This window comes from Sciurus vulgaris (assembly GCF_902686455.1).
Source record: "Sciurus vulgaris genome assembly, chromosome: 1".
Lineage (NCBI taxonomy): Eukaryota > Metazoa > Chordata > Mammalia > Rodentia > Sciuridae > Sciurus > Sciurus vulgaris.
In genome coordinates, this window is record NC_136461.1 from 74,248,707 (window position 1) to 74,825,422 (window position 576,716).

General features: G+C 37.8%; 4 protein-coding genes and 3 pseudogenes across 13 annotated transcripts; 4 read left to right on the forward strand and 3 right to left on the reverse strand.

The window, feature by feature from the left end:
* Positions 1 to 12,695: 12,695 nt before the first annotated feature.
* Positions 12,696 to 55,057, forward strand: SH3GLB1 (SH3 domain containing GRB2 like, endophilin B1). 4 transcript variants are annotated; one of them, XM_079139835.1, is made up of 11 exons: positions 12,696 to 13,102; positions 23,622 to 23,763; positions 26,258 to 26,386; positions 29,103 to 29,236; positions 31,036 to 31,128; positions 34,258 to 34,344; positions 36,001 to 36,024; positions 40,352 to 40,441; positions 40,790 to 40,890; positions 43,720 to 43,948; positions 44,309 to 55,057. In XM_079139835.1, the coding sequence occupies exons 1-11, from the start codon at positions 13,031 to 13,033 to the stop codon at positions 44,414 to 44,416; spliced, it is 1,209 nt and encodes a 402-aa protein (XP_078995961.1). In that variant the 5' UTR covers positions 12,696 to 13,030; the 3' UTR covers positions 44,417 to 55,057. The 4 variants fall into 4 exon arrangements, with proteins under 4 accessions (XP_078995961.1, XP_078995962.1, XP_078995963.1 ...); XM_079139836.1 differs by having other exon boundaries at positions 12,697 to 13,102; positions 34,258 to 34,296; XM_079139837.1 differs by lacking the exon at positions 34,258 to 34,344 and having other exon boundaries at positions 12,699 to 13,102.
* An 83,357-nt stretch (positions 55,058 to 138,414) lies between these two features.
* SELENOF (selenoprotein F) lies at positions 138,415 to 180,090 on the reverse strand. Of its 2 annotated transcripts, XM_079140041.1 has the most exons (5): positions 179,758 to 180,065; positions 173,449 to 173,616; positions 151,673 to 151,736; positions 143,636 to 143,685; positions 138,415 to 139,261 (listed from the first exon to the last, which is right to left on the reverse strand). In XM_079140041.1, the coding sequence occupies exons 1-5, from the start codon at positions 179,839 to 179,841 to the stop codon at positions 139,130 to 139,132; spliced, it is 498 nt and encodes a 165-aa protein (XP_078996167.1). In that variant the 5' UTR covers positions 179,842 to 180,065; the 3' UTR covers positions 138,415 to 139,129. The 2 variants fall into 2 exon arrangements, with proteins under 2 accessions (XP_078996167.1, XP_078996168.1); XM_079140042.1 differs by lacking the exon at positions 143,636 to 143,685 and having other exon boundaries at positions 179,758 to 180,090.
* On the forward strand, positions 143,740 to 144,045 carry LOC306661278 (ATP synthase membrane subunit K, mitochondrial-like). Its single transcript, XM_079140133.1, has one exon. It carries the CDS (start codon positions 143,824 to 143,826, stop codon positions 144,028 to 144,030), a length of 207 nt encoding a protein of 68 aa, XP_078996259.1. The 5' UTR covers positions 143,740 to 143,823; the 3' UTR covers positions 144,031 to 144,045.
* A 334-nt stretch (positions 180,091 to 180,424) lies between the features above and the next one.
* HS2ST1 (heparan sulfate 2-O-sulfotransferase 1) lies at positions 180,425 to 395,805 on the forward strand. Of its 3 annotated transcripts, XM_079139900.1 has the most exons (8): positions 180,425 to 180,896; positions 187,106 to 187,276; positions 353,240 to 353,478; positions 364,814 to 364,899; positions 373,789 to 373,927; positions 387,561 to 387,658; positions 389,831 to 389,988; positions 390,976 to 395,805. In XM_079139900.1, the coding sequence occupies exons 2-8, from the start codon at positions 187,261 to 187,263 to the stop codon at positions 391,203 to 391,205; spliced, it is 966 nt and encodes a 321-aa protein (XP_078996026.1). In that variant the 5' UTR covers positions 180,425 to 180,896; positions 187,106 to 187,260; the 3' UTR covers positions 391,206 to 395,805. The 3 variants fall into 3 exon arrangements, with proteins under 3 accessions (XP_078996026.1, XP_078996024.1, XP_078996025.1); XM_079139898.1 differs by lacking the exon at positions 187,106 to 187,276 and having other exon boundaries at positions 180,430 to 180,896; XM_079139899.1 differs by lacking the exon at positions 187,106 to 187,276 and having other exon boundaries at positions 180,434 to 180,896; positions 390,979 to 395,805.
* LOC306661192 (ras-related protein Rab-1A-like) lies at positions 261,165 to 271,354 on the reverse strand (annotated as a pseudogene). Its single transcript has one exon. The product of its transcript is annotated as a ras-related protein Rab-1A-like (transcript).
* On the reverse strand, positions 301,947 to 314,130 carry LOC306654027 (tubulin alpha-1A chain-like; annotated as a pseudogene). The gene is made up of 2 exons: positions 314,047 to 314,130; positions 301,947 to 306,283 (listed from the first exon to the last, which is right to left on the reverse strand). The product of its transcript is annotated as a tubulin alpha-1A chain-like (transcript).
* Positions 364,906 to 373,780, forward strand: LOC306661220 (prefoldin subunit 4-like; annotated as a pseudogene). Its single transcript has one exon. The product of its transcript is annotated as a prefoldin subunit 4-like (transcript).
* Positions 395,806 to 576,716: the final 180,911 nt, after the last annotated feature.

Sequence of the window (576,716 nt, forward strand, 5' to 3'; positions counted from 1 at the left end):
GATTATTTTGTTTTGCCTTAAATTTGAAAATAATGTAGATTTAACCATTACATCAATCTATCAACATGAAATACAAGATAAAATTAGATTTACTTTCACATATTAAACTTTGAGGAAGACTTTCTCTTCTTCCTTCCCCTCTCCTCCTTTTCTCCCTTTTGTACAATGTATATATTCCCATTGTAAATGCTAAAGCAGATTTTTAAGTAAATAGGATTAAACGTAAAGTTCCTTTTTTAAATCTCCCCAGGCCTTTTCTTCTCCTCACCCTTTCTTTATGCACACCACTGTATGCCAATATGAATGTATGAAAACACACACACACACACACACACACACACTTTTTTATAATACATGGAATTACTGTGTTAATGACTTTATTCTCTTAACAATATAAATACACAAAAAAGAACAATATAAATTCACAATTTTTCCATTTCAACATGTATTTCTCTCCATAATTCTTTTAACAATTGCATGATATTTCACATTTGTGAATTCATTGTAAATTATAAAATATTTCCTTACTGATAAATGTTTCAGACATTTTGGTATTAAAAACAATGTCACATATATATGAATACACAACCAGTTTATTAGCATCATGTACAACCGAAAGAATGGTAACTTTTACTCCATGTATGTATAATGTCAAAATATATTCTACTGTCATGTATAACTAAAGGGAACAAATAAAAAAATTTTTAAAAAGACAATGTCACAAAAATATCTTTATATGCTTATCTTTGTAAAAACTTGTTTCTGGATAAATTCTGATAAATTCTGGGTCAAAGAAGCTTACGTTTTATAATTTTGATAAATACACCAAATTACTCTTCCAAATATCTTAATCAATGCATATACCTCCTCCAACAGTGTTTGAGAATGCTTATTTTTCAATACCCGCTAATTACACAGCACATTATTGCTGATTCCGCTTAACTCTCTACCAAAAGTAAAAATAATCAAATCCATTTGAAAGGGAGATAAAGATTAAGAAATAAAAGATCCCATTATCTCATCTTTAACAGTTAACAGATGATGTGTAAGACTGAATCAGCTATTTTAGAAAAGGGAGGATAAAAAGAAAACTTCATACAAAATGACTCTGAGAGAGGTATTTTAGGACCTAAACTCTCTTGTCAGGAAGAAATATGAAACTTAACTATCCTTTTTTCACTCTAGGTTTTTGGTTTGTTTCCATTAAACTCAAATATATTTAATTTAATATCTTTTATGACTTTTCTTTTGATTTCTGTGGCGTGGATGTCTCTCTCATTCATTCTTTATCTGTATTTATATGTAGAAATATAGTAACCAAAAGTTAATACTGGTTATTTCTGGATGGTGGTACTTGGGATTGCTGGTTGCTTCTTTCATTGTTCATTTGTATGGTGCTTGAATACTTCTAATGACAACACAACATGATTATTAAATCAGTTATTACACTAAACTCCAAAAATAAAAGTACAAATGTGTTTTAATATGTGTCTATACATATACACACACACGTTGAAAATTCAAGCTGTATAGAAAAGTATAAAATAGAAAGTGAAAGTTTCCTCCCCTTCCCATTCCTTTCCCCACAGATCATCTCTACAAAGGCAATTACTGTATATAGTTTCTTAAAATCCCTTTTATTTAAAAAGTTGTGCTTATACAGGTATATGTGGCTTAAATATATGTATATACAATCATATCCCATTTTTATTTACATAAAAGGACCCACACACAGTTCTGCACCTTGCTTTTTCATATAAATATGGTGTTTTGGTTTTTGTTTTGTTTGTGTGGTATCAGGGATTGAACCCAAGGACGGTTAACCACTGAGCCACATCCACAGGCCCAATCCCTTTTCTTTTGAGACAGAGTGTAATGAGACAAGGAAATAATAGGAATTGCTATAGTTGTGTGTTATGCAGTAATAATAAGTTGTATTTGGCATTTGCCTGAACTTGTAAAACTAAAATAAAGGCGCCTGGTGACAAACTTGCAGTGTGGCAGGATGACACTCCTGAACAATGCCGATATGAACCTTTATCTATGATTTGAGTGGTGGCTCCTCCTCTAGTCGTGTTCTGGTCTTTATCAATGAAGACCAGAGCATGACTCGACTGAAAATCACTACTTGACCCCTGGACTTTTGGAGCGAACTGTCAGCAGCACTGTGACCACAGGACTCCTCGTCGCTCTGTCTCTTGACTGCCCCTGCTGCTGTCCACTCCATCACTGACTGCTGATCAACCATTGTCACCAAGGCCAGACAACTGACCACCTCTCCTGCTGTGACAACTGCCACCCAGCTTCTGGCTTATTGGACACCCAAGGACATCCAAAGACATCCAAGGAGCTGAGAGAGGCTACGGCTGAGAAGAATCCCCTCCGTCTTGCTGACTGACTTCTTGACTAAGAGACGTTGCATTGAGTAAGTCCATGGGGATGGACTCTAGGTGAACAAGGGAGTGAATGTTCAATGTATTTATGACTTGCTATTATTAGGAATGTTAAGTTGAGTGTGCATTGCATGAATAAAATCCACTTGTTGGAACCAAACTTGATCCCTCTCTTACTCATTGCTTGCAACACAGGGTATCACTAAACTGCTTAGGGCCTCACCAAGTTGCTGAGGCTGGCTTTGAATTCTCGATCCTCCTGCCTCACTTCCCCAAGTTGCTGGGATTACAGGTATGTTCCACTGTGCCTGGCAAATATGGTGTCTTATAGATCTTTCTACATCAGCACTTAACAAAAGATACACATCTGCTGCCATTCCTTGAGGCCCCATTAAACTACAGTGTTTTCAATACATCCATGAGTAAAGTATTTCAGCAGACCAATGAAGTACAAGGTAAGTGTTTTGTGGAAGCTGTCGCTTACAATGAACTGATTATAGACAAGGGAAACCCATAGGTTCTCCCTCTTTCAATCTTACCTTAATCATCAGCAAACCAAAGGTTGAGAGCACTGGTAGAATATGCACACATCAAGAAGTGAAATTTAAAAATCAAATTAGTTTTATGCAGTATTTCCGCTATGTTAGTAAGAAAAAGACACATATGCATATAAACATTGTGTAAATCAGATGCTGTAATCTCAGCTACTTGAGAGGGTAAGGCATGAGGAAAGCAAGTTTGAGGTAAGCCTCAGGAACTTAGGGATACTCTGTCTCAAAATAAAAAATAAGATAGCTGGGGATGTATCTCAGTGGTAAAGCACCCCTGGACTCCATACCCAATACCAATAAAAAACAAACAATATTGCATATTTCAATGATTAGGCATATATTAATTATTCTTATATTTGCATTTTATAACTGGCATTGTGTAATATGAAGATGTATGGTAAAAATCCATGATAACAATTTTAGTTTTTGTTTTTGCTTTTGTTTTGTTTGCTTAGAATGGCATTAAATAGCAAATTTTAAAAATACTATAATAAATCAATACAGAGACCACAGTAGATGTGAAAGTTTTTTTTTTTAAATATCTGCACCTTTAATAGCACTTTTTTCCTACAAAGGGCTCCATATTTTCATTTGCACTGGTCCTTGCAAATTATATAAATAATTCTGTTTATCAGTCTAAAACTTGAAAGGAAATTTCAGTGAGCATGGGACATTTTCATTTCTGGTTCTACAGTAGCAGGGCAGATGTTCATGGTTGCTTAGCCAGGAACTCTTCTGTCCTTCCTTGCTAACAAAAGTACAGTTTATTCAGAATGACAATATGCACTTTTAAAAACATTAAGAGTTGTTATACCTTATAAATACTCTTACCTCTTAACAGGGTATTTACCAAACTCTAGTGCACTTATGGGGAACTAAATGATCCAGTGCTAGCTAGCAAGATATAAATAAAAATTTACTCAGTGGGACTTAGGAAAAAGTGATTTTTCTTGATTTAAAAAAGACAAAACATGTACTTTTGCCTTTACTCCTCATCTTCTCTCTCCCTTGAAAACATTAAGCGATGGCTTGAAGGCATCTTGAGTCATTGGAATGAAAAATACATATGAATGGCCAAATAGAAAGAGAAAACTGCCAACCTCTGAACTTCATTCATAGTAGGTGAGAAATTAGGTTCCTATTTGGGTAAGTCACTGTAGTCAGGTTTCTCTTCCTTGATCTGAACATAATCAATCCTTAATCATTACAGACAGATTAGACAACATGAAAACTTCCACTACAAACACTTAGAAATGCTGGGGGAAAAGAAAGAAAAAAAGGAAGGAAGGAGGGAAGGGTGAGTCAGGTATGGTGGTGCATGCCTGTAATTCCAACAGCTTGGGAGGCTGAAGCAGGATCATGAGTTCAAAACCAGGCTCAGCAATGTAGCAAGGCTCTAAGCAACTCAGTGAGACTGTCTTCAAACATAATATTTTTTAAAATGGCTGGGCTCTTTCACCACTTCTATTCAACATAGTCCTTGAAACTCTAGCCAGAGCAATCAGACAGATGAAAGAAACTAAAGAGATATGAATAGAAAAATAAGAACTCAAACTATCACTATTTGCCAGTGACATGATTCTATATTTAGAAGATCCAAAAAATTCCACCAGAAAACTTCTTAGAACTAATAAATTTATCAAAGTAGCAGTATATAAAATCAATACCCATAAGTCAAATGTGTTCCTACATATCAGTGAATGAATCTACTGAAAGAAGTTAGGAAAACTGACCCATTCACAATAACCTCAAAAAAAAAAAAAAAAAAAAAAAAAACTTGTGAATCCATCTAACAAAAGATGTGAAAGACCTCTACAATGAAAACTACAGAACACTAAAGAAAGAAATTGAAGAGGAGCTTAGAACATGGAGAGATCTCCCATGCTCTTGGATACGCAGAATTAATATTGTTAAAATGGCCATACTACCAAAAGCATTATACAGATTTAATGCAATTCCTATTAGAATCCCAAAGACATTCTTCATAGAACCAGAAAAAGCAATCATGAAGTTCATTTGGAAAAATAAAAGACCCAGAAATAGTCAAAGCAATCCCTAGCAAGAAGAGTGAAGCAGGATGCATCGTAATACCAGACCTTCAACTATACTACAAAGCAATAGTAACAAAAACAGCATGGTATTGGCACCAAAACAGACCAATGTAGACCAATGTTACAGAATAAAAGACACAAAGACAAACCCATATACAGTTATCTCATACTATGTCGCTGGCTCTTAATGGTACCAAATCCGTGGATATTTGTCACCGCTTGCAGCAACAACTTGCACGGGTCTTATGGGTGGTGGACTGGAAACTGAGCTACTTCTATCTTTCTCTTTAGTGCACTGCTTTCTTGCTTGTTTGTTTATAGAGGATAGAGGAAACGAGGTTTACTTGCTTTGAGAGGAGAGAGAGAGAAACTTTGCTTAAGAGAGACTTTGAGAGAAGGACAGGCTTTGCTTAGAGGAAGAGAGACTTGCTACGCCTCACTTAAGGTCTGCTGCTTTCTTACTGGTGCGTCCTGCATCCTGTGAACTAAGGGTACGTCTACCTAAGGTGCTTTAGTGATACGTCTCAGTTCTCCGTTCTGCGATTTTCCTTCCGCCGCTGCCCCTACTTGCTGCTGCCGCGCGTGTGTCTTTTTCTCTCTGGCTGCTGCCGCCCGTCTTGCTGCTTCCGTGTGTCTCGTTCTGCTTACGCTTATATCACCTCCAGGAGGTGGAGAGCAGGGCCACGCCTCTTACGCAAAGATTAGCAAGACACTAGATGTCCAAGCAGGCACAATTAGGAGTGCTTGAGAACACATGCGCATACATTGTGTGCATGGACGACAAATCACCTGAGTGTGCTTATGTCAATTAACCTCCTCGCTGTCGATGTGGTCAACATGGCACAGCCCCCAACAATACTAAACAAAGATGCCCAAAAACATACAATGAAGAAAAGATAGCCTATTCAACAAATAGTAGTGGGAAAACTGGAAATCCACATGTAGCAAAATGAAATTAAACCTGTATCTCTCACCCTGCACAAAACTCAACTCAAAGACTTAGGCACTAGAACAGAGACCCTGTGCCTAATTGAAGAAAAAGTAGGCCCAAAACTTCATCATGCCAGCTTAGGACCTGACTTCCTTAACAAGACTCCTAAAGTGTAAGAAGTAAAATCAAGAATCAATAAATGGAATGGATTAAAACTAAAAACCTTCTCAGCAAAAGAAACATTAATGTAAAGAGAGAGCTTACAGAATGAGAGAAAATCTTTATCACACACCCATAACAGATAGAACACTAATCTCCAAGATATATAAAGAACTCAAAAAACTTAACACCAAAAAAAAACCCAATCAATGAATGGGCTAAGGAACTGAGCAAACACTTCACAGAAGAAATATAACTGATCAACAAACATATCAAAAAATGTTCATCCATCTCTTGCAATTAGAGAAATGCAAATCAAAACTACCCAAAGATTTCATCTCACTCCAGTCAGAATGACAATCATTAAGAATACAAGCAATAATAAGTGTTGGCAAGAATGGGGGGCGGGGGAAGTACACTCATACATTTTTAGTGGGATTAAAAATTAGTACAGTCACTCTGGAAAGTAGTATGGAGACTCCTTAGAAAACTTGGAATGAAACCACCCTTTGACCCAGCTATTCCACTCCTCAGTTAATACCCAAAGGACTTAAAATCAGCATACTTCAGTGACATCTCCTTAGAAAACTTGGAATGAAACCACCCTTTGACCCAGCTATTCCACTCCTCAGTTAATACCCAAAGGACTTAAAATCAGCATACTTCAGTGACATAACCACCTCAATATTTATAGCAGCTCAACTCACAATAGCTCAACTATGGAACCAACCTAGATGTCCTTCAATAGATGAATGGATAGAGAAAATGTGGTACATATACACAATGGAATATTACTCAGCCTTAAAAAATAATGAAATTATGGCATTTGCAGATAAATGGATGGAGCTGGAGAATATCATGCTAAGCAAAATAAGCCAAAGCCCCAAAACCAAAGACTGAATGTTTTCTCTGGTGAGTGAATGCTGATCCATAATGGGAGCCAGGAGGGCATGTAGGGAAGAATGAAGGAACGTTGGATTATGCAGAGAGTAAGGGGTGGGAAGCGGGTGTGGGGATGGGAAGGATGGTGGAATGAAACAGATATTATTACCCTATACACATGTATGATTATACTACCCATGTAACCCTGCACCATGTACAGCCAGAGGAATGAGAAGTTGTACTCCATTTGTGTACAATGTGTCAAAATGCATTCTACTGCCATGTATGACTAATTAGAACAAATTAAAAAATAAAAAAAAATTAAAAGGGTTGGGGATGTGGCTCAGGGGTTAAGCACCCCTGGGTTCAATCCCCAGCACATACACACACACACACACACACACACACACACACACACACAAAAAAAAAAAAAGAAGGAAGAAAGAAAGAAAAAGAGAGATGCTGAGTAAAATATAGAGGAAAAATTTCAGCATACTTGAGGTTACAAAAAAGGCAAGAAAATATCAAATGGCAGATATAAAGAAGGAAACGGACATCATAGCCTTAAGCACACATCATGACCCTATCTTGAGGAGGGAAATGGCTGATAGAGAAGATGCCTGAATGTTTTAACACAGGTGGTGATTAATAGATAAAGACAATGTGACAGGACTTCCTTAACAAGACTCTCAAAGCACAAGAAATAAAAGCAAGAATCAATAAATGGGATGGATTCAAACTAAAAACCTTTTTCTCAGCAAAGGAAAAAATCAACAATGTGAAGAAAGAGCCTACAGAGTGGGAGAAAATTTTTACCACAGGCACTTGAGATAAAGTACTAATCTCTAGAATTTATAAAGAACTCTAAAAACTTTACACCAAGGACACAAATAACCCAACCAATAAATGGGCTAAGGAAGGAACTGAGCAGACACTTCACAGAAGAAGATATACAAATAATCAACAGATACATGAAAAAATGTTCAACATCTCTAGTACTAAGAGAAGTGCAAATCAAAACTACCCTAAGATTTCATCTCACCCCAATTAGAAAGCCTATTTATCAAGAATAAAAGCAACAATAGGTGTTGGCAAGGATATGGGGGAAAAGATACACTCATACATTGCTGGTGGGGTTGCAAATTGGCACAGAAACTCTGTAAAACAATATGGAGATTCCTTAGAAAACTTGGAATGGAGCCACCATTTGACCCAGCTATTCCATTCTTTGGCCTATGCCCAAAGGACTTAAAATCAGCATACTACAGTGAAACAGCCACATCAATGTTTATAGCAGCTCAATTCACAATAGCTAGATTGTGGAACCAACCTAGATGCCCTTCAATAGATGAATGAATTAGGAAACTGTGGTATATATACACAATGGAATATTCCTCAGCCAAAAAGAATAAAATTATAGCATTTGCAGGTAAATGGATGGAGTTGGAGAATATCATGCTAAGTGAAATAAGCCAATCCCCAAAAAACCAAAGGCCCAATGTTTTCTCTGATAAGTGAATGATGATACATAACTCAGTGGGGGGTTGGTAAGGGAAGAATGGAGGAAGGATGGATTGTATAGAGGGAAATAAGGGGTGGGGAAGGGTGTGGGGAAGGAAAGATATTGGAATGAGACAAAAATCATTACCCTATGTACATGTATGATTACAGAATGTGACTCTACACCATGTACAACCAGAGAAATGAAAAGTTGTACTTCATTTGTGTATAATGAATAAAAAAAAATTTTTAAGACAATGTGGTGTATGTATTCACAAAGGAATACTACCACTCAGTCTTTTAAAAGAAAGAAATCCTGTCATTTGCAAAAGCCTGGATGAAACTGGAGGATATTATGTTTATGAAATAAGCCAGAAATAGACAAATACCATATATCTCATTTATGTATGATCTCATTTATATTTATATAATCTAAATAAGTTTAATTAATAGAAGCAAAGTATAGAATGGTGGTTACAAGGGGCAAGGAAAGGGCGAAGATGTAGGGGTTGGGTGATGTTGGTCCAAGGATACAAATATCAGTTAGATAGGAGGAATGAGTCCAAAATTTATTGTACCACATGGTGACTACAGTTTTAACAATGTATTGTGTTCTTGAAAATCACTAAGATAGAAAGTTTAAGTGTTTTACCATAAAAAATTAGTATGTGAGGTAATGCATATTTAAATTAGCCCAGTTTATTCATTCCAATATATATACATATTTTAAAATATCATGTATACAATAAATACACATAATTTTTGTCAATTTTAAAAAGTGTTTTTTAAAAACCCACATGGTAATTAGAGAAAAGACCTTAAGCCTTGTTACAATCAGGAATTGGTAACTTAGTGTTCCCATGCCTACTTCTCCACCTCATACACACATAAATTAAAAACCATGAAGTTCTGTATCTTCAGAGGAAGGGAAGACCAGATAAAACCTACCCCATGACCCAGAGAGATGTTAAGGATGATTCTGTCATAGAATAAGCTCTGAAAAGGGAAAAGGTCTTCCTTAAATTTTATAATTATGGTGTGTACCCCTGCTGATTTGGGTTTCAAATTATAACAGTTGAATGATCTTGGAACTTCCAAGCCAAGAAAGAATTTCATATCAAAATTGCTCACTGACCAGTGATATCTTTAAGGAATCTATGACAGAAGAAACATTTTTTAAACAAATCACTGAGTCCTTAAAAAAAAAAAAAAAAAGCTATCTTGCCAAAAAGTTAAACAGACATAATTTAGTTGGAGTGAATATCTTTATTATATGGTCTTTTCTAACTAAAAACCATGTTTTTCCATTTAGTCAAGTTTCTTTTGGTGACCCTCAGTGGAGAATTATAAAATTTTCTCCATACAGGTCCTGAAAAATAATTGCTTATACCTAGAAAATCTATTTCCCTTATGCTGCTAGGAATGGAATATTTTCTTTGATTACATTTTCTGATTGGTAGCTGGTAAAAGCAATGTTATTTTTTAGATATTACTTTCAACTGATCATCATCCATTCCTGATTAAAAACTGAATAAAACAGAAGATACATTTTTTAAAGTTACGAGACACAAATTAATCCACAAATAAAAGCAGACAAAAACAAAAGTATTAGATCCTCAGTTAAAAATATATATCTATATACCACTTATGTAGTTTAAAAATTAGTACATTTACAGATACATAAAATTTTACTGAATGTAGAAATATACAAGAGAAATTGATATATCAACTTGAGAGGTTAGCTCTAGGGAAGAAAGGGGGAAGGATAATATGTCAAAGGTTCTGAAGAACTGATCTAGATTGAAGGAGGATTGAGCAACATGCCACATGGATGCAACATGTGATCTTAACTTGGATGCTTTTGTTGTAAATAAACTCTGGAGCAATTCCCTAAAGCTTGAGTGGGGTTTCTAGGCAAAGGTCTACAGAATTTTTTGAACTACTCTTGCTTTTTTGTTTGAAATTATTTTTTTAAAATTTAAAGAAAACAAAGATAGGAAACATTTTAGAGAAAAAACTGTTATGAAGTCAAAAGGAGCTCAGATTTCTGGCTTAGGTGATTTTGTGCATGTGATTCAAGTTACCAATACAGGAACCTCAAAAAAGGATCAACTTTCAAGGAAAAGCAATCTACAACAGCCTTACCAATGGAAATATTGAATCTGAAAGTGAATAGGTATTTGGAAATTTAGGTTGAGGGTGATGGTGTCACAAGAGCCCAGAACTACACACATCTTGATTTGAGTATTTTATTCATTTAGCAAATTATCTGAGAATCCACTCTATCACCATGAATGTAGAACATAAAAATTTTTAAATAAATTAGAAATGGTTGCTGCCCTTGACTCAAATCTGGTAAGAGAATCTAACTCTGGGCAAAGGGTAGCAACTGGAGGAGATATTTCAGGAGGACAATGGGTTCATTCTCAATCTTAGCTACACATTAGAATCACCTGAGGAGCTTTTCAACACCTGAGTGCCCAGTCCACACTCAGGATGGGATCCAAGCATTACTGTTGCTTAGACTCTCCGGGTGATGCCAATGTGCAGCCAAGATTAAAGGAACAGCGGCTCTACTCAGAACACCTAAGATTCTCTTCCTTTTAAAAGGGAGGTAATGGTGGGGGAAGGAGCATGGAGAACAGGAGATGGAAATAAGAGAATGTGGTTGAAGGAGATTCTTCCAAATAGTTTGATGATTTATATGTTCTCTGTAAAGAAAAGGTATCAAAAGACTAAGAATAAGGATATATGAAAATAAGGTAGACAAGGGAAATGACAAGATTACAGCTGTAGAGGGTTCAAAAGGACAAAGTGAGGTTTTCTTTAAGTCTAAGAAAATCTGAACACTTCAAGAGGATCAAGGGTTCTTTTCCTACACGAGGGTACGAACCATTTGTAAAAACTAAGCATAGGTTATAGAAAATTACCTATTTTAAACACAGAATTCTAGAGAGAAAGAGAGAAAATGTTCTTCCATATAAAGATCTAAAAGAGCTAGTAAATGGAAAATAGGGTTTCTTTTTGTATATTTCCTGTTCTGTATTATTGGAAAATAAGTGGAAATGAAGGATATGGAGTATTTCTGAGCTGGGAGATTCTGTGATATTGGAGTTACTGTAAAAACAGGTAGCTGTTTCTGTCACCACAAAAAAAGAATAAGAATAAAAGAACATAAATATTTATAAATTATCTACTTGTCCTTTTAATGTTTTTACTTCCCTCATCTTTCAATCTTAAACAGCAGCAATTGCTTCTGTGACTGCTGTTTCGGAAGCCTGAATGGAAGCTCATTTCATTGCCTGCTGGGTCTGCATTTTCCAAGCCCCATTATATCAAAAGGACCAAACTATACACACAAAAATAGTGTTTTCTTATTCTTGAAATACCAATGAATCTCCTTCCATACTAGTACCTTTTTCAACTTCATTTAAGCATAGGTTTTGTCAGAAAGCCTGCTTTAAAAGTTACTTGGAATGATGAATTTTTTTTTTCTTAACAGGTTGGACATTATATTCTCATCTGTTATTGAAATATCACTCTGAATTGTCAAGGGCTATCCTATTTCACTCACCATCTTATACTTCTTTGTGTCCACCGCCCAGCACTGTGTCCCCAGCATCAAGCTTTACAGAGTAGGCACCTAATATTGATCTGTAGTCCGGTATGCCTGCTGCCTTAACGCAGTCAGTCCTTGGGGCAGCAGACAGCTCCAGGCTGCTGGGAGTGAAGACCCCGAAGGTTGTCAAATAATGAGAGTAAGAGCGTACTTATGTCTGCAGCACCTGGTTCAGGGCCTGGCACGCAGCAGATACTCAAAAGTGCTGAATCAATGAACTACAGGGTCTGCGGGGTCACTACCTGCAACCCTATCCTGCAAACGTTCGCCGAGTGGCACTCCAGGCTTCAAGGGTGACTGGAACCGGTTGGTTCTAACTTCACAGATATTGTAATTCTATGCCCTAACTTCCTTATTTCCTCTTAAATAAAGAGGAATCTGGGTCCTCTGCACTCTTAGTGTTCAGAGGTTAACTGCGAACGTGCGGACGCTTGGCGACCCCGCGGATCGCCCCGCGAGGCTCCCTGGCAAGCTGAGGGGCGGAGCTCCCGGCGCGCCCCGCGGCTGACTCTCCGCGAGCCTCCAGGGGGCGCTGTTCCCGCGAGAACCGTGATAAAGGCTCCGCCCCACGGTCGGTGCTCGCTTCCTCGTTTGGGGAGCCGGCCCCACACCTCAGGGACGCCCCCACCCCGGGTCTCGCTCGCACGCTACGGCCTGCGGCGACGTTAAAGGTGGCTATCTGGGCTCGACAGACCCAGTTTTTCGGCGGCCGCCGCAGGGCGCGCGGCCTGCTCAGAGGCGCTTGTTCTTTCGCCTCGCCCCACCCTCCTCCTCCCCCTCCTTCTCCCCTTCACGGAAACGACAGCTGCGGCGGCGGGGTTGGCGCCGCCTCCCTCCACCTACCACGTCTGCCCCCGCCGCGCTCTCCCGGAGACCCAGCCCTGTCGCGGCGCCTCCGCCTCCCCGCTAGGTCCGCCGGCGGCTCAGCCCGGCTGCCGCCCAGAATGAACATCATGGACTTCAATGTGAAGAAGCTGGCGGCCGACGCGGGCACCTTCCTCAGTCGTGCTGTGCAGGTACCGCGCTGGTGAAGGAGAAAGAGTGGCGGCGCCCGGGGAGGGTCAGGGAGGGGTCGCCCCTGCCCGGCCCGAGGCGGCGACGCCCCGGGACCCCGGCCTCGCCATTTGGCGGCTGGTCTGCCGTGGCCCCGGGCCTGGGTGAGGGGCGCGGCCTGGCACCGCTGGTCGTTCTCGCCCCCACCCCCAACTCCTGCTCAACCGCCGCTTCTGGGAAGCGAGGCGGGGTGGAGACGCGGCCCGGACCTTCCTCCAGCCGCTGGAGGACACCTTGGGTTCTCCCCGGGGCGGGGGCGTTGCCCCGCCCGCTTTTCTCATCCCGCGACACAGCTGGTGTGACCTTCCTTCCCGGCCTAGCGAAGGCCGGGCGAGTCCGGCAGGGTAACCCAGACAGACCATTCTTGCACCACCCCCACCCTTTCCTTTGGTCTCTCTCACCCTCCCCGCAGAGTCCAAGAAGGGAGTTTCCTTTTCCTTCCCCTCTGCCCAGAGAGCTGCCAACACAGTTCCCTCCAGCCCTCTCTGAGAGGACTGTCCCTGCGCTTGGCAGTCCGTGGGGCAATGGAGATCGCCTGTTGATATCCAGACTTTGCCAAGTACACTGGAAACATGGGAGTTTGGGGGTTCTCACTCATTCTCAAAATGGGAAACAAGGAGAGATGGGGGATATTCATATTGCACCCATGGTCACAGTGGAATGTTTCAAATATACTTTAAGTGAAAAAAATTCTCTGCCTCTTGGTATTCTGCAATAAAGGAAGTGTCAATGGTGAGGAACTTGGACAGCTTTCTACAGCCATCACCCACATTATGCTAACTCAGTTAAATCTATGAACAGATGAAAATTTCACGACATGGGTTATAAACAATCTGGTGTTTATGTTAATGACAGAGTAGCAACAGCATTCTCTTTTGTAAGGAGAAAATACAAATAATTTTCTAATATACATACCAAATTGGTACTAAAATGTAAATGTGTTCTATTACTTTACTACCTTCCTGGTCTCCTTTACCCTAATTTTATTGGCACATTTGATTCTACATTGCACTCTCCTTGGTAAAAGAAGGTAATAGCTGCCTATATTATGGAAAATGGGTATGTCAAGCATTTTGCTATGCTCTTGACATATTATTTTCAGTCCTTTCTGTCACTTTGCCAGATAGATATTATTAATCCCAGTTTATATGTAAGGAAGCAGCCTCTGAGAAGTTTTATAACTTGCTTAACTTGTGCAGCTAGTAAATAACCAGTGCTGTCTGACTTACTACAAGCTGCTTTCTCTTCCTGGATAAGTAGTGCAGGTTTAAGATACATAGAATAGAAGGTTGTAGCCTAGAGAGACCTTAAAGATCATCTAGTACAATCTGACCATTTCAAATGGAAAATTCCTATTATTTTGTTCCTAAATTTGCATGTTAAGTAACAAGCTAATTGCCTTAACCTTCTCTCCTTCTTCTCCTAAAATATAAGGTGAGTGATTGAGAGCCTAAAGCAAATTTTATGAGACACTTCTTTTAGACTTAACATTGATTATGGTAGAAGACTGGAGCCTTTGGTATATTTTGTTTAAGTGCTGATTGCCCGTGATGCTAGATGCTTGATGCAAATTTGACACTAGGTAATGCTGTTCTTTTAAATAGATGTGTTTCAGGTACTTACCCCACACTGCTTAAATAACACAGACAGGTTTCTCTAGAATTTAGTCTAATTTAAATTGTTGATGGGCTCAATTTTAAAAAGTAAACCTAGCAAAGCTTCTAAAAGGTGTACTTTCCAGATGAATTCAAGTACTTCTTTCAGATTTTTTAGGAAAAGATTCTTGAATTCTATTCTCATCTGTTAGCTATCAAATAATTTTCTCATCAGCCTTAAATATATAAGGGCACACTTCATGTCTGCCTGTCACTATTCTGGACATTTTTGATATAGCAGTGAATAAAATCAACAAAGTATTTGCCCTCCCAGAGCTTACCTTGTAGCAAAAACAAGCTATTAGAAAAAGCCAGAAGAGTAGGGTAATGGCAGGGTTGGTGGTATTGAGTGTGTTGTACAGATAGAATATAGTTAGGGCAAGTCTTTCTTGTAGAGTGAAATTCAAAGAGCCCTCAAGGAAGTCACACAGCCCCAGTGATTTTTTTGTTGTTGTTGTTTTTGTTTGTTTTTTTGAGGAAAAGCATTTCAGATAGAAGAAACAAGTGCAAATTGTGCAGGCTTGGGGGTTTCAGAGGTACGAGGGAAACCAGTTAGGGGACTGTGGCCTTAGAACAGGCAAAAGGTAATTTTGATTTAGATCATAGTGGTAGCCAGAGGAAGTTCAAAATCTGTCCCATATTGGCTGTCAGATTGACTCTGGGATATGAGAAAGATAAGTTGAGGATGATTTTCAGTGTTTTAACTTCAACCATTCATTAAGTAGGGAACTTTTTCAAGATAAACAGGTTTCTTTAATGTGTCCTTTTGTATTGTCATAACTATCATAGATACAAACTGAAATATGGAAAAACTTCTCTTTGAGGTTTACTTTAAAATATTTCAGAAGAAAAAACAGTTGAAACAATTAGCATAATGCTGACAGTTGATGAAAGGGAGTTATATGTTCTTGGGGTTCCATTATACTATTTTTCATTATACTGTTTTATTTTCATGTATGACATTCTCCACAATACTTTTTTTAAAAATAAAGATTAGGGGACTGGGGTTGTGGCTCAGTGGTAGAGCACTTGCCTGGCATGTCTGAGGCCCTGGGTTCAATCCTCAGTACCACATATAAATAAATAAATAAAATAAAGGTCCATTAACAACTAAAAATATATTTAAAAAAAATAAAGGTTAGGGAAAAAAAAGATGCTTCCATAAAATAACATGTAGTTTGGAATGCTGTGTGATAATTTTCACCAAAACACTGCTTTCTTATTTCAATATTTAGTCAGTAACTGAGTTCCTACTCTAAATTGAGTTGACATCAGCATGAATACCAAAGTACCACCATTCATGCTAAGAGTACTTTAAGAGCTATGCCATGACTTCATGAGCAATAAAAAATAGTAGGGAAAAAATTAAGCTTCCTAATTACTAAATAATTTCCATTCAAATCAAATGGTACTTTAAAGAATAGGCCATTCTGATAGACCAACTACCATACTTTTTTTCATTTTACTTTAAAAAGTTAAAAATTAACTTCCTTGTTTTAAAAAAAATCAGCTCAAACTATTAAAGTATGTATAAATGGATCTTACCACCACTCCATTCTCCCTTCTAAAATTTGTTCATAAACCTTAGCACTTTAAAAAGAATGTTAAGGTAGAATGTATAAAGGAGTAGGTATATTTATTCTTAACTAGTCCAACTTGGGTACTTTTTAACTACCTCGGAATAATAGAAAACAATAGTAATTTGTCCTTGCTAAATTATTTTATTATTTATCTGGTTTTTTTGTGTGTGATACTGGAAATTGAACCCAGGTCTTGGTACACTAAACTACTCTCCAGCACTGTCTTAAAATTTATTTTGAGAAAAGATCCACTTAAAATGCTGAGGCTGCCCTGTAGCTTGAGATCCTCCTATCTCCACCTACTGAATAGCTGAGGTTACAGGTGTCACCACTGTGCCAGTCTGCTAACGTCTTAATAGCCATTTATTTGTTTTCAGACTCAGTCTTTTCAGTCCAAACTTCGTTGAACATTAAATTCTTCCTTGCAATCTGGTCTTTTCTCCCACTCATATAAAAACTGCATTCTAATCATATATTTAGTTTTAATTTCCAAAATACCTTGTACTTGTCTAATTCCAGGTTTTTGTAACCCATCTTGAATGCCCTCCATCCCTTTCCTTCTTATTCTTTCTTCATGATAATAGCTTCAAGTGCATCTCAGTTATGAAGGCTTTTCAAATCACAGGAGCTTGATGTGAAATCCTGTGTCATTTTTTTAATTCTGTATGATCAGGTGACATTTTTCTTTCAGTGAACTAGCTCTAAAATTCTATAACTCTGTGGCTTTTATGCAGTATGTAAAAATTTTTAAAAAATTTTTTTAATTTAAAAAAAGTTTGTATGTCTTAAGGAATCAGCTCTGTTTCTTTCTTATTCCCCTCTCACAACATCCAGTATGGTTATCTTAGAATACTTTAGCCAAGCAAGTTATTAACCATATTTGAAATTTACTCTGAGGGACAACAAGAATCATTTACCATGTTGAATAATTTTGTTATCTCTATTAGAGTCTTTCTAACACTACCTCTGCTAACCTTGAAGTTGACTGATACCAGTCTAAAATATTAAAGTGTTCAATACAACCTATATTTATTGAGTACCTTCTAGATACTTGGCATTGAAAGATACAAAGATAAATGAGAACAAGTTACTGCCCTCAAGGACTACATAGTTTAGTACCAAAACTGGCATAAATATTTTTATTCTTTGTAGTATCCATTTTGTGAGTTATTCTTCTCTTAGTAAATCTTTTAAGGGAATAAAGGAACAAGAAATAAATAAATTTTAAATTTAGATTTGCTAGTAAAGCAAAACTTTGTTTACCTTTTTAAAAAATAACAGTGTATACTTTCTAAATATTTTTTCTTAAATTAGGCAGTTCATTTTACTTTTCTCATCTTTCCTCTAAACTGATGATTAAAGTTAATACTGTGGATTTCATGAACACTGTCTATTTTCTGAGGAAAGAAATCTTTAAAAAACAGTTTTGAAGTTGACCTTGATCTTTAGTTTATTTCCATGAGCAAGACTGTATCAGAGCTAGAGATGTGAAAATGAATATGATGATGCCACCAACTAGCTTCTGTCTGGAGTTCCAGTTTGGCCAAACAAAACTAACACTAACTTAGTGTGTGTGTGTGTGTGTGTGTGTCTCCCCCCCTCTCCCTCTCTTCCTCTCTCCCCCCTCCCCCCTCCCTCTCTCTCCCTCCTTTTCCCTCTCCCATTTTCCCTTCTCCCTACCCTCCATCCTCACCCCCTTCTCCTTCTATAATTCTGTTTTTCTTTATAAAATTTAAACTGTGATAACTTCAGCATATCTAGTAAATAAAACATGCCAGGTTCAAAATTCATACACTTTCTCATTCTGCAAAAATTCCATGTTTACTGTTACTTAAAACTGTAGCATCCTTTGGTACTATTGGTGTTAATTTAATAAACTACTAGACAGAACATAGTTTAACCTTGTGCTAAAATTTACATTTATATACTACATAAATAAGGTAATTAGAAAATCTGTAAGATTTGTCATATTGAAAGTATTTTTAAGATAATGACAAACCAAGTAATGGATATTTAAATACTTAGGAGCTTAAAACAATGACTTAGTCTTGGCTGCACTAAAATTTACCTGGGGAATCTTTTTAAAATACCCACATATAGACTGTACCCCAGTCCAATGAAATTAGAATCTTAGGTGTGGAATTGAGCATCACTTTTTTCAAAACTCCCAAATAGTGCTAAAGAGCAGCAAAAATTGAGAACCCATGGTGAGAGATCCACTTTATCATTTATTAATACATTCAGAATTTGTTATAATTTCCCTTGAAAAGTTTAGATTACTTTTAGAATTTTAGCTCTACCTAGTAATAGAGGGCGTTAACCTTTCTGTGCTCATGCCATTTCACTATAACTGAAATATTATGAAAAATTAGAGAGCTTTGGATTTGGATTTCTATGACTTATTTACATTCTGACTTTTGTTAATTGTTTTCAGAAAAGTTCTTAGTTCTTAAACTATACTGTTACTGGTTCATTGAAATGACACACAAAATTAGCTGTGCTTTCTAATTAACAGTTATCAAGAGACTACAAAGTCAGCAGTGATTTAGAACTTAAAAATGTTGAAAACCAAAATTTTTCTGAGTTAATTTTAATGTTTTAGTAAACAGGAAAGGGATCTTTAAAAAATATAGGTCTTTTGTCTTTCTGAAAAGGGTGTCATTTTTATAATTTTACATTTGTATTAATACAGTATTATTATCCCAACTAACATATAAACTCCTTGAGGGGAAGAATCACATCATATGCTGATCAGCTTAAAATAGAAGAAAATATATATTCCATAAATATTTGTATTAGTATTTTAGATCTCCCTGATTTAGTTTTGATAACTCATAATTTTCTGTAGCAAATATATTTTTAAAGTTTGAGAGAAATGTATGTATTAAATAACATTTTATTGTTAATACCACATACCTTCTGACTGATGATGGAAAATCCCCTTTAGCCTCAAAGATAAAATCGTGGAAAATATTATGTCTTTTATAATTATACATTTGGGTAATAAGACTTAAATACATCATTTCAATATAAAAGTTTAACCTTAATGTATTCTTATTGTGTGTTTCTCTGCCTTTTTTTTTTTTTCCATTAAAAGATAAAATTTAGGCTACCTTTAATTGGGTGAAAATAATTATTGAATATCATGTAAACAAAGGGCTAGAAGAGATAGATGTCCAGAACAAATACACAGGAGCGAGGAAGCACAGAATATGTGTGAACAATGGTGATAGAAATAAAAATACTAATTTCTTTGAATCAAAGTATTTAATGGAAGGGTAGTTTAGTCTAATAAGACATAATCGAAGCAGATGTGAGATTCAGTTCCAGCATTGACACCTTAGGGTCAGTGTGATTAGACATTTTGCCCAAACTTACTGATCACTAAAATTATGATTCTTAACTAAAAGATTTTTTTTGAACATCAGATATAAAAGGCACAGCTTAATGTGTGAAATTTTTTAACATACACAGAGCCCTGACATTAAGAATTCAAAAGTATAAAAAAGATGTAGTAATCTGTTTTTAAAAAGAAAACATTTAAAAACAAAAAATAAAACCACATATAATATGAATGTGAAACACAGATGTGGGTAGAGTGAAAAGTAAAATATTGGGTAGAAAGAATTTCTTACTGGAACTTAAATATTTTCTTCCTGTGAGTTTTCCTATAGAACTGCCATTTTCTAAACCTGTTTCCTTTATTCAGACCATCTCGCACATAAAGAAGAGTTCCTGATATTGTTTTGATTTGGTTTTGGCCTTCTGAATTAGATAGTAAAAACTACTTATGGTATTCATAGGACCTTACTTTGTAAGTGAATTTACATATTTTGTTTCTTTTTTGTACTTTTATAATTACAAGACTTGTTGCAAATACCCATCTTTGTTCTATTCTCCCATACTTTTTTCACTGAAGCTTATTTTTAATAAGAGAAACCTGTAAGAGCTCTGTACCTGTAAGATAAGTACCATGAGAATCTCGAAGAAAATTTTACATAATCAAGCAAACAGGCCTTTGAACTGAAGATTGAAATGTTTTATTTTCTGAATAATTATTTCTAATTGATTCTATAAAATTCTGTCAGAGAAAACTTGCCCTGAATCCTAACAGGTGGCAGATAAACGTGACTACTTAGTGACTATTTCTTTAATCACTATTATAAATTTTTTAAAGTAATTTCTAGTCTTTTTTTTTTTTTTTTTTTTTCCAGTACCGGGAATTAAACCCAGAGCCCTGCACATCCTAGGCAAGTGCTCTGTACCTTCAATTTTAGTGTTTCTAAAACATCTTTTTAGGCAAAGTTTAATGTTTCATATATTGAAAATAATAGGCCTGTAGTTTTAGACTTCTTAGATAATACTTTTCATTGTCCTATAAAACAGATCATATCTTATTATTAGAAGAGTGCTTTACACAGACTGACTTAACAAGTACTATTTTTATATTATTGAATTTTCTATTTTTAAGCTAGCGTTGGTTTTTAAATACAAATTAGGAATGTCTACAAAGAAATTACTTATTTAATATTCATAAAGGTGATGATAATGATAGTATAGAAATAGTGCAACCGGAAGACAAATATCAGCCTAAATAACCTAATCCTTCTACATCTTTATATAACTCATTTCTTATCATTAATTTGCAGGCCATTTGTTACCTGCTCAGAGATGGGATTTCTCTCTAACCATCCCTATTTCAAACTCTTTGAACTTCTCCTTCCCCTTCCTGGCCCAAGTCATACATCCCTTCCCCCAACACAGCCTTCCCTGATTCTCCTACTTCGCCCTTTCCCTGAAAAATTAATTCTTCATCTACTTTACATTCATTGTATCACTTAGAAATGTAGAATCACCTATTTTGGTCCTCTCTTCAGCAGCTTAGATCTTTGTATCCTTATTATCAAATTATTTGTTTTTTCATTTTTGTCTTTCCTCTAAAACGTTAGGTTCCTAAACAGAAATCTCATCTGTCTTGTTGGCTGCTGAAACCCATGTGCTTAGAAAGCACCTGGCACCTATATAGGTCCTTGATAAATTTTTTAAAATTTCTTTTTAGATGTTGACAGACCTTTATTTCTTATTCATTTATTTATATGTGGTGCTGAGAATGAAATCCAGTGCGTCACACAAGCTAGTCAAGTGCTCCACCACAGAGGCACAATCCCAGCCCCCTCGATAAATTTTTGTTGAAGAAATGAGTGAATAAACAAATGAATATTCTTGCTTAAGGAGAAATTTATGCAGGTATTACCAATTTTTAAAGGGCTGGATGTATCCCTTTCTCCCCTTTCTGTTGGTTGCTTTCTGGGACATATTATATCTATTAGTGGTAGTCTTTTAACATGTCATAATCCATACGTCTGTAAGATGTCTGTTGCTTAGAATCTTTAGAGATCTGTAATGACTACCACGTTCTTTTCCTAAGAATGAGGTTGTATAGTATATCCACCTGACCTTGGGATCAGAATTTGTTTTTGTCTAGTGCCCAGTTGTGGGTTACAGTACAGTGCAAGTTTTCAGGCTTAGGCAATTGCTTTAGAACTGCTATTCTCAGTTCCACCCATTGAGTTGGTCGCTAAAAGACTGACCAGGCCAGTCTGTTAAAATACCTAAAGCTTTACAAAAGCTATTAAAGCTGTTATTTCAGCTGGGCTTAGTGCCTCACACCTGTAATCATAGCTACTCAGGAGGCTGAGGCAGGATGATCACAAGCTTGAAGCCAGCCTGGCAGTTCAGCAAGATCATGTCTAAAAATGGGCTGCAGGTATAACTCAGTGATAGAGTACTTGCCCAGCATGTGCAAGCCCCTAGGTTCAATTCCCAGCACCACAGAACAAACAACTAAAAATAAACTGCTCTTATTTCTAGTCCTGAACAGGACCTTCAATAGAGATTATAAACAGAAGTCTAAAAATAGGATTCTAGAGAACCCTTCAGCTAAATACTGATAGTCAATTGAAAGTACTGATAGTCAGTTGAAAGTACAGCCTGAGGAAAAGGATGCTGAAAGAAGCAGATAATAAAACTCAGAAAATAGGACAACAGAAGAAGAAATGAGAGGTGCTAGGTGCCATAGCACATGCCTATAATCCCAGCAACTTGAGAAGCTGAGGCAGGAGGATCACAAGTCAAGACCAGCCTCAGCAATTCAGCAAGACCCTGTCTCAAAATAAAAAATAAAAAGAATTGAGGATGTAGATCAGTAGAGTGCTCCTGAGTTCATTCCCCAGTACTGGAAAAAAGGCAAAGTGATACTGTTTTGTTAGCTAGAAATGAGTCATGACTGAGTGTAGAATTAGTGCTGGTAATGTGCCTATGTTGAAATGGGTGAAAACCACATATTCTAGGAAAATTATATATGATAAACAGCCTGAGTCATCACCTCTACTTTTAATTAAAAGTATTCAGAAGTTCACAATAAGATCTACACAGAAATCTTTTTTCCTTTTTATTATTGCATAGGCAGTGCTACCTTCCCTCAAACAACAACACAATAATAAAAGTTGCAGTGTTCAGTATGATTAACAACATTTTATGATTAAAAAAAAAAACTACCTCCACAGTATGAACAGGATATGTACAAAAAATAGTCTGTAAATGAATAGGTGTGACATATCATGAAGAAACAAATGATTTTCTCCAAAATGTCCCATGAAAACCTATCTAACTTGGGTGTGATTAAAGTGCTAATAATACTTAAACCATATAAACAGCCCTTTTAAAATTTAAATTAAAAACAATAATTACCAGGCACTGAACAGAGCGATTTACATAGTGTTATTCAGTCCTCAAAACACTATAAGATGTGTATTGTCTCTCTTTTACAATAGAGGATACTAATAAAAAAGTATTCAAAATGTTGCTCAGGTCACAGTTTTAGTGGTCAGGATCTGAATTCAGATCCATCTGATTCAGACTTCTTAGTCCTTTCCTTATGCTGCCTACCTTTATAGGTAAGAAATATTTGTATACCAAGCAGTATGATAGATTTTCTACAGAATTCACACCATACATTCTAACGGAACTACTCATAGCTATGGGGTCAAGTCATTATAAATGGTACGGTAGAGGATATGGATAAATTTACCAAGGGGCAAAAAAAAGCATTTCATAAGCAATGGCATACAGACAAACCTGGAATACATTTATTTGTTTGGATTTGAGTTTGCTTTTTACTTATTGATAATAGTTTCCTTACACTTATTTGAAGTATATTTATTTCATTTTTTTATGTGTAATCACAGTTCACAGAAGAAAAGCTTGGCCAGGCAGAGAAGACAGAATTGGATGCTCACTTAGAGAACCTCCTTAGCAAAGCTGAATGTACCAAAATATGGACAGAAAAAATAATGAAACAAACTGAAGTATTATTGCAGCCAAATCCAAGTAAGAGAGGTGGGGGAGGATGGGGTAATGCTGGGAAATGATATTGACCAAATTATATTGTTGTATTTTATGCATGTATGAATATGTAATAACAAATTCCATTATTATGTACAACTATAATACATCAGTTTTTAAAAGGGGGGGGACAAATCCAAGTAAGAGATTTTTATATCTTACTTACCTTAAGCGCTGTTGGGTTTTTTAATGTTGAAAACAGATTTTTTTTGATTATGGTTAGAGTCTGTGGTTATTTTCGTGCATACTTTGGGTGAAGAAGAAATGATAAACACTTTTGTGTACCTTCTAACAAATGTATAAAAAACATTTTTTAAGCTTTTGTAGAGTACTCTTGAAACCTCAATTTCAGGCACTGGCTTTGAATTTGAAGAGCTGTGAGGGGCTGAAATGATAAATACATTTTCCTTTTCCATCTAGGAGTTATCCTAAACAGTTAAGGGAAAGTTATACAGAAGCTTAAAAGTACCAGTTTTTTATATTTATTTTACATTTTCAGATAAATTATGCATATTTCACTATATAATCCTTGCAGATTTTATGCCAAATTGTTTTGCAAAAATGGGGTGTGTCCAGTATGTGAATTTTTTTTAAAAATTATGCCAGTGTAATTTAAAAATTATTTTTTACCTAACTGTCTTTGGTGCAAAATTAAGATGCAGGGAATACTTGTGAATACACATTAATGTGATAGTGATGATTATGTATTTGAAATATGATATCAGACAACTGATTTTTCAGATCACTTATATCAACCTTGCCAGTACTTAGGTGTTTGTTGCATGAAACTCACAAAGTTAGCCTCTGTCCAATGTAGCCTAGCTAATTAGATGTGGAACATAAACTAGAACCAGGGATACTTAATCCTATTCTTTTCACTGTAAGCTTTACATATCACTAATGAAAGACAAAGGCAATAATGCGTGCTTTTCTTCTCTTTTCCCCAGTGCTGTTGTGACCATGTTGTGAAATGCCATAAGTTTTTTTAGATACTAACTTACGCTTCAAGTGGTATAAAAATATTAGTAATCCTTTGCCATTTTAGTTAAATTGTAGTGACCTTTTAAAATAAGCCTTTTATACCTTGAATGAGGCCTATTTTCTTTAGACATTGTGTGACATTTCTTATTCATTTAAGGTTATTTAAATTATATATACCATATCACTTTTTAAAAGTAGTGTGTAAAAATATGTTACATTATAGCAGAATTGCCTACATTATTTAAGATTTTATGACCTATTGAATGGCCCACTAAACCAAAGCAGTTATTTTTGATATAGCAAATGTTTTATTAACTAAATGAAATAATATAGGTTTTAAACTTTTGACTACATAGGTAAAAAAACAGTCAAAACTAAGAAGCAGAAGATGAAATTCTGAAATTGTTATCATGTCTTAAATGATTATTTTGCAATGACTCAGATTTAACTAGATTTTAAAATTCTGCTTAAAAACTTCTGATTTTGCACCAGAATCTACCACAAAAGCAAGTATTAATTGTAACATCCTTTAATAGGTATATTTTATTTTGACCCTTTTGCCAGCTTCTGAAGTATTTGTTACTGGTTCAACTCATTCTTGGAATATCTTCCAACTATATAGGAATCTCTATAAGGTGCTTACAAGGAACCTATTTGACTTGACTTCAGATTGTAATTCTAGTTTATACTTAATTACTATTTCTAGAAACTTCTACCATGTTTACATTTAGCCCTAAAATACCTAGCAAGGTGATTTCTTTAGTGTTATATATTACCCTATAGAAGTGTTTATTCAGCTTTTACTATTTTTTTCCCTCTTTCCATTTATACTAATGTTCTATTGCTTTGACCTTTGTAATTTAAACTTATTTTCAATGGCGAAATCTTTGAAGTGAATACATGCCCCTGTGTATGACCTATATTACCTGTGTACTTCAAACATAAATACACTAAAGCCATGGTTTCATATTGCTGATCTGTCTATATTCTATTCCAAACCTGGATTATTCTTTTTCTTAAGCTCCTGTGTCTATATTTAGACTCTGCCAAGAGTGAGTACATGCTCATGCTTAATGTGTCAGATGCAATTCTTCAGTACTTTTAGATTCTCTATGTCCTTATTTTCCTAGTTGAGAAGTCCTGGTTTTGAAATTATGAATATACATGCAGAGATTAAAATGCTAAAAATAGGGCAAGGGCCACTTTACTAGATATTAAGTACTATCAATTTTCTTCTGAAACAAAATCCCGTAATACTCAATAATTATTTTAGCTTTATTGTAAAATGTTTTTGTGCCAAAATATTTCATCAGATTTCTAAAATAGAAATTTCTTAGAGCTATATAATTCTCTAACATCTAAATAAAAAATTATACATGAAGATATGTACTTGAATGCCAACTTCATATTAAGAGGTAGTAAATAACTGGTAGGAAACAAAACAATCTCTTAAATAGTTTTGCTCTTTTGAAATCATTGATGTTAACCTTTCTCCTAGATGCCAGGATAGAAGAATTTGTTTATGAAAAACTGGATAGAAAAGCCCCAAGTCGTATAAACAACCCAGAACTTTTGGGACAATATATGATTGATGCAGGGACCGAGTTTGGCCCAGGAACAGCTTATGGTAAGAAAAAAGCAAAAAGTTTTGATAATAAATATCTCTACATTTAGATTTTTGCTACTTAAGAGATATCATTAACATATAGTAGAGTCAGTTTTAATTTCAAATTTATTACGTTAAAATTTTGAAGTCAGACATATAGGTAACCTATAAATATGTTCAGTTTAATATTTAAGCATATGTTTACTCAACCATAAAGAAGACTGGAATTATGGCATTTGCTGGTAAATGGATAGAAATAGAGAGCATCATGCTAAGTAAAATAAGCCAGGCTCAGAAACTCAAGGTTGATTATTTTTCTCTCATATGTGAAAGCTAGAGTGAAATAAAGGGAAGGAGGAGGGAAGGACAGGTATCATAAAGATCTAGGGAAGATCAGTAGTGTAGAAGGAGATTAGGAGGGAATGAAGAGGAAGAGGAAAAGGGAGGAAATTCAAAATGAATTCTTAAAAGAATCATGTGCATATACCAATATGCCACAGGGAATTTCACCTTTATGTTTAAGTAGAAAGAACCAATCAAAAGTAAATAGCTAAACTGGGCATGGTGGTGCATGCCTATAATGCCAGCTACTCAGGAGGCTAAGACAGGAGGATTGTAAGTTCAAGGCCCTGTCTCAAAATTCAAAATTTAAAAAAAGGGTTAAAGATATAGCTCAGTGGTAATGCACCCCTGGGTTAGATCCCCAGTACCAACAATAGATAAATGAATGGATGGAGGGGTGAAAGGTAAATCAGTAAAGAGAAGGGGTTGGAGAGGGGTCGTGAACTGAAATTGAATTCCATGCATGTATGATTTTGTTAGGATGAATACAACTACTGTGTATAATATTCTAATTTTTAAAAAATTTAAGCATATATTCAGAGAATTCATATTTTTTTAGTTCTAAGAAACTGAAGAGTTCTTCCCTTGTATTCCCAGTAATCTTATAACACCTGTCATAATACATTTGTTTGTTATTATGGTTATGCATGATTTTTTAAGCTGTCTTGAGATCTTTTTATTTCCTATTAAAGGTACTATACACACAGTAAATGTTAGAACAAACACTAGTGCTTTTGTTAAAATTTTGCAATAATATCAGTAAGCAAAAAAATGTTAGCAGTGGTTATTTCTAGATGTTTGGATTACATTTCATTTTTTTTCTTCATATATTTCATATTTTCTGTAGTTGTGTTTTACAGTAAAGTCAGCTTTATTTGTTGTACTTTTTAAATGTACAACTGTGAAGCTCAAAAAAAGTTACACATCTGAGTGACAGCTCAAAGTTATACATCTTTATTTTAGTCAGATCTAATATTCTCATAACATGAGTCTATTCAGATCTCTATAACTTCCTTTACCTGTTGTTTATGGCTAATAATTTTCTTAAGACTACTGCAAGAAATTGATCCTTATTTGAATGTGAAATGGTAGGTAGATTAAATTAATTTCCACATGTAGTTCTGACTTATAAAAAACTCCTAAATTCTAGGATATTGTGAATTTTAGGTTTTAGTAGTTTCTCTATGTCAGAAAGAAATAACCTAAATACTGTGTAAGACCATTAATACATTTCATGGCTTTTTAGGTGTACAACATTGAAATATTTACATTGTATTTTTTCAAAATCTAATTCTCTCAGAAGCCTGACAATCCTTAAAACTTTTTAAATCAGTTATTAATAACTTAATTTTTAGAAAAACTCTGTGTGATAAACATGTTTTATTGCCTATTTATACTGGGATCATATAAGTATGTGAAGGAGACCTGGCCCATTTCTTTCATGGAGCTGAAGGCCTAGTAGAGCATGAACATTATAAAGGCTTTTAGATTTTTTAAGATGTTGATCTCTTTGCACCTCTTAGTAATTCAGGTGAATATGACCTGATTGTTGGAATTGGGTTTTGAAATCCAATTATTTGGTAAATGATAATAGCTAAAAATTAAGTATTCCAGTCATTGGGTTAAGCACCATACAGTATATATACTTGTGTATTTCAGTAAATCCTTATTTATAATGTAAATTCTTTTATCTCCATTTTAAAGACAAATTTGAGGCTTGAGGAGGTTGAATAATTTATGCATGATCACACAGCTAATAATTCAAATACAGATCTATCAGAGACAGATGGATTATTATGCTATATGCTATTATGCTGTATTACCTTCCTTACCAATTAGATCTAATCTCATTATAAGAATTAAAATATACAGAGCCAAAACTTATTAGAGCTAAAACTGGGAGTAGAACTCTGATATTGGGGTTCCCTTTCTTTCTCCTCTAATTTCTGCCCCTGCCTTTCTATTCTACTTACCCTATTTAAATATCATGGAGTGATGTAAATATTATTAGTTATGTAAGTGCACAGATATAGAAGCAAAATAAATTGTGACTTTGATCTACTTGTTAAAATATTGTAAGCTTTATATTTTTTTAAACTTTTCTGAATTGTGACCATAAATATTTTTTGGCATATATTAACTCTTTAGTACCATTTGGTAGAATTTGTGCAGTTAACCATGGTATGATAGGGAATAATCTTTTGTCTATTTCATTTATGTATTTATCCTAAATTACTTTAAAATAAATGTGTTAGTTAATTGTTTGATTTTACTAAAGTAAACAAGTGACAACTAACTTTTAAGCAGATTAAATTGGTAATTTATTCTTATGTGATTTTTAATTTTATGACATTGGTAGACACTGGTTAAAAAAAAACCCCTTTTTTCTTTGCAGGTAATGCTCTTATTAAATGTGGAGAAACACAAAAACGAATTGGAACAGCTGACAGAGAACTGATTCAAACATCAGCCTTAAATTTTCTCACTCCTTTAAGAAACTTTATAGAAGGAGATTACAAAACAATTGCTGTGAGTTGGAAAATGTTCTTTTTAGTAAAATAATTTAGGTTTATGCTTAAAGTTTTCAATGAATAATTTTTCCTCTTAATGGCCATACATGTAAACAGATTGGAAAACTTAAATATTCTAGGTAAGGTATCTATTCACCAGGATACACACAGCTAAACCAAAATAAAAGAATATTAGTAACTTTAGCTTCATTTTTTGCGTGTCTTACATTATTATTGATATATTTACATTCATTCTTATTGATGACCAACATCAAAATCTATCAGAGTTCCTGAAATAGAGAAATATGGTATAATGTATAACCATAGTGTAGTTATATAACTAACTAGAAACCTAATTATTGGAAGGTATGTTTCTGGCTATTATACTCTTCTCTTTATGCTGTATTCTTAGAAATATATTATCTTTTCACACTACTGGGTTTAATTGCTGAAGTATAAACCAGTAAACACTTTCCAAACCTAATCTGTTAGTCTATATCTTTAGTTTATTTAGGGATGGAGAGTGAAGATCTTGGTGAATATTTTTCCTAAGACTTTTGGGGGCTGGGTTTGTGACTCAGTGGTAGAGTGCTCACCTAGCACATATGAGGCACTGGGTTCAATCCTCAGCACCACATAGAAATAAATAAAGAAAATTAAGATATTAAAAAAAAGACTTGTAGGACTACTCTTTATTGTAAACACAACACAAACTTTAGTTAGCAGATTTTTTTCTTTCAAAACATTGTAGAAATTTTCAACGTTTATAGTGGATTTGTCTGTGTAAACAAGTATTTGGTCTGAGACAGAAGAACCAACTTGAAATATGATTTTAAAGATATTAACTTCTCAGTAGGATAAAATTTTATGTGTAGAATCTAAGAATTAATAAAAGATTGAATTATAATAAACTTTATTATACAAAAGCTTAAAATTAAGCAATTCTGAGATACTAAGTAATGAATAACAATTCATTCTATTAATTTGAAATTCCATTTTGGAATAGGATTGCATTCAGTGCTGTGATACATGAAGAACAACCTGCTTAGACTGGGAACATAGCTGACTGGTAGAACATTTTTGCCTACCACACCCATGATCCTGGGTTCAATTCCTAGTACCACAAAAAAAAAAAAAAAACCCAAACACAGAAAAATAGCCTGCCGTGCCCAATCCCTAAGGTAGATCACATATATAAGACATCAGGGAACCTTGCCCAGTATTTGTCTTTCCTTTACCACAGACCCTTCCTTGATAATCTGTCTAACTGTTTGAAATGGAGTTTATCAGCCTAGCATTTTGGGCAGAGTAACTCTGTAGTGGGAGCTGTACTACATTATGGGATGTTTAACAGCATCCCTGCTTTCTACTCAATAGATATCAATAACACCCCCCCAATTGTGAAACCAAAAAGATATTACCAAATATTTCCTGTGGGTGGGAAGAGGACAACTTATAAAATATTAAAACTTATATTTCTTTGTTTCTATATTCTATGTCATCTTTCCTGGATACCCCAGATTCTAAAATGTCTTGGTCATTTTAAAATTGAAAATCATTTTTTTAAAGAGTCATATACCTGATCACTGTGTGTGTATGTGATGCTGGGAATTGAACTCGGTGCCTCACACATGCTAGGCAAGTACTTTATCACTTAGCTACATCTCCAGCCCTGATACCTGGGAGTTTTAAAAGCAGATTTATAATCATAGATCTTTATCAGATGGTGCATGTATTAAATGGAAAGGAATATTTTAAATATGTATACTTGTACTAGATTTTGACATCTTGAGTATTTTTTCTTTTCTGTGTTTACAGAAAGAAAGGAAACTATTACAAAATAAGAGACTGGATTTGGATGCTGCAAAAACCAGACTAAAAAAGGCAAAAGCTGCAGAAACCAGAAGTTCAGTAAGTAATTTTTTTCTTTTTAATTAAAAAAAAAAAAAATGTTTAGATTAACAACTTTTAAAATATTTTACAAATATACCAGGCAAGATACAGACTATCCTTAGGAATAGAATATGACTTTTTGGTCTTGTTTTTATATTTTCAAACAAATTTATCAGAATTAATAATCCTGGTCAATCCAGAGTAGTCATATCAAGAACATTATTCAGCAGTACAGCTCTTGCTAAAAACCAAAAATTATTATACCTTCTTTAAAACTGTGTCATGTTCTATAAATATCCTCAGTGTGATGACAAATTTGTATTTATTTAGATTTATTAAGACTAATTAAGATTGTATTTATTTAGATTTATAGATTTATTAGAAAATAGCAAAAAAAAAAAAAAAGAGGTAATTAAGATGAGAATGAATCAAATTTGGGAATACTTAATGTAGCTTAAAATTAAATGGATTTCCTTCCTACATCTGACTCATACTGACCAAAGGAACTGTCACCAAGAATAGTTCCAAAGGGATTTAAACAATGGCATCATGGACTCCTAGGTGGCTATTTTGAAGGTGAGAAAACCCATTTAGATAAATAAGTTCTGGTATATTTTTTCAGAAAAAACAAATTTCAGCATCCCTTTTTTAACTGAGTAGCTATAAAATGTTATAATTTACTGATATATTAAATACAATAATTTGATTCAGCATCCCTTTTTTAACTGAGTAGCTATAAAATGTTATAATTTACTGATATATTAAATACAATAATTTGATGATTTTATACATCACTTTCTTAAAAGGATTCGTTTGTAAGCTTTTTTAGTTAATCTGATAGTTATAATGTCTACTCTATTTCCATCCCAAAGTTTTAAAAATTTAAATTGAAATTGAAACACATTTAAGATATGGGATAGCTAATGTTCTTAATTTGAGCAACGGAATATGTTAAGAGGTATGATGCTTCCATCTCACTACCACGACCACCAGTGATTCTCATTGCCTAAATGAGCTTAATGAGCCTATTATTACAGTGCTAGTACAAGTCTTATAGTTCTCTCTTTTTAAGAACAATAGGTTGAGAATTAGAGTGAAATTTAAAAGAGATAACTTGGTGTTAGTGATGTCTTGTGATACCACCCCAATACCTTTTATGAGCAGTGTAAGTTTTTCTTACAGGATTCTTCTTTTAGGTTTTGTATTAGATTTTGTATTCACTTTGATTTTCACTTCAATTTATTATGACATCATCACCATAAACAACATTACTTCCCTAACAGACTATATACAGAATTAAAATTTTTAAAATGAATACTACAGATGGCAAGAGACCCTAAATTATTAGTTTGTAGTTGCTAGTATTGAACTTACGTAGTAAAATATAAAATGGTTTTTAAGATACTAATTTCATAATCAGAAAAAAAAATTGAGATTAAACAAAGTTCATTTAAATAAATGTCATAACTAGAACAGAATTTTTTTGTTTAAAACACCTGCATTTGCCCAGTGATGGTTGTGGAATAAGAAAAGCATTGTCAAGTTTCAGTACAAAACTTTTAACAAACACTATTATAGGATATTGATAGTCTGCTTTTTTACTGGAAAAGTGTCAGGAAGCACTTAGATTTAACAGTATCCAAAGTCCTTTTTATTCTCAACTATTTTACCACTCTTTTAAGATGTATAAGAACTAAATATAATAAACAAATTTTGAGAGATGATTTCTTTTGATACATCTAGGAAATATGTTGGCAGTTTTTCTGTGCATTATATTTTTAAGGACCAAATTTTTCCCATGGAAATTTGTTTAAAATTAAAATGATTTAAATGGCATAAATCCAGCAATTTCATTTATATACTGATTTTCTAGAATTTCTTTATTACATAAAATTTATCTGTTGCCAAATATTTAAATTATTAGTCAAGACAAAAATTCATGTTTCCTGGTTTTCATTTTTTCCATGAGATAATCAACTTATATTCAATAATAAGTCTGAATATTGTGTATTAGAAAAGTTCTCTTAGTTTACTACATTAAATACTTATGGCATGCCTGTATTTGGTGATTCTTTTGAATCCACACCCAACCCCCTATTTTTCTTTCATTGACTAATACAGAATAAAAACCACTAAGGGATTTAGATTTACTTTTTTTTTTTTTTTTTTTTCCTTTGACACATTGGTTTCTAGTTGGTAACTGAAGAAGTTAATTTAACCTCAGACTTTGATTTCACTGCTTTATAAATTTACATAGATTATTTGGTGACTAGTTAGTCCTGTACTTGAGATTTTTTTTAAATTCATTTACTAGTTTCCTGTGACCTTTTTTTAAATTCTGTATTTATTGAGTGCTAATTTTGTACAAGGTACTGTTCTGAGGAGGAGTTGTAGATAAATAAACAGTTCATAATCTAATATAGTAAACTTTTTGATGATTTAGCCCTTAAAAGGAAAAAAGTCTGCCTGTAACCAATATTGCTCCTTTACTAACTTCTGTTTGACTGTTAGCTTGTTGAAGAATGGTAAAAACAATATCAAATGCATTTCTTAAAATATACCAATTGAGCAAGAAAGAGAAAACCTACTTTGTTTCAAAGAATTGAAATTGTTTGCAAATATAATAGAATTTATGTCTTGAGAAACAAGGACACAACATATAATTAATGCTTTTAAATTTTAAGGCACCTATATTAATTAATATAGTCTTAGTCTAATATAAACTTTGTAAAAAATTATTTCAGAGTTTCATTAATAGGAAGGAAAAAAAAAAAAAACTGGTTTCAAAATTCTCTAGCATGTAGAGGTTTGGACCTCTGATATTTTGGGGCATACAGATTTAATGGAAGACTTCCGGAGGTCAAAATTTAATTTAAAATATGACAGTTTTTAAAGTGATGCTTTTCCTAAAATGATTCTGATTTAAAATTAAGCATCAACCATTTTTTCATCTTAATCTTTTAGAAAAATTGAATAGTTACCACTACATGAAATTTCATAGAATAAGTGTAGTTGGATTTTTTAAATAGAAGGAACAATTTTTATCAGTTAATACTTGTTTAGTGTGTGCTTTATTGTACAGAAGTAATTTGTTTCACTTTGTTCATTGGTATAATGTGTTCTTTGTCTCTTACCTATGCACTTAAGCAACTAAACTCAGCTCGCCTTGAAGGAGATAATATTATGGTAAATTTCTCTTACATGCTCAACTTCCTGCATGTAAAATGGCTGAAGGTTTGTTGGCCTACTGTGTTTTCTACATCTTGAATAAAGTGCCTTCTCTTGCTATTAGTTACATGTATAAATCTAGAGTAAAGCCACACATTCATAATGTATAGGAAAAAGTACCAGCTGAAGTGATACTGGATCTTGAAGAAAAGACACTGTATGTTCTAATTGCCAAATATATGGATTATGCCAAATACAGATTTTAGAATAATAGGTATGTAGTACTTTTTGAAAACCAGTAAAAGATGCTAACTTAAGCTAGCACTTCATATTTTCACTTTTGTCAAAGAAAACTAACAAAATTTACCTTAGAGAAAAATTAAGGTATACAAATTGACTTTTGCTTCTCAGTAACTTCATTGTTTACCTTTTTGTTACCCAAACTCGAGGTACTGTTTTCCTCTGCCATTCCAGGATTAGCCATTCCAGGTATTCCTATAGGCCAGGCCCGTTCCACATCCAGTACTAACTCACTTAAGAAAATTTAAAATGGTGATAACTTGGGACAAGAATACAGATGAAAACTGTTTTATAATTTCCAATTTCCTCAATTTGGGGAAATTTTTGAGAAAAGGTTTTAATTTTGAAATAGGTAGTTGTGAGATGAGCATAGCCAAATAACTTATACATATTAGACCAATGAAACTTTGTAGGGCTTGGCATTATACTCCTAGATACATTATTTCTAGTAGAAGTGATTAGAAATCTGCAGTACAGTTAATAAATTGGCAACTAATTGATTTTTTTTATTTCATTAGCATTGAACTAAAAGCAGGGGGAAAAAATGTGTTTTTGTTTGTTTAGTTTTTTCCTTAAACTCTAATTATTGAAGCCCTGGCTAAATTATGGCTTTCCTTAGATAGCAAGAGAATGCATTTCCGTTGTCCTATCTATAGGTAAATGAAAACTGTGAAAGTATTTTAGTCATTGCTTATTTAGTATATAAATTATAGGTTTTCTTTTGTCTTCAGTAAAAATATCCTCCTAAACAATTAATGAGTATTTGTTTCATTTATTGAACATTTGTTTTACTACTATATCATCTACTTATAGTAAGATATATTTAACTCTGATAATTTTAAATTTATTAAGTTTGTTGTTTCTCCCCCAAAAAAGTTATTTTGTGGCATTCAGTGACCCTTTATCCTTGCTTTATTTTTAATTCCTAAAATTTTAGAATTTATCCTGAAAGAGAAATTTATTTTGTTTGTTTCCCCCAAAAAACAGTTATTTTGTAGCACTCATTGACCCTTTATCCTTGCTTTGTTTTTAATTCCTAAAATTTAGAATTTATCCTGAAAGAGAAATAAGAAATCTTTTAGTCCAAACCTCTCATTTTATAGATGAGAAAACTGAAACTAAGGCAAGTCAGATGTTCACAATTTGGCAAAGTTGTTATTCTTATAAATTTATATAGAACTAACATAAGATTTAAAAATCATTAGTATTGATTCATATAAAAGGCATATTTTCACAATATGTTAAGCTGTACTGATTTAATTACTACTGTGTTTAATTTGTTAATGCCATTTTAGAAAAAGGAGAGTATGCCATTTGGATTAAAATATTTACATTTTTCTATACTAAGTAGTTGTAGAAAATGTTAAATTCCAACTTTCTTTCATGCTGTATATTTTTCTCTTAATTTTTAATGCTGGCTAGATTTGGGCAGAGGAAGTGACAAAAGTAAGTAAATTATTATTAACTACAGAATTATGAAAGAAAAGTTTATTTGCCTTGGACTGGGGATGTAGCATAGTGATAGAATGCTCGCCTAGTATGCAAAAGACCCTGGGTTTAATCCCCAGTACCACCAAAACAACAACAACTTAATTGCCATTCATTCAGTAAACATTTATTAGGTGACAACCATGGGTCCATCACAGTCTGTTACTGTATCTTTATTTTTTTTTTTTAATTTTTTTTAGTTGTCAATGGACCTTTATTTATTTATTTGTTTGTTTATTTATTTATGGTGCTGAGAATCAAACCCAGTGCCTTACACATGCCAGGGAAGCACTCTACCACTGAGCCACAACCCTACCCTATGTTACTGTATCTTTTTAAATCTGAAAATTATGGAAATGCTCTGGTCTATTTGGCTAACAGCAGCTCTATAGAGTAGTAGAACAATGCTGTGGAGATGTGATTTGCACACATAATGATAAATCCTAGATACCTGTTAATTAAATAGTTATCTTACAGTGCCTTGCTACAAGACAGATACTTGATTTATTCATTGATAATTTTTTCTAATGACACATTTTAAAATATGATGCATAATTAACACCATTTCCTTTATCTTCAGAGAAGTGAATGTATCAAGTCTCACACACACAACTTCTAGGTAACTGAAGCTTGTTCTCTTCAGCACTAAAGCTAGTTTTGCTTTCACTTTAGTAAAAAATATCTATTAAAACTGTACTTTTATTATTTCCTTGAACACAGAGTAGCAAATATTTCCTTTTGTTTACAGTTAAGGTCTTTATTATGAATATCCATTATTCTATAATTTAATAATTAAATCTGTTGCTTTTGTCTTAGCCCTCAGCATCAGTCTTAGACTGCTTCTTGTAGAATCTATTTGTATCTATAACACTTCCTCTGTCTGTATTAACATTTCTAATCTTTGAGCTGGAACATCAATAAAAGCAAGAGTTTGATGAATAAAATTACAATTTCAGTGCACATTTATTTCAAGTGCTATTTTAGGTTTTTAGAAGCATTTTTCATTTACTCTTCATGCACAGGCCTACCAAAATCTAACTTCTATATGAAGATGATGCTGGGGATTTGAGGGCAGGTGGTTATTAAGGCCCCTGACACTTAAACAGCTTCATAAATGTTAATATTTTCAGACTTTGTAGGATTGCCAGTTTATATAGTCTGTTTCATGCATAGATTATCGAGCTGTTATTCATGACTTGGAAATCCAGTATGAAATTCTTGATTTATACTTTCATCCCCCTTTGTGGAATCTTTTCATCAACTTAATGTGGTTTCACCCTGGCTTCTGATCTTGCTTCCTGAACTTCTAGCATAAAAAAGGAGCAGAACCACATGGGAGAGGATATGAGTTGAATAAGAAAACCAGGGTGTCGCCCCTTTGATTGGCATACAGGTACACCAGAAAGTTTTTGACTTGATTTTGCATCTTCTACAAATTTGAGAAATAGTTGGTATATTGAATGGGAAGAAATTTATGAAACATATGTTTATGAAAATACTGAGGAAATATGTCAAAATGAAATTGAAGAAATTCTTTTTCTTCTATACTAATTTTTTTTCTCATTTTTATAGTTTAAAAGTATAAATTTTAAAATTTCATAGTCCTGGAATGTTTTTAAGATTTAAGCTCCATAGAAAATGTAGGTAACAGCCATCCACACATGTATCAAATGTATGACCAATATTTCTGTCTTGTAGATATCCATACTAATATCACAAACCAGTAGATTCTTGCCCATCCTTCCAAGTTACATCTTGAAAGAATTCTTCCAGTTTACCTAACCCATATCATACTATCATATAGTCTAGATCAATTCGCCTAGTAACAGTAATTCTTAGTAGAGGTCTTTTCCTAAGAGCTCTACCAACTAAATGGTAAAATTAGGTCAGGGAGCAAAATATTCTGGAGGTCAGAATATTAGGTGTTTAAATTCATTGCCTTTAAACCTTTCTCATCTTCTTCATATACATCATTTTCTTCCTAAGTAAACTGATTATAAATGAACCTAATGAAATTTCCTTAGCCTTGCTGGTAAGTTATTATGCTCAAGTTACATATGTGAGAATTATAGATGGCTTGGGACTTTTGCCTGTTTACAGCCACCCTATATATAAACACTGAAACTTGTCCAGAAAATGAGATTGAGTGCTTTCCTCCTGTTTACCTTTTCTAAATAAAATGTCTAGATTGTAGAGAATAATAACTTTCTAAACTTTGTAAGATGGTGCTTTTCTTCAAAATTAAAGTTTGTTCACAACTAGAAAATTGATCCCTTTAATGGGATCATTTAATATCTTTATTTACTGTCTTGGAATTAAAACATCATTTCTGCTTCAGTCTCAAACTTCCTACTTACTTTAATCTGCTATTTAGTTTACTGTTTTACACCTGTAAACATTGTCAGTTAGTAGACTTTTCTGCCATAAAATCGTTATATTCTCACAACGACCTACATGCAACCAGACTCATTTACTTTTGAAGTTCATTTATTGTGGTTTACTACCGTTGTTTTCTATTAATGCCATTTTACATTCAACCAAAAAGAAGAGTAAATAGTGCAAGTGTAACTCTGAAGTGATGAGTTTTCCTAATGCTTTCCTTGAGAAGAACTTTTTTTCTTCTGAGACTTTTTTTCTGCTTCATAGTAACTTACAAATAAAGTTGACTTTAGCCCTGCTTACAGTATTCTGGTTTTATTCAAATTTCATTTCGGTTTTCCACGTACTGAGGAATTCAAGCTTATTTTCATAAAGCAAATCTTATCAGTTCTTAGTTCCCTCTTTCAGGTTGTTGCCAGTGGGATATTATAGCAACTGATTACTTTGCTGCTACTTTGATGACTGGCTTCTTAAGTTAACTGTTGCTACTAGAGGGTGAATGAGATGGAGATAGAGATGGAGTATGAAAGGGAAACATTTAGACCTTGTTTAATACTTGCTACATCTTCAAAGTGTTATAAGTTATTTGCATTGGGGGAAAAGATATTTATACTACAGGTGTAAAAAAAATATATTATAATGGCACCACCAATGATTATTCCCAGTGGGTGGAGGGTAAGCTAATTATTTTGAATGGGCATAAGGTTTTATTTTCTCCTCCCAACTTTATTACCATCCTACTCCAATATTTTTGGAAGATTTTTTGGTTTTGGGGTTTTTTTGTCTGTTTGTTTTGGTTTCTGTGGGGGGTTTTTGTTTGGGGTTTTTTGTTTTCTATTTTTAGACCTTACCAATTTTTCAGTGAAGTAATTTATTCCAGCACTAAACATTAGATGGTTGAAGTCAGTAGTGGTATGTTGTTATATACATCTCTTCCCAACTCTTAAGTCAGTGACTTCATCTTGGTAGTTTCAAATCATCTATGGTGGGAGTATTTTAATCATGAAGATCAGAGTGTTAGAGCTTTTCCTTTTTCTTTGAGAATGAGCTTACCAGTTGGGCAGCAGTGGTACACTGCTGTAATCCCAGTGACTTGGGAGGCTCAGGGAAGAGGCTCACAAGTTCAAGGACAGTCTTGGCAACTTAGCAGAACTCTGTCTCAAAATTAAAAAGGCTGGGGGTGTGGCTCAGTTGTAGAACACCCCTGGGTTCAGTCCCCACTACCACAACAAAAAAGAGAACCAGTTTACCAGCACAACACAGAAAGTCAACCATAACTTCTTAAAAAAAAATTTTTTTAAACCCTAATCTTAACAGCCTGAATGACTATTTTATGCATAGTTTAGAAAGAAAATTTAAAGGAAAGACATTTAAAATGTAGGACAAAGAATCCTTTGAAGAAAACTAAGAACCATTCCCAAAAACAAGTATTTGGTAACCAAATGCAAGAAGCAGAAATCCTGTGGCTTCAATCTAAAGTTTTTTGCATTTGAAATCTAAGACTATCATTAACACCAAAGTAAAAAAAAAAAACCCATAGTAATAATTGAGAATTCAACAGTAATATTATTTTACAAACTATGGTACTCTTAAGATTTTGTAAAAATTAAATTTAGCAAAATTGATATTAGAAAATTTGGAAATATTCTGACTTCATAGTAAGTTTTCTAGGCTTTTACAAGTATGTTATTAATTCTTTGGCATTAATAATTCTTTTGAGTCAAGTGCTGGTAAGCAGTCAGTTCTACTGAGGTTGAGTAATATAGAAAAATTAAAGCATAGAAACCAGGAACCCATTTAGATATATAAGCAAAATCAGGGAATTGCCGGATTATAATTTGGGCTTTGCTTAGAGGATTTTTTAACAGTCTGAATACAAAATTCTAAAATTATGTTCTAATTTAAGTCTGAACAGGAATTAAGAATAACTCAAAGTGAATTTGATCGTCAAGCCGAGATTACCAGACTTTTGCTAGAGGGAATCAGCAGTACACATGTGAGTGTTTGTTCATTGGAAATTTCATTTGGAACAAAAGACTGATGATCCTGAGGCAATTTGGAGATTAAAAACTGAACTTCCTTTTTAGTCATTTATCAAAAAAGTTTAAATTGTGGTGCTTTCTCAGATATGTGAAGAAATATTTAAAATTTTTGCTTATATCTTATCACCTACTTCTCCCATCCTTATTAGATCTTGTTTGCTTATTATTGACTGTACTGTTCACTGAGGTTGACTTTAATAAGCCTTGTAGTAAAATGATTCTCCCTCATTACAATGCCTTGTCCCACTTTTAGCATTTACCACTGTAAGAGCCTAGAATTGACTCTTAACTTTCCTTTATAGGCCCATCACCTCCGCTGTCTGAATGACTTTGTAGAAGCCCAGATGACTTACTATGCACAGTGTTACCAGTACATGTTAGACCTCCAGAAACAACTGGGAAGGTGGTAATTTTCTTTTTGCATATTAAAGTCCTGATACTAGAAGAAAGGCAGATTTTTACACATGGACTAATAGCAAGGATAAAGATTAGAAGAACTAAAAGGCTTTTATTAGTTTGTATAGAGTTGGATTTTTTAAATTTTTTTTATTTTAAAGGAAAATAATTTTCAGACTAGTGAGATAGTATTTTGAGCTTTTCTGGCACAGAGGTTAACAGGGAGGAGAAAGTGAATACCTTCTTAGTGCCACATAAAGAAAGCTTTAGAAGTATTTGAGGTTCTTTTTTTTTTTTTTTTTGCTATTCTTTGAGGGGTATATAGGTTCATTGACAGATACCCTTAAAGATGAACAAATTTATATAATCATTGACTCTCTAAAAGTTTTTTAATATTCTGTAAGACCTCAAGCCCTCTGTTATGAAGTGATTATTCTGAGTATGGTAATATACTTTAAAGCAAAATGATAGTATGTAAAGCACATTCATTCATTCATCATATATTCATAGGATACCTGCCATGTGCCAGGCACTGTCATACTCTGGGGTTACAGCATCAAATAAAACAGACAAACGTACTGGCCTTTATGAAACTTAGATTGTAACACGACAAAAGAACATACAAGGCAAATATGGTCCTTGCTCTCATAATACTTAAAAGTGTGGGTAGGAATACAAACCATAACTGGATAGGACATATGATAAATAGAAAAGTAAAAGAAGTACAGGATATTGTGAGGACATCTGTAACTCAGTTGTGTCTAGCAAAGTTTCCAGGTGAAGTTATTTTAGTGGGAGTCATCTAAATGAAGAAAGGCAGGTTGAATATTCTAGGCAAACTAAGAACATGTATATAAAAAGGTCCGAGGAAAGCAAGTATGGCAAATTCAGAGAACTGACAGTATTTCATTCTTATTATAGCATGGTGTTGAAGTTGAGTAGTATAGTAGATAAGCATGAATAGCTTTAAAAGTATGTTAAACTAAGGAGTTTAGAATTTATATAAAAACAGAAAAGTAATATGTGGCATTTGAAGAATATCACAACAAGTTGTTTCCAGGAATAAGTTAGAAGAAATAAAAAAGTCATTTCAGTGTTCCTTTATGCATAGTAATCCTTCAAACTTAGACCTGGAACAAAATTAGGCACATCCACAAAGCTAATTTTAGATCTTAAAAATAAATTGTAGCTGACCGGGCATGGTAGTACATGCCTATAATCCCAGAAACTCAGGAAACTGAAGCAAGAGGATTCCAAGTGCCAGGTCAGCCTCAGCAACTTAAGACTCTGTCTTGGTGGATGGTGGGAGTGGGGGGAATGCTAGGGATGTAGGTAAAGTACCCTTGGGTTTAATCCCCATTAACAAAAAAAAAAAGAGTTCATGAATCTAAGAATCTAAAGTGTTAGAAAAATTATCTGTATGAATATTCCCAGTAACAACAAAAAAAAAGTGTATGGATCTAAAAATCTAAAGTGTTGGAAAAATTTTCTGTATGAATATTAAAATCACTAAGGATTAAGGTTCAGTGTCAGTGAGCCAAGAGCTAAAATCTTTTAGAAATGAAAGAAGGCATCTGTACATGATTATAACTAGGGATAGTATGTAATATATAGTCAAATAACCTGCAATTGAAAGATGGGGAGAGTTGGACCAGGAAAAGTCTGAAAGTGGTAATGAGGAACATAGGAGTCCTACTCCATTCAACCATAAGAAAAGTGTGGGAGATAAATATTCACATAAGAAGGTTAAAAATTCAGGGAAATTTGAAGGCACATTGGTCATAAGAGAAAAGGAGAATTTTATTTCTTGGAGGGATGAATTTCACCCAGATGACGGACCTTGTGTATTTTAACTGATGGATTTATTAAAATTTATATGCAGGGACTAGGGGGCAAAATTCAGTGGTAGAGATCTTGCATAGCATATGTAAGGCCCTGGATTTGATCCCAGCATCACAGAAAGATTTTTTTTAACTTAAATATAGGGCCGGGAATATAGGTCAGTGGTATATAGCACTTACCTAGCATGCATAAGGCCCTGGATTCCATCCCTAACATGGGTGTTGTGGGAGTCCTTAAATATGAATTTTCATAGGTAATTTATGACCTTAAGAATGTTTGAAGTCAAATTATTACAATCCAGTCATTTTTGTTGTGTTTTCCAGTTAATATTATTAGTGAAGCAATAGCCTTAAAATAGAAATTGTCTTCAAATTGTTCATAAGCATATTTAATCACAAGATTTTACTGATTTCTACTAAAACTTTTTTCCAAAAAAAAATAGAGTAAAATGAACTTGGGAAATTTGCCCTATTCATTGAGTTTTATATTTCATTATAATTATCAATCATAACAATTTATTTGAATGTCTTATCCCCTCACTTAATTCATATGTTCTTAAGGAAGTAGTATCCTTTCATCTTTATGTTTTCAGCTTATGGCTGTTATACTGTACTCAGTAAATGTTGTTGGAATGAATAGGAAAATGTGATGGATCAGTTTTATGTAAAAAAAGTTTTAAGTATTCAAATATTTCTCAAAGAATTAAGAAAACTTAGATCATTTTTTCTGAGGGATAAGTAGCCATTATATTTAAGTCAATGTTATAAAGACAGCTTTGAAACAGATTTTTAAAGATTTATATATGAAAGCCACCTGAATTGTCTATAGTGTAATTGGCCCACGAAGCAAGAGGAAATTAGTCATTAAAGTATTTAATAATTAAGATCTACAAATCATCCATTTGGAGGTGGAAGATAAATAGTGCCACCAGGTGGTGGCATACAAGAACTTTAATCACTTGGAAATAGCTGATTGACTGTTTTCTTTTCCACAGTTTTCCATCCAGTTATCTTTCTAACAACAATCAGACTTCTGGGACACCTATGCCACCTTCTTTAGCAAATGCAGTTGGTTCTTCTGCTGTGGCTTCAACAAGTAGCCTAGTAATCACCTCTCCATCCAGCCTCAGTGACCTTAAGGAGTCAAGTGGCAGCAGGAAGGCTAGAGTTCTCTATGATTATGATGCTGCAAACAGTACTGAATTATCACTTTTGGCAGATGAGGTAAGTAATGTGGGTATGAGAAGAAAAAATATATCACAGATTGGCATACCTTCTAATATAACAAAATTCCAAGTCCTCATTACTTTTTTAGAAATAGTTTATAATGAATGTTTTATGACTTTTGGGTGGTTGGCATTTTATAAAATTTTAATATAATTAAATATCACAAAAATGTTTTAAACTTTTAACTGCCAAATAACTTGAAGATATATAAAAATGCTTCCAATAAAATCCTTAATCTTTTAGCAAAATTGATAATGTTTGAAGTCCACTGATAGTAATTTAAACAAATTAAATACCAATCTGGTTTGTTGTGTTTATTTTTTAATAGTTAATAACTTGAAATATTTCATTTTGTAGGTGATCACTGTGTTCAGTGTCGTTGGAATGGATTCAGACTGGCTAATGGGGGAAAGGGGAAATCAGAAAGGCAAGGTGCCAATTACTTACTTAGAACTGCTCAATTAAATAGGTGGACCTATGGAAAAATTACCCACCATGACACCCTATTTATATATAATTAACTCTAAGTAGAGCAGTTTTAAGTATCTTTCATTTTAATGTCTTAAGAGACTGAAAAAAAAATTACAAGTCATCAGAAACTGGCTTTTCTGCCAATAAAGTTGCATGGTAAATATTTCATTACAGAATTTATGTTAGAGCTTTCATGCCAAGAATGTTTTCTTACAAAATTCTCTTTCTACTGAGATTTCACTAACATCTTCTACACTTGAACCCTAACTTAAAATAGAACTGTTTTCTACTGAATTTTTCATTAACAGCAAGTTTTTTCTTTTATGTAAAATAAATTTATTGCAAATTGATATCAGTGACTCATTTATTAGGTATAATTAATAGCCAAAGAATTAGGTTAAAATTAATTTTCAACTTTTGATTTGAAAGAGTTATCAGATAACAACTCTTCTGTGAAGAATATGTTTTTGAATGTTCCCATAGACAAATGCAATTATACCATTTTTACCTCATTGCCCAACAGAAATCAGATTACTTCACTACTATGTTTTAATGGGTTATTATTGTTCTGTTTGAATACTACTGAATTGTTTCTTTTAAATTTAAAAACAACTAGTCCTTGAAAAGCATGACTATATTTCTCTGATATAAAGTTCTAAGACATTTGGGACAAATTGAGTTTACTAAAAATATCATTTGATTGCCACAATTTAATACATAATCAGAATTGGATTCATTAAGAACATAATTCAGTAAAGAGGATTAGTTATTGAACAAGCAAATGTGAGTAAAAATATGGATTAGTGCAGCTGTGTTCATTGTTGAGTAAATTATATACAAACAAAACAAACTTAGTTATTCTTGGGCTTAACACTTTGAAGATTTATTAATGAACATAGATTATCTTGGCTAGGATCTCTGGTTTTGAAGCACACACTATTAAAATTATTAGTTACACATTTGGAACCAGAGAATTACTATTTGGACCAATGCTGTCAAATAGCAATTCCTATAAATCAGCATGTTGGAATTTTTTTCTGTTAGGACTTCTCATTCATTCATTCAGCAAACATTTATTGAGGGCCAGGTACTATGTTGATCAATTGGGGACACTACCATCTAGATTTTGCACACAGTCCTTTCCTCTGCAGAGCTTAAAGAACAGTAGAGGATACAGAAAAATAATTTGTCTTATAATAGGGTTAGTGTTAATGATGAATGAAATAGGGACTACCTGACTCAGAATTGCAAAATGAGAAGAAATGCTCTGGAAAAGTGGTGTTATAAGGTAGAAGGGAAAAAAGATATGTCAGGCTAAGAGCCAACACAGCATAAGTAGTTCCGTCTGCCTTGAAACATGAAGTGCAAAATTGTACATTTATTCAGAGCATGTTAATCTATCAAAATGATATATTTTGGTAGTTTTATTAAAAAAGAATTAAAAAACACCATTTTAAAATATTATTTGGTGTTAAGAGCTCCTAATAGAAGTTTGGGAAGGATGTTAATTTAGTTCAGTACAAAATTTAACTGTAGCTGTTGCCCTTTTATTTCTGTGCTACGAGACAGATTCCTGTGCAATTTTGCAGTTGTACAGGATACTTTGACTCACCATGAATTGCCATACGTAACCCCAAAAGCTGCTTAAACTGGTTAGTTTTTTGTAGATTGAAAAAGTGATGCTTTTTTTCTCCCTCAGAGAGGAAGTTTTATAGCCTATAGTACCATCTGTTATGCAAGTCTAGATTTAGGTTTTGAAAGATCATAACAAAAATTCAGGTCAACTTAAAAAGCAACTTTAAATTAGGTTTATGGGAAGTAGAGTAATGAAGGAAAAAAATATAAGTAATGGAGTGAAATAATCCTGGGTTTATATCCAGCCTTCCTCACAGACTGAGCTTCAACTTAGACATATGTAATTGCCCTTTCTTGAATAAAATGGGGATAATAATTATGCCACCTTAGGGTTGTCGTGAGATTATACAGTAAATGTTATGTCAGCGAGTTCAAAGCCAGCCTCAGCAACTTATCGAGGCCCTAAGCAACTCATTGAGACCCTATCTCTAATAAAAAATTTTAAAAAGGGCTGGGAATGTGGCTCAGTGGTTAATTGCCCCTGGGTTCAATCCCCAGTACAAAAAAAAGAAAAAAAAAGGTTATATCAGGTGATTTTTAAGGAAAGTCTTGACACATAGTAGATACATTGTACAATGTCAGTTTCCTCTTATTGTCCCCATAGCTTCCTGTCCTACCCAGACTATGGGCCTTATTTATGACTGTACAAGAGGAACCTCCTAAATCCATGCTTTGCTTACTCCCTATCATTTTCATTCTCCTCTTTAAATCAGACCTAGGTTTAACTCATCCACGGTCAGTGTAAATTATCAGAAGCTTCTGCTTTCTATCAGGTGAATATTGATTATTGAAGGCTCCTATATGTTATTGGTTTACTATAGTGTTGATACATTCAAAGGCATCTTGTACCTTTCACTTCCACTAACACAGCATAATATGTAGGCTTGTTCTTATGTTTATTGCTTTTCATTTTAGTGGGGTTTTATTTGGTTGGGGGTTTTTTTGGTTGGAGTTTTTTGTTTCATTTTGGTTCTGGCTTATTTAAAATCATAGGTTTGGGGGTTTTTTCTCAAGCAATAGCTCAAGAATGTTCTTAGACATGGAAGAAAAGGTTGGGGAACCTGTTATTTCATTATGTAATTCAGAGGCTGGGGATTCAGCTTAGTGGCAAAGCTCTTGCTTTGCATGTGAGAGATCCTGGGTTCAATCCCAAGCCCTGTGCCCCTGAGCTTAATCCAAAAGTACAGTAATATGTGGAAAATGCACATATGAATGAAATAATAAACTTGGAAATATTTGTAGTCTCTGTTACCAAGAGGAAAGGTGATTGGATTGTATCTACCTTTATTCTCAAGATAATCTCACCCTACAAGGTTAGTGTTAAAACTGTTTTATGGTGCTAATCAAAAAAAATTCATATCATAGGAGATGAAGTCCTAAAAATGGGAATATACCTCACTCTGGATAACATGGGAAATGAAAAACCTGGGACCAGGTTACCTGATGAGCCCATCTCTTAGTCTGCTGTTATCCTTCACCAGAACAAAGGAAACTGCTGTTGGGAGGACATTTCTGAGATACACTGTAAAAGATGAAGGGCAGGACAAGCAATAACACTTGCTTACCCAGAGAGGTCCAGCTTACCTCCATGTTTGTTGATGGGATTCCTGAAAAAATCCCTTCCCTGTCTCCCAAACCCTGAAATTTTGAAGTATGTTGCCTTAGTTTCCCTTCAAGCCTGTGTGAGGAGCCATAATGGTCAGATGACTTCACAACCAACTTCACCTTAACCCATTCTCCATCTGGTTAAATGGCTCCTGCCTCATGGTGAGACTCTAAAGGTAGGAACGATTTCTGTAACCACACCTTCCCCTTCTCCCACAGTATCCTAATTAGGAAGTATATTCTGTAGAGCAGTGGTTATCAAAGTGTACATCCAGATCAATATCAGCATTGCCTAGAAATTTGTTTAAAATGCTATTTATCATTTTCAGATATTCTTATATTTATACTTTTGTCTTCAAGATCCTTTAAAACTAGTCGTCTTTGTGGTACCTTTTTAACTATTAAGACAAAACTAAATCTCATCTTTTTTACTGTGTTTACAACACTAATTTAGTTATTTTTATAATTTGTTTGCTTAGTATATATTTGTTACTCTAGAATGTAGGCTTTCTGAAATAAACACTAATTCTTTTGATCAAAATTTCTCTTAGCATAAAACCTAGCTGATAGTATGTGCTCAATAAATATTTGTTGAATGAAAGAAAAAATGGAAATTCCTAAACCTTCTCCAGGACCTGCTGATTCAAACTCTGGGGGTGGGACCCAGCGTCTGTTATCACATGCCATTTGAGTGATTCCCCTGCAGTCTCAAGTTTGAGAACCACTGCAGTAGAACTTGCCTTTCAGAAACTTCAGGCCTACTATCTGACCTCACTTGAAAACTTTTGTCTGTCTGTCTTTTAACCCTTACCATCTTTACTCTGAAGGGTACAGGAACCTGCTGGTATATGTTACAGGTGGGTGGGTATAAAGTATAAGGCCATGTTTAGTGCCAGGGAAATGATGCTTAGAATGCCAGCACCTGGGTGCTGTGGAAGGTTTCTAGAAAAAAGGATCCCTCAGTCTAAAGAAAGACAAGCAGTACCACCACATACATTTCCACTCAGCACAGTGCCTTTTAATTGGTGTCTTACATCAAAACACCCTGACAAACCATTAAAGCAGTATTGGACAAACATGTATATCCCTGAGCCTCAGGTTGCTAAGCTCTCTCTCATTCCTACTTTAAAGGAGACTTTTTTTAAGAATTTAGTGCTTTTTTTTTTTTTTTTAAATGATAAATGTCAGCCATATTGGCAAAAAAATAATTTACAGTTTTAATAAAATTAAACCATCCAGGGAGAGAACCACTGTTATTTATGTATATGGACTTCCAGACTCTGTTGCATTTTTAGATATTTTAAATGGGATCAAGTTGTACATGCCATTTTGTAACTTTTTCACTCAACATTACCATGACTATCTTACTATGTCATATGTATTTCTACATCTTTTTAAATGGCTGCATGATATTTCATCATATGTGCCACATTTTATTAAACTGTTGAATTTTTAGGTTTCCAGTTTTTCACTAATAAATTAAAGAACATTGTGTTGCTAAAATCTTTTGTGTGCTTCTAATTATTTCCTTAAGATGAATACTTTGAAGTGAAATTGCTAGTGAAGAAAGTATGCCAGTTATAAAAGAATGCTATGGATTTGGGGGCAAGAGGGTCTTGGTTTTTGTTTTTGTTTTTGTTTTGGAGTACTACCAACTGAATGTTCTTAAAAGTGTTTAGTTTAAAAGTATAGCTGGCACAGTGGCACCTATAATCCTAGTGGCTCTGGAGCTGAGGCAAGAAGATCGAGAGTTCAAAGCCATCCTCAGCAACTCAGCAAGACTCTGTCTCTAAATAAAATATAAAAAAGGGCTGGGGAATGTGGCTCAGCAGTTAAATGCCCCTGGGTTCAATCCTCAGTACCAATATAAAGAGTAAAATGTAGATAAAAAGACCCAGCAAAATTAAAACAAATGTCAGTCTTAATTTTTCTGACTCGACATTTGTTCTCCTTTCTGTCATATTTTTGTGATACTTTGGAAATGCTTGTAATACTGCTTCTTGTTTTTACTCAGCCTCTTAGAAGCATTATCACCTTTCTCATTTTTGCTTAGATGTGGTAGACGAATAACCTTAGGTAAAGTGGAATTTTGTGGTAGCTTTGATCAGGCTTACTGATGATGGTTTCAGGGAGCATGCCCATAGTAGGGAAAGTAGGACTCTGGAAGGAAGGCAGAGCACTGGCTCTCCCACTTGGCTGCCTGACTTATGTCAGTCAATAAACCTCTTTGGGCCTTCTTGTTCATCTCCAGAAGGAGAATATAAACCCACCTGATACATTTGAAAGGATTAACCATCTTTTAACAAAGCCACTGGTACCTGGTACAGAATGAACAACTTATTAAAATTTCCAAATAAGTGTATTGGAGTGGTTGCTGTTGTCAACCTGTGTGGAGTTCATATCAGTGTCAAATCTTTCTTGAAAGCAGTCACAATAAATGGGCATTGCCTTTTACATCTTGCAGTACAAAATGAGTTCTTACAGCATCTGTCTCATTTCTTCTGTTAGGTATTCAAGTAATCTAACCAGATCCTCCAAATTGTCCAGTGGAAGATTGGTTAAAGATTTAGTTTGCTTTTATAGCAGTGTGTCAAAGTGGTAATGGTATTTTTAAACGTTGAGGGGAGCATGTCAACCATGCCATACTTCCCCCCCTGACTAAAACTGCCCCAGCCTTGGCCCACAGCTGATCTTTGTACTTGGAAAACAGGTCCTGTATCTGTGAGAGATTGACATAGAGGACTCAGTAAGCTCCAATAGCATCTCTGGAATCTATTTGTCCATACTAAGGGAAGTATGGGAATTCTAAAAAGGTCAGAGTCCCAGGGTGATGGCTTCAGTAATTATAGCAAAGCACCAGAGACCAACTTATTTTAACATTTGGATGAACACCAGTAAATTTAAATTAGCATCTGGTTTGTTTATTATGACTCAAACTACTCAGCAGTGAGGAGTCAGAGAACCTAAGGAGATTATAAGGAAGGGAGGCTATTCAGAAGGCTTCAGGTTTATGAGAACTGGACAAATGATGTTTAGAAAAGTAAAAAGAAAAACTGCTGTTCTAAGAGCTTTCTCTGAGGGCCTACTGACAAGGGCTTAGGTCATGTTTCTGCCTAGTCTCACTTTAAGTTTTCCAAAACTCAAGGGATAATATATAGTTCCCTTACAACTACGCACTTTGATGCTTTCTTGCCTTTTGTGTATACTTTCTTCTCCACCTAAAAACCCTTTACTCATTTGTCAAGAGTAAACTCAGAGGGATCTTCTGTTAATGCACAACTGTGGTATTTATTACCTGAATTACATTTACTAAGCTGAACTCAATAACAGGGACTTTGTATCCCCTACCACCTAGTACATTAAAAATAAGTTTCAGCAAATTCATAGCTGCTGGCAATTTTCTAATTTCTATAAGAGATCTATTAACGATTCATCTCTGATGCTACTACCTGTATTTGCCCTAACAAACACTGACCTTTTGGACAACAATATCATAGACAATATATAAATACTTTTCTTGGAGAGTAAACCTCACAATCTTAACAGCATTATTATTTCACATTGACTGGTTAATTTTACAGTGCTCATCACTGACTTGAACTTTGCAAAAACAATAATTGATTACAAAACAGACTTACTAGTTTCATGTATACTTCAAACTTAGGATATGTAATCTCAAGTAATCTAGGATTGGATGTTTCCATTTTGAATGTTTTCTGTGTAGATGTCCTCTATAAAAGAGCTCAATATCCTTCCTCTCTCCTCTGCTTTTCCACCTTTCCATTTTTCCATGTCTGTCATATTCCGTCTTCCTTCTTTTAAAAATGTTTACTGCCTAACAGGATAAAAGGCAAACAGCACAATACATAAAGGTAAAAGTTCACAATAGTTGAAAAATATATAATAGAAGATTCTGCTCAGTTACTATTTGTGAATAACAAATGTGAGTCAGATTTCTAGGAGACAAGGAAGTGTGATCAAATTGACCATTCATGCACAGAAACCAGGATTGCTCAGGAGATGGCCACTCAAATGGCGGCACTGAGGACATCATCAAAAAACAAAGGCAGAGTTAGGCCAGAGTTCTTGCTCTCACTCAAGAATTAAGTTTTAATATGACTGCTGAATTACGTTTTCAGAAAACAGGATATAAATGAGCACAAAATAATTCACATTAACACCCTGAAACACACTGACTCTTGAGTCTTTGTGGGTCAAATCATCATTAGGAAGTGGAAGTTTCTCTTCCCTGAATATTTCTGAGACTCCAGAGACACTTTGTTGTGTCCACAAATGAATCCCACCTGCTGGTGGAGAAGGGACTCTACCCAATCTCACACTCCTAGGCAAACTCATAATAACAGGGAACTTTCCCAGACACAGCTTCTTGCTGACCCCTGACCAGCCCTCCCCTTCAGTTGTTCATGCAACTTCCAGTGCCTGCTCCCTGCTGCTAAAGACAAATCAGAGCACCAAGGCATGATGAGAGGCATTTCTTCTTTCCCTACTACACTCAGTCAGGGTCTCAGCACAACGCTAAGCACAGGGCTCTTAAAATTTACATTTACACAGTCAATTCTCCCAGGAGAAATCCCTCACCAGGACAGCTGGTGAAGAAAAATTCCACTGGTAAAACACTGCAGACCCAGCATCAAGGCTCTCCTTTGCCCCATAGTCTTAAGTGACAAACTGTTCAACATCTAGTCCATTCCTACCTTAAGTCCTTCTTAGGGGCATATTACTGTCCAACACTCTGGCTTTGATTATGACCATCTCCCAACATCCAAGTTTTAATATATTTGGAATATTAGGAGTTATAGAGTCCTACCCTATTGCTATTGCTATAAAATATTACTATTCTGTGCAGACAGAATCCTATTCAGAAACTAAGACTATTGACTAAAGAATCAAAGATTTTCAATCTCTACCACCTATTAACTGTGTGTTGAACAAATTACATAATCTCAATTCCTGTTTCTTCATCTATAAAATATAAATTAAAATGTCTTACTCCTAGGATTGTAGCAAAAAGTAGTTCTCAAACCAGGAGCGTCATTTTTACACAGGAAATTATTACAAATGCAAATTTGCAGGTCCCTACTGAATCAGAAGCCCTAGGAATGGGGCACAGCAATTTGTGTTTTAACAAAAACTTGGATGATCTGATGAATGCAGAAGAGGGTGAACTACCAGTTGTAAGTATTAAACAAAACTACATGTAAGGGCTTGATTTAGTAACTAGCATAACTAATTAACAATTTCTAGCTCCTATTATCACCCTATTAAAATTCTTAAAGTAATGAATGGACTACACAGTCTTCAAGCAACATTCCATATATATTTTTCATAAGAAAGCTTTTTGCAAGAGTTTGGTAGCTGAGGTTTGAGGTTGATTTTTTTGTTTTGGTTTGCTGAGGTTTGGTTTGGTTTTAAGGTACTGGGGATTGAACCCAGGGATGCATTACCACTAAGCTACATCCCTAGTCCTTTTTATTTTTGTTTTGAGACAAGGTCTCATTAAGTTGCTGAAGCTTACCTCCAACTTTCAATCCTCTGGCCTCAAGCTCCCTAGTAACTAGGATTACAGGTGTGTGCCACTGCTCCCGGCTAGAGGCTAAGATTCGCAGTGAGCATATGGAGTACAAATTCCTACATTTTAATCAATCATGTAGAAAATGAGTTAAAATTCTTTTTACCAGAAATAACTGAAATCCATTTAGAAAGTCATTGTATCTCTGCAAAAAGGAGTATTGGAGAAGGAGGGGTCAAGATTTTTCTCAAAAAGTACTTTAGGGTCTGCTTCCACACATGGAAAAATGGGACAATTGAAGTTCTGATATTCCATATCATAGGTTAAACCATGATCATTTTGACCTGCAAAGTATATGTTGCCTGTTTAAAAGTAATTTGTCATACACTCAATAACTGGCTAACTTTATTCCATGCACCTTCATGATGATTACCTCAAGATAAATATGTTTCATAATGTAACCCCAGGAAACTAAATGAATTTACATTCTACATAGAGTGTTTGGCTATAAACCAATTACATGTCACAGGAGACTAAAATAATTGCAGTTTTAGAATAGTTCATCATAAGCCATTCTTTCTGAGATTTAGACAGTAGAAATTAAATTTGTGGTTATGTACCCTCTGGCAAATTATTCACTTAACCTCTTAGGCCCATAGATTCCTCATCTGTAAAATGAAAATATTAAACTAGATGATCTCTCATTTCCTTTTAGCTCTTGCATCCTAACATGCCCTAAAAAATTCAAAGTTGTTCATGTTTTAATAATAATAAAGCAAAATTACAAATTATTAACTTAAAAAGCATGCAGCATTCTACTGACAGCAATTTGATGGGGTTATTTTCTTCATATTTTAGAATACAAAGCTCCTCAGTCCGAATTTTCTATAAGAGACTGAAGGATAACTTGGAAGATAGTCCTTTGGAAATCTCTCCTTCTGGACTGACCTCACCTTACCTTTTATAGCAATAACAATAGGGTAGGACTCTATAACTCAAAAACTTATGCTCCAATTTTCTAGTGGGCTCTAATGAGCATATATGAACAGCAGCACTGACCATTTTAGACATTTTGGGATTTTATATTCCCTTGGGAAATACTGCTAACATTTATTGGTGTTACTAACCTTTCTAGTGTTTGTGTATGCATGTTACCTTCTTTAAGCCTAGCAAGAAAGCATATTTGCCCCCATTTTACAGATGAGAAAACAGAATTTAGAGGTCACTCAGCCAGAAAGTGGCAAAGCTGGTCTCACTGCTTGTCTTCCCAACTCTTATTCAGTGTTTAACACAGACACCCATTTTTTTATATGTGCCCCTAAATTTGGTCAATGGCCCTTTATTTTCTACACTTCTGGGTTAGTAATTTTTCTTGAGGCAGAAAAAGTGTTTCTCTTAACATAAAGTAGCTATAAACCACTTTAACTTACTAAAAGTAAGTGCAAAGTTCATCAAGCCAAGCTAGGATCTGGTGAGCCCTGTTATCGTCACAACTGAAAAGTGCGAAGAAATCAGTATTGGCTTAAGTCAGGCTTCCTAAAATGCAGGTCCCAGAAACCAGGTTGGGGCCATTCATCTTGTGTTTCAACAAGCTCTCAAGAACCATGCATTTAAATAGAACCGAGAAGCTAAATGGCTTTTCTTTCCCTCACTTTAAAGCTGACTCACCTGCAGAAACAATGAAAGAAAATAGTGAGCCAGGCATAATAGCACATACCTATAATCCCAGTGACTCAGGAGGCTGAGAGAGGAGAATGGCAAGTTCCAAGCCAGCCTCAGAAATTTAGCGAGGCCCTAAGCAACTTAATGAGACCCTGTCTCAAAAAATAAAAAGGACTGGGGATGTGGCTCAGTGGTTAAGTACCTTGGGTTCAATCCCAGTACCAAAAAAAGAGAGAGAATGATGACAGGTTCCACAATATTACTCCAGGCTGTTAAATTGAACTGAAATATAATACCATTTTACTGACTATCAATCAATAGGCCATTCACTAATGAGAATTTGATAAGCAAGTGAAAATGCTCAGAATATAATTTTGCCAGGAACAGGGAAAAGAATCCATGAATTTATTCCAAGGTTTATTCTAAACTTCAGCAAGAAAGGAAAGATATGCTCTATATAATTTGTCTCTTACCAAGGTAAGAAATCTATATAATTTTATTTCTCTCTAGCCAGTTTCCAATGAAGGGGTTATATGCAGGACAAGAACACATCATTAAAAAAATAAGTATTGTGCTCCCTTCGGCAGCACATATACTAAAATTGGAACGATACAGAGAAGATTAGCATGGCCCCTGCGCAAGGATGACACGCAAATTCGTGAAGTGTTCCGTATTTTTTAAGAACTCATAAGTGAATTCAGTGAAGTAGCAGGTTACAAGATCAATGCTCATAAATCCAATGCATTTTTATACATAAGTGATGAATCTACAGAAAGAGAAGTTAGGAAAACTACCCCATTCACAATAGCCTGGAAAAAAATAAAATACTTAAGAATCAGTCTAACAAAAGAGGTGAAAGACCTCTACAATGAGAACTACAGAACACTAAAGGAAGAAATTAAAGAAAATCTTAGAAGATGGAAAGATCTCCCATGTTCTTGGATAGGCAAAATTAATATTGTCAAAATGGCCATACTACCAAAAGTGCTATACAGATTCAATGCAATTCCAATTAAAATCCCAATGACATACCTTACAGAAATAGAGCAAACAATTATAAAATTCATCTGGAAGAATAAGAAACCCAGAATAGCTAAAGCAATCCTTAGCAGAAAGAGCAAAGCAGGGGGTATCGCAATACCAGATCTTCAACTCTACTACAAAGCACTAGTAACAAAAACGGCATGGTATTGGTACCAAAATAAACAGGTAGATCAATAGTACAGAATAGAGGACACGGACACAAAACCACATGAATACAATTTTCTCATACTAGACAAAGGGGCCAAAAATATACAACGGAGAAAAGATAGCCTCTTCAACAAATGGTGCTGGGAAAACTGGAAATCCATATGCAACAGAATGAAATTAAACCCCTATCTCTCACCCTGCACAAAACGCAACTCACAATAGATCAAGGATCTCAGAATCAGACCAGAGACCCTTCATCTTATAGAAGAAAAAGTAGGTCCAAATCTTCAACATGTCGGCTTAGGATCAGACTTCCTTAGCAGGACTCCCATAGCACAAGAAATAAAAGCAAGAATCAACAACTGGGACGGATTCAAACTAAAAAACTCTCTCAGCAAAGGAAACTATCAGTAATGTGAAGAGACAGCCTACAGAGTGGGATAAAATCTTTGCCACTCATACTTCAGACAGAGCACTAATTTCCAGAATGTATAAAGAACTCAAAAAACTCTAAACCAAGAAAACAAATAATCCAATCAAAAAATGGGCTAAGGAAATGAACAGACACTTCACAGAATATCTACAAGCAATCAACAGATATATGAAAAAATGTTCAACATCTCTAGTAATAAGAGAAATGCAAATCAAAACTACCCTAAGATTCCATCTCACCCCAATTAGAATGGCGATTATCAAGAACACAAGCAACAATAGGTGTTGGCAAGGATGTGGGGAAAAAGATACACTCATACATTGCTGGTGGGTTTGCAAATTAGTGCAGCCACTCTGGAAAGCAGTATGGAGATTCCTCAGAAAGCTTGGAATGGAACCACCATTTGACCCAGCTATCCCACTCCTTGGCCTATACCCAAAGGACTTAAAATCAGCATACTATAGAGATACAGCCATATCAATGTTCATAGCTGCTCAATTCACCATAGCCAGATTGTGGAACCAACCTAGATGTCCTTCAATTGATGAATGGATAAAGAAACTGTGATATATATATATAATGGAATATTACTCAGCCATAAAGAATGATAAAATTATGGCATTTGCAAGCAAATGAATGAAATTGGAGAATATCATGCTAAGTGAGATAAGCCAATCTCAAAAAAACAAAGGACGAATGATCTTGCTGATAAGCGGATGATGACACATAATGGGATGTGGGAGGGGTTAGTGTTAGGTTTAGTGTTAGGTTTAGAGTTAGGGAGGGGTGCAAGAATGGAGGAAGGAAGGACTGTATAGAGGGAAAAGAGGGGTGGGAGGGGTGGGGGGGAGGGAAAAATAACTGAATCAAACAACATTACCCTATGTAAATTTATGATTACACAAATGGTATGCCTTTGCTCCATGTACAGAGAAACAACATGTATCCCATTTGTTTACAATAAAATATATATATATGTGTATATATATATATATATATATATATATATAAAGCAGGGAAAAAAATAAAATAAAATAAGTACTACACCATAGGGATTGTTATCCTCTGTCAGATGGAAGTTCAGATTCTGAAAAGAGATTTGGGAAACTTGCAGGTGGAAGAAGATAGAAGGTGCAGTTGTGACAGTAGACATGCTTTATTTGGAGATGGCAGTAGCCCTCACCTAGCCCCCAGCTCCAGTACCAAGTCATCCCCTCAAACCAGTTAGTTCCAATAGCCCCATAAGCCATTTCCATAAGTCTTTTGTTGTTGTTTTTGTTTTTTTGGTACCAGGCATTGAACCCAGGGCTGCTTTAACCACTGAGCCACATACCCAGTCCTTTTTTATTTTTCATTTTGAAACAGGATCTCACTGAGTTACATAGGGCCTCACTAAATTGCTGAGGCTGGTCTCCAACTTCAATCCTTCTGTCTTAGCCTCTCGAGTTGCTGGGATTACACTGTTGAGCTCCTTAGGCCATTTTTTATATGTAGACCAGACAAAGAAGGCACTTTGCCAACAGATTATGTAAGTGGACTCATGTAAATGTTTGGCACAAGCAAATGTTTATGACTTTGAGTTCATATGCTGAATCAGGGCGTATATGACCTCAACTACATGCTAAAAAACAGTCCACTGAAAGCCTCTGCAAGGGAGCCTAACTATAGCCATCTTGGGCCTGCCCTACATCCCACTGTACAGATAAGAAAACTGAAACTTAAAGACATTAAGTGTGAACCCCCTATGCTTATGTCAGGGCTTCTGAGACTCAATAGACAATAGATTTCCTGAGCTGCGTCTCCCTTTCCTTTCCCTTCTCTTGATGCTCTTGCCTCCATTCCTTTACCCTAAGACTGTCAAACACAGGAAGCCAGAGTTCTGGGCCTTTGTTCACAATCCATTTCCCCTTTCCTTTTAACTCTCAATATGATCTCCACTTAGGCTAATTTTAAGCAAATTCTGCAAACTCGAGTTGTCCAACACGCAGACAGCAACCCTAGGAGAGCTGCTGAGGCTCAAGGATCCACAGGACTGGGACAAGAATGCCCCCCATGAAGTGAAAGAAGAGGAGCGGCAGAGTAAGAGGCGTTATTTGACAGGATATGGGAAATGTATCAGCAGTGATACTGAACACAGAGATACAGAACAAGGAGCAGAGAACAACAGAACATGTGATTGATTGGTCAAGAAAGAAATGAAGGGAAGTGTGCTCATTTCTGCAAATCTCGTACCATTTGTGCTTCACTTCCATACAGCACAACTAGCCTGCATGTTGTTAATGAGTTTGGATTAACTTTGTGGCTTTAGATCATCTTGTTAGATACTCACTTTAACAAATCAGTAACAGTTGGCTGCTCACTACTTCAGAGCTGGAACAACCATTGTTCATATCTGTATTTCCCTAGATTAGAGAGCACATATCCATCAATGGTGCATACATTCTAATGCAAATTTTTCAAAAATCCCTGAGTTTGCTAGTATTTGTGAACAAATACTAGTACTGATCCAGAAACTTGTAGAGCTCTGAGGAGCCACATGTCTACATTAGAACCCTACCTGGCTGCAGTCGAGAGATCCCCTTCCACTTGTGGTAGCTTCACATTACCAATCACCAGAACATCAGTCACAAGGCAGGATGGCCAAGCCAGGATTCCTTTGCCTGCTCTCTCTACTGCTTTCCCAGGTCCCTCTCTCTCTCCCAAAAGTCTTATCAACAGAAACTATAACTTCAGAAAAAAAAAATGAAATAATAGTAGCAATGATTTAAGTGTATATCACAAACAAGGCAACTATCCTAAAAGTGATTTACATTCATTATCTCATTTTCACAACCTGTGAGGCAGGTACTACTCTTTATCTGTGCTTTACAAAAGGGAGAATGAAGGCTGTGGAATCACATAGCCTGGTAGAACAGCAGAGCTTGGGCTTTGACCCAGGGCTCCCTAATTCCAAAAGCCTTACTCTCACTTTCAAGAGAGGGCCCCTATGATACCATGTAGCCTGGTCATGTTTAGAACGGATAGGAGCCGAGACATCCTTTTTATAGCCAAAGCAGAGTACAGCCTCTGAAATACATCTAAACAAACAACTCCAGCACAGTTTGATGGTTACTGCCTAGTGGGCACTATTCCAGGAAGTGGATCCTCTCTCTTCTCATTCCTGAAACCCTGTGGTACCCCAATTATGGTACCAACCCTTCCAAAAGTAAGCAGGGACCCTTCCTAGCCTACTGTTAGTATAGAAAGGAGCTCTTCTCCTGTTGTCCCAGTCTACTCCATTCACCTCAGTAACTTATTCCCAGGATCTCTTGAGAGTGAACTGCTTGAAACAGCATATTCATGTACTATAAATGGTGAGATAAAGCTCCCAGGTCAATGCGCCAAAATCTCTTATTTGTAATGTTCCTAAAAATCAGTAGTGCAGCCAAACCCAAAACAGTGTAGAGTTGAAGATACTTAAATTTCTCAGAGCCCAGACTTTTTCCTGTCCCTTTAGTCCCAAGGCAGAGACAAGCATGTAGTAGGAAGTAATAACAGCTAGCACTGAAGGAACACTTAGCAAATCTTGACAGTGATCTGTATATGCAATGTGACCTTCATGCCCAGCTGCTCTGAGCAGTTGGCACAATTATTAGGCTCAAGAAACTGAGGCATAGAAAAGTGAAGTGACTTCCTGAGGTTACAGAGATGATGACAGAAAGAACAGAGCCCAGGCACTTTGTATCCAAAGCCAGGGTGACTAATCTGTGCGGAATTGCCTCAGGGGCCTCTAGTAGCAGAGAACTGGGAAGGGAGTGGGAGGCTGGGCGTAGGCTCCGCCAAGGAGGCAGCTCCCGTAGTGCACACGTGGAAACTGTGTGAGCAAGCAGGTGTAGGGCTTGACGGGAACCTGGAGATCCCTCCACAAAGATGGGGAAGAGTGGGGTGGCGGACATCCACAGGAGCTTCTACGCCTCCAGAAGAGGAAGGGGTCAGCAGAAAGGAGGGGTCTGGAGGCAGATGGGAGCTAGAGAAAAAAACAGGTTGCTCCTTCCTCGACAGTTGCCACTGCTGCTCTGAGGCATGATCTGGGGCAAGTTAACTTCTCAGTAAAATTAGGATCATCACAGTTGTCACCTGTACAGCCCTCGTGGGGATTCAACAGTTGGCCTGAAGGAATGTGCTTGGTGCCTGGCACCCACTCAGCGCTCATCTTCTTGTGATGCTCCTTATCATTCCACCACATCATTTGACTCTGAAAACAGCCAAACCCACCAAAAAGCCCTTCACAACTGACATTGCTAAGGCAAGATTGTGAGGAAGAGGGGTTTGCCCCTAAACTCTGGCGTAGTCTGCAGGGCAGCAGGGGACCGCCTCCTTTGCCTCTGTTAACAGAAGCCAAAATTGCAGCCTTCCTCCCAGCAGTCCTTTCCCCTGCCACCAACAAGAGGCATAATGAATGTGCTCAAGTCCCTCCTCTTCATTTCCACTTTTTCGCCCTCAGAGGTTAGAGCTAAGAAGCTGTGAAATGGAGAAATACAGCAGGCAGGAGGAAAAAGGCAGCCAACTGAAACTAGCCCTGAATAATCAGGCCTGAGAACAGGCCATAATTTACTCTGAAATGGTCTCTAATGGTGATGGGGGATGGGACAAGAACAGAGGGGGGGAAACCGATGCCCCTTGAAGTTTTTCATCAAAAACCTAATGAACCATACTTTATGAATGCAATGGTGTTTTATGACCTAAACTGAAATTCTTTGAAATGTCTAGGTCCAGAGCCAGCTCTCTTGTTTCCATCCCACTGCCATGAGAAGCACTGCTGATGTTATTCTCTGCTTAGAAAGAAAAGCCAGGATGGATGGGGGTCCTAAACTTAACATTTGGTTTCAACATTTCCTGTTATACATTAGCTGAAGAGGCTTTTGGAAGACACAGTAGAGACATTATATGTAAATCAATAACAATTTTTCTTTTGTGTTCAAACCATGAATACTGACTAGCTAATTTTCATGGCATCTCTATAAGATAAGTGAGTTTTATTACCCAGCTCCAATTCAATTCTTCAGCATTTTTAATCAGCCTAGATGATTCTATTTTAATTTATCTCCATAATTTTTGCCAGAGCCTTCCATTTTCATCAGATTTTCTTGTCATAGGCAAGCACAGCCAGCACAGGCCGTTAGGCACTGCAGAATGGGACAGATGAGCAGAATGGATAATCAACAGGCATTGGCAGGGGATGATGTGCATAGTTGGAGAGGGCAAGTGAGAGGGCACCACCACCCAGCTAGCAATGCTGGGGGAATAGTCTGGTTGGTGTCAGTACATCTACAAAGGCAATAGGACAGATGAAACATGGGAGTTTAGGCAAAAGTAACAAGGGGACATGGGGTAGTCAACAAATGTAGCACTTATTCCCAAATAGTGGGCATACATACTTATTTCCATGGAAGAGAATCCCCTCCTCTGCCCATTGATGGTGGGTTAACCATGTGATTTGCCTTGTCCAGTGGGATATTAGTAGGTGTCTGTCCATTTTGTATTGCTATAACAGAATACCTGAAATTGGTTACTCTATAAAGAAAAGAGGTTTATTTAGCTCACAGTTCTGGAGATCCAAGAGCGTCAGCTTCTGGTGAGGGCCTACTGGTAAGTAGTATCACATGGTAAAAGAATGTGTGATAGACTAAAGCCACATGGTAAGAGAGAAAAAAGAGACTTGGAGAGGCCAGGTTACTTTTTTATAACCTGCCCTTGCAGGAACTAATTCACTCTTGGGAGGTTTAACCCTCCAAAAGACCAGCATTAATCCCTCCCAAAGAGCAGCCATGACCTAATCACTTCCTACTCAGCCTCACTCCTTAAAGGTTTCACCACCTTTCAAAATCATTACACTGGGAATTCAGCTTCCAGCACATGGACTATATCCAAACTATAACAGCAGGCATGATAAGCACAAAAGGCTTGCTTTTTACACTTCTGCCAACTCCATGAGAAGAGCTTGCCCTAGTAGCACTAGTTGAAACAGAATTAGAAACCAGTGGAGCAGATCTGGACCACACCTATGGTTTGAATGAAGTGCAGGAATACATTTATCGGGTATATTATATCTAACAAGTTCTTTCTGGCTTCCATGTCTTCACAAACACTGTTCCTTTGACATAAAGTATTCTTTCGAACGCTGATGGATTCTTTTCTTTTTTTTTTTCTTTTTTTTTTTTCTTTTTTTTGGAAGGGGTCGGTAACCGGGGATTGAACTCAGGAGCACTCAACCACTGAACCACATCCCAGCCCTATTTTGTATTTTATTTAGAGACAGGGTCTCAATGAGTTGCTTAGGACCTCACCATTATTGAGGCTGGCTTTGAACTCGTGATCCTCCTCTCTCAGCCTCTTGAGCTGCTGGAATTACAGGCACACACCACCGAACCTGGTGCTGATGCCTTCTTATTCTTCCAATTTGAACTTAAATGTTACTCTCTCAGAGGCCCCTGCCCCGACTGTACTCCCATCTAAATTGTGTTTCTGTTCTTTCCAAACACACCCAGTTCCTTCTTTCTTTTGAGTCACAATCTCTCCTTCATCAGGGCAAGGGGCATACCTTAGACTTCATTTAGTTCTAGCACAGTCCCTAGTTTGTGGTAGGCATTTAGCAAATTTTTACAGAATGAAATATTTACTGGGGGTGAGGCTGTAACTACTACAGTGACAACACAGATCCCTTTGCCCAAAGAGCTTGAATCTCCAGGGCTAGACTCCCAGCCACTGCAGAGTTGTAGGCTAGACCTCCTTAACCTAAGACACTGAGGCCAGGTGTCTTGTTAGCTGTTGCTGCATAACAATATTTAGTGGCTTAAAAGAACAATTCCTCTATTAGTTCTCAAGGTTTCTGTGAATCAGAGGCTTGGGAAGAGTGTGACTGGGCAGTGTCTATCATGAGGTTGTAGTCAGGCAGAGACTGGAGAAGCTGCGACCAGCCAGACATCTCTCTATTTATGTAGTCTCAGGGTCACTTACCATTCAGCACAGGCAAATTTGGCCTTTCTTATGATAAAGAAGTGAACTCAGGGCAACTAGAACACCTTTGTGGTGGCTCAGGACTCTTAATTCAAGTTTTACATCAAGCAAAGCAGAAACTGTCTCACTTTTTAAAAAATAATTGTAATAAAAAAGATATAACAAAATTTTCTATGTTAACCATTTTTAAGTATATTCCATAATACAGAGTGTATGCATGTTGTTATACCACCAATATCCAGAGCTTTTTCATCCTGCCAAACTGAAATTCTATCCACATTAAACAACAACCATTCCCATTTCTCCCTACCCCAAGCCTCTGGAAACCATTCTATTTTTTATTTCTATAAGTTTGACTACTTCAGATACCTCACGAAAACGGAATCATGCAGCATCTATGACTGACTCACTTTACAGAGAACTACGCCCTCAAGTTTCATCCGTGCTGCTGTATATGATAGCATCTCCTTCATTTCTAAGGCTGCATAATATTCCATTGTGTATATACCACCTTTTCTTTGGCTGCTCATCCGTTAACGGACATTTGGGTTGTTTCCACCTCTTGACTATTGTGAATAATGCTGCTATGCACATGGGTGTGCAAATACCTGTTCAAGCTGCTTGCTGTATCACCTTTTATAACTCAGACTCAGAAGCCACAGAATATTTCCCTAATGTCACAAGCCCACTCAGATTCAATGTGCGGGAGCATAGACCTCTCATATCAATCAGAGGAATATCAGAGTCACAGGGTAAGAGCAGGTGGAGTAGGAGATATTGTTAAGTCATCTTTGGAAAATACAGTCTATGGCACAAGACTCCAGAAATGGAGGGTGTGGGGGACAGATTAAGGAAGAGTCTTCAGCTGAAGCTACAGAGGTTGGCATCCAGACATCTACCACAGCAACGAAAATTGTGAATGAAGACTACTGGCCACTAGCCTGCATCCTATAGGGAATGGCACCCACCACTTCCGATTTCCTTTTTCTGCTCTGTTCTTCACAGCACTATCTCCCCTCAGTACTGAACTATTTGTTATTTGTCCCTCTCCATGACAATGTAAATTCCAAAAGGATAGAAACTTTTTTTTTTTTTTTTTTTTTGGTACCAAGGATTGAACTCAGGGTCACTCAACCACTGAGCCACATTCCCAGCCCCAGTATTTTATTTAGAGATAGAGTCTCACTGAGTTGCTTAGGGCCTCACTAAATTGCTGAGGCTGACTTGGAACTCGAGATCCTCCTACCTCAGCCTCCCAAGCTGCTGAGATTACAGGTGTGTGCCACTGCACCCGGCCAGAACTTTCTCCTTTTGTTTGCTGCTACACACCAAAGTCTAGTCTAGTGTGGAGCCTGATACATGGTAGTAGCCACTTGATAAAATTGTCTTCAGTGAAGCAATGAATTAAAAAAAAGAAAATTTAAGTTATGTGTTTTAAAGTGGAATCAGGATTATTTGGAGTAGTCAGACAAACCTGAACATAAACTCCAGTCTAGACTCTTTCCATCTGTGTGGTCTTGGAAGAGCCATTTAAGGAGGGAGGGGAGCGGGTAGCAAGGTGCTTGATGCTGAAAATCAAACTTGGTATAATGCTCAATAGAAAGCTGGGGTCAAGGCTCAGGATATTGACTAAGGAGCTCCTCAGAATTTGTGTAGTTCACCTCTAATACAGCAGAGAAAGCCAAGTCCCTGGGAAGTGAAGGGCCCTGCCCAAGACCACACAGAGCCAAGACAAAACATGTGAATCCAAGTTCCCTGACTCATCCAGCTAGTGGGTTAGGCAAGTAATAGAAATGTGTCTCAATAATGAGCCCACACACAAACAGAAGCCTCAGACCCACCGTATTTTCTCATGGGAATGTCAGATGCTCTTGTTGCCCTGGATCACATCCCCTCAATCATGGTGGCAGCTGTGATGGCATCTCTCCTCAAGGGTACCCTGCGTGTTCTTCTATCTCAGGACTTTCTACAAATCTAAAGAAGCCCACTCATCCTGCATACGGGTTTGGCCAGGAAGAAGGAGTAAAGCCCCAGGGACACCTCTCAATCAAAGGAGCATGGCAGCCATTGGACAAATACCGCAATCTTCCACCCGCTAGATAGACAGTCCTGGAAGCCATCTTCTAGGTTTCAATGGCTACTGTGGAGTTGAGCCCCTATAGCCTAAGACAGTGACCCCACAATGCACACTCCATTAACTTTTGCCTTCTTCCTGTATATTCTCCCTGTTTCTTCACACCTGTTTCCTGGGATCACCTCACAAATAACTGCATTCCTGTAAGCCCTTGACTTGAGATCTGCTTTTGGAGAAATCTAAACTAAAAGATAAATCTGTGGGTGATATAGCAAAATTTTGAATATCTTTGTAGTGCAGAGATTGATCACCAGGGTAGGTGCAGAAAGTAGGAGTTAACTAACATAAATGGTGCCTAACCAAATGCCTAATCATAATAGATGCTTACTCAATGTTACCATCATTTATCCATTATAAGACGCACCTTTTCTTTTATATTTTAACATTTAAAATGATAAAATAAATCTTAAAATCAATATTGGACATCATTTTTTTCTGTCCTGTAGATGTATAAATACTAGATGCATCTTGTAATTGTCATTTTAGAGCCTTTGAAATTTGATAGTTCACTGTTTCTCCTTATGTCATGAGTCAGGGAAAGGAAATGAATTGTCAAAGTATAAAGATAGTATGTGGAACAGAGTTAAGGAAGATACCCATATTTCCCTAAAGTATGATGAAACTGAGTATGCCGCAGCCAAGAGGGAAGGAAAGAGAGGATCGAAAGAACTTCCAGGTAGGTGTCAGAACTCCGAGCTCATAAACTTCTTCACTCATCCTTAGCACCTGAGCACCTGGCTCAAGGTAGAGAGTCTGGTCACTGTTTATAGATACAAAGTGAATGGGATGCCAGGGTGGTCTGTCCTACAGAGAGGAGGTCTGTCCTCGACAGAGGAGGTAGAAAAGGAGGGGTGAAGAGCGAGACATGTTTGGAACTTTCAGACATCAAAGTGCCAGTCCAACTGAAGTGGTGAGCAAGCCCTTCAGTGTGGCCCACACTGGGGAGACTCTCACTTGACCGCAAAACACTTTGGGCTACAGAACCTTCAACATGTAACATGTATCCACATCATCACTACCTTCCTTCCTTCACTTCCTGTGGCTCTGCAGACTCCCACACAGGGCTCACTGCCTTCCTCTTTCTCCTCCCGAAAAGCAGTCTTCTCCCCTGGCAGGTCTCTATGACTCCTATAGCACTTTATAACCTGCCCTTTCCCACTTTTCCCTGAATCAAAACTTAATGTCCCATCTCTTTAAGCTCAGTGCTCTCTCCAACAGACCAGATGGATGCATCTGGTGTTCAAGGCTGATAATGAGTTATCCCTGTTAAGGACCATTTATAGCTTAATAGCACTTTCTATGCCTTGAGCCCACGATGACAAACATATGCCACACACTCCATCATGAACTCACAGGGGCACCACAGGATGTTTTTAAAATTTCAGGGGAAACACAGAGACATCTGTCAGACTGTGCACAAATTACTACTATTAAGTTATTTGGACTTAGCTACTTAATAAACACAACTGCTAGATATTTCTTTTGGCTTAGAAGAGCCATGCAAAAAAGTGTTGAGACACTAACTGTGCCATAAAAAGAAAGTTTGGGAACTTGTGCCTCAAGTCAAAGAAGTGGGTAAGGATTGTATTTGGGGTGCTTTAACAAGCTCTCAGGAAAAGAATCTGTGGGCCAAAGGACCACTTCAGGGGCCCTGTATCACACCTCGTGGGTGAGTGTCCGCCCTTCCAGTGGGCCAAGATCCCCAACTTCATCAACAATTCCCATCCCATTCTCAGTGAACCTGACACCAAGTCTGTCCCTCACCATGACCCCATAGACGAAAAGTCATATGCTTAGGTGTTTGGAGGCTCAGAGGTCAGAGTTGAGGAGCACATGCCCTTTTAGCCCTTCTCATTTTGGGAAGGAGTAGAAAGCTGCCAGTTTCCATGTCCATTTCCATATGGCCTGGCCTTCCAAGACCATGCTAAACAGCCTCTCCCTTCTACTCTGGAGATCCCAGGAATATAATATATGGTGTTCATATTTATCCAGAACCTGAATTCCAGTTCCATGAAGGCAGGACTTCATTTGTCCTCTACTATATAACCAGTCCCTATAAGAAGCCTGGAACATGGTAGACCCTCAATGATATATTGAATAAATGAACTGGAGTCCCATGAAAGAAAAGTCCTAATGCCCCATCCCTCACTGTACAAATAAACTGCTCTCCTATGCATCAAGAATAGCACTAGCTATCTACCATGCTTGGCAGGATTGAGCAGTCACTCAAATTAATTTCTGTGTGCTATGGTTCAGATGTGGAAACCTTTTGAGAAAGGATGAGTTTATGAAAAAATGAATGGATAGAAAACCTATTCCTCTAACTAGCCTCTTCTGACCACCCAATCCACACAGATGGTATTTCTGGGTTTGGAAATGGTTAAGAGTGAGACTTCTGCTTGCTGACTGACAAGCACTTAAAGAGATGCTCTGTCATCCCTGGAAGGTGACTTGTGGGGCCCCACAGTTAATGGCTCTGTAAGCAGACCCTGCCTTTTAAAGTCCCACAAAAGGGCACACACTCAATTGAGGCTGCAGTCTAAGTACTGTCTGGTACTGATAAGGCTGACCGGGAACACCCTGTCCTATCCCTTCTCCAAATCAAAAGCTCTTTGAGAGGCAGCCAAGCATTTGAGACAAACCAAGCAGTACTAAGTGCATTATCTTGTCTAAGCAAAGCATGAGAAGTAAATTAAGATTCTTTCTGACCTCACTGACTTAACATTAGAAAAAAAAAAAAAAAAAAAAAAAAAAAAACACTGTTTTTACCTAACATATAGTCATTGTCCTAAAGGCAACCTCCTCCCTTCCCTTAAAATTGTATTTAACCTAAGGAGATTCAGTCCCTTCTGCAGTCTCATTCTATAAAGATACTTCTATTTCGACTTTCTCTGGTCATTTCATTTCTAAGCCTTTCTGGCAGGAGGAATCGGATGACCATAATTAGCTTAGACCTATAGGATATTCTAAAGTCTGAGGATGCAGTCCCCCTAGATTCATGAGGGAAGTATAGATACCTCAAAAGAAAATCAGAGTCCTCTTAGCTAAGAAGCAAGGAATGGGTACTGGGTATGCCACCAATACCATCCATGATGAAGGATTTCATAGCTAGAACAGATTTTTAAGGTAAAAATAACAAACTTAATCTTGAGGACCCTCAATACTAAATAATATTATTGTTTCTGGATAGTCCTTTCAGATGTCCTCTGCCAGATGCAATGCCAAAAAGTTTAAACAGCCAGGCACGTGGTGCATGCCTGTAATTCCAGGGACTTGGGAAGCTGAGACAGGAGGATCACAAGTTCAAGTCCAACCTCAGCAATTTAGCAAGGCCCTATAGACCTTATTGAGACCCCGTCCCCCAAAAAATAAAAAGGCTTGGATGTGGCTCAGCAGTAAAGCACCCCAGTATTATATCCCTGATGCCCAAAACAAAAAACCAACAGAAAAAAACAAAACCTAGTTGTTTCCTTGAAGCTTTGCTTCTGTTGTTTCTTTTTTTTCATGTTGCTGGGAACCAAACCCATGGTCTTGGGCATGCTCGACAAGTGTTCTTCCACTGAGCTCTATCTCTAGCCCTGAAGCATTGCTTTTTGACTACTGCATGTCATGTATGTGTGAGTTACATATCAGACCTCATGCACCTAACAACACAGTGGAAATCAGTGAAAAGTGATCAAGAGATTATACACCAGTTTAAAAATACAAAGCTATAGACAAAGCATAGGAGTTGGCTATAACAGCTGGGTACAGTGGCTCATAGCTGTCATCCCAATTACCTGGGTGGCTGAGGTAGAAGAATTGCAAGTACAAGGCCACTGGGTAATTGAGTGAGACCCTGTCTCAGGAAAAAAAAAAAAAAAAAAAAAATGTTTGAAAGGACCAGAGATTTAGCTCAGTGGTAAAGCATCCCTGGGCTCAATCTCCAGTTACCCCCACCCAAAAAAGAAATGGCCAGAGGAGCAAGCATTTGCCTTCAGTTAGGGTACTCAGGATGAGTTCATTGTGAAGGTAGGGTTTGAGCTGAGTTTTGAAGACAGGGAAGACACCGCAGAACTGGAAAGCACTCAGACTGGGGGGATGCTGGAAACAAGGAACAAAGGAACAAAGCATAAGGAATATTTCTATATAGGAATAAGGAAGCATAGCAGTTCTCTACTGATGCTGTAACAAATGACCACAAACTAGGTACATAGAGAATACCAACTTTTTCATCTTACGTTTCTGTAGGTCTGAAGTCTGACATGGGCCTCACTGGGCTCTGACAGGGCTGCTTTCCTTTCTGGAGGCTCAAAAAGAGAATCTGTTTCCTCAGCTTTTCCAGGTTTTAGGGACCACCTGCATCCCTTGACTTGTCACCTCCTTCCTTCATCTTCAAAACCAGCAACGGTAGATTGAATCCTTGTCATCTCTGGTTCCCTGTTTTTAAGGACTCGTGGTTAGACTGGGCCCTGGACAATCCAGTATAATCTCCCCATCTCAAATCTGTAACTACAATGATATCTGCAAAACTGCTCTTGCAATGATAAACATATTCACAGAGTAGTTTGGTCATGGGCATCTTTGGGGGTTATTCTCCCTGACACAGGAAAAAAGTCAACAGGCTTGAGAACTGTCCCACCTGAGGGACCAGTAGTATGGAAGGAAAATTCCCACATTTGTGACACTTCTGGGTCTAGTGTTACTGGATAATAGAAATTGTTGGACTTGCAATTCACATCCCATCATTCCATGTGTCTTGCTCGTAATCTATACCTTTTTCACAAACAGAAATAAATGAAAGAGTAAAACACAGAAACTATTCCAACATCTGGAGATTAAACAATATGCTATTATATGATGAATGGATAACAGAAGATATTAGGAAGGAAATTTAAAAATTCTTAGAGGTAAATGAGAACAAAGAAACATCATATCAAAATCTCTGGGACACTATGAAAGCAGTACTTAGAGGGAAATTTATTTCATGGAGCGCATTTAATAAAAGAAGTAAAACTCAACAAATAAACGACCTAACACTACAGCTCAAAGCCCTAGAAAAAGAACAGACCAGCACCAAAAGTAGTAGAAGACAGGAAATAGTTAAACTCAGAGCTGAAATCAATGAAATTGAAACAAAAGAAACAATACAAAAAATTGACAAAATAAATAGTGGGTTCTTTGAAAAAATAAACAAAATTGATAAACTTTTAGCCACACTAACAAAGAGAAGACGAGAAAAACCCAAATCACTAAAATTCGGAATGAACAAGGAAATATCACAACAGACACGATTGAAATACAAAACATAATTAGAAGCTATTTTGAAAATCTATACTCCAACAAAATAGAAAATTTCGAAGACATCAACAGGTTTCTAGAGACATATGAATTGCCTAAACTGAACGAGGAGGACATAAACAATTTAAATAGACCAATTTCAAGTACTGAAATAGAAGAGGTCATTAAAAGCCTACCAACAAAGAAAAGTCCAGGACCAGATGGGTTCTCAGCCGAGTTCTACAAAACCTTTAAAGAAGAGCTCATTCCAATACTTCTCAAAGTATTCCATAAAATAGAAGAGGAGGGAACCCTCCCAAACTCATTCTATGAAGCCAATATCACACTGATACCTAAACCAGACAGAGACTCATCAAGGAAAGAAAATTTCAGACCAATATCCTTAATGAACATCGATGCAAAAATTCTCAACAAAATTTTAGCAAATCGCATACAAAAACATATTAAAAAGATAGTGCACCAGGATCAAGTGGGTTTCATCCCAGGGATGCAAGGTTGGTTCAACATCAGGAAATCAATAAATGTCATTCACCATATCAACAGACTTAAAGTCAAGAATCACATGATTATTTCAATAGATGCAGAAAAAGCATTTGATAAAATACAGCACCCCTTCATGCTCAAAACACTAGAAAAAATAGGGATAGTGGGAACATTCCTTAACATTGTAAAGGCCATTTATGCTAAGCTCATTGCTAATATCATTCTAAATGGTGAAAAACTGAAAGCATTCCCCCTAAAAACTGGAACAAGGCAGGGATGCCCTCTTTCACCACTTCTATTCAACATCGTTCTTGAGACTCTGGCCAGAGCAATTAGACAAACCAAAGAAATTAAAGGGATACGAATTGGAAAAGAAGAACTCAAACTATCCCTGTTCGCTGATGACATGATTATATATTTAGAGGAACCTGGAAATTCCACCAGAAAACTCTTAGAACTCATAAGTGAATTCAGTAAAGTAGCAGGTTACAAGATCAATGCCCATAAATCCAACGCATTTTTATACATAAGTGATGAATCTTCAGAAAGAGAAATTAGGAAAACTATCCCATTCACAATAGCATCGAAAAAAATAAAATACTTGGGAATCAATCTCACAAAAGAGGTGAAAGACCTCTACAATGAGAACTATACAACACTAAAGAAAGAAATTAAAGAACACCTTAGAAGATGGAAAGATCTTCCATGTTCTTGGATAGGAAGAATTAATATTGTCAAAATGGCCATACTACCTAAAGTGCTATACAAATTCAATGCAATTCCAATTAAAATCCCAATGACGTACCTTACAGAAATAGAGCAAGCAATTATAAAATTCATCTGGAAGAATAAGAAACCCAGAATAGCTAAAGCAATCCTTAGCAGGAAGAGTGAAACAGGGGGTATTGCAATACCAGATCTTCAACTCTACTACAAAGCAATAGTAACAAAAACAGCATGTTATTGGTACCAAAATAGAACAGTAGATCAATGGTACAGAATAGAGGACACGGACACAAACCCAAATAAATACAATTTTCTCATACTAGACAAAGGTGCCAAAAATATGCAATGGAGAAAAGATAGCCTCTTCAACAAATGGTGGTGGGAGAATTGGAAATCCATATGCAACAGAATGAAACTAAACCCATATCTCTCACCATGCACAAAACTCAACTCAAAATGGATTAAGGACCTCGGAATCAGACCAGAGACCCTGCAGATTATAGAAGAAAAAGTAGGTCCAGATCTTCAACATGTCGGCTTAGGACCAGACTTCCTTAACAGGACTCCCATAGCACAAGAAATAAAAGCAAGAATCAATAACTGGGATAGATTCAAACTAAAAAGCTTTCTCTCAGCAAAGGAAACTATCAGCAATGTGAAGAAAGAGCCTACAGAGTGGGAGAATATCTTTGCCAATCATACTTAAGATAGAGCGCTAATCTCCAGAATCTATAAAGAACTCAAAAAACTCTACTCCAAGAATTCAAATAATCCAGTGGACAAATGGGCTAAGGAAATGAATAGACACTTCACAGAAGAAGATCTACAAGCAATCAACAAACATATGGAAAAATGTTCAACATCTCTAGTAATAAGAGAAATGCAAATCAAAACCACCCTAAGATTCCATCTCACCCCAATTAGAATGGCGATTATCAAGAATACAAGCAACAACAGGTGTTGGCGAGGATGTGGGGAGAAGGGTACACTCATACATTGCTAGTGGGACTGCAAATTAGTGCAGCCACTCTGGAAAGCAGTGTGGAGATTCCTTAGAAAACTTGGAATGGACCCTCCATTTGACCCAGCTATCCCACTCCTTGGCCTATACCCAAAGGACTTAAAATCAGCATACTACAGAGATACAGCCACATCAATGTTCATAGCTGCTCAATTCACAATAGCCAGACTGTGGAACCAACCTAGATGCCCTTCAACTGATGAGTGGATAAAGAAACTGTGGTATATATATACAATGGAATATTACTCAGCCATAAAGAATGATAAAATTATGGCATTTGCAGGCAAATGGATGAAATTGGAGAATATCATGCTAAGTGAGATAAGCCAATCTCAAAAAGCCAAAGGAAGAATGATATTGCTAATAAGTGGATGATGACACATAATGGGGGGAGGGAAGGGTTAGTGTTAGGGTTAGGGTTAGGGAGGGGGGCAAGTAAGAAGGAAGGAAGCTCTGTATAGAAGGAAAAGAGGGGTGGGAGGGGTGGGGGGAAGGAAAAAAATAACAATGAATCAAACAACATTACTCTATGTAAATTTATGATTACACAAATGGTATGCCTTTATGCCATGTACAAACAGAGAAACAACATGTATCCCATTTGTTTACAATAAAATAAAATAAAAAAATAAAAATTAAAATTAAAAAAATAAAATAAAAAAATTTTAAAAAAAGAAACAATGCAGCAGATTCCTCTTTTCTGTTGCTCAATTTAGGAAGCCAGCTGCCTGAATTCAGAGGCCTCATGGAAATAAATTCTGCAGACCCCATAAAATAGCTTAGAGGTGGATCTCTCTTTGATTGAGACTCCAGAGAGAATGCAACCTGACACCTTGATTTCACCTGAGCAAAGAACCTGGCTCATTTCTTGATCTATAGAAACTAGAAGAAATAGATCATATTTTTAATATTTTTCAAAACACTAAATTTGTGGGTGATCTGTTATGCAATAGAAAACAAATGAACTTCCCACTGACTTCTTAATCACCTCACATTCTCTACCATAGAAACTGTTATCACCAAGGTGTACAATAACTTCTTAAAAAAAAAAAAAGCAGGCACTTGAATTCCTTATCTTTTCTGATTTCTCCATGGGTTGATTCTTTCCATTTCTCTCTCCAAGAAATCTTGTGTTCACACATCAAGTCTCAGCTCATACAACACTGCAACTGTCCCTTTTATCCTTTTATTCTGCTCTGGACTCTGGTCAGTGAGGATGGCGAGAACACTGCCTATGACATTTGATTCATGCTCAAGTTCTGACATCAGCAAGTGAGGAGGGCCTCCTCTTAAAAGCTGCTGAAATTCACCTTTCTGCTGAAATTCTCAAAGCAACTTGATTTTTTACATAAGTACTTCCTTTGCACTTGGCTAATGGTAAGAGTTAATCCACCCAGAGCAACAAGAAGACATTATTCATTATTCAGAAATGCCAGGAGTTCTGTCAGCATCAGAACAGAGCCTGGGACCTCCCATTGAGTTAGAAAAATTCTTCTAAGTGTGTCCAGAATCATTCACCAGGGAAGGAGACAAAAAGGACAAAAAGAAGGAATACTCATCCTAAGCAAGAAGGGAAATGGAGCGATGGTAGAGGGAAGATCACTAGAGGAAAATTGTTGGAATAAATCAAAGCACTGGATCAGAGAATTTTCTCTCAATTGAAAGAATGAGGCCTCTAAATCTTTATGCCCTCCTATTGCTCAGAGCAATTATATGATCAAGAGGGTCTACCTCAAATCTGTAACTACTTGAATTACCTTGCATCTATTTGTGTAAGGTCAAACTTCTTTGTTGTTGATGTTTGTTTGTTTGTTTTGCTGTCAGGCTCTAGTGGCTCTGCTCCACATGCAGTCAAAATCTTCCAGCTGAACATATGCACATAATTTCCTGACACTTTAATATAAACATGCCATGTTTCAGGAAGTACTTATGGCATTCCAAGTCACTTCTTTCTGCAGTTAGCAGAATCCCACAGGGAAGCTGAATACCACTTCTTTGAAGGTCTCCGCCCTCTGAATCCCTGAGGTTAAAAGCAGTGGATGATTTGTTTTAGTGAACAAAATAAGCCACATCACTAACTGAGAGAAGAGTCCTAGTCTACCTTCCCTGCTCTGCTATAGTTTTCTCTCAGCTGTGAAATCACTAAGAAAGTTCATATCCTAACATCTGTGTCTTATATCACAGGATCATGTGAAAAGGAGGATAATTTATTCAATCATTCGTGAGATATTTTCTAAGCACCCACAGTGTTTCAGGCATTGTGTTAAATGACAGAGACCAGAGAGGATAAAAGGACTTTTGTCATTGGGAGGTTTACAAATCTAGGTGAGAGAGACACATAAAGGCTACTGTAATATAGTGTGCTGGTATGAATTGGATATTCTATTATAAATTGAGGCCTAGGGAATACCAGGAAGGTTTCTATGTCTAATGCCTTATACAAATACTATGTTGTTATTTCTTTTCTGTAGATCCATGAAGTCAAAATACAGTTATATGTCACTTAATGACAGGAATTCTTAAAAGTGCACCATTGGGTGATTAAGTCATTGTGCAAACATTATAGAGAGTACTTATGCAAACTAAGATAGCTACAATGACACTAGGCTAATTTTTTGATGATATATATATATAAACATATATATTTAAATATAATTTTAATATACTATATTTTTATAGTATACTATATTTTTATAATATTATATATATATTATATATTTTGTGTGTGTGTGTGTGTGTGTGTGTGTGTGTATGTGGTGCTGGGGATTGAACCCAGGGCCTTGTACACACAAGGCAAGCACTCTACCAACTGAGCTGTATCCCCAGCCAGATACTAGGTTAATTTTAATGGAACCACTATCATATATGCCATCCATCATTGCTATGTAATATGAAACCATATTTAATAAATATATATGCTGATATTCAAAAAAAAAAAAAAAAAGAAAAATGCAAATCAAAACTACCCTAAGGGCTGAGGTTGTGGCTCAGTGGTATTGTGCTTGCCTAGCATGTGTGAGATCCTGGGTTCAATTCTCAGCACCACATATAAATAAATAAAGGTCCATTGACAACTAAAAAAAAAAAAAAGAATTTCTCACACACACACACACACACACACACACACACACACACACACTACTCTAAGATTTAATCTCACCCCAGTCAGAATGGCAATTATCAAGAATACGAACAACAATAAATGTTGGTGAGGATGTGGGGAAACTCATACATAGCTGGTGGGACTGCAAATTGGTGCAAACGTGGAAGAGGTATGGAGATTCCTCAGAACGTTTGTAATGGAACCACCATTTGACCCATTTTGGTTTATACCCAAAGAATTCGGAAACCCTTTTGAGGTTGTCCAATCAAATGTCAAATCCTGCCCACTCTTGATTCAAAGGATCTCTGCCACAAACCTCTCACTTTCCATTAGCACTATTCCTACTGGGCAACAAAGTATACTAACTGGGCTGGGGCTGTAGCTCAGTGGTAGGGCGCTTGCCTCACACATGTGAGGCACTAGGTTCAATTCTCAGCACCGCATATAAATAAATGAATAAAATTAAGGTCTACCAACATCTAAAAAAAATTCTAAAGAACATGCACTATCTTATTTTTTAAACACTTTTTTTTACCATATCACATAGTGAGAAACCCATTTTACATTGAGACCAAATACAAACACACACATATATACAAGCACACTTATACAGAATTGAAAATAACAGTTAGAGTTAATTTTATTGTGCTGTTCTCTCCTTTTACAATCCTAGTTATGACTAGGATTTTAATGTTTCACCAACACTAAAGAGTCTGGGCTGCAACAGTGATACCTACCCCAAAGGCAAGGATTAGCTCAAGGACCACGATACCCTGGTACCTGGCACTACAAAGCAGCGCCAGTCCTCTTTTCCAATCTCATCCCTCTTCATCTTCCTTTGTTCATTATTTCATTCTTTAATAAAAAGTTTTTTAAGATTTTGCCACTTGAGAGAAGATGTGCCAGGTTCTGGGGTTGCAAAAGCAAGGAAGACATACTCCATGTTCCTGAAGAGTTCACAGACTAAAGGAGAAGACAAACATGTAAACAAAGAACATGACATGGGAGAGGCCCAATTACAGAAGAACAGAAATAGTTTTATGAGAATTCAAAGGAAGAGAAACACCTTCTGCTTAGAGGTGAGAGAGGTGAACCTTAATTAAATCCTCCTTTGACCATGTGACCTGAAGTCCAAATTCCTTCATTGGATTTTCAAAGCCTTCCTGAACCTTCCTTACAGCCCATTCAATTGTCCAATCCACCCTCCTTCCATTTCCTCTCAAGGAAGATATTAAATCTTTTCAGGCTGAGACAAACAACTAAAGTTATTGTGTCTACCACTCCATTGGTTCTCATCCTGAGGTGAGGCTGGTCACACCTCCATCACTTCACTGGACACATTCAGTACAACCCTGAAGTCCTCACACCTGCTATTGACATTGTATGAATAACCAGATAGACTACCCCTGCCTTTTCACTTTTTCATCCTCCAACACCAAGCTCAGTCCTACCACTTCATGAAACCTCCTCAGAGACCTATAGCTTAGTCTAGCCCCTTTTAAATCCCTAGAACAGTTATCTTCAAATTTTCTTGCATATTTCCATAAAATTTTTTTGAAAAGTAATCTACATGCACCCCACAGAATTTTGAACTGACATCTAAAAATGTTAATTATAACTCTAATTTCCAGTATATTCTACAGTGCATATGGCTCTGAATATATTTTTTTGTCAAAATCTTGGAGCTGTATACTTAGATCATTCAATTTATAGACAATACCATATAACTTGGCAACCCCAGTTCTCATTGTAAACCAATCATCCAAATCAGATTTACTTAGATCAGAAAAAGCCTTACTTCATTTTTCAATTCAAGTAAGCTTATTAATGCTCATCCCTATGACAACCATTTCACTTTCAAATTCTAATTCAAAGATTAATAGATGGATGGGTAAGCCCGTGAGGCCTTGCCAAGAGTTTATCTCTTAGATGACATAAGGGACTGCTCCCTTCAATATTTCCTGCTGACACCCTGGTGCTCCCCTAAGGAGCAAGACATCCTGAAATTGTTCCTTTGGTTTGTGTGCAGGGCAATCCACATTAATACGCTTTAGGATGAGTGAGAAGTTTGTCTTTATTACAGAAGGGGGTTTAAACTAGACATGGTATCACACGCCTGTCATCCCACCTACTTGGAAAGCTGAGGCAGGAGGATAGCAAGTTCAAGGCCAACCTGGATCACTTAGCAAGACTGTCTCAAAATAAAAATTAAAGATCTGGGGGATGTAGCTCAGTGATGGAGTGGCCCTGGACTCAGTTTCCACAGCAAAGGAGGAGGAGGTAGAATTAAAAGAGGAGATAGAGAGCATCAGCTAACTACACATATGACAGATCAATTTTAGGAAGTGGCACAGTTGGAATTGAGGATCTGAAATTAAATCCCTTAAAATTGATCTAAGGGTCTCATAGAAAGTCATTTGTTCCCTTTCAAGGAGTGGGTCCTCCCTTAGGTTGAAGACCATTACTCTGAGGTCCACAGGGAAGTCCAGCATCTAACTCCATACATAAACTTGTGTGTATTGGAGCATTAGAACTTGCCAGTTTTCTAATCCACATTTTAGTTTCAGGAGACTCCCTCAAGTTCAGACATTCAGTTCCTCTCAGTTCTGTGTTGCTGGTTAATTGTGATTTATTTTCATTTTGTTTCCTTAGTGGAATTCTAAACTTCTTGAATAGAGAGACTAGGAAAACTTGTTTCACTTTTTCTACTCTCTCCCTCCTAAAAGAACATTCCTGGCCTGGGCTGCTTCTTCCTGATAGAAGTGCATCTGGAAAACCACCAAGGTGATTTGAGGGTGGACTGGTGAATGCAGAAACTGGATCTGCAATCATATGGTCTTAAATTATTTGATGCAGCTGGAGAAAAGTCTAAGTAAATTTTCCTGCTCCAACACAGACCACACAGCCCTTTGTAAATACAAGACTATTTATGATGGAATATACTTCTTATTCCAGGATGATTCTCAGCCTTCCATTTTATGAAGATTCCATACTGGAGTAACTGGGAAAATGGAAAATGTTAAATTTGCTATAGTCTATAGCAGTGGAACATGTCAAGCAGTCCACTAGTTCAATTGAGTTCCATCACATTTATTACACTTTGTACACCTACTACATAAATGAAGGCAATAGGATTACTGTCCTCGTGAAGCTCAAAGTTCATAGGTGAGATCTAGGTGAATACATATAGTTGCAGAGTTATGATGGCTGCTCTTCTAACCACTTCCTCAGTGGTGCAGGCTGCCCAAGATATTAGAAAAGGAGGATATAATTTCCTAAAATCTTCAAGTGGCTAAAGAGGCATTGGTTGTTTGCTTCTCTGGTTCCTGCCCAGCTCTCCCCATTCCAACAAGCATCCAGGTTGAATTCTCATTTAAAAATCTAATAACAATTGCCCGAAGAACTTTCTAACTGCCTCTTCACGCTGCCTCATGGCATGTTCCTTAATAAGCTAAAATTTAAACAAATCTATGTTGATGATACATTACTATTTCTTTATCATTTCATAAATCAAGTTCATTCTACTCTATTCTACCTCATGAGTATTCTGAGTGATTCCTGAAGAAGCACTTGCAGCTTGAGACACATTTCCAGATCTTCTGGGACAGGTAGGCACAGTCTACAGAATTATCCCATGGGTTTTAAGATAGTTGGTGTGGTTTTCACTGCTTTGTGGGCCAGCTGACAGGGAGAGAGTTGTTCTTCCAACCTGGGTCTCTTGGTTATCCTTTGAAGGTGTCGCAGAGCAAGGCCATCCATGGAGCCAAAGTGACCATGCATGTCCTTGGTCACTGGTTCTCACGACCATGCGGAAGGATTTCAGACAAGTCACACATAGTAGCATGCATGAGTTTATTAGAAGAGACAGGAAAAGGGAAACTCTCTTGAGGGAGAAAAGGAGAGAGTGGAACCTCTCAGGAGAGGGACAGCACCCCTCCTGCCTTCCTGTTTTACTGGAGTTGGGGTCCGCAGGGAAGTTTCCAGAGAGTTCTGCCCAGGTTCACCTCTTTAACTTTTGACTGACAGCAGAATCCCATCAGACTTTCAAGTCCCCACTGCACCCGGTCTTACCCTAGGAAGGAGAGATTTTACTATTATAATGAGGTGCTAAAGATCCAAGGCAACTCTGGGTTCCCTAGACCTGTGCTAATTCTAATTGGAACTTGTTCTTAAAAAATTTATGGTTAGGAACTCTGCTTCGAATTATTATATCTCTCTGAGTCCTGGAATCTGGCCCTAGGTAAAGGTCACAAAATCCCCTGTTGAAAGTAACTTGTTTCTTCTTATGGGCAGGGAGGAATCTTTTGGGTTTGCACTTCTGCAGATAACAGGTTGTTTGCTGAGAAATGTAGCATATCCTATTGACCAGAGCCAGGCAGAGCCAGAGTGCCCCCAAGCAGATTGCCCCTCAAAAGAAAGCACATGCAGGTCGGGTCGGCACAGTAAGCCCAGTCTACAGAATTATCCCTTAGATCTTTTTCTCTTGCTTTTCTCCCCTACACACTTGCTTACTTTCTCCTGCTCGCTTTTCACACTCTTTCTTGCATGCACCCTTTCTCTTTCCTTTCTCTTTTCCTCTCATTTTCTCTCTTACCCTGCAGGGAGACACTGTTTGCTTAATAAACTCCCTTATGTGAAGAAAAAAAAAAAAAAAAAAAAGAATTATCCCTTAAATGTCAAGTTTTCACTGTGCTGGTCTATTTGTTACCTACCAAAGGGGAGGAGGCTTTGAGGAAGGGAAATCTTTCATTTTAATAACTTAAAGGAACTGAATCAAAACACCATTATCAATGCCTTGATGTATGATTCTCTAAGGCCAATAAGAATGTTTTGACAAAAAGGGTAAATACCTATTCTTATTTCTTAACTAAATAATTTTATTAAAAATACTGGAATCAAAGTGCAAAGGGTAGGATAACTTATGTGTTCCTTTTGACCACAGATAGCGTATATAAAACAAAATTAGCATCTAAGGGCAGAAGGAGATGTTTGAAATTCTAGTTTAAAATTCTAGTTTGAAATTCTAGTTTGAATTTCTAATGTTTAGAAATTCTAAAGCATCAAATTAATTTGGTCTTTCTTCTAACAGATTTTTAAATATATATATATATATATGTGTGTGTATATATATATATATATATATATCTCAGACATTTCAGGGTAAATCTGATCTAATTCAAACAAAGTGGGGTAAAAGGTGCCTCCTGACAAAGATCTCGGCCTTCTGTCAAATTAACAATCTAAAAGCAAAAATGGGATTTTCCCCATTTTTTGAGAATATGTATATCCAAGGAAAAAAATTTAAACACACTCTTAAGCAGACAGCTGATTGAGAAAGAGCCAGGTGTAAACTTTGGGCAACAGGATAGCTTTCTTTCTTTTCTCCTCTGCTACCATCCTTTCCTAACCCCTATACCCAACCTGGCACCTCTTCCTCTCCATCCCCATGAAAACTCAAGAAAAACTTTGTTATGATTAATGACTACAGATAAGCATAAGCAGATGTACACTCTTCAAACACTTTAGGTTTGGATCAGGTTGACTCTTCTAACTCCTCTTTCTAAAGCCCTGCCAACTGCCCCCCTCCTCCCTTTTCCTTTCTGAGGCATGCTAATGAAAGCTCCAGGGCAGGACTGGGGAAGGACTGGAGCTGGCTCTTTCCCATGGATCCCTAGCTATCTCTGCCCCTGCTTCCTGCTGGCCGAAATCAATGTGAAGCGACTTCTGCAGGAGCAGCTGCTGACACCCATCCTTGCCCATCCCCCGCCCAATCACATTCTGTTGTCACATTCTTGGGCAATATTTCAGAAGCTTACTCATCCTGCCATTCACTACCCCCACCCCCCGTACCTCTGCCCCCAAACAAGACATTAGGAAGGAAACATGAGAGATTGTATTTTAGCCTAATTGAACAATAGCCCTTATTTCATCTTGAGTAAGATAAATGGGCTGTCCAACTTCACTTCTCACTTTATCTGTAATGAGGTTTCTCTCTCGACTGTTTACTAAAGTATTAAAAAGCACTTTGCAGTGCCTGCTGCTATATTCCATCAAAGAGAGTCAATAGAACAGATGAAGACATATGAGAAAGTCGGGGAGATAAGGTGCCTTTTATGAAAGTTCAGATCCTATACCTATTAGAAAGAACTGTTTCCCCTCTATGAATTCAGTGTAAAAATACCACCTTTTTCTCTGTGGCAGCAAAGTGTTTTTTTATAGGACAGGACAGCACCTGACAGGTTTCTTCAGGGTCAGAGCAAGGTGAAAAACTAATTGCAGTCATTAACGTCCAGGTGGTAGGAAACTGCCAGAATTGTGAGATTCTAATAGGCCATTAGCATCTCTATACTGGATGTACTTTTGTGGACACTTCCTCTCACCCACAGTGATAAAATGCCTGTCTGTTCTGGCCCAGGCTCTGTCTCCAACTGCTCTGAAAGAGGGGTACATTTAGATGTTGGGAGCATAGGGGCTTGGAAGCCCAGGGAACAGACCCTGCTCAGGGTTTTGACACCAAATGTGTGAATTTATATGAGTCACTAAAATTAACTGCAGTATATTTTCTTCCCTTAGAAAATAGGGAGTAAATATTTTACACTGATAGGTATTTCAGTATAGGGAATGATCGACTATCTGTTTGATGTATTGCAATTTTTATGTAAGAATTTAGTATGGATCTTCATTGGATTGTAGTCACGGTCATATTGGACACATTGATCAACAATTTGGGGTCTATGTTCATACATGTAGTAGGGAGACAAGACAAACATGGAAAGTGAAAGAAAAGGCATGGTCTTATTATTAAAAGGGGAAGTCAAATTTCTACTCTTCATCAAGACCCCACCAAATACTTCTTCCTGACTGCCTCCCTAGATATCTTCCACTCATTCCATAGCAAATCAATGCCTTCATCTCCTTGTACTGTCATCTACCTTTTCAGTGTCCCCTACTAGACGGTTAATTTCTAAAAGAAGGGACTGTATCCTATTCACCTCTTTAATCCCCTGACCCTAGAAACAGCTGTTGAAATATGGTCAATATGCAACCTTTGTACATAAATAAATGAATGGAGTGAATAAATAAATGTCAAATACAGACCATAAGTTCAATAAGAGATAGTTAGGCTATGATGGAAAGAGCCCACTTTTGCAACAGGTGCAAATGACGAACCTGTTCTGTAAAAGTCTGACTTTTATAGTGAGCCTCAGTGTCCACATCTGAAAAATGCTATTGTCCAAACCAAACAGGGTTATTACATGAATTCAGTGAGCTAACATAGGTCAAATACTGTTAAGTAAATTTTAACTCTCATCCTGTAACTCTTTTCCCTAAAGAGTTGGAACAGAGCACAGGAGTTAAAAGGAAAGCCCCAAATACAACCACAGACTCCTAGTTTATCCAAGAAGTAAAGAAGTTGTGAGCTACCGGAACTCATAAACTCTCCAAGAGGAAAGAAGGAGAAAGGGGTTGAAAAGTCAGACCCTTGATGTGGGGAGGGGTCGTGTTTGAGATCACAATGTAGAGGAAAGTCTAAAGAAAGAGGATATTGTGTTATGGAGCTGATTCAAGAGCATGATGGTGAAATGCAAGGTGGTCCAAGAAATTAATGGCTAATCTAAACCCATTCATATTTTGATTCTTGGGCCTTAAGTTTTGATCATTATTTAAAGATTCTTCTAGTTGGGTGATTATAAAAATTCTCAATGTTTTTTCAAGAGTCTATCTACCAAAAACGGAAGACAAACTTTGCGGAGGAAAGGAAAGTTATGAATAGATCCTTTTAAAATCAGTCTTTTTAAATCTCAAAACCACACACATTTCTTTCCAGTAAAGACAAGCAGAACAGGCAACTGTGGTGGTACAGCTTCCTTTGTTCCAGACACGCCATTTGTGTTGTTCCATTTTTGGACTGCATTCATATTTGTAACAACCATGTTACACTCCTGGCTCACATTGAGTCTGTGACCAACTAAAACAGCATCAATATTCTTAATGTTTACTAAGTCAAAAGATGTTAACAGTATACTCACCTAATTAACTATTTTAAACCTAAGCTAATATTTGATTTGGACTTAACTGATTCCAGTTTGTCAAAACTTTTCTATTCAGACATGCAAGATTTTAGTTACCCCTCCTGGATTTTTGTCACTTAAAAAAAACTGATTGTTGCTCTTTCTGTGTCTCCATACCATTAATTTTTTTAAGGTTGAATAGCACTACACTAAAAATAGAAATTCAGTTAATTACTCCTTATTCCTCCCACTCACTGTATTTTATTTTATTTTATTTCATTTCATTTTTTGCGGTGCTGGGGATTGAACCCAGGGCCTTGTGCTTGCAAGGTAAGCATTCTACCAACTGAGCTATATCCCCAGCCCTGTATTTTTAATTGCTTAGAAATAAAATAAATTAAGCCCACTACATCAAGAGCTCCTTGAGGGAAGAACTATGCTTAGTTATCTTTGTATTTTTCTTATCTAACCCAGACCCTGGGTTATATCCATCCTATATTTCTCTCTCAATATCCTTTAGGAAGTCTCATCCAATTCTCCAAAAGCCAGACCAGTTAGACTGCCATTAACTAGGCAACCAATATATGTTAGGAACGACATTGCTCATTCCTACAATGTTTGTTCTGAGTCAGAGAGATGTCACTGTCTTTTCTATTTTCAAAATATATGTTTAATAGTCATTCTGAAATACTACCAAACATAAGTATCCAAATACCTGTAGACACAGACAATTAAGCTGGGTGTAGTAGCATATACCTGTAATCTAGACTGAGGCAGGAGGATTGCAAGTTCAAGGCCAGCCTCAGCAACTTAGCAGGACTCTGTCTCAAAACAAAAGTAAAAAGGACTGGAATGCAGTTGAGTGGTAAGGTCCCCTGGGTTCAATCCCCAATACAAAAAAAAAAAAAAAAAAAAGAGTTCAAAACCAAGTTTTTCTAAATTTCATTACTTTCCCAGACTCCGTCAGGATGGCCTGATGACAACATTCCTCACAGTGACCTGCTTACCCTGGGCTTTCTCTGGTGTCTAAACAGAAGGGAGTGGCTTAGAACAGGGTGTGTGGAGGGAACAGCACCCTTAGCAATGTGTTTCGCAGAAACTCAGTTTGTGCCTCCTGACCCTCTCCCGGCATTGGGTGGATGAGTGGGGATAGTGGTCCCACAGTTCTCTTCTTCCTATTCTCTTCTGATTTTGTCCCACACTATCCCTGTGACTGCTTCATCTCTAGACTCAGCCCACCAGCTCCACATGGACACACTGAGTCTCACACCCAAATGGGGTTCACAAAGATGGCATCTTCTTTGATGAGCCAGAGGTTCTCATGCCTAACTTAGAATGCCAGATCTGTCCTGGAAGCTTAGTCGGCATAAGCAGGGAGTGACAATTTCTTAGCCACACCATGTATATTGTTCTCTTTTGGAAGTGGAAAGATCATGCTTTGGTTACCACATCAGATTTAAGAAACCCCATAACCTTTTTCCTGGAGAGTGTTTTATAACATACTTTCTCACATAGTTGCAATAAGTTTCTACAATAATTTAGTTACCATTTTTTAGCTAGAAAAACTGATGTACTTCAAAGTCAACTGATGTATTCAAAATCACCTATTTTGTAAGTAGCCAAGTAACAAACTCTGCTCTAATGGCAAGTATCTTGCTCTTTGCATCAACAAATACTTACTGGTATATCCAGGCCCTAGGCCAAGAGCCAGAATCTACTAGTAAACAAGCTGTGGTGCTTTCAGCTAAACACGAAAGACATAGAATAAACAAATACTTGGATGTGTTACAGGTGCTATGAAGAACTGCCACAGAGTGCTACAAGTTTAGGCTTTGAACCAGATGCCTGTCTTTGAATCTGTACTACATGTGTGATCTTAAGGAAATTAACACTCCTGAGTTTGGATTTCTCCATCACAAAATGGGAATGATAGTCCTATTATCAATCTCATAGGTTTTGAGGACTAAATGAGTTGATAAATGTTAAGAGCTTATAATTGGTGCCCAATAAATATACACCATGATTACAGGAAGCCCTGAAAAAAAGAAGATCTTAACCTATGAGCATGAGGATGAAGTGGGGGTTGGTGAGGGTTAAGAAAAGTGTCCTTAAATGGAATTTTATCAGAGGCTTGAAGGATGCATAGGAATAAGGCCTGTGGGGAATGAGTGTGGCGTGTGTGTGTGTGTGTGTGTGTGTGTGTTTGAGAGCAGGGGAGTTTAGGGGAGTGGGGACAGGTGCACAGAGGAAAGGAGAGTAGGCAAAGCGAACACATGTGCATAGGACCCATCAAACTGTTAACTAAACCCACAGCTGCCACATCTCATGGGCTGGCTCCATTCCCAGAACTAACACTTGTCAGGGTAAAGGGTGGGGAGTTTATCAGGAAGAGAAAACATAAGACTTTAAGTCTGATCCTCTCCTCCCGCCCCACCTCTCTCAACACATGTAATGGGAAGAGGACCAAACTCCACAAACACAGAACTGATGTGTTCTGTGTTCCCTTTCTACACCCCATGACCCTGGGACCTCCACCCCCTATCTGGGCCTCAGATTCTTTCTCCATAAAAAATAATGATAATAATTCTTACCTGAAGTTCTGTGATGAATTCACTTTAGCAAAATACAAGAGTTTCATGAACCTACTCTGGTTTTATTCCCAGCTTAGCTGTTGGGTGACATAATCACTCTGAATCTCATTATTGTCATCTGTAAAATGGCAATGATATGAATAATATTTCCCCCAATCTTTTATTTTTAAAGTTAAATGTATAAAAAGTTTAAAGAATGTCTTTATAACTTTCATATAGATTTATCAAATTGTTACATTTTTGCCATGTTTTTGCTTATTCTGTATGTATGTGACACAGTGACATTTCCCTGTGAATATTTCAGCATACATTTTCTAAAAACAAGGATATTCTATATATTCACCATACTATTACCACACCTAAAAGATTTAAAAATACCAGCTAGCAAGTAGTACATATCCAAACATCTTCAATTATTCCCTACATGATTTTTATAGCTTTGATTGTTTGTTTTAAGACAGGGTCTTACTTTGTTGCCCAGGCCAACCATGAACTCTTGGGCTCAAGTGATCCTCCTGCTTCAGCTTCCCAAGTAGCTAGGGAGTACCACTGCACATGGCTGTTCTAAGACGTTTTTAAAAATTTAGAATTTAATTAAACTTCATACACTTGCATTGGCTATTATATCTCTTTTATCTTCTTTAATCTAAAATGTTTTCCCTGCTTTTTTGGCAGGGAGCAGGCAGCAAGGTTTCTGTGACATTGATATCTTTGATGCATTCATGCCAATTTTCTTCAGATCATCCCTGGATTTTAAAAAATTATTTCCTTGTGATAAGATTTAGGTTAAAATTTTTTGGCAAGAAGACTGCACAGGTGATGACATGACATCAGCAAGATGGTGAAATAAGAAGGCCTAGAACTCATTCATCAGTGGAGACATTGACTCAACGAAATACTGTCCAAAAGTCTTTTTGAGAACTTCTGAAACTGGGTAGGAAGTTGCAGTATCCCAGGCAATTTCAAAACCAAAAACAGTTGTATTGAGCAAGAAAGACTGCCTCATTTAAACTGTGTCAGGTCTTGAAGTGAGGCTGGCACCACTCATTGAATAAAAAGAGGGCATCTAGCTCACAGCTTCTCCTGTGGGAGGGAAAGGGGAGAAATCAAAGAAATATACTACAAGGAAACAAAAGTCACAGACCCACATCCCTAATGAATATTAATACAAAATCCTCAATAAAATGCTATCAAACTGAAGTTAATAACACATTCAAAGGATTATACATCACAACCAGGTGTACTGGAATGCAAAGATGGTTCAACATATGAAAATCATCAATGTAATATACCATATTAACAGACTGAAAGACACAAACTACATGATCATCTCAAATGATGTGGAAAAATTATTTGACAAAATTCAGTACCCTTCCATGATAAAAAAAAAAACCTCAGAAATTGAGGGAAAGTAATTCAACATAATGAAAGCTAGATGTGAAAAGTCCACAGCTAACATTATATTCATTGGTACATAACTGAGTTTTCCCCATAAAATCAAGAACAAGGCAAGAATCTGTCTACTCTTCTCACTTCTACTGAACATAGTACTAGAAGTTGTAGCCACACTTAGCCACACTAATCAAGCAAAAAATAATACATACAAGGTATCCTAATTGGAAAGAGAGAACTAAAACTATCTCTGTTCACAGATGACATGATTTTTTCTGTAGAAAATCCTAACAATTCCAAAAATCAAAACAAATACTTTTAGAACTACTAAAATAATTGGGCAAAATTGCCCAATACAAAATAGCACTCAAAAATTACTTGCATTTTTTTATATCCTGCCTACATATAATGTGAACACTAAATAAAGAAAATAATCTCATTTATAGTAGGGCAAAATCCCATTTACAAGGACATGAAATATTAGTAAACTACAAAACATTGATTGCTGTTATAAAATGAAGATGTAAATAAATTGAAAAACATCCTGTATTTATAGATAAGAAGACTTCATATTGTTAAAATTTTCATACTACCCAAAACAATTTACAGATTAAATGCAGTCCCTGTTAAAATCACAATGATGCCTTTTGCCAAAATAGAAAAATCTCCAAGGAGCCTAAATTGCAAAAATATTGAGAAAGAAAAAGCAAAAGTCCTCACAGTTTCTGATTTCAAAATATATTATTAAGCTATAGCAATTTAAATCAGAGTACTTCTGGCATAAAGACAGACATAGACCAATGGATCAGAAGAGAGCTCAGAAATAAACCCTCACAAGTCAGATCAAGTGATCTTTGACAAGGGTGCCAGGGCTACATGATGAGGAAAGGATACTGTCTAACAAGTGGTGCTGGGAAAACTGGATATCCACATGCAAAAGGGGGAAATAGACTCTTACCTTACACCAGACACGAAGATTAACTTGAAATATTTGAAGACCTAAATGTCACACTTGAAACTATAAAACTCTTTTAAGAGAAAAAAATATATATAAGCCTCCCTCCTCTTCCTCCATAGTAGGCATTGTCTTTGCCTTGATCACTTCCCACTTTGGGCTCTTCCTCTCCTGTGCATTGAAGAAGATAATGGACTGATGCAGCCCCCAGATCGTCATTGGAAAAGAAAACAAAGCAAAGAGGTAGCAATGAGTGTGGGTCGTGAAGTCAATCTCCTAGCGGAGGAAATGCGTTGTTTGGATTCAAAAAATGAAGATGAAAAGTTCACTGTGAAATCTGGAGTCCTCTTCTAAGACAATTGGGCCAAACTTTCGGAATCATTGGCAGGAACTCTCAAAGCTGTGAAACCAGGGAAAATTGTTAGGTACCTTGCAAGGTGTCTATGATGGGTGTTGGCATTATATTGCTGCAAGATTTATGTGGTTTGCATATCTTGTGGATTGCTACTTTTTGTTTCTGATAAACTGGAATATTAAGTCAAAGGATAAAGAGATGTACATACTTAATGTATTTTTACATTAAGTGGCACTTAGTGGTAGACTGCTTGCTTGCCTAGCATGCTCAAGGCCCTGTGTTCGATCCTTAGAACCACAAAAAAGGAGGCTTGTATTTTTTCCCCACATTTCCTTATTGGCGCATTCTAGTTGCTTATAGTGATGGAATTTGTTGTTACATATTCATACATGTACACAATAGGACAGTATAATCTGACCAACATCACTCCCCAGAGGCTCATATTTTAAAAGTCTATCCTTTTTAAATCTTCAAAGAAAGTCTATCTATTACACTGTAAAATAAACAAAGCCTATTATTTTTCTCAGGTTCTTGACATTCTGTGAGAGCAAGAAACAAACTGAAGACCAGCTCCCCACAAAAAAATATTATGCTCATGTAATGAAGGCATAAAACTGTCTTTTTTTAAAAAAAAGATAAGAACCACATAAGGGGAAATCTTTATGACATTGATTTAACAATGATTTCTTGGATATGACACTAAAGGTACAAGCAACAAAAACAATGATGTAACTACATCAAACTTTAAAACTTCTGCACAGCAAAGAAAACAATCAACAAAGTAAACAGACAACATATGGAATGGAACAAAATATTTGCCAACTACACATTCGACATGAGGTTAATATCCCCAATATATAAAGAACTCTTTCAGCTGAATGTGGTAGTGCATACCTACAATCCCAGTAACACAGGAGCCTGAGGCAGGAGGATCACAAGTTTGAGGCCAACCTTTGCAATTTAGTGAGATCTTGTCTCAGAAAATAAAAAGGGTTGAGGTACATCTCAATGGCTGGACACCCCTGAGTTCAATTCTTAGTACTGTAAATTAAAAATTAAGTAAATAAATAAAAATAAAAGTGAGCAAAGGGGGCTGGGGAGATAGCTCAGTCGATAGAGTGCTTGCCTTGCAAGTGGAAGGCCCTGGGTTCGATCCCCAGCACCCAAAAAAAAAAAAAAAAAAAAAAAAGTGAGCAAAGGATTTGAATGGGCATTTCTCCAAAAAAAGAAACAAATAGCAAGAAGCATGCTCAATGAACTAATCACCAGAGAAATGCAATTCGAAATTACAATAAGATCTTGCATATCCATTAAAATGGTCACTATTAAAAAAACTGAAAATAGCAAGTATTGAAAAGATTGTAGGGAAATTGGAACCATTGTGCATTGTTGTTGAGAATGTAAAATGGTAGAGCTGCTATAGAAAATTGTATGGAGGTTCCTCAAAAAATTGAAAACAGGCCAGGTGCAGTGGTGCATGCCTGTAATCCCAGTGGTTGGGAGGCTGTGGCAGTAGGATCTCAAGTTCAAAGCCAGCCTCAGCAAAAGCAACTCAGTGAAACCCTGTCTCTTAATAAAGTACAAAATTGGGCTAGGGATGTGACTCGGTGGTCAAGTGCCTCTGAGTTCAATCCCTGGTACACACACACAAACACACACACACAATTGAAAATAGAATTTTCCAGCAATTTTATTTCTATATAATCAAAAAGAATTGAAAATAGAATCTCTAAGAGATATTTACGTACTCATGTTATCAGCAGCGTCATTTGCAATAACCAAGAGGTGGAAGCAACCCAAATATCCACTGATGAGTTAATGAATAAGCAAAAGGTAGTAAATACATTCAGTGGAATATTTTTCAGCCTTAAAAAAGGAAGATGATCCTGCCACATGCTGCAGCATGGATGTACCTTGGAGACACTATATTGGTTTAAAGTGTCACAGAAGGACAGATACTGCATGACTGCACTTAAGAGAGGCATTAGTGGTCAGACCTTGGAAACAAAGTAAAATGGTGGTCGCTAGTAGCTGAGGTGGAGGAAGGAAGAAGTTTTCTGATATACAGTTTCTGTTTGGCAAGATAAAAAAAAAGTTCCAGAAATCCGTTGTACAACAGTGTGCATCCAGTTGATGCCATTGCACTTATCTACTTGGGAATGACTGAGACTTTATATCTGTACAGCTTTTTACCATGATGAAGAGTCATACTGCAAGGGTAAATATACATCTTTGAGGCAGGATTCGTTTGTCCTCTTATTGGTGATTCAGTGTTATTTACCTTGCTTTAGGATAAAGTGAATTAATGAAAGAAAAGAACATGGTGGAGGGCAAGCATACAATAAGAGACAGCAGTGATAATGGTGATAGTTCTTTTGAAGGGCCTTCCCTGAGTGAAGCTCCCAATATTTTTCTTCAATAGCTATAGTACAGGCTCCTCAAGAGGACTGCCCATAATCTTGTGGTTGTATTTTTTAAAGCCTGTAGATTTTAGCCTACACATAAAGGCTCTGAATCATTCTGGTAACAAGATAACAGCATGTTCCCAGAATAAAACTCTCTGAGCTATCTTTGGAGTTAGCCTGACCACTTCCCTACGGGAATAATTGATTTGGTAATGCCCTCAGTTACCTGGATGCTGAGTGATTTTTTTTTTCTTTATTCAATCGGTCTTCTGTAACCATCTATATTTAGAATTGAATAGTTGGTCAGGGCTGGAATAGGAGATTCCTTCATTCCTTCAATCAGTTAATATATGCCAAGAACCAAATAGGCGCTGGCACTAAGAAAACCTAGTCCTCAAGAGCTTGTAGTCTGGAGAAGACACAGGAAGGATAAGGGCTCCAATCAAGAAGCATCAGCCACCTCTTCTAGGGCAGGCACTGAGCTCATCTTCATCCTCGTGTGACCTCTATTTATTCAAGTGACTAGACTTGAATATGGGAGAGACTAAAATAAATAAGATCTCATCAGCTGAAAGGCCACTGGCAGAGGTAAAAGAGTTAAATTACAAAGGTGCCAAATGGAAAAGTGGCAGTAGGCAGTAAGGAGGAAGAGTATAGATCCTGGATTGACAGAACTGTCTTTCATTACTGCTCTCTTAACCTTTTGGGGCTTTAGTTTCCTCATCTGTGAAATGAGACAACAGATGTTGGGAGGTTACCTAAGGTAACCTAAGGGTTGTTGGGAGGTTACCTAAGGTAACCAGGATAAAACACCTCTGGTAGGCATAAACACTAGCTATGATAATGGCTGCTGTATTATTTGGATATGGATATGGCATTTTATTATCTAAATCATAAATAATTTAAAATAGTATGGTTCTGGTTTTCTATGGAGACACCAGGAGAATTTTTCTGGCTAAAATGTGGAGGTGACCAATACCACCTGTGTACAGAGAGCCAGGGTTCCCTCCTTCCTCAGTGGTGGGACTTGAATCTTCTTATCCCTGATTCAGGAATGATTTGGGCCTAATTTTCTGGCCCTCATTATCTCTTATGGTTGAAGATAAAATTGCTTACCCCAGAAGTCCAATCCTTGGGCTTTTTCCTCTCCTGGATTACATTTATAAAAATACCATCACCATAACTCTCTTCCTCAGTTCAGATTGCCTTGTGGCACCATAATTTTGCTTTATCAAATTTTGTGTGAAATAAGTAGGCATGTGCTAGCCCCTGGATATCTTTTAGCTATTTGAATGCTTTGTTGATGGGATTTGACCAAGAAAGAACTTGCCAGGACACATTTTTAAAAAATCAAGTGATAGCTCTGAGAAGGTCCTTAACATAGCACCAAATCCTAGACTGCACTCTATTCTTCTAGAAAGATCATCAAGAAAATTGTTAAATTGAATCATTGAAAAATTAGGAATTTTGGTTCTTCAAAAGGCAATAAGAAAACAAAAGATAAGAGCTGGCACACGCCTGTCATCCCAGCAACTCAGGAGGCTGAGGCAGGAGGATCACAAGTTCAAGTTCTGCCTCAGCAATTTAGCAAGACCCTGTCTCAAAATAAAAATGAAAAGGATTGGGGATGTAGCTCTGTGGTAAAATGCCCCTGGGTTCAACCCACACTTTCAAAAAAAAAAAAAAAAAAAAAAAAAAAGAGAGAGAGAGAGAGAGAAAGACTGAAAGAGACACAGATTGAGAGGAAATATTGCATGGCATGTCATAAAGGACTTACATCTGGAATATACAAAGAGCTCTCAAAACTCAATAAAAAGAAAATAAACAATTCAGTTTTAAAAATAGTCAAATGAGTAAGGCATGGTGGTACACATCTAAAATCCCAGTGTCTCAGGAGCCTGAGGCAGGAGGATTGCAGGTTCAAGTTCAGCCTCAGCAATTTAGTAAGGCCCAGTCTCAAAATAAAAATAAAACAGAGCTGGGAATGTGGCTTGGTGGTTAAGTGTCCCTGGGTTTAATCCTCAGTACCAAAAAACAAACAAACAAACAAAAAAAAACACAAAGCACCACCACCACCACCAAATGGGCAAATGAGCCGAGTAAACACTTCATCAAAAAGATATGCAAATGTAAACAAGCACAAGATACTTTTTTATTATCATTAGAAAAGTTTGAAGTAAAACCACAGTGTGATAGTACGACATATTTATTAGAAAATACAAAATTAAAAAGTGACCACTATCAACTGTTGGTGAGGATGTAGAAGAACCAGAAGCCTCATCTACTACTGAAGATGGGAATGTAAAATAGTGTAACCCCTTTGGGAAGCAGTTTGGAAGTTTCTTTAAAAGTAAAATACACCCCTCCCATTTGACCCATCCATTCCTCTCCTAGGAATTTACTCAAGAGAGATGAAGTACATGTCCACAGGATGACTTGCACCCAAATATTCATTATAACTTTTTTGAAAAACCAAAAACTGAAACAACCTGAATGTCTATCAATAGGTAAATAGACAAATAAATTGTGGTACAGCTAGAGTGGAAGGGTACTCAGCAAAAAAAGAGTAAACTGTTGATAAACACAGCAACATGGATAATGTGCTTTGTAAAAGAAGCTGGACTTCTCCCCCCAAAATAAGTACCTAACATATGATGCCATTTATGTGAAATTCTAAGAAATTGAAACTAATCTTCAGTGAAGGAAAGCAGACCAGGGTCAGCTGGGAGTGGAAGAGGGAGTGTGGGAAGCGCTGGCCATGCGGAGCAAGCAGGGATTACAACGTTTCCTTGCAAAAGAAGTTTTTGGGAGTGATGATCCTAATTGTGATGATGAATTTTTTTTATTAACCTTTTTAAAAATAGGCTCTATTGGCAGGGAGAGTTCTAGGTCTGCAGCAAAACTGAGAGGAAGATTTCCTGTATACCCTCCCACATGCACACAGCCTCTTCCATTATCAATGTCCCCCCACCGAATAGTATGTTATTACAACTTATGAACCCATAAGGACACATCATTGTGGTGACTGGTTTTTCACAAGTGTACGCCTATATCAAAACTTCTCAAAGTGTACTCTTTAACCATGTGCAATTCATTGCGTGACACCGATAACTCAATAAAACTACGTTTAAAAGAAAACGTGACCAAGGAAAGGCTTCGCTTTGCTTTCCTTCATAGCCCCTTTACTGCGCACCACAAGCAGATGTCACGGCGCTGCATTTTTTCTCTTCTTATCATCCTGCCTTTGTCCTCAGCCCTGAGTAACCAGAGGTTTATAGATCTGTTTCTATCCTCAAATACATTGACAGCTGCCAGTGGGTGGAGGTCACCCAAGCAACTGCCCAAACAGCTGAGAGAAGTTTGGGGTTGGGGGAGCGGTAGTTTGTGAGAGCCGTGGGCAGAAAGAGTGGCACACACCTGCCACAGGATGCAAGGGGAAACAGCCCCCACTCGGGCCAAATAGGGATGACTTGGAGACAAAAAATGCATCTTTGTTGGCATTTCAGTTCCTCTATCTTGTCCTGCTGACCTCTTGGGCTTTATAACCCTTTGGGAGCCCTTTGTATTTGTCCGTCTGTCATTGTCTGAGACTTACAGACAAGGACCAGTTAGCCAGCTTGTCCCTTTGTTCTAAGAGCCAGAGAAAGAAGATCTTTGACCCCTGCTTCTAAGCACAGTAAACAAAGGCCTTCTTGGCTGCCAGTAAGCTCAAAGTGCTCATTAAGCAAGAAGTTTTCTGGCCAGTGGTTGAAATGACATCATGCTTCCTCCTGGAATCCAAGTAGAGATAAAAATCAGGTCATTCAAGTTACAAAGAGAGAATGCACCCTTCTACTGCCAGCTTGCAGAGGCTGCTGGCTTTCAAAGCTATCAGGGAAAAGAAGAGCCTATTTGAACTGGGGCTTTGAAGACATCTCTTAAACTTCCTCCACTTAATTCCTGATAATATGCAAAGCTATCCCCTCTAAACCACCTGCTGGTGTCAGAGAGCAGGGTGCTTCTCACTTACAGTTCCTGAATTTTCAAATTGAATGTTTAACAAGACATGGCAGTGGTAGATAGGTCTTATTAGCTAATAATGAGATAGTCCTGCAAGCTCTCTATCAAAGTACAAAGGAAGGAAGAAATTGATTCTTTTTTTCATCTTTTTAACACCATTGATCACAATTTGACATGGGGAAGTAAAAGGTATTGTGGTCTTAAAGATGTCCATTCAGATTTCTTTAAGATAAAACCCAAAGGTATAAATTTCAGAAGATAGTGATCTATTGTGTTCTTTTATTCTTTTCTTTTTTTTTTGAAGACCACTATAGGACTTGTTAGAACAACTGACAATCAGCAATTTTAAAAATCCAAATAAATCTAATACAGTTTTCCCAAAGTAAAGGAAATCCTTACTCAGTATATTTGTGGCCAATTTCCAGAGAATTTCCAGGTAATTTCACTAAAATACTGACACACTTAATAAAAATTAAAACAGAAAAAACAAAACCCCTACACAATAGGGGACGTTTTGTGCAGCATTTTTCATTTGAAACAATGCCTTCAAAATGTATTTGGTTTCAAACAAGTGAAACGAGTTTAAAACACAAACTCACTTTTCACAACTTACTGATCAACACACCACTAAGAAAGGTGCGTTTTTATTATACAAGGTGTTACTTATAAAATGCCATAAAATTCTTGTCATTCAGAAAAATGATTCCAAACTTGGGAAAAATTTAAAACGGATAATTAGGTAAACTTGATCATGCAAGGACCCGTCATCTGATTTGAGTAGGGTCTAATGTTATTTGACTTATAAACCCAGAACTTTTTGTCTATAATATTTAAGTTTACAATTGTAGAAAACCAAGGAGTTGTGATGCTATTTGTGCCTCTATAACTTCAAAATTATGAATGTGCTAGTGAGTTTTCCATTGCCATAACAAGTACCTGAGATAATCAACTTTTAAAGAGAAAAGGTTAATCTGGGTTCGCAGTTGTAGAGATAACAGTCCATGATGGGTTGGTTCTATACTTTGGGGCCTGTGGGAAGCAAGCACATCATGGCATGACCTGTGGCAGAGCAAAACCTCTCATGGCCAGAAAGAGAGAAGGAATGGGCTGGGGTCCCCCATCCACTTCAAGGGCATGTCCCCAATGACATAAAGACCTCTCACTAGGCCCCACCTTTTAAAGGTTCTGCTACCTCTCAGAAGCTCCGCAAGATGAGAATCAAGTCTTCGACATGTGAAACTTTGGGAACCATTTAAGATCCAAACTATAGCAATGTCGTTATTGCCTTGTAGGACATTAACCAGTTTTACATTTACTTTAGCAATCTTATTTCAGCATCTTTTTACACTGACTATATACATTGAATCAGCTTTGTTATTCTGCCAGTTCTCTCATAAATGAATTAAATAAAACCTTGACACATGCTATCTATTTATACAAGAATTATCTTTCCAACAGTTTGAACATTATGCATTGACATACTACCAGCATTTAACATAATTTGAAATAGCAGAATGATCCCATTTTGAACAAACAGACCAGTCTCAGTTTGGGTTCCCCAGAAGTAGACTCTCAGACAAGGATTTGAGTATAGGAGCTGATTTTGGAAGTGCAGAGACTTGTAGAAGGGGAGTAAAGAAGTGCTACAGGAATGGAAGGCAGCCAGCATAGGCTGGATCATGGAGCCTACTGCCGTCCTGGGAGACTATGGAGTTCAATGTCACAGGGAGACTGCAAGAAACAGTATGAAACCCACATGTCACAGACCACCCAAAGTAGGCAGGGCTGGAATATTTATACACCAATTCCTGTCAATCATATTTTGAGACTGCTTCTGAGTACTATTAATTCTCCAGCACTTCTGCCAGATAAGTGGCAATTTGTTTCAAAGCTGAAATTCTTAGACTTGAAGAGACAGACATAGGCAATAGGAAATCTTGGAGTTCACTGAAATGTGGAGTTCAAGGGATGTGGATAGGAGATGTTCAAGTCATTTTTTAAAAATCAAACAAAACATTTCCACATATTACAAAATAATATCATCCTCAAGGTAACAGAACAAAACTTTAATGCACCAACTTTCTTGTAAAACAAAGGAACGCTTTTTTCCTCTGGTAAAATATCCAGATTAGAATCTTTTCACCAAAAAAATTTTCCTCAATATTCATCCAATGCAAAATACTTAGAGCACAATACAGTTGATTTTCTAAAAGAAACAGCTATTTCCAGATAGTTGAGGGTTCTTATGTAGTACATGTGCCATTAGAAGTAAGTTTATTGCTGGGGAGATAGCTCAGTTGGTAGAGTGCCTTGCAAGCATAAGGCCCTGGGTTCGATCCCCAGTACTGCCAAAAAAAAAAAAAGTAAGTTTATTAACAACAAAAGATAGCAATTATCTTTTTTGAACATGAATGGAAATTTCTGTTCATGTATTTCATCATTTTTTTATAAAGTATATTTAAAACTTTTTACAATTAAACAGTCCTTTACAAAATGTTAAACTAAATTACTTTTTTTTTTAATTATTGATTTGTGTGACTTTAAAAAAAAAAAAAAAAAGCTAACAGAACTTGGGGTGTAGCTCCAAATGTAGAGCATTTGCCTGGCATGAATGAGGCCCTGGGTTCAACCCCTAGCACTTCAAAGCAAACAAACAAAACAACAACAAAAACTAACTTTTCTTTTTAACCTTAAAAGAGAACTTCTAGATACCAAAAATAAAGGAAGACTATGAATCACACCATGAGATTTACAAAAGGAAAACCTTCTATGTTGCCTGATGGGCAGAAAACAACATCGTGAGCTTGGAGGAGATTCACCAGAGGACTAGCTCAACTGTGCTGCTCTGAGGCGTCTGCAAGATCCAGGCTGGGGCCATGCTGGCCTAGTAGTTTGTCCCGCAGATCCAGAAAGTGAATAAAAACACCTTCACCCAAGTGATGTGGGCACAGAATAATAAATACTTACATATTTAACCATTACATTCTCTATTTATTTTCAACATGATTGTCTGATTTTCAAAGATCAGGCCCCCAGCCTGAACTAGAACATGAAAGTTCTTTACAGTTCTGCCCAATTACAAGGCAATGGATGTCCACCCGCCCCTTGCATTGCTACACAGATACACAGAGACACACATGCTGCAGCAGGAACCACCCTTCCCCTTCAGTCTCTTCCTTCTCACCCTAGGTATTCCTAAGAGTTTCAACCACAGGACCCTGCTCTACCCTTCCTGCTTGATTGGCTCTCTTTTATCTTTTCCTGTTAAGTGGCCCTCATTTTCCTCCCAAATCTCACAGATACACAAGAAACAATTCTGTAGGTTTGTGTTCGTTGTTGTTGTTGTTGTTGTTGTTGTTTTTAACTAGAGGGGCCAGTTGGGAAGAGCTGCATCATTTATACCATCCATCACTGCTCTTCCACCTCTTCCTCTCAAGCTGGTCCTCAATCACAATTCACCTCTCCTTCCTGTATTACAAAGCTGAAGTTTCCTGGCACAGACAGGGATGCAGTTTCAAGTGGCAATGGGAGAAAATGCCTTCTAAAGATCTTTCAGTAGTGCTGACCTGCAGCCAGAATTTACTACCCCATCTGTTCTGTTCTAACACCATTGATTACCAAGACAAGAGGAAATACCTGAACTCGAGACAGTGGGTCAGATAGCAGTTTATCCGATGTCCATGTTACTCTCATTCCAAAAACATGCTAATAATATCAATCAGGTCTATGCTAATGTGGGTGTCCCAAGGTCAACACAATTCTTTTCTCCTTTTTTAATATTATACCTCCAATCATCACTATACCTAAACCACTCAAAAGCCTCCAGTCTTTCCCAACTCCAGTACATTCTCTGTATTGTTGCTAGAATAACGATTCCACATTATTAAAATTTAAAAGCAAAGTCCAAACCCAGTAAAACTCTTTTTTTCCAGGCTCATCTCTTGTCACTGGCCTCCCTGATGTTCTCCAGAGATGCTACACTCTCTCTTCTCATATATATCCCTATTACAGGAATCTTCTTTTCCCCATTCCTTTCACCTGTTAATTTTCATCAGCTTTCAAATTCTCAGCTAGCCATCCTATTCTCTAGGAAGATTCCTCTGATTCCAGGCTGAATTCAATTCCTTGCCTTAGGATCTAACTAGATTTCTGCTGGGGTGTCTAATCAGCCCAGAAGCCATACTCTCTTCTTTAACAGCTGAGTACCATTTGCTCATTCTCTCACAATTTAGACTCTGGTCCCTGGGAGTTATGTCTCCACTGTGACCCTACTAAGTAGACCAGCAGTTGAACTTCTCACCCATGGAACTCATTTGATTCCATTTCCGAGGAATTTGGCATAAGGACTTAGAGACAGCCATTTCTGCCTCTTGGGAAGGCTGGAACCCATAAACTAGAGTGAACTGTGAGATGACCATATTCCTCTTTGGCAACAAGGAAGCAGGAGGCAAATCTGCAGAAAGAAAAAAGAAAGAGTACAACTAACCAGCAGAGAAAGAGTACTCTTGCGGCTCCCTGTGTTTTTCCAGATCATGGTGCTAGTCCCATTCAGACACACTGCTCCATCCTCATTAAAAGGAGCCGGAAGGGAGGAGGATGAAAAGGAGATGAAGGCCCGTACAGTGGCACACACCAGTAATCCCAGTGGTTCAGGAGACTGAGGCAGGAGAATCACGAGTTCAAAGTCATCCTCAGCAACTTATCAAGGCCCTAAGCAACTCAGTGAGACCCAGTCTCTAAATTAAGACCAGCCTGGGCAATTTTGTGAGTCCTGTCTCAAAATAAAAAATAAGAAGGGAGCTGGGGATATAGCTCAGTTCGTAGAGTGCCTGCCTTGCATGCACAAGGCCCCGGGTTCAATCCCCAGCACGACAAAAATAAATAAATAAATAAAAATAAGAAGGGCTTGGGGGTTGGATTTGTGGCTCAGTAGGAGAGCACTTGCCTGGCATGCGCGAGGCCCTGGGTTCAACCCTCAGCATCACATAAAAATAAATAAACAAACAAATGAAGTAGACAATTTGAAAAAAAAATTTTTTTTAATTAAAAAAAGAAAGGCTTGGAATGTAGCTCAGCAGTAAGACACCCTGGGTTCAATCCCTACACACACACACACACACACACACACACACACACACACACATTCTCTCTTTTGCTTAAGAGAGTTCAGTTATTTTTTTTCTTTGTCAAACAAAATCTTAATTAACACTTTCTTCCTGTGCTTATGTGTCATGCACTTCATTGCCTGTTCCTTCAACAGTCTGCATTCTTCAATGGAAACTGTAACCTTCATAACAGCCAAGACTGTCTTAATCATTGCTATTATACCTCACACACAGTGTTTGGTATATCATCAGTATTTAAATTTTTTTTTTTTTTTTTTTGTGAAACAAGATCATAGTGAATACTTATTGCCCACTGATTATGTTCCAGGCACTATTGTATTAATTCATTCAATCCTCACAACAGTTAGAGGCAATTATAAGTTTTTATAGTTACTTTATAGATGAGAAAATTGAAGTGTAGCACTGTTAATAGCCCAAGACCACTAAGTGGTAAAGATGAGATTCAAGTCTCCACAGTCTGGTTCCTGTGATCATGCTCTTAAACACTGAGCCATAGGCCTCACTATGCCTGCCAGAAGTAAGGGAGCACGGAATCAGAACACTGAATGTCTTTGAGTACAGAATTATTTTTAATCTTTTCTGTGGTTTGCTATGGTTTGGGTGATACCCATTTGCTATTTTATTTTCTGGTCATGTCTGATATCTCCAGGATCCTCTTCTGCATTGTTTTACTTACCTAATCAAAATGTTCCATCTCCTAAACCATTTTGGAAGCTCTTTGAGGGCAGGAACTAAGACTTACACACTTCTTGCTCACATTGGTTAAGATGCTTTTATCTGCAAGTATCAGAAACCCCAACTAAAAGTGGTCTAAACAAACAAGTATTTTCTTAATTCTTGCACTGAAAGGTCCAAAGGTAAATCTGGTGTCAGGTAAGACTTGATACATGACTCAACGATGTGCCCAAAGTCCCTGTTTCTTTCCTTCCCCCATCTCTGTCTTTCTCCAAAAGATAGCTTTTGTAGTGGTTCCCCCCAAAATATCTGCCAACAGTATTTAGGACCTTTTTCTTCCCTATTCATACCTAGCAGGAAAGAGAGACATATTGGTTTTAATATTACTAGCAAATTCTTATAATTTATTCTAAAAGAACATCCCAAATAATCACTGGATCAATCACTATAGTTTTGTGTGTATGCATATGGTGTGTGAGATGAATTCATTGCTTTAGCTCAAGTCACCTACCCAGTCACATAGAATAAGCTCCTAAAATCATATGGATGTCCAAACTAAACTGGGGATTGTTGAGAAAAGGGATGGAGAACCTCAGGATTTGAAGGAGGAAAGGGAAGGTGTCACCATAGTTCTCTTGTTAGACTCTTAGAACAGAGGTGCCTTGCTGTTAGAGAGTAATATATGGGTAGAAATCCATTTGTGGTTTCAGAAGCCCTTTGCAGAGGGCAGGGGTATAAACACTTGCTCAGATTCAAAAGCCCAACTAGGTTCTCAATTTGCTTCTCAGTCCTGTTCCTCTTCCCATGAGCTTTTCTTTGGCTGCAATTAGAAAGAAGGGGAAAGTGAAGGAATTTGAGTTCAGTGCAGTGCAGGGAAAGCAAAGTTCAGCCGGAGAGGGGACAGTTCTGTTCTGCACTTTGGGGCCACTGTGATTTGCTAGTGAGATTTGCCTGTTGGATACTGAACTTATTTTGGGTTTCATAGCAGGGAAGAAGAGGAGAGAATGGAGAATTTATCAGAGTAAAGGGAACAGCAAAAGAGGTTTGTTTTGAAGCAAAACTTATTTGCTTTTTATAACCTGAAAAATAACTGTTGAAGACAAGAACAAGGTTCGAGTTTAAAAATTGAGCAAGAGCAGGCAGGACTCCTCCCAGTTTCACAGCCTGGGGAAAAATGGACTGGGGCCTCCCCTCTAGACCCTGAAGCTATTTTGCTTATTGGCTTTCCAAGAAGGAAACTGAAGGCAGCCTGCTGCTTAGGATTCATAACTGAATCACTCCGGCAGGAGGCCATGGACCAGACTCAGGGTGGAGTTGTGCTCCTGTAGAAGTCCTAATGCCCCAATTCAGGCCTCTCCTTCACTTAAGGCTAGAAAACTGGGTGGGTTTCTGGGCTTATTGGTGATCTTTTTCTCATCAGCACCACTTTACATTGTTCAATTCCTCTTCCAACTCACCGTTCTAGGTATGCCTGTTTCTCCCTCTTCCCTGACTACACTTAGCATCCTAGCCTCTGATCATCTATTTCTAATTATTTACCAACACAAGACCCTGTCAGCTCTCTGAAGGAAGTGCTGATATTTATAGAGCACTCCTGTGGACCAGGCATAGCTGGGGACTTTGACATCCACCTCCGTGAGGGATTTACTCTTATCCCTGTTTCACAGATGAGGAAAGTTTAGGTTGTTCATCCAAGACCCCAGAGCCAACAGGCAGAGAGCCAGGATATTTACTTAACCTCGGGCCTCGCTCTCTACCACACCAGCAGACATTATCTCATATTTTTTATATTCCCCTCAGCATGTGTTAGATATGGAGAAATAATCTTGGTTTATTAACTGCACATTTCTCATATCTAGTTGCAATCTGATTTGTAGTTAACTGAGAGTGTTACAAATGGAAGAAGATGAGGAATAATCTTTGCAGTGTCAACCTTAGCTCAAACCGCAGTAACAGAATCCTACATACTGGGCAGCTGAAACAACAAACATTTATATCTCACAGTTCTGGAGGCTGGGAAGTCCAAGACCAAGGGACAAGCAGAAACAGCATCTGGGGAGGATCTTCTTCCACAGAGAACTGTCTTGTCACTGTATCCTTCCACAGCCGAGGTGGGTGGGAGCGAGTTCTCCTGCTGCTTCTTACCAAAGCACTGATCTCATTCCTGAAGCTCCACGCACATGATCCAGTTACCCCCCAAAAAACCCCTGCTTCCTGACACCAACACGTTGGAGGTTAGGATTCAAAAAATGAATTTGGGAGAAACAGAACGTTCAGTCAAAACAATATCTAATGATATCTTGCAACTCACTTACTTGTCTTGATGAACTTTTATTTAATATCCTTGATTTCTACCAACCTATTCTATTTCCAGTACCACAAATGAAAATAAAAAAATCTTGATGGGTGGGTAGTGAAACTAAAGAGCAAATGCTATGGATCATGTTAACTAAGGGCTTCATCTTGACCTTGACCTCTGAGGTAGGTATTCTTGCTTCATTTAGCAGTTATAAAACCTGAGGCTGAAGAGATGTTGACTTTCTCAAGGTCATATAGCACCCGAGGCTCAAACCCAGTCCTGTCTGATTCCATAAACCATGCTCTTAACCCCTATGCTCACTATGCCCTACTCCCCATGGGTGGTGGTCCCCAGCCCCTTCGGATAAACAACAGTAAGAAGGGACAATGATAAAGGAAAACAACATATGGAAGAGCTTGACAGGCAGCATATTTAAGATCAGAGAGTGTAGGAAAACATTTCCTGCATGTGAAACTATAAAATTACTTTCTGAATATTAAGCCTCGTACAAATAGTTTTGTGACACCAGCGACTGATTGGAAACACATTTACGTGGGGAGCAAGCAGCAAGTTAATAATCTGAATTTTAAAGAGCGGGTTTTTTTCTGACAGTTCAGAATTGTTTTATACATTTTAAGGAAATAATAATAGGCGTTTGACATGAAAGATTAAAGGGAAACTAGTATTGCAAAATGAATTAAAGCTTTAAAAAGTCTCTACACAATCATGAGTAGAAGCAAAACTGGAATCATGAATTGGGAAATTGCCATTTCAAAACAGAAAAGCAAAGAACTGCAAGTTATCTCCCAACAAATCAAACGCTCTTAAGTGGTCTGGGAAGTAGGGAGCTGGGACCTCGGGCAGATTGGGCATTGAGAGACTGTACGCCCAAATGGGCATTGTGGATTGTGCAGAAGGAAGAGCAGCATCTCTCCAGGCACCAGGACCTCCTCCTTCTCCTCCTTTTCCTCTTCTTCCCTTAACTCCAGCCGTTCTCTTCCTTCCAGAAGAGTATTTCTGCTCACTGTTTCTCACAGCCTCCTTCACCATGTTTAATACTATTTTCCCAAACTATCACCATTTAAATGTAGCACTCTTGAAATCATACTTCTCCATTGAAAAGTAGCAGTGATGGTACATATTTGATAATAACTTCACCCATCAGAGAACACAGAATGAAATGACTTTGGAGAATGTTGCAACACAGGATGTTCGTTTTCTTTATAGCTGGTCTTACAATGAAAAAAAAAAAATAACTACTGACATCAAGAACTTCATTCTGTAAGCAGATCAGAAAAAATTCCCAAGGATTCATGTTTCTTAGGAAAGCATCTTGGAATGGCATGTTTTTCACTTTTGGAAGACGCATGGGGTTCAACCACAGTTCTGAACTCATTGGGAGCAACAAAAGTTGCAGATGTACATTAAGTATCATTTTCTTTTTTCAAGTGGTTATTCTTCATGGAAGTGAATTTAATCAAATTCCTCATGGAAAAGGAAACCAGGTGTTACAGGACTGACAGTCTGAAGGAGTCTTGGGGAACTGGGGGGTTGGAATAGGATTCCTGTAAAATTAATACCATGGTGTTCGCGAGAGTGAAACTCTCAAACCGATATCATCTTTTATTGTTCCCTTCCAGAAGGCTCCCTGAATACAGCTTGGAGCTTGTCCAATTCTGGGTGGATGATTTAACAAAGTATGTCCTATCTATAATCCATGAAACCATTAAAAATGAAGATGCCAATAAATAGTTTTCAAGCTTTTATGGAAAACCTTAAATCATAGAGGACATCGAAGGGAATGGATCTGGTATAATCCAAGAGGAGGACCTGGGACACTGTTCGCATGTTCTCATGGTGCTGTGGACTAGTCACTAGCATATTCCAAATTCTCAGCAGTTTATGAAAACCATGTAATACACTAAAATGCAATTAATGGTTATCAATAAATGGTGAGAGAAAAGTGATTTTTATTTCTATTTTCTATTTTTAGTATTCCACAAAATGTGTTTTTATAAAGAGAAAAAATAACATTTAATTTTTAAAAAGACACACATGTAAGGAAGCTCAAAAAAATATACAGAAAAAAATATACAGAACTTAGGTTTCTGAATCTTACTGGGGAACAAATAAGTGACAAAGGACTTACTTTGATCACTTTGGGGTCACTTGGGAACAGCAAAGTGCAGGAGAGAGAAATTTGGTCTTTCTGTGTTCAAAGACTCATATTTTCATTTCTTTCACCAGGAGATGTCAGTGGTAAATAGCGTGTTTTAACTCTGCCCTTGATGCCTTGCAAAGGCTCCCAGCAGATGCAGCAGCCAAGTAGGGCTCCCGCTGTTTAAAATCCAAGAACAGAGTCTGACCCGCTTTGAGGGCTGTAGGGATCTCATTACTCCTTTTGGGCACTGAGGGTGGTCTCTCCTGGGGGTGTGGTGTAAACTACCTGCAGCATTTTCTACCTGAAGCCTGTTCTGCCCTTTCTTTTGCTGAGACGCTATTGTTGCCTCTTAAACTCTGACTCTCTGCCAGCCCTTTGTTCAAGCAGAACTATCTCCCAGCGATGTTTCCTGGGCTGGTTTCCCTGCCCTGACTTTTCAGCTGGACCACATCCATCACTTGTTAGGTTTGACGGTTCAAGGAGTCAAGAGTGTGTCGGGGCCACCCCAAAGCAAGTAACCTAGGAGTTATCAAAGCATTGGCTCTGCAACATGGGTGGACCTGAAGTGAAATATGCCAGGCACAGAAAGACAAACACCGCATGTTCTCTCTCATTTGCAGAATCTAGAATAGTTGAATTCAGAGAAGTGCAGAGTAGACTATCAGTCATTTTAGAAGTTAGGAAGGGTAGAAGCATGTGGGGAAGGGGAAAAGAAGAAAGTTGGATAGTGGTACCAAAATAAATTAGATAGGAGGAATAACTTCTAGTACTCTACAGCAAAGTAGGGTGACCATAGTGTATGACACTTTATTACAAGAGAGCTGAGGATGTAGCTCCATAGTAAGTGCATGCCTAGAGTGTGCCAGGCACTGGTTCCACCCCAAGCACTGCGACAAAACAAACAAAAAGCTAAAAGAGAAGAGTTTAAAGGCTCCCAAAACAAAGAAATGATAAATATTATGTGTTTAAGGAGATAGAAAGGCTAATTATGCTGATGGTGTCTTTGTGTGTGTGTGTATAATTATTACATTGTGCCCCATAAATATGTACAATTATGTGTTTATGTGTCAATTAAAAACATCAAAATTTTTCAAACTTTTGAATGACAAAAGAAAGAAAATACTTGCTTTGGAGACAAGTAGTGAGATAAAAGTTCCTGCTCTGCTCTGCCATTTACTTGCTTACATGACTTATATTAGATTACTTAATTTCTCTGTGTTGGGTTATTCTTTCTTTCTTTCCTTTGTTTCAGCATGTGTGATTTTGGGGATGGAACCAAGGACCTCATGAATACCAAGCATGCACTCTACCCCTGAACTACATTCCCAATCCCAGGTTTTTCATTTGTAAAATAAGGATAATTAATAAAATCTGTTTCACAGGGTAGCCTCACAGACTTGCTGTAAGGATTAACTGAGATCATGTGTGTAGAATATCCAGTACACTCATCATCTTAAAACCTTCAGATGGTAGCTGCTTATTATTGTACCTTTAATATTTAAATTCTAGAGGAAGGGCAAAGGTGATAGTGGGAAGGAAAAGAGCCCTAGACTAGTCCTGGAGACCTCAGTTCTTCTTATTTGACTTCTGTATTGGGAAATGAAGGTACCATGTCAGATGTGGTCCCCACAAGACACAGTGCACTTGAGGGGTGACTAAAGAGAGCTTAATCAAGGGATTGTTTACAGAGATGTGGTGTATTGGTTAGGTGTCTGTTATTGTGACAAAGTATCTGAGAAAATAAATATAAAAAGGAAAGTTTTATTTTGACTTGCAGTTTCAGTGTTTTCAGCCCATTCTTGCTTGGCCCCTTCACTTTGGCCTACCGCAGAACATCATGAGGAGGAGTACACAGTGGAGCAAAGCTGCTCTCCTTGTGGCAGCTAAAAAGCAAAAAGAAAGACAGAAAGGAGGCTGGGTCCCAATATTCCCTTCAAGGGCATGCCCCGAATGACCTAACTTCCTCCAACTAGGTCTCACCTCGTGAAGGTTCCACCACCTCCCGGTGGCACTAGAGGCTGGCAACAAAGCTTTTAGTTCATGGGCTCTTGGAGGACATTTAAGATTCCAACCATAACTTGTGGGCAGGACAAAGGGAATGACCAAGAGACTGGGAAGCATCCAGGGACTCGCAGCAGCAGGGAGCCATGCCACCACCACCCCTGCCTGAAAAGGGCAAAAGTAGGGAATAGTGTTACTAGTCTGGTGGAAGTTGGAGCCCTGGAAGAGAAGGCAGCATACAGGAGCTGTGGTTCTAGAAGAATTCAGGCATTACCTAAACCCCAGTCCAACAGAAGGGAGTGTATTCTAGAGTTCTCTCTCCCCATGAACTCTGTTGCCCTGCTTAGTGTCTCACTAGCTAAATTCATCAAGAAATCATAGTGCAAGAAATAGTGTTCTGCAAAAAGCAAAACTGAGAAGGGTGGAGAGTAAGCACAGAGGGGCAAACAGAGAGCAACCAGCCCAGCAGGTCTATAATTCCAAATTCAGCAGGTTCGAAAGTCCTCCTCTGTGCTGGCCAGGTCTGCCTGGCCTGGAGGAGCAGGGAGTGTGTTAAGAAGGTGCAAGTGGGTCAGTGACAAATCCCTAAGTCCTTCCAGGAAAACTGGGAGCCCAAATTGCTAATCTAGGTTTGGAAAAAAGAGACCCTCCCAACCCTGCCCCCAGGTGACCCTTAGAATATAGACTATGAGTCTGAGAATGCCCTAAGAAGCATCTTCAAAAAACAAAATCCTGAAATACAAGCCAGGAAGATGGTCCAACAAGAAGTGTCAAGCTGAAGGAGGTAAAGAGTCAGAATTCTGGGAAAGGGGAAATGAAGAGCTATTGGGTGGCTGGACTGATTAGGAAGAGGTTTGGAGTGGAAGTGCTAGGCTGGAACTGGGGACTTTCTGAGAAACCAAAATGCTCTTTGGGGCTCTTCTAGGGCCCCGATGGTTTAGGCATGGGATGGCATGGAACTTATTTGCTCATTCATTCATTCAGTAAGTATGTATGAGTAATTTTGCCTACACTGTCAGGGTACCAGATGCTAAGGAAGACACAAACCCTGTCCTGAAGGAGCTCAGCCCTCTTGTAGGGTCAACAGTCAATCACAATACAGTACATATGATAAGGGGTCTTGAGGGATGACAGAAGGGTGCCCATCCTAGACTGGATGGGTAGGAAGAGCTTTCCAGGGAGGCAATGTCTATGCTGACTCTAAATGCTGAATTAGATCAAGATGGCAAGGTAAGACAGGGAGGTGGGACAACCGGAGGAAGATTTTATGTATTTAACAGACTGCTAGTATGGTAATTCAGTATTACAAGGTGGAGAGGAATGAAAAGTTGAGGCCGGAGAGGCAGGCAGAAGCAGATTCTAATTGGCATTTTCCATCAGGGTGAAGACCTGGAAGATGATGGGTAGCTAAGGAAGAGTTGTAAGCAGGAGAGTGACAGAATCAGATTTGAATTTTTAGAAAGATTATTCTGGCATCACTGTGAAAAGACTATCAGGAGAGGGAGCACATCAAGGGTCAGGGAGACCGGTAAGGAGGGTGCTTCCATTCTCTAAGACAACGCCGATGGTGTTTTTCAGGTATGCCTGAACCAGGTGGTGCCAGAGGGCATGAGTGTGAGCCCTGGACACGTTTAGGGGAAGAGCTGGCAGGACTTATGACTGCCAGGATGTCGAGGGAGAGGAAGAGGAACAACTCTAGCTTGGTCATTGGGTGGCTGCTAGTACCAGTCACTGTGCTTCAAACCACAGATGAATGAGGCCCAGCTGGGCAAAGGACAATGCAGTGAATAATTCTGCAAAGATGTGTCTCTCTTTTTGGTGAGTCAGCATGCTTCATAAGACTGAGAATGAATTGTTAAACAGATTACACTTTAGATACCAGTGAAGAGTAGTGGGTTTTTTTTTTTTTTTTTGGGGGGGGGGTGGTATCCTCATCCTATAAGATTGGAAAACAGTGAATTGATGAAGCCAAACAGTTTTTGTTACTTCAGAACTTCTCAGAGTCCTGAATAGTCTATGGTTCTTTATCCCAAACTCACATATATTCTGCTGTATTTGTGAAATCTATTTGACTCCCACCAGCAGCAGCACTGCATATATCTGTATGTGTCCCATACAGACATTTCTCAGGACGGCATTAATCCAAGTGTGGACCATAGACCAGCACTTGTTCAAAAAACTGTTAACAGTCCACGACAAGTACAGAAACAAAGCTTATTTAGAAAAAACTTAACAGGAATTTTGTGTCTTTGGATCTAATATTGAAAATATCTGGGCTTGTATTTTGCATGTCTGCCTTTTAATCTCATTTTTCTAGTGATTTATTTACTTATTGTATTTTATAGATGTGTCAGTCAGCAAAGGATTTGTAGTTAAGAAGAGAAAAATCATCCAAAGTCAGTCCTGCACCACAGGGAATTACAGAAGTACCATCTCAGAAGACACTGTGGAAATGTGCTTGCTCATGGCTCTCAAACATGGTCACCGATTTCAATCACCTGGGAGGTCCTGGGGCCCACCCCCAGAGATTCTGGTGTAATGACCCTGGGGAGCAGTCTGGCCCAGGGATTTTATTTTATTATTTCTTTTTAAAAATTTTTTTGGTACTGAAAATTTAACTCAGGGGCACTTTACAACGGAGCTGAGCTATATCCCTAGTTCGTTCTTTCTTTTTTATTTTGAGACAGGGTCTTCCTAAGTTGCTTAGGGACTCTCTAAATTGCTGAGGCTGGTCTCAAACTTGCAACCCTCCTGTCAGCCTCCTAAATCACTGAGATTACAGGCATGTACCACAGCGCCTGGCTTTGTCCAGGGATTTTGGAAAGAAGCCTCAGGGTTTATGATGGTGCCAAGGTTAAGGACCACTATGGCTGGAAAGGAAGCTTGGGCTCTGGGTGCTCTTGATTTAATCTTCACATGCCTTGATGAGGATCAAGGGCAGGGATGGTAGACCCTGCCACAGAAAGGAATGAGCAGATCATTTTAAGTGAAGTCAGGCCTAAATCACCTAAAGTACTTTATCCAGAAACTTTTGGTGGTGGTTCTCAGGTACTGGTACTTTAATTAAAATGGTTCTAGATCATTCTAAAGGCAACCAGGGTTGAGAATCACTGACTTAGGAATTCCGGTTGTAGATGGGACAGTTAAAAGTGGGCGGCAGGTTAATTCAGTGCCCTCTCCAGGGCCTGGAGAAAGAAGTAGCTCTTGGTATTGCAAATCTTTTTTTTACCTTTTCGGGGCCTACAGAGCCAGGCAGCCGTGGCTGTAGTTGGGGATGCTGGGGCAGGTGAGTAGGGAACATGCTGGGCCCCACCACATGGCTCAGTGAGAGGCTGGGAGGCTCTGTCAGCAAAAGCCGCCTGTGAACTCCTGCACCAGCCCCCACTGCCTGCTCCTGGCAGATGCTATAACTTCAGAAGGCAGCAGCACTTACATTCTTTTTCACTGAACCGACATGACCCTTGAGAGGCAGGTTTTCTGAGACAGGAAAAAAGTATGGCTCTTTGTGCCTGAAGTTGTAGCCCTTTGTGCTGAGCAGCCACTTTCAGTCCTGTGGCAGCTGTGTTTCAGCGTGTTCCATCCCTTCCTAATGCGTCCTCTGAAAGAGTCCAGCTGTTTATTTCCATCAGTCGTTGAAAAGGATGCCTTTTATTTGAGGAAAGCACAAATGCATTAGGACTTGATGTCTGCAAGGAAAAAAGAGAGGGGAGGGTGGAGACAGTGAGACTGGCTTTGGAATTGCTAGCAGAATTTGGGGGCAAATAATTGCAGCTATTTTAAAAAAATGCTCGTAGGAGAGTGATAGAACAAGGCTTAGAAGCAACTAAATACACCCATTTTGTTGCCACACTGCTAGGTATGGTAACAGTTCTCTATCACAACAAAGCTCTGGAATACTCTATGGTCTTGTCTGCGGGACTGCTATGGTCTAAATGTTTGTTAAAATGCATTTGTTGAGGCTGGGTGCAGTGGCGCACACCTGTAATCCCAGCAGTTTGGGAGACTGAGACAGGAGGATCTTGAGTTCAAAGCCAGCCTCGGCAGCAGCAAGTCGCTAAACAACTCAGTGAGACCCTGTCTCTAAATAAAATACAAAATAGGGCTGGGGGTGTTGCTCAGTGGTGAGTGCCCCTGAGTTCAATCCTGGTTCAAAAAAAAAGAAAAGAAAAGAAAAGAAAGAAAGAAAGAAAAGAAAAAAGCTTATGTTGACTACCCCCCATGTGGTTATATGAAAAGGCGAGGCATCTGGAAGGTGATTAGGACACAAGAGCAGAGCCCTCATGAGGGGATGAGTGCTCTTATGAAAGGGGGAGCCTGTTTGTCCGTTCCACTATGCAGGGACACAGCTACAAGGTACCATCCATACTGCAGAGAAGGAGCCCTAACCAGACACACAATCTGCTGGAGCAGTGATCTTACTTCCTAGCCTTGACAACTGTGAGTGACATATTTTTATTTTTCAATCCCTAGCACCACCATGTAAACATTTTCTGTTTTTTATAAATTACCTGGTCTAAAGTATTTTGCTATGGTGCTGAGGACTAACGACTGTGGTTCTGAGACAATGGCTACCGTCACTTCTACCAGATGCTATATAGGGCAGTGATGCTTTGAATTATTCTGAAGTACAGTTTTGTATCAAAGTTCTCATCTTAAGAAGCGTGTCTTAAACAACATTATATTCCAAAGCCAAGGAAATCATTAATAACAACCGTACTCAGCTATAGAGCTAAAAAAGGTGTCAATATTTGGTTTCTGGTAGAAAAGAAGTGATTAAGATGTAATTGTGTAGGTGTGTTGTGTTATTAACTCTTCAATAGTTCTAATTTTACTATCATTTCTTTACACAATTTATTTTTAAATGTTTATTTTTAAAAAATAAATAAGTATTGTTTATTGTCTATTATGTTCTAGGTACTGCATTAGGTCCTGGGGATTTGAGACACAATGAGCAAGGCAGACATGGTCATTGTCTTCTTGGAGTTTAAACTTTAGTGGAGAATATAACTGTTAAATAATCCATTTAATTGTAGGAAGAGGTCCATTAAAAACATACATGATCATCCCTTTTTCCTTTCCTTTCTTTCCCTTAAAAAAATATTGCCTTCCTTCCTTCTTTTCTTCCTTCCTTCCTTCCTTCCTTTCTTCCTCAAAAAGCCACTAGGAAGGGAGAAGCAAAGCAGGCAGACTAAGTGGAGAAGACAGGACTGAGCAGGAACTGCAACCTGCACAAGAAGGAACAGCTTTCCAGCAGGGTCAAGAGATACAGGAAGACTGAACAACCAAGTCGTTATATTGAGGGCAATTCAGAGTCAGTTATGTCTGCAGGAAGGCATAAGTACAGAAAAGAAAAATCCTTAAATGTTGAATTGGTATCAAAATATTGTTCATGGTTTGCAACACAAACAAATAGGGGAATAAATAAAGCTGTGAATGTGTGTGTACACCTACACATATTTCCTAGTTCTGTCAACTGAAAGAAACTAACTAAGATCAGTGATGCCCAGTGAGTAAAGAGCACACTACTGCTCAGGACTTGGCACCATGGTCTACCCACTTCTCTCCACTAAAAGGAACCAGGGCTCCTTAGAGAAGGCTGCTTGTAGAACTGGGGCAACGAAAGGACAAGATGAGCCTGAATCACTTATCATTTTATGGCTGAAAGCAAGGAAGTGCTCAGGAAAGGCCAGAACACAGTGAAAGACACAAATGCTTGAAGGATCTCCCACTGAGCCAAACTGCTCCATTCAAGCATCAAAGTAAATGCCAATAGTAATGGATCATAATCTATTGAACAAAATAAAGAGCCCATCAGTCATAAATAAATGAATAAATGGGGGAGAGGAGAAAGTTCCTTTTCATAGCAAAAAGTCAACTAATAAATGTAGGACAGAATTAGAAAATCACCATTTGGCTTTAGTATTAATAATAGTGGTAATGGGGCAAGGAGCATCAGTGGATGCTAAAACTCACGTGTGAAAGTGGGATAAGGAATAGGAATTTCCATAGTCTTAAAGTATCTCTCATGAAATATTTATTAACTATGGTGCAGGTGCATAATAGACCCCCACATTCCCTTGAACCTGTGAACATGTTGAGGTAGGATAGAAGACATAGGGATAAGCAGAAAGGAGACACAAAAGAGTAGCCATGATTTAAAGTGAAGATTTAAAGGTCACTTTTGCATACCTTGATCACAAACAGCACTATTAAATCAATCAACTATTTGACTTTATCCACAGGTACACCAATGTAGTACTGCTTAAATTCACAAAGCAGAATGCATCAAACACAAAGAAGAAAAAGATGACTTCCATCCCAGTAATGCTAAACATGTCCGTTTACCAACACAAAGGGAAACTAAAAAAAACTGTTAAATCATGTCTCTGCTCTACAGATTTCTCATGTATAAATATGCCTAGTTTAGATGCGGTTTGAGAGTTCCTCTCCAACACTCACACCCTACCCCATCTCTAAGAGAGTGTACTTCTTTCTTTCTCTCAATAAGATCGATCTGTGCCTCCATTTGGCCCATCCTTAAATTCCTTTCTGTGATGATGTCAAGGACCCTCATTTGAGTTGAAGTCCCCCTCCCTTTTGTTGAACCTTTTCAGGACACCTGTCCTGGTGATAATGTTATCTTACCTGGCAAAAGGGACTTTGAGGATGGTGTGATTCCTTTGAAGATCTTGAAACAGAGAGAATATTCAGTGGGTCTGAGGTAATTGCAAGGGTCCTTATAAGTGAAAGAGGGCAGCAAAAGAATCCAAGAAGGAGGCAAGATTTCTGGTGAAAGCAGGGATCAGAATCAGAGGAAGACTCAAAGATGCTACCTGCTGACTTTGAACATGGAGAAGGAGATAAGAGGCAAGAAATGCAGGTGCCTCCAGAAGCTGGAACCAAGGCAAGGGAACAGATTCTCCTCTAAGACTTCCTGAAGGAACCAGCCCTGCTGGCACCTTGATATTAACCCAGTGAGATCCACTTTAGACTTCTGACCTTTAGAACTACAAGATTAAAAAAATAATAAGTTGCGTTGTTTTTTAAGTCACTAAGCTTGGGATAATTCATTAAAGAGGCAAAAAGAAACTAATACAATTAAGGGAAAGAAGTAACTTCCCAGTAGAGAAATCTGACAGAAATTATCTTAAAAGTTTTCAGAATTAACACCATCAGAGACAGTGTGCACCACCAGATAGGATGCAGTGAAAAGACACAGCAATCCAGTGTCTTGATGGGCACCTGTAATCTCAGGTGGCTTCCTCAGGAGGCTGTGGAAGAAGGATCCCAAGTTCAGAGCTAGCCTGGGCAACAAGACACTGACTCACAATAAAAAAAAAAAAAATTTTTAAGAGGTGGGGGTGTAGCTCAGTGGTAGAGTACTTGCCTAATGTGTGAATGCCTGGGTTCACTCCCCCATCTCTCTCTCCCTCCACCCCCCTGCCTCCCACAGACCAAAAAAAAAAAAAAAAAAAAAAAAAAGACACAGCTCCCAAACACATAAACTGAGTTTTATAAGTCAACATCAGACAAATCCCAAATGAGAAACGTTCTACAAAATGGTCTGAAATTCTTTAAAATGTCAACATTCTGAAAGTCAAGAAAAGTGCCAGGAATGTTCCAAATTGGAAAACACTAAAACACACATGATGCCTGGAACAACGTGATCCTGAGTCAAATCCTCTGCTGTGAAGGAGCTACTGAGACAACTGGAAAAAGTTAAGTGGGGTCGTTAGGAGAAGGCTACAGGGGAATTCTTTGAAGTATTCTTGTAACTTTTCCATAGGGAAACATGTCCCAAATTTTTTTCTAAGTAGATGATTGTCAAGGTAACATGAGTCTTGTGCAAGCTGTTAGTGTGGATGGAAGAACGTCAGGATGGTGGATGGGAGACAGGTGGGGGATATGAAACAGGTGGCTCTGGGCAAGATGGCATGTTTGTAGGATGGGAAGAGAATTAATTTAGGGATAATGGTTTAAGAGTTCCCTATGACAGACGAGGGCCTTGTTCCTGAATAAAAATTAGGCACCATTAGTCTTTGCCTGAGGGCCTGGCTTTGAGACCTACCACCAGGCCTGTCTGCTAACACTGTCCCCAACCCCCAGGCAGCCCTAGAAAACCAGGAAGCCAGCTGAGGTACACGTGGAGCCTCATTTAGAAACTTGAAAAACATTAGTGTGATGATTATTTTAACTTGATATGGCCAGCAGATGGCAGCAGGCAATTCAGGGAAAGGAGGAGAGAGGACAAGGAGCTGGGAGGCCTGCCCTGCTGCTGCTGCTTGCACCTTGGCGGTGAAAAGGCAAAGGTCTGGCTGGATCCCAGGCCTGGTTGGCCCTCAGTAAGTTAAAGGGATCCCGCCAGGCAACAAAACCTCTGGCAGTCCAACCTCACTCTCTGGAAGTAATGGGAGTAGGGGGAGGACTGAGAGAAAAGTCTTCATTGTGTTTTTGTTTGTTTGTTTGTTTTTTGTTTTAAGAAAAAAGTTTTTATTTCTTCTTAATGATATAAGAATAAATAAAATAATTTAATGGAACCTGAATCAGATGCCTCGAGAGCCACACATGTTAAGAAGAGAAAGAGCTGGACTCACAAGTCAGGGAGCATAAAGTGGCCCTAAAAATAATAATAATAATAGAAACTCAGTTTATTTACCTGTAAAATGGAGCAAGGGTTTTGAGATTCAGATGAGTCAATATATGTAGAGTTTGGTTAAGTACTCAATAAAAATTATCTGCAATTATTATTTACTAAGCATGACCAGTAAACAACAACTAGCATTGGGCTAAGTGCCTTTTATGTGTTGTATTATTTATTACTTACCCTATTCTTTCAAATATATTTTATTATCTCAATTTTAAAATTTTAGGCATGCTACTTGGGATGTGGCTCAGTAGTAGAGCACTTGTCTATTATGTATAAGGCCCTAGGTTCAATACCCAGCATGGCAAAATAAATAAATAAAACAAAATTTCAGACACACACACACATATTGTCTTTATATATATGGTGTATATACATATATAGTCTTTTTTTAGACTAATCAAACATTAAATTGATGAATGAATACTCAAGTAAAATTTCAGTTTCAAGAGTGTCTTAATCAGAAAACAATTTCTGTCTGTCTTTTGAATGCCCTTCCTTGGGCTGGGGATATAGCTCAGTTGGTAGAGTGCTTGCCTTGCGTGTACAAGGCCCTGGGTTCAATCCTAAAAGAAAAAAAAAAAAAAGGAGCATGAATGCCCTTCCTCTGTGCTGACCCCATTTGTTGTCAGGCTTTTTCCCCTCACGGTTACAAACTGGCTACAGTGCCTTCAGCATCTGCATCCTCTTAACTCCAAATCCAGTGGAAGGAGAGCTCTCACAGTTGAGTTCTGACTACATCTCTGCCACATTCAAACAAAAGTCCTGGTTCTGATTCTCATTGGTTTAAATAGTGTCACATGCCCATCACTGAACCAATCACTTGGGCCAGCGGGCATAAAATATGCTGAGACCAACTTGGGCCCTCCTTTGGAGCTGAAGGCTATCAACCTCTCTCATGCCCTACAGGATAAGAGAAGGGAGCGCAATTTGGGTTGTCACTTCTACAAGAAGGATGAATGGTTGTGGTTGTTGAATGTCTCTCATACCTACCTTTTAGCCCAACTGAACTGTTTGTAGTATCTGGAACTCATTCTCTACTTTCCTGCTGGCAGCCCTGTGGTCATGCTCTTCCGTTGATATGGAACCCTTGCTTCTCCCTTCCAAGCTCTCCCAACCAATCCTCCATGGCCCTTACCATTCAAATGCAGTCTTCTTATTGCCCCTGGATGTAATGACATCTTTCTCCAAGCATCAATATCTCCCTTTGTTCTCAGATCTTCCCATTATATTTTAGTTGCTTATATATTTGTCTTAACCAATTCTTAATTTTGAGTTGAATTTCTTATGTTAATGAAGAAAACTCTGATAATCTACAAGAGGAAGGAATGATCACATTTAGAAATTTTAACCAATAGCAAAGATTAATACCTTAGTGAACTACTTAAGTCTCAATCAGTAAAATTCAAGTAATGAGAACTTACTATATTTGGGGAGAGATTACTTTTCATCAGTAAAATTTACTTTCAGAGTAATTGGTAACCAATACATTTCTTTTGCAACCCTTACTGAAAAATTAATACTGAGTCATCTTTAATGCTGTATGATATCTCTGTGTCTGAAAGGGAATCATTCGGGGAGTGGATATTTCCCCTTGATTGAATGCAATAAATGAATTCCTCGTTTTCTTGTCTTTCCTTCATGAATCTTTGAAATTCTTGCAGTTGTGCTTGGCCTGTATCTTCAGGGCCAAGCTCAGTGCCTAGAAGATTACAGGTATTCCATAAATGTTTATTAAATGGAGAAGTGAAATGAAAGAAGAAAAGCAAAAATGATTGGGGGAAATGTGTTCATCTTTTTAAATGTTTTGGGAAGAAAGTCAACTCTAAAATAATATTTGATGACAGGCTTTGGGCCATAGGATAAAGGAACTACCCACTGTCAACTGTGTCTGGTAGGTAGCAGGCATTCAAGGGGTCTGTGAATGAATAGGGATAGTTTGCTATGCATAGAATCATAGATCTCAACATTCTAGCAGGTTATACAGTCAGATTCTGGGATCCTACTGAAAATGGGTAAATGAGCAGCATTTAAGAAAGAGAGTGTTGATAAAATCTGGACAGAAACCAGGTGCATTTTCCTTGCAATAAGATGACAAAGGATGGCAATGCATTCCAGGGCTAGCAACAGCGGTGAGACATTAACATCATTAAATTGGGGCCAGAGAATGGAGCAGTTCTCCAAACCTGGAAAGAGATGAAGAGGAGGACCCCTCCACAGATGCTGTGGTCTTTGAACTTAGCCATCATAGAACCAAGGAAAATAATGCCCTAATCTTTCCTTTCTTTCATTCTTTGTTTACCTGCTACTCTCTCCTGTTGGCCAAACCCAGTGGAAGCCATGGCATAGGGGACATGTTGATATTGTCTGTACAGGTCACAAAGGCACAGAACAGGGTGAAGAAGGTGAAGAGGGGTTTTATAAGAGCAAGCAAAGAATACTAACAGATCTTGGAGGTCTTTAGTTCCATAGCTTTGAAAAAAAAACTTCTATTTGGCAGGCACTTTTATTCTTTATATTTTAAATGTCTTAAGAAGTCCAATAGAAAGCAATAGAAATGACATGAAAGAATGAGTACAGGGGAAACATTTTTGGGATGTCTTTTGCTCTCTGCACAAACTCAAATACTACCATGAAATTTCCTATTTTTTACAGAACATAGTTTGAAAATCACTGATCTGTTCATTTTATAGATGAGGAAGTTGAGATTCTAAAAATTGAGTAACTTGTTAAAAGTCACCTCGTAAGTTAGTAGCAGAGCTGATCACTAGGACTGACAAGGCTTGCTGGTCCCTCCGTAAGAGCTCTGTCATCACCCAGGCAAGAAGGGTACGGTAAGGCCATCACAGAATGTGAGGATCTGTTAGGCTGGGAAGGCAGGACAGCATAATTCAAATTTGAAGTTAGACAGATGTCTAGGTTCCAATCCTGACTCTGGGATTTTTAGGCAAGTTTTTTGTTTTTGTTTTTTTGTGGTGCTGGGGATCAGACCCAGGACTTCACTCATGCTAAGGAAATACTTTACCTTTGTGCTATACCCCGAGCCCCTTAGGGCAAATTTTTATTAAACCTCTCATCCACAGTCATTTCATTAATGGAAATTTAAAATGCCTAGTTTATAAAGCCATTTGGAGGGTAAACAAGGTAAGTTCATTAAGTGCTTACCTTAGTGTCTGGCACCAAAGCTCATCAATAACTGGTCATTTTTAATATTTTTTTCCTTAAGTGTCTCTGAGATCACACAAAAGTCTCATTTACATGCTTTGAGAAATGTGTGAGATCAGAATGTGCACAACCCTGGGGTGCAGGAAGAAGTTTTAAAATGGACCTTTGTTGTTTTGCTTCCCTAGCATCTTTCACTCAGAGAATCTCTCCCTTGTTCTCTGTCCATGTCTGTTGGATGTGGCTGACCCAGCCCCAGCACCAGGACTGCTGGTATGACCCAGGCCATGCCCGCAGAATGATTTCCTTCTCACTAGAAAACATCAGTCCAAGGATGGGTACCTCACTTAAGTTGTCAGTTGAGTAAATTCAAGGTCTATTAAAAAAGAGTTACCAGAAAATTTTTTTTTTTTCCTACTGGGCCTATTAGCACAAATATCAGCATGAAATGAGACCCAAGAGTCAAGTCATCTTGGAGAAAGATCATAGCCAAGAGATGGCAAGACAGTCCTGATGACATCACCTCAGACTTGGAGCCAGAGACTGGCAAACATTTTCTGGAAAGGGACAAACAGTAAATATTTTAGGTATTGTTAGTTATAAGCCTTTCCTGCAAGGACTCAATATTGCCATTGTGGCATTAAAGCAGCCCTAGATAATAGATAAAAGAATAAGTGAGGCTGTGTGCCAATAAAACTTTATTTACAAAATCAGGCAATTATCTATGTTTTGCCAGGTCCTGCTTCAGTCCATGCCTAAAGCCAGACAACCCTGAGACTTTTCAGTTAGGTTTGCTACTTGATTGGGTTTTTTGGTTTATGCTAATTTAAATTAGATTTTTATCATTATATTGGAAAGAGTCTTGATACAAGCTTCTATTTGATAAAATATGACCTTAATTAATCTAGTGTGTCACAGATGGCCAAATGGAAGAGAAATTGGTCATTCCTATAATCAAATGGGAACTTTTGGAAGAAAAAAAATCCCTTTCTGTCTAAGCCCATTCTGCAATTGCTAGTTGTTTGAGGTCATGAGTTGATGCCACAGAAGCTGAATTTTAACTGACATTTTCCCCCTTCCTGTCACAAATCAGAAACAAGTACTCCCATGAGTCTTTGCTTTAGAGCAAGAAGTTCAACAAGAGACCAAAATGAATTACTGCAGACAAAAATGATCCCAGAGCTGTCATCCTTAAATATTTAAGAACCCTGCAGAAGGTTTCTTATTCAGTTCTCGGAAAAGGGGGCGAGGGTGTGTTATGTACAGGGGAGGGATGGGATCTTTAGAAAAGACAGGTCCAAATGTTCCTGTCAAGGGAATTTATCGCCCTTCTCAGGAGATGACTTTGCTCTATGGAAGATCTCATGTTCCTTGGATCAAGCCTGCTTGTTCTATCCTTACTGACTAATTTCTTGCAGTTACTCAGACTTTCCTGGAATTAAGTTGATTTATTTGAAAGCTGAACCCTGCAGTCCTGATCTCTGAAACACAGTGGAGCTCCTGCTGGCAAGTCACAGATATTATATGTAAAGTATCTACTTAAAAGGAGTTTTCAATGTTCGGTTAAAAACCAAATGTGCTAGGAGCAGCAAAGAACTCAACAGGCCCCGGCACCTTTACCTAAAGAGTGCAAGAACATCACCAGTGTGGAATAATCAAACACTCAATTTTATAGCACAAATTTGACATGCTCTCCCGATTAGAGGAGTGAGATTAATGTGGGCTAGAGAATTTGAAGATAGCCTCTTGGAAGGATGAAGAGTGAGGACTTGAAGGTGGAGAGAATCATCGGGACCAGGACCTGGCACTGTGAATGAGTATCTCATTTAATTTAACAAGTATTTATGACACTCCTTTGTGCCAGGCGCTGGACTGAGCCCTGTGACTACAATGGCAGTGAGAGGAATGGGGTCCCCTGCTCTTGTGGCACTTGCAGTCTAATGGGGGAGGCAGGGGATGCCAGTTTGAGGAGGAAGAATTTATTTGTATCAACTGGAGGGAAAGGGCAGGTCACGGAGCTAAGGCAAATAGAAATGATGATTGCTACAAGACTTGATGGGATGTGTGATGTTCTGTCTATGGTATACAGAGTGGATTGAGGTGGGGGTCATGGAGAAGCAGAGGCCAGCCGCGTGTGGGAAAGGCTGTACTCAGTCCTTGGGTTTTACCCTGTGTCTCTTTTGGCCTGATACTCTAGCAACCTGAGTCCTCATTTATTTCAAGCCCAGGAAAATGACTGTTTCATGTGTTTAGAACCCTGAAAAATGGGAACAAATGATTCCTGAGCCAAACTGTATTGGTCATGCTGAGCTGGTGACAACTCATCATGGGGAAGAGCCATATCTTAGTCTTTGCCACAATAGTAATTCCTCTGGTGTCTTTAGAGCAACCTCAGCAAACATGAAAACTACGCTGTGAGCCTCTACATCGTTTCAAGAACTTTCTTAAGAAAATACACTTCTATTATTTTAAAATAAGTCTACTCTGTGTGAGGAAAAAATACATTCAAATACAAGGTTTTCATTCAGTTCTTCTTTGGAACAAATTTTCCCATAGAAAATTGAACTTCAGTGAAGAAGGATGTTAGACAAATACATATTTGTGGTTGCTAAACCACAATAGAGTCTGCCAATACTGCACAGGCAGAGTATAAAAACTAGATTTCTGAGTGAAGAAAGTTAATTATTCCATTCTTATGAGCTTTGATATTCCCTTGAAATTTCTGTACAAATGATAGATGTAGCATCCTCTGGATGGGTCACAGATAGGAGAGGCCCTCTGGAGGTATGGAGGTGACATTCTAAGAGAAACAGAAAAGACCCTCTGGAAAACTTTGAAGATAAAGATGATGTCACTTGGTAAAATATAGTTTGTATGATGTGTGTGAGCCTCCAGGAAAGGTTGCTGAGACTAACCTCAAACTTGCCATCCTCCTGCCTGAGGCTCCCCAGTCACTGGGAATCCGGGCACGCACCACTGTACCTGGCTCAATTGTAGGTTTCTTTATATAGGGAATGTGTTATCTATTTGCTGAAGTCCCCACTACTCCCTATTACTTTCATTGGCTTTTGTGTCCCTGCTGCCATTTGATCTCTGAAACTTGACAGAAAGGAGGGATAACAAGGTAACCTTGAGACAACTGCAGGATCACTGGGGTACATAGGAGAGTACTAGGAAAAAATTGTTTTTTGGAAACAAAAGGTTTTTCCATATAAAGGTGAAATTGGTACTGAAAGTTCAGGGGATTACTGATAATCAAGAGAGTTGGGACGGTAAGCATAAATGACCAAGATGGGAGCAGACCTCAATGGAGTCAGTGATGCTGTTTGTTAAGCTGCAGTCAGTCAGTCAGACATTGGAGGGGCTTATTTCTGGGTGGAAAATGGCCGCCAGCTACATGTGTTTTATAGATTACAGTGAGGGTGGCTTCATCACTGGAGACTGAAGCAGAATGTGTTGGTTTGGGCAGTCAGGAAAAAAGTTGTAAACAAATCTGAAACTCATTGTTACTGGGAAGGGATGAATGCTCAGAGCCCAGAATTCTTTGCTTATCTTCTTCCTCCAGGATCCACTGTTGATCCAGAGCTTCATTATTTGCTTTTCTCTATCCAGGACTCATTGGCAGTGGGAAAGGGTGAAAGTCCAGGGCCCAGCACTCAGTATTTGCCTCCTCCCTTCAGGACCCATTGTTACTGGGAAGTATTGATATTTGCCTCCCCTGCACCCCCCCCTACACTGTCCTCCTTTCTTCCTGGGGGCTGTCATTTTCCATGTCTTTCAGGGACAGATATCAGAATATCATTGGGTTAAGCAATGCAAGGAGTTGAAATGGGACTAACAGCTAGTGTAGCTTTCACTTTAAAATCACGATTCAGACTTGGACTCCAACTCTACTAATGACATGTAGTAATCATCACCAGACTTATACATTTCCAGAAAAATAAAATTTCAGTGATGAATTGTAGCTACATCATCATACTGACTCTGAAGCTGAGGAAAGAACCTTAACTAAGGTCACTGGGGAATGTGAAAGAGATATCAAGAAAAAAACATGTTAATTTCTTGGGACAAGGAAGCTAGAGGTGTTCTAGAAGCAGTTAATGCATTCTATAAGATTGCTTAATTTCAGGAAATCCTGACTCATGTCCCTATAGGGTAAGAAGCAAATACTGGTCTCAATTTACAGTCCTGCAAACCAGTTTTGAGCATGGCAGAGATTATTCCTGGCAGAAATGTGTCTGCTTAGTGCCTATTTTATTTTACACTAATTTTTTTTTATTAAAATCTTTTTTTATTTTTACAGACTGCATTTTGATTCATTGTACACAAATGGGGTACAACTTTTCATTTCTATGATTGTGCACAATGTAGATTCACACCATGCATGTAATCATACATATACATAGGGTAATACTGTTTCATTCTACAATCTTTCTGTCCCCCCCACCCCATTTTCCTCTACACCATCCAAAGTTCCTTCATTCTTCTCTTCCTCCTGCCACACCCCCTCATTATATATTGTCATGCACTTATCAGAGAAAACATTTGGCCTTTGGTTTTTGGGGCTTGGCCTACTTCACTTCTTCCATTTACCAGCAAATGCCATAATTTTATTCTTCTTTATGGCTGAGTAATATTCCATTGTGTATATATACCACAGTTTCTTTATCCATTCATCTATTGAAGGAATCTAGGTTGGTTCCACAATCTAGCTATTGTGAATTGAGCTGCTATGAACATTGATGTGGCTGCATCACTGTAGTATGCTGATTTTAAGTCCTTTGGGTATAAACCGAGGAGTGGGATAGTTGGGTCAAATGGTGGGTCCATTTCAAGTTTTCTGAGGAATCTCCATACTGCTTTCCAGAGTGGCTGCACCAATTTGCAACTCCACCAGCAATGTATGAGTGTGCCTTTTTCTCCACATCCACACCAACACTTAGTATTGCTTGTGTTCTTGGTAATGGCCATTCTAATTGGAGTTAGATGAAATCTCAGGGTGGTTTTAATTTGCATTTCTCTAATTACTAGGGATGATGAGCACTTTTTCATATATTTGTTGATCACCTGTATATCTTCTTCTGTGAAATGTCTGTGTATTTCCTCAGCCTATTTATTGATTGGGTTCTTTGTATTTTTGCTTATTTACTATTTTAATTTGAAAATATACTGGTATGTATATGTTATGTTTTTTTTTTTTTTTTTCCTTTGAGGAAAGAAAAACAGGCAATTTACTTGAGATGTTCTGGAAATAGTTAAGACTAAATGGTCAAGGCAATACTTCCTGGCTTAACTTTTGAAAAGGAAATGGTATCATTATTAGGTCTATAGAGACCATTGAGCCCTTGAAAAACAGGCCAAGTAAAGCTAGAATAAAGAAAAATGAGAAAGAAGTTAGAAACACTTTGATAAACCAGGGTGCTAGTGTTGGGTAATGCAAAAAGTGGAATATTACTAGTAATGTTACTGGAAATTTACCATTTTCCTATCTAATGCTCACAATAGTGTGGTATGTGCACAATGGCTATTATTAACTCTGTTTCACATAGGAAGATAACATGACAAAGAATAAGTGGATAATTTAGTCAAAGTTACATAGACCATCAGGGAAGATCCAGTTACACTCCAAACAGCAAGATCTGTCCCCTCCAGATCTATCCTTACTCCCTCTCTACTTTTCCCTAGGAACTATTCAAAATCTTTATAAATCCATTGCTTGACCCTGACTCTGTTCTCTTGAGTCTCAGAGAATGACTTTCCCTTCTGCATCACTGAGACAGCAGTTTTCCATGTCACCCTCCCACCATGTTGTGTGCTCTCGTCCATCCTCACCTCGCTCCCTCCAGTCTCAGTTCTGTTGAAGCACCCCCTTCTCATTTATATATTAGACCTGTTGCCTCTCCAGACCCTTTTGTTTTTCCTTCTCTGGTATTTCCTCCCCAGTCTATGCATTCTCAAATTTTTCTCAGGCTGAAACACTCCTTCTCTGATGCTCAAATCCAATCTAGTTTTTTTCTGTTATTCAAATTTCTCCAAACAATTGTCTCCACTTTCCATCTCTCTATTTCTCTTCAACTCACTTCTCTCCCCTACCTCCCTGAAATCTGTTCTCTGACAGTGTTTTGGGCTGCATTCATTGTGCCCTATCCTGCCCCCATTAATATGTTTAAATTCTAACCTCCAGTATCTCACAATTCATCTATGGTTGGAGATAGGGTCTTTTTAAAATTTTCTTTTCAGTACTGGGGATTGAACCCGGGAATGCCTACCACTGAACTACATCCTCAGTCCTTTTTATTTTGAAAACAGGTCTCAATAAGTTGCCCAAGCTAGCCTTGAACTTGCCATTCTGCCTCAGCCTCTGGAGTAGGTGGGATTATAGGCATGTGCTGCCTCCCAACTGGAGACAGGGTCCTTAAAGAAGGACTTAAATTAAAATGAGGTCACTAGGGTGGGCCCTACACCCATATGACCAGTGTTTTAAAAAGAGAGGATTAGTACACAAATATATGCACAGAGAGAAGACCAAGTAAGGAAGTAGATAGCCATCTACAAGCCAAGAGGAAAGACCTCTGAAGAAGCCAACCATGCCAACACCCGTGATCTCTGACTTCTAAATTTCAGAATGGTGAGAATATACATTTTTATTGTTTAAGCTGTGCTACTTTGTTATGGCAGCTGCAGCAAACAAATCCAGGTAGATGGAAGGGTTCCACCAGGGAACTTTTGACTGCAAAATTGATAATTTTAAGTTCTTTTTCGCTAGAACTTTCTTCTGTATGTGACATGACTGACCACTGCCTTGGTCTCCATGGTACTCTCTGGGGCCTCTTCACATCCTTTATTTCTTTGCTTCTTCATGGGCTCCTTTCTCTGCTTTCCTTCTCTTTCATTCTTCTGGACCCAGTGATGCACTACTGCACTTTTCATTAGGTTCCTCTTTAGGATGACCTCATCTTTCCTTAGGGTTTTCATACAGTGGATTCAGAGATTAAATGGGACACTATAAAATCAGTGTTGGGGTTATAGGTACAGCTCAGTGTAGAGTGTGAGATTAGCATGCATGAAATCCTGGGTTCAATTGCCAACACCTGAAAATATTAGAAAAAAAATAAAATTAGTGTGTAAGGCAAAAAAATTGTGTATGCCTCAGAGAAGCACCCAGAATTAGACACAGGACAACAAAGTGCTTACTTCTTTTTTTTTTTTTTTAAATACTGTTTTAGTTGTCAATGGATTTTTTTATTTTATTTATTTATATGTGGTGCTGAATATCGAACCCAGGGCTTCACACATGCCAGGCAAATGCTCTACCACTGAGCCACAACTCCAGCCCCCAAAAGTGCTTATTTTAAGAAGAAAACTGAGACAAAGTGATGGGAGAGACTCACATTTTCTATCTGGAACTCACTTTAGAGCATACGTTGAGTACAGAAATCATCCTCTTTATTTATTTTATTTTTATTTTTTGGTACTGGGGATTGAACCCAGCAGTGCTCTACCACTGAACCACATCCCCAGCCCTTTCCATTTTTTATTCTAAGATGGGGTCTTGCTAGGCTGCTGAGGCTGGCCTTGAGTTTGTGATCCTACTCATCCTCCCAAACTACCTGGGATTATATACGTTAGCCACTGTACCTGGTGAAATCATTCTATATAAATTGTTATTTCTCTCTCTCTCTTTCTGTCCTTATTGTGCCAAATGTGCTTGATTGCATTTGTACAGGTTAGATGTACATACAATGAATCTTATTGTACCTGCATATTTGCTAAGGATTTCCAAATCTCTCTAAAGACTTTCTTCTGAGATTCAGATGCATACAACTTCCATCTGAACATCTCCTCTTGGAAATCTCACAGAATTCTTAAACTCAAATCCAAAATGAATGCCTTCATTTTCCCTTTAACTAGCTCTTTGTTCTGAACTTTTAGTCTCAGCATCTGTGAGTTGATCAAGTCTCCCGTAATGTTCACTATTTTATCTCATCTAACAATAACAACAACAACAACAACAACAAGAATAGAAGAAGAGGAAGAGAAGGAAAAGGAGGAAGATGAGGAAAATGGATTGATTTGATCTGTGGGCCTAAAATCAGTTTGGTTTTCATTGAGTTTGGGAAAAAATTCAATTTGGTGTCACTATTTAAAAAATGAGGAAGTTTCATATTTTAAATCCCAATTTCCAATTCTCTTAAGAAAACAGAGTATTTGATAGCACTAGACTTATATTCCAGCATGGCCAAGATTATCTAGAACAGAGAAGCAGCTGTTTTCTTCCAATGGGACATGCTGTATACATCTATCACCGCTTGCAGTCTTCAAGTCTCTGCACCAGTTTACCCAAGGGCTTCTATTAGCATTTTAATTTGGGACTTCTAATATATTTTCAAATTTCAGTTTTTACTAATACTCTATTCTATCCCCAACATTGCTTTCTTAGGTTACTGAAATGGCTTGCAAACTGGTATTTCTCCTAATTCATCTGTCTCAGAATGTATTTAAAACACATATCTGACAATGCAAACATGCCAAACACTTGTTTAAGACCCTTTAGTAGTTCTACTCCTACAGTTGTTTATAAAAGTGTGGTCTAAGGATTACTGTGTGCATGAATATGTTACAATGAATTACATTATGTATAATTATAATGTACCAATAAAAAAATGGAAAAAAATAAAAATAAAAATAAACTTAAAAAAAAGAGATGCCCTGACCCAGATATTACTGAACCAAAAGCTCTGGGACTGAGTTTCAGACTTTTGTTTTTTTTTTAAGCAACTTTCACTTGGAATTCTAATTCTAAGTTACTTTAAATTCTGAGAACCACTAATCTATAAGGTGTAAAGTCCAAGATTTTGATATGCATTAATAAGTTCCTAGAAACTTGCTTATGAAACTGAACTTTTGTAAATTAAGCCATAATTTAAATACATTTTAGTGTGTAAGGAAAATATGTGATGTCACTCTATAAAGAATTCCCAATCCCAAAAATCCAAAGGCTAGATGTCCTCTCTGTTATGTGGATGCTAACATCTAATAAGGTGTGTGTGGCAGAATAGAAGTACATTGGATTAGACAAAGGGGAATGAAGAAGGGATGGGGGAGGGGAATAGGAAAGACAGTAGAATGGATGTAACTTTCCTATGTTCATGTATGAATACATGACCGGCATAACTCCACATCATGTTCAACCACAAGAATGGAAAGTTATACTCCATGTATGTATATGTCAAAATACAGTCTACTGTCAAGTATAACTAAAAAGAAGAAATGAAAAATAAAAGAATCCCTTATGAATGTAATTCCTTTCAAATTTATTAGAAAGCGTGGGTAACATGATCTCAGTGTGGGACAGACTCTAATGCCAACAATTCCACAGTTGGAATTGGTGGAAGAAAGAACCATTGAAAAGGTCAAAGAAAGCTTTTTGACTTCAACTTGTAGAAATCTTAGAGCTCAGAGAAGACAAAGGTCCCATGCATTCCGTGGTCATGACAAAAATTGACATGATGCCAGGTCCTGAAAAGAGAGGGCAGAACTACTTGTATGGACAACTGGCAACAAGAACTGAGACACTGAAGCAAACTAGTCTATTCTAGGAGAAGTTATAGGGAGGGGAAATAAGAAGAGTCACGTGCCTAGAAAAGAATGACAGGGAGTCAGAATTCTCAGCCATTGATACCCTTTTCTCTCCCTTCGGGCTGCTCATTGCTAAAGGACCATGATTCTATTAATAGTCAAATCATAATGGAAAGCTGAAGAAGTCACTTGCTTTGTCCTGTGTTGATAGTGATCTGCTGAAAGTAACTGAGAACAAATCCTTCAGCACTCCCACATGCACCTGCTTAAGAACAGAACTGTTAAATCATATTTTTTCCAGTTTACAAATATTTATGTAATGTCAGGATAAAATATGTAGTGACATTGAGGACAGATTACATTCATCACTTCCTCCTGTTCTAACGGGCCAATATCTCTGTCAAAAATGATTACATTAATTTAACAAGAAGCATTTCTTCCAGAGCTAGTTTATTACCCAGTAACATTTTTTCTACTTACATTTCCAAATCAATTACGAAACACATTTTTCACACTCTTCTGCCTTTCAGAAACTTCTGAAACCAATGTTGTTGGTTGTTGAATCAACCAAAATCATTGTTTACACTTAAAAGATGACTTCTTTTTTTAACGTCTGTTAAGTCCTACCTTTAAACAGTTTTAAGTGACTCATTTAGTTAGCTTTGATGGTATATCCTAAGCATAGCCAAACATAAACACAATCCCATGTGTTACTGCTAATGAGAAAACATCACCACCTTGGTAAAGGCACTTTGTTGAGGTGGCTGTGAGGAGGTGCCTGACAAATCTGTTCAATATCATACACTGACAATCTCAGAAGACAGGTTGTATATGGAGCCTACAAGAGTCTAGGCTTGTTGATCTTTTCCTTGCAAATCTTTATAAATGAAGGTTTATCATTAATGCAACAGATATTCTAAGAGGTGAACTAGTCAGTGCTCTCTGGAAAAACAGAACCAGTAGAATCTGTCTATATAAATTCTAAGGAATGTTTTTTTTCTATTTTAAGGAATTGGCTTATGCAATTGTATGGGCTGGGGAATCTAAAATCTGTAGTGCAGTCTAGCAGGCTAGAAATTCAGGTAGGAGTTGCTATTGCAGTCTTGAGAGACATCTGCAGGGAAGGCCAACAGGCTGGAAATTTAGGCAGGGTTTCTACGCTGCAATTGTTTTTATTTTTGGTAGTACTGACGTTGAACCCAGGGTCTTACTAATTTGCCCAGGCTGGTCCTGAGCTTGCAATTCTCCTGCCTCAGCCTCCCATGTAGCTGGGTGTTTTAGTTAGATTTGTGTCACTGTAACAAAAATATGTGATAAGAACAACTTAGAGGAGGAAAAGTTTATATGGGGTTCACAGTTTCAGAGGTCTCAGGCCATAGACAGGCCAGTCCATTGCTTTGGACTCAAGGTGAGTCAGAACATCATGGTGGCAGGGCACAGTGGAGGGAAGCTGCTTCCCTCATGGCAGCCAAGAAATGGGGGACAAAGGGGCAGCAAGAAAGATGAATCCTTTCAGGGCACTCCCCCAGTAACCTACCTCCTCCAACCATGTCCCACCTACCTACAGTTACCAACCAGTCAGTCCATTTTAACTAGGATGAACTGATTAGGTTACAACTCTCATAATCTAATCATTTGACCTCTGAATAGTCCTGCATTAATAGGAGCTTTGGGGGACACCTCATATCCAAAATATAACATAGCATTACAGACATGTGCCACCATGCCCAACTCTATGTTGTAGTCTTGAGGTAGAATCCTTTCTTCTTGAGGTCTTCAACTGATTGGATGAGGTGTACCTACATTATGCAGGTAAACTGCTTTACTTAAAATATACCAGCAATGTAAATGCTAATCACATCTAAAAAGTACCTTTACAGAATGTCTAGACTAGTGTTTGACCAAGCAACTAGGTACTATAGCCTAGACATGAGAAAAAGGAATGTTAACTATTTGAAATAAATCATTGTACTCATGAATATAATACTCATTTATACAAATTACAGATAAAGTGTCAGATATACAGACCTGGGCAGGGTAAGTGGGCAGGAGTCTTATACCAGCTGCTTTAAGTTTGAGAGGGTCTTGTATTAAGCTTAGAGACAATCACATTGCATTGAAAGTTACCTTAGCAGTCCAAAGCTGAGGTTGTTGCTTTGCTCAAATTAGAAATCTGGGAGGCAAGTTCTTGTTCCTAGTTAAATCTAACAAATGGATACACCTGGAGGTACATGAAACTACTCAGAATTTCTCAAACAGTATTAAAAGCAAGTCTGAAGTGAGAAAAGTCCTTAAGGCAAAAGAAATATATAAAGGGAGTGTGGTACAGCACTAGCCTGGCATGAGCCATGGCGTGAGGCCCTGGGTTCGATCCTCAGCACTGCATATAAATAAATAAATAAATAAGTAAATAAAATAAAGGTTCACTGACAACTAAAAAAAATTTAATAAACTGATGTTTAAGAAAATATATATATACTTTTAAAAGTCACCCAAATGCATCAGACTAGTTAGTTATAAACATGGCTTCCAGTTAGGTGCAGAGGCACACGCTTGTAATCCTAGCTATTTGGGAAGCTGAGGGAAGAGGATTGCAAGTTTGATGACAACTATGGCAACATAGTGAGACCCTGTCTCAAAATAAAAAATAATAAATGAAATGAAAAGGGCTGGGCATGTAAGTCAGAAGTAGAGCACCCCTGGGTTCAATCTCCAGCAAGTACCCCAAACAATAACAACAAAAATAAAACAATCTACTTTCCAACAAAATAAAGATTTTAAAAATTATTTTTATTTTTGTGGTACCTGAGATTGGACTCAGCAGTGCTTTGCTACTGAGCTACATCCCCACCCCTTTGAATTTTTAAAATTTTGAGACAGGATCTTGCTAAGTTGCTGAGTTGGCCTTAAGCTTGTGATCCTCCCACCTCAGCCTCTGGATGCAACTGGGACTGCATGCTACTATGATAGGCTTCAAAATTTTATTGATACCTGCTATAATTTGAATCAGGAATCTCTCCTAGTTGCCCATGTATTGAAGGTTTGGTTCCCGGCCTGTGGGATTATTGAGGGGTCATGAAACAATAAGGAGAAGGGGTCTTGTGAAAGGAAGTTAGGTCATTGGAGGCAACCCTGAAAAGGAATGTTGGAATCCTAGGATCCCAGGCCTTTCCTTAAAAAAAAAAAAAAAAAAAAAATTATTTTTGCTTCCTGGCAGCCACTAGGGTGGGCGTCTTCCTCTGCTATACTCCCTGCCATGATGTACTACTTCCCTATAGTCCCAAAAGCAACCAAGCCAACTGACCACGGACTGAGACCTTTGAAACTGTGAGGCAAAGTAAACCTTTCCTCTTTTTAAGTTGAATATCTCAGGTATTTTGTTACAGAAACAGAAAGCTGATTAACACAGCATCCCTCTAGGGAGTTTTTGCTCGTTCCCCTAAATCAGGGATTTTTGCTTGTTCCCCTAAATCAGGGATTTATGACTTCTTAACACATAGAAGATGGTAGAAGTGATACTGCCATTCCTGGGTTCAGGCCTTAAGAAACTGGCATTTTCTATTCTTAGGATGCTTATTTTTGGAACCCAAGTTACATGCTGTGAGGAAGCCCAAGCTGCTTAATAGAAAGGAACTGATAAGCCCTTGTTTGCCAGCTGTTTAAGTGATCCATCTTGGAAGTAAAACCTCTAGCTTCAGTTGGGCTGCTCCGGCTGATACCTTGTAAAACACAGATGAGCTGTCTTCATGGAGTCCTGCCTAAATTACAGATTCATAAGCAAAAGAAATAATCATTGTTTCAAACCCTTAAGTTTTGGGGTGGTTATGCAGCAGAAGACACTAGACCAGAAGACGTGTGGCTATTAGAGTTGCTGTTCTAGAATTAGGTTAGGCAGGAAAATATAGAAATCGATTAGAGAGTATGGTTACAGGTCTGTATACATATGTTTAAGCCAAGAAGGAAAAATTAGGAACATATTGCAGGGCAGAATAGATTTGCAAATCTGGAATGGCAAATAGGGTGGTCTATTTGGGTCATAGTCACTCATGCTCTGAGAGAACAGGCAACAAGAACCGAAGCTTAGGTCAACAGTTTGGGTATATGAAGAGGTAAGACCAGTCCCAATAACCCTTGGTATCAGTTATGATGGGGTAGGAACAGAAACAATGTCATAGATACTGAATTACATTGTTCTAAAGCTAGAGCTTCATCAGCATTCATTACTGTTATAACTGGCATTAGTATTCAGGTCAAAGATGGGAAAAGAACTGCTGGACTTGGTGGTAAACACCTGTAGAACCCTGGAAGGCTGAGGTGGGAAATCACTTGAGCCCAGGAATTGGAGACCAGTCTGGCAAACAGTAGACCCAGTCACTACCACTGCCATCACCACTACAAGAACAACAAAGATGGGCAAAGGAAGGATGCCCAAGTATGGTGTGAACCAACAGAATTTCCCTTTATAGTAGAGGATAACTACTCCCATAACTAGATGATCTAAGGGTCCTTTTGAGTATATGTGAATGAACATCACAATCACAAGCAATTTAAAAATTATGCTTGGGCTTTTTTACTTTTCTTCAAAGCAAGTTGATGAAGTTTTAAAAAGCAAATTAAAAAAAGCAAATTGTTTAATTACGACTCCCCAAAAGGTGATTAGTCATTAGTGAAAGCACTAAAGTGTTTAGATAGGCATAAATGAATATTTGCTGATTGTACAACAAACTTTAGAGTTGTTCTTGTTGGATTTTGTCATTCCCCTGCTAAGGGTTTTTCCTTTTCTGGTTTTATTCTAAAAGTAACTTAGTATACAGCTAAATTCTTAAGATGATATGAACCATGTCCTCTTTGTCTGTTTTCCCAATCTCCCTTCCTCCTATTCTCCCCTGTCCCACTGGGTTCTAGTTGCCCCTTTTTAGGTGATGCTAGACTTTTCTCCTAGGCCAGAGTGGTTGCACATGCTCTTCCTTGACTGGAAGGCGTTTTTCACTCTTTTCCTGTGGAACTTCTCTTCATCTTTTAGGTCTCAGTTTAAATGTCATATATTCAAAGACTCCTATACTCATTTACATTTCCTTTGTAATTCTCTTAGCAACTTCTTTGCCATAATTCCAATAATGTATTTATGCTTTTAAACTGTTTAAAGATTGCCTCTCTGATTAGAATGTGGCCTCTACTATATATGGAGACATTATTATTATTTTTTCTTTTCCCATGACTGAAGCTGGGGAAGTGGAAAATGATACAAAGCAGCAGGTAAATCTGAAAGAGTTAAAGATACATTCAAAGATTTAAAGAATCTAGAGACCCTTTAGTGGGGGACAGAATTAGTGTACCTAAATGGCTCTTAATGATAAGATCATAAAATAACGACTATCCTCTTAAAGATAAACCCTGAAACTCTAGGATATGCAGAGATTTGAGCCTGTACACATTGCTCATGGAAATGCAAAATGGTATGGCCACTTTGGAAAAGAATGGCAGTTACTTAAAAAGTTAAACATAATGGGGCTGAGATGTAGCTTGGTGGTAGGATGCTCATTTAGCGTATGGAAAGCACTGGGTTCACTCCCCAGAACCACAGGGGCCGGGGGTAGGGGGGAATCAAACATGGTACATGACTCAGCAATTTCACTCTTATGTCTACAAGAAATGAAAACACTTGTAGGGGGATATATAGTTGCAATATTCATAATAACCTCAAAATAGAAACCCAAATGTCTACCAAATAATGGGTGATATATCCATACAAAGGGATATTATTTGACCATAAGAAGAACTAAAGTACATACTATATTATAGATGAATCCTGATGATATACTAAGTGAAAGATGCAAGACATAAAAGGCCGTAAATGATATAATTTATATGGGATATCCAGAATAGCAAATCCATAGACACAGAAAACAGATTAGTGGTTGCCGAGGTCTGGTGGAGTAGGTGTGGGGAGTGACCGCTAATAGGTACAAGATTTCTTTTTGGAGTGATAAAATGCTGTAAATTTAGATTGTGGTTAATAGTTGTACAACTCTGAATATACTAAAAAACTCCAATGAGTTGTGTACTTTAAGATGTAAATTATAGCTCAATAAAAATGTTAAGTTAGTTGATGGTGAGTGTGGTGTGGTGTAAATCTGTAATCCCACTTGGGAGGCTACTTGGGAGGCTGAGGCAGGAGGACCACAAATTCAAGGCTAGCCTGGTCTACTTAGCAAGACCCTGTCTTAACAAGAGTTGACTGATTTGTTATTCGTGGTACTTATGATATTTTATAACATCACTGAAAACACTAAATTAGTGAACACTCAACCATTGCTCCCAGGAGAAATAGAATTAGGATCATGGGAACTTATCAATCTATCAACACATAACCTTGTTTTATGTGTTTCTATTTAGATATCCTTTTTAGCAGTGTTAATGTAATAACATTAAACTCACAGCCAACAGCATTGTAACTCAGGCCTGAACAAAGAGTATAAAACACATTCAGTATTTTTTTCTGTAAGGTAACTTACAGTCTTCTTGTACTCGGGAGTACTGGATAGCACTCAATACCACTTTTAAGGTCCATTTTAAAGTAAAATCAACAACAAACTGTGCAAACCTGTGGGACTAAATATACTGTGAAGGACACTTCTTTACTGAGAGCTGAAACAAGGCCAAGTGTTGCCTTGTTTGACCTTGGCTGGAAACCTGTGCTTTGGGTGATTAAATTTTTTTTTTTTTTTTTTTGCTGTTCTGTGAATTTTATGAGCAACTGAAAGTATTGTTGAGTATTGTGGGGTTACAAATTAAATTGCCACAAGAGGCAAATTCAAAAGCAGGCTCTGAAAGGGGAAGATAAAATGTAGTTTAGCTTTTCTACCATTTATAAAAAAGATTTTGCATTTTAAAGTCTAACCTTCAATTTCTTCTTGATGCTGGATGGATAAAATACAGTATTTCGGATCTGTTTTAGATAAAGTCTAGTGTTAGAGACTATAGGCAATTATCTTTAGTTTTATTCCTTTGGTGTTTCTAAATAACTCTTTTATGCCAATTTCTGGGCTAAGCCAGTTTAAAGATAAAATGTTTACTTTTCATTAACAAAGATCTATTTTGAACTTTTGATCACAATTGCAGACACTCTTTCCCCCAGAAAGAATATTCTGCCACCATGAGATATAATGAAAACTATTTTAATTTTTGAACAAAATACTTATGTACTTGTGCTCATATATACAATCTGTACTGCTTCCCAGATATTTGTAAACATGCTTTTACATCCTAGCAATTGACAGTTTTAACTTCGAATATTCTTTTTAATTTTTTTTTTTTGTGGTGCTAGGCATCAAACCCAGGGCCTTGTACATGCTAGGCAAGTGCTCTACCACTGAGCTGTACTCTCTAGCCCTTGACTCAAATTTTGCAGTATTTGCTTTCAAAGGTATTTTCTGTACTTTAATTTTAAAATAGCTTTAATGTCTCAAATCCTCTTAAAACAGGATTCGTCAGTTTTTGCTTATAGCTCCTTATAAGAGCCTTTGCTAAATTTAGAAATTTAGAGATAAATTAACTGTTTGGAATTAGAAGTAACATAATTCTGGCAGGGGGAGTGAAGTCATAAATATCAAATGACTACCACATATCCACATTTCTGAATTTGAATAAGCTTAATCAAATGTCAGAATTTGGCTATAAAATGGTACTTTTTGGATTAGTATTTATATCCCTTTTCCTGGTAATCAGTGGTTTTGTTTCTTTAAAAAACTGTTCTTTGATTGCAATGGGCAAAAAACACTTGGAATTGGCCGATTAGTTTTGAATCTCCAAATTTGAATCTCTAAATTAAAATAGCAGGGCTTGATAGAAAAACACCCTTTTTTTATTCATCAATTTGAGAACCTGAAGCTCTAAGATACAGCAGGGTACTTCAGCTTCTTTGAACTCTCATAATAACGTGAATATAATAGACTTTTTAGGCCTTTCTTTAGTCATCCCACCCCCAATGCCAGATACTCATTTAACTGGCTCTTCCTGTCCAGAAACCAGGCCAAATTAATTTTCTATGCCAATCCCAGAAGTTTTGAAGTTTCACCCTTCAATACTACTATTCTTCTGTGTGTGGTGACAACTTTTTTTTTTTTTTTTCTCTTTTTATCACTGTTCACAATAGGCTTAATCTCCCCCTTATTTGGAAGTAGCAACAACCATTAAGGACTAGTGGCAAATTAACCAGGGCTTAGAACTATCAAAATGACAGCCCTCTCCACTGCTATTCATGACCAAAAAGTGAACCATCCATTTGCCAGGATTTCTTATGTTATTTTGATTAGTCAAATTACAGAGATTTATATTCATTCTCTTGCTGGCTTTAAAAGTAGATATAATTTATAATATTACATGAATGGGGGAAAAAACCGACCAAATTAAGCTATATGCATGTATGAATACATATTACAATGAATTCCACTTTTATGTAAAATTATAATGCGACAATGGAAAAAATATGTAAATAAATGGAAGGAATGACAAGAGTAGAGGAGAGGGAAAAGGGAAGTACTGGGAATACATTAAGGAAAATTATGCACATATATGAATATGTCATAATGAACCCTACTACTTTGTATAATAATATTGAAATAGGAACATAAAAAAAGTTATATAATGTAAACTGGTGGGAAAGATTAGAATCAACCTATATTGTCAACAAAAAGAAATTATGATAGAGTTTTAAACAATATAGTCATTCTTACATTACAGCTTAGAAAAGCATATATGAAAAATAAGAATGCACTGAGGAGCTTAATCATTTTTAAACATGAGAGGACAAACCAGAATAATTCCAAATTCTGACAGATTTTTAAAGTTTTTATTTATATTTTGGTCTTATAGGTGGTCATTTTTAAATGGAACTTTTCAGTAAGAATGTAAAACATAAAAATTTGCCAAATATCGGATCTACACAAATCCTCAGAAAGGTTTTCTGTGTAGTCTTCATTAACACAAATCTTTGTAATGTTTCACTCTCACTGCAGATCTTGAATCTGTTTTACAATAATTAGGTTACCAAGTTTTTAAGCAGTACATTCGTTACAAGCTATAAATAACATATGTATTAAAAAGAAAATAGGGTAATACAAAAATATGAGAGGCTCTGAGGATCAGGTGGTCGAGGCTTGGCATAACTTATTTTCTTTGTAGTTTCTGTCATTACTTTCAAAGTAGCGCACAGCTCATGAGGCATAGCAATCATTTCTTATTAATCCCCCTCATTTAAAAATGGGTTGTACGTAAAACTGGACCAATTATCACAAACTATCATTTGCATAATTAACCAGAAGACTATTACAAAGCATTTTGTCAGTGGTGTCAAGAAATGCAGGACATAAATTAAAAAAATGGTTTTGTGACGCTTGCCAATTCCTTAGTTATCACGAGCTGTGCTGCCACTTCAACTCCTAATTAGATGTTTAATGCCTCACCGAAAGAGACTGATCAATAGCAAAACTAGGTGCTGTAATATTTCATTTGATAAGGTAACAAAAAGATAGGACAAAACTTAAGCAACATTTATATACGTTCCAACTTTTCACTCAGGAATTCTTCTACACTGTCTGTGTTCCATTTGAGGATGCTTAGTTCTTCAGCAATGTTCCCATTGTCGTCCAAAAGCTTTAGTACAGGATCTGAACCACGAACATACTACAAAACAGAGGGACATCACCATTATTTTCTCCTCACAAAGAGCCATCTAAGCCTCAACCAACATCAGAACAGCTTAATTAAAATAGTAATTCTTTAAGAAATAATATCATAATAAATAGATCTTAAAGAAGTCTTTAAAAATAATTAAATATAATTTCATAAAAAATGAGAATTTAAAAAATTTACATTTTAATTCTCAAGAGAAAAATATCTGTTGGTATCAAGATAGTCCTCTAACCCCAATGTTACTGTTCAACCCACGGCTACTCTGCCACTGAACTGCACATTCCCAGTCTTTTTTCTTAAAGAGAGGGGAACTAGGTACCTTTATTTTATTTTTATGCCATGCTGAGGATCAAACCCAGTGCCTCACACGGGCTAGGCAAAGGCTCTGCCTCTGGGCTATAGCCCCTCCCAGTCCTTTTTAGTTTGAGACAGGATCTTGTAAAGATGTCAAGCCTGGGCCTTGAACTTGTGATCCTTCTACTCATCTTTTTTTTTTTTTTGGTGCTGGGGATTGAACCCAGGGCCTTATGCTTACAAGGCAAGCACTCTACCAACTGAGCTATCTCCCCAGCACCCCCTTCTACTCATCTTAATGAGTTACTGAGATTTTAGGCATGTACCATCATGCCCAGCAAGACAGATTTATTATGAAATGTAACAAATGTTTCTTACATACAGAACTCTCAAACTCAAATGAGCTAAAATCTAATGGTGGAGGCAAGCAAATTCAAAATAATTAATGAGACAATGATTTTATATGAGATGTTTTTGGGCTTGTGATTTTTAGCTCAGTGGTAGAATGTTTGCAGAGTAACTTTGAGGCCCTGGATTTTATTGCCAGGCCCCTACTGGGCAACCAATGCTTTAAATTAGACTGTGGATAAAACATAAGACACAGAATCCCACACTGGGTCATACATTTTCCTCAGTTTAAGAAATCTATAATGATTTTGCAGTGATCAGTTTAGAATCAGGCTGGATTCTTCAAATGTCAGATCCATTAGTTAGGTCCAATAATGAAGAGAGTTCTGAGATACTCTTACTCTGGACAAGGCAAGGCTGTAACAATAAACATGAACCCATTTGTAACTAAAAATGTAGCAGTTGATGAGTAATGGAGCTCTTAGGACTTTTTTCAGCAACTGCTGCTGCTGCTGCTGATTCTGTTTTTTTTTTTTTTTTTTAATACTCTGGTGCTGTGAACTTAGAGAGAAGCTCTGACATGATTATTAGCACCAGGTAGATTCCCAACCCATTTGTAGAATTTAGAAATATGGGCTCTCATTTTTACACTGTTGGTTGCACTGTAAATTATTATAAACATTATGGAAATCATTATGGAGGTTCCTCAAAAGAGTAGGCATGGGATTACCATATGACCCAGCTATACCACACCTTGGTATTTACCCTAAAGAATTTAAGTCATCATACTACAGTGATACATGCATACCCATGTTTATAGCAGCACAATTTACAAGAGCCAAACTATGGAACCAGTCTCTGTGTACATCGACCAATGAATGAATAAAGAAAATGTGGTATATATACACAATGGGATTTTATTGAGTTATAACAAAACGTGAAATTATGTTATTTGCAGGAAAATGGATGGAACTTGAGACCATTATGTGAAGTGAAATAAGTCAAAATCTGAGGGTCATGTGTTTTCTCTCATATGTGGAAGCTACAGAGGAAAAAGATAAAGAAAGGGAGTGGAGAATCTCATGAAAATTCAAGGGAGATCATTAGAGGAAAGGGATCAGGAGGTAGGAGAAGGCAAGCGGGGGGGGGCGGGGGGAATGCTGGGGATTGATACTGGCCAAATTATATTGTTATATTGTGTGCATGTATGAATATGTAACAATAAATCCCATCATTATATACAGAAACAATGTATCAATAAAAATGTGGGAAGAGGAAATATGGGTTCTTTGAACTAATGAATCAATAATAATACTATATAATTTGTTTAAAAATTTTGATTATTCAAGTATATTTTAATTCAAAAAAATAAAAAGTTAGATAGAATATAACTACAAAAATCCTCAACAAAATATCAGCAAATCAAATCCAACAATATGAAAAAGGAATTATACACTATGATTAATTGGGATTCATTCCAGGTATGCAAGGCTGCTGTAGCATTTGAAAATTAATTAATGTAATCCATTACTATTAAAAGGTTAAGAATCATCATGTAATATTAACAGATGCAGAAAAAAGCACATGAGAAGAAAATCCATCAACATCCATTCATGATAAAAACTCTCAGCATACTATGAATAGAGGGGAATTCATCAACTTGATAAAAAAAAAATTATAAAAAGCAACTGCTGCTCAGAGTATAGCTCAATGGCCTGGGTCTGGTCCATGGCACCAATTGCCCCCCACCCCCCTGCAAAATAACTCTACAACTAAAATCAAAATGGTGAAAACCTAGATGTTTTCCCCCTTTATTTAGAACAAGCCAAGGATGTCTCCTTTCAAGATTCCTATTCAACGTTACACTTGAAGTCCTAACTAATGCAATAAATCAAAAGGAAATAAACAAGGTATGAGGTGTTCAGATTGAGAAGGAAAAAATAAAACTTTTTGTTCATAGATAACATGACTATCTGTAGAGTATCCCAAAGAATCAACAAAAATAATAATGAAACTAGGGATTACAGCAAGGTTCAAAATACAAGGTTACAAAATTCAATTGACTTCCTATGAACCAGTAATGAATAGGTGGAGTTCGATATTAACAATATAATATCATTTAATTGGCACCTACTATAGTTTGTATCTTTTAAATATCCTCCAAGGCTCATGTGTTAAATCCTGAGTCCCCAGCTTGGCACTAGTGAGAAGTGGTAAAATCTTTAAGAGATGGAGTCTGGTGGAAGTTTTTCCATTCACTGGGGTATAATCTTGAGGAATATTGTGGAACTCCAATCTCTTCCTCCTTCTCTTTTGTTCCTAGTCATGAGGTAAACAGCTTTGCTCTGCCATGTGCTCCTGCCATGATGTGTTGTCACAAACCCAAAGCAACAGGGCCAATTTAGTCTAAAATCTCCAAAATTGTGAGGTGAAATTAAACTATCTCTTCATAAACTGATTTATGTCAGGTATATTACAGTAATAGAAAGCTGACTAGCACAATACCAAAAGAAGAAAAATTCTCAGGTATAAATCTAACAAATATGTATATGAACTACATGAGAAAAATGACAAAACTGATAAAAATAATCAAAGATCTAAAAATATATTTTTTTATTAGAGCATTAGTTATACATTATGATACATGCATAGAATTTTGACATCATGATACATGTATGGAATTTGATTTCAATCCGTTCCCCTACTTTCTTTCCTCTTCTCCCTCCCCCTATTCTCTTTCCTTTACTCCCCTAATCTTCCTTTTTTTTTTTTTTTTTTTTTTTTTCTGGTACTAAGGATTGAACTTAGGGGTGTTCAACCATTGATCCACATCCCCAGCCCCTTTTTATATTTTATTTAGAGACAGGGTCTTGCTGAGTTGCCTCTCTAAGTTGTTGAAGTTGGCTATGAACCTGTGATCCTCCTGCCTCAGCTTCCCAAGCCTCTGGGATCATAGGCCTGTGTCACCATGCCTGGCAATAATCTTCTTTGCTCATTTATTTATTTATTTATTCATTCTTTATGCTTTCTACATATACATAAAGGTGAAGTTACCTGGGTATGTGTGCATTTTATGTGATTTTGTTGATTCATTCCAAATTTCCTCCCCGTCTCCTACTCCACTGATCTGCCCTACATATTTATGATATCCAACCTCCATCCCTGTCCCTTCAGCCTAAAGGAAGATATTTCACGTTCATGCTTAAGCACTCTCCCTCTATGTTTCCTGACTGCCATGTCCTGAGCTGCTTTCATCCACCACACCCTTCTGCCAAGATGTTCTACTTCATCTTGGCTCAAGGAATGAAGGAATGGAGTCGGCCGTCTTTGGACGAAAACCTTGGAAACTGTGAGCATCAAATAAACTTTTCTTCCTCTAAAATTTTCTTGTCAAGTCTTTGAGTCATGGTGGTGAAAACACTGACTAAAACAAACCCTAAAAGAAAACTATGAAATCTACTTAATACTAATATATCAATATTGGTTCAATAATTGTAACAAGTATACCACATAATGCAATGTTTTAACAGGGGAAACTGAGGGTGAGTGTGGGGGTCAAAGAGTACATGGAAACACGTGACTTTCTGCTCGCTTTTTCTGTAAACATTATACTGCATTAAAAAATAAAGTTTAAAAATTATTTATCCAAGTATTGATTTTAATGTAAAAAGAAATAAATTTGAATACTGGGGATAAAAAGAGACTGCATTAAAATCACCTTACCTTGATTTGTAGTCCTCGGAATAGTTTGGGTTTATCACTTCTGACGAAAGCTAAAAAAAAAAAAAAAAAAGATTTAAATTCTTCATGTCCAAATCCAAACTGGCTATATATATCAATATAAAGGGTGGAAATAGTATACACTGAAGAATGTAGGTTGCTAAATTTGTGGCTTTGACAAGATTGAAATCATGGCAGGTCTGGAAACTGATGTCCAATTCCAGTTCACTGGTATTAAAAAATATTTCAACTCTCATACTCTCACTGGTAGAATGAATTGTGTACTGGCTATATATGGAGGCACTGCTTTGGCTGTCTTAAACTTCAAGCTAGGGTCTAAAACTCCAGCTGTAAAAAGCAACATAAATGGATTCAAAATGCATGACCTCATCTGTTAAGTTCCCATTCCTGGAGAAACTAATGTCAACTTATCATGTAAGATTTAATTTATACAATAAATTATGAACCTGAGGGAAAAAAGAGTAGAAACTTAACAAATGAAACATTATGTTCTATATTAAAGAAACTAAAGAAATTTAAATAATGAGTAAAGGGAGAGACACACCTTATCCTAAAGGAAGACTAATATTTTAAGACATTGTTAAGTGTTTCAAATTAATTAAAATCCCAAATTCCAATGGAAGTTTTAGGAATTGATAAAAGTCTTACGTATGTACACTACATTATTATTACATTATAGTGCAGTTTGGCTATAAGAGTAAATGTATGAGCCAGGTGTGGTGGTCCATGCCTGTAATCCCAACTACTAGGTCAAGGTAGGAGTTGAAGTTTAAGGTCAGCCTAGGATACTTAGTGAGACCCTGTCTCAAAAGAAAAAAATAAAAGGGCTGGGAATGTAGCTCAGTGGTAGAATGCTTTCCTACTATATATGAGTTCAATCCCCATACTACAAACAAACAAACACTAACAACAACAAAAAAATATATGAGAACAGTCAGGTTAGTTTAAAAAAGTAAAATATGAAGGGAGAATGTGCTTAGTTGTTTAGTTATACCAAAACACTTTAAACAGATTAGGGAATTTAGAGAGAGATAAATATCTTAAGAATTTTAAAATATGGTACAGCTATCAAATCAGAGTGGGGGAAGGAGATATGTACGACTAGTATGTGTGAATTATTCAATCCTTTTGAGAAAACAGCCAAACTATTTGGGAAAAAAACAGTAAAAATAGGTACACACATTGTATCTTATATTTAAATACATTCTAGATGGATTAAAAATTTAAATTAAAACTGAATATTTATTAAATGCCTGACAGCAGAGATAAAGCGATAAAGCTATATAAAACATGCACCTTCTGCCCTTACGAGATTTATAGACTGATGAAAAGAATGGAATAAATGAATAAATAAATGAATAAATATTCACCTTTACTATTAGTGGGGAAAAAAAAAAAAAAAAAAAAAAGACCAAAGAACAGGTAAGGTACCTACGTTTGGAATGACAAAAGATTCTAGGATATGAGAGGTTAAAGAGGGAGCAGGGAGAGATTTTGGTGGAGGTGAGTTTGGGAGGAAATATAAACATCTTCCTAAAGGGTACTTAGCAAAATGAATCAAAAATGAAAAGCATATATCCTTTAAAACTGCAAGTCTATTCCTAGGACTTTCTTCAAGCAGATGAAACAACTGATATAATATGTAAGGTCCTTATAACAAACTCTGGAAATCTGGAAATAATCGAAATGTGTGAAACAATACTGGTCAAATAAATTAACACTCACCAATCAATAAATGCACAACCACTGAACCATATTTAGTGACACAGAAGCAAGCTCCTATGATATATAAAAAGCAGGTTACAAAGCTGAGCCTGGTGGTGTTTGCTTGTTAATCACAGGTATTCAGGAAGTTGAGGCAAGAGGGTTCCAAGTTTGAGGCCAGTTTGGGTAATTAAGTGAGAACCAGTTTAAAAAATAAAAGGATGTAATTCAACAGTAAAGTGCTTGCCTACTATTTGTGATGCCCTGGGTTTGATCCCTAGTACTATAAAGAAAGAAATGAAAGTTTGTTTCTTATGGTTGTTTAAAAAAAAAAAAAGGGTAAATATTTATCCATAAATAGTTTCATTTCAAAATAAAAAAGCCCAGAAGAACGAAACAAAATAATGCTGTTATTTTAAAAGGTTTCACTTGGCAGTACAGATTTGGGGAAATTTTAAAGGAATGTTTCCCTCTCTTTTAGTTGTCGCTAATTTATTTTTTATCAACTTTTCAATAACAATAATTTCTAATTATTCAAATTAAAAAGTTTACAATTTTTTTTTTTCTAAAATAAATACTTGTTTCATTTAGATGCCTGCTCTTTTTTTCCCCCCTCCTAGGACTGGGGACTGAATCTAGGAGCACTTTACCACTGAGTTACATTCCCATCCCTTTTTATTTTGAGACAGGATGTTGTTAAATTGCTAAGGTTCTCACTAGGTTGCTGAGGCTGATCTTGAACATGTGACCTTCCTGTCTCAGCCTTCCATATCTCTGGGATTCCAGGAGTGTACCACTGTGCCTGACTAGATAACTGGTTCTTCATACCAGTTCTTCATCATTTAAATCTCTTCTTAAGATTTTAAGGTAACACAAACTTTTGAGAAATTAATTTTTTCAAACTTAGAATAAGATAGCAATAGTACAGATGTGTTATTATGAATGCTTTACATATTGGCATTTAGGACAACAAAACAAAGAGTAGTAAATGGTATTTGGTATTTTTTTTTAAGGTTTTGAGGACTTGTTGGTAGACAATCAGATATCCCATGTAATTTTCCCTACAAAATCTAGTTCAAAACAAAACTATTACTCTGGCTGATTAGCATATCTTTTCTATTAACTTTATCCTATAGAATTTGTTCAAATACAAGTATTTCTAAATGAAAATGATCTTATGATATTCTACTGCATTTTAGACTGACTGGCAACTGCTACATGCATGCCTGTGTAAAACATAATGTAACAACACTTTTAACTTGTGTCAAAACACCTTTCCTACAAATATAAGAAACCTCTCTGGGGAATAAAAAAGATTTAAGAGACGTCCTTTTTCCAAAAAACAGCTGAGCACATTTAATAATTTTTTATTTGTTCAATAGACTTTAAATAAGCTGGAATAAGTGAACAAATGTAAAAGGAATATGAGTCAAATGACCATCTTCCTCAGTTCCTTTCTTTTTTCTCTGCTAAACATAGATCCATAGCATACTAATTTTGAACGAGGGGAATATAGGTTAAGTACCCTGTGGTAGGCAAATCACATCCTACAAGCAGTAAATGAATTTTTTTAATATTTCAGGACTTGGGACTGGGGTTGTGGCTCAGTGGCAGAGCACTTGCCTGGCATGTGTGAAGCCTTGGGTTCAATCCCCAACACGGAATATAAATAAATAAATAAAATAAAGGTCCATTGACAACTAAAAATAAAAAATAAAAAAAAAATTTCAGGACTTATATACATATGGCATTGGACAGACTATGAGAATATAAAAAAATAATTCTTTCATCTCAAGATACCTACAGGATATGGGAATGAGGAAGAAAACTATGTTTTATTTAAACAGATATGCAAGAAATAAAAAGGATAAAAGGTGGTCATAAAAACAACAGCTATAGACTAGGGATATCCAGCTCAGTGGTAGAGAATATGTTTTAGAATGTTTAAGGCTGTGGGTTCAATCCTGGGCAGGACTATAGGCATGCTAGGCAAGGATTCTACCACTCAGTCCAAATGCTGGTAATTTAATGAGAGTTAATAAGCAATCTGAGTTTAGAGAAAGGAGGCTTTACCATGTAGGAGTGCTAAAAAAATGGGCAACAAAAATGGAACTAGAGAACTGAAAATGTAAAAATTCACATGAATATAAGATAATGTCCTTTCTTCAATACAATCTAAAGGATCCAAAAGAATTTCACCTCTTAGTACTTCAAACAATTTATTCCTAAAAACTGACATTTCATAATGGTCAAAATACCTGCCAAATGCTTTGCTGGAGAAAGTAAACTGAAAACGAATGGTAAAAATATATGGTACGAAAGGCAACAGTATTTTTGGATCTTCATCTAGTCAGGGGGAAAAAATAAACAAACAAAACAGCTCCTTAGATCCAATACTTATGTATTCATTTAAATTTTGAATGTAGCAATGTATTTATTTTCTCAGGTAAATACACAGCATGGCACAGTTTGAAAGAGGAAAAATTCTCATGATGCTTTACAAATAATATGTAACAGGATGATAGTGAATTTTTAACATTTTAGAAAAAGACTGGTATTTGAATATGTAAAATTGTTACTTGTTGTAATGTTCCAGTTTAATGATCACACATTATAGTCAGATTTCATGTGCTCTAAAGCTACATGAGTTGTTAGATATGCAAATGGTAAATGAAGTCCAGGAAAACAAATATGAGGCTGTAGCACCTTTTCAAGAAAACTAATATATTTAAAAAAATAATCATCACCATTTACCACCTGAGTTCAGTGGATCCTGCTTTTCAAATCTATTTTTAAATGATTTCTTTTCCAAAAGAAATGTAGGGAAAGTGAAAAGCAAATCTATTAGAAATTTTAATACAAACTTAAACACAATAAAGTCAAGTATTTACTGTGTATTTTCCTGGTTTTGAAGGTAAAAGTGACAAAACAGACAATGTGGTTTGACTTTAACTATGTGTTCACTAACTCATATATGAACTTGGAACAAAGCCATCTTATAATAATGATTCCACAATTCAAATATAATTCTAGTAGGTTCAAGGTTTGAGATAAAAATATATCTCCTTTATGTCTTAGGTAATATATATTGTTTATTTACTGATTCCTGATTGTGAGAAAATTCAGTCAAGATTTTTTAAAAATTTATTTTTACTTTTTAGTTTTATTTCTGCAGTGCTGGTGATCAAACCCAGAGCCTCATGCATGTTAGGATGGCACTCTTATGACTAAGCTGCACCCCCAGCCCACTCATTCAAGATATTATCATATAAAGTTTCATTCACAGTCTGAGATTTTGCTTATATAATTACTTTTATTATCATTTTTAGTCTGTAGCAGTACTATCCAATAGAACTTACATTAATAAAAATATGTCTGATTTGTTTCATATGGTGATTACTAAGCTTCTGAAATGTGGCTACTGTGAGGAAATTAATTCTATATTTTATTTAAATGGAACAGTCATGTTGATTAGTGGCTACCTAACTGAACAGGAGAAGTTTAAAGTGCTATTTATATCTTTGCATTCATATTCTGATCTATTTGATCATTATAAAATATTTTTGTCAATTTTCCTATATACCATTATGGTAGACTTTAAATACCCAAATGAGTTCAATGAAAACTAAAAAAAGAAACAAAACAAAAACACACTATAAAGATGGTGTCATACTATGTAGGCCACATAATAACAAACTTGAAAAATGATATAATATTGATGATTCATTTATTATTCCATCATCCTTATTATATCTTCGGTCATTTTTAGCACAGTTGTAAATAACAGATGTTTAATGATCTCACAATTCTTAAACATATGAATCAACAGACTAACAGTAACTGCAAAATAGAATGTTATATTAAAAATTAAGTATAATTTCTCTTTATTTTTTGAAGGATTTCTAAGAACAGAATTCATGAAATAATCATAATCCTTACAAATAAAAGAACAGTCCAAAAAAAGAAATTCAAAGAAAACCGAACTTACTGAACTACACTAGTATACCAGGGTTAAAATCCACAAACTTGCAAACTGACCTCATGAAGGTAATTTATTTTCTAGTTTACTTTCTGCTGTTTTAAAAATAGCTTAAAAACATCAATTTGGAGATTTTACAATTAATACTATCTCTATATAGAAAATGTTCTTAGGCCAATTTAATTGTCAATTATAAAGGCTGTTTTGTAAATAATACACAGAAGTGATTAAAAAATAAATTATGTTTAAGCTTTTTCCTTATAATTCTTAGCATATCATTTATGCTGTTCCCTAAAAGCCAAGTTCTGATATACACATTGCTTGGGAAGTCAAGGAACTCTTCTCAAGATTCAGAGGTTCTTCAGAGCTAACTTCAAAGAGTATTGAAAAAACCCTCCAAACCTACAAAGAGTGTTCAAGAGGAAATGCCGGATAATAGAAAGTGTGTATCTTGAGGTTAAAGAAAAATGTTTGAACTATGCTATTTTCAAAATCACATACAAGTGAAAATACAAATAAAAAAAGAGATACACTTGGCTAGATCTAATGATATTATATTGATTTTAAGATTCAATTTGATTATAAGAGCTTATGGCAGGTATAATTAAGACTTGTGAACCATCATATAAAATAGATGGATAGATGTTTTCCTATTGACTAGGTGAGTACATGTGAATTAGAATAAATTCTAAATAAAAAATGCCATACCATTCCCAGAAAGAAGAATACAATATCAGCATAACTAACTACAACTGAATTTTCATCTGAGCTCATTGAAAGTTACTGGGTATCCCCTTCCACCTCCAAAAAATCTAAACGGAGAAAATTTAGTATTGTATGTGAACCTCCTAGAGTGCAAAATTATGAGTCATTTGAGTCAATCCCAAAAAGACAATTTACAAGCACTTAAAAATGTCCAGAGAAAGGCAACCTAAATATTTAAGAGAATTTGGGGAGGTTTCTGAGATTTAAAAACAAAGGCAAGACTAGCTAGAAAATCTGACTTCTTAGTTACAGAATAACAAAATCAGAAAAAGGAATGCTTGAAGTCTATAAATTCATCAAGAGTAAATACACAATGTTAAGACAGACTTTTTATTAGATTCTGATTTGTCAAAAGTGGGGACTTCCCTTGAATTAGAAAAATTCAGTAAATCAATGCAATAATTCAATAAATAATTGAATTTCTCTTAGAATAGTGTTTGGCAGATTCTGGGTATATTAATATTAGAAAAAAATTCTGGGAATTTAAGGATTTTCAAGTTTGGTTGAGGCAAAAGACTGGTATGCTGAATATAGCACAGTATTATGTGAGAACATAAAGAGTGAAAATTTCTGTTAAAAATAAGGTCGAAAATTTAGAATAAGCAGAATTTTGCTGGGAAACATATCATGTGCTACATTAGAATATGTGATTATTCTGACAAAGAATGTATTTAATTAGATGTATATCTGTTTGGGGCCTCATAAAAAATGTCCCCCCAAAATACTACATTACATTTCTGTGCCAAAATAAGCAATATTTTATTATAAACCATTCCAAGGCAGCAATCAAAGGCACATGAACATAGGCAATTTTGTAAAACACTGAATCTAAAAAATTCTTTTGTCACTAAGTAAATAAGGCAAAAAAATCATGGGGAAATCAAAATAGAATTAGGTACATAATTAGAACAGAAAGAATTTCATTATCTTCAGTTAAGTTCAGTTTCATAAAACTGATTTTCAAATGACATAGAATAAGAAAGTCTTAGTTCAAGCCATTCTGAAGATAAAAAGCTCCATTACTGTTTGATATTAACCAAAAGAACATATTTTCATAACTACCCTTTAATATATTTACCATTAAACTCTCTATAAACACATTATGCATTATGGCTTTCTCTTATTATATATTCCAAATTCTTAATTCTCTTGGTGATTTGTCAAGTTGTGCCAGTCTACTTTCACTTCATGAAATTTTTCCTTAGGAGTTCTATGTAAATCAATTCACATTTAAAATACACTAGAATGGTATGTTATTCAAAGTAAATACATTTATATCTGGTAAAGGAAAGGCTGTCATAAGATTTGTACTTGTCAAAAGAAATGCAGTGTCCTTTTAAAACTATAACCACTTTACACGTTGTTTTATATCTAAATTTTATATGCTGTGCTCATTCACAGGAAAATAACTTGGTATTCACCAATTATGATAAAACTCCACCTCCATAAAAAAATATGAAGAAACTTCATACATTATTGACAAAGTATAATCCTGAAAATTCTTACTCGTGGGATTATTTAATGAACCTTTTTCCGAAATATTGATTTTAAATGATTAGTTTACTACCTACCTTGGACTTGAGGGAACCGCCCCAATTTTCATCCACAGACTTCCAGAATAGCGCCTGCATATAGCTACAAAAGAAAAATTTTAAAAATTGGTATAAATTTTAAAATGTGGTCTGGGGTTATAGCTCAGCAATACATCGTGCTTGCCCAACATGCATGAGGCCTTGAGTTTCACCTCCACTACTAAACAAAATAAAACAAAACAAAACAAACGAAAAAAGAAAAGGAAAAAAGAATATGAACGTTTACAGCAAGAACATTATAGTTCAGCAGATAGATAGATCAAAACAGTGTCAGAGCACAGTAAGACCATATAGTTCCAGTCTAACAGAAGAGGAAATGGAGGCCCAGATACAACAGAAGTACTCCCTTATCTGTATCTGAGGTTTCTGTTACTCATGGCTAATTGCAGACTGAAATATTATATGGAAAATTTCAGAAATAATTTGTAAGATTTTTTACTTTTTATTTTTGGGTGGTATTAAGGATTGAACCCAGTGTCACTCTACCACTCAGTTAGCTCCCCAGCCCTTTTTATTTTTATTTTTTGAGACAAGGTTTCACTAAGTGACTGTTTTCCAGCTTGGTCTCAAACTTGCAAACCTCCTGCCTCAGCTTCTCAGATAGTTAGTAGGTTTACAGGTGTGTGCCACTGCAATCAGCTAATTCTTAGGTTTTAAATTATGCAATGTCCTGAATAGTGTGATGAAATCTCACTCCATCGTGCCTGGGACATGAAATCATTCTTTGGTCCATGCTAGTTTATCCAGGCTATATATGGTACGTGCCCATTAGATACTTAGCACCTGTCAAAAGATGGACTTTTTGTGCTATAACTGTGCTTGTGTTCAAGCAACCCTTGAACTTAATAATGGTCCCAAGAGTAATGATGGTGGCAATTCACATGCCTGCACATTGCTACACCTGTTCTATTGGCAGCCTTGGAATATATCCCCCATATGTTAAATGGAGGGGAATTTAAATCTTACTTGGAGTATTCCTATATGTATCCAAAAAGTGAAGGACATTAGGAGATTTGACAATGAACTTTAATAAGTAAGATGCCCTGGGAAGATTTTTATGAAATCCTTATGATTTCCTAAAGATTTTTTAGGCTGATAAATATAACATAGGTATATATCCACCTAAGTGAGAGAAATATTTAATGAGAATTCTTTCAGGCTGCTTTTAATATTATGTGATCAATGACTTAAAATTTAAAAAGTCTAACACTTTTTCAACAGAAGGATCAACAGAGAAAGTACTATGTAAAGATATTATAGGAAAATCAGTACAATCTCATTATAAAGGACTTATGCAAATATTCTCCTTTAAAGAAAATCAGTTGAAATGAATTCAATGATACATTGTTTTTCTAGTTACAGAACCTGTACATTTTCTTTATAGTATAAGTTTATAATAAAGAACTCAAATGCAAATATTTTATTGTGATGAATTCAGAACAAATGGATTCAAAGGTAAATATCACTATTTTTGTAGCTGTAAAGCCTGCCCATTTTTAAAAAAATTTGTTCTAATTAGTTATACATGATAGTAGAATGCATTTTGATACATCATACATAGAGTATAACTTCTCATTCTTCTGGTTGTATATGATATAGAATCATACCGGTCGGCTGTGTAGTCATATATGCAAACAGGGTAATAATGTCTGATTCGTTCTACTATCCCCATACCCCACCTCCCTTCCCTTCACTACCCTCTGCCTAATCCAAAGTACCTGTATTTTTCCCTAGGACCCCCCTCCCCAGCCATATATTGTGAATTATTCACAATATCAGAGAAAACATCGGACCTTTGGTTTTTTGGAACTGGCTTACTTTGCTCTGCATGATATTCTCTAGCTCCATCCATTTACCAGCAAATGCCTTTCATTCTTCTTTAAAGCTGAGTAAGATTTCATTGTGTATATATACATTTTCTTTATACATTCATCTATTGAAGGGCACCTAGGCTGGTTCCATATTTTAGTTGTTGTGAGTTGAGTTACTATAAACATAGATGTGGCTGAGTCACTATAGTATGCTGATTTTAAGAATGCTTGCACCAAGGTGCAGTCTCAACAGCAACATATGAGTATACCTTTCTTCCACATCCTCACCAACATTTATTGTTGCTTGTGTTTTTGATAATTGCCATTCTGACTGGAGTGAGATGAAATCTTAGAGTAGTTTTGATTTGCATTTCTCTAATTACTAGAGATGCTGAACATTTTTTTCTTATATTTGTTGATCAATTGTATTTCTTCTTCTTTGAAGTGTCTGTTTAATTCCTTAGCCCATTTGTTGATTGTGTTTTTTCTTTTTTGGTGTTAGTTTTTTGAGCTTTTTAAATATCTTATAGATTAATACTCTACCTGCGGTACATGTGGTAAAGATTTTCTCCCATTCTGTAGGCTCTTTCTTTAGGTTATTATTTCTTTTGCTGAGAAGAAGTTTTTTAGTTTGAATCCATTTCATTTACTGATTCTTGATTTTACTTCTTTGGATTTAGGAGTCTTGTTCAGGAAGTCAGATCCTAAGCTCCCATGGTGAAGATTTGGGTCTACTTTTTCTTTTCTTAAAATATTTTTTTAGATGTTGATAGACATTTATTTTATTCATTTATTTATATGTGGTGCTGAGAACTGAACCCAGGACCTCATACATGCTAGGCAAGAGCTCTACCACTGAGCCACAACCCCAGTCCTGGGGTCTACTTTTTCTTCTATTAGGTGCAGGGTCTCTGTTCTAATGCCTAAGTCTTTGATTCACTCTTTGAGTTGAGTTTTGTGCGGGGTGATAAAGTGGTTTAATTTCATTTTGTTACATATGGATTTCCAGTTTTCCCAGCACCATTTGTTGAATAGGCAATCCTTTCTCCAAAAAATGTTTTTGGCACCTTTGTCTAGTATGAGAAAACTGTATTTATGTGTTGCCCATTCGTTTTATAGGTAGGGATATACTTGGAAATGCCATGGCCCTGAGAGAAGGTTAACAATTTTAAGAACATAACACATTCATTTTTATTTTCTGTTAGTTCTTAGATTTGTTTTTTAGGGAGGTTCAAGAGCTAAACATAAATTATTTATTTTTTTTGCGATACTTGTGATTAAACTCACACATGCAAGGCAAAAGTTCTACCTCTGAGTTACATTCCTATACCTTTTACTTTTTACTTTGAGACAAGGTCTCGCTAAGTTTCCCAGGTTGGCCTCTAACTTGTGATCTTCCTCCAGAGTAGCCAGGATTACAGATGTGAATGGCTTCTGTGCTTCATTGGATTTTAAAGTTCTAAAATAGCATTTATTTAATTAACCAAAAAAAGAGACCACATGTGCCATATATGTTTATATAAAATAACTTGGAAAACACAGAAAAGGACAAAGAAGAAATTTAAAAATTACCTTAGTTTGACCTAACAAAAGATAATGATTTTTAACATTTTAGTGATTCTGGGTTACATCAAGAGTTCTTAAGTTTTGAGGTATCATAGGTCCTTTTGAGAATCTGATAGAATTTTGCTTTAATGTGGACTGTTCATGTACTCTCTGAAACCGCTGATGTGTTTTAGATTTAGAATTCTGATGATCTCTAAGGCCGTTTGCAGCCATAAAATTTTAAGATTAAATTGACCTAACTATATGACAAATTGTTTTTGAAAAGAAATATGGGTCATATAACCAATAATCTAATAAAGAAATGCTCAATATCACTAACATTTAGGGAAATGCAAATCAAAATAACAATGAGATAGCACTTCCCGCTTAAAAAAATTAAAAATCAAATTACCATATGACCCGAGATTCTGCTTCTGAATATATAATCAAAAGGAATGTGTTAGTGGAGTCCTAGGTCACGAGGTCTTACTCTGGAATTTACTAACACATCATGTCTGGCCACTGGATCCAAAGAGCAAACAGAAAAAACAATAATGAAAAGCAGGGAAGGAACTGTAATAAATATGGCCATACTTGGAAGGAAAAGTGAGATCAAGTATCTTAGCCCTGTACTCAGGGTAATGACATGAGTTTCAAATTATGTAGATAAGGGAGACCAGAAATATTATACATCGTCCAACAGTCTTGGTCAAACTACGGTCTGTTTAATGATTATCTCAGGATTGGTTAGGTGGTGATAACAGAATAACTAATGACTGGAGAATAGTTTCCTTTCACCACAGATGTGACTTGGAATCTAAGGTGACTCAGAGCAAAGAAAATACATGTAAACTCAAATGAATATTTGTATGCCACGCATAGCTGCCTTATTTGAAAGAGTCAAAAGGTGGAAGCAAACCAACCATCTCACAGGTTAAAACATTAGAAAAATGTTGCACATACATACAATTGAAAGTTTTCCAGTTTTTTTTGGTACTAGGGATTGAACCCAGGGCACTTAACCACTGAACCACATCCGCAGCCCTTTTTATTTTATTTATTTATTTATTTTCTTATTATTTGTTCTATTTAGTTATGCATGATGGCAGAATGCATTTTGATTCACTGTACACAAATGGAGTACAACTTTTCGTTTCTCTGGTTGTACAAGATGTAGATTCACACCATTGCGTAATCATACATAGGGTAATGATGTCTGTCTCATTCCACCATCTTTCCTACCCCACACCTACTCCCCTCCCCTCATTTCCCTCTACACAAACCCAAGTTCCCTCATTCGTTCCTTAATCCCCAGCTCCCCCATTATGTATCGGCATCCACTTATCAGAAAAAACATTCAGCCTTTGGTTTTGGGGGTTTGGCTTATCTCACTTAGCATGATATTCTCCAACTCCATCCATTTACCTGCAAACGCCATAATTTTATTCTTCTTTATGGCTGAGTAATATTCCACTGTGTATATATACTACTTTTTCTTTATCCATTCATCTATTAAAAGGCATCTAGGTTGGTTCCACAATCTAGCTATTGTGAACTGAGCTGCTATAAACACTGATGCAGCTGAGTCACTGTAGTATTCTGATTTTAAGTCCTTTGGGTATAAACTGAGGAGTGGGATAGCTGGGTCAAATGGTGGTTCCATTTAAAGTTTTCTAAGGAATCTCCATAACTGCTTTCCAGAGTGGTTACACCAATTTGCAGTCCCAAAAGCAATGTGTAAGTGTACTTTTTCCTCCATATTCTTGCCAACACCTACTGCTGCTTGTATTCTTGATAATAGCCATTCTGATTGGAGTGAGATGAAACTTTTGGATAGTTTTGATTTGCATTTCTCGAGATATTGAACATTTTTCATATATATATATATATATATATATATATAGTTTTTAGATGCTGATAGACCTTTATTTTTATTCTTTTATTTATATGCAGTGCTGAGGACTGAACTCAGTGCCTCACACATGCCAGGCAAGTGCTGTTACCACCGAGCTACAACCCCAGTCCCATATATATATATTTGTTTTATTATTATTTATTTTAAAATTTTTTACAGATTACATTTTGATTCATTGTACACAAATGGGGTACATCGCTTTGTTTCCATGCTTGTACACAATGTAGATTCATACCATTCGTGTACTCTTTCATATACATAGGGTAATGATGTCTCATTCCACCATTTTTCATACTCCTCTCCTTCTCATTTCTTTCTACATAATCCAAAGTTCCTCCATTCTTCTCTTACTGCCCACACCCTTCACCCCCATTATATATCATTCTGCACTTATCAGGGAAAACATCTGGCCTTTGTTTTTTTTGGGATTGGCTTATTTCACTTAGCATGATATTCTCCAATTCCATCCAGTTATTTGCAAATGCCATGATATTATTATTCTTTATGAATGAATAATATTCCATTGTGTATATATACCACAGTTTCTTTATCCATTCATCTGTTCAAGGGCATCTAGGTTAGTTCCATAACCTGGCTATTGTGAATTGAGCAGCTATGAATACTGATGTGGCTGCACCACTGTAGTATGCTGATTTAAGTCCTTAGGCAACAACAGGTGTTGGCAAGGATGTGGGGGAAAAAGGTACACTCGTACATTGCTGGTGCGGTTGCAAATTAGTGCAGCCACTCTGGAAAGCAGTGTGGAGATTCCTTAGAAAACTTGGAATGGAACCACCATTTGACCCAGCTATCCCACTCCTTGACTTTTTATTTTTTTTAATGTATGAGCTCAATGCAATGAACTTTCCTCTTAGTACTGCTTTCACAGTGTGTCCCAGAGATTTTGATATGTTGTGTTATTGTTCTCATTTACCTCTAAGAATTTTTTTTTTATTTCTTCCCTGATGTCTTCTGTTATCACTGCAGCATTCTATAGCATATTATTTAGTCTCCAGGTGTATGAGTAGTTTTTGTTTGTTATTTTATCGTTGATTTCTAATTCATATATTTGTTGATCAATTGTATATCTTCTGTGAAGTGTTTGCTCAGTTTCTTAGTCCATTTATTGATTGTCTTTTTGGTGTTAAGTTTTTTTGAGTTCTTTAAATATCCTGGGGATTAATGCTTTATCTGAAGTGCATGTGGTAAAGATCTTCTCCTACTCTGTAGGCTTTCTCTTCACATTATTGTTTCCTTTGCTGACAAAAAGCTTTTCAGTTTGAATTCATCCCATTTATTGATTCTTGTTTTTATTTCTTGCACTTTAGGAGTCTTAAGGAATTCCACCTAGCTGACATAATGAAGACTTAGGCCTATTTTTCTTCTATTTGGTGCAGGGTCTCAGTCTAATTCCTAGGTCTTTGATCCATTTTGAGTTTAGTTTTGTAGGGTGAGAGACAGGGGTTTAATTTCATTTTGGTGCACATGGATTTCCAGTTTCCCCAGCACCATTTGTTGATGAGGCTATCTTTTCCGCACTGTATGTTTTTGACACCTTTGTCTAGTATGAGATAACTATTTATGTGGTTCTGTCTCCATGTCTTCTATTCTGTACCATGTTTTTCAGTTTTAAAAAAATTCTGATACATGTTACAACATAGATGAACCTTAACGGCAAAAAGTTGCTCAAGATGAACCTCAAAGATATCTTAATAAGTCAGCCAAACGGTCCAATACTACATGATTTCACTTCAAGGAGGCAACCAGAGTAGTGAAATTCAGATATAGAAAGTAAAATGGTGGCTATCAAGCCAGGGAAGAAAAGAACGGGTATTTATAATTTAATGGGTATGCAGAGTGTCTGAGAAAGATGGTACTACTGGCTGTACATCAAAGTGAATATACTTAATGCCTGAACTGTACACTTAAGAATGGCTAGAATGATGAACTTCATGTATGTATATTGTACCATAATTGTAAAAATACAAGGCCATATAAAATTTAGCTATTAAATTTTATTTTTGACTTGTGATGTCCTAGAAATTCTCGGTGGAGATTCCACTGTGTTATGTAAAGGCATTTTCCTACACCATTATTTATCAATATTCTTCATGTCATGACACATGTGGACAATGGAAATTATGTATGGGGCAAAAGAAGGAAGCTTCTACTAACTGGGGATGATAACTTTGGGAGGCTGTTTACTTAGGTCCCACTTGGTCGTCTCAAGGGTTAAAGGACTCTATACCAGTAAAATAGCCCATATGCAGAAAGCCTTTTCTGTACCATAAAATATCCATTGATGAATTAAAAATAGTAGAAACATATCCTTCAAATTTAGACATGACTTGATCCAGGAAAACATGTTCATTTCTTATATTGAGCTATGAATTTTCTCAATAAACTTCCACAGATTCTGCTCACCTCACAACACCCAACAAAATATTCAATTAACTTGACAGTGAGTGGAAAACTGTCTTATGGTAATTTCCTCCAGATCCAGACACAAATCTGCACAACCTCTGTGCACTGGATGTGGAAAATTACTCATCTAACAAAATTAAAAGTCTTTTATTTTGTCACATAACTTTAAAAATATTTTGAGGTACACAAAAGAAAATATGACTACAAGCTGAATACTGCTATTAAAGTCATTTTAAAAGCATTAATTTGTGATGCTAGTTGACAGTTTGCTTATGAATTTATAGTGCTCATAGGAAATCTGTTTTTCATGGCAAATACAAAAATTTTAAATTACCTAGATTGTAGAAAACTTCAAATGCCTTATAAAGTAATCATAAGCATCTTTGGCATTAGAACCACAAATTGATAACAATGAAATGTATGCTACTTATAAATGAATTCTCCATGGCATAATGTATAAAAGAACTGATAACAGGCTAAAACCTGTAATTCCTTGACATTAACTGAGTTTCAATCTTAGTATTTTTACTTTTTGAAAAAGCGACTGGCAAACAAAAATAACTTTCTAAAATTGAGGGGAAAATATAAACAAAAGAAAAAAAGCAACTTATCTAACTTCTTATATCAAATTGACTTTTTTATATTCATTAAGGAAGAATTATCTAATCTAATCTAGGTAGTAGTAAGTCATTATTTAATTAGGATTTTATTACACTAGGCCAAATAATTTAAAGGGAAATATATGGAAATCTTTAGAAATACAGAAGAGTGCTTCATAAAACTTTTCCTTTGGAGTCTTTATGCATTTCCATGTTACTTATGATTGCCAGATATTCCTAAACTTCTTATAGGGTCCACTGGGTGGAGAGTATGATTATCTAACTACTTTGGTTCTACCACCAACATACCTTTTTCAAAGCAGGATTTTTGAATCTGCCAATTTTCTTCTATTTAAATGCCTCATTCAAGATAAATTACGGTTTTCTGGTTTGCTGATTTTTACCCCAGTTTAAATAAATTTTAAGGATTATAAGCCTGTCTTTATGTATCTCAATTTTAGAGTATGTTTCATATTTCTACCAAGATTTTGGGACAAGGTGTTCCTTTTCTTGTAGAAAGATTTCTGCAATAACAAATTACTACTGTAATACAATTTCATCACCCATTCCCACCTGACTAATCTCATGCTATAATATTTTAGTAATGGTTTAAAAGTTTACTTAGGATTTCACACATAGTAAAAGGCTAGAATCTTTATTTTGTGATAACTATGCTGTGATTAAATTTAACTAGTTCCTACAAAGAGGTTCAGATTTATAGCGAGACAAAAAAAAATGCTATTTTCTTATCATATAGCTAAATTCTAAAATAAGCTAACTTATAACACTCAACAAAGACAAAATATGTGAATTATATAAACTTAACTGAATTTTTTTATGGCTTTTTTTTTTTTTTTTTTTTTTTTTTTTTTTTTTTTTTTGGGGTACTGGGGATCAAACTCAGGGCCTTATGCTTGCAAGGCAAGCACTCTACCAGCTGAGCTCTCCTCAGCCCTTAACTGAATTTTTTTAAAAGCTGCATTTGGTAACTTTTGCTGTCATATCATGCCACTACCTACATAGCAAATCTGTAAACCTGGTCTAAGTCACCTTCTGCTACTTTTCACCCTAAGCACTTAAGATATTTTTCCTGGTGGTGATAACTATGGCACTAAAGAAACATGACAATAAGAAAACTTGAATAAACAAATTATTTATGTTAAAATCATATTAAATATTAAAATTTCACACAACATGGCATGGAAAAAAGAACTCAAGTTACAACATTAAACATATGTGGTCCCATTTGGCTTTGCCCTTATAAAGCAGCATGTACCCCATGGGTATCATTCTCTGAGCTCTCATTTACGTTTGAACGAATGGGATATTAACTACACTTTAGAGTTGTGATAAAGTGTGGATTGTTTACATACTCAATAAGTAACAATAGCTCACTATAGGGCTTTCTTTCACACTATTGGCAAAATTCAAGTTGTGTACTTGAAACCCATTTTCAGGATCAGTTAATAGAGTGTTCTGTGAAGGGACTATTTAAAACTGTATATTCATGTTCTCCTGGAATCAGAATGGCCACTCCAAAATTTCTCAAGCTTTAAAATTCAAATTACTGAGCCATGGAACCCATCCCAGATCAACTAAATTAGGGTATTTGAAAGTAAGATTTAGGAATCAGGATTTTAATCACTACTACTACTACTACTACTAGTGCTTTAACTACCACCACCAACTCCCCAAATGGTTGTTAATATACAGCCAGGGGTGAGAAATGCTGCCTTGTTTTAAACTAGGGCAAAACATGCAAAATGATGAAATACGAGGCTTTTGTTCAACATACTAACCAAACTGATCCTAAAAGGTAAACCAAGTAATTACTGACTAAAGCAAGGCAAATGTTGCCGTGTTTATCTTTTATTAAGTATGGCTTGTAGCCAATTCATTCTTACATTAGAAATACTTTGCTTAAACAAAAACAAAAACAAAAAAAACAACTGAGGACTAGGGTTGTGGCTCAGTGGTAGGGCACTCTCCTAGCATGTGTGAGGCCCTGGGTTCGATCCTCAGCACCACATAAAAATAAAATAAAGGTATTATGTCCACCACCAACTAAAAAAAAAAAAAAAAGTATATATATATATATATATATATATATATATATATATATACACACCAAGTAAATTTATATACGTTGTATGTTATATTTTAAATTGACATTTTAAAATTGTACATATTTGTGGGGTATCACGTAATATTTAAATACATGTATTAGTAGTCAAATAAGGGGAAGCACATCTATTTCTGTACACTTATGATTTCTTTCTGGTGAAAATAAACCCTTTATTTGATTAAAAGCAAAACTTTAGTATTAAAGACATTCATTCAACAGTTAACAATGAAAAATTTTAAAAAATCTAATTAAATGTGGTTTTTATTTGCTAATTTTATTTACATTTAAATAACCAAAAATCCCAATTCAATATAACTATTAATATAATTATGCTTAAGTACTAATATGAATAAAAGGCTATTAGGTGAATAAAAGCAAAAATTTTAACTACTGAAAAAATTCTGGATCTGGGGAGTAACTATAATTTTTATAGATCTACTGAAGGACTGCCCTTAAATAAAATGACAAGATTTAAAACAAAGAATGGCTACATATGAAAAAAGCTGAGCATTATATCACTTTGATGTCCCAATTAAAAAAATTATGATATACTCAAATACATACAAATATTTACTTATATCCAGTGTTATTTCTTAAAATCAACTTTACTCTTTCCATATAATGGAAAAACATATCACATGGAAAGTATTTTTAGCAAAATTTGGTCAACTAATACTCACCTAAAATATTTTCACCTAAACCATGTCTAGGGATCTGTTGTCTCAAACTTTAATATATTGTTAATTCCCATATTTTCTTTTCTTTTTAAACTGGGATTTGAACCCAGGGGTGCTCTGCCACTGAACTATATCCTCTGTTCTTTTGATTCTGAGAAAGTCTGGCTAAGTTGCTTAGGGCCTCACTAAATTGCTGGGGCAGGCCTTGAACTTGTGATCTTCCTGCCTCAGACTCCCCGGTAGCTGGGATTACAGGTGTGCCCCACTGCGATTGGATCATTCCCATATTTTCTGATATTTTAAAAATGTCTGATGCTATGAATAAGCTATAATTACACATAATGAGGGCACCAAAATTTTAGTGATCTAGTAATAAACTTGTTAAGATTTCACAGTTTAAGTCACAATGCAGATTTTTTATCATGTATAGGGCAACCATATGTGTTGACACTTCCATATCCATGCTGACTCAAGCCATTATTGTTTAGAAATCAACGGACACAGACTGAGGATTAGGGTAAAAAATTTGGTTAAATGTTTTGCAAGGTGGCAAATATACTTCTCTACTACTACACCCTTGAGTTAAACTACTCATTTTTGGATGCTTCCTATTAAATTCTCAAAAAACATAAAGCAATGACTTTATGCCTAAGGAAACTCTTTGAAGGCCAAAACTTGTACAATACTTTATCCTCAGTCATTTTTAATTTTTATTTTCAGATGGTCTTGCTAAGTTCTAGCCTTGTTTTGAACTGGTGATACTCCTGCCTTGGCTATGTAAAACAGAAGAGATTATAGGCTCAAACCACTGCACCCACCCAATTTCTATGATACTATTTGTTTTTTTTACACCAGGAATTGAACCCAGGGGCAAGTGACCACTGAGCCACATCCCCACTCCTATTTTGTATTTTATTTAGAGATAGGGTTTCACTGAGTTGCTTAGGGCCTCGCTAAGTTGCTGAGGCTGGCTTTGAACTCTCGATCCTCCTACCTCAGCTTCCCTAACCATTGGGATTATGGGTGTGCACCAAGGTGCCTGGCTATGATACTATTAAAATGCCATTTATTTTTGTATCTTTGTTTTTGCTTTGAGTTTGAGAAGAAAAAAGTTACAAAACATGCAAGTTACAAAACATACAAAAGTAACTGTTACTCAGCTTTACATGATTGTGACCCAAATACCTGAGAAGAACAACTTATAAGAGGAAAGATTTATTTTGGCTCACAATTTCAGAGATTTTGATCCATGTGTGGCACAGACATCATGGTGGAAGAGCATGGCACAGGAAAGCTGCTTAGCTCAGGGCAGCCTGGGAACACCGAGGGACAGGAAGGGACCAGGGACAGATATAGTTCCTAGTGGCCTACTTCCTTTAGTCATGCCCACCTGCCTACTGTTACCACCCATTCATTCAAAATATTAATCCACTGATGAGGTTAGAGCTCTCAATTAATTCTTTCCACCTCTGAACACTGCTGTGTTACCTAACACACAGCATTTTAGGGAATACTTCAGATCCCAAATATAACAGTAACATTTACCTTAATTTAAATTAGATTCTAAAGAAGCTAAGAATACACTGGGGAAATATTTCTACAAAGATAAAATCAACATTCCGTTAAAAAGTTCAATGAAAATGTGTAAAAACAAAACAAATGGAAAATGAAAATACTCCTTTGACCTCATTGCCTTCTAGATCAGACCATTTGAACTATAAAATATAAGGGGAAAAGGGACTAGGTTTCATTCAATACAGTGATGATGACTAGGACTTTTATACATACCTACAACAAGGGCGTAAGACTATATTAAGACTTTCTCTTAGAAATCAATATAATACTGATGTACCCAATACCACCACGTCTACTCCTGCCTGCTTCCCAAGGCTTCCGCTAGAAGTATAAAAGACTCAGGTTATCATTGGAACATGTATTCAATTTTCTGATACTTAAGAAATATTACACAATGAAAGGAAATAACTTGAAAAAATGAAAACATGATCGCCACATTTCTTGAGGTTCAAATCTTTAAAGAACTGGTAAACATAACTCTAAGTTTGAATAGCATATCAGTATTTTTCAAAGAAATAAACAAACCCCTAGATAGTAGATTAAAATATTTTAGAAAATGAATGATTTTCTATATAGTATGCAATAAGGGAAAAAAATAAAATGTTTTTTGGTTCTTAAATGAAAAATACAACCTATATTCCTGTTAATTTGAAAAACTAAGATCCAGTGAAAATATGGCTCAGCATTTCCAGGAGCTTCAAAGATGGAACATCAAGGTGTTATATATGGCAGCAAAAGCTGCTTTTTAATTCTCTATGCTCATTTGCCATACAAAGCCATCAATTATCATATTAAGAAAGGTTACAGTTATTTAAAAAAATAATGCACAAGACATGTGGCACGTGTGTATTTTGTTTATAGCATATATCTCACTGAATTCTTTAAAGAAATCATGTACCTGGAAACAAACAAAAAAATAGTACAAAAAGGTATAACATCATAAGAAAAAAATCTTCCTCTGCCTCCCACTCTCCACGAAACAACTATTAATCCCATTATGTCCCATTGTTATATGACACCTATAAAAACTTAAATTAGGCTGGGTGCAGTGGAGCATGCCTGTAATTCCAGCTGCCTGGGAGGCTGAAGCAGGAAGATTGCCAAGTTTAAAGTCAGCCTCAACAACTTAGCGGCAAATGTGACAAAATGTTTTAATATACTTAGAGGTTGATCCTAATTTGTAAATACTTAAAGACTACATTTATTTTCCATATTAAATGCAGATGTAAAAATAAAGTTAAATACTTTCAGTTGAAATTAATAACTTCACAAAATAAACTTTAAAATTTTTTTACACAAAGCTGGGTGCAGTAGTGCGTGCTTATATAATCCCAGCAGTTTGAGAGGCAGGGGCAGGAGGATTATGAGTTCAAAGCTGGCCTCAACAAAAGCAACTTTGTGAGACCCTGTCTCTAAATAAAATACAAAATAGGGCTGGGGATGTGACTCAGGGGCAATTAACCCCTGAGTTCAATCCCTGGTACCAAAAAACAAACAAGCAAACAAACAAACAAAACCCCTTGTTGTACAAATGCGTGATACATATATTTATAGCCACTTATTAGCTATATGACTCAGGCAAGATCTCTTTGACTTCTCAACTATGAACATACTTCTCAACTATTGACATACTCACCGATTATGATCATTACTATTATTATTTTTGCACTACTGGAAATTGAACCCAGGGCCTCATACATGAGGGCCTTGTGTATGATAGTCAAGTATGCTATCAATGAGCTACAGCCCTAGTTCTTTTAAAAAAAATTTATTTTGAGATGGGGTCTTGCTAGTTGCCCAGGCTGGCCTCAAACTTGTGATCCTCCTGCCTTAGCCACCTGAGTAGCTGGGATTACAGGCATGTGACACCATGCCATTGTAAGTATTATATGAATGAATTTACTGAAAAGGACCGGGAATAGAGCCTTCCTATAATAATAACTTCATGAATGTTAGCGGCCTTTATTATGAAGTGAATATTTGTGTCATTATTTAATATTGTAGCAACTCAAGTACCTTAGTAATACTTAACACTGAATTTGTTAATATAATGACAAACATTATATCGGATAACATCCCTACTTTGTGAATGTTTTTATATTATAATTAGAATAATCTGATGAAGATATTTATATTGTTTTCTTTGAAGAAATCAATTCAGGTATTCATGATACCAACAGTACAGAAATGAAGCTATTTTAAGCAACTGTGAAATTTCTTTAGTGACTACAATTTCACGCACAGTTAGCTTAACCTCCATTTCATCTTTCTATGTTTTACACAGCAGTAGGAATCAGTTTCTGACAGGTTAAAGCTTAAAATTTGCTACTGTCTTGAATAATGTTGTTTAGGCTGACTTCTGAATTACTCTGAAGTTCGCTACAGAATTTCCATGTAAAATTGAAAACAATGAAATATTTTACACTTTTACCAAAATTAAGAAAATTATACCACTTATTTAAAGGTTTCTTTATATGGGCCTTAACTAAAGCCAAATTATATATATATACTTTTTAAAAAAATATTTTGTATTAGTTGTAGGTGGACACAATATCTTTATTTTACTTTTATGTGGTGCTGAGTATTGAAACCAACACTCTACCACTGAGCCACAACCTCAGCCCAAATTAGATATATTCTTGAAAATACCAGGTAACAGGAACCATTATGATCTGTGATAAACTGAGAAATAAAGACTTGATATTTCTACATTAAAACTAGTAATACAATTTTGCTCATAATCTAGTTAACTATAAATGCAAACTTTACAAGACCAGACCAGTGTTTTATATTTAACTCACTTGGATTCTTACAGAAACTCTGTGAAGCAGGTATTACTATTAACATTTTCAAGATGACAGGAAAAATAGTGTAGAGGTTTAAAAACAGGGGGCTAAAGAGTCAAAATGAAATGCAACCAAGTTCTGGCATCTAATTGCCATATAACTTTGGGCAGATTATGTCCTAGTTTTTTATGTCAAAAGCACAGAAGTATTTACATTATAGGATTGTTATGAGGATTAAACAGTGTGGGTAAAATACTCAGCATATAATCATTTTAAAATAAACACTCAAAGGTGAGCCAAAGTAACTATGACAACAAAACTAAAGATTCTGGAGTATCTGCTAGCTCAAAGTCACTAAAAGTCAGTAAGCAATGAAGCAGAGATGAAAATTCAACTCTTAAAAATTCTTACCAAAAGAAGGGGATAAACTTCTAATCACTATACACACGTTAATATTACCTTTGTACTGTCTCTGGCCTGCTCAGAGTGCATTTAAATCTCAAGGCAGAGTATAGTACACACTGAAAATGATAATGCTACTATATTAAGCTGGTGAGTTAAAATGATTCCAGTAAGAACTAGACAGCTGAATGGAAAGTAGAGGGGATCTACAATATTCTTAAATTTATGTACTGCTTATCTCCATTTATTCAAATCTATTATAATAACAATTTAAGATATTTTTATTACTTCTCTATTTCTGAAAGTAGATTTTTGAATGAAAATAAAAGTCCTTTATAAAAAACCTTAACTGTTTGTTAAGCTGTGTTGCAGAGTAAGTAGTGGTATGATAGGTAGCCTAGGCTTTGATTGGTACTGTGAATGAGATCATGATACTCCAAGACTCAAACAAACAAACAAAAAATCTCAATCTGAAGGGTTTGCTTTATGAAGAAGAAAAAATGTCACTTTAAATATTTTTCCTATCAAAATTATCTTGAACCTTTGAAATCTGTTAGCAGATAGATTAGCAATATAAATACGTAGCAGAGGACTATTCGTAGAAAAATTAAAAATACAACACTTTCCACCAATCTGTCATCTGAAAGAGTCTGAAAATCAACAGTGTATATTTTATTTTATTCTAAATTTGCTTTAAAATATAGTCTCTTTCAATTTCACAATAGGTTTATTCTAAGAAATTTGAGGTGCTTAGTGGCATCATTTGCCTAGCATGTACAAGGGTGCTGGGTTGAATCTTCTGTACTGGGGGAAAAAAAAGCTTCACTTTAGGGATAGCTTTGAAAGAAATGTTTAGTAGTAAACTTTTTTTCAAAATGCAATCTTTCATACACTTAAAAATGATCAAGATGGCACAAATTTTTAAGGTTCAAATTTATAGTATTTTCCTTATTAAAATCTCAGTTAAAATCTAGGATTATGCTTGGCAAAATTTATATCTGTATTTGTTTCATATGAATATGCAGTTGCAAATAGTAAGTTTTCATGCTACTAATTCTGCCGTCATAAAATATTTCCTCTTATTTCAACTGATGCTGGAGCTAGAAAGCAGAATACAAATCTTTGTTCCAAATTTGTATCAATGGCAAATACAATAGTTCATGTTATATTTTTAACCTATTTTCTTTTATCCTATTTGTTGTTGTGTTTTTGTTTTTTTTTTACTTTGGTTAACCAAGATCCTTGTAGTATTACTGTTTCTTGGTTTAATAATCATCATTATGATGATATTTTCTGAGTTCTTCAATTTTTTCACTTTTTCTTTGCATTTTTCACCAGTAAACCAGATGGATACTACGAGTATAGATATTACAAATGGTCATCAACACCAGCAGAAAATGTATTTACCTAATGCCTGTATATGCCAGGCATAATTCTAAACAGGATATGTGTTTTAACTCATTTCATCCTCAATAGGAACTATTATTAATCCCCAATTTATAGATAAGGAAATAGTCACAGTGATCAATTAACCTTTCCAAGAATACCAGTTGAGTAGCAGAAAGGATTTGGATTGAAGTAGTCTGGTTGTAGAACCAGTGTCTTGACCACTATTCTAAACACCCTAATTCAATTAAGACAGAATGAATAGCAAGTTAAGTTGAAATAATTTGCTTACTGAGTTATACTGATAAATAATTTAGCTAAACATATTCTAATTTCTAGAGGGTGCTCTGATTTGGTAACAAGCTTGACCTTTAGAATAACAGTCCTAAAACTAGGTATACATAAATGCAAGAGTAAAAGTGCTAAAACTTTATTTTGGTTGGGTGTAGTGGCACATAACTGTAATTCCAGCTACTTTGGGAGGGTGAAGCAGGAGGATCCAGTCCCAAGGTTGAGGACAGCCTTGGGAACATAGTGAGACTGTCCTCCGACTCCTGGCCCATCCCCCCTCAAACAAACAAGAAGAAAAAACCCAAGAAACAGTAATACTACCAGGATCTTGGTTAACCAAAGTAAAACACAACAACAAAAACCCCAAACCAAAACAAAACCAGAACAGAAGTTAGCTAAAGAATTAGGGGCATGTAATTAAGGAGAGATGCACAAGTTCTATAATAACAATGTCTGAAAGAAGACAAAATCTTTAAGATATGAAAACATTAAATGAATGGAGAGAGAAAAAAAGGACCTAGATGCCATAACAAGTAAAGGTCACAGAATTAGCAAGATTACAAAAAGATGAGAATAATATAGCATCTTTTGAAATTCTATGTTTTAATTTTATAAATCTTAAAAAAACAAAAGCTTAAAAATTCTTAACAGAAAAACATATGATTTATGTTTATTTTCAGGAAAATCCCAGGAAACTATTTTAATTGAAAATCATATATACTTTCAAAAAAAAGATCAATTAAGGTTAATGGTCAGACCAGAATCACTAAAAAGTTGTGCTAAAAAATCAACGTATCTCTTTTTAGGTAGATCTGGGGTGCTTATGATATCCCTTTAAATAAAATGTAAAAATGAGGGACCTATATTTGTAGATAGATAATTATTACCAAAGAATGTTTCCAATGATAACTGCCAACATGTAGACAAATTTTCTTATTCTTTCAAAATTTTAAATATCTTTCAGGATATATAAATGAAACATATGAAAAAGGTATTTATGAAGAAATTATAAAATTCTAGTATATCTTAAGTTTAAAAATCACCTTTTCTAACTTGTTTTTAGCAAAAAACAGTCTATTCCAAGACAAAAACCTTATGAAATTCTGTGTGCTAAAGGCTGGGAATTCAGGAACACATCAAAAAACGGTCTGAAGACTTCAAAGAGTATAATTTATGGGGAAGGAAAGGAAAGCAAAACAAAAGATATAGTATGGAGGTACAGCTAACAATTTGGGAGTGGTAGTGGTGGTGGGTAAATGGAGGAAATTAGATTTCTCAGAAAAGGGAAACACTTGAGCTCAATCTTTAAAAACAATTCAAGTAAGTTGTAACTGAGTAGTAGTAACTGAGGAATAAAAATACAACATGTCTGTGGAATTGTTTACATGGTATCTTCTACTACAATACTTCCATACCTGAGAACTGCTTCATATGTTGTTTCCTAGTGCACCAATCCATTCATTCAATTATTGGAGAAGTTAATAGCTTCTTCCATTCCACGACCCTAACAAATAACTCAGGTAATAACTAGTTCTTACAGAAAGTATTTTAAAAATGTAAACAAGGAAGAATTAGTCCTTTTCTTTTTCTTACTCCTCAAGGAAAAATCAAGGCATCAATGAAGTAAAGAACATGTAAAAGCAAAAACAAAGAGAGAGACTGCAAGATATAGTCAAGTTTCTGATTTCTAGCTGTCTCCTCTCCTCTAAGTATTGCTGCTCGAATGTGGAGCTCATGTGTCAAAACATTCACTACTTTCTCTAAAGCAGGCAGCTAAGATTGTTGGTCAAAGAAGTTCAAATAAAAGATCAATGGGAAGAACTCTATTCAGTGGGACTGGGTATCTTTTTGATGCCTTCCTTGACATCTTCAGATTCTTTATAGAAAGCTAAATTCATTTATTCTTAGTAAATATTGTTTTAGATAGCATTTACAAAGCTGTGAGTAAAAGACCTGACAAGAACAATTTTAGAGGAGGAAAAGTTTATTTGGGGGTTCATGGTTTCAGAGGTCTCAATCCACAGATAGCCAACTCCATTCTTCAGGGCTCAAGGTGAGGCTGAACATCATGGAGGAGTGCAGTGGAGGAAGTGGCTCACATGATCATCAGGAAGCAGAGAGAGACTCCACTTGCCAGATACCAAATATATACCCTAAAGGCAAGCCCCTAATGACCCACACAACTCCTCCAGCCACAACCTACCAGTTTTCAGTTACCATTCAATTAAAATTATCAAGAGATTAATTCACTGATTGATTCACACAATCCAATCATTTCTCCTCGAAATCTTCTTGCATTGCCTCACGCATGAGCTTTTGGAAAATACCTCACATCCAAACCACAACACTAACTGTATAAAAAAACAGCACAAAAATTCAAATACTTTTTATTAGTTTATATTTTTTCTTTAAGCCACAAATTGGTATTTTTTTTTTTTTTACAATTAATATGCTTATTAATGTTTACAAACCATACCTAGAGATGTACTTGTGAGCAAAGCTAGTTAAAACAATAGTAAAACAGCTTAGCAAAAATCTCATTCTAGCCAGGTGTGGTGGCCCACACATGTAATTCCAGCAGCTTGGGAGGCTGAGGCAGTAGGATTGCAAGTTCAAAGCCAGCCTCAGCAACTTAGTGAGACGCTGTCTCAAAATAAAAAGGGCTTGGAACGTGGCTCAGTGGTTAAGAGCCCCTGGGTTCCATCCCAGGTAACAAAAAAACCAAAACCAAAACCAAAACCTCATTCTAAGAAGTATTGAGATGCAGGTCCTTTATGATCAAAATGGGGAGGAGACTAAGACCAAATAAAAAAAGTAATGCAATATTTACTGGCAGAATGATAAAGGATCTCAGAAACTTTATGCTTTTATTAGGAATATATATATTTTTCAAACAAAAATTTTATGCTGCTGGCTATAAAAGGCTAAATTGAAACAGTAAAATGAGTGACCATTACCAAAAATGACTGGCCTTACCCTTGGGTAGACCTTCAGTGCATTCAACTATGTGAGAATCACAAGTTCTAGTAACACTTATTTATAATAAAAAGGCTGAGACATTCTCATTTTTTTTATTCTCATGTTCAAACTATAATTTTTTTCTTCTAAAGAATTTATATTCTCAATGATTCACACAGAGCATGTTTAAGCTTTCTTAGCATTTTTGATACAAGTCACTCAGTTTATGTACTACATATTTTTACTATGATTAAGTAAGGACTAAATCAACTATTACTTAAAAATTAAGCCTTAAGCCTGAGTGAGATGGAAGAGTATTTATTATATGTAACCTGTTACCCATGATCAAATGTCAATAACTGAGAGTAGTACTACACATATGAATTCAAGTATGATTATACTTGAATGTGGTTTGCATTTAAATAGAAGCTGGTCCAACATGCCATACAGTCCTAGTGTTTTTTTTCTGTTTTGATTCCACTAGGTTTATTAAAAAAACACTTTTTTTTTTCACTGATTTTGTACAAAAGGTGCTAGTAGATGCTTAATAAAAAAAAAAAAAATGTCTTGGAAACTAGGGTTAGGAATAAAGAGAAAAAACCCTATTGGGTTTAACACAAAAGATTATTAGGTCACAGATTCACTTGTTCTTAGACATGAAATACTTTAGCTTGTTAATTTGTTTGACATATATTAACTAGCAGACTACTTGCCTCTTGTTATTGTTGAAAGGTATCTAGATACAACACATGGCTCAATTAATCATGAAAATTGAATAAGAATTAGTTTTAAAAGCATGTGATCAAATTTGGTTTCATTAAAATTACCCCATAAAACCCAGAGAAAAGACAATAAATAAAATTAGTTTCTATATGTACTTGTTTTACAGTTTAGGCACACTGTATGTCAAAGGGTAGTTTAAGGGAGTGTGTGGGAAAAAGATGGTTTGTTGTAAAATAGTCTTTGTTACTCAATTGCCTTCAATTGGTCAGAAGTTCACTGGAAAGGTATGGGATCCAGGCATGCTATTGTGACTCTGTTTCGCACTTTGCTGAACAACCACGGTGCAATGAGAACCCAATAACCATACATTTCTTTCATAATGACTTTGTGCTAGAGAGCCAGGCAAGAAATCAGTTGAGTTTTAATAAAAAATGTAAAGGTAAGAAAATTCTTTGTGCTTAAGCTGATTAAGCAATTTAGTCAAATTATCCCAACTAAACTAACCATCTAATGGAAGAGATATAATAGAAAGCAGTACCTTTTTGGTTTCAAATTGCGCTTCTTCCTGACAGCATCCTCTGCAATCAGGATCCAGCTGAAGTAGGTTGAACTGTCCAAGAAGATCACATGAGCTGCACAGCAAGTTGCTAGAGAAGCCTAACTCTCTGCATGCCTCTGATGAAAATTCTGCCCTGAAAGCAGACACCTGAAAATACAAATGAAAAATAAGCCACAATTCCATATTTACATTATAAAACTTCCAAAAAGAGGTTAATGGTATTGTCAAGATCTAATACACTGGACATGAGTTACTGAAATGTTAACTGGAGTCAACTTCTTCAGTGTTTTTGAACTCTATAACTCTACATGAGTTTTTGGTTCAACTAAGGACTAACAAAAAAGATACTTACATATTTTTTGAGGGGCAGGTACTCGGGACTGAGCCCAGGAGCACTTTACCACTGAGCTGTATCTCCAGCCCTTTTTAAAAATTCTGACAAGGTCTTGCTACATCAGAGCTTGGTTTTGGATTTGCCACCATCCTGCCTCAGCCTCCAGAGTCAATGGGATTACAGGTGTGTACCACTGTGTCCAGCAAGATACGTCATTGTCGTGATACATGTACCACATATCCTTCAATAAACATTCAGTAGTTTTTAAAAAGGAATTTTCTTGTAAGGAAAAAAATCCATGTTTCAGAACTTAGCACCTGTTTATATGGAATCTATGGAATAACATTATCTTATCTACAGACACATTCAGCAAAAAGGATTAAAAAAAAAAAAAAAAAAAGGGATGGGGTGGGAGAAGCAGGAGCACATCAGAAATCAAAGCTTTTGGTTTTAGGTACCAGCTTCACCATTTACAAGATGTGTGGCTGGCAAGCTATCCTCCCTAAGCGTTAATTTCTTCATTGATAAAGCAATGAGCAATATTTTCTACACAAAACAGATTGCTGTAAAGATCAAACAAAATGACTTATGTAAAATAACCAATTAGAATGACTGACAAAAGCAGGTTTTCAAAAATACCAGCTCTCTTCCCTCATCCATTCTACTTTCATTTCTGAGTGAATGTGGTATATATCTCCATTTGTTCAAGGCCAACCCTCTACTTGTCCTTTGTATTCTATCTTCTCTCAAACTAACAGGGTTTTCATTTCATTGATAACCCAATCCTACAGTATATGCAAACTCTAGGGTTCTAATTGCTTTCATCACATTATTATTTTGGAATTGTTACTACAGTCTGGTTTCTGGTTTCTACCATTCCACTAAATTTGCCAAAAATCATCAAATGCAGACACCCAGACCTATTCTGCTTTGGCTATTCCTTTCATTTGCATCTCCAGCTTTTCTTCTTTTTCCTCTGCATCTCTAAACACTGCAGCTTCCCACAGTTCTGTTTTTGGTTCAATTTTCACTTTACAGACTTTTATGGACAACTGCATCTTTATCCATGGTTTCAAAACCATTTTCTGAAAACTCCCAAATCTTTTTCTTGAGTACCAAGTTTCTAAAGCCAACAGCCCACTGGAAGTCTCATTTAGATGCTACATATACATTGCAAATTCAAAGTCTCTCCAACAGTTTATCTTTTTTCCTTAAGTCTAGCTTTTTAAATGTATTTGGTAACTTTTCCTGACCACCTAGTTTCTCAGGGTTAGTAATCCTACATTCTACTTTATCCTCACAACAATCAATTAACATTTTCACAATTCTGTCTCTTAAAGAGTTCTCAAATCTCATCTTGCCTCAGTGGTTTAAATGAACACTGCTAGCCCTACCTCCATTACTCTCCCAATCGGATCCAACATGGCTAGCTATAATGAATTCCTAGGGTACTTGAAGTATAAAACTCCTATGCTACACAAATTTGTTCCGACTTTTTCCTGTATCTAAAGGCTCTTTTATCATGTTTTCACCTTTTAAATTACTACTTCCTCTTCTTTTTTTTTGATACCAGAAATTGAACTTTACCATTGAGCTATATCCTCAGCCCTTTATTTTTTATTTTGAGACAGGGTCTCAACTAAGTTGAAGATGGTTTTGAACTCTCAATCCTCCTGCTTCAATCTCCTGAGTCGTTGGGATTACAGGTGTGTGACACCATGATGGCAATTCCTACTTATTTCAAAGAACCCAAGCAGTAAATGTCTTCCGGGAATCCTTCTCTGAATCTCAATCTTTAACCACAGTACTTTTCTGAGAAAGAAATTTATGCATAACTAGAAAATAGTGTCATTTGTAACACCTATGTAAATCTAAGACCTTCCAAAACTACCATAAACTATTTTGAAGACAAGCATTAAGTTGTTGCTCTATTTCCAGCACTTATGACAATTCTTACATGTTTGATGAATAAATGAACTGGCCAAAACCTCAGTTTCAAAGTGGGGAACTTTGGACTGCTTTCAACTGGTTGATATTCCAGACTAAATATCTATAAACTTTAAATAAAGAGTCAGAAAACTTTAGGCTTTGGTGGCAATATGGTTTCAGTTGCAAACACTCAAACTATGGCAGAACAAAAAAAGTCATAAACAATATATAAACAAAAGGGTATGCGTGTGTTCTAATAAATCTTTATTTACAAAAACAAGGTTGGCTAGATTTGGTCCACTAGCTATAGTTTATTTGCACTTTCCTAAATTGACTGGGTAGATTAAAATCCAGGGGCATTTCCCAATGAAACTACTGTTAACTCAAAATACCAATCCTCTACCTCATCCACCCCATCTATGTAAAGAACAACAGTGTATATCATCTTTCAGATAAAGAATTTATCTCAGCCAGGTGGAAGGTACCTGAGTTTACAGGTCATTTGGTGTGGCTGATCCCTCTGTTTAACTAGGAGACACTTGCTACTATACTAGCATTTTGGTAATTTCTCCATTAGCAAAATTATCTGCGAGATCTACTGCATAGGTTAATTTGAAAACTAAGTATGACAATGTGGTAGATTGTATTTTTCAAGGATGGCTGCTTCAATATGTACATATTATCTTACAGGTCCTTCTTATGACTGGTCTTCCACTGAGGGATTCAAGAATATTCCCTATTCTTGAATCTGGGGAAAGGCTGTGACTGTTCTGACCAAGTATATAAAAGAAGTGATACTATGTGATTCTGAGATTACATCATAAAAAAAAGAAACAGACTCTTTCTCTCCTTCTCAATATCAACTATGGAGCTTAGTCACCATGCTACAAAGACGACTAAACTAGAGAAACAACAAGGATAGGCCCATGTAGAGAACAACTGAGATCCCCTCCAGCTGACAACCAGCACCAACTAACAGACAGATGGGAAGAGCCTTTGGATTTCAGATCTTAGCCTTTCAGCTGAGGTCTGAGATCCCTGCTGTGCCCTGTCTGAATTATTGACTCACTTTACCTCAAGGCAATATAAACAATTATTTTATACTACTAAGTTATAGGGTAATTTGTAGTCATGGTAACTAAAACACACAATAAAAGTGAATTCATGGGCTGGGGGTATAGCTCCATTGGTAGAGTGCTTGCCTTGCATGTCCAAGGCCCTTGGTTCAATCCCTAGCACCACCAAAAAAAAAAAAAAAAAAAAAAAAAAGTGAACTCATTTTGAAAGCAATGAATCATTTAAGAAATTTAAAAAACTAACCAATCATGTTTAACAAAACAAGAATCTCAATTATGTAATTATGCTATCTGGTTTTATTCTGGCATTTAATGAATAACTGATAAGCAGTATAAGTATTTTGAAGTCTGAAGACAACTTGATTCAAAAGTAGCATAGAACAATCTTAGAAAAATAAGATTCTAGGGACAGGATCCTGACTTAACCTTCTCCATTTGAAAGTACAGTTGAAAATCTAAGAGATTGATTGTGCATTACTTATTGTTATATTATACTTATTCATACATACATACCTACACACATAAACACACAGTCTCTTCACTGGTAACTTTGAGGAAACTCATAAGTCTTTCCTAAACTTTATTTTTGGTATTGGGGATTGAACCCAGGGGTACTTTATCACTCAGCTACATTTCCAGTTTTATTTATTTATTTATTTTTTAGTTTTGAGACAGGGTTTTGCTAAGTTGCAGAGGTTGGCTACAAATTTGCAGTACTCCTATCCTAAGCAGCCTAGGCAGCTAGGATTACAGATGTGGGCCACCATGCCCAGCTAGAAAGATCGATCTGGATGTACTATAGAGACTGGATTTGATAGGGAGAAAGTTATATGGAGAAGTTGGTTAACGAAGATTTTGTTATGAGTACAAGCAAGCAAAGATAGTGGCTCAAATTTAAGTATTATCTGCAGAAATAGAATTAAGTGAGCTGAAGATTTAAGGGCTTAATTACTAACTGGATTCAGAGAGTGAAAGGAAAGAGAATTCAGATGGACCAATTTTTGTGGCAACTTGAAAGATGGTAAAGCCAACTGTTTTGTTTTGAACATAGAAATAAAATTTCAAAGGGAAAACAGGAAGCTGTTCTTACTTTCTTTTTGGCACTGAGGATTGAACTCATAGGTGCTTACCACTAGCTACATCCCCAGCCCTTTTCATTTTTTAATTCTGAGACAAGGTCTCAGTAAGTTGCTTAAGGCCTCACTAATTTCTGAGGCTGGTGTTTAACTTGCAATCCTCCAGCCTCAGCCTACTGAGTTGCTGGGATTACAGGTGTGTAACACCACACCTGGTAGGAAGCTGTTAAGTCTAAGGAGCGATATCTATGGACTAACTAAGGGATTAAGTGGACTAATTTCATAGATATTTAGGAAGTAAAAACCAGTAGAATTTGGTAATTCCTAAATGTGGGATATGTAAGGATAAGAAATCAAGGATGTTATTCAAGGTTTTGGCTGGGATTCTGTGAATGGTCACTGTTGTACACCCTTCAATGGCCATAAATTCCTGTATAAATATGTATTCTTCTTTGAAATGTGACTCTGTCACTCTTCCTACATAGACAGTTTACTTTTCCTGAAAGGTGGACTGGTCCTGTGACTTACTTCAACAAGTATTACATGGTGCAAATGATAATATGATTTCCAAGACAAGGTAAGGAGGCACTGTAAGGTTTTGCTATTTTGGAGTACTGCCACAAGAATGAAAGAGGGCAAAAATTGGTCGACCCTTTGGAGGATGACAGCTCAGTAGAGAACAAAGAGGTCCTGATTGACAGCACCAACTGTGAATGGTGGTGACACCCTCTAACTGATCAGTTCTGCTAACCTACTAGTTCAAAACTGTATAAATGAGGCCAAAGGCAATTAACAGAGGAACTGCTCTCGGGGCCACAGAATGGTGAGAAATCATTGTTTTTAAGCCACTGAGATCTGGAGGATAATTACACAGCCATAGATAACTGAAAGCCAGAAATAGTGAATTGGGAGAAGGAAGCTTGAAATATTCATTTTTAGCCTTCTGTAGCGGTAATGGTGAATTCAAATGATCTTAAGATGGGGAAAAAACCTTGAGGAATACAAAGTTTAGTAATTTCTGAAGCACCAAAATATCTGAATGGAAGTACTGTAATAAAATGTTAATTAGAGAAGAATCCACCTTTTCCTCAAGGTGGCTATATCAAACGGGTAAGTTGCTTCCAAATTCCTTGGTGAAAGAAAGTGGTGCCCAACTTGCACAAACCTTGGATAACACAATTAAAGCAGGTATCCTAGGAAAAACTTTTCAGCAGCCTCAGTAGAGAATACTTGAAGAATTAAACTGAATTAATAAATATCAAAGCCCCCAGAACAGTGCCTGACGTTTTATTATTCATATAGCAAAACAAGATTTGTACACTTCTTTAGGGAATTAACCAATATCTAGTTGTTTTGTAAGCAATAAAATAAGTAAAAATTGGGATTTTTTTGTCAAAGATTAAGAACACATGTACTTTTTTAATGAAGAAAAACAAAATAAAAACACTGATTACACTGCTTGGTGTGTACACGCGGGCCCGAGAGTAGAGTGTGAAAGAAAAAGTAAGAGAAGCAGTTCACCGTTATCAAAAATCTCATGGTTTTCCGTTTAAGATTTGGGAGGCTCGCAGAAAGGTGTGCCCGCTTAAAGAACAAAAACAAAAACACTCCTGTCCAAGCTTTACTGCTTCCCCTCCCCACCTTGATTTACAAATCGTTTTTAGTTAGAGTCGTGTAAGAGAAAACTACCCAAGACAGTCGGGAGAAGACAACCAGGAATTAAGCCACGTCGCGTTCCGGCCACAGTACTAAGGAAGCCCAACCCTCCCCCTCCTTTTCATGTGAGGCTCCCAAACCGGACCGAACGTTGTCCTTCTGATCTGCAATCCCTCCTCCTTGCCCTGAGGCAGCCGCGCAGGTGACCTACACTTACCGCTTGAAGCACAGTCGCCAACAGCAACCGTAGCCCAAACGCTGGACCAAACCACCCACCTCGCTCAGCCGCCATCGCTAACATCTATCGTAAATCTCTGGCTAGCCAGAGGACCCCTCGGCTAGGGGCATTCCACTTCAGAGCCTGATCAAAAAAAGGCCAAGAAAGGCCGCTGCCATCAAATCTCTTATTCTGAATAGACAAATACTAACTAAGGACATATGAAAGCTTAAAGGTAATCGAGTATAAAGACAGTCATTGGCTGCCTTCAATTATCCAAATCAGGCACTTTCCTAAACTCCCCACTTCTGTGCTTCTCCGGGCTCCTTCCTTTCATTCACGACATTTCGTCCAGCAGCCAAGAAACCCCGCCTTCGCTAGTTTCAGTTCTACCTCCTTCTCCAGGTTTACCCAATCGAATGCCGCCTGGGTTGAGCCCCGTGGCAGAAGAATCCAACCGTAAACCGAATCGACAGCGAAACACTAGGGTTCTTCCCGCCAATGAATACAACCGAATGGGAGGAGGGGGCGGGGTCTCTGGTTGCCGAGCAGCGTACGTAGATGCGTGCGCGAGGCGGCTGAGGGGGATGGGAGGGGGCGGGGCCGAGGGCAGCGCAGCCGCAGCCGCAGCGCTGGTAGAGGAACGCGCGGCCGCGAGCAAAGGAGGGAGGGAAGGAAGGAAGAGAGGGAGGCGAGCAGGCAGGCGGGCGGGCGCGGGGGTCGGGAACTGAGGCTGTAGAGAGCCCGACAGGCGCTTCGCGCTGTTTGCTGCGCGGGCTTTTGGAGGGGGCGGCCGTTGAGTCGGCTGTGGAGAAGCGGGCACCGGCAGCGCTGGTGCTTGGCGCCCGGGGGCGGGGGACCCGAGCGCTGAGAAGGGGGGTCGCTGCGGTGGTTCTCCCTGTGGCGCGCTCCTCGCCTGTCTCCCGGCTGGTGGACTCCTCCCGGCGTCTCCCTCGCCTCCGGGGCCCCGCTCCCCGCCCCCCGCGGTATGTCTTGATCCCGAGCAGCGGGTTTCATGGGGCTCCTCAGGATTATGATGCCGCCCAAGTTGCAGCTGCTGGCGGTGGTGGCCTTCGCGGTAGCGATGCTCTTCTTGGAGAACCAGATTCAGAAACTGGAGGAGTCCCGGTCGAAGCTAGGTGAGGAGCCGAGCCGCTAGGGGCTGAGTGGTGTGGAAGGGGCCGGCCGGGGAGGCCCTGCAATTGGAGCAACGGGCGTTCATCTAACCTGGGGTCTGGCTTCGGGGTTGAGAGGTTTCAAAGAGAGCTGGGACTGGGGGCATCAGAGCACAAGCTCCGAGAACTGGGTGAATTAGCTTGAATAGCAGGCTGGGCTCTAGGTCATGGGGCAGAGGTTGCAAGCTTGGGCTTCCCGGAGCTTAGGGGTTGCCCCAAAGTAGGCATTCCATGGAGAGAGCGAGAGAACCGAACTCAGTGGGAGCGGATGCTTCTGGAGGAGAAAGAAAAGCTCGCGCGTTCTCTTATAAGTAGTACAGCCAAGCCCCGGCGATATCAGGCGAGGAGTATTCTAATTTGAGATATGGACACCTAGGTACAGAATCTGGGGGACAGCGGGGTTTGGGGGAGGTACACTAAGATGCGCAGAAATGGAAGGAGACGCCAGGAAAGGTGGGGAGTAAAAGAAAGACACTATAGCGAATTGCACTTGTGCTGGGGGCACCAAGGTACCTTACAATTAATCTTAGAGGTAGGCTGGCCCGGTAGGACAGGAACGCACGTAAAAAGCTTCCGTGAAGTACCTGAACGAGGCATCCGGGGATTTAAATTATTAGTTGTGCTAAACTGATTAATTTGGGCTTCCGAATAGGCTGTATGTATATATACGTTGCTTAGCGGTAGTGTGGATGTGCATTTAGAAGATGAAGGAACGCTGAAGGGGAATTATAGTGAAGTTTATGAAAGAAAAAGTAAGATAATGCGGAAAGAACCATACAGTTAAGTACCTTAAACAGTTAATGGTGCTTTTGTGAGCGAAGGGCTCTGAAATACAAAAAGCTGGAGTGTGAAATTGTGAGACAGTAGAAAGAACGAATAATGGGTACTCTCGATTAGTGGAGAACTTTGACATTTGGAAGACCTCAGGATGGAGAGGAGTTTTTAAGAATGACAGTGATGAATTTTGATTTGAAAATATACATAGCACTTAAAATCAGCTCAAGAGGTTGTAATTTGAAAATAGAAAAATAACGAAGTGGTTTTTGCATAAGCTTTCACTTCATCATCTTAAACACATTTTGAAAAGCAAGCAAAAAAGTACCTTCAGTATAATTTAAACTAAGGAGTAAATGTGGGGAACAACTGGAAGCTGTTGTGGGTGATGATTAATTTTTTTAGGAAAAATGTACCAGAAAATAATTGTAATTTTCATACAGTAGCTGTTTGCAATTTTGGTAGACTTTGCAAAAGACTTGAAGACATTTAAAGGAGCATCAAATAAATTTGAAGTGCAACTAACTATGAAAGAGAAGCTAAAATACTCTTGAGTTCTCAATTCTGTAGTATAATTTGAAGTTATTCAGTTTATTTATTTAATAAAGTAAAATTAGTTAATAGGTTAATGTGCGTTAATTCTTTTGATTTTATTAATATGTATCTTGTATCATGAAAAGTCTTCACTTTAAATACTGGAAATTGGACAGTATGCTTTTCTTTGTATTTGGATCCATTTAGTGGCATTCAGTCATATTCTGGCCTTATTAATTATCCACATTTACAAAAAAAATTGACTTCTCTTAGAAGTACTTAAAGTTATATTAAAATCAAAATTTTACTGATTTTTTGTATTGCTATTTAGAATTCTGTGGAGTTAATTTCTTAGACATGTTATAGTGGTTTAGAATGATTTAAGATTTTGATATTCTTCCTTACCTAACATTTTATTTCCCCATAAGACTTGAAAGTGGTTTCCACAGACTCAACAGTGAATGATTTTAAAAAGGAAGTTATCTGGAGATGTAGACTGCAACAGGTAGAACATAATGTGCTTTCTTATGATTTTCTTAAAGAAAATTCCACCAGAAATATGTAAGCATATATCAAAATAAATAATATCAAAAACAGTAAGCATGCATCAGAATAAATCTCAAAAACAATCTAAGGAAAGGAGTCTCAAATACAAAACACTTAAAGGAAAATTCAAACACATGGCAAATAAAATGTAGAACTTTATAAATCTTAGCTCTCAAAGTCTCTTGGCTTTTTTTTTTTTTTTTTTTTTTTTTTTTTAATTTTAAAGAAAAAGACATCTGTATTTCCCAGACTGACCCCAAACTCCTGGGCTCAAATGATCCTCCTGCCTCAGCCTTCGGCCTCCTCAATAAACTACAAGTGTGTTCTGCTTTGCCTGCTTTTTTCTTTTTTTCATTTTTGTTTTTGTAGTCTTCTAAAAGGCAATACTGAAAAAGAAATTGCCAGTTAGTAATCTGACCTCTTTGGAAAGAAAGGCAAGGAGGTGGCATATTTTGATAGACTTTGTCACTAGACACTTTTCATCGGTGTTACTCTTTATTTTCCAAGAACACCTTAGAAAACTATTTTTGCAGCCCTGCCCCAGGAATAGGTTGTGAGATTATATAACTTCCCCAAGACCATATCAATAGTAAGTGGCAGAACCAGAATTGGGACTCAGTATGTCTGATTTCAAATCAAGTGCTCCTTTAACTAAGCCAGGCTGCTTGAAACTTTATATTCTTATTATACTGAGATACAGTTGAGTAGAATTTTTAAATTGTAATATCAATGCATTTATTGCTAAGAATGAGTATCATTCTGAGAAAATTCAATGTCTTATACAAGGAATTGGTTTAATGTCTGCCCCTTTTTTGTGTTCATATAATGAACATAATCATTACCCAATGAAATGACTGAAATACCTTATTTCTACTATTAGAGAAGATAATCTTTGGTTGTTTTCTATGTGTGAAATTGCAACATTAAAAAATATTTTTGGGGCTGGGGTTGAGGCTCTGGTAAGAGTGCTCACCTAGCACATGTAAAGCACTAGGTTCAATCCTCAACACCATATAAAGATAAATAAATAAAGGTATTGTGTCCATCTACATCTAAAAATATGTTTTTTTAAAAAAAAGTATGTTTATTTCGGCATAAAAAAAAAAAACCTGTTGAACATTTTGCCCTTAAAAGTAGTTTTTTTGCATTCTTTTCATTGTAGAAGATTCCAAAGGATTATATTATCTGATATCTGATAAAGCCTTTAATGCACCTTGATTAAAGACATTTTCAGACAATAACATCTTGGTGAGACCTCTGATGGAGCAATAGGTATATTTGAAACTAAGGAGTATTCATTAACTTTTTGGGAAACTAGGCATATAAATAGGACTTGCTAAAAAATTCACTATTAGTTTCCTTTTCCTTTTTATTTTCTTGTTTTTAAACAAATATGAGATTATGATATACATATTATCCTGCATTTTACTTATTTTCATTTAATATTGTAGACATCTTTCCAGGTCAGTATGTATAAATTTGACATAGTCTAATAGCTGTATAGTATTTCAGTTGGAGTATGCATATATCAATGTGTCATAAATTAAGCTATTTTATCAGTAGTAGATATTCATATTGTCTCCAACCCTCCCCACCTTTGTTTCCTTTTCTTAGTATTACAAACGGTATTATAAGAACTATCCTTATATGTCTGTTTAGCTTTTCCTGCATTGATGGCATTTTTTTTTTTTTTTTTTTTTAACTAGGATAAATTCTGTATGTGGGCTTGCTAAAACAAAGGAAATGTGATTTTGTTTGAGGGGGGTGGCACATACCTGTGATCCAGCAGTTTTGGGAGATATGAGGATCTCAAGTTCCTAGGGTCCAGCCTAGGCAACCTGGTGAGCCCCCGTCTCAAAAATCAGAAGGGCTGGGGATATAACTTAAAGATAGAGAATCCCTGGATTTAATCCCACTACCACAGGTATGCACACAACTGTTACTTTCTAAAATTTTTATTTTTCAAAAGGTTACAGTCCCACTACCACCCGTATGCACACTACTGTTACTTTCTAAAATTTTTATTTTTCAAAAGGTTACAGTAATCTATACTGGTAACACACACCCATAAATATTGTAAGCCGTCAGCTTTCAATTTTTATTAGAGGCTGTGAAGTACGTTGTTAATTTAACTTGCATGTCCTTACTTTGTAATTAGATTGAACATTTTATGTTCGTTACCTTTTTACTTGCTCATTTTCATTTGTCAATTTTTCTATCAGTAATTTACTAATTTTTAGTTTGAATTTTTTTATAATGCTAAAATTACTAATCTTGTTTGTCTTACATCTGTTTTTCTTTTAATTCTGTCGTTGGTCTCTGTATTATGGTATGTTTTGCTGGTACAGAAGGTTTAAAATTTACACAAATTATCAATTTAAGCAAGTAATATTTTTAGATTGCTTAAGAAGACATTCCTGAACCAAGATGTATATATTCTCTGTATTTGATTATAGTATTTTACATTTATTCTTTACATTTAGCTCTTTAAACCATATGTTTATAGAGGTTTATTGTAATTTTTCTAAATGAATAGTCATTTTTGGTAAAGATCGTACTATCAAAGAATCAATTTTTCCCACTATGTTTTATTCCTTCTTTTCTCATGTATTGTTTTCATATGTTCTTAGAACAGACTTCATTTTTTCCCCACTAACCAGCAACCCAGTTTTAAGGCATGAATTCCCTGAAATTATTTGCATAACTCTCATCAGATTTGTAAAGGAGTTTCTGATATCCTTAATGGTAAGTAAGGATCACAGATTTTAAGTACAGATTGAGTATCCTAATGATGAAATCTGGAATATTGCCAAATCAAATGCTTTGAACTCTAGTGCGATGCTACAAATGAAAAATTTCATACTTGACCTCATACGATGGGTTACTTTTAAAATGCAGGCACACTAAAAATAGTATTAACTGTAGGCTCCATATATAAAGTGTATGTGAAACATAAATGAATTTGTGTTTTGACTTGGATCCCATACCCAAGATATCTTACTATGTAAATATTTCTAAATCCAGAAAAATCTGAAATACTTCTGGTTGGGATAAGGGATATTCAGCCTGTAGATATTTTGTATTTAATGAAGTGTGTTACAACATGCAGCCCAACATTTAGAAGACAAGTAACATTGGTTATGAAAAAGTTTCTTTTGGAAGTTTTATTACTAAAACTTCATTTTATTTGACTGTATCCTTAATTTTCTAATGAGAAATGGAAAAGAATAGGGAGTCAAAATGAAAATCATGTAGAACTGTGAATTTTACTTGTAAAAAATAATTCTTTAGAAATCTTGGGAGGATGCCTGTTGCTGAAGTTGACAGAGAATACAATGAAAGCTGCTTTTCTTATATAAATATTAGAATTATGTGCTTGATAATTTTATTTTGTGTAGGGGCTGAGCATTTTAAATAATTGTGAAACATGCTTATAACACCGCTGTGTAAATTTATGAATGCATTAGGTATAATCTTTTTTTATTTTTGTGCACTACTAGGAATTGAACCCAGGGTGACCTACCACTGAGCTGCTTCCTTAGTTCTTTTTATTTTTTATTTTAAGACAGGGTTTGGCTGTTCCCCAGGCTGGCCTTGAAGTTGTGCTTATTCTGCTTTAGACTCCTGAGTAACTGAGATTACAAGTGTGTACTACCACACATGGTAGGATACAACTTTTTAAATGAAGAAAGTAATTCCAAATGGGTTATGTAATCATCTCCACTGATCAGAATTATGTTATTATGTTCTCAAGACTTTTCTAAAGAACTAACTCCAGGGCCAAAGTTGAAACTGCTCTTTGGATTTTTAGAATTTTTACAAGTGCTTTGAACCATGCAAACAATACAGGAAAATTTCACAGTAGATTCTGTTAGAAGATCTTCGGTTAATTGGAATGCGGTTACTCTAGAGTTGCTAATTAGTTGCCTCACAGTCTTGAATGGGATACCTAGTGCCATGGAGTGGTCACCTGAATCTGGTGATTTCAATTAGTATAATTCCAGGATGTCTATCCACCATTGTTAAGCTTTCTAATAGATTTTTGGCATTTAGTAAAATTGAAATAATAATTAATATTCAAATATTGCTCTTCAGAACTACTTCAGAAAATATTATAGATAAACTTCATAATTGTGGTTCATGATAGATTATTTACAAGTATCCACCCACCTACTGGTACTTGCACTTGTGTGTTCTTTCTGCCTGCTAACTATAGATTAACTATAAAGAATTTTGTTTTGTTTTGTATTGGAGATTGAACCTGGGCACTCTACTGTTGAACTACGTCCCTACTTCTTTTAATTTTCATTTTGAGACAGTCTGTCATTAAGTTGCCTAGACTGGCCTTGAACTTGAGATTCTCCTGCCTCTGCCTGCCAAATCATTGGAACTACAGGCATGCACCACCACACCTGGTTCCCTCATTCTCTTATGATCATACCTCCCCATTCTGCTTGATTTTTCGCATTAGCATATGACCAAGATATTAGGTAAGTGGTTTTTATCTACATGGATGATTCAGGGTCTTGGGTACCTATTATCTGTGGTTCTGCCATCTTCTCTGGTCTTGGAGTTGTCTGTTCTGGGAAGGATGGAAGAGAAGGCTGAGTAAGTGTCCCTTTCTAAACTTTTTTGTCTTCCTTTACTCTTGCTCTGTTAATGAGGACTAGGTACTATCTACCTTTAAGGATGAAGCTGGGAATGGGGTTTTAAACTGGCAATCACTTACTGCATTTGAACTTTTCAATTCCTTTGGAATAAATCCTGAAATTTACTTAGACTTGTTTTATGACTCAATATAAATTACCCATGGAATAGGAGAAAATATCAGGATATCTACAAACCATGTATCTGATAATGGGTTAATGTCCAAGATGTCAAAGGAATTCAGCTCAAAGTAGGAAATTAACCTGATTTTAAAAATGAGAAAATGACCCGAATAGACATTTCCCCAAAGAAGACATACAAATTTCTAACAGGTATATGAAAATGCTCGACATCCCTAATCAGAACAATACAAATTAAAACTACAATGAGATACTACCTCACACCTGTGAGAATGGCTTATCAAAAGGAATGGAAGCTAACCTATGTTGGAGAAAATATGGAGAAGAGGAAATCCTTGCACATTGTTGGTTGGAAGTTAATTTAGTATCACTGTTATGAAAAACATTGTATAATGGTTTTCCTCAAAAAATATAAAATAGAATTGCCATTTGATCCAACAGTTCTGCTACTGGTTGTATATCCGGAGAAAATCAGTATGTCAAAGAGGTTTCTGTACTCATATTTATTACGGTGTTATTCACATATATGTGGAATCTAAAAAAGTTGAACTCTGAAAAGCAGAATAGAAAGGTCTGGGAGCTGGGGAGATGTTTAGTTAAGGAACACAAAATTTTACTTTGGTATAAAAATTAAAAATCAAGAGAGCTTTTGTACCACAGGCTGGCTATAGTTAATAACAACAGTATATTGTATTCTATTAAAGTTTTTGTTGCTCTGGGAATGGAACCCAGGCTACATTACCACTGAGTACATCCCTAATTCTTTTATTTTTTTGTACTGGGTCTTGAACCCAGAGGTGCTTTGCCACTGAGCTATATCCTTAGTCCTTTTTATTTTTTGTTTTTAGACAGAGTCATGCTAAGTTGCTGAGGCTGTATTCCAAAACTTGTACTACTTCTTCTCAGCTTCCCAAGTCCTTGGGATTACAGGCATGTGCCACCCTGGGCAGCTCAATGTTATTCTTAAAAGTTGCTGAGGGAGTAGATTTTGACTAATGTATTAAAAATACATTTAAAGCCATGTATGGTGGTACAAGCCTCTAGTATCTTGAAAGTTTGAATACAGGTATTCAGAGCTATCCTGGGCAACAAGGCAATACTGTGTCTTTAAAACAGAGGAAGAAAATATGTATATGTGAGTGTGTGTGTGGGGTAATTATTTTCTTCCATTTTATATTTTTTATCTATTTTAAAGGCTATAAACTTAGTTAATATTCCAAGTGAATGTGAAAAACGTATGTTCTATAGTTACTGGGTGGAGTGTGATTTAAAGGTCAGTTAGTTCAAGTTAGATGATAGTTTTGTTCTAGTCAATAGCCTTGATTTTCTTTCTGCCTATGTATTCTATCAGTTATGGCATGATTTTGAAGTCTTTCATGATAATTGTGTTTGTCTGTTTCTCCTTTAAGTTCTGTCACTTTTTGCCTCATTTATTTTGACATACTGTAATTAGGTGCTGAGGTTAGGACAGTAATGTCTTCTTGACTAACCCCCTTTTTCATATGAGATGATCACCTTTATTCATGATAATATTCTTTGGTCTGAAACCAAGTTCATGTGCTGGAAACTTAATTCCCAGTGCAACAGTGTTTTGAGATGGCTTCTATATTCTGCCATGACCCTCACCAGATACTGGTGCCTTTATCCTGAACTTCCCAGGCTTAGTACTGTGAGGGAATAAATTTTTCTTTATAAATCACCCAGTGTCTGGTATTTTGTTATATCAGCACAAAATGGCCTACTTTAATGTTACTCTAGATATTTTAGTTTTCTTTCAATTAGTGTACGATATACCTTTCCCTATCCTTTTAATATTAACCTATTTGTCTTTACATTTAAACTGTATTTCTTACAGGCAGTGTGTAGTTAAGTCTTGTATCTAATTTCATAATTTCCTTTGTGAATGAGATATTTAAAGCATTTGCTTTTAAGGTAATTATTGATGTGATTGGGTTTAAATTTTTGAGCTGCTGTTCATGTTCTATTCACTTCATTTATTGTTTCCCTGTTTCTCTTTTTCTGTCTTTAGGATTAACAGAGGGATTTTTTGTTTGTTTGTTTTTATTAGATTTTTATCTCATTTGATGAGATACTATCTATGCTCTTTGTTTTGTTTTGTGTGTGTGTGTGTGTGTGTTTAAAGTGGTTGCTTTAGGGTTTATGGTACATGTTATACCACTTCATGTAAGGTATAAGAACCTTAGTCCACATATTTTTATTTCCTCTTTCCTGGCTTCTTGCTATTGTTCTTACACACTTTACTTCTATATATGTGTCTTACAGTATGTTGTTATTTTTGCTTTAAGTAATCAGTGCTCTTTTAAGGAGGTCAAAAATTGTTTTTTCAACTTTTGCTTACTTATGTATATATTTATTCAGTGTTCTTCATTCCTTTGTGTTGATGCAGTTTTTCATTTGGTACTTTTTTCCCTCATCTTTAAGAATTTCTTTTAACATGATTCATACTGAAAAATCTGGTCCTGAATTCTTTTCAGTTGTGTTTCTAAAAAAGTCTTTCTTTTTTTAAGCCATAGTGTTTGAAAGATATTTTCCTGGTTAAAGAATTCTAGATTGATGCTTTTCTTTAACATCACTGTTTTGCTTCATTGTCTTCTGACTTGGACTGTCTTTGTTTTTATTTTTGTTCCACTATTTCTGTAAGATAGCTTTTTTTCTTTTGACTGTTCTTATGATTTTTCACTAAGTTTTAAGTAATTTGATTAGTATGGCCTTTGCCATTATGTTTTTTTTGTTTGGGGTTTGTTGGGCTTCTTGAACCTCTGGGTTCATAGTGTTTTTATTTTTTGTTTGTTTTAACATTGAGAAGTTTGGGACCATTATTTCTTCAAATAGTTTTTCTGTGCATGTTTCCCTCTTCAGGAAATCAGATCGCAAACATGTTAGGCCACATGGACCCATTCCACAGAGTAGTGATACTCTTCATTTTTTCCCAGTTTTTAAAATTTTGTGTGTGTGTTATTTTAGATAGTTGCTGTGTCTTCAGTTCACTAGTCCCTTTTTTCAGCAGTGTGTAATATGCTTCAAATTTTTTTTTAGTTGTAGGTGGACACAATATGATTATATCATATTGTATTATTTACTTATTTTTATGCAGTGCTGAGGAGCAAAACCAGTGCCTCATACATGCTAGGCAAGTCCTCTATCCCTGAGCTATAACCCCAGCCCCTGTAATCTGCTTTTAATCTCCGTGTATTAAAAAAAAAAAAAAAAAAAATCTTACTCCCCACCCCCCATTTCTAGAAGTTCATTTTGTATCTTTTAAAAAAATTATCTTCCATTTCTGCCCTTAATATATTCTTATTTTCCTGTATTTTCTTGAGCAAATGGAATATTGTTATAATTATTATTTTGATATCTTTGTCTATCATTTGTAACCTCTGTCATTTCCGAGTTGCTTTCTTTTGATGTGGTATAGGTCTGATTTTTTTTTAGTTCCCCTCAGAGTACTCTTCTCAGTGCCCTATATTTCTAGGTTTTCCCACTCTGACTGATGGGAACACTGGTTTAGTGAACTCCAAAGATTTTTCCACCTGTATCTTTTGAATGATTTTTTTTTTAAGACCTCAATTAATGTTTTCACATGCATGTACTGATTGGTAGTCAGCTGAAAATTCTGTTTGCAGCTCTATCCTCTTCAGTACCTAGCAAACTTAAGCTCTTTTGGCTTACCTGAACTCCTGATTCTAGCTCTTTTAATTCAGGGAAACAGTGGGAATCCTGAATTAAACTGAATTCTCCCTGTACTGCAACCTGGAAACTCTTCAGGCAGTCATAGGACCTACCTTCTTTCCTTCATCTGAGGGGTCACCATTCTGTGCTGATTTCCTGTTTGATATTTAGTGTCCAGAAACTGTTGTTATATATTTTATTCATTCTGTTTTATTTAAGATGGGAGTGTAAATCCAGTCCCCATTATTCTATCTCAGCAGTGAAAGCTGGGTAGAGCTTTGTGTATTTCTAGGTGAATTAGGGGGAAAGGAGTGAAATTTGATTATTTAGATTATAATTGATGATTAAAACTAATATTGTAAACTTGGAAATATTTGTGTTTCAGGCTTGTTTATTTCTTAATAATCTTTACTGTGTTGGATGTAGACCCCTTGTAAGTTGTTAACTGAAAGTTAAAGGCAAGACTTACTCATGGTAACCCCTCCTCCCTCTTTACCCATGAGAATTTCAAGTGGATAACAGTTAATTCTTTGGTTCTTCTGTTTTCTGCCCCCTGATTTCAAGAAACCACACTTTATTGCACCCCTTTAGATGCAGCTGGCTTTCAAAAGCTCTTGGCTAGTCAAACCTTTGGCCCCAGAAGAGGTGTGTGCTTTTGCTGTTAGTATGATTGTTGATTGATCACAGTTTGCTGGGTATAGGTGAGTAGATAATCCTCTTCAGAGACTTTTCTGTGTTCCTTGTGTAATACCCCAGTTTCAGACTAAGTATGGGAAAAGGAAACATAAGAGATGGTGGCACTAGTGGTAATTATAGTCATTATGTTGTATTTACAGAAAGTGTATCTGGTTTACCTTAAGGTCAACATGGTTATTATAGTTCACATATATGCAACTTTGGATGACATAATTTTAGCTAAATGAAGGTTGTGCTGCAGTTGGAACAATAAAGTGTCAGACTATTTTTTACATGGCACTGTTGTGTTCTGTTGAAAGTTGATGGTTTTGAAAATTGCAAATTGATTTGATACTTATGTAGCAACTCTTCTTAAATTCTGTTACAACTTAGGAGTCATCCGTTAGTATTGCCATACGTTTTTCCATTACTTATGACTGAGCTAGAAATAGGTGATTTTTTTTTTGCAGCAAAGCATTCAGAAGTGACTTTACTGACTCATAAGATATCAGTTGGGAAAGGGGAATTCTGTTGGAAAACACCTTAAAGTGTTGCTCAGTGTGGTTATGAATTTGAGGTTATGTGACTATGCAGGTACATTAATTTTTAATTATAAATTATGTTTGGGTTGGGCTTAATGAATATAATTTAGAAATGTTAGTGGTTTGTTGATATATTCCTGGTGTGTATTCCTCTTATGTTTTGTTATATATAGACTAGAATAAAAACCATTCACTGTTAAATGTCTTCGTTTTGAAGGTTAAAACAAAATAAAACAGAAGCAAACAAACATGGGGTGATATTTTAGTTTTGGAATAGGTTTTAGTGAGGGAAATTAGAGGAACTTGTGACCTTTCCTCTTGAACTTGGAACATGGAAGTGAGTCTCTGATTTAGGAGTAAACCTGTGTATGGGTTTCTAATAAATGAGATGATATTGTGTACCCCTTTTCTTGCATCCTAGATCTTACTCTGATTAACCAGCTCTGACTGATTACAATTGTAGGCTTCCTCATGACTACTCTGACTTCCCTTTGGTATCTTTTTACTTGTTTGGACTGTGTTCTATGACATTGGACCCATTTTTTTCAAATGGTTTTTGGATTTTCCTCCCCAAGCCAAGCCATCATGATCTTTGAATTTCATCTCTAACAGTGATAACCAATTGGTGGATACTGTGTACTAAGCATATTTTAAGTGTTTAATATATTATAATTGAATGTAATAGAAAGAATACACTTCTTCAGAGTTGCTATGAGAATACGTGATCTTCAGATGAGATAATGAATGTGAAAATGCTTGAAAACATTATTTATTTAGGCATAACATAATTTCTCTTTGCTGTTATATCTTTGTGGTTTAATTTGGTCCACAGTTTACATTTCTTGCTGTAGACTTTCACAGTACCTATCTACAGGGTAACACTTGAATAAGTGTTTAGATAAATTGATGTTACATGAGTTACAAATTTGACATTCAGATCATGTATTTCTTTCCTGTCTTAGGAAGAAGTAATAATCACAGGTAATTTGTATTATTTGTCCCTAAATATGTCATTCGATTTGTTTTTATATTAATTCTAGGAAAGCACTACTTTCTTAAGATTACTGAACTCTTTTCTTTGTTTCTCGCTCATGCATGTTGTGCTGACAGTTTAAGGACAGATTTTTATAAAATACAAATTAAATTTGAGTGTGATGGGAATTTCTGCATGTATGTATGTATAATGTTTAACTTCTTGGCTTAATTTTTTAAATCATAAGGGGTAACTAAATTAGTAAAAGATGAAAGAATGCAAGCCTTTTTTCTTTAGAGAAACCCCCCCCCCCCCAAACCAGGGATTGAACCCAGGTGTGACATACCAATAAGCTACATCCCCAGCTCCTTTTATTTATTCATTTATTTTGAGGGTCCCTCTTAAGTTGCTGAGACTGGCCTTGAACTTTCAGTTCTTCTGTCTTGGCCTCCTAAGTCTCAAGGATTACAGGCATGCACCACAATGGCCAGCTCCACTTCAGAAAAAAAGTTTTATGTGATAGTTCCCCTATTATGCTCCTAGTTTCTCCATAGTGATTCATTGTCATAATCCTAAATAGAGGAAAACATACAAATGTGTTTTGAAGGCTTTATTTTAATTTAGGAAGTTCAGTTTTCCTCCTCCTCCTTTTTTTTTTTTAAACTCATCCTGACTAGCATAGGTTGTACTGGTACATTTATTGCTGAGATTATGAAAATGACGTTAGAAAAAGCAATTTTTTTAAGGCAAAAAATTCTTGAATCTTACAGAGTTTTAAAAGCTATTAACTCAGGTGAACAGTTACTTGCCATTCTGCAGTCAAAAAATTTGGAAGACTGACTGGATGTAATGACAGGCTGAAGCAGAAGGATCACTTCAGCCCAGGAGTTTGAGGCCAACCTGGACAAGGTAGTGAGACTCTGTCTCTTAAAAAAGAAAGAAAAGAAATTGTGGGAGACCAGAATCCTAGATACGGGGAGAGACAAATCCTAGATATAGCTCTCATTATTGTTGCAAGTTGTTTTTCAGTTGTTATAGCATTATTTAAGAACAGGTCAACACTTTAGTAAAAGTTCAACATCAATAACTAAACATAGTTTCATGAGTACTAGAGCCATGGTTTGTTTTGTGTATTTTGATAGTTTTATGCTTATTGGTATCTTTTAAAATTTTACTAATTAGTAGTGAAAACACTCTGAGAGAGATGCTGGATTTGTTATGAATTCCATTTTCTTGCATTTTAGCTTTTAAGACTTAATTCATTTCTTAGTGACTTTACTAATCTAGGATTAAGGATGACAAAATTGAAAAGAACAACATGAACCTTTTATGTCTCACTGAATGTTTCCCTATTCCTATATGAAATGTAACACCCTGTGAGTAGAAACTGTATCTAATTTTCATTTCAGTTCCAAAATCTTAAGCATGTGTTAGTCTGGGCTTTGGGAAATTATCTTCTAGAATGAAGGGACCCTAGATTTTATCCTAAATTTTTGTTTTTGAAGAGTAGGCTTTTTTCTTTGATTTTCTTTCAATATAGTGTCTTGGGACACCAAATTCCTCATTCACCCCCATGCTGAATTGTCACTTTAATTTGAAAACTTTCACTTTTCTGCCTAACCAAGTGTGCAAGATTTTGTGTTCTTACATGATTTAACAGTCTCTCAAGCACTAGAAATTGAGTCCTTGTGATATGTTTTATTCATCTAGGTGCTTATAGTAGTATTGGCACTTATAGGAGAAATGAAAGATGAGACAGAGTTGAGGAAAAAGTCTTTTCAAATTTTAAGATAAATGATAATTCTGGGGCATTATAATATATACTGAATGAAGACTTTTTGAAATTGACCAATTAATGGGGAAAATAAGATTTTTTAATTTGTTCTAATTAATTTTACATGACAATAGAATGCATTTTGCCACATCATACATACGTATAGTATAACTTATTCTTCTGGTGTACCTGGTGTGAATTTATACCAGTTGTATAATCATATATGCACATAGGGTAGTAGAATCTGATTCATTCTACTAGAAAATAATATTTTTATCTCCAAAAAGATTCACCTCTTGAGATGAAAGGTAGGTTAAACAATTAGTAAATTAGAATAGTTTATTTTAGTTGTCTCACAAAATGGAGTTGTTATATGTGATGTGAGGAACACAGAAAGTTTGGAGATTTTTGACTTAAATGTTGTTAAATGTAGTTACAAATTTTCAATTTAATTTCTAATTTGCATTACATTTTTTTATTCTTTCACGTCTATTATTCATTTTAATCATTATCTTGTCCTGAAAATGAGTTGAGATTTATAGATGTATATGTGATACAAAATGGTTGAAAAGTGCAGATTTATGTAGGAAAAGAAGTCAAAGTAAACTCTTTGCATAAATGTTAATTAACTGTTTTTTGTTCATTTTCTTTGTGGGCTTTGAGATCCTAAAACTCCCAAAATATCTCCAGTTTTCAGGTAAATTTTGGAGTGATGGCATATGTATCCTTTTCTTTAAGGAGTCAGGAAAGCAGATTTCGTACTTGGCATTTGGTCACAGAATAAAAATAATAAGTCTTATTAATTCAGTAATAAGAGGATAGTTTGGGAAAATCAGGCATGTAATCATGAGTTGAGTTAGGACATTGTAGCATAAGTGATTTATGCCAATGCGGTTCTTAATTATGATACTGAAGACTTTGGAGTTAAGAGTCATTTTCAGTGTTGAACCTTATAATGATTACTGAGTACATTTTGACAGAAGAACATATTATTGGTTACTTAGAAAAAAATTTATAAGCAAGTAATCCTTTTTTTTCTATCAGCTGTATTTAATGAGTTTAAAATTAACAGTACACTGCAGTGTTATTTTTTGTGTTTAAATTTAATTTGATAGTTTATAATTTTATGTAGCATGATAAGTGAGACAGTTATGGATTAAGTTGGTTATTCTAAAATACAATTTTCTAATATGATTTAACATAAGTATTAGATTACTATTAAAGGCTAAAATTAGAGTACTGAAACAGACAAATTTGGGAAGGGTGTTCAGTGTTTACTTTTTTAAAAAATTTTTTCATGGTATGCTATATAAAATTTTATGTAATTAAGGCAATCTATCCACTTAGAATCCAAGTAATAGTTGAAATCTTGCCTGATGATAAAAATATTTCTGAATAAAGGAAATGATGCACAAAAATGCATGTAGTTTTCATTTTAGGCTATGATTATGATCAAATATATTGATTGTGATTTAAAAAATTAAATTTACTGGTTTATTAAATAGTAAAACCTGTTTTACTCTTTGTATATTAGAATAGCATTAGGATATAAGCAGGATAGTCGCTGAAAGCATACACATTTTCAGACATAAGAAGTGGGAACTTTCTTCAAGGGAGGAGACAAAGGAAGACAGGAAAAATACAATGTGGGTTAGCTTAGAAAAGTGAACCTATCTTCTTCAGAAGTTTCTAAGCACAGTGCTGAAGAAGGTAACATAATCATGGTGTGCTCCTAAAACAACAGGATAAAAAATAATTAGCATTTTTCAAAGTAGTTACCTTGAATAAGTTTTATATTAAGAAATATATGTATTTTGAAATTTTTCATGGAATTGATTTTAGTATCTTTTAAAATTATACAAGATCATTTTAATTTTTCTATAGTAACAGCTAAAATGGAGTTAGAAATCATAAAAGTAATTGTAGAACATTTTGAATAAAAGGAAAAGGAAAATAGCCTTTATTGTTTTACATACTAATACTGTTATTCTTTGCAAAGTTGTTTCATATGGATAACTTAGAAGTTATTTTTATATGCTAAGATACAGATTTTTCTCTATCTTATTTGCTGTTTTCTGAGCTGGATCTATGGTTTGGTACCATTCAATTTTGGAGAATTCTCCACCATTTTTACTTGAAATGTTTCTTTAGTTCATTTCTTTTTCTTCTGATATTCTTATTATGCACAGGTGCACCTGCAATTGTCCAGCACTCCCCTGCCACCCTTCAGTACTGAGCACGGAACTCAAGACCTGTGCATGCTCTGCTAGGCAAGTGCTCTGCCACTGAGCTATATCCCCAACCCCATCTCACCCCCCTTTTCTTGGGAGAAAAATGTTGCTAAATTGTTTAGGCTGGCCTCAAATTTGTAATCCTCCTACTTCAGTCATCAGAGTTGTTGGGATTATAGGTGTGCACCTCTGTGCCTAGCTGTCCTGTAGTTCTTGAATATTCTGTTCCATTTAAAAAATTCTTTTTTTCTCTTTCTTGGTACTGGGAATTAAACCTAGGGTTGCTTTATCACTGAGCTACATTCCAGTCCTTTTAAATTTTTTGGAGGCATGATCTCACTAAATTGATGAGGCTGGTTTGTAATTTGCTATTTTTCTATCTCAGCCTCCCAAGTCACTGGGATTAGAGGTGTGCACCACTGCATCCAGATCTTCTTTTTTTGCTTTTCAGTTTGGGAAGTTTCTGTTGACATACTTGAGGTTCACTTTTTTTTTGCTGTGTCCAATCTTACTAATGAACCAGTACATTAGAGATATTCTTGATTTCTGAGGTTGTGTTGCTGATAGCCATTATTTTCTTCTAATTTCCCATTCTCCTGATTCTCCGTGCTACCTTGTTTATGCTTAGATTCCATTTGTTTTTAGATGGTGTATACTTTTTTTTGCATTAGAGCTTTCAGCTCTAATCTTAATTATAATGCTTCCCCCCCCCCCCCCCCCACACACACACACACTTGGGTACTGGGGATTAAACCTAGGGGCACTTTTACCATTGAGCTACATCCCCAGTCCTTTTTTATAATTATTAAAAATTTTGAGACAGTGTCTTGCTAAGTTACTGAGGCTGGCTTTCAACTTGTGATCCTTTTGCTGCAGCCTCCAGAGTCACTGGGGTTAAGAGAAGTGCAGCAGTGTGCCCTGTTTAGTTTAAAAATTCTTGGTGTGAGAATTACAAAATCTCTGTCATGTCTGAGTCTGATTTTAATGCCTGCTTGTCTCTTCAGACTGTGGTTTTTGCCTTTTAGCATGTCTTGCTTTGTTGTTAAGAGCTGGACATAATGTATAGGGTAAAAGGAATTTAGGTATACTTCAGTGTTGGGTTATTTAACTGTGAGTTAGGTTGCATTCACTGTTTGCTATAACTTTGATGTCAGAGGTTAAAATATCCCCCAGTGTTTTTAAAAATAAACACTCCGTGTACATGCTTAATAAAAGAAAAGAAAATCCCCCAGCGTACTTGTATTTGTCTCCCTTGTCTTTGAGTTTCCCTAATTCTTAAATAGGGTCTGGGGTTGTTATTTAAAGCTATAATTCCCTTAATTAATATAAGAACCCTGTTGATGTGGGGGAAGGGAAGTGTTTTATGATTAATTATCTTTTAGTGGGTCTGTCTCTGGCCTATGCTCTTAATGAGTGCTTTTTATTTGTAGGTGCTTTTTAGCTCCCTCCACTTGTGCCTCTCCAAACTTAGGCCAGATAGAAAGGCTAGTGAAGCCTGGAGTTTGCTGTTTCCCTCCTCACAAGTTCCTTTTGACTCTGGTAAAATAGTTTCCTTTGAAGACAGGTCTTTGTGATTGAGCCCAGAGATTTGTGGGCAGTTGCAGAGTAGTTACTTTTTTTCTCCCTCTGCTGGAAACATGAGGGGACTCTTCTCAGATCTTCACAGTAGGACATCTGAAAATTTGCATCTCACCTCCCATCCCCTGAGTTTTACTTCACAAGCTAGTGTGTATCAAGGCCGTACATAACAATTCAGGTGTTCCTATGGGTGCTGGCTCTAGCTAGGGGTTCTGTTCTTGTACTTTGTGATTATTTTAAGGGGTGTTTTTCTGGATTCACCTCTCTCCACTTTGGGGTTTATCAGTTTTCTCTGTACTTCAGTTCTGTCTTGGGGCTAAGAAGAGTTACTGATTGTATTGTGTTTTCAGTTTTCTTGTGAGAATGGAATGATGACTTCCAAACTCTTTAGTGTCAGAGGAGAAATCCATATGATGATATTTTATAGCCATACAATTTTTTTGTTACTTTTTATTTGTTGACTCTTTCGTTTGCTCTCTCTGGAATTTAGCTGTGTAGGAATATAGGGAATAGGGTTTATGTATGGGCCATTCTCCTATACTGCTTCTGTGTTTTTCATGTTAGTTATACTATTTTTAATTCTTACAGCTTTGTGTTTGTTAGTACGTAGGCTAATCTCTTCTGCATGTTTCTTTGCTTTCTTGCCTGTTTATCATTCCAAATCAACCTCAGAATTATTGTCAAATTAAAAAAAAAGGCTTGTAAATAAAACTGGTTAGTATGATTAGAATGATAGTGTTTTCATAATTGGATTTTCCATTGGAAACATTTATTTCTCTGTGTTTATTCAGGTCCCCTTTTACCTTTTGGAGGTTTTATAACTTTGTCTCAGTTACACAGGTTTTTTTATGAAGTTTATTTTCTGCATTTTAAAAACCTTTTTATTTTGGAATAAGTAACATTTACAAATAGTCCAGAGTTCCTATGTGTCCTTCACCCAGTTTCCCTTGATAACATTTTGTCAAAGCATAGTATAATCAAACATAGGAAATTGATGTTAGTTTAATACTATAAACTATAGCCTTTATTTGGATTTCATCAGTTTATATATGTACTTTTTATGTTTTGAATATTTTTACTTCTGTTCCTGGAATAGCCCTTTCACTACATTCCTTTTTTATATCTTAATAGCTTCCCCTCCCTTCCTTTGTCTCTCCCCCATCTTTTCTTCTTCCCTGCTTCCTTTTATCCCACTTTCTCTTTTTCCTGTCTCCCTGTCTCTTACTCCTCACCCCTGTGCTTAATAATCAGAATACGGTTAATTTTTAGGAAGATGTTGTGCTAATGAATATTAAGGCCTAAAAATTTTTCAGTTGCTTTCATTGAATTTTTTAGTCATATAGTCTTATTTACTAATAATAGTTCTTGTCTCTTTCTGTGGTATGTCGTATTGCTTTGTCTTTATTTCTAAATTATGCTTATTTGTGCATGAGTACATACATAATTTTGGGCTCCATTTAAGAGAAAAATTGGCTACTGTGTACATTATTGTTGACTTTTCTGATAGCTGATATTCAGATTAATCATTGATGTAATGAGTGTTTTTATCATGTTTCAGTCACCCTAATTACTTTAAATGAATGATAGCATTAATCCTCTCAACCTTCCAAAGTGTCAGTATTATCCTTGTTTGCAGATGAATAAAATGGGTTAAGTTAAATAATTTATTTGCTTAAAAGTCACCTGGTTTAGGAAATAGGTCAAACGTGAATGTTATTCATTTTTTCATTTAACCATTCTTTTATTATCTTTAACAGCAGGAAAAAACAGTTTTCTGTTAAAACTGTTACTACTTAGAAAAGTTTATTTTAGACTAATGGTTTTAGAGATTCAGTCCATGATTGGCCCATGCCATTGCTCTGGAGCAGAGGAGAAGCAGAACATCATGGTGGAAGGCCATGGCAAGAGAAAACTGCTCAGTCATGGCAGCTGGGAAAGTCGAAAGAATGAGTGTACCCATGCATGAGCAAGGAGCCAGGGATAAAATAGCCCAAGTGAACCCCCCAGTGATTTACTTCCTCCTGCCACACCCTACTGCCTACAGCTACTACCCAATAATCCATTTAGATCATTAATGCACAAAATGGATTGATCTGTGCATTAGATCATAACTCATAATTTAATCATTTTACCTCTGAACATTTCCTGCTTTGTCTCACAGATCAGCCATTGTGGGACACTTCATACTCAAAAATCATAACTCATAATTTAATCATTTTACCTCTGAACATTTCCTGCTTTGTCTCACAGATCAGCCATTGTGGGACACTTCATACTCAAAACCATGACAGTAAGTTATTTAGATAAATTTGATTCTAGGGCATGCATTTCTACTATGGAAGTGACATTCTAGAATTGAATAGATTAGTTTAAAAAATAAAATTTAGGTTAAGCACTGTTTGCAGATACTCCAGTGTTTTAAATGAGCTTATCAAAAATGTATGTGTTTTTTAAAAGATCGCAGTAATAAGCACAGCCCTTCTCAGCCCTTCTCTCTCCCTTAACTCCCCTTTTCCTTCCTTTCCCTCTGTTTTCTTTCCTTTCAGTACTATCTGTTGGAAAGTAAAGCCACCATTGAGAACCTAGACCTGTCAAAAATTTATTTAAGTGAATATGGAATTAAATGTGGAAGTACAAAGAAATTAATACTTTATGTTTAAAAGTTAAGGACATCATATTGTTAGCTTTTGAGGGACATCACATATTAATTTTTCTGTAGTATGTAAATTTAGCATGCATTTTTGTATTTCTGATAACTTTAAGGTGATGTTGAGGTTTTACTGTGAATAGATTGAATGCATCTTAAGAGAATTTTATTTCCAAGAGTCCTTGAACACATTTCACTAAGCTTCCTTCCCATTGTGGGAATGTGTTCCTCTCTGACATGTTTTAGCATGTTTTGAGGGACTGAGTGTTTTGTTTTTTTATTCCTAGCTACAGCCTAACAGTTTTCTTAAAACGATGTGTTACTCATGTATTTGTTCTTGCCATATTGCCTTTTATTTTGTCTTGTGTATATCATTTCCAAAACTAAGCTAAGCAAGGATGTAGAGAAAAGGGAATGCTTATACACTGTTTGTGGGAATGTAAGTTAGTACAGCCTTTACTGTACTAACAGTACAGTATGGAGGTTTCTCAGGATATTAAACATGCAGCTACCATATGATCTTGCAGTCCCAGTATTGATGTATATCCAGGGGAAATGAGATCAGTGTTTTGAAAAGATACTGAACTCCGATGTTCATTGTAACACTATTTATGATAGGTAAGACATGGAATCAACCTAGGTACCCGTCAGTGAATGAATAAAGAAAATATAGTATATGTGCACAGTAGAATATCATTCTAGCAAACAAAACACAAAATCCTGTCATTTGTGACAATGTTGATGAACCTGGAGAACATTATGTTTAAGTACAATAAGCCAGGCATAGAAAGACAAATACTGCATGTTTTAATCAGCTTTGCATTGATGTGACCAATATACTTGACAAGAACTACTTGGAAGAGGAAAAGTTTATTTTAGCTCTTGGTCTCAGAAGTTCAATCCCTGGTTGGTTGACTTGGTTCCTTTAGGCCCAATATGAGGCAGAACATCATGGTGGAAGGGCATGGTGGAGGAAAGATGCTCAGTTCATAAATAGCTAGAAAGCAGAGAGAGAGCTAGCTCTGCTCACCAGGGACAAAATATAAACCTCAGGGGCATGCCTCCAATGACATACTTCCTCTAGCCACACCCTACTTGCCTCCAGTTAATTCATATCAGTAGATTAATCCACGTAGGTTAGGCCACAGCTCTTAATCTAATCATTTCACCTCTGAATTTTCTTGGATTGTCTCTTATATCAGCTTTGGGGGGATACCACGTGTCCAAACCACTGCATGATCCTACTCATATATGAAATCTTAAAAAGTGGATTTCATGGAAGACAGAGTAGAATGGTAGTTACCAGAGGCTTGGGTTACTAGGAGGGAGAAGAAAATGGGGAGATGTTGGTCAAAGGATATATTATTACAGTTAGGGAAAAACAAAGTCCATAATAGGTAGACATTTAGAGACAGAATAGTCAAATGTATAGAAACAAAGTAGTAAGTGTTTTCCTTAAAACAGAGAGTGTAGAGGGGAAGATAGGTGGGAGTTGGGGAGAAGGAGAAATTGGGAATGACTTAATGATTTGGAGTTTCTTTTTTTGGTGATCAGTGCTCTAAAACTGATTGTGATGATGGCTTTACAACTCAGTGAACATACTAAAAATCATTGGATACTTTTATTGGGTGAATTGTATATGTGAATTATGTATGTCAGTAAAGCTTTTTAAAAAATTAAATGCTTAATTGATGTGTGTTCTGTGAACTATAAGGCACTACCAAAATTAATTATGTTGAAAAACAATTTTTTGGTAGATATATTGGTTTCTTTGGGTACAAAGACATCTATTGGTACATTCTATTGGTACATTCTCTTATGCTTGTCCTATTCTTACATCAATAATTTAGGTTAGGTGAAATCTTTAAAACCACACTGTCCTTCTAGAGCTTAACTATATAATAAACCCTTTAAAATGTAGTATATATTTTTCTCATTGACAAAATGTGTATTAGGTAATAATCATTACATGTGTACTCACAATAATCATTCTTGGAAATCTAACTAGATCACTTGTTCAGTGTGTGTAGCTTGCATACCTTGTAACATTGGTGCTCTGAAATCCTCTGGAGGGAAATGATAGGATGACATGTTGTTTCTTGTGAAAGGGCATCTCCCTGCAGAAGTTTTGTTCTAAGTTAATGGGAAGTTAAGTGAGCTTATTTCTTGTAGAGGCAAGCAGCTTGAAGTTTTGAAAGTATGGTGTATACAGGCTTTTCTGTATGGGAATGGGGAAAATTTCTAGACTTTCACTAAATCATTTTTTGCTTATTTAATGAGGAAATTCTTTCCCAACACTTAAAAAAAATCAGTCACTTTGCAACTTATTTTGTGAATAAGTATTCTTGTCCTTCTCTTCATATTTTTTATTCTCTTTCCAGTTGAGTTTTTAATTTTGCTCCTTTCTTTCAGAAGGCAAGGACTCCCTACATAGGCCTTGTGAACCCAGTTATAAAAAGTAGTGGGATAAATGTTCACATGTTATAACGTAATTTTTGGGATATACTGAGGTAGATTAGTAAAAGATAAGTAAACCAGTGAATGTTGGCAGTTGTTCAGATATTTCTTCTCTTGTGCCAGTCACCTTGGCACTGTTGGGTGTAAGTAAGTTTTTCACACAGTCTCCTTGAAAATACAGAGTTGAAATAAGTATGAGTAACTGATTAGTATCCACTTGGTAGAGTGTTGGATGGATTAATTGATTCTTAGCAAGTATCAAACTGTATAAAAAGCAAACTAGTATAAAGTAAGTGCTATTTTGAAAAAAACAGACTGGTGGAAAAAACTTGTTTAAGGGAGAGGATTTAAGTTTCTGTTATGGTCTTTCATTCTGAATACTAATTAGTACTTGAACATATGTAAAACTAAAGTGTTATTTTTTTAAAAAATACAGTTGTGAAGTATTTATGCAAATATATTCAATTTAAATTTATTGCCATGTAAAATGTATAGGAGTGCTTCTTGAGGTTTGCTTTCAGATTTGGTATTTTCTCATTGATAATGATGAACCATTTCATCATTGTCATTTGGACTTTTATTTTTAGTAAGGGTAAGGGTTAAATGTTAGTCCTGAGGAAAAACGAAATTTTCATCGCACACTTAATTCAAGACTAGTTGCAACCAAGTACAATAATCACTTGTGAAAAGGTATTTCTATTCCTTCCCAGTTCTTGTGGCTTATCTCTCTTTGATCAGTTTGCTCCAGGTTTTTTTCTGTGGTGGGAAGATTAGTTTGAGCTGAATGTGTCAGGATTGCTTAGAAAAAACTTAAGTTGTTCCACAAAAAATGCAGGCATTACTTAATTTCTTGTTTGTTTTTTACTTCATATCATGGATGTGTTTGTATTTTCTCTTTGTGGAATACTAAATTTACTTCAGACTGTTAGGATCTTAGAGTGGTGTTTCTCAACCTTTGTTACATGTTAGAATGATGTCAGAAGATTTAAAATATGCTGGTGCCTGGGTCTCAATCTCTAGAGATTAACTTAATTGGTTTTGTGAATTTATGGTTGAGAACCTTTGTTCTGTATACTTACATTGAACCTACTCACTTTTCATATTCTATGATTTGTTTTATTCCTAAAAGTCTTACATTTATAAGACTAAAATAGCATATGTTTTATATTCAAATTATAATATTGGGGTTACTTTAGTCATGTTGAAATAAACATTATTAATGGTACATTGATTTTGAAAATTGTTTACCACATTTGCCCCAAGGCCAAAAGCCTCAATAGTTAATTACCATTAATATTGAGCTATTATTTCCTTCCAAATATAAGGAGAAATAACATAGGTAAAGAAAACTTTTCATAGCTCAGTAACTTAGATGTTTCCGGGGGGGTTCATAAAATCCCAATCTATTTCTATAAGCTTTGGAAATCTACCGTCTGCCTTCTAATACTTTTGCTCACATTCTCAAAACTGAAACATTTTTGCAGTTGCATGTGCAAATGTTATTAAAATAGATTAATCATTCCAATAATTACTGTTTATTAAAACTGCATGTTCAAGAGTTTCTTTGGGTGACTTCACATTATTTTTAAATTCAATGATTCATAGTAGGAAGTCCAGTTAGATTTAAGCTGATATTTAATGTTCTACTCAGAATCATTGATGTCACTTGGAAAGAGGCTCATGGTAGTCTTCTTATTTTAGCAATATATTGGGTCATAGAAAACTAAATCAAAATTCTCACGTGATTTGGGAAAATGATGACTATGGAAAACTTTGGAAAGTAGAAAAGCTGCTCACAATTTAAATAAAGATGTATGTAATATTTGTAATATTCCATATAACTGGAAAAATGATTAAGGATAAATTTAGAGGAATTTTCATAAATGCTAATTTTTGGCAAAATTATTTCATTGGTTCTTATTTGGTGCTTGGTTTGTATTCTAGAGTCCCTTCCACTCTAGTCTTTAGTACTTTGATATTCTGCATCTCATTCACTTTATATAAATTTACCTGGGTTTGCCTTTTTGTGAAATATGTAATATTCCCAAAGTATTTGTTCTCTTCCTTCGGTCTAAAATTTTTATTAGCTGTGAAGTTTTTTATTCTAGGGAAATATTGGGTGAGTTGAAAGACAAAGTAATTTATACTATTTCCCCCCAATTATATACTTACATAAGCCTTTGTACCTGTCACTTAGCTTTATTAGTGTGTGTTGTATTTGTCGTAAAACACAGATATATGAAATCCCGTTACTTCATACTGAACCAGTTGCCCTCCTTTCTCACAGGTAACCAGTGTATGGAGTTTATCTTTTTCAAAAAACAAATCAGTCTCTAAAGTAATAAATTAAACCGAGTGAGATTTGGGAGGGAAATATGAGCAGAAACTTCATACCTTAGAATTACACAGTTGATAAAACTAATTCTGTGTCTGGATTTATTCATCTTTCTGTGTGTGAATGTTTAATACTGGTTGTTTTAAAGAATTTCCCATTAAAAAATTGTAAATGCTTGCAAACCTAGGCCATAGGGGGACAGGGAGGATTAATTCTACTTTGTTAAAATGTAAAGTGGCAAAATATGATTATGGCTTATTAACAGGGAACCATTGGATGAACAAAATTCAGTGTTGATAGAACTAGGATGTTGGCAGGCACAATTAATACCACCAGCATCTCTTAAACCAACTGCTTTTTTATCTGTAGTACTTATCTGTAGTAAATACTCTGACAAATAAGAGATCAGTTTCTTTTTTTTAAATTTATTTTGATTCATTATAAACAAATGGGGTACAACATTTTTCTCTGGTTGTACATGAAGTACAGGCACACCATTTGTGTAATCATACATTTACATAGGGCAATGATGTTCCACTCATGCTATTGTTTTTCCTTACCCCCGCTCCTCCCACCCCTCTTTTTCTTCTGTATAATCCATCCTTCCTCCATTCTTGCCTCCCTTCCACCCTTCATTATGTGTCATCATCCAATTATCAGTGAGATCATTTGTCCTTTAGTTTTTTGGGATTGGCTTATCTCACTTGGTATGATATTCTCCAACTTCATCCATTTGCCTGCAAATCCCATAATTTTATTCCTCTTTATAACTGAGTAATATTCCATTGTGTATACGTATGTATACATATATATACACCACAGTTTCTTAATCCATTCATCAATTGAAGGTCATCTAGGTTGGTTCCACAATCTGGCTATTGTGAATTGAGCAACTATGAACATAGTGGCTGCATCACTGTAGTATTGAGTGGCTGCACTAATTTGCAATCCCACCAGCAATGGATGAGTGTACCTTTTTCCCCACATCCTCACCAACACCTATTGTTGCCTGTATTCTTGATAATCGCCATTGTAATTGGGGTGATGGAATCTTAGGGTAGTTTTGATTTGCATTTCTCTTACTACTAGAGATGTTGAACATTTTTTCATGTATCTGTTGATTGCTTGTAGATCTTCTGTGAAGTGTCTGCTCATTTCCTTAGCCCATTTGTCGACTGGGTTATTTGTATTCTTGGTGTAGAGTTTTTTGAGTTCTTTATAGATTCTGGAGATTGGTGCTATATCGGAAGTATGTGTGGCAAGGATTTTCTCCCACTCTGTAGGCTCTTGTTACATTGCTGATAGTTTCCTTTGCTGAGAAAAAGCTTTTAGGTTTGAATCTATCCAAATTATTGCTTTCTGCTTTTTTTTTCTTGTGCATTGGAAATCATATTAAGGAAGTCTGATCCTAAACTGACATCATGAAGATTTGGGCCTAATTTTTCTTCTATAAGGTGCAGGGGGTCTAGTCTCATTCCAAGGTCCTTGATCCATTTTGAGTTGAGTTTTGTGCATGGTGAGAGATAGGGGTTTAGTTTCATTCTGCTGCATAAGGATTTCCAGTTTTGTCAGCACCATTTGTTGAACAGGCTGTCTTTTCTCCATTGCATGTTTTTGGCACCTTTGCTTAGTATGAGAAAACTGTATTTATTTCTGTTTGTCTCTGTGTCCTCTATTCTGTACCATTGATCTGTCTGTTTTGGTGCCAAGACCATGCCGTTTTTGTTACTACTGTTCTGCAGGATAGTTTAAGTTCTGGTATTGCAATACCCCCTGCTTCACTCTTCCTGCTAAGGATTGCTTTAGTTATTCTGGGTCTCTTATTTTTCCAAATGAATTTCATGATTGCTTGCTCTATTTCTGTGAGGTATGTCATTGGAATTTTAATTGGAATTGCATTGAATCTGTATAGCACTTTTGGAAGTGTGACCATTTCCACAATATTAATTCTGCCTGCCCAAGAGCATGGGAGATTGTTCCATCTTCTAAGGTTTTCTTTAATTTTTTCTTTAGTGTTCTGTAGTTCTCATTGTAGAGGTCTTTCTCCTCTTTTGTTAGATTGATTCCCAAGTATTTTATTTTTTTTGAGGCTATTGTGAATGGGGTAGTTTTCCTAAATTCTCTTTCTGAGGATTCATCACTTATGAATAAAAATGCATTAGATTTATGAGTATTGATTTTTTATATCCTGCTACTTTAGTGAATTGATTTATGAGTTCTAGAAGTTTTCTGGTGGAATTTTCCGGCTCCACTAAATATAGAACCACGTCATCTGCAAATAGGGATGGTTTGAGTTCTTCTTTTCCTGTTCATTCCCTTTAATTTTTTTGTTCTAATTGCTGTGGCTAGAGTTTCAAGGATGATGTTGAATAGAAGTGGTGAAAGAGGGCATCCCTGCCTTGTTCCAGTTTTTAGGGGGACTGCTTTCAGTTTTAACTCCATTTATTGGCCATGGAGTTAGCATAGCCTTCCAATGTTGAGGAATGTCCCTACTATCCCTGTTTTTTCTAGTGTTTTGAGCATGAAGTCGTGCTGTATTTTATCAGATGCTTTTTCTGCATCTTTTGAGATAACCATGTGATTCTTAACTTTAAGTCTGTTGATATGGTGAATTACATTTATTGATTTCCGGATGTTGAACCAACCTTGCATCACATCCCTGGAATGAAACCCACTCGATAGTGGTGCACTATCTTTTTAAGATGTTTTGGTATGCAGTTTGCTAAAATTTTGTTGAAAATTTTTGTATCTATGTTCATTAGGGATATTGGTGTGAAATTTTCTTTCCTTGATGTGTCTCTGTCTGGTTTAGCTATCAGGGTGATATTAGCTTCATAGAATGAGTTTGGAAGGTTCCCTCCTCTTTTATTTCATGGAATACTTTGAGGAGTATTGAAATGAACTCCTTTGAAGGTTTTGTAGAACTCGGCCGAGCATCCATCTGGTCCCAGACTTTTCTTTGTTGGTAGGCTTTTGGTGACTTCTTCTATTTCATTGCTTGAAATTGATCTATTTAAGTTGTGTGTGTCCCCCAGATTCAGTTTGTGTGGATCATGTGTCTAGAAACCTGTTGATGTCTTCGAGATTTTCTATTTTATTGGAGTATAGGTTTTCAAAATAGCTTAATTATGATTTGTATTTCAGTTGTGTCTGTTGTGGTATTTCCTTTTTCATTCCTGAATTTTGGTAATTTGAGTTTTCTCTCTCTTTCTCTTTGTTAGTGTGGCTAAGGGTTTATCAATTTTGTTTATTTTTTCAAAGAACCAACTATTTATTTGTTATGGGGCACGACTTAAGAACAGACCGATCACCACTGAGAAGTCCAAATTTGAGAGTCTTTATTAAGCTGGCCAGCTGACTGTCTCACACAATGCCCCAAAAAATGGCTGTTGGGAGAACAGCCCTGACCACAGGGTTGTAGGGGTTCTTATACCAAAAATCACATTAATCATAAGTGTCTGTTGCTATGATTAGAAATTACACATTAACATCATGAGATCATCAACAGGGGGAAGTGGGTCAAAATGACCCTTACATAGGTACAAACTAAAGAATGGTTGCTAACATCCACACAATTACTGTTCACATGGTACATTGTTTAGGAGCAATAGGAATCAAAAGAGAGCAATTCTTTAGTACATAGGAGTTGCCATCATATATTATTAAACATGTCATACCACGTAACTGATGATGGACACAGAGGTGGGGTGTTCCCATGGGAAAAGCTTATTTCCTACATAACATGGAGTCTCAGAGCCAAATGGAGTCTATTTAGTCATTTCCCTTAGAGTCTGGCCTATAACATTCTCATGGAGTCAGATCTGTCAGCCCATCACATATTTTGTCAAGTTTTTCAATTGTTTTCTTTGTTTGAACTTCATTGATTTCAGCTCTGATTTTGACTATTTCCTGTCTTCTACTACTTTTGGTGTTGCTCTCTTCTTCTTTTTCTAGGGCTTTGAGCTATAATGTTAGGTCGTTTATTTGTTGACCTTTTCTTCTTTTATTGAATGTGCTCCATGAAATGAATTTTCTTCTTACTACTGCTTTCTTAGTGTCCCGGAGATTTTGATGTGTTGTATCTTTGTTCTTGTTTACCTCTAAGAATTTTTTTATTTCCTCCCTGATGTCATCTGTTATCCATGCATCATTCAGCAGCATATTATTTAATCTCCAGGTGTTGGAGTAGTTTCTGTTTTTTATTTTGTAATTGATTTCTAATTTCATTCCATTATGATCTGATAGAATACAAGGTAGTATCTCTGTCTTTTTGTTTTTGCTTTGTGGCATAACATGGTCTATTTTAGAGAAGGATCCATGTGCTGCTGAGAAGAAAGTATATTTGCTCATTGTTGGATGGAATATTCTATATATGTCTGTTAAGTCTAAATTATCAATTGTGTTGAGATCTATGGTTTCTTTGTTCAATTTTTGTTTGGAAGATCTGTCCAGTGGTGAGAGAGGTGTGTTAAAGTTACCTAGTATTGTTGTGCTGTGGTCTGTTTGGTTCCTGGAATTGAGAAGGAATTGTTTGACATACATGGATGAGTCACTGTTTGGGGCATAAATATTTATGATTGTTATGTCTTGCTGTTTTATGCTTCCCTTAAGCAGTACGAAATGTCCTTCTTTATCCCTTCTGACTAACTTTGGCTTGAAGTCCACATTTTCTGATATGAGGGTAGATATCCTGACTTGTTTGCTGAGTCCATGTGCATGGTATGTTTTTTCCCATCTTTTCACCTTTAGTCTGTGGGTATCTCTTTCTATGAGATGAGTCTCTTGAAGGCAGCATATTGTTGGATCTTTCTTTTTAATCCAGTCTGCCACTCTGTGTCTTTTGATTGATGAGTTAGGCCATTAACATTCAGGGTTATTATTGAGATATGGTTTGTATTCCCAGTCATTTTAGCTTATTTTTGTTTTTAACATGACTTGGTTTCTCCTTTATTTGGCTATTCCTTTATGGTAGTTCCTCTCTGTGCTGATTTACATCATTGTTTTTCTTCTCTTCCTCATGGAATATTTTGCTAGAATATTCTGTAGTGCCGGCTTTCTATTTGTAAATTCTTTTAGCTTTTGTTTATCATGGCAGGATTTAATTTTGTTATCAAATCTGAATGTAAGTTTTGCTGGGTATAAGATTCTTGGTTGGCATCCATTTTCTTTCAGAGCTTGAAAAATGCTGTTCCATGCCCTTCTAGCTTTTGGGGTCTGGGTTGAGAAATCTGCTGATATCCATATAGGTTTCCCGCTGAATGTAATTTGATTACTTTCTCTTGCGGCCTTTAAAATTCTGTCTTTATTTTGTATGTTAGGTATTTTCATAATAATGTGCCTTGGTGTGGGTCTGTTGTAATTTTGTACATTTGGTGTCTTATATGCCTCTTGTACTTGATTTTCCATTTCATTCTTCAGATTTGGGAAATTTTCTGGTATTATTTCATTTAATAGATTGTTCTTTGCTTTGCATTGTTTCTCCGTGTCTTCTTCAATCCCAATAATTCTTAAATTTGGCCTTTTTATGATATCCCATAATTCTTGTAGATTCTGTTCATGATTTCTTACCATCTTGTCTGTTTGGTTAAAGATTAAATATTTTGTCTTCAGTGTCTGAGGTTCTGTCTTCCAGGTGTTCCATCCTATTGGTTAGGCTTTCTGTGGAGTTTTTAATTTGATTTATTGTTTCCTTCATTTCAAGAATTTCTGTTTTTTTTTTCCGAATCTCTTTTTATTGAAATGATCGTTTGCTTCCTGTATATGCTCTTTTACCTATTGATTGTTGCAATCATTGAAAGCCTGCATTTGCTCTCTTATCTCATCGTTTGCTTCTCTGATCATTTTAATTATGTACATTCTGAACTACCTTTCAGACATTTCTTCTTCCATGCTGTCATTGGATTTTATTGATGTAGCATGTAGGTTTGCTTGGGACATTTTCTTCCCTTGTTTTCTCATATTGCTCAAGTATCTTCCCCTCTAGGAGTGAAAATTTGAGATATTGCAGTTTCCCCCCTATTGACTTATAGTGTCCCTGCAGATTTCCAATAATTCACCTCGTAGTGTTCAGTAGCCTGAAGTCTTGGAGAAACGTGATAATGCAGTGACCCAAAAAGGGCAGCTGTCTGGTTCTGCCTCCCTGGTAGGGAAGTTTCACTTGGTGACTCTGAGCTGGTCCTGGCTCTCTCAATATTTCTTCTTTTTGAATCCTGAGTCCTGGAGCGACATGGAATGCAGTCATCCTCTACTCTGCCATCCTGGATCCTCCTTGAGATCAATTTCTTTAAATTATAGGTAGTGAATAGAATTCATTTAGGCTTTAATTTATGGTGGACAGTTAAAATAGTTGATCATTAGATTGTCATGGTTTTTATGTTTTTGTCTTTGTTGGAGAAGAAAAGGGCTGAAGTAATCCTGAAGTGGGGTAGAATAAAACATAAGCATTTTCAGAGTTCTAAAACACAAGAATTTATTTCAGAAATAATGAAATTATTTTATATTATTTGTAGGAATAATCTGTTTTGTGGGGTCCTGTTTATCCTAGAGTACTATTTAGCCATTTATCTGTGGCAAATGAAAAGAACCCATGTATTGGAGTAGAGGCAGAGAGTTCCTTAAAATTAAGGCAATGAGTAACATTTGTCCTCTTCATCCTCTAAGAAGCAATATACTTTTCTTCATTGATAAGGTAAAGGTAACTTCATACTTAGTTTACTTCAAAACAGCAGCATAACCACTGTTCAATTCTTTCTGCCCCCAAATTAGCTTCCTGTGTGAGCTCTACTTCGGTCAGTGATTCCTGAGTATTTCCATAGCTAATTTTTTTACTAATGGATTTTTACTAAATGTTTTTCAGAACACATATGGTCTTTTGTTAGTGAACACTGGAAAGGTAAATTATGGTATTTATATCCAATGCTATCATTAGGCAGCACATTTTCTATACAATCTGTCTTCAAAACACAAGAATATTTTGCATGTTTTTTCATTGCAGGGCTTATGGTTATTAATTAAGGATGCTTTTGATATGATGGCCTCCTTAGCTAAATGGTTTTCAAAGAGGTATCAGTATATGTGGATACTGTTTCAGGCAAACCAACCTCATAACCAATGAAAAAGTCCTGTAGTGTTAATCACAGTCATTGATGTATACATACCCTGTTATAAACACTGGAAGCAGTACAGTTTGGTGGAGTAATATTCCCAGTTTTGTTTTATGGTTTTGGTGCTAGCGATTGAACCCAGGGCCTTGAGCATACTAATCTTACCCTTAGCATGCTCTCTTCCACACCCCTTAATTTTGTTTTAAATGCAGTCTTTTTCAGGCTGTCATGTCATGTTCCTATAATGATTTATATTTGAAGTTTTTCTGAAGTCTGCCATACTACTAATCATGATTCTTTCTTTGTCCAGTGTAATAGTACTCACCTGTGAGCACAAGTCTTTGCAAATTTCTTCTTGTATAAAATAGAGGTCACTGAAAACAGTCTTCATTAGATAAGAGGGGACCTGTGAGGGCAGCATATTTTTAAAGAGGTGTAGATTCAAATCTAACTTATTAGCTGTTTAGTCTTGTTAACTTACTTAATTTCCCTAAACCTAATTTATTCAGAGGATAATACCTACCATACGAGACTGTTAGTTGTAAAAATTAAATGAGATCTTTCCATTAAGGGTTTAAGAGTTGAATATGTGGTGTGATCATTCAGTAAATGATAAATAATATTACTTAAATGACCTGGAACAGAATTTCATGATCTATATCTTTATAGTAATAGTAACCATTACTATAATCCTAGCAATATTCTATATTTCTACTAATAGCATATCACATCTCTTATGTTGAGTATATTTTGTTTCTTGTTTCTTCATTTTCATACTTTTGACCATGCTATTTTCTCTGCCTGAATTTTCCTTGTCAAATTTTTATGTATTCTTAAAAATCTTTAATCAATTCCATTCTCCTTCAAGAGAATGTCAAATAACTGATCTTTTCAGGTAGTGTGATTGTTGGTGCTTGTTTTGCTGGGAGTGCTCAGAGGGAAACATAGTGTGATGCCCCACTACAATTTAGGGAGCTGTAAGAGATGGTGATGCTGGCATTGTTTGGGAAAAAAGAGTGAGAATATTAGAAATAAGCCAAAGGAATAAATCTTCTGTTAGAAGCTAAACTTATAACAAAAGAGGACAAAGATAGTAGAGTGTCCAGTAAACACCAGTTGAATTAATGATTATAAGCAAAAAACAAAAACCTGGGAAGTTAAAAATACTATTTTTCATGGTTCTATGCAGATTCAGGAAGTAGCATGGCTATGTTAGAAAAAAAAAGGCTCACCATAACACTTATAGCCTTGAAGCAGTATACTTTCTTATTTAAAAAAAAAAAAAAAAAAGTTTCTAAAATATCAAGACACCATTTATTTATTTATTTTTTATTGTAAACAAATGGGATACATGTTGTTTCTCTGTTTGTACAAGGCGTAAGGCATACCATTTGTGTAATCATAAATTTACATAGAGTAATGTTGTTTGATTCATTCTGTTACTTTTTCCCTTCCCCCCACCCCTCCCACCCCTCTTTACCCTATATACAGTACTTCCTTCCTCCATACTTGCCCCCCTCCCTAACCCTAACTCTAACCCTAACACTAACCCTTCCCTCCCCCCCATTATGTGTCATCTTCCACTTATTAGCGATATCATTCTTCCTTTGGCTTTTTGAGATTGGCTTATCTCACTTAGCATGATATTCTCCAATTTCATCCATTTGCCTGGAAATGCCATAATTTTATCATTCTTTATGGCTGAGTAATATTCCATTGTATATATATACCACAGTTTCTTTATCCACTCATCAATTGAAGGGCATCTAGGTTGGTTCCACAGTCTGGCTATTGTGAATTGAGCAGCTATGAACATTGATGTGGCTGTATCTCTGTAGTGTGCTGATTTTAAGTCCTTTGGGTATAGGCCAAGGAGTGGAATAGCTGGGTCAAATGGAGGGTCCATTCCGAGTTTTCTAAGGAATCTCCACACTGCTTTCCAGAGTGGCTGCACTAATTTGCAGTCCCACCAGCAATGCATGAGTGTACCTTTCTCCCCACATCCTCGCCAACACCTGTTGTTGCTCGTATTCTTGATAATCGCCATTCTAATTGGGGTGAGATGGAATCTTAGGGTGGTTTTGATTTGCATTTCTCTTACTACTAGAGATGTTGAACATTTTTCCATATGTTTGTTGATTGCTTGTAGATCTTCTTCTGTGAAGTGTCTATTCATTTCCTTAGCCCATTTGTCCACTGGATTATTTGAATTCTTGGAGTAGAGTTTTTTGAGTTCTTTATAGATTCTGGAGATTAACGCTCTATCTGAAGTATGATTGGCAAAGATATTCTCCCACTCTGTAGGCTCTTTCTTCGCATTGCTGATAGTTTCCTTTGCTGAGAGAAAGCTTTTTAGTTTGAATCTATCCCAGTGGTTGATTCTAGCTTTTATTTCTTGTACTATGGGAGTCCTGTTAAGGAAGTCTGGTCCTAGACCAACAAGGTGAAGATTTGGACCTACTTTTTCTTCTATAATCTGCAGGGTCTCTGGTCTGATTCCGAGGTCCTTAATCCATTTTGAGTTTAGTTTCGTGCATGGTGAGAGATATGGGTTTAGTTTCATTCTGTTGCATATGGATTTCCAATTCTCCCAGCACGATTTGTTGAAGAGGCTGTCTTTTCTCCATTGCATATTTTTGGCCCCTTTGTCTAGTATGAGAAAATTGTATTTATTTGGGTTTGTGTCCGTGTCCTCTATTCTGTACCATTGATCTACCTTTCTATTTTGGTACCAATACCATGCCATTTTTGTTACTATTGCTTTGTAGTAGAGTTGAAGATCTGGTATTGCAATACCCCCTGTTTCACTCTTCCTGCTAAGGATTGCTTTAGCTATTCTGGGTTTCTTATTCTTCCAGATGAAATTCATAATTGCTTGCTCTATTTCTGTAAGGTACATCATTGGGATTTTAATTGGAATTGCATTGAATTTGTATAGCACTTTAGGTAGTATGGCCATTTTGACAATATTAATTCTTCCTATCCAAGAACATGGAAGATCTTTCCATCTTCTAAGGTGTTCTTTAATTTCTTTCTTTAGTGTTCTGTAGTTCTCATTGTAGAGGTCTTTCACCTCTTTTGTGAGATTGATTCCCAAGTATTTTATTTTTTTCGAGGCTATTGGGAATGGGGTAGTTCTCCTAATTTCTCTTTCTGAAGATTCATCACTTATGTATAAAAATGCGTTGGATTTATGGGCATTGATCTTGTAACCTGCTACTTTACTGAATTCACTTATGAGTTCTAAGAGTTTTCTGGTGGAATTTCCAGGTTCCTCTAAATATATAATCATGTCATCAGCGAACAGGGATAGTTTGAGTTCTTCTTTTCCAATTCGTATCCCTTTAATTTCTTTGGTTTGTCTAATTGCTCTGGCCAGAGTCTCAAGAACGATGTTGAATAGAAGTGGTGAAAGAGGGCATCCCTGCCTTGTTCCAGTTTTTAGGGGGAATGCTTTCAGTTTTTCACCATTTAGAATGATATTAGCCATGGGCTTAGCATAAATGGCCTTTACAATGTTAAGGAATGTTCCCACTATCCCTATTTTTTCTAGTGTTTTGAGCATGAAGGGGTGCTGTATTTTATCAAATGCTTTTTCTGCATCTATTGAAATAATCATGTGATTCTTGACTTTAAGTCTATTAATATGGTGAATTACGTTTATTGATTTCCTGATGTTGAACCAACCATGCATACCTGGGATGAAGCCCACTTGATCATGGTGCACTATCTTTTTAATATGTTTTTGTATGCGATTTGCTAAAATTTTGTTGAGAATTTTTGCATCGATGTTCATTAAGGATATTGGTCTGAAATTTTCTTTCCTTGTTGAGTCTCTGTCTGGTTTAGGTATCAGTGTGATATTGGCTTCATAGAATGAGTTTGGGAGGGTTCCCTCCTCTTATATTTTATGGAATACTTTGAGAAGTATTGGAATGAGCTCTTCTTTAAAGGTTTTGTAGAACTCGGCTGAGAACCCATCTGGTCCCGGACTTTTCTTTGTTGGTAGGCTTTTGATGACTTCTTCTATTTCAGTACTTGAAATTGGTCTATTTAAATTATTTATGTCCTCCTCGTTCAGTTTAGGCAATTCATATATCTCTAGAAACCTGTTGATGTCTTCGAAATTTTCTGTTTTGTTGGAGTATAGATTTTCAAAATAGCTTCTAATTATGTTTTGTATTTCAATCCTGTCTGTTGTGATATTTCCTTGTTCATTCCGAATTTTAGTGATTTGGGTTTTCTCTCGTCTTCTCTTTGTTAGTGTGGCTAAAGGTTTATCAATTTTGTTTATTTTTTCGAAGAACCAACTATTTATTTTGTCAATTTTTTGTATTGTTTCTTTTGTTTCAATTTCATTGATTTCAGCTCTGAGTTTAACTATTTCCTGTCTTCTACTACTTTTGGTGCTATTCTGTTCTTCTTTCTCTAGGGCTTTGAGCTGTAGTGTTAGGTCGTTTATTTGTTGATTTTTACTTCTTTTATTAAATGCGGTCCATGAAATAAATTTCCCTCTAAGTACTGCTTTCATAGTGTCCCAGAGATTTTGATATGATGTTTCTTTGTTCTCATTTACCTCTAAGAATTTTTTAATTTCCTTCCTAATATCTTCTGTTATCCATTCATCATATAATAGCATATTGTTTAATCTCCAGATGTTGGAATAGTTTCTGTGTTTTACTCTTTCATTTATTTCTAACTTCAATCCATTATGATCTGATAGCATACAAGGTAGTGTCTCTATCTTCTTGTATTTGCTAACATTAGCTTTGTGGCATAATATATGGTCTATTTTAGAGAAGGATCCATGTGCTGCTGAGAAGAAAGTGTATTCGCTCTTGGTTGGATGGTATATTCTATAAATGTCCGTTAAGTCTAAATTATTGATTGTGTTATTGAGATCTATGGTTTCTTTGTTCAATTTTTGTCTGGAAGATCTGTCCAGTGGTGAGAGAGGCGTGTTAAAATCACCTAGTATTATTGTGTTATGGTCTATTTGGTTTCTGAAATTGAGAAGGATTTGTTTGACATACATGGATGAGCCACTGTTTGGGGCATAGATGTTTATGATTGTTATATCTTGCTGATTTATGCTTCCCTTAAGCAGTATGAAATGACCTTCTTTATCCTTTCTGACTAACTTTGGCTTGAAGTCCACATTATTGAAAATGAGGATGGATACTCCAGCTTTTTTGCTGAGTCCATGTGCAGTGTATGTTTTTCCCCATCCTTTCACCTTTAGTCTATGGGTATCTTTTTCTATGAGGTGAGTCTCTTGCAGGCAACAGATTATTGGATCTTTCTTTTTAACCCAATCTGCCAATCTATGTCTTTTGATTGATGAATTCAGGCCATTAACATTCAGGGTTATTATAGAGATATGATTTGGTTTCCTGGTCATTTGGTTCATTTTTTAAATTCTATTTATTTGTTTGACACAACTTGTTTCCTCCTTTATTTGACAATTCCTTTAGGATAATTCCTCCCTTTGTTGATTTGCTTCTTTGTTTTTCATCTCTTCCTCATGGAATATTTTGCTGAGAATGTTCTGTAATGCTGGCTTTCTTTTTGTAAATTCTTTTAGCTTTTGTTTATCATGGAAGGATTTTATTTCATCGTCAAATTTGAAGGTAAGTTTTGCTGGGTATAAGATTCTTGGTTGGCATCCATTTTCTTTCAGGGCTTGAAAAATGTTGTTCCAGGCCCTTCTAGCTTTTAGGGTCTGGATTGAAAAATCTGCTGATATGCGTATTGGTTTCCCCCTGAATGTAATTTGGTTCTTTTCTCTCACAGCCTTTAAAATTCTGTCTTTATTTTGTATGTTAGGTATTTTCATTATAATGTGCCTTGGTGTGGGTCTGTTGTAATTTTGTATATTTGGAGTCCTATAAGCCTCTTGAACTTGATTTTCCATTTCATTCTTCAGATTTGGGAAATTTTCTGATATTATTTCATTGAATAAATTGTTCATTCCTTTGGCTTGTTTCTCTAGGCCTTCCTCAATCCCAATAATTCTTAAATTTGGCCTTTTCATGATATCCCATAGTTCTTGTAGATTCTGTTCATGATTTCTTACCATCTTCTCTGTTTGTTCAACTTTGTTTTCAAGGTTAAATATTTTGTCTTCAATGTCTGAGGTTCTGTCTTCCAGATGTTCTATCCTACTGGATATGCTTTCTATGGAGTTCTTAATTTGGTTTATTGTTTCCTTCATGTCAAGGATTTCTGTTTGGTTTTTTTTCAATATCTCTAACTCTTTATTGAAATGATCTTTTGCTTCCTGTATTTGCTCTTTTAACTGTCGATTGGTGCGATCATTCAATGCCTGCATTTACTCTTTCATCTCATCATTCAGTGCGTGCATTTGCTCTTTCATCTCATCGTTTGCTTCTCTGATCGTTTTAATTATGTACATTCTGAACTCCTTTTCTGTCATTTCTTCTGCCATGCTGTCATTGGGTTTTATTGATGTAACATCTAGATTTGTTTGCAGCATTTTCTTTCCTTGTTTTCTCATATTGTTCAGGTATCAGTGGACCGCTGAGATATTGCAGATTTCCTCTATTGACTTACAATGTCCCTGAAGATTTCTATATATATCCCCCCTTAGCCTTCAGTAGGCTGAAGTCTTGGAGGAAGTTGATAATGCGGTGCTCCACAAGGAAGCTGCCTCTCTAGGAGTGGTGGCCTTCAGGTGGGGTATAATCCCTGCTAGTGGGCAGAGGTGCCTCCACTTGTTGACCAATGGCCATCCAAAGGGGACCTAGGCTGCGGGCTGAGGCGAGGCCTGTTTGATCCTGAGTCTCTGGTTTTACCGTCCTTGTGGGGAAACCTCACCCGGCAGGGAAGACTCACCCGGTGGGGAGGTCTCGCTGGTCAGTTCCCTCCTAGAGGTTCCCCTCAATTACAGCTACTGCGTGGGCTGGGCTGCCTTCCTCTGCAAAGTTCCCAGGGGCCCGGCCCTACCTCCTGGGCCTGGGAGCCTCACCCTTCGCAGGTGAATCTCCTTAGGCTGCCCCTCCTCAGAGAATCTGCCCGCATACCTGGAACCTTCGCTCCGCCCTAAGCCTGTCTCTGTGCAGCTCTTCCATCAAGAAGCCTCCTAGATCCTGGGACCCTGCTCTGCATCTAATTGCCTGGCTATGCGGCCCCTCCTCTGAGCAGCCACCTGGGGCCCCGTACAATTGCTCTGAGTCCCAGAGACCCGCCACACTCCTCTTCCTCCAGACAGCCGCCCAGTATTCCGGTGTGGTCACTAGGAGTCCAAGCAACTCACTGCGTTCCTCCTCCTCCACCAACCACCCATAGCCCTGGGCAATCAATCACTCCGAGTCGAAGTGACCCTCCCCGTTCCTCCTCCTTCTCCAGATAACCCCCTGAGTGTTCAGGAGTGGTCGCTCTGAGTGGCTCTGAGTCCACGTGACCCGCTGCACGCGTCCTCTGGGCAACCGCCCGGAGCTCTGGTGCGGCCACTCAAGACCAAGCGACCCACCACGCTTCCCCTCCAGTCAGCCCCCCTGTGTTCAGGAGCTGTCACTTTAAGTCCAAACAACTCACCACTCGCCTTCTCCTCTGAGCAGCCGCCTGGAGCCCTAATGCAGTCACTGCGAGTCCAAACACCCCGCCGCGCTCCTCCTCCTCCTCCTCCTCCTAGTCCTCCGGGCAGGCCCCGGTGTTCAGAAGTGGTCTGAGTCCAAAGAACTCGCCCCGCAGCCCCTCCTCTGGCAACCGCCTGCAGCTCTGGTGTAGTCACTCTGAATCCAAGCGGCCGCGCTCCTCTTCCTCCTCGTCCTCAGGGCCGGCCCCTTTGTTCAGAAGCAGTCGTTCTGAGTCCAAACAGCTCGCCGCGGAGCTTCTCCTCTGGCAACCGCATGTAGCTCTGGTGCAGTCACTCCAAATCCAAGCGGCCACGCTCCTCCTCCTCCTCCTCCTCAGGGCAGGCCTCGGTGTTCTGAGTCCACACAGCTCTCCTCGCCACTCCTCCCCTGGGCAGCCACCGGAGCCCCAGTGATTGCTCCGAGTCCCAGCGCTGTGCCGAGCGACCTCCTTTACAGCGCTCCCAGTTGTCCGAGTTCCCTGCTCCAGTGGGGGGAGGGGCGTCTCGCCAGCAGCTCTACTTCACAAAGTTTCCTGCGTTCCGGGACCACCGTCCCATCCGCGACGCTTTCCCAATGGGTGAGAGTCACCTGGCTGCTTTGAGTTGGTCCCAAGTGTCTCAATATCTCCTCTTTTGAATCCTGAGTCCTGGAGCAACATGAAATGCAGCCACCCTCTAGGCCGCCATCTTGAAACCACCATTTATTTTAAAAGATGTCAATTTTTACTTATGTTTATTTTTAAATTACTAAGTCAAAAATTTTTTTCTATTTAACATTTCATTTTCTGATATCGCTACTCACATTTACCTCCACTCTACCTCAGAAGTCATATTCTCAAAAATTTTAAACTCATTTATTTCTAGAATTTTTCTTTTGATATATTCATACTAGGTTTGATTGTAGTTAAGAAATCATACAAAAGTGAAACTATACAAAAGTGGGAACTACTTTTGTAGTCTATACACTGTAAGTAGCCAATATCATTATTTGAATATTATTTGAACTACTAATTTATTTTTTCTAGGAAATTGATAGTTCTTCTCTCAGGATTAGTTAAGGCATTGTTCCTGTCTGTTTTGCTCCACTTTCTGATGTATTTTGAAACCTTGTCAGATTTTCTCTGTAGCTCAGTGATATAAAATAAGATCAGGATAAAATATATATTAGGTGAAAAGGGATAGAGTTTTAAGGATTAGGATAAAATATATATTCAAATACAAAGTCAAGACTATAGGAACAGTTAATATACAAATATTGTTGCAGAATCCTAAGTTATTTTCTAAAATTGAACTGGACTTTGTTATTTAAAAAATTGAGTTATAATTTACCTGTAGGAAAATGTATAGTCAAGCCTACAGCTTGATAAATTTGAACTGTGAACTTGATTCTGAGTTTCTGTTTCTATAAAACACAAAATGAAGTATACTAGTTTCTGAAGTGACCCAAACCTTTCTTGGTCCTTAGCGGTACTGGGGATTGAACCCAGGGCCTCGTGCTTTCAAGGCAAGCACTCTACCGACTGAGCTATCTCCCCAACCCCTTATTTTTTGAATGGGGCCTCAATTTAGGGAGTATTAAATGATGTAGTGGGTTTCACATCCTAAGTGAAGTTGAAGTCATAAGGTGCAGTTTTTAATGGAGGTAAAGGTGGGAAGGTAACTAATACCTATCCAAAAAGAAAACCTTGAGTACATCAAGAAATGGTTGATCTGCATATTGAAATAAAATAACTGTCCATACATTTATATATATATATGCTATTATATGTACATATTACATATGCACATATGTATACACACATATATTTCTTTGAATGTAGTGTTAAAAATTGAACAACCAGAGGGTTTCAGTCGCAATGCTTTGGGATTATTGACTATAGGTGAATCCACTGTTTTAAAGAATGAACAAACAAGTGATAATGTTTACTCCTTCTCTGAAAATTTGGGGTTTAAAAGGATTTTCTTGTTTTATTTCTTTCCTTCCCTCTCTCTCTTCCTTCTTTCTGTGCTAGGAATTGAACCCATGCTCTAACACTGCTTCCCAATTTTTCAGAAGAAACAATTGTGTGTCTCATTTAGTGTCTGAAAAGGAATCAGTGCTGACAAAGCCTCAGAGTTCTTTAAAAACATACCATGGCCTAGATACTTGAAGCTGGGAAAATAGTTTAAAACACGTTTCCAATTGACTACATTGACCATAGAAAACTATCAGTACTACTTCCATGAAAATTTGGTTTTGTGCATTGTGAACTTGTCCAGACAGAATTGATAATGAAAGGTACTTTTCACCTTCAAATGATCTCCTTGCAGTGTTCACGCTCAATCACTTTTGTGACCTTTTTCTTTCTCTGCTATCTTGATTTTATAATCTTTAGTAAAAATCATGTAGAGGCTTATCATTATGATGGGTAATGTTCTGACAAATCCACTTTTAAGTTGAAAATATCATAAATCAAAAATGCATTTAATGTACTTTACTGGGTGTTATAGCTTAGCAACCCAGTGCACTGTAGAGTATTGTTTACCTTTTGTGCTTGTGTGGCTGATCTAGAGCTGCAGATCTGCTGTATAGCCTTTGGATAGAGTTATTGTACTGCATAGTGTTTAACCTGGGAATGTCTTAAAATTTGAAATGTGATTTCTATTGAATGTTTATTGATTTTGCACCATTGTAAAAGTAAAAAATCCTATGTCAAATCATTGTAAGTCAAAGATAACCTTAGTCTATTTAGGAAGGATTAGCTCTTTTTTTTTTTTTTAGTTTCCCCAAGAAGACTTTACCATCATGAAAAATAACACTATACTCTATGGTGTGTGATACATTTCCATTATAAATTATCCTGATATGTGCTTTCTGTCTTTAGACTTTGAGTAACATGTCATTTGCTAGTTTCTCAGATCTCTGCTAGTTAAATTTATGGAATTAGGGGGGATATATTCAGAAACTGTAAAATAGAACTCATGCTTGAATCTTTGAACCATAAAAATACGTAGTATTTAACATTGAAGTCATTCACAATTTTGTTATTTGAAATTCCAGGTGGTAATGTTGTGAAAAGAGCTGCCAAACTTTGCTCCTTATGTTACGAAGGAGGCTATATTAACCTAAATTACCAAGTGAATTGTGGGCTTCAAATTGTCTATATGTGCAAAGTGAATTTTTAAGTAGTGAGCAAATTGCTCAATGTCTAGAGTTTAAAATTTCTCAAATAAATTTTGTCACTTTAAAGGGCAGTGGTAGATCTGGGGATATAACTCAGTGGTAGTGTGCTTGCCTAAAATGTGCAAGGCCCTGGGTTCAATCCCTAGTACCACAGGTGAGAGAAAGCAATGGTGAATTGTTGTTGTTGTTGTTTTTGTTATTATTGGTACTGGGAATTGAACCTAGGGGTGCTTAACCATTGAGCCACATCCTCAGCCCTTTTTATTTCAAGACAAGATCTTGACAAGTTGCTTAGAGCCTTGCTAAGTTGCTGAGGCTGACTTTGAACTTGGAATCCTCCTACCTCAGCCTACCAAACTGCTGAGATTACAGGCGTAATTACCAGACAGCAATGGCAAATTATTAAAGAAAGTAATTATTGAAGGAAAAATGCCTGCCTTTTATTTCTTTATATGGAATAAATTACTTAATTTGATAACTTCATCCTTACAAAACCTTGGAAGGGTATTAATTAATCACCTCATTTTATAGAGAGAAATGGCCCATATGAGAAATGGCCCCCAGTCATATACATCTGATAAGTGATGGAATCAAGATTCAAACTTTGGTATTCTTAACCACTATGCTGTTGCTCAGAATATGTTGAATAAACACTATTGCAGCATTTTATGCCCCAATCTCTATCCTAAGATCGAATTTCCAAGTTACCTGCTATTTCATTCATTTTACTTCTGTTTGTTGTAGCTATGTGACCACAAAGAAGTTGCTTACTTTATTTGAGCTTGCTTTAAAAATACCTGTAATAAGGGACTACAAAGGGAGTTCATAACTTACAGGTTTATTGAAAAGATCACACAGACACTATTTTAAAAGTACTGGAAGATATTATGGGTTTATTTTTAATTTTTTAATTTTTATTTATTTTTTGATACATTGAGGTACATGCTCAGGCCTTTTTATTTTTCAAGATAGGGTCTCCTATGTTGCCGAGGGTCTCCTTAAGTTGGTGAGGCTACCCTTGAACTTGGGATCTTGGTGTCAGTCTCCTGAGTTGCTGGGATTACAGGCATGTGCCACCATGCCCAAATGATATTATGGGTTTAAAAATAAGTTATTTTACACAACAGTATTTTATGTATTATTCACATTTCCACTTGAAAAGCTGAATGTTTTAAGATTTTCCTGATTCTACCAAATAGGAAGAAATTATACCAGTTCTTTGTAATCTCTTTGAGAAAGGAGAAGCAGGGAATAATTATCTTAGTATGAGAATCAAACCTATTATAAGAAAGGAATATTATAGACTATTATCTCTTATGAATGTAGATGCAAAATCCTTAACAAATGTTAGCAAATTGAATCAAAAGATAAATAAAAAGAATCATATGCCATACTGAAGTGGGATTTATTCTAAGTATGAAAGACTGGCTCATTATTAAAAAATCAGTATAATCAAAGTAATAGGACAAATAACAATTGTATGATCACATCACCTCAGTAGATGCTAAACAAGCATTTGACAAAGTCTAACAAATCTGATAAAAATTTCTCAGCAAAGTGGGAATAAGGGAAACTTCTTCAACTTAATAAAGAACATCTAAAAATTCCACAGCTGATATACTTAGCAGTGAGATATTAGATACTTTGGTTAGATTAGGAAAAAGGCAGGCATGATTCCTCTTATTTCTTCTCTTCAACATTATCCTGGAAATCCTCATTAATGTAAAAAGGAGGAAAAGGAAATTAGAGGTGTACAGACTGGGAAGGAAGAGATACAACTTTATGCATGGATGACGTGATGGTGTATGTAGAAAATCTTAATGAATCAAAAACTTTTAGAACTAATATGCAGTTGTTGCATGGATACAAGAATAATATACAAAAATCTTTCTTTGTTACGGTGGCAGTGAACAATTGCAATTTTAAATTAAAAGTAGAATACCAATTACATTATCACCAAAGAAATGGAAATCCTCAAATAGAAAGCTGGCAAAATATAAGATTGATAAGAGTAAAACAGCAGAACTGTGATGGAAATATAAAAGAATTTGAATAAACAGGTACTCCATGTTCATGTTTAGGCAGACTCAGTATTATTAAGACAATGCTTCCTAGTATTGTCTATAGAGTCAGCATAATCCCAGTCAAAATCCCAGGGAGTTATTCTGTGGATATTAACCAACTGATTCGAAAGGTTGTGTTAAGAAATTACAGACACAGAATAACCAACACAGTACTGTAGAATTAAGTTGTACTACTGACACTATGGAACTTGGGAGACTTCTATGAAGCTTTAGTAACCAAATCATTGTGGTATTATGAAAGAACAGACAAATAGGTCAGTGAAACAGGTCTGAGGATGTAGCTTGGAAGCAAAGTACTTGCCTAGCTAGCATTTATGAGACTGGGTTTAATCCCAATCAATCAATCAATGAAACTAAATAGGGAGCCAAGAAATAAACTAAACCAGTATAGCCAACTTGTCTTTGACAATGGAGTAGAGCCAATTAAATGGAAAAAGGATAGTTTTTTTTTTTTTTTTTTTTTTTTTTTTGGTGGTTGTTTTAAACAAATGGTGCTAGAATAACAGGACACCCATATGCCAAAAGGAGGTATGGAAGAATCTAGACACAGACCTTAACCTGCCTTTTATAAAACTTACCTTAAAGTGAATCATAGACCTTTATGATAAACACAAAACTATAAAACTCCTAAAAGGTAACAATAAAAAAATCTGGTGATCTTAGGTTTGCTGGTGACCCTTTGGACAAAACACCAAAAGTACAATTAATGAAAGAAACAAGTTAATAAGTTGGACTTATTAAAATTAAACACTGCTGGGTACAGTGGCACATACTTGTAATCCCAAAGATTTGGGAGGCTAAAGCCAGAGGATAGCAAGTTTGAGGCCAACCTCAGCAGTTTAGTGACACCCTGTCTCAAAAACAAACGCAACAACAACAAAAAACCCTATTCTGTGAAAGATACTGTTAAGAACATGAAAAGACAGGCTGCAGATTGGGGGGAAAAGATCTTTGTAAAATACATGTCCATACTTTTTCAGCCATGTGCAGTACTAAACATATTTTTACCATATGATTCTGCAATCATGCTACTTGATCTTCATTCAGATGAGGTGAAAACTTTACATGAAAACCTGTAAGCAAATGTTTGTAGCAACTTTATTCATGATTGCCAAATCTGGGAGGTGACTCTTCCTAGGTGAAAGGCTAAACAATTGTGATACATTGATACAATGGACTATTACCCAAAAATAAAAACAAATGAGCTATCAAGCCATAAAGATAGACACATAAGGTCTATTAATTAAAAATATCTTGAAATATAAAAGCAATAAAATGAACTACAGATATCCAACAATATGAATGAATGTAACAAATTAATGTTGAGTGCTATTGTGATAGGTTACAAAGGTACTCATTTTATAAGTCTTCTAACTTGTATGCAGTTTTTCTTCAAATTAATTTTTTTGTTGAGCGAGAGTCACATAGAATACAATTAATCATTTAAATCATACCATTATCCAGTGTATTTGCATTGATGTGCAACCAGTAGTACTCTAGTTTTTAACTTTCTCCTTATCCCATACAAGGACCCCACATCCCCTTCTGTGTTAGGTTTTCATCACAGTGACCAAAATATCTGAACAGAACAACTTGGAGGTTGAAAAGTTTTATTTTGAGCTCACAGTTTCAGTGGTTCAGAATATGGTCAGCCAACTCTATTGCTCTGGGCCCAAGATGAGGCAGAGCATCGTGGCAGAAGGCTATGTTGGAGGAAAACTGGTCACCTATTGGTCACCAGGAAGCAGAGAGGGAGTAAGTGAGGTAAGTAAGTGGGGGTTTACAGGGCATTGTGAACCCCAAGTGACTCCCCCAGTGATGTGCTTCCTCCAACCACATCTTACCTGTCTTCAGTTACCATCCAGTTAGTCCATTCAAATTATTAATCCATCATGTGTCTTAATCTGATAATCAAATTACAACTCCTCCCCACCACTAAATTACTTAGAAACTTTTGATCTGCTATTTGTTTCAGTGGATTTTCCTATTCTGAAGATATCAGACAGGAGTCATTCAATGTGACTTTTTGTGTGTACCTTCTTTCATTTAGTATAATGTCCAGATTCATCCAAGTTGTGGCATGTATCACTACTTTGTTCCTTTTGGTGGTTAAATTATTTATACTTTATATATATATATTTATATATACATATATATTTTATATATAAAATATAACAGTTTATCCAGTTATCTATTGCTGGACATCTTGGTTGTTTGCGTCTTTTGGGTATGATCATTCTGTGCATCTAGTTTTATACACTAAAATATATATCATAAAAACTCAAGGAAAAGATCTTGTTGGGATCTTCTGCATTACCACCAGTGGCACTGTGCTGGATATTGAAAGATACAAAAATAAATTAAGTATGGTCCTTATCTCCAAGAGATTTAAGCATAGTACAGAATATTAAATGTTATGGAATTAATCAGTAAGCAGTGCACATTTTAAGGAGTTCCAATAGAACTGGGCATCTCCTGAAATAACCCTAAATTTATACAAGTTAATTTGATGGGGACAGTTTTATAATATGAAATTTACATACAGATGATTGGTTAGAATAGTAGGCTTACCTGGATTCTGTGGTTAGCTGAAAGCCTGTAATATACAAATAAAAAACTCCACTTGATTTCTTCTCTTCTAAAGGTGTGATTCACTTGTAATCATCAATCCCTAGAAAAAGGTGTTGCTATGGAAAAAGATAGTACTTCTGTATTATTTCTTTTTGAATAAAGTCTAGAGGCTAGATTTGTAGCTAAAAACAGTCTTGAGAAATTTGAAATGCTTTTCCACGTTTCTTTTTCTCTCAAAAAGTACAAATAAATTGTGCTCACTATATTTTAATGCAAAGTTATTTTTTCAAAATATTTTTCCATATGTGCACACATACTCTTTTCTCTCACCTCTCCTCCCTCCCTTCCATATCTCTGTATAATGAGCAAGTAACAGATGGTTCAGTGGTAGTCAGAGTGTAAAGGTGTAATTATAGAGTTTAATTTATTGGTTTTTATTGTTCTGTGGCTAGCAGCAACAGTAGTGGTAAATACTTTGTGTATATAGAGGACGTCTTGTGAGTGTATAGCTGTTTTAGTCATGATGGATTAACCCCTTTGAACATCCCATCTTTGTATCTTACTGATGGTGCTTGTAAAATACTAAGCAATCTGATAGCAAAGATTAGATGAGTCTGGGTAATATTTTAGTTGATTCCCTTAATCTCAGCCTCATTTAAAAAATAATTGTATCAGTAATGCAAGAAGATAGCAAATAACTAAGGAAAATAAGATGACAGGTAAACAAGCACAGGGAAGATAGATTTAAGGATAATATTAGCACAGAAAAATGCGTATCATAACATTCACCCGTTAGAGGTTCCTAATGGCCAATGAAAAGAAACTATTCTGTGTGGTAAGAGAGACATTTATCTTTTTTTTTTTGGGGGGGGGGGCATGTCAGTGTATAATGGCTAAGAAGTAGAACATCTAGGGTTTTCTTTTCCCCCAATAATTCTTAAAAAGAATATGAAGTCATATTTCTATTGCTGAAAATAATGTTCTATAATCTTGATTTTTAAATGGGAATATTCTTTATTGTGGATCACTCTGACATCTCACATTGGTTCTTTATATTGTTCTGTCCAACATTATTAACTACGTGTTTCATACTGAAGTTATTCCTTTTTTGTCAATTTCAGAATCACTTCTCAAGGTTCAGATTTTTTTCTACTTATGCTCAGATTGTTATGGAATATTGAGGTTTCAGGAAATGGTTCTAATTTGTTTGCTAGTGAGTCTTATACTTGGCCCCTTCATCCGTTGAGTGACTTTTTGTGCCAGGCACTTTTCCTGAAGCCAGGAAATGTCAGAAAAGTTCACTGCTTGCTGGCTTATTTCTGCTTGGTTCCTTACCATTCATTCACTAGTTCCCATTTGAGGCATGGCATTTTTCCCAGAATACATGAATCTTAGTGGGATCTTTCCCTGAGAATAGCTTCCTCAGTACCTTGTTTTTTCATATTTAGGGTTCCAGAATAGCTCCCTGCTGCCCTCTTCTGGCTGAGACTTAGGGTGTCGTTGAGCAAATTTTCATTTTTAATCTTTATAATTCCATCGGTGTCTTGAGTAAACCAGTGGTGTCCAAGTCTGACTACAAAGATCATTTAGGAGAATATTTTTTGAAGCTACCAGTATGTGTGGGTTCCACTTTTATGGAATGTTCTTTCCCCATCTCCATTTTCCTTTCCAAAATTCATGAAACATTTATACTAATGTTATTTCTTAGTTGGGTAAGAAACCTGATGGAAATATATTTTTACATGAACTTCTTGAATACAGTTCATTGTTAAATTACTCTTTGTAGCCATCATCATACCATTAACTATTTTCTTAATAATTTTGCACTAATTTTATTTTTAATATTTTAACCCATAGTATAAATCTCTCTTAACTTCAATTTGGGTAATTAAAATAGAATGCATTCATTCTTTTTGTGTTTGTGTTGGGGGTGGGAGCACTAGGGATTGAACCCAGGGCTTCATGTATGCTGGGAAAACACTTATAGAGCTATATATACTCTCAACCTTAGTGCATTTTATTCTTCAGGGATTTGGGAATAGAACTAATATACAAGAAGAGTACTTAAACAAGAACCCTCTGTTTTCCTTTTGAAAAGAAGATTGTAGCAAATTGTATTGGTGTGTTAGCATATTCTTGAGAATTTATCTAGTTGATTGTCTCTTGCTTATTTTTTTTTTTTAATTCACTGGGGAATTTGGAAATACAATATTAAACCAGCTAATACTTCAGACATCTGCCAAGTTTATCACTGTAATTATCGATCCTTATTTAACCTTTGAAGGAGTTTTAAGATACTTAGTTTTTTCAAGTGGCATAGTAACTAGTTGATTAATATATAATCATTTTGCTCTATTAGTGTGGGATATATTAATTTAGATGTAGTAAGCTTCACATCATATCCAAAATGTTTTTATGTATTTGGTACAGAGTTTTTGAAGGCCTGATAAAAACATAATGGGTGTTGTGTGGTTTTGGTTTAGGATATTTATTTTTTCAATTTTGGGATTACTTATTTCTTTAATCTGAAGCATAAGTTGTTCTTCTACCCTCTTTTTGTAGACTGTTTAATTGCCACTGCTTTTATTGTTTGAAACAAATAACTTCATGTGACTAGATTGTAAGATTCAAGATATATTTGGAAACTGAATTTGAACCTTCTTAAATATGAGTGTTGTAAGCTAATTCTCTTTATATGTGTGGAGATATAAATATGATATCACTAGTATCATTCCAGGGAGTGGTGTAGAGTATTGGATTTAAAAAAAATATTTTCTCATTCTTTTTTGTATTAATTTCTTTTAAATAAAAATGTTCCAAATATATGATGTTTTGATATGTGTATTATTTAGGTAGGAACAGTTGTTTCTTATTTCTTTTTGGAAAACTCATACAATTTCTTTTTTTATTCTACTTTGCCTCCTTATTTTTCCTGTTACTTCATTGTTCTACTTCTCTTAGACTTGTCTCCTTCAACCACTTAGCTGTGTTTTGCTCAAGGTAGAACAAACACTTCCTCTGTAATAGCAACAACTCCTACCCCCATTTCATATTCCATTTGTTAAGATGGTTCTTGTGCTAGATAAGGATGTATGAAATAAGGAAAATGAGAAAAGACACTGTGTTGATATCTAAGCAACTGAGGGAAAGGTTTCCTGACAATTTAAAAATTAAATAAACAGTACAGATTATTTATTATTCAATATGCTTGGAACCAAAAATGTTTCAGATTTTTAGAGTTTTTTAGATTTTGAAGTCTTTGAATGGACTTTACCAGTTGAACATCCCTAATCCAAAAAATCTAAAATCCAGAATGCTCTGAAGTGTGATTTTGGAGCGTTTGGGATTTTAGATGTACGTATTAGGAATGCTCAGCCTATAGTGTATAAATATCATTGTAGCCATAAATAAATTACAAGTGAGATGTTTTTACAGATGATTGGGGAATCCGACTTAACTACCTTTTAAATTTCATTTGTTTAGGGGGAAATGTATTTTAAGATACAAACAGCAAATTTATAAATGAAGTTTTAATTTTTTTTTTGAAGATGAATTTTGCATGCTTTCAAGTTTCTGTTAAAAGTATTCTGGTATCAGGTTAGGGGTGAAGAGATGGAGTTTGTATTCTTATATTGTGCCTTGGGAGCTCCTTAGAGTTTGGTTTAATTTGGGATTTTTAATATTTTGATTTTTTTCTATGTGGTTGGTATGAACCAAGATGATAAGGCTTAAGATTTTTTTCACTTCTGAAAATGTTGTGCATTTCCCTATCCACTCCTTTCAATCTTCTATTTGTATATCCCAGTCAGATTTCTTTGTATATTTATTTGGTTTTACCTTTTCACGTCTCTAACTTGCGGACTGTTTTTTCTTTTGCCTGAGGAGTTATTTACTTTTTTGTGTTATTGTTGTTACATTAAGGTTTTAGCTTGCTTGCTGTTTGTTGAGCTTTTGGATATGTTTTACTACTTTTGGAAGATATGTAGCCATCATCTCTTCACATTTTGCCTCTGCCTCATATTCTTGTTTGATTTCTAAATGCCTCCTTAATGTGTATTACCGTGTCTCATTGTTGTCTTTATATCTTTATTTATAGTTTCCATTTCCTTCTCCTCTTTCTGTAGGGTTGTTGTTGTTGTTTGTTTTTAACCTTTGTGTTTGTAACTCTTTAGATATGTCAAATTTGCCGTTCAACTCTTCCATTGAATTCCTAATTACAATCACTGTGTTTTTCTGTGGTAGAATTCTAGTTGGTTCTTCTACAAATTTGCTTTGTTACTTTCTTAGTTCCATAATCTTTCTAGTCTGCTCATGCTTCTTATTAGGGAAGTCTTGTTTTCTGTGTGTCATATATTTGTATTTTGGTTTTGCATTTTAAAAATTATTTGTAGAACTAATTTGAAGCCTTGGTCCATTTTCCTTCAGAGAGGATTTTCCTGTGCTTCTGCTAGTTCCCTGAGAGTACTAGTTTTCAGAATTATCATCTGTTTGGGGACATGAGATTTTTGTAGACCTTATAGGAGATTTGAAGTCAGGCTGCTACAGTTTGTCCAAGGGCTGTTTTCATTTCTGGTTCACTTGTATGTACTCTTTAGATGCAGCCTTTTGGAGTACTAGCCTAAAACACTGATGATGTTTCTGAAGTTCTCTTTCACATGATCCAGGTTTTTTGAGGTTATATTGTGGGGTATTCTACATTAACATCCCTCCAACTGTCAGTCAGTATTCTAAAAAGGACAACTGGCATCTCAGCCTACTCTTATTCAAAGAATAAATCTCTGACCTTGAACCTTGTAAGTAGCTGTTTTATGACACCCCCCCCCCCCCAATACTATTTTTTAGTTTCATGGCCTTGGCTGATTCTGACACTTGAACCCCCCAGTCATTCTTGTTCGTATTCTCCTTATCTAATACAGTTATTATTTGATGACAGAAACTATAGAAAATCTCAAGTTAGGCCTTCCTTTATATCCTTAATAAACCTGAGGCTCTCAGCCCTCCACCTAAGATTACCTGGGGAATTTAAAAAGAAAGGAAGGGAGGAAAGAGAGAGGGAGGGAGGGAAGGAAGGAAGAAAGAAAGGAAGGAAACTAAAAAACCTACTCCCAATCCCCATTTTCAGAGATTTTGATTTAATTGAACCCCTTAAACCAAAACTCTGGGTTTGGGTCCTGGGCAATCGGTGTATTTTAAAATCTTTTTAAATGATTTTTAAATATTCAGCCAAGGTTAAGAACCATTGACTTAAAGGTTATATTTATAACCACTTCAGAGTTCTGTGAAAAACATCAGAATATTATTTGTCTTTGCTTTGAATGAACATATGGAATAGGCACTACAAGGAAACATTAAAAACAAAACAAAAACTTTTGAAAGATATTGAAGCTATAGCCTAGTCCAAATAATATTTTTCAATATTTGCCTGCATAGTATAATGGTTAAGATCATTGATTCTAGAGCTCCATGGTCCCAAATCTTATTTCCTTCATTCTCTAGCCATTTGACTTTGGGTAAGCTATTTTATTTTATTTCTAATATGGAGGAATAAAATTACTTCTCTTACAGAATTTTGGATTAAATAACATTTGTAAAGCACTTGGAATAGTGCTTAGAGCTTAGTAAGCATTCAAAAAAACAGCTTAAAAAACAAGAAAACAAAGACCTTGGTCAACATTCAAAACTTAGATGCCATGGTTTTACAGTGTTGCTGTTGGTGGTACTAATATTCATCTAGATTGGTGGCTTTTTTAACCAGGACTCTATTATTGCACATTTATATTATTTCCTTTTTCCTGTTTATTTTTTATATTTTTTTAGTATTATAAGTAATACTGTGTTAAAGAACCACTTACATACGTATTTGTGTCTCTATTCAATTCCTACAGGTAGTATTAGTTTCAAACATGTTTGAAAAATCAGGATTGGGAGTTAGTGTTGGAAGAAACTTCTTAGAAATCTCTGCTGTTAAGGTTGTCTTGTTAGATTGGTACGGTTACTGTTAACCCAGGAATAATAATTGGTCCTCTGAAAAGTGCCACAACAGTGTCTTTATTTTAATGTGTTTAAACAACAATAACAGACTCCTTACTTTATTAACCAATTAAAAAAATCACTAGCATGCATTTTAAATACTACTTGCCAAATACAGTTCCAAACCTTTTACATTTATCTTTACATTGATATTTACAACAAACCTATTAGGTTTTGGCAGTTGAGAAAACTGAGGTAGAGCAAAGCTAAATAATTCACTCAAGGTCATATATAGATGATTGAAGAACCATCCGAAGAAAATTTGATTTCACATTTTGTGTTATAAAATCCTAAGTATAAAGTGGTGCTTTCCTTACTTGACTTACAACAGTTTATTTTGGCTTATGTATAGAGGTTCTCTTTTTTAAAAGTCTATTCTTAGGTTTACATTCATCTTTCAAGTTTAAAATTGCCTTCCAAGTTTAAAATTTTATTTTTTAGTTCTATGCTTGATTACGTGTCACTGGTTTTATTCTTCTGAAACTTCTATTAGGATTTCTTTTAAGGGTAATTTTTTTTTTTTTTACCTTTTCTTTGAAAAGGACATCTTGCCTATTAAGTTCTTTTCTACACTACTAACATGCTGGAATTTCTTTATAAACAATTATATGTGTACAGAAATGATGTATAATTTATGGGTAGTTGATAGCTATAAATCATTCCTTCTCAGCTAATTTCATGTAATTCTTCTCATTTTGAAGATTGGAATGACTTAGTGGTATTCTTTTCTAAGGGTACACTTTTACAAAGAAATTGTATATTAAAACAGATACTTGTTATAGGTATTATTAAAATTTAGAATTCTGATTATAAGAAGCAAAGTTGTCATTTTTACAAATTTGTATAAACAGTCTGATAAATTGTTCTGTTTAATTAGCTTTTTACTTTTAGTTGTAATGATTAAATTTATTTACTGACAAGACTGAGTTATATAAAATCTTTTAATTGAATATTTAGGCTGGGCACGGTGGTGCATTCCTGTAATCCCAGCTATTGGGAAAGCAGAGGCAGGAGGATTGCAAATTTGAGACCAGCTTTAGCAATTTAGTGAGACCCTGTTGCAAAATAAAAAATAAAAAGCACTGGGGGATGTAACTTAGTGGTAGAGCATCCCTGGGTTCAGTTTCCAGTACAGCAAAGGAAAAATATTTGGTTAAAAAGACAACTTTAATATCTCATAACCAGAATGTTTAAATACCACTTAGGTTATTTATTCTTTCCACAAATGTACATTTTACAATTAACATATTAATGTACATAAACATGATTAAAACAATTTCCTGTGTAAGCAATCTAACAATACTGTTAAGAACAGGAAAGAAATGTAGATCAGTTGTGAGGCAATAAACTGAAAGAGGATGGAACTGGAGAATATCATGGTAAGCGAAATAAGCCAGACTTAGAAAGTTGAGGGTGTAATTTTTTTTTTTCTCACATGTGGAAGCTAAAGAGAAAAAAGGAATTAGAAAAGGTGGCTCTCGTGAAAATAGAAGGGAGAACATCAGTATAGAAACGGTACTGAGTGTGAGGGAGGAGGGGAGGCAAAGAGGAAGAACTCGGGAATGAAGCTGACCAAATTATGCCATATGCATGTTCAGTATATCACAATGCACTCTAATTTTATGTGTAATGATAATGGAGAATTAAAAAGATAATAAACAGAAAGAAGACCAATAGAGTAGAAGAAGGAATTAGGAAGAGGGAGGAGGAAAGGGAAAGGTATGGTACTGGGAATTGAAATTGAGAAAGTTATGTTTTAGGTCTTTATGAATAAGCCCCACTGTTATGTATAACCAGAATGCAATAAAAATAAAATGAGTACACAAAAAGAAAGAAAATAACTGAGTGACCCAGACTACTTATGGAAACTCCAAAGGTTTTAAGTCTGATTTTAATTTATGCTTTCTATTCCGTTTCACCAGGGATAGTGATTTAGTTCTTTATTTGATTCTTAGATCTAGTATCAAGTATCCTTTCAATCTTTGCCGTACAGCTGCCTGCCTCCTTTCCACTCTTATTTTAATTTCTTCAATTTGTTTTAAGCCTAAAAACCTTAATTAATATAAAATTTGGACCTGGAGTGGAGGCTTAAGTCATATATCTCCTCCTACACTTTTGTAACAGTGTGGTCAGGAAGATGTGGAAAACGAATACCAGTGTTAACTTCTTTATAGTTCCAATCTTAGTAGTGAAATGAGCATTTCAGAATAGAAAGTTTTGTTCTGGACAGAGAAAACAGTGTCCACTAGAGTATATACCTACTATATAAATTGTTTTTCATTAGAACTTTGAGATTTTATTCCTGTGTATCTCATGTTTTTATCAAGAATTCGTAGAAATTTTGTGCAAGGAGAGGAGTTAGTATTTAGTAAAAAAATCTCTGAAATTGAACTCTTCTTTAAAAAAACCAAAGAAAGAAAAATATGACCTTGGAAGATGTGAAAAACTATTACTTTTCAGAATATTGGTTTCGTATTTCAAAGTAGCTCTTTTAGTAGTTTGACTTTCAGCTTTGAGTTTGTCATAACTCATTTATTAAATCATAAATAACATGAAGGCAATCATAGTGTCCAATCTGTCCTAGCTTACACAGAAGTTGTTCAATCACTGTTTATGTGATTTGAATTTAACAAAAATTAGCCCTACAGAATTTCATCATAGGATTGGTTTATGTGCATTCATTATTGCAATATTATGAATTACGTTTGAATCAGAAAAATATTCAAGAACCCCCTTTTGAAAACATTTTAGTTTTGAACTAATTTAAATGTTTGAACTACCACATGTTTAAAGAATACCAGCCCTCCTTAATCCATTTCAAAAATAGAAGAGATGAAAATCTTCCAAACATGTTCTATTAGGTTATCATTACCCTGATACCAAAACCAGGTAAGAACACACACACACAGACACAAAAGGGCTGGGCTGGGAGAAAATTTTTTAAAAAATATACCTATTAAAGGCTTGTATTAAAAGCATATAAAAATCCTTCAAATTCAACAATGAGAAAATGAACAACTCATTGAAAAATGGGTAAAAAGTTTGAACAGATTCCTTACCATTGAAGGTATACAGATAGCAAATAAGCATATGAAAAGTTGTTCAACATATATCTTTAGTGAAATTAAAGTGAATATCACTACACACCTGTTAGAATGGCAGAAATCTTAAACACTGACACCAAATGCTCACAGTGATGTGGAATAATAGGTCTGCTCCTTCATTGCTGATGTGAAATGAAATTAGTATGTTGAAGAAACATGTATGCTCCTGTTTTTTATTGCAGCACTATTCACAGTAGCTAAGAAATGGAAACGACTTAAGTTTTCCATCACCTGATGAAATGGGTAAGAAAACATGGTACATATACATCTTAGAATACTTTTCAGCCATAAAAAGGAATGAAATCCTGTTGTTTGTGACAACATGGGTAGAACTGGAGATCGTTATGTGAAATAAGCCAGGCACAGGAAAACAAGTGCTGTATGATCTAACTCAACTGTGGAATCTAAAGAAGTTGAGAGTAGAATGGTGATTATCAACAGCTGAGGACAGTAAGGGGGAGGGAAGAATGGGGAAAGATTGATGAATAGGTGTTTAGTTACAGTGAGGTTGAAACAAGAATTTCTAATGTGCCATGACTGTAGATAACAGCAGTGAAGCATTTATTTCAAAAAAGCAGAAAGAAAGCATATTAGGAGTTTTCATCATAAAGAAATGATAAATGATTGAAGAGAGTTTAACCTGTTTTAAACATTATTGTATACATACATCAAAATGTCACATTTAACAAAAATTAATATATACTTTTTATTTATTAGTTTAAAAATTGATTTCAACTTAAAAAACACATTTTAGACTTAGAGAAGTTGTATAAATAGTGGAGTTTACATATGTCCCTTAACAAACTTCATCTGCTTTTAGCATCTAACATTGGACAGTTATCAAACCTAGGAAGTTAACATTGACACACTATTATTAAACTAAATGCAGGCCTAATTTGAATTTCATTCTTATTTTTCTACTAGTGCCCTTTTTTGGGGGGAGGGGTAAGTCAAGATCCAGCCCAGAATTCTACATAGGTCTCATTTGTTATTTTCTTTTAATTCTCCTGGAGTCTGTAGTAGTTTCTCAGACCTTCTTTTTCATGACTTTGAGTTTGTTCATTATTTTCTCTTGATTGAACTGAATCAGTGAATTTGGTAAGAATTCTGTGGAAATGATGTATGTCTTTTATGGGGTTCATAATGTCATGTTTTATTTTACTAGTGATACAGACCTTGGTCACTTCCTTAAGGTAGTTTCTGTTGGGTTTCTCTACTGTAAAGTTACTATCTTTTCCTTTGTAGTAAATAAATTACTTGGGAGATACTTAAGAGACTATGCAAATGAAACCTAAGAATCTTTTTATTTTTCTTTGTTCCTTTATTAAGACCTACTGATTTATTATTCAAAATGAACATTTCTTTTTATTGAGTCTCAGTTCAGCTTAGTTTTCTTGAATTCATTTCATTGTTAAGAGTGATCAAATGAACAAGTCCCAAATCCTGTGTTATTACTCAGTAGTAGCAACATATTTTCCTTTGGTGCTCATAACATCTTGGCAAGTTCTTGGGTCCAAGACTCTGAAATTACTCTTTTTTTTTTTTTTTTTAAGTGAATTCCAAACCCTTAGGATCTTCCTGATCTCTTTTGTTATCCCTAGAAACTTTTAGTTAGATTATCTTAAGGTTCTATTGACTGAAGTCAACTTCTTGAGGCTCTGAATTTTATACTTTCCTTTGCACCCTCTGAACTTTCTGGAATCTGACACGCTCTTGAAAGTTATTATTTGGTAATTGAGAGTTAAGATTTACTTTATTGGCATACTCAGGTGTATTTTTAGAAGCCTACACTTATTCTCTTCCAAGGACTTAAGGATGTTAGTAGAAAAGTTAGTTTTATATGCATATTTAAAAATGTTACCTTTCATATGATTTTAAAAGTCATTCTTTGGAAATGACATCAGTTTTTAAAAATTGTAGAACTTTTTATTTTTTTAAGTTTTTCCTGCTTTGGTGGGAGACAAAGGAAGGAGTGCTATTGAAATTTGTAGGCCCTAAAATGCTAATTGGCCACATAAAAAAGCAACTCTTTTTTTTTTTTTTCCTGATCAAGGTAATGTTGATTGGCAGCTGTACACAAACAATAGCATATAGTCGTTTGGATAGTAATATATTTAAACAGTAATTCTGAATCTGTAGATAAGCTATTAAATGAGACCACTTAAAGCCAAAGACAGAACTTTAACAAACATTTAGTTAGCGTTCAATAAAATTGTGTTGAAGATATCAAGATGACTTGGAATTGTGCTGAATAAATTACAGATTGTTTTAATTTAAATTTGAGATAAGATTTAGATTCCAACTTAAGGTTTTATTTATACCTTGTGCCAAATATTGTGCTATTCTTTTAAATGTAAAAATGGCATTTAACAAATCTTAATATGTATTTATAAGCATTACTTTTGAAAAAGCAAATTTTGTTCTCAGGATTTATTAATGTGAGAATCTAACTCTATTAGAGTGTGATACAGGGGATATTAACAAAATCACCATCCTGTTGAATATTTCTACAGGTTATAAATTTGATCAAATACTTGGAAGGATTTATAGTTCTTGTGAGATCCTGCTTCATAAACTGGAACTCAAAATGCTACAGCAGATTTCTCTTTGGATTTTTTTTCTTTGTCCTAATTCTCTAGAGTAAAACCAATGTACACATTTATTAAACACATTAATAAGATTATCTCTGAATACTGCATTTTAGGTATCTGTAGCTGAAACATAGTTTGGAATTACATAAAGATTCTGTTTCTCTTTAGTGGTGGCTATTGTTACACATTCTAAGTTGGAAAACCTCCTGGTCATAGATTTTGATTGAGAACTTGTCAGTCATTGTAACAGCTGCTTTAGACCACATTTATATTTAAATAGGAAAAAGTGATCTCTTTAGAATTTTAAAAGTTGTTGCCATGGCAAAGTACCTTCCTGTCTCATCTTTTTATCTTGCCATTGACGTGCACTCTCTGCTTATTCCCAGGAGTGGAGAAGATAAACTGTACTGTTGGGAAGCTTTTATTAGGACAATGCTGAATGCTTCCTAATGGGATATAAGTTGGAGAGGCTGAATCTTTCTGAAACCATTGGCTTTGGTTAGGTATAATTAGAATTGATTCTTCTCCATTAAAAACAGGCAAGATAAAGCTACAACATTTTTAAAGAAGAAAAATATGAGCCTAATTTAACAGTCCTTCTGACAAATTCAATGAATAACATTCAAATTATACACTATGAAAAGGATTTTATTTGAATGTGCCTGTTTCTGCAATGTGTAAATCGATCCTTTCTTTATTAAATTGTATATTTGTGTTTTTTAAAGAAAGAACATCCCAATGCCACTTGCTGCTCATTTTCTTGCTTGTTCTCTTGAAAACCATGGCATCATAATCTGGTTGGTTTAAGTGGTTTTTAAAGATTAGTTTGTGTCACATTAACTTTATTTTTATTGCATCAAATTTCTTTACAGGAAAAATGGTAATTCAGCTCTTGTCAGACCCATAATTGTAGTGGATGTTAACCCCAAAGTAAAGCCTAGTCTTTTAATTTACTTGATTTTATCATCAGACAGTGTAAATGTAGAACTACTAGAGGGAATCTTTTCACTTCCTTGTATGTACCTTTGTAAGTTTTTTTTTTTTTTTTTTTAAATTTGGGAGGCCTTTGTTAGTAAATGCCTATTTGCCATTTATTCTTAATTTGTATGTCTTTATTTATTAATGTGTACATTGAGTTTTGTGCAATATCTGGGTATATTGTTAAACTAATAGACATGTCTAATTTGAGATATTTTGTATCACTAGCTTGGCAGCTTTAAGTCATACTACAGATTTGTAATGTCATATCTTGAAATGATATAGCTATTGTAATGGCATTTAGTGAAAATTATGCTTGCTTTGTCACCTGAGCATGTGAAAAATAATCTAAACATATTAAAAATTTTTGTATTTAAAATAAGAATACTGTTTTGATACTTAAACAGCCCTTCAAATAGGAAGAACCTTTTAACCTCATCTCTTTCCAAGATGAGGTTAATTTGTTGTCATAAATTTTCAAGTTTCATCTTTTGATTCTACTGATAGTTTGTTTTTATAGCTAATTACTTGAGAGAATTAAATATATATTAACTAAAGATTATTTTCTAGGGTAGCATTCTACCATTCAACTATATCTACAGCCCTTATAGCCTGGTTTTGATTGATGCAGAAATGTAGAGATGTGTTAGCTTTTAAAGTGCTGTGACTAAAAGACCTAACAAGAACAATATTAGAGGAGGAAGAGCTTATGTGAGGACACACGGTTTCAGAGGTCTTAGTTCACAGACAACTGTTTCCATTCCTGGGGTCTGGAGTTGAAGCAGAATATCACGGCATGTGGATGTGTGGCAGAGGGAAGCAGCTCTCATGATGATCAGGAAGCAGATAGAGACTCTACTTGCCACATACAAAATATATACTCCAAAGGCATGCCCCGACTGATCCACCATCTCCAGCCATACCCTACATGCCTTCATTACCATTCAGTTAATCCCATTAAGGGATTAATTTACTGGTTGAATTAAGGCTTTCATAGCCCAGTCCTTTCACCTCTGAAGGTTCTCACATTGTCTCACACATGAGCTTTTGGGCGACACCTAATATCTAAACTATAACAGAAATGTAAAGAACATCAGAAATAACAAGGTAACTCAAGGAAATTTCAGGGCACTGGTTTTTGTGTATTAATACATATTTAAAAGTTAATCAAAATTTTAGAGAACCCAAAGTATTTGTTTTTAGAGAATTTATCAACAATTATTCATTGTGTATATTTTAGTCATTTAAACATTGATCATTATCATAAGATAGAACAAATTCAAATGTAACTGTACTAATTACCATATGATCCAGCAATCTCACTATTGGGTATATAGCCAAACAAAATGAGATCATCATAGATACCTGCACATGTGTATTTGTTGCAGCATTATTCACAATTACTAAGATATGGATGGAATCATCCAGGGTGTCCATTGGCTTTGAGTGGATAAAGAAAGCATGCTATATATACACAGTGCAGTGTTATTCAGACATTAAAAGAAAATAAAGAATAAAATGCTGTCATTTGTGCCAAAATGGATGAAAATAGAGGATATCATGTTAAGTGAAATAAGCGAGGCACAGGACAAAATACCATTGGGTTCTTGATTATGTGTGGAAACTAAAAAATTAATCTCAAAGAAAATGAGAGTGGTATAGTGGTCACAACATATAATGGACATGGAGGACAGAAAAAGTTTAGATAAGGGGCACCAAAACAGAGTTAGGAGGAATTAGTTCTAGTCTTGTATAGCCTAGAAGGGTGATTATAATCTGCAATAATTTGGGACATTTTGAAGTAATTAGAAGAGTACTAAGGTTCCCAGCGCATAGAAATGATTAGTGTTTGTGGAGATGGAAATGTTAATTTGATCATTATGAAAGCAAAGTTTTGAGATGAAACTCAATATCACTGCTTCTGCTGGCCAGTGTGCTGTGTTCAAGCTGAAGGCCTCTGCAGCCAGGAGGTGTTGCAGCTCTTGAAGGTGGGCTATGCCCTCCAGTGTTTCAGCATCCCCAGCAGCTCACCATCAATTTCTTCTTTCTGGGTTCTTCTTTCATTAATTCAAAGAATGAAATCCAGAGACCAGGATAAGTGTAAGATAAGAGTAAGATTTTTTTTTTTTTTTTTTGGTGGTGCTGGGCATCGAACTCATGGCCTTGTGCTTACAAGGCAAGCACTTTGCCAACTGAGCTATCTCCCCAGCCCCAAGAGTAAGATTTATTCAAGTGTGCATAGAAACAGAACTCCCATAGGACAAGAGGGAACCTACAGGGGTTGACAGCTGAGTGTGCTAGTCTAGGGGTTTAGGTAACATTTGAGACAACACTGTTGGTCCAAACTTAGGCTAATTAGAGTTTGGAAAAGTACTAATGCTATTAGTTCCAACTTATGCTAATTAGGGTTTGGAAAAGTAATAACACTATTGGTTAGTCCTGAATCCCATTCAGGTTTGCCGTACTTCCATTTTCTACCAGCTTTGGGAAGTGGGGGGCTGAACTTATTGAATTGTGCATGCTCAGTGGGGGTTTCTGGAGCTGCAGTACTATATAGGAGATGGCTTTTTTCTTTGGCATTCACACCATGCTCAGGCCAGGCTACTGTAGAGTGACAGGTCAGTTTGCCTCAGCTCACCTTGGCTCTGGCTTGGTGCCAACTTGGTGGGCTTTGCACTCAGCCCCTTTTTGCTGCTTGTTCTTCAGCCCACTCGATTGCCTCTATACTACTTCATCACTTCACTGCTTGCTTGCCACTCTTGGCAGGGACCAATGGACTGGCTGTACAGCTTGCCAGCCAGGGAGCCATGTCCATTACACATTGTATACATGTATCAGACTGTCCTCTGTAACTCATAAATATGTATAAATATTATGCCAATTAAAAATATTTTAGAAAGTATATGTAGTGGGCAAGTTTACTTTAAAAGATAAGTTAGAGATTTTTTTTTAAAGGCAGTTTGTATTCTTTAAGTCTAGAATCCAATTTTGAAATCCTTGAGAAAGGTTCTTTTTCTTTCATTCTTTTATCCATATATGGCCCCAAATCAGATAAAATAAAGGACTGTATCTCATTGCATTTTGAGAGTCCTTTGTCTACAAGGTGAAATCTGTTAATTGGAAAATATTGATTCCTGGGTTTGTTTTCCTTACAAGTCTTTATTTTTGCTTTTTAAAAATTATGATAAATTATACATAAAATTTACCATTTACAGCCAGTTTTTAGTTTACAGTTCTGTACGTTAAGTACATTCATATAGTTGTGCGGCCATTATTACTATCTGTAGTTTTCATCATGCCAGACTGAAACTCTGCCCATTTTCCCATCCTCCCAACACCTAACAACCAGAATTCAGTTTTTCTATGGATTTGACTATTTCAGGTATGTTGTGTAAGTGGAATTATGAAATATTTACCTTTTTGTTCCTGACTTTTCATTTAGCATAATATCTTCAAGTTCATACATGTTGTAATGTGTATCAGAATTTATCCTCTTTTAAGGCTGAATAATAGTCTTGTGCTATATCGTTTATCCATCCATCCAGTAGGTAATCTCTCTCTAACCCTGTAAAAGTAGATGTCATAGATGAGAAATGTTAATTTTTCCAAAGTCATAGTTAAGATCTGTGGTTGAGATTTAAAAAAAAAAAAAATGTTCCTAAGAAAGGTATTTCAAGAAAGGCCTAAAAATGGATGCTTTCATAGAATTCTAATCTCATTCCAGATTGCTACCTATATATTGACCTGTCTTGCTTGGTTCACAAGATACTATCTTTTAATTCATTTTGTCCCAACACCATTTTTTAGGAGAATGTTTTTCTCAAGAGTGCTCCTCTCACCATGAAATAAGAAAATGAAAGCAAATGACTAATTTGGGTTTAAATGTGTAAGAGTTTAATAAAAGGAAGGAAAGTTAGAAATTGAAGATATACTGAGTCTGGGATTGAAGTAGTTCATTTGAATCAAATTCTAAAGAGAAATAAAAATATGATACTTCTTACATAGCTTAATTCAGTTTAATATAATAAATTCTTTTATAAAGTATTCTGTTATTGCAGGAAATTAAAAGATAGGTAAAACCTCATTATCCTCAATATTGGTATCAGTTTCATTTGTGTATTTAATGTGAATTAGTTTCTCAAGGTTTTTTTCTTATGAATGTTCTAAAGTCATTCCTTATTTAATTTTAAACCTATTTTATAACTTTTTCTTTCCATGAAAGTGTTGGGATTTTTTTTCATTTAAACGTTTTCTACACTGTAGCTCCTGATATTTGTGGTCGTTTTTGAAAGTATATACATTTCTAACAGAATAATCCCAGTTATAATCTTGGTACACATTTATAATTGGTTTTTGGAATGCGTTTGAGGTTAAATTTTCTTAAAAAAAAATTAACAGCCTACATTGTTTGCTTGACAAAATATCTGGCCAAGAGTGTAAAGCACTCTCAATCTCATTAGTTTAGGAAGATTTTATCTGTAGAAAGAACATATTTTCAAGGGCTAAAACTTCTAAGCCTTTTTTGATATTTTACTACATGCTTTTGCCCCATTACTTCACCTTAATTCGTATATTTATAATTTTGATAGATAGCAATCATGCAAAGGAAACCAACCATTCTATTCATTTAGAAGGTAGGAAGTGCCATCTGTTGTTTTTAAAGAGTAACACAGTTGTTTTATAAGTCACCTTAAGTTTATAAGCTTTGCCTGGCATGTTAAGGTGATCACCTGTTTGTAAAGCATTAATGCTTTATTTCTTTAAAAAAAAAAAAAAATTACTGGGCTTGGTGGTTCATGCCTGCAATCCCAGCATCTCGAAAGGCTGAAGCAGGAGGATTGCAAGTTTGAGATCAGCTCTAGCAACTTAGTGAGACCCTGTCTCAAAATAAAAAGGACTGGTGATATAGCTCAGTGATAAAGTGCCCCTGGGTTCAATTCTGAGTACCAAAAAACAAAAACCCACCTCACAGATTTTCTAGAACAGGCCTAATTTCTTATTGTCAAGGACAATTTTCTCTGTATTTACTACAAATTTTTTTAAAATTTGTTTTATTAAAATGATTCCATGGGCTGGGAATGTAGCTCAGTGGCAGAGCAGTTGTCTAGCATGCGTGAAGCCCATTCCCAATGCTCCCTGCCCAAAAAAAAGAAGAAAGAAAAAATGTGATTTCTTTAAATATGTAACTTAAGGCTTATATCATTTAGTGAGGGGTTTGAAAAAATTTTTTATATGAATGTTTATATAGATTTACAAAAGGCTTTTCTTGGACATTATTTATTACAGTTATCTTCGTTATACTTTGTCCATTTCAAGGCTGCATTAGTTTGGCTAGGTTAGTATCTTATTGCTAAACAATTTTTGCATCCTAAGCATCCTATTATCCATCCAGTCTTCTAATTCTCTTAGCCTCTATAGGTGGAATAATGCCTCCCACAAGAGGTTGTGTCATATGACAAAAGGAAATTGGTAATAGCAGATGAGATTAAGGTTGATAGCTCTCTTTAAGATAGGAAGATTATTTTGGATTATACATGTAATTGCCCAGTGTAATTATTTAGGATCCCTAAATTATGGAAGAAGGAAGAAGCACTATGTGAGAAAGACTTTACTAGCTATCGCTGACTTTGAAGATGGAAGAGGGAACTGAATCAAGGAATGTAGACAAACTCTAAAAGCAGAAGGCAAGAAAATGGATTCTCTGAGAGAGATCCAGTTAGGTCTTCTCTTCTCCAGATGTAAGATAATAAATGTGTTAAGTTTCCAAGTTTATGGTAATTTGTTACGATATCCATGGACATATAATATACCACGCAACTCATATGACCTTTGCTGTTTTCATTACTCACCCTAAGCCTGGATAAGATATGCCCTGTTCTGCTTGGCACTGCTATTTTCCCCCAGCGTCATGGGTACAGCCCATAGGCTTTTCTCCATTATTAGGGTTACATTGGCCAAAGTTCTTAGTCTCAGACAAACGAATCCACTGTAGTTAGTTTTGCACAGAAGATTTAAAAAAAAAAAAATGTTTTGTAGCATAGGGAATTGTTGGAAGAGTTGGGAACAATGGGGTAGGCTTCCAGGAAGGGCTCTCAAAACTGTACTGCAGAATTAGGCAGGTTAAGGAGCAGCTGCTACTTTGCTTTGATCTGAAAGCCTCAGAATCAGGGAACTGCTCCACATCATTTTGCCTCTACTACAACCTAAGTCTTACCATGGTTCACATACCCTCTCTGGCCCTGCCATTACCTTCTGACCTTTTATTATTTTGTGCCAGTTCACTTTGGTCTAGGAACATTCCTTCTTGCTGATATTAAATGTATTAGGTATGCTTCTTCTACAAACATTTGACTTGTTCTGTCTACCTAGAACCCTTTCCTTAGATGAGCTAAATGGTTTACTTCCTCACTTTCAACTCTGGTTAAATAACACTATTTTAGTAAGACCTCTGCCTTTCCTGTTTAAAACTCTAGTGCTTTGTGCAGGGTGAGAGATAGGGGTTAAATTTCATTCTATTACATATGGATTTCCAGTTTTCCCAGCACCATTTGTTGAAGAGGCTACCTTTTCTCCAATGTATGTTTTTGGCACCTTTGTCTAATATGAGGTAACAGTATTTTTGTGGATTTATTTCTGCTTCTCTTCCATAGTGGACCTAAGATCTGGAAATGAATGATCAACAAATATGAAAAAATGTTCAACATCTCTAGCAATTAGAGAAGCGCAAATTAAAATTACACTGATACTTCATTTCACTCCAGTCAGAATGGCAATTATCAAGAATACAAGTAACAAATGTTGGCGAGGATGTGGGGGAAGAGGTACACTCATATTTTGCTTGTGAGACTGAAGATTAGTGCAACCACTTTGGAAAGCAGTATGGATATTCCTCAGACTTGGAATGGAACCACCATTTGACCCAGCTATCCCATTCCTTGGTATATATCCAAAGGATTTAAAATCAGCATACTACATTGATGCAACCACATCAGTGTTCATAGTAGCTTGATTCACAATAGCAGAGCTATGGAACCAATCTAGGTACCTTTTAGCAGATGACTGGATATGACTGTATATGTAAACCATGGAGTATTACTCAGCCATAAAGAAGAATGACTTCATGACATTTGCCAGTAAATGGATCTGAAGACTAAATGAAATAAGCCAGTTCCAAAAAGTCAAAGGTAGAGTGTTTTTGCTGTTATGTGGGAGCTAACCCAAAATAAGCAAGGAAAAGGGAAGAATAGATATTCAGTAGTTTAGACAAATGGGAATGAAGGAAAAGGAGGGGAGTTAGGAAAAGGAAATATATGGAATGAATTCAAAATAATTCATTTCTGTATACAAGTTCTCTGTATACATATGAATACACCATAGTGAACCCCACCATCATTTACATCTATAAGAATGGAGTCCTAATTAGCATGAGACATATTCCATGCTTGTATAATTATATCAAAATGAATTCTACTGTCATGTATAACTAAAAAGAACCAATGAAATTAAAAAAAAATACAAACAGCATAGTGCTGGCTCTGGTGAGGGTTCCATGTGGAGCATGAGCAGGAACGGGAACAGAGAGACAGGTTATATCATCTTTTCTGAGGGCCCCATCTTCTAATAGGCCCTACCTCTTGAAGGTTTCATCCTATCCTATTGCCACTATCCTGGGGACCAAGCCTCTTAACACATGAACCCTTGGGGGACAAACTACATACAAACCAGAGCACCCACCCTTGAATCTCTCTTGCTTTCTACCTCAATGTGATCTCTTTCTTTTGCACGAATGCTGCATGATGCCATCTATCATGTTGTGATATGTCCAGAAAGCCCGGCAAATAGGGCTACGTGATCTTAGACTTTCAGGCTCCGGGACCATGAGCTAAATAAAGTTTTTTCCTTTGTAAGTAAAAAAATAAAATTGCAATGCTGACCCATCTGAGTACACTTAATACTCAGTTTTATTTTTATTTTTAGTATTTAGAATCTTTTAATAGCATGCAGTTTAATCATCTAGATCTTTAAAAAAATCTCTCATTTCACTAGAGCAATTATTTTTATTTGTTGATGCAGTTTTTAATGCTTCAGAACAATGCCAGGACATTACATATGGTTAATAAAATTTGCTCAAGGAATGAGTATGTATTCTGAAAGTGCTTTGGTTTCCAAGAATTAGAAAGACCAGATGGTCCATTATGCCCTTTTTTAATCTCCTGAGATTCCTTGTTTAAAATTAAGATTTCCATCAAATGTGGATTTAATGCTTTTTAATTTCTAGATTAAATGATTATTAATGTAAAATATAAACAGCATAGCAGATTTTTTGTGCTAGGAGAATTGTTTTTAATTTTATTCCTACTACTATATTTTTTTGTCCTCATGCTATACATATATTAAACAGAGTGGGCTCATTTATTATTCTTTCCCATTCATATTCACTGATAGTGTATACATTTTTCTATTCATTTGTGGTGGAATAGAAATCTTTTTTAACTGACATGGCTTTGTCCAAAATATGATATAGCACTTGAACATAAATTTGAAAACATGCCTTTATTTTTGATTTTTCAAAAAGAACATTATTAGATGCTGATATTTTTTAAAAAGTGCTTACTGTGGAGTAAAAATATACAATACTGTGATTTTATAGTAGAAATTATAAAGTGTGCTATTTTTAATTCAAATACTAATTATCCAAATTGTAGATTTAAAAAAAAAAATAGAATCTGTGTTTCTTTTTTCTTTTTTTTTTGGGGGGGTGTCAATATTGGGGATTGAATTGAAGAGTGTTGTACCCTGAGCCACATCCCCAGTTCTTTTTATTTTTTTATTTTTGAATCTAGTCTCCTTAACTTGCCCAGGCTGGCCTTTAAATTACTGTCTTCCTACATCAGCCTCTTGAGTAGCTGAGATTATAAGAATGCACCACTGTGCCTGACCATTTTCTTATTCTTGTTATCTGCCTTATGCTTAATATTTCAGAGGTTAAAAATGAATGGTAGTGAAAAATCAGTCTTAAATTTTCTTAGCAACTCTGACGCTTTTATCAGATTTTTGCAAAATCTTTTGTGATTAAAATTTGTGATTGCTAAATTAGAAGATAATAGAATTAGAAGGTTTTGTTTATATACAATTTTTAAATTGTATTGTTCTCTATTATGGATAATTAAACTGACTGTAAGAACTCTTTCTCTGTCTTCTTAGTTTCTTATTAAAATTCTTTTAACTCTTTGCCCATTTTTTTGTGGTTGAAGGAACACTCTATCCTATTTGTTTTCCTAAATGTTGCTTTCCTTGTAAGTGGTGTTCTCTCTGTATTCCAGGAAAAGTAATGGTAGGAAACAGATTTATTCCAAATCAACATAAACTAGCATGTGCACCAAATAATTAAATATATGCAACACTGAGAACTATTTATTTCACATACTAATTAGAAAAGGAATGAGTGCCAACTGTTCTTCCTCTTGTTCCCATCCCTGTTTTCAAGACTAGTTAACATTAACTTTAACCTTATTTCCTTTATAAATGTGGCTTATGGTGGATATATTATTAAGAAATTTGGACCTGGATTTGACTGTATTGAGTATCAGGGCCCCTGTGAGGGTCTCAGGCATTCATACAGTAAATTTTCAAAATTAATAATCCCAGCTCAAACTACTTGAAGTCCATAAACAACTTCATTCTTCTTACTCTATTTTCCCAGATAGTCATTTTCAGGCAGATCTTTGAGACATTTCATGATGAAGTAGATATTCATATTTACATTTACATGCCTGCTTTTATCTGTATGTATTCTTTCCCCCTCTCTTTTGAGACCTAGCATGCCTTTCTTTTTCCCAGGAATGTTTTCATGTTATTTATAATACTCTTCTATTGAGTCTTAAGATAGTGCTCAAGAATATATTCATGTGGCTGTCATATAGTAACAAGAAATCCATTTGCTCAGTATATGAGAAATGATGTGATCATTTGACCTAGAAGACACAACCACTTCTTTCAAATTTATAGCATTATTATTCTCCTTTGATTAACCTCTACCACCTTCTTATGCCTTTTTGAATCTGCAGCCACTTAACTTTTATAATTAGTTTTTTTTTATAATTCTTTTATAATTATAACTTACCATGCTGATCTAATGAAGGGTTGCCAGTCTTTGTCACCTCAGTTCCACTTGTAGTGGGGCTGTAGATATAAGAGAAAATAAAATAGTTTTAAGGTCACATAAATAAGGTGGAAAGTAAGATTAAAAAAAAAAAAAGTCTTCCAAGTTTTCTGGTGACTGAGATTAGAAGCAAAAGCAATGGGAAGGTGCAGTGCAGGCTTGATAGGAGATGTCATTGTGACTGTTCAGGACTTATCTGTCTTACCTTCTCCTATGGAAAAGGAAATTGTAGGACAACTGCAAAGCAGCATCTTAGAAGGCCAGACAACAGGAACTAGCAGATCTTTCTCTGTGACTCTATCCTACCCTCTGTATAGGATCTTGTTTGTAGTGTTTTTTGCCCTAAATCTGGAGGCCTTTATTTCCTCACTAGAGGGTTTTCATATACTGTTTTCTAGTACTCAAAAAAGCATCCTTTAAATAAATCTCAATTAATTTTGCTACTGCTTTGATTTTTTGTTCTCTCTTATCTTTTATCCTACGTATCCCCCCTCCCAGTATACCCAAATGTGAATTATACTCTTTTTATTTTGTACTTTAATTCATTTAACAGATTGATCAGAGTTCTCTTGGGGTACCAGATTCAGAAGATATGGATTCATTATATTAAAGACAATGTGGTTTAATTTTTTCTTCCCTTTCAACTGCAAAAGGGAGATAAGATTTGTCTCACAGATTTGTTATATGAATTAAGAAAGAAAATGTATAGTTTGGACTTTTGATACGTTAATATATCAGTAGAATAGGATAAAGTATGTCTCAAACACTCTTTTTAATAAAAGGTAGATTTTAGTAATCAAAATGATTAAGTATACCTTGAGCCTTGAAGAGATTAGGTTTTAACTATCTGGAAAATTTGCCTGTCTTGAGTTAACTTTTGAAAATTCAGGTGATCTAGAATTTTGTAATATTTTAATTTTGTTTCTTTTATGTACTGCATAGAGGAGAAAAAATATCCTTTCTTTTTGCCAACTTAGGTTCATTGAATGGGGTCCCTTAAAATACAGATTAACAGGAAAAAGCATACAAATTTATTTAATACAAGTTTAACATAACACAGGAGCTTTCATAAACAAATCAAGACTGAAACAGCTGAACCTCGTGTTTTTATGCTAGGTGTGTTGAAGCAAAAGGTAGTGGAAATTGTCATAGAATAAAGAACAAGTGTGAGCTACATATACTAAACTGGAGGTGTGGCAAGGCCTATTGGTTCAGATTCCTCTGCATCCTTCTGTCTGTGGACATAATGATACCCCTGTCCTTAAGGCATAGGGAGAGTACCTCTCACAGAAGAGTCTATGGCTTCTGTCAGGGAAAGGTCAGAAAATCTTCTGTTTCTCAAATTCCTTCACCTTAAATATTCAGTGTCAGGTGCCATATTTTCAACTGACTTTAATTGCAAAAAATTATTTCACAGTTACATAATCTGTGTGATTGCATTTTTTCTTGATTCAGGTTGGAAGACTGGTGTTTGTACTGGTACACAGTAATGTTCCACAGATAATACAGTTTTACACTTTTTTCAGAGTACTTTAGTGCATATTTGCGTCAGGTGCCATATTTTCAACTGGCTTTCATTTCAAAAGCTTTTTAATACTCTGATACAGCTTTCATTTTAAATTTATGTAACCATATTTAGAAATCTAAAACCCAACAAAAGTTGAGGGAAGGAGTGCCCCTATATCTATGACACATTTTTGTCTGTGATGTGTATAGAAATTTGATGAGGTTTCTGTTAACCTTGTTGTAAGCAACAAAATTCCCTTTCACAGACCTGGCTTACAAAGTTCCACAGTGAAAGCCCCTTCTAGTTGACTGTTGGCTAATTCGAGAATCTGAAAGAACTTGTGATGATGCTGTAAGGTAAGATTGAAACTTGTAACACAAACATGTCCCCCTTCTGGGGATTCAGTTTCTTTAAAAATAAATAAACAAACAATAATGGTGGTTTCAAAAGGAAAGTATAAGAGTATAATTTAATCTTTAAGAGTGAGATGTGATACTTTATGGTATAGTGGCAATGATTATGCTTAATTCTGGTACAAATAAAGCAATTTTAGACACTTTTATTACAGAATGGAAGCTGTATTGTTTCTTAAGTAATTAATAAATTCAAAAATATATGCATTTTGCTTAACACTCTGATTTTCAGTATTTCAATCATATATCTTCAAATAATAAACTACATAGTTTTGTGAAAAAATGAAGTTTTCTGCAATTCAGTTAACTGAAGATTCTTAGAATAGGAAAAAATATTTCAAATTTCTAATCATGCTTTTGACAAAACTTTCCTTTATAGTGCTAACTCAGCTGCAGCAGGATAAAGAATAGTTAATGCTTGTTTAAAAAGTGTTGTAGATATCAAAAATAAAGTTGTAGGAGATGGATACGAAGGTATTTAATACCAGCTGCTTGGGAGACTGAGGCCAGCCTGGGCAATATAGTAAGAATCTATCTCAAAAAAGAAGAAAAAAAAGTTGTAAGAAATTTCTTTCCCTTTCTCATCTCTGCTGTTTTATCACTGCTATTTGAAAGAGTCCAAACTATATGGTTATTTAAATGTTGGAATTAAATATCTTCAGGTGATTTAATAATTGACTGATTTGTTTTCAGAAGTATGCACATAAATGTAAAAACTCTAATGTGTATCATTTTACTCTAGACATACATGGCTATGTAAAAATATCTACTTTAAAGCATGTATGATCATTTTGGCATTTAAGGACTCTGCTAAGTAGTAATCTATTTGTCAGGATATGGTCTGGAATCATTCACAATCTTAATATTTGAAAGCTCTCAAAAACACCAACATATTATACATACACACATAAGAGTTTTAGCTTTTATGCTCAAAAAATATTTTTCTTAAGCATTGTCTGTGTATTGGTGGCTTCTGGACTAATGAATTAATTATGAAGTGTTGAAAATCTGCACACTTCCTGCATGTGCATAGCCAGCCCCTACCTTCATGGTGGTACTTTCAGGCCCTCTAACCAACATAGACTGCTATCAAGATAGCTTTTGGAAAAGAGAATCACTACTGCCCTATTCCTTAGTCATCCATTAACCACATAGTCTTTTGATCTTAATGTGCCCTGGAGGAGGAGAAGCTATATCCCTAGGGTCAAATAGCAAAAGTTAAATACTAGGGTCCTTTTGGGAAGTACCTTAGTATCCTGCTCCAGTAGAGCATATGGGAAACAGAGTTCAGAATCAAAAAGGTATCTGATTATCAAGAACCAAAACTCATGTTACAAAACCAGCAAAGTGCAGTGGCCAGGATAGGCCACACTTTTTAACTTTTCTAAACCCCTTGAAATTGATCAACCGGTATAGAGAAGTTTTATTAATGCTGCATATTTGACATAGAGAATTATACTCTGAAATCTTTTGGTAGGCCTGGGCCTAGAGTTCATTCCATTTGCCAGAGCTCCTGGCCAGAAACTTAAAATCTGGTTATAGCCACTAATTCTCAGTTGTTGGGGGGAATAGAGTGGGAGTAAAAGCCAGAGCTAAACAGTGAGCTGTGTCACATCTGCTTTAAAAGTGATCTCCTTTAATCTGTTGGGAATGACTATCATAACTGGGTAGCAGTAGCTCTGCATCTGGTCATCCTTACCAGGAACCTCCCAGCTCCTTGATCCATACCTGCCATGAAGAGAAGCAGATTAACTGGGAAAGGCATTGATGTTAAAAAGGAAAAGCGGAGCTGCGGATGTAGCTCAGTGGTAGAGCACTTGCCTAGCATGTGTGAGGCACTGGGTTCAATCCTCAGCACTTCATAGAAATAAATAGAGGTATTGTGTCCATCCACAACTTAAAAGGAAAAGTAACTTTTCTTCCGTTATCCAGTGGTGGTAGTGGTGGAATTCCATGTGATAAATGGGCAAGAGTTAATGACTTAAGAACCCTAGAACTAATAGCAAAGTTGCAGACTCCTTATTCTTTTAGATAGATTTCAAACTAGTGTTACATAGTCCATAAAGATGCTGACCTGAAGCCAGCTACCCATGAAAGTTCCAGATGGACCTGGGATGTTGTCTGCCTGTAACCTAAGATCCGGCATCTGCACTTTGGTAAATGTTACCCAGGGGTGGCTGTGACGGCTAGTGCCCAGCTAAAGGGATTCATACTTTAAGGATCCTAGGAACTGAAATCAAAGGACGCTGGATCAGGATGCAGTCACTGCCTAGTTGAGCTGAATGGGGTCACTGATGCCTATGGTCCTTGTTATGGTGCGCAACTTAAGAACGGATCGATCACCACTGAGAAGTCCGAATTTGAGAGTCTTTATTAATAGCCGGCCAGCTGACTGTCTCACACAATGCCCCAAAAATGGCTACTGGGAGAACAGCTCTGATCGTAGGATTGTAGGGGTTTTTATACCAAAAATCACATCGATCATAAGTGTCTGTTACTATGATTCGAAATTACAAACTAATACCATGAGATCATCAACAGAGGGGGAAGTGAGACAAAATGACCCTTACCTAGGTACAAACTAAAGAATGGTTACTAACATCAACACAATCATCATTCACATGGTGCATTGTTTAGAAACAATAGGAATTAAAAGCAATTTTTCATTACATAAGAATTGTCATTTTGTATTGCTAAACATGTCATGCTCAGTAACCGATGGGCACAGAGGCGGGGTGTTCCCATGGTAGAAGCTTATTTCCTACATAACATGGTTGTCCAGTCATTTCCCCGATAGTCTGGCCTATAACATTCCCACAGAGCCAGGTGTGTCAACCCATCACAGTCTTCAAGAGAGAAAAACTGGAAGGAGCAGTTTTCCTCACTCTATTGTGTTCCTTCATTATCTGCAGAACCTAACATAGTGTGTGGTGTGTCACAGCTATTCAGTAGATTACACGAGTGAATAAATGAATGACTGGCCCATTCATTGAGGGTTGTTCCCCAGCTTGTTCCTTAATACTGAGGAAACATACAGAAAAAGCTCCCAAGGGATTTGAGGCTCTCACGAGTAAGAGTTTATTACTGACTGAAAACATGAGCCAATGCCATGTCACCTCTATCTGAAGTCAGGTCCTCTTAGGTAATAGCTGTGGTTTTCAGCCTTCTGGATAGAGAGAAATGACTGGAGGCAGGAAGCAAGGAGGAAGGAGGGATATCCTGAAGGGCTTAAATAGGCATAAATACCTTTAATCTGACCTCTTTAAGCAGAAAGATCAGATTACTTGAGAAGTGTAAAACTTCCCTTGACACTCCCTACCTGTAGCTTAGGTCAGCTCAAAAGGATTATCAGTGTCATCCTGAGCCAAATACTATTTAAAGCCAATGATATGTGCATTTTGGATATTTCCCACCTTGTTGCAGCCATAGGCTGAGATGATAGAGAGCCCACCCTTGACTACGCCAGTCCTAAAATTGAAGTTGGGGTGGGGGTGGCCTGGTACTATGAGACCTTCTCTGCATCTAGTAGCCATGAAGAGCACATTAATCCCATGAGTCCTCCACTGTCTGGCCCAACCTCTCTCCTCCTGGTGAAGCATCAGCTATGTCCCCTTGAGATCCAGCTCCCTTTCTGGGAGGTAAGGCCACACAGGGGTTAGAGACTGATAAATAGCAAACTCTTTTACTGGAATTGTGGCACAAGAGGGACTGTCTCAACCCCCTGGCTCAAGGTATCCTGCAGGGAGAATTTCTCATAGATTCAGAAAAGAAACTGGTTAAAATGGAACCCACATTTTTTCCTGTGTTACAATCTGGATCTATAGGACCCCTTATGAGTATAAGGAGGTAGTTTTAGAATACGCAAAAGGTGCACAGAGCAGGAACAGACCTGCAGTTTGTTAGTTACACCAAATTTTTTTGACTGAGCCTATGGACAGTACCCAACTCATTGGCAAAATTTCAAAGGAACTTATGAGAGAATGCAGTGGTGAGGTGGGGGCAGCCTGTCTAGGGTCCTCCTTCCCCTGTATTAGAAGATCGAGGTCATGTAACGGTTGAGCTAGAGGGAAACCCAAATGTAGCCCTACCATTGCTTTCCTGAATGCAGTACAGGATAACCAGCTTATTTTATTTCTCTTTATATAGCATTTCTTGGGCAACATATAGATGACATGAATAAGAGGGTATTAGATTTGGCCACTAGGATGAGATTGAGCTGTTAGGTTTTTCTAAAGAGAGAAAATGAATGAGAGGTTTTTGAGAGCATACTAGTTTATGGAAACCTCAGATTTATAATCCTGTTTATTGATTTAATGGATTCCTTTAATATCTGTTGGAACAGTTATGCTGTGGCAACAGCTGCTAGATAAATTCTGGGGATATATTTGCTAAACAGGATAGATAGACTTAGTGCTTCATTGGAGTTTACATTCAGGGATAGCAAACAAATAGTAAACAAGATAATTTCATAGAGTGTGCTGTGAAGGAAACAATAGGGTAGAGTGATAAAGAGTAGGGAGGCTATTTTAGATTTGGTGAGCAGAAAAGGTCTCTGAAAATGTGATCATAAGCTGATGGTAAGGTACCGTACCAGTAGTACATGGTTTCTTAAAATGGTAAGGTAAGCCGAGTGCCATTGTACATGCCTATAATCCCAGCTGCTTAGGTGAGACAGGAGGATGTGGCTCAGTGGTTGAGTGTGGGAAGCCATCCACGTTTAGCAGAATCAGGCTTGGTTGAGCCATGGGATACAGAGGACTGACTTCCACAAACTGGCAATCATGAGAGACTGTTTCAGGTGGCACTGTACAGAGGTGGCTCACTGCCTGAGGGAATGCTAATTCTCTAAGCAAATGGCTTCCCTAACTCCACCCCATCATGTTCCTCAGGGAAGAAGCTTCTCCTGGTCCTTCTTGCTGTATGAATATAAATAGAGGTGAAGGTGGGTTTCTCCATCTTGTTTTAGGCCAGATCTGGCATGGCCCAGTCTGCCACACACCCTTCCATTTGAAAAGATGATTGGCTCTTGTTTTTATTGATTAGAAAAGTTAATTAGTAATTAATGGATAGCACCATAGTCCTCAGACAGAGATTCTTCATTTCATCCACACGGAATGTGGCAGAACCCCCCATAGTTGAGTGTCTCTGAATTCAATTCCTGGTACTCCCCTCCCAACACACAAATGGTAAGGTAAATTACTCAAATCAACTTTTCCACAGAAATTAATGAAACATACTGGATAAATGAAAAGATAGTCACTTTCTGCTTGATAGCCCATAACTAGAGGTATGGGTTAATGGTGATCAAAAGAGGAGAATAAGATGGAAAGAAAAGAAATTAACAGAAATATGGTCACAGACTGACTTAGATACTCATTCGCATCATAGGTATATAGCACAATTTGACTGGTGATATTCCAAACTTTAGTAACTCTTAAAGCAGATGTAATACTCTATAGATGAAGTATGTTATCCTAGACCTCAGTGAACCCCTACAAAGACATTTTCAAGCAAGTAGTTTTGAGATAGCAAGGCATATGAAGAAACAGACAACTGAATAAGAACCAGTGAGGACAGCAGAAGCAGAACTCCATAGACATGAAATATTGAAATTATTAAATTTAGGTTTAAGACAACCGTGCTTATGAATTATGACACCTCTGAAAATATCTGCAAGGAAATCATAAAAAACAACACAGATTTAGGAACCATACACAGTTTTTAGAAATGAGAACCACAATAACAGAAATTCAATGAGCCTGCTGGTTCTTCTGCCTTTATAAATAATTTTATTTTATTTTTTTAGTTGTAAATGGGCACATGCCTTTATTTTATTTATTTATTTTTATGTGGTGCTGAGGATCAAACCCAGTGCCTCATGCATGCTAGGCAAGTGCTCTACCACTGAGCTACAGCCCCAGCCCCGTTCTTCTGCCTTTTGTTCATAACTTTGTATCAAATGGACTCTGCTACTAAAGCATTTAAAAAGTTGGGCCATATATAAATACAGCTCTATGAAGGCCTTGGAGAACTGTAGAGTGTAGCCTGGACTTGACTGCCTATGGTTTTTGAGAAAAAAGAGGCTTATAAAATGAATCCCTATTCATTTCGGTTTTTTCCTTGAGGACATTTTCCAATTCTTAGTGCTGGGTGGGTGGAGCTAAAGCAAAAAAAAAAAAAAAATTATATGACTAAGAAATCCAAAGAGACCAAATGCTGGAGGGAAGAGAACAGTAGAGCATTGAATATTCTCTTTATAACATCTGCATAAAAAAATTCTACCTCAAGAATGGTAGAATTCCAGGCCCAGACAAAATTCCAACAAACTTAGGAGGATGCAGATTAAAGTTGAAGTCCATCAGGCAGTAGTGTGTAGCACACTAAAGCCATTATCTTAGAAAGTACTTACCTCCAGAGTGTTTTCACCTGTGTATGATTACATTGCTTATGAGAGGTAAAGATGAAAGAGAATCTGTTTAAAGATACGTTATCTTTTGTCTTATAAATACGTGGAAGCATTAGATTGTATCCCAAAGGCAAATACTGTGTGAGGTTTTAAAACTGTGAAAACAGATGCATTCTGCATCCATTATTGGAATGAAGCAGTGGATGATCCTTATTTTTTATTTGTTGTACCAGATTGGTACAGGAGGTAAGAACAACTTATTTTGAGATTAAGGATATCCTTGGGTTGTTGGTCTGTACATAATTCCTTTAAGTGGTCTTTGTGTTTTTATCTTGCTACAGGATTTCATCATATCTTTGCTTTCATATACATCTGACTTTGAAGTGGCTAGAGAAATAGAGAAATTTGCTGTAGTTGCTGGGGATGTAGCTCAGTTGGTAGAGTGCTTATCTCACAAGCACATGGCCCTGGGTTCAAATCCCCAGCACTGCCCCCCCCCAAAAAAAAAAAAAAAAAGAAATTTGCTGTAAGTAATGAAATGCCCAAAAGATTGACCAGCACAGTTAGTGCATGACCAAATGCATCCACAGGTACATAAGGACTCAGGAGCATATTTTTTACAGGTTAATGAATTTTCTTCAGAGCTATTGCTAAAGAATATAGTTCTCAAGTACACTTGTCTAAGTCAATAAGTCTGTTGCACTAGAAAGTAAGGGAATAAAACAAAACACTAAACAAATTGTCTCAAATGACATGTCTGTTTCTTAATGTTCACAGTAGTTATAGTGTAAAAACATAAGTCATTCCTGTTCTCTAAGAGAAAATTACTAATTTTAAGGTTTTAATAAGATTTTATTAGGTTCAAAATCTTGAATTAAGATTTTTCTGTACATATATACACATATTTAATACAGCTTTTTAAAAATTAATGCCTTTTTATTTATAATTTACCCTTTCACCATGTATATAATGACTTTTTTTTGTAACTTTTAAGTGAAATTCACAAAATGTAATATTTTGCCACTTCTTTACCAAAATCTAATTTAATCTCAAGGCTAGAAAATTATCTAAAATCTAGTTACTTGGACTGGTTCATGAACTACACATTCTATGACCATTACCTGGGAAATTATTAGGAAAACAGAATCTTGTCCCCCCCCCATAGAATTACTGACTCATAATCTATATTTTAATAAACTCAAGTGACTCAATGTAGACATTAAAATTTGAGAAGCATTTGATGTAAAAACTTGTCTAGTACATATCTTTAATCTACTAACTTTAAAGGAAAAGAGTTCTATGCTTTAGAAAATGTGTAGCACATAATCAAAGATAAAGGTATTTTTAAACCTCTTATGAAATATCTCAAACTCATGTAATCTGTACATTTTGGAAAATAAAGTTTATTTTTAGGGGTTTTACCATGTCAGTTGTTACACCCATTTCCTTTTATTTGGTTTATCTAATCTAGTTCCAGACTTTTTTAAAGCATTAGCTCCAACTTTTCCACTTGAGCTTTTGTCTTTTATTTACATTCTTCATGCCTCAGATAGAATGTATCATCTTGCTTTTCAAACTGTGTTCTCCCCCAGCTTCCTCTTGTTAATCATATACCTTTCTTAGGCCTAGTAGAGTCTCATTCTCCAAGTGTCTTTTTAAAAATTTCTAGTATATGTTGATTTCCTCTTTGCTTACTCCTGTATCCTTTTTAAAATATTTTCTGTATGAGATGGAAGTGGAATTCATGTCTTCAACACAACTCCCTGTTTCCACTGTTGTATCTACTTCTACTTCTAGTATAGTTTTTGACAATAAAATGTGTCTTTGGAATTTTGGTCTCTTTTAAAATTACAGTACTACTCTAAATTATTCAATTTAAAAGTTATGCTAGCAAGAATGCCATAATAGTTTGTAAACTTTCTGTGTTTACAGTTAACAAGTTTTCCACTCTGTAATAGAAACCAACTTTTTTTCTTCCAGTAAGCACAATATTTATTAAATATATCTTCAGTTGTTTTGTTACATAGTGTGCAACAAATTACAGTATTCTGCAGCCGCACATTATATGCAGAGTATGAAGAAACTATTAATCAGATAGTGTAATCTTTCCTTTATAACTCTACAAGGAAGAACTAGCAAATCAGATCTTACATAGAATATCTCACTAAACTTGATGCATGTAAAGTGACAGACACTGGTTAAACTGTTTGATACAAAATGACTGAACTTCATCAGAAGACTAAACCCGACATCTGAACATGCCAACATAAACATCAAAATAAAATGTATTCTAACCAACCATGGGGAAGAGTCTGGTATCAGGAAAGCAACAAGGATTACACACATTATTTTATAAACCAGCACACAAAGGTTTAAAACAGTTCTGAAAATGAAGTTAGCTGTCATGAGTCAAGGGAATAAAAAAAAGTCAGCATTGACCATTTACAATCTCTGACCTTTGCGGAGACGGTAGTGCAGTTACCATACAATACAATTCAGGCAATTTTGTTTTTTCACTTGGGTTCAGATTGCAAATTCATTGCTTTGAGAAAAAGATGGAGGCAAATTTTAGCAGCAACCTCCACCTGACTGATTGGAGTGCTCTCAATTTTAACAATGGACTTCTCTGCGCCACCAGGTGTCGCTCCAGGGCCCATTCGCTATTTAATCTCAGCTGCCATCGTCATGAAAGACTGTTCTACATTCCTTGCGTAGCACCGGTTTCCAAAAATGGAATTCCAAGGGAATCAGCAAATTCCTTTGCTGTTGTGTAGTGTACTACTTTCTTTGTGGTCAGATCACATTTGTACCCTACCAACAACTTGTTGACATTTTCACTGGCATAACGATCTATTTCCTGCATTCCCTGTTTGACTCTGACTCTGGATCTGTCACATCATACACAACTGTGATGCCATGGGCTCCTCTGTAATAACTGGAGGTGATTGTTCGAAATAGTTCTTGGCCTGCTGTGTCCCATTTTTTTAAGCTTGATTGTTTTCCCACCTAATTCTATAGTTCTTATTTTGAAATCCACACCAATTGTGCTTATGTAACTTTCTGTGTATGTGTTATCTGCAAACCTAAGAAGGAGGCAAGACTTTCCAACCTTAGAGTCGCCAATCAGAAGTAACTTGAATAAATAATCATATTTGGGATTCATGCTGGACATGTCACTGCAGCTGCCACTGCCGCTACCCTGACTCTCCGCGCCACCGGTAATTGAAGGGAAGGGATGAGATAGGCTGTTCCGGGAGAGCAAACGTCTTCCCCCACTCGGTCTCCTTAGAACACAGTCAGCAGCCGCCGACACTCAGCTATCACTTCCACCCCAGTAACCAACTTTTAACAAACTTTAACTTGTTAAAAAAAAAAAAAAGCTAAATGAAAATGCCAACAATAGTACAGTTCTTATAAAGCAAATTATGGGTGCCCTCATCTTTAGGTACATAAGAAATGGAATTAGCATTTACATTGGATGGCTTAACATCAGATAATACAGGTAGTTATTTACTAGGGCTGCATTGGATTAGATGTTAATGAATGCTAACTTTAAAAAAAGCAATTTTAGAACTAAGGAATGTTAAAGATCATATTGTCCATAATTATAACAAACTAAGCAATTAAATGTCTTTTTGTATTTCTTCCCAAATACTATGCATGGCGTATCTTCCAACTTTTGATTTTTAGTCTAAACCTCAAAAACTTCATGAAAAATTTCCAAATTATGCTTACTTTCAATTTGGAATAAAAGGTTAGCATTTGCATTTAATAGCATTTGGCATCAGACATCAAATGAGTAGCTTTAACATGAAAAGACTTAATGTTTCCAAAATGATCCAAAAAGTGGAATGTACTTGGTAGTTCACTGAAGTAGATTGTTGGGGATGTCTAGAATTGTACACTTAAAAGCTTATAAGAGTTTTTCATGTTTCTGTGCATTTTTTGTATATTTTCTTTGTAAAGCATTGCAGACATTTTACCTTTTATAACTTGTGTACTTCAGCTATGTAGCACAATGGCAATGTACTCAATTTTGAACTTCGAAACTACTACTCCTTTTGCTATGTTGTTAAAACAATTTTAACAAATTTGTCCACAGTTTCCGTTGCAGAGTAGCCAAACACTCCTGCCATTTTAAAATTATTTGAGATATCAGTCACTCATCCAAATTGCTGTCTGCAACATTAGTTTCAGTGTTTGTTCCCTTGTTTTCATCAGGTACCAAAAGCCTTATTTACCCATGGGGGAAAGTATATTTATTCAAATGAATATAACTTTGATAATCTTATATTACTTTGGGGAGTAAAATGTATAAACAAAAAGTTAGAGCAAAAATATTTTAAAATAGCAACTGGGCGCGGTGACACATGCCTGTAATCCCAGACTCCAGAGGCTGAAGCAGGAGGATCTGAAGTTCAAGGTTAGCCTCAGCAACTTAATGAAACCCTAAGCAACTTAGGAGACCCTGTCTCTAAATAAAATATATATATTAAAAAGAAAAGGACTGGAGATGTGGCTAAGTTGTTAAGCACCCCTGGGTTCAATTTCTGGTACAAAGAAAAAAAAATTTTCATAGTTATTTTCCTAAACTCAAGTGTTTGGTGGGGACAGTTAGGAGAGAAGAAGTGCTACATGCAAATACTTTTGAATTTGCTGTACACAAACAATTCTTCATATCCATTGTTTATCTCCCTGAATGAAGTTCCTGTCTCCAGAACATATGCATATAATTTCTGGGCTAACTTGTGTTAATATTATGAGATTCAAATTTTTATTTGCTTTTGGGGAAAAAAGTTTGGTTTAGTGATTGTTTTCCAAATTTTCCATGCCTTGACCTCTACTATATGGGCTCTTTGCAAAGGAGAAAATATGAAATCTGTATTTAATGTAACTTCAAATATTTTCTTTTAAATGATCCAAAATAATTTGCTCTGAAAATTAATTGAAAGAGTCTGCTGGAACGCTAGAGCTCAAGATTTAAAGTACTTTAAAAATAAAGTATAATAAAAAGAAACTGGGTAACAGTTTTATTATATCAGTTTCTGTTAATGTTTTTAAATAACTTTTACTTCTGATTTTGGTAAATGAGAAAGCTTTGTATCTACTTAGACTCCACAATGTTAAATCTGCCTCAATCTCTATGTAGTGCAGTTTTTCTACATAAAATTTTTATTCTTTTTCTACACGTCTTCTTCTTTTCTTTGTCCTTTTAAGGAAAAAATTATCAATCTTTTCTCCTTTTACCACTGAATACCTTGTGTAGTTCACTTTTTGGTCACTAACAACCCAGAGAATCCGTGTTTGGGGGTCATCTGAGGTCATTTGAGAATTAATATTTAGTATGGAATGTAGATAGCTCTTCGAATTTTTAATTTAGTAATGAAACTCCTTAATTAAAATCATCCACAAAACTTGGTATGTATGAATGTAAGACACATAAACTTACTATTCTTTTTCAACTGAGGGTTGAACTCAGGAGCATTTGACCACTGAACCACATCCCCAGCCCTATTTTATGTTTTATTTGGAGAAAGTGTCTCGCTGAGTTGCTTAGTGCCTTTATTTTGCTGAGGCTGACTTTGAACTTGTGATCCTTCTGTCCCAGCTTCCTGATCTACTGGGATTACAGATGCGCGCCACCAGGCCTGGCAAATGTACTGTTCTTTTAAAGCAGAGGTAGTGCTACTTTTGTGAGCAAGACGTGTTTGGCCCAAGCCCCAAGGGCTTTATGGATCCTAGTGCAGACTAAAGGAATGGGTCTTTAGTTGGTACTGTGTTAGGTGAAGAAGGATCTTTGAAAAGGGAAAAAGCATAGACTTAGTACTTCATAAGTTTTGAAGAATATTTGAATGGTTATAACCGATTTCTTAGAGACAGGATTAAACCAAAAGCTGTTTAGAATTTTTGTCTGTTTTGTGTTAGGTATGAAATTAGTTGGGGCAAAGGAAGAAAAAAATTGGAATAATGTTTATAGAGTCTTGAAGTTGGATGGAAGCTTGTCTTTAATATTCATACTAGATGAGATTTTATATGCAATAAATCAAATTTGAAAAATAATTTTTGAGGGGTTGAAGGTACAGCTTAGTGATAGAGTGTTTACCTAGCTTTGGAAATGGCCTGAGTTCTATCCCAGGGCACTACAAAATAAATGAATAAATAAGTAAATAAAAAAGTACTTTTTGATTATATATAGTATTCACAAACAAAAGAAATTGAGATTGTTTTCTCCTTTTTATGGAATAACATTATAAAGTTAAGTGTATCACCATTGACCCATTTTATCAAACGTGTTCAAGTATGCGTATTCTGGTTTGCATTAGAACAAAAACAGTCCAATTTTGTAGTTATTTCTATACTTGTCTGTTGAATTTTTTTTGATACCATTACCTTTAGACACTGTCAAATACGTAATTGATTTTTAGTCAGCAGCCAGTGTTTTGTGTTTTTTAGCAGTGTGGTTAAGGCAAATGTACTATTATGCCACTAGACATAATTCCTTATAGATGCAAAAAGATTGAATATCAGTTATACACATCATAACATTTAACTTTAGGAACCTTGTTATGATTTGGATATGTGGTGTCCTTCTATCCCCACCAAAAAAAAGTGTATGTGTTATGAAGGAATGTTCAGAGGTTAAATGATTATAAGAACTGTAATAGAATCAGTGGATTAGTCTGTTTGATGGATTAATGATTTGAAAGGGCTGTTGTACTGGGTGATAACCTATAGACAAGTAGGGTATGACTGAAAGAAGTAGGTTACTGAGGGTGTGCCTTTGGGGTTTATATTTTGTCCCAAGTACCTTAACTCTTTCTGCTTCCTGCCCACTATGAGCTGAACAGCTTTTCTCCACCATGGCCTTCTACTTCATCTAGGGCCCAGAGCAATGCAGTCCAAGGACCATGGACTGACACCTTTGAAACTGAGCCCCAAATAAACTTTTCTTCCTCTAAGTTATTCTTGTCAGGATTTTGGTCATAGCAATGGAAAACTGAACGATGTAAATTTATATAGTTATATGTCATTATTTACGGGAGATATTTGTCAGAGGAATATATCACACAGCAAGTATTATTTATAAGGTTTTATAAAAGAAATATTACTTTGTATCCGAAGAATGACTAAATAAAATTTTGTGTGCCAGTTTGAATGTGTTCCCTGAACCATTTTAATACGTAGTGTGATAAAAGAATAGAATATAAAAAGTATCCTTTCTAGTGATATTGGCAGTGAACTCATGGTGAATAGCAAAGGTGCTATAGAACTATAAGAATTTCAAAGAATATCAAGAGTTACAAAGAGATTTAGAAGTCACATAGTCCACCAGTGTAGAAATCCATTCCATATTGTTTTTGATGGACAGGCATCAGTTCTCTAAAATTTCTAGAAATGGTGATTTTAGTACAGGTAATATATTTCAGTTTTTAAATATCTCTCATTATTGGAAATAATTAGTTGAACTAAAGGTGCTTCTTATTTCCATTCTGCGGTCCTAGTTGTGACCTCTGGAATTAAAAATTTAAGCCTAATCTAATCTGGTCTCCACAGGATGTCAGTTGGTATGTTTAAAAATATTTATCATGTTCCTTTAGTGTACTTTTTTTTCCTTTACACCAATTTTTTTTAAGTTGATTTTTTAAAAATAAATTTCAAATTCGGAATGATTATCATAGTGTGAATTCCCTTTTGCCCACTTACAGATAGACTCCTGTATATGATAGTTTTGTCATTTTATTTTAGCTTTTCATGTTTTACATTTTGATAGCTTGAGAACTACTCTGAGGCACCTGAACCTGTGATTTCCCTAAATGTTCAAATAAGTCAATTATGATACCTTTTTAAGCAAAGATATTACTTCAGTCTATCTTTTGTATTTTTAAAGAATTGGTTCTTAATATTTAATGATAAAGCAAATATTAAGATATTGCCACTGAAAATACTAACTATAGTAAAACAAATTGAATGATTTTAGAAGTTCAGTGATTAAATAGATGCCAGTGATTGGCACCTTGGGATTATGGTTCTGTTGTGGATTCAATAATTAAAGAATTAATTAGTGTATATTTTTGTTAGCCTCCATTAGTAAAATAAAGAGAACTAGGGAAAAGGATTCTGGGAAGATGCATAGTAGCTAGAAAGAGAAGAATCTTAAGAAAAAGACAGTAGCAATTGCATATAAGCATTAAAACAAAGTTTTAAACATTTACCTCTGATTTTTTTTGGCTACTTACTCATAAATTATACAATTGTAAGCTAATTTTTAATTCTCTTTCATTGTAAATAATTATTTTTTGGATATGTGAGTATTAAGATGACTTTACTAGTATGTTTAAAAGATTTCCTTTTACTAGGTGAACTGAGATGTTCTTAAAAAAGTAATTAGACCTTACATGCCAATTCTTATTCTCCTTTAATCATGTTACCAAAATTTGGTGTATTTGGAAGAATTCTACAGTGAAATAACTTTTTCCTAGGAGTATAACTTCAGAAGAAAGTAGATTTCTATTAGCAATTTTTTGAGCAATGGAGATTATATTACCTTTGCCTATATTTTTCCACATAAGGAATACCCTATTATTGGATTTTGTGTAAAAATTTGGGATTTCATATTTTAAATACTAAGTAGAACAGATATTTTAAACTTGTTATGAAAACTAAATTTTACATAAACATTTTAGTGAAATTCTTGTAATACAATGGGTAGGTTTTATAATAGGCTATCTAGCATCCCAATGAAATTTAAGAAAATGTTTACTTTTTTTAATAATGTTTTCTATTACCTTAATATGCATTACTGATGCCTAAGGATAGTAGTGAATTAATGAAAAATTTTAGCACTGACATGTTCCACTCAGCTTATTTTCTGCTACCATGATATTTAGAAGACATTTAGCAATGCTGTGAGCTGCAAGAGTTGCTGAGTTAGTTCAGTATTATAGCACAAGCCAGATATTCAGGGAATCCTTTATAAAGGGCATTAAAGTAAATAATGCACACAGAGCATTTAGTAGTCAAAGGGACCTGGTTTGCATACATAGGCAGTGCCTGCCAACTGATTGATGAGGCCTGTTACTTTGAGATTGTATTTATTAAGAGGAATATTTCAGTAATTATATGCAAATACAATAGCCCAAATCATTATAGATTCTAGTTAAGTAGAATGGCCAAAGTGAAAATTCTGAATGAAGTAAATTGAATCATTTCTTTATATTGATTCATTCTACATGGAATTATTAAAACTTAAGATTGCTACTTAAAGGTAAGTTGTGCTGTGAGTATTCTAACTACAACTAACATTTGCATCTATTCAGTTGATTCTCATTAGCATTATGATTAATCTAAAGTTAATCTTCAGATATGTGCTAATATAAGATACTAGCTTAATCCCTTTATTAGCATGGATTATTGGCATTTTGTATATAATTCTAGACCTTTCATTATATGGTTGCTTGTACCTTTTTCCTCTGCAGTATCGATTGAGTGAAATAGCAATCTTATGAGAAAGTGTTTTAGACTGGTGCTTTTAAAGTAATTGGATGATCCTGTCTTTTACAATAGGAAGAGAAATTGAATTCTTTCTAAGTACTAGGGATGTAACTCAGTGGTACAGTGCTTACCTAGCATGTATGAGGCCTTAGATTATAACAATCCAAGCAAGACACTCTCTCTCTCTCTCTCTCTCTCTCTCTTTTCTCTCTCTCTCTCTCTCACACACACACACACACAAGGCATCAAGCTAGATGGCATCACGGATTAGAAAATTACTGTGTACACAATTTAAACAGATCAATATCAAACAATGAAATAGAAGAAGCCATTAAAAACCTACCATCCAAGAAAAGCCCAGGACCAGACGGATTCTCAGCCAAGTTCTACAAGACCTTCAAAGAAGAACTCATTCCAATACTTCTCAAAGTATTCCAGGAAATAGAAAAGGAGGGTACCCTACCAAACTCATTCTATGAAGCTAATATCACCCTCATACCCAAACCAGGAAAAGACACATCAAGGAAAGAAAATTTTAGACCAGTATCCTTGATGAATATAGATGCAAAGATCCTTAACAAAATATTGGCAAACCGTATCCAAAAACATATTAAGAAAATTGTGCACCACTATCAAGTGGGGTTCATCTCTGGAATGCAAGGATGGTTCAACATTCGTAAATCAATAAACGTAATCCATCATGTCAATAGACTTAAGGATCAGAATCATATGGTTATTTCAATTGACGCAGAAAAAGCGTTCAACAAAATACAACACCCTTTCATGCTCAAAACACTAGAAAAAATAGGGATACTAGGAACATACCTGAACATTGTAAAGGCTAATGATGCTAAGCCCATGGCCAACATCATTCTTAATGGAGAAAAACTGAAACCATTCCCTTTAAAAACAGGAACAAGACAGGGATGTCCTCTTTCACCACTTCTATTCAACATTGTCCTCGAAACTCTAGCCAGAGCAATTAGGCAGACTAAAGAAATTAAAGGAATATGAATAGGAAAAGAGGAACTTAAGCTGTCACTATTTGCTGATGACACGATTCTCTATTTAGAGGATCCAAAAACCTCCTCCAGAAAACTTCTAGACCTCATCAATGAATTCAGCAAAATAGCAGGCTATAAAATCAACACGCATAAATCTAAAGCATTTTTATATGCAAGCAATGAAACATCTGAAAGGGAAATGAGGAAAACAACTCCATTTGTAATATCCTCAAAAAAAAAAAAAAATACTTGGGAATCAATCTAACCAAAGAGGTGAAAGATCTCTACAATGAAAACTACAAAACATTGAAGAAAGAAATTGAGGAAGACCTTAGAAGATGGAAAGATCTCCCATGTTCTTGGATAGGCAGAATTAATATTGTCAAAGTGGCCATACTACCAAAAGTGCTATACAGATTCAATGCAATTCCAATTAAAATCTCAATGACGTACCTTACAGAAATAGAGCAAGCAGTCATGAAATTCATCTGGAAGAATAAGAAACCCAGAATAGCTAAAGCAATCCTTAGCAGGAAGAATGAAACAGTGGGTATCGCAATACCAGAACTTCAACTATACTACAAAGCAATAGTAACAAAAACAGCATGGTATTGGCACCAAAATAGGTAGATCAATAGTACAGAATAGAGGACACAAACACAAACCCAAATAAATACAATTTTCTTGTACTAGACAAAGGTGCCAAAAATATGCAATGGAGAAAAGATAGCCTCTTCAGCAAATGGTGCTGGGAAAACTGGAAATCCATATGCAACAGAATGAAACTAAACCCCTATCTCTCACCCTGCACAAAACTTAACTCACAATGGATCAAGGACCTTGAAATCAGACCAGAGATCCTGCATCTTATAGAAGAAAAAGTAGATCCAAATCTTCACCTTGTTGGCTTAGGATCAGACTTCCTTAACAGGACTCCCTTAGCACAAGAAATAAAAGCAAGAATCAATAACTGGGATAGATTCAAACTAAACAGCTTTCTCTCAGCAAAGGAAACTCTCAGCAATGCGAAGAGAGAGCCTACAGAGTGGGAGAATATCTTTGCCACTCATACTTCAGATAGAGTACTAATTTCCTGAATCTATAAAGAACTCAAAAAACTACACGAAGAATACAAATAACCCAATCAACAAATGAGCTAAGGATATGAACAGACACTTCACAGAAGAAGATCTATAAGCAATCAACAAACATATGAAAAAATGTTCACCATCTTTAGTAATAAGAGAAATGCGAATCAAAACTCCACTAAGATTCCATCTCACCCCAATTAGAATGGCGATTATCAAGAATACAAGCAACAACCGGTGTTGGCGAGGATGTGGGGAAAAGGTACATTCATACATTGCTGGTGGGGCTGCAAATTAGTGCAGCCACTCTGGAAAGCAGTGTGGAGATTCCTTAGAAAACTTGGAATGGAACCACCATTTGACCCAGCTATCCCACGCCTCGGCCTATACCCAAAGGACTTAAAATCAGAATACTACAGAGATACAGCCACATCAATGTTCATAGCTGCTCGATTCATAATAGCCAGATTGTGGAACTAACCTAGATGTCCTTCAATTGATGAATGGATAAAGAAACTGTGGTATATATATACAATGGAATATTACTCAGCTATAAAGAATAATATAATTATGACATTTTCAGGCAAATGGATGAAATTGAAGAATATCATGCTAAGTGAGATAAGCCAATCTCAGAAAAACCAAAGGACGAATTATCTCACTGATAAGCAGATGATGACACATAATGGGAGGTGGGGGGGGGCAAGAATGGAGGAAGGAAGGACTGTATAGAGGGAAAAGAGGGGTAGGGGGGAAGGGAAAAATAACAGAATGAGTCAAACATCATTACCCTATGTAAATATATGAATATGCAAATAGTATGCTGTTACTCCATGTACAAACAGAAACAACATATATCACATTTGTTTACAATAAGAATAAATTAGAATAAAATGTTAACGGTTAAAAAAAAGGAAATTACTGTGTACAGTATTGCTAGTGTTCAGCTGGTTGCCACTACCTATGTTATACACATGTGTACTATTTTCCCATCCCCTTAAACTATATGGTATAATGAGTGTGATTATTGACATACTATAATCTTTGGAAAGTAGGAAGAAAAGGTAAGTGAGCTCAAATTAAATGCAATCTCAGACATCAGGGAAGAAGCTAAGAAAATGGGAGTAAGTGGCCTTGCTCTTATAGTAGCCTCTTGATAGTCAGTGGGCTAGTACATATGAACATAGAAAATTTACTTCATTTTGTACAATGGATATACATATACCACTTAATATTAAATGTCTTCATATTTATAATACTGGGCATTTTTTCTTGTTCCCTTTAAATCAGGGTGTATTAGTTAGCTTTCCCTAAATTGTGATAGCAGACAACTCCAAAATTGCAGTGGCTTATTTTTTTTTATATTATTTGTACAGTATTTTGTGGTTCTGCTGTAACTCTGTTCTGTGCCCTCTCCATTCTGAGACCTAAACTGCAGGAGAGGGGGGAGAATGTTGGTAGAACTTGTATGATGACTCTTAAAGCTTCTGCTTGGAATTGGCACGTGGGACTTTCACATTTCATTGGTAAAGGAGGTCAAATGTAATTCTTCTGTAGGATAGGCTTACTAAGAGAGGGACCACAAATATTAGGACTATAATATAATCTATTGCATAGGCTTAACATTTCTGTCTCCTATCTTCCATCAAACACTGCCTGTACTCTTACTACTGTTTATGGTGAAGATGTATAGAATATTTTTTAGTTGTACATGATTCTTGATTTTTATTAATTACTATTTACATATTAAAAAATATAGTGGTAAATGTAGACTGGTAAATGTAGAGAAATTAATTTGCAGAGTTTATCATGCCATTCATATCTAGCTGATGACTATGTATAGTTAACAGCAGTGTGACTTGTAAAAAAATAATCTGTCATCTCCTCTTGTTTCGAGTACCTTTCTGATGATTAAGGAAACAGAGAAACTTAGAAAAATATTCTACGTTTATATCTTGTGTTTGGTATTTTCATAAGTGGACTAACATTAGAGGTCTGCTTTTGTATTCATATGTCTATAAATGTGAAATCATCTGAACCACCAAAGATTTTTAACGTAAGAGTTCTTATTTAACGTTCAATGAAACCACATAAAAATAGACTTCCATACCTTCACTTTGAAAAAAGTAATATACAATATATATAGTCTAATTATTTTTACTGTTACATATTGTTTTTTGTGTTGCCTTCCAAAAGCTAACCTGAATTCTGCATTTAATTCTTCATAATTACTGTAGAAATATTATCATGACAATGTAAACTAACTTTGGTTTATTGTGTTTATATCATAACAAAATATTCTGCTGGTCCTGATCAGAATGGATGAATATGTTTACATAATGTTAGTCAAACATTTGTTCTTAGCACTTGTGAAAGGGTATTACTTATAATTTTCGTGGGTATCTGTCACATAAATTTAGTAATCAACTGCTTAAAATACAAACCATTGTACGCAGGAAATTATCAAAGATAATCTTAAGTGTTTTATTATGAGAAAAGCATACCTCTTAATACATCTTAATGTAGGGGCCCTACTTGATTTTGTAGATTGTGAACTTTTACTTTTTTTTTTTTTTTTATTGTAAACAAATGGGATACATGTTGTTTGTCTATTTGTACATGGGTTAAAGGCATACCATTTGTATAATCATAAATTTACATATGGTAATATTGTTTGATTCATTCTATTATTTTTTCCCTTCCCTCCACCCCTCCCACCCTTCTTTTCCCTCTAAACAGTCCTTTCTTCCTCCATTCTTGCCCCCCTCCCTAACCCTAACCCTAACCCTAACCCTAACCCTAACTCCAACCCTAACCCTAACACTAACTCCTCCCACTCTCCCCCTTATGTGTCATCATCCACTTATCAGCGAGATCATTCGTCCTTTAGTTTTTTGAGATTGGCTTATCTCACTTAGCATGATGGTCTCCAATTTCATCCATTTGCCTGCAAATGCCATAATTTTATCGTTCTTTATGGCAGAGTAATATTCCATTGTATATATATGTACCACAGTTTCTTTATCCACTCATCAATTAAAGGACATCTAGGTTGGTGAACTTTTACTTTTTTAGCACCAAAATAGTTCTCTGCATTCTTTGATCATTTTCCCTTGTCTCTTTTGGATAACTTGAATTTACTTTAAATTTGGAAAGTTATTTTTGAATTTTGCTTAGTTTGGGTTTATTTGTTTTATAATCAACTGGTATGTTTGGGAAGGTAGAAACTTTTAAAAGTGCTTCAGCAATTGCAGCCATTCATTAACGGAGCAGTCTCTTAACTGCTTATAATGTTTTAGGTCATGGGTTGTCCCACCTATGAAAAAATTCAGCCTCACAAGAAAATCAGATAGTAAATATATAAGTGTTATGATGGAGGTTTATAATGACTTTGTATATTATAAAATCAGGTTCCATTTCAGTTATAAACTATTTTTGGGATTTGGTAATATTATTATGATCTCATACCTCCATGTGGGATTCTTCAAACTTCTTCATTAAGAACTTGACAATACCAGGTTGAGACACTATTACTATATAAAACAAGTTTTTATTATATTTATTAAATTTCTCCATGTAAAGAGGGAAATACTTAGGTGCACATAGTAGTGAGATTGACGTACTCAACTTAACCTAACAAAGTCATTGCAGCAAGGTTTAATGGGTACCCCTCCATGTACAGTGACTGGAGACTTGATGTGGTTCAGATTTTTCAGGCTTCTCTCCTGCCCTTCTTTCATTAAATAGAAAATTGTGTTCATGCTTCTTGATTAGTCTTCTAGGCAGTTTCTTCAAATTAGAAAAAAAAATTGGTCTGAAGATACTAGGAACAGACAAAAAACAAAGTTGTTGGTGGGGTCATTGGAAAAAAAATACATAATAAGTCACATTTTAAGTAGTTAACTTTAGCTTTTTATTATTTTTATTTTTGGTACTGGGAATTAAACCCAGGGATGCTTACCACCAAGCTGCATCCTCAGCTCTTTTTATTTTGATACAAGGTCTCCCTAAGTTATTGTGGCTGGTCTTGAACTTCAGATCCTCCTGCCTCAGCCTCCTGGATTGCTAGGATTATGAGTATGTGCTATTGTGCCTGGCTTAACAAGATAGCTTTTAAAATTTGTTTTTGTTTAGAGGTTTTTTTTTTTTTAAATCCCTGATGATTTTTGTTAAAAAGTTGTTAACACATTTCAGATACTGTGATTGTAATAATAAATGCTGGATTTGGTTCTAGACTAATTGAAACAGAATTGTTGGTTCACTTGATGCAGTCCTTTCTCTGAAATCACTAAATTCCAGCACTCATTTTGTGTCACTGCAGAATTGCATCCTGTTTATCCAAAATATTTGTAGAAAGGGAAATATTTAAATATTTTTCAAATAATTGAATTTTAATTGATTTACTTTTTAAATACTATTTTTTAAAAAATTTTTAACTTAATATGCAAAGAATTTGAAGCAGCTTGTGGTGAGGTGGAAAGGAGTCCAGGCTTAAACAAAAAAAAAAGTTAGAAAAAATGTAAAGATGAAAGAAAAAAAAAAAAAACCCTGTACATAATAAACCATAAACTCCTCATTTATTGCAGATGGCTTTAAGAAAGCAAAAAAAAAAAAAAAATGTCTAAAAATTTTTTAAATGACTTTTGTATTTTTGTGTTATGTACTGTCTTAAGAGTGCAGCTTTTATGGTTAGAATAGAAACATGATTAACAAATATGAATGATGAATACAAGAGACTTTTGCTTCTAGGATATAAAATTATAAAATGATGTGAGGTAGTCTATAAATGATATAATGATAGAATGTTTTTCTTAGTGCCTATTATGTGCCTAGTGATATTTTTGCTACTTTTTGTGGGGAGATGTATTATGTGCTAAGTAGGAAAAAAATGATGAAATAGATAAATAAAATGATAATTCAAGTAGAACATAATATAGCAAATATTGGTAAGTAATTAGTTTTACTATTTAGTAAACAAAGTGTAATGATATTAATATTTTATGTCTAATACTAAAGATATGCAGATGGCCAGGTTTCTCTGGGTCATAAAATAATGGAACTTACAGATTACATCAGAAATTAGCAATATATGAATATTACCAAACTTTTGGTAGTATACATCTATAATTCTTTATGATTATAAATAGAATCTGGCTTTACTGTTTACAATACAGTTTTAAATGCATTACCTCACTTAAGAAAATGTTGCATTTAGGGAAGAATGTGAGAGCTTGTGTGTGTGGTCCCAAGTTAGTTATTTTTCTCTCTTAATCAGAGAACCCATGACAGCACTTAAAAGTTCATGCTCTTAAGCTGAATGATAAGTTATACTGTTCTGAGTAAATCAAATTCTTTACTAATTCTTGGCTTAAATTCAGAAGTAATGTTTTCTTCTAGGAATTTCACAGAAAGAAAGATTTTCCTCATGAATATTACCATCAAGGATCTGGAATATGAGTTCCTATGTCATTGTCCCCACCCTCCCTTGCCTCTGCCTCATTTGTGGTTACCTACACAGTGGAAATGAGCTTCATACCCCTCAAATGACAACCCTATCAGTCAGAATAGATTTTCCTTTCCAGTTCTTCTCTTCTCAAATTGTATGTAAACTTCCTTGTACTTACATATTCTAATTTATCCTTAATAACATGTTGACAGTCTTTACCTGTTTACTATCCCTTCTTTGGAAGTTAGTCTCTGCTTGTAATTTTTCTGTTTTGTAATGTTATGTTTCACTCGCAGTAACCTGAACCCATCTAATACTGGCCAACCTATATGTAGAAGTTCTTAACAGTCAGAATGTACATACTGTTTCCACAGTGTCTATAAAGTGAAAAGTTCTTATCCTTTTTTCATGCTTAACTTGTAGATATCCCCCCTAAACACATGATCAACATTGTATTTTTTGGAGGGGATATTGGGAATTAAATTAGAGAACACATGAGCTCTCTTTGTTTTCTTAATAAACTTTTAAGTGTACAGTATTATTAACTGTAAGCACAATGCTATATAGATCTCTAGAATTTTATCATCTTGTGTGCCTGAAACTCTGTCCTCATTGAATAACATCTACCTTGTTTCCTCCTCCTGCCAGCTCAGCAACCACCCTTCTACTCTGCTTCTATGAGCTTGACTATTTTAAATTTCCTATGTTATTGGTATTCATATTTTTATCTTTCTGCATCTGCCTTATGTCATTTAGCATAATGTTCTGTAAGTTTAGCCATGTTATCAAAAATGGCAGAATTTCCTTCTTTTTAAAGGCCGAATAATATTCCATTGTACATGTTTACCATATTTTCTTTATCCATTTGCCCATTGTTAGACAATTAGGTGGCTTCTTTGTCTTGGTTATTGTGAATAATGATGCAGTGAATATGGGAATATAAATATCTCTTGAGGTGGTGTTTTTATTTTCCTTGCATACCTGCAAGTAGGATTGCTAGATCATATGAGAGTTTTGTGTCTATTTTTTTAGAAGAATCTCCATATAGTTTTCCATAGTGAGTGTAATGTGAAATTGCTCTTCTTATTTCACTGTAGCTTTTCTTGGTTTTGCCCACCTAGGGTATTACAACTTTTTAACTGGATTCTAGAATTCTGATGAAGTTGTTTTCATTTACTTTGCTAAGTTGGTGTTTCTCTGAGGGAAGAAAGACTGAATTTTTACTGTATACTCTTACTGATGTTACTCCAGCATTACACTCTTAATCCTCTAAGCAATGAACACTAATGAAGTACTATTATGTACTGGACTCTGGACTAGAAACTTTGGGTTACAAAGGTAAGTCAGTATGCTTGTGTTCCTAGGACCTTCTATGGTTTGGAAGACAGATTTATAAATTGTAAATAAATGAGAAAGATGGAAACAAATTATTGTAACAGTGTATAGAGGAAGGATATCTTCAAGGAGGTGGGATTTGAGCTGGACCTTGAAGATGGAGTAGAAAATTTAGAAGGTCATTCAAGAAGAGGGGAAAATATTTAGAACCATAGGGAACAATGTAAATGTGTTAAATAGGAGATAGGGAGAAGTCTACTGAGGAGAAGGAAACGGACAGATAAACTTAGAATAGTAGATTAGGGCAAGAGTACCGAAGTGTTCATTTGCCAAGGAATTTTGTTTTTTAACTTGTGGCACAAAGTTTTCATTGTTGTTTTAATAGGATCAAAATCAACTATTTCTTATGCATAAAAATCCTGTCGCTCTCATGTAGTGTGAACATGCTTTTAGGGGAACCAGTTGCAAAGTCCACATTGGGATTTGAAAAAGAAAAGTGAAACTGACAGTGACCTTATAGATGGAAAGACAGGACTTGACAAAGATTTCTGGGATGAAGCCAAGAATTGCTAACCAAATGAAAATAGGCAGTAAGGGCTGTCGCTGTGGCTCAGTGGTAAAGCGCTTGCCCCACACATGCAAGGCACTGGGTTCAATCCTCAGCACCACGTAAAAATAAATAAATAAATAAACAAACAAACAAATAAGTAAATAAATAAGTAAGTTGAGTTCATCTACAACTAAAAAGTAATAAAAAGAAAATAGGAAATAAAAGATTGAAAAGTAGCTTACAGGACCACAGGAGATTACTAGAGGCATGGAAATGGAAGATAGCAGCAAACTGTAACAAGTAGGTATTTTAAGATATCAGAAGTAGAAGCATTATGAAATAAAACTTTTATTTCTGCGCTTGCTCTAATTTCCAAGTTTTGTGGAGACTTCAAAATGAAAGAAAGCAGAGAATGAAATACAGTTATTTAAATACGTGTCCAAAGTGATTTGAATTATATGCCAGGTAAACTCAAAAGCATTTATTTCACTATAGTGCCACCCTGCCTGACTCTGCTCTTTAAAGCTTCTACAAGAACATCTACCTGTGTTTTGTGTCCTACAACATTATTGCATCTTGTAGTAGATCTGACCAAATACAGAAAAAATTCCCAAATTATACAAAAAAATTTTGAAAATTTTGTTACTTTTGATCAAAATCTGCTTTCCTGTGATTAACAGTATCAACTTACCTAGAAAACTGACTGCCATTTCTCTCTCTGTTCTGCCCCTTACCAGCTGTTGATATTGAACAAATCCTTAAACTCAACTGTTCAATAAGGATAAAAATTATACTTACCCTGTAGGATAGTTGTTAAGATTTATGTGGAAAATTTTAGGCAAAGTAGTGTCCTGGGGATGAGAATATTAGGTTTAAAAAATTATTCTATACAGGAAAAAAAATTAGGGCTATAGGAATAGTTATAGTTCTGGAACCCAAAACTTGTTCAGTCTTCAGAATTGTTATGGAAAAATATTCCCATTGATGAACAGCAAATCAATTCTGAACAGAAAACAGATTCTGAATTTCCTTCATGACAAATTAACAAGCTCTCAGTTTTATTATGTTTTTGTTTAGTTAGCATTTACTTTTTACCAAAATTTTGTCACCAGTATTTTTTAATTTTTTTTTAAATTTTTTTTTTAGTTGTGGAGGGACACAATACCTTTATTTTATTTATTTATTTTTATGTGGTGCTAAGGCTCAAACCCCACATGCGCCACACCCCAGCCCATTGCCCCAGTATTCTTAATACCATTTGAAATGTTTATTCTATAAACATATTCGTTTATCATTCTTGATTTTACTTATCAATAATTGAATTGGTATATTATATATTGTTATCCTAACTTACATCTGTTGAGCACTTTTATCAGGGTAGATATGAATTTTTCTTGTTTGGTAGCACTGTAGTCCAAAACCAGAGGTAGTTTAACAGATGACAGATTTAGGTCTAAGATATGTACTTTGAGGAATTGTAACTTTCTTCTTTATGATTTTGGAAATGCAAGTTGCATACCTAGTACACATGAACTTATTTATATTTTTTAATGGCCAAGGAGTGTTAACTTGAAATCTTGCTCAATTTATTTTTAAAATCTGCATGGTAACAATTGTCAGTGCTTCTTCAGTCTGTTTGCAGTGCATTGACTCATAACTAGTTGATTCCTCTCACCAGAGTTGTTATGATTTGGATATATGGTATCCTCCAAAAGCTCATGTGTAAGACAGTGCAAGAACATTCACAGGTAAAATGATTAGATTATAAGAGCTGTAACCTAATATTGGATTAATCCACTGTAAGAATTAACTGGGTGGTAACGGTAGACAGGTAGGGTGTGGCTAAAGGAAGCAGATAACTTGAGTGCATGCCTTTGGGGTTTTAGATTTTGTTCCTGGTGTCTGTCTATCTGTCTGTCTCTCTTTTCTCTTTCCCTTTTTCTTTCTCTCCTGGTAGGATGTTTTGAAGGAAATGCCTTAAAGTTGGACATCTTATACTAAGTTAAAATTACTGCTTTGGAGTGATTAAAATTTTGAATTTCTGCTATGATGTTGAAAGTTAAAATCAGTGAAAAGTAATTTAGCCCTTTTTCTCAATGAGAATGAAGGGTTTTCTCCCCTTAGTTATTATATCTTCATTTATCTCAGAATTCAAACCAGATGTGTCAGCCCACTGGATAGACCTACTTAAAAACAGAATGGCATAGCTTCCAGGAATCTTAGTTTATCTTTAGTGATATTCAATCTTGAGATCATTACTCCTTCACCTTCCATTAGCAACCTGGATGGGAGAAGTCAGCTTTAAGGAAAGAAGATAGTCTAATGCAATCTGTTGTCCAAATTATTTGGTCAATTAATTAGTTGTTTAATTCTTCACCCTTCTTGCTTGCTTGCTTCATTTGTCTCTTCCACATCTTTTCTCCCTTTCTTCCCTCTTCTCTTCTTTCAGGAGAATTTTTTTTCTAAATAAAAATTTACAGAAATGTAGCAGAATCAATTCTATTACATTGTCCCCTTCCTCCCTCCCTCCCTCCCTCCCTCCCTCCCTCCCTCCTTTCCTTCCTTCCTTCCTTCCTTCCTTCCTTCCTTCCTTCCTTCCTTCCTTCCTTCCTTCCTTCCTTCCTTCCTTCCTTCCTTCCTTCCTTCCTTCCTTCCTTCCTTCCTCCCTCCCTCCCTCCCTCCCTCCCTCCCTCCCTCCCTTCCCTCCCTCCCTCCCTCCCTCCCTTCCTTCCCTCCCTTCCTCCCTCCCTCTCCCTTCTCTCCCCTCCCCTCCCCTTCCCTTCCCTTTGCTTCTGTTCTGGGGATTATACCCATGTGCATTCTACCACAGAGCTGCATCCCAGCCTTTTTAATTTTTTGTTTTGAGACAAGGTCTTGCTAAGTTGCTGGGGTGTGGGGGTGGGGGGATGATGACAGAACTCAAACCTGTGATCCTCTTGCCTCAGGCTCCCAATTAGAGTTCCTGGGATTACAAGGCATGTGCTACCATGCCAGGCTACATTGCGCATATTATAAAATAATTTAACTTGTACACAATTGGTAAATAAGAGAATAATGTCAGCATAATATGTAAAGTGGAATTGGTTTATAATGGTATTTCCCAGAACCTCTAAGTTGCAACAGATATATGCAAGGTACACTAACAGAATATTGCAATGGAATGCCTACAGTACACACAAACACACCCCACCACAATTCTACCTTTTGGTTCTATTTGGCAACATGATCTGTCTTCAGAATGTTTATTCCCTGTGCTTTAGTTTTTGTTCACTAGGCTCTTTTTTTCATAACTCAGTTTTTTTCTTTTTAGCACTTTCTGCAAAGCTCTACTCACTTAAAAAAATAATACATATTTGTAAAGTAGCTAGATGTCACGAGCATTTTATTTTTCTTTTCTTTGTGTCTCTCTCTCTCTCTTTCTCTCTCTCTCTCTCTCTCTCTCTCTGACAGGTGTATCTTTACCCCACACTTAACCTAAGTTTCAGAGGGAAAACAAGCCCCAAATCAGAATCTTTAAATTAAAAAAAAAAAATTGTTTTTAGTTGTAGACAGACACAAGACCTTTAATTTATTTATTTATTTTTATGTGGTGCTGAGGATGGTGCTGTGGTGTCTCACAAATGCTAGGTGAGTGCTCTACCACTGAGCTACAACCCCAACCCAGAGTCTTTAAATTTTATTTTATTTTATTTTATTTGTTTTTTATTGTAAACAAATGGGATACATGTTGTTTCTCTGTTTGTACATGGCGCAAAGGCATACCATTTGTGTAATCATAAATTTACATAGAGTAATGTTGTTTGATTCATTCTGTTATTTTTTCCCTTCCCCCCACCCCTCCCACCCCTCTTTACCCTATATACAGTACTTCCTTCCTCCATACTTGCCCCCCTCCCTAACCCTAACTCTAACCCTAACACTAACCCTTCCCTCCCCCCCATTATGTGTCATCCTCCACTTATTAGCGATATCATTCTTCCTTTGGCTTTTTGAGATTGGCTTATCTCACTTAGCATGATATTCTCCAATTTCATCCATTTGCCTGGAAATGCCATAATTTTATCATTCTTTATGGCTGAGTAATATTCCATTGTATATATATACCAGAATTTCTTTATCCACTCATCAATTGAAGGGCATCTAGGTTGGTTCCACAGTCTGGCTATTGTGAATTGAGCAGCTATGAACATTGATGTGGCTGTATCTCTGTAGTATGCTGATTTTAAGTCCTTTGGGTATAGGCCAAGGAGTGGAATAGCTGGGTCAAATGGAGGGTCCGTTCCGAGTTTTCTAAGGAATCTCCACACTGCTTTCCAGAGTGGCTGCACTAATTTGCAGTCCCACCAGCAATGTATGAGTGTACCTTTCTCCCCACATCCTCGCCAACACCTGTTGTTGCTCGTATTCTTGATAATCGCCATTCTAATTGGGGTGAGATGGAATCTTAGGGTGGTTTTGATTTGCATTTCTCTTACTACTAGAGATGTTGAACATTTTTCCATATGTTTGTTGATTGCTTGTAGATCTTCTTCTGTGAAGTGTCTATTCATTTCCTTAGCCCATTTGGCCACTGGATTATTTGAATTCTTGGAGTAGAGTTTTTTGAGTTCTTTATAGATTCTGGAGATTAGCGCTCTATCTGAAGTATGATTGGCAAAGATATTCTCCCACTCTGTAGGCTCTTTCTTCGCATTGCTGATAGTTTCCTTTGCTGAGAGAAAGCTTTTTAGTTTGAATCTATCCCAGTGGTTGATTCTTGCTTTTATTTCTTGTGCTATGGGAGTCCTGTTAAGGAAGTCTGATCCTAGACCAACACGGTGAAGATTTGGACCTACTTTTTCTTCTATAATCTGCAGGGTCTTTGGTCTGATTCCGAGGTCCTTAATCCATTTTGAGTTTAGTTTCGTGCATGGTGAGAGATATGGGTTTAGTTTCATTCTGTTGCATATGGATTTCCAGTTCTCCCAGCACGATTTGTTGAAGAGGCTATCTTTTCTCCATTGCATATTTTTGGCCCCTTTGTCTAGTATGAGAAAATTGTATTTATTTGGGTTTGTGTCCGTGTCCTCTATTCTGTACCATTGATCTACCTTTCTATTTTGGTACCAATACCATGCCGTTTTTGTTACTATTGCTTTGTAGTAGAGTTGAAGATCTGGTATTGCAATACCCCCTGTTTCACTCTTCCTGCTTAGGATTGCTTTAGCTATTCTGGGTTTCTTATTCTTCCAGATGAATTTCATAATTGCTTGCTCTATTTCTGTAAGGTACGTCATTGGGATTTTAATTGGAATTGCATTGAATTTGTATAGCACTTTAGGTAGTATGACCATTTTGACAATATTAATTCTTCCTATCCAAGAACATGGAAGATCTTTCCATCTTCTAAGGTGTTCTTTAATTTCTTTCTTTAGTGTTGTATAGTTCTCATTGTAGAGGTCTTTCACCTCTTTTGTGAGATTGATTCCCAAGTATTTTATTTTTTTCGATGCTATTGTGAATGGGGTAGTTTTCCTAATTTCTCTTTCTGAAGATTCATCACTTATGTATAAAAATGCGTTGGATTTATGGGCATTGATCTTGTAACCTGCTACTTTACTGAATTCACTTATGAGTTCTAAGAGTTTTCTGGTGGAATTTCCAGGTTCCTCTAAATATATAATCATGTCATCAGCGAACAGGGATAGTTTGAGTTCTTCTTTTCCAATTCGTATCCCTTTAATTTCTTTGGTTTGTCTAATTGCTCTGGCCAGAGTCTCAAGAACGATGTTGAATAGAAGTGGTGAAAGAGGGCATCCCTGCCTTGTTCCAGTTTTTAGGGGGAATGCTTTCAGTTTTTCACCATTTAGAATGATATTAGCCATGGGCTTAGCATAAATGGCCTTTACAATGTTAAGGAATGTTCCCACTATCCCTATTTTTTCTAGTGCTTTGAGCATGAAGGGGTGCTGTATTTTATCAAATGCTTTTTCTGCATCTATTGAAATAATCATGTGATTCTTGACTTTAAGTTTATTAATATGGTGAATTACGTTTATTGATTTCCTGATGTTGAACCAACCTTGCATACCTGGGATGAAGCCCACTTGATCATGGTGCACTATCTTTTTAATATGTTTTTGTATGCGATTTGCTAAAATTTTGTTGAGAATTTTTGCGTCGATGTTCATTAAGGATATTGGTCTGAAATTTTCTTTCCTTGATGAGTCTCTGTCTGGTTTAGGTATCAGTGTGATATTGGCTTCATAGAATGAGTTTGGGAGGGTTCCCTCCTCTTGTATTTTATGGAATACTTTGAGAAGTATTGGAATGAGCTCTTCTTTAAAGGTTTTGTAGAACTCGGCTGAGAACCCATCTGGTCCTGGACTTTTCTTTGTTGGTAGGCTTTTGATGACTTCTTCTATTTCAGTACTTGAAATTGGTCTATTTAAATTATTTATGTCCTCCTCGTTCAGGTTAGGCAATTCATATGTCTCTAGAAACCTGTTGATGTCTTCGAAATTTTCTATTTTGTTGGAGTATAGATTTTCAAAATAGCTTCTAATTATGTTTTGTATTTCAATCCTGTCTGTTGTGATATTTCCTTGTTCATTCCGAATTTTAGTGATTTGGGTTTTTCTCGTCTTCTCTTTGTTAGTGTGGCTAAAGGTTTATCAATTTTGTTTATTTTTTCGAAGAACCAACTATTTATTTTGTCAATTTTTGTATTGTTTCTTTTGTTTCAATTTCATTGATTTCAGCTCTGAGTTTAACTATTTCCTGTCTTCTACTACTTTTGGTGTTGTTCTGTTCTTCTTTCTCTAGGGCTTTGAGCTGTAGTGTTAGGTCGTTTATTTGTTGATTTTTACTTCTTTTATTAAATGCGGTCCATGAAATAAATTTCCCTCTAAGTACTGCTTTCATAGTGTCCCAGAGATTTTGATATGATGTTTCTTTGTTCTCATTTACCTCTAAGAATTTTTTAATTTCCTTCCTAATATCTTCTGTTATCCATTCTTCAAGTAATAGCATATTGTTTAATCTCCAGATGTTGGAATAGTTTCTGTGTTTTACTCTTTCATTTATTTCTAACTTCAATCCATTATGATCTGATAGAATACATGCTAGTGTCTCTATCTTCTTGTATTTGCTAACATTAGCTTTGTGGCATAATATATGGTCTATTTTGGAGAAGGATCCATGTGCTGCTGAGAAGAAAGTGTATTCGCTCTTGGTTGGATGGTATATTCTATAAATGTCCGTTAAGTCTAAATTATTGATGGTGTTATTGAGATCTATGGTTTCTTTGTTCAATTTTTGTGTGGAAGATCTGTCCAGTGGTGAGAGAGGCGTGTTAAAATCACCTAGTATTATTGTGTTATGGTCTATTTGGTTTCTGAAATTGAGAAGGATTTGTTTGACATACATGGATGAGCCACTGTTTGGGGCATAGATGTTTATGATTGTTATATCTTGCTGATTTATGCTTCCCTTAAGCAGTATGAAATGACCTTCTTTATCCCTTCTGACTAACTTTGGCTTAAAGTCCACATTATCGGAAATGAGGATGGATACTCCAGCTTTTTTGCTGAGTCCATGTGCATGGTATGTTTTTCCCCATCCTTTCACCTTTAGTCTATGGGTATCTTTTTCTATGAGGTGAGTCTCCTGCAGGCAACATATTGTTGGATCTTTCTTTTTAATCCAATCTGCCAGTCTATGTCTTTTGATTGATGAATTCAGGCCATTAACATTCAGGGTTATTATAGAGATATGATTTGGTTTCCCGGTCATTTGGTTCATTTTTAAAATTTTATTTATTGATTTGTTTGACACAACTTGTTTCCTCCTTTATTTGACAATTCCTTTAGGATAATTCCTCCCTTTGCTGATTTGCTTCTTTGTTTTTCATCTCTTCCTCATGGAATATTTTGCTGAGAATGTTCTGTAATGCTGGCTTCCTTTTTGTAAATTCTTTTAGCTTTTGTTTATCATGGAAGGATTTTATTTCATCGTCAAATTTGAAGGTAAGTTTTTCTGGGTATAAGATTCTTGGTTGGCATCCATTTTCTTTCAGGGCTTGAAAAATGTTGTTCCAGGCCCTTCTAGCTTTTAGGGTCTGGATTGAAAAGTCTGCTGATATCCGTATTGGTTTTCCCCTGAATGTAATTTGGTTCTTTTCTCTCACAGCCTTTAAAATTCTGTCTTTATTTTGTATGTTAGGTATTTTCATTATAATGTGCCTTGGTGTGGGTCTGTTGTAATTTTGTATATTTGGAGTCCTATAAGCCTCTTGAACTTGATTTTCCATTTCATTCTTCAGATTTGGGAAATTTTCTGATATTATTTCATTGAATAAATTGTTCATTCCTTTGGCTTGTTTCTCTAGGCCTTCCTCAATCCCAATAATTCTTAAATTTGGCCTTTTCATGATATCCCATAGTTCTTGTAGATTCTGTTCATGATTTCTTACCATCTTCTCTGTTTGTTCAACTTTGTTTTCAAGGTTAAATATTTTGTCTTCCATGTCTGAGGTTCTGTCTTCCAGGTGTTCTATCCTACTTAATATGCTTTCTATGGAGTTCTTAATTTGGTTTATTGTTTCCTTCATTTCAAGGATTTCTGTTTGGTTTTTTTTCAATATCTCTAACTCTTTATTGAAATGATCTTTTGCTTCCTGTATTTGCTCTTTTAACTGTCGATTGGTGCGATCATTCAATGCCTGCATTTGCTCTTTCATCTCATCATTCAGTGCGTGCATTTGCTCTTTCATCTCATCGTTTGCTTCTCTGATCATTTTAATTATGTACATTCTGAACTCCTTTTCTGTCATTTCTTCTGCCATGCTGTCATTGGGTTTTATTGATGTAACATCTAGATTTGTTTGCAGCATTTTCTTTCCTTGTTTTCTCATATTGTTCAGGTATCAGTGGACCGCTGAGATATTGCAGATTTCCTCTATTGACTTACAATGTCCCTGAAGATTTCTATATACATCCCCCCTTAGCCTTCAGTAGGCTGAAGTCTTGGAGGAAGTTGGTAATGCGGTGCTCCACAAGGAAGCTGCCTCTCTAGGAGTGTGGCCTTCAGGTGGGGTATAATCCCTGCTAGTGGGCAGAGGTGCCTCCACTTGTTGACCAATGGTCATCCAAAGGGGACATAGGCTGCGGGCTGAGGCAAGGCCTGTTTGGGCCTGAGTCTCTAGTTTTACCGTCCTTGTGGGGAAACCTCACCCGGCAGGGAAGACTCACCCGGTGGGGAGGTCTCGCTGGTCAGTACCCTCCTAGAGATTCCCCTCAATTTACAGCTACCGCCTGGGCTGGGCTGCCTTCCTCTGCAAAGTTCCCAGGGGCCCGGCCCTACCTCCTGGGCCTGGGAGCCTCACCCTTCACAGATGAATCTCCTTAGGCTGCCCCTCCTCAGAGAATCTGCCTGCAGGCCTGGAACCTTCGCTCTGTCCTAAGCCTGTCTCTGTGTGGCTCTTCCACCCAGAAGCCTCCTAGATCCTGGGACCCTGGTCTGCACCTAATCGCCTGGCTATTTGGCCCCTCCTCTGAGCAGCCACCTGGGGCCCCGTACAATTGCTCTGAGTCTCAGAGACCCGCCACACTCCTCTTCCTCCAGACAGCCGCCCAGTATTCCGGTGCGGTCACTAGGAGTCCAGGAAACTCACTGTGTGCCTCCACCTCCCACCAACCACACGTAGCCCTGGGCAATCAATCACTCCGAGTCGAAGTGACCCTCCCCTTTCCTCCTCCTTCTCCAGATCCCCCCCCCCCCCCGAGTGTTCAGGAGCGGTCGCTCTGAGTGGCTCTTAATCCACGTGACCCGCAGCACGGGTCCTCTGAGCAACCGCCCGGAGCTCTGGTGCAGCCACTCAAGACCAAGCGACCCACCACGCTTCTCTTCCAGGCAGCCCCCCTGTGTTCAGGCGCTGTCACTTTAAGTCCAAACAACTCACCACTCGCCTTCTCCTCTGAGCAGCCGCCTGGAGCGCCAATGCAGTCACTCTAAATTTTAATTTAAAGATTTCTTCTCCCACAAAGTTGTATTAAACATGAATGGTGATTTCTTCATTATAAAATAGGGAAATGTAAGTCCAAGGAATAAATTTTATGTGAGGTTTTCCCATTCTGTATTCATTGATTAACAGCTTCTCTTTTGTTTACCAAGGTAAAATGTGTAGCAGTGTGCTATTCTAGTTGAATTTGCCCCTCATCTATCATCTCCATATTCACCCTTCATTGCCTGCTGTAGGAAAATGGAGATGAACCCTTTAGATAATGTACCCAGCTGGCATTGTTTTATCAGGTAAGGATTACCACAGTGCTGTTGAAGGAGGGAGGGAGCTTCTTTCCTGATTCTGGAGTGCTTGCTCCTTCAGTACACAGTGGTGAGCAGGACCAACTAGCTTCCTGGTATAGCTTGTACTCTCCCACCCGGCCACCAGACGGTTTGCAGCAGAGTACCTCTGCTGCCTGCAGCACTTGTATGGGGCCTGGCTCCTGCAGTGCATGACAACCAGCAACACCTAGCAACTAACAGCTTCTGGGTTGAGTGGGGTTTTTGTGGAGTGCTTCTGGTGACACACCTTGCATGAATAGTTTTCCTTGATACCAGAGAGGGCAGATTCCTGGCAAGTTCTACTGGCAGAGAACCATAGCAACTTCTGTACCATTCAGAGAGCCATAGAAATGGCCTTTTCAGCAATCTGGATCTTAGCCAGGCAGGTGTTCTTTCTTGCTGACTTTATTTCAGTCTTAGGGATTGTGGCTACTTCTTTTATCTGCTATTTTCATGTTCTTTAGAGTTCTCTTTAATTCTTAGAAGTTAATATCTTGTTACTCTAGTAATCTGTTTAATAATTCTTTATGTTAACTTTACCTGTTTAAAATGCTTAAATTGCTGTGTATTCTCATTCCTGATTGGACCTTGACTGGTATATTGTGAATTCACTAAATATGTGGAGTCTTAACGATGTACATTATTAAGAAAGATTTTTTTTTTTTTTTGAGGCTAGGGAGTGTAGCTCAGTGGTGGAGCATGTGGTAGCCCTAAGTTCAGGCCCCAGCAACCCCCCAGATCAGTTTTTCTTTAGAGTGGCACAAGTCTGGAAAATATTTCACAATAATATAAGTTCAGAAGTTGGAATTTCAGATGTATGCAATCAATGACATGGTTTTATATTATGTGGATAATAAATTAGATATCCATCTACTGAGTTAAAAAGCCCTTCCTTTTAATTTTATGAAGCAGGTTCTGTGAGCAGAAATTGCAGCTCTAAAGTTCAAAGAGTATTCTTTAATATCTTCTTGACCATCAAATATTAAGTTCACTAGAACATATATCCTGTGTTCAGCTAAAACTATTATGTGCAATGCCAGACTGCGTCTGTTGAGGATGTCTTACGTATCACCTCTTATCCTATCCTTGCTTCATTGCAGTCTTGACTAACTTAGTGAAGTATCATTTTCATGTTTTCTTTTTTTTCCCTGAAAACCACAGTACATTAAATTGAAGGCATTTATATTCCCATGTCACATTACCATCACTTTAGCTTACTAGAGAGTATTTTGTTTTTAGTGGTTGCAAATGTTGATTTCTTCTTTTTCAGTTTGCAAAACTATATGACAGGAAATCTGTAGCTAAATATCACTTTATGATTTCCATCTGTTCAAGTACAATAGTGTTTATGGCATAGTCCAGATTGCAGTGTTATAGAAATATCCTATTATAGCAGATAGAATTTAAAATGATCATTGTACATTCTAATGAGAAAACATTTTTAAACAAGTACTTCACTTAATTTCAAAGCAGAGTAACTGAATACTACAATTTGATGACAGCATCTGCTCTTCAGAGTGTATTTGTGCTGTCAACAATAAAAACTTTTTCTGACTCCATAGAAATCTTACCAGCATTCTCAAATGTGAACCAATAATGGAAGCTGGGCAGGCAGGGAGATTATTGTAAAAGTCAGTTTGGATAACCTTTTAAAAATTTTCAGAGTATCTTCTGTTATTTTGTGTGGTGTGATTTCAAGGGTAGAGTTGGAGATGTTATTTTGGCCTTTTTATTATATGTGACAGTACAATGTTTGCTAAATTTTATTCAGAGAGTAAGTTCCCATTTGCTGTTAAAAAAAAATTCTCCTTATCACGAGACATGCTGGTCATTTCAAATCTTGTTTGCCCTGAACTTGAGGAGTAGAATGAAAAAAGATACAAACGAAGACCCCTGGAATGTCATAAAGTATTGAACAATTCCAGGGTTTTAGTTTCAACAAAGTACATTTGCCTCTATTAGACTGTTACAGATGCATCTCATTCTCATATCTGATCACATGCTGTTACTTTTCTGCCTCCCACTCTTAGATGCAATATGGAAGGAAGTGAATGGGGAAGACTGTGTTTCTTACCATCAATGCTCTACTGCACTCAGCTTACAAATTAGCACTGTTTCCAGAGTTTCAAATGGATTTTAGGTATAGTTCTTAATTTAAGCATTTGTATAGCCCACTCTCTTTAGGTCTATTTCAGTTCACTAGGGCTGCTGTAAATAGTACCAGTGCCTTACACAACAGAATTTTATGTTCTCAGTTCTGAAGGCTAAAAGCCAGAGAACAAGGTGTCAGCAGAGTTGATTTCTTTTGAAACCTTTTCCTCAAAATACATGAACCAAACTTAAATAACTATCTGTTGATAGAAATTTAGGATGTTTATGATTGCAGTGAGTATCTTTGTAAATATGTCCCTTTGCATAAGTATTTATTTTTAGAATAACTTGAATTTGTAGGTAAAAGGGCATGTACATTTAAAATTTTATATGTACTCCCAGATTACTCTCCATAAAAGTTATACCAATTTAATAAGTTTTGCTATAACACTAACTTTGAATTTTGAACTTGTTTCAACACATTTGATACATTGAAAACAATTTGAGCATAACACAAATTTTGTGATTGTTTATGTTGATTTTATCCCCAAGAAACCAGATAAATGTAGAAAACTGCACCCAGCTAAATTGACCAGGAATATACAAAACACACATAGCTTAAAAACCTACCTCAGTTTTCTTCCTAGGCTGTATATCACACACATTCACATTTAATGTCACCATCCACTTCAGGTCCCTTATTCCATTGCTTCACAATAACTAGCAAGGTTCAATCTTTTTAAGGCCCACTTAAAAAAGCAAACTTCAGGTCTTTTTCAAGGTAAAGTACCGTATTTATTAAAATATTCACATACTTAAACATTTTAAAATGTGTAAAACTGTACTATACAATTTTTATTAGGCTCTTGAATTTGTGTGTTTTTGAGCATTGTACCCTTAATCTCATTTTTCTCACGAGTCCCATGTTTTTTATTCTACAGTTTTCTAGCACAGTGATTTTAATAACACATATGCTGATGACAGAACTAGCTGTACTCTCTCAAAACAATGAGAATGTCTGTTTTCTCTTAACCATGAAAACAGTGTGTTGGCAATTTTAAAAATTTTATTAATATGATAGGTAAGGAAAGCACCTTATTAAGATCACCTTGAATTTTAATTGTAATTTTAACGTGAAGAACATTATCTTTAAAAAAAGAAAGTATCTACATTCTTCCTACTTAACAAAACCAACCAGTTGATTTTTTGGATTAAAATATAGACCTACTGACTTGAACCATTCTACTAATTTGTCTTTCTAAACTCTCAAAAGAATTTTGAGAATCTTGTGACAAGTATACCTGTTCCCTCCATACATATAAATTACCTCAAAGTAAAAATCTGTTACCTTCCTATTGTTCTGTGATAATTTCATGCCACGTAAGAAGCTGGATACTTCTTTCTAATTTGATGCAAAATAACAAGACTTTCGTTGAAATATACAGAGTTGATGAATCCGTGGTATCACTATATTATATTATGATAACATAATATATCCACTGAGACCACAGACCATTTGAAGACAGAGTGAGAAAACAGTCTTCAAGCCAAAAGGGCTTTAGAGGATAACTGAGGCAGTAAGGTATTCATCTGTGTTTGTTTTTTCCCAATTTTCCCCCTATTTAGCACTTGATTATATTCTCTGAATTTTGATTTAAACTTTTCTTGAGTTGTGCTACTGGAACATATGCATAACAGGTAACTGATGAAAAGCCATTGAATAAATTGGAAAAAGGAGTAAACAGGACAATGAATAGACATGTTAAGTTTTTAACAGTTGAAGAGTTGTCATTAGGAAGCATTGAAGGGCAAAAATAGAACTAATGAATATAAAAATTACAAGGAGACAGATTTCAGCTTAATATAAGTACATGTTAGTAGCTATTAACAATTGAAAGAGCAGTGTCATAAAAACTTGATAGCATTTGTATATCAGATTAATCAAAGGAAGAAACTTGGCATAATGGAGAGATTGGTAGTCTTTTTTTTTTTTAGAATCAAACATCTCAATTTTTAAGTTGTGTCACTTGGAAACTATTGTAAACGTTGACAAGAAACTTAACCTTTTTAATTTTCTTAACCGAGAAATAGGAATAATTAAATGTATCTTACAGGATTGCTGCAAGGATTAAAAAAAGGTAAAGTACCTTTTCTTGCCAACACCATATTATAGCAGGCCCTCAATAAATGGTGACAATTGCTTTTGAGATATTTAGATAGAAGTTTGTAGTATTTGATTTCCAAGATCCATTCTAAAGCTGATATTGCTTATGTTTTATTTTACCTAGTGTTTTCAGTAAGATGCACTTATATGTGGCCATGTTTGAACTGGATTATAATTAAAATGTAATTGTGAATTGTGAGAAATTATTTAGCAAGTGCCCCTACAATGTACTAATCAAACCTAATGTATATTTTAGTAATTAAAAGATGTATTTTGTAGCTAATTATCTAAGGTTAAATAACTACCAGTGTCACAGGAGAGATGACCAGGTTTAAGTCAGTAAAACAAATTTACTGTGTGTTTCATCAAGGGAATATTATATAGAGAGTTGGTTGCATAAATGTTGGAGAGGTGAATTAGCAAAGTGGGAGCACTAAGGTAATTGAGTGATAATAATTGCTGAAAGCAGCTACCGCTTCTGAACTGGAGAAACAAAGAGGAGCAGGGACTAGGGCCCAGTGAACTGAGGGGATGGTGCTATCTGGCTGCTGTTGCTATGTGTAAAAATTTGGGATGAACCAACATTTGCTGCTACCAGCAAAGCATTGTTTTGCTTTTTTTGTGTGTGGGGGGCTGGTACCAGGAATTGAACTCAGGGGTGTTCAACCACTGAGCCACATCCCCAGCCCTATTTTGTATTTTATTTAGAGACAGGGTCTCACTGAATTGCTTAGTGCCTCATGGTTGCTGAGGCTGGCTTTGAACTTGTGATCCTCCTGTCTCAGCCTCCCAAGCTGCTGGGGTTACAGACCTGCACAACCGAGCCTAGTGCATTGTTTTGCTTTGATAGGAAGCAACAGGGAGTTTGTCATGCTTTCTAGTCTCCACCTACTATTCCTTGCTGGCAGAATCTAGCATAAAATTAGGTGACAAGAAATCTAGTTTGCAGATACTCATCCCCAGGATCACAAAGTAAAGTATGGAAAGGTGAGTTTGAAATTAAGACATAATTGTTTAAGAAATGGAACCAGAGACCTTTGTGTGTGGAATATATTGCATTTTCAAGACCTAATTTATATATTTTTTTTCATATAGACAGTTGGTTTTGAAATCCTCCTCTCTCTAGGAGGAACTTACCTGTACATATACTTTCTATTAATGATTTAAGATGCATTCCTTTTATAAAGGATGACTGAATTCATTAAGAATTCCACATAATTTGCTCTCCATGCTGAAACTTAAAAATTTGTTTTAAAGCTTCATGAATCTCTAGGAATCCCTTTCCTTCTCTATTGTATGTGATTCTTCCAGGAATTATGATTTACACAATATAATGTGAATTAAAAATTAAACCTGAAATATGACTTCAGTTTTGCAATCACAAGTTTATCATCTGAGTAAAATTACTAGTGTGATTTTTAGTTTCTTGAATTTAGAGCAGGGTGGACTTGTAGAGATAAGGCTTTATCTATGATTTAAAAGATAATGTGTTAAAAAAGATATGTTCGTGTTTTCCTGTGAAAGTGAGTCAATAGATTACAATCACATTTTTTTTGATTAGAAATAGTTTGGTCTTCTCGAAGGAAGTAATTTTTTTTTTTTTTTTCAAATACTGGTATTCACAGCAAATGTACTAATGTTAACTAAGACAGACCCACAACTCTGTTATGACTGTTAATTCCACAGTTTCCAGTGAACATACATTGCTTATTTGGTTCTTGCTTTCACTGAGTTATGTTTGTGTGTTCTAACAAGGAACTCTTGCATTTGTTCACAAAGCATGCATGTAACTTTTGTACAAGTATGGTAGGACTATACTTTGGTGAATTATGTCACACAAACACTGCAGCAATTTATAGAATTGTTAAGTAAATGTTAGTAAAATTTAAAGTCATCTTGTTTTTCTAATTTATATTAACCATGAACCCTTCATATTTATATTTGTGTTTACATTTTATATAATATATGTATTTATTATATAAATATCTGAAACAGAGCTCAATGTGTAGAAGTAATTTTCTTCATCTTTTTTAACCAGCCATGAAGATGGTAATTGGTCAGTTACCTAACACTACTTGAGAGCAGTGTAGGTTTTTTGTTTTGGAATACAGATGGTATACCAGTGTCAGTTTTCAAACACTACAGCTCCCTTTGTTAACCCTTTCTTCTGTCCAGTTGTATTTATTCTTGTTAGTTGCTTCTACATCCTTAGTTTAGTGTCCACATTCTTCTGTCATTTGTGTAACCTATTTTGATTTATGCCCTAGCTTAATGTGCTGGAGAGTCATAAGATAAGCACTACAATTAAGTCATTTTACCACCTGTTGGTAGGAGGGAAGCATACAGGGGGCATGCTTGAAAATGATAGGAAAGAGGCATAATTTTAGTTATGTGAATGAGAACTCAGCATTTAGAACTCAGGTCATTCTTTCCCAGCTGGAGGCATGTCCTGGAGGTAGGTCAAAATAGGTGATGATAGATTTGAAAAAGCATATTTAACTCTGTAGCATAATTTTATACTGGGAAAATGAAAATTTAAAATATAATTTGAGAATATAGTGAACAATAAGAGTAAGTTTTGATTACTGGTGGGATGAGCCATTATAGATCCTCAACTGAGAAGGATGGCAAAAAAAAAATTTTTTTTCGTGTTTATCAAAATAAGACATAGGCTTTAAAAATCTTAAAAAATACCTTCCATTACCTACAGATTAAAATACCTACAGATTAAATGCCTTCCATTTAATCTGTATGACTTCTGGAATTAACTGTTACCTTGTTTCCATGCTCCCCAGGTCTAGTAAGATTCTTTTGAAGGCCAAACCAAGTTCTAGGCTAACAATAGAGGGTAACAGTAAGTAGACCATTCACATGCTTTTACTAGGCAAGAAATTTTCATGTCAGAAGAACTCAATATTGAAAATACCATCTGAGGTCCATTTTGGTCCTAATTACTCAACAGTGTACTAGGTGTTAGAAATACCAGGGTGCCTCACAGAATCAACTATGACCTCCAGAAGTAGCTTGGCAAGGCAAGGCAAATCTTACTTCTGTGGAAGGGTGTGCTACCGAACAAAGTTTGGCAAGCAAGCATACTTCGGTGGCTTGTCCACCTATTTTTATCCCTAACACAGAAGTACCCCCTGCTCTGATAGGAATAGCTCAGGGTTACAGTCTGTGCGATTGGCTAATTGTAAAATCGGGGAAGGCCAAGGGAAGGGCTATAGTAAAAAGGACTATAATTTGACCTCAAAATGGCTACGATTGGATCATATATCTCAATTAAGGCTAAATACTATATTCTGGAAATGGACCACCAAACTTTCTATTTTTTGCACAGGACTTTCAGAGCCCCACAAAGAAATTCTAAGAGTTAAGGGAGAAGCTTCCTGGGATACTATTACCCTTCAAATCAGAGTGCTTCCACATTTTTGTTTAATTGGTTTATTTGCAAAAGACTTCACTGGGAGAAGACAGTAATTTTTCAGAAATTATGTAGATAACCATTGATAAGCATTCTCACAGATAACACCATTTTCTCTGTTATGGTTGGCATAACCAATGTGAAATTTTTATTTTTCTAAAGAACTTTCTTTGTAATTTTTTCACATGAAACTGACAACCGTATTTACCATGCTATGACTAAATTGTGGAAAATTGCAAATTGTATTAAAACCTCATTTTGGATATTTTAACAGTGCATATATACCAAATATTGGATACATAAATACCTGCACACACTTGCAGACTCTTGATTTTGAGAGAGCAGCAACATATTCTTAAAGGAGTTTCTGAAGAATATATACTGCATCTGTTTAAGTGACACAGAACATGACTGAGATATTGCCATTCTTTCCCCAGAGGTAAAGGTAATATTGGCCCATCATTTTCAGACAGGATAGTTGAAAAGGATTATATGAAAAGACCAGTATAAATCAGGAAATGTGATATTTCTTAAGTTTACTGTCACCATTTTTTAAATTTTTGTACTGAAAATAGGTTTTCTCTAAAAGGTAAAGTTCGTGATTTTGTTCGATTTGGTTTTAACCTCTATTGAAATGTGATCCTGTTTCATACAGAAGTAGCAAAACAAAGTTTGTCCTACTGCCCTATAACTGCATGTCCTTAGTTTGGACATGAGGAAGAAACTTTCACGAGTGTTTTTTATATTGAATTTATAGTAGTTCCCCTACCCACAGCTTCAGTAACCTTTAGTCAACCTTGGGCCAAATAATAAATGGAAGATTCCAGAAATAATTAATAAGTTTCTAAATAAGTTATTAAAGTATAATTGTTCTATTTTATTACATTTTAGTTGTTGTTAATCTCTTACTGTGCCTGATTTGTAAATTAGACTAAACTTTATCATAGGTATGTGTGTAAAGGTAAAAATAATGGAGATTATATAGGGTAACATACTGTCTGTAGCTGCAGGCATCCATGGAAGGTCTTAGAACATGTCCCCTGCAGATAAAGGAGATTGATGTGTCATCAGGGGTGGGAGGCAGAATTGAGGATACTTGATTATTTTTATTTGAGTTTTATTCTCTTAGTGATGAGATGATGATGATGATAGAGGAATCCATTAAAATCAAAGCTCCATTCTGAAATGATAAATCATTCGAGGAGTTCATGACTCAGATTTTCTGCTTTGAAGTTATATGCCTTTCTAGACATTTGACACAGAAATGTGCATTACAGTGTGCTTCAGATTTCCGTTCATACCTGCCAGAAGGTCCTTTAAGCTTTTTCTTTATGGTCCCTGTGTAGAGAGTTAGTTATGGGCTTGCGTTGGTTTAAAAGTTGTTTGTTATTTGGGGAGTTTCTTTCATCACTCTTCTGCAAGCCATGCTGCTTTTCTGCCACACTATTCTTAAAGAATATTCTTTTTGTCACCGCACTGCTTCTTTCATTTGTTGTCTTAATTTCTAATTAAATCTTAAGCTAGCTTTCTAGACCTTCTATAATCTTACCCTTTGTTTTTATCCACTGGCATTTTCTACTGTACTCGAAGACTCATTGAAGCTAAAAAAGTAGGTCTTTCACCAGTTCCATTAACATGTCATATTCTTTACCACCTCAGTGTTTTCGCTATTGTTCTCTCTCTCCAGGAATACCATGTACATGGATGGAACTGTGTTCCCCAAAATGTATATCTTGAGACCTTAACCCCCAATATGATGGTATTTGGAAATATGGGGCTTTGGGGAAACAATGAAGTTTAGATATGTCTTGATGGTGGGGTCCTCCTGAAGGCATTGGAGCCCTTATAGGAGGAGACCCCAGACAGAGCTCTCCATCTATCATATGAGGACACGGTGAGAATGCAGCCATCTGTAAACCAAGAAAGGGAAACTTTATCAGGAATTGGATTGGTTGGTACCTTTAACTTGAGTTTTCAACTTCTGACACTGTGAGAAATATCTGTTGTTTAAGTCACCCATCTATGCTATTTTGTTATAACAACCCAACTAGACTAATAAACCCTGCTTGTTTACCTTTGTCTTAAAATTTTACTTGTTTTTCAAAGTTCAGCTCAGATCCCATCTCTTTTATAAAGCAATCTCAGGTCTCATTTATTTCCCGTAATTATCTGAGCCCCACAGTTGAGTAATTAGTTATGTATGCTACACTGTATTTTTCTTTAGTGGTTCCAAGTGTCCTAGCTGAATTTTGCTGTTTTTAAGGAATTGCTATGCATAATGTTGGTAAGAATGTATAGGATAGATTCTTTTTTTTTGTTGTTGTTTGGTTGTGCCAGTCAGTGATTTGTTCTGTGAACTTGGCAAACTTATTCAACTTCATTGAGTCATAGTTCTGATTTTTTATCTATATTGTGATGAAGAAAATTTAATGACCTCTAAAATTTCATTCAACTACATATTTTACTGTTTGGATTCTCAGCAACAATCTGTAATACCTCCACAGCTTAAAAAAAAAAAAAAACATTGCAAGATGAGTGTTTACTTCCATTGGCTAATTGATTTAGTTAATTAAACAAGGCCAAGACCATGAATCAATCCTCATGCAGATCATTTTATTTCTTCTTCTGAGTAATGAATTTTTAACCTTAACTGTGTCTTCAATAGATACCATCCGTCAAAAAGAAAACCAGGAAAAAAATCCTTTATTAATACTGCCAATCCATTTCAAAGCTCATGTACTACAGATCAGGGAAGCAAATATTTCAGGTCAGATCTTGAATTTAATGATCTGAGAGTTCTCTCCAAGATAATTTTGTGTTTTAATTTTTGTGATAATCTTAAAAATATGTATAAATTTGCTCTCAATTTACCTAACATGAACTTGTTCATGAGTTCAGTATCTGTATTTATTTTGAAAGTTACTAAAAAATTTGCTTTTACAATGGCATGTTATTCAGGTTGTACAGAAGTTCAAATAGTGTTAAGAGAATTGTTATTACATAGAATACAGGCTAGACTCCTGTACTATATATTTAAGTACCACATTTGTATTTTGAACACCAAATTTTTTCAGTAAAATGAAAGAATATAGCATTAAATAATTTTTCTTTAAAACATACTAATGTTATAGACAGATCAGTATTTGAATTAAAAATTTTTGTTTTAACAGTGTGTAAGAAATCCTATACTTATTTTTTATGTGTTTTTATAACTTTTTGTGTGTTTAAGAAACAGAATAGTGGAGTGGGAGAATATCTTTGCCACTCATACTTCAGATAGAGCGCTAATTTCCAGAATCTATAAAGAACTCAAAAAACTCTACACCAAGAATACAAATAACCCAGTCAACAAATGGGCTAAGGAAATGAATAGACACTTCACAGAAGAAGATGTACAAGCAATCAACAGATATATGAAAAAATGTTCAACATCTCTAGTAATAAGAGAAATGCGAATCAAAACTACCCTAAGATTTCGTCTCACCCCAATTAGAATGGTGATTATCAAAAATACAAGCAACAATAGGTGTTGGAGAGGATGTGGGGAAAAAGGTACACTCATACATTGCTGGTGGGGCTGCAAATTAGTGTAGCCACTCTGGAAAGCAGTATGGAGATTCTTCAGAAAACTTGGAATGGACCTACCATTTGACCCAGCTATCCCACTCCTTGGCCTATACCCAAAGGACTTAAAATCAGCATACTACAGAGATACAGCCACATCAATGTTCATAGCTGCTCAATTCACTATAGCCAGATTGTGGAACCAACCTAGATGCCCTTCAGTTGATGAATGGATAAAGAAACTGTGGCATATATATACAATGGAATATTATTCCACCATGAAGAATGATAAAATTATGGCATTTGCAGGCAAATGGATGGAATTGAAGAATATCATGCTAAGTGAGATAAGCCAATCTCAAAAAACTAAAGGATGAATGATCTCGCTGATAAGCGGATGAGGACATATAATGGGGGGGGGTAGGAGGGGTTAGGGTTAGGGTTAGGTTTAGGGTTAGGGATAAGGAGGGTGGTAAGAATGGAGGAAGGAAGGACTGTATAGAGGGAAAAGAGGGGTGGGAGGGGTGAGGGGTGGGGGAAGGGAAAAAATAATGATTCAAACAACATTGCCCTATGTAAATTTATGATTTTTAATTAAAAAAATAAATAATTAAAAAAGAATAGTGTAAGTCAACACTGGAAGTTTTAAAAAAATATATTTTCTTTAAAAGTAGGTCCATCATATATTACTCAGTTTTGAGAAATAGTAAGAACTTAACCCTAATCCAAGTCACTATTGTCTTTTACTTAATTTGCTGCAGTGTGATACTATGTATTTCCCTTCTTTCTCCTACATTCATTTACCACACAATAGCCAGATGGTCCTTTGAAAAACAAATTGGATTGTGTATGGAATTTTTTTCTTAAAGAAAATATTTTGCTTTAAAATATTTGCTCTAATTTGCCTTACAGAACTCCTGTTACTTCAGAAGTCACTTATGAAAATAAACGCTAAAATATTGAAAGTATTAGCAAACCAAATCTAGTAGTATTTGTAAAGAATAAATCAGGACCAAGTAGCACTTATCCCTGGAAGGCAGGGATGGTTTAGCATTAGGAATTCTACTCAAAGTAATTCAGTGTATTGAAGAAGATTAAAGAAAATATTGTCATGTGAATCATAAACCTTGTTTGGGCGGTTTAGCCACACAGTTACAATGTTTTAACAGTTAAATAGAAACAGTTGTCTTCTTTTGACAGTATCATATAACTTATTATTATTTTTGCATTAGAATTTTGTACTGATCTTTGCTGTCATTATTTTAAACATGCTTATTAAAACATGTTATGATTTTTTAAAGTCTTTTTCTTTTTTCTTTTTTTTAATTTCATTTAAAAAATGTTTTTTATCTTTTAACAAGACCATCTAGTACTGTTGTCAGTAGTACAACTGAAAAGCACACTCCCAGAAACTAGGAACTTTGAGAAATAAGTTATTTGTATGGTAAAATGCATGAAGATCTGACCAATATGCTATTCACTTAAGAGAGAAAACTTTCCAAAGTATTAACGATAAGACTAAAAAAACAAAAAGCAGCATGAACGAAAAAACGTTTCAGTGATTATAGATTTATGGGCTCCCACACTATGTCACCTAGGCTTTCTATTTCTTATGGGAAAGTTAATATTCAACATTGAATGTTTACTAATGTAAGAACTTCAGAAACAAATGTTTATTAAAGTGAGACATTCCCCTGTATATTAGAGTGTAAAAGAACATCCCTCCAATTAAACATACCACTTTGTGAACTCATTATGTCCTGGCATCCCATATATATAACACCTGTGAAAACTTAGTTGAGTAACAACTTTGGAACATAGTCAGTGGTCTTAACTACCAAAAAGGCTGGGTAAGGGGGCATCAGCCAAATTAAACAGTACCTAATTCAGCTGGGGCAGGACAGGAAAATGATATTTGGGAAAGTGACTAGAGATTTATCCCAGTGAAGGAAGCTGAAGCTCCAAATGATGAAGAAAAATATTCAAGAACATATACTAAAGTGGTGCATCGGCCTGTAATCCCAGTGACCTGAGAGACTGAGCCAGGAGGATTGTGACTTCAAAGCCAGCCTCAGCTTCTTAGACCGTAGGCAACTCAGTGAAACTCTGTGTCTAAATAAAATATTAAAAAGTGCTGGGGATGTGGCTCAGTGGTCAAATGCCCTGAGTTCAGTCTCTGGTACCAAAAAAAAAAAAAAAAAAAAAGTAATAATAAAATAAAAATAAATATATACACACACTAACGGTTAAAGACAAGGTTTAAAGGTAATGGTCTTCTAAGTAGAATTGAGTTAGACTCTGTGTTGGGGGCATACTACTTTTTTGGTTTCATGCCCAAGAAGAAAAGCATTTCAGTAAAAATGAAAGCAAATTAGTGCAGTTTTCCTTTCAGATGCATAAGAATAAGAAGCAGTGCACTTAAGCTGTTGCAAGAAATCATTTCAACTTGCTCCATCTATGTTTTTGCTGGTTTTTAAGGCTTGCAGAACAAAATTACAAAGCCCTAGCAGAGGTCCTTATATAACCAATGCATCATTGTCACTGACCAGGGTGTTCTGATAAATTGTTTGATGGTGAGCATTAAATTAGGAGAGAAAGATATAAAAGTCCATTTGGCATTTATGTTTGCAGAATCTTTTCAAATGGAAAAAAAATTGCTTTCCACTTGGAATTAAAACAATTAAAAAACTGAAGTTAATTTGCTAATACTGTACTCTCCCCTTATCTAAGGTTTTGCTTTCTTAGGTTTCAGTTACCCTCTGCCTCTGTCCAAAATGTTAATAGAAAATTCCAGGAATAGACATTTGATAAATTTTGATTTTCAAATTGCACACTGTTCAGAGTAGCATCACAAAATCTCACATTGTTCCACCCCATCCCACTCAGGTGTGACTGATCCGTGTGGTATATGCTATCTAGCCATCAGTCATTTGGCAGCCATCTTGATTATGGCATCAGCTGTCTTGATATTGAAATACTTGTGTTCAAGTAACCCATATTTTACTTAATAATGGCCCCAAATTTCAACATTAGTGATTCTGGTGGTTCAGATATGCCAGAGAGAAGCCCTAAAGTATTTATTTTAAATAAAAAGCTGAACATTCTCAATAAGGAAAGAAAAAGAAAAAAAGAAAACCTGTATGCTAAGATTGCCAAGATCTACACTAAGAACAGTCTTTTGTCTGAAATCATGAAGAAGGAAACTAATCTTATGTAAACAGTATAATTGAAAGCGAATTGAGTCTGTTATTTTATTCTTAGACCCTGTAAACTGAGAAGAAATTGTTTGGTTCCCTAAGACTCAGTGTTCCTACTTATGAAATGAGATAGGACAAGATCAGTGGAAATACTTATGTCCCAATCCAACCCCAAACCAATTAAACCTGAATTTCTGGAGGTGAAGTCCAGATGTTCATATATTCTGAAGTTTTACAGGTGGTTCTCATGTGGGAAGCAAAGGTTGGAACCACTAAATTATATGATCTAAAAATAGTGCTACTCAGAGTGTTGTCTGTGAACTCCCTGCCAGTCTACAAAAACTGCTTATTATTAGACCACAAGTACATGTGTATATTGTGGCAGAATGTAAATCGAAGCACTAGTGTACTAATTAATTTGGATGACCCCCCCCCCCACTCCTAGTAAGACCATTGATTAATTGTGTCCCAGCATCATTCCTTAATTTGTTTTTGTTTTGTTTTGTTAATGGGGATTGAACCCATGGGCACTTAACTATTGAGCCAAATTCCTCATCCTTTTTATTTTGAGACAGGATCACGCTAAGTTGCTGAGACTGGCCTCAAACCTGTGATCATCCTGCCTCAGCCTCACATGTCACTGGGATGCCACCACGTCTAACTCAATTTAGGTTTTAAGTTTTGCAAGTGTCCTATATATGAGATGCTGGGACATAATGGGTTAAGGAAGTGATGAATTTCATTTACATTCTGGCAAAATCTTTAGTTGGTTTCAGACCAGAACTTGGAATAGTACTTCTTTAAGATTATTTCCTGGATTTTAAATTCTTAAATTCTGTGTGTGGATACTTAATATATGGTTGTTTAAAACTTGATGATCTAGAGCGCTCTTGGAGTAGTAATTAGCATTACAATGAAAGAATGTTGTTTAGGTAATGAAATTGGCAAAAAAAAAAGAAAGTGAAAGGTTAAAAATGTTGGATGATTTCTGTTTTTTAAGACAGGGAGTACCTTTTCAAAACCTATCAAAGAAATGGACAACTTGGGTCTGTGACAAAGCATTCATATTTTAAAACATAGGTCAGTAATTGTATGTGAGAGCATACAGATTAACTGATCAGACCAAAACTTTTCAGTGTTCAAATCAGAATAAGCTCCCCTGTAAAAGCAGCACCTTTGTGACATTTTAACTTTAGTATTCCTCTTCTTCCTCATCCTTTCCTTCAATGGAATCTATACCAACCGGGGTGTCACTCAGCATGCACACAGCATGCTATACCTTGGCCAAGTCTCTACCAGGCAGCACAGTGGGAAGCTGGTAATTAATGCCAGTCTTGAAGCTAGTGGGACAGGAATCCACAAACTGGATAGTACACTTGGTCTTGCTGGTGGTAATGGCAGCATTAACATCTTTGGTACATCACCATGGTACAATAGGCTGCAAGTCATATATTTACCATGGCGGTGGTCATACTTTACCATCTTATTGGCTGGCTCAAAGCAAGCATTGTTGATCTCTGCTACAGAAAGCTGTTCATGATAGGCTTTCTCAGCAGAGATGATGGGCCTATGTGGCCAGAGGGAAGTGAATGCAGGGATAGGACACGAGGTTGGTGTGGAATTCTATCAGGTCAGCGCTCAGGGCTCCATGAAATCTGAGGGAAGCAGTGAGGGATGATGTGGTTTGACCAATCATCCTATTCAGGTTAGTGTAGATTGGGCACTCTATGTCATGGTTCCTGTGATAGATGTCATAGATGGCCTCATTATTTACCATGAAGGCACATTATTTACCATGAAGCATGAAGAGTGCTCCAGGGTAGTGTGAGTGGTGAGGATGGAGTTGTAGGACTCACCTACATCTGCGGAAACCTGCTTGGACTTCTTGATGTAATCAGCAAAGAGTTGAACCCAGAGCTGGTTCCCTCACCAAAGCTGTGGAAAACCAAGATACCCTGAAGACCTGTGCACTGGTCAGCCAGTTTATGAATTCAGTCCAAGACAAGGTCAGTGATCTCCTTAACAATAGTGTAGTGACCTTGGGCAGAGTTATTGGCAGCATCTTCCTTGCCTGTGATGAGCTGCTCAGGTTGGAAAAGCTGACAGTAGGTCCCAGTTTGAACTTCATCAATGACTATGGGTTCCAGGTCTACAAACACTGCCCTGGGCATGTGCTTGCCAGTGCCTGTCTCACTAAAGAAGGTGTTGAGGAAGTCATCTCTTCTCCAAATGATCTTGTCACTTGGCATCTGGCCATCAGGCTGGATGTCATGGTCAAGTAAAACAGTAGAGCTCCCAGCAAGTGTTGCCAATCTGGATACCAGCCTGGCCCATGTGGATAGAGACATTCACACATGATTGCTGCTTCAAGGCTGCAGAGTAGATGGGTGGAGAGGAGAGGTTTTGCTTCTTACAGAACAACTGTTAGGCAGGCAATGTAAGAGAACCTGCGGGATGATTATTTTTTAAAGAACAAATGAATAGTTTCTAATATGGAGCATATTCCATGCTACTGCCAAATTATGAGTAGTATTTTATAGTCTAATTTACTGACCAGTGTTATCACTTTTCCTTCATTGTTGAAGGAGATACTTGAATTGCACATCATTAATTATTAACAATGATTGCAAAGTAGTTTTTAAATGTAGAATACTCTGTGATATTTAATACAATTTCAATAATGATAGTTGAAGACAATTACGAAAATAATTGTTCTCATATATATTATCAATAGACATCATACTGCAAGTAATTCTTAGCAAAAGGATTGTACATGAACAGACAGAGAATACCAGGCTCATGAGAAGTTTTGCCTGTGATAGAAAAGATTTTAAATTGGTAATATATTGTGAAAGTTTTAGTTTGTAAACTTTTATATTTGAAATTAGTAGTATCAAAAGAAGTATTGGGTGAAAAATGATCTATTTTGAAGTTGTAATGTGTTAACTCTTTTCGAAAACTGTAATTTTATTTGTTAAAGGTTGAAATGGACTTAATATTAAAATGCTAATTTAATTGAAAGTTCATTCTAAACCTCCCACTAACTTTTAGAATAAATTTAAGGTCATCTTGAAAACTTTTTTCTTTGGTTATTATGATTAGTTTGTAGATTATTATAAGAAATTATTTATCTCAGGGCAAGTATTTATAGATTATTCTGGATTGGTAGTGACAGCTCTTTAGTATCAGAGGTTTACTCAAAGTCATCTGGATTCTTTTTATCTATGTTCCTGCTTGCTTATTGAGTTCTTGTTAATAAGAATGCATTTTTCTTTTCCTTTTACCACTTTTTAAAAAATCAGTGATTTGAACAGTGAGGATAGTCTCAAGGACAGAAACTCTTGTCCTAAAACTGAAATGTATATAGGAAAGACCAGGATAATTTAAAGTTTTGAATAGGGTTAACTGCTGCAGATTTTTTCTAGATAAACAGCTGGTTCATTTTGACCATCTGTGATTAACTGACCTTTGTAAAAAGTAGTTTCCTTCCTTTCAGTCAGCTTATTCCCCAGTCTTTATTTTTATCTAATTCATTTAGTGTGTTGTAATCCCATTTTCTGATCATATGGACCTCTGGATTGAAAAATAATAATAAATGATATTGTTTAGATGTTTTGATAAATGGTAGTTGGGATTATACATTTATGAATTATGGATATTGTCAGAATATATACAAATAGAATAGTAAAATGGATCCCCTACATATTCATTATCAAATTCTAGCATTTATCAACTTACATCTGGCCTTATTTCATCTATTTTTTTTTTCTACTACAGCATATCTCAGATAACATGTTGTATTCATAAATATTTTTCAAGGGGATTGAAACGTAGTTGATAACTGGAATGGATGATGTCAAAGAACCCCATGGGATTCTGGGTAATGGAAAATCCTTGCTAAAAAGGAGTTCAGAATTTTCTGTTGGAATACAAAGATTATATCACATAGTAACTATATTACTAGTATTCTGTGCAGTATATGAATGCCCTCATGGCAGCTCCATAGTAAGACTGAAAGTATCATTTCTCTTACTCTACCATGCAAATTCTTATTTAAATGTTAATTGTTTAGCTTGTATAATGCTTTGATTTGTGTTAAGTGTGTTATGAACTTAATAATAAGAGACAAATGGAAAAAAAATGTTTTTTTTATGGGTTTATCAGTTGAGACACAACCTGTAACAGATTGTATTATCTAATAGAGATGGTTTGCAAATATGCAAAGATTGTTAATTTTCAAACATAAAGTAGTAGTAGTTATGAATTTAGGTGTATCTTAAAAATGAGTAGACCATTTGCCCCTTAAATTTGTTGAAGTGTATTAAAAATGAATTCATGTTCAGAATGGCTTTGAGACACCAGTGAGGAGGGGCACAGTAAATTATTCCATAATAAATGAAAAGGTAAACTCTTATGTTGAAAATGCTAATATTAGAATAGTAAATATGCAGTAAATACTCGGAGAATTTTTATTCTAGAGCACCTGAGGTTTTTTGTGTTTGCTTGTTTATATATTTATTTATTTATTGCTGGTGGCCACTAGAATAACAACTATGAATGATTTTCCTAAATTCCAAAGGGGAGAAAATTAACAATGGAATGGTAATTTATTGTTCAGGCTCTAGTGACTCTTTTCATTAGATTTAAATTATTCACTAAAATTCTGTTAGAAATGTGCTAATAAATGGTACATTTTCAAAAATGCAAATGTACTTTGTCACCTGGTAGAAATGAATCTCTTAGAGGTCGGAATCACATTTTGAAAGAATTTTAAGGTTTCAAAATCCTTCAAATTTTGTCAGTTGAAAAACTTTTGCAGTATTAATATGTGTTATGTACTCAGCATCCTTTTAAAAGACTATTAAAAATTGGATCAAAATGTAAAAGGGTAAGTGATTCTTACTAAATTAACAATGCAGATATACCCATTGTAATAGACTGATTCCAAATATGTCTCCAAATATGTCCACATCCTAATTCCCAAAACATGTGAGTATGTTACTTTACATGGCAAAAGAAATTTTGCAGATGTAATTAAATTAAATACGTTGAGATGGGGAGATTGTCCTGGATTATGTAGGCAATCTTAGTGTAATCATATGGGATCTTTTAAAGAGGGAGGCCGGAGAGTCAGATAAAAAGGATGTGATAGCAGAATCAGGGTTTGTCCTCAGAGACTTGAAGGTGCTGTGCTGCTTTCTTTGAAGTTGGAGGAAGAGGCTATCACCCAAGGAAAGCAGGCAGCCAGCCCTAGAAGCTAGAAAAAAGTGTCTAGGGAGTAGATTTTCTTCTAGAGCCCTCAGCACCTTGATTGTAGGACTTCTGACCTTCAAAACCATAAGATTATAAATTTATATTCTTATGAGCTGTTAATTTTGTGGTAATTTGTTAAAGCAGCAATAGGGAAATGATGGTATATCATACCATGAAGTACTGAGCTACTTTAAAAAGGAACATGGAAGGTCTTTTATGTTTTGATATAGAAAGATCTTTTTTTTTTTTTATGCAAACCGCAAGAGGTGTTTATTCCAGCGCGCTGGGACCCGACTCGTGACTCACGCAGGAGTCCAGGAGTCGAGTCCCTAGCAGAAAATCTTGTGGGTTTATAAAGGCAGAGACCACACATCGGGAGGGGTCGCACATGAAAGGGAAAAGGGGGACAAAACTGCCGGGAAATTTCAAAGGGGGTCTGGGTTTGCTGATAACATACTACATGTTTCACAATGTTTTACAACAGGGCGTAGATTCTGGTCAATAGTTTCTGGTAATCCTACTGTTTGAGCACTATCTTGCTATCTGGCTCGATTTACCCTTTTACTCCCTGTTTGGGGCTGATTCCTGGAGCAGCTTTAAGGGCTTTGTTCCCGTCACTGGGAGGGAGACCTTAGGGAGTTGAGATAAAACAGACAGCTTAAAAAAATGTCCATTCTTTGATATAGAAAGATCTTGACAGTGGTTAAATTTAAAACATAAAGGCAAGATGAAGAAAAAAATATATACTCTTCCAATATTTGTGTAAAAAAGAGGTACATAGTTGATTCTTTAATTTTTTATGCATGCCATAATGCATAAAATGATTTCTGAAAGGTTAATAAGGTTAAAAATAGTGGTTGTGTACTGTGGAGGGTGGAAATTGGGCAAATTAATATAGAACAAGAGGAAAACTTTGAAAACCTTTTAAAAATCTCTCTTCAGGGGTGATGCTGTAGGCCAGTGGTAGGCCCTTTTCTTAGCATGTGTGGGGCCCAAGATTTGATCCCTAGTATTGGGTGGGGGGAAGTAAAACTAAAAAACAAACCTAACAGACGTTAGACAATTCTACAAGCTTATTTGGTAAGTGGCTAAACCTTTAGATTGAACCATTTTATGAGACCAAATTATGTTTAAAGTGCCTTATACTTTGATTTAATAAGCAACAAAATTTAAATTTATTTGTAAAACAGGAGACATTAATTGGTATTATTTTTTTCCTAAAGAACCAGCTGATAAAGAGATTTATTGTTTACTGCATTCTGATGTGGTCAGAAGTGAAAAGTAAATGAAGGCTTTATTGTTAATATAATTGTCTTATATTCTGCTTGTTTAGTCTGTGTCCTGCTATGAGTGTTGTCACTTGGAATTAAAATGAAATCTTATTGAAAAAAGTGCATGTGTATGTGTGTGTGCATAAAAAATGCTTCTAAAATTAGTACTACAAAATGCATCAGATCTATTTCTACATATCACACACAAAATACACAATAGAAATAAATATATTACAGCTAGATGACTATTTTATACCATAATATATTTTGTGACAATAAATTTTCTTTGGATATTAAAAGTAATTTTTATTAGAAAAGTTGGGAAATCCTAAACAGTACTCTTATATTTTAAATCATAATTTAAATTAAAATTCTGTAAAATTTGTATAGGGCCATTGAAATGTTGGGCTCAGAATGAAGTTTTGGTAAAAATCATATAGTTCAACAAGCCATAACACTGCAGGAAAAAGGTTTGTGGTACAGAATACTAGCACTATTTAGCCTTATAATTTTTAAGTTTGGTCATATTTTTATATGGAACCATTTTAGATGATACTGTTACCATTTCTGTTATCTCTATTATTTTTATCTTACTGATTTCCTAGAATGCTAATTTAGGATGTCAACACTTAGGCACCAGACATGAAATGGCAGTGCATATTTCTGTCTTAACATATATGTAAAGTATGTTTTTAAAACTCCTTTTAAAAATTGTATGTATAGGTAATTGCTTTTACTGTTCTCCTTTGAAGTGGGAAGTGCTTTTATTATAACTGCCACAGGTTGTTATTTGAGTTGGTTCTCTGTTTTTCTGAGAAGCTGCTCATGTAGATTTTAATAAACTGAGGTAAGTAGAATAAAGGGAGAAGAATTCTGGCAGATCTCTCTTTTCAAAATGTAGTTATTTATTGCTTAGGACATCTTAATCAGGAATTCAATTTTTAGTTCATCTTAATCCCTATTATCTCTCCTATTTATTAGTCAGTTCAAGAAGAGTAAGAAATGAATACTACTTTTATTATAGGGAGACATCAGCATCTTTATGTATGAATTCTCTAATTTTAAAAGCCTGTGCTAGGTGCAGCTATTTTAAATAACAATGTTTTCAAACAATATGGGAGCACTAGCCTGTTTATAAAGTTAAAAGGAATACTTAAGAAATAAATGTGTTTATATTGTTACAAATTGATGTTTTAATACAAACATAGGAAAAACCAGTAAAGAAATATTCCCAGATATATGCTTGGGTTATATTTGAATGGTAAGATTATTTTATTTTCCTCTTCTTCCTGGTATTGTTAATCTATCCTTTTCTGGAGTATATTTGTTTTTATAATACAGGGGGAAAATGAACTTAAAAGGCCCTAGGAACCCATCTTATTCTTTGGTGTAGCCCTTATTTTAATGAGTTGATGCATATGAGAATTGTACTTTAAATATTTGAAGACAAAATATGTAAGTATGTCTTCATGCACATATCAAAAATGCAAAAAATATTTTTTTCTTGAAAATGAATCTACTTAAGTGAGTTCCACATTTTGTTTTATAAAGAATATGTATTGTTTTAGTTAGCTTTTTTGCTGCTGTGATTGAAAGATCTGACCAGAACAATTTTAGGGAAGGGAAAGTTTATTTAAGAACTCATGGTTTGAGAGGTCTCAATCCATTGAAGACTGGCTCCATCCCTCGGGGCTTAAGATGAGGCAGGACATCATGGCAGAAGTGTGTGGCAGAAGGAAACAGTTCACATGAAGATCAGGAAGCAGAGAGAGAGGTCTCCACTCACCAGATATAAATATATACCCCATAGCCATATTCTACCTGCCTCCAGTTACCATTCACTCAATCCCATCAGGGATCAATTCATTGATTAGGTGAAGGCTATAACCCAGTCACTTCTTTTCTAAACCCTGCACTGTCTCGTGAGCTTTTGGGGGACACCACACATCCAACCATAACATAATATTTATTTTGTATTCTCTAATTTAGGTTAATTTGAAATAAAGCAAAAAGTGTAAGTCCTTTGCAAAACAATGTAGTTCTCTAGATTTTTTTCTTCAAGTCTTTTGCAGTTGCCTTATCAGTATCTGGCTTTAGGCTCATATTTACTAGGTCTTTCTGGAGTAGTCAGTTTGGTTTTCATGGAAGCAACATCCCTCCTACTTTTCTCTCACACATGGTTGATGTTTGCAATCACAATAAACTTGCCATAAATTAGTTTGGAAATAGTCAACTGAAAGTCAACTTTATGAAAGTAGGAATTTAGCTTATTATTGTATATATTATTATAGCATATATACTTTCTGGAGGAGGAAGAATCTGGCTTTAACTCAGCATTATGATTTCAAGATGCTTTCATGGTGTGTGTGTGCGTATGTGTGTGTATCTATATGTGTCTATCAATAGTTTTTGTGTTATTTAGCAGTAATAGATTGGATATAGCACTATTTATTTAGTCATTTACTGGTTGATAGGCATGAAAGTTGCTTTTCATTTTGGGCTATTAAAAAAGCAGTGAACATTTGAACCCAAGAGTTTGTATTGATGTATGCTTTTATTTCTCTTGAGTAAATGTCTAGGAGTGGACAGACTAGATTGTACAGTTAAATGAATATTTAATTTTTAAAGAAAACTATCAATATATTTTTCTAAAGTGGTTTTCCCATTTTGTACTTCTACAAGCAGTTCATGAGAATTCATGAGAATTCTTGACAAGGCTTGATATGATCAGTCTTTAATTTGAACCATTCTGGTAAATTTGTATGGCATGTCATTGTGGTTTCAGTTTTCTTTTCCCTAATGACTATCTATTTAGTCATTTGAGCACCTTCTCGCATTATTATCTGCATCTCTCTCTTTGAGGACAATGTTCAAATCTTTTTTCCATTTTAAAAAATTAGAGGCTTCCAGGTTGCTGTGTTCTATGCTGCTTTCTTCCATCATAATGTTCTGCTTCACCTTAGGCCCAGAACTATGAAGTTGACTGACAGTGGAATAAACCTCTGAAACCACAAACCCAAGTAAAGTTTTCCTCCTAAGTGTCATTCTTGTCAGGTCTTTCCATCACAACAATGCAAAAGCAGACTAAAGCAGAAATTGGTACTCAGAAATTAGGTCATTGTGGTGACAATCTGATCATGTGATTCCAAAGCCATTGGAGCTGGTTTGTATGGGGAGGAATTTTAAAAAGTGTAGAAATGCAGACAGGAAAACTTTTAGAATGTTATTGGAACTTAATAGATAATTCTGGTGTCAGCAGGACTGTGGACTGGACTCCTAAGGTTGCAGAGTAGGACTCTCTTGGAAATTGGAGTAGAAACCATTCATGTTATGTTCTGGCAAAGAAGTTGTCTTCATTTTGCCCACGTCTGGGACTTTCATGAGGCTGAATTTAAAGGTAATGTACTAATTATGCCAGTGGAAGAAATTTCAAGGCAGCATAGCATTGAGGTGTCAGCATGGATATTGCTGGTGACTTCTATCCAAGTTTTCTCTGATAATCAGGAACAGAAAGTAGAGTGGAAATATTTGAAAATCTTCTAGTGTTCCCAGAAAAAATTCGAATAACACTGGGTTAAGGAAGTTTATGGTTGTTAAAGACATTATGGCCACTAATGATGCTAAGTAATTTGCAAAGAGATACTAGGAAATGGCCGGGACCGTTTCCACTATGCTGCTTGACAAGGTCTTGAGCATGGGGAAGGGCTTGGCAAGGCCACCATTCCAGGAAATTGCCGCTGTCATCTCTCCTAGCTTTTGGATGTTTTCTTGTAATTATTATACTTAATAACTATACAACAGCATATTATATTCCCTGGATTGTTGAGATAAGAATTTAACCTCAATGAGTCTGTGGAGTTTGGGGTAGAGTGAGGAAAGCTTTAAAAAATGTACTATATCACACATAATAGATCTAAAAGTACAGAGTTTGAGGAGTTCTTCAGAAAACTACAGTTTTAGGAATTGCTTGCTCCTATGTCCCAGTTAAGGTTTTACCAGCAAAACAGCCTGACAAATAAAACAAGAGACTTGTCCCCACAGTGCAAGGACTGCCCTATTTAGCTTACAAGATTGGGGGATGTTTGTGTTATCCACCTAGAGGGAAACAAGTAAATAAGTATAAGGACCCACCTCCCACAGATCCACCTCTCTCTGTACAGGGGTGTACAATGAAAATGGTGAATGAATAATTAATATTAATGATAAATGGACAAATGTCCAATGTTTGTCCTTCCTTCAAAGGCTTGGACATCGAGGGCCACCCTGGGAATGTAGGACTAAAGAACAAAGAAACAGCATATGCAAACAACTAGAAAAATATTATCTTAAGATCAAATGCCCTCATTACATGCTAACTGGTTATGAATAGTTTATGCTGGCTTAGGTCTCACATATGTATTACAGTAGTTAGAGGATAAATCAATAACATAAAGAATACTAGGATAAAAATTAAGCACTCACACTGATTGTTTGATAGTAAATAACCTAACTTAGTTTTAACTGAGCTTGTTTAGGTAATAAAGTAGTAGACCTTTAAGGTTAAATAAAAAATATAATGATTTGAGCTAAAGATTAGTGCATGTTTTGCTTAGCAGTTCAGTAAAATTAGCTTAAAACAAAATAGAGTCATTATGCTGACAATAGGTCTGACACCAAAGGGTAAACAAAGGCCAGTAGGATGAAAAGAGGAAACCCTTTCACTGTAATATGCTTATGTGAGTAACTTTAAGTAAAAATAAAAAGTTGGCCTTAATGTAACCGCTGTGTGTTAGACAACTACTGGAAAGTGTGGTTAATGACAAATCTTGTGGTAATTTCTCTACAACATCTATCTAGTTTAATCCTGCTTTACTTAATACTATAATACTATGAAATAAATCTGAGCAGCACTTGCTTCAAATTTCTCTAGGGGTTCCTGTGTGCTGACCACCCATCCTTGGGGAACCCACCGGTTGCTGGGGCTGGGGCTGGCTCTGGGCAAGGAGAGATAGTTTGAGGGCATCTCATGGACCAGCAAGACCACACACACCTCAGGGTCAAGGATGTAAAAAAATTCCTTTGAGAGAGGCCATGGGAGCACCGTGATTGCCCAGTGGAACCTAGGAAGTTTTTCAGCATGCTCAGCCACCCAGGCACTTAGAGGCTGCTGCAGCTGAGGTCCCAGGAGGCTTGGTTTGAGATAGTAGCAGACCTTAACATCAACTCCATAATGGTGGTTCTACAGGAATGTAGGAAGCTAGAGTTAAGGGGTCATGGAGGCTTCTACAGAGATTTCAAAGGAAGGCCTGGGTGAAACCAGGCCAAGTATAGCAGGGTCAGAGTCCCTGTAAGCCGCTTCTGAGGAGGTGATACATGAAGATGTGAGAAGGAAGCTGAAGCTGCAGTGGTGAACCCTGAGGTTAAGAGATGCCAAGAAAGTGGGACATCTGCTTTGGAAAGCTATGGGAATCAAGCCAAAAGTCAAGAGAAGAGACCGTGTGTATTGCACCCAGCAAGGCCATAGGAGCAGAGCTAAACAAACCCTTTAGAGAGAGAATCACAATGCCACGTACCCCAGATGCTGGATGTGGAGCTATAGGACTTGTTTGCCCAGCTGGATTTCCATCTTGCTTTGGTCTCATCCCTTCTTTCTATGCCCCTATCTCTCCCTCTTGGAATGGAAATGTTTACTCTGTGCCATTATATTTTTGATATATGTAACTTGCTTTTGATCTTTACTCTCATAGCTGAGAGTTTGCCTTGAGTCTTGGACTTGTTCTTTTGGGAATTCCTGGAAATGTTAGGACTATTCTTGAAAATATGTTTTGCATTGTGAGATGGACATGAGATTTTGGGGGGCAAGAGGAAGAATGTTGTGGTTTAGATGTGAGGTGTCTCCCAGAAGTTAATGTGTGAGATAATGCAAAAATTTTCAGAGGTGAAATGCTTAGATTACGAGAGGTGTAAGTTAATCAGAAGATTAATCCACTTACATGGATTAAGTGGGCAGTAACTGTAGGTAGGTAGGTAGGATGTAGCTGGAGGAAGTAGATCATTGATGGTCTCACTTTGGGGCTTGTATTTTGTCTTTGGTGAGCTGAGCTTTCTCCTTCTTGGTTGCCATATTCTGAGCTGTTTTCTTCCACCATGCCCTTCTGCCATGATGTTCTTCACTTTGTACCCAGAGCAATAGAGTTGACTGACTGTAGACTGACTGAACTATGAGCCAAAATAAACTTTTCATCCTCTTAAAAAAGAAAAAAAAATTTTTTTTTGGTGGGTTTCTTATTATTTAATTGTAAAATACAAATGTTCTTTGGATGTTATACAAATCTTTTGTTGATTATACATTTTGCAAATTTTTCTCCCAGTCTGGGATTTTCTTTTCATTTTTAATCTTTTAATTTTGGTGCACTCCAGTGTACTAATGTTTACTTTTTTAAAAAAATTATTTATTTTGGTTCATTGTAAACAAATGGGGTACAACTTATTTCTCTGGTTGTACATGAAGAAGAGTCATACCATTTGTGTAATCACACATGTACATAGGGTAATGATGTTTGTCTCAATCTGTTATTTTACCTTCCCTCGCCCCTCCCACCCCTCTTTCCTCTATATAATTCATCCTTCCTCCATTCTTGCCACCCTCCCACCCCCCATTATGTATCATCATCCGCTTATCAGAGAGATCATTCGTCCTTTGGTTTTTTTGGGATTGGCTTATCTCACTTAGCATGATATTCTCCAATTTCATCCATTTGTCTGCAAATGCCATAATTTTATTCTTCTTTATGGCTGAGTAATATTCCACAGTTTCTTTATCCATTCATCAGTTGAAGGGCATCTAGTTTGGTTCCACAACCTGGCTATTGTGAATCGAGCAGCTGTGAACATTGATGTGGCTACATCATGGTAGTATGCTGATTTTAAATCCTTTGAGTATAGGCCAAGCAGTGGGATAGCTGGGTCAAATGGTGGTTCCATTCCAAGCTTTCTAAGGAATTTCCCCACTGCTTTCCAGAGTGGCTGCACTAATTTACAACCCCACCAGCAAGGTATGAGTGTACCTTTTTCCCCACATCCTCGCCAACACCTATTGTTGCTTGTATTTTTGATGATGGCCATTCTAATTGGGGTGAGATGAAATCTTAGGGTAGTTTTGATTTGCATTTCTCTAATTACTAGAGATGTTGAACATTTTTCCATATGTTTGTTGATTGCTTGTAGATCTTCTTCTGTGAAGTGTCTGTTCATTTCCTTAGCCCATTTGTTGATTGGGTTATTTGTATTCTTGGTGTAAAGTTTTTTGAGTTCTTTATAGATTCTGGAGATTGGCGCTCTAAAGTATGTGTGGCAGATATTTTCTCCTACTCTGTAGGCTCTCTCTTCACATTGCTGATAGTTTCCTTTGCTGAGGAAAAGCTTTTTAGTTTGAATATATCCCAATTATTGATTTCTGCTTTTATTTCTTGAGCTTTGGGAGTCCTGTTAAGAAAGACTGATCATAAGCTGACATGATGAAGATTTGGACTTACTTTTTAATCTATAAGGTGCAAGATCTCTGGTCTGATTCCAAGGTCCTTGATCCATTTTGAGTTGAGTTTTGTGCAGGGTGAGAGATAGGGGTTTAATTTCATTTTACTGCATATGGATTTCCAGTTTTACCAGCACCATTTGTTGAACAGGCTATCTTTTCTCCATTGTGTGTTTTTGGCTCCTTTGTCTAGTATGAGATGACTATATTTATGTGGTTTTGTCTCTGTGTCTTCTATTCTGTACCATTGGTCTGCCTGTCTATTTTGGTGCCAATACAATGCTGTTTTTGTTACTATTGCTCTAGTATAGTTGGAGTTCTGGTATTGCGATACCCCCTGCTTCACTCTTCCTGCTAAGAATTACCTTAGTTATTCTGGGTCTCTTATTTTTCCAATGAATTTCATGATTGCTTGCTTTATTTCTGTGAGGTACGTCATTGGGATTTTAATTGGAATTGCATTGAATTTGTATAGCATTTTTGGTAGTGTGGTCATTTTTGACAATATTAATTCTGTCTATCCAAGAACATGGGAGATCTTTCCATCTTCTAAGATTTTCTTTAATTTCTTTCTTTAGTGTTCTGTAGTTCTCATTGTAAAAGTCTTTCACCTCTTTTGTTACATTGATTCCCAAGTATTTTATTTTATTTTATTTTTTTTTTTGAGGCTATTGTGAATGGGGTAGTTTTCCTAAATTCTCTTTATGAATAAAAATGCATTAGATTTATGAGCATTGATTTTATATCCTGCTACTTTACTGAATTCATTTATGAGTTCTAGTAGTTTTCTGGTGGAATTTTTTGGCTTCTCTAAATATAGTCATGTCATCGGCAAATAAGAATAGTTCGAGTTCTTCTTTTCCTATTCATATTCCTTTAATTTCTTTGGTCTGTCTAATTGCTCTGGCTAGAATTTCAAGGACAATGTTGAATAGAAGTGGTGAAAGAGGGCATCCCTGCCTTGTTCCAGGTTTTAGGGGGAATGCTTTTAGTTTTTCTCCATTTAGGAATGATATTGGCCGTAAGCTTAGCATAGATAGCCTTTCCAATGTTGAGGAATGTTCCTACAATCCCTATTTTTTCTAGAGTTTTGAGCATGAAATGGTGCTGTATTTTATCAAATGCTTTTTCTGCATCTATTGAAATATTCTTGTAATTCTTAACTTTAAGTCTGTTGATACGGTAAATTACATTTATTGTTTTCCAGATATTGAATCAACCTTGCATCCCTGGGATGAAACCCACTTGATTGTGGTGCACTATCTTTTAAATATGTTTTTGTATGCGATTTGCTAAAATTTTGTTGAGAATTTTTGCATCTATGTTCATTAGGGATATTGATCCGAAGTTTTCTCTCCTTGATGTGTCTTTGTTTGGTTTTGATATCACAGTGATGTTACCTATATAGAATGAGTTTGGAAGGGTTCCCTCCTCTTCTATTTCATGGAATACTTTGAGGAGTATTGGAATGAGCTCTTATTTGAAGGTCTTGTAGAGCTCGGCTGAGAACCCATCTGGTCCCAGACTTTTCTTTGTTGGAGGGCTTTTGATGACTTCTCTTTCATTGCTTGAAATTGATCTATTTAAGTTGTATATGTCCTGCTGATTCAATTTGTGTGGATCATATGTCTCTAGAAATCTGTTGATGTCTTCAAGATTTTCTGTTTTGTTGGAGTACAGATTTTCAAAATAGCTTCTAATTATGTTTTGTATTTCAATCCTGTCTGTTGTGATATTTCCTTTTTCATCACGAATTTTAGTAATTCAAGTTCTCTCTCCTCTTTGTTAGTGTGGCTAAGGGTTTATCAATTTTGTTTATTTTTTCAAAGAACCACCTTTTTATTGTTTTTTCAATTGTTTCTTTTGTTTCAATTTCATTGATTTCAGCTCTGATTTTGACTATTTCCTGTCTTCTACTACTTTTGGTGTTGCTCTCTTCTTCTTTTTCTAGGGCCTTGAGCTGTAATGTTAGGTCTTTTATTTGTTGACCTTTTCTTCTTTTATTGAATGAGCTCCATGAAATGAATTTTCCTCTTACTACTGCTTTCTTAGTGTCCCGGAGATTTTGATGTGTTGTATCTTTGTTCTTGTTTACCTCTAAGAATTTTTTTATTTCCTCCCTGATGTCATCTGTTATCCATGCATCATTCAGCAGCATATTATTTAATCTCCAGGTGTTGGAGTAGTTTCTGTTTTTAATTTTGTAATTGATTTCTAATTTCATTCCATTATGATCTGATAGAATACAAGGCAGTATCTCTGTCTTTTTGTTTTTGCTTTGTGGCATAACATGGTCTATTTTAGAGAAGGATCCATGTGCTGCTGAGAAGAAAGTGTATTCACTCATTGTTGGATGGAATATTCTATATATGTCTGTTAAGTCTAAATTATCAATTGTGTTATTGAAATCTGTGGTTTCTTTGTTCAGTTTTTGTTTGGAAGAGAGGTGTGTTAAAGTCACCTAGTATTGTTGTGCTGTGGTCTGTTTGGTTCCTGGAATTGAGAAGGATTTGTTTGACATACACGGATGAGTCACTGTTTGGGGCATAAATATTTATGATTGTTATGTCTTGCTGTTTTATGCTTCCCTTAAGCAGTATGAAATGTCCTCCTTTATCCCTTCTGACTAACTTTGGCTTGAAGTCCACATTTTCTGATATGAGGATAGATATCCCGACTTTTTTGCTGAGTCCATGTGCATGGTATGTTTTTTCCCATCCTTTCACCTTTAGTCTGTTGAGTATCTCTTTCTATGAGATGAGTCTCTTGAAGGCAGCATATTGTTGGATCTTTCTTTTTAATCCAGTCTGCTAGTCTGTGACTTTTGATTGATGAGTTAGGCCATTAATTTTCAGGGTTATTATTGAGATGTAATTTATATTCCTGGTCATTTTGGCTTAATTTTGGTTTTTAACTTGACTTGGTTTATCCTTTATTTGGGTATTCCTTTGGGGTAGTTCCTCCCTTTGCTGACTTACATTGTTGTTTTTCATTTTTTCCTCATGAAATAATTTGCTGAGAATGTTCTGTAGTTCTGGCTTTCTATTTGTAAATTCTTTTAGCTTTTGCTTATCATGGAAGGGTTTTATTTTGTTGTCAAATCTGAATGTAAGTTTTGCTGGGTAAAAGATTCCTGGTTGGCATCCGTTTTTTTTCAGAGCTTGAAAAATGCTGTTTCACGCCCTTGTAGCTTTTAGGGTCTCAGTTGAGAAATGTGCTGATATTGGTTGAGAATGTGCTGATGTCCATATTGGTTCCCCCCTGAATGTAATTTGATTTTTTTCTCTCATAGCCTTTAAAATTTATTTTATATGTGAGGTATTTTCATTATAATGTGCCTTGGTGTGGGTCTGTTGTAATTTTGTACATTTGGTGTCCTATATGCCTCTTGTAGTTGATTTTCCATTTCATTCTTCAGATTTGGGACATTTTCTGATATTATTTCATTGAATAGATTGTTCATTCCTTTGGTTTGTTTCTCTGTGCCTTCCTCTATCCCAATAATTCTTATGTTTGGTCTTTTCATGATATCCCATAATTCTTGTAGATTCTGTTCATGATTCCTTTCCATCTTCTCTGTTTGGTCAACTTTGTTTTCAAGATTAAATATTTTGCCTTAAATGTCGATGGTTCTGTCTTCCAGGTGTTCTATCCTATTGGTTATGCTTTCTATGGAATTTTTAATTTGGTTTATTGTTTCCTTCATTTCAAGAATTTGTTTGTTTGTTTTTTCAGAATCTCTCTTTATTAAAATGATCCTTTGCTTCCTGCATTTGCTCTTTTTATTTCATTTATTTATTTTTATGTGGTGCTGAAGATCGAACCCAGGGCCTCGCATGTGCCAGGCAAGTGCTCTACCACTGAGCCACGATCCCAGCCCTGCACTTTCTCTTTTAACTGTTGATTGGTGCGATTATTCAATGCGTGCATTTGCTGTGTTATCTCATCGTTTACTTCTCTGTTGATTTTAACTATGTACATTCTGAGCTCCCTTTCAGACATTTCTTCTGTCATACTGTCATTGGATTTTATTGATGTAGCATCTAGGTTTGTTTGGGACATTTTCTTCCCTTGTTTTCTCATATTGCTCATGTATCTTCCCCTCTCCTAGTCTTCAGTAGCCTGAAGTCTTGGAGGAACTTGATAATGCAGTGATCCCAGAAGTATGCTGCCCCTCAAGGGATGGTGGACTCCAGGTGGGGTATATTCCCTGCTAATGGGCAGAGGCACCTCCATGTGTTGACATATGATCAGCCGCAGGGACACTACACTGTCTCCTGGGCCCCAGCTGGTCTGGTCCTTGCTCTCTGGACCTACTTCCCTGGCAGGGAAGTCTGTGATGTTTACTTTTATAGTAATTGCTTTATTGTGTTCATGATGCCTTTGCCAAACTCAAGGTTACCAAGATTGTTTCTTCTAAAAGTTTTAAAATTTTAGCCCTAAATTTATGTCCATAATTAATTTTGAATTCAGTTTTTTTATGTAGTATGAAATTAAGAATGAAAATTCCTCTTAAAAATTAAGAAAAAAAACCATGGCTATCTAGTTTCTACACTTTTTGTTAAAAGGACTATCATGTCTTCTATCGAATTGTCTTATCAGCTCTGTCTAAAATTGATCACGTGTGTAGTTGTATTTCTGTATTCACTAGTGTGTTCCATTGGTCTTGGTGGTCTTTATGCCAGTATCACATTATCTTGAATACTATATCTGAATAATAATGTCTTGAGATAAAGTGGAGTAAGTCTTCCAATTTTGTTCTTTTACTTCGAAATGTTTTTCCTACTCTAGATCTTTTGTGTATGTCAGTGTTAAGCTTTAGACTCAGATCGTCAATTTATACCAGAAAGCTTGTTGGGATTTTCATAGGGATTAGCATTTATGTGTAAGTTTGGAAAGAATTAACAACTTAATAATAGTATTTAACCATGAACATGACTTCTTTGTCTAGGTCTTAGATTTTTCAGTACTTTAATGGTTTTTACTATATTATATATCTTCATATTATTTTGTATGGTATTTTAAATGTTAATTACTGTTATCTGCTGTTTTTAATATATAAAAATACAGTAGACCTATGTATATTGATTTTTGTGTCCCATGAGGGACATAAACTCTCTTATAAATTACCATCTCTTTTTTTTTTTTTGGTAGATTTCTTAGGAATTTTTACATAGTCATGCTGTCTTAGACAGAAAACAGTTTTACTTCTTGCTATCTAATCTGTGTGCCTCTCTTTCCTACTTTTTCTTGCCTATATTCATGGGCTAGAACCTCCATGACAGGGTTGCATGAAAGTGGTGAGATGGATATCCTTAGCTTATTCACAGTTTTAGGGTAAAAAAATCTAATTTTTAAGTAAAATACGATGTTATTTGTACATTTTCAAAAAATATTCTTTGAGGAGAATGTCTTTGAGGACTTTCTCTTCTATTCTTAGTTTTCTGTGATTTTTTATAATCGTGAATGGGACTCAGATTTTGTTCATCTACATGTTAAAGCAGGCTTGTATTCCTGGTGTAAATAAACTATTTGTAGTATGATCATTAGCCTTGCATACATTGTTGTATTCACTAAATTTTTGATGATTTTGCCTTTGTGTTCATGTGGAATTTGGTTTCCAGTTTCCTGTAATGTCTGTCTGATTTGAGCATCAGCGTAGTGCTAATTTCAAATAATTAGAAGACAAGTATTCTTTCTTATTCAGTTTTCAAGAATTTGTTTTGAATTGATTTTTTTTTTTTTTTCATGGTGCTAGGGATCGAACCCAAGGCCTGTGCTTATAAGGCAAGCACTTTACCAACTGAGCTATCTCCCCAGCCCTTGAATTGATATTTTTCTTAAGCATTTGGTAGGTTTTTCTGGTAAAACTATCTGTATCTGTGGGAAGGTCTTGTTTGTTGGTTTTTTTGTTTGTTTCTGTGGGATGATTTTTATCAATAAATTCATTTTCCTTAGTAGATAAGTTTGTTCTATTTAACTATCCTTAATTGAGCTCTGTTAATTTTTGCTTTTTAAGGAATTTATCAATTTCATTTGTTATCAAGTTTATTGTTATAGAATCATAATATTCCCTTATTATCTGTAGTGCCTTGCCTCATCTAATTTGTGTACTTCCTTCCTAGTCTGGCAAGGGGGTTATTAGTTGGTTTTATGTTAATTCATTTTGGTATTGTTTTAACATACAGAACAGGATTCAGTTTTACTGAGTTTTCTGTATTGGTTTTCTGTTTTCCATTTCATTGATTTGTGCTTTTATTTGTTTTCCTTTTTCTGTTTTCTGAGGGTGACACTTAGATCATTCGTAGACCTGTGTTCTTTTCTGTTATGATTATGTACAGCTGCAAGTTTCCCTATAAGCACTGCTTTCATTACATTTCACAATTTTGATGTGTTATCAGTTTTGTTATATTCAAAATACTTTTTAAATTTTTTTCCTTTCTATAGCTCCTGGGTTACTTGAAGTATGTTGTTTTTCTAATATACATTTTTAAAGTTGTTTTATTTTTATTTATTCTTATGTGGTGCTGAGAATTGAAACCAGTGCCTCATACATGCTAGGCAAGTGCTCTACCACTGAGTTATAACCCCAGCCCTTGAAGCCTGTTTTATAGACCAAATATATGTGATATCAAATTTTTTTCTGCTGCTAATTTTTAGTTTTATTCTATCAAAGTCAGATAACTTGCTTTGTATGACTTGAATCCTTTTAAGTTTATTGAACCCATTTTATGATTCACAATATGGTTTATCTTATTAAATGTTCCATGTGCAAAAAAAAAAAAGTATCTGTATCCTGATTGGAGTTTTTCATAAATTCCAGTTAGTTTATAGTATTATTCAAGTTCCATACATCTTTATGGGATTTCTATCAATTTTTTTTAAATTATTGATGAAATCATGGTGAAATCTCTTACTATACTTATGAACTTGTCTTTTTCCTCCTAGTTTTTCACTGATATGTTTTAAGAGTCGCTTACCACAATGTACTTATATTTAAGGTTGTTGTGTCCTTGTGATAATAAATTTACCCCTTTAGCTTTATGAATTTAGCCCTCTTTTCCCTGTCAGTATATTTTGCTCTGAAATTCATTTTGTTATTAATGTGGCCTCTCTAGCCTTCTTTTGATTTGTGGTATCATAATGTATCATTTTCCATTCTTTTTGTTTCATTTAACAATCCTTATTTTTTTCATCCAGTCCAACAGTCTCTGCCTTTTCTTTGGGATATATGGATCATTTATTTTAACTTACAAATATCAAGTTTAGTAGTTATTAATAAGGATTTAAGAGTCTGTGTAACTTGATGGTTTCCATCCAAAAACCTCACTCCTGACATTTAATTTTCTTTAAAACCAATTTGTTTTATTTTTTTTAATTTTTTAAATTTTTTAATTTTTTAAAAATTTTTTATTGTAAACAAATGGGATACATGTTGTTTCTGTTTGTACATGGAGTAACAGCATACCATTTGCATATTCATACATTTACATAGAGTAATGATGTTTGATTCATTCCGTTATTTTTTCCCCTTCCCCCCCACCCCTCCCAATTCTCTTTTCCCTCTATACAGTCCCTTCTTCCTCCATTCTTGCCCCCCTCCAACCCCCCATTACGTGTCATCATCCGCTTATCAGTGAGATCATTTCTCTTTTGGATTTTTTAGATTGGCTTATCTCACTTATGATATTCTCCAATTTCATCCATTTGCCTGCAAATGCCATAATTTTATCATTCTTTATGGCTGAGTAATATTCCATTGTATATATATACCACAGTTTCTTTATCCACTCATCAGTTGAAGGGCATCTAGGTTGGTTCCACAGTCTGGCTATTGTGAATTGAGCAGCTATGAACATTGATGTGGCTGTATCTCTGTAGTATGCTGATTTTAAGTCCTTTGGGTATAGGCCGAGGCGTGGGATAGCTGGGTCAAATGGTGGTTCCATTCCAAGTTTTCTAAGGAATCTCCACACTGCTTTCCAGAGTGGCTGCACTAATTTGCAGCCCCACCAGCAATGTATGAATGTACCTTTTCCCCCACATCCTCGCCAACACCTGTTGTTGCTCGTATTCTTGATAATCGCCATTCTAATTGGGGTGAGATGGAATCTTAGTGTAGTTTTGATTCGCATTTCTCTTATTACTAAAGATGGTGAACATTTTTTCATATGTTTGTTGATTGCTTGTAGATCTTCTGTGAAGTGTCTGTTCATTTCCTTAGCCCATTTGTTGACTGGGTTATTTGTATTCTTGGTGTAGAGTTTTTTGAGTTCTTTATAGATTCTGGAAATTAGTGCTCTATCTGAACTATGAGTGGCAAAGATATTCTCCCACTCTGTAGGCTCTCTCTTTGCGTTGCTGATAGTTTCCTTTGCTGAGAGAAAGCTTTTTAGTTGGAATCTATCCCAGTTATTGATTCTTGCTTTTATTTCTTGTGCTATGGGAGTCCTGTTAAGGAAGTCTGAAACTAAGCCAAGAAGGTGAAGATTTGGACCTACTTTTTCTTCTATAAGATGCAGGGTCTCTGGTCTGATTTCAAGGTCCTTGATCCATTGTGAGTTGAGTTTTGTTCAGGGTGAGAGATAGGGGTTTAGTTTCATTCTGTTGCATATGGATTTCCAGTTTTCCCAGCACCATTTGTTGAAGAGGCTATCTTTTCTCCGTTGCATATTTTTGGCACCTTTGTCTACTATTAGAAAATTGTATTTATTTGGGTTTGTGTCTGTGTCCTCTATTCTGTACCATTGATCTACCTGTCTATTTTGGTGCCAGTACCATGCTGTTTTTGTTACTATTGCTTTGTAGTATAGTTGAAGTTCTGGTATTGCGATACCCACTGTTTCATTCTTCCTGCTAAGGATTGCTTTAGCTATTCTGGGTTTCTTATTCTTCCAGATGAATTTCATGACTGCTTGCTCTATTTCTGTAAGGTACGTCATTGGGATTTTAATTCGAATTGCATTAAATCTGTATAGCACTTTTGGTAGTGTGGCCATTTTGACAATATTAATTCTGCCTATCCAAGAACATGGGAGATCTTTCCATCTCTAAGGTCTTCCTTAATTTCTTTCTTCCATGTTTTGTAGTTTTCATTGTAGAGAACTTTCACCTCTTTGGTTAGATGGATGCCCAAGTATTTTATTTTTTTTTGAGGATATTGCAAATGGAGTTATTTTCCTCATTTCCCTTTCAGCTGTTTCATCGCTTGCATATAAAAATGCTTTAGATTTATGCGTGTTGATTTTATAGCCTGCTATTTTGCTGAATTCATTGTTGAGGTCTAGAAGTTTTCTGGAGGAGGTTTTGGATCCTCTAAATATAGAATCATGTCATCCGCAAATAGTGACAGCTTAAGTTCCTCTTTTCCTATTCATATTCCTTTAATTTCTTTAGTCTGCCTAATTGCTCTGGCTAGAGTTTCGAGGACAATGTTGAATAGAAGTGGTGAAAGAGGACATCCCTGTCTTGTTCCTGTTTTTAAAGGGAATGGTTTCAGTTTTTCTCCATTAAGAATGATGTTGGCCATGGGCTTAGCATCATTAGCCTTTACAATGTTCAGGTATGTTCCTAGTATCCCTATTTTTTCTAGTGTTTTGAGCATGAAAAGGTGTTGTATTTTGTTGAACGCTTTTTCTGCGTCAATTGAAATAACCATATGATTCTGATCCTTAAGTCTATTGACATGATGGATTACGTTTATTGATTTACGAATGTTGAACCATCCTTGCATTCCAGGGATGAACCCCACTTGATAGTGGTGCACAATTTTCTTAATATGCTTTTGGATACAGTTTGCCAATATTTTGTTAAGGATCTTTGCATCTATATTCATCAAGGATATTGGTCTACAATTTTCTTTCCTTGATGTGTCTTTTCCTGGTTTGGGTATGAGGGTGATATTAGCTTCATAGAATGAGTTTGGTAAGGTACCCTTCTTTTCTATTTCCTGGAATACTTTGAGAAGTATTGGAATGAGTTCTTCTTTGAAGGTCTTGTAGAACTCGGCTGAGAATCCGTCTGGTCCTGGGCTTTTCTTGGATGGTAGGTTTTTAATGGCTTCTTCTATTTCATTGCTTGATATTGATCTGTTTAAATCATGTATGTCCTCCTGGTTTAGTTTGGGAGGAGCATATGTCTCTAGAAATTGTCAATGTCTTCGGTAGTTTCTATTTTGTTGGAATACAGATTTTCAGAGTAGCTTCTCAGTATGTTCTGTATTTCAGTGGTGTCTGTCGTGATATTTCCTTTTGCATTATGTATTTTAGTAATTTGAGTCTACTCTCTCCTTCTCTTTGTTAGTGTGGCTAAGGGTTTGTCTATTTTGTTTACTTTCTCAACGAACCAACTTTTTGTTTTGTCAATTTTTTGAATAGTTTCTTTTGTTTCAATTTCATTGATTTCAGCTCTGATTTTAATTATTTCCTGTCTTCTACTACTTTTGCTGTTATTCTGTTCTTCTTTTTCTAGTGCTTTGAGCTGTAATGTTAGGTCATTTAGTTGTTGACTTTTCATTCTTTTCTGGAATGCACTCCATGCAATGAATTTTCCTCTTAGTACCGCTTTCATATTGTCCCAGAGATTTTGATATGTTGTATCATCATTCTCATTGACCTCTAAGAATTTTTTAATCTCCTCCCTGATGTTTTTTGTTATCCATGTTTCATTCAATAGCATATTATTTAGTCTCCAAGTGTTGGAGTAATTTCCCTTTTTTATTTTGTCATTGATTTCTACTCTCAGTCCATTATGATCTGATAAAACACAAGGCAGTACTCTATTTTTTTGCATTTCCTAAGGGCTGCTTTGTGGCATAACATATGGTCTATTTTAGAGAAGGTTCCATGTGCTGCTGAGAAGAAAGTGTATCCGCTCGTTGATGGATGGAATATTCTATATATGTCTTTTAAGTCTAGGTTATTGATTGTGTTATTGAGTTCTATGGTTTCTTTGGTTGGATTTTGTTTGGAAGATCTATCTAGTGGTGACAGCGGTGCATTAAAGTCACCCAGAATTATTGTGTTGTGGTCTATGTGATTCTTGAAATTGAGAAGGATTTGTTTGGTGTACAGGGATGCACCATTGTTTGGGCATAAAAATTTCCTATTGTTATGTCTTCCTGATTTATGGTTCCCTTAAGCAGTATGAAATGTCCTTCTTTATCCCTTCTGACTAACTTTGGCTTGAAGTCCACTTTATCTTATATAAGGATGGAAACCCCCGCTTTTTTACTGAGTCCATGTGCATGGTAGGTTTTTTCCCATCCTTTCACCTTTAGTCTGCGGATGTCTTTTTCTATGAGATGAGTCTCTTGCAGGCAGCATATTGTTGGGTCTTTCTTTTTATTCCATTCTGCCAGTCTATGTCTTTTGATTGATGAGTTTAGGCCATTAACATTCAGGGTTATTATTCAGAAATAATTTGTATTCCCAGTCATTTGGCTTATTTTTGATTTTTAAGTTGGCTTGGTTTCTCCTTTGAGTGCTTTTTCTCTGAGGTAGTTCCTCCCTTTGCTGACCTCCATTGTTGTTTTTCATTTCCTCCTCATGGAATATTTTGTTGAGAACATTCTGTAGTGCAGGCTTTCTATTTGTAAATTCTTTTAACTTTTGTTTATCATGGAAGGATTTTATTTCATCTTCAAATCTGAAGGTTAGTTTTGCTGGGTATAGGATTCTTGGTTGGCAACCATATTGTTTCAGAGCTTAAAATATGTCGTTCCAGGCCCTTCTAGCTTTTAGAGTCTGGGTTAAGAAGTCGGCTGCTATCCGTATTGGTCTCTCCCTATATGTAATCTCATGTTTTTCTCTCGTGGCCTTCAAAATCCTATCTTTATTTTGAATGTTAGGCATTTTCATTATAATTTGTCTTGGTGTGGGTCTGTTGTGATTCTGTGCATTTGGTGTTCTGTAAGCCTCTTGTATTTGATTTTCCATTTCATTCTTCCTGTTTGGGAAATTTTCTGATATTATTTCATTGAATAGGTTGTTCATTCCTTTGGTTTGTATCTCTGTGCCTTCCTCAATCCCAGTAATTCTTAAATTTGGTCTTTTCATGATGTCCTATAGTTCTTGGAGATTCTGTTTATGATTTCTTACCATCTTCTCTGTTTCGGCAACTTTATTTTCAAGATTAAATATTTTTTCTTCATTGTCTGAGGTTCTGTCTTCCAAGTGGTCTAGTCTGTTGGTGATGTTTTCCATTGAGTTTTTTATTTGGTTTATTGTCTCCTTCATTTCAAGGATGTCCGTTTGGTTTTTTTTTTTTTGAGAATCTCTATCTCTTTGTTGAAATGATCTTTTGCTTCCTGCAGGTGCTCTTTCAGCTTATTGGTATTATCATTCATTGCCTGCATTTGCCCTCTTATCTCATCCTTTGCTTCGCAAATCATCTTAATCATGTATAATCTGAAGTCCTTTTCTGACATTTCTTCTAACATACTGTCATTGGATTCTATTAATATAGAATCTAGACTTGTTTGGATCATTTTGTTCCCTTGTTTTTTCATGTTGTTCATGTATCTTCCCCTCTAGCAGTGCAGATCTGGGGTATTGCAGATTTCCCCCTATAGGCTTATAGAGGCCTTATAAGTTTCCAAAACCCTTTCTTTAAGGGGAGATCAATATTAGCAGTGCCCAAATCAGACACTATGCAATCCTAGACCAAGTAGCCCCTATGGGGACAATAACAAAATTGTCGTAATAAACAAAAGTGAGTTCAAATATTATCTTCGATAAAACAAACAGGTTTGCAATAAGGTCTGCAGTTTCTAATGGAGGACAAAGAGGATACAGAAGGATGTAGAATGTGGCTGTTAATGGGATAAGAAAAGAATATACAGAAGTTCTAGAAATTAGAAAGGGTGAGAGTGTAATCAAAAGAAATTGGATGTTAGCATACAAAAAAGGGAGAAAGAGACTCTGAGGGAACAGGTAAACAAAAGGAAAAGAGAGCAAGAAAAGTAAAGAAATAAAAACTTAAATTTTTTAAAAAGGAGAGAAAAGAATATCTACTTTATAGCAGTCATGTACTAATGAAACCTCCCAGTATTCAGTAGCCTGATGCTTGAGAAGTACCTGACAATGAGCTTCAAGCCTCCAGCAGGAGTCTCAGGATGGGATTTGCCCCATCCAAATATCGGAGGTACGGCCTCCAGGATTATCTAAGATGGCTGCTCTGGCTTCGAAATGTGTTGGCAAATGGGGATCTGCAGCTCAGGGGTGGATGTGGTCAGCTGGAGGTTCTGGAGATGGGATGCAGTTGGTCCGGCAGGGGTCCTGGAGGTCCTGTGTGTTTGGTGTGGTTGTGGGATCCTGGAGGCCGGGTGCAATCGGTCCATCTGGAGGCCCGGTGATAGGGTGCAGTCAGTTGGTCTGGGGGTCCTGGCAGCAGGGAGCAGTCAATGTGAGGGCCCCAGAGGCAGGGAGTGATCATTCGGGCTGAGGGATCCTGGAGATGGGGCTCAGTCAGTCCGGCCAGGAGTCCTATGGGGCCTGGCTGTTGTCTCAAAATGGCGACAGCCACGTGTAATCAAACCTGCAGATACTGTAGCAGTGAACTTCCAGGCAACAGCAGACAGCTGGTGCTCTACTGGCGGTTGGTGATCAGTTTGCTGACTGTTGTTGGACGATCGAGAGGTGAACCTCGAGTGTTGGGTGATGGATAGGAGTAAGGCAGGCGATGGACAGGCAAGAGGCAAGCAAATGGCGGATGATAGATGCCTGACAGTGAGCAATCTGCTCTCAAAAAAGGCGTCGATATGCTGGCAGACTGCAGGTGATCACAGCAGACAAATGGGTAAACACCAGAGGATCGATAAGCAGCAAAAACTGCCTCACCAAGAAACAGATATCCTCTGCTTGAAACCGGAGTTACGGAGCGACAAGGACCACAGCCTCCCTCTAGTTGGCCATCTTGGATCTTATTTCCCAATTTGTTTTATTTACACTATTTCTAGGTTATATAGAAGATTATCTAGGCTATCTAGCTCACCCCCCCCAACCAAAAAAAAATTAAAAGAAATAATCAGGGCTATATTAAAAATCAAATGGCTTCCAAAGATGAGAAGTTATGCTGCAGAGAGTTCTTACTTAATACATTAGGTATGAATGGGTGAAATGGAGAGTTATAACCAGAGAGTCACAAACTAGTCAGCAGAAATGTGTAAAACAGGTTCCAGTGTTGCTCTTGTGTCCTTTGTAATGGCTTCTATTTGGCATAGGTTTAGGCTCACTCTTGTATCACCTCAGGAGAATATTCTCACAACTAGTTTATACCATTAAGTGGAATAGCCTTGTTTTTCACTGATGTAAGCTAGATTTAAATTTATCACAAATGCCAAGTTAATGGGAGTATCAATTAGTTATATGGAAGAGAGCATATTCTGCATCTGTCTTCTTAATTAGCCAACAGAAATACTTTCTAGAACATTGATTTTCAAAGTATTCCTGGGCCATCATATCAGTGTCACCTAGGAACTTGATATGCAAATTCTTAGATCTGAATTAGTATCTATTGACAGTAGGAAGGCAGGTATCTGTTTTTTGACAAACTCTCCAAGTGATTCTAATGCACACTTATATTGAGTACCCCTGCTCTAGAATATGATGCACATCAAACTCTAGTAAAATAACAGCAAGCTTTCAGCATCGCTAATTCTAATTTTCAGACAGCTGCTGCATTAGGTTTTAGATAATGGTCTCTAAATCCAGCTGGAGCTGAGTCCTAGTTACTCATTATTCCTTTTACTTACTAGTGAATGGAGCACCAGGTGCAGTTGTCGAAGTGTGAATATGATTCGGCTTTGTACACACTGCTGGCATTTCTTTCTTGATTTTGAAAATGCTTTAATCTTCTTGGTATGGTATTTATTTCAACAATCAAAGCACATATATTTTAATGGTAGTTTGGACCTCTGCTATGAATTGAAGAAATCTTTGAATATTCCTGCCTGTTTAACATCAAAATTAATATTTTAGCTGTATTACAAAGCTTACATGTAATTAAATACTTTCAATTGTGCTTTTCTGCCAGTGTTTTCATTTCAAGAACAATTTTAAATGTCTTCCCAGAATAATTTACTCTTCACTCTCTTCACATCTTCCACTTTATCACATCTTTATTTTTACCTTGGGAAATAGTGCCAGTAGAGATTTATTTTAGTTAAATACATTTTATAATAGTAAAACCTAGGGGTGGGAATGGCAGTTAAAAAAAAAAAAAAGGCCCAACTATGTGCTATGTGAGTTACAAAACTCATCAAACCTTCAAAAAAACATTCATTTTGAGTGCTGTGGCACACATCTATAATCCCAATGGCTCAGGAGACTGAGGCAGGAAGATCGTGAGTTCAAAGCCACCCTCAGCAACTTAGCAAGGTCCTGAGCAACTCAACAAGACCCTGTCTCTAAATAAAATATCAAAAAGGACTTGGGATGTGGCTTAGTGGTTAAGCACTCTTGAGTTCAATCACTGGTATCAAAAAACAAAAACAAAACCCCACAATATTCATTAATAGATAAATGCATGGTCAATATTGCAGGGTTGGTTTTGGTTGTATTACATATGTCATAGAGACTGTTAGTAATGAACATCTTTAGATCAAAAACTGGTGGTCTCAAAGTCCTGCTTTTAAACTCTTTGTTTTTAACTTTATACCTTTTTGAATTCATTCTTTTGACATCAACTATATTGTGACTACTAAATTTCTATCTTTAATTCAGAATTTTACTCTGAGATGTATATTTTCAGCAATCTACACATAATCTGGATATTCCATGGGTTCCTAAAACTGATAATCCAAGTTTCCCTCTCACCAGCCCTGTGATGTACATAGAGTCAGAATTACATTAACCGCCTATTTTTCTTTTGGCCTTCAGCCCAGATGTTTGTATAGACCTCATTATCCATTAAAATGTCTAATATTTATGGAAATCTTTCAGACATACCTCATATGTGTTTTTAAAAGAGGAAAAGCAGAATTCCCTCTACCCCTACACATCTTCTTGGTCACCTGTTTTTCCACAAGGATAATCATTTCTAATCAAGCATCATCATCTCTGCTGCTGCCCTAAGAGGAAAAGCCAGTAAATATTATAGCCCTCATGGTACCAAGATTGATGTAGGAATAGAGATGATTCTACAAGAATCCATGTAGAAATAGAGATGATGTAATAATACTCTTTTCACTTGTGAACCTGTTTTGTGTGCCTTTGTTTTGTGAAGAGATGGGCTGACCATATACCTACTATTCATGCATTCCTTCCCATACTATGTATTTATTGCTAGGAAACAGCTGCCCAACCAAGAATTAAATTTCTCATCATGAACCCTGTATTTAGATAGGTCCAGCAGACTAGTGTTTGCCAACACTAGTAAACTAGTATGCTTCTTCTACTCTGTTCTCTATTTGCCAAATGAAGTCCTGGGGTAAATGGCAAAGTCAAAAGAGAAGGAGCCCTATTTCCTGAATCATTGCATAAAAGCCATCTGCCAGCCAAGAACACTCACATTAGTACCTGAACAAGAACTAAACCACCTTTGTAGTAAACAATTGAAATTTTGTGTCTTAGGGCAGCTGATGTTTTCCTCGTTAATATGGTGCCCGTGTGTATTATAGAGCCCTTTGTTAAATCATCATCTCTCTGCTTTCCTGTTCTCTAAAAATTCAAATACATTGGTATCTGAATATCCATGGACCTGGGAAGGAACAAATGCCATATTTTACTGTCTAATCTAGACTTGTTCTGTGATTATGCTTTCTGTACTTAATCTTCCAGAACTTCCTGAATACCACTCTCAAACAAACTAACAATAAAAGCCATTATAAAAATAGACTCTTCAACAGACCATCTATGTGTTTGAACTTTAGAGTACCAACTACCCTGAATTTTTCTTCTCCTGCCCTAATCTTTCCCCAATTCTCAAACTCAGTGAATAGCACTATTCTCCTCCGTAGTAAAGAAGCTTAGAGGCAGCCTCTTCCAGTTTTTTTCGTCTACTCTTTTCACCTAAGCCTCTGTCCTATGAACCCATCTGCTTCCTTATCATAGTTGCCTTCCTTCGGGTCTTGATCCTAATGTCTTTGGGCCATTGATACTCAGTTCCTAAGAGTTATCACTCTATAAAGTGATGCCTTACAGAGTCTTTCATCATGGAAGTCCTAACATGAACTGTTACTTAAAACTCTTGAAAAAGGGTTCTTTATTGCTTATAGAAAAAGTTCTCAAAGTGTAGTCCCACAACCCCAGGTGTCCTCAGTACTTTTTCAGGGGGTTCACAAAATAATTCATGTTATGGTTTAGATACTAGGTGTCCCTCAAAAGCTCATGTTTGAAACAGTGCTACAAAGTTTAGAGGTGAACTGATTGGGTTCTGAGAGCCTTAACCAAATCAGTGCATTAATCCCTTGATAGGGATTAACTTTGTAATTGTAGGCAGGTGGGGCGTGGTCCCTGAGTGTATTATATTTTTGTCCTTGTTGAGCAAGGTGGTGGCCTTGTCCTGACCTGCTTTCCTCTACCACATCTTCCACCATGATGTTCTGCCTTACCTTGAACCTCAAGGAATGGAGCCAGCTATATATGGATGGAGAGCTCTGAATCTGTGAGCCCCCAAATAAACTTGTCCTCCTCTGATTGTTCTTCTTAGGTGTTTCGATCACAGCAGAAAAAGAAAAAAACAAAACAAAACAAAACAAAAAAAAACCTGACTAAAACAGTTCACAACTATTTTCATAATAAATCTGAGATTTTAGGTTTGCACTTTTCACTGATCGTTAACATTTGTTTTCATGGTACTGAAGTAACAGTGGTACCGAACTGTATTAATAATCATGGTGTGATGGCAAAACCAAACGTGGTTGTGAAGTGAAATTACGAAAACGTTATGGTAAGAGACCAGTGGCTAGGGAAGGGGGGGTCAATTCCCCTCCCCTCTCTCAGACTTTCTCCAGGAAGCCCAATTGACCATTGGTTCCTACCTTTTGCATTGTCAATAACTGCTCTAACTCCTCTAAGCATCTGACTACTTCCTCCTGAAATGTTAATAGATGCCTGTTAAGAGCCGTTTCTTCTTGACTATTCTGTGAGCATGCTTTATGTTAGAGAGCCTGCACAAGGCCTTCAGCCACATAGATAGGGATTTTAAAAAGAAGAAGAAGAAGAAGAAGAAGAAGAAGAAAAAGCCCCAATGATAGAATGGGTCTAAGATGATGTCAAATAACCTATAAATATCGTGAGAACCTGTGAATCAGGGCTCAGAATTTGGGGTTTTCATTTTCCTCTAGGTCCTCCAAAATAAAGTTCTCCTCTTCCAGTGCTGCTTGCTGCTTTTCAACCAGTCTGTTTCCTGTAACAATTCTGTTCTTAATGGCCCACCTCTCACAGTCCTTCCACCAAGCCATTTTTTAAGTGTCCTTCATAAAGAGTAAAAGTAATGAACTTTATTAAATCTTGAGTATTGAGTATATGTTCTTAATATTGTCACAAAATGGGAAGCATATCAGGTACTTAATCATACCAAAGTATGATGGTCATCTTGAAGTAAAGCCCTTTTGTGATTGAGTTGCAAACTCACCAAGTCACTTTTTTCATAAAGCACTATTTTTAACTTGAAAGAACAACCAACAGAAAGACTGTTTATTTAGACTCTTTTGGATAGGTGGCAGATATTTTCTCAAAAATGAACAAAGCGAAATTATTACTTTAAATAGAAAAAACTCACATTATTAGTTTCCAGTTACTTAAAAAACAAACTTGTACCTGCCACCATGAGCATTATAGCTTCCCAGCACTAAAAAAATTTTTTTTTTCTCATTAGATTGATGGTGACATAATGATTGTGGTTTTATTCATGTGTGGTATCAAATGCATGCTAGGCAAGTGCTTTACCACTAAGCTATGTTCCTATCCCTGTGGGATAGTTAATTCTTTAAGTAACTATGTTAACATTTGGAGGATCTGCATAACTCCAAGAATTAGTATTTAGTGTATGTTCATTAACATGATTATGAAAATTGAGTATTCATTAATATGGCTATATCACATTGTAGCTAACCTTTAAGAAATTAACACATTTCAAATTTTATAGTGGCGTCAAAAAAGAATATTTTCAATTATCTGAAAAGGCTACTAAAATACTGATTTTTCCAGCTGTATTTGTGTGAGTCCAATATTCTTCATAGACTTCAACCCAAATAATAAATGTTATTATTTTGAATGGAGAGGCAGGTTTGAGACTCTAATTGTTTTCTGTCAAGCTAGACATTTACAAAGATTTGTAAAAATATGTTGCTAATTATGTTTTTTGGGAATTTTTTTTCACGAAACATTTATGCTGTCTTATTTTTTAATGAGTTATTATTTTCTAAGGTTCTCAGTTTTGATTTCTAAAGTGATATTGATAAATACAACCCACATGAACAAAATCTGTTGGGAGGGCCTTAATAAATTTTATGAATATAAAGATGTTCTGAGAACAGTGTTTGAAAACTACTAGTTTATAGGATATGTATCAGTTTCCCAGTATGGTGATTAAGATATCATGTGTTAGCCTCTGCCCATTTGTCTACCTCATGTTTTACCTTTACTTGTCTTATCCTTTTTCTAAGCTTCTTAAGAACCAGTTTTAGGACCTAACCATACCATTCAGTGATGTGCTTCCTAGGCATGCTTTCCCCTATGCTCAGAATTTTTTTCCCCTCTTTTTCTTTTTGATCTATTCAGGAAATGCTTTCTTACCTTTCTCAGTCACTTCCTATGAATTCTTTAAGAACCATACTATTTTTGGAACCTCTGTTGTATCTTGTGTAAACTTTAAATTTCTTAAACTTTTAAAATTTTTAAAATTTTAAATAAAACTTTTGTGTAAATATTTTGGAGAGGGGGAGCAGGTTGTCACTATGTTTCTTAGGCAGGAACCAAACTCTGGGGCTCAAATGAACCTCTTGCCTCAGCCTCTCACATGCTGGGATAATAGATATGCACAACCACACCCAGTTTGTGTAAATTTTTATTTTGACACTGTACCATCAAACTTCCCAAGAGTAGGTTTATCTTCAGAACCTGATGGATGCAGTACCCAAAATTAATAATTCTCAGCAAATGTTTGTGGAATTAATGAATCCAGTACAAAAACTTGGTCATAAATGATCTCAATATTCACATTATTAATCAAAGCTATATAGTATAGTATGACAATACTCAGTTACTTGAATTCTTATAGTAATTATTTTAGTCAGTTTTTTTGCTGCTGTGACCAAAGGACCTGACAAGAACAACTTTAATAAAGAAAAGTTTATTTGGGGCTCACAGCTTAGAGGTCTCAGTCCATAGGTGACCTACTCCATTACTTGGTGCCTTAGGTGAGGCAGAAGATCAGGTGGAAGTGTGTGGTGGAGGAACGCACCTGGGAACATGACATCAGGAAGCACAAAGAAAGAGCAAACTCCCCTCACCACAGACAAAATATAAACCCCAAAGGCACACCCCCATGGGCCCACCTCCTCCAGCCACACCCTACCTGCGATAGTTAACCGCCCAGTTAATCCATTCAATTGGATTAATTATTGACCAGATTAAGTTTCTCCTAAACCAGTCATTTTACCTCATATCTTTCTTGCATTGTTTCACACATGAGCTTTTTGGGGGACACCTAATATTTAAATCATAACAGCAATCATTAGGCATAAATTCTTTATCTTTCTCAAGATAGACAAAAATATATCTGGGTATTACTAAATAAGATCGGGGGATAGGAGGCTAGAGTTGTAGCTCAGTGGTAGAGTGCTTGCTTAGCATACATAAGGCACTGGGTTTGATCCTCAGCACCACATAAAAATAAAATAAAGGTCCATCAACAACTAGAAAAAAATATTTAAAAAAGAGAATTCCAATGGCATTTTAAAAAGAAAAAAGATTGGGGATAGTAATTCCTTTCTTGCTCAGTTGTCATTGAATTGCTTCTGTCTGTATTTCTGCTTCTTCCTGCTTTGAGCTTGGAAGTGAATGAGCAAAGGGAATCCTCCAAAAACACATCTGTTATATTAAAGGAGAAGTTAATATCATAGCTTTATGGAATTTAATAGTAATGTACCTCAGCGGTTCCCTGGTTTCAAATTTCATCGATGCAGAAGTCCTTTTGTTCTTTTCATCCTATGGCAAGTCCTCATACTGCCTCTCTGTGAATAACCTCAGAGACTCATAACTTACTGTCACCTCTTGTCACCTCCTAAACTGCTTATGTCTCTACTAATTATTTGAAAGCCCATTTTATTCTGAGCCACTGTCTACATCGCCTTCTAGAGTAATACTTCAGAAAGGATACTTCTTACTTTTCAAAATAACTTTTTAGATATCCTAAGATACTTGGTCCTTTTATGGATTTTCTAAACAGTTTTTTGTATGTCATGGATGGATGGATTCATCCAATTCATTTGCATTCTGGATGTGCTGTGGTTTTTAGTGTGTGCCTAAAATGACACATAATATTCTGTGTGTTGGAATAAAATTGTTTTTAGAAACTCTCTTCTGTGATTTAAGACAATAATTTGCATTTTAGTTAGTAATGTACACTTTGGTATCAGATGAAGGTTTGAATTCAGACCTTATTCCTGACAACTCTGTAATTAATCTCTCTGAGTCTAACTTTAGACACCATTACCATATATAGGATTATTCTAATAATTAAATAATTAATATACATTTAAACAGTAGGATTGTCTCTGGTTCATGTTAAAGGCCAATAGTGGGCATTTGCTATTCTGATTATTAGGTTTATCAGTGTAGCCTAAAATGAAATAGGTTGCAGCTACTTCACATTACTGTTAAATAATTTTATAATCATTATACTAGTATATTTATTATTTACCAACTCGTGCTACTACTTAGGCTTTTATGTCTTCCCCCATCATCTCCACATTTTGAAAGTCAGCCCCATTCATTCAAGGCTCAGTTATCCAGTATATTTTCCAGAAATTTTTTGCACAGTTCTTGGATCGAGAAGTATTTTGTTCTCATGACATTCGTTTCAATGGCATTTTTTCAATTTTGTACAAAATGGAAATTGAAAATAGAAATGGTGTACTTGAAAAATTTATATAAAGATGAAGGGTAATTTGAGATACAATGTCTCGGTAAAACAAAAGTAAAAAGAAAAAGAAATAACAAATTAGTTGGACTCCCCATTTTGTATCAAAGTATTCATTTCAAGTGATTGAGAGATGTGAAGGTTGAAACCTCAAAGTTAGCACCTGTGATTTTTAATAATATTTTGTATTTCAAAAACAGGTATTTGATCCAAACATTATTGACAGCTAAGAGACAAAGGTAAATGACCAGGTGAATGTGAAGACTCTTTTCCCAGGAATGCTCTCCCCAAAACATGGATGTTGTCAGTCTGGCTCTGGTCTGTCCACCTGTGTTCCATTGATACAATAACTGAAGGCAGATTGGCATTCTCTGAAATATTATTTGGGAGAGGTGTCATTTTATAATTTTAATAGTAGGTCCCATATCTCTACTGGTACATTTAGAGAAAAACTAAATGGACCCACTTCAGACTTTCTTTTTATCCACATAGTAACCCACAATTGAAGAAAACTTGAATTTTTTCCCTGTTGTTCATGAATGACACTTAAGACTACCATACAACTATGAATCGTGGGGATGATGATGTCAAGAATTGTTTGGTTTTATTAACCTTTTAAATTTTGAACTACATGTTCAAAATTTCTCAGAAAGTTGCAAAGATAATATAGCATGTTTTGTTTTTTTAACACCTACAAGGCAGTCATCTTCTGTCCTTCTCTTTTACTAACTATAGCATATTATTTACCATGCCTTTTGCATAGGAACATTACAGGAACAAGCTGCAAAATGCTTTTGCAATTCCAAAATAAAAAACTTAAATTTTTTTCAAAGATGCTTACAGAAAATTAGGTACTTCTATAATATTATCATAGGATATGTAAGTGTGAAGCTCTCCTCCTTCCTAATACAGATAGAAAAATACTAAATCTCAGACAATTAATATAATGTAGAGGACAGACCCTGGAGTCATATTGACTGAATGGTATACTGACATTAGTAATCAGATAGTGATCACAACTTCTTTGACACTCAGTTTGCTAATCTAAATGAAGATAATAACTAGTGCCTGTTAGCGTTAGTTGTTTTAGAAATCAGTACCTAAGCCTGGTGCAGTGTCTATAATACAACTCAGGAGGCTGAAAGGAGGATCACAAGTTTAAGGCTAGCTTGGGCAACTTAAGACCCATTCTCAAAATAAAAAACAAAAGGCCTGGAGATGTAAATAAAATACCCCTGAGTTCAATCCCCATTACCACACACACAAAAAAACCCCTGAGATGATGCAGATAAAACACTTGAATAGAATTATGCCTGTGACATATGATGCATATAAAATACAAAACATAGAATTCACTTTTTACCTACTTCCAGTATTATTCATATAGATTATTAGTATATTTTCAAATTGATAATAAATTTATAAATTGTATAAGAATCTCACATTTCTAAACTAGAAGTAATTAAATATCTGTAATCAAGGACTGGGTGTGGCGACATGCCTGTAATTCCAGCTACTTTGGGAGGCTAAGGCTAAAGGATCACAAATTTGAGGCCAGCCTGGGTAACTTAGTAAAATTTTGTCTTTAAAATAAAATAATTAAAGGCTGGAGATGTAACTCAGTGGTAGAGTACTTGCCTAACATGTACCAGGTCTTGCATTCAAACTTAAGTACCATCAAAGCAAAACAAAATTTGTAATCAAGTTTGGCAAGTATATAAAGTAAAATAAAATATTACTCTTTCTGTAACTTAGCAACAGAAAGAACTGGTGGTTCTTGGATTGATAGGATATTTAACAACTATTTTAATATTTGTAGATCATCTTAGGAACTTTAATCAATGTGTTTTTAATGATGTCAGATACAGTTTGGAAGGAAAATTTGGTCTCTAATTTGTAATAGGTTTTCATAAATGTTAAGATCAATGTATAGTTAATGTGAAAGCATGAAGTATGTATAAAATATGTATGTACAAGGGCCTAGAAAAAGTCCTTAACATGGAGGTGTTCAATTAATATTTGAATTTTATAAACTGTTGAATGTTTTATAAGCATTTTTGTTTTTAATAGTTATTAAAGTGAACCCATATTATAAGATCTTACTATTTTTCGAGTACTTTCTTGTTTTTGATAATTCTTTGAAGCAAAATTTATCAGCATAAGCCATTTTAAAGTTCAAAGCTGGGCATGGTGATGCATGGCTGTGAAATCAGTGATTCAGGAAGCTGAGGCAGGAGGATTGCAAGTTTGAGGCCTTCCTTGACAACCCAGGGAGAGCCTATCTCCAAAAAAAATGGATGGGAAAGGGCTGTAGGTCAGTGGTAGAGTACCTCTGAATTCAATTTCCAGTACCACAAAAAATAAAAAATGTGAACTGTTTGCTGTTATTTCATGGTATTGTACAACCACCACCTCTATCTAGTTCCAAGTTTCATCACTCTGAAGGAAACCCTATAACCATGAAACAGGTGCTTCCTTCATCATCCCCTGATAACCACCAATCCATGTTCTGTTTCTGTGGATTTACCTATTATGGATATTTCATATAATATGTGATGAATTAGCATCTGGTTTCTTTCACTTAGCATATTTATTTTTGAGATTCATTGTTATCATTAACAGACATTACTACTTTATTCCTTTTAAAGGCTGACTAGTATTTCACTGTGTTTATGTTCCACAGTTTCTTTATTCATTTATAAGTTGATGGACATTTGGATTATTCTCACCTTTTGACTATAATATGCTATGAACATTTATGAGTACTTGTTTAAGTAACTATTTTCAGTTTTGGGGATATATACCTAGGAGTGAAATTGCTGACAATTCTATGTCTAACTTTTTGATAAACCCCTAAACTGTTTTCCTTCAACAATGTACCATCCCACCAGCAATCTTTTCCATGGTTATTTTATGTATTTCATTATGTAAATATAATTTGTCAGTTAACTAGCATTATTTTACAAAGTCAAGTAAAGTATAGAAACCTTACCTCCACTTATGGTCATTTTTTTATGATGTGGAGTTACACTGATTGTGTATTCATATGTAAACATAGGAAAGTTATGTCCAATTCACTCTACTCTCTTAGCTAGTCTCATCCCCCCTCCCTTCCCTTCATTCCCCATTGTTGAATCCACTGAACTTTTCTGTTCTTCCATCCCCTCCCCCTAGTGTGAGTTAGCATCTGCCTATCATAGAGAACGTTTGACCTTTCGTTTTTGGAATTGACTTATTTTGTTCTGCATGATCGTCTCCAGATTCATCCATTTATTGGCAAAAGTCTTAGTCATTCTTTTTTAATGACTGAGTAATATTGCATCGTGTATATATGTGGGGGTTCAGCCATATCCAGCGTGGATGAGGGAAGGATTAACTGTTGGAGGACTATGCTGGCTATAAATCAATAAACTTATCTAGTCAATAAACACAAGAGCCAGTACTCTTTTCAAATGGGAGGGGGCGTTCATATTGGGCCATACCAGATACTCCAGCAAATGGGGTAGCCCACCTCCCTTTTATTTATATTTGCATAGGTAAAGGGGGCCAAGACCAGTGGGGGCTGCTTCTGTGAGGAACAGGAGGGGGTGGAGTTAGGGAAGCCATTTGCTTAGGGAACTAGCATATTAAGCGCTAAGCCACTCCCATACAGGGCCACCTACTCCCCACCATCTGGAACAGTCTCATGGCTGCCAGTTCCTTGGAGTCAGGCCTCCTCTCTCTACCCCCCTCTCTCTCCCTCTCTCCCTCTCCCCCTCTCTCCCTCCCTCTCCCTCCCTCTCCCTCCCTCTCCCTCCCTCTCCATCTCCCTCCCTCTCCCTCTCTCTCTCTCTCTCTCTCTCTGTCTCTCCCTCTCTCTCCCTCTCTCTCTCTCTCTCTCTCTCTGTCTCTCCCTCTCTCTCCCCCTCTCTCCCTCTCCCTCTCTCTCTCTCTCTCTCTCTGTCTCTCTCTCTCTCTCCCTCTCTCTCTCTCTCTCTGTCTCTCTCTCTCTCTCCCTCTCTCTCGCTCTCTCTTTGTCTCTCTCTCTCTCTCTCTCTCTCTCTCTCTCCCTCTCTCCCTCTCTCTCCTCTAATATATATATATATTTTTTTCCCCATTTTAAAATTGGGGATCTTATTTAACAGTTCTTTATGTATGTCCTTTTATTCTCTTCCCCTTATAATTACCCTTAATATTTGTTCTACATACATTTAGAACCATAACACACAGTTATAGTTTTGCTTTCCTTGTAGACATATTTTTAAAAACTAAAATGGGAAGGAAATTTCATTGAGTTTATACATATTTTTACCCTTCAAGTTTTTTGTTCTTTCTGGTGTTGTAAGTTTCCATCTTTTATTCTTTCTTTTCTGTTTAGAGAACTTTCTCTAGTTAATCTTTTAGGGTTGTTCTACTGGCAATACATTTTCTTAATTTTCTTGCAGATGAGGGTTATTTTCTCTTAATTCCTGATAATTATTTTTCTATGGGTATAGGATTCTTTTACTTCAGCACTTGAAAAACATGCTACATCCTCTGGCTCCATGGTTTCTAATGAGAAATATGTTGTTATTCCAGATTTCTATATATAAAACTTTGTTTTCTCTCATTGCTTTCATGATTCTTTTTCATAAGTTAATTATGTATCTTGACCTACATAGATACCTTAAGATTTTATCTTATTTGGAGTTCATTCAGTTTTCTGAATTGTATATCTCTTGCAAAATATGTAGTTTTCAGCCATAATTCATTTGAAACCATTTTTAGCTCTGTCTTCTTTCTCCTCTCCTTCTAAGACCCTTAACACCAAAGTAGAATCTTTCATTGCAGCCCACAAGTTCCTTGAGAATGTCTTAGTACTTGCTGTTGTTACTGCTACTGCTTTCCTTTTCTCCGCTTATATTCCTACTGCTGCTGTTCAGATTGGTTATTCCTTTTGTTTTTGTCTTCTAGTTCACTAAACCCATTCTTCATCCTTTTCATTCTGCTATAGAACATTCACTGAACTCTTTATTTTACTGATTATGTTTTTGAGTTCTAAAATTTGCATTTGGTTCTTATGTGTTCTATTTCTTTACTGAAACTTCATTTGCTGAGGCTCTCTTTTCATTTGGTTTAATCATGTTGATAATTGCTCATTAAAGCATTTTTATGGCTCTTTTAAATCATCAATAATCCTTTGATATGTCATCTTAGTGTTGTCTTTCTTAATTTTCTTTATTCACTGAATATGAAATCTTCCCAGTTCTTGATGAATAGTATTTGATTGTAACCTGAACATTTTATTCTGAGTTTATTATTTAAGTCTTCTATTTTAATTTTTTTTTTTTTTTTTTTTTTTTTTTTTGTCTGATTCTACTCTTGCAAGGAAAGGTAGTACTGCTTTATTACTGCCAAGTGGAGTTCAAGTTCTCCATTTGGCCTCAGTCAACACCTGGTGGATTCATTCTTACTGCTAAACCAGGGAACAGGTGGCCTGTTACACTGGATGATGGCAAAAATCCTGAATCTTATTAGCCTCTTCTGATACCACCAAATGGAGAAGGGAAGAGTCCTCTTATTACTGTCATGTGAAAGTAGAGGTCCAGACTCCTTAATTGTTCTTCACTGACACTGTGGAACTACCTCATTACTGGCTTCCTGTGTTGAACGTCCTTCTCTGACACCACTCTACCAGGAGTGTTGAGTACCTTGTTACAGCTTCGTGAGTTTTGCTTCCCCACTTGCCTATAGCAGTGGAGGTGGAGCCAGTTTCTCAAATTTAGGAATTTGGCTAAAGTGTAGTGGTTATTATCTAAAGGTTCTCTATCTTCTTATGCTGTTCCTTTCCCGACCCTTTGACTAGAAAAAGCAGATTTTTGCACCTGTTTCTAGGTTGCCAGTTACTATATGTTCATATCTGGAATATATGAGACATAAAGAAAATTTAGGCCAGGTACAGTGATGCACGCCTATAATCCTAGCAGCTCAGGAGGCTAAGGCAGGAGGATCTCAAGTTCAAAGCCAGCATCAGCAAAAATGAGGCACTAAGCAACTCAGTAAGATCCTGTCTCTAAATAAAATATTAAATAGGACTGGGTATGTGGCTCAGTGGTGGAGTGCCCCTGAGTTTAATCCCCAGTACCCCCTGCAAAAAAGAGAAAATTTAGGGGACTTGCACTGGATTGATCCTCAAGTCCCCAGCATCCCAGCTAGTGTACCTTCTTTCTACCTTTTAGAGTCTTATTCATTTTCCATTTAAAGTGCAAGATATTTAGTCGTATTTAGCAGGATCTAAGTAAACATAGATCTATTCTGACGTAAGAAGTAGTTACAACTCAGGAGACTGAGGCAAGACTATTACAAGCTTGAGGCCATTCTCAGCAACTTAGTGAGCCCCTGTTTCAAGTAAGTAAGTAAGTAAATAAATAAATAAGTAAATAAAGGGCTGAGGATGTAGCTCAGTGGTGAAGCACTCCTGAATCAAATCCCCAGTACGCCTCCCCACCAATTTTTTTATTTTACTCCACAACGTTATCCCTCATTTCAAAGAGGAAATGTAAACCTTCCAAGATAAGCATAAAATAAGAGTTATCTAAGCCAGCATTGCAAAAGATACTTAAAGAAATTGTATATACAGAAGATAAAAACAAACAGCAGGGCTCACAAAAGAATGAATTTCATTAGAATAGTTAAGCAAATGAGAATTAGAGTTGAATTAAACATTATGAATAAATCAAAATGGCAGGGAAAATAAACATGTCTGTATAATAACACTGAATGTAAATGGTCTCAACTCTCCAATAAAAAGACATAGCCTGGCAGATTGGATCAAAAAGCAACACCCAACTATATGTTGCTTGCCAGAGATACACCTCACAGGTGAAGAAACCCACAGGCTGAAAGTGAAAGGATGCAAAGTGATGCTTCATGCACATTAAACCTGAAAGCAAGCAGAGATAGCTACTCTCTTTTTTGACAAAGCAGACTTCAAACCAGAATTAATCAGAAGGGACAAAGAAGATCATTACATCCTGGTAAAGGGAATAATTCAGCAAGATAATATAGCAAAAATAATATGTCCCAAATGTCAACATACCAAATTTCATAAAACAAACACTTCTTGACATAAAGCCTCAGTTAAATCCCAGTGCAGTAATTTTGAGTGATTTCAGCACATCTCTCTCACTGATAAATAGGTTTATCCAGATATAAAATCAGCAAAGACACCTTAGACCTAAAATTACTGTAGATCAAATGAACCTAATGGACATCTACAGAAGCATCAATAACAGCTAAATACATTTTCTTCTTAGATGTTCATGGAACCCTCTTCGAAATACATCATATTTTGGACTACAAAGCAAGTCTCAGCAAATAGAAAAATTTCAGTATAATTTTTTGCATCTTATTACATCATAATGAAATTAGAAACCAATAGCAAGTAAGACAACAAAAACTATATGAACACATGAAAACTGAATGACATACTTTTGAATGATGAACAGATCATAGAAGAATTCAGGGGAGAAATTTAAGAATTCTTAGAATCTAAGAATGGATAACCACAATCTCTGGGGCAATATAAAGGAAGATCTAGGGAAAGTTTATAGCTACAAGTGCCAACATTGTAAAATCAAGAAGATCCCAAAAAAACAACCTAATGATGCATCTTAAGATCCTAGAAAAATAAGAACAAATCAATTCCAGAACCAGTAGGAGGAAGGAAATAATTAAAATCAGAGCCAGAATTAATGAAATATGCAGAATAATTTTTAAAACGAAGGACTAATGTAGCAAAGAGTTGGTTCTTTGAAAATGCAAAGAAGATTGAGTAAACCCTTAGCCAAACCAAAAGCAAGAGAAGGCCCAAATTAATAAAATTAGAGATGAAGAAGGAAGTATCTCCATAAACATCACTAAAATTCAAAAAATCATTTTTAAAACTTTTATTTTAATAAGTTGGGAAATGTAGAAGAAATTAACAAATTTCTAGAGATATATATGTTACTAAAATTGAACCAAGAGGATATATGCATGCAATGAGATTGAAGAAGTAATAAAGACTTAACAAAGAAAAGCCTAGAACCAGATGGATTCTCAGCTGAATTATAGAAGAACTTTAAAGAACTGATGTCAGTGCTTTTCAGATTATTCCATGAAATAGAAAGACAGGAGAAATTCCAAATTCATTCTATGAAACCAATATCACCCTGATTCCTAAACCAGATAAAGACATGTCAAGGGAAACTGCAGACAAATATCTTTGTTGAATATAGATACAGAAATCCTTAATAAAATATTAGCATACTATATTCAACAACATTAACAAAATTTTACATGACGATCAAGTTGATTTCATTTTAGGGATGTAAGGATGGTTCAGCATGCACCAATCAATATATAAAATTGGCTACATAAGTAGAATAAAAGACAAAATATGATCATCTCAATTGATGCAGAAATAGCCTTCAACAAAAGTTAGCATCCATTAATGTTAAAAACACTGAAGAAACTAGGGATAGAAGGATCTTCAACATCATAAGGGCTATGTATGACAAACCCAAAGACAACATCATACTGATTGGGGAAAAACTGAAAACATATCCTCAAAGGTTAGGAACGAGACAATGATGCCTACTCTTACCACTCCTATTCAATATAGTACTTGAAATTTTAGCCAGAACAATGAGGTAAGAGAAGGAAATAAAAGGGATACAAATAAGAAGAAGTCAAAGTATCACTGTAGGTAATATGATCCTGCTCTTAGAAGATCCAAAATGCTCTACCTGAATACTTCTAGAGCTGAAAAAGAAAGGCAGCAAAGTAGCAGAATACAAAATCAACATATGAAACTCAGTAGCTTTCCTATACACCAGTAATGAATCTACTGAAAAAGAAAGCAGGAAAGAAGTTTCCATTCACAATAGCCTCAAAAACAAGCCCTAGGAATAAATAAATCTAATTAAAGAGGTGAAGGACCTCTGCAATGAAAATCAGAGTACTGAAAAAAAAAAAAATAGAAAACACTAGAATATGGAAAGACCACCTATGTCCATGGATAGGCAGAATTCATATTGTTAAAATGATCATAGTACCAAAAGCAATCAGTGCAGTCACCTCAAAATACAAATGACATTCTTCACAGAAGTAGGGGGGAAAAAAAGTCCTCAAATTCATCTAGAAGAATAAAAGACCTAGAATAGCCAAAGCAATCCTAAGCATAAGAGCAATGCTAGAGACAATACCAAATTCACATTGTACTACAAAGCTCTAGTAACAAAAACTGCATGGTACTGGCTTAAAGACAGACACGTAGATCAATGATATAGAGGTCACTGAGACAAACCACAAACACAGATGATTCTTGACCAATGGTGCTGGGAAAAATATGTCTCTAAAAGAGTGAAACCAGATCCCTGTCTCTCACCCTGTACAAAAGTCAGCTTGGAATTAGATCAAACTGCAATTGCTAGAAGACACCATAGGATCAACAATCCAAGATATAAGTGCAGGCAATGACTTCCTCAGTAGGATTCCTAAAGCTTAGGAAATAGTACCAAGAATTAATAAATGGGACAACACCAAATTAGAAAGCTTCTGCATAGCAACAGAGTGTGAACAGAGATCCTACAGAAAGAAGAAAATCTTTGCCAGCTACTCTTCCAACAGAGTATTAATATTCCAAAAATACAAAGAACTCAAAAATATTTACCACCAAAACAAAAAGAAAACAGCCAGTCAGTAAATGGGCAAGTAAAATAAATAGATTTTTCACAAAAGAAGAAATACAGATGGCCAACAAATAAATGAAAAAATGTTCAACATATTTAGCAATCATGCAAATGCAAATCAAAACTATACTGAGTGTCATATTCCTTTAGCATGGCAGTCATTAAGAATTCAAATAATAGTAAATACTCCAAGGATGTATGGAAAAAGGAACACTTAAGACAGTTGGTGGGATTGTAAATATAACCAAAATGAGAACTGATATGGAGGTTCATTTAAAAATTAAAAATGGAACCATCCTATGACCTAGCAATTCCATTCATCCTTATTTATGGAAAAGAAAATAAAAGCACACTGTAGCAATACGTGTGCACCTGTGTAGCACAATTCACAATAGCCAAGTTAAGGTACCAACCTAGGTATCTGTCAGTAGATGAATGGATAAGAAAAATGTGATGTATACACAATGGAGTTTCATTCAACCATAAAGAAGAATGAAATTCTGTCATTTGCAGGAAAATGGATGGAAATGTAGAGCATCATATGAAGTAAAATAAACCAGACTCAAAAAATCAAGGCTCAGATATTTTCTCTCATATGTGGAAGGTAGAGAGGAAAATGTAAAGATAGTAATCTCATGAAAACAGAAGGGAGACTAGTAGGGAATGAGGATTAGGATGAGGAGAAGAGAGAGTACTAGGCAATGAAAGTGACCAAATTATGAGCACGTATGAATATGTCACAGTGAATTCCACTGTTAACATATAAATATAATTCAATAATTTTTTAAAAAATCATCAACTGTTTTATATAGGATGATTCCCACAGCAATAACCTACAAGTTTTAATAATAATACTTATATCTCTTGTTGACTCTCTGGAAACCACAAAAGGAAGCACTTACCAATGTTTAAGTTCTATCCCTCCACCTTACATTTATAAAGATATTTTGTCTGTCCCCCATAGTGATAGAATTCAAGGGAAAAAATTTTTCCCTGCTACAGTTACCATCAAATTAATCCCTATCAGGGGATTAATGTGATGATTAGGTTAAAACTTTTATAAGATAATCATTTAAATTTTTTTTATTCTTTTTAGATATATATGACAATAGAGTATATTATGGCATTTGCCAGTAAATGTATGGAACTAGATACTATCATGCTAAGTGAAATCCCAAAACACCAAAGGCAGAAAGTTCTCTCTGATATGTGGATGCTCAGACATAATAATGGAGGGGAAGGGAAGAATAGAAGTTCACTGGATTACACAAAGGGTAATGAAGGGAAGGCCGGGGAATGGGAATAGGAAAGATAATAGAATGAATTGGACGTAACTTTCCTATGTTTGTATATGAAAACATGACCAGTGAAACTCCATTATCATGTATAACCACAAGAATGGGATCCTAATTAGAGTACGTTATACTCCATGTAGGTATAATATGTCAGAATTCAAAGAACTTGATTTAGAAAAACAACTCTTAAAATCATGTATACAATCAGACATCCAATTAAATAGCCTCAGAACAGTTTTCTTGTACTGCAGCTTTGTTGCTTCCTAGTTGGCATTGCACATACGTTTTACCAGGAAGAAATTTGCACTTCAGAGCAGCATTTGGAGATGCACACAGTTCAAGATTTATCCCTAGAAAATGCAAAGGATCCACTTTATTTCTAATATTTCATGGCACCAGCCTTTAGAGCTGGCTTATCTAATACATACTCGCAGAGATGTCCTGACAAGTCAAGTCAATGTCCCAAGGCACCTTCAACCATAAACATTTCTTGGATAAGCACTGCTGGTTTTCTCTTTAATTTCTCTTTGCCTTTAATCTTTATTTGTGAGTAACCTTTTATTTTCTGTACTTCCAATACCTTTAGAGAGGTTACTAACAGGCCTCAGAGTCATAAAAGCCATTTTCATTTTAGGGATAGTTAGTTGGTCTCTAAGAGGAAGCCATAAAATGCATAAGGCAACCTTTCTAGAGCCATTTATAGTTTCTCATTATTATCTTTAAAGGACCCATGACCCAAAAAATTATAAGCCTCTATTGTATATTTTTGCTCTGGTCTGTTATATGTATATGGTTTAATCTCCAGTAACCACTTTAGCTTTTTTATCTACTGGAATCTTAATATTGTTATTTTCAGTTTCTGTATTTTTTTCCAACAAAGATATTAAAAATACACAAATTTTTCTTAATGTTCTTTGTTTTTTATTATTTACCTATCACTATTTTTGTTTTTGTTTACTTGGCAATGGATATGTTTCAGTATTTGAAGACAAAGCAATTTATTGCTCTTTTCCTTTGCTGTCTTTTTTATTCCTTTAATCCTAAAACATAGACTCACAATACAGAAATATTACACATTTTCAGTTCTCTGTAGTCTGATGTATACATTTTGTGAACAAAATGCTATACAGAATTTAGGGTTTTCTTTTTGTTTTTGTTTTTGTTTTGTTTTTTCTTTCTGGTACTGGGGATTGAACTCACTGCCACTTGACCATTGAGTCACATCCCCAGCCCAGTTTTTTGTATTTTATTTAAAGACAGTGTCTCACTGAGTTGCTTAGTACCTTGCTTTTACTGAGGCCGGTTTTGAACTTGTGATCCTCCTGCCTCAGCTTCCTGAGCTGCTGGGATTACAGACTTGCACCACCATGCCTGGCTAGTTTGGTGTTTTTAATGCAATATTTTATACTTAACTAGGCCATAGGTTTATATACTAGAGAAGGCTCTTAAGGCCCTGCTAATGCAGAAAAGGTAAATATTGCTGTTAGTAATGACCTTTTAAAAGACTTGATTTTGTTGATTATGCCACATAGAAAGATTGCTAGACTTGGAAAGATTGCTAACTTAGGGAGACCCTGTCTTCAAATAAAAGACAAGGGCCAGGGATATAGCTCAGTGGTAGAAGGTCCCTGGGTTCAATCCCCCATACTGCAGAAAGTTTTGCAATGGTGGTATTTCTAATCTGGTTACCTTAAGTCGTATTAGCATTTATAATCACTGCTCTGATAAATTTTGATAAACCCCGGAGTGTAACTAGATCCTAAGTAATAAATTTCAAAATCTTTACTTACATTATAAGTGATTTCTAAGTGTTTTTCACTGGGAATCTGTTTTTGTGTGTTTGAAAATTCATTCAGACTATAGTACTGTTAGAATGTAAAGTAACTTTTGAACTACCCTGAAATACTCTCTAAGCTATGCTATTTTAATGTTAATAATGGTTTATTATTCTCTTCTTGATATGCATATGTATTAACCTTACAAAGTAATTCTGAAGAATAGGTCCTCTTAACATCCATTTAACTGCTCTTACCCTGTTTTTTAATAGGAAAATTATGTTCTAGGCTAAAGCACTTTTAGACTCAACTGGATTGATTCTCCTAAAAACCCAAGCAGTTTACCCATATTTTCCATATACCTTGGTCCTCTACTTGTATTTTTCTTGTGTTTATTTACATTTTTGTCTTTCTTTATTATGGTCTAGAGTTCACTGTTCATAACTTCCTTATTGTATCATTAAAAACTTAGTTTATATTTCTTTTTTTTAGAAAGAGCTATTGCAAGACATGAAGTTCGAGAAATTGAGCAACGACATACAATGGATGGACCTCGACAAGATGCATCTCTAGATGAGGAAGAGGACATGGTGATAATTTATAACAGAGTTCCCAAAACAGCAAGTACCTCATTTACCAATATCGCCTATGACCTGTGTGCAAAGAATAAATACCATGTTCTTCACATCAATACTACCAAAAATAACCCAGTGATGTCATTGCAAGATCAGGTAATTAACACTTAAGCATTATACTAGTGTTTTCTGGTACATCCACAAATTTGTATTTCAAGAAGATAAAGTATTTTAAAGAGCTGTGTGTACTAATTTCAATGAATTGTAAGCCTTTTATCAACTTCTCTATACTTTTACATTCTTCATAGTGTTTGGCACACTTCCTTGCCTATAGTACGTAGTAATATATTTGTGATATAGATGAATTAATGAATAATTTGAATTTTTGAAGAAAATATTGATAATCTTCAGTATAACATCATTTTAAAAATATGAAATATTTTTGGCAAGATACCCTGCAATAAAAATTATTGTATTGTTTCAACTTATTGAGAAATATTTGTTGAGTACTTATACTTGATTTTATGATTAGCCTCCCGAATTTCATCTTATCTTTAATAATTTATATAAATATTAATTATAAACTCCTGGAGGATGGGGATTGTGGCTTATATCTTTAACATAATTTTACCTTTAAATTCTCAATAAATTTTAGATAAACACATGGATAAATAATGTTGTGAAATGAGCTAGGTGCACTGGTATACTCCTATAATACCAGAAACGGGAGACTGAGATGGGAGGAATGCAAATTAAAGACAAGCCTCAGCAATTTAGCAAGATCCTGTATCGAAGTGAAAAGGGAGATACTAGGGCTGTAGCTTGGTGGCACTTGCCTAGCACATGTGAGACACTGGGCTCCATTCTTAGCACTGCATAAAAAAATAAATAAAGGTAATCTGTCTGTCTATAACTAAAAATTTTCTTTTAATTAACAAATAATTAAAAGGGATAGGGATTTAGCTCAGTGGTAAAGACCCTGCACTCCATCCTCAGTACAAAAATAAATAAAGGAAAAAATTTTATGAAATATTTTAAGCAAAATAGAGGAAGTTATGATATCATGTTTACTTATCTCTTTAGCAACGATAGCACACAATTCCTCACACCTGGAGCTTTGACTATAATTATAAATAATGTTCTCTATATAAATATTGAAGAGGATGGGAGTTTGGTCCATAAGGAGAAAAGAAAAGAAAATTTGAGAATACGGTTTAGGATCAACTGCCATATTGGAGTGACCTTATTAGACTATTAACAAGGTATTTGTTATAATCCTATTATAGTTAAATATTTATCTGAAAGCAACCTAAGTTGTTTGTTTTGCAGCACCAGGAATTGAGCCCAGGGGCACTCTGCCACTGAACTACATCCCCAGCCCTTTTTATTTTTTGTTTTGTTTTAATCTCTCTGAGCTGCTCAGGCCCTCCTTCAACTTACTATCCTATTGCCTCAGCTTCCTAAGTCACTGGAATTGCAGGCACGCACCACTGTACCCAACTGAACTTATTTTATTGTTACAGAATTGACTGTTTTCCCGCTATTAAGCGTAATTATAATCTTTATACTGAAATCAGAGAATGACATTGATGTGTGAAGTTAAGGTTGGCCTTCCTGCTAGAGAGTTATTTGTAAAGGCTTATAGTATAGGGAATATCATCTGTCCATATCATTCTTGGCTCTCTGCAGGATCTTTGATTCCTCTTTTTTATGGAACCAAAAATATACACCTGTCAGCCAAACCAAATAATCCTTCTGAGAAGAAACAAGATTTTTTTTTTTTTTAGCTAAGTGGGTCATAAAAACTGTTCATTATATAATAATGTATATCTCAAGGGCAATGATTCTAAATATTCAGTTTTTATACAGCATGTAGTAGGTTTTAAATCTGTTTACTGCTTCTTAGAATACACCTTGATTTAAAAGGAACATGTCTTAATACATAATAATTTGATTTCCTTAGTAATAAATACATCCCCTCAGCCCCACCTTTTTTTTTTTTGGTAGTACTAACACTGAGCTACATCCCCAGTTCTTTTTATTTTTTATTTTGAGACAGGTTCTTACTAAGTTGCTGACACTGACCTCAAACTTTAGATTGTCCTACCTTGGCATCCTAAGTCTCTGGGATTACAGGCATACAGGCATGTACCACCATGCCCAACTCTCAGTAAAATTTTTTAGAAAAGTAATGATAACTTGTTTGTTTGGTTGTTAGTTATTTCATGTCCTATAGGTACAAGATATCTGGCAATGACATGAACCATTTTTTTTCATTAAATAGAAGTCTGGAGAAGCTTATCGTATATGACATTTATGACCTGATGTAGTAGTACATTCTCCCAGCTGCATTTTTTTAAAAATACTTTTTTAGTTGTCAATGGACCTTTATTTTATTTATTTATATGCAGTGCTGAGAATCGAACCCAGTGCCTCCCACATGCTAAGCAAGCACTCTACCACTGAGCCACAACCCTAGCCCTCCTAGTTGCATTTGGATGAGATAAAACTTCTGTTTTTCTTTCAGTAGCTTGTTAGATTTATATAGGGGAAAAGAAGAAGCATTAATGGTATCTTAAGCAATTGAATTACATGATGAATGACACTTAAAACATGTTTTGTAGGGGAGAGTAGAAATATAGTCTTAATCATTAGCTGACTTCTAAATGTCAGCTGGTAGTTCAAAGGATGGTCTTGATTAGAATGACTTGTGACAAATATTTTCTAAAATACAAAATCTACTTGTCTTTTGTTCTGTATAGCAGCAGTTTTTCAAAACAAGTCATATTTACTGCTTCCCTTTCCTTCATATAACACATTAGATAGCATTTTTATTTCAGTTTCAATCTAACCTTCATCTGAATGTGAACCTTTAAAATTATACTATGCTCCTTGAAAGTATTTTTTAAAATATTTTCTAAACCATATTTTATATACTATACTTTATTTTACGACCATATTTTTGTTGTGCTTGTATACTATTCTCAGCAGCTTATATAAGAATTAAATTATTTATTTCCTCCTCTTCTCTGAGAAATATTATCTGATGCAAGTGAGACTTAAAAGAGAAAGTTTTATTTTTAATTAAATCTGCTATTGTGCAAAGCTCCTTTCAAAGACCAAATTTACTCCTAAAAATACTTGGGGATTTAATAGTTGACTATACCCTGTTCAGATCCTCACATGTCAATCTTAGAAGTACATTCTGCTCAGTATTTGCTTCAGCCCCAACTCTTTCCTAGACATATTTTGTACATGCTCTACTAGACACTGCAAAATTGTTTACCCATGCTTGATTTTTTCTTTGAAAAATCTTAGAAGCAAAGCCCAAATATTTTCAGTGTATATAGCAATACATATTCTGCTATCCTTGAAAATAGTTGTCATATTTGCTGTCAAGTTTTTCATTTATTTATTCAGTATGTAATATAGAGAGAGATTGTACTACATTCTTTGGGGAAATACCAAAGAAAGAAAATGCAAGTGCACATCATTCAAGGAGCTTATTTATAATTTACTTTAAAATTTACTGTGTCCATATTACCTGTAATATCAGTGACTTGGGAGTCAAGGCCAGCGTTAGCAATTTAGTGAGGCCCTAAGCAACTTAGTGAGACCTTGTCTCAAAATAAAAAATAAAAAGGGCAGGAGATGTAGCTCAGTGGTAAATTGCCCCTGGGTTCAATCTGTGGTTTAAAAAAATAAATAAGTAAGGAATAAAAACATTAAGTGCTGAAGGGGATGTGGAGAAAAAGTAACACTTTTACACTGTTGGTAAGATTGTAGATTAGTGTAACTACTGTGGAAATCAGTATGGAGGTTTCTCAAAAAGACGAGGAATGGAACCACCACATATATGACCCAGCTATACCACTCCTTGCTATTTATTCTAAAGACTTAAAATCACCATACTGTAATGATATGTGCATACCTGTGTGTACAGCAGCACAATTCACAATAGCCAAACTATGGAACAAGAATAGGTGTCCATCACTGGGTAAATGGGTAAAGACAATGTAGATACACACAACAGAGTTTTATTCCACCATAAAGAAGAATAAAATTATGTCATTTGCAGGAAAATGGATGGAACTTGAGAACATGTTAAGCTAAAGAAGACAAACTCAGAAAGTCAAGGGTCTGTTTTCTTTCATCTGAAAGCTAGAGAGGATAAAGGAAAAGAAAGTAGGGGGCAAGAATCTCATGAAAACTTAAGGGCAATCAGTGAAGACCAGGAAAGGGTCCTAGGGAGGGAAAATGGGAGGAATAAAGAAACACTGGGGAAGGATTATTTGCCAAATTATATTGTTATTTTATGTGCATGTAAAACTATGTAATTACAAATCCCACAATTATGTACAACTAGGACTAGGAGTTAGCTCAGTTGGTAGAGCACTTGCCTCGCAAGTACTAGGCCCTGGGTTTAGTCCACAGCCCGAAAAAAAAATTATGTACAACTATAATGTAATAGTATAAAAAAGAAGAAAATGATAATGTCCTTGTTCATAAATAATACATGCTGAGGCTAAGAGTGAAGTATTACTGTCTTCTGTTTTTGAAGGAGGAAAAAAAGTAGCAAAATGTCAATAAGTAATGTATCTAGGTAAAGAGTATATGGATATTGACCACACAATTCTTTCTACTTTTCTGTAGTTTAGAAATTTTTTAAATAAAAAGTTGATTTTCAAAAAAGGAAAAGTTAAAATGAGATTAAAAGATAAACATTTGAGAATATAAGGCATAATATAGAGAATATAAGGCATAATATAGAGAAACTCTATCAGAGTTTGCATGCGTGTGTGTGTGTGTGTGTGTGTGTGTGTGTGTGTGTGTGTGTGTATCCATCCATCCATCCACATGTATCCATCCACTCACCCAGCCCCACCCCCAGTACTGGTGATTTAACCTCAGGGTATTCTACCACTGAGTGATAGCCCCCAACCATTTTTATTTTTTATTTTGAGGCAGAGTCTCACTAAGTTGTTCAGGTTGGCCTCAGGCTTGAAATCCTCCTGCCTCAGCCTCCCACATTGTTGGGATTTCAGATGTGCATCACCATGCCAGGCTGAGAGTTACATTTTTGAGTTGGGCTTTACTCATTTAACAGAAATTGAGAGACAAGTCATCAATCAGCTTTCTAGTTGAAAGTTCAGTTTGCTCTGTTATTATGAAAATATCTTTTACATAGAAAGCATCTTATTTTTAAAGTAGATACGCTAAATAGGTTTGATTGGTAGCATCTTTTATGATTTTTCTTAAATCTGTTCTCTCATTTATTTAGGCCATATTTAGCTCCTTTCTGTTAAAACATTGGAAATATCTAGGATTTGCACTTCCTATGGAACAATACAGTAACATACACATACACACACATTCCTTTAATTCAATCCAGTCATTTGAGTTAGAGTCCACAGTTTGCTATGAGTTGCAGATCCTTTTCGGAGCAAAACCTATAAAATGTATGCTAATCACTGGCTAAAATGCAATTTTTGGTTCGGAAGGACAGGATGGAGCCTAATATTCTGAAATTCTAAAATGCTTCTACTTGATTCCCAAAATTGATGGTGCTGGTCATTAAACAACAATTTAAGTAGCAACGATCTAGAACACAGTTTTCAGTGGAACTGTGAAGAGATGCATATTATAATTTTCCCAAAAAACTTTACTTGCCTTTAAATTCATACACCTCCTTCTCTACAAAAACCAAATTTCTTACCTAGGCCCGGAGGCCCTATTAAATCTGGCCTTTGTCCATTGCTCCAACCTGTTATCTACTAACCACATTAGCCTCTTGGTTCATTGACCTTTCCCACTTTCAAGTCCTCTGCACTTAGAATTTTCTTTTAGATTATACTTTTCCTGACTTCTTAGTTGCCTTTATGTTATCCATTTAAGGTTTCAAACAAATTAAATGCCATTCTCCTAGAAAAACTTCACCTGGCCATCCTATATATTAAATTTGTCTTCTAAGTTACTGAGTACCTTGTCACTCACCCTTTCCTAGTAGCAAGTCAGCATATAAAATTATCTTATGTTTTGGTTTGTTTGCTGTCTGCTTTTTCTCTGTTATAAGCTCTTTAAGGGCAGGAACTTTGTCTTCTTCAGCACTCTGTCCCTTGTACTTAGAATAGTACCCCAGTCATAGTCGATACTCCATAAATGTTTTCGCATTATGAATGATTCTGAATAAGCCAACTTAGATTCTGATAGTAGTTTTTTACTAAACATGACATCATGATGGTATTTACTGGGAGAGTTGAACCACTGTAATTGACAGAGGTGTGTGATTTGGAAACCTCCACCTCCTCCATGGGGTGTGGGGGAGTTGAGCAACACAGCTCTGAACTTGGACAATAATCTATTATGGTGCAACTTTTCTTGTATTTTTATCCACCCACCACTCAATTTTCCCTTTAGTGTAGAAAACTTCTGGCTTTGTTTCAAAAAAGTACCCACAGCTATGCAAGAAATGTTTAAGTAAGTGCCTCAGTAGGATTTGGGGATATAATAATTACTCAAATTAGTAGTAGTATTCATTCAGTAGGTGGTAATTGCAAAGTTGGAATTTGGCCCAAGTGTTCAGGATGACATTCCTGCTCTTTTATATAGTAAAAACAGGTTCTTTTGTGATCACAGATAATCATAATGTTGAGGTTAACTTATTAAGAATGTATTTCTAGCTGGGATTGTAGCTCAGTGGTAGAGCGCTTTTCTAGCATGTGTGAGGCACTGAGTTCAATCCTTCGTTCCACATAAATATAAATAAATAAAGGTATTGTGTCCATCTACAACTAAAAAATTTTTTTTAAAAAGAATGTACGTCTAGATACTGTTGTTAGTGTTATAGTATTTTCTTGTAGTATTGTTTCAGATCTTAGCAAGCAAATAAATTATACCACCACTACCTACATTGCTTGTGTTTTCCCTAAAGGTATCTTTTGATTACTTGCTAGCCTGACTTTGCTGGAATTATAAAATCTGACAAAAATCAGAGTTTAGCATCTGCTCCAGGCTAGCCATAAAACCTTTTTTTTTTTTTTTAATGTACTTTGTCTACTACCTCTGAAAACCTCTAATTGGTAGATTATTTCAATCAAACTGAGAATTCTTTCTGAATAAAGTAACTCTGGTGACTTTATTTCTTGTCCCCATATCAAAGGGTTTCATTGTTTCAATCCCCCAAACTTCACTTGATACTATTATTTTTTGTTCTACGTTACCATTTTGCCTGCCACTTCATTAGTACCAAATTCAGCAAGAATCCATAAAATAAACTGAAGTGTGCTCACCTAATCTTCTGTTGCCTCCTCTTACCCCTCTGCATTCCACAGGCTTGTGGTCTTAGCAGAATGCCCCAGTTGTAGAGGAACACCAGAAGAACACAAACTGAAAGACAAACAAGCGGTGCAAGGGACGTGACGTGGCAGAAGATGGAGGAGGAACTGGGACTGAAATGAGGAAAGGGAGAAATGTAGGTGCAAGAGTAAAGACAGGGAAAATTTTAGAGAACTGTATTAAACATGGCTAATAGAAGTAACTAAATTAACACTTTAAAAAGAGAAGGGGCTGGGGAGATAGCTTAGTTGGTAGAGTACTTGCCACGCAAGCACAAGGCCCTGGGTTCAATCCCCAGCACCATAAAAATAAATAAATAAATAAAAAATTAAAAAGTGAATAAAAAAACTAAAAAGAGAACTTTTTAAACACTTTTTTTGGATTAGAACAATCTAAGGTATATAGTTATTGGGCTTCAGTATCCCTTTTATCTTTTTAAATTCTGATTCTGTAAACGAGTTTGAGATTGGTTATTACACTGGACAATTCATGCCCTTTTCTGTTCTCTGCTTTCAGTAAATTCTTCCCTGACTCTCAACTGGAAGCACAGACCTCTTTCACAGACCTTTTTCTGACTTTGTTAACATTTGAACTATGTTTCTTAGAGTATTTGGTTCCAGTATGCTTTAGGCATCACTGGAGGAGTGGGAATTTAGGAAGATGAGACCAGTCACACAGGATTCACTCTGCTTCTGTCCTCCCCTTTCTGTTTTATTTATCGTGGTGGTTTATAAGATTATCAAAAACATCTGATGAATTTTAGTATATTTTTATTGAAACAGTATAATAAGGGTAACCTTATTCAGATGCTTCTGTAGGCCTCAGGCCTTCTTTGCAAGCACAATAAAAACATGCCTCCTATGGTATTGGCACCAAAATAGACAGGTAGACCAGCAGTACAGAATGGAGGACACAGAGACAAACCCACATAAATAAAGTTATCTCATACTAGACAAAGGTGCCAAAAGCATACAATGGGGAAAAGATAGCTTCTTCAACAAATGGTGCTGAAAAAACTGGAAATCCATATGCAGTAACTAAACCCCTATCTCTCATCCTGCTCGAAACTCAACTCAAAATAGATCAAGGACCTAGGAATTAAACCAGATACCCTGCACCTAATAGGGTACAAAAAGTAGGTCCAAATCTTCATCATGTTGGCTTAGACAGACTTCCTTAACATGATTCCCAGAGCATAAGAAATAAAAGCAGGAATCAATAATTGGAATAGATTCAAACTAAAAGTTCAACATCTCTAGTAATAAGAGAAATGCAAATCAAAACTACCCTAAAATTTCATCTTACCCCAATTGGAATGTCTGTTATCAAAGAATACGAGCAACACTAGGTGCTGGCGAGGATGTGAGGAAAAAGGTACACTTGCACATCGTTGGTGGGGTTGCAAATTGGTACAACCATTCTGGAAAGCAGTATGGAGATTCCTTAGAAAACTTGGAATGGAACCACCATTTGACCCAGCTATCCCATTCCTTGGCCTGTACCCAAAGGACTTAAAATCAGCATACTACAGTGACACAGCCACATCAATGTTCATAGCTGCTCAATTCACAATAGCTAGATTGTGAAAACAACCTAACTGCCCTTCAGTAGATGAATGGATAAAGAAACTGTGGTATATATACACAGTGGAATATTATGCAGCTGTAAAGAAGAATAAAATTTTGGCATTTACAGGTAAACGGATGGAGTTGGAGAATATCATACTAAGTGAAATAAGCCAATCCCAAAAAACCAAAGGCTGAATGATTTCTCTGATAAGCAAATAATGATACATAACGGTCAGTGGGGAGGGGAGGTAAGGGAAGAATGGAGTAAGGATGGGTTGTGTAGAGGGAAATGAGGGGTGGGGAGGGGCCGGGGGGAAGGAAATAGAATGAGACAAACATCATTACCCTATGTACATGTATGATTACACAAGTGGTATGACTCTACTTTGTATACAATCAGAGAAATGATAGTTGTACCCCATTTGTGTACAGTGAATCAAAATTTTTAAAAAAAGGAAAAAAGAAACATGTCTCATATGAATAAAATCAAGAGTTAGCTCTCACACATGCTGAAGCCTTGCTACTCAATGTGGCCAATGGACTAGCTGCAAAGCCATCCCCTGAGGACTTGTTAGAAGTACAGAATATTCTACATTAAACCTTCAGCATCAGAATCTGTATTTTAACAAGAGTCCCAAGTGATTTTACATTCAAACTGAGATGCCTGAATATAGTCCAGGTATTCCACAGCTTTCTGGGCTCTTTACCTCAAATTGAAGGACACACATTGGATGAAGTGTCATTCATCCTGAGAAGTTAAATTTAATGTTAAGAAGTTTGGAGGAAAAAAATACTTGAAATTTATATCCATCTTATTTCTGCCAGAATCTTTCATCACAGTATACTCCAAGTTTGTACTATGGTCTTCTCTAACATTTGGCTTATATAATGACATTTTCTCAGATTTCAGTCTCACTTCTCCTTTCATTTCCTTCCCACACCACCATGTCCATATTAAATCTCAGCTTCCAGAAAACAGAGCTGAGTTGCTAAATATGTCTTAAACTTTCTTTAACCACCACTTCCAATTTCTTATTTTTTTTTGCCTTCTCTATTTTTTTCATTTTTGTCTGAAATACTGAAACTCATTTTCATAGAACCAGAAGTTTATATGAAGTAACTGACCATTAAGTGGTGGGACTTTTCATGTTCAACGTGTAATTGTTTTGAAGGATGCAGGTTTTAGATTAATTAATTTAATATTTTTTTTCATTTGCCATTTGCTATTTTCATTCTACTTGGTTTCTTATTTGAAGAATGAATAGGAAAGAACATGACTACCTCAAATCACATTTATGTGGCTCTTTGTTTCAGTGCATAAAAAGTTAAAAATATATGCCAAAATGAAATGTGTATTTTCTAATGGAACCTAAATTTATATACATTTGATTTTCATATTTTATTTCAAGAGTATGTATGTATATGGAGAAGATATTAAGTAAGGCTTACTTCATTTCCATCCTAAAAGCCTCATTATTTCTTTTAGTATAGGGGTTATTAATACTTCGTGTAAAAAATAAATTCTTGCAGAACCCTCTGTTTTCCCCAGTTCACATTCTCTGACATATGATTACATCTGCATTTTCCCCTCCTTATCCTACCAATAGTCCTTATCTAAAAGCAGCCATTTTCATTCATTGTTATTAACTTGATGACACTAATCCAGTATAAAGTGCTCCAGAATCTTTTCATGTGACTAACACTATACTAAAATATAAATGAAGGATTGCTAAATCATCATAAGTATGTGATTGACAGACCTATTCTTTTGAGGCTGATGTCATAGCTTTTGCAGATGCCTTTCGTGTAGTATGGAAAGGTGGGCCTCACCACCCCAGTTCTCTGTACTGTATCTAGTCTTAAAATATCTCAACTATTTGGTGTTCATCATACAGATATTTGCTTATAAAAATCTGCCATTTTTCTTTGAGAAATTATATATCATTGCTTGGTGACTGGTGATACTTAGGTTTATCAAATTCTATATTCTTTAAAAATATTAATGTATTTACACTTATCCAATTTTTCATATTAACCATTGCATACTTTCAATTCTAGTAAAGTAGGAAATATTTAGATGTTTTAAATTTTTTTATTTGACCTATGTTATATCTTTAATTTTATTAATCTTTTTTATCGAAAAGCTTGTGATACCTGCTCTTAACTCTTAAAACCTCAATTATATTTTCTTTAATGGTTGGCTTAAGAATTACTTCATACTTGATGAATTGTAAATAAAAATTATTTTTTAATAACAAACTATTTGATAGAATGTTTCTGTGTTGCTAGTGTTGCTTGCTTCCATATGTGTTTAAGAATTGAATATACTTCTTTCATCCCATGTGAATGTACACCCTAGTCAGTGTTGTATATTGTTGCATTGTACAGTTTTGTTTCCAGAATCATCACTTTTTTCTGAGTGTGGTGAAAGTAACCCCATGATGAATTAATCCTTACAGATTACCATTTAGGTCAAACCTATGTTTCTAGCTCTGTAATTGTCAGTGTGACTGGTTTTAAATTTACTTTCATCAAATTTCATTTTCCTTAAATTTTACTTCAGTAATGAGTATGTTTTCCCTTTTTAGGTGCGCTTTGTGAAGAATATAACTTCCTGGAAAGAGATGAAACCAGGTTTTTATCATGGACACATTTCTTATTTGGATTTTGCCAAGTAAGTTGTACCTAAAGTGACAAACCAAAGAATGTTATGTAATTCAGCAACCTAAAAAGAAATAACTTTATTATTATGAGTATCATTCCCTTCCCTGCCAAAAAAGGAATATATTCACAACTTCGCCACTTTGATTATAAATATTCCTTCTAGTGTTTTACTGCCCTCTAGTGTTCGTAAATTGGCAGTTCTCATGTTAATTATAGAAATTCAAGTTAAATTTAGGTAATGATCTTTAAAGTTATTTGTCATTATTTTCGTGTGTATGTTTCTTGTCCAGACAGGATGAAGCTATTCCAGAAGAATAGCATCTAACCTAATCAATTAGATTATGACTTAACGCATCATTGAGAATTGCAAAAGCAAAGAAACTCACGTTGTTATTAATGTTCCAGGGATTCTGCTTCTTATCCAGATATACTTTACGTTGACTACCTTGCTTTAGTTTCAAAACTACAAGAATTACTTTTAAAAATAATGATTTTCTTTTATTTTTAAATTAAGATGTGATTGGAGATAAAGTCTCATATCCCATATTTTTGGGAGGAATGAGGTCAGAATATTTCTGTCATGATTCTTTTAAGGATAAGTTCAAAAAACTACAGACCTGCTTAAAATATTAAAGCATTATGTGGCCTTCTCTAGAATTTGTGCCACAATAAGTACTGATCAGAAACTGGGTTAAAGGGAATGATCTAAACATATGGAGTCTCATGGATCCATTTCAACTTTTTATATTGTGCACATAGTGCTATTAGAGTAAAGCCTCAAATTCAAATGTTTCCCCTAATAATATTCCGCATTACCTTCAGAAACGCCAAAAAAAGTTTTATTTAATCTTAGACCTGTTCAGGTTTTTAATTTAGTAATCATAATAAAGAAATATACCTTCACCCAAGATGGTAGCCACCATGAAGAATGCAGCTGCAGGAGATGTCACTATCACTTTTGAAGATTAACAAGATAGACAGATTTGCATGGAATACAAATACAGTGACAGAACTAAAGGGAGAAATAGAAGTAAACAAGAAACAACTCCAAAATTTAATAGATACTTGTGATGACATCATGTTTGCAGATGATGACTCTTAGTGATACATTATCATATTGGAGATGTTATCATTAGTCATTTTCTAGAAGAAATATAGGAAATGTTAGAGGAAACAAAGAAAAATTTGCAAGAAGAAATTGTCACCTTAGAATCCAGAGTGGAATCAATTCAGTGGTTGTTAGCCCATTTGAAAGTTCAATTATATGCAAAATTTGGCAGCAACATAAACCTTGAAGTTAATGAAAGTTAAATATTTTATAATACTTTAAAAATGTATTTAATAAACTTGAATATTGTTTTAAAATATAAAGTAATACACCTTTATGTGTTTGTCAGCTTTAAAAGGCATTCTGTATAAAATTTGAAATGAAAATGGTATCTTACTCTCCTTAAATTTGAAAAGAATGAAATATTACTGATTCAGATAAATAATAAATCTTAACTTTCTTGGAAATTATATAATTTTTAAAAAAGGAATCACCTAAATAGTACATGCATAAATGATATATTTGTATTTCTAATTTTTTCACATAGTACTCAAGATCTTTCAATAAAATGGTGACTTTAAAGTTAGATGTACATTTTTCTATAAATAATTCATACTGCAATATTGAAAACATTTTATAGGCAGCTTTAAAATAAACTAATTATTTTTTCTTTGCAGAGGCATTGAACCAATTTCATAAACTTCATTCATATGCATTTTTTCCCTTAGGGCTGCATTATCCTTGAATTGAATGTTTGTTACCCTTTCACCTAAATGATTTATTTTTTCCACACACAGCTTGGTTTCTAATACTTCAGGTTTTCATTATTAAAATTATGTATTGAGTGCTTTTGCTTTGGGCAAAGTCTTGTACTTAGAACAAAACTCTGGTATATGCTGAGGTTCTTGTATTTGAAAAGTCTAAAGCTTTTTGAAAGGAATGATCTTACTTATTAAATACTGACATAAATGTTTAAGAGTTTGAATATTTTCATAATGGGTCTGATGTTACTGGAAGTAAAAAAATACTGTGAAAATTTTAATAGACTTTTACAAAATTTGAAAATCTAAAAAAAATTAGAGGAAATGTAATTAATGTATTTTAATGGTAAAGAACTATTCTAGAGCTAACTATATCTTTTTTCATTATCTTTTAGCTTCATAGTCATACACTCCATGAATGTATAAGGAAAAAGAAAGAAGCATCACTTAAAATTTTTAAAATGCTTTATTCAGGATATTTTCTTGACTGACATGGTACTTTGTAGAGTCCATTAAAATATTTGCTTTCTGATGAAAATGATGAATTTGGTAAAAGAACTATTTAGTCATGTAATTTTTCAGTTGCTTTAGCAGAGACATTGAAAAGAGTGTGAACCCCAGGAAATAAGATAGGCAAAAAAAAAAAAAAAAGTCATCTTTAGGTTATACTAATTACTAAGAACACACATTCTATTTGCAAGCTTATGTCTGCTCAAGCCATAGGCCAGATTTTTTCCCCCCAGTTCTTTAGGATAATAACAAAAATGTATATATATTTTTTTCACATTTTACATTCCCGTCCTGTCTTGCTTCCTTTTTATTTTAATCCTGTTCTTTTTTAGCATATTTCCTAGTTCTTCCTTCCCATTTTTCCCTCAAGTGCTCACTGTTTTGTTTTTAGTACTGGACAATTTAAAAATAATGTAGAGATAATAAATTAATGCCATAAGTTGAGGTATTTTATAGTTTAAAAACTGTGTAGGTTAGACATTTTCAAAATGTCCTGTTATGTAGAAAATATAGTAAAGTTGCAATTCTTGACTCTAATGAGCCATTGAAACCCAAATTTTTCTAGACTTACTAGTATATAATGTTTCATTATAAACAGTGAAAATTTTAGATTTCTGCCATTCTAATAAATGTGTAGTAGATGCCCCTTTTAAAATATGTAAATAAAAAACAAATACCAATTCATTATTCACTTTTTAAAAAAAATAAGACAATGGGAACTTCCCACTAGAATTTAAAAGCTTCTGTGACCCTTTAGGGCTTAGAGAGTTCAGAATAAATATGTACAATACAAGGCATAAGTGTCCCTGGTGAGACTGATGCATAAATAGAGATGTTAAATCTGGTGTGAAGCAGAAATCTCAAATCATAGCCCTTTCCAAGGCTATTTAGCCCTCTTAGAGCTTCATCATCTCCCTTTCAGACTTTGGCCAGTAGACAAGGTTCATTACAAATGTTCTGAGTCTACACTTGTTCTCTCTGCTGCTGTTCACTCTTCTGGCCATGCTATCTACAGAACATAATTATAAAGAAATGATCCTAGTTTCAGTTTCTTTTTTAAATACCACTTATGTTGACAGGGCAAGAATGAGGTTCTTAAATCATCTTTTAACCAACCTGCTGATAATATTATGAGCTTTGTTTTTTTTCTTCTTTTTTGATAGCCATCTGCAGAATTCTGCCAAATATATACTCTTCTTTTCATGCAGAACATTCTAATAGGCCACTAGTGTGAAATAGTTTATTTTCCTTAAATAAAGAATTTTTAAAAAAATTCTTCCACCTGAGTCATCTACAGTTCAAATTACTGGTTAGGATTAAAGGTGAAATCCGCGACTGCAGAACTTACCTTTTCCAATGTGTAAACTACCTGCTTGGAAAAAATTTTAAACCAACAAATCATGTTAGCTTTGTTTTCTAACCAGTGAAGCTGTGCAGCCCAGATTTTTTTTTCAGATGCCATTTTTATCATGCCCACCTTGTGTTATAATTCCTTGCTCACATCCCTTCATGCCTATATAACCACTTCATAACTTACAAATAATTCTTATCCATTTTCAGAATTAATTTACTGATGATCTCATTAAAATCATACTTCATACATAATAAATGCTCCACAAAGCCAATCCACAGATACCATTTGCTAGACAATGAGGAAGGTTTTGTAATGTGTCATACCCGCTTTTCACTAGTACCTGGTAAGAACTGCTACCTACTCTACGTGTCAGGGATAAGGGGAAAGGGAAAAAAGGAAGCATTTGTGTTCTAGGAGAGGTTATTCCCAAGGGAATGAGTGGAGCAGTGACTAATGGAGAGTATAGAAAGGGTTCCCACGGAATCCCACAGTTTTAAGAATGAAATCATTATCCCATTATTCAATGTTCTTCCTTTCTTGTAGCTTCCTATCACAAGACTCTCAGCTTTGTCAGCTAAAGTAACAAGAATGTTTTTCCAATGCCTCCCTACTCTTCTCACTACTGGGTACACTCTCCCACAGAAAGGTTTTTGTAAGTGGCAAATTCATAACAATCTGTTCTTCACCCGTGTGTTGGATGTGGTGCTGAGCACTAGATAAAGCCATGAACAAGAGTAAAACAGACTTTACCCTCATGGAGCTACTAGTCTAATAACCTTATATACCAGTGCTGCCCATCTGCAACAGTATAGTTTATTTTAAAAATTGGTGAAATAAACTTTTACGGCATTATTAATAGTCTCTACTGATTTATAATGCTGTTGGGGAGAAAAGAGGAGCAGGAGAAACACTAGTAGGACAAGCTGAGTTAAATTGCTTAATGGCACCAGCTCCCAGTAATGGAGGTATCCAGTGAAAGCAGATAGCATTATGTGTATAGACATCAGGAAGAAAGGTCACAAAATTTTCTTATAACTCCTCTATTTATTCCTTCAGCCTTTTAAAATAAATCATATCATGACATTTGTCTGCTTAAATCTTCCAATGCCCTCACCCGACTCTGCAAAAATTATGGTTATAATGGTCTACAAGAAGAACACAATCTGCATTTACTTCACTTCCATTTCTGCCTCTTTTCTTTCATCCTCGGTTACTAGCCCCTCTGATTTTGCAACCAGATTGATTTTGCTGTTCCTCAGAATGCCTGGCACTGAGAAGCTTCAGAGTCTTCATACTTCCCTCTTCCCTACATGATTTCTCCCAGGGATCCCAGATATCTGCATGGCTTCCTCCTCATTACATAAATCTATGATGCTTTCCTAAAAACACACCATTTGAATGGTGTTCTCCCTTACCTGCCCTCATATTCCCTTTTGTTGCATTGTTTTTCTCCTTAGTATGTTTTACCATCTGAGACATATCCACTTATTTATGTGTTTATTGTCTGTCTCCTCCAGGTAGAATGTTAGCTCCAAAGAGGCAAAGAATTTTGTCTCCCCCCACCTCCTGCACACACACCCACATTTCTATTTCCCTAGTATTTAGGATACGGTTTGGCATGCATTGGGTACACATAAGGTTTTTGAGTGAATTGCTGTAGAGGAAGAAAGAATGGAAAAATGAGAGTAGCATTCTTGTTAAGGAAGACAGGATGAACAAAGGCATATAAGGAGGAATAAATATGATACATGGGAGATAAAAGAAACAGCCCTGAGTTGAAGAAAAGGACCAAGAAGGCAGTAATTGAGACAAGTCAAAACAAATGTAAGATAACCAAGCAAAGGAGTTTAGGTGGGTTTTTCATTATTGTTGGGAGGCGGGGATCAATCCCACTGCCTCACACATGTGAGACAAGTTGTTCTACCACTGAGTTACACCCCCAAGCTCCAGGAGTTTAGGTTTAATGTTATCTAATCAGCAAAACTGTTTCACATTCCTAAGAAGAGTAATCTAGCAAATGATGTTTTAAGACCATTAGTTGGGAATTGGTGTGGAAGGTAAATTGAAAGGGAAAGAGACTGCATATAAGAAAACCAACTAGATTATTTCAGTAATCTAAGCAAAAGGCCCATCAAGAGGGCAGTGGTGAAGAGAAAAAGAATGATGAAGATAGGTCAAACCTGTGAGAAAACCTACACAGGACAAATCAAAAGGCCTTGGTAACTGTATTAAATGAAAAATAAAGGAAAGGGAAGAGTCAAGACAACATTTCAAGACTGGAACAGAGCAGGATGTTAGGACAAGGAGCCAGTTAATTCTAGGGTCTGCAGGTGTTGCTGCAGTAAAAATCATCTGTAATCTGTTAACTTTATCATTCTTTAAGGAATTAATGTCTTTAAACTCAGCAAAAGTAGACAGTAGATTCAAATGGTCACCCTTGAGTTAACTAATGCTGTAGCACTGGATAATGTTTACCTCATTTAGTGAATTAGAAATGAAAACTCCTTGCTGCATAGGTATGTGCTAATTCATGAGGGACTTGTCTACTTGAACTTGGAACTCCAGAAGGCTATGGCATTCACACTTTCTGTATAATTCTTTCCAGTAAAGTTTAAAATTATTTTTCATTCATTTCCCCTTCTTTATCTTCAGCCATAATTTTAAATATATGCTTATTTTTAATTCACATAGTAATTCTATATAGTTATGGGGTATACTGTGATATTTCAATACATGTATACAATGTATAATGATCAGATCAGAATAATTGACAGGACTATCACCTCAGACATGTATCATTTGTTTGAATTGGGAACACTTAAATCCTCTTTATTAGCTATTTTGAAATATTTGATTAATTGTTGTCAACCATAGTTATCCTGTTTTGTTAATGTTCTTCCTGCTGTCCAACTCCTGTACCTGTTAACCAATCTCTCTTCATCTTCTACTCCAACACCCTTCCTACATTCTGGCAACCACTGTTCTGTTTTTGAGATTCACGTATATGTGAGAGCAAGCAGTATTTGTCTTTCCATGCCTGAATGTCCTCTTCATGTTGTTGTAAATGACAGAATTTCTCTTTTGGTATGACTGAATAATATTCCTGTTTGCATGCACACGCACACACAAACCTATGCACATACTGTTGGTTTTTTTTTTTTTTAATCCATTCGTATGGACACCTAGGTTGAATCCATATCTTGGCTGTTGTGAATAATGTTGCAGTAAACACATCAGCACTGACATCTCTTCAGCATACTTATTTCATTTCCCTTAGATATTGACCCAGTAGTTGGTTGGATTGCTGAATCATATGATAGTTCTGTTTCTAATTTTTCAAGGAACCCATTTCCATTCAAGGTTATTACTGATAAGTAAAGACATACTCCTATCATTTTGCCATTTTTTTTTTTTTCTGATTGTGAATGTTCTTTGTTTCTTCTTTCCTCTTTTTTTCATCTTTCTGTTTGGTGGTTTTCTGTAGTGATAAGTTTTGATTTTCCTTCATTTATCTGCTCTACTAGTGATTTTTTGTTATTTTCTTATGTTATTATGATGGTAGTTATCATCCTTTTGCTTCTAGGGTAGGACTCTTAAATATTTTATGTCTAGTGGTAATGAATTTCCTCAGTTTTTGCTTGTCTTGGAAACACTGTATTTCTTCTTAATTTCTTTATTATAACTTTTCTGGTCATAGTATTCTTGGTTGGCAGGTTTTGTTTTGTTTTGTTTTCCTTACAGGAATTTGAATATTTATTTCATCCCATTTTCTCCTGGCCCTTAAGATTTCTATTGAGAAGTCTGCTATTAGTTTTCATGGGGATTCCCTTATATGTGACTTGATATTTTTGTTGTTTTTAAGAGTGTTTCTCTTTATCTAATGCTTCTAACAGTTTAACTATAATATGACTCAGAAAATTGTTGTTGATTGAACTTATAAGAGTTTTTGGATCTTCCTGGACCTGGATATTAATATCTTTCCCAAGATTTTGCAAGGTTTTAGGAGTTATATTATTGAATAGATTTTATTTGCCTTTCCCCTTTTGTACTCCTTCCTGGAGCACCCCAAAAGCAAAATTTACTAGCTTAATAGAGTCACATCAGTCTCAGGTTTTCTTCAGTTTTTTTGTTTGTTTGTTTGTTTGTTTTTGGTTTGCTTTAATTCTTGGTCAGGCAGTTCTTCGGTTTCCTTCTCTTTGGGTTTGTTGCTAAAGAGTTTGGTTCAGACTTCTTGTATCCCTGTGTTGATAACTTGTCTGTTGGCAATCATTTGCCTCTACCAATTTTTCAGGGTGGCTTTCATAGTAAGAAACTTTCTCCTGGTTATGTGTTCTGGGTTGTTGGTTTGATAAACTGTGTTATCTTTGGTTCTAGGTGACTGCTTTAGTGTAGGTCTACGTTTCTGCTTCAGTTATAATCAACATTGGTGATATCTGTACCTCAATGGCCTAGGCTACAGAGGTTGTAGAATTGTACTATCAACAGGGATGCAACTTTCATAGATGTGGTTGGTTTACTGGCAGTTCTGGGTGTAGCACACACAGCTGCAGGTCTAGGACACCAGTTTTCAAGGGTTTCATGGGGGAACCACTTTGCCAGGCCTGTGCAAATGAGGCACAACTGGTGTGGCAGCAGAGGCATGCTATCCATCAGTTTCCAAGGGCTCTGGGAGGTTAAGGGTGCTATAGTGTACCCATGTGGTTTTGACAGTGTATTTAGGAGTGGCCTGTCAGTGTCTGAGGGCCACTTGGAGGCCAAGCCACACCAGTAGGCCAGATGAGGTACTAATCAGGTCACCTCACAAGGTCTCTGGGGTCTGCTTCTCAGAGTCACTGTGCCAAGCTTCTGTGAACAGCCTACCCAGCTGCTTCCAGGTTCCTTGACCTGCTGAACTACTCAAGGCAGGATACTTGACTGCTTCCTGGGTAGTGGGTGGGTTGGCAAGACACATATGAGTGTTTCTACCTAGGCATCTGCAGGCCAAACCTCTGGGAGGATTGCCCAGTTGTTGCCCCATGATTTTGTAAATTCTTATTTCACATTTGCTTTCTCGTGATGTAAATAATGATGAAATATTTCCCAATCTTTACATAATTCTATTTTCCTTAAATTCATTTTCTTCTTTTCATATAGGATCAATACTTAAAAATACTATGTACAATTTCTGGACTTTATTAAAGAGAATAAAATGTTGATTTCAACACTTTTAATTTTGTTCTATTTCAGATTTGGTGTGAAGAAGAAGCCAATTTATATTAATGTCATTAGGGATCCTATTGAGAGGCTTGTTTCTTACTATTACTTTCTGAGATTTGGAGATGATTATAGACCAGGATTAAGGAGACGAAAACAAGGAGACAAAAAGGTAATACTTTAGTTTTTAAGATATTGTCATACAGATAATTGTTTATTAAATGCAATGGCTAATCCTCTTTTTAAATTTGTTGTAGTTACTGATGATAAATGTACTGCTTGCTATTGTGGAAATTTTGGAAGGAACTCTGAAGTATATAGAAAGTAAACTGTGTAGCTAATCCCTTGAAATATCCATAACTTTTGTGATTTTTAAAAATATTTTTCTTGTTGTAGGACTGAATATCCATTTTACTTATCCTATTAATTTTTCAGGGTTGGGGATGTAGCTCAGTGCTAGAGTTCTTACCTAGCATGTGTGAATGTGTGAGGTCCTTGTCTTGATGCCCAGCACTGGAAAAAAAAAAAAAAAAAAAACCAGGAGACCATTAAGACTTTTATAATTATTGATTAATAAGCTGTATCTTCATATATATTTGGGTTCTCTTAGTCTTAATTATGGAAATTTATATTTACTTGTAATCATCAGTTAGGGTTACTGTTCTGCTAAAGCAGCTATTTTTGTTTTTTTCAGGCAAGGAGAGAATAATGGCTGGATAAAGTTTGTATCATGTTCAGATTTGGGTTGTCTTTCATTTCAGTGTATCCTATAGAATATCACCAGATTTATATTTCTAAGAACTATAGTCATTTTTCCCTTTTCTGGTGGAGCACCTTTTTGGGGAACTCAGTGCTCACAGAATTACCCAAGGCGTGGGAAACACAATCTGATAGGATCTGAGACCTATCTCTCCTGTCTATTTTTGCACCAGATACCCAGCCAGCTGTTTCAACCACATGAAATATCACCATCCTCCAAACTTACTATTGATTCATACTCTTTGCACATGCTATTCCTCATATTCAGTATGAGGATTCAGTATGAGTATTCTTTTAAAGTTCGCAGAGCATGCCATCTCTGCTTTTAAGCATTTATTTTGTGATATTTGGATTATGTTTACATATTGTCTTTCCCATAATATAGTGAACCTCCTGAAGCATGCATTTATCTTTGAGTCCCTAGTACTTAACATGGTACTACTTTATCTGTAAGTGCTTATTAATAAATAAATGTGTAAATTTTGCAAATTTTAAACTTTAAAGTGTTATACAGGAGTGATGCTAGATACGTGGTAAATAATACTAATAAATATGCAACAATTTTTTGAAGTTAGATGTTTCTTCTTTGTCACATGATGGGGCAGTAATTTTTTGTTTCATTTTCTTTTATTATATTTTCTAGAAATTGCTATTCTTTTCTTAGTCTCAAAACATTAGGCAGAATGTATTGATTCAAACATAGATAACTAACCAAATCTTTTTCCAGAGTACACCTATATTTTAGCATTAATTTCTAAAAATATTATTACTGTGTTCTACAGATTTTTGTGAAATCTATTAATGTAATTATTTTGTGGCCTAATGCTTTATAGAATTATTTTGGTATTTATTTCTAAATTCATTTTTTAGAAATTATTGATTTTTCTCATTTTAGTTGTTACCATTCAGTCTATTACTAATAAACGTTAGTACCCATCTCTGTCCATTGATGAAAGGAGTAAGGCAGGTAGGTCTCGTATGCCCCATTTGTCACTATCAGCCCTGGATAGCATCGTTTTGTGGTTGCTATCCTATGTAGGTTAGGGGATTGAACAATAACAATGCTTAATGAAATTAACAATAACTCACATTTATTGTTTATTGTATACCAAGAACTGTTTTAGGTTATTGGGTTTTCAAGTAACTTGCACAATTCTATGAGGTAATTGCTGTTATTGTCCTCATGTTACAGTAAGGAAACTTTGACACAGAAAAGTTTTATACCTTGCCTTGTGTCATAAGCTAGAATTTAAATCCAACCACTCTAATTCCATAGCCCATAGTTGTAACCCCTCTTTTTGTCCTTAAAAACATTTTTATGTGAGATGTGCCAGAAATACTTTTAATACTCATGGAAATGTCCAGGAAGATATTTTAACATCATCTTCCTTTTATATATATAAATTTTAGGTAGATATGCCATCCTGTGGAACCATTTTGCATCTGATGATAGGACTTAGTTTTTTAAAATATTTTGTTATGAAAGTATATATTACACCTGTTAGTTTAGACGCAGTATTAGTAACATGAGCAATATACTATCGCATTGTCTGAAGTCTATTGAGGATAGGACCAGTACTTTATTAAAGGATAAAATTACTTGTTTTGTGATAGAATTTGTTAAGTTTTGAAACATATTTATAGTTAGGTATTTTAAATAATTCATCTTGTTTCTCATGATATAAATATTGGTAATGTTCTGTGACCTATAAACAATATTTTTTTTAATATCTTTAACCAGCAAGAGTTTTCATGAAACTAAAAAGTTGATGAGACTGCATGTATATAAAACTTTTCTGAAAATGGAGACATACTTGAAGATAATGGAGATTAAACTGTGGCCATTACATTGAAAATACAAAGATCCTATTTTCAAAAAAGTTTGGAGTGCTTTATTTCCATGAAATTGTATATTTGCACCTCAAATGATATTCAAAGCACTGTTAGGCAATATTCAATTCATTACTCGTAGCAATTATTATGTTATAAACTAGCACTCCAATAATCTGAACTGCTCTCTGGTTGTACTGTCAAACAGTAATTTGAAACACATTTCAGATCTATTTATACTTAGGATAGGTTTCAATTGGTCTTACAAGGAACAGATTTGTTTTGCTGTGCAAAGTGGTGCACGCCTGTACTTCCAGCTACTTGGGAGGCTGAGGCAGAAGGATTACAAGTTGAAGCCCAGCCCCAGCAACTTAGTCAGACCCTGTCTTAAAATTAAAAAACAAAAAGGGCTGGGATATAGTTCAGGGATACAGCACCTCTAAGTTCAATTCCCAGTACTGCCAATCCCCCAAAATCTTTTTGTTTTATTTGGAAGATTTTAAATGCTCTGTGTTTTATATTTTAGATGTAGAGTTTTACTTAATTACCTGAAAAGTAGATATATAGAGAGATTTGAAGGTTTTTATTGAATAACCATATAGATTAAATTGGTGGTTCTCAAACTTTTTAAACTCAGAATTCCTTTTATACTCTCGAATAAAAGTATGATGAAACACAAAGAACTTTGGTTTGTGTGGGCTAAATCTATTGTAATTTTCAATAGCAATAAATTTCCCATTTTTTTGAGAAATTTTTAGATGTTAATTTTAAAATAACAATGGGAAACTCATGTTAACATAAATAATTTCAATTCAAATAACCATCTCCCACCTTAAAAAAGTAAAAAGACTAGTATCATTTTACATTTACAAATCTTTTAGTATCTGGCTTAACCAGCCTGATTTTTATATATTTCTGAATTCAGTCTGTTGTTACATTCTTTTCTTCATACAGGTGTCATTGGAAAAGAATTTTAATAGCCTTTTCAGAAAATTGTGGCTATTTTTAATATTTTAATACAAAAAACTTAAGTGGTAGTTGTGAAATCTGAAACCACATCAATGAACTTTTTATATTCTGCTACATTAATATTCAGTGATATATGTTACACTTTGAATTATTAACCGAGCACAATTTTGAGACATCATACATTGGTCATTTGGAGTACATTGATTTACTGAGTTATGTGAACCTTTCAAATGTTAGCATTTTATTATACAATATCAGAAATTCTCATTCATTAATATCATAGTGTGGCTGGGGATATACTTCAGTTGTAGAGTACTTCCTTAGCACGTGCAAGTACCTGAGCTCAGTACCCAGCACTGCAAAAAATAAATGTGTGTAGGGGGGCAGTATTTATCACCACAGTTACCATCAAAAACATTGTGTGTGAGGGAGCAGTGGGGGTGAAGCCAGAGCCTTGTGCATACTAGGCAAGTGCTTTACTGCTTAAATATAGTACCAGCCCTTTTTTAAATTTTATTTTGAGACAGGGTCTTAACTAAGTACCCAAACTGGACTTGAACTTGCAGTCCTCCTGCGTTAGCCTTCCAGGTAGCTAGAATTATGGTCATGCACCACTGCACCCAACTAGAAAAGTCTAAGTATTGAGAAATTGTTAGGCGTATGTTGGTAAATGTGAATTTTCCAAAATTCTATTTCTTTGCTTAAAAGTTAACTGTGTGTGTGTGTGTATACACAAGGGATTGAATCCAGGGTGCTGTACCACTAAACTACATCTCCAGCCCTCCTTTTCTCTTCTTTTCTTTGAGACAGGTTCTTGCTAAGTTACTCAGGCTGGCTTCAAACTTGCAATCCTCCTGCCTCAGCCTCCCAAACTGCTGGGATTATAGGCATGTGCCACTATACTTAGGTAAAAGCTATCATGGTACCTTCAGCATCACTCTTGTTGTTCAGTATTGCTTTGGCTATATCTTTTATATCACTGAATATGCAAGAATTTCTCAATCTGGACACAGTTATTCTTTCAAGCCAGATCATTTTTGTTATGAGGGACTTAAAGCGTCTCTGGCTTTAAGTGCAATGGCACACATCTGTAATCTCAGCAGTTGGAGAGGCTGAGGCAGGAGGATAGTAAGTTTGAGGCTAGTCTCACCAACTTGATGAGGACCCAAGCAACTTAGCAGAACTCTGTTTCAAAATAAAAATTATTTTAAAAGACTGGGGATGTAGCTTAGTAGTAAAACAGCCCTACATTCAGTCTCCAGTACACACACACACACACATACTCTCTCTCTCTCTCTCTCTCTCTCTCTCTCTCTCTCTCTCACACACACACACACACACACACACACACACACACACACACACACACACACAAATCCTCTGGCCTCTACTGTAGGCTCCCATACCTCAATTGTAAGAACCAAATATGTCTCCAGACATTGCCAGATGCCATCTGTATAGCATAACAGCTTGTTATAATTTTAGCTTCCTAATAGATTATTAAATATTTTTGTTAACTTTTTTTTTTTTTTTACCAAAAGGAGTTTATACTTATAGAAAGAATAAACATGTATGTGCTTTAAATAGAAATCCAAAGAGAATTAGTTTGTGTATTAGGAAGTATTTAACGGCTCCGGAGATCACAATTCCTCCTCCAATAAACCTTTTCTATTTCTTTCTCTAAATTATCTAAAGTAAATTAAGATAGCTAGGAATTACAGTGAATTTAGTATATTCTACTTAAAAATAGATATTAATTTGCAAAAGATAACAAGGTTAGAAGTCCAGACTTAGTCCTACCTGATCCTAACCATGGGCTTACAAAATGTTGCCTCCGTAGTACTTAGCAATGCCCTAGTCTCTGAATATGTTTTGCTTATGGAATGTGAATTTTACTATTTTGTGTCACAGAAGCATTTAAAAATCATTATTCCTGGGCACAGTGGCACACATCTTTGGGAATTTGGGAAACTGAGGCAGGAAGATCATAAGTGAGGTTAAGCCTGGGCAATTTAGGGAAATCCTGTCTCCAAATTTAAAAATTAAAAAGGACTGGGAATATAGCTCTGTGATAGAGCACCTCTGGGATCAATCCCCTGTACCTTCAGTGGAGAAAAGAGAAAAAGAAATATGTTATTGCTGTTTAGAAAGTATTTTATGTGTAAAACACCACAGAAAAATCAATATAATAACTTAGTAGGTGGCATATTTAAAGGTTTTATAACTTCTCTTTGTGAATTACACTGTTCATCTCAGTCAGTATCCACACAATGTACATCTCAAGAATATCCACACAACGTACATCTCAAGAGTCAAACGTACATCTCTTCTTCCTAGGTTTCTGATTGGACTAAGGTAGTTCTTTTCATGAAAGAGAAAACAAGTAGAGTAAATTATAAGGGAGTTAAGGAAGAGATGATGAGTTCTGTTTGGACTTGGCTTTGAGTCATCCGTAAGTTGGGAGAGATATTCACTAGAAATCTCTGGACCTCAGACAAGAATTCATGTTTATTCCAATGCCAATGCCATGATGCTGATTTTGGTAGGATAGCTGTGTAGTATAATTTGAGATCAGGTATCATGGTGCCTTCAGCATCACTTATTGCTCAATATTGCTTTGGTTATTCTGGTTCTTTCAGTTTTCCATGACTTTTAGGATTATTTTTTTTTTTAGTTCTATGAAGAATCTGTATATTGCTTTAGTAATATGGCCATTTTGACCATGTTAATTCTGCCTATCCAAAAACAAGATGGATAGGTCTTTCCATCTTCTAAGGTCTTCTTCAGTTTCTTTCTTCAGTATTCTATAATTTTCACTATAGAAGTCTTTCACCTCCTTGATTAGAATTATTTCCAAGTATTATATTATTTTTTTAAATTTTACTGTGAATGGAATTGTTTTCCTGATTTTTTTTTCCCCAGGAGATTCATTATTGGAATAGGAAAGCTATTGATTTTTTATGTTGATTTTGTATCCTGATACTTTATTGATTTTTTTTTTTTTTATCAGCTACAGAAGTCTTCTGGTAGAGTATTTTGGGTTTATTAAGTATAGGATCATGTCATCAACAAACAGAGATAATTTGATGACTTTTTCTATTTGTATCCCTTTAATTTCCTTGGTGTTTATCCAAAAGAACTAAAATCAGCACACTGTAGAGATACGTGAATACCACTATTTATAGCAGTGCAATTCACAATAGACAAGTTATGGAACCAGCCTAGGTATCCCTCAGTATAAGACTGAATAAAGAAAATGTGGTAAATATATACATCAGAGTTTTAGTCAGCAATAAAGAAGAATCAAATTATGCCATTTGCTGTTAAATGGATGAAATTGGAGAACATCATGCTGAGTGAAATAAGCTAGAATCAGAAAGTCAAGAGTCAGATGTTTTCTTTCATTTGCAGAAGCTAGGGAGAAACAAGAATTTAAAATGGTGATAGCGGGGGATCTCATGAAAATAGAAGGGAGAACAGTGGAACAGTGAGGTAGAGAAAGGGGATTCGGGGGTAAGAAGGAAGGATAGGAAAGGGGGAGAACTATGAATGAAGTTGACCAGACTTCATCATATGCATGTATAAGTATATCAATGAATTACACTTTTATGTATGTCTATAATGTACTAATTAAAAATATATTTATAGAAGAAAGGCAAATCAGTAGAGGAGAAAGGGATTGGGGGAGGGAGGAGGTAGGGAAGGGGATAGTACTGGTGCTTTAGTCAGCTTTTTTGCTGCTGTGACCAGACCTGGAAAGAACAATTTTAAAGAGGAAAAGTTTATTTTGGGGCTCATGATTTCAGAAGTCTCAGGCCATAGATAGCCAACTCCATTCCTTAGGGCCAGAAGTGAAGCAGAACATCATGGTGGAAGTATATGGCAAAGGAGAAGGAGAACAGCCGGGGATATGGCACCACGAAACAGAGACTCCCTTCACAACAGACAAAATATATACCCCAAAGACAGGACCCCAGTGACCTACCTCCTCCTCCCACACCCTACCTGCCTATAGTTACCACTCAGTTAATCCCTATCAGAGGATTGATTCACTGATTAGGTTAAGGTGCTCATAACTCAATCATTTTACCTCTAAACTTTCTTGCATTGTCTCACACATGAGCTTTTGGAGGACACCTTATATCTAAACCATAACAATGGATGATTGAAATGAAACAAATATGTGTATTTAAGAATGTCGAAACTAACCCCACAATTATGAATAACTATAATACACTAATTAAAAAAGAAATAGTTCTCACACTAAACTGGGAGATGTCAACATTAAATAGAAGTTGAAACCGTGAGACTGAATGAGATTGCACTTGGAAAATATAGTATGAAAAAGGACCAAATGAAAAAAGAAGGAAAAGCCAGAGGGGCGAGTACGTATGTCTGGGGAAAACTAACACTTAAGGAGTAGGCAGAGAGAGTAGAGCATGTCAAGGAAGCTAAGAGGAGGGAATCAGAAGACAAATGAGGTCCTGAAATGGATAGGAAAGAGTTTGATTTCAAAGAGGTCAGTGAAATGACAATTGAAAACTGGCCCTTAGATTTGTCAATTGGGAAATTATTAGGGACTTCAGAGGAAGGAGTTTAAATGGAATCCAAAAGGTTAAGGAGTAACTAAGAATTGAAGAAGTTGGAACTGAGAGGTAAAACTACTCTGAAAATAGAAGTTTGGCTTTGAAAGACACAGAAAACATCGGAAATGTTTCTTACGTGATAGGCATTTGGACATATTCATACTTCTAAAGAAAGCAAGATGAATAATTAAGAAACTGGAAAAACTGATAGAACAGGGTCTCAGAAGGGGAGAGGATGGTATTCCCATTGTTAAAGATGGGAGCAGTCAGAGGCTATAGGTGCTAGTAAGCTTTTATCTAAGCAGAAAATCAAGAGAGCTCACGCTTAGCTTCCATTGTCTATGTAAAATATGAAGCAGATCATTTGCAGAAAGGGATTAGAATGTAAATATAGTGTTCATCATTGTCAAACATCAAACTTTAATTTTTCAACTTTAATTTTAGGAGTTAGATACCTAAATGAGTAATCTAAATGGTCTAAAGAACAATTTGTTTTATGGCTTTAAAAAATCATTTACCTGGTTCATAAAAAACCACCTCCTCACCCCCACCCCCAGTTTTAGCATTTATTGTCAACTGCTGAGCAGGCACTGTGTGGGGGTGCTTGCAGTCATATTACACCTCACAACAATCCTGTGAGGTCAGGGTTATTCCTACTGTGCACTCTAGACCCCAAGACCTCCAGCATGTTCCCACAGCTCACACAATTAGGAAGGTGGTAGGATTTGGGACTGAATTCAGTTCTTTTTTTCTTTTTTTTTTTGCGGTGCTGGGGATTGAATCCAGGGCCTTGTGCATGCAAGGTAAGCACTCTACCAACTGAGCTATCTCCCCAGCCCATGAATTCAATTCTTTTTTGACTCCAGGTCCAATCTAGCTTTCAGTTCCTTCATTTCAGAAAATACAAAAGGCTTAGTCCCAATCTAGGTGACTCCATTAAATAAGATTATGGATATTGTTTCCAACTCTTACCCCTATAATCTTTGTTTTTTTTTTTAATTTATTTTTATTGTAAACAAATGGGATACATGTTGTTTCTGTTTGTACATGGAGTAACAGCATACCATTTGCGTAATCATACATTTACATAGGGTAATGATGTTTGATTCATTCTGTTATTTTTTCCTTCCCCCCCACCCCTCCCACCCCTCTTTTCCTTCTATACAGTCCCTCCTTCCTCCATTCTTGCCCCCCCACCCCCCATTATGTGTCATTATCTGCTTATCAGTGAGATCATTCGTCTTTTGGATTTTTGAGATTGGCTTATCTCACTTAGCATGATATTCTCCAATTTCATCCATTTGCCTGCAAATGCCATAATTTTATTATTCTTTATAGCTGAGTAATATTCCATTGTATATATATACCACAGTTTCTTTATTCATTCATCAATTGAAGGACATCTAGGTTGGTTCCACAGTCTGGCTATTGTGAATTGAGCAGCTATGAACATTGATGTGGCTGTGTCACTGTAGTATGCTGATTTTTAAGTCTTTTGGGTATAGACCAAGGAGTGGGATAGCTGGGTCAAATGGTGGGTTCATTCCAAGTTTTCTATGGAATCTCCCCACTGCTTTCCACAGTGGCTGCACTAATTTGTAGCCCCACTAGCAATGGATGAGTGTACCTTTTTCCCTACATCCTCTCCAACACCTATTGTTGCTTATATTCTTGATAATTGCCATTCTAATTGGGGTGTATAATCTTTTTTGAAGTTTGGAAAATATAATTAAAAAATTAACACTAGTGTGTTTTAGGGAGTTCATATGAATCTGCATAAGAGCAGCTGATCATATCTTAAAAACTTTTCAGTTACTTTTTATGCTGAACTGGGCTTTTTGAAAGAGTCTGGAGTGTTTCTGTTCATTGCATTTGATTGTTTTCCTTTTTATTTTAAGGACTTGAAGTTTAACAAGAGAAAATTATTTATAGAAAATCCTATTTCTGAAATGTGACTATAATATTAAAGAGATGGTTAATGAGAGTTAGCAAGTAACCAAGAAAACTTTGGTGATCATGCATTGTGTGACAGTCTTTTGTGGTGTGAGTAGAGAAGCCCAAGTGCTAATGTGATTGTTGGAATCAGTGAGGCAGTTCATCTCGATTGAGATTTCAGAGGATTGACTCATAAAACTGTATATAGTAAAGATGTGCCTTAATTTGATCTTTTTCACTAGGAAATTTTAGGCTTACTTTATTCATCAGATATTTATATAGAAAAGGGATAAGTTCTGGTATAGGCTAAGATCTGGAACATCTGCATGTATGAACAATTTTTGATTATTCATAATTTTTTTTTTAATTTTGTTACTCTTTTTCTTCACATCTTCCTTTCTACTGGCCATCTTTGGGTTCTTTTATTTGACAGGAAAGAAACATCTTCCTCAAAAGATCATGATCAATAAAGAAGGCAAAGCCCAAACTATTATTTCACTTTTATATTATGTAATTAAATATTTGGTAGATGAGTTAAGCAGATGCTGTCAACCTGCTAAAACAAAGAAGCCCAGATGGTTAAAATAAGATTCTGTCTTTCACACATAGAAGCCTAGAATGAGAGGTGCAGGTTCTTGGGCAGCTTTGCTCTACACTGTCCTTCAAAGACCTAGGTTCCTCCCATGTTGTTGTTCTGCCATTATTTAGGGTGGTTGTTACATGCTTTTTTGAATTTGGGTCACTACTGTATCTGCTTTCTAGCCCATGGAAAGAAAGGAAGTGTTAATAAGCAAGTAACCCAGAAGTTGTGTACATCACTTCTGCCTTCCATGCCACTAGCAAGACCTTAATCATATGGTCACATTCAGCTAATGAAAGAGAGGCTAACATTCTAACCTGTGGAAGAAAGTAAGAATTGATTTTGCAAGTAACTCTTAGTCTATTAAAGTAGGTTAGCAGATTTTAAACTACTGACCAAAAAGAGATTTCAAGATTTTCTAAATATTTTGTTTGTTTAACGTACTAACAAACTTGAAGTACAGAAACCAGGAGTTGGCTAATTTAAAATAGCCATCCTGCATGCCTATTCAGTTTTAATTTTAATAGTGTACTTTTAAATTCACAAAGTGTCTACATAGTGATTCTATGGAAACTTCATATTGCAGCCTCTTTGTATACGCCGTTTTCTTGTATTTAAGGAAAATCTTTTTAATGCCTTTGAATCACACACATAAAATAGTGGTAAATGTGAGTTCATCCATAATCACTTTAGTAACTTACTCCTTTTCTCTCTTGTACTCTAGTTAGATACACCATAAGGAAGCAGAGTACCTCTGTTAAGTTTCAGAGACAACATACTATAAGCAAAGCCTGTTAGAAATTGGATAGAAATGGAATTAAAAACTTTTTCCAATCTATCATCACTCAGTTCATTGAGCCAAAGATTTCATGGAAATTGAGACATGGTAGTGATTGTTAGATACAGACTTTTTTATGAGCTCAGTTGACATAAATGATAACAACCACTTTTTAAAAATGGCTTAAGGTAGTAAATCCAAATCAGACCACCTTCACTGAAATGAGTTTATTGGATCTTAAACGTAAACGTTTTCACTTTAAAAAGAATTACAGAGAATTTAGGAGAACTCTAAAGGACTGTCAGAATCCTTCATGAAAAAATGTTATTTTGTCTTTAGCTCCACTTTAATACTCAGCATAAGCCCCCCAAAGTGCCATCTTTCCAGTAGTAGCTTACAAATACTAATTATGCAGTTTGTATAGAATTATGTTATAAGCTATGAAGGACATGCATAGTGATGATCCTTTCAAGTTTTCGTGATATTTGGGGAGACAGAATATAACACACATTAAAACAAAAAATATCTTGCACATAAAGCAAGATGTACATATATAGATGTACATATATACATATATAGATACCTAGATCCTAAGCAGGCTGTTACAAGGTAATATTAGCTAATTTATACAATGTGAAAGAAAATAAGATTGGCTTTATGTTAAAGTAGTTCTGGAAACATAGTCTTCATGTGGACTCTGTTGGTAGAGGGAAGCTATGAGGTCTCCAAGTAGAAGATGTTAGAAATGACTATTTAACCTAATCTAGTTATTGTACAGAGCAGATTAGAAAGAAGGATGGGAAAGGAGCCCAGTTAAGAGACTGTTGCAGGCTGGGATTGTGACTCAGTGATGGAGCACTTGCCTAGCACGTGTGAGGTACTGGGTTTGATTCTCAGCACCTCACATAAATAAAAAAAAATAAATAAAGGTCCATTGACCACTTTAAAAAAAAAAAAAAAAAAAAAAAGAACTGTTGCAAGAATCAGTACACACAATAGTGTAAGATCCTGATGGAAGTAAGGATAGAAAAGGTGAAGATGATGTGAGGCGATGGAGGAGGATAAGAATTGTTCTGAAATCTCGAGTCTGAGTTGTAAAGGACAATATAACCCTATTCCAGAAATAGTAAATATGAAGTAATACTAGAAAAAAATTAAATGCACAGTAAGTATTAGAGGAAAGATAAGAGGTGATTTGGAGGTATTCATTCGGAAGTCTTCTGTCTAGAAATTATCTATCAAGCCAAGAAAGTATTGATAACTATGCTGAGGGAGGGAGTGGGCAGAGAGAAGATAGCTGAGATGAATTGGTGAATACCTAGTGGAAGGACCAAAATACACCTTCAAAGAAGATGATAGTACATTTAGAAAGACACCAAGAACCACCAAAAGAAGCCGAAAAAGGGTGTCCAAAGAAAAAGAAAAGACTATATTAGTGCCAGGAGAGATCAAGAGCTATTTCAGAAAAGAGAATGTGGGACCAGGGTCAAGGAGGAAAGAACCAACAAAACATTGTGTTTGACCTAGGGAGGAGAGGTGGGGAGAGAGACAGGACACAGGCATAATGACCTCTCATTTATTGAATGCCTGCTATGAACCAGTCATTGTGGTAGATTAATTCCTCAAGGTAAGATTATGCCCTCAGTTTTTAGGTGAGAAAACTAACACAAAACTTAAGTTTTCTGGGTTCAGCTTTCAAAACCAAGTTATGGATTGTTTCACTATGTCATGGCAAAGGTCACCTGTAAGAGAATTGTGGGTTGTGATTTGCCAGGTTTAAGAAATTTGGGGCCTTATTCTCATAGATTTTTTTGATTAAATGAACTCTCATTAAATTGTATGGGTTAGAAAAGTGCAACTTGAAGACCTTGAAGAGTTACTTAAAGTAGGGTCAAACCTGATTCTAGAACCTTGAAGGCTTCTCTCAAAACAGATATTCTTACTACTCTTTCAAACTTCTTTCCAGAAATAACAGATGGTATTTGTAAATCCTTCGCTGTAACAACCAAATTTCCCAAGTTTGTTCTCTGGTATCTCTGTGTCATACCTCAAATACATAATTTCCTTTAATAAAGAAAGTAACATAAATCAGTGCTTACTTTTTAAAAATAAAGTATTATCTGGGAGAGTTTCCTTTCATGCAGCAAAGAATTCTTAGCATTGGCATAAAACAAAGTTGTAGGAAAAAAATTGATGTTTAACTTTCCTCAGTATTTGAGTATGTTCTTATAACCTGCCCATTCCTTTCATTTTATTGTCTCATCTCACCTATTCCCATTCATTTACTTAATAACGTAGCACATTAAGAAATTTGATAGGTGAAACTTGAATTTATGTCTTACCAGTGTTCACTTTGTCTTTGTTTCAGACCTTTGATGAATGTGTAGCTGAGGGCGGCTCAGACTGTGCTCCAGAGAAGCTCTGGCTTCAAATTCCATTCTTCTGTGGACATAGCTCCGAATGCTGGTAGGGAAATAGTTAGCTTAAATTATCTTCCTTATTATCTCTATAATCTGCATTTCACAAATAAATGTGTTAGTCAAGGACTAGCTTTAGGGGAAGTCAGTAAAAGACTGACTAAAAATAATATGTAATTAAATAATAACTGACTTTGTTGTTTATTTTTAAATGCATTTAAAAGATTGCTCACATAAATATCCTTGTACTCTTTTCTCAGAAGCTAGATTTTATTTATTTGTTTTTGATGTTCTGTTATGCTCTGTTCCAGCAAAATTCTTAGAGATCACAGGTCACTTCATAAACCTTATTTTGTCCTAAGCTTACAGTTTTAGTTATTTGAGTTAGATCAACAGGGCAAATTATTTACCTAGTTTTACTGTTAAACTGATTTTCACTTTAAGAGGAGCCAAGGTTATGGTTGTGGTATAGCTGTGGTGTAGCATACTAATAAACAAAATATAGACAATATATTTTATCTCGAATAAAGAATTTGTTTCTTCAGAGTGTGCTGAGTGTTTAGTTTTTAAGAATAATTGTACATTATTTATTTGTTCTACTCAGTCATTTTAATTGCAAAAGTAGGGGGAAAAATAGGAACATATTCAAAGTTAGTATAGTTCCTAAAACCATACTGAAAAATGATTTCTGTGAAGTTGAAGGTCCTACTCAGTAGATTATTTCAAAACATCATAATAACACAATACTTGGAAGCATAGGAAGAATGTCATCTCAATTTTTAATCATTTCCTTAAAATTTAGATTGTCAAATTAAAACCTACAGACCACATTTAGCACATCACCTAGTTTTTTTTAATAAATAAAGCTTTATTGGAACAGTCATATACAGTGTTTATTATCTATGACTACTTTCAAGCTGCAATAGCAGAGTTGAGTAATTGTGACTTAAACCATGTAGCCTGCAAAGCCTAAAATATTTGCTCTCTGAACCTAGAAAAAGTTTGCCAAGCTCTGCCTTCAAACTGTAAGCAGTTATTGCTCTACTGGGCATTACAAAGATTGTAATTGAATTTCCATACTCAGAATTGGGGGAACCTTGGAAATAACTGATTCAATTCCTTTCTGCCCCCTCCTACTTTTTAATAAAATAAAAGCAAGAAAAGAAAGTCACAAAGGTGGAAGCCACCAGTTCAAGATTGATCACACTGTTGCTTAAAAGCAAAGCTGAAACTAGGATTAAAGAATGTTTGTGCAAACCACAAACTGCCATCTTTTTAGGGCAAAATCTGTTAACAGCTCTGACTGACAATATAAATAAAAATAAAAGAGTTTTAGCCTTTTCTTAACTATTTTCTGTTTCTCAAATATTTCAGGAAACACAGCTGGGTGCAGGGGAACACACCTATAATCCCAGCAACTCAGGAGACTGAGGCAGGAGGATTGCAAGTTTGAGACCAGCTTCAGCAACTTAACTTAGCCAGACGCTGTCTCAAAATAAAAATTTAAAAGGGACTGGGGATGTAGTACCTCTGGTTTAATCTCTGGAAATTTTTTTCCCCCAAGAAACACTATGCTCAGCACAAACCAAAAATACTAAACTCAAATTAAGATGAGTGCTAAGTCAGGCATGGTGGCATACACTCATTATCCCAGCTCCTCAGGAAACTGAGGCAGGAGGATCACAAGTTTGGTCTGCCTGGGTCACATAGGGAGGCCCTGTCTCAAAATAAAAATTTCAAAAAGTCTGGGGTGTGGCTCTGTGGCAGAGCCCTTGCCCAGCATGCATGAGGCCCTGGGTTCAATGTTCAGTATCTAAAAAAAAAAAAGATAAGCACTAAACACAAATTGCTTAGACTATCCTAAAAAACTCTTGAACAAAGTTTACAGTGGTTTAAAAAAAATTATATTGACACACTAAATCAGGTTGAAGAGATATATATTATATATGTGCATTTTAAAAACTGACCTCAAAGTAGACTTTGTTCATATTAGGAGTTCTCTAGTGAAGTCTGAATTAGCACTGCATTTTGAGCAGAAACTGGATGGAGGCAAAGGAAATGAAAAACAGGTGTTCCTCCCAAAGGATGTTAATAAAAGGGCATTAAAGCTTTGTATATACATGTGTTTATCTGTTTTTTCCATAATATACAGTATCAGAGGCATCAGATACTTAAGCAGATTTCACAGCCAGTTTTTTAACTCCCTTTTCTTTGGTTTCAGGAATGTGGGAAGCAGGTGGGCTATGGATCAAGCCAAATATAACCTAATTAATGAATACTTCCTGGTGGGAGTTACTGAAGAACTTGAAGATTTTATCATGTTATTGGAGGCAGCTTTGCCCCGGTTTTTCAGGGGTGCTACAGAGCTCTATCGTACAGGTATATAAATGATGGGTTTCTTTGTAAAGCTGTCCCTAACTTTTTTTTGTTTGTCTGCAACCTGAAAAATATGTTATTTGAAGTTACTTCAGTAAAACACAACAAATAGCTCCAGAAAGGCGGTATATTGTTTTTTTCTGTTCACTATTTTCAATACAAAACAGTGCCTGGCACACAGTGTTCATTAAATAATTTTTTTAATGAATGAACATGTATCAGGTAAAATTAGAAGGCATTGAAGGAATAGTGGAATATTTCAAACTTCAGAACTAGCTTAGAAATGTGTCATATGCAATAAGGCCAGATAACAACCATTGGGACCTACTTACTACCATTTTAAAGTAGGTTAAGATGGTGGAACTGAGACATGCTAATACAAATGTAATATGCTGCTTCTGTTATAGTTTGCCAAAGGTCTGCTTCAGCAGCCTTGATAGTATGACATATCTGAAAGTAAGTATGCAGATCCAATCTAATTCTGATTTTTTTAAAAATATCTTTTGGCTGTTTGATAAGATGTACTCATTGGAACTCCTATCCTAGAGTATGCATATGCCCTAGCTTCTACGGTCTTATAACAAATATAGGTTATGAGAAAGCAGAATTAAGTTTGGCAATAGATATTTTATCATTTTTTAAAATAAACTAGTCTTAGAGGCACTTGAAATACAGTGAAAGCACTTGAAAATACAGTGTATGAGTTGACAGCCTACAGATTACTGAATGGTAATCCTTACACTTACTGTTTGACATTTCATTAAATCTTCAATGTGTTAAGGATTTACATTCTAAAAGAATAAATCACAGTTCTAGTATGATCAGGGCTTCATTTTTTACTGGATTATATTAATGTAAATTTGGTTGCCTGTCCTTCAGTGTGTCATACTAATTTAAACCATCTCTTCAGATAAAGAGGCATTGATCTTTTGTGTGTTCTCTTAATTGTTTACCTTTCTTTCTTTTTTTTTTTTTTTTTCCCTTTGTAAGTAGGAAAGAAATCTCATCTTAGGAAAACCACAGAGAAGAAACTTCCCACCAAACAAACCATTGCAAAACTGCAGCAGTCTGACATTTGGAAAATGGAGAATGAGTTCTATGAATTTGCGCTAGAGCAGTTCCAATTCATCAGAGCCCATGCTGTTCGAGAAAAAGATGGAGACCTCTACATCCTTGCACAGAACTTTTTCTATGAAAAGATTTACCCTAAATCGAACTGAGTACAGGTGTGACTGTTAAATTCTTGAACTAGAACTTTGATCCTGTCTTCACCTTAGTTCTCAGCTTCACAACCTAGAGCGCTGATCACATGTATAAGACAATTTGTATTGAGCTGAGTTAGGAAAAAGACAGTAACGTCCAGGAAGTAGATACTGGCTGCTATGTCAGGGTTCTGAGAAGTTTTAAGTTTCAGTCTTTTTTTTTTTTTTTTTTTTCTGTTTAAATTTGGTGAGAGTTATAACCTCCTACCTGGGGGGGAAAAACTTGTGTCACCTAAAATAAACACATGGCAGGTCTAATCAAAAGACTAAATATAATTTCAGAAAAGGTTCTGGTTCTTTTGTTTTGATAAAGCATTTTTTTCACCTAACCATGACTGAAGATAAATCTATTTGCCACTTCACCTCTACTGAATAGTGTTAATAACTGTTTGGCAATGTGTGCTTTGTTTTTGTGAACCATGTCTCATGAAATTTATTGGAATGTTTGATCATGTTTGCTAAGAAATATTACTGCTGAAGTTGGAATTGCTCATATTTATGTAGGTGGCTTTAATTTTTTTTTTTTTTTTTGTGATCATTAGTGTTAAATCCCAAGTTAAACCATGAATGATGCTATAAAAAGTTAGAGTCAAAGCAGTATTTCTCATTCCTGTCTCCCCAGTATCTATTATTGGGAAGATGCTTCTAAGAATGTTGGCATTGTCTGAAGTTTTAGTTAAGACTTCAGCACATTAATATTTTAAAAAGCCGGTTTAGTATTTGTTTCTCCATGGGTTGTTTGTACAGCTGTAAACTGAAATATCAGTGACTCCATATTATGACTCCATTAGTGAGCTGTGGTATGGGTAGGATTTTCCTACTACTTCTGTACTTTTTCCTGTAGACTATTTTTACTAAGGTGCTTTATAATGTGTTTTAAAGCATTGCATTTACAAAAAAAAAAAGGAAAATGCTGTAAATATTGCATATTTTATGTATTTGGACCAAAAGGTTACAAGTAATTAGACAAAGTGATTTTGCACCAATTTTATTATGTCAAGTAAAAATCATCAGGTCTACTGTTCTTGTATTCTCATTTAACTTTACTGTTAAGACATCACTGAAATGAATTTCAATAATCTTTCAATTTTGATAGAGTACATTATTCATAACAGGAGGCAGAATAGTGGAAAGAGTACTAGATGAGGAGTCAAAATTTTTTGATTTCTGGTCCTTGCTCTGCAATTTCCAGCTGTGTGATCTTGAGAAGTCACTTAGCCTCTCTTTGCCTCAATGTCCTCACCTTGAAATGAGGATAATAATACCTGCTGTACCTACCTCACAGGGCTGTTGTGAGGACTAAATGAGATGGCATGCTGAAAGCACTTTGAAAACTGTAAAGCGATATATAAATGTAAGGTATTATTATAGAAACATCTTTAACATATAGTTTCATACCATTCATTTTTTAACAAAGAAAAGTCCACTTTTAAGCTTTGTGAAAAAAGAAGTTTATCTTGGTATAAATTTGTGTTTGATAAATATCTTCCCAGTGTTTTATCTTCCATGTTTCAACAACTATTGAAATATGAAACATCTGTGAATTCTTGAGGATTCATGAGCAGCTGCTTGAGTTCAGGAGATTCCCTTTTGGAATAGACTTGGTTCATTCACTAGAGAGAGGGAAACCTTGCTCTTCAAAGTTGAAAGATTTTTTTTTTTTTTTTTTTTTTTTGGCTTGTATTTTACATTACCATTCAAAAATGGTAGCTATTTTATACTTACTGTTTTTAAAATATATTTTGCAGAGTTTAATTTCCCTGTGCATTTTTTTACCTTCCTCCTCTTGGAGTAACAGAGACGAAGAAATTAGAAACATCTTCTAAAAGAATAATCTTTAATATGTTTAGTTTAAGTGAATAGTTCTGATCAAGTCTTCTCCCAACTCGGCATTTTAGGCAGATTCCCTTAATGGTGGTAGGGGAGGAAGGAGCACTACTTAGCAGCAAACAGTTATAAACAACTCAAGAAACACTAACAGAGTGACAGAATCGTTTTTAGCACCTTTTCCCCCAACTAAAGAGAAATATTGAAAGAACATAGCCAGGCATATGTTTGGGGGATTTTTTGTTCTTGTTTTAAATTTAACTTTACAGATACTTGCTGAAAACACAGATTGTTCCCTTGCCCAAAAGTAAAATACCACTTCTGGTGGGGTGTTTGACATTCTCCCACTCATGAACAAACCCCAAGTTGTTCTTGGAGTACATGCTAAAGTCTTCTTGAGGTGCTTTAACTCTTTTAGATAACTAGAGTAGCACTTAGTAGTATACAGATCAGGAGGTCAGAAAACTACTTACTGTGAAGGACCAGAGAGTAAATAATTTAGGTCTCTGTCACAGCCATTAGATTCTGTCATTGCTGAACAAAAGAAAAAGAAAAAGCAGCCATAGTACAGAAACAAACAAGCATGGTTATGTTCTGAGAAAACTTTATTTACAAAAACAGATGACATACTAGATATGGACCTTGGACTATCAGCCCCTGCACTAGAAAAGTCATATTTATGGAGAAACCATTTTTTGTATCTGTACCCTAGAGGCCTAAAAGTTTATATACTTCCAAAAGCTCCTGGTTTATATCCAAAGAATAACTTTCTGATTCATGCAGTCTCTCCCACAGATTCATAAACTTTTATGTATATTGCTTCCTAGTGGGCATGTTTTCTTTCCCAGGTTAACAGTTCAGAATAGGGACATATATTTTAGCATCTTTTAGACAGGGTTAGGAGTGTCCTTTCTGTAGATTGAGAAAGGGATGGATTAAATTCCATCTGGTCCAGTACAGTCCTAGGAGTCTGAGTCCTTATAATACATAACTTTATAATCAAATAAATAGAATCACTGAGACAATATGTATTTTTTTAAAGTGGCAACCGTGGTTTTCTTTTTTCAGCCTTTGTGCTTTTTGAGTATTTTGACCATAGGGAGATATTTTTTTTATAATGCAAAAGTAAATTAACCACTTTGAACTTTAAAGAAAATGTTATATGTGTATGTGTATATATATCTATATCTATGTTTATTTCTTTAAAAGTACCTTTTTGTTCAACTTGTATCAACTCCTGTTTTCTAATTGCTGTGAAATGACAACTTGATAAATTATTGTGATTGTTTTAAAATGTACTGGGGAGGATATATTTTGATTTTACCCAGCTTTAATCTGTAAAGTATCACTTAAATGTATCTGATAGCAACACTTAAAATATTGCATGGGAATTACTTTTTTATCATCCATATGCATTTGTGCAACTTCTAATATATTGGGTGCATCTGAATTCTTGATGATTGGATTTAAACTATTGAAAATCAGAGAACTTAAACTTGCTGACTTTTAAATTTTTAATTTTATTCCCTATTCTTAAAATTCAGTTAATGCCTATAATTTGAAATCTATTGTTCTTGCTCTTTATATGTCCTATTGGAAATTCCTAAAATTGTTAGTGCTGCGAGTAATTTCCCAAACAGTATTTTGATATTGCAGATGATTTGCTCATTGTATTTACATAGTTAGAAAGAAAATAGTTTGTAGACACTCTCTTTTTTTAATAAAATGAAATAAAATCCTAAAAGCACTAGAGAATTTAACTAAAGACTGGTTCCCAAATGCATAGCTGGTATTTTAATTTATATTTAAATTCTACAGAGAACATCTGTGTAAATCATCTAGCTGGATTTTCCCATTGGTCATTGTCAAACACACCTATGGTCTCAGAATCCTTTATTATGAGGAGCACCTGAAACTGTAACCTTTTACGAAGTTTGTCTTTAAGAGGCCCAAGTGCTTCTGCTTTATGATTTGAATGTTTGCCTCTTTTTAAATTTAGTGCTATTTACTCTGAGAGGAAGTGGGGCAGTTGCCATTAAGTTTTTGCATCCATGCACCCAGCGCAAAGTTATTGTGAACTGCTCTCCAGGCAGTCTCCTGAAGGGAAAGCAACCCTGTTTCAAATGCACTGCCAATTCAGCTCCTCTGGAGTAGAGCTTGCTTTGATTCCCTGGAGGGGGAATTTTAGAAATTGAAATGAGTGACCATTTAGTCAGATTTATCCTATAATTTAAATTCATACAGCTTTTCGACCTTTGCAGTACTATTTATAAAATGGCCTCTGATGATAATGACCTCTTTAAAACATATTCTTGATAAACCTGTGACAGACACACTGGTGCTGTCCATCTGGTTTTTTATTTAGACCGCTTTTGTAGCTTTCTTTTGAGAGTCAGGTATGTGAGCATCTCTAAAACTGTTTTGAATGTAATTTAGAGAAACACATATTGTTTGTTTTGACTTTTCTTTTATAAATAGCTAAGCAGTGCCTTCCCCCCACCACATGCAGTCTTCTTGGAAGATGTTCATTACTTCTTTTCCTGCCCTCCCCACCTGCCAGTTGATTCATTTATGCAGCCGTTTCCAACTTGAAACCATTTTGTCACATCTGTTGGAGAGATAATCACTCCTTTTCCTTAACACTCTGCCAGCTTTCTGTTGTTGAAGTGTTTCAGTTGACTACCTGATGCAAAAGCTATAAAATAAACACTCAATGGGAAGGGGAACATGACTTGCTGTCCTGTCTTAATATTTTTTTCTGTGGCTTTGATGTTAACCAACATTTCTAAGCTGACTCAGTGTTCACTCCCAGATATTGTTGCCATCAGAAAGGCATGCATCATGGTTGATTTGTAATGATTTCATGGCTCCTTTGTGGCTATTTTATCCAGACTGACATGCCTCTGCTGCTTTTGCTTGTGTTTAATCACTAGAACTGAAATTTCAGATAGATAGTTTACAAGACATACTTAGGGTATATACTTAACTAGATGAAAAAAGAAAAACGGAAAAGGGGTATTAAGATAAAAATGAAATTTGAAAGAAAAAAGTTATATTTATTATAGAGTTTGGACATATGCATAATGTTTGAGAAACATTTCTGATTATTATTTTTTCACTCCAAAAGTTGAAAAATCTCAATTCCTAGTCACTGGCTTATTATTCTAAGGAATATTTGCTTGATATTTTTAATATTATATCATTAGGGTGAATAAAATAACCATTCAGTGGTAAATTTTGTAAACAATTTGGTCTGTACCACAGAGGCAGAGCAGAAGGCATGGATTGGACAAATGCATTTAGCAGTGTGATATTAGTAAGTGGAGATAACAGGATTGTTGTAAAGATTGGGCATAATTGATGCGAAGTGCTGACTGGTGTAGACTTACTAGCTTTCTTATGCTGTGCTACAATATTGTTAGGAAGCCAACCTCCCTTCTCACCCTGAAGAATCTTAGTTGTGTCACTTTATAAAAGAGGGTTTCATAAATATTTTTTAATACAACTGAATACATTTTTTTTTTAACTCTTAAAAACCTATTATCTTAATGCCTTCTCACTTATATACCTGCAGCATAGATATTCTTGGTTCTGACACTGACTGTCTTTCCACGTCCCAGTCTCTCATGAGAAAAGTAGGGGGTGGGTTGGGGTGGGAAATGCTGATTGTTCTAAAGGAGACCACAACTGGCTAATTCCAGAAGTGGCTTTGTCCATAATTTATTGTATTTGAACATATGAACCACCAAGTAGTACACATACAATACTCAATACCTTAAGTAAGATAATTTGAACCCTTTCAACAGAAAGGACACTTTATCTCTGCAGAGAAAGAGAACAATTGCCTTATTATTGTAAATTAACTGATCACATTAGAACTCCCAAGTTCTGAGAATATCTGGAAAACAAACTTAGTATGCAGTGATTTTTGCCTAAACTTGCATATTTTAATGGTATTCTTATGGTTGGTTGCCAGCTACTTTCTAAAACAGGAGTTGAACTTTCCAAATATTTTTCTGGTAGTAATGAGTACAGAAAGGCAAATCCCAAATCACTGTCCACCTGTTTTCTTTCTCTGAAGGAAGCCCCTTGGCCCTTCCTGTACTTTGTCTTCATTACAATCTTCCACTTTTGTTGCCACAGAACACAGGTGTGGCACCTTGGAACAAAACAGCATCAGTAACTCACTTCAAAATGCAAGTCCCCACTCACCCTTTCCTTACTGTTTCAGGGATAACCAGTTAGGCAAACAAGGAAAGATTTTATAAACCCACTGTTCTCTTTGTGGTTTACTGTGTTTCTTCTAGTAGCATGAGACTGACTATTCAGATAAGAAAGTTTTAAAATATTTCAAGGGCCTATTTAGTGTACAGCATCCTTCTAGCACTGGAGACTTGTGAGGGGAAACAACAGGGAAATGTGAAAGGCCTTTTTCTTTTCTTTTTTATGTTTTTGCTTTCACTTATTTCATTCTACGAAAAAGAAAATTTCCTTGAATAGATTATTTTTTTGTTTGAAAACAATGGAGATTCATGAAAAGATTATCCCTAAGAGCTAGCTAGTTATTTTTTTCTTTCTACCCTTTGGCCATGTACTTATTCAAAGTCAGATGACCAATTTAGGTCTAAACCAGGGCCGCCGGCATGCTAAGCAAGCACCCTCTACCACTGAGCCATACCCCATTCCTTGATAAATCTTGATATCCTTACTTTTTACCTTGAAAACCGAAGCCTCAGGTTTCATTTGATTTCTAATATTCCCATAGCATTTGGTACTTGCCTCTTCCCTTTCTCTACAGCCCTTTACCATGTGCATTATTGCTTCTGGATATTCTCATAGTTTGGCAACTGAAGTGACATTTTAAAGGTGCAGTTGGAAGGTGTTAAGATCTACAGTGAAAGAAAAAGACGGTTTGCAGAAGTTTCAGGTGAGCGCTGGAGCTCCGGCACTTGGTATCTGATCTTGAAGAAATTAACTCCCCAAGGCTTTTTTCTGGTCTGTAAAGTAGAACCATCAATGTCAAGAGAATTAAGTGTACTGTTGTACATGTGTCAACTTGGTTCTCAGTTCCTTTTACATAGTAAGCTCTAAAGAAATGTTAGCATTATCTTAATGTGAAAAATGAGGAATCATCTATTTGAACATATCGTTGAGGTATATATCCACTCATTAACATTTGCCTCAGGTGAGGAATGTGAAGGGTGAACAAGAGGCATGGCCTCTATTTGTCAGGAAGAGATGGGTAAAGAAGAAGCCACCATGCAAAATTCCCTGTTTTGATCTGGGGAACTCAGTGGTAGAATATGTACTTCACATGCCTGGGACCCTGGGTTCCATCCCCAGCACACCACACACACAAATTCCTTTCTTATTCATAAGTTTTCTCCCTTTTCTGTTGTTCAAGTTTTCTAAAACCCTAGACCTTTTAGTTTAATGCATTTAATTTTTGGTTTTAACCTGGAAATAGCAGAAACATCAGCCTATCCCAGGTGATCAAGTTGTAGACATCCCATACCCAATAATTTGCTCTGAAGTGTAGACCTCCATATTCACCTATGTGATAGGCTTAATTTCATAACATATCTGTCCTCTCACTTCAGACACCCAATTGGGTTCATGGGTTAAACAGTAAGATTTTACTGCAATGAGTATGGCTAACATACAGATGGAATTTTTAGTTCTATTTCAATTCCAAAGTAATTTAAGCAATAAGAAATACAAATAAAGCAATATACACAGTCCCGATCTTACAAATGGCTTATGTTCTCAGAATTCATTATAAACTGGTTGTTTGGAATCTGTGTAGAACCAGTGTTATACCTGTGGGCCCAATACACAACAGTCCATTTGGACATTCATAGATTTACCCCTTCACTAGAGCAGAGCTTCCTAAAGGCTCTCTCTTTCCTGGGGATGCTTGTGGGTTTGTTGCCATTTTCCCAAAGGAGGTTTTTTCAGTCTTAAATTCCAAGCTGAGTAGTATGGATTTTAATGCGTGAGTGACGGAGAGATTGTACGGCAAAGGGTGAAGTCATTTTTGAGGTTTTGAAGGATATTTGCAACAGTACCAGGAATGGGCCCTCTGGCTAAATGTAAGGAATACAAAACCTCTGAGGAGGCAAATGCATTTGTCCAGAGGAGTAATAAGACTGGGGAAAAAGAAGATGAACTTGAGGGCTAGAAACTTGAATATTTGGTAACAGGTGGGTATGACCAGTAAATATGCAGTGGAGGTGATAATGTGGGTTGTAACAACATCAGTGCAAATTCTCAACAACCTTGTCTTTGTGTCAATTGCGAAATGATGATTATTTTCTAAATTGAACTTTATCAAAAAGACTAGTGTTTACACAAAGAACCTAATATCACAAAGGCAATTCCACATCTATCTATCAAATGTTTAATTCCTTTGCTTCTTTTGCTCATTCAGGTTTTGTCATCTGGCATAGGGTTTAAGAGAAACTCCCAGAAACACCCCTGCCACCCTGTGGTTTGACGATGGAGGCATCTAATGAAACACCAGCCTCGGCCTCTGCCTATCACCGTGACTTCTCTGAGCTGAAGCTTGAAAACCAGAGTCGTGCCTGGAAATGTTGGACATCATGAGCACTGAAAGCGATTACAGCAACGCAGAGAGAAAGTTGTTGGATCAATTTTCATTTCAGGGTTCTTGTCAAGAGTTTGAGCACTAGATTACCAGAGTCTTCACCTGTCTTACCAGCGATGCTGGCAAAGGAGCAGGATGAGCTGTAAGTGCGGCAACTGACCTGGTCAGGTTTGATGGCAAAACACACCTGCCCCCATGAAACAGGCACAGAAGTATTTTGAACTGTAAATTAAGCCAACCAGGTGTGGTGGCACATGCCTATTATCCCAGTGACTCAGGAGGCTGGGCAGGATTGCAAGTTGGAGGCCAACTTTGGCAATTGAGCAAGGCCCTAAGCAACTTACTAAGATCCTGTTTCAAAATAAAAAATTAGGACTGGGGATGTGGCTCAGAAGTAAAGCACCCCAGGGTTAAATCCCAGTACCCTACTCCTCCCAAAAAAAGAGGTAAGAAATTTCTCTCCCTGAGTAGCAGATCAAAAAGATTATCCTGGGATTCCAGGTCTCAGTTTAGTTCTTTCTCCATCTCCTTCCTTCCTTCTCCCCAATTTAAATTACTCAATCTCTCTTAGTAGAAAATTAAAAAAGAGTTTCTGTGATGTCAAACTCCTAATTTGAGATTTTTTAAAGTGCATGCCTCCTAAAGGACCAAGTTAAAGCTTTAACATGCATCTAAAAAATGTTGAAATCTGGTAGATTAGACTTAACAGTCCCCAAGTGATCTGGCTTCTGAACTTTGGTTTACTTTCACAAATGTGAAGCAATTTGACCTAAACCTTGGTATTTCATGTAGCTTGCCTAGAAATTTATTTAGTGTTTGTGGCTTTTAATTAGTATCCATTTGATTGATTCTTGGTGCCCCCTTGATAATGCAGCCAGGTTAGACATAAAAAATCAATGTACAGAGTTGTTAGTCTTAGGTATTTGATACTGTCCCGTGATTTTAAGCATCTCTCAAAAGAGACTAGCTGAAATACATCTTTTTTGGGTAACAAGCTCACAAGTAGTTCCTTCCATTAAAGTGGGCCGAGCCTTCCTAAAAATGGCTGACCAGGAATAAGCGGCATTTTATTCAAACAAGAGTAACCAGAGACTTATTTTTTCCCCTTTAAAAGTAATTTAAAATTGTCCAGAGGATTAATAAATTAGGTCTCTTGGCATAGCACGGTAATCTGATCAGACTGTCGTGCCCATAAACAGTGAAAATGCAGGATGTTGATCCATTCGCGTGCATGTTTAAAGCAGGCTGTGGAGGCCACCCTCCTCTGTCTCACATTCTTGTTCTGTTTCTTCGTTTCATACAGTGGCTCTTTAAATAGCACCTTTAGACAAGAACAATGTTTTAAAATTTGGCCAGTTTTATTTCACTTCTCTATTTCTACCATACTAATGGCTCCTTACTTGATCATTTAAACACGGATCCAAATCCAGATGGAATTAGATGCCCCTTCCTGCTGTGGTCCCACAGTCAGACAGTCTGTAATGTTTGATACAGATCTTCCGAGTGGACAAGATGAGATTAGATTGGTCTCTCTGGGAGCCAACTATTCATTTTGTAAGAAAGTGATCCTGGAGGCCTGAAGACTGCCAAGAGCAAAGTGGAAACAGAGCCCAGCCTTCTCCTCTTATCAAGATCCGCAGTTGGTTCCACATTAAGCAGTGGAGCACTCTATGGTAAAAGGATTTGAATAATGAATTGAATCAGAAGCCAAGAAGGAGGTCCCTGCCACCCACGATTGGAATATGAATTTCATGTGTTACAACTTTATTACCATTTTTTGTTTTAATATACAACAAAGACTGAACTCTAAATATCCAGCATGGAGTTAGTGGCTATTTTTAGTTATTGGTGGGTGGCTATTGCTTTTTTTTTTTCATATTTATTGAGCCCCTTACTATATGCTAGGAACTCCACTACAGACTCTGCACATGAGCTATGACCTTTAATGCTCATATTTAATCCTTTACAAGTGTTCAGAACTTCCTAACTTTAGGAGGCACTTTCACATTATCTTCTTGGTTAGATTCTCATGTGGAAGATGGATATTATGGTTCTTCTTATTTTACCATTGAAACTGGCACAGCTACAAAGTGGAAGGTGACTCCTAATCCCAGCCCTGATGCCCTTCTGCTATCTGCCTTTCTCAAAGTGAACAAGGCTTGCCACAGACTCAACACTGCAGCGGTTCTTACACTGTACTCACGTCTCTAGACCAATGCCATTGGCATCACCTGGGAACATGCTGAAATGAGTTTTACCCTCCAGACCTTTGAAATAGGCCCAGTGATCCGTGTTAACAAGCACTCTAGGTGGTTCCGACCCAGGTTAAGGTTCCAGGACCACTGGACCAGAACAGTTTACAGATGCAGTGACAAGCCTAGTTTAGCCTCTCGGCTTGAGTAGCTAAGGCCTTTCCTACCAGAGGTGATGAGCTAGAATTTGAACCCAGATCTGTCTGGCTCCAACATCATGTTTTCTACAATGGGCTTCCTCATAAACTATAGTCTATCTTACATACTCCATCCTTGCTAATTCCTTTCTGAAACATCTTTTGGGGAAGAGGAAAGCAAGTCCATAAGAAGAAAAAGGTCCCTGGGCATAATGGTGCATGCTCATAATCCCAGCTACTTGGGAGTCTAGGCAGGAGGATTACAAATTCTAGGTCAGCCTCAGCAACTTAGTGAGACCCTGTCTTAAAATTTAAAAAAAGAGCTGGGCATGCGAGTTAGTGGTTGAGTGCCTCTGAGTTCAATCCCCAGTACCTGCCCCCCATAAAAAAGGACTGGAATGTGGCTCAGTGGCTAAGCGCCCCTGGGTTCAATCCCCAGTACAAAAAAAAAAAAAAAACAGAGAGAGAGAGAAGACATGGAGGATGGAATTCAGAATGGCTACTAGAATACTTAGAAAGGATGGGAAGTCCAAGAACAGATACCCAGAGTAAGCACGTGACATCTGGACCTTTCCTGTGCTGGGTTTGGGTCTGATGTTCACCGGTCATGCCTAATGGTTTACTGCAATGTATTTAATAGTCAGAGGACTCCTTGACCTGTCTCGGCAGTATCTGTGGGACTGTGGATTGGCATAATACGGGATACCTGTGGCTCTTTGGAAATCCTTGCTGCTGTCCTCATTGGCAGTATGTCCCAGCCTGTCAAAGCCTGTGGTCACATGTGGAGTCTTCTAGTTGTGGCTTACACAAAAATTCCCATCTGTTGCTCACAAATTTCATCTGCACATTTTTCCTTGAGTTAGGGGCCCCAATTTAGGCTTAGTTCATAGCTCTAGGGGCTTCCAGGTAACTCAGCGCTGACTCCTTCTAGCTTGGTAGTGCCAATAAGCTTCCTTCCACAAACTCTAAGGAGAAAGAGATAGCAGAGGGCAGCCTGAGCCTTCCGGTGCAGTGCCTCGCCTCAATACTTCCTTCTTGAGCGAGGAAAACTGTTGCCTCTGTGTAGATCAAGTCCTGTGTGCTGGCATTGTCCCAAGTGCTGTGCTTTTGATATCTCACCTCATTTTCTTAAGCCTCTAAGTTACAACCATTAGCCCCATTTTACAGGCAAGAAAAATGAGGCCCACTGAGATCCAGACGCTTTCTCTTGGTCACACAGCTAGGAAGTGGTGGAGGCAGAATTCAAATCTCGGTCTGACGGCAAAGCCTCCTCTCTTCACCACTGTGCCACACAGGCTCCGTCAGCTGTGACAGGCAAGGGGGAGGGTTTGTTGTGAAAATCTTGCCACATGTCTTTGTCAGCCTCTTTCACACAGTGCCACAGGGCTTGGCAACAGAAGTGAAACACAGGGCTGTGGCACTCACTCATGTGGGTGACAGCTGTGGCTCTAAGTCAGCAGCAACCTCTGACTGGAAGGACTGGGAGTTGGGAAGAACAAATTTAGGCCATTGTGTGTGTTCTTAAAATGCTTCTCCCTACTCTTTTTATTTCTGGCTTCACACATCATTCTCAGGTCAATAAGTGATAGTGTTGTTTCAAAAGTAACCAGATTCCAAGATTCATTATTGAGAAATTCATGACATGTCTTGAATCCACTTTCCAATGTGCCCAGGAGTGAGTGCTGACCAAGTCTGAATCCCTGGTTCCCAAGGGTCAGCCAGAGCATCTTAGGAATTCTCCCCAGGTGCTCTAGTTCAAACAGGTTCTCCACATGCAACCTTGCCTTTGCACTTCAGCCACCACGACAGGAGGCTGTCCAAGCTATTCTTGGGAGGAGGAAGTGCTAAGCAGCTGGGTGCCACCAAGATCCAACATGGCGACCCAGCAAAGTATGTTTGCCACCCAACCATCCTCTCTCCTCTGTGTACTACTCCCATGCTCTCTTCCTCCACATGCCCAAGTGCCTTTATGCAAAGAGGATTTCAGAGACACCCATGACCAGCCAATCTGACCTCCTCCGGTGGAGGATGTGGCAGAATTTTTTGCAGCCTATCAAGTCTGGAAGGCAAAGGAATAAAACCTTTGCCTTGGGGGAATCCAGGTATTCCAGAGCAGGGAGGAGTGACACAGTGACCAGTGGGTAGGAGGGCTTCCTGCCCAGGAATCTCTCTTCATAAGTTTCACCTGCTCTGGGCTCTTCACAGACCCATGAATCTGGTTATACCCTCCATGACTGCCTCACTCCCTTGCTCCTACCTAAATTCCTTTTGTGCTTAGGGGAAATTTCCCAGAACCTCCCTGGTTGAAAGATCTGATCTATCTGAGTCACACTGAGCCTCCCATTTAGTCACTTAGGCCTTTGGAGTCCGGGTGGGTCACGCTTCATGCCAAACTCACTAATGCTAATAGCAATACTATTATAATGGCCTTTATACTTAAATTTCCTTTCTTCCAGGAGCTCCAAGGTCTTCCTGCATTAACAAATGCAAGAATTATGCTGAAACCCCAAAATTAAAAATGGAAGGAAAATGCACACCTTAAATATCCCAATTCTACTTCCGCATCGCCCTTCCATAGTTGCTTTGAAAAGTGGATCTTTACAAAGATTTATAAACTTGGGTGGGCGAGAGGGACAGATAAAGGAGATCTAAGGCTTTCTTATTCTTTCAGGGCCCCCAACTTTCACCATCTTTCTCTGATTTTTCAGCTCGAAGGCCCCGGAACTGCATCATCTGAACGAACCTAATAAGCATGTGTCCAAGAAGAAGAGATCAAGTTCAATATGATGATATTTGCAACTCATGCCCCCAGAGAGTGTGGGTCTAGAAGTGTTTACTAAGCCCAACTTTTTGTTGGGTGGCTTAAGTCAAGGATGACCCTCAACAAATGCCTGAAAGATAGTATTTGCTTGAAAGGCAAGAGCTAAGTTTTGGCACACACCTCGATCCTTGGCACCCTTGACGATCTCAGGTGGTGAAGGGAAACAGCACTACCCATTCCTCTGTGCCTGGCCTGCTGGGTGTAGAGAGAGAGCCACCAGGAGGGCTTGGCACAGACCTGCCCTCCTTTCAAGGGTCGGGCCACTTTGATTACCGTAAGGGAGAGCACATTCCTCTTGTATACAGCACTATGGCTTCTTCGGGTTTCCGATTGCCCCTTTCCCTGCCTGGGGTCTGGAAATGTCTGCAAGGTTTTTTTCTTTTTGTTCAAGGAAAGGATGCTAAGTACAAGGTGTGCATCCCCAATCTGAAATCTGAAATGCTCCCAAATCCAAAAAATTTTAAGCACAGACATGATGCTACAAATGTAAGATTTCTCACCTGACCTCATGTGAAAGGTGGCAAACTGCAGGTGCACTAAACATATTATTACCTTCAGTTGATGTGTATAAATTGGATCTGAAACATGAATTTCATGTTTAGATTTGAGGCTTTTCTTCCAGGTATTTTATCATGTTTATGTACATATTACAAAATTTAAAAAAAAAATCTAAAATTTAAAACACCATTTAAGGTCTAACACAGTTAGCATCTCTCTGGGACCCTTTCTTTGACCCTGAAAGTCAGAATGGAGTTACTGTCACTATACCCACAAAGCCCACTGCTTGTCCCTGTGTTCAATTTCAGTGATGTATAAGACATGCAAAGCATGTGCCTTTGGAATGGGATGGATTTGGATTGAAGTCCTTGCTCTCTCACTTACCTGCCATGTGCATTTTGGAAAAAGATCACTCATTTTTCTCTTTGTCCTACAAAAGGTAAAATTAAACCTTATTTTACCTTAAAATGTTACACAGATCAAGTGAAGTCACTACTGTAAGATCCTTGGGAGAAGAAAATTGTGGGCAAGTAGAAGGTGGCAAGAGTGTCATATTTTCCAACATTGTGTGCTAGGTCTTATCAACTGGCCAGTTTCCCCACTAGGTTACAAGCTCTGCACTCATCCTTGCTAGGCATCTTGATGTGTTTCACCCAACTCCAGCACCATTCTGGTGTGTTCCCTGAACATTTGAAATGTTAAAACACTTAAAACATTGTAAGCACTTTTCTTCACTTCCTCAGTTTCTCTAGTAGTGACAAAGAGTAGCAGAAAAGGACATTCCGGGCTCTGAGGAAGACTCCAGGACAGAGCCTGTTGTTAATTGAAAGATAAGCAGCTCTGAGCTGAGTGCCTTCTCCTTCCATTCGGCCCCTGCAGCGCAGGTTGGGAGACAGTTACACCTCCTGTGAGGACAGTAATGACTGCCCAGACTCCTTTGGAAGAACATTAGGAAGATAAATGAGACAATACACCTGACAGCTCTTTGAGCTCTTATGAAAAAGATACCCTTGAAATATAGGATACAGGTGTGCTTTGCTTTGACTTGTGAATTTGGGGGATTTTATGAAAATCTGAACCTACAAAACAGACAAATTAAGGGGTGAAAATTAGCATCACAAACAGCCTCTTGGCTTGACAAAAAGATTCACAGCAGGATCCCTTTAAATAGCCAGCTCCCCTGGTGCATTTAAAATATGACTCAATTTACAAAGAATTTGATTTACATATACCCAGTTAGGAACTCGTCAACTACTGAAGGAGAGGCACATATGTTTTTTATAATAAAGATCGATAACTGGGATTTTAAAAATATAAAATATTTCTTTCTTCTCATCTTTAATCCTGCAGTTAATGCTTCCAATGCTAGGAAACGTCTGAAAAACAGACAGATGTTGTGCAGAGGTTGGATCAGGCCCACAGGAACACATCCCCAGGCAAAGTGCCCCGAAGCGAGGGGTGGTGGTGCCTGCCTATAATCTCAACAATTTGGGAGGCTGAGACAGGAGGATCCAGCAATTTAATGAGACCCTTTTTCAAAATAAAAAGTAAAAGGGAATGGTGGTGTAGCTTGGTGGGAGAACAATCCTGGGTTCGATCTCCAGTTCTGAAAAAAAATTTTTTTAAAAATTTTAAAAACTCATCACAAGGCTCTAATCCTAGAGACTTGGGAGGCTAAGGCAGGAGGATCACAAATTTGAGGCCAGCCTCAGCAACTTAGTGAGACTCTGTCTCAAAATAAAAAATAAAAAGATTGGGGATGTGGCTCAATGGTAAAGCACCCCTGGGCTCAATCTCCAGTGCTGAAAAAAGGAAGAAGAAAGAAAAGAGCCATTCAGCTGATAAAAGAGTGAAATAAATTGGCTTGAGATCACATTTGAATGCAATGTGCTGTTCCTGATTGGGTTAAAACATTTCTGACAATATAAGATTAAATCAGCAGGGGGTGGATCTCTGATGTCTGAAAAAGTCTCTGATACAGAAAAGCCACCATATATAGTAGATACAGAAGTCACTACAAAATGAGTGAGCTCATTGTTCAACTTTCCTTTTTGGAAGTGTGTGTGTTTGTGTGTGTGTGTGTGTGTGTGTGTGTGTGTGTGTGTGTGTACATGCCAGCGAGTGCTTGGCAGGGTTGAGAGGAGTGTGATAGTCAGAATAAACACCTTCCAAAGACATACACTTCCTAATGCCCAGGGCCTGCAAATATGCTTTATCTGGAAAGGGCAAATTAAGATTGTAGATGAAATTAAGTTTGTTAATGAGCTGACCATAAAACAGGAGATCTTATCCTGGATTATCTAGCATAATTATAAGGGTCCTTAAAAAATAGAAGAGAAGCCAGGCACAGTGGTGCATGCCTGTAATCCCAGTGGTTTGGGAGGCTGAGGCAGGAAGATCAGGAGTTCAAAGCCAGCCTCAGCAAGAGCAGGGTGCTAAGCAACTCAGTGAGACCTTGTCTCTAAATAAAATAGGGTTGGAACATGACTCAGTGATTGAGTGGCCCTGAGTTCATCCCTGGTACCAAGGAAAAAAAAAAAAAAGGAAAGAAGAAAAGTCAGTACCAGTCAATGCCATTCAGAGGTGTTACCAGCATCTCAGACCAGAGGCCTGACTCCAGGGGTCCCAATTAACCAGTGAACCAGCTGCTCACTCCAAAAACCAAGCAGAAAAAGTAATGTGAAAAGCAGGAAGGGAAACTTGAATCAACATGGCCATATTGAGAAGGCAAAGTGAGATTCAGCCTCTCAGCCCTGTCTTCACAGTACTGACAGAAGCTCTAGGTTTAAGTAGAGGAAAAATTGGAACAGGGAGTGAGAGGTTTGCATAATTAAGCGATCTCTGTCAAACTCTGGTCTGTTTGATCATTCTCTCAGCCCTGGCTCTGGCAAGTGGCTCTAGAGAAGTCTTTATCACTTGAGGGGTCAATTTCCATTTGCTGCTTGAGATGTTTGTCTGTCAGACCTGTGATCCTGGAAGGGGACAAGAACTGGAGACTTCTAGGCACCACTGCATGGGTCTGAAACAAGATGCTGCAAATCTGGCCTCAGTTTTGAAGGGGGACGAGATAGGATAGGTAAATTTAGGGCTAATAAATCTTGTATTACTAGTTCTTAGATGAACACTCCTTAAATGGACATGCCTAGGTGCAGAGATAAGCAGGCACCTGACCCAAAGTTTAAGGTAATGGAGACATATGTAAACAAAGGCAGTGATGCCCAGCTTCATCCTGCTTTCAGTTACCCCCGGGGCCTCTGTAGGCTTAGGTAGACTCATTGGATTCAGCAAAGGCATCCTCTCTGAGTCACTGTTACAGAAGTAGAAAAGAGTCCCCTGGGCATTGCTGGCTTTGAAGATGGAAGTGTCCATGAGCCAAGGAATGTGAACAACAGCTTCTACAAACCGGAAAAGATAGGACAGCAGTCTCTCCCAGGACTTCTAGAAAAGAACACGATTCTGATGAGACCTTGATCGTGGCCTAGTGAAATTCTTTTCAGACTTCTGACCTCAAGAAGAAGAAGATATTGTTTGTTATGAATTATTAAGTTTGTAGTAGTTTGCTACAGCAGACACAGAAAATGAGCATGGGGTGGTGGTGGTGGGATGGTTATGGGAGCTGCACTGCACCCTTCATGCTGGTGAGACCTGGGCAAGATCTCTGGATGTTTTGATGGACGAGGATATGACCTCTCAGTCACCTGCTACAGGCCCCATATGCCACACCACATTCTAACTGATAACAGGGAGCAGCAACTTTTGGAACAGTGATAACAGAAATGAAATCAAGCTAATGAGCACTTAAGCAGACTAAGTACCCCCACCCTAAAGACCCTTGCCATAATTAAGCTTCTCCTCTTGTCAGACCAGCAGGATGTCTGCAGAGGTTATTGTAGTTGGTAGTTTCCTTTTTCTTGCAAAAGCCAGGTTTGCACACAAAAGGTGTGACAGAGTTAGTCTGCAAGCTTGTTGTACAAGAAGATATTATCTCTGTTTTCTTGGTAAAAATTTGTGAAACCTGTGTCTGGTGTAGAGGATGGAACAGAGAACTCTTGTCTCTGTTGAACCTCCAAAACCCACCACCCCCACCACAGGGTATAAAGTTCAAAGAATTTCCAAAATCTCTGTTCAGAGGAAGGATCCTTAGGTGAGAGCCACCTCTGAACCCTGCAGTCAGTAAACCCGCTTCCTGAAAATTCCTTGGATGTCCAGCCTCTTCTGTCCTACTTCATTGTGACCACAAAGGTAAGAGAGGGACACTGCCTGGACAGTGGAGAAAACTAGTGCACTGGGGAGAGGGGAGCTAAACTCTGATCTGTACGCTGGAGAAAGGAGATCTAGGTGACTGCTTAGTCTCTAGTGGAGTTTGCACCTGGAGACCCTGACCCAACAAGTTTCATCCTAAGTTGGCCCCTGTTGTCTTACCTGAGTCGCCAAATGATATCAGAGATGGGAATTTTTGACTCAGTGCTGGAATCTGAGAGGAGTAAGTATGAATATACAGGCAAAGCTCTAACTAGAGGTAAAAGGAAAATGAACAGGGGCTTCACCTCCAGGTGAAGATGATCATCCCTGAGCCAAAGAAAAGTCAGACTGCCCATCAACAAAAAAAATGGCCCTGATATTTATTGAGTGGCTGGGTTGGGAAGATCTAGCATTTTTATAATTTTAAAGGAGTTTTTCCTGGCACTGCCTACACGTGGTATTTATGGTTGATCTGATTAAGGAGAGAAGGGTGGAAAGGTGCATTGTACACACTGTATAGCTGGTGTTCAACCCCAGGGCTACAGAAGCCCCAGCATACTGTCCATTGATCCTGAAGAAAGAACTTGGAGGACTTGATGAATGGGGGTTGAACATGATATTACTCACAGATTCCTTGGTGGTCTCAGGAGGCCAGAATTCTAAACGGAGGGCTGCACTGTGCCTACAAGTGGGGGAATATACAGGACAGATTGTGTGCCCACTGTGCAGATGGAGCTCTTCAGATGCTTTCTGAGTAGGTTCCTTTATGACCAAGGTGGCTCTGCTGTGATCCCTATCTACAGACTGGAGACCAGGGAAGTAGCCAGCTCCCCTTCTCGCCAAGATCATACTCCTTGGAGTCTTTTTTGTCTTGCCACCAGGAACAATAGGCCTTCCCAGGCCCTAAGCGGTATTTGCCCCAATATGGGGGAGAAGGGAAAGAATTTTGGGAGGCAAGTATTAAGAACAGGCCTGAGAGTATACGATGTCTCCTGGCAGTTACCTCATACCTGGCATTTATAGTTGATCTCATTAAGAACAGGAGGGTAAAAAAGACACATTGCATACATTGTAAAGGGGGGCAGGGACTTAGTAACTCATTATGAACTAAGACCTGAGAGATGATCCACCATTTTGTCCCCATGGTGGTCCCTGTCTCATAACCAAGAGGTGAGATACAGTTGAAATCAGTATGTTATAGGCTGGCCCTTAGACCATTTTATGTGTCACATAGCATGAAAAAGACCTAGGATTCCTCTGGTGACAATGACTCCTGTCTTCCAGTTAACTTCCATTTGTAGACTGACCCCTCAGAGCCAATGGCACATGCATGAACAATTCCATGCTCCTCCCTTGACCAAAGTTACCGCCCCCTCCTCTGGCCTCAACTTCCTCTGTGCACAGAAGTCTGATTCCTACAGGCCAGCTGTTACAGTTTAGATTATGAGGTGTCCCCCAAGAGCTCATGTGTCAGACAATGCAAGAAAGTTTAGAGGTGAAAGGATTGGGTTATGGGAATCTTGACCAAACCCTGTGGGAGCTGTAGGCTGGAGGAGGTGGTCCTTGGGGGTGTGCCTTGGGGTGTATATTTTGTGAGCTGAGCTTAGATTTTTCTGTCTGATTCCTGGGTATCATGTTCCCATCTGTTTTTCTCCACCCGACTCCTTCACCATGATATTCTGCCTCACCTCATGCCCCAAGGAATGGAGCCAGCTGTCTATGAACTGGCGAATGGTCTATAGAACACCAGGACCAGGGAAGGAGGAAGAGACCATTGCCTGGGTTGTGAAGATCCCCACTGGCAGATTACCCCAGAGCCAAGGAAGTAGATTTAAGTTGGGTGACTATAAGTCCCATGAGATCAGGTCATCTGCATTTGCCTCTGTTCTGGTGCATTTATAAAGCATACCACTTTCACTCTCAAAGTTGTCTGGGTTTAGACAAGAAATTATAGAATCCCACTCTGTCATAGTCAGAGGTAGCCATACCAGCTAGCTAAGAGGGCCCACCAGGGGAAGGTGTCCTTCCCACCCGCTCCTCCTCCTGCCATGTTCACTCCTGAGAAACCTTGACAATTGAGTGGGAGAGAGAGAGGAGTGGAAATGTTGGTCTTGGAGCAGGAACTTGGGAAGCTGCATAGGCTGCCCCTTGCTCCTGCCTCCTGCCTCTTACTACCTGAAGCAGGCCAACTGGGAGGACTGGGGAAGTAAGTTGGTGTTTCTGATTCTTACATGGAACTGGACATGTTAGTTCCTGAACCATGATTAGAAGTGACCAGAGTACTACATTACCTCAGCTGAAAGGGTAAGCTCTAGTGTTGCCTGAGGGATACTAGCCCAGAGTCAGTCTGAATAGACAGTGGGAGTGGAACAAATAATAGTAGTCCTTCCCCATGCCACCCCCATACTCCCCTCCCTTCCTTTCCTTTCATTTAAGACAAGGTCTCACTTTATCACAAGGAAAGGATAAGGGCCTCAAAGTCCCTAGGATCAAATGATCCTCCTGTCTCAGCCTTCTGCATAGCTGGGACTACAGACTCAGGAAGAATGATGGAAATTATCCAGACACTCATTCAAATCCTTAACCAGACACTCATTCAAGTCCTTATCCTGACACTCATTTACATCACAGTGCCTGGCAGTGTGGTTTCTGGTTATACTCTTTATTTCCTACTTGTTAAAGATACCAGTTATGCCATTACTATCATCATCCTCATTGCTATTATTTCTAGGTCTGTGAATATCCAAGCAACTGGACACTATTTCTCACTAGGGCTTCGACCTCAAGTCGTTGTTCAACTTCCTACTCCAGGGCTAACTGCCATGGGCCTCATGTAAACCTCTGGGAATTATTTTGAATTTCAAGTTCAAGGCATGGACAGGAAGCTGAAGTTGCCGCCTGTCTTTTTCAAAGACCAAGAAAGGAAAGGAAAAAGTAAAGACAAAGGCAAAACCCTTTCTCTCCTGATCCTTCCCACCATATTAATAGAATGATAGAAGTTATCCAGACACTTGTTCAAGTCCTTATAGTTCATGGTTGCATGGTGAAAGTCATGAATACATGAAAATATTTGCTCATCAACTCCATCACCCCTATCTCACTCATCTCATGAAGTCCCTTTTGGTCCAGTCTTCTGATGACTGTTTCAGTCAGCTTTTTCACTGCTGTGACTAAAAGACCTGAGAAGAACAATTTTAAGAAGGAAAAGTTTATTTGGGGTGGTCATGGTTTCATAGGTGTCAGTCCTTGGACAGCCAGATCCATTCCTCAGGGCTTGAGGTGAGTCAGAACATTATGGTGGAAGAGTGTGGCAAAGGGAAGCAGCTCACATGATGATCAGAGAGCAGAGACAGAGATTCCACTCACTGGATACAAAATATGTACCCAAAGTCACACCCCCAATGGCCCTTCTCCAGCCACACACTATGCACCTTCAGTTACCACTCAGTTAATCCCATCAGGGGATTAATTCACTGATTGGTTTAAGGATCTCAACCCAATCATTTCTCCTCTAAATATTCTTTTGTTGTCTCACACATGAGCTTTTGCAGGGACACCTCATATTCAGATCATAACACTGACTATGAGATATAATAAACATTTGACAGGACAAGGCAAATTTTGAAAATATATTTCAAAGTATATTTTTTCAGAAGATGGAGGAATTTCATGTTGTCGAGGAGAATTGCTGAAATTATAGCAAGTTGTTAAAAATAGTGGTATGGTGGAGAGGTGCCAGGTAACAATGGGAAAACACCACAAAACTGGCTGAGACAGTGACCCCAGAGGCAGGTCAAAGAGAAAATACATGTATTCAACAGTTATTAGAAGCCTTTAGGAAAATTCATGAAGCATTGAATACTTTAGTAAAAATGCCCCTTTACATGATTAGTTATAAAAGTAAAATATAAAGCACAGGATGTAGTGTTATTGTGCAATCATTCTGATAAATTTTTCAAAAATAAGTTATTTCTTTGTTCAGATTAGGCATTAATGCATTCATATAAGTTAAGTTGTATTAAATACTAAAAGCTTAATTTTGCAATTTTGAGTTTTGTTTTTCAAGTTTAAGCATTTATTGGATCTTTTCTCTGATTTAGTATAAAATGATCTCTTTTAAGTAGCTTGCTATTAAGTGGCCATTCTAGAATTATTAAATAATGGAAAAATGTTGCTCCTAGCACCTACTGTAAACTATATTATTTGCATGTGGATAGCTGACTAGCTTTGCCAAGGTCAGGACTGTGGGAGGCCCTTGACTTACTTCTGCATGATGGAGGAGGCCCTGAAGGAAAGCTCTAGAACACAGAAAGCCTCTGCTCCAAAGACAGGTTTACATCCCTGTATTCTTTTATTGCCATTGTTTCCATTTTCCCTGTCTGAAAGCCAAACTTGAACCCTGTTACAGTGAAATGCCAGTCACTTGTTACCCCTACTGGTGGCACCTGCCTGGCCTCCTCACCCTTAGTGCTGTGCCCCCGCCCAGTCTTAGTCCACAGGGCTTTGGACTGCAGGAGGAACACCCAGTTTCATAATGAAGGCTTCAATTCTCAGTGAGACTGAGGACACCCTGGCCGGTTGAGCCACATCCTTCATGCCTGTTCTCCTGTGGAGTCTCTTTTCTGGGTGGAGGTGGGGCACTGTCTCCCAACTGTCTCTGAACCCCATCTCCCTACATCAGTTGCTCAGAGGTTTGTGGTATCCTATGAAGAGAGGAGTCCCTGTAAAAGGGCTTGTCCAGTCCCATTGACCACCTTTTGCTTCTTTACTTCAAATCCACACCTCCTCCAATTCTCTCCACCCTCTTCCACTGCCTCCCACAACCTCAGCTCATTCCTGATGACCCAAACCAAGTTTCCAACAGTCAAAAAGTCATGCCACCTCCAATCAACTTTGTGACCTCCTCCATGGGAGAAGGCAAGAATCTCAGACCACAACCAAATGTGCAAAAACATTACATTTTTAGTAAATTGGTGTAATTTCAATGTCAAGTCCCCTTTTGGCTTAATGGCTAACAATTTTACTGCTAGGTAGTATTTATATCCCTGGGGGTTGTATCCTCATTCTTTCATTCTGGGTGGCTTATTATTGCCACAGCAGTGTGTGTGTGTGTGTGTGTGTGTGTGTGTGTGTGTGTGTGTGTGTGTAGAGGAAGTGCCTGACACAGGTCATCTGTCCACCCCAGCCTCCCAGCTGACCACACTGCAAAGCTTGTATAGATTCAATTCTTTCTTAACTACTTCTGTGTCCCCTTTGAGGATCCAGAGGCCCCCTGTACTTTTCCAGGGCTGTGGAAACTCTATGGGGGTGCAATGGGCTCTAGACCTTGGGTACTCTGGTTCCCTGAGGACAAGCAGACATGCCTCATGCCTGCTGCCACATGTGGGAGAGTCACAATGCAACAGACATGAGTGAATGTGTCAGCGTACGGTCTCTCATGACCAATGGTGCAAGATGCTGGGCGCAAAGGTAGAGGCATGCTGCAGAAAGCACAGCCTGTGTTCCATGCATCCATGGTGATAGGCACTAAACCTCAGGACATATCATTCTACTACAAGTTTAAATTTGTGTATCTCCTTGGCCCAACTAGGAAGGTAGATATGGTCTCCCTTTTGTAAGAATGGTCACTTGGCAATTTCAGCATTCTATGAACCTTCATCTGGAAAAAAAGTCTCCATTTGTTGTGAGTAGTTAAGTTCATTCAACATATAAATCTCTTAAAACCCATGCACTTAAATAGTTGTGGTCATGTGGGATATTATCAGTGTCAGGGATGGGCAGAGTTGAAGGCATTTTGGGTTAGTCTACTTTCTTTAAATCTTCTCCAAACATTTTAGGTTTGGCAAAAACCTGAATTGTGTTTTGCCAAACCCCTGTGCCTGTAATTTGTAAACCCCTGTGTATTTTCAGGGAAATGTAGTCCATATGTTTCTGATTGATTTACACTTAACTCATCTAAACGTTGTTTTGCTAGTGTTATTTGATGTCCAAAGGGCCTCTGAGCCTGTTTACATCTGTCTAAACTGCTTTTTTCTCCCCAGAGACTCAGGAAGATCTGTTTTGCCAAGAGTAAACTATGTTGAATGGTGCACCGCCCCTACTCGCCTCCACCCCCAAGTTTGAATCTGAAATAAAGATCTGAGGAATTTGCATTGGGCTTTGAAGTTGACCAAACACTGCTCTGCACTTCACTAAGAGGAATTGGAGCCCAAGGCCTCCCCGCTGGGGACTATGACCAGAAACACCAGTGTAGAGAGCACCCCCAGTTTAGCCTCTTTCCAGCCTGGCCCTTTCCCTTTGGGTCCTGGCTCTCAGCTGCAGCTGGTCAACCACCCTGCCTCCATCATCCCTTCCCTTAGGACCTCTCATCCAAGTTTCAGAAGAGTGAAATAGATTTTCTACAATGAGTAAAAGTGATTGGCCTCTTGTTAGACTTGTGATAACGATCTTGTAGCTCAAGACTGTGCCTTTAAAACAAAACAAAAGAAACCCTCAGCTAGCACCCCACATCACTAAACCTTAATTTTAAATCATCTGTATTTGCCTTCCAAATGAATCCCAAGATTACCAAGCCACAAGCATTTAAAGCCATTTTATCCACTGCCAGGAGTGTACCTGGCAGAAGGAACCAGGCTGGCCCTGTACTGCTCTGCCCCAGTGAAGTGTGTGTATATATACAGCTTGAATTTACACAATGCCTCACAGTTTTGGAAGCATGCTAACCAAGAATGGGGACAAAGTCATTGCAACTTTACAATTCATCATGGAGGGAAAATGGCATTTCGTTTTGGAGGAAGAACTTTGATGAGCATTTGGTCAGGTTCAAGCAAACCTTATTTGCAGTGGAGATATTTAAAACAAAGAGGAGCTAAGTGGCGATGTAAAACAATGTGACAAGTTGCCTTCTCCATGTGCAGAACTGCATCTCAAGATTAATATTCACTGGAGGCCAGTCTGAGATTTCCTATCTCTTTTTAGACCACACAATGTATTGGAGAACCTCAATTCTAGGTAGAGGGGATGTCGTCAAAGCATTTAATAGGTAGAAAATAGGGTGTCCCCTGAAATGTGGGGAGCAAGTTAAGGGGTAGGGACAGAGGTAGCTAGGCTCCCTATCCCAGGGTTTAAGCTTTCTCTTTCTATATTCTAATCCCTTCGGCTTTAAGTCCTCAGAAAATTTCAATCAGGTTAATAGTTTGGTTTGATTATATTGGAGTCATTCTTCTGAGGTCCTGGGGAGGGATCTGTGTCTAGGCTATGTGGGGCTCCAGTGATATAGAGGAGTCAGAGGAGACTGGGAAGGAAGCACTGGTCCATCCTGGACTGTGTCACAAATGACAAACAACCTCATCTCTGTCTTATGGATCCAGTCCTAGGGAATTCTCAGAAATACCTGGGATGGGAAGAACACAACCAGATTGGCTTCCACACATGCAGCTTCTTGGGACAGGAGCCAGGACTGCAATTATTTGGGTGTTAAGGAAGAGTCGAGCCTTAACGCCTGGTGGACTTGAGGAGCTGGGGGCTTCATACCCAGGTTAATTCTGTGGGTGGTCAGATGGCTGTACCTGCAAGTCTCACTTTGAAGCTGGGCACCAGTGATGCTGTCACAAGCTCCCAAACTGGGCAGAGGACAAGCGGGCTACACTTCCAGGGCCACGAGAGCAGATGGCTTCCCCTGCCTCCAAGAGCCATCCAGTGTGGTACCCAGGTTGTGTTATATCCCTTGGTTCATTGCACTGCTTTCTCTGAATTGCATTTTAGTGAGAAGCCCACCGACCTGCACTGTGGGCTGAGAGGCATGAGACTGGCCGCATGGGTTGAGGCTGCCATTCATGATCTTACGGTCTCCTTTTGGTGGGGCTCTAAGGAGAAACTTCTTCCTCATTTCAGTATGAGAAGTGGTCCAGCTTCTCCCTTTTTTAATTTTTATTTTTAAGTCATGGCTTTTGGGAACTGTGGTACAAGGCATACGAAGTAAAATTTACCATCCAGGCCATTTTTACAGATGCAGTTCAGCGAAATTAAATCCATTGACATTGCTGTGCCACCATCTCTGCCACCCATCTCCTGTGCATGCCTCCTCTTCCCAGATGGAAGCTTACACCTGCTGAACAACCTCCTCATACCCCTCAGCCCAGGCCCTGTCTCTGAATCTGACTCTCCTAGGTACCTCATACAGGTGGAGTCACGCCAGTATCTAGCGTTTGGGGGCTGGCCTATTTCACAACCCTGGCTTGTTTTTATCTTATGTGACTGAATTCTCTAATGAATCAGATGTTCCCCTCCCCAGGTTTTTTTTTTTTTTTTTCCGTCATGGCAGCTCGAAAACAAAGCCAAATCTCTGCCTGATCCAAAACAAGCATATGTGGTAGAAATGGTTGTGGTGGCCTTGTCCTTTATTCCACTTTCTATTTTGCAGCCTTGTCTTTTCATTTCTAACTACCAATCATTTCTCATACGGTTCTTTACCTATAGGTGTTTCTGGGAGGCGTCTCCAAACACTTCCATAATAAAGAGGGATCTACCTTTAAAAACAATAACAGACAGTCGATGGAGGGACTTAGGGCACCGGGCCAAGCACTCAGGAAAGTAGGTTCTCAACACCGACTTGAGGCTCATCCAACCGATTGCCAGTCCTTGTCATCAGGCTCAGGCAGTGGGGACACCTCACTGCTGCTCTCTTCTTCCACGCTGACCCTCCACGGTAGTCAGAGCACTCAGCTTAAAAGCCCAGGTTCTTTTCTTATAACTCACTGTACTGGCCTAAGCTAGTGGGTTCCTTATTCTGCATCTGGCTGCAAACGTATCAGTTTTTCAGGGATCCCTCTGAACACTTTCTCTCAAAGTGCTTTACCTCTGGGTATGGGGAGCATGGAATTTTGGGGGTCAGATTGGGGCTGAGACTAGGGTAGGAGGTGAGGGGTGTGGCAGATGAGAAAGGACTTCTTATTTAAAGCTGACACTGCTAAATGAGAACCCTGGAGTTATTTTTCCATGGTGGAAAGTTGATGTGACCTTTGGGCCCTTTTGCTTTTGCTCATCCTGGGCGGCTCACCTTCAGAAGTCTGAACCCGTGCTGGTTGGGGCACTGCAGCTGGACGTTACAGGGGCTCCCCCTTTGTAACATCTTCCACCTGTCAAACTCCCTAGTTACATTTAGTCTTCAGTCAACAAAAACAGGCGCACCCCAGTTGGAAGGGTTGAGTGCAGTATTTGCAGACGGGAGACCCCCAAACGCACCCCTGCTGCTCACTGGCAATGTGCTTAGTCCTGGCTTCTTCACCTCTGAGACTCATCTTCTTCCTCCTGTGGATGAAATGACTAGACCTTCTTTCAGAGCTGCTGTCAGACTAAGGCAGGTGGGTAACCACATGCATAATAACTTGTTATTACAATTATTACTATGGAGATCAACTGATTATTTGACCTTGTATCCTGGAAACATGATTGGTGCCCAACTCTTTTATATCAACTTCATGCTTCTCTCTTCACCAAATTTTTAGAAATCTGAGAGTTTGTGCAGAAGAATCCTGAAAGGTCATCAGGGCCACTGATTCCCAAACCTGGCTGCACATGAGAATCACCTGCAAAGCTTTAAATGACATTTTAAAGTATGAACTGAGGAATCTGGAGTTTAGGTCACTTTCCTAGAGGTTTGGCTTTATTCGCTGATGTATCTGAGTTAGCCCTGGTCCAGACCCTGTCTCTGCCACGAGGCAAGAACTAACAAGCAGGACTCTGCGTGCCACGGCAGGATCCTCCCAGAGTCTGATATCCACTTGCTGCTCTGTGTTTTCCTTTGTAAAGATTTGAATGGCTTGTGATTACCATCGGCCAGTTTTGCTGTCTCCCAGTCTGGTCATGATCTTTGCCTCCTCCTTAGAGAGAAGGGTTTTCTCATCAGTTTCTTCTTGCTTTTCGATGAGGCTAGAGTTTTGCTAGACTCTTAACTCCAACTCTTCATTCCTTCCCTACACTTTCTCCTGTCTGGAGTTTGGGTTTATTTTTCTTCCTGCCTAACTACTTCTAATATACTAAGTCAATAAACAGATTCTCTGTGGTTACATATGGCAAACAGCTGAAATTTACAGTTGAGAGTAAAATTTCCTCATTTGGGAAAAAAAAAACACATCATTTCACAGATTTAAAAAGTGGTCATTCTGATCTCTAGGGCAAATAAAAAGTGTTTTATAACCTTCCACAAAAGCTTATGCCTTGATTAAATTTTTATTATGAATTATTAATTAAACCAAGGAAATGCAGAGGCCTAAACCTTTGCTTAAATTTGCTCCAGATTGAGACACAAACCAAAGGCGGCAAGAAACCCTGAAGGGGAGGTTTAATGATGAGCAACACATATAAAACTATCCAAGCACTTTCATCTGCCAAAGGCTCCAAACCAGCCATGTAAATGAGCCCACGTGCCTGGGCCAGAACAGAGGTTGGCAATGAGCCTGGAAGAAATAGGACCTCCTCAGCTTCCCTCCCTTGGGCTCTGTGTTTGGGCTTCATGGTGCACTGTGTCTCTGGAGGTACACAGGCTTTTCACTGTGGGTAAGTGGGGAGTGGCAGGCAGCAGAGTCAACCAGCAGCCTGGCTTCTTGGAAGCTGAGCCAGAGGTCAGGAGAAGTGGCACTGCTCTCAGGGCCAAGCGATTGATTCAACCAAGGCCGCCCAGTACATTTACATAAGTTGCCTGGGCAAGTGGGTTCTGAAGTCCAGCTCATTTACTCCTTGCCAAGCCCTGCTCCTTGTTATAGGGCTGCGTGACTCTGAGGAAGGGCACCTGAACAGGGGAGCCATATGGCCTTGACTGGAGGCCAGTAGTACATGTAGGGGTGAGTAGGAGGGATGGAGCTGCATTCTTCCAGAACAAGTATCTTTTTCTTAGAACATGAAGGGGTTGTTTAGGCAAGTGACAGCCTAGAATTCAACCAAGAGATTTGGGGGGTGGGGGAGTTTACATAAAAAAGGAACAAGGCTCTGCCTTTAAAGAGCTCACAGTCATTGAGCAGACAAATAAGAGAACATGACAACGTGGTAGTGTCAAATGCTGTATGAACCATCTCCTAGGTCCTCACCCAGGAATCAGGCCACAGGGTATCAGGGAAATTTTTGAGGATGACATATAAATAAGACATACAGTTTGGAACCTAAGTGTCTCCTAAATCCTAAAGATTTTGTTCCCTGCTTGTCCCTATAGGGAGGTGGTGGGAACTTTAAGAGGTGGGCCTAGTGGGAGGTCCTTAGGTCACTGGGGACATGTCCTCAAAGGGGATTTTGGGAATCTGGTCTCTTGCTCTCTCTTTTGCTTCTTACTCATGATACGTGCAATTTTCTCTACCATGCACTCCTGCTATGATGAGCTACCATAGACCCAAAGCAACAGGGCCAATCATGGGCTAACACCTCTAGAACAGTGAGCCAAAATAACCATTTTTTTTAAGTTAATGCTCTCAGATATTTGTTATAGTAACAGAAAGCTGACTAACATAATCAGTCTTGAGAAGTGGAAGGGGTAGGCATGAGCAGGTAGAGTGGGCAGGCCCTGAAGGCAAATGGGATAGCACAACTGAGCAAAAGGAGGAGGAAGAAACACAGATATCAGATGAGAAGAAGGGCTTTCAGAGAAGACGCAGAGGCCCTGGGGCTCCCTACCCTCCACGGTTGTACTTCCAGCCATTTTCAACCCTGAGCAGCTATTCAGAAAGAACAAAGAGGGCGAGGCTCATTCCCTTTCCCCATTGGTGGAGCGTGGAGGGCTTGGGACAAAAACCAAGTTCCCAGCAACTTACATGCTCTGGTGTTAGTTTCTTTCCCTCCCTACTTCCTCCTCTCCCTCCATTTTCAATATGAAAACAGAGATATGTCTATGTGTGTTTTACAACATTCAAAGAGGAACTAGCAAAAATGTGAAGTGAAAGGCACTACCTTGACCCTTTGGCCTTGGGCAGTCTCTCATGATTTTGTGTCCCACTTGAGCTGGCTTCCAAGAGTGCACTGAGATTATGTTCCCTCAAAGAAGTTGACCTCCCCTGATCAATTACTTCAGAGGAGGAGAGGAAAAGGAAGCTTTCCAGCTGCCCCCATAAGCAAACACTGATGATGTCACCGGTTATCTTTAGGGGTTCCCTGCCTCTCTCTGTGGATATCCAGGCTCCCAGACATGACTAGAGAAGATTCTCCATGGAGACAATGTAGCATGTATTTGGCTTTTATTTATATCGAATTCAGTGCTCATGGCAAGTGGCACATTGACAACATTTCTTCCCAGGGTTACATCACATAAATAAGTTTGAAGATACTGCTTAATAAGAACTCTGTAAAGATAAGAGAAATGGTAAAAAGAATTGAAGGATGCCATTTCCTTTCTAATATCTGCCATGAATCACAGCCCAGAAGGAAGACAGAAGACTGAGGCACCGGCACAGGGTTAGGAAAAGGGCTTGCACTGGGGGTGTATTTTAGATCCTGCTGTGGATTTGATCTGTGACTGGGAGGTGCAGGGGTGGGGGATCTGAAGGGTGGGCTGGGGCAGGTGGGAGGCTTAGCTGGCATCCAGTTTCATGATCTGGTACATCAGAGCTTTGCACCAGCTCACTCAATTTGCCACCTAATTATTACCTATTGTGAGGCCAGCCTAGCAGGGGTGCTTGGTCTTTCCAAGCTAATGATGCTGCCACTGCAAAGGCACTATCTCAGTCCTCTAGGATTTCTCCTTTCAAAAAAAAGGGGCACTCTTTTTTACTCTCATCTACCCAAAGTGAAAATAAAGTGCAAGATTCCGAATCTACTGTGAGTCTCTTGGAAACACAGCGCTCTATTCCTTTCCTTTGAAAGTTCTTTCCATGGAAGGTAGCTCAGTTGTGTCCACCCCCCACCCCCCGCCCCAAGAAAAAGTCCCTGAAATGTTAAAGAGAGAGAGAGAGATGGTGTGAGGTCAAGGCTTTAGAATAGTCTAAGATAACTCTTGTTTGCTATCCTGTTGAACCAATTGCTTTGCTGATGGGAGCAATTGCTCCAGAGTTCGAGGGTTAGGGTAGATGCGCCTAGGGGTTGCTCAGAAGTTAACCTCCAGTGATCTTGTTGGGAAAACCCCCATCATCCCCCATCAGACCATTTTGAAAGTAGAAGATTCTGCCAGTGGGAAGTTAGAAGTGTGAGTAACAGATGGCTTCACTTTTTCTCTCTTTTTTTCCCCAGGGCTTCATGAATGCTAGACAAGCACTCTACTACTGAGCTAACCCCTTACCCTGGTATCACTTCTGAAGAGAGAGGATAAAGGGCATGCCCATAATCTCAGGGGAAGTGCTCTGTGATCCTCCCAGTGGGGGCTGCTTTATGAGGTGAGGGTCTCTTCTGGGTTCCTCAGCCAGCCTGGCAGAGCCAGTTGTTGACTGTGGGAAGGAGCCTGAGGATGAAGGGGTGTGGTCAGGGAATGAGAGAGGTGTGTGGGGGGAAAGGCATACAAGCACAGAGGAAGACTGTAGTGAGGGAGATGGTTCTTAGTGAAACCTCTGGCCTCTTGTAAACCATAAAGGGGTCCTGCTGGTTTGATTCAGGTCCATAAAATAGCCCTGGAGGATCTTAGAAAGTATTTAGCTCAAACCACCGATTTTAGAGTTGAGATAACCATGGTAAGGCCAGAGAAATTTTAACTTGCTTTTGGTAATAGGGTGAGGCCATGGCCCAGCAGGGTCCAGGATCCTCTCTGTAGTTCATGGTGTTACGTCTGCCAGAGGGTGCAGGCTGGGAGTTGAAGTTCCTTCAGCTTGCTCCGGTATGTAGAGGAAGAGCCCTTGAGGAAAACAGTGACTTTGGTTTTGGGGTCTAGTTGTCCAGTTCCTCACTTTCTTAGCCAGCATCTTTCCCATGAGTTTACACGCAAGGGCAGAGTGACCTCCTTGCTCTCAGGCAGGGGACCTGTTTGAACAGGGAGAGAAGGTTTGAAACAAGCTAGAGGCCCACTCTGAGCATTCTGCCAAAGTGTCTACCCCTTCCTTCTTTCAGAGGTGGCAGTTACTGGGCAACATGACCCCTGAAAGAGAGATAAACTACTTCAGATAGAAAGGTTTTATCTTTGAGGTTATTGCAAATGTGCATGACTCCTTCATCTAGCTCTGTCCAGATCTGAACTGGTAGCCAGATAAACCGCTGGCTGCCTGATTTCATGTGTTTATCAAGTCTAAACAATTGTCAGAAGGCAATTATCCCCTGGGAGGCCAGTGGCTCCAGATAAGCAGTACCCTGTAGTCTGGTTTCAGCCACCAACTCTGACTCTATAGTCCCTGCCCTGTGCAGATTTTCTCCTTTTTCCTTGCTGTCTTAAATTTTAAAGGAGATTTGATGTCCCAACACATTTGTTTTGGTGTTCTTTTGCCCATAGCCGAAAATAAAATCAAATGGTTTTTATGGGTGGATAAATTCTTTTTAAAGACCCTTTTGTTATCACCACGGGGTTTGTGGGCACTAAAACTGGGTTTTAAGGGGCCAGTGAAACCTTAGAATCACAGTTGCTGTATCTGGAAGAGACTGAGTGACCAGTTGGTACAGCCCCTTCATGTTGTAAAGGAGTAAACCAGAGTACAGAGGAATTCCACGTCAAAGGAGCATGCTGGAAAAGAGCTGTGCAGTTGTGGGTTTGAAGCTTGGCGTGGCTGCTGACCTTGTAAATTTCTGGAGCCCCAATTTTCTCATCTATCACGTGGAAGTAATAATCTGGATCTCACAGCATTTTGGGGAGAGACAAAAACTGTCTCGCCCTGACCAAGGTCACACAGACAACTAGGAGCAGAGCCAATGCCAGAACTCCAGTGTCCTGGCTCATTATTCTTTCCATGACACTGGGGAATCTTCTTCTCAGGAATTTGCCAGTAAATAAAAAGTAAAGATTCTTCTTTGTCCCACTCAAAGTTCTAGTTCAGTGTTTCTCAGACACTGCACCCCCAGATGGTCGGAAGCTCAGTTCTGCTCAGGGACTCATGTTTCCATGATGACAGCATCTATATTTTTTCTGGATGAATTAATAATCGACTTGCCATTGTATTTAGGAAAAACCAGACATCACCTCATGAAAGTCTCACAGAAAGGGAGTGTCATTTCTTCCGCTCATTCTGGTAACTTCTTTTATTTAGGTTTGGTGACAGTAGGAAGAGAGGCTTAGGGAGCTTTTTGCCTGGCCGGAGGGGGTCATTGGTGCACAAGCAGGAGCCCCCCCATGATGCCGGGCCCATTCAGGTCGGGCCTGAGTCTGAGGTCTCAGGACTAGTCTCAGCCTGTCCGTGCAGGCCTCGCCAGGGCGTCGTCTGCGCCTCGGACACTAGGTGGCGCCACAGGAACATCCTCGCGGCCCGAGCCGCGGCCGCCCTGGGGAGGACTCTCGCCGCACCTTGGCACTCCGGCTTTACTCCGAGGTGGGTTCGGGCCGCCGCTCAGCCCTCGGCCCTCCCATCGGAAGCACGGCGCCTCTCCCAGGAAGGCCTGATGCTGTCCTGCCCGTGGAGGGAATGTGCCGGGTTGGGTGAGGAGTGTCCAGGTCAGCGTTTCAAACACCAGCGGGCTAAACCTGCCGGCTTCGCATCAGTCACCGCCCCCCGGGTTATCAACGACTCATTTGCTCCGAGTGGCATCAGTACAAGGGGTTGAGTGCTAAACATACCTCCCTGCCTTTTTATTTTGAAGCGGCTGCAGACGTGCTACAGATCTCCCTCGCACGACAGGCGCCTCGGTGGTGGCCTGAAGAGGCTGCGTGGGGACTGTGGAGCGAGAGGGTCGCAGTACCACCCACGTGTCACGAAGCCTTTGAGCCGGGACAGGCACCGCCTGTCCCCCGCCCCGCCCTGCCGCCCCGCGCGCCCTGCAGAGGCGACCTGGGCACCCGTCCTCTTCATGTCGGCGCGCGTCATTTCTCGTCCTCCAGACCCACAGGGATTCCCAGTTGATTCTAAAATCTCAAGAAGGGTCCCCGCTTCGGAGTCACCTGCTGCCCTCTCACTTTCATGTCTGCACCCCACTTACACTTGGCGCGCCACTTCCTGGGCCCCATCCAGGCAAAGGGCTCCTTAGCCCCACTGGGTTTGCACCGCTTTCGGCGCCCTTCACCGCCCACAGTTCCTCTCTCCAGGATTCCTCGTGGGGTGTGGGCCTGGTCCGGGGACCCTCCCCCGCCCCCAGGCTTCCTTCCCCTCTCCCACTCAGGGGAATCCTGCGTTGAAGTAGGGGAAGGCCCTTGCCTTCCTTCTTCCAGCTGAAAGCACCCTTAGGGGCATTCTTTTTCTGTGTGCCATAGCCCTCAGATTTGAAAAGGAATTGAGAACGAACTTCTTCCCCCAGAAGTTGCCTTTGACTACTAAAATGTCAGTGCCCAGGGCTATTCCCTGGGATTGCAGGCCTGGGAAGTTGATGGAATTTCAACATGAGCTTCAGGTTTGAAGCCAAAGAGACCATGGACAGAGCATGAAGAGTTGGCAGAGGAGAAAGGGAGAGGGAGCAGCTGGAAGGGTTACAAGAACCTGGGCCCCCATGCCTGTTGCCTTCTGGTGTCTGAGTCCCACCTCTCCTGTTCCTGGACTGAGGCAAAATGCTTAACCTTTTTTTTTTTTTTTTTTTTTTTTGTGGTGCTAGGAATTGAACCCAGGGCCTTGTGCTTGCGAGACAAACACTCTACCAGCTGAGCTATATCCCCAGCACAAAATGCTCAACCTTCTTAAACCTCAGTTTCCTGTTCCACAAAATGGTAACATTACTACCTATCTCGTAAGAGGATTATAAACTGTTAATAGATAAAGGTCCCTCCTGGAACATGAAAAGGAATTAGTAAATGGTAGCTGTTACTGTCAAATCTAAGCCTCTGCTCTGGTCTTTCATCAAACTGATCTTGCAGAAATCAAGTCACCTGGTTTTCTACCCTTGATTGGGATTAGGAGCAACTTTCCCTGATTTATTGCTGATTTCCTTCATTTTATGGGCCTCCTCTTTCCACAGTTGAAAGAGAGGCAATTCGTGAATTTTCTTCTCCCAACACTCTTGAGGAGGGATTCAGCCTGTGGTTAAGCCACAGGGGATAAAGTACGGAGCACTGGCATATCGGCTTCCTCATTTGTACAATGGAGTTCTTATACAGGCCCCTTCCTTTCAGGAAATATTCAGACACAAGATGGTACCATACAATCTCATTGGAATGGCCCTGCATGTCACAGCAAGTCCTTCTCTTTGCATTGGTCAAAGTCAGTAGGTTTATAAAAAATTCTCAGTGGAGATCTAGTAAACCACTCCTTTTGACCAAAAGCCAAACCAGATATTTCTTTGCCTTGGAATGCCTCCTGTTGCTGAAAATATAAGAAAAGCTTTATTGAAATTCCCGGTTTTGTTCTGTAGCATTATTTGTGTGCTGTTAGAGAATGCCTGCCCTCGGTTTGAGATGTTAAATATTAACACTTTCACCTCTGAATAATTCTGTGTTTATCTTATTGATGTCATGGGGTCGAGAAGTCACTGTGCAAGATGGCACCTAGGATGACAAAAGGAGAGACTCCCATCACCCTTCTGTTGTGTTCTAAACCATGCCTCAGATACTAGAGGGAGGTCTGACTGTCTCACCTTAGTTGGTCACCTTGCTATTCCGTGGACAGAGCCAATGCACTCACTTGCAATCCCGATGGGATCTTCTCTGAGAGCAGCAAACCCTTCTTCCAGTTTGGGACTTGAAAGCCACTGCAGCTCCAGGGACATCTGCTGCAGTGGGCAGAAGATGCCTGGGCTGGTGGCTGTCCCTTCTGTGCTCCCAATCCTCTGGTCCTCTGGCCCTGGCAGAGAACTGAGCTCATTTACTAATGCTATGAGTGTGACTGATGCAGCTAGCTGTCCCCAAGCAAATGACTCAGTCTATTAATGCTCTGCTAAGGATGGCTCCTTTGCTTGCCAGCCACTTTAAACAGTATTTCATTAAAACTGGCTTAATTATTTTGAGAAGACAGCCCAATTAGAAGCTATACATTGCCTCTATGAGTCTGTTTATACATAGAGCTTTATATATAAGACATATCTGTAAGTGTGTGTACGTATGTATGTGTGTGTGTGTGTCCTTTGTGTCTATATATATAGGTTTAGTGATTTAATTTCCTGAATAAATTCTTGGGAAAAATACTCAGGAGCTGGCCCCTTTTCTGTTGTGAGATCTTGAGTACAGGCTGCCCTGGAAAGGGGTTGCGTTGGTGGCCTCTCAAAGACTCTACAGTGGATGGCCCGCTGCACAGAGCTCTACTCTCGGGGATCAGGAGCCAGCAGACTTGGGAGAGGCTATTCTGACCTCTGCCCTCCTCCAGGGACGTCCCTACTTCTCTACAGTACTGAGGTGTGGGGCTGGGGAATGTTGGGCAAAGAGTCCTTGCCAAAGCTCAGGAGAGACATGGACTTGGGATTTTTGTTTCTGGAGCTGGCTGTCTAGCTTTCCTAATGAGCAAATATGTTCTCTTTAAGGAAACAAACAAACAAAGCAAAAACACCAATTCATCTGGATTTTCTTCATTTGTTTTAAATACAAACAAACAAAAGGAGAGTGGTTATTTCTGCACCAACTATTTCAAATGCAAGTTACTCCATTGCTCGGGGTGGTTGGATGGTGCTTGTCACCATAGGACCCACAGGGCTAGTTCCAACTGTTTTTCGGTGAGGCTTTTTTCTTTCCAAAATTCCCAGTGTTCCTTTAAGGCCCATTTAGCTGCGGGTTTTGTTTATTCTCCCGGCAATCAGCATTTAAAATAAGACAAACAAGCATTTTTCCTGGGCTGTGAATCCCTGCGGCCAGCCTCCACCAGAACACCTGAAGCCAACGTGTCCAATTGAATTTCTCTGTAACCCATATCCCCGTTAGAGACCTGCCCCCTCCATCTACCAGGCTGGAAATAGAGAACTTGAGCAGGGCAAATGTAATTTTAAGAATTGCTAATGATGCTAGAAATCTGCAATGCAATTAGCATCATTGGATTTGGCGCTCCTCCGAAGGCACAAAACTCCTTGTCATACCGCAGTGGCAGCAGCAGCAAGTGGGTCCACGTGTGCGGGGCGGCCCGGGTATGCTGGCAGCCGCCTAGTTCCAAGATGCGAGCAGTTGGTTAGGCTTCCTCTCCTTCTCTCTCACAGCTACTGACTTCTTTGTCTTTTCAGGATTGCAGGGGGATGGATATTTTCCATTAGTTATGAACTTGGCATTAATCCTCCAGTGGAATCACCCTGTGTTTTAGAAAATTGAGCTCCCTACTTTGTGAACTTATTTTGCTCTCTGGGATTTTTGTTATCCAGTTCAACCAAGAACCCCCTGCCTAAGAGCACCAGTAATTCTTGTGCTGTTCATTGGCCCTTCTACAACTGTGGGGCCCTCCTCCCATTACCCACCATAGAATGTACTCTGTTTTCATCTCTAATTCTCGTCTCCACTCTCTATGACTCAGAGGTAGTATGGATTGTTAAAAATAGGGATATGAAGAGACCCAGAGGCTGAGAGGGAGTGATAAAGGACAGAGAGGGGGAGAGTATATGAATTATTGGATTAAAAATAAATCCTTACTTCTTCATAGGAAAATTATTCTTGCTCTCTGGAAAAACAACGAGGGCCAAGCATGGAAATCATGTTAGTTGGCTAAGAGATTGCCAAATCCTAGAGATGATCTTGATAGGTCTGTTCAATTTAGCAAAGGTTTCTACTCTGGGGATCTTCTTTCAAATACAGAGGCCCAAATCAGAAGCTTGTAGAGGGGAGCTATTCTTCCAAGATTCCAGATGTGTCTGTGAGACAACACGTTATGGGGCAAATTGATTTCACCCTTGGGAAACCGGAGATTTTTCAAAGTTATGTCTGCAAAGCCGGCTAATGCAATTCCCCATTAGTGCATTAAAGTGTGCCCTTATTAATTCAAACATAAAGGCAACAAAATAAGCTGTTAAATTTAAAATATAATACATATATAATGAGGAGAATGTGTGAAAGCCTTATTCAAATGAAAATACAGGAGTGTTTGAACTACTGAGGTATCTTTTGTATTGAATTATGAGCATATGTAATAGATTTAATTATTAATTTCCCCATTGTTCTATGCACACAGACAGGGTTCAAGGCACAGTCATTCTCTGGCTTTCATAGATCTAATTTGTATAATTATTGCCTGAATAAAGAATTGCTCCAATTCCTAGCTCTCTTTCTTTCTTTCCCCCTTCTAAATACTATTTCAATGCTGCATTCCAAAAGGGGAACACCTGCCACTTCTTCAAAGTCAGCTGATCATTTGGAATGATGGACGGCGCTGCTGCCGATGACGTCCCCTTTCAAGTCTCTTTGTCTAAGTGAATTATCGTGCATCCTTTTAATTTTATTGAACAAATTACATTTGTCAAGGTCTATCTTTGTAAATAAATGATAACTAGAGACACATGGATGCGTATTTCTGCTGTTCAAGGGCTCTTGTTCCATTTCTGGAAGCCAGATGAACATGGAACAAAGGAGAAACTTTCCTCTAAAAGCAATTATCTTTCTGCATTCCCATCAGTATAATTATATTGCAGGGAATTTTAAGAAGCTGTAGAAGTAGAATTGAATGCTTAAAACTGTGTTTGCTGAATTGCTATGCAAAAGTTGAACAGGCTGTACTGCATCACACAAAATAGTCTAACTCTCTCCTGGCCACATTTCTGTAGGTTTAGAATGTGCCTCAAGGATGGAGACAGTGTGGAGAAGGGGTGGGGGTGAGGCAGGCCACATTTAGGGGTGCCTGTGTTTCTTGAACAGAATATTTAATGACATCTCTGCAACCTGGGGGCTGTTAGCAAGGTGACTGGGAATGTGTACAATAAAACTACCCATTTCTAGTCTATCTGGAACGCTTCTGATTTGCAGATTGCTCTCTGCCTGGAACAGAAAACTACTCGTTTATTAACTAATCCATGAATGGTGGTAGAATAAGGAAAGGACTGTTGGTGAAATGATGGTAGCAACAATTACAGCCCCCACCCCCCGAAGCAAACTGGCAGCTGGTTTGGTGAGGTACTAAGTGTGGTTTGTGTGGCTGCTGCATCGATACTGCATGTCAACAAGGATCATTTCTTTATCACTGACTCCCTCACAACTTACTGATGTGACTGTAGCTATGAAGTATTATCTCATACCCATGGCTCAGCAGTAGTCTCATCCCTTCCCCTTCCTAATTGTTAACAAACCACCTGATGGTCATTCAGTGGGTGGGTGGGTTGGGGGAAGCACTAGAGAGAAGTGACAACAGAGAATGCCAGAGTTGTGAGTTTGTTTGGTGTGGCTGGTAGGTTTTGAATTACCAGACAGTTGATGTGACAGGATAATCTAGAGATCTTGAAAGAAGAAACACAGAAGCAAGTGTGACTTTGTATCTTTAAGGAGAAATGGGCAAAAGAGGGAATCAAAAGACTGGAAATAATATTCCCAGCTCACAAGAGACTGTGTGGTATAGGGGGCAGAGGACCAGCCCAAGGATTGGAACCAGGGGCACAACTTGTCCTCCCACACTTCATTGTCCTGAACTCCAAGATGAGGGGTCTGGATGATCAAATAGCTTGTGTTTAGATGCTCAGTCCAAGATTGTGAATCCTCTTGTGTGGGGCATTGACCTTCAATAGGAAAGTGGAAGAAGGAAAATCCATTGCTAGAGTTTTGTGAATGTATTGAAGGGGAAAAAATATAATTTATTCTTTTAAGAAAATGAGTCCAGTGTTTTCTATCTCCAATTTCTATGTCTGAAGCTTGGTGATAAGCAAGGGCTAAACCCATGGGATCATAGGAGATAGTGTGGTCAGAAAGTGGTACGTTTATAAAATAAGTTTAAAATGGTGACTTGGGCATCTGGGTATTGAAAACACTCCTCTGTTGGGAGAAAGTGGCTGATATTACTGACTTAAGTGATTCAGATCATCTAACTAAGCAGCCAATGGAGGAATGGGTAGAGAGAACTAGAATGTTCCACTTAGCATGGAATTCAGTCCCCTCAAAAAGTATTACACACTGGGGGGCTGGGAATATAGCTTAGTTGGTAGAGTGTTTGCCTCGCTTGCACAAGGCCCTGGGTTCAATCCCCAGCACCAAAAAAAAAAAAAAAAAAAAAAATGTATCAGACACTGCCTGGCACTAGAAACAGAAGGTCTCATGGTCCCTGTGATCAGGACCATGTTGCATGAGTCTAATGGTAAGGCCAGGTAGGAGCATCAGTGACTAGCACAGAATGATAAGGGATATGACAGAAGTCTCCTGGGGGATAGGAAGTGAAGCTTGAGTCCATGCAGTCAAATAAAAGTAGAGCAGGAAAATTATAGAAGGAAGAATAAACAAGATCAGCGGCACAAAGCAGCAAGGCACACTGAGGAAGCTGCTGACACCTCAAGAAGACCAGGTAGGGAGGCGAGGGTAGGTGGGTAGAAGGGGATGAGGCTGAGGAAGGCAGCCAGATGAGGAAGGGTCTGGGGGCCTAGCCAGAGTGCTTGACCTTTGTGGGAAAGTGCTGAAGGATCTTCACAGTGAGGAGCATGATTAGGATTAGGCTGCATTAAATATAGATTTTCTTTTATTCTGCAGTCTTTTAAAATGTCCTGGTATTTTTTTATTTGCTTTTTAATGTCGCCTTCCTCAGGCACTCATAGTAAGATACTCATGGGCAAGCACAGAACCTCACAGGAGACTTAAGCCCTACCTTGAGACTTTGAGACAAGTGCAGCTCACTGGCAACAGGGTGCCCCTCTCAGGACTGATGACCAGGCCCCAGTCAGGGACGAGAGAGTGAAGCCAGGCATCTCTTTCTCCCAGAATTACAGTGCACCAAATCTCAGCAGATACCTAAGGATGTTGCAACTTCTGAGTCAGGAGACACCAGGTGTCTTGGCTGGGGCTGGAGCAAGGCTTGTACACACTAAGTCACCTGCCAAAAGCACTGGGGCACTGCCCAACTGGGGGAGGTGAAGGCTATTGCCTAGACACTGTGAGGCATGATCGCCCAACCCAGTCCCCCAACTTCTGTGTCCAGGAACCCGCTGGGTTGGGCCTGGAAGTGGGAAGGGCCGGGAGAGGGGCTGGGCAGGGCCCAGGACAACAGAGCCAGGAGAGTAAGTAGCGGGAACATGTCCTGTGAGGCAGGGAGGTGGCAAGAGGCACTGCACTTGTGAACCAAGGCTGTAAGTCACCCCCAGAGCACCATCTGTTGTTCCCTGGATATCACTTCCAACCACTAAGCTATCAAGAATTTCAAGATTGAAAGTAGAGTGTAAACCTCGATCAGGGTCCTTCTGGGTGTGAATATGGTGATCTCTCACCCAGGAGGTCTACTGGCAGCAGGGGGACTGGAGAGGAGTCAGGTTCAAGGTAGGAAGGGGACCCGAGTGGTCTGGTGATGAGGTGTGAGAACCTCAGGTAGGATAGTGATGATGAGGATGGGAAAGAAGCCAAGATGGGCGAGTGAGGTCATGAGGTGCAGGATGCCTTTTAGGCTATCAGCAACTAGTAAGTTCATGGGATACTTTCTCATTCATTTAATTACTTATTCTGCAACATAAGCTGCATAAGAATGTATATTAGTGTTATTTCCAATTTAAGGTGGGAAAATAGCCGAGAGGGGTCAGGTATTCACCCACGTTCCTCCCGTCAGAACAGTTGGGACTCAACCCAAGGCATTCCAACTGCCCTGACATTTGGCCTTTGGATGATCCTGATGACTCTGCTTTGCTCATTTTTCATTCATTCATTGGTTCATTCAGCAAATGTTTATTAAGTGAGCACAAAGTGCCAGGTGCCGTCTAGGTGCTAGAGACGTGTGGGCAAATGAGCCAGGCAAGGCCTCTGCTCCCCTGGAGCTCACATTCTAGGAGGGCCCAGGTGCCAGATCTAGTCAGAAGTTCTCATAGGGGTTTCAGCGCCAGTAGAAGCCATTATTTATTTTTCTTTTCCTTCTGGGCACCCTGCACCCCAGTCTATAACCCTGGGATGTCTGGGTACCATCCTCAGCATTTGAGCTGAGGGGTTAGAAGAAAGAGAAGTACAGAGGTTGGTCCTTGAAGGTCTGGTCCGTGGTAGGTCTGGGGAAAGAGCTGCATCAAGAAGCCTGATTCAACCCAAAGGCATCAGGGCATCTGAAGACCATGATGGTACCAATTGGACCTTTCCCTGGGCTCACTGTCGTCCGTCTGGGCTTGGTTCCTAATGAATTAGAGTTTGATTAGGTGCAACAGAGCCCTCATGAGCACAGAGAGAGAGAGAGAAAGAGAGAGAGAGAGAGAGAGAGAGAGAGAGAGAGAGAGAGAGAGAGAGAGAGGGATAAAGTGTCCTTTCACCCACCCCTATCCAAAAGCTGTGTGTAATTAGAAAAGGCAAATCCTAGCCCTCTTCATCTCCACCTGGGTCAGCAGAAGTTATGCTGTTTTGTTCTTTCATTTACAAAAATATGTTATCTGTTTTAAAGAACATTATAAATCTCAGGCTAGGAAACTGGATACTCCTGATGAAGGATAAGTTTCAAAGTATTAACTATTGCTAAGCCAACAGCAGTGATTTCAATGACTCAGGTAGGAAGGTGCTTAACTGGTTGACGACTCAACTCCTCCCAGGGTCTTGCACCATAGAAGACTAGCAGGAAAGCATGTGTCAAATTGTGTTAGGATGAACCAGTTGTCTCCCTTGGAGCACAGCCCCAAGGAAATAGAATGGCTGCCAGATGGCTCTGGTGCTAGAACATGAGCATTCAGTGGATGATGCAATGGAAGGAAGTTTGGAGACTGAAATCCTTTTAGAGGCAATGCTTTACTTGATAGGAAATGATAGTATAATAAGTATAACTTATTATAGCTAAGACCATAAATTAATAGGCAGGGAGAATTAAAATCATTGTTCTTGCAGGGCAACTTCCTGGGCCTGATGACATGGCTATGGCCTGCGATATAGCTGGGAGTCTCGGGGAATGTGACATGAAAACCTGTGGTACCGGCAGGTGCACGCTGCACCCCAGTCTGTCCACTCTGGGATGTCTGGGTACCATCCTCAGCATTTGAGCTGAGTGGTTAGAAGAAAGAGAAGTACAGGGGTTGGTCCTCGAAAGTCTGGTCTGTGGTAGGTCTGGGGAAAGAGCTGCATCAAGAAGCCTGATTCAACCCAAAGGCATCAGGGCATCTGAAGACCATGATGGAACTGATTAGACCTTCCCTGGGCTCACTGTCATCCGTCTGGGCTTGGTGGGACTGCCCGTCATGTACTGGAGGCCTCCTTGTTGTGTGTGCTGCGTGTGGCATGACTTTTCCTAAGGGCATTCCCCTTTTCACCGTGGCATTGCTCTGTTCTTGCACAGTCCCTCTCCATAGTAACAGAAGCTTCCACTGAGTTGACACCTCAACCCATTAAGCTTAAGTGCTTTTCAAAACATTTTATTATTAGTTGAGTGTTTGTGAAGCAGCTTACCTTGGACTCCAGCTGCTTCAAGAGGTTTGTGTCTGTCTTGTATTCCAGATGAGCTACACCACAAACCCAGCACATTCCAGCACCCTCGTTTCTATCCCTCCCTTGCCTCTCTAGCCAAGCAGCAAGATGCCCTTCATGAGAAGGCCATGAGAAATTTTGACTTCAGTTTTTTTGTATCATTACTCAGTTGATTTAAAGATGACCATCATCCCCTTCAAAACAGCTTAAAATTGTATGTTACATGGATACAATCTGCCCACCTGAACTGGGCAGTGAGCACAGGAGTAGAGAAGTGATGGGGTGAAGCTTGTCGTTTTGCTCTATCCAGTGAAAAACCCAATGGATCATGTTCTCCATCCTTCTTGAGACCCTCCCGATATCAAGTTCTCTAACCTCTGTTGGCAGCCAAGTAACCGTGTCTGCATTTGTGTTGCAATCATGATGTGCTAGTTTGGCAAATTTGACCCATTTCTAAGGTATCTTCAGAGACCCATTTTGGTTTGTGTGCATGTTATGTGTGTGTGTGGGAGCAGGGAGGGAGGATACGAATTAAAAATCAAAAAAGGCTTGATAAATAGAGAAACTAGATGAGGTACTGATTGCAACAGAACAATGATAGGTTCTGTTGCAATTTTCTTTTTCCATATAACAGGATTTGCAATATAAATACTAATGCATGTAGCCAACTGGATAGGTAGTGAAAGCAAATACTAGAATAGAGAACTGTATGATAGAAAACCACAGTGCATATTCACAACAGGTGAGATAAATACCATTCTTGAGAAGATTTTGAATTTAACCCCTGGAAACAGAATTGTAAGATAGTGGTGGCATCTAATCTCAAGGTGGGTAGATAGTGGTGAAATGACTAATCATGAATTATTTTTAAATCAATCCATGGTTAAACATAGTGGCTTCAAGTCACCTTGCTGCTTTGGGCTGTGGTGGGGAAAAGCCATTGTGGTGAAACAGAGTGCAAGACAGGAGGCACAAAGCTCTCATTTCTTGCTCCAATCCCATTCTTGCTCTTTAATTGCTCTGAGACTTAAGCTGCCTTTTCCTGAAGCTACAGAGTGACCCATGTCTTCCCAGTGCAGGGTCCTGGGAAGGTGAAGCTACTTCCCTCCTTCCTGCCTCAGTGGGTGAGACTCAGGAGAGGCCTGGTTTGCTGCCTTCTCAGACATCCTAGGCAAGCTGCAGTACAGTCATGGCCACATCCAGGGAGCAGACAGATGGCATCTTGACAGCTGGGCTCTGAAGTCCCACAGTTTTGGATACATGGCAGCAAAGAAAGGGAGGCTGCCTTAGGTTTCTGGAGCATCCTTGGACTGGAGTTTGATGAGAAAAGTCTGTATTGGGAAGAACTGGAAAGTAAGGAAGAGTGGTCTAGGCACAGCAAGACATGGGGAGTGGCGCTGGGTTGCAGGTGTGTTTCCACCTGATTGGAGTGTGGGGGTTTGTGATGGGAGCTGGCAAGCAAGGCAGCATTTGGATGGTGCAAAGCAGACACACTCTTCTGAAACCCCCACCTCATGTGTGGCCTTTGCTGTGCAAATGAAAATATTACAGCAGTATATTAACAACAGCTAAATCGTCAAGGTGCATCATGGTTATTTTGAACATTGTCTTTGAGCCATTTTTGGATTCTCTGTATTGGTGGCAAAATGTTTTCCTGCAACCACAGTGCCACACATCTGTTTTTACCCTCAGGTCTTTTTTTGTTTCATGACTTTATAAGTGATGATGGTGGCAATGATGAGGATGAGAGCAGCAAACATTTAGAAAATACTAGGCAATGAGCTCATTTCAAATGTTAACTCATTTAATCTTCACAAGACCCCCTCTGATGCAGGTACTACTATCATTCCCATTTCACAGATGAGGAAACAAAGACATAATTGTTAAGTAACACAAGGTAATACTCTAGTGAGGGGTGCAGTGGGATTCAAATCCATGCACCTGGCTTTGCCATTTGTGCTTTAGTCACTTTGCAGAAGCATCCCTCATTTCCTCTAAAATGGCATTGGAGCGCCAGCCAGAACAACTGGCTAAAGCATCCCAAGGTTATGCAATGTTGTGTGTTGGCTGCAAAGTATCAATGAATAATCCACATCTTCATCCACCCGGCCCAGAGAGTTACACCGCTAATTTTTGTTCTTTGTGTAAATGCAAACATTTTTTGACCACCTACCATAGCTATACCACCAGGCTAGGAATAAGACCCAGAGAAACATGGTTCTTGAACTCACAGAGCTTCCAGTCACTCCAGGAAGTTGACAAGTTAAATGAGTTAGGAATATGTGATGAGGGTTGTGTTAGATGGAGGTATAGAAGAGCAATAGCTAGTACTTATTAGACATTTGCTGAATATCACCTGGTACTCTTCTCAGTGCTTTTCATGGATTCTTTCTTTTAATCCTGACAGCTGCCTTGTGAAGTGGTATTATTTTATTCCTGTTTTACAGATGGGGAAATGGAGGCACATAAGGTTATGTAATTGCTAAATGACACAGTCATTTGTAGTGGAACCAGGATTATAGGAGAGCTCATCAGGGATGGTTAACCTTGCCTGAGAGTTTGGGAGGTCAGTGCCAATCAATTGGTGAACAGTACTTATTGAGATAACCAAAAATGGGAGGTCCTTCATTCATTGCTCATTCGAAAGCATTTATTAGGCACCTTTAATGTGCAAAACATCAAGAAAAGGGGTGGTGGTTAGTGGTGGGTGGATACAGACATGTTTAAGATAGAGTGTAATGAAAGAGACAATTCAGTATCCGGTAGTCTATTAAGTATTTAAAGGTATGGAAGATAAAAATTTCTCCTTTTTTTTTTTTCAAATTGATACACATTTAAGCAGAGGAATGAAGGCAGGCAAGTTGGCTTCTGTTTGCACACACACAGCATGGTAGAGTAAAGGGAGCAGGTTATACTGCTGGATGTTAGTATACTCCAACTGCGTGACTTTGACCAAACCTTGGACTTCCAGAGCATTAGAATGAAGGCACAGAACACTCATTTTAATAATGAAAAAACTGAAGCTCAAAAAGTTGTCACCAGTTAGAGAAATATTAGAAAACTGGCAAATTCTGTGATTCAAGTGTCCCTTCCAACTCCTAAGATTTAGGTCTTTTTACTCCTAAGTGACTTTTTTTTTTTTTTTTTGTACCAGGGATTGAACCCAGGGCCCTTAACCACTGAGCAACATTCCCAGTCCTTTTTGTATTTTATTTTGAGACAAGATCTCACAAAGTTGCTCAGGGCCTCACCAAGTTGCCAAGGCTGGCTTCGAACCCGCCATCCTTCTGCCTCAGGGATTACAGGCATGTGCCGCCAGGCCCATACCTAAGTGACTTTTGAGCAATGTACATATTAGGGGTTTTGCAAGCTGCAAGTTAGGGAATATAGTACCAGGAAACTTCCTAGAATTGAGAAAGGAACTTCAAAGGCAGAGCAGAAAGCAACACAAAAAACATTTTTGGGTGTTTTGAGTGGGAGCTTGGAAGTGACATGAAGGAAAATGGCAGGAATGCCAGTCAGAGTTGGCTGGCATGAAGGAGGGCAGCAAGAAAGAATGACAACAGTTATGAGGTTTGGGAAATGGAGGAGGCAAGAATGAGAAGAATGTTTTTCTTGATTTAAACTTTTTCTTATTCAACATACAAGTAATTGCCTTATGTCATTTACTTGTGTAAGTGTGCCTTGGGCTTCTGTATTGTGCTTGGCTGCTGTGGGCAAATGGATGGGAAGTGTCCACTGTCATGTTCAGTGAACTGGTAGAGGACAAGGCCTGCAAAGTTGCCTACGTGAAAGCAGAATTCTCATAATCGACTTGAACATCCAACTTTCTTTTCTTTTTGGTGCTGGAGATTGAACCCAGGACCTCAGGCATGCTAAACACATATTCTACCACTGAGCTCCATGTTCAGTTCTCATGCAGATAACCTTCAACATTCACCAGAAGTCTTTATTCCTTCAACAAGGATCCTTTTAAAGTTAGGTCCTTCTGCCTGCTAGGGTTGTGGGGCAAGAAATCAGAGAGCAGGGAGAGTTTCCTACTTCCTTTTAGGTAGTGCATCTTGAGCTTTACCAATAATGGAGATTGGAAATGGAGGAAGAAATAGGGAAGGAGGAGGGAGGAAGATAGATGTACAGAGGGGCATATAGTGGGTACCACTTGGTAATTCTAGTTCCTTTGAACTACATGCTTCTCTGGTTGAAGAGCCATGTCGATGCCATTCAAGTCTGTACATAATTTTTTCCCTTCATTTTCTTCTTTTGCCAAAACACCAACTATGGCACTAATTCTAAGCATAACCAAAGAGCAGCTATCAAGAGAATCCCAGAAGCCATCTTTCTTAGGAATATAACCTTGGTTTCATTGTTCTGTTTATACCCATCAGGGAGAAACAAAGGCAGAAGCCCCTCACAGACTCTAGAGACTGAGATACTGCAAAGCAGATTAGGAAAGAGGGGTCTCTTCCAGAGAACTTTGCCTTATACCCTGAATACATTCCCTGAAGAGTACAACATGGGTATTTCCTTAGATTTCCAGAGCTTTTTAGGGTGGTATTTGACTAGTCTATAAAAGATATTTGCTGTAATAAAAATTACATTAGGCTTGGAATCTAAAGACTTAGATCTGGCTCTTTGAACTTCCTAGCTACGAGTAAGTCACTTTCTTCACAGCCTAGTAATGAAGAGCACATGAGAAAAGTTATGACAACACTTTGTAAACTATAAAATTGTGCACATATTAGTTTGTTATTGTTACCTAGCAATACTCAGGGACTGTGCTTGTCTAGGTTCCAGCTAAGTAATCAGAGTCTGTGTAACCGAAGGCGTGGCAGGTCCATTTACAACCGAAGGGTGAAATGGGCTTTAATGTGGGTTTTGTTTTGAAGACATGGAGCATCCACATCCAATTTCCCTGGGTGGTAACTAGTAATTCCTTCTCAGCAGAGATTGATTATGTATTTATTCCCTGCCCCCCACAAGCATTATGTCTGAGGTGTTCCTGAGGGCCCCTGCACCCTGAACAGCACCTTCTCCTCCCGGAGGCTGAGCCATGGGGTCTTCTTAAGCATCTCCTCTCCTCAGGTGATTTTTCAACCTCTGCAACCTTTGTCTTCCAAACCAGAACCTCCTGCCTTGCCTGGGCTCTGCAACTGACCTTTGCTGGTTTTAGTTCTTACCTCCTTCTCCTCCCTTGGATTCCATGCTTCTAACTCCCTCTTGCTTCCCGGAGTCCTTGCCCCTCCTGTTTTGATCACTTCAGCAGTAAGGTGGCTGCCCTGGCTTCTATATTCCTATCTCAGGCAGGTTGCCTTGGGCTGGAGGATGTATTTGGAAACATTTTGACCAATGACTCTTCTCATTCTCCTCAGCATTTACTGATGTGCACTTTCTGATGCCCTGGGCACTCCACTCTCACTGTTGCTTCTATTCCTCCCTATTTCACTGAACGGTCTTGTTGAAGCTTCCAGAATTGCACATTACAGTATGTTGAAACATGGAGTTGCTTCTTCCTGCCTGGAGGAGACCTGAGTCTTGTTAGGCTTAGTTGTCCCTGGGTGCCCTGATGTCCTTTATGCTGGACTCATTTTTCTATTCTGCACTTGCTACTGGCCTCTGCTAACCTACACTATCTTCTTAGCTTGCTTTTAGTGTCTTGCCAAGAGAGATCTTTCCCAATGACCACTTGTGCCTAAGGGCCATTCTTAAGCCTCCACATCCTCTGGGGAAACTCACTTTGATGTCAAAGATAGCTTTCTTACACACTGGGCTACTTGACCTTCTGGCTTTGCCTCCATCTTTGATCCCTTTGGTCTTTCCTAAGCCTTGGGGTTTATGCTCCCCATCCCAGGGGGTGTTAGGTTTTTGTTACTGTGATCAAAATACCTGATAAGAACAACTTAGAGGAGGAAAAGTTTATTTTAGCTCATGGTTTTGGTGTTTCAGTCCATGGTAGGCCCACTCCATTGCTCTGGGCCCAAGGTGAGGCAGAACATCAGGGCCGGGGTTAATGGCAGCCAGGAAGCAGAGAGAGAAAAGAGAAAGGGTCTCAGGAAAGAGGATTGCCTTCAGTGATCCACCTTCTCCAGCCACATTCCACCTCCTACACTTACCACCCTGTTAGTCCATTCAAAGTAGGATGGACTGACAAGACTACTGCTCTCACAATCTAATTATTCCACCTCTGAACATTTATGTATTAAAACAGGATCTTTGCGGGAGGTGGCACCTCCTATCCAAACCATAACATAGAGTTTTAGTGATCTGTTTACACCCATCTCCTGGGGTTGGTTTGCTTACCAGTTTCAGTCCCCAGGTTTAGAGCTGTGAAGCAAGAGCTTCTGACAAACAAGATGCTGTTAGAAAGCCTGTCTCCCTAAGAACAACAGACTCCTTTCCTCTCTAGCAATTCTGAAATGTACCCCTTCCCTCACAGCTGTGTGAAAAGAAGCCAAATGCCCATTCTTAATGTGCAACAACTGAGGCTCACGTGCAAACTGCTGTTATCTCAGCAGGAGAGCAATTTGCAACCATTTAAAAGCCTTTCACTCTTCTCTTCCCCTTGGTGTATGGTTATACACACACCAGTCCATATTTATTAGTGCAGATGGTGAGAGACTCGTCATTGAAAGGGCTTAGAGCACAGAGGGAAATGGATTTTTGGCCTCACTCTGGCCTTATAAACAAGAAGGCTTGAATGATTTTAGGTTCCTGATTCTTGCCTCAAAAGAGCACAGTTTGCTTCTCTCCAAACACAAGAGGTTGTAAATTGGTAATTCATCTCAACCAAAGGCCACATGATGAGCAATTGTAGAAGTGTTTTTTCTTGTTGTGCAAAGGAGGAACCAGACATCTGAGTGTGGGTTCCAGCTGGTATTTGCCTTTCACCATTTGCAGCCTAAAGGCACTGCCTTGGCCAGCTCTGGGCTCCGCACCTTCTGCCTCTCACCTGTGTCACTACCAGGGCCATCATAAGGGCAGAAGTCAGCTCTCAGCTCAGCAGTGCCATGTAACTGTTTCTTTTTTTCCAGGTTAAAAAAAAATCTGTTCTAATAAAAACATTTATACTATATTCTTTATTGTCAGCTAATCCTGCCTGAACTCATTAAATAACAGTGTGTGGGTTATTTGCTGTCAGTGAAATTATCAAAGGCATTTTTCAGCTGGGGCACCAGCAAAACATATGCTTCAATGCCAACTAAAACAATAATGAGGAAATGTTATGATCAGTCTTGACCAGATGACCCTGCCCATTTTAGATTAGTTCTTAATTTCAGCACAAGGGTCATCCTGTGAATTCTTACAATAAGTCACTGCTCACCACTCACATGAAAAAGATGTGACTTATTAGAAAACTCACTGTACTCATTGCAGTTAATGAGATGTGGAAAGCTTTGTAATTTGATTTGCTGGGCCATATGCTGTAAAGGGATACTGCTGATTTCATTCCTCCGTATTTAATTTAAGCAGTATGCAATACCTTCTTCATATGGCTACTTATATAATAAAAATTAACTTGGGGTATAAAAAATACACCATTGTGGGGTTTATGACTTGGTGTGGTTCAGTTTCATGTGTTTTGCATGGAAACATCTGTAAGTAATGTGTGCGGGTCTAATTTTAAATCCCGCCAAATATTTTCCATTTAACATTTGGTTTAACTGACAAGCTTGCAGAGGTGGTTTGTAGAGTTGTTGGTAACAGATATGTACAGTATTCCCAAGGCTATGGACATTGTTTTTTTAAATGGAAGATAACAGTAATTCAAAACCTGTTTTTTTGACCTTTTCTTTTTCCTTTTACATTTCAGTGGATACAAACTACAGTTCAGATTGTAGCTACTTCTATCCCTTGAAGACCCAGCTGCAGTTTAATCTATTACCCTCTAAAAATAGTTACCTTGGTTTTGACTTTTGCTTTAACATCTGTGTGCAAGGACACCAGAGGCCAATTGAGAGGGCTGACTGTGGGAAGGGAAACTTTCAGGGCAGGGTCCTAGAAGCCTCTGCTCCGTAGAGGCAGGCAGGTAGAGCGTGGGACAGGACTGAGTAATGGGCCAATGTCCAGGGAGTTCTGAGCTTTTCCAGAGGCTCCAAAAATCCACATTGTATTTCCCTGCCATAAAAAAAAAAAAAAAAAAAAAAAAAAAAATTCTCCTTAACTCCCAGGGGGAGCTCAGGCCCTCTGATCTACCCACCCATCTGGTCAGACACTGAGCTGTAAAACCATAAAACCCAACCTCTCCATTCTCTGCTAGGTAGGGTTACCAGATAAAATAGAGGAACTCGGATTAAATTTGAATTTCAGATAAACCACAAATACTTTTAACTATAAATATATGCCATGCAATATCTGGACATACTTACATTAAAAACTTAACGTGTGGTTTATCTGAAATTCACACTTAACTGGGTGATCGGTATTTTTACTGGCTAAATCAGGCAACCCTACCACCAGGGTCAGACCGGCTTGCTGACACCATTCCATGGGCGGCCACAGAAGCTTTATTTCAGGTTGTTTGACTTCGGTGGCTGGCAATATGAAACAGCTTGACCGGGCAGGCCGGTGGGCAGAAGCCATAAATAGCCACCTCGGGGGCCCCCTGGTCCCTGGGAGCGCCACGCTGCTCGGTTAATAAACATGCGCTCCTCGCTGAGTTCTCATCCCCGGGCTTCGGGATGTGCTGACTCAGCACCAGGACAGGCAGGCTGCGGGGACCCCCAGAAACATAATTAAACTGTTTCCATGACTGACTCGAAAATAAAAGTGTGTGTGGGAAGAGAAACTTGAGGGGGAAGTTAAACAACAAATGGCGAGGTGTGGAGTGAAACCTCAGGGAAACTGTTGGTTTTGCTACAAGGGAATTGAATTGTGAAACTTGCAGTTGCGAAATTTCACTCGGTTGATTCTTGTGAGAACTGAAGTTTGTTTTAATTGTCAATTAAAGCGAATGGTGCTTGGGTCCCTGGGATCTAGCGAACCTCAGGGCGGTGCTCGCCTCTGCGCAGCAGTCAGACGGGACCCGGTGTGGGCCGGATGACAGTGTCGGCCACTGGGGGTCAGGATAAGCTTGCAGAGTGGCCGTGCGCCCGGCTGACCTTTCCGGGAGGGGAGGGCGCTCTGCCCAAACAGCACGCCCTAGGAACCCAAGGCCTGCCTGAGAAGTTGATGAAAGACGCACCTTAGTGTCCCGGAGCGGCCGCTGGCCTCCCCGGGGGTTCCCTTGGCAGCGCTTATTTGTAGGGCGAATCTAGGCCCGCGCTCACGTCGCTCGAATGTCAGGTACCACATTGCCTTCCTGAGTACAGCGGGCGGCAACACTCTGCTAAACAAAAGAAGCGAGGCCTTGTTGAAGATTTTATGTAAAAGGAAATGATTCATTTGAATTCACAAGAAGTCTTAAGGCAGAAACAACCAAGCCCTGGATTTTCTGCCTTAGGACTTGTGTCTGAGCGCTTGTTTAAGGGGGAGGAAAAAAATTGAGAAGAAAAAGTACCCCAAATCTCCAACTAAGGTTTAGAATTTCGTTTGTTGCTCCTTCCTTCAGATCAAGGTTGCCTTCTTGTTAACCCTAGACTGCAGCCACGGAAAATTAGATTCCCCCGACTGAGGGATTAACCACACACAAGTTAGGGATGTGAAGGTCTTGAGAGACTTGCCATCAACTAGTGTGAAATGTTTGAAAGAAAAAAATCCTCTGTGGCTTGAGAGCTTCATGAAGACACTTTTAAAAGAATCAAAAATTGCCCTTATTTAAGAGCTTTGAAGATCTAAACACAAGTTCCTTTTCTTTTGCCAAGAAGGCCACTTACTCATTTTGTGTGACTTTAATGCTTAGAGGAAATGCCGGGATTCCTATCCCATCCCTAAACAGGAGTTTTGCAACCAACTATAAGATTTTTTCAAAGGCAGTTTTTTTTTTTTTTTTTTTTTTTTTTTCAAACTGGGGATTGAACTCAAGGACACTTAACCACTGAGCCACATCCCCAGCACTTTTTATTTATTTATTTATTTTGAGACAGGGTCTTGGTCCGTTGCTTAGGGCCCCTCTAAGTTGCTGAGGCTGGCTTTGAACTTGCAATCCTCCTGCCTCAGCCTCTAGAGTCACTAGGATTACAGGAGTGCATAACCACACCAGGTACTCCTGTAATCCTTTTCTTTAAAACCTCAACTTTCTGTTCCATCTGGTCCATTTGGTGGTGATATGTTGAAGACAGACAAAGCCTTTCCCAGGAATTGCATGAGAGAAATGCCTGGTGTCTTTCCAGTGGCACAAGCACTTGGGTGGCAAGGCTCCTTGGATTGGGAGTAATGTTAAAGAGCTCTTTGACAAGCTGCTACTTGGTTTAGAAAAGAACCATTTTGAACATTCATTCATTCATGTATTCAACCAGTATTTATTAAGCCCTCACTGCGTTTGTGCAATGCTAGGAGTGAGGGATATAACGGTCTTCCATTATAGGACCTCAAAATCTGGTGGGAAGTGACAGTGTGAAGGGAGATAGGGAGGTTATTCTATTCTATTGGAAAAGGCACCTATTCCTCTTTTTTATCGAGAAGCTGAGAAAGAAACCAGGTTGGTCAACATGCTTTTATAAACAGGTGGTATTAGCAATAACGATCCCAGATCTGTTTAATTTCCAGGTTTCCATCTTAGATGGCCAACTGCATCCTTTATCTGTGGGGTCCATCTCCTCTTTAAGTGACCCAAAGTACCCTTCATTGTGAGCCATACCCTCTGCCACCAGTCCTACAGGATAAAATGGGGTGGGGGACAGAGAGTAAGTGGATCATTTGTACTGTTTGACTTTATAACCAGCTGTTGAATGGCCTGACATGGCTTTACTGTGAGAATGGGAAAACCATTCTTTTCTTTCTGGAAGGAGAAGAAGCCAGAAGTTTATTTAATCTTTTCTAGGCAACTTATTTTATTGCATTTTTAATTTCCTCTCTTGCATTAACATGACCCTTTTCACTGGCTTCCCACGCCTGGTGCTTAATTACTTATCATTAGCAATGTACACGGGGGCCTTGCTGCATATTTATAAATGTGATCATTAGTACATGGAAAGACAAAGACTTCTTTAAGACTGTCATTAGTTATTCTGTTTTCATGGAAATGTTCATTAGGAGAAACTACCCACCTGGTTAAATAATTATAATTAAGAATTGGTAATCTCCTTTGCATTTTTAACTTGATCTTCCGTCTGTTTCTATGAAGTGAAACAAGCCTTATTTGGCCAGAATTCTTTCATTTTCTCTGGAATTGTCAACACAAATACAGATTCTTTGTTTTTAACCTATAGGTGCTGACTGATTTGCAGTGTGATATACATAATTTTTGTATTCCCGTAGTTCTTCTCCAAACCCATTAACCAGCCATGAAATGGTGAGTCAGAGAATAGAGTCAAAGGATCTCTGGTTGAGTTTATTCTCTGGACTTTTCTCTGTGGTGCAAACTGAACTGCAGACTTCCAGCTAAACTTTGCCAAGGATCTCCTTAAGCTTTCCCCCAACAGAGGCATGGTGGCTCTTGGTCACTGCTGCTTTGAGTGTGCCAAGGAAGATGAGTGGCAGCTGCCTGGCCCAAGTATTCACGTGTCAACCTGAGTCTATATGTGTTATTGACTAGGGGTAACCACAGCAGAGCCATAGCTGTGGTCCTGCCAATGCCTAGGCAAATAGAGTCCACTAGCAGTCTTCAAGTTGCCAGCAAATGACCAAGAGGCCCATTCATGGTTACGTGTCAGCTGAGCTGAAACAAATGAGGTGACAGAAACACAATAATGGAAGCATGGTCGTGCTGCTGCCCACTCCCCTCTGCCCAGACTGGTCCGCAGTGAGCTACCACCCTGGACTGATGAGAATTTGCCAGCGATAAACCACAACTGTGGGAAACGTTGGGTAAGGGCATAAATATCATCTGTAAACAATTAGGCAGCCACTGCTCATTCAGTGCCGTTTTGAGAAGCTAAGGAAGTCTGCAATCAGTTATATCTCCAATTACCATAAAAATATATTAGCCATTCATTCATTTATTAATGATTCATCAGTTAACCACACATAATGAGCAAATAATTAGCAGTGCTGTACGGTTGCCAAAATTGAAGAAGTGTTGGCATTTTAAAGATGAAAGGTTGCATTTATGCAAAAGTCTGGTGATGATAAAGTTAATATGGAAGATAATTATAAAAGTGGCTGTCCTATATTGCAGGCTGAGGTACCACAAAACTTGCCTAATTGAACTGAAATTAATATTCTTCCAAAGTCTGCATGTTGCCACACACAAACTGCTGGATTTCTCGTGAAGATCTCCCTTCAGTAAGGTGCACCACACAATACAAGTTAATAAAATGCCAGACAGCTAGACTGTGTTCTTTGTTTGCTTGGTTCAGGGCCTCGTGGAAAACAATAAATTGCATTCATGTCAGCTGAGGCCCATCCCTTTGCTAATTACCGTTTGGTGCTGAAATGACTTCTGTGAAATTGGGAGCATGAGGAAACGTACAGCCATACAAGGGAGGCTTTTCAGAGTTTTGCAGTAAATGTGAGATAGGCCTCAGGCACACAGATGTTAAAACAGTGAATTCCCCCACAGATTACACTAATGGAAACCCTGTCAGGGTAAGTCAAATCCGGGTCTGTGGTCAAAATCTAATTAAGGTTTCTGTACTTAAAAAGAATATGAATGCCTGGGGGTGGCGATGAATGTATAAGAAACTCACTTGTTTGTAAAATTGTTAGCATGAATGGTAAGTACCGTGGGGCTGTTACCTGCGACGGAACACCTGCTTCAGGGGTTGCTCTCTGCTTTGTAGAAGGAACATATCAGGGCGGGTGATTTCAGAGGTCAGTGAACTCAGCCTGGGCCACCGTGGCCTCCCGTCTTTGGGGCCTGGGACAAGGCATGGTTTGAGGTCACGGATGAAAATGGATCCTTAGAAGTCGTCCAGGAATCCCAGAGGATGCTTTGCTTTGCCACATGAAAACCACCCCAGATGATCCTGCCCAACTGCCTGGCGCCACTGAGGAAATAGTTCTTGCGGAGGGTGTGGGGCCGGCCAAATCTCCCCATTGGGGAAACAAAGGGTCGTCTGCTCGGCTGGCCCTCCCGGCACCGGGACTGCCTCCCGAACAGCTGCGGCGTGCAGGCGCGGCCCTGTTTCTAATAGAGGAAATGAATTTATAATGCTGCAGTCTCTTCATTTTCACCAAGCACAAATTTCCCCTTAAATACTTAAAAACAACACCCAGAGCTGGATATACCTTAAATTTCGAATAAATGAAATCTTAATCCAGTCTGTTGCCGAGTCTGAGTTGTTATTAAAGAAATAAATTTGAAACAGCAAGTGGTTTGAGAATTTTTGAATTTAATTATTTAAATCTACTTAGGGTAACTCTCATGTGCTATTTCAGTTTCCCATGGAGAACATGAATTCTGGGAAAGGTATCCCACGCAGGGCCCTGGAAATATTAACTTTCGTGTACAACTGTGGGCTCAGCCCCACAATAGCAGAAAAAAACTGAGATTCTTTTTTTTTTTTCTTCTTCTGTAAAATTCAGCCAAGGGATACCAGACATATTTTTCAGAGGGAAGCCAAGTCCTCTTCTTTCAACTTCTATGGTCTCTTCAGAGGCACTGTTTACATGTCATTTATTTGAAGCTCTTTAGAGAGCAGGTGTTCATATAGTCATTCACTGAAGGCTGTTAGGGAGCATAAAGAGAAATGATAACTGGTATAATTTAAATGGCCAGCAGCTAATTTAGAATGTACTCTGGCCTAGCGAGTGTCTGGGGACTGATTTTTTGTTTTGCTTTGTTTTTTTTTTTTGTTTTTTATGGCACTGAGGATTGGACCCAGGGTCACTCTACCACTGAGCTAAATCCCCAACCCTTTTTAAAATTTTGAGACAGAGTCCTGCTAAGATGCTGAGACTGGCCCAAAACTTATGATCCTCTTGCCTCAGCCTCCTGAGTCAATAAGATTACAGGTGTGTTCCACCATGGCTAGCTTTGGGACTGATTTTTGACATTTGTCAAGATGGACCATTTGTTGTCACTGTCCCAAGAGGAATAGCTCATGCTCTGACTACCTAGGTCTTTTGGTGCCACATCAGTACTCAGGCTTGCAGAGAATCTGCTTCATGATTAGGGCTAGGGACCTCCCTGGCCTTAGTTCTGAGAGCAAAGGATAACTTCCAGATATTAGCAATCCAACTTTTTAATTGCGTCCAAATTGGGATAGGAAGGAGAAGAAGGTACAAGATCAAGACATGAACTGGTGACTATCTTTTTCCCCAGTTCCTTGGAACTTTGCTATGGCACACTTTGGGGTTGTTTTGGGCCCTGTACGAGGGAGTTAAATTATCAAACACCTGTGAAGAATCTCACTAGAGTGTGGTCTCGCCCACATAAGGGAGATTCTGAGGTCTGAATCAGAAGCCTAGTGTCCAATTTATTTCTCTTTCATGCTGGCCATTTGATAGTAGTCAGGACCTTAGGACTGCCAAATGGAACTTTCCCACACACAACCCAGACTAACAAGAGGATATTGACTTGGAGTGATTTCTAAATCCAGAATTCTATTTTTCCGCTCAATATAAAAATCTTCATGGAAGCCAAAAGTCTTTAAGAAAAAAGCAGATCTTAGTGTGAGGCCCAGCCTCAACCTCAACTGTGTCCCCAGTAAATGCAAAAGGCTACGGAAATTGCATAATTCACAGTATTCGGAGGATGAGTAAATGTTTTATCACCTAAACGAGGAGATGTGAAGTTAGATTAGGGGTTTCCCCAGGAAGTACAGACCAGTGGCCAGCAAAGGCTTATAATTCCAGAGTTTCTGGGTTTATGCTTTTAATAGTAGAAGCATAGACCTATAGCTAATTCTGGGTATTTTAATTTTTTAAAAAAGTCTCCAAACATTTATGAAACAACTCTTCTTTTCTAGGTGCAATGCAGGGCCCAGGGAATTTAGAGAGGAAAAGTCATAGTTCTTGCTCTTGGGGAGCTCTCATTTTAACTGGGAGAGTAAGTTCTCAAAGGCATGAATCAAACTCCATGTAGCCAAATCTCTGCATCATTACAATGCCTAGCATGTAGAAACCCAATAAATGATTGTTGAATGAATGGGTTTGTTGAAAAGGGAGTGTCATGCTTCCTGTCTATTTCTAAGGAGTTATTGTGTGAGTTAGAAGTGAACATTTATAACTCATTTTATGCCCCTACATGCTGTATAAGTACAAATTATTAAATATCATCATAATAAACAAGGGTCCTAAGCAGTCAATTACATTTTTTATGAAGTTAGTGACATTTAGATTCTTTTGTTGGGCAGATGGTATAATATTGCACCTGTTGAGAAAGCCAGCATTTTGGGAAGGGATATTAATTCAGAACTATTTATAATATAGCACAATATTGGCTTCTTAATAAGTGTATTTGTATTGTTTCCTAAGGAAGTAACACAGCTGAACGCTCTAACTCTTTGAATTGGAGCTTGTGAAATGAAAAGACCATCATTTCTTAAAGTTCCATTTACTGTGCATTTCTGCACTCTCTGGATTGGTGTTTAATCCCCAATTTGTTCTCAGCCTTCTCTCTCCTCACATGTGTCTCTGCTCTGTGTCTTCTCTCCTCCTCATCCCCCTCTCATCCCTGTCTCCATCTTCCTCCCTTTTCTGCTCCTGTCAAATTTCCATTCCTCCAGGATGCCCCTCAAACCACTTCTGAGCTCAACTGAACTATGGTCTTTGGGGTCTCCAGAGCTGCCATTTCTGCCTGAATTTCTAAATTTTCACAATCTACTCACCTCCCACTATGTTGGTCAAGAAGCTCTGCACCAGCAAGTCTTCCATCTTCGTTGTCCTGAAAGAGTCGTGTTTGTTTCTTGAATCTTTGCTTTGGTTACTGTCTTTTCCTTCTGTTATACCTTTTTAAACTCCAGGTGTTCATCGACCATCTCCTCTTTGACATTGTTCTTTGCATCTTTGATTTTCACTGCTTTTCAGCTCCTAATGTCCACAATTTAACAACTCTTCCCTGTAATTTAGTCCTAACTTCCCATGTAAACCCTAAGCTTCTTATAGCTAAAAGAAGCTAGAGTACTTATTACATGCCAGGTTCTGTGTTGAGGTGCATGCATTATTATTCTATTTACTCTCCATGGCAACTCTCTGAGGTAGGCATTTTTTTTTTTTTTTTTTTTTTTGGCCATTTCATTTTACAGATAAGGAAACTCGGGCCCAGAGAGCATGCCTGACTTACCTGAGATCATACAGTTATTGAGAACTAGAACTGGCCACTGCAGTAGTCACTACTTTGTACCCACCCAGAGCCCACTTGAGAATTGAAGGCTTTACTCCTCCAGCTGCTGGGAGTGTGGCTGGCTGGCAGCCCTCAGCTGTCAGCCTTTTCTGCTAATTGACTTCTGGTAAGAGAACCTCTTCACCCCACATCACACTCCCTTTTCTGGGGTAGCTTGTATCCAAAGACTGGTGTTGCAGGGGTATAAAGCTCTGCCCTCCTCACCCCAACCTAGGACAACTCCTAAGTTCAAACCAATTTCAGAGGTCTCTCAGAGGTTGACTGAGACCTCTTCTGTGATTATGTCATAACCCAACTTCTCCTTTGGCCCAGTCCTGTTTCCTTTCCTTTGCTTTCCTTTCTACAAATGATGGTTCCTGAGAGCATGCGCTAATAAACTTTCTGCACATAAATCTTTGATTCAAAGTCTGTTTCTCAGGGAAATTAACCTAAGCAGTTGGTGGTAGAAGTATCCTGAGAAAGGTGATGCTTAGATGGGATTCTAGCGTGGGAGCATCTGTTAGGCACTGGTAATGAGGACCCTATTGTGGGGTAGGTGGAGCAGAGATAGATCCTGGTATAAGGCAACTGCGGTGAACTGGAATATTATGCTGGTGGAAGGCAATTCACTAGTTGGTGAATATATTGGGCAATTGAGAAATACAGGGAAACAGTATTATAATAATGGCACTGGATGGCTATTACTAGGGGAGCAATTAATGTTTTGGAAAAAAGAGGTCAATTAATTAGCAATTAATATAAAAGCCAGAGGCCTTACTGATTGGATATCAAATGAACCCCATCTTCTGTAGTTAGGAGGTCGAAAAAGTGGACACGAGGGCCAGAACTTAAGATTGACAGAGTTCCAGAGGAGGTTGAATGCTAAACATAGGAAACTGTGCTATGCCAGGCCAGGTTCTGATGAAGAAAGAACCAGATCTTGAGATATTAGGGTGATATTTGAGCTGATGCACTTGAATATTTGGAGACTCCGAGTTCCCCTAAACTTCTTGGGCCTGCAGAAAGGGCCTACTCCTCTCCGTTCAAGCCTAGCATTACTTCTCTCTTCCTTGAATAAGATATAGAGGCCCTTGCCTTGCAAGACAAATGTGTCTTCCTGCTTCAAGATCTGCCACTCTGTTCCCTTTCTTGGCAGCCAGACTAATAAATAGGGTTAGATCACAACATTGCCTGGCTGAGATAGTGCTGGCCTGTTGGGTGAGGATAAGATACCCTCCCAGGATACCCTGGAGGAAATGCAAGATCTAGCCAACAGGCACTGGCAGGATACTAGACATCTCTTAAAGGACTGGCTCCTGAGAGAACTGAATCAAGGTAGGTGGAATATAAAGTTACACAAGGGAAAATTTATTGATATGTGAGCACTCTCCTGGGATACAGGATTTAACATCTGGCAAGGATCCTGAGATCCTGCTAAGATACTGCTAGGATGACTCTCAGACTCTCAGAAACTTGAAGAGAGTAGAAGTCTACATAAAATGAAGGACAAATGAATCACCCATGATGGGTGGTGGGAGAAGAGATGAAAAGGCTCCTGGAAATGAGCATGACAAAGTGATAATATTATAAAAGGGAAAAACTACCTAATGAAGATGTTTAGTGGAGAAGCCCAGAGGAGAGATTATATACATTTTGAAAAGCAGTTCCTGGTATACTTTGTATCTCTATTAGTTATCAAGTGATTATGAGGCCAGAACTGCTCATTGAGTTGGTTTCTGTGAGACTAAACAAGTCAAAAGTTAGATGGTTGAACCCCAAAATAATCCATTATAAATTGGTAAGGGTATATTTGGGATTGGGCATGAGAAGGACCAGAAGGCACAAGTCAGATATGTGATCAAGGTGGCTCAGATGCCCAGGTTGTCACCTACCTCAGTGCACACCTACAGCCAACTGATGGGACATGTAAAAGATCAAGTTTGGTTCATGTAAAAGGTGGAGCTTGGTTTGTGAGAAGATTAGCCTTGTATGTGGGTGCAAGCTGAAAATGGACTGCCACAGCGCTCGAGGACCCTAAGGTTACCAGGTAGTGAAAATCTTCACAATGGACATGGCTTCAAGTGGTATATCTTCTCAACTCCCTTGGGTAAAAAAGGGTATTTATTAACTCATAAAGTCATGGCCAATGGAAAATGGCTTGGTCAAATGGTCTTCTTTTTTCTTTATTGTCTGTAGAAGAGGTATTTCTCTAAGGGTGGGCATGAAGTGTAAAGATATTTGTTTCAAAGGTTAGTAACCACCAGAGAGCATCCAACACAGAAAGGGGCATTAAACAACCAAGAAGACAGAATAACTAGGCCAGGTGACATAACCAGCCTCTGTCTTTGATCACACCAGTGCTGGCACAATGGGTGCATAATGGAGTAGCCACCATGGCAGCGCTGGAGGCTACCCCTGGGTCCATAGCATGGCTTACTCTTCAAACTGATATCACTCTTAGTATAGCCAAATGTCTGACCTACCAGTATTAGAGATTATGTAATCTTTTGAGGTCACAAAGCAGTCACTTGGTGGCAAGTTAGTTACATGACTAGAAGGAGCAGCAATTTGCTTTAACTTGAAAAAAACGTTTCAGGATAGGATTGCCTTTCCTGTCTGTAGAATCTCAGCCTGCCCCATAATCTGAGAGTTTATAGTATTTGATCCATCAACGTGCATTCCATATTACATCACATCCCCTCTAGGGACCCAGTTTATGACAAGGGAGGTATCCCAGTAGACACCTATCTGTAAGATTCACTGGCCCTATCTTCAATAGCACAACATATAAGAATCTGGTCTCCTGGAGCAATGACATGGCTAGTTGAAGGCACAGAGGAGAGACCAGCTTGGCCATGTTATCTCTGAGGATCAGGCACTCCCATGAAGGATGCAGTGTGTATTCTAAACCAATAGCTATAACATGGAGCTATGCTCCAGTAGAAAGAGCACGTGGATGTAGGAACCATGGGGTCAAAGTAGCTGTGGCAAAATTTATCATCTTTCTAGTAACCCACTTGGGGAGTTAGAACTTCCTTTCCCCATAATTCTTGGTACTGTGGCTTAGAGGTCTTGACTCCCAAAAGGAGAAAGATTTCCTCAGGGGACATAGCTGAGTCCCATGGGACTCTAAGCTATGACTACTGGAAGGGCACTTCAGATTCCAAGGCCAAGGGACCTCCATCTTAGCAGTGGTATTAGACCCTGACCAAGAAAAGGTAGGGCTGCTCTTCCCAATAGGGGCAGGAAGACTTGTTTGCCAGCCAGGTGAACTACTGGGTATCTTTAGATGTTCTCTTATTGACTTTGATTGTCCATGGACAAATGCCACAATTATGGTCTGAGAATAGGCCAAAGGGCTCAACCCCTCAAAGGTGAGGATCTGTGTCACTCCACCAGGAAAGCTGCCCAGACCAGAAGAGACACTAGCCAAGGGTGAAGGGAATCTAAAATGGTCATTAGAAGAGGAACTACTGGGACTGGGGATATAGCTTAGTTGGTACAGTGCTTACCTTGCATACACAAGGCCCTGTGTTCAATTCCCAGCACCACATACACACACACATGCACACACAAGGAAATACTGATAGCATTTGCAATGTTTTGATGAGGTGTAGATGTAGTTCACCCCAGCTGCTGTAATGGGAACTGTTTTGCAGGGTGGCTGGTGGGAATAGATATCACTAATTCTTAGTGGCCCAGCTTCATCACCTTTCAGTCTACCTGACTGCTTAGTTCAAAATTAGAGCTTCCATTTTCAATATACCAGGTTAGGCTGTTGGATGGTATTTACCATCTTTCCATAGTCTTTTTGTATCATTCAGACTATTATTCATTCATCAAGCATTTATTAAGCATCTACTATGTGTTAGGCTTTGTCCTTGATACAGGAAATATGAAAATGACTAAGAGAAATAAGATAGTGTCCTTGCTCTTAAGAAAAAGTCACTGGGCACAGTGGCGCATGCTTGTAATCCTAGTGGCTTGGAATTGCAATCCTAGGATTGCAGGTTCAAAACCAAACTCATCAACTTAGAAGGCCCTAAGCAACTTAGCAAGAACCTGTCCCTAAAGAAAAGATGATAATTAAAAAATAGAGGGCTAGGGATGTGGCTCAGTGATAAAGCACCCCCAGGGTCAATCCCTGGTACAAAAAAAAAAAAAAAAAAAAAAAAAAAAGAGAGAGAGAGAGAGAGAGAGAGAAACTCACAGTCAATTGGGGGAAAAAGATACATAACAAACTTTTAAACATCATGGTAAATGTGGCGACAGAGATGATATAGGGGAGTGATGTTTTATGTGGTTGGAAAGGAAGGAAGGTAAAATAAAGTTTCTTGGAATTATGCCTGAGCTTAGCACTGTAGATAATAAAAAAGGAGATCAGGGTATGATAGAAGGAAATTTGAGGCAGTGTAGTGGTGCAGAGTGAAAAATAGCATGGATGGATATTGCTGGAGCACAGAGGATAAGGTCAGAAATAATGAAGGGGTCAGATAATTCCATGCTAAGAAGCATAACTTTTATCATATGGATGACATGGGGCCATGGTAGGTTTCCAGTGGGGAATGTGGTTCTCATGTGTCCTTCAATCTCCTGCTTGCAGTTGCCTCTTAGTTTCCTGAATGCAACTGCTCAGGTGCCTTTCATCATTGTACGTGTCACTATATACGCCTCTTACTTTTCAGCAGTCAGACTTACTTTGTATCTGCCATACCTGAAGCATGGGGGGTTGATGTATTTGTGCTAACCCTAAGTCTTTGTTCGGGCAGATTCAAAGCTAATCTGGCTGCTGAAGAAACATCCTTGAGGTTCCCACCTGATTCAGAGGATCTTTAGCATCAGAATTCCTGATGCCCAGTCAGAGTTTTTTCATATTGCTGAAAATTACCAATTTTTACAAATTATTTACAACAGCAATGTCCAAAGGCACAGCAGAGGAAGTTGGTAATTGATTATGGGCCCAGAGTGCCAGGAGAACACTTGACTTTTTGAGATAGCCATCCAGAAGCTCCTGTACACTAACAGAGCTCAGAAAGTCCTCATTGGCCTGAGCCACTTTGCTGAATCAGATGAACTCACTGATAATGCTGAAGACAGAGAGTTTACACAAGACAATCACATAATTCTAGTACAGAATCTGAGATTTCAGCATCTCAAGGGAGCTTCAAGAAGGCAACGAACTCTAAAGATCAGACAATATGGTATCCAGTGATGAACTGATAGACAGAGAAGGAAAAAATCAGGGAAGACCATCACATTTTAGGAGACAGGAGACGTGTGCACTATAAGCTCCTGACTAAGTTAAAAATCAACACTGAGTTTCTGGTAGAAGCCATTGTTCTATGTAGATGGATTCAAATATAAGGTGGAGACCACTTTGGCCTCTTAAGTTGTTTTCTTCACTAATAACCACTCAGAATGCATAACTGTGGATTAGCGCAATCAACAATGAGCTTGAGAATTATAGTCAGTAATGAACTAGTAAGAAAACCATGCTTGTTTGCAGAAATGTGGTTTTACTGAAAACTTATGGATTAGCTGTTCCAAACAAAGGATCTATGGGCATCTCTACAAACTGAACAGTTTATATTCTGGCTTAGCTCTTGGTCTTCCCACATTTCCCATCTAGCCCACATAGGCATCCTGAATATTATTCCAACGTAGCTCAAGATGTCAACCTACCTACTATACACAGATACTTGGAATGATGCTCTGATACTAAAAATCAACTAAGAAACCATGCATCATACTGAGAGATATAGGGTATACTTTAGAAACTAGATAAAAGTTTATTATAACAAACACTGTATAAGACAGCAAAGAAAGTTGAGTGCGACCATCCAAATTGTGGGGTCATCCTTTTGTATCTTTTTATGCCCAAAACACCTGTTATAGATTGTGGGAAAAACATTAAAAGGTATTTTTTTAACTTATTAAAAAATCACTGTTAAATTTCATTCAAATGTTATCCATCTGCATAAAATGGTCAGATTTCTAAATGGATGGAAGAATTGAGACTTAATAGTCCTCTAGGAGTTTCTAGTTTTCTAACCATGCCGCTGCCCCCTTCTTCATTCAGTTGTTGCTCTCCTTTCTTCCTCTCTTCCCTAAACCATTTCAATCTCTAGTAAGCTGGATTGAAGGCAGGGCCTCCTGCATGAGGGTCATTAGTTCTATCACTGCGCTACTATCCTCAGTTTGTAAGTTGGATTCTTTAAATACAGTATAATTTCCATTAGAAGTTGGGTGGGTCCCACAGTGATTCAACTGGTTGGCCTGCCCAGAAGAGACCAAAGCACAGCCATTGAGTGACAGATTCTTGTTGAGCTGGGCTGAAAGATGGACTCAACGAGGAAGTAATTGATATTTGATTCCTAAAAGATACTAGAACATGCCTTCTTGGTGAAGAGAATGACTGTTTAAATGAAGTGACACTGGACTCAGAACTTATAGATCAGTTTCATTAATTTTTGACTCAGAAAAAGAGGTAGAGATGTGAAGTTTGTAGACCCTCTTCTGTTATTAACTTTAGGGCCTGGGTTTCCTTATCTGCAGCATGGGGGAATAATAGTACAATAATCTCTGAATTTCCTTTCAACTTGAAAATTTCATGAAAAAGAATCACATATGACCACCCTGGATGGTTATATTGCTACTGTATGTTTTCTTTAAACTGAGTCTGAAATCTATTCAATATGAAGTAGATTAGTAATAGGAACCAGAAACTCTGGAGAGCCCACCCTCATATTCATGGAATTTACTGTCTTGCCCTGTATGTTTGTGTTTATTTCTTCTGACTCCTGGGTGGGGGTGTATTCTGGGGAAGTAACATTTATATGAATCCAAGTGGAGGGAGAAGTTTTCTCCTTCATCTCCCCTTCCCAAACAATCTAGCTTAGTTCATCATCTTGTGTTGACATTACTTATGAATGCTAATTAACTCATAAATGCTAATTAATAACTCCATGTGCTTCTATTTACTGGCAAATATAGGGATCCAGGTGCAGTGTAGACCTGGACCCAACTAGCACATTTCTCCATCTCTGAGCTGAGAACATGGGTGGGATGTCTCTGTTGCAGTACTGTCAAAGTTGGTACCTTACACGTTTTTTAAAATACACTTGGGAGCTATAATTAAACTCTCACAAAAGCTTCATCTTCTGATTTCCTACTGAGGAAAAAACAAAACAAAACAAAACAGGGCCAAATCCAGTCGTATTATTCAGGAGTCTCCAGGGAAACAGAACCAATAGGATATATACATAAGATGCAAAGGAAGATTTATCGAGAGCGATTGGCTCATGTGATTGTGGAGGCTGAAAAGCTAGTGTCTGCAAACTAGAAAACCAGGGAAGGGTGATGGATTTCCATTCACACAGGAACGCCTGAGAGCCAGGAGCCAATGGTATAAGTCTGAATGCCTGAGAACTTGGGGGCCGATGGTGTGAGTCCCTGATTAGGGAATCTGATGTTGGAGGGCAGGAGAAGATGAATATCCCAGCTCAACCAAAGAGCATGAACTTGCCCTCCTTCCACCTCTTTGTTCCCTTCAAGCTCTCAGTGGATTGGAAGATGCCCACCCCACTTGGTGAGGCGACCTTCTTCACCCAGGCTGCCAGTTCCATTGCTAATCTCTTTTAGATACACCTTCATGGATGCACCCAGAATGGCTTACCAGCTATTTGAGGATACCTTAGCTCAGTGAAATTAATCATCACATAAGCAAGCAGTAAGATTGGGTTGGACTCGTGATCTTTAGGTTAAGGTCAAGCACAGTGGTGGACAGGGAGACTGCTGCATCCTGTTCTGGAGGATACCAGGGTGCTGCTTCCTTAACCCGGGGTGAGCAGGGCAACTAAGGAGAATTCTGAAAGGCTGGACCTAACGTGTTCACGGTGCTCTAGGCATACAGGACACTGCCCCTGTCTCCTCCACCAGATGGTGAGCTCTGTAAAACCTGGAACTCAGTCTAGCAGAAGTGGGGCCTCCCTACCTATGTGCCACTTTGACACCGTTGCCTGAAACTCAGATTCATGGGTCTTCTTGGGAAATCCTGAGAGTTCTTCAGCAAACAAGATATCCCCGCTTCTAATGATCAATCGTATTACCTGGAATGTGTCAAATGCTTATTACACATCAGGTTTTAGTATGGAATTTCCCACCAAATGATATTTTTGTATTACTGTTTATTGTGGCCCATTTGAAGGTTTTGTAAACTGAGGCATAAAGGTTATATAACTTGGCCAAGTCAGGGAGCTAGTAGGTAGCATGGAGTTAGGAAGTCTGAATGAAGGCCCTCTCTAGACTGGCATCTTGGATTCAGCTCCCCAGGTCCCTGCAGACTTGGCTGGGAGGGCCAGTTCCTGAACAGGTGGCTCTGTCGGCAGCCCTGCTCCCCCACTCTCTGCCTTTCCAGACCCAGTTTTCTGTCCAACCTGAAGAGTTGGGGCTTAGATCCAGTTCCTTTTCCCAGTTGTGATGTGGCTCTGAGCCCCCAGAACCCCTTTTGAATTGGAAATCACCTTTTCCCCTACCAGCCGTCCCCAGCCTTGTCTCTTGTCTCCTCTCAGGCCCAACTCCTAAAAGCACTGTCCCCGGCTCTGCTTTTGAAGTCACTGTTAAATAAACTTAGGATGGTCCCTCAGGGAGAGAGCCGTGCTCAGAGGGTAGCAGAGCAGATGGGGACACTCACATCGTTGTGTTAAATGTGGGCTGGGAGCAGCGCAGGCTATTTCTTTTGGAGGAGGCTCCCAGGAGTGGGGAACTATTCTTTGTAAAGAAAGAGAAGAACTTTATAAACCCTGTGCTCTTTCAAAGAGGCTTTATGGGTGGTGAGGCACAGCCACCATGGTCAGGATAAAGCTGGGAGGCAGGAGAGAGTTGCTGACTGCATGCCAATGCAACCTGATTTTTAAAGGTGGGTATGGGAGGTGGGAGGAGAGCATCCCTTCCTCCACTCTTGCCCTGGGTTCGATGATCACACCTCTGACACCTCTGCCACTGTCCTCTGGGGCAACGAATCCCTTCCATTCCCCCCTCCCCTCCCTGGGTGGTGCTGGAGGGAGCCCCGGCCAGCGGCTGTGTCTGCCAGCCCCAAATGCCAGCAGCTGCACAATCCTGGGATAATTGCTCATATCTGTTTCTTCTCTTTTCCAGGCCTTGGGAAGTGTTCCAGGAATGGACTTTCTGCAGCGTGGTGACCTGCAAACGCAGCCCTTCCATTTACGTCTCAAACTCCAAGTCAGCCGTGTCAAAGTTTGAACCAGGACTGCGGAGGATAATGGGTCAGATGCAATTAGCAGCCCAGAGAGCTGCACATTGCAGTCTGATTTATTTTTTTGCCCATCAGATTCCAAGAATCCTAGTGCTTAAAAGCAACTAAACAATTGCTCTATTGTACTGAAATAAAGCCCAGTTAATTCAAAAATCAATTGCACCACCAGGTGGGGCACACTCTGGCCCCAAACAGATGGGGTTGAAAACTCCCCCCAAAATGAAGTCTTGTTAAATTAAAAACTTGATCCAGAAGTGGAACAAATAGGGAGCCATGAATGGAATGGAGTCAGGTCCACTCAGGCGAATTCTTTCTTTTCCCACTCTTTTCCCTTCCTTTAAAGGAGAAAAAAATTCATGATTCCACTTTCATCAATGTTAGCATCTATGCAGAAACGCAGCCATCCACACTTTGCAGTTCAATGTGTTACTTTAATTAGTCTGAAAATTAAAGGGCAACTCTGGGCCAATGTGAATGATTATGAAAATACATGTGCATCCCATGCAATCCTCTCGTTTAATTAAAAGTCTTGTAAACTATATGGCTCACTTTAAGTCAGTCGAGAGGTATAACAACTCCATTTTAAATATCCACTTAATATTTAACAGGATGTGAGGAACACACTAGCATACGGGCCCTTCTCAAGTTTCACTGTCTGAAAAATTTCAAAGCTGACCCAAGTCAACCTGAAAAATGTTTAACACCCTGGGCTTGAACACAAGAAACTCTGTGATGAACAGACATTCAATTACATTTTTTAAAAGTGAGAAGCATTTTTGTAAAATAGCGACTCTGGAAACTAATTGGCAGCCGCAAAACTAGTGAGCGAAGGCCAAAGCTTGTGGGGAACTTTTACTACAGTGACACGACTCAAAGAAAATGTGAATAAAAGGCATCTTTGTTTCCCAGTCAAATTAGCTGATTAAGAAAGAAAACATCTTAACGTGTTTTTAAAAGTAGAATTAATTATTTATACGAGAAAAATTAAAGCTGGATTATGTGAATTCTACTCCATGTGTGAATTGAATGGGGCAGAAATAGTAATCCTTGTGGATCCATGTCCTAGGTCATTAAGCACGACTAAATATTAAGTTGTTCCAGTTATTGAAAAAAATATTGCATTCGGTTTGTACATCATGTTTGCCCAATTTGATTTTCAAAGTCTAGATTAGTTATGGTACAGGTTGGAAATGTGATTCAGAGCAAGAAAACAGCTTCATATAGGCTGAGTAAGGACAGCTGAATGGAAGAAAACACCCAGCTATTACAAAGATTGAAGCCGACTCCTGGGAGAACACAGGCCTTTGCTCCTCAGGAACCCAGGAAAGATTCACAGACAGAATTAAAACAGGCCAGTCTTTATTTTGCTAATGGGCGAGTTTGGAACACGAAAACAAGACAACCTAAGTTATTTGTTAGACTCAGAAAAGAAGTGGGCAGGTGACCTTTGACATTTCAGGCCCCCACATCTCAACCCAAGCCCTCCTGCCCTGACCTCTTAACATTCCAATATCCTGAAGCTGGCTCTCCCCAAACCAAGGCTGCAAATTATCTTTGCCATGTGGGTAAACATTGGCTGGGTCAGTGTGTTTCAAGGTGTAGTCTAGGACCACCTGTACCAGAATTCCTTGACAAGTTTTCAAAAATAAAGATTCCCGGGCTTCCAGAATGACTAGGTTGAATGGGGATGGAGCCCAAGATTCCACATTTTCAATGAATTACCTAGGATTCTGTATGCTAAAGTTTGAACATCACTGCACCAGGGTCTACTTAGAGGTTACTAGAGTAAATATATCACCAAGTTTCTTTAACTGATTTCCTTTAGTGAAAGTCATTTACTCAAATATGAAAGTCTGTCCACAAATCCCTCTTTAAAGAAAAAAGAGTCCTCCAGCCATTTCCTTCATTTCTCACGACAACTCTTACCAGAGGAAGTATAGGAATTCTTTGTCTTTTAAAATAAGTCCAACGAGTACTTGAAAAGTCATTTGGCAAGAGATGAGGGATGAGACAAAGGGGGAAGATTAATGGTGAACAGAATCAGAGTCCTTGCTAAAATAAAAATGGATTCACACCCAAGTTCTTACGAAGGGTAAGACATATGGCAGCTCGTGGGAAGCGAGCGTGTTTAGTAGAGAGGTCCTGCGGCAGAGCCGTGTGATGTAGGGGACAGCTTTCCCAGCCAAAAACAGAACATCACATGCCATGGGGAGATGCACCATCCCTCCTATGTGATGAGAGAGGCAGACTTGCTAGAGAAATTTGAAAAACTATTGTCTGAGTGACTTTAATAAGGTTTTCAGAGTCCAGATGATCAGGCTCAGAGGTTTAGACCCCACCTCTGCTTTTATCTTTGAGTTTCACCTGACAGCCACCATTTTCTATGACTGCTTATGCGAGCCTCTGCTGATCGTTAAAGGTTCCTCATTTATGAAATGGAAGCCACGATTCTCCCTTATTTTTAAGGAGAGGAGAGAAGTGCTGACCACTGGAAATTGTGGGTCTGAGCATCAGCTACAAACACATTGTTCATCTATATCCTCTTTTGAGCTGCTTAGTTTTTACTAGAAAATGCCACACCTGGAAAAAAATTATTTTCTTAATAGGAAGTAAGGGCAATCCATTTGTATTCTGTAATCTATTACGTACCAACCTGAAAGTAGCAAGTACCCAGTAGAGTGCAGGATTCCATTTCTAGAATTCATTCAAAAGTGTAAGCACATAGGACATTTATAAATGTGGCTCTTATTATGCTTCCAGTAGCAGTGAGAGGCGTTCAGTTTTTCTGCATGGAAAATCGCTGCTTAATAAGAACTTTCCCAAACTCATGTCCCCTTTGAGATAAAAATTTCCACACTAAATTTCATCACCCTACTAGAATTTCCTTTGGAATGTTTGTGCTAAATTCCTCTCTCCCTGATTGAAATATACAACACAAAAATCTAATTTCAAAACTTAAAAACGAATGTACCAAACTGCACAGATAGATAGAATGACTTGGAAGGAACCTTGGTGGGGTGCAGGGGGAAGCAAAGGATATTTGGGGAAATGAATTAAAGCCCCCCAATAATTAAGAAGTGATTTACTTGGCACATTGGGAATTTGGAATGCTTGGGCAGTAGGATAGTAGATGACTTCATTATATGCCATGGGCAACCCCAGCAATTCAGTTTTGCTGTAAGAGGTTGCTTTTTTCTTTTGGTATTTCCTGACTTGGTGTGTGTAGTTGTGAACTTAATTAACACACTAGTGATTCTACACCCTCAGGGGAAAATGGTAAATTTTGTAAAATGTAAATAAAGAAAAAAAAAATGGGAGGCTCTTTTCTTCCTGTTCAGAGCTGTTTCTATTCTCTTATTTTATGCATCAGGAAAAGCTCCATGAAGCTATAGGAGTCCAATCCTTAGAGCCACCAAGGCACAACACCCAGGGATTCTTCTAAGTCATTGTTGCCTGGCATGGACCATCCTAACTGCTTTTGTGTGAGAGACAACAAGGTTAACAGGTAGCAGAAGTTAGCCCTTTCCATGATAACAGTACATCTTATGTGTCTTTTTTTTATTATATTGCTCTCATTTGGACGGAGCTTGAACAATTCCCTTTTGAATCAAGCCCTATAAAATTGATCAATATCATTATTTTCACAAGGCAAGTTTAAACCAATAAAGTTGTCTTGCTTCGTCCCTTTTCTCTCCCACCCACCCTCTTAAAAAAAAAAAAAAAAAAAAAAAAAAAAACCCAAGGAGAGTCACCACTTTGGCGTGTAGCTTGAGTGTGAAGCTCTGGTATGGAAAAGTCTATGAAAAGATGACATTTATAGATGGGTACATATATATTTAATTTCTTGTGTGTGAGTGTGTGTGTATATATATTTCTACTTCTGTTCATGGAGGATACAACATCATAATTAAGGACATTTTACTTTATCCAATGAAGAGTTTTTTTCAGTTCTCTTTAATTGGTAATTTAATTACAGAGTTAATTAGGAACATAGTGGGTGTTGGGACTATGATTGTCTTTAAGTGGAAAGTCTTACCACTCACAAAGCAAGGAAGTTTTTAAATTATGGAACACTTAAATAATGGATTAATAAGTCAGTAAATACAACTGTATGAAGGTAGATCATTCATATGCCCTTCAGCTGGCAAAATTCTTAATGCGAGTCTGATCTATTCCACTAAGTAATTACCACTCTGCTTTTCCAGCATACTGGGGGGTCTATGCTGAGGCCCCAGGGAATTTGTGTGCTAAACTCTAGGGCTGAAATTCCTGGACCAGAGCTGGGGCAGAAGGTGGAGCAGCTGAAAGCTGTTTGGGAGGAATACAGTCCAGCACTTAGAGCATACGGGAATTCTGTTGCTACCCTCTGCCGCTCCTGCGTACATGGAGAGCAGCAAAGGAAGAGCTTCCTTCTTTGCCTCAGTTACTCTCCACCTGTGCCTTCTGAAGCAGACCCCTGTACCCCAAGACAACAGAGCAGGAGCAGAGGTGGTAGAAGGATAGACTTGGGTAGGAGTGGCTTTGGTACATACCGGGTTGGCCCTTTAGATCTTGGGCCACTAGACATTTAAGGCTAGAGCGGAGCAAGCAAATCTATCCCTTTTTGGAGGATTGAACTTGGACCAGGTACAATGGGGGAACTAAAAATCAAAGCAGAACATAGCTCTTGTATTTTGAGAAGACTTATCATTGACATGTTTAGGTTTCAAAACATTATTTATTCATTCATCAAACATTTGGTAGTATTTGTGTGAGGGGCTACCAGATGCAAGATACACATAAAAGGGTAGGAGTGACAAATGTAAAAACATCATCTCTTTAAGTACAAAATACAGGGAATTCCCTAGAGGACCGATTTCCATAAGTGCCTTAGAAAAGCCTAGACCACTATCCCATTCTCTGGGCCTCTATCTTGGAAGATCCCATCAGGAAAGTTGCAGTCCCAGAAAAGCCAGCAGTTTGCAATGGAAGCTGCTCAAGGCAATCCAGGTTCAACGGGTGCATTTGGTGAGTGAAAATTTCTCAGTTCTCAGCAGAACTACAGGAGGAATGCAGGGAGATAAGAGGTAGCTGGGGTTGGTGAAATCCACAGATAATCCCTATACCAGTTGCAGCCAATACCCCCATTCACATCCATTTTCCCCAAGACTGGGACCATACTTACTATCCATGAACTGCTTTAACTTGAGCTTTGCTGCTGTCCTTCTTCTGCCCACAGCATGACCAAGGAAGGGTTGGAAGAGCCAGCTTGGGAAGAGGCACACCACAAAGCTGGGCTCTGGCCTCTCCTAGGTCAGCTTCGAGCACCCAGCTTCCCGAGTCCTGCCCAACACGGCAACTTGAAAATGAAGGCAAAAAGAATTCTTAGCCTCCCCCCAAAGAGTTACTTTCAGAGAGAGGTTTTTTTTTTTTTTTTTTTTTTTTTTTTTTTTTTTTTTTTAAATACTGAGAGTTTAGAACTGTTCTCAGTTTCTCTTCATTTACCAAAAGAAAAAAACTTTCTGAATTTTTTTTCATTTTTACACTCTTACCATAAATTACTCACTTTGTGCTGATGCCTCCACATCCTGGGCTGAGGACAGATCCCTTCTACTTTATTTTATGTATTTGTTTGTTCCCTGTCTTGCTTCAAAAATGACTTCAGCTGAGATTCCTCATGCTAGCCAGCCCAAGGGAAAGGAAATTGGACAGAGCCTTCAAAGATATGAATCAGAAAAACTTCTCCCTTTAAATATTATCTTCTCACCAAATCATTGAATTCGCAGTTTCATCAGAACCTCCTTTCATTTATTTAAGAATGCACAAATATCTCTTGAAAGCTTATGATGTGTAAGGTTAGCCTAATTTTAATCCAGATCTGGCCCTCTGTGAGTTTCTAGTTAAATTGGAAACATGGTATGTGCACAAATTATTATGCTACATAATAGAGGATGAAAAATTCCTCATGGGAGCAACTGACAAAGTAGCTTTTGAAAAAGCTTGCTTTAGGCTACACTAATCAGGAAAAGCTTCCAAGAAAGGAAGAGGAGGTCCACATTGGGGCTTAGGTTAGGGAGGAACTGGATAGGCAGAGTCAGGCACAGGACATTTCAGACAGTGGGACAGAGTGTGTGTGGCAATTACTTGTTGCCAAGAGCTTGCTAAGCCCTTTTACATAAATCCAACTCATTCAATTTTCACCATTTCCCCAAATGCAAATCACAAAAATAACCTTTCTGCAGCATTGGTTGGGTGCTGGGCACCGTTCTAAGTACTTTATGTGAATTAAATCTTCTTTTATTTTGATACTGGGGATTGAACCCAGAGGTGCTTTACCACAGAGTCACACCCCTAGTCCTTTCTATTTTTCTTTTGAGATGGGATCTCTCTAAATTGCTGAGGCTAACCTCGAACTTGCAATCCTCCTGCCTCAGACTCCAAGTCTCTGAGATTCCAGGCTATGCCACCATGGCCAGCAGATTAAATCTTTTGTCCCAACAACTGTATGAATATGGCACTACTACCACTATCATTATTATCATTCCCACTTTGAAGATGGGGAAACCAGGGCATAGAGAGATAGGAAATTTGACAACTTTACCCAGTCAGGGAGGGACAGATAGAGCTAGGGTTAGAACCCAGCACTATTCCTCTGGAACCTTCCACTTAAATTTTCTTTTTCTTTACATGTGATAGAGTAGTGTATATTTATGGAGTAGAGTGTGACAATTTGATTTGTATGTATGACATGTGGTGATCAATGTAGGAAATTAACAGTTCCTTCTCCATAAACATGTTCCCCTTCTGTGGACTGGGAACCTATGAACTCCTCATCTTGTTCTTTATAAAATCTGTAACAGATCCTTGTAGACCACAGCTACCCTACTGTGCGGGAGACACTGGAACTTATTTCTTTTATCTAACTGCAATTTGGTATGTGTTTTCTGACTTCACTTGTAATTCTGCTCTACTGCTTCCCAGGGGAAAAGCCACAGAAGCAGGAAGGGAAGGCGAGGATGCCTGAGAACTCAGTACTGCAGTGTCTTTGGAATATGTTTGCAAAGCTCACATAAATTAAGACATTTTTAATAGTGACCAACCTCATAAAATGTTTAACTTTTGTGTTTAACCACTGGAGACAGGATGACTTTCAACGCAGGACTTTTGTCTGTGAACTCACAGAGTCCGGAAGGGTGGGGCTCTGGAGGAGGGGGCGGGCCAGGAGGAGGAGAGGGCCCCTGCTCCAGCTGTGCTCCAAGAGTTTTTCTTCCTCCACCGTGAAAAACCTCTTTCAGGCCAAGAGGGTGGGAGTGAATTCCTGGGCAGGTCATCCCGGGGGAGGCTGTTGATGCAGACAGGGTGGAGTTGGATGTGCCGCAGAGTGGTCTGGGCTTGCCTTCTCCCGCCAAGCTTGCGCTGTCTTCGGAGGTTTGAGTGGAGGGTCCTCGGCACCCGCACTGCGCCTCCTGAGAGGTGCCAGGCCCAGGTAACAGGCGCTGATCCCCTGATGCTCAGCTTCTAGTCAAATCAGAATGATCTTAATAAATCATTTCCTCTTAATAAGTCATTTAAATGGTGAAGGATTCAAATAGCATACTAAAAACTCATGAAGTCCCAAGTTTTCAATTCTCTGTTTCAACGAAATTAGCACAGGTGCATTGAAATAGGTTGGAAATCATAATCTGGAGCTTATTTATATTATTGTATTAATTAATATTACAATATTATATTAGATTATAATATACAGTCTTGTATATTATAAAATTATATGCCTTTTAACTATATAATATATTATATACTATATTTAAGTTTTTATAGATGTTCTGGGATAATGGAAGCAAATTGAAGTTAAAGGGGAAGTGTAATGTTATCTTAAAACATTGATATAGGGCTGGGGATATAGCTCAGTTGGTAGAGTGCTTGCCTTGCAAGTACCAGGCCCTGGGTTCAATCCTCAGCACCGCAAAAAGACAAAACAAAAACAACAACAACAAAAAACCTTGTGTGTGTCCTTGCTTCTGACAAGCAGGGCTTGGGTGATGGAGAAGGTGCAAATGAAGAGTTCAGACTCTAAGGGCTGAAATTCTAGAGGAGCCAGATGATCCAGTCACCTCCTAGTGGAGCCAAGGAGGGAGAATAGGACAAGTGAGGAAAAAAATCAGGACAGCGAGAGGTAGCAGCTTCATTTTTTTTTTTTTGTCAAGAGACAATATGTTGAAAACCCTGGAAATAAAACCCTCAGAACAGAATCCTTGAAGCCCAATCTTAGCCACTCCAAGGAAAGACAACAGAGTGAGAAAGGAAATATTCATATGTTCACCTGAAAAACCATTGCAAGCACCCAGTATCGGAACCAGGATACTGAGATGAATCAGATCCATCTAGTCCTTAAGGATCTCCTGGTGAGGTGGGGTGGACACGCTGACAAGGAACACGATGAGCAGTGAGCACATAGTTGTGTGCTCTGGGAGGACAGAGAGACACCGAGTTCTCACCTGGGCCAACTCTGTGCTGGAACTCTCCAGATACCATCACCTGTGGGACCTTAGAGGAGGCTGACATCATCCTCCAGTTCATATGAGAAAAGGAGGCTTGGTTAGGTCAAGAAACTTGCTCAAGGTATCATGGTTTAAAGGGAAGAGGAAAGACTCAGACATGCATTTGATCAACTCCAAAGCTCCTGCCATTTGAGGGGTCTATATTCTGAGGGACAAAATTGCCATGCCACTTTTATTTATTCTGCCTATGAATACTATGTCCAGTTTTCCCCCTTGTCCACCTAAAGTCAGTAGTGGACCCGGAGAAGAAAGGGAAGGATGAGAGAGGGCTTTGGGTAAAAGGTAAATAGTCATACAACCTGGTGGATATTGCATTGTGTTCAGACAACTAACTGTATGCTTCAAAGGTCCTTAAGTCCAGATCCCTGGTGGACAAGCAAAGAGTCCTAGGGAAGACAGCTCACTGCATGGTGTTGCTGCATTGTGGCATTGAAAAAGGCTGGTGGTGGTTCCCACATATTTCCTGTGACCTTAGGTTTAGAAAGAAACAAATTAAGGCTTGCATTCAAAAGGTCAGTTAGTCCATCCTCCTACTCCTGTTTAACCTCTTAAATTCTGCTTTAAGAGAGCTGTTTGTTTGTATCAAGAACAAAAAAAAATTGTTCACTGATTCCTTGAAGGTCACCCTGGTGACCTTCATAGACAAGATACCACCACCTTTCTTCCAGCAAGGAGACTCTGTGGGGCAGGCTTCAAATTTCCTCCACCTACCACAGTCACCAGTGTAGTGAGGCCCCCTAGCTGGGTGGGCTGTGCAGAGAAACTGCTAGTAGACATCTTGCCACTGGAGCAGGGAACTCCGGGGGTTAACTCCAAGATAGTTTCCACCCTTGTATAATTATTTTGTTGGAAATGAAACCTCTGGTGTTCCCTGGCCTCATTTTGATACTTGCCATCCCTCCTTCCCCTCTTTGGAGTCCTATAGTAATGTCATTAAAGCCCCTGGAAAATGTCAGCTGAAACCAAGGTTTCTGTCGGTTATAACCTATGAAAAATGTATTGGATTTAATATGTTTGGTTTGGGAAATCAGTTTTTGTCCACTATAACCAATTGTCCATAATAACCATGTCTGTTGTAAGTGGTGTGCACTGTAATAACCCTTGTATAAAGGGTAAAATGAAAGACAACCGTTTCAGATGGCAGCTGGAGCCATATCAATATAGATCACTGCCTACGTATATCAAATGATTGATGGCCATTTTTAAAGCTTTTTCAATTCAATGCCAGTGCCATCTAACGGCAGTAAAGCACACAGTATTTGCTGATACCCTTCCTGATAAACCGTCTGGTTACCAGTGAGAACAGCTTAAGGAATGAAAAGGCACCAGGAGCCATTTCTTTCAAGTGATCCATTCCCAGTGTCCGGGCGGGAGGACAGTCCTCACTGCAGAAGATGGAACTTGCTGGAAAGCTGGTGGTGGATCTGCAGCAGGGCCCACCCCTGGCTAGGAAGACTGTGCTCCCAAATGACCTCAGGGGTGGCACTGCTGCTGGGCAGAGGCGGGGGAAGCAGCTTTGAGGGAGAAGTAGGTCCTACTCCCAACAAAGCAGGAAGAGCATATTTGACCTTCATAATGATAGCAAACACTTACATGCACAGTTGTAAGCTCTTTGTACTTGTTAATTCATTTAATCCTCAGATTAACCCCATGAGGTCGGTATTCCTATTAGTCCCACATTACAGTGGAGGAAGCGGAGGCGGTATGCAGAGGCTAAGGAACTTGCCTGGGAGCACACAGTGAGGCACCAAGCTAAGAGGGAAATCAGATACTATTTATTTATTTATTTATTTATTTATTGCTTGCTCTAGGATCTGAGCCTTCTTCCACTAGGCTATTTATTTATTTATTTATTTATTGCTTGCTCTAGGATCTGAGCCTTCTTCCACTAGGCTAGCCTGCCGCGGGAGCCAAGGAACTATGTGGAGACTTAACTGTGTCTTGGAGTAAATGTTGACAGTCCGTGAGGCTGTTGTGGCTGTCATCCACACCCACAAACACCTGCCGGTAGCAGTAACTTCTTGGGGGAGGATGCCTGTTTTCTTCCAAGCCCTGCTTCATCCATGGTGCCAGCTGGCCCTGGCCCTTCCCCAGGAACATGCACCAATGCATGACTCTTCAGCCAGGCTCTTCTCCCCCCACACATGCGCACAGGAAGCTGGACCACTCCTGCACAACACACATAAGTTTTACTTTAAATAGTTATTTGCATAATTATTATTTTTTGAATTTAACTCCTTCGGTGTAGATATAAATTCCTGGGGGCAGAGATCATTTGTCTTATTCATTGCTGTCCCCTCAGTGACAGCCCGACGATGAGCCAGACACACAGGAGAGTTCAGGAATTGTTAAAGAATGACTAAAATGAATGAAGGCCTTTGATACTGATAGGAAAGAAGGTATTTTATCTGTCCTTCCTGCTCCTTATCCAGGACAAGAAATGTGATAAATCTATACTGAAAGGATGACTTTCCTTAAAATACTCATGCTTTAGTTAAGGAAATGAAATGCCACAAAAACTGGGACCCTCCAATGTGAAACCAGGGCCACATGCAGAAGTCTTGGTTCCAGACACACACACACCAGTGTGCACCCCATTAAGCCCACCGAGCACTCTCCTGTCCTCCCACAAGGCTGCCTTCCCCCCAAGGAACAGGCATCAAAGGGGTTGTCCCACTGTCTCTGTGGAATCCTCCTGATGTTCACTGGCTTTGGGAACACATGCAGATACTCAGTTTAGCACATGGGCCCTGTCTTTTCAGCTATCTTTTAATCTTTGGTAAATTGAACAAGCGTGGAGAACTTGCAGGTGACAACCAGCTCGCTGAGACTGCAGGGATGAAAACCATGTCAGTGCAGTCCCTAAAAGTCCTCCAATGTGCTTGAAGCATATAAAGAGAACCCTTGATCCCGGCTATCAAAGGGTGCAGAAAGATCAAGAAGAATTAAAACTGATGGTGTGCCAGAAACCACCTGCAACAGAAGGTCATTACTTCCCCTCGTTAAAACAGCCTCAGTTCTGGGGCCTGATCTGAAGCTTAATTGAAATGTTTCAAACAGTGGATTATAACGAAGATGAGACGTCCCCTGCCCATTTCATGACCTCTGCTAAGAAAGGCAGATTGATAATAAGGTGAAAAAAAATCTAAGCGATTGCCTGAAGACAGCCAAGGCCTCTTAATGATATGAGCCACAGCAGCTTTCTTGGTAAGGAGGGGCTCTCCAGGATGCTGAAGGGATAGGGACGATTGACGTGAAGACAGAAGATAGGGGCCTCAGGGTCCCAGCCACTCCCCTGGAATACACTTCTCTGTCACCATTACTCTGACCTTTCCTGTCCTAAGCAGGAATGGAGAGACACGGGATGCAATGCTACCCCTGGGATAATAACTGTCCGTTGTTCCAAACGTTATTCTTGTGGTATGGAAGGTCCATTGCCCTGTCACGCTTCTTTTGCAATCTTTCTATCTAACTTGAGTAACCACACATGACCCCCTTGATACACAAGGATTGGTAAGGTCCTCCAGGTCTGCAGAGGATGGGACTGCAGCAGGAGGGGACTCTGGCAGGAGATAGCTCAACTCTGATGCTATCAAGTTTTCCATATCCTGATGAAAAAAAAAATCACAATGCTGCCTCCACTTATGCTTTTCACTTGATAATAAATTGCAAGTCATATTTGCCCAGAGATTCGAATGCCTTCTGGCTCTCTTCCCCTTTTTGGTATGATTATCTGCCCTGGCAATAAAGTCCATGTCTGAAGTTCTATGATTATCTCAACCTCCAGCTGGCACGTTGTGAAAGTCACTGTTTTGGGGATACTGTGGCAGCAGCTGATATGAAAGCTTTACAAAAGTTCTTGTGTCTTATGGCCATTTCTGCTTTGGGCTCACCTGTCCTACCAGACACATGTTTAAAGTCTCTTAAATGATTACTGAGTTGCTTGTCTTCGAGAATCCTCCAGCATCTTCATAAAATCTCATGAAAATTTGGTCCACAGGATGACGATCATGGCGATGATGGTGGCAGTGGGGAACTTGTTAGAAATGCAGGACCCTTCTAAGCCCTATTGATCAGGGTCTATTTTAATAAAACCCCTAGGTGATTCATAGGAAAATTAAAGTTCAAGGACTTTAGGGAACTGCACCGGTTGATGGGCTTCAGGAATCATACTTCATATTCCTGGGCCCAAAATGACTAAGAGTTAGTTGATCCAGTTGCTGGACAGGTGCAGAGGGTCTCTGTTTCTCTTTGCACAGTTCTAATGGGAAGGGTTAATAAGTCCTTCAACAGCTGCAGCTCTTTTGCAATCAAGGACCAACATTAAAAGTCAGCAGGCCAGGCACCGAGGCCAGCCGGCCAGACCTGTTGGATTACAGGTCCCAGAAAGGCCTGAGGAAAGTGCTAGCTGTTCCTTTGGACTTTATTAAACTTTTGTGTGGTGGCAAAGTTTGTTTGAACTTCACTAAATCCTCCAAATGAAAGCCTAGCTTGACCATCTGGTTCTGTAGGATGAAATAATTTAATTCAGGATAAGCAATTATCAATGATTGTATTAAGAGAGTTGAGAGTAGAAACTCAGTCTCACCTGCTATTTCCCTCTGGAGAGTTTTGGTCCCCCCCTCCCCCCACTAAAACTCTGAGTGGGAAGTTGAACTAGGGAAGTTAGTTTTATTTTGACATCTTGCTTTGTGTGTCTGGGCCTATCTCATTTAATCCTAACAGTGTTTTCTTCAACATTCCATACCGGCTCTCCCTGAGCTTTGCTTTCATTATTGTCCCCATTTCTCCTGTCTTTGGATTTGTCCTTTACTTTTCCCTGTGTTTGAGCCTATGATATTTTTTTTCCTACATATTCAATCCTCCTCCCAAAATATTTTCTTGTTTTTCTTTCCCATTTGTTTTCTAACACAGATGTAACTGAAAAAGACTTCATCAAAATGTCCAAAAGGGCACTCCTGTTGAGCCGTATCCTGATATAATTTTGCGTAATTATGAGCCTGTTTTTTAAGAATTTCACTTTCCAGTTTCTATCCCTTTTCTTCCTAGACCTTGAGTGTTGGGGTTTCTTTCTCGGGTCAAGTCCTCTTTTGACTCTTGCTGTGACTGAGGGAGAATGGATGGTATTCACCTTGGAACCTGAAGCCCAGGGTGCCCAGGTGATCTCAGGAGCAAGTTCCATAATTCCATCAAGTGGCTCATTTTTCTTCCTGAAAAGTAAGGTAAGGACCACTTCCATACCTCACAGAAGTGAGAGGACTAATGAGTGGACAACAAAGCCTGAAAGTTTTTTCTTTATAGAGCCAGAGCCCTGAGCTAGTATTCATCACACTGAATGTGCCCTGCCCTTCATGAACTCCTGACTCCTGTCTGGACCAGGTGTGTCAGCACATGGAACTCTGTGTGGCTCCCTAACATGGCTGTCTGGTCCCTTCCTATTCAGGGTGAGCTTATCGCCTGGTCAGTACCAGCCACCTTTACGATTTCCAGTCAGCATTGCCTCCTTTGAGCAGCCTTCCCTATTTCACCAGATGAGGTCCACCACTCTTGCTGTAACTCCACTTCGGAGACCACATTGTGTCTACAACCTACACTGTGTTGACCTACACTGTGTATTTATCTGCACTGTGTATTTTTTAAACAATTTATTTCTCTTTCTTCCCAACTAAAGGTGATGTTTTTGAAGTCAAAGATTGTCACTAATTTATTCACTAGTGACCATGGATTAAATGAATGCAAGGCCTTCTGGACCAGGTTGCATTTGATTTTTTAAAAGTGTTTTGAATGGGGCTCTCTGGTTGCAAGCAACAGGAATAAACTTGAACTTGTCCTAGTTCAAGTTGCACAACTTGGTTGTATGAATTCCTCATAAAGATTCTGGAATGTTTCATGGAACCCAAGGGTAGGAATGCAGCTAAACCTGGAAACTTGAAAAGATTAAAAAAAAAAAAAAATGCTGGCATCTCTTCATTTCTCATTTTGGCTCCTTTTTTTTTTATTTGCCTCTTTCTTCTTTTTCTTATTTCTCTCTTCCTTTTCTCCTTCCTTCCTTCCTTCCTTCCTTCCTCTCTCTCCCTTTCTTTCATTCTTTCTTTTTCTTTCTTTGACTTCAATCTATAGTTTACTTCAGGGTTTCCACTCACTCCTTTACTCCTTCATTGGATTTGGACAAACAGTGGAAATTCCAGTACATCATTACAGCACCAGTCCGTGTAAATTCCTCATAAGTATTCCAGTGTAGTTTGCCTGCCTTATACTTAGAAATAGCCATTTAAAGTTTTGTCTTTGCATGGTACCCTTCCTTACCTACTGAAGGACACCTTGGTTGCTTTCAAGTTTTGAAAACAGTTGTAAGTAAAGTTGCTATTGATATTCATGTACAGGTTTTTATGTAGATTTAAGTTTTCAGTTCCTTTAGATAAATACCAGTGAGTAAAATTGCTGATCATATGGTAATAGAGTGTGTTCAATTTTGTAAGAAACTGCAAAACTGTCTTCCAAAGGTAGTTCCATTTTGCATTCCTGCCAGTGGGGAGTAAATTGTTGCTCTTGGTTCTCACCAGATTTGGTTCTGTCTGTGCTCTGCATTTTTGCCCATTCTGATAATGTGTAGTGGTATTTGATGGTTGTAAGTGGCATAGCCCTGATGATGTGGAGCATCATGATGTTTTTTTCCTCCCTTCTTTCTTTCCCTCCCTCCCTCTTCTCACAGGCTTCTCTACTTTCTCAAATCACCAGAAGAAACTATATGTTATGTGTCCAGGCATATATACTGGGTCTGATAAATGTTCCCTTGGTTCCAACTCCCAATTACCAAGGGGGAAACCTAGTTGACTCAATCAGGGTCAAGTGTCCACCTCTGGATTAATCATCTATAACAAATCCCAGGGGGAACAGTGGAAATTCCAGGATAATAGGGCAAGAACCAACACCCCCAAATGTGGCCACAATTACTACATAATTGGAGAGTACTTTAAATGCCAATCTGGAGATGAATTTAAATGGTTAACCTCTTTATATTAACTAATGACTTTTTAACCACATATAACAATAGATTTTATTAAAGCATATGCCTCTAAAATAAATTTCCATAGACTTCGGGGGAGTTTCTTATGATTTAAAAAATTTTTTTTTGTGTGTGTGTGTGTTAGTCCTTAAGTCCTTGGTAATCATTCTTAATATTTTGTTTTAGAAAAATATGAAGTAATATGCCACACAGACCTATATTGCTTAGTTATTTTATATGAAGTAGGGTAGTGATGGGTGTCTGGCTTTTCTAGAGCTTTTACAGTTCAGCTCTCAATTAAAGATTTATGGTAAACTTTCGATCAAGTCAGGTCACTGGGAGGTATTGGTTGGGATGGAAGGAAATGCAAAGGCTTTATTGACTCATTGAATTTCAACTCATTTCTAAAGGAAAAAATGTGCCTTTGTCAAGAAATTTCATTTTCCTTTCGAATCTGTTACTCTAAGGACCTCTATAATCTATCTAAAAGGTGACTGTGTGAATCCTGGAGGCTGAGGGATTGAGGGTAGGTAATTGCAGATAGGATAGCACCAATACTCCTGGGACTGTTCCATCAAATCATAGTGTGCCTGGAGCTGTGTTGGACAATTTCCCAACTAGTGAAAATGACAGTTTCACAAATAGAAGGGTCATAATGAAAGGCGAGAGGGGATCATCTACTGGGACAGTTTCCTTTGAACTTTAGTTCCCCTGTAACCTGCCAGAGCCAATAAATGAGGATTTATATGCCTTTGATGTCTGTTATTTTAGATGACTATCAGTGGATGTTCATTGTTCTTTATTGATGGGAACTGGATCTTCTGACAAAGTAATATTATTTATATGCACTTCTCCATTATAATAATTATTATTCACAGCTCAGTGGAAATAGGACTGGGAATAGACTTAGAGTCAAGTTATTAGGTATTGTGAGACAACAACAATATCAACATTAAAAAGAGCAACAACTTTTTTTTTTGGAGCTCTTTACTACTGAGGTACATCTCCTAGTCCTTTATAATATTTATTTTGAGACAGGGTCTCACTAAGTTGCTTAGGGTCTTGCATAGTTATTGAGGATGACCTTGAACTTGTGATCCTCCTGTCTCAGCTTCCTGAGTAGCTGTGCCACCATGCCTGGTAGAAACAACAAATTTTTATTTTTTAATTTTTATTTATTTATTTTTAATTTTTTTACAGACTGCATTTTGATTCATCGTACACAAATGGGGTACATCATTTTGTTGCTATGCTTGTACACGATGTAGATTCATAACATTTGTGTAATCATTCATGTACATAGGGTAATGATGTCTGTCTCATTCCACCATTTTTCATACCCGCCCCTTCTCATTTCCCTCTATGTAATCTAAAGTTTCTCCATTCTTCTCTCACTACCCTCCCCCCAATTATATATCATCATCCACTTATCAGCAAAAACATTTGGCCTTTGTTTTTTTGGGATTGGCTTATTTAACTTAGCATGATATTCTCCAATTCCATTAATTTATTTGCAAATGCCATAATATTATTCTTTATGGTTGAATAATATTCCATTGTGTATGTATACCACAGTTTCTTTATCCATTCATCTGTTGAAGGGCATCTAGTTTGGTTCCACAATCTAGCTATTGTGAATTGAGCTGCTATAAACATTGATGTGGCTGTGTTACTGTAGTATGCTAATTTTAAGTCCTTTGGGTATAAACCAAGGAGTGGGATAGCTGGATGAAAAGGTGGGTCCATTGCAAATTTTCTGAGGATTCTCCATACTGCTTCCCAGAGTGCCTGCACCAATTTGCAACTCCACCAGCAATGTAAAAGTGTGCCTTTTCCCCCACATCCATGCCAGCATCTATTATTGTTGTGTTCTTGATAACAGCCATTCTAATTGGAGTAAGTTGAAATCTTAGAGTTGAAACAACACATTTTTGATAGTGCTTTACAATTTAGAGATTGTCCCAATGATATAATGAGCCTGAGAACATTTTGTACTTGTACAGACACAATTATAACCAATGATCTTTTCCAAGCTGTTTGTGTGTTGCCGATGATGTTGGAGGGGATTTGGAAGGCAACTAAGACATCTATCTGTGTTTTCAATTTGATTTTACCTAAGGAGGTACAACAAATAGGAGAAATATAAGACAATCCCAACTTGCAAGAGATGATCTATAAATTTACTACACGTTCAGAAGGCAGCAGGGGCAGGGGAATCAAAGAGATGTCAAACACAAGTTTCATGAGGTCAGGGAATTTTCTTATTCACTGAAAACATCTCCATCAACCAAAATAATACCAGGAATGTAGTATGTGCTCAATAAATATTTAGCAATTGTTTAAAAGATGGGTATAACTAGTAGAGAACAGAAGGGAGAAGATTTGGGGTGGTAGAAAAAGCCATATGCAGAAAATCGGCAATTCGTATTCTCTGGAGGAAAAAACAGTATTGAAAGATGGCCACGCAGTGGCACATGGAAGGATGCAGACTGGAGCCGATGCAGGAAACTGGGAAGTTAGGAAACTGTCAAAATGATCTCACATCTAACCCATCACTGTGTCCTGTCGTCTTGATTTATCAGGGTGCTCCAGTTTCCCTCACCTTTGTTATCACCCTAGCTTCTCCAGGATTTTTTCTCCTGGAACGGCTTCCTAACCAGTTATTTGCATTCACTCTTTTCCCAGACACTGAGGCTGGAATGATCTTTGCAAAATTAAAATCTGATCATGCCACTCTTACTTCTTGTTGCTCTTAAGCTGAAGACAAAGCAGCCTGATGTCGCCTTGTGTAGCCTGGATTTGCTCTGTCTCTGCGAAGTATTTTTGAGTAACATTTCCCTTAAGTCTTGTAGTAATATACCACCTTCAACCTTTGGAACTCACTTAGTGGTCATTTCCTCAGGGAAACATTCACTGACTTCTCTAATTTAGCCCAAATTCCAAGATTACATGTGTTCAGAGTCTGGTATGTTCCACATTACTATGGTTTTACTCTGACGTTTACTTCCAGGATTATCTAATCAACGCCTCCCCTACTGACCGTAAGCTCCGGAGGGGAGGACTACCTCAGTTTTGTTCACCGCTGTAGTCTCAGTATCCATCTGAGAGCCTGGGTGATTGAATGAGGGTGAGTGACGGCAACACGAGGAACGGCAGGACGGGATGGTTGCTTGTAGCGTTGAGAAGGGAATCAGCACTGGAAAGAACAGGGCTTCAGAGTCAGAAAACCAGGGTGTTGGTCCTGACTTCTCTACCAATTGACATGAATTATTTTGCGTCATTTCCCTAGCTGTATTTTGTTTCTGTTTCCTAACTTTTAAATGGGAGACACCACCTAACCCCAAAGGGGTGAATGCTTTATAAAAATATAGAAGTTTATAAAAATATAAAAGGAACATGAAGGAGGTGAGGGTGAATGAAGGGTGGGATGAGAAAGGGATGGTAACCCCCAGCCCTGCCCGATCTCACCATTCAGAGCGGCACCAGGAGCTTCAGCCTGGCCTTCTGGTAACGTCAGTAGAAGAGTTAAGTTTATTCTCCTGAACCTGACATTATCCCATTTTATAGTGCTTTATAAAAATATAACCCTCTTTACAAATGTATTGATTTAATAGTCAGAAACTAGCAAAAATTGTGTTGGAATTCTGTTTTTATGGATAAGGAAGAAGAGATCTTGAGACAATAACTAACTCGTCCAAACTCACCTCTCTGCTTAGTCAAAGGCTAATGATGATAATTAGCATTTTTGAACACCCACTATACACTACTTCATCAAAATATTCCTTCCTCACCTAATTTTTGCAACAGTCTAAACAGAGATTATTTCTATTCTATAACTGAGAAAACGTGTCAGAGTTCAGGGAAGAATAGAGACGGGGTGAGAATTTAGTTGACCTGACTTCTCATTGGAGGGAAAAAGGGAGGGAAAAGCCAGACAAGGTCTTCAGGTTTCCGGGCTTGGATGGACCATGGTCAGTGTTAGATAGGAATCAAGGTGGAAGGAATGAGTTCAGTTGTTGTAAAGATAAAACTGTGATATTTTAATAAGACCAATTTTTGATGAAATTACTGAAGTTTCCAGAGAAAGAAACAAAACCCTTGGGAGTTATTTAACTGGCATTTCTAGTTCATGTATGAATTAATTCCACTTATGGAGAGAAGAACAGGGGTGTTTATTATTGTGATGCTTCTATGACAAGACATTTTAAAATGTGAAATTTGTAATTGTATTGCCATATTCAGTGCAAAATGCAAATAGGTCTTGATTGTGAGTTAAGCAAAGGACTGTATGTTACTTTAAAGTGCCACCTTTTGTCATGAGATGGTGGTTGTAGTTACTAGCTTCCCCAAGGACAGAAGGGCAAGTTCCTGCCTGCCTTCTCTCCCTCCCTCCCTTCCTTTTTTACTTCCATTCCTTCTTTCTGTATTTTATCTGGTAAGATTTTATCCACCTACTACCTGCAAGGCTGGGGCTAGGAGTAGTTAAGATCATGCCATTCAGCTGTCATCTTGCATGGACACTGTGGCTGCGTCACAGCAGGAGGTGTGCTTGGGGTTAGCAGCCTGGGCATTTCATTCACCACAACAAATTTACCAATTTTGAAGAGGAAGGCAAAGGACAAGGAACATGAAGGAGGTGAGGGTGAATGAAGGGTGGAATGAGAAAGGATGGTAACCCCCAGCCCTGCCCGATCTCACCCTTCAGAGCAGCACCAGGAGCTTCAGCCTGGCCTTCTGATAACGTCAGTAGAAGAGTTAAGTTTATTCTCCTGAACCTGACATTATCCCATTTTAAATTCTCACAATGGTTTTGTATTGCAGGTCCTATAACTACTACTATGTGTCAAATGACCACTTGAGGAAATCAAGGCACAGAAAGATTAAGCAATATACTCAAGGTGGTTCAGGTAACAAGTGTTGTGGGGAGAGATTTGAACCCAGGCAATCTAACTGCTGAGCCCACGCATAATACTGCTCCATGTTGCCCTGGGTACCAACCACATGCCTGAGTACTGAGAATATACTCATCCTTTTTTTTTTTTTATCCAAGAGAGTGCCCAAGGAAAGCAGGAGAAGGTTGGGAGACCAAATCCTGTCTGAATAGAATTGCTAACCCAGGCCTGGTTTCGCAAATGACGGTTATTCTAGGCACCCCTCCCTTCCTAGGTTTGGAGATGATCTGTCACCATCCACCTGTACTTTCAACCTGGAAATGGGTAGGTATGTTCATTATTCTTCCAGCCTTTGATTTGGAAGAGTAATGTATAGAGGTGGCTATTGGGTATCTTCCACCTGCCAGATTCCCTGACTATTTATAGTCATGTTTGTGCATGAATATTTCGTACTTAACTAAATTGCACACATTGCATTTAAGGCCAGGTTTGCCTTGTTTAAAAACATCCAAATTGGGATTAAGTATTCAGGCTGTAATCTCTTTAGTGAGTGTCTATCTATTGGATTTGCAGGAAATAAAGAGGGTTATGGAAATACTGTAACTTTAATATTTGTATCCTCTATATTGAAATGACTTTTAAATGAATTTATAAACATTGGATAGATACCAAAGAGCAGAGCAGCTTGTGCTATTTTTCAGGCCAACTAGTAGATCCCACATCTGTGTCATTTCCCCCGTTCAATTCTTCCTTGCATGGGGTGACACACTATGTGCTGTGTATAGGACAGTACACCCCCTTGGGGTCTCTAATTTCTTCCTTCTCCCTGTTTGTAATGGTGTTGGAGACTGACACAGTTTCCCTTTATCTTTCCCCTTGGGTTGCCAGAGAATTTGATTCAGCCAAATCTCAAATATTCTCAGGAATGGGTGGAGTGGGGGTTAGGATGCGTGTCGTGAAATCTACACATTTGTATTTAATTGAAGAGTGTGCAGCTCTAGTTAGTATTCTGTAAATATTGAATATGAATAATCAGAGAAGACATGTACTAGTATAAAGAAACCAATACATTTTATTTTTGTGGTACATTAAAATAAAGTTCAGATAAAAATTTAAAATCATAGCATATCCAGAATAACCATTTGATAGCTATATATAAATCTATTTTAGGGATGTGCAAGCACAAATTATGGAATGCCAGAGCAAGTTGATTTAGGCTGCTTTTTCTCTAATATAAATAATGCAGAGTGCCGCAAATATTCAAGTACACTTAACTGAACATAATTAAAATATTGGAATATATTTTAAAAATAAATAATTAAGTAGTTAGAAGTATCTGCAATACTAATTCAAAGTGATAGTCATATGGTGATTATATTATGCAGTTTACCCAGCACTTTTGCTTTAAAGTGCAATAATAAAATTTGCATTTAATAAAAATTATGATTCTGTAATATTTGAGGCTATGGGCATATTCTATTTCGAGTACCAAACGCAACCCTTGTCTCTCTGATCCCTCAACAGATGGACTGAGAACAGACACTTTCAGCTAAGCTGAGCAGCTCGCCTGCTGCGACACACTTATACCCATTATCACATTTATTAATGCCATGTCAGAATTTTGGTTTGCCGGTCTCCTTTTCTAGTCCATGTGTTGAGGGGAGAGTCCTGGATGTCTTTGTGTACCCAGAACTGAGTACAGTGTTGGTGATTTAGTAAATATTGGTAACTTAGGGCTCTGGGTGGGTGCCAGCGCAGGCCAGGTGTGCTCTGGCTCCAGGCATTGGCCCCTGCTCTTCCCTCTGTCTGGAGCAATCTTCTCCCAGATAAAGGCAGAGCCTGCTCCCTCACCTCCTTCAGTCTTTGTTCAGAAGTTCCTTTCTCCAAGAGGCCTCCTCTGCCTATTCTAAATAAAATAACTCCCACCCAATTCACACCTCTAACTCCATTTGAATCACCATAAGAAATACTATGCAATTTGCCTGTTTGTTTAATGTATTTTTAAAAAAATAACTCTCATTAAAAAATGCAAGCTCCAGGAAGGTAAGGGTCTTTTCTTTTGTTCACTGCTGTATCCCTAATCTTCAGAACAGGGCTTTTACTTATAGTAGATGCTCAATAATAATTTGTTGCATGAATGCATAAATGAATGAGTGAGTTGAAGAGAGGGGAAAAAGGATTGCCTGGAAGAGATCACAGAATCAAGAGAATGTTTCACAAGTAAATGGAAATGTCCAGCTTCCCTCTCTACTCGAGGAGCCATTACTGGCAGACGAGGAAGAAAGAGATACAAATGCATCTGATGCTATTCTGCGGACCCCAAACAGTGAACCTGCCCACAACCACATTTCTTTTCTGAAGATCTGAGTCTGCACAAAGGCTTGGCCCATGTGAGTAACACTGGATTTGTCCGTGGGGCCAGTAGCTCCGCCAAGCCTCCTTCACTAGCTTCCTCTACCAGCTGCTCACTGCCCTTGTGCTTGCACTGTGTCCCTTGAGTCCTCATTGCAGCATTTTTTCCTCCCATATCCCACAAGTCAAAGAACCCCCAAGTCTGTCAAAAAGTCTGGGTGTGTAGCCCCTGGGGGTAGATCGAAGGCAGTTGTAAATTCCTTGGCACTCTATGTTTTGAGAGGTGGTGTTGCATCCAGGCTGGTTTTGTGACTGGTTCTGACAACAGAGTATGGTGGGCGTGTTGATGTGCCAGTCCTGGGTCTAGCCATCAAGGGAACTGGAAGTTTCTGCTTCTACCTCTTTGAAGCCCTGAACTGCCATATGAGAAGTCAAACTTTCTGGCTGGAGAGGGGAGACCCTGCCACTCCATGGAAAGAGAGCAAGGCCTGGCCTTCCCAGCATCCCAGCTGCATCTGTCTTTACAGTTTTCCCCAGCAAGGTGCCTGCCATGAGTGATACCTGAGAAACCTAAGTGAAACTTCAAGAAGAACTGTTTAGTTGAGAGCTAGTCAACCCACAAGATAACAAGAAATAATAAGTTATTGTTTTACTTTTTTTTTTTTTTTTTTGGTACTGGGGATTTAACCCAGAGGCTCTTAACCATTGAGCCACATCCGCAACCCTTTTTAAAAAAAATATTTTATTTAGAGACAGGATCTTGATGAGTTGCTTAGAGCCTCCCTATGTTGCTGAGGCTGGCTTTGAACTTGCAATCCTGCTTCAGCCTCCCAAGCCTCTGGGATTACAGGTGTGTGCCACCACACCTGGCAAATTATCATTTTAAGGTACTAAGTTTGGTGGTAGTTTATTATGCTGTAATGGACCATTTAAATAGCCAAGCTACAGAAACTCCCAACTCCCATCTTTTTAGTTTTTAATTCTGGTAACTGAACCCTGGACCTCATGTTCTACCACTGAGCTATACCCCAGCTCTACAGAACCTCTTTGAGCCTTTGTTTTCTCATCTAGAAAATGGAAACAGTAATTTCTATGTCATGGGCCTGCAATTAGATTGTGGATAAAGTACCTAAGACAGTGCGTAGGAGATATAACTATTCAGTAAATAAACTTCCTTCCCTTCCTTTCTCCAGAGCTACAAACCCCAGGTTAATCCTTACAATTTGACCACTCATCAAAAGCTTCCCTCTCCCTGTCCAACCCATTTCTTCTTACAATTCATTCTGGGGAAGACAACTTGAAAAAGTCTTCCCAGATATGGGCAACAACTCTACTTCTTGTGGCTTCAGGTGGTTTGGACATAGGAGAAGTTTCTGGCAAAGGCTCTCTTTCCCAAGGATTGGGATTTCTGCAGCAGATTCCAGGTGCCATGTGGGAGGAGCACTGGGATGTGAGAGGAGAGCTCTGGGGAAGGATGTGCCTCCTTGGAACCCCTTGTGCTTCCTTGCTTGCCAGCCCTTAGCCTTAGAAAGACACAGCCTGCTCAAGATGCCATTCTCCAGCCAAGGGAGTGTGTCCTTCTTCCTACTCAGTAAGCTTGCCAGTTTTACTACCCATCATCTCAGCTTGCTCTCTTGTCTTGGCTCTAAGCCTCTACAGCCTGCTTATTTCTCCGAAGTGTTGCAGGACCGGAAAGGAAGGGGAATTTCATTCTGCAGTTACAAGCCCTTACTTATGAGCCCATAGTTTCTTCCCCCTGGGAGTAAAAGAAGTAAAAGAGGTAGAAGTAGAAAGAGCTTGGGCTGGGGGAAAAAAAAAAAAAAAAAAAAAAAAAAAAAAAAAAAAAAAAAAAGACCTGCCAACCTCAGCTGATTAGCATTACTTTTTAATTCAGATCTTTCTTGGTCAAGAACTTGGAAGTTCTTGAGCACAGGGTTCTATCTTGTGTACTCAGTAACCCAACATTTTTTCTTTTCTTTTCTTTTCTTTTTTTTTTTTTCTTTTTTGTTCAGGGACACCCTTTCTGCTTTAGAAGATACATGTAATATCATTCAATTCCCACCTTCATTTTCATTATAAAACTGATTTAGATTAAAAAAAAAAAACTTTCCCATACCTCAAGAAGAAAATTATCCTCTTGATAAAGATCAAAATTTATTTTCAAGGGATCGTGCAGAAACATTAGGAATATTTCCAGCACTTATTCTTCCTTCTGTAGTTTTGGAGAGTAGCTTAACATGGAGAAATGAAATTCCCAGAAAATGCCACAAGCTTAGTGAAGTTTTTTTTTTTTTTTTTTTCTTCCAGTTAAGACTTTTAACAGCCCATGCAGTGGCCCACACCTGTGATCCTAAGAACTCAGGAGACTGAGGCAGGAGGATGGTAAGTTTGAAGCTAGCCTTAGCAAATTAGCAAGATCCTGCCTCAAAATAAAAAAAGAAAAAAAAAATAAAAAGAGTTAGGTATGTAGCTCAGTAATAAAATACCCCTGGGCTCAATCCCCAGTACTGAACAAAAACAAACAAACAAAAACCTTTTTAATAGGACAAATAGATAATTGAGGAATGTAGGAATGGTAGAGAACAAAAGAAAAAAGTTAAAAACATTAAGTAAAAGAACAAATTGTAAAGGGTCTGGATAATGCACCAACTGTGTGATTGATTGAAGAATAAATTTTTTTATTTCTAAAAGTATGCTTTTGTATCTGTGTGTAATAGTAGAGGAGGCATAAAAGACACATTGTCTAAATGACTTTTGATGGTAGAGGAGTGTTTGAGTTTTGGAATCATAGTTGAGATGCAGCTATCAGGCTGAGAAGGAGGGATATTTTATTGTTTGCTTCCACATTCTGATGGATTAAGTTTGAAATGGTTTGGAGATATGTGTCTGGTGAAAACTTGAGACTTTTTCATCAACCTCATTGTCATCCAGTAAACACGCCGTTGCTTGCCTTGAGCAAAGCAAAGCTCCTTTCCTCCCATCTGAGAGGCAACAGGGAGCTCAATGGAGGTAGGGTATCTGGTGTAAGTCCTGGGACCTGTCACTTAATTACTTGGAACCCTCATTTGATCATCTACAACACTGGAGGAATAATAATGCTCTCACAGTGAGCTAGTCCCTATACAGAACTCAGTGCACTTGAGAGGAAAATGGTCCTGTGGCTGATGACCGTCCTTGTTACTGTATTAATATGGAGTCATGCTAGATGGAAGCTGGTCGTATAAAGTGACCACACTGCCTAGCGAGAACAGGCTGCCCCACCAGTGCAGCCTGTTTTCCTTAGAGCTAAGGCAGATAATTCAAATTTGGTGGATTGACCAATTTTTGTGGAAAATAGGTATTTCAAAAGATGATTTCTTTTGGCCTCTGAGTAGGGAATAGGGGAGTAATATAAAATGACAAGCCTGTAGGTGATCACTGTTAAAGGTGTCTAACTCCCATCATAGTCCCATTGTAACTAAATAGAGTGCTTCTGCTTACTGATCTGTCTGCTGTGGATCCACCAACTCTACCATGAAGCGTGAAGTGCACTTGCCATGCTACCTATCACCCATCTTCCACTCCATTCTCAGGTTTGGTTAGTTATGGTTTGGTTCTTAGATGTCCCCCAAAGGCTCATGTGTTGAAGGCTTGGTCCACGGATGATGGCCCTGTTGGGTGGAGGTAGAGTCTTTAGGAGGCAGGGCCTCATGGAAGGGAATTAGGTCATTGGGAGCGTACCCCAAAGAAGAAGATATTGGGAGCCCAGTCAATTCCCTTCTTTTTGCTTCCTGGACATCACGAGGTGAGCAGCTTTGCTCTACTACACACACTTCACCATAATGTTCTGTCTTGCCACAGGTCCAAAAACAGCAGAGCTAGCTGACCATGGACTGAAACCTCTGAAACGATGAGCCAAAATAAACCTTTCCTCCTTTTAAGTTGTTTATCTTAGGTACTTTGTCACAGCGATGGAAAGTTAACACAATATAATTTTAATTAACAGATATTCAAACCTCTATTTAATGGTTTATTGAAATTAGACTTCTATTTACTTTCTTTTATGAAAAGTTAGTTTGCTTACACTTTCTTATAGCTCTTTTCCTTTTCTCTTAATTTTGATTAATTATGTCATTTTTGTGTTGTTAAAATTTTTGTTTTTGTTTTGTTTTTTGATTGTATATTTTGTGTACTTAGTTCATAGTTTGCTTTGAAAAATTAAAAAGTTGTTATAGAATTGTGAAGATATTATATACTAAGGAGTGTGTGGTTTGACCTGAAGAGTAAGAAACTAAACCTGGGGGCTGCGTCATCCACCTATTCCCCTCACATAAGAATGTTCAGAGTATTAAGGTCAAGGGAATTCTTTATTTAGAGACAGGGTCTCACTGAGTTGCTTAGGGCCATGCTAAGTTGCTGAGGCTGGCTTTGAACTCTGGATCCTCCTGCCTCAGCTTCTCTAGCAGTTGGGATTACAGATGTGGGCCACCGCCCCCCACAAGGTCAAAGAAATTCTTTAAAAATGTCTTTATCTGTATGCATTTCTTCTGATCAACTGCACTTTTTTTTTTTTTTTTTTTTTTTTAATCTCTCATGTACTCTTTGATTCCTTTGTTCTTTTGCTTTTCTGGAGCATTTCCTGATTATTTTTTCATGGGGAATTTATGTTGGCAAATTTTTTAGTCATTGAATTTCTGCAAATATCCTCATTCTCTGTGTGCCCTTTGTATTGGGGCTCAGAAAATGGTACCCTAATGTTTACAAACATTGCAAGCCACTCGGCATGCTGAGGGCTTGGAACTGAAGGAGAAAGAAGAACCTTAGAAGCAAGGTCTTTCTGACTTTCTCTTACCCTTCTTTCTCCCTGTTCTCCCTACAGATGGGGCCAAGAAGAATCTGAACAAACAGGTCTTGCTGGCTTCCCCTCTCAGTTTATTACCATTAAGTCCTATTCATTGGGTCCAATAATGTTTCTCTACAACCATACATTTCTTTTACGAGATTTAGCATAAAAATAGATAGTTTTCCCTGGATCTTCAGGTCTTCATTTCTGAAGGCTTTTATATCACATAAAACTTTGTTAAATAAATTCGTTAAACTTTTATCATGCTAACCTTTTTTTTTTTTTTTTTTTTTAATTGAAGTGTTGGTCATGACCCCTCTGATGGGGAAGGAAAATATGTTGCCTTTTGCTCCTGCATTTGAATATAGAATTCTAAGTTTAAAATAATATTTCTTAGAAGTTTGAAAGTATTACTCTATTTACCTTTTAACATCAGGTGTTGTTGAAGATAAGTGTAATATCAGTTCAACCTTTATTCTATTGTGGGTAGTTTATTTTTTCCTCTCTGGAAGTCTGAGATTTTTTCCTTTATTTTGAGTTTCTAAACTTTCATCAGCATTTATATTGAAATGTATCTTTTTCTTTTTATTCAAACTGCTCATCGTTTAGTTGGTCTTTTACATCTGAAGAACCATGTCTTTCTTTCTTTGGTTCAGAGAACTTTTCTTGTGTTATGTCTTTGTTTATTTCTTCCCTTCTGAAGTCTCTGTTCTATGCTGCTTAAATTCTCATGAGTGTTACTGACCCTGTGAACCTCAACTTTTTTTCCTATTTGTTACTTTGTATTCTTGTGCCATATTTTGACAGATTTCTTGGAGTTTTCCAGATCTCATTTTGTCATTCATAATGCATTTAATTATTCAGATTTCCCACTGAGTTTCTTATTTAGACATTATATTTTTTCATTTCCAAGAATTAATTTTTGTTCTCCAAGAACTTGAAGAAAAATAGCACCTTGTTTTTGGTTGTTGGATAATTGTCTTCATGAATCTTTTCTGAAGCTAATTGAATTTTTAAGCAAAATTATCTTCTACTTTCTGATAATTTCTTTCTCCCTGAGACAGACTGTTCCCTTTCCCTTTTTTTCATAATTTCCTAGAATATTTAATAATTCTTGAAATGTGTTCCCATATATGTTGTTAGGAGTTCTTGAGTCTCTAAGAGAATTTTAAAAATTTGGTTTTCATTTTAGTGAAAAACATTTGAAATTATCAATCGCAGATTGGGAAACATCTAGTGTAGCAAAAACAGTGTCAGAATTCACATTTCTATCTGTGTTTACGGTGCCATCCATGTTGTGTGTTGGCCAAATGACCTCAGAGCCCACTGCATGGGTGGTAATTGCAGACAGTGCCTGGACCCTGGCTTGAGAACATGGATCCATTGTAGTTCACTCATAGATAAGGTGACCACATAATTTATTACCCACATTGGGATAATTATAAGAGTGAAAGGAAAACTACTAATATTTGTGTAGAGATTATAAATAACATCAACTGGAGCTATCTGGGTAACCCAGGATGTTGGCCATCCTATTGAAGGCTGAGCAGCTTAGATTTTCACAGTTTTCTCCTTGGCAGCTATTACAGAAGTACAGAATTGTCTCTATTCTACTCTGCTTCCAATTCAGAGCTCAGTCCTGATAAAGTCCCTCCCCCTCTCTAGGCAGATTGCTCCCCCTTTTCAGGGAGAAATTCTTGAGGCTTTAACTTAGTGGACAAAGCCACTAAGTTGTTAGCTGATCTGCAGGCATGGTAGGGGCAGGCGGGAGAGGGGGACGGTGGTGCCCCATTGGTTCAGCTGTTCCAAATGCAGTTACTGTAATTAATTGCTCTCATGGTTTCTCACTCCCCCCACTTGCCACCTCCCCCCAGCCCTCAGTCTTGCATTTGTTGGCGCTGAGCTTGGAACTTGTCCAGGACTTCCTGCAGCTTCCTTGGTTCTCTGTTTCACTGTTGTTCTAGTCTCATGTGCTTTCTGTTATCCAAGAATTCCTCCTCTTCTAGTGTACTTACGTTGCATTCTACTTTGCTTGGACAATTTTCATTATTTTATTTTACTAATTTATTTATTTTTGGGTGATGGAGATTAAACTCAGGGCCTCATGCATGGATTTTTCCATGGAACTACACCCCCAACTCCCAATTTTGTTATTTTAAAACGGGTTTTGGCTGCGGGTATAGCTCAGTGGTAGAGTGCTTGCCTAGCGGATGCAAGGCCCTGGGTTCCTTCTTGAGCACTGGGAAAAAAAAAAAAAAAAAGAATAAGTTTCTATAATTTCTATAAGATCTTTGAACAAAGGTGAGGCAGTGATCTGGGCTCAGAACATCAATCATGATCCAGAGCTCCCTGTTCTATGACTTCAAATTTGTATCTGAATATGGATGTATCTACTCTCCTGGGCATATGCCCTACCTCACTGTAAATAATGAAGTTATACTAAGGAAGACTCATTTAGAAGATTGCTGACTTTCCTGTCCTGTCTTGTCCTTCCCTAAATAAACTCCAACCCTTTGCTCTATGAAGGAATCAATTATCAGGACAGAACTTAAAACTCCACTTACCTTTCAGTTTACTATCTTCTTAGCTCCCGCCTACACTGAATTAAAAAAGGAATAGTTAAGTCTCTTAAAACAAAGGAATTTTTCTCCTAGTGTTTTGGATGTTTCATAAAAGAGTCAGAAATTTTTTAAAACTAAACATTTGTGGAGAAGAGACTACAGTTTTGGTCTGAGTGGTGTAGGGAATACAAAGAAACAGAAGATCTCTGTCCCATTATGTTCCTTACTCAGTGGAGTTGAAAACATTTGCAGGGAAAGCTGGGGGACAATAGAGATAAAGTCACACATCAGAACCTAAGAGTAAGGTCAGAAGCCACATCTCCAGGGTCATGAATTCACCTTGGAGGAGGCTCTCTGTAGCACTGAGAATCATGGAAGCTTTCTTAGGGCTCTGAGATATATTCTGGCCTCTGAAGAAACAGTCACAGCTGGACTGGTGAAGAAGAGGCCAAAGAATTGAGGCCTAGGAGATGGTATGACCAAGAGGTGGAAGGCTGCTGTGTTCAGAATCTGGTGGATGAGTTAGAAAAGAGAGAGTAGTGTCCATGTTGTAACCATGCAGTAAGTGCCTAGTTAGCCAAAGACCTTGGAAAAGTTCTGGAATACCACAAAGGCATTTGGTTTGTAGCCTCTTGGGGAGATCTGAGGAAGAATACAACATGATTAGGGTTGTGTGTAAGTGGGCTACAAATGTGCTTAAAAAGTGTCCACGAATTCAAGTTGTGAAGGATGAAGAGAGAAGGATGGTGTAAAGTCTAGCTAGAGTGAAACCTAGCTAACAAAATCATTGGTGTTTATAAGAAAGTTACCATTGCTAGTTAGAGATTTGACAGAAGTTGTGGGGAGTAAAGACAATGACACTTTCACCCTCCCCTCGTCCCTCTATTTCATGCCGCATGGAGAAGGCCCCAGTGGAGTGAAGCAGGGCCAGTGGTAGAGAAGAAGAAAGAGCAAAGGATGAGGAACCAAGAGAGAATGTAAACTGATCATTCTTGGTTCAAGTTTATTTCTGCCCTGACCACTGAGATACCTGAATCAATCAATGATCTCTTTATCCTAGTTTGAGTTGGTTCTCCATTATTTATAATCAGGAGAGTCTGAACTAACAACAGGTTGACATTTGCTAATTGGAGTTAAGATAGCTGCTGGGGAGAACCTACCCTCATCCTCTGTAATGACCTGAGGATAGATTTTCTGGAAGTAGGGACTTCCAAGCTGAACCCCAGTAGCTGTTCAGGAATATTGGAGCTGGAGAAATGGATGTGAGGGTTAGGAGATTCAGGTGGATGGGACATCCTGTGCACACACCTGGAATGGACAGATGAAATGGTATGGAGCTACGTGAACTCTGATGTCTCTAATGGAGTGTGCGCAGCTTTTGTCCTAAGTGGAGTTGAAATGATCACTAAATGGCTCCCTGTTCTAGGGCAAAGATATAGAGAAGGAATGTCTCTGCCCCCAAGGAACCTAGAATTTCCCTAGCAATGTTGTACACAGAGATCCACAAAGTCAAGTCATAATGTATAGTTGCATGAGATGATGAGCCAAGTCCCTGACTATAAGGTGGACAGGAAGTGCCATGAAAGTTCAAGGAAGACAAAAGTTACGGGGTGTCCCAGAGAGGAGCAGGGACTGGAGTGAGCTTAAAGCAAGGGCAGAGTGTGCATGGTCCCAGGGTCCAAGGCAGGGCACAATTGGGTGGTTCAGGGAGATTGACTTGAAGGGTAGCAAAAAACAAGCTTGGGAGGTGAATTAAAGCCAGCTAGGGGAGGGCCTGAAGGTCTAGCAATAGAAGACTTTATTCTGAGGATGATGTGGTACCATGAATAACTGAAGATAAGGAGAGGTGAGATACCAAATAAGTCAGGTTTAGGGATGCTTTATTGGGGCTTGAAGAATGACCTGGGTCAACTGGAGTCAGAAGGCTAGAAGGGAGTATCAGGGATAATGGGAAGAGATGGAAGGGAGACCCTTACAAAAATAAAATATATGGACTTGAATTCTTGGAGGTGAAGAAGAAAGGAGAAGAATGAGGAAGACAGTCTGTCCAACGGAAGGGACTCTCGTTATCCCTAGGAGAAGAGGCTTTCCTCTGCAGTCTTTGCACACAGGATGTTCAGCCTGATCATCCTCTGGGGAAATATGCAGCTGCTGCCACAGCCTTGACGGAGAAGGACAGGGATGGATGACAGCAGTGATTATGCAGCGATGCATAACAATCGAATCGCTCTGAGTTACACCTCCTGTGTCAATATGCAGAACTGGTTCGACTGAATTCAGTGAAAAGAACACCTGAATTCAGGAAGACAACGTGTTTTTTGATGTGTCAGCATGACACTGAGGACCCTGCTTAAATGCTTTCTACTTTCTTTTCTTAAAAAAAAAAAAAACAAAACAAACAAAACATACTTTCTATTGTTACCTGGACAAATAAGGATAGTCACTGGAGAGAGTGCAAGGCTAATGAGGCTACACACTCTGGCTATTCTGATGTGTCCAGGTCTGGGCCCGATGGCTCCCCACAGGCTTCTTCCAAAGGTGTGACCTCAATAAGTTTTTGTCAAGTGCCTCTAAATGCCTGAGTTCCTGCTGGTGAGGGGACTCCAAAATAGATGCAATGTGATTCTAGCCTCAGGGTGCAGATTAGCAGGAGGTGGGGTGGGAATGGGGACATGAGCAAGCATGAGCTTGAGAGCCGGGAAGTCTTACTGTCAAATCCAGCCTCTGTCATTTAGTGATTGTAATGATTTAATCTTGTTGACTTTCCATTCCTTACCTGTAGAATGGGGTGATAGTACCTTGGGTGATTGTGATGAGGATCAGAGATATTTATGTAAAGTGCTTTGCATAGTGATTGGCACTAAGTGTCCAATGAACAATGTCTGTGTATCACTCAGCGTGGGAAATGCAGTTCCCGAGGGATGCACTGTAGAAATGTGGTTCCCAAAGGATGTGCTGTAGAAAAGCAGAGGGGGGTCATTTAGCCCAGCTTTAAGGAGTTCAAGGAAGGCTGCCTGAAGAAGAGACACCTCAGTGGAGTGCTGGTGGAGGACAAGGAGGAGTGAGAAGGGAGAGGGGAGAGGAATTTCAGGCAGGGCACCAGCAGCGCCTCCAAAAAGGCAGGTTGCCATTGTGGGCTTAGGTCAGAGTGTGTGGACAGCCCAGGGCCAGTCCACCACATACCTTGCTGAGAGCAAGTCTGACTTTCACCCTGGTTCCAGGACCCACAGAGCCCCAGGCCACGATCCCTGTTACTGCATACTTGTTTGTGCTCCGTGTGGCAGGCGGCTCTAAGCTGGATCCCATTCTCCCCCAAACAACAAATTAGCCTGTGTTTGCCTTCCTTACTCATGCTCAGCCACCTTGACTTTTGAGGGCAAGGAGAAGCATGTGGGGATTGTTTTAGGGAAGGTCCTCTATTTGCCTGATGTAGGTTTAAAAACCGGAAATAAGGCAATTAGTAAAATGTCCTGGTGCTCACGGGGCCTGGCTTTCCGTAGGCCCTGAAAGCATTTCTCTTTCATGTGGTGCTACTGATGTCCTGTAGATGTTTTTTTGGGGGGCCTCATTATTAGGCCCAAGTTGCAGCTAGGACAGTTAAATACAGACAGTTGGACTGTTATTTTAGTTGCCTTTGGAAGTAGAATCCACTGCCTTTTGTGCTTTTCCACTTTCCCCTAATGGTGCCGTTTCCCCCTTCTCCTTGGAGGGAGCAGCTCGGCGAGGTGGAGGGAGCTCCTCTCTGGGCCGGCTTCTGTAGGGACCATGGCACCCCTCTGGATGAAAGGCTCAGCGGAACTCTGAGTCATTATCGTGATCAAGGACGAAGGGAACCGTTGCAGCGTGTAAATGCAGATGCTCTCTTGGTTTCTGTGATAGATGTGTTCCCAGTGCCAATGCAGCAGTGTGTTGAATTCTTTTTAAAATCTGAAAGACCTGCAGGCTCTTCTCTCCTTTTCTTAAATCCATTTCCCCGTTGAGATGAAAAATGTAATACTTTTCAGCTTACTTTAGACTTTCTTCAAAAGTATTTCTGGAAAAGGATCCTTCATGTGGAGCATATGAAAACTGTCAGAGGACGGGAGAGAGCGAGGTTTTAAAAACACACTAATGGACAGCCATTATGCCGTGGGGAGTTCCCCCAGAGAGCAGAAAAATACAGGCTGGGAGAGGCGGGGCGGAGGGCTGGAGTGGGGGTATGGAACATAGAACCTATGGATTAGGAGAGAACAAGGTCCAGAGATCCCAAAATAAAAACTGGGTCTATAATGAGATGGGAAAATCATAACCACCAAGATAAAGACCGTTGAGCTTTGCCTCTTGCAGTGTTTGAAAACATCAGTTTTGGAGTCTGTCAAATGGAGTTCAAATGTTGACTCCTCCATTTGCTAGCTGCCAATGTTGGACAAGTTAATTTTCGTGTGGCTCAGTTTCCTCACTTATGAAATGGCCATAAATATTCCCTCCTCATATGGCTGTGTTAATTAAATGAGACAATGTATGGAGATATTCACCTGATTCTCTGGTTTACAATAAGTGTTTGATAAATGCTCTTTTCTTTCTTTCTTTCTTTCTTTCTTTCTTTCTTTCTTTCTTTCTTTCTTTCTTTCTTTCTTTCTTTCTTTTTTTTGCCACTGACATGAGGAGATAGACTACCTTTTGAGGTAGTGGCCAGTCTTATTTCCCAATTGAGAGCCCACATGCTCGTGTTCTGTCATATACACTGGCACCCGTCTCTGGATGACTGTGGATTAGCACATTCAGTCCCATCATGGAGACTTCCTTGCACACATCCGGGTTCCTCTGGTTTGCCATGGCCTTGAGGTTGAGTGCACGTGTATGCAAAGGGTTGTGTTCCACAGTTACATGGGATCCAAGAAGGAGGTCTTGTGACTCATTTTCATCTCAGCATTAGTCACTGTGCCCCTGTGCCAGGCCTGGGAGGCAATGAGCTGGAGGTTTGCACTATGAGCAAATCTGAATCATGGGGAGAGTATGAAGGAAAATGAGCAGTTTAAAAATACCCCGTAGGAAAGTAATGGTAAGCAACATGGTTTCTTTTGAACTTCCCCAATTCCACCTCTAGAAAAGGTGTCGTAAACCTTTGCAGGAGTGACTAAGAGCCAGGACAAAGGCAGGTCTGTTACAGACATCCTCGTAACTCCAGGAGCAAATCTCGTTTTTCCCCTCCTAAATAATTCCAGAACATTACATGGCATTAACAAGTTTCCCAGGACAGGAACTTCTAGTTTATTACTTGCTCACATTGTCATCAGAAATTAATTTTGTCCCTGAAAGACAAATTGGCTGGTAGCTTATGAAGTTAAATGGAAAGAACAAGTGCGCATCTGTTTCTTCTGCATTTTGTCTCCTTGGTGTCTTACATATAAATGAATCAGAGTGTTCAAACTTAAATTAAGATCTTTGGCTAGATAAACAGTTAAAACTGGTTCCCATAGCTACCTCTCACACATAGCTGTGATTGCATTATAATCCCCCAGTAATCAGCTCTAAATGAAAGAAAGATGATAAGGGTGCTCTTTTCAGTTTTCAGTACTGATTTTTATTAGCTCTCAATCAGTCCGGGACTGCTCTGTCTTTCATCACATTGTGGTAGTGTTTGTAGAATCATTAGAGTAATAAAGTGTAAATCTTACTGAGGTGCATTTTTCTTGAGGTGTTTTATATAACGAAAACTCTGAAGATTACACTGGCTGGTACAAGAAAGATTTGTTTCTGCGACGAAAGTAAGAATGTAATGTATGCTATATTCATTTAATATTTACCAGAGTCAAAGCCTAATGAATTATCCGGCTTAGGTAAAGCAACTGCCACAAAAAAACCTCTTGGACTTGAACTGCCAAGTATTGCCATAATATAGATTTGCATGTATTTAGTCACTTCCTAATTTGGCTTGTTATCCTTCTCCAACACTCTTTCAGTGGAAAGCCCTCACATCTACAAAAGCATTACCCACAAAACCGCAAGCTTTGCTATTCCCAATGTGATTTCTTTAGCAAACTGGTGTAATCCAATAAAACATCATGTCACACCAACATTGAAGTATTTATTGTGGAATAAATTTCTGCTTAAACAAGTGAACTTGCCCTCTTCCTTCTCATATATTACAGTGACCAGTCCTCTCAGCTTCATTTGGGCTGGAGATGGTTCAGTGGGCAAAAGTGCCAACCAGACATAATGGCTTTCTGATGCCTCTGTCCATTTGTTCTGGATTTTTCTAGGTCCATCGAAGAGATGGTAGTATGGAAGGGAACTTGACTGACTTTTCCCAAGTGTTGTAAGATTTTTCACAGATTTTGCAGGTGTGCTCCATGTTTGCAATTAACAGAATGCTTAATCCTGACGTGTCTTTCCTTTCCCATAGGCTTTATTGTAGCTGGAATATGTGACAATGCATCATACCTATAAAAATGCCTTCTTGTTTTAAATGTTGGATTTTATGCTTATATTAGGCCGAAACTGTCCCTATATTTTTAGTGACAGACATTTACACTCATCCACAGGGTAAGAAACAATATAATGTAGCAGTATGTAGTCTCTGTAAGAGTTTACAGAATCATAGTGGTTTTATATTTAATTTTGTTACTATTTTTTAAAGAAAGTTTTTTTTTCCCTGAGATAATTATTATAGTGCCCGTGACCACATGGTGATAATGTGCATCTTTGTAACAAGCAGAGTGTAGGATTCAGGTAACCAGTTGGAGGTGGGGTTGGGGAATGGTGTTAAGAAGATGTTTCCCAGGTACCTTTTGGATTTATACCATTCTATGTTAAAATGTGAGAAGGATTGTACCTGCAGATAGAATTATTAGAGAGCCAGAAGAAGAAATCACTTGATTAGAGTGGGCCAGGATGATTAAGGAAATCGTTCTTCTTTTATTTTTAACCTTTTCGTGGTCCTGAGAGAAACCTCACATGGTATTTACTACTTATATTTGAAAACATAAAAGCCTGAATTCAAGCATTGGTTCTCTTTTCTTTTTTAAGGAAAGCAAATAAAATATTTTGCTGATGATGGCGCTTTTTGTATGTGTTTGCATGTTGGTACTTAAATGCAATATGTCTGGGAGATGTTGCTATTTCACACTACACGCACAAGAAAGAGTAAATTGTAGGTCCTGATTATCAACAGATAACAAGACATACTGTATATAAATAAATGCTCAGCATCAAAACCCATTATTGGATTAGCTATATAATCATGTCTCAGGCTGTAAGTCTGTGCTGACAAATGAACACTTTTCATTTGGCTCAAGGTCCTCATCAGCAACGGAACTAATTTTACATTCTCACCCATTAAGTGAATAAGATGTGGAAAAAGCTGTCTGCTTTTTGAAGTGTAAATTTGCTGCTACAGGCTGTGCAGACCAAAGCGCTTTTGAAGCAGGCAAATGAGATCATCTCTAGGGACATGCGAACCTCACAAAGTTTAGGTCATTTCTGTTGGAGGGGTGAAGTGTGTACATGTGTGTTCACCAGTGTGCATGTGACTGGGGTGGCCACATTCCTTGGGCTATGTGAGTTTCTTGGACATAGATGATGAACACTTTACATAAACTCAGGACAGAGTTGGGAGCGCTGTCTCCATCTTCTCTAGAAACCAAGGACCCATGGAATCTGCAGAGAGCCTTAGCAGGAGCAGTTTGGGGTTAGCAGGTTTCACAGGCAGGAAGTTCTGCTCTCTAAGAAGAGCAAGCAACCCTTGAGAAGGAGCAACAAAGCCCTTGGACCTCAGCTGTTCTAAGTGACTTTAAATGCATGGTGTGCCAATGGCTCCCATTTGTATCTCAAGCACAGATCTCTCCTCTGCACCCCAGATTCTTTTAGACACTTGTTCACAAGGACCTCAAACTGTTAACCCAAATAAAGCCATGGAGCCGTATCCCAAATCATGTCTCTATCTCCAAGTTTTTTCTCTCATAAGTTGCATCATTGTCTTCCTCCTTGCTAAAGTCAGAAACTCATAAGTTGTCCTTGCTTTATCTCTTCTTTCCCTCATCAGTGAAATACAATAGTTGGCAGTCATGCCAGTTTAAAAAAAAAAAAAAAATCTGCCTTTGGGTACCTAGCCCAGGCAAGTAGCATCTCCCACCTTCGCAATCATGACACCAGACTCCCAAGTTGCCTCACCTCCACCCTAACCACGCCTCCTTCCCATTCATACTTCCCAGAGAATAATCTAAAAACGGGTGTGTTATAGGTTGAATTGGGTCCCTGCCAGTCTTTACCTCCAGTACCTCGGATCGTGAGCATATTTGGAAATCTGGTTATTGAAGATGTAACTAGTTAAGAGGAGGACAGGTTGGAGTAAAATGGACCTCATCCAATATGACTGTTGTCCTAGGGGGGAAAATGGTATGTGGAGATAAAGAGACATGAACAGAGGGAAGATGAGGTGAAGACACAGAACACCACTCTTGGGAAATGGCAAAGATTGCCAGCAAACCCCCAGGAGCCAGGAGGGAGGCCTGAGCTAACTTTCCCTCTTATCCCTCAGAAGAAGCCAACCCTACCAATGCCTTACTCTTGAATTTCCGGTCTCCAGAACTATGAGACAATCACTTTCTGTTATGTTACCATAGGTCTGTGGTATTGTGTTATGGCAGCCCTACCAGACAAATGCATCCCTGTTTAGATTCAAATTCAAATTCTTTACCACAGCTCACAAATCTCTTGGTGATCTGGTCCCTGCCTGCTTCTCTGGTTTCATCTCCCACGGTTGCTTCCCTCAGTGTCTTCAGTCACATCAGCTACTTTTCTGTTCCTCAGTGATGCCAAATTCTTTCCCTTTCCTGTTTTGCATATGCCACACCCTGTACCTGGAGTGCTTGTCTCCTTTGCTCCCTTTGCATGACTACAAACACTGCATCCTTCAGGTCTTAACTCCCTGGTCATTCTTCTTCATTCCCATGGTTGCTCTCTGCCTGGTCCTCTTTTTCTTTTCTGATTGCTTATTGCAGTATGTATGTGTTCTAGTCTATGAGGCCCAGAAGATCATGTCACTCCATATCAGTAAATCTTCAGTGCTTAACAAAGTACCTCGCATACAGTAGGTGCTCAGCCTATCACACACTGAATGCATAATAAACATTTGTTCAAATGAATGAATGGAAGGTGTTTAGAGAAGCACTTTTCCTCAAGTCTTGGGGTGGTGAAATGTGTTTCATATAAACATTTTTCCTTTTGGTTTCTGTTTGAAAAAGGATGATTCTTCCATAGGAAACATTCATTGGCTTTTTCATATGTTGGAAATGTCTAGATCTCTTCATATCCTCAAGATTATCTGCCTAGAATTGGAGGACCAGACCAAGGATTTAGGTTGGAGGGATACCACAGGAAGAATAGGCAGTGGGTTAGCCCTTTTTCCATTAATTGCACAAAGATGTTTATGAATCCTCTCCCAGAAAGGACTAGGCCTCTTGGCAGGCCAAAGAGTACAGTGCTGCTATATAGAAATACTCTGTGATCCCAGCTTTTGCCAAGTTGAAAAATAGGAAGTTGTGTGGGTGAGTGTGGAGTGTGGGGGAGACTGCTAGCTGTCCACCAAAAGCTGTTCTTCTTTCTTCCTGGGCACACAATAAAGTTACAGTTCCCAGCCTCCCTTGCAGTTAAGTGTGGTCACATGACTGAGTGCTTTCCAGTGGCATGTGGGCAGAAGTGATGGACATATTTCCAGGCCTAGCCCACTGGAAACCTTCCTCATGGGTGTCCATGATTTTCCACTCTGGTTTTGGGGGATTTCAGTGTTCATGGTGACCCTAGAATGATAGTTGAAATGGAAAACCACATCAGCCTGGGTCTCTGATTTCCACATGAATACTCTTCTAACAGGACTGAACTGACCAGGTAATCCTGACAGGCACTTGGTATTCAGCCCCTGACATTTCATGGTCTATCTGTAGCTTCAGGTAAGCCAGGTCTAAACATGACATGATTCTTAAAGAAGGCTTTAAGAATTTGACACTCATGGAGAGGTGAGACTAATAAACACTAAGGCACTAATGTCAGTTGAGGGAGGATGACTTGAGGGAGGGGAATGGGCTCAAGCAGTCCTCTCTTCTCTCTCAGGAGCCACACAGAAAAAGATCTGGAAAGAAGGTAACAACTCATTCTTCTACCATGATGTAAGATGAGGGGGATCAAGGAAAAGATGACATGTGCAAGATGTCTCGCCATCTTCTGAAGCATGTCCCTGGATACTGTCCCATTTCAGATTGGTTCTGTGTCCTCTCTGGCCAGGGCCACTCTTGAGGACATTGCAAGGACTTTGAAACCAACAGTAGGAAGACAAAAATTTGTGAGGTGAGCACTCAGGCCTGGAAGGGGAGGAGAAAGGCAAGCAAGCTCAGCACACAATCAGATTGTTAGCAATCTTCTCAATGACTTTATCTGGGAGGACAACAGCGACTGTGTCCTACAGATCCTTGGGTGATCTATCTCGGCCAGTGACTGGTAGCTCTTATATTAAATGAATGCTTTAGAAATGAATACTTTATCTCCTTTGAATGTCTTAAAAACCTCAGGAGGAGAGAAGACTTTATTGTAGACAATGCTGTTTGCCTAATGGGGTCAGAACGATTCCTGTTTCATTGTCCTCCTTCCAGTACATGGAAGACTACACTTTTAGTCAGGTGGGGCCACGAGTTCTGGCCACCAAAGGAATTTGAGTGAAAGTGCCACAGTGGGACAGGGCTCTGGGCTTCTCTCCTGGGCGACAGTAACTCCTGAGGTCTCACCCTGACAAGGTGGAGCCTCTGTTGTTCTGACTCTGAGTGAATCTGTGGAGAGGACAGAGCTGTGCACTGACTTGTACTGGACATGGAATGTGAGCAAGTTTTTGTTGGTTTAAGTCAACATGTATGTTAGTCTGCATAACCGAGTCTGTGGGGCAACACGCTTCTTCCTCACATTGTGCCAGCTCTTCTGCAGATGGTTATTTGCTTCAGGGGAGGCCAGGCCTCTCCCATTCTCAAGGATAAAATATGGGTGGTGTAAGCAAATCATGGTAATCTCAGTCCCCCTCGGCCAGCAGTGACCTTCAGGGTAGGCGCATTAGCCAGGTCTGGCCAGTATGATGCCTGGAGAATTAGGTTGGGGGAATCTTGGGGGAAAATTTTCCTCATGTCTAGGCTGAGAGACAAGAATGCTTTCTTTTTATGCCCAGGAGCATTAATTAGGGAGGACATGAGGCTTGGAGCTGTTACAACCATCTTGTGGCCACAAGGGGAGATGCCAACACGCTGAAGATGGTAGACTGGAAAGAAGAGGAATCCTCTTTGGGCTGTTTTAGTTGGGCATCTGTTCCTTGTACTCAACAGCATCTGAACAGATGATCTCTACTTTATCAAAGAGGAAAATGAAGTTCAAAGAATATAAATTACTTGCTCAGTCTCTTGGCTTGTAAGCAGAGTCAGGTCTTCTAAGCTTTGGTTCTTTTTCTCTTTACACTGTTCTGGGCACAGTAGATAGATTTTTCTCTGTTCTCCAAACAATGAATTGGGAGTGACTGCTTGGGGTATTGTGTTGGGAAGTGTTTCAAGACCATATCCAACATGAAAAGTGTTTTGGTTGATGAACAATTTCAGGTAGTATGCTAGGTTACTTCTGGATGAACATTACTGAGTCTAGGATTTTTTTATTTTTTATTTTTTTAGTTATCTGTGCTGAGTAACAAATTACCCCCAAATTTAACAGCTTAAAAAAACCCAAGCATTTGCCATCTTATGGTTTCTGTGGGACATGGGAATATGTGCGTGGATTAGCTGAGTGCTTCTGTCTCAAAAGCTCTCATGTGGTTGCAATCAAAGCTGTTGTGTGGGGCTGCAATCTAATCTGTAGTTGAGACTAGCATGGTGTGCTGGAGGATCTGCTTCCAAGTTCACTCATGGTTATTGGTAGGATTTGGTCCCTTATGGACTATAGCACTGAAGTCTCAGTTTTCCACTGGTTATTCTTTAGGTCCTTGTCACTTGGACCCCATCACAGGATAGCACACCACAGGGCAAACTGGCTTTCCTTAGAGTAAGAGAGATGTCAGAGGGGATATTCAGGAAAGAAGACACAGTGTTTCTGAAATTTAATCTTGGAAGGGAGAGCCCATGTTTATGCAGCATATTGTTCATTAGAAGTGCATCAGTAAGTCCAGCCCACACTCAAGGGGAGACGGTTACACAGAGGCGTGAGTTTAGGAGGTGGGGACCTGGAGGCAGTCATTTTAGAGGTTGTCATCCTACCAAAAGGACAAATGAAAGAAGACATGAAATTCTTTTTTTGTTACCATTTCTGTAATTGTTGTGGTTAACCATTATGATTTCTTTTCTCCAAGCTGTTTGCTCTGTGTGTTTGAGCAATATCCTGAGGGCCTGTCTTATGTCCCCCTTTCCACAAAAAGGGGTCAAGCATGTAATACTAATACTACTGTTAACTACAATTAACTATTTTAATTAATAATAATCAATGATAAAAATGGTCCCAGTTCAGTGAATGCCACCCGTATTGGTTTTTCTCTTCTTACTTCTTCCCCAAATTCTGGTCCTCATATGTGCCTCTTTTGAAACTGAACAGGATCTGTGCTCTCTGACCCTGTGCTCTCCTCCTGTGCAGGATATGACCCAAGGTTGGCTGGGTTTAGATCTGCTCTATCTCTGAGATTTGCCTGTTGAGGGAATACACTGGAAAGGAAAGGAGAAGAGAGTCCCTCCATTAGGCAAGGCCTATTCTTGACTGGTTGGTGCTTCCTGAGACACCAGGCACACAGTCTTAGGAGAGAAAGAGGTCTTTCCAGGACTCAGGATGAGGCATGGAATGAAGTAGAAGGGTTAATGTTAATTAAAGGAGCTGAATGGTTGTGGGACTTTTACTAGTCTTTCAGGGTGGGTGAGATGAGGGGAAGAAAACTGGACTTTTAATAAAGGGAGGCAGATTAAATTAATCATGACAGGAAAATGAGCAAGAAATGCTTTCACATTGTTATTTAATAAGAAAAATGTGTAATTAACTGATAAAAATAGTTTTTGCAAGAAGCAGGCAGTTAAATAGTTTATAAAGCTAGCCAGGCCCAATGCTCAGCGTCCCTGAGTGTTAGCAATCAGAATGCTTTTTATATGGTGTCTTTCTTTGGAAACATACAAACCATCTCACCACAGACATTACCTCATTTGCTTCACAGCCTAATGAATGCTTTAGGCTGAGAAATGGTGGAAGAAGCGAGTGAGTCTGAAGAGTCGAGGAAACTGAGGCACAGGGAGAGACCCAATGTGGCCTTCTCAGCAAGTTCCTGGGAGCAAGCCTTTAGGCTTCTCATTCCTAACCTCCTGCCCCTTAATCATGTTTTATGCATTAGCTAATGAATTTAAATGAAACAATTGCTCATCTCTTCCAAAAGCTGCATCGAGGAACCTGGGCTGTGTGTTCTGGCCAATATAATACTAGTCTTCCGAATGGGAGGTGGGGGTGGGAAGAGATCCTGGCATTTGCCATCTGGTAAGCCTGTCTTTAATCCTCAGTAAAGTAATGGAATGGAGATGAAGAAAAAATGTGTAAGAATCAAGAGCATAATGCCACCATGAGCAAGCAGCTGTCTGGATTTTTAAAGAGCAAATTCCATGAGACAAATTTAATTGCATTTTTTAATAGAATTAAAAAAAAAAAAAAACAACTTCCACAACATTAGTGGGCGAAGGCAATGAAATGGATGCATCCAGAAATCTCACTTGAAAGATGAATTCAACCGAGCTGGTTCTGAGCTCAGTCTCCTGGATGGAAACCTGGCTGGAAGGCCACGGGAGCAGCCGGTGGGCGGCAGTGGACAGGCTGAGAGAGGGTGGCCAGTAGCATGCTTCTGGCAGGCTCTGAGATGGGCCGGTATCTACAGAGCATCATTATTAATGACTTGCAGGAGGTGATGAGCAGAACATTAATTAAATGTGCACATGTGGCCAAGTGGGAAATTGGCGGCAGAAACACCAGAGGCAGGCACATCATATCCAGGTACTTGGTTTCCAGCTTCTGTGATTTGGCCTGCAAGAAGTGGCTTGACTTTGCTTCCCCTGATCTCTCCCTGCTGTCTTGGGCTTAAACCAGATTTTTGCATGGTGCCATAGGGGAGGTGGCAGGGGAGGGCCTTTTAGAGCAGGCTCACAGATCCCCTTGCCAAAAACCAGGGTGTGTACAAGTTGCACCTCTTGCCTGATGCATTGAAACAGAAAGCCTGCAAAAATTAATACTGATATTAGCAGAGAAATGAAGCAGCTGCGAAGTTGGTTCACAAACATCTTGCCCCATTTTGTGGCATGTTTATATCAGTAAAGGGGAGATGTAGGTATGGGGAAGCATCTCCTCTAAACCATTTTCAGGGGAGCCCTCTGGTCCCCCTCATCCTTTCTGAGAGAAGCCTGGGTGGTTTGGCTTCTGAATACATTCAGGCATTTGGAAATTAGGTGGCTTGCTCAAATCCTAAAGAAAATCATGTGGATCAGTGAAGCCCAAACATTACATAGTTTTCCCATTCAATCAACATTTTATTCTTTTCTTAAAAGATCATTCCTAATAATTCCATTGGCTTGGCTGGTGGCTTTGTCATACTGGGTCTTGGCACTGTCCTTATTGGAACTAATATTTATTTGAAAATGACTCTGTTGCCAAGAAAGAAAGAATGGCTGTAGGAGAATATAAGCTTCTTGTTCTGCAATATCAAGTAGTATGTGTTCTGAGATGGTAGATTATCTTTTGTGTTTTATTTAATTTGAGAACCATTAGTCAAACTCTGTGTAGACAAGGAGAGCTTTGTAATGGTGAAGGTGACACTGATTAACCCCATGGCATTCTAAAACTGTACCATGACTGGCAAGGTGGCCATGCAAGTGTTTGGGAAAGGGATCACCCCTGCCCACACACACACACTCTATTACACATACAATAATAATGGGATCTCTAGTGTGCACTGATGACTACCAGGTATTATATAATATAATACAATGCATACAGAGTGCTACATCATTATCATCCTTATTTTATAAGTAAAAAAATATTGATCAAGATCAGAACAAAAACTTGCAGAGTGCAGAGAAACTTCAGAGAACAAAGCCTCTACCTAGTAACAACCTTGCTGCTTGGACATCATGTCTATCATGCAAGCTTGACCCAAGTTTATTTTGGTAGGGGATATGATACCCAGAATACTAGATCTAGAGGCCAAGTTAGGCATTCAAAGGCTTTTCTTTAATTATCTCATATATATATAAATATATATATAATATATATTATATGTTTATTATATATATATGTATGTTGTGGTGCTACTGATCAAACCCAGGGCCTTGTACAAGCAAGGCAAGCACTCTACCACCTGAGTTATGTTGCCAGTCCTGTTTAATATTTTCTTCAGAAGAGAGGCTGAGATTTACGTGAAGGATGGGCAGAAATTAAGAGCCCTTGGTGGCAGCACCATGAACTTTGTCTTCTCACACAAGCAATTCAGCTTTGGCTCTAAACTTGAATAATTCACCCGGGAAAGCAAACTTCCTAACTTGGCTGGGCCCACCCTCCTGAGAAGGCACTTCAATGACCCTGTGCTGTTGTTTAAGCAGGAGACTCACTCCCCACTTCTGGCAGATGATTGTTTCTTTTTCCAATGGTACATAGCATGCTACCTTAGAGGACTTCCGATGCATTCAATTTTCTCCATATGATTCCATTTCCTGTGATTTTTTAAATGTACAAGTGTTATTTTAGCACCCTTTATAGATTGATGCCCTGAGTTGCTACCCTGCTGGTCCTGTGAGAGTCATTTACTTACCCCACTGACTAGGGTGGCAGGAAACAGATATTCTAGGATTAAAAGGACTATACAAACAACTTCAAATCAGGGCAAATAATCTCTCAATGGTGCCAGGCATGGGGGTGCATGCTTGTAATCCTAGCTATTAGGAGTCTGAGGCAGGAGGACTGCAAGTTCAAGACCATCCTCAGTAACTTAGCAAGACCCTGTCTCAAAATAAAAAGGGTTGAGGACATAGCTCAATGGTAGAACATGGCTGGGTTCGATCCACATTGGTGACAAAGGTGCACCTTTAGCCTGTAAGCTATAATTGGCTGTTTTAGGTACTATACCATGGGAAAAGAGAGTGTATTTTGCAGTGGTTATCGTTTGCAATGATATCCCTATCCTACATGTCTTCGAAAATGTGACTTTGCATTATGCCGTCAGGGAGAAATCTAATGTTTCTCCTTTAAAACTGCATTGACCTCATGAGTTGCTTATGGTCAATTGGACATGGTGTAATAATACCATGTGACCTCTAAGATTATATTAGAGAAGACCATGAAGCATCCCAGAGCTTCTCTTGGGATATTTGTTCTGAGGGGAATCAATGCAAGGTAAGTTGTCAACTTCCCTGAGCCTACAATGCAGGAGAGGTCAGGTGCTCTGTCAGCACAACCAATGAAGCCCATCCTAGCCAACCGTAACAAGATGCCAGACGTGTCAGTAAAAGCCATCTTGATGCTAAAGTACACAAAGTACCACTCATAGCCCCAGGTGACTTTACAAGGAGCAGACTTGTGAAGTCACCCAACTCAGCCCTGCCTAAATTCTTGACTTGCAGAATTGATGAAATACAACACATATTCATGAAATACAATGAAATGACCATTGTTTTAAGTCAGTAAGTTTGGAGGTAGTTTGTTAGACTAGAACCTGGAAACATTTCTCACTACTCCCATTTAATTTCATTCTAATCCTTTGCATCATTTAAAAGACACTTTATCCTACATTAGAAAATAAACTGACAAAATGATCGCATCACTATTATCCCCTTATTAACATGCCCCTCAGTGGGAATAGAATTCATCTCAATATGATTTCCTGTCTTCCTTTCTGGTCAGTGGAATTAGCTAGATGTGGAACCAATGTTTCTGCATGGGCTATGGTGACATGTAACAAAAATTCCTTTTGCCCTATAGATTGGTCTGTGTAGACTAATCTGATTGAAAACACATTATAGGGGGACAAAACACAAAACCTTGCTTGGGGCCATTTAGATGTAATTGCTAGAGAACTGTTGCATTATTTTCTGAGTTTAGGACTGTTTTACGAAACCCCTGAAGGATTTGGAAATAAGGTTTATTGTTCTGAGGGTGGCCAAGTGAAAGTGTCCATCTGAATATGGCACCTTCTCGTGGACATGTATTTGTGAGTGGATTAGTATGAGTTTTTCCAACTGGGACTTCTGTAGGGGCTGACAGTCCTTCTGTGACTGAGAAGGCCTTTTTACCTTCTCTCTGTGCATGCAGGCTGCCCTCTCTGGAAGCTTTGGGGATCAGCATCGCCCAGGGAGGCTCTCAGAGAGCATCCCAGTTGCTCTTTGCCACAGGCTCTTCCTTTCTAGTTCTTTGGATTCCACGTCTAAGCTCGTCGTTTTCCTTTCACATTCATTCTCTCCTTCTATTTCATCCCCTGAACTAACTTTCTCTCATTGACTCCTCGTGCATTTTCTCAGAGGGAAAGACAACAGGAAAGGGAGTGGGCGTGTGATCACATCCCACGGGACGCTCTGCTGGGAGTTTCGCAGACATGGGTGGGTTCCACTATGAATAGACTTTGGGTTAAATGAGCTTATTCTTGTTTTTCCGATGAGGCCCAGAGAGGGGTAGTCCCTGGCTGAATTTCACCCATCCGGTTAGTGCTGAAACCAGGAGTGTGTCTCGCACTGCCTAGTCCAGAAACCACGGTCTCTCCATTGATTCAGTCAAATGCCTAGTAAATCAGAGTGTTCTTTCGTGGCAAGAATTTTGTCATTTCAGCAAATCCATTGGTGTCTCTACAAAGTTTAGAGCTAAACAATCAATAAAGAACATAATTTTCAGGTTTTAAGTTGTTTTCTTTTTTTAATAGACATAAATTTGAACCTTATGGTGTCTTACAGCCAAGCTTCTGGTGAACATTTCAGGCAAATCTACAAGTGACTCCTTTTTTTTTGTAAATATATTTTTTAGTTGTAGATGGACATGATACCTTTATTTTATTTATCTATTTTTATGTGATGCTGAGGATCAAACCCAGAGCCTCACTTCTGTTAGGCAAGCACTCAACCACTGAGCTGTAAGCCCAGCCCTCAAGTGACTTCTTCAACAAGATTTATTTCCATTTGAGAGGGCAGTGTGTTACACTAACATTGTGGGAGCTTAAAGAAAGAGTATCTATTATATGCTTAAAAATGTATAGTTCCAAAATGACAGTGCTTGGCATACAGTAAGTGTCCAGTAAATATTTGGTGAATAAATAAATGATTCTTATTAAATTTCTACTTTTGTATTTTTTTGGGCATACCCAATGTTTTAGTTTCCACTGAATTTTGTGACTGCACCTCCCACTTTGTGTGTGCGTGTGTGTATGTGCATGAGTGGGTGTGTGGGTGTGTATGTATGTGCAGGTGCCAGGGGATGGGCACATGGTGGGTGAGGGTGCCTGGAGAACTGCGTGAGAAAATCGTAGCTTCATGCTGCACCTCAGTTTGATCCTTTTCAAAGTAAAAGTTGAAGTGAGATGACCATTTAGTCCCCTCCAATTCTGTATATGTCCTTCTTGATTCTTATATTGATCCCAATTATATTTTCATTAAATGTTGAAGCTGGGAAACTAGTAGCAAGAATGCTGAGTACAATCATACAGAAGGGATTTTTAATCCAAACATTATTTATCCAGCACTAATCAAAAATACAATGAAAGGATTTAAAAAAGTAAAAAGCAAACGGAGAAACTGCCAGACTATAAACCAAGCACTTTCCTCTCTAGCTCATTCTAACATCTGGGGGATTTACAGGTGTTAAAATTGCCCCTGAAAGGAGCCTTTTTATTTCCTGGGGTGATGGAAATATATTGATAATTACAAGAGGAAATGAGTTTAAAAAAAAAAATAAATAAAACAATTAAAAGTGCTTAGTGTTTAAATGAAGGCGAATATAATTTTCCTTATTTTATCTATCACTAAAGTGATGTTACAAATTGTTAGAAGAGTTTCGTCAAGGCTGATTATCAAATATAATCCACGCTCACGTGGATACTCAGAGAAGACAATGGGATAAACTCAGTACCTGTGCACACAGATGTGCATGTGTATACACGCATGCTCACACGCACACTCACCCTTCAGGGGCTTATTTCTTTAAAAACCATGAAAACTCAAATAGTGACCAAGGAGTGGAAGAATGTAAAATCAGGAAAATACAAAGAAGGAAAGAACAACCCCTGATTCCTGGTTAGGGGCTATTCTTTATTTAGTGGGAAAGCTTTTTAGCATTTCCTATTTGTTTTTAGTATAAACGCATGAATGTAATTAGGGAGCACCAATATTTGACATTGAACCCATCTGAACCTTGTTGAGGTTATGGACAGAGGTGACCTGGAGTTGCTTACATGGCTCCTGACTGTGCCCATTTCCCCTCATCTCTGTTCAGTGGTGTCACATCAGTAGTTTGAAATTAACCAGAGTGGGGGAGCATTGATACCTTGCATATAAACAAATGCTATAAATTAGTGCCTCCTCTATATTTGGTTGTAACTTAAATAATAATCAGTAGTATATATTTATTAACATTACCAATCACAGTTTAAAAAAAAGTTTACCACAAAGTTAATAGGACATATTGTATTTATTATTGTTTGTAATGATAATGAAATATAAATGATTCACATGCATTCATTTATAGAACTGACTGTCCTTTACTGAGCACCCATTAAGTGTTTGATCCCCTATTATCCCTTGTCTCTGATCTTCATGAGAACCCTGAAAGATGGTTGTTATTCTCTCTATTTGAGAGGTAAAGAAATGGAGGCTCAAAAAGTTGCCTGTCACGCAGCTAGTTAGCTGCTTAGTCGGGACTCAAACCCAAGGCACTCCCCACCTGCAAGGAACACACAGTGCTGCTGAGGTTAGCTCATGAGGTTGCAGGGAGGGAATATGCTGAAGAAATCCAAAGTACTTCAAAGCCAGAAGTATTCCCCAAGTTCAGAGTCTGAGCTACCACATGCTTTTCCATAGCAGAGTCTGCCTGCAGCTCAGGAGTGATGGGGAAGTTGCTGGCATTCAGATCCCCCGTCACACTGGGAGTGGGCTCTGGTAAGTCTCCATGGAGCTGAGAAATATTCTGGGACATCCTAGGTCCCTTGAGGGATTTTCTTGCTGTCTTTGCCCTGCATTGTCACTGCAGGCCCCAACCTTTGGTGTTTTCTCCTGAACACGCTTTTTCCTCCCTCTTCCTTTATTTGTTCAGTATCTCTACAGCCCATGTCTTTCTTTTTTTCATATTTTAAAATTGGTGCATGATATTTGTACACAATGGTGGGATTCCTTGTTACATATTCATACAAGCACACAATATAGCAATATCATTTGACTAGTATCGTTCTCCAGTATTTCCCCTTTACCTTCTGTTTCCCTCCCCCTGGTCCCTTTCCTCTACTTTACTAATCTCCCCCTCCTACTTTTCTTTTCCTTTTTCCTCTCTAGCTTCCACATACTGAGAGAAAATATGAAATCCTTAACTTTCTGAGTTTGGCTTATTTTGTTTAAGATGATGTTCTCCAGTTCCATCCGTTTTCCTGCAAATGACATAATTTCATTCTTCTTTATGACTGAAGAAAATTCCATTGTGTGTATATAGCACATTTTCTTTATCCATTCATCCATTGCTGGGCACCTCTAGCTGGTTCCATAGTTTGGCTGTTGTGAATTGTGCTACTATAAACCAGCCCCATGTCTTAATCTACCTGTCGGGTCCTTGCCTGTCTGCCCTCCCTAGCACCTAACTTCATCTTTACTCCCCAAAGCATTTCTGTAGAGTACAACCTCCACCCATTTTATGAGTCATCCCAGGGCTTCCCAAGGTAATAAGAAAGAGAAAGTGTTATTATTCTAATAATTGGCAACCAAGTCTCTTTACAGGAGAATGTTTTTGGTTAAAATAGATGCCTTGCAACCTGGGGAGGGCTGTCTGGACCAGCAGGTAGGCTCCGGGGAAGGGCGGCCACAGAGCTGGAGCTGGGTGCATGGAATTCAGAAGTGAGGTGAAGAAGAGCAGAAGCGGGAGGAGGGAAGAGATGTAGACTCGCCTGGGACATTTTGATAAGGATTACAAAACTGTGAAAGAGTTGAAGGATTTTTACATACTGATTATGGAAAGTGAAGAAGGCATCCGATGGCACTGGAGGTGTGGGGTTGATAGTGTGGAATGGAGGCAGTTAATCAAGAAGTTGGAGTCAAAGATCTTGAGGAGGCCCCAGAATTAGCAGAAATCTGCAGGGGATCTCTGGGCCTTGAAAGTCCACAGAATGGGTGTAGGTAGGCTCTGACCAATTGTCTTCATACCAGTGAAGAGCTGGGGCCCTGATGGTATCTGGGCTACCCTGCCTTCCAATAGCTCATGGCTTCCTCAAACTAACCCAGGCTGTTCTGGTCTTGACTGGCACCTAACATTTTTCTCCCTGCTTTACTTCTTGGGTCATGTGTAGGTTTAGTCCAGTCAATTGCTAGTTTGAGGACACTGAGGGACAAGGCAAGATAGAACAGCAAGAGGTCAAGAAGAGACAGGGGTCAAGAAAAAAGAAAGAATCATTAAAGAAAACTTTCCTCTGCCAAAAAATAAAAATAAAAAATAAAGCAAAACAAACATTTCGAGCTAAATGTGACACAAAATAGGAGCCCCCTTCCCTTTAAAAATCCATCCCCACACCAAGAAAACCCCACCTTTCCAGCAGTAAGTTGAAATGGAACAGTCAAGGACAGCGAAGCCTGGGGGATGGGGATGCACAGGGCACAAATGGTAACCGGAGGCAGAGCGTTAGGCCCAGAGACAACAGTCGGCGGCCATGGGGACCCTCAGCGCCTTACTCAGTTATTCTCATGGACATGCCAGTGAGAACTGAGGTCTTAGATTCTGTCCCCGAGTGTGAAGTTGAAAGTGGAAGGTCCATTAAAATGGGCCTGTGAGTGCTGTGAGAGGTGGTAAAGATCTGGGAATCCTGTCCTCAGCTGTCATCACAAAGAACTTGAGGAAATCCCCTTTCAAGTCCTGGATGATGGATTTTAAACTGGATAGCTGGTTTAAAAACTGATGTTGTGTCTGGGATGTGAGTAAAACACCTCGAATTCTCAGACTAGCCAATTGTGAATAAAGGAGCAATAGTTCCACTTTTTTTTTTTTTTTTTTTAAATGACTTGCCTTAGTCCCTGAAGCTGATTTCCTAACCTCCAGAAAATTGCTAAGAACTGTCAGACTGTGGGTACAATATCCTTTACTCAGCAGGATCACCTCAAATTCTAAGAAAACATCCCAACCTATACCAGAGTGTGGGGGGTGGCATTCAACTAAATTTCTCAGACTTTTTAATAAGCATAACACCATCTCCCACTTTTCTTTCATGTAGTAGTAGAAATTCAAACAATGGTAATTCTCATGTAGAAATTGTATAAACTTGCCTTCTGAGTGGAAGGATTGGAATTTAGGCAGCCTGCCCCAGAGATGGTGTTTATGATCAAGTCCAAGAGAGTGCTGTTCATCTGTCATGTCCCAGTTGACACCACACTGCCTGGCATCTGTTTGCCAAGTGTATACAGCAAGATCTAAATCAATGAACACGCATCCCTTGTCTTTACTAGAGTGAGACAGAAAGAAGCATATTTATATTGACCAAGAACACATTTCAGAGAAATTCAAAGAGATTTATTGGGCTGCCATTTACTAGTTGTAAAGTCAGGGTTGTGATAGTCTCTACCTCATAGTGTTGCTGGGAGAAACAGAAATGATCACTTTTAGAAAATTTTAGCCCAGAGCCCAGCACTCAGGAAGTATCCAGTATGCACGCAGGAAATGTTACTAGAACTTTTGTTAATGAGCAGTGGGAAGCTTCCATGGTGTGGGAATTTAAAAATGTCTAGAACACAGTCCTTCCTTTAAGAATCTCACAGAGAAGGGGCAAGAAGAAGACAGGCCAGTGGATAATTATGAGGTATAGTAAACACTATGTATAATAAATGATAGGAGTATGTATTTGGTGTTACTTCAAGGGAGGATTCAGTGCTGTGGAATGGGGAACTATTAAGGGTGAAAGGGCCAACTACTTGCATTAAGCCCATGAAGTGAAAGACATTTCCTACCAAGGCCAGTGTTGTCATTCTGCTGTCCTCATGATGGATGAGGATTCATGAGCAATCGAATTGAGCCTCTACCATTACTATTGATTGTAGGGATAGACTTCTTAATCGGGACCAGTGGGCCGCAGTGTGGGTCGGTGGTCACACTGACATGGGGTCATGACCTTTTATAAGCTTCCCACATCGTTCCGTTGGCTCATCTGCCTGCCACTAGGATCAAGCTGGGGGTAGAAGACTTGGGAAAACAAGGATTGAATTAAGTTGGAGCAGATCTAAGTCGGTTGTGGCTGGAGTCTCTTCTTTTTTTAGAATGAAACATTTTCATTTCAAAGCTTTGGAGATAGTTTAGTTAAGGACATCCAGGTGAAAATAAGATGCATGGAGGTTTATGTAGCTCTTATTGCCTTGCTCTTTGTCCCTGAGAAAGTTACTCACTCACTGTGATCTTTGGTTCCCTTGTGTACAAAACAGGAAAAAAAAAAGGCCTAACTCATTATGATTTTGGTGGTCCCTCTACCATTCCTCCTAGGGATGGTCTACCACTGAGCTACAATCAAACCCCATTTTTTGAGACAGGATCTTGTTAAATGGTATGGTGATTCACTAAGTTGTTAAGGCTGGCCCCAAATTTGTAATCCTCCTGCCTCAGCCTTCTAAGTAACTGGAATTGCAAGCATGTGCTACCATACCTGGCTTGGTTTTAGTTTTTAATAACAGTTTTATTGACATATAATTTACATTCCATAAAATAATCCTTTTTAAATGATTTCAGTGTTTTCAGCTTATAGAGCTGTGAAAACATCATCCTTATCTTATTTTAGAATATTTTCATATCTCCAGAAGAAACCCCTACCTGTTGGTAGTCATTCCCCATTCCTTCTTTCCCTGGGTTCCTGGATTTGTCTGTTCTAGACATTTCACATAAATGAATAATACAATGTGCACTTGGCTTCTTTTACTTAATGTTTTCAAGATTCATCCATTTTGTACCATGTATCAGTCTTTTATAGCACATCAGTCCTTTTTTTTTTTTTTTTTATTGTAAACAAATGGGATACATGTTGTTTCTCTGTACCTGGCGTAAAGGCATACCATTTGTGTAATCATAAATTTATATAGAGTAATGTTGTTTGATTCATTCTGTTATTTTTTCCCTTCCCCCCCCACCCCTCCCACCCCTCTTTACCCTCTATACAGTCCTTCCTTCCTCCATACTTGCCCCCCTCCCTAACCCTAACTCTAACCCTAACACTAACCCTTCCCTCCCCCCCATTATGTGTCATCCTCCACTTATTAGTGATATCATTCGTCCTTTGGCTTTTTGAGATTGGCTTATCTCACTTAGCATGATATTCTCCAATTTCATCCATTTGCCTGCAAATGCCATAATTTTATCATTCTTTATGGCTGAGTAATATTCCATTGTATATATATACCATAGTTTCTTTATCCACTCATCAATTGAAGGGCATCTAGGTTGGTTCCACAGTCTGGCTATTGTGAATTGAGCAGCTATGAACATTGATGTGGCTGTATCTCTGTAGTATGCAGATTTTAAGTCCTTTGGGTATAGGCCAAAGAGTGGGATAGCTGGGTCAAATGGAGGGTCCATTCCAAGTTTTCTAAGGAATCTCCACACTGCTTTCCAGAGTGGCTGCACTAATTTGCAGCCCCACCAGCAATGTAAGAGTGTACCTTTCTCCCCACATCCTCGCCAACACCTGTTGTTGCTTGTATTCTTGATAATCGCCATTCTAATTGGGGTGAGATGGAATCTTAGGGTGGTTTTGATTTGCATTTCTCTTATTACTAGAGATGTTGAACATTTTTCCATATGTTTGTTGATTGCTTGTAGATCTTCTTCTGTGAGGTGTCTATTCATTTCCTTAGCCCATTTGTTGACTGGATTATTTGAATTCTTGGAGTAGAGTTTTTTGAGTTCTTTATAGATTCTGGAGATTAGTGCTCTATCTGAAGTATGATTGGCAAAGATATTCTCCCACTCTGTAGGCTCTTTCTTCGCATTGCTGATAGTTTCCTTTGCTGAGAGAAAGCTTTTTAGTTTGAATCTATCCCAGTGGTTGATTCTAGCTTTTATTTCTTGTGCTATGGGAGTCCTGTTAAGGAAGTCTGATCCTAGACCAACAAGGTGAAGATTTGGACCTACTTTTTCTTCTATAATCTGCAGGGTCTCTGGTTTGATTCCGAGGTCCTTAATCCATTTTGAGTATAGTTTCGTGCAAGGTGAGAGATATGGGTTTAGTTTCATTCTGTTGCATATGGATTTCCAATTCTCCCAGCACCATTTGTTGAAGAGGCTATCTTTTCTCCATTGCATATTTTTGGCCCCTTTGTCTAGTATGAGAAAATTGTATTTATTTGGGTTTGTGTCCATGTCCTCTATTCTGTACCATTGATCTACCTTTCTACATCAGTCCTTTTTATTGCCAAATAATATTCCATTGTATAACTATACCATATTTTGTTTATCTATTCAGCAGCTGATGAACATTTGGGTTGTTTCCACTCTTTTGGCAATTACAAATAATGTTGCTATGAATTTTCATGTACATGCTTCAATGTAAATGAAGACACAAGTCTTCATTTCTCTTATGTATAGACCTAGGAGGAGTTACCGGACAGAGTTACTGGATCTTAAGATAATTCCATGTTTAACTTTTTGAGGATTTGTCCAATTTTCAAAGCAGTTGTACCATTTATAATCCCATAAGCAATAAATAAATGTTCCAGTTTCCTTACATCCTCAACAACACTTGTTATTTTCTGTCCTTTTGGTTTTAGCCCTCTTAGCAGGTGTGAAGTGGTATCATATTGTCATTTCTGTTTGCATTTCCCTAATGACTAGTGATGTTGAACATCTTTTCATGCAGTTATTCGCTATCTATATATTTTCTTTGGAAGAAACACCATAATATTCTTTTGCTGATTTTTTTCCCCCAGCAGTGCTGGGGATTTTGCATTGGATTACTTATATTTTTATTATTGTGTTGTAATAATTTTTATATAATCTGCATACAATTCCCTTATCAGATTTATGATTTGTAGGTATTTTCTTCTATTCTGTTGGTTCTTTTCATTTTCATAATGATTTCCTTTGACACACAAAATTTTCAAATTTTGGCAAAGTCCAGTTTATGGATATTTTGTTTGATAGCTTAAATTTTAAATAAGAGAAACCATTACTTAGTCTAAGGTTATAAAAATTTCTATGTTTTCTTCCAAGAGTTTCATGGTTTAGCCCTCTTACACTTAGGTCTATAATCCACTTGCAATTTTTGTATGTGGTGTGAGGGAGGGGTTTACAAATGGATATTCAGTTGATTGGCATCATTTGTTAAAAAGACTATTTTCTAATATTCAATTATTTGGCATCCTTTGTTAGGTTTTGCAGGAATAATGATACGACCTATTGTAAAATTCTTAGTATATGGTAAGTTTCAGCACATGGTCTCTACTATAATCAGCTTGAGCTCTTCAATGTAGAGTTTGCAAATAGTAGTATTGACAGCAGGAGCTAAGATTTTATTTAGCATTTTTTATGCACCTCACACTTCATTTCAATCAACTAATTAAATTCTTACAATTCTCTGAGATAGGTACTATTTTAATCTCTTTTATTCATATGAATAAACTTGGACTTAGATTGGTCTAGAAATTTATTCAAAACCACACTGATAACAAGCCACAAAACAGATATTTGATTTCAAACAGTCCTTGATTATAAGAATGAGTTTCAGAAATATGAGTGAGAGGCTTGTCAGAATAAGATAAACCTAGGACAAGGTATCCACTGGCATGGTGAGAAGAAGTAGACGTGGATTACTTGGGTTTGAATCCTGGCTTAGCCCCTTGAAAGCTACATGTCCTTGGACAGCTCAGGTTCTTCAACACAAAATGGGGGCTGATGTGTAGCTCAATGGTATAGCATATGTTTAACATGTGCAAGGTCCCGGGTTTGATAAAAATAAATACATACATGAAATGAAATGGTGACAGTCAGGCTTCTTACCTCACAGGCATATTGTAAAGAATAAATTAGTTCATATGTATAAAGTACCCGAAGAGTTCCCAGCACGGAGGAAGTGCTCACAAATTGTCAGTTGTGACTCTAATGGAGAACTGTAAACCAAAAATCCTTCCTCTCCAGAATTGTTCCTACCATCAGGGCTGGCTTCGTGGGAGTGTGACCTGTGCATCTGCATAGGACCTTGCTCTCAAAAGGGCTCTGAACTTGGTTTAATGCTCTGTTGTCACCATCTAGAAATTCTTAAAAATTTTGAACAAGTGATATTTTCCTTTTGCATTGGGACCTACACATGTGCAGCCAGCACTGGGAAGGGAATAGGCCTAGCTGGAAGAGTTCCCTCCCTCCCAGTGATGCCGACACAGCCCCTGCTGGCATGTATCTTCACACACATGCACTTACTTCTGGACTTCCTTGGCCACTGTGAGCTTCAGTGGGTCTCAACATGAAGACAGTGCTGCCCAGTTTAATTACCATGTCATCGAAGCCAACACACACCCACTTGACATTCCTGATTTATTACCTAAAAGTGAGTGTAGTGCATAGTGGGCCCCCAATCCTGCCTCTATTATTGGACTGAAAACCTCCATTGACTTCAGTTGGCAGCCTACACCACTAATTGAGGACAGAGTTTGGCCCTGCGGGTTTTATATAGAACATTTTTCTTTATTTCTTGTTTTCATGGGTGTGTGTTGTGGGCTGGGGATTATTTTTATGTTTTTCCACTTCCTGATTAGTTTTAGGACTTGTTTATTTGGAGACTGCTTTAATAAATTTGCACAGCAGGGTGAGGTAGTAACAGGGTTGGTATATTTAACCAGGAACCGCCTTCTTTTCAGTTTGGTTTTTGGTGTTTAACATCAGGGCACAGTTGCTCTGTTTCAGTGCCAAATCTTTGCCAAAGATCACCTATCTTGGATCTAGACGTGCCATAGTGGTTTAACTTGAGGGCAGGGCTCTGCTTCCATGTAACCCTGAGCAGCCTTCCACCATGACACATCACTACTGCACTTTTAAAATGTACTTGAGTTCAAATGATATTTTTGTAGGTGTCTTCCCAAGGGAAGGGACTTGGCCATTGGTGTAGTTTTAGTGCCTAGTATAACTCCTTTCAAAATAACTTTCAGGAGTTATTTCTTGAGCATCTACGTGCTAAATGCAGTAGATGTGACAATGAACGAGGCAAATGAAGTCCTTGTTTGTGAGGGGCATACATTCTATGGGTGAAACATAGTTTTGGGTAAGCAAAGGATTGTAGCAATAATGCAGAGTGAGACTGCTATAAAAAAAGTAAAGTTCAAGCATGTGTTACAACACGTATGTGTGTGTGCATGCATGTGTGCGCGCGCACACACACACACACACACACACACACACACACACACACATACGATGGTCAGGTATGGTTTCCAGAAGAGGGGATTTCTGAATTGAGACCTGAGCCAAATGCAGACCTGCTTTGCCTGTAGAAGAAGCAACTGAGGCAAACACCCCAAAGGAGAAACAAGCTTGGCTTTGAGGAGCAAAGGGGAGGGAGGGAAGTGGTGAATGTGAGGACAGTGGAAAGAGTTGAGCCTGGCCAGTAGGCACATTCCAGGTGGCATTGACCTTATTAAGAGATTAGATGTATTCTAAGGGCAGTGAGAACCTTAGGGAGAGACACGCCCTAATTTTTAATGAATTACTTTGTGAAAGAAGTTACTTTGTGAAAAGAAGCTGAGGGTGGGGTGGACAAGTTTGAAAGCAGGCAGACCAGTTAGGCCTTTGTGTAAATCTATGGAGCTGACTGGATCATTCTAGAAAGGAATTGGTACTGTCTTTGTTGGGACTGGTAGTGGAAAGGGAAGTGGAGTAACAGATAGAGGTCAGCAACCTTTTGTTCTGAGAGCCAAAGTGACATTCCTCTTGACTAATCCTTGCACCTCCATTTGATATGAACCTCAAGACCCTCAGATCCTGGCCCTGGGATGCTGTGAGATCAAATTTTTAGGGAATGAAGAAGGAAACTGTCTGGGAATGGAGAGGGACACACGTACAGGGAATGACCTCACTAAGGCAGGAAACTGGAGCGAGGTGGGTATTTCCGAGCAGAAGGACAGTGTGGCAAAGAGCTGGGGTACGATGGCGTGAAGTGATAGCTTGTTTAATAGACGCATTGCCACTATCAGCAGCGTAGAGAGGGACTGCCAGCTCTGCGTCCTGGAACTTATTTAAAGAGGCTATTGTAAAAGTCTCTGAGCCAGTTAATTACCCGTTTTTGTTATGTCAGGAACTCCTCGAGTTAAAGCAGAAAGAAACCATTCATGAGTAGGTTCCAGTTCTGTAGTTTAATGGGACAAGTGAAAAAAAAAATTAAAAAACTGATAAAATGATTTAGTTCTTGGGAGGATTGAAAACCCTCACAAGAAAAGCTGAAATTACATATTGTGTTCTATCTCCTCCTATAGAAACCACTGAAGTGGCCACGGACTTAATTGGACTAATGACCCATTGCTGTTATGCATGAAACTCAGGTGCCCACGGCAAACTGACAAGGCCATGGAAATGGCCTGTAAATATGAACCCGGGTGAGCACGAAGTCTCAAATGAGCTTTCTGAAACACGTGTCCGAAAGCAAAAAGGCAAAAGGGATGGACATAGTGTGCACATACATCCAGGAAGCCATCTGGGACCAGGATCTGTTCTGTCTTGTACTTCAAGAGAAGAATGTGTGGAAAACAAATTTTTAAAAACCCACATTTCAACCAAAGACAAATTTTGAAAGGGGTGGGAGTTGCAGATAACGGGGAATGGAAGGGAGAGACTTTTTTAAAGGCACATTACCAAAATTTATCAGGTGATGAGTGTAATTGAATAAGCTGAACACACTAAAGAGGAAGCTGACTGTGAATGTTGTCTTCATGTCTAGAGTTTTATTTCTTGCTTACTTGTCATGGGTCACTCAAATCTCTGGATTGCATCAAATTTCCAGCATGGCTCTCTGGGAGTGGTAGCTGGAGAAGACACAGTGCATGTGGAGTTTCTTTCAGATGTACTCACTGATAAGGGATTCGGATGGACTTAGGTTCTGATCCTAGTTCTGGCATTTACGGGTATGTGATTTTGGACCATTTGCTTCATCTTCTCATTTACCAAGTAGAGATAATGAATCCTCCCCAGGGGTGTGCCTGGCATAATGAGATGGATGGTTCTAGAAGGATGTGGATGCACCAACACAGACTGTCTGCTAGACAGGCTACAGAGGACGCCTTAGGCATAGAGGGTACCCGTGGAGAAGCCTATTCCCAGCCACCCGGTACAGTCCTATGCCAGCTGGGAGAGCTCACAATCTTCCTTTATATTTTAATTTTGATATGTGACAGGAAAAACTGATAGGGGCCGGAAAGGAACAAGTGGATTTTAAATTGATTTCCCCAAAGAAAAATTGGGTTTTCTGTCTCACTTTGTTTCTGTGGTTGCTTTTCCCCTGCCAGATGTGAGGAAAAACACCTTGTCTAATGGTCCATTTTGTGGTCTGAGAAAGGTCTTCCTAATTTGCAATGAAAAGATTAAAATGCCATTAATGACTAGACTTTGCTGGGAGCAAACAGAACATTAGTGAAAACTGCAGATGATACTGAATGAGGGTGAAGTGGAGAAGCATCCCACAGATTTGGTTGAGGAGGGATGGAGGCAGAAGAGCACATGGAACTCAATGGGACCAAAGACAAAAGGTAAAGGTGTTCTTAGGGCTGGGGCTGTCGCTCAGAGGCAGAGTGCTTGCCTAGCTTGTGCGAGGCACTGGGTTTGCACCGCATAAAAATAAACATATAAAATAAAGGCATGCTGTCCATGTACAATTAAAAAAAAAAAAAAAAAAAAAGATGTTCTTGAACAAAGGGGCCTGAGGGCTCAGATGTGGAAGCACGAAGGCCATGTGCAGCCTAGGTGGGTATGTAAGAGTGAAGGTCAGCTTGCCAGTGGTGCGATGTGACTGCAGATGCATGCTCCGAAGGGCATACGTGCCCCTCCCTTGACTGAGATAGTAACCGGAAAAGCATGAGGGTCCCCTTGGTAAGTTTGTAATAATCATAAATTTCAAAGAAAGGAAAGAATAGTGGAACTGAAGCATGGGGGAATGCAGAACCCTTACTCTGTACTTAATGTGTGTGTAGCCCGAATAATGGGTCCCCAAAATATATCTGCTTCTAGTCCCTGGAACCTGGGAGCATTATCATGTATGGTAAGAGGGGCTTTGCAGATGTAATTAAGTTAAGGATCTTGAGATGGGGAGATTATCCTGGATTATCGGGTGGACCCTAAATGTAATCACGAGTGTCCTTATAAGTGGGAAGCAGAGGAAGACTTGGCCATGGTAGAGGGGAAGGCATTGTGATGCCTGGCTCAGGGAGAAAGGTGAGTGACACAGGGTGGGGGCTGGGGAATGAGATGGCGTCCCTCTGGAAAGGCCAAGGACTCGATTCTCCCCTAGAGCCTTCAAAAGAAACCAGCCCTGCCGACCTTCGATTTGGGCCTACTGAGGATGATTTTGAACTTCAGAGCCCCAGAGGTATAAGAGAATAAATTTGTGCTGTTTTAAGCCACCAAGTGTGTGGTACTTTGTTAGAACAGCCATAGGAAACTATTAAAATCTGTGACTTTGGCTAGGGTTGCCCTCTTTAAACCTCAGTCTCCCCAACCACAAAATGGAAACATTACTAATAATACTTGCCCTGTCTCTCTGAGGCTGTGAGAGAGGCTCACATGAGACAAGATCTGGCAGTGCTTGTTATTTATTATAACACACTCTACCCATGTGAGTTAATAGCAGCCTCCAAGGAGACTCATCAGGGTGGTAGCTTCTTAACCATATTCATCCTAATTAGCCAGAGTTCTCCAGAATAGGGAGGGTGATAAGAGTGGAAGGGAGAGAAGTGAAAGGAGGGTGGGCATTCGGGCTGAACTACATGCTTATCCCAGCATGGCAGAGGAGAAGGCTCTAGAGTTGTAACCTGGAACTGTAGCTAGGCTTTGACTCAGGTGACCCTGGAGGAGTTTACCAGTCCCAAAGGGTCCTGTGCAACATGGAGACAAAGATAAAAAGGAGCCAGTGGGTAGAGAGATGCTTTCTTATTTGGTGACAGGCGAAGGCAAAACATTCTTGATAAAAGTGAGCATTTACATCCTGGACTTCTGGCCTCCAGAATGGCCAGAGAATAACTTTCTATTTTCTGGAAAAAAAATATTAAAGAAAGAAAGACATTGCTCTTAGAAAGACACATTAAAGACATTTTAGGGCTCATCTGGAACACTGAAGTTGTTTTTACCTCTTGAATTTCTTAGGGTTCCGTGTCCACCTTGGACTTCAGTCTAACAGTGATTGTGTTTATTTTAAGATGAAACTTAGTAATCCCTTTGAACATCTTGAAGTCACTGTCCCTGTGTGGAAGTATGAACCATAATCTACTTCCCAATGTCCAAGAAATTTTCATACAACTAGGTTAAACAAAAGCATCATTTATAAGACCTTGATTTCCCTTAGGAAACTGTGCAGCTATTAGCAGTCTATTTCCCAATAATCCTGGGAAGAGGCTGGTTCACAGTTTTATTCCCATTTTCTCAAATAAGAGCCTTTAGGTTGCTTGTTTTAAGGAATGGGGTGAACTCCTGGGGCCATCTGTGGCCTGGGAGGACTGTGATTGGGTGGTCTGACACTGAGGTTCACTGTCTTCCTCACATTTTGTGTGCTACCTCAGGGGCTCTTCACTACTCTCTCCTCAGATGGGCAAAAGTCCAATCCAAATGATAATGGTTTCACTGTGTCTGAAATGAGCGGGTTCCCATCTAAATGAAGGTTATCTTATAGCAACAGAGAGAAAAAGGCAGGCGCCCACAGGCAGGGAACAGGGTGATGGATGAATGAAGTGAGGGATGGATTTTCAAGGCTTTGTCAGTTGTCTTGACAACAGCATGTTACAGATGTGTGCACACTGATCTGCATGATTTAAAGCAATGAAGTCACTTTTGTATTTTCTCTTTTCATTTTGCATTTCTAGGAAAGGATCTGTCAGTAACTCAGCTCATCGCCATAGGGGACTAACTATCAGATGTACTCTAACTACTGGCATGGCCTGTTCATGAGGTTTTTCAAAGAGGACTGGGCCCACACTGGCCACCTCCTTGCCTTTACCTCCTCCCCACTCCTCACACCATCAGTTGCACTTTTTCATTAATGATGTGTCCAACAAGATGGACTATATCTGGGCTTGACCTTATCTGACCTTTCTGAGGACCCTGACTCTGCTGGCATACTTACTCAGATTGTTTCTCCATGGACTACTATTATTGTTTGGATCTGAAATATCTCCCCCAAAGCTCTTGTTTCAAAGGCAATGCAGCAATGTGCAGAGGTGGGATCATGAGGACTCTGACCTTCACAGGTGGATTAATCCATTTAATGGATTAATAATTTGAATGGACTTCTGGTTGGTAAATATAGGAAGATGGGGCATGGTTGGAGGAAGTAGGTCACTGGAGGCGTGTCCTTGGGGACTCTATCTTTTTCTATATCCTTTCTCTTCTTCCCCTTCTCCCTCTCTGTTGAATGTACAAACCCATGAATTTCTACTTGCATTCTATTGGATGAAACTAGGCATAGTATCACATCTAACCTCAAGGAAGATTATAAACTGTGGTTTGGGTGTGTGTCCAGGAATGTGAGGAGAACCAGGATAATGGGGTTCTAGAGTCTTATTTGTACTCTTTCTTAGTAACTATTGATCTTTTTATGAGGAACAGATATTTTATTAACAGCTATGGCTTGGTTTTATTTCCTTATCTGATTTCCTACCTTGTTGAGCTGGGATAGAGCTCCTGGAACCAGAAAGACTAGTTTTGACCTATAACCAAGATCAAAATTTTTTCCCCTATTTCCACACACACCTGTTTTGTTCTCTGAGTATCATTATTCTAATGGCCAAAGGAGACATGGATCTAAGACCTCTTTCCTATACCTGTTAGTTCCTCCAAGGAGACAGGCTACTTTAAAGTCGGAAGGGATAAAATCTTATCTAAGTATATCAGTCATAATACTGAAAAGACAGAGAAAAGGAAAAGCTGTGTTAATCAGGAATATTTCAGTTTCCGGTAACAGATGCCTAAAGCATAACTTCTTTTTTATAAAAAGAAAGCTAATTTGCTCAAATATCTTAGAAGTTTATGAGCAGCAGCTAACTTCAGGAATAGTTGGATTCAGTATTTTAAATAGTTCTATCATTTTTCTTCTCAGCGAGCTCCTCCTCTTGGTTTTATTCTCAGGCAATTTCTTTCCATAAGTAGGCAAGATGGCTGCTGGTAGCCCCAAATAACTGTATTTCTCAAAACCTATGGTCTGACTGAGTCATGTGTTCACCTCTGAATCCATCTTCATACCCGGGCATGGAGGATCCTATCAACTAGGTGCAGGTCAATGCAAAAGCCCTGCCGTGTGTCTCAGAGAGGACAACTGTGGATACGTGTTATGGTTTGGATGTGAGGTGTTCCCCAAAAGTTCACATGTGAGACAATGCAAGAAGGTTCAAAGCAGAAATGATTAGGGTGTGATAGCATTAAACTAATCAGTGAATTAATCCCTGATGGGATTAACTGAGTGGTAACTTGAGGCAGGTGGGGTGTGGCTGGAGGATGTAGAGCATTGGGGGCGTGGCTTTGGGATATATATTTGTATCCGGTAAGTGGAGTCTGTCTCTGCTTTCTGATCATCATGTGAGCTGCTTCCTTCTGCGACACTGTTCCACCATGATGTTCTGCCTCATATCCCAAGGATTGGAGCCTGCTGTCTATGAATTCAGACCTCTGAAACCATGAGCCCTTAAATAAACTTTTCCTCCTCTACAGTTGTTTTGGTCAGGTCCTTTAGTTGCAGCAGCAAAGAAGCTGACTAAAATGGTATGTCAGCCCCATTGAACTGCGGAGATTGAGCCACATGATTACAGATAAGTAAGGGGTGAAAAGAAGGGAGATGAAAAAAAAAAGTGTCCACAACAGAAGTAATCTAAGACTATCAGACTGTGGAGAATGGAGAGCTTTTGCCATTTTTGTTCTACAAATACATTCAACAGATGTCATTTCTAGCTTGCTCTCAAAGCTTCCTAACTATTTGTCCTTCTCGTTCACACTAGCTCTCAGGTTTCCAGTGGTTAAACCCAGATCCCTTTATTCAACACCTAGATAACACCAGATGTTGATTTGGTGGATGAGTTAAATTCCATGTTCTGGTCTTTCACCATCTGCCGAATCCCTTTGCTGATTCCTGGTTCAGGTTTAATTGTGTCCTGAATCTGGACAAAACAGGGGTCGGTACCTGTTTTTGGTGTAATAATGTTTAGCATAATTTTTAGATATGTTAGCATAATAAAATAAAAAAGGGGACAATATCTGACAAAACGATGTATGAAGATCATAGTTACTTTTTAGTACTTTAGGAAAGTTGTTTCTTTTACTTAATGTAAACCTTTCAATTTAAAAATACTAATACTTTGCAAAACATTTTTTTCTGGTAATAAATACATATTCATTTAAGAAAGACCAGAGATAAAATATGAAGAAGAAAGGAAGAAAAAACATGTATAATTCCCCATTCTGCAGGAAATAATGGTTTAAATTGTATATTTTTGCAGAATATTTTTATGCAAGGGTATGTGTATATATATGTATAATTAAAATATTGAAATCATATTGTATATACACACCATTTAAAACTATTCATTCACTTAATATAATGTAATATTTCTTTTTCTAATATTTTTTAGATGTTGATAGACTTTTATTTTATTCATATATTTATATGTGGTGCTGAGAATTGAACCCAGTGCCTCACACATGCTAGGCAAGCACTCTACCACTGAGCCACAACCCAGCCCAATGTACTATTTCTCATGTCATTAAATAATTTTTTTAAAGTACGAATTTTAATGGAAACAGTCTATATTACATAATGATATTCGTAACTTTATTTGTTGTGAATATTAAGGTTGTTTATAATTTTATATTGCAAATAATTCTGTAATATCCGTCTTTGATTTTTCAACTCTTTGAGTGTCATTTTAAATAAATTCTTGTATGTTGACTCCTGAATTATTTTGGAATTTTATACATATTTAAGTTAATTTCAGAAAAATTATACAGTTTTATATTTCTACCAAATACTCATGAACATATGCATTTCCCTATATCCTATGCAACACTCAGTAGTAATATTTAAAAATTTCAAATTTGATGGTGAGAGGGAAGTATCTGGTGTTTGCTTTAATTTGTATGCCCTGATTAAGGTTACCTTTATTTTTTTGTTTTTGCATTTTTGTTTTTGTTTTTGCATTTTTTTGCCATTTGTGTTTCTTCTGTGAAATGTCTACTCACAGTCTTGGCCTATTTTTTTGTTGTTGTTGTTTTTTTGTTTTTTTGGTGTGTTTGCCTTTTCCAATTTGAACAACTCTTTGGTGACAGACCTCTTGGCAGAATAGAACACTGGCCCAAGAGAAGGTTCTGCAGGTTTCTTATCTATAAAAAGGAGCAATTTTAGATGGACCCATAATCCACCGTGGTAGGTAAAATGATCAAATATTAGCCGGGCGTGGTGGCACACACCTGTAATCTTGGTGGCTTGGGAGGCTGAGGATCTCAAATTCAAAGCCAGCCTCAGCAATTTAGTGAGGCCCTATCTAAAACAAACAAACAACAACAACAACAACAACAAAAAGGCTGGAGATGTGGCTCAGTGGTTAAGTACCTGAGGTTTAATCCCTGGTACAAAATAAAAACAAAAAAAATTGATCAAATATTAGTCATTTCAGACAGTTTGCCTTCCCTAATTTACATGGAATTTAAGAGACTCAAATGGATTGAACATGCAAATGCTTTATGAACAACTAGTACGAATCAAAGTAAGGAATTTATTAATTCATCCATGGTGATCTTCCACAAAACATTTTACCTACTGTGTTTCACTTCACACAACAACTTTGCTAGCTATATATGCTTTTTCACGTGTAGCACAGGAAGAAATAAAGGCTTTGTCAGTTTAAGCCACATAGCTCACTAGGAGCAGAGGTAGACAGCAGTCTGAGATGTCTGACCCCTGCTCTGTGATCTTTTCATTTTATGACTCTGCTTCACTCCAAGTTCTTAAAAGGCAGATAGACTAAGGCTGGGTTCTAGCTCTAACACTTGCCCGGTATGTGTAAGGCCCTGAGTTTCATCCCCAACATCACCAAAAAGTGGGGTAACAGGAGTTGCTGGTAAACTAACTTCCTCTCAGGAATAAGGTACTTCACTGGTGCTAAGTAATGGACATTAGCCAAAGCTGTGTAAATACAGCCTGGATCAGTATGGTGATCAATCAAGTCTCATTAACAACATAAAGAGCATTACTGAAATACCATTATTTTCTTTAGAAGTGATCATGTTGCAGCACAATACAATTTTGGATGCCTATGAAGGTGTTTGGTGCTCAGAGTTAAAGGCTATAATGATTTGGAATCATGGCCATCTTGGGCAACTGCTTTGGTCATTCTCATTTATAATTGCCTAGGTTATGATGAGACAGATCCACAACCTTTATAATACAACTGGGAGAATGATACTTCTAGAATTTTGAAATTTCCAAAGAGAAGTCATGTGATTCATAGTTCCTTACCTTTCCATTCTAAGCATGTGAGAATAAACAAAATCCCTTGAAGAATAATATTTCTAGAAATATGAGGGAAAAGTTAATTTCTTCCATTTTATATCCAGATGTTTTCCAGCAGGAAGGAAAATCTCCATAGAATGCAAAGTTCCCAAACAAATAAAACTTCCAAAGAATTCCCCTTTTAGCAGATTGCATCGTGTTACTTGCAAACTAGCTGGTGAATAAAAGATGCTTTGAAGTTTGCATAGTTAATTCACCATATTTCCCAGGGATAGGGGGACACATTTGTAATTTATCAACAAGTAGTTGTTGTTTTTTTTTTTTTTTAAATCATCTTCTGTGCTTAGTTAATCGTTATATATAGGATTTTAGTAATTTAAGCAGCAGGTAGAATTTATGAATAAGACCCTGGACCAGGCAGTATGGAAATGCCAAAATGGGTCTTAGTCAGGTGCAGCCTTGCAGTTTAGGAAACGGGTTAAATCTAAGACAATAAATTTGTCATAAAAGTTAGAATATGATAAATTCCATGAAAGAGTAACAAGCAAAGTTCTGAGAGGGTGTGGGAAGAGGTTGTTTCTACCTGGAGAGCTAGGACCCACTCAGAGGAGGAGGTAGCTATGGAAGACTTTGGGTGGGGAGTGGGTAGAATGTTCCAGGGACATGAGATAGCAGAGACGAAGCCATGGGGTCACAGTGACTTGGAGCCAAGTATAAGGGAGGAGTGGAATCTGGCTAGGATGGCAGGTAGAGTGGAAAATGGGAAATGAGGGCGGACTGGGACTTCAGGAAAGAGCCCTGGGGGTACTGCCATCTACCTTGCTCTTGGCCACTCTCCTGTCCCTGTCACTGTACCTTTCTCAGGGGACTTAAGGATACTGAAAAACTCAATAAAGGAACAAACGAAAGTACAAAGACCGTATGAGCAATAAAAGAAAATAAAGGCTTTGGATTGGTGGTAACGTACTCTTGTCTAATTTACTTTCTGGGTAAGTTGGTGTGTTTATCTCTAGTACAACAGAAGCTCCTTTTTCAGACTGGTAGTTGGTTACCTCAAAAAAAATCAGCTAAAGAAGAAAATCATAGAAAAATATTCATTTATGTTTCAAATGCTATTTTCTCTTATTATCATTATTACTTCCTATTATTATTATTACTGTGTAGGGCTTAGGCTTCTTTGAAAAGGGTCTCAGATTGGTGCTTGCCAGTCATTTAGCATAAACCACACCCCCAACTCAATACCTGTGATTTCCAGCTTAGGTTTTCACCCATGATTCAAACTTAAAGACTCCTGTGAAGCAATCTAAATGTAGAACCATTTCTAACTTTTGCTATTTTGTCCCATCTGTTACAGTTATCTTGCTGATACATTATTATTTAAAAATTCTTTTTAGCCACATTCTTTACTAAATTTTTGCAAATCATTCTACTTAGTTTTCATAGAAATAGGCTTTTTTCTACCATAATGTACCCATTTTAAAAAGTGGGAAAAATTTTAAATTAAAAAAAACCCAACAACCAAAAATCTCAAACAGCCTTTCTTACCCTTAACTCGTACTTCATCAGGTTACATATTGGCCAAAATTATGTGATGATATTAACAGGGAAATTCGGAATAAGGAGTCTGAGAACAAAACAAACCAATCCTTGCTAAGAACATGATTCAGAATATGGAAGCAGAAACATGGGCTGACTAGAGTAGCCTCCTCTCTAAGAATGTCATAGTACGGCCGAGGGTCTCAGCCCTGTGTCCTCCAGAGGAACTAGAAACCATCTGTGAATGCGACAGCCAGTCAATTCCAAGTTCAGAGAGCTTCCAGGGCTCCGCTGGCATTTCTTCCCACAGTGCATGGCAGCCTCAATCAGATCTGATGCCTGGCCTGCAAACCCAACCAAAATATTGGTCTGCCTTGGGGTCCATCTGGGGCACCTACCCCTAGGAATGCCAAGGGAATTCTGCTTGAACACTTGTCCTTCTCACAGGGCCCCATAGGGTGCCCCTCACAGCCAACTCTGGCGTGAAGCTCTAGGATGTGTATTTGTTTTTAGCATAAAACAGTCCAAAGTGGGGAGGAAGGCTCTGGGGGATCTTGGAATAGTGTTTGGCATGTTGCTAATAATGTATTAAATAGCACCCAATAAAAATGGACATGGGTTTCTGCGCACTAGGCAGATAGCTTGACACTCTGGGAGTTGAATACTTGGAGGAAAAATACAGAGGCGTCCAAGACTCTGCTGGTGTCCTAGCAAAATTCCTTTTCTCTGGTTGAGTTGAGTAGTTCCCCGCAGGAGGGAAGGGAAGACCTGCCCACCTGAGCATCTCAGGCCCAACATCCCAAACCCTGACCCTGCACAGAGCAGGCACAGTAACTTTGCTCGAGTAGGGAGAGGACCTGGATAGGAATTCTGAGCTGGCTGTTCTTATCTTTTCTTGTGCTCATCTGGCCTCATAACCTAAAGAAAATTCTTTGATCCCCAAAGCCCTGCTTTTTATGTAAAATGACGGTAAACTAAAAGCATCTGTGAAAGGCAAAAGTCAAGAGTTACTTAGTTTCAGGACAAAACAAGGCCCTGGGGTCTCTTAAGGCATAAAACCACTCAGCCTACTGAGAAGCAAACACCATGCATCCTTTGGTCTCCTCACTTGAAGGGACTCAGGATGATCTGACAGATGCCTTTCATCCCATCAATTCACCGCCAGGGTTAATTAGTGTCTTTGCCTTTCAAAATGGTTCCACTTTGCAAGATTAGCCTTGGGACATGAAGGTCATTGCCTGGAATAACATGGCGACTTAGGGAGTTGACATTACTTAGAGTTCCTCCTTATCTTTTGATTACTCTTAGGATCTTAAAGATCTTTTCCAATGAACAGCCTCACTCTTCTCTGAGTACCCATTATGCCAGTCTTCCCCAAGCCTCCCACCACCGAGCAGATGTTTATGGTCTCCAGCCCCAGGCAAATCTGGCCTGTCTGTGAATCACCCAACAAACTTAGCAAAGGTCAGCTGGTAGAGAGGCAAGAAAGGGACTCCGGTTGGAGTGTGCAGCTGCGTCCAAGAACCCTGGACTTGTGATGCCCTGGAACCTTCTGTGCTACCCTGTAGGGAAAGGATCAAACAATCTCTGAGTGAGACAGTTCTGAAGGGTTCCATTCCACCATGCAGAGCAAGTGAACCTGCAGTTCCCCTGGTTAGTCATGGCTCAGGCCCCACAAAAGTTTTTGAGTGTGTGTCTGGAGGTTGTATAAAGTAAGGCTTTCTTTAGAGCCACCTTTGAGACCTGAGTGAGGGTTGGTGTACGAACTGGAGACCAAGGCCAGAGGATGGAACTCCCAGGACTGGCATGACTGGGAGGGCCTGCGGCAGCAGGGACCAGGCAGCACTGCCATCTGGCTTCAGTTTCGTGGGCTTTGGAAAGTACGCTGGTGTTCTGAAGGCAAGGCAAGAGGGATCCCAGTGCCAGGGACAGAGTAAATGAGAACTTGTCTCTAAGCCACAGATTCTGGAATTTCCCATAATTAACATTCCAGTTGAACATTCAAAAGGCGGGAACCTTTGGTAGGCCTGTAAATTAAAGCAGGATAAAGTATTTAGAGTCTACTTATGAGGGTAATGGTCTGGGAAACCTTTAAATTTGTTATTTGTGAAATGTGATCTGTTTTGCATCCATAAAGTGGCAGAAGATGCAGAAATTTTAAAAATGTTAGTTCTGATAAGGATCTTAGAGATAATCAAGTATAATTCCTTGATTTTGGAGAAAAGGGCCCTGAAGCCAGAGGCACAAGTTTGTTACTTTAATAATGTTGATAAGACTATTGACTGCTGTCATGTGTAGTATATAAATTTATTGTATCCTCACAAATTCCTTCTGGATAGTTACCATTATCATAACTTTACAGATGAGAAAACTGAGACTTAAGGAGGGTGGGCATCTTGCCCAGGGTCACACAGCTACGGGCACAAGCAGGACATCAGACCAAATTTGGTGGATCCTAAATTCAGAGGTCTTAGAGAAGTGACTTAAAGCAGCTCATATAAAAACATTCTTTTCTTTCTTCTTTTTAAAACCATCTGAAGGGTTTAGAGAATCATAAAGGTTAAGTATAAGATAATGGTACTTTTAAAAACAATCCATGCTCCATGGACCAGTCGTAATAATACTGAGAGGGGAAGGGATGCTGAAAATTTGTCAGATACTGTATTAAATCTTATACCTCGATTTTGTCAATCATTAAGTTCTTACTTTGACCGGTTAAAGAAGAAATTCTGATACTTGCTGAAGATACTAAGGCAGACTTCATTCTTGAGGGGCCATGACAATAGGAACAGGGGTCTGCAATGAGACATTAGACTTAAAACTGACTTCAACAAGGGTAAGTGGAGATTTGTAACTAAGGAGCAGGGGTGGGGGCAGTAAGTGGATAGCTTTCCAAGAGGGGACATCAAAGATGAGAGGGTTTCTGGCTACACCAACTTGATGGGATTATTGTTGAAGGCAGGCCACTATGATCAGACACAAAGTGTGGGGGAATTTTTGGAAACATTCTTTTTCAAAATTCATTCTACAAGAACAGAGAGGGAAGCCCAGAGTTGGGCCCAGTCAAGCAAAGGACTCAGAAGAGGCATTCTAAAGTTTTAGTAAAGGAGAGAGACTGTCAAACCCTGTGAGTTAAACAATATTATTTCTATTTTATAGGTTAGTAAACTGAGGCACAGAGATGAGCCAAGGTCACACAGTAAATAGGGGAGTCAGAATTTGAACCCATCTCTGTTGTCATCTGTATATCTGGTGTGTTTGTTACTGGCATACCCTTCCACATAGCTACCATATAATGACAACTTATGTTTAACATGATGAGCTTGATCATGAAAGACAGATTAACACATAATCACCAAGTCTTTGTTGGGAGATTCATTCTATTTTATTCAAATGTCTTAAGGATGGGTAGTATATCAAATATTCACCTAATATTTCTAGATTAACATCTCAATTCCTGACAATAAGGAGCTGTGTGTTTAGAGATTGTTAAGAGATTGAACAGGCTGCATGCCCTTTACTCTTCAGAATTACAAGGGAACTCTGCCCTGCCATTAGGCTCTGCTTTCTCCATTGATTGGTTATATTGGAAGTCATCTTGTAGATGGGACAAGCAAGGGGTTTTGTGAAATAATGGTATCCATTGGTGTTGAAAGGTATAGAATGAAATTACCTAAAGCAGAAGCTCTTTTGCAAATGATTTCATGTCTAAGATCTAAATTATTTATTTAAGAAATTAATCAGTTTGGATTTTAAGTTTCTCTAGCGTGATTTTTTTTTTCTTCTGCCTCTAATGGATAGTTTGAGGGAATTGGCTTTTATATTAAGATGAAACTTAAGCTTGCAAAGTTGCCATCTGAACTTATTGTCTTAGAGGGAGAATCTAGGAAAAAGATTCTCTGATGATTATTGGATTCCCAGATGCTTGAGGGCAGGAGCTACCGTGGACAATTCTCTTTATCTATCATTCGATGCAAAGCCTGGCACAACTAGGCACCACACACGTACCTTTTAAATGGAACATGGAAGGCTGCTCAAAACTCTAAAACCCTAGCTAGAGAAAGAACCCCTTTCCCAGCTAATCTATCCCTTCTTACTTGACATTCTTTGTCTTGCTGCCTGCCTAAGTCTTCAACTTCTTGATATTCCCCACAGGAGACAGGTGTGGGTTCATCCAGTTGAGAAAGTGATCTGTCTTAACTGGTTTCTGTGTCCTGCATGTGTTTTGTTGGTATCTGTGTGAAGAATGTCCTGCTTTGGGAATGAGGCCCACTGAATTATGTCAGGATGCTTAACTTGCATGTTAATAACCCATATCTGAACATGAATTTGGCCCAGGTGTATCTCTCCATTCCCTCCCATGGTCACCAAATTCATGAGTAACCCCTAGTCTGCTTATTTGCTGATGCAATTTTTCTGCTCATCTTCAATGCTTTTTAAGAAAATCACTCTTTCACTCTGTATTACCAACTATCACCCCTTTGTTTTTCTTCACTTTATTTTTGCTTTTTCTGATAAGAGATCTTACATTAAAGTTTTTACAGTTATGACTTAATAAATGTCTTCTAAATCTACGCTTGGAACTTCATTAATTATTATTTTTAGCAATTGCCATCATAATACACTTACCTTGTGTCAAACCTATGCTAAAAGCTTTATTGGCATTGATTAATTCTTCTAACAAGATTATGAGAGACATACTATTGTAAAACCCATTTTTACAGATGGGAAGACAGGATTGGTGAGGTTAACTAACTTGCCTATGATTACCCAACTAGTAAGTGTCAAAGTCCTGAATTAGGCAGTCCAACTTCCACCCATATTCTTTCTTTTCTTCCTTCCTTCCTTCCTTCTTTCCTTCTTTCCTTCCTTCTTTCCTTTCTCTCTCTCTTTCCCTCCCTCCCTCTCTTCCTTCCTTCCTCCCTCCCTCCCTCCCTTCCTTCCTTCCTTCCTTCCTTCCTTCCTTCCTTCCTTCCTTCCTTCCTTCCTTCCTTCTTTCCTTCCTTCTTTCCTTTCTCTCTCTCTTTCCCTCCCTCCCTCCCTCCCTTTCTTTCTTTCTTTCTTTCTTTCTTTCTTTCTTTCTTTCTTTCTTTCTTTCTTTCTTTCTTTCTTTCTTTCTTTCTTTCTTTCTCTCTCTCTCTCTCTCTCTCTCTCTCTCTCTCTCTCTCTCTCTCTCTCTCTCTCTCTCTTTCTTTCTTTCTTTTTCTTTCTCTTTCCCAGATATTGAACCCAGGGGCACTTAACCACTGAGCCACATCCCCAGCCCTTTTTTGTATTGGGTCTCACTGAGTTGCTTAGTACCTCACTAAGTTGCTGAGGCTAGCTTTGAACTCGTGATCCCCCTGGCTCAGCCTCCCAAGCCGCTGGGATTACAGGTGTGTGCCACCACACCCCACTCCACCCCATATTCTTAACCACTGCAATGTATTGTCTCTCCTTTAAATCTGTGATCTTTCCGTATTCTTTAAAACCATCCTACAAGGTCAATTCATTCTTGTACATGACTAACAAGATCCATATTTTGATCTTCGGTCTTTCTACCTACGAAGCCCATATTTGTTCCACTCTTCAAATTGCCTTTGAGGCAAATCAAGAACCACTCATCTATTGCCTACTAGCCTAGGAAAACAAAATTCAATATGACATAGTAACTTGTATTCTAAGTTACGAGATAATTATTATCCTCAGTTGTTTGAATGGCTTAAGCCCAACTGGATAGAGCTTTTCTAAGACTAGAGTAAAACAGCCTTCTCTAGGATTTCTCCTCCAATGGGAACTCCAATATCCAAGACACAGACACATCACAAAGCTAGGTTGCACTATGACTTCAGCTAAGAGTTAGATCAGTCGTAACTTACCTTCTTTCTTTAGAAAACTCAGAGGACATGCTGATCATGGAACTCAGCTTCTAGTTCCTTGTTTGAAACCACATTAGATCATAGTTCACTCCTGGCAAACTATAGGGTACCATGAAACCAAGCTTAAAGTTTTCTGACTGTAATTATCTTCACCATTTTATGATCAGACTTATTTTTTTGAATCTTGATCTTCATATTTGATGGAAGGAAAATATTATTCTGCTGGAGTAAGGCAGGTAGGAAAGATGACACATATATATTAGGTTATGGGTACATGGGTTTGTGGCAGAGAATACCATGTGTCCACCAAATTACATTCCTTTGTTTTCAGGAAACTTTCAGTTAGGTGGCACCATGTTACTAAGTCAAGAGATGTTGGAAAAAGTGATGTGGTACAATTTCTAGCTGACCCATAAAATATCCCCCTATGATCTCTCCTCCTCTGTTGCATGGATGAATGAGAGAACTCTGAGGATTTAGAGCAGGTTGAAACCAGAGGATGAAAGGAGTGTGGGTTTCTGAATGACTTTATAAAGCATAGCCTCTTCTACCAACTTGCCTAGACTGAAATAAATGATAATCCAAATTCCCTGTGCTATACCATTGAGGTTTAAGCAATGCTTGTCGTAGAAATCATCCTGCTCTAGTACTGACAGATACCACAAATAAGAACTAAGTATTAGAGATAGACAGTTCTGGGTTCCATCCAAAGTTTTCTACTTAACCAGCTGTGTGACTTTGCACAAATTAGTCAACCTCTCAGAGTTTCAACTTCATTTGTAAAATGGGAATATAATAACACTTATCTCATAGGATTGGGGGAGAACTCTATGAAAACAAATGTGTATAGTGCCTGTTATATAGCAGGTGTAGCAAGATTACAAATTTACTCACGCAATCCAATTGTGCAAAGAAAATGTAGTTCCTTTATTTCTCTATAACTGATTGAATTTTCTTCAAAATCCTGCAGCCCTGGGGTAGTGGGGAACCAAACGTGAACTTTAAATGAGTCAATTAACAATATGTCAGTCTCCTTGTGGTTTAAAATAGTCCTTTTCAGGTAAACGCTCAGACTTCCAGAATCCTCCCTGTCAAGATGGTAGAGGAGTGAGATCATTCTGCCCCAGTGGCAACAGGGAATGGCTCTGAGGTCTTCGGGCAGGGTTTTGGTTGTTCCCTGAGTCCTCACTGGCCTTACTGGATCAAGTCCTTCCTTACATTGTTAGTGCTTATCCAGCTGGCATCTGCTGCTGGAAACTTGAGCCCTCTTCTCTCTCAGCCTGGTAAGGCCCTGGTGAGCCTATCTTTTGAACCAGAGATGCCTTCTGCGATCTGGCCATGATGGCCACTTGTTCCCCTGCCTTGGCTGCCCTTGACCACAGGGTCATTTTCCTCCACTGTGGTAATGATCCCTCTGTCCACAAGACACCTAATTTCCTGTTCCTTCTACAGAGTATCTAGGAGTTTCTAAGTACTTACCATATAACAAGAGAGACTCCAACAAACCAACTCAGGCCCTCTAGCCCATCTATGACTTGGCTTGATATGGCTACTGTATGTTGGGCCTGAGGATGGGGCCAGTCCTCTGCAAAGCAATCTCTTCTCAGAGACTCAGATAGGTCAAGGGCTTCTGTGCTTTTGGTATTTGTGGTAGACAAACTCTAAGATGATTCCTATGATCTCCACATCCTCATGTTTATACCCTGGTATGATCCTGTCCCCTCCAGTATGGTGGGACATAGGATTGCTTCTAGCCAGTGGTGAATGCATGCAGTGTCACTTGTGATTATGTCATGTAAGACCCCATCTTCCTAGTGGGTTTTAGAGACTTCCTTTTTGTCTTGATGAGTGGTCTTATTGGGAAAATTAATGCCTCAAGGAATTTCAGGTGACCTCTAGAAACTATGATGACCTCTGGGATCTGAGGGCAGCCAACAGCCATTGGCCAATAGGATGCCAGTTTCCTCAATCTCACAGCCACAAGGAAATGGAAAGTGCCAACAACCTGAGTAAGCTTGGGATCTTCTCCAGTCAAGCCCAGTTGCCATCTTGATTGCAGTCCTCTGAGATACTAAGCAGAGGATCCAGCTAATCCTAATTCACAGAAACCATGAGAGAATAAATGTGTTCTACTGTAAACTGCTAAGATTGTGGTAAATTGTTGCCTAGCAATGAACTCTGACCAAGAGAGAGAAGGCATGCATGTTCATCATTTCCCACTTCTCTGTCCCCCTATACTTCCCACAATCCACAGGGGACTGCAAGGCACGCTTTCACTTTTCCTCTTCCAGGCCTCTCATAACACACACACTGAACTTACTGCTTTCTGAAGTAGCACTTACTTTCTCTACCTCTTCTGAGTTCAAGAAATGGAGGGGCACCAGGTGTGGTGGCACACGCTCATAATCCCAGCAGCTTGGGAGGCTGAGGCAGGAGAATTGAGAGTTCAAAGCCAGCTTCAGCAATGGCAAGGCACTAAGCAACTCAGTGAGACTGTGTCTAAGTAAAATACAAAACAAAACAAATAAACAAAAAACCAGCTGCAGATGTGCCTCAGTGGTTGAGTGCCCCTGAATTTAATCCCTGGTACCACCCCTCCCCCAAAAATAAGAAGTGGAGGGACCATTTTAAAGCATAATTTAGGGGAAGAGGTAAGAAACATGTAGAGAATTAATATTTTAAAAATATCATCCCCATTACAAAAATCATTATATTTCATTTTCTTCCCTTTAGATTCAGTTTGTCTGAGACTAATTGTTTTCGTAGGTCAGGGAGTTATATAAAACATCTTTTGCTCTAATTTTCTCTTTGGTTGTACTCTATCTCAAATTTTTTTTCCTGGCACAAGGATGGCCTTTCAGGCTGGGTGGCTGTCAACTACTACTTATAGATGTGAATGCAGTTTGGTACAAATGATCAGAGTCTGGTTTCCCATGGGAATGTATCCATTGGAAAGATGATCAAAATAAGAAACTACTCAGTTAGGGTTCATGGAATATAACTATAGATTATTATAGCTGGAAGGAGAGCAATGACATCTAAATACTCTCCTCTTGTAGAAAAGGAATCTGAGACCCAAAAAGGTGAAATGACTTGTAAAAAACTACCAGTTTTGTTATTCCAAATCTGAAACCAAATCTGGATATTCCAACTTGCAATCCATGAAAATCAATATGCAGCAGAACATTCTTTATTAAGCAAACTTTGCCAGAGTGGATTTTTTTTTTAAGATTCACTTTCTTGAAACTTCCTTTTTGCAAGCATTAAGATTTTATTCTTTTCTGCTGATTAAAAAAAAATCTTCCCAGGTAAAGTCAAAGAATAGCCATTTTCCTCTGACCAGCTACATAGTAATTACACCTATAGAAATATGTCCCCTCATACCCCAGGTAATGAGGTGTGGGAAATTTATAAACTTTGGGTTCTAGTTGGGGATGTTGGGATGGGGCCATAGCTGGGTGACTGAGTGGAGACAGAAGTTTTAACTGTGTTTTTATGTTTCATCTCTTCTTCCTTTCTCTCTCTCTCTTTCTCTTTTGTCCTCCTAAGAAGGGGAGCTAGTTTTGGGTTGGGTCATAGAAAATGAACTTTTCAGAGAATGTTGTTATTTTATTCCCAATTCTCATAGGTGAGCATTGTCCCTGCTAGTGGGTAGCCCTGTGCAACTGTCAACCTGCAACATTTTGTCCTTTCCAGTCCTGGTAATCGTCAGTTCACAAAGTCAAGCATGGCGCCTCATTCCAGTTTGTGGTATAGTGTGGTGGATAAAAACTCTGATTATAGAGTCCACTGTTCTGTGATTTGGGGTAGGTTATTTAACTTTGATGAGTCCTGATTTCCACATCCATAAAGCAGTAGACTAAAATAGCGTCAGTTTATGGGAATGTTATAAACATTAGCTGAGCCAGGGTGGGCACACCTAGAACCCTGCCTGGTGCACTGTGAGTGCTGTCGTCACATGAAGTACACACTATTAGAATTATTGCACATATTTGTTTATCCATATTCCCAGTTGTACTGGGAATCCACTGAGCAGGAACTGTGTCTGCCTGGCTCGCTGTTGTAATTCCAACACACAGTTTAGTGCCTACTACACAGAAGATGCTCAGAATATATTTTTGTGAATGAATGAGGAATGGATGATCAAAATGTAATAACTGTTATTAGGGTTCCCCTTATCTTGGGCAGTACATCAGCAGATCACACAGGTAAGCTGAGTCCTTTCAGACACCACCTGTCCCATAAGCACACTCAGGCCTGGCCCTACAGAGATAAAGGGATCTGCTGCTTCTAGATTTCCTAACTTGGACTTACTTAGTTCAACTCTGGGATTCTTTTTTTTGGTACTGGGACTTGAACCCAGGGGTACTCTACCACTGAGCTATATCACCATTCCTTTTTATTTTTTAAGACTGGGTCTTGCTAAGTTGTGTAGGCCCTCTCTAATTTGCTGAGGGCCTTGCTAAATTCCAGAGATTGCCTTCGAACTTTCAATCCTTCTGCTTCAGCCTCCTGAGTCACTGAGATTATAGGAAAGGTGTTCCTTTATAATCTGGCATTGACTAGAGCTTATAAAAAATTCTAATGTTAAAAAACAACATCTGAAGAATAGTTAGAAAGGGCAAGTGTTAAAATAATCTGGTCAGAAAAAGAAGTTTTCTTATAATTCAGTTCTCAAAATTCAAAACCCATTGTGAACCCCTCATGAGTTCAATAATTTCCAAGGAAACTGAGGCTTTTAATGTTCCTGTTCCATTATAGATAATTTCCTTCTCATAGGAAGGCTCTAACAGCAGTTGAAATGGAAATAAAAATAGTCAGAGGAGAGAGTGGGAGAAATAAAAAAGGAATGTAATGTAGAGACAAGATAGATCCCTAGGAGATTGAGAGTTTTGTAAACAAGCTTTCTTTAGATGTTGATTGGATGCATCTTTGCATCTCTTGGGCCCAGCACAGAGCGGGTGGAAGGGTGGCTGTGAGATGAAGTGGAGGAGAAGGGAGAGGAGACAGAGTGCAAAGAGCCTGCTCAGAGGAAGCTAAAGGGCAGGTGTTCATTGCCTGCGCCAAAGGACAGAATGAGGAAAACAGTGCTGGGAAGGAAAGTGGGGAAAGAGAGAAAAAGCTGGGGTGAGAGGCTCCTCTCCTACTTTCAGTTTCACTCTTTTGGTTCTTTATTTAGGAACAGCAGTAAGGGAGAAATATGAGGAGCAGAGATTTCTGGGAGGAACTGAGGGCAAATGTGGGAGGTAATTGATCCCTCATCCTTCTCTCTCTCAGCATGTGAGACGTCTCCAGATTGGTTCTCCATTGACTCTTCCTATTTGTATCTGTTTTATGTGTCTCTCCTTCTACACCATAAGCAACTTGAGGGCACGCAATCTGTTTTACTCCTGTTGTATCTACCCCTGGACCTAGATGGGTACTGGTTCTTTGGGTGCGTAATCAACTGAATTGGCAAGAACAGTTGATATCTGTTAGTGGGTATATCTATATAAAGAAACTCCACGTGTCCATGCAGGTGAGACACTTGATTATTTCTCCTTTCTCTTCCCATTTGAAATACACACAATAAGGATCAGAACATGAAATGAAAGGGAAGAATTTTTGTACTTCCACTCTTGATGTTTCTGAAAGTTATTGGATGGATTTAATCAAAATAATGTATTATGACATATATCAACTCTGTTCTTGTGGTTGTCAAAGGGAAAGCATATCTCTGAGTGAGACAAAAGGCACTTGGGAACATGTTCCACTATAATGTACTAGTTCTTGTCTCAGATTAAGTCACTCCCTGACTATAAGATAACTCAGTTTCCTCTGATCTGTTACAGGTCATTCAATGTTAGCAACAGGTAAAATCATGACTAGGGAAATGATTGGAACATTTAAAAAATACACAGGAAATGAGCGTCAATGGAAGGCTATGGTGAGAGAAAGAAGATAAGGGCAAGAGGTAGACAGAAGAAGAGCAAAAAGAATCATGCAGTAGAGAATAGCAGAATTGCATTGCTCTTAACTTTGGTATGTGCAGTTGGTCAAGGTCACACTTCTTTATACTGAGGTTAGAAAATGTGTTTAATACCACAAAATTTGCAAGTTAGCCTTTGAGTAATGGGAAAGTGTATCACTTAATTTTATGAAGGAACAAGTTCTAGCCTTTTCTGGGTCATAGAGTCCTTTTTAATAATGTGATGAAAGCTAATGGATGTTTCTCCAGAAAATGCACAAATATTCCCCAAATTTTCAGGCAATTTCAAGGAGTCACAGATACCTACAGTCTTGCCATCAACCTTGCAGGACCCCTTCTGGTAAATGAATTATTGGAGTTCCTTACATCTTGTCCTAGAGTTGCCATTTACCCCAGAGCAGATAAGATACACATGCTCCCTGTCTGTGGATATGGGTTATCTGGTTTCTCTGCTCTGTATTTTTGGTGCAAACAGTTGGTTTTCCAGAAATGGGAACTACTATTATTAGCAAATGTTTGGCTGTGGCAATCTGAAATAGTTTTCTCAAAATGCTCTGTGGACAACATAAGTGAAGGAACAAAACCAAACACAAACAAATGGTTTACATGAATCTGTCAAGTGATATGTGGGGATTAGTGGTAAAGGGAGGGGACACAAGAGGACATGCAGAGAGCAGTCTCAGAGTCAGCATGTGGCAGTGTTACTGTGTGATGTTGCACATCTGCTTTCAAGCTGTGATATGCTTCAGACTACATAAATTAGGTCTCAAAAAAGATAAGGAATGGCAAATAGAATTCATCTTCTTGCCAACTCTAGTAGATTATATGGAAGTGTGTTATACTGATGCCCTTCAAGGGATCACTCCTCCTGTGTTTACGCCTTTGTATAGCTACCTCCCCTTAGATCTAGACTCCTCTGACTTGTTTTAACCAGTAGAATATAGCAGAAGTGGGATTGTACCAGTTCTGACTAGAGTCTTAAGAAAGTTTGTTGGTGTCTGCTGTTTGTCCTGGGAGCTCTGAGCTGCCATATAAGAAGTCTGTTTGCCCTAATAGACTGATTACATGAAGAGGGAGAGACCCTGAGACTCCATGAAGAATAACCAAGGAACCTAGCCACTAGTGAGAACTGAAACTTTAGGCAAGTCCCCAGCCTTTTGATCCATCCTTGCTGAAGCATCAGGTATGTGAGAGGTAAGGTTATTTTGGATGTTTCAGTCCCAGCAGAAGACATGAAGAGCAAAGTAGTCATCTCTGCTATGTACTATCCCATACCTGACCAAAAGCCTTGTGAGAAATGATAAAAATGGTTGTCGTTTTAAGTTGCCAAGTTTAAGGGATAGTTTTTATATAGCAACAGATTGCTAAAATGGTTTTTATTTAGAAGTGGGCAAAGCTATAACTGCAACCCCTAAAATGTGGCCTTGGTTTGGGGACCAGGCAATAAGAGAAGTACAGAAGGACTTTGAGAAGATTATTTCATGGGTGCTGGAAATGCCAGTAAGAAAATTGTACCAGAGGCTGGAGAAAGCTATGTAGTGGCAGTAATAGGCACTGCAATAACATGGAAGGTAGAAAATTTATATTTTATGCACCATGGGTTTTCTTGAGTAGAGTATCAAGCAGAATGTTGAAAGGGCAAGTGGTTGCTTTTTAACTATGCCTAATAAGATACAGATAGATATGAATTAAAGAAGGACCTGTTCAGTTTTAAAGTAGAATTGAGAAACATTTCCAACCTACGATTTGCTGAGTATGAAAATAGTTTTTAATTCCCAGCCTCTCTAGCTATAAAATATTCTCAAAGTAAATTAAAACCTGGAGGGAGATATTACATGGCACTGCCAGGAAGACAGGGCTTTGGTGGCCCAGATCAGATCAAGGCTGTGACTGTAAGACTCTTTGTAGAAACTTCAGTGAGAGTTAAATTTAAATCTTAGAGATCCTCTAAGCTAGATAATAGGGTTTCAAGAGTCTTAGGGGCTTATTTTCAATACCCTCGCTACTAGACAAAACAGTTTCCAAGACTCCTTTTTTTTTTTTTTTCCCCAAGACTCTTAATGGCATTTTCCCACAGCACCCTGACTCTCTCAGTCCAAAGTAGAGAGGAACTTATTTTGGAAATATTTATGGGTATGTGTTGTTTATAATGAATTGAATTATAATGTGATAAATAAGAATCCTACAAAATTTTTAAATTAGTTATCTCATCTTGTATTAGAAAGGACAGACATAGTTCAAAACAAAGTTTCTGAAGCTCTAGCCTCCTATGGTGAGGAAGCAGGGTGGGAAAGCTACTGAGCTGCAAACATAAAGCATTCCTAAAGAAAAGAATGATTCAGAGGGTGAAGTCAAGAGCTCTGAGAGAAGACTTAAGGACGTGGAGAAATACTTCAGAAAGCAGAACTGGGCACTAATTCAAGAACAGTCTCTGACTTTGAAGTTGGAGGATTTCAAAAATGCTATGGACCAGTGACTTTTATGATCTTCCTCTATCCCTCTCCCTTTTATGAATGTGAGTGTCTATTGTGGTTATCTTATCCTTTATTACTGTAGTCTATTGGAGTGTGAGTTATATGGTACTTATTCTCTTAGTTCACAGGTCCTTGCATTATGCAGCAACATACCAGAGTAGCTGCACACAGGGGAACACACATCAGGAAAAGCTTCTGCAACTGTACCTGAGATTTAGAAAATGAGATTTTGAATTTTGAGCTGATGCTATGATCTTGGAAATGAAGGAGTATATTCTGCATATGAAAACAATGTAAATTTCTGTGGTCAGAGACCAGACAATAGTAGTTCTCAAAAGTTGTCTCTTAACAATTCCTGTCTTCTCAGTATGCTCAAGCTGCTCTTCTCATCAAGTGGTAAGATTAGTTCACCTCCTCTTGAATCTGGGATTATCTTTTCACTGACTTTAATAAATAGAATGCAGTGGAAGTGATGTTTGGGGATGGGCTGCTCCCACTTTTTCTTGGAACCTAGCTGCTATTCTGAAATAAGCTCACGTGAAACAGAGAGATCAGATGGAGAGGACTGGAGGCTCATCGTCCCATCTGAGCTCCCAGCCACAAGCCAGAACCAACTATCATATGAGTGGACCTTCTTAAGTATTCTAGCTTAGCTGAGTTCTCAAGTAACTTCAGCCCAGGTATCATTACATGGTATATAGAAAACCATTTAACTTATGCCAGTCAACCCACAGAACTGGGAGAGATAATAAACTTACAGTTTCAAGTCGCTACATTTTGGGATGGTTTGCTATGCCACAATAGACAAGTCAAACAGGTTGCTACAGGCTTCTTGGAAAGCTAAGCTGGGAAAGATTTTTAGGCCAAGTCCAGGCTCAGTGGAAAATGTGCCGTTTCTGATTACCAATACCTTTGTGGGGCAGAAAGGGAGAGTAGAGTCTCGAATAAAATGGTACTGAAATTACGAAATTACAACTCATGCTATCTCAGTTCAGGGGGAGCTAATGACAGCTTTTCATAAGGAAGTTGTGATTTGGAAAAAGAAAATTTAAAATCTTGGCTTTTCTGTGTCACAAAGTTTGGATTTGTTAGTTTTTTTTCTTTTTGGTACTAGCGATTGAACCCAAGGGTGCTTAATCATTGAGACACATCTCTAGTCCTTTTTTTATTTTGAGATGAGGGTCTCACTGAGTTGCTTGGGACTTCACTAAGTTACTGAGAACTTCACCAAGTAAGTTGTTGAGGACTTTACTAAGTTGCTGATGGCTTGAATTTGTGATCCTCCTGTCTCAGCTTTCTGAATTGTTGGGATATCAGGCATGTGCCATTGTGCTTGGATGGAGTTTTTAATTTCTTGAGAACTTTAACCCAGCAAAACAAACAGAAACTCAGTGAATGGCTCAGACCAAGTAAGACCTCAAGGATAACTACTAAAATTCACTCATCCCTTCTGCTCTTTCTTTCTTTTTCTCAAGGCCGTAAATAACTATGGAGGGCCCTCGGAATTGTTAGCATCTCTACAGATTGGTCTAGATTTTCCTTAAAATGTCTGAGCCCAAGTCCAGTATAATATAGAAGTATTGAATATGTCTGCAAAACCCCACTTTCTCACTTACTCATTCTTTTTAATTTATGTACAGTTTTCTCTATGCCAAACATCTCTTTAGGAACTGGGTGTGTGGTGAGAATAAACATGGCATAGGACCTGAACAAGTCATAGCCCCTGTCTCCAAGGAGCTTATGTTCTAGTGTGGAAAAAAGAAAACTAATCAGTCAGGGACATTACCTCAGGATAAGAACAACACAGCAACAAATTGCACACATTATAATAGTAACTAGCATTTATTGTGCACTTACTATGGGCCACGTATCTTGTTTAATCTTTAAATTTGCTAATAAGTTTAAATTATTTTTATAATAGCTTTATTGAGATATAATTTACATACCATAAAATTTACTGCTTTAAAGTGTATAATTCAGTGGTTTTGGTATATTCACAGAGTTCTGCAATCATCACCACCAATTCCAGAGCATTTTCATCTCCTCCAGATACAAACACCTACTCATCAGTAGGTGCCCCTTATTTTCCTCTTTCCACTAGCCCCTGGCAATCACCAATCTACTTGCTGTCACTACAGATTTGCCTACTTGGAACATTTCCTGTTGATGTAATTATTCAATATATAGCCTTTTGTGCTTGGTTTATTTTGCTTAACATGTTTTCACGGCTCAACCATAATGAAGTATGTATCAGTGCTTTATTTCTTTTTATCACTAAATAGTATTCCATTGTATTGACATTCCATATTTGTTTCCTTGTCACTTGAGGGACATGAGTTGTTTCCATATTTAACTACTGTGAGGAATGTTACCATGAACATTTGCATGCAAGTTTTTATTTGAATATATGTTTTTAATTCCCATGGGTATTTACCAAAGAGTAGAATTTCTGCTAACTCTGTTGAACATTTTTAGCAACTGCCAAATGGCTATTGCCTGTCTTTTGCATTTTAGCCATCCTAATCGGTACATAGTAGCGTCTTATGATTTTGATTTGCAATTTCCTAATACTAACAATGTCATGCATCTTCTCATATGTTATTGACCATCTATATGTTTTTCAAGAAATTTTATTCAATTCCTTGGCCTGTGTTTGAATTGTGTGGTAATTGTCTTTTTATTGAGTTGTAAATGTCCCTTACCTATTCAGGATACAAATTCCTTAATAGATATATGATCTGCATGTATTTTCTCCCCTTTTGTGGTTGTCTTTTTATTTGATGGTGTCCTTTGAAACCCCAAATTCTTTAATTTTGATGAAATTCAATTTATCTATTTCTCCTTTTGGAACTCTTGCTTTTGATTTCATATCTAAGAAATCAGTACAATCCAGGATTAGCAATGTTTACTCCTATGTTTCCTTCTAAGAGTTTTATAGCTCAGCTCTTATTATTAGGACTATAATCCATTGTGTTAATTTTTAAATATGATGTGAGGTAGGGGTCCAATTTCTTTCTTTTGCAGGTTGATATTCTGTTGTCCCAGCACTATCCCCCCCCCCCTTTTAAGCAATACTAGGGATTGAACCCAGGGTGCTCTACCATTGAGCTACATTCCAGTCCTTTCTGTTTTTAAATTTTAAGACAGAGTTTCTCTAAGTGGTTGAGGCTGACCTCAAACTTGTGATCCTCCTGCTTCAGTCTCCCAAAACAGCTGGGATTAGGGGCATTACCCCACTGTGCTCCCAGCATGATTTGTTCAAAGAATATTCTTTCCCTGTTGAATTGTCTTGGCATCCTTTTAGAAAATCGATCAACCGTAAAAAAAGGTAAGGTTCTATTCCATTGATGTACGTGTTCATCCTGACATTGGTCATTCACTCTTTATAGGAGCTATACCCAGAAGTGACTATTAAAGGCTCATGGAGTTTGAGCAGTTTTTTCAAAAACATACACATAATATGCAGTGCAGTTAAGAATGGGAACTTGGATTCTCTGACACCAAGCCCTTGCTATAAAGTTAATATGCTGCTGCCACAGGAGGAATGATTATGGCAAGTACTTATAATTAGGCAGAGAATTCCAGGATGGAAGGAATTTGGATTCAGGGAGGATACCACCTGTAGAGATGTGAGAATAAATAAAGCAAAGCCAAGACCCAGGGGACAATGGAAGCGGAAAGAGGCCAAAATGGCACAATTAATTAATGCCTTTGAAAGCTCAAGGGAGCCACCTAACTCGCCTGTGTGGGTCAGGGAAGGTTTTTTCATAAAGAACTCGCATTTACCAACATCAAGAAAGTTCCGTAGAGGTTCCTCAGTGCATTGGATGAGGTAGGAAGGTGTCTAGGAAGAGGGAATAACATGTGAAGACCTAATGGTACTAAAGGATGAACCATAGCCAAGGAGTGGCAAGAATCCAGCTGGAACCTAGGAAATAGCTTTAGGAAATAATTGTTGATGAAACTGGAAAGTAATTTTGGGGGGCTATTTTAAAAAGGGCCTTGAATAGACTGATGAAGGATTTGAGTTTTCTTTTGTGAACAACTGAGAACAATTATAGATTTTATAGAAGGGAGTTAGGTCTTCAGATCACTGGTAGCACAGAACAGGATAGAATATAGAAAAAGGAAACAAAGCAAAAAACTTGAATGGGAGCCATTGCAGGTGAGATGATAATGAGAGTAGGGATGGACAGAAGAGGGTGGCTCCTTAGGATGCAGGATTAATAGGACTTGAGAGAGAGAGAGAGAGAGAGAGAGAGAGAGAAAGAGAGAGAGAGAGAGAGAGAGAGAGAGAGAGAGAGAGAGAGAGAGATGGAGATGGAGGAGAAAAGGGAAGAGGAGGAGGAGAAGGGTTGGGGAGGGAAGGAAGATGGGGTATAAGAAGCAGGAGGGGAGAAAAGAAGAGAAGGGAAGGAAGGGGAAAGGGAAGAAAAAGGGAATGGACATTTCCTGAAGAATCTTTAGGATCTTTTTATTTTCAGGTGAAACAATGTACCCAGAAAGGTTAAGAAAATTATCCAAAATCCAATGGTTGAAACAAGTTTCAAATCCAGTCCTGTTAGGCCCCAAAGCCCCTGCTCTTCTCCACACTGTGTTGTCAAAAGCATCTCAGATTTGTGGTTCAGGCAAGAGAGTGAGTATTGCTATCACTTATTAAGAAAGGGGAAAAGAGGTTGTTCTAACAGGAAAAGGGCACAGAGATACATTTGGGGGCACATGGTGTGTGGGGCAGCTGTATAACATGTGAGGAAGGAGTCAGACGGGTACAGTGGCACACATCTATAGTTCCAGCCACTCTGGAGGCGGAGGCGGGAGGATCACAAATTTGTGGCCAGCCTGGGCTATTTAGTGAGACCCTGTTTCGAAATAAAAAAATAAAATAAAATAAATCAAAAGGGCAGGGGTTGTAGCTCACAGGTGGAATACCCCTACCCATTTCCCCTTCCTTCAAATGGCAAAGAAATAAGGAGAGGCACCAGGTGAAGTTGACAAGATTGGCCAGGGAAAAATGCCAAGGGTGAAGAGAAAAAGGACAAGAAAGGAACCCATTAATGGATCAACAGTGAAGATGGGAAGGACCAGGCATCTTCCCTGGTGCCACCTGTCCTTGGGTACCCCTGCTTGCAACCTACAGAAACTTGGCAAGCAGGCGTCAGACAGGCTTGATCAAGAGCAGTGAGGGCCCTTTCTTTCCTGTAGTAAGCAATCAAGAAATGGTCACTGTTTTTGTGACTATGGGTATTATGACCATGCACTCAGCAAAACTCAGCAACTATTTTTCAAGAGTCTTCAGTGCAGCCCTCTCCAGAGGCAGAACTGTGGCAAAAAGTAATTTCTGGTGGTCCCTTCACTCTCATGCTTCCATAATTCTCCCACTTCAATATGAGACTAGTAAATAGGAACTATCTTGAAATTTTGGTTTCTAGCCCAGAGTCTACCATTATACTTCCAAATTTTATTGAGAAAATATTTGAAGCCAAAAGAGATTTTCATTTTGTTGACTTTAAAGAAAGCTTCATTCATATTCATCTAACAACTATTCATTCATCACTTGCTCACATGTACAGTCCTGTGCTAGGTGCCATTGCAACGTCCTGTAGAGTACAAAATCTCTGTCCCCGGGTTGTTTTTGATCTAGTTAAGGGGGTGGGGAAGGGGAGATGAGCACACCTGTAAAGGTAAATATCAGTGGAGTAGGCAACCTAAAAAGTAAATTTTTTGAGAGTTACTTCTAAGCCATTTATGATCAAGTCTTGGACAATATAGGGTGTATGAAGCTGGAGGGGAAAGAGAGAGAGAGAGAGAGAGAGAGAGAGAGAGAGAGAGAGAGAGAGAGAGAGAGAGAGAGAGAGAGGAGAGAGAAGAGAGGAGAGAGGAGAGAGGAGAGAGGAGAGAGGAGAGGGGAGAGAGAGATACTGAGATTGATTCAGATTGAAGTCAGTCTTGAGATTAGGGCTAACTTGGACAGTCAGATGAGGCCAAATCCACAAGGGAGAATAGAGAGGTCTGAGTAGAAAAGAAGAGAGAGCAAGAGAGAGAGAGATAGAGAGAGAGAGCGGAGGTTTGTCTTAAGAGTGGAAGTCAGTCTGCAGGAAGGGCTACTGGCGAGGACCATCCATGGGTCCTAAGGTAGAAAGGGGAAGTGGGAGTTACGGGTCACAAATCTCATGAATGTGGGTCACACAGCCACTCAGACGAGCTGCATTTTAGACCTCTCATGGTCCAGTTGGGGATGCCCTTATCTGTCCCCAAGGGAATAGTTACCAATTTCTCTCAGTCACTGGAGATACCCATTCACTATCACAGAAATGGATCACTAGTGCGGTACCCAGAACTTTTAACACTATAGAAACATCTGCTCTTCATTCTCTTTCCCAAAGCTAGCAAGCCTGCCCAAGATGCCATCATGTTAGGAAACACAGCCTTCTGTTGTGAGGACAACTCATGAGTGAAAGACTGATTTCTCCCTCTAGCCCCACCCCCCGCCACATTGAATTCTGTTCCTCAGTCATTTGTGTCTATTCTGCTTATTCTGGATGTAAATCCCCATCGTGGGGCCCAGGGTGCCCTCTGTGCTTTGTGTAGCGCCTGGGTGGCCAAAGATGGGGCCTAGGGAAAGGTTTCTTAGATACCAAATAACACGTGGATGATTTATACATAAATGAGTCAGAAATATGGAGATTAAGTTTTTGCTGAGATGCACATGAATTAAGGAGAAAAGTGTTTGAGGCAATTTAAAAAGAAATGCCATGAAACTTAAAGCATATGGAAAATAATACATGGTATTGGAGAAATCTCTAAATGGATGAGGTTTGGCCTAAAGAGTCCTTGGAGCTCCTCCCCATTTTGCAAAAATCTCATCATTTGAAGAAATTAACATGACTTTAGGGACTGGCTGAAATGAGTCCATCTCTCCAGGTTTGACTGGTTCATCCCCAGTCTAATTGTTTGGATTTTGATTTTTTTTTTTACCTTGTTCTGCGGTTCATGTCTAAATACTCGAAGATGTTTATATTGCATACATTCAGCTTTAATTGGCCCTTAAAAGAAGGTGTTGATTAGAATCTGCTCAACATCAACAGCTAGCTCACACAACATTCTGTAATTACTGTTTATTAATTTAGTTCAAGTGGCATAGTTGAAAGCCCTGTTCAGATGGGAGAAGTAAATTGTCACTGGTATTGAATATGTAAATTATGTGCATTGTAAATTTCCATGAAGAAATGTTTAAAGTTAAATGCTGTGCACATAAACCCTTCCGGTTTTATCTAACCAGGCCCTTTGAGTGGAACCAGGTCTTCACTCAGAAAGCACATGGCACGGGCAGCCCAGCAGGGACGTGCCTTTGCCCCAGGGTGGTGCATCCTACCTAAAGTTTGTAAAATGAGATTTTGTAATCAAGTTTTGTTTTGTGTGTTCCCTTTTTCATGAAACAAGGCAACACTAATGTGCCCTCTTTATCCTTGTTCACAAAACCCTTCCATGGAGATCCCCAGCAAATTTTCCAAGGCTCTTTGGCAATCCTGTAAATTCCCCTGCTGCCCTGAGGAAGCTTCTAGACACTGTTAGGTGGGTTGCTGAAAACAACGAAATTGAAGACATCTTTTTTTCAGCAAATAGCTGAAATAAGCTACCATAAATGTGCTTTTTTTCTTTCCCTAAAGTATCAAAGAAGATGCCAGAAATCAGAGCAAGGGCTTGTTGGGATTGCTTCTGGGAGCCCAAACCCTCTGATCTCTTGAAGATTTGGTGCACCTCTTCCCAGGAAAGGGTGTGGTTTTATCTGATTAAGATAACTTTAGTCTATCTAAGATTGCCTTGAATTCTTGCTGTATTACAGTCGAATTAAGTGAAATTTTTCTTTAAATATCAACTGCTTTGCTTTTTTTCTATAGTAATGGTGCTTTGAGAAAGTTCCTTAATCAGTCTATTCCTTGGATTCCTTACCTGTAAAATGTAGAGAATAATGGTACCCACTTCATGGATTGGATGTAAAGATTAATTGAGATGACATCTGTCAAGGGCTTAAAACACAGCCTGTCCATAATGTCAGGGCAATAATTGCTAACTATTATTTGTCTCTGCAAAAGTTTACACAGTCACAACTCAATCCCAAAGGCTTTATACATTATTAAAATATTCCTTTTCTAGAAATTTCCGATTGGGAGAATCTTTTCTAGTCAGAAAAGACACTTAAAAAATTAGGGATGAAAATCAATAGTTTTGGTTAGCACAAAAATTCAATTGTATTTTTCTCCTAAAGGTTGAAAAGAGTAGTTGAGGCAAAAAGTACATCTGTCTCCTCTGCCACTGAAGCCCACACATGCCCATTTGGGGGGCTTCTGTCTTTGTACAAGTTTTTCAGCCCAGATGTTGGATGTTTTCAATTTTGCAGAATCTGACTATAAATGAACTGAAAAAAAAAAAATGGCCCAACTGTTACTGGGACTAATTATGATGGTTCCAAGGAGAATGTGCATGCTTTCACTTTTCCTTTATGAAGTGTTCCTGAAGAAAGCCTTTTGATTGAAATAACCCTTTCGGAGGATAGCTGACATTTTCAGAAGTAATAATAACACTACTTCAGATTCTCAGAGAGGAAGTAAAAGAAATGCAAAGTGCTCTACAGATTCGGCTTCTTCATTTGCATTATCCTTCTGTCTGGCAGGTGGCAAAAATTATTCTTCCTGTTTTACAGATGCAGAAACTGAGGCACTGAGAAATAAAAGCACGAAGCATAAAGGTTCTAGAGCAAGTTATTGATGGAACCAGGAAGCCTAGAGCCCTCCACTAAGGACAGTCTGGTCAGAAGCCCACATTGAGGACGGTGCCACTGAGGACAGCTCTGCTCACCAGAGGGAGCCTGCTCTTATGAATCAGATGCATTTCAGCTAAGCTTTGTGATCAAGGTTGTAAAGTAAATCTCATTTTCCCATGAACTTCCATTGAAAAATTAGAGACACGGGCTCTAGTATTCCCCCTGCCCCGCCGTAGAGCTGAACATTTTTGACCTGGGAGTGCTGAATGTATGTGCCCAGACTCAGACCTTCTTAATCTCTCCACTTCCCACCCTTTTCCTGCCCCAATAGTGTTCTGTGAAGTTGGGAGGGAAAATGGTGCAGAGATGAAAGGGCATTTCCAGTGTTTTCCCACCTTGGAGGCTCACTCTACAATCTTTCTTCAGGTCCTGAGAGGTCTGGTATAGTCAGAGCCCCTCAGAGCACATTCTTAATATCTCTGGAGTTTGGTTTTGCATTTCCCTTGGGTGATTCTATTCTTAAAGATTGCAAATAAGTGACACCATCTTACACATGGTTTAATTTCTTAAAATATCTTGTTTATTAATCTAATTACCTATTAATGCATTCATTGCATGTTGGGCACAGACAGGGGTCGAGAGGCAGGAAAAGGTGGATTGAGAGATGGACAGGGAGTGTGCCCCAAAGTGGTGGGAGTTCCCTGAGGGAGACAGAAGCAAATCAACAGCAATCATTCAGGGGCACTTCACTCTGTACTTCGGGGAACCACAGGGGAAGCGGTGAAGAATGAATAGGAATTAGGTGAAAAGCAGGTGGGATATCACTCCACACAGAAGCTACCATATGTGCAAAGGTATGGAAACTTGTAGGAGGTTGGTCTCTGGGGATCAGCCAGCAGGGGGTGGTACCATAGTATGGCTGTGTACGATGTACACCCAAACTGACTGTATGTTGAGGCAGATGTGGGTGGAAGTCAGGTTCAGCAGGTTCTTTCGTGCTAAGGAAAGTTTGAGTGTGTCTTTGAAAGTCATAATGCATCCTTGAAAGCTGCTGTGATGGGGATTTGGGCATGATCAAGTGTAAGGCTTCCTGTGCTCCAGAACTAACTGGTTCCTTCCTGTGCTACTCGAGCAAATCTGCTATATGAGTATATTAGGGTTCTCCTAAGAATCAGTAGCAAAAAGATGGTCTGTCTCTTTGTCTATCTATCATCTATTTATCAATTTTAAGGTATTGGTTAATGAGACTATGGAGCCTGGCAAACCCAAAATCAGCAGGGTGGGCTAGCAGACCGAAGAGCTAGTGTTTTAGTTCAAGTCCAAAGGCCATTGGCTGGCAGAATTTCCTCTTGCTGAAGGATGGGGGCAGTGTGTGTTTCAGTCTTCTGTTCTATTGAGGCCTTCAACTGATTGAATAAGGACTACCCACATTACGGAAGGCAATCTGCATCACTGAGTCCACTGATTTAAATGTTAATCTTATTCAATAAACACTCTCACAGAAACATTCAATGTTTACCACATATCTGGGTATCACAGCCCAGCCAACTTGACACATGAAATTAACCATCATTAAGTGTGTGTGTGTGTGTATTCACACACATTAAGTGTAATACTTCTATATTTCCATCTGTTTTCCACAGGATTTCATTTATTTTTGCATCTTGAGAAATTACTAACTGTGGGTTGAGGATGTAGCTCAGTGATAGAGTACTTGCGTAGCATGTATGAGACCCTGAGTCCAATCCCCAACACTGAAAAAAAAAAATTACTAATCAAAGGCCTACTATGTGTCAAGCCCTAGGGATCTAATAGTGAGCAAGACAGTGTTCTCATGGACCATGATGACCTCATGGAAGTTTCTACTGGACTGGGGGTTACCAATCTATGGCCCATGGCCAAGTCTGGCTCACAACCCATTTTTGTTAATTGACTTTATCCATTGTCTACAGCTGCTTACCTGCTGTGATAGCAAAGTTGGATAGTAACAATAAGACCACATTGCCTGGAAATCCTAAACAATTTATTATCTGGCTCTTTATAGAAGCTTGATGACCCTGAATTGGAAGATACAGGGAAATGATAATAAGGAAATGAATAAATAGACATAGTATCCTGTCAAGTAGTCATAGTTCTTTGAAGAAATTAAAGCAGGACAAGGGGAGAAATTGATAAGGGTGTTCTTTTTGATATGGTGGCTAGAAAAGGCCTTCCTGTTAAAATGATATTTGACCAGGGACCTTCGTGAAAGGAGGAAGAGCCACGACAATCCCTGGGGAAGCAAGTCTCAGGCAGAGGCCACAGTGAGTTCAGGGAGACTGTGGAGTGCCAGGCAGGTCACCTGGTTCCCCCATTGGGAGAACATACCAGGGAGGCCTGTGTTTCACCAAAGTTGTTCTGAGCATTTAAGTCCTCAAACTTCATAATTTTCCCATGGATCTTTCAAAACCCAGATGTGATCAAAGGCCTCCATGTCACTGTCTCCCCTCCACAAATCTTTGCATAGTTCAAACTACAACTTCCTTAGCCTGGCAATCTAAGCCCTCAAAGGTTGGTCCCATGTCATCCAACGTTTCTAACTGCACCCCAGTGTCTTCCACACTGTCCCTATTCTCTCTCCACACCAAGGCCCGTATTTCTCCTTTCTTCATCTGGTATTTACCTTCCCTTCCCAGGATCTCGGATCATGCTGTTATCCGCTTCCGCAAGCCCCTCAATCCATCTCTTGCCATCTCCACTTCTCTTTCCCCCTTCTTCCTCCCTTTCCCCATATCTCCAAGTCCCCTCTGCTCACTGCTTTTTACCTGACACTCTATTACAACACTGAGTTCAGTTGGTTTAACACTGATGTATGCATCTTTGTCTTTCTTCTAGTTGCCTATGAGGCCTGCACAACAGAATTGTAGGGGGAATAAAGTAGTTTCTCTTTGCAGAAAGAATGAGGTCAAATAAATGATTCAACAACTTACTAGAGACTAGTTTGTGTCAGGTTCTCTGAGAAGGCCCTGAAGAGACAGCCATGAATCAGACAAAATCTTGATCTTTAGGGAACTCCCAGTGTAATGGGGGAGAAAAAGGCATAGGCAAATGATTATGATGAAACATAGATGCTTATAGGATGTGCTTCAGAAACAGTGTATAGTAGCTGTGCCTGGATGAATCATGGAAGGCTTCACTGAGGAGGTGTAGGTAGAAGAAAGGAGGAAGAATTCTAGTCAGAAGAAATAGCACATGCAAGACCAAAAGGCGAACGGAGCTGCATTTATCTGAGACTGGGAAGAAGTTCTAGGTGGTGAAGTCTAGAGAAGGAGTCATGGCATTGGAGGTCAGGGAGCTAGTAAGATAGTCCTGATGTAGGTGAGCAAGCATAAAAATACACTTTATTTTTATCTTTGCCTCTCCCTTTGGCAAAGTTGTGAACACTTGATGGTTTCTTGATTTGAAGTAAGCAAGTTAAATAGATTTTATTACCTTGCGATCCAATCAAACAGGGTATGTGGATAATTGTAATGTGATACCATTTCATTTAATGATTATGTCAGATATATACCGTCATGATGTGTTTGCTCATAGGGGTATTAACTGCACTTTTGACTCACTGTGTTCTCAAATGACAATGGGTTAGGGCTGGGAAGGTAGCTCAGTGATAGAGCACTTGCCTACCATGCACGAGGCCCTGGCTTCAATCCCCAGCATGGCAAAAAAAAAAAAAAAAAAAAAATCAGCTTCCTCAAATTATGATGGGTTTCTGTTATGGTTTGGATGTGAGGTGTTCCCCAAAAGCTCCTGTGTGAGACAATGTAAGAAGGATCAGAGGAGAAATGATTGGGATGTGAGTCTTAACCTAATCAGAAAACTAATCCCTAATGGAATTAACTGTGGTAACTGGAGGCAGTTGGGGAATGGCTGGAGGGAGTGGTTTATTGCGGGTGTGGCTATGGGATAGATACTTTGGAGAGTGAGAAGCAGAGAGAGCTTGTTTCCTGATCCCAATGTGAGCGGCTTCCCTCTGCCACACTCTTCCACCTTGATGTTCAGCCCACCTCAAACCCTGAGGAATGGAGCCGACCTTCTATGGACTAAGACCCCTGAAACTATGAGCCCTCAAATAAACTTCCTCCTCTACAGTTGTTCTGGTCAGATCTTTTAGTCACAGCAGTGAAACTGCTGACTAAAACGATTTCTCAGGACATAACCCCATCCTAAGTCCTGAAGCATCTGTACATTGCGTCTTGTCATAGATCACATGATTTTCTTGAGCTCATAATAGGAACAGGCGTCTCTTAATCTCCCAATCCTGGCTGTGGTTTCTTCTGTGGGACCAAAGTATTTACTATGCATAAAGAGCTTATTCTCCATTAAAGTAAGAATTATACCCTGTGCTTTGGTAATGAGATACGCTGGAACCACCAGACCCACCTGGCATTTTACTTTTATAGGATTCTTGCTGGATAGTAATAAAATCAGAATAAGTGAGTGTGACAAGATTTCCTTCAGGGGGACTGAAGAAAGAGGGACTGATGATCATTCAGTGTCAGTATTTAATTACCAAATGAGGTGAGTGCGATCTGATAGTTTGATTTCCTGCCCGAAGAGCACAAGCCCAACAGGACTGTCCCAAGTGTTCTTGGCAGGAAACGAGTGCCATCTTAAAGATGAGTTTGCTCTCTGTTAGGTCAATGAGGAGTGAACTAAATATTTTCTACTTGGGTCTTCACATGATGAGAGCTTAGCAGCTTTGAAGGAGCTATTACAGGCACATGTCTAAAAGAAATAGCCATTTGAAAAGCTATAATTATGTACTTCTATAATAGTGTGTAAAGGGATCACAGTACCCATCAAGAGTTATTGAGTAAATAGTGAGTTCTTAAGTCAGTAACTACTTATTTACATGATGGTCAGTAGTGGCAGTCAAGAAGCCATAGCCAGCTGCTGAGCAGATCTCACTCATCCTTGTAGCATTGCAGCAACTTGAAGGGAAGATGAGACGCTATTTTTCCATAGAGCCAAGGGACGCTAATACATTCCCGAAGTTTCTGCTAGTGATTTAGGTTCAAAGTGAGGGCACCTCTGTTCTTTTTCATTCTGATAAAAGACTCTTTTCCATTGGGATCTGCCATTCCCACATTCCTTGTGACTCTGGTAGGGATGTCAATCAAAGATTCAGGCTTCCCAATCAGCAAGTGATTCAAATGGCTCTTAAAAATCCTTTCAGGACTTTGACATGATTCCCGGAAATAGAGACATCTCTTTTTTCTAAGAGCCCTTGTTAAAGTCTGTTTAAGCTTGAAGATTTTGGTGACTTTCTTTAATATCTGGTGGAAAAATCTTGCCTGTAATTAGAGCCAATACAGAATTAAGTAGAGGCAAGAGATGTTTGAGCACCTGGGTGAGCCATGATTGAGCCAAGCTAGATCACACTTTGACTTCCCAGTTTTAGGTGCAGTAGATTTTCATTTCATGTTTATGTGATTTGATTTGAATTTCATGTTGCATCACTACTGGGTTCCCTGGTATGGAGTACCCTTTTTGTGTTTTTTTTTCTTCTTCTTCTCTCTATGGTTCAATCAATTGCATGAGAATTCCTTAGTGTGTCTATCAGAAGACTTTGATTTTAGTATTGGAATAGTTGACACCTATTGGGTTGATATCTACTGTAGTCCCAGTAACGTTTGGATTTTGGAATACATTGATGTTAAGGGTTTGGCCTTACCTGCCCAGTGCCTCCTCCATTAGCAGCAAGAGTCGCCTGATTGCCCCTGAGTGACAACACCAGGAGAGATGTATTCCTGCCCATTCTTTTGTCTTTAATCCTTTATTTTTATCTTTGTCAAATATGTGAGGTTTCTACTTTCTTAACTCTAAACCATATGATTAGTGTAAGGAGATGATCTATTAAAGACCATTTTACTTAACTATTTAACATTTTAACACTTGCAAAAAAGAAAACACATTGTTGGGAATGATGTCCACCTGAGGCTGATTATGGCTGAGAGGAACCACTCACCACTCAAGATGGAGCCACAGGGTCGATACTCTCCTGGAAGACTGAACCTCCAAGAGGATGACATAATGCAACTTTAATTGGCGTAAGTCTTTAGAGCCCCAAACTAACCTTCATGATAGAATGAATGAAAATTGAACATGTTGGCAAAGCCCCAAAGAAGTATTCAAAAGAATGAGACTGCAAAGTCACAAGGAAATGAGATCACCTCAAATTTAGCCTAATTCTCTGTAGCCAAAGACATAAAGTTGGGAATTTGAGAACCAGACCAGGATCTTTTCAGAAACAGTGTTGCCCTGGGTGCCCCTGAGGTCTCAGGGCAGAGTTCAACAATCAGGGATTGGATAACACTTGTCCTAAATGTTGATTCTGGGCTGCACTGAAAATGTCATACTTTCATTTTATTTAGCATTTGTTTCAGGGTTTCTTAACAACCATTATTTCTGCACCTAGAATGGACTAGGAAAGGCTACCCATCTCTTAATCTTGCTCCTGATGTGGAAAATCTTAATTAGTAGAGTGAGAAAGGTAATAAAGAACAGGAGAGAGTGGCAGTCTCTATAATGGGAATCAGCATCTTTAGTTGTAGGACTCAAGTGTTGTGCCTGAATAACTGATGATAAAACTGTAGAAGAAAGGACAGTAGATGATGGAGGTATAAATAAATAAATAAATAAATAAATAAATAAATAAATAAATAAATAAATAAAATATCCAGAGGCATGAACAGACGGGGGGGAAATAGCCAAGGATGCACAAAGACAAGTTGGATAAGTTTGATGATGTTGTTCATGTCTATCTAAAACTCATGAGATTCCTGCATGAGGCACTTGTCAGTCATTCAGGCATCCTGATAATTCCATGAGCCTTTTGTGGGTATGCCTCCATTTTTTTTCTACAAGAATGCTATACAATTATTCTCTAAGTTTACTTTAAAATGTTCTTCAATAGGAGACTAAGAATGTGACTTTAGATGGTTTTACAACTAAAACTTAATCTTTTTCACTTTTATTTGGGAATCTTAAATCATTTGGGCAGGAAATTAGATATATAGTATATTGAGAAACGGGACAAAGGACAACTGCTTTTATATAGTGTTGGTTCTGTTCTTATTGATTTATGAGTTTAATTTCCATCCAAATGGGAGAATAAGAAAATTTGAGACATTTCCAATGGCTTGGGAGAGGCTCAGGATTTGACTTGAGTAGTAGATCAATTAAAATTTCCTAGGGTTTTTCATCTGTGGTTGAGAAATGAATGCTTTCTTGGTAGTTGACTTTCTTTGCCTTAGTAAGCTTGCTGAAGATTTCACAAACCTCTTCTGACCAATTAAAGCTTCTCTTTTGCCCCACCCTCTATCTCCTACATCCCCCAATGCTTCCCCAGGTACTACTGCCATCATTTTTCTCTTCTTTTTTCCTGCCGTTAGCTAATCTTTCTTTGGGGTGGCACTTGCAATAGAAACCGATGAAATCTCTCCTAAGGATATTGTGTAGCAGTCCCAAAGTCCATGAATACTGTGACCACGCTGCTAGGAATACGTTCCCTTCTTTTAGAGTGAATTTATAATGCTAAGATCCTGCCCCTTCAGGACTTCAAAGTTCCCACCATAAATATGAGGACTCGTTGTGATATACATCTTCTGTAAAACTAAAGGGAACAGTGCTTACCTTAAACCAATTTCTGTCATTTAGTCCCCAACATTCTAAAACCCTTGCACATTTTAGTGAAGCCTTTCTTTCCCATTTGATAGTTTAATAAGTGGTATTGTTGTATCCTACATGAGGATCATTGAAGTTCATCAGCTGGGAAAGAGACAGCATCCAGTCAATATGCTTATTTCGACTATCGGTTTTATTGAGGGTGAAGCATAGAAATGTCATCCATTTCCCATCCTAATGGAGTTCTTCCTTTCCTTGAGGGGTTATCACCTACTATCAGAGAGATCTCAATCTTGAAGACTATGGGATGTAGAGTAATTAGGCTTCAATGTTTTCAGGAGTTTTTTTTTTTTTTTTTTTTTTTTAACTGTGTAAAAAAATGCCTCTTTCCAGATGTAGAACTGAAGTATCTGTTGCTTCTGATGTTGCTGTCAGAGGCCATTGGGGAGCAAAGTATCAAACACAATGGCTCCTTTGAATTCCTTTGCAAAAGGCAGAACATTCCCAGCCTCAAGATTCCGGTCCTTCTTGCCTTAGTGTGTGGAAAAAAGCAAATCCCCTCCAACTTGAAGAAAGAGTCTTCCTTCTCCCCACCCTGCACCCCTGACCTCTGAACTCAACCAAGTTCTGCTATTTCTGAGGAAATGGTTTGCCTCAGCAGTGTGGCACTCAGAGGTGAAACAGGGGGAGACTAGAGGAATTTGAGCCTGTTTTCACAATTCCAGTTAGGATGTTGGAGAAAATTTCTGTGACATTTAAACTGCTAGTTACTTTATTAGATTTTCATTTCTAAAGCAGAACTAAATGAGTGCAGTCAGTGACTCTGGCCAGGACATGTGCATGCGTAGGATCTTTAGCGTCTTTCTCTCCTTCAACTAAGAACTCCAAATGCTGGACTTGAGTGGAATCAGTATAGCAGTTTCTCATTTTGGTCCCACATGCATCTGAACATATTTTGTATAAGAAATCATAAACTTCGAACTAAATAAAAAATAGAGTGCTGAGTCATTATTGTCCTTTTCTTGGATGTTGGTTTTCCTTAAAAAAAAAAAAAAAAAAAATTAAAATGATATGGCTGGATTTCTGAAGCCTCAGATTGATACAGATTTTACAGCTATCCTGTTGTTATGGGTCCCCATTCGTGAAGTCAGACAGATCACAATAAGAAACGTCCCTCGTCCCTCATCCTTCATGCCTCCTTCTCCTCCTCTTTGCCTTGATCTTCCCTAAAAGGTAATTTAACTCAGAGCATGTAGAGATTCAATTGCGAAAACATGAATTGGGGTAGCAGGTTGGAGTCTTTCTTGTGGTTTTCTGTTGTTTTGGTAGTATCTGTTTTGGGGAAGGGGTTGCATATGTTCAATGTGGAATTGCTCTCAGGGCCTTTTATTATCTTTGAAATTAGATTCTTCTCAATTATCCAGGAGCTGAATATTCAGCTTGCAGTCTATGTGGGTATTTTGCTTCCTCCCTTTCCTCTCTCTGGTTGCCAGTGTTTTGACAATTTCCTCACTCTGCTGACATGCACAAGATTGACCATAAAAGGAGAAAGGAAACACCCAATCAGTTTTGTTTGTTAATTGCTCTGGTACAATTTGTTCAGAAAGAAGCTAAAATAGAGAACCAACTGAAGTTTGAAGATTATCTGTGAGTTGAATCTATCCATACTATTTCTAAGCCTCATTTGTACAGATAATCGAGGGTTGGCAGAACTTCAGAGAAGTATCTCTTCAGGGAGATCAAACATTTTCTCAAAACCCTACTCCCTCTGAAATGGCACATTTTTTCATTCCCATGGGAAAGTCATTGCTTAGAGAAGCTAAGAGACAGAGGTGCTGAGGTGGAGAGAGAATTCCTCTGGTCTGATCTACCTTAGATGGAACAGGCTCGGCAATGAGTGGGTAAGTTGGTGATTTATTCTGGACCCAGACAGGTACACAGGCATGTGGCACATGTGCGCAGGCCTGTGTGTAATATTCAATTCCACTTCAAGGCTGTTTGCCAGGGAAGGAGTTTGGAGGTCAGTGCCTGTGAGCCACAGCTCTCCTAGTGAGAAAGTGACAGGGCTTCCCAGCCTTGGCTCCTCACACCCTCCACCGTTTCCGGTTCAGAGGCTGCTCTTCCAACTCTGACCACCCAGTGGCGTGAAACTAATGATTAACCCTTTGGCACCAGGGCTGCAGAGTTTTCTTCACTAATTGGTAATGTGAAACCCAATAGTGATTTGTGTGGGGATATGGACTCCATATGTCAGAAGGTTAATGAAAAATTAAGTATTGTATTTTGCTGGGTGGGGAGGGATTAAAACTTTTAGGATGGGTGATGTCTTTTTCTCCCTCCTGCTAGCAGCTGAGATTGAGCATCAGGCGATTGGCCTCGGGAAGCTGTTCTGCCCTCCACAAGTCTGGTTAGGTTTTATCCGGAAGGTCAGAAAAATTTTGCTACCAAATCCAAACAAGTTCCATCTAGAACTATCCTTCACAGTTCAGAAATGGAGATGGCTCCCAAGGGCCACGTAAATAGTAGACTTAATTGCCCAATAATTGCAGGCATTTTGCCTGCAAATATATTTGTTAATTGAAATATATATATATATATATATATATATATATATATATATATATATATATTGCTGTGTTTGGGCTCCTGGAAATGGATAAGAGGGAAATTTATTGGAGAACTTTATTTGGACTCGAGGACCCGTTTGTGCAAGTGCATTCCTTATTAATAGGTCTTTGTTCTTGCTGTAACCCTCAGACGGGGATTCTGAGAGACATACTCATTTTCTTCTAAGTCCTATCAGCATAGTAATCACTCTTGGCTGAAAACCAGCTGCCATTTGCATGTTTAATAAAAATATAACACCAATCCTATATTCAAAACTATTTTTCCTTTTAGTGGAAGACTTCAAAATAACCTGGTTCCCTATGTCTACCACAAATGCGATTTACCAAGGGGTTGAAGTCTTTAAAAGAGGGAGATAATGCTAAAACAATTTGATTACTCTTTCCTTCCCCTATCAGTCACAAACCATCTCTCTTAATTATGGTGTAAGGACATTTACATAACCAGGGAGAGGGTCCTTTAACTACATTGCTATTATGCTTGGCACTTGTGTGAAAGGATATTATATTCATGTGTGCATTAGAGATTGCTTATAAAAGATCAAGACAATAATAGCCGATCAGACGATAAAGGTCCCTTTTCTCCTCCCAGACAGGCTGTCTCTGACAGAAGAATACAGTTCATCAAAAGTGTCTGCAGGTTGTCAAACTCAGGGAGGTTTGGGGACCCTCTGCGGCTGTCATGGTCAACAAGAAGATTTTCTGTCGGGCTTCTCCATCACTCACCCTGAGGAAATAATCACTCACTACATTCTGCATGTTCTCATGATGGAGCTCTCCATTTGGGAGAAAAGAGCCATTTTATCAAAGGACAATATAGCCCTTCTCTGGGTCCACGTAGCTTCCATTATCAGACCATAATAAATCATATTTATGTTCTCAGTTAATAAGACTGATTACAACGCAGGTTCCAGACGTGGGAAAAGCAAAGCAGGTGAAAAGATGTTTTAATGAAAATATGATAAGAAAACAGCTTCTTGTGAACATTTTGTGCTATTATTTGTAATGATTACAGACAATTTTTGATGCATCTTCTTTAGCAATGGTTTAAGCTGCATAAATTGGCTCACAGGTAGATAAGTAAAAATGATAAGAGAAAAATCAGGAAATCGTCTTATGTTGTCTACAATCATTATGTATATAACAAGTGCAAAATGGGTTTAATGTATATGCTGGGGATGGAGGGAAACAGACTTCTCAGAGAAGCGTGCTTTGAGTATTATTCAAAATGATTTAGAAATTTTCTCCTCATCTTGCTTACTAAAGGTGTGCGCTCCCTCCAATTGGGGAGTGCTAATCATTAATTTCATTTTTGCAAATCAATCTGTAACTCTTCCTCCTTTATGCCATCTCAAAGTTGTTCTTCCTTTCTTCTTTTCTGTCCCCACCTCTGCCACCCCTTGGACCTCAGGACAGAGACAAAGAGATATGTATTTCCCACTCCGTGTCTATATACAACTGCCACTAGTGCTAAGAGGAGTTAAGTGCCTGCTTGGGAGGAAAACAGACCCCAAAGTTGAGTATGGAAAGCTACCTTATTAAAACGGTCTGGACATTTTTAGCTTCACTGAGTTCAATTACATTAAAGTACCAACTTTCTAAATTAGTACACAAAAGAAAAAAAATTGGATAAAATATTAAAATTGCTTCAGCCATTAACTGTGTAATACAGAGGAGCATCTGAAGGCTGAGGACTCGGGAAGTGCAGTACGGCTTGTTCGTTCATATTAATTTACCAATTTGATGGTGTAACAAATAACAATTCCAGGTTGGCATCCAACACTCAGAGTACTTCTTTGCACTGTCCATTTGTGGCCTGCTGAGAATTTTGTTACGCTTGGCTTTTGTTTTCTAAAAGGCAGCAAAGCTTGTGTGTTCTATATTCTGATAGTGGTATTTAGAATTTTAAATTTACACAATTCAGATTCAGTAAGTGGTTGGCATATTTTAATTATTTTGGGTGGGGTTGGGGGAGGAGTTTGGCCTCTTTCTCCTGTATATGCTCAGGTCTCACAGTTGCATACATGAAGAGTTCTTTAAAATCTGCTTGTGGAATAGCCATTGTTGAACTGAAAAAAGAGAACATTCTTCATAGTAAGTTTTCATGGCTAGACTGCTGGAAAGGCACAATATTGACAACATTGCAAACTCTTCTTACCAAAAGAAAACAATATTCAGTGTTTTCAAGCAGGAACTTAGTTCAGAGATGCTTGGATTCTACTTTTTCTAAGGTAGTTTTGCTAATGTTAGATGTTGGGAGAGTTGATAAAGTCAGCAAGGCCTAAGAGATAAACCTCACAAGTTGATCAAAACACCCATGAGGAAAATTTATGAATTTAACTGGTAAGGGTGGCATATATGGGTGTATGTGTGCACTTGTGCAGGGGTCTATGTTTTTCAGCAATACCTCTCTGTTTCCTGAAATTCAAAGCCAATTGAAATTGAGTTTCCTCCCCCTAGATCATTGCTTTCTTTGTTGGCATTTCTCTTTGTTCTATTTTAACATAAATGGAGGAGGGGAAGAGCAATTGGTCCCATGTCATTCACAATTGTCTGACTCCCACAAAAATAACTGCCAAGACTTCTGCTGCATCTTCCCTTGATTTTAGCCCTTAGTCCATTTTTCTTTTCCTGGGCTGACCAAAAAAGATTGCCTGCAAGAGAATTCCATAATGCCAACCATGTATCTAATATCTATGAGGTGTTTTGTTTTAGCATTACTGGACTTAACCACAAAAGACTTTGACATTGATAAAGAATCTGTCAAGTCTGCCCTGATCAGTGCACTGAAATCACTCATGACAGGGAAGACACCAACCACCCCCGTCCCCAAAGCAGTGGTAGATTAGGGAAAAATGATGAGAGGCTTCATGGTTGTGAAGCGGTTGCACATTGGACCATATACTGAGCCAAATGTGTTTTACTCGTCACACTCCATTAGCATGTGTGAAACAGTTGGGGAAATGGCCATATGATTAGACAGAAGGAAACCTGGATTCTTCACATTGGGACTTGTTACCACTGAATAATGTCTAATAATAAAGAGGGATTGGTTTGGATTTTGTTAATTTCTTGTGTGACAGAAAATAAGTGGCATTTGTGGATAGAATCTATGAAGGTTGACCACAAACAGTCCCTGTCAATCTAGCCCATTTTAAGCTTTTTAAAAAAGAAGCCTGGCGAAATCCACAATTTTATTGGCAAAAACTTTCATGGATATTTGACTCAGAAAATTTCCTCCCTTGATCCCCCTGTAGGAACCAGTAGATTACATTTTCCTGGGGCCTAAGCTCTTTATGTGACTGAGAAGTAAGCAGAGGATTGGTTTCAGAGGCGGACTGACTGCTGGAGGAGTTCTTACCTGAACAGGATCCAAATTGGTGTAGATAGTTTACATTTAAAAGATTTTGTTGTTTTGCTGTTTGGGGTTGTTTGTTTCTAGGGAGAATGTCAGTGCAAAGATGCCTTTAAGGATGAGACGATAAGAAGGACTTGGCTACAAAGGAAATTCCAGCAATGCTTAAAGCACCATGACCTCTGCACTGTAAGGGAAAGGACAGAGTGGGCCGAGGTTTCCTCCTGGGGGCAATCTGTTGAAAACCCACACTGAGTGAAAGAAAATCTATTATGGCGAAAAGGATGGCTTTCTTGAATACTGCCTGCATAATTACATATGTATGAGTGTTACAATTCCTTAGAATGAGATCTTGTCCCACATATGATTGGGGAATTATTAAATGTTGACTATTAAATATTTTAGTTAGTTTCACACTGTGTTTATTTCTCCAGAATGATGAATATGCAGATTTAAAATGGAATTTCTTCGTTCCCAAGAAAATGATGAAACCAAGTCCTTGACGACGTCTAGCTTTTACAGATGGGCCCTCTGCTAGGGTGACTCACCGCAGCAGGCAGCCGCATGTGTCAAGAAAAACCACATCGCCTCCCACCTCCGAGAAGGGGGACCATGTGGATGGGGAAACCGCACCAACTCTGGTGATGGTCCCTGGGCGCTGGTGCAGAACTGTGGCCTGATTTAGTTATGGATTAAAGCTCTACCGCTCCAAACCTGAGCAGGGGCAGCAAACAGACATGCCTGCCAACAGCAGCAAAGGGCGAGGACGAAAAGGGCACGGGAAAGAGGTTTCCGCCCCTAGACAGACCAGCATGGCGGGCAGTAATTAGTACAAAACACCCACCGCTGTTTTTCTTGAGCGTGTTTGGCTTGTCTGGCTCCTAAAGCTTCAGAGTTGGTCCAGGAATTCAATGCGGCCCTCCCTTGTGACTACACAGAACGTGTTTGCAGTGTTGAAGGCCAGCCCAGGACTAATTTTGAAAAGTAAATCTGGGAAACAGCTTAATTTCATTTCCCTAGAGATTTTTCTGGGACAAAGTTAGAAGGGAACACAAGTTGAACAAAATAGCAGTTTAAGGCAGAGGCTGCTTTGAGGAAAAGTCTCCTACATTATCCTTGTTCCCCAATTTCTGTCCTGTGAAGGAAGTTGAATGGATTTTCAGTAAACAGTAGTGATTTTTGATGCTACACTGCAACGTTTTACAACCCTTGTGATGCTGGTATGAACCATGGGGTCTTTAAAGTGTTTTCTTGAACACCAAGGAAAAAGCAGTCAACTGCACACAAGTGACTTGTACTCTGTGATCCCACCAATGTTCACTGAGCACCTACTGTGTACCAGGCACCATGACTCAGAGTCAGGTGCCCCTACTCCTGTGCTCATCCTGTTATACACACTCTTCCCTGGAAGGACCCAAAGAGTTAGTGAACCAAAATCAGTACTTTTGACTTTGGGGTTCTCAAATCAAAATGGCCAGGTTGGAAAAACCTCTAAAATGTGAATATAAATGAAAGGCATACTTACCTTTCCTAGAGGAGTTGCTGTAGAGTGGTGTGTACTGTGAGAGCTTAGGCTGTGGAGTTACATGTTCTGGTCAAAACAAACACTGGTTCCATTGCTTTCAGGTTAGTTTGCTCTAAAGCAAGTTATTTAATCTGACTAAGGCTCAATTTCCTCATATAAAGTGGTCATAATACTTTTTCTTATTTCCTTAGCATCGTTGTGAGGATTAAATGCATGAGAACAGTTGGCACAGTGAAAGCCAGATTAAAAGATGGCTTGCCAGGGCAGCTGTCTAGAGTCAATGTTTAAGGGATGCCAAACACCCCAGGAATAAATTTAAAAAAAAAAATGGTACCAGTAACTCAGGTTTCTATACGTGATCTGGATAGAGTTGGCCTTGTTCTACAGAGAACAGTGCCTTTCAGAGGAAAAAAAGCACCAAAAAATTCCAATTGGCTAGAGTTGCTGGGTTGCATGGTTGCATGGCGCTGCCACCTGACCTGAGACCAGCAGTTACAGCTAGTTGCAAATCCGAAATCCAATGATGCTTGGCTTAGGGTTGCATTCTGGAGAATTATGCTTTTCTCTAAATTAGAATCCTGATACCAACCAGGCTTCCCAAGCAGTTGTCTGATTTAAAGAATCATAAAAGAAAACAAGAATGAATACACAGGAAACAGATCATCCACCTGAAAGTCAGAGAAATTAGATTTTTAAGCAAAATTTGAACAAGATTTTATAACTCTATCAATGTAAGTTATCTCTGTGTTTTGAAAGAAGCACTATTCAGGAGAGTAAAATCAGTGAAATGGAAGGCAATTCTAATTAAGTTAAAATGTTTCAGTGCCTGAAATAATTCCCTTGTTTTGCACATCAGGAAAGATGTATATAAATTATGTTAGAAAATCAGTGTGACTCCTCCTCAGCCAATGAGTATTGGTCAATGGAATATCAGCTGGTAGTAACACAGATTGTAATCTCACCGATTACAGGTCCTGATGCCCTGATCCCAACCTCTATACATGGTAGCTCTCAATAAGCATTCACCATTAGAGTCTAAGCATTAGCAGGCAGAGTAGCCTATTTTAGAGCATCTGCTTATGAACTTCTGAGAAAGCATTGTTTGGAACTTTAGGACTTCAAGCCTGTGGCACAAAGACACAGGAAGAAACAGCTGTTGGAGCTGTGATCCTTGGGACTTCCCAGTTTGCCTAGCCTCTGCAGCTCCATCCCTCTTCCCTCTACTCCTTCTGTGTCCTTCCTTTTCTCCTCCTGTTTGCACAGGCCAAGCACTTGACCCAGTGCCTGGTACACGGCCTCAGCTGTGCTTGCTTTCTTCTCCTTTCCTGTCTTCTCCTCCACCTCTCCCACCTTCCACTCTGGATCCTGGTCAATCCACTTCTGAATAGTGAAGATTCAAGAGAACGGTCTCTCTTCCCTGGATCTCCACATGAGCTCCTTTGTGGTGGTCTTATCTGGCTGTTTCACAGGAGTGAAGTGAGCATTGGTGGCAGAACAGTGGCCTGGGGGTCAGGAGGAGAGGGCTCTAGGTCCCTGCCTGCCTTGGCCAGATCTTCGCATGGTTGTGAGCTTGAAATGCATTTTATAGGCAGATCTGCTGGGCATCACAGTCTCTAGGACCAAAACAAGGGGACTGAATTGTATCCATAGTTCAAATGCTTTTGAAGGAGTAAAACCCTTTTCTTCAAAGGCTATTTCATTTAAAATGCCAATAGCAGATCAGATTTGGCAGGAGAGATTCTAGAAGGAGACCTGGAATTCAGAGTTCACTGTTTTAACCTATTCTGATCCATCCTCCCTCACCTCCCCCAGCTCTCTGGTGGGACTGGATGATCTCCAAGATGCACTTTGATCGAAGGTGACTCCAATAGTGAGCAAACTCCTTAGGGTGGACACTGAACCTTATTTCTTCCGATTCCTACTCCCCTCCTGCACCTTCCAGTGCTTAGAATACTAGACATATGTAAGCAGTTCATATTTATTTACTTCAGTCAACTTTTTGGTGACTAGAAAATAATTAGAAAAGTATTATTGTATGTGGTTGCACAGATTTAGCCTATTTGAGCAGTATTTCCAAACTCGTTCAAGGGTTTTAACTATGAAATGATAAAAACTGGAGTACAATTTCTTAGTCAAGTAACAACTTTCATTCCCAGGTGTTCTGAGCATTGCACCAGGAGGAGATTTCTGTTTGGCAGTTCTTGGTTCACAGTTCCCTCTTCTCCAGAATTGGCACCAAAAGGGTCCTTCAGGATTTTTTCTGGGCAACATGACTCTCTCTCTTCCCCAATCCCTGATCCTTGTTTATTGGCCTAGGAGTGGACAATGACCTCAAATAAGACCAATCAAAATCTTCCCCTGGGGTTTTCTAAACTGGAACTAAGAGAAGATTGTCTGTCTCTGATGGTGGCAGCCCCAGGATGCTGTACTCAGGAGCTGTCTAAGCTGTGTTCCCCACTGAGGAAAGGCAGTAGGTCTGGGGGAGAAAACAAATGTTTGAGGGACATTCCCCTCAAAGAGGAATGTCTGAGAGTCATGGTGGTGTTTAAACTCTAATCTCCAATTTTTTCTCAGTTCCTGTACTGATTTCTAATTATTGTCCAGTATCTTTCTTTTTTCTCTTTTACTTTTTATTTTTTTATTATTTGTTTTTTATTTTTACAGACTGCATCTTGATTCATTGTACACAAATGGGGTATCTTTCTAATTCCCTGTTTGATTGTTTAACGTCTCTGTCACTTTCAACCAAGGGAATCTAGACTCATACTAGAGTCTCTTTTTCAGTTTTTCCTGTTTCTTACCTGATTTCACATACTTTTTCATCATGTTATCATTGAGAAGATTGCCACACCTCCTCCATGCCTCTCCTTGAGACCCCAAATCATTATCCATGCCCAGGAGTTCCATTTCCACCAGAAGAGCCTCAGAGACCCAGACTTGCTGTGGGTGCTCTCTGAGAGACTGGGGCTTCTCCTTGTTGGCATCATGTCCTCCAGTAGCCTTTCGATACTTATGAACGGCATGATAATCACCTGTTTGCTTACTCACCTAGGACATACCTTCCTTAAGGTACAGTTTCTCCATTCCCTATGCCAAACACAACACCTGGGACATCGTAGGCACTCAACTTTTCTTCGTTTCTGGCAAAATGCCTTGCTAAGATATTACAACAGGTCTCCTTCTTCAAGTGAAGGGCCATACATTCAATCACTGATGCTAGAAAATGTCCTTGCTGTCACTGAGAGTAGCAGTGCCTCCCTGAAAGGGCAGAGGGGAAGCACAGGAATCACTTGGGAGTCTCCCTGAGGTGACTAACAAGTCTTTGCATCTCTGAAGGTGACTGAAAGGGACTGAACTCAGTCTATCATAGGAGAAAGATAAGTAAGTAGCTCCAACATCTAAAAAAGGGGTTGAAAACTTTGGGATTGACAGTTCGAGAGAAAAACAAAGCAACTGAACTGCAAAGGTGGAGCCTAAGAAGGAGGGGAAAAGGTGGTTCTGGAATCCCAGAGGCAGTACACTCTAGAAACCAAGACCAGTTTAGAGCCTCTGAGGCTGATGAGTACCCGAATATGCAAGTTGAGAGAGCTGGGCCTCAGGAACTGCATGGCTGGAAGAGAAGTGGGGTGGTCTGGGTTGAGTGTCAGCACTGAAGACTGAGGAGATGGTGCTGCCCTTCCTGGGAGAAGCCTGGTGGACCTGTGCAGAAACTGCACCTGGAAGGCGCTGTTCCTGGGGAATCAGTTCTCCTCCCTGTCGGACTCTGTAATACAGCTTCCCAGCTGCAACACCGCACTGCCAGGAGAAATGGAGGAAGGGTGGCCTGAGCAAGCTTCCAAACTTCCTGGACTGACTATGCATGAAAATCTAGGATTCCTGGATGGTTGGTCAGGGGGCAAGGCTTTGGGAGAAGGAGACACTGGAACCTCCTACTACTAAGGAGCTTCTAGCAATTAATTTAAAAAAGTAAAAGTACCAAGAGCAGATTGTGTATTCCAGTTTTGACAGATAATACTGGCTACATGTTGAGTAAACAAATGTGTGTTGGGTCCACCCTGTTGGACTGTGTCATGAAATTTCAATGTCAGAAGGCTCCCGCTGTTCTGCTACAGCATGGAAATGCCAGATGTTTATGTGGGTTTTGCACCTCACAGCAATCCTGTTAAGACAAGCAGGGACTTTAGCACTGTCTCCATTTTAAAGGCGAGCAGGTCATGGCTGAGAGAGATGGAGCAACTCACCACTGCTTGAAGGGCAGCTAGTGGCAGAGGGCTTTCCACCGTGCTGGGGTGTCCCCTGCAGGCAGCCGTGGATGCCCTGGAATCTGGAGAACAGGGAGGCACTGCGCAACCGTGGAGAGAGAGCACTTGGCCTCTGGTCAAGCGTTCCGGCTTCTGGTTTTCCCCCACAGCTGGCTGGGAAAGGGCGGGCAAAGCCCTTTTAAGGCTTCTTTAAGCTTTCTTTTCTTCATTTTGAAGGAGAAGCCAAAGGCTCAAAGATCCTTTCTGGAATGAACATCTCTTGGATTTGGGGGTACGAAGAACAAAAACGGCTCCTGGGTGTGTGTGGTGGGGGGAGGCAGCCAGCTGTCCTCCACGATCTAGTTCTCCCTTTGTTTTTTAAAAACAAGCCTTCAATTTTTAGAAGAGTTTTAGATTTGTAGAAAAGATAGGAGAGTTCCCATATGTACCATGGCCAATTTCCTCTATTATTAATACCTTATGCTGGTACAGTGCATTTGCCACAATTAATAAACTAGTTTTGATATGCTATTATTAATATTTTTGTTGTGGTGGTTGTTCCAGGATTCCATTCAGGAGACCACATTTCATTTATCAGTCTTGTCTCCTTGAGCCACTTGACTGTGAGTTTCCCAGACTTTCCTTGTATTTGATAACAGTTTTGAGGAGTGCAGGTCTGGTATTTCAGTGTGTCCCTCAACTGGGATTTGTTTGATGTGTTTGTCATGGTTAGACAGAAGTCATGTGTTTTGAGAAAGAGGACCACAGACCTCATCACATCAAGAGTCCATACCATCAACATGAGTTATCATCACTGATGTTAACCTTGATTACCTGGCTGGAGGTAGGTCAACAATCTCCATTGTAGAGTTACTGTTTTCTTCTTTTCCTTACTGTTCTATTTGAAAAAAAGTTACTGTATGTAGCCCACACTTAAGGAGTCAGAAATTATGCTCCCTCTCCTTAAGGGTAGAGAATCTAAATAAATTATTTGGAGATTATGGAAGATTTGTTTGGTCTCCTTGATTTATTCATTTATTTAATCATTTATTTTGTGGACTCATGGATATCTGTTTTATACTTTATAATCCAATAGCACATTTATTTTGTTGTGCCCTTCTTTGATAGTAATAACCCTCCAGGTTTTAGCTGGACACATGGCCATCATGACAAAAGGCACATTTCCCAAAGTCCCTTGACTTTGATGTGACTCTGTGGTTCTAACCAATGGGATGTGAGCAACAGTGATATGCACAGGTAGTTTTTTCTTCTGTGACTGCTAAAACACATTAGGTTAGAGTGGGAGTAGCCATCTGGGACAAGAAGATGACCTTGGGAATAGAGGCCACAGATGGTGGTGCACCAAGGAAAGAGCTTTGGGCCTCAACCCTGAGGAGCTCCAGAGAAACACTGGATATTATAACTGAGCTATGCTACCTGAGATAGACAGAAAAACATTTGGGTGTTTCTGCTACTCGCAGAACTAGATCTAACTAACACAGTATGCATACAGCATATGTATCTTTGCAAGTGTGTGTGTGTGTGTGTGTGTGTGTGTGTGTGTGTGTGTGTGTGTGTGAGGGATGGCTTCAGGGAATGATTTTTTTTTTATTTTAAAAGAGACATACTGGGATACTCTAATTAGCTTTTTAGAGATGTGAGTTTTTATTATATTATTACATTTTAAAAATGTATTAAGGATGCAGCCCTGGGTAGTAAGTAGGTTATTGTTTGCTAGCTGTTTGATTCTCTACCTGAGATTGGTTCTTTTGTCACAAATAAAAGTTTCAACCATTATTTTTGGAGTAAACTGTGGGGGTACTGAAAGGTCTTTGCAGATGATGCAGTGTGTTCTACTTGGTAATTTAAATTGGGTGAATGTTTTGCTGAGTTTTTGAAGAAAGAGGAGTAATGGTTTTCTGATAAGGATTTAGTTAGAGAAGTGTGCTGCTATTCTTCGACCTAGGGTTAAGCTTGTACATGTAGGATCTCTATGGATTTTGAGCAAGGCAGGATTTAGTTTGTCCTTAAAGTGGTGTGGGGTTCTGCACTGAATTGTGTCCCTACCAAAATTCATATTTTGAAATCCAAACTTCCAGCACTTCAGAATACAAACTGTATTTGGAGATGGGATGTTTAAAGAGGTAATTAAGATAAAAAGAAGTCATTAGTTTGGGCCCTGATCCAATATTACTGATGTCCTTATAAGAAAAGGAAATTAGGTCCTGGTTAATGAGAAGAAGAGGGGTATTTAGGGTTGCTGGAAGAAAGACTGATCATGTGCTCTACCGAAAGCACTGGAATTGTATCTCCAGAGCCTAGCAAAGAGTTGTAGGAATGAATAAATGAATGCTTGCAAGAGAACTAGAATGGGAGAAGTTACCATGGCACTAAGTGTTCAGAGTACTTCCCAGCCCCACCTTCCTGCAGGTTTCCATGCTGAGCTGAGTCTGGAAATGCAGAGCGGATAGGAACATCCAAGATGATTCGCAAAGAGAATTAGCAAAGGCATAGGGCTATAAAATAACCTGATGTAACTCTGTTTTAGATCTGTCCTGTTTAATGGAGTAGCCACTAACATACATGGCTATTTAAATGTAGCTTAATTAGGATTAAAAATTCAGTTTCTTAGTCACATTGACTACATTGCAAGTGCCAATGACCACGTATAGCTAGTAGGATGTATACCACGTAGGACGGTGCAGATACAGGGAATTTCCCCGCTGCAGAAGGCTGTTGGAGAGTGCCCTTTTGAGGTTGGGAGGGCATCACAAGTAAAAGGTGGGTAGGGATTAGGTCTAAAATGACTGTGCAGCATGCTTAGGAACTCAGCTCAGACTTAATCCCGAAAGTGATGGGGAGCTGTGGACAGCTCTTTCTTCTTCTTAAAAAATTTTATTGCTTTTTATTTAGTTGTGCATGACAATAGAATTTATTTTGACATAATTAGAAAAGCATGGACTATAATTTGTTCTACTTCAGTCCCCAGAACTTCTTTTCCCCTGCTTTCCTCCCACCCTGTTCCCTTCCTCTACTCTGCTGACTTTTCTATTAACTTATAGTTTTGTTTTTTTAAATGAGTGTCTTGATGTGTGTGAAGGTGAGACTCACCGTGGTATATTCACATAGTACATAGGAAAGTTAGGTCAGATTCATTCCACTGTCTTTCCCCATTCAAACTTCCTCCCTTCCCTGCATTCCCCTTTGTCTTCTCCGCTAATCTTTCTTCTATTCTTTTTTTCACCTAATTTTGGATTAACTTTTGCATAGCAGAGAAAAATTTGTCCTTCGATTTTGGGGGGCTGGTTTATTTCACTTAGCATGATAGTCTCCAATTCCATCCATTTACCAGCAAATGCTGCAAAGTCATTCTGTATGGCTGAGTAAGACTCCATTGTGTATATATATTACATTTTCCTTATCCATTCATCTGTTGAAGAGTCCCTAGGTTGGCTCTATAGCTTAGCTGTTATGAATTGTGCTGCTATAAACATTGATGTGGTTGAATCACTTCGACAGTAATTTTTTAAATTGTGATAAAATATGCAGAACATAAAATTTGCCATTTTAATTTGTTATAATTATATAATTCAATGACATTAAATACATTTTCATTGTGCACCCATCCTCACTATCCATTTCCAGAACATTTCTATCATTCCAAATTGAAACTTTGCATTCCTTCCTTCTTCAGCTTCTGATAACCATGATTCTATTTTCTTTCTCTATGAATTTGATTTTTCTGTGGACCCTATATGAGTGAAATTATACAATGTTGCCCTTCCATTCTGACTTTTTTCACTTTTACCATAAAGTTTTCATTCTTTTTTTTCACTTTTACCATAAAGTTTTCAAGTTTCATTCGTGCTATAACATATATCAAATTTCATTAGGGTGACTAATATTCCATTGCATATACCACATTTATTTATTTCCTTTCTTCCTTCCTTCCCTCCTTGTGCTGAACATCCAACCCAGAGC

What these genes read in the sequence shown, in the direction of transcription:
- LOC306661278 (XM_079140133.1), top strand. Translation starts at nt 143,824, where the DNA reads ATGGCAGGTCTGGAAACTGATGTCCAATTCCAGTTCACTGGTATTAAA.
- SH3GLB1 (XM_079139835.1), top strand. Translation starts at nt 13,031, where the DNA reads ATGAACATCATGGACTTCAATGTGAAGAAGCTGGCGGCCGACGCGGGC. An exon ending in ATTATTGCAGCCAAATCCAA is followed by an intron (nt 23,764 to 26,257) that starts GTAAGAGAGGTG and finishes CCTTTCTCCTAG; the next exon opens with ATGCCAGGATAGAAGAATTT. An exon ending in GAGATTACAAAACAATTGCT is followed by an intron (nt 29,237 to 31,035) that starts GTGAGTTGGAAA and finishes CTGTGTTTACAG; the next exon opens with AAAGAAAGGAAACTATTACA.
- HS2ST1 (XM_079139898.1), top strand. Translation starts at nt 180,773, where the DNA reads ATGGGGCTCCTCAGGATTATGATGCCGCCCAAGTTGCAGCTGCTGGCG. An exon ending in GGAGTCCCGGTCGAAGCTAG is followed by an intron (nt 180,897 to 353,239) that starts GTGAGGAGCCGA and finishes TCTTTTTTTTAG; the next exon opens with AAAGAGCTATTGCAAGACAT. An exon ending in GGACATAGCTCCGAATGCTG is followed by an intron (nt 387,659 to 389,830) that starts GTAGGGAAATAG and finishes CTTTGGTTTCAG; the next exon opens with GAATGTGGGAAGCAGGTGGG.